A 551,892-nucleotide genomic window follows, 5' to 3' on the forward strand; every position below is an offset into this window, starting at 1 on the left:
TTGTTTGCGTCTTCCCTTTGGGATAATGAAAGATGTAACTTTTGCTTGAACTCAGTGTATCGTTGATTTCTGAATGTAGTGTGACAAAATTAAAAGTTTTGGATGCAAGTGGACCTCCTGGACTTCCAAGTTTGCTTTCAGGAACATCAGAAACAATGGTAACTTCTGCAGTTTCAGCACTGGGCTTTTCACCAGATGGAGAGGTACATCTAATTAGTTTAAGGCCCAATAAACACCCATAGACCATGTTATCTGATGCCATGAAAAACCTTGTTAATTTGTGAGATAATTTTCATGTGCATGTGCACGTATAGCCATTCACATGGCAGAAGAAAGTTTTATTGTAATTAGATCTTGACTTTATCAAATTCAAATGGCTGATATACTAGTTTTCTTTATTTAGTAGAAAGACAGCATGGTAAGGACTTCAATTCTTGCGCTAATCAAATTGTTTAGTGCATACTTCATACCATGTTTTCAATCAACTTCTGCATGTTAAGTTTGTCATGGATATTGTGGATAGTAAAAACCTTCCAAATTGATAATTAATATCCTTTAACTAGGGTTGAATTCCAATATGTTGGTCTGATGGTGTCTTTCTCTGGAAAATCTCAGGGACTGGTTGCTTTTTCCGAGCATGGTTTGATGATTAGATGGTGGTCATTGGGAACTGTATGGTGGGAGAAACTGAGCCGAAACTTAGTTCCTGTTCAATGCACCAAACTTATATTTGTCCCTCCATGGGAGGGATTCTCACCAAATACTTCTAGGTCTAGCATAATGGCAAGCGTCATGGGACATGATAAAGAGGCCACTTTGCAGGTAATTTTCTTTTGTTGATATTAGCATTAATTGATACCATTAGATATTAACAACATACCTTCTGGTCCGTCTTGTTGGCTTTGATTGAATTGTGCCACCGCTGAACAATTCAACTATAATATTTACAAGGTGCATGGTGTCTGTTTGGACATGGTGGTTTTGTTTATTAAAAATATGTGAACCGTAAAGTAGAAATATTGAAGTATTTTCATGTAATCTTCTGAAATTATTCAGATTAGAAGTCTGTTCAACAGCAAAGACAATGGGAAATAATTTTATTTCTTCTAAAATTTGCTAGTATTATAATACTCGCAAATAGCTTGTACCTAGTTGAACATTTGCTTTGGATTCTTTTCACTATGTTAACCATCTAAACATCCCTCTTACTGTTCCTTCTGAAGCATAATATTTGCATTATTCTTTTTATAGGAGAATGCAAAGAGCTTGAACCATGCAGAAAGTTTGAAATTATTGATTCATAATCTTGACCTCTCATATCGGTTGGAATGGGTCAGTGAACGCAAGGTACTTCTGACAATACATGGTCTTGAATTAGGCACCTTCCAGTTGTAAGCATCTTATCCTGTAGATTCCTATGGAGTGGATTGCAGACAGTCTTCTTTAAGGTTTCAAGTTAAGAGGTCTTCTTACTTAGCATTGGATTGTTCCGGTTGCAGTATTCTCTAGAAGAGGATTGCTTTCAAGATCTGGTGCGGGTTTTGTAGGCTGATAAGAAGTGCGCTACTTGAAGCATGAACAATTCAACTCAATTCTTCTGTGCTAACTAATTGTCCTGGTCTTACTCCTAAAGATTTTGTCTACTTGTATGAATTTTAGCATTAGATTGCTCAATTAATGAGAATGCACTTGCTCAATTAAAAGCCTTTATGTCTTCTTTGTTGCCTCATGGCCAATCTTAATGTTCATGGAGGTCCATTACCATGTGCATATTATCCCAACATCATCACCTAAGAAATGGGCTCACTCTCTCATTACAACTGATATTTTCAAAAATTGGCCTCATTTTTCAAAAGTCGATCACATTACCATCCATGGAGGAGTCCAACGTGGTTCTGTGCATTTAACTGCCTCTAAGATCACTGCCTTGGCAAAATCATGGGTATATATAGCAGGGTCAGATGAATTTTCGTAATGCTGACAGAGATCTCTAATCTCTTCGTAACATTAACTTTTACAGGTAGACTACATACTTGGAAACAGCCCCATGACGACGTCATAAAGGGCAGGCTTAGGTGGCAAACATCCACGGCTGATGGATAGGATGGATCGGAGACATTTTGAATTATACTATACTTTAATAAATATTTATTATTAATACATATTATATCACTTATAAAGATACATGTATTAAATAATGAACTGGGGCTTCTTTATGATCTTTGGTAAGGAGATATTTGTTTGGTTGAAATTATTAAAATAATAAAATTATACGTATTTATTTTGAATATACAAATAAATAAATATATATTTATATATATCATTAAATAATTTAGAGATTTTAAATTAAAGATAAAATAACACTTAATCATATGATAATAGATATAAATATATATTCATTTATATATTCAAAGTATGTACGTGTAGTATTATTTTTACTAAAATTAAATAACCAATAAAGTTGAATAAAACAATAAAATTATATGTATCTATTTTAAATATATAAATAATATATATATATATTTGATGTGTATGATTATGCGATTAAATAATTTTAAATTAAAGATAAAATAATATTCAATGATAAGAACATATAAATTTGTAACTATTAATAGAGTCAAATATATATTAATTACTAAAAAATTAAGGATGGAACCATCTTCAGTCAAACATGTGTATTATTATACGTAACTTTCAGAAACATGATTAAAGGCAACAGACTTAAAATATGTTATCATACATAGCAGAGAGTAAAGGAGACGGAAACCTCTCTTGATTATATTAAAGTTGGAATTAGAATCATACCGACCGGTAACACTTTGGATAGATTTTCTCTTAAACCTTGGTTCATGGACTTTGGAGGGATGAAATTGTTATTGCTCTGAAACCTTGGACTCCACGAAAAAACTAACTTAAAAGGCTAAGTTTTCCCTCACAGTTATATTTCGGACCTAACTTAATTGCTAACCGAGCTACTATACTCAACAATGCAATCCCCGTACAACTTGTCTTTGAAACTTGAAGAAGAAGTTGAAAGGCAGTCGCTTGAATGCTTGCAAGAAATATATGCCTAACACGGCGTTAGGTACATAATTAAGCTTATCCTGGTTTATTTAAATAACACTGGCTATCTGTCGTTTTTTTCCCATTGTTTATGAGAAATAAGTATTTTAATTTTATATATAAATAATAATATATTATCATATAAATAAATATTATTTTATTTTTAATTTTAAATTATTTAATTATATAATAATATATTATCATTTATATATAAAATTATTTACATTATCACAGACATAATATTTTAAAATATATATATGTTTGTACACACATAATACACGTCATCAATATCCCCAAAAAATCCAAAGTTTGATTGGGGACAGTGATAGCTGCCAATCAAGTTAAATTGATAAATTCCTTGTGGAGCTTTTGATAGAAAAAAGGCCAAGAAGAAAACCTATAACTTTGTCGGTATTTGGAAAACTGATGAACTGGGAACCGACTTTCTTGACATTCAGAATTAACTATTGCCTACAATACAAGACACAGATTTGTAGTCATAGGGATGAATTATACAAAACCAACTTACAATACAAGAAGAAGAAACAATGAACAGTGTCAAAACTGCAATTTGACCAATTACAAGATGCTGCCAATTATGTTTAATTTATCGGTGAAATAATTCGGTGTCCGGAAACTGATCCAATAAAAGTCCTTCCAAATCTTCCAAGCTTGAAAACAAGTCGTCGTTAAAACTTAAATCGGGCATGGCAATTTCATTTTCTTCTCCTTCTTCAGAAACGTGTTCATCCTGCTCCCTTTTTATGTTTTCTTGGTACACAGACTCGTCTTCTGTGTATACTGTTAGACCTGACTGCTGATCTGTTGGCTCATTATTCATGGCCGGAATTCTTTGCGTTGAAGACTTGCTACGGGTGCTTCCGGCGAGGGAGCTTCTCCGTGTTGGGTGGCTGTGGTTATGCTCAGCACTGTACGTTATGATAAATACACTCGGATTTGTGCTGCTTCTTTCAACTTGTTTTCTCGCTAAACATCCTTTGGAACTGCTGCACCTGTAATAGCTCCTGCATTTTTTCTTAACCAGTATTAGCTCTTGTATATATTTATTCATGTATTTCTTTCAAGATTGTTATGATTGCTTTACCTTGGATACGGTGATCCTTTAATGGGTTTCTGTCCGTATTTTCGCCAAGCCCACATATCAGACGAGAGGCCATCCGCCGTCACCTGTTTTACTTCTCTTTTGTGTTGATTCCTACTGCTGAAACAAAACCTTGACTTTGACAACCTGAAGATTAAAAATAAAAATATAAGCTAAATAAATTATATATACTAACCCTCTTTTCGGTTTGGCAGCTGCTTGCTGGGTATCATCAGTGCCAGTCGAGGAACCAGGGAAAGACTGCTGTTTTCTCAGCTTCTTAGGCAGTTTAACTTCATCATCAGGAACCGAAATGGGACCGGTACTGAGTATAGCTTGCGGATAGAAGGGCTTATAAAGTTCATCTAACTCGTTTAAAATCGTTGTGGTTTCAGAAATATCAGGAAATTTGAGAAGGGTATCTTGTTGAAGACTCAAGGATGAAAAACAAGCTGGTGTGTCGTCCATAATTATGGAGGGTGAGGCGCCATTAGCGACGTTGCAGCCTCGCACGATTGCTTGCAGATCCCAGTCCATGCAAGCGAACTCGCTCATCATCAAGAAGAAGAGAAAATTATACAGCTACTGTCTGTAAATCGTCAGAGAATCCAAACACGGCATGATTTTCGTGACGGAGTATGTTTATATATTGGACAAAACAGTAGATTTTCTGTATTCAAAGCTGCTATTTTAAGCCGGTTCAATCGGTTGACTTTTCAAAAAGTCAACCTATGCCCAACTTGGAAAACTAATTAAAAAAAAGAAAAATAGAAGTTGTACACATTTCACGCGCACGGACTTTTGTAATTGGCCCATATTTCAGCTTATTCAATTAATAAACCATTAAGAAGATGCACTAAAATTTAATATGCCAGCTCTGAAAAAATTACTTAAAAAAAAAAAAAAAAAGGCCAAAGGACTATTTCTCACCCAAGGATTGTTGTTTTCCCAAGTGTCCCCCTTTTAACTTTGAAAATATCAAATATCCACCCATGAGAAGTTAAATTTAATGATAATAACGGTAAAATCATCATTTTATCTATAATATTAAAAATAAACTAAAATATAATCTCCTTTTTCTCTCTTAAACTTTGAAAACTAAAAGTTTTTCCCTAATCAAAGTTTTAAAAAATGATAGTTTCCCTTTAGGGTTTGGTTTCCAGATCTTTGACACTAAATCTAACAACATTGTTGGTCGTTTATCCCTCCCAAAGCTTCCTCTCCCTTTGGCAGTCTTTTTCCACCCATTTGGACGTTCGTTCGACATTGATCTTCTTCTGAAAGACAAACGAAGACGAAGAGCTTTGTCTTCCAAGCATCATTCGACACCAATCGAGCGTCTAAATGGGTGGAGAGAAAGCTTCGGGATAGATAAACGGTTGGTAACAATGCCAGATTTGACGTCGGAGATCTGAAAACCAAACCCTAGGGGGAAACTGTCCTTTTTTAAAACTTAGGTTAGAGAAAAATTTTTAGTTTTTAAAATTTAGGAGAGAAAAAGAGATAAAATTTTAAAGGGTTAGGGTTTCATTAAATTTAACCTCTTATGGGTAGGTATTTGGGATTTTTAAAGTTAAATGGGGGATACTTGAAAAAATAGCAATCCTTGGGTGGGAAAAAGTCCTTTGGCCAAAAAAAGAACAACATATCCGAGCTACTCGCTTGCATGGATACAAAACTAAATTATTTTTTAATTAAATTTTAATTTTAATTTATTCACCTCAAATTAATTTTTTTAAATTCAAACTGAATTTAAGTTATCATTTATTTAAACTAGGTCTAAATTGTTTTAAGGTTTATTAATTGATAAAAACTTTATTATAAATTAAAAATAATACTATGTATTTAATTTTAAAGATTCAGATATTATTTATAATTAAATAATTTTAAATTAAAAATAAAATAATATATATTTTGAATATTTAATTAAATATTGAAAAAAAAAATAGAATTACTCAGTTTAAAATTAGAAAGTCACGACTCCATTAATTCTATTATTGATTTGGCTGCGAGTGAGTGTGGAATTGCCAGTCCCCTCTCCTCGAACCAATAAAAATACATAGGAGGTCTTCTTTTTCATGCTCTCCCGTCCATTTCTACCTTTTTGTCACCTCAAATTTATCGGCTCTTTTAAGCTTTATGAGAACACTTTTTTTCTCTAATTTTCATTATTTTCAAAGCAATAATTTTATCATTATTATTATTATTATTATTATAAAAAATAACTCAAAGAATAAACAAAACCGTGTAATGGCCGAAGATTTCAACGTCGGAAAATAATAAAAACAATAATCAAAGTCAAATCACTGCTAGCAACTTTCTCAGTGTGGGAGTAATATTCCTTCCAGGTTCTGTTTACAGGAGCATGCATGAGCTCCTTGGATTAGCATATTATCGCCTCCAACTTGTTTCAATAGGATAGATGCAAGGTATGAAACTCAAAGTGTAAATTCAATGAATTTGAGAGTTGCTGGCTCGTACTCGAATTGATCAAGATAGAAATCGCCGATTTGACCTCGATATGAGAAATAACTATAAAATCATTTAATTTCTATATTTATTCATTATCTTACGTATTTAAAGTTTGATGATAGAGTGTATATATAAAATTTAAAAGTTTAGGGGTCAAAAATTTGTCATATAAAATGTAACAGTACAGAACAATATTTATAAGTTTAAAGATAAATATAAAATTTTAAACTTTTAAAAATTTATTAATATTATACAACTTGTTTAAACTCACAAATTGATAGAATTGAATAAAAATCTATTCAAACTCAATTAGAATATATCCTCCAACCTTTTGAGCTCAACTTGGTTATTAGCTCAGCTTGATAACAGCCAAGCTGAGCTGCAGATAACTCACAAATGGCTTGGCTCCATCGCAGCCCCGCTTGGGATCGAGCAATAGAAGACCGAGTGAATTATAAATAATTCAACGAAAAGGAAAGAAACGTAACGTCGTGGAAAACTAGGGGTGGCGTATTCTGGACCACGTAGTGACGCAGCAATAGCATGCATGGTGATGTTATATGGATCCGGGATATTAATTAAAATCGGTAAAAATTTTTTTGCTTAAACTTTTTTAGGTAAACATAAAACGATTTTACTTTTATAAGTAAATTTATTTTTAATTTCAAAAATACCCTCTTCGACTTATTATATGATTTTCAGTAACTTACATATGTGTATCACAATGTATGGTTGTGTACATAATACGTGAGTATATACAAGGTGTGTAAGGTGAGTATAGAGTGTGTGCAGGGTGCGTAGAATGAGCACATGGTGTGTGGATATGTGTAGGGTGTATAGAGTGAGTACAAGGTGTATAGATGCGTGCAGGGTACGTATAGGGTGCATGAGTGCGTGCAGAGTGTGTGGGTGCGATGAGGGTATTATAATATTTAATATAATATATATAAATAATAATAATAATAATTTTTAAATATATATTATATTATTATATATATATATTATTTATTTATATTTTTTACGCACCCACGTATCCTATATGTACGTACATATGCACTCTACACGCACACACTCACGTATTTTGTACTCACTGTATGTATTCTATAAACACCTATACACGTTGTATACACTCATACATTGTGATACGCACACGTAAGTTACTGAAAAGCACATAATAAATCAAAAAAAGTATTTTTAGAATTAAAAGTAAATTTACTTATAAAAGTAACATTATTATATATTTATCTAAAAATATTTATACGGATAAAATTTTGTCGATCTTAATTAATATATATATATATATATATATATTTATTTATTTATTTATTTTTGTTGTTTATTCTCTCTGCTTGCTTGACAGCATTTACGTATGTAAGGAGTGTAGAGTTTAGGCAGCTATGGCGAGGTTTGAAAATCGAGTTATGGATCTCAAGTGAAGCTCATGTATTCGGTTTCGATGGCTGAATGAATCACGCGGTGAGAATAAATATTAAAATACAATATACCGACTTCCTTAGTCTTTTGTTTGATTTTCTTCGTTCAAAATTTCTACGATGGAGACTGATCTTCCATTATTATTATTATTTTATTGTATACTTCTTGTAATTTACAAAACAAAATGATATGTGTTAGTCCTGGGTTGCGGATTCGAGCTAATCTGAACTTTACTTAGATTTATTGTTTAGTTTAAATGAGTCAAGGACACATATGATTTGAGTTAATTAAAATAGAATTAATGATTAAATTTGAACAATTTATTATTGAGATAAAGTTTCAGTTTGATTGTTTAGCTTAAATTTGATTTGTTTGTTTATATGATAATACTGTTTATTTTATCGATAATATTTTTTACACCTCTAAACATTCCTTTAATAATATTTTGTACCCGTTTGATTGAATTCAAATTGAGTTTAAGATCAAATCTATCCTTAGAACGAGCGAAAACTAAAGCAATTTTAATTAATTAAGTTTGAGCTAAACATTGACACTAAAATTTATTTTGTTGATAATTTTTTTTAATAATTTTTTTTATTCTTTGGTATTATTATTTATCTTTTTTAATGTTTTTCTATATTTTATTCGGGATTATTGTTTCTGATTTGTATAAACCCAAACTTAATTAATCATTTTAAATTTAAACTGAACTGACCTTTACATTAAATTTAATTCGACCCGATCAAGAATTTTCGCATTTCATGTGCAAATATATGTCCAATCCAAGCCCCTACAATAGAGCCTAAAATTTTTACCCATAAGCCAGATACGACGTCGTGGATAAGATATTAAAAATGGGTGAGAAATTCGCTTAATATATATTCAAATTCTTTGATGCTCTGGCGCCAATCTCCCAGCAACAGTCACAGCCTGTCTGTATTTTCGCCAATTCAAAAAACAAAGATAACGAGAAATGGAAGATTTTAGCAGATCGTCCATGAAGTTTTTCACGGATCAACAACAATGCTGTGCTGATATCCTAACTTCTAGAGAGGTAACTTTCGTAATTTTCTCTTGTTCTTTTGTCTTTCTTTACGTTTGAATTGAATTGAAATGTTTTGGTACAGGTTCGAGCGAGAATCGAAGTTTCAGTACTAAATTTTCTCAAGATTTTGAGCTCGCCTGATCCTTCAATCTCTGATCTCCCTCTGGTATTGCCATATCTGAGCTTTGTTTGTCAATGCTTTCAATTTTAATTTTATGGCGATATGGATTGAATTAGTAAATGTTTGATTAAAGTTGAAAATTCAAATTCTGTTCTTATGTTAAAAGAACGAGTTAATATTTGCGCGTACTGGCATATTTTCTCGGCAACCAAACAGACAATTACATTACTGAAATTGCTTACTTTTTAGAATCTAAATTGGTGAAATGGACAGATCAATAGAAGATTGAGTAACAGCCGCGTAAGTCAGGGGATTTTTACCGATATTTCCTCGGTTTTCCTATCTCGTTCATTTTGTACGAGGTCCTTTATGAAAGCCAACGGGGCTAAAGCCTTCGTTAGAGGTAGACTAATGAGTTGAACATTAATAATTTACCTTATCTTCAACATTATTGAGTTCAGCTAAAGTCTAGTTTATTCTACTCATGAAGTTTGGAAGGTGATGGAGATGTGCTTTCACATTCTGGTTGAAGAAAAGCAAGTCACGCAGAGGGAACTCTTTTATAAGTTGCTTTGTGATTCACCAGAATATTTCACTTCTCAGTTGCAAGTCAATAGGACAATTCAAGGTGAATTTTGTCCTTTAATTCTTAGCACTATCGATGATTAATTGAACTGAATGAGATTCTTTTCTGGTACAGATGTTGTAGCATTGCTTCGGTGTAGTCGATACAGTCTTGGAATCATGGCATCTAGTAGAGGACTTGTTGCTGGCCGATTGTTGCTTCAGGCAAATTATCCTTTTCTCTGTTCTCTCGTTTAATGGCATTTTTACATTGTGTCTTATATACATGTTTTAATTTGATATATAAAAGAGTCGGTTTCTAAGAGCTTGTGATCTGAGATTGAATGCACAGCTTTTAAAGTATTTCAAAAGAGCGACATGTGAATAATTGAGCAGGTGGATAGATCATTTTAACGGTTCCTTCCCCTTCACACTGTGAGACAAACTGATCACATGTCCCCTTCTCAACAGCCAACAGCCTTTCCCGCATCAATAGATAGAGTTGATTTCTTATCCTGCCTTGAGATTGCTTTTCTTTTGAATGTCGTCCAGAATGAGGATCCACTCCAGCAGGAGGGGTTTAGGGTTATTAACTGGAAATTTTTGTTAAATCAGTAGATAAGATAATTAACTATATCCTGCTTCATCCACTTACATAATCTAGTTTTGTTTAATGATTCATCTCGATGAAGTGCACTGGATTATTCATGGTTTGAAACGTGCCAGGAACCAAACCATGAGGTTGTTGATTGTTCAGCTTGTGGATCTTCCGGTTATGCTATTTCTGGTGATCTGAACTTGTTAGAGAAGTTGGTTGTGAAGACAGATGCAAGGTACATCATTTTGGTGGAAAAGGTAATGTATCTGTCAAAGTTCTTGATTAACACCTCCTAGTGGTTCCGACTTTCTAATTATCAAACAACACCTCTTGTACATTTGGGTTGTGTAGCATGCAATATTCCATCGGCTGGCTGAGGATCGAGTATTCGATAAAATTCCAAGTATTCTTATCACAGCCAAAGGATACCCAGATATTGCCACTAGGTAACCCTGGAACATGTTATGCCGATTGTATGTCAACTCAACAATTTGATGAACCTTGCTGGTAAAAAGAGAATTCAGATCTTCAAATAACTCCTATATTATTCACTCATGCTGTTCTTTGGATTCCCTACAGGTTTATTCTTCACAAAATGACCCGAGCTTTCCCAGACCTACCAATTTTAGCACTGGTTGACTGGTATGGACAAGTTATATTCCTTGTACAGTGCAACTGATATGTTCACAGCGAACTCACGCACAAATGCTGTAATCTCTAAGGAACCCAGCTGGATTGGCTATACTATGCACCTTCAAGTTTGGAAGCATAGGGATGGGTTTGGAGGCATACAGATATGGTGCTTGCCTGCTTATAAGCTAACATCTATTATTTTTCACCTCGTCCAGGAGATTGGTGCTAAATTACTTTTTGCGCGCTATTTAGCTTGCAATGTCAAGTGGCTGGGACTACGTGGAGATGATCTACAGCTGATCCCTCAACAATCTTTTGTGCCACTGAAGCAACGGGACCTGCAAATTGCGAGAAGTTTGATGTCCTCGCAGATACTACAGGTAAAAGTTCATTATTAATATCATAAAAGTCAAATTTCCAGCCTCTCAATCAATTAATCTATCGTGTTTTCAAATTTCAACTCCTTGGATTCTTGGTCCTTGCTTTCCATTAAGGCAAAGGGAGCTCTAATGCTATCTCTGACCATTTCATTTTTTTAAAAATAAAAAACACACACTTAATGGTATTTGCCAGGACAATTACAAAGAAGAGTTGGCATCGATGGTTCAGAGTGGTCAGAGAGCAGAGATTGAAGCACTATACTTCCATGGATATGATTATTTGGAGAAGTACATAGCGAAGAAAATTGTACAAGCTAATTACATCTAACAAGTATACAGCGAGAGAAATTTTACATTACTTAACTCCACCGAACAAGAAAACGAAGCGCGAAAAGCAACGCAGACAATTGGATAAGAAGACCTGAAACAATGACAAAACGCAAAATGGCAGCTTTGTCTTAAGATCTCACTTTAGATCGCTTGAATACTTGAGAATTTTGGATTTACCCTCAGATGAGATTAAAGATCATTTTTGGATAATTCGAGACCTTGCTATAATTAAAAATGAATTTGACCAAACCAAGTTCAAACTTAGAACTGCGCAAACTCTCTCCATATAAGAAGTCAAGCTCAATAAATTTTGAACAACATTAACACGGCATCTCATTGGTAGTTACTGTACACCAGAGATTGAGTCCACGCAAGCCTCGTTACTTAAAACTTAAAACAGATCAACATCATGTTGACTCCAATTTATAGCAAAACGACATAGTTCTATATCGCTTACATAATATAATACTGATTCAAGAGAATGTCATTTAGAGTAATTTTCTCAGTAAAAGTTCACTGTCTATTAATCTTACGCTTAGGTGACAAAATCTTAGCCACCATTTTATATGATTCAAATCTAATACAACCATTGGCACTACTGAAATGTTTGATCAAAAAATAAAATGAGAAATAAATTTAAAAATACAAAATAGAAGTTACCGGCAAGTTACCATAACAAAACCAATAATTGCATAATAACATATAGAAGCACCGCTAATCCATCTCAGCAGCAATTTACAGACCGTTTACAGGATCTCCGAAGTCAGAAATCTATCAAAACTTTTTAGCCTCTCCTTGAAATGAGACTAACTCGCTTTCCCTCCACAGAGAACTTCGAACTACCATCTAACTGCAGCCAGAACCAAAATATGTCATAAACAACTTCATAATGTAACAAAAGACAAATAAAGTATTGACCTGAATATGAATTATTGGGAAAAATTCTTATGGCTCAATAAGGAAAATAAGAATCCACATTAGATATGAGGCAGAGGGATCAATCACACTTCTCTTTTTCTAAAGATTTTCATTATCTTTAAGTAGAACTGGTAAAAAAATCGTTCCTTCTATGTGGTTCAGAATGGCTTGGCTTCATAGCACTGTCCTGTACACTTAGCCAAACTAGCTCTAAGACAAGTAGGGCTCTCATTCCATTCCTACCTCCCCGCATTTTAATAAAAAGCGGGATAAATTGAATTCAGGCAGTCTATTTATTAAATATAAATATCAAAGGGATCCCTTAGTGACAGGAAAGAATGATTTAATCCCTAACTGGGAACAGAAAGTAAAAATATTCCATTCTCCAATGCCAGAAAGTTGTATATGTTGCTTCATAGTCACTAGACATTCATACCTTTTGTCTAATGTAAGCAAGAGCATCTCTCTTTGATGAGAAGCTGGATAAGAATGATGTGGAATGTTCATCAATAAGAACTTTAAGCTCTCTCAGCTTTAATGACTCTCCAGGTGCCTAAAACAAGAAATAAATTAGAGACAACTAATAATGTAAAGTGTAAAGCCTGCAATGGCCAGTTACACACCTGTTGAAGAAGCTTTTTACACAACTTTTTCAACTTCATTTTGGTTTCATCAATCTTTTCCATTTCTGATAAGTCATCACGTTTTCGTTTTGCTGTTGAACCAAAATCAGTGGATGGTTCCTCAGCAGACTCCTCATCATCACTATTGTCAAAGGATGTTTTTTTCCCCTGAAAGCGAACACCAGCTATTTTCTTTGGCCGGTCCTTAATGCCCAGTCCTTGCTTACCAGTGGTGGATTTGTCCTATAAATGCCATAAAATAGAGGTGCATCAATGACTTAGTTAGGATTAAAATTCTTTAAACATCAACTAACATAGTTTCTACTTTCTAGTTGACAAACAATGTCAAACCACAAGAGAATTAAGCATTATCAAGTATCATTTATTTGCCTCATTTTCAAAAACATTGATAGAAGAAAAACAATTATATAAAATTCAACACTCTATCTACCGTCCAAAAATAGCAAATAGCTAAATCTTCATTGCAAATGCACTGTCTTAAAGGAGCACATATTAAAAAATTGTAAGATGCGAAATTAGTAAGAAAAAGTACTTGAACAAGTTTGTAGAGATTCTCCTGGTCATCTTCACAAAATGAAGTCCTTTCATTACTCTTTTGAGCATCTCCCGTTTTAAGGGATTTCCTTCTAGTAGAGCTTGCCCCAAGAAAACCTCCAGATACAAACCCATACTTAAAGCCCCACCAGTCTGGTGATAATTCTTCAATTTTGTTTCCTGTTAGAATTAGCTAAGGTTATTCAAGAAAACATCAATTGATAAAGCCGATGCTCAGATGCTCCAAATAATGAACAAAATAATACAAGGTCTATCTCATCCTTTACGAATATCAAATTTTCAGTATAGAGTAATAATTTAATCAATCATTAAAAAAATAGCCAGATGATAATTTCCAAGGAATTAAAACAAAAGGCTTTCACACAAACATATTGAGTTAACAAATTTAATGGCACCTTCTTTAATATAGTGCATTTACAGTGGAAAAATGAAAAAGTACACAAGCCAAGACAAGATATAGCATTACTTGAATTACCAAGGAAAAACGATAGACCAGACACATCTGTAAACATTTAATGGCAAGAAACTCCTATTTCACTTTCCTTGAATAACCATATTAATACAGATATCCAACAGGCTTCTGAAGTTTCTAAACAATCTGATATAGTGTAAAATAATACTTACTATATAAAGCCTGTTGGATAACAATACTACTTACTATAGGAATATTGTTATTACTATATGAAGCCTGTTGGATTAAAGAAGCCTATTGTATAACATGCAAAATAACAATATTCCTAGAATAACAATACTACTTACTATAGGCTTCTGAGTATGTTACATGTTTCCAATCAGAATGGATATACCGACCATGCAACCTTCCTTAAAATCTGATATTTATATGTTTTAAAACACACATTAGAAGCTTTACTTATATCTATCAAAATGTAGATTACCTTCAGTACAAAAATCTTGATTATCAGATCCCTCTATAGATTCCAACACATCATCTGAAATGGGATCAATCTGTGGCTGCTCCTCAACCTTTTTGACCTATATTACAGCTTCCCAGAGTAAATAAGCAGTGACCAAAATCAACATTCAGCAACTAATTGTTTGTAAGTGATACAGTATTTACATATAGAAAACTTCCATGGCACACAGATTATATAATTGGGAACAGTACCCAGATAGAATGTGACAGCAGAAAACAGCAAAGGTAGTAAGTAGAGGAAAGCTTACAAGAATTCCTTCAAGATCCTTTGAAGAATATCCATGGACAAGCTTCCCTCGCTCTCTCTTCTTATATCTAAAAGAATAAACGAATAAAATTTCTGGTATATAAATACATGTGTGTGTGTGTGTATTTGCAACGGGCACTTAAAAATATATTACACTTTTGGTTGTAATACAATGGCACCAACCTTCCTCGTGCTCTTGTAGCCTTAACAACTTGATCCTCGGCATCATTAGGAACATTAGTCTCGGTTTCTACTTGAGCTTCCTCCTCCTCAACTGCTAGATAAAAAGAAAATAACATTATATTACATTATTTATAATACTAAGCAGAAAAGTATTTTTATTCATTATACATACCTTCAGTATTAGTTTGTGATGTTTGCTGCCAAACAAACAAACAAACAAACAAGAATAATGTCATAACTTGAACATACCATAGCTCACTACTGAAAGAAATCAATAAGAAGCATAAAACATACCACTTTCAATTTTTTAAGTATACTATCAAATTGAGCCGTATCAAATGCCCATGGATTTGGCTTGTCTAGGCCAACACCTATCAGAAAAAATAAAAATAATAATTACATCAAATATAATACTACTGAGTCCGTTTTAAGGATAATATAGTTCTAGGGTGCATTCGAGCCAAGCCAAGACTGAACAAAGGCCAGATCAAGCGTAGCTTGAATCTATAATGCTCAGGTTGAGCTTGAGCTAGTGTACAGTGTCTCCAGAAGGATAAATAGTGCCGACAGCAGGGTGAACAGCATTGCCAGAGGGGCAAACGAGCCAAATTCAGTTTTCAACAAGAGCCAGCTCAGCTCGAATCTACTCCTAAATTAGTTCTTCCACTCAATCACTGTTACTTAGAGTATCTACCATTCCAACTAACAATAAATTTCTCCTTATTCTCAACAGCCAAACAGAGCATAAATTTAAACCAACATAACAATGAAAATCTAAAACTTCGAAAATAAAAAATAAACAAACCAGCAGTGTCCTGTTTGTTTTTCACTCTAATATGTCCTTTGATCCCTTGCTTGTCTTTCCCCAGCCCCTCTCCTTCTTCCCATCCCTACACACAAACATCACGAGATCGAAACAAAATAAATTTTAAAAAAAGCTAAACAGACAGATGTTGTGAGAGAGAATACCATTTGTTTCATGAGACGGAACGCAGCAGATTGGCGAGCAATACCGACATAGCAGAGAGGGGCTTCTGGAGCGGCCATGCTTTGATCTTACTTTTTCGTGCTCGGCCGACAATCCAGAGCCGTTCTCTTGCGCTTGAAGTTGAGGAGTTGAGCAGAGTTCGAGAAAGAGAATTAGAAAAACCTAAGATGGAGAAAGGAATTATAAGATGTCTTCCAAGGGTTTTGCGTTTGTGGGGATGCATTTATTTGACGGTTGCGATTCTGTCGGCTACAACTGTGTCGTTCGTTAGAAAATAAATCTAGTAATCTGACGGTTGTTATTACTTCTTATCATGGGTTTTTCTTTTTGGAAGTGAAATACATCACCTAGCGCAAACAGTAGGCAAGTGTCAAGTGCCAAGTGCCAATCTTTTGGGGGCATTTAGTTTGGGTAATATTTTATTATCAAAATAAAAAATTATCTTAAAGATAGATTACTTAAAAAATTATTGGGTATAAGTAATTACTATGTTTGATAAAATTTGATAGGTATAAATAATTATTGTATTTGGTTAAAGGTGATAAAAAATTACTAGTAAATTATTTTACTTAAATGTCCTTGAATATAATTATTTTTAAATATTTTTGCCATATTAATTAAAAATAAATTAATTTTTGTCTCAAAAAATTAATAAATACTAATATAATTATAATAAAATCACGATTACATTGGTAATCTTTAAATACCTAAGGTGAATGTGGTAATCAGATTACCACCTATATTATTTATCACGTCAACATAGGTAATAGAAGATCATTGTAATATTTTATTACTGACAAATCAAACAAGGGAATAAAAGATAGATTACCAAGGTAATCTTTAAAACTCATAACCAAACGACCCCTTATAGTGGATTCAGGCGACGCTATAGGCCTGACTCACTTTGAGTTAAAACTTGGCCAAAGGACTTTTTGGAAGTGAAATACATCACCTAGGGTCTCCTCCTTCCGATAGTCGTCATTTTGATTGGATGCAACATCATCTTTGTCGACAAAGATGATTAATCTTTGTTCTCTGACAAAAATGATGTTGCACTGAATCAAAAGGATGACTGTAAAAAAAAAGACATATTAGAGAGAAAGATATTACCTGAAGATCATCGAAGAAACTCTTCATCATTGGGAAATTGAACTGAAAGTTTGAAAACCCTTGGGGGGGAAATTTGTTTTTAAAAACTTGAGTTGAAAAAAAAAATTATTAGTTTTTAAGGTTTAAAAAAAAAATCAAATTTTATTTTATTTTTAATATTAAATATAAAATAACGATTTTTCCTTTAAAACTAATAGACTTAACCATCTATGAGTGGATAAATGAGATTTTTAAAATTAATAGAGAAAACTTGAGAAAACATCATACTTTGGGTGGAAATAAGTCCTTTGGCCTTAAAACTTTTGTAAACTTGGTTTGAATTTTGGGGTTTAGCAACATCTTTGCAATAGAGTTATTCTTCTCTGATCATTTTTTGTTTTTGATAATTTCTGTTTTGATGGCTATCCTTCTTTTCCTTAACATCATTGAATATAATCTTGTGAGATTATCATTTCAAATTTAAACTAAATTTGACCTAATTTTTTTTCTGACTCTACACAATTCAAATTTAAAGACACTGTGGGTTGATGGCATTTAATATTAATATATGTTAACAAAATTTTAAAATCAAAATAGTTAAAAGATCGGCTTCAAACAAACATATCATTCAGTTTGAATTCAGACTCAGTTTAAAAAAATTTAATTGTACATTTAATATGAACTTATTCAAACTCCAATATTTAAATTGATTCGAACTTCATTCATTCATGAAACCCACCTAATTCGTAACTTAAAGTCTTAAACTTTCGTTTGACACTTACAAATAAGGGTACATTTGGTTAGAAGGTATTAAAAAGTATTCTGATAATTTATCTTTTATTACTTATATTATTTTTTTGATTTGTAAGTAATAAAAAATTTTAATAATGTTTTATTACCAATGGTGATATGACAAGTAATATAAGAAATAATCTAATTACCACCTCTACCTTATGTATTAAAAGATTAATAAGTTAATCTTAATTTTATTATAACTATATATTTATTTATTAATTTTTTTACGATAAAAATTATCTTATTTTTAATTAATATAATAAATAACATAAAAAAATATTTTAAAATAATTATACATAAATATATTTTAAATAAAATAATATACTAGATCTTTTATTATCTCTTAATTAATACAATAATTATTTTTATATATCTAATTATTAATTTTTATCAAATATAATAATAATAATTTATATTTAATAATTTTCAAAGTAATATATTTTTAAGATCCTCTTCTAATTTTAGGAATAAAAAAATCTATCTTTAAGAGTTTCTTCTAATTTTAAGTGTAAAAAATTCCATGTATCAAACTCCCTAAAGAGTAAAATTTTTACGGTCATTGGGATAGGTAGGGTTGGATTCGAGCTGAGTCGAACTCGAGCTCGGTTCGGTTCATATATGAGTGGCTCGAGTTCGGCTAAGGCTGGCTCTTTTCGGGCTCGAATTCAGCTCAGCTTGTTTTTCGTTATCAAAACGACATCGTTTTTAATATATATTGATCAAAACAACGTCGTTTTGTATCAAAAATTTTAATTAAAAAGTCTGACAAATAGCTCAAACTCGGTGAAGCCCGGCTCGTTTCGGGCTCGACCGAACTGAGCTCGAGTTCGAGCTGGCTCGGCTCGAGTCCAGCCCTAGGGATTGGACAGAAACGGGCCTGGAAGGAGAAGGAACAAACGTGGATTATCATAATAAAATGAAGCATAACATGACCGTAATGTAATAATATGTAAATGTAAGTTGATTCTAGAATCGTGCGTGGCATTGTGCGCTTTCTCTCTTGCTGTGTCTGTGTGCGCTGTGGTGGCTTGAGAGATTAGGGCGCAGAAACCATCACATTTGCAATGGGGTCTATGCTCGGTGACTGGCCCTCCTTTGACGCTCACAACTTCAGCCAACTTCGACCTTCTGATCCTTCCAACCCATCTGTACGTACTAAATCTCATCCAATCTTCTTATTTTGCTTATTGAACTCTCTTAATCTTGAATTACAATAGCTCTCATTTTTTTCTGTAATGATCGCCAAGTAGTTTGTTGAAAACGATTGCATGATGTAACTCTGGAGTAGCTGTACATTTTCTCAATCTATAAGGTTTTAGATTCGTTTATGGGTGTTGCTCATATATGTTTGCGCTTAATTATGGGTTTTCAGCGTTGTTTTTTTACTAGCTCATTAGCGTTATACTTCTGCCTGCATTTGATTTTCGTTTTCCTTATTAATCCAAGTCAGTTTGATTTCCTAGTGTTTAAATTTTGGTGCTTTTTCAGTTTGGGATGATGGGTTCTGGTAGAATGTAACATAGTTACAGTAATGGTCCTGTGTGATTGTTCTGAGTGCTTCACTGAGTGAATTTTCTGATGGAAGAAATGGTGCAGTATATATTGCATATGTTATATTAAGTATTGACAAGAGGGTAGACATCTTTTTCAGGAATTTGCTTGTGGAGGGTAACAACATGAACTAGAAATCGGAGTTTATTGTGAAAATTTATTGTTGGAAAGATTGAATTTCGACAACATAAAAGAAAGACACTGGGGAGATTGCTGGGGAGATTGACAAATCAATTCACTTCTTTCTCCTAATTTTGACAATTGTGAAGTACTGGATTAATTGCTACCATTTCGAATTTTGATTGTTTATACGTATGGGTGCGAATTTGGAGAGGATTAATGGTTTGGGAACAATGAAAGGGTTAAAATTGAGTCAATTATGGAGATATTTACCCATGCCACTGACTCTCCTTTTTCTTAATCTTCTGCATATTGTTCTTCAACCTTCCAATTGTTCTCCTTTTATTCTCTGTCAAACTAGTTCATACTTTGTCTTCTGTTTTGGTCCTTGTTTTGGAGTGATAAAACTAACAAAATAGAAAATACAGTAGATGTTTTTGGAGAATTATAATGTTTGCCACAGAATACATGATCTGCTAGAGATTCCATATCTTACTCTTTCAGTAGCTTGTAACGTTGTATTTAGATAATACAAATAGATTGATAAATTTACCATAAGCTCTGCACCTTCTTTCTGCTGGCATGGTTAGACTACTATAGTTCATATGCTGGATTGTGCACAACTTTTCCTTTTAAAATAATTTGAAAGCATGCCTTCCATATTCAAGTGTGATTTCGCAAAATGCACATTTTAATTCAAAGACTCATATATCTTTTTTTTAAATTGAGTTTACAGTAAAGTTGGCTTAAAGATATTCCACAAGAAAATCTCTAGATAAGTGAACTACACCTGAAATAAAGCAGAATCAATGTTGTAATGCACCTTGTAGTGATAGTGCAATAAGGAGCCAAAACAATTAATCCTAAAGTGATTACTTAGCAGTTATTGCAGAGAGGAACCTGGTCCATCTATTGGGACCTTTAATGAATCAGTTTTTGAGATGTGGAGATGTTTGCTTGCTATGTAATTGCTTGTAGCAGCCGGAACCTTCTAGTCATGCTTGGTTAAGTTGTATACTACAGCTATTTACTTCCTGGTTCAGAATGCAGGTTGCAATGCTTTTCTCATGCGGTTCATAGTAGCACCCTCAAAATTTGAGTGAAGAACTGCATAATTTACAACAGACTAATATTTAAATTTTTGGGTTTGGGCCTCTTGTGATATTTTCTTGTTATAAATCATTAAGAGCATAGATGTTCACTGAATGCTGTCAATCTCATGTTAATCATCTGTCAAGAAATGTGAACATTATCTCACATATTATTATTTTTACATATTATTATTTTTTCTTTGGTAGAAAATGACTCCTGCCACCTATTGTCCTACTCATAGCCGAACTCTTCCACCACCTGATCAAGGTAATAATGAGATCTTTGTATCACCAAAATGTTTCCAAGTTTGTTTTCCTGATGGCTAAAGACGGTAGTTTTCATGGTGTTTGAATCATGCCTGCAGTATGATATGGTAACTTTTGGTTTGATGCTACTAAGTATTGACATTATATGTGGTTTTCTATTTTAGTGATTTATGTTTCAATGTCTAAATATTATCTACCTAAGTGGCTAGGTTTGATTTTATCCTTTGTTCAGCTTGGACATGTATTTGTTGATCTAAAATGTGAGTGTTTTGTTGTGTGCTACATCCAGATGAATCTCTCTTTTCTCACCTCATTGAAATTATGAAGTCACTACAATTTTGGATTTATAACACAGAGGTGATGTTTGCTTGGGAAGCTAAAGAAATTCCTCTTCAAATTTTAACAAATTAATGTGATCAATTTTTGGGTTCAATTTGACTACTTAGTGCTGTCATCTTCAATGTTGTATGTGTTTCTTGAAGAACTTTTGCTGTAAGAACTTAACCTTGCATTGCTATCTAACAATTTCAGTTAGAAACTGATTCGTTAAAACTCTTTTTGGCAGTAATTACAACTGAAGCAAAAAATATTCTTTTAAGAAATATATCTCAGCGTGCTGAAGAGAAGGTCAGTGTTGATTTCTTATTTTTTTCTCGTCATGTATTTAACTCTCTTCATATCCTTTTACCGTTCTTGTTGCAGTTGAGACCAAAGAGAGCTGCCTCCGAACATTTAATACCAGAGCATGGATGCAAGCAACCAAGGGCTTCGACCTGATAAGCTTTACAGATTTAGTTGGAAATCCAACAGTTACTATCGACCATGTAGATATATCATGTCAAATATGTATTAAGCTGTTGTAAACTGTTGCTGATTTGCCTGCCTGAGTGTAATCCTCGTAAATTAGACATGTACATTTTGAGCTTACAGAGCTGATTTGCCAGGGTTATGATATATGGTATATGGTATTATCTTTTGAAGCCCTTGTTCTGGTTTGTCATGCGACTGACGCTGCATATATTTATTTCTTTACAGTTTATATGTCTTCTGCAGCACCTGATTTTTTAGTGCTTGGTGCAAGCATTGTTCTTTTTGGAGATGTTCTCTATTGATGCAACTATGATGTGGGCTTTGCCGTGGGTGAATTTGTGAAGTTGAGAAACTGTAATAAAAACCATTTTAAGGCATCAAGACAAGAACTGAAAGTGCCCTTGTTGGGAGGCATTCTCGTAATTCTAGTAAGGACTAGCAGAGTTTAAACATATTTTTAAATGTGTTTTCAGAGAGAATTATGGTTAATTCAGTTGAAAAAAATTCAAAACAAAACAAACATGGCTACCAATCCATGGTTATTTCCTTTAAAAATGAAAATGAATCATTATGGCTGGGCTTATCATAATCCTGTAAAAACATTTTGCCATCTGTAATTTTCAATGGTATTATTTTATTACAAAACTAGCTACCAAATATAAATGGATTTTTATGGAGTATCCATGAGAATCATTACTCCACAGATTCCGCCCACATAAGCAACCAACAAGCACAAACTCAAGTAACGGCCTCAGCCTCACTTTTCCCTCTGCGCTAACGATGTTGGCCACTCACTTGTGCACTTCCTCTCTTCTGCCACCCACCAAAATTACCCACAAACCACTCCCTCCTCCCTCTTTGCCAAAATCTTCTTCCTCAACCTTCAGACACTTATCCACTGTGAACCAAACACCGTCGAAACGTTTCTCAGTTTCAGCTACAGCCACAGCCTCTACTTCTTCTTCTGTTGGAGTCACTGACTCCCCCACTTCCGTACACTCCTCCAAATCTAAATCACTGCCTTTTCGTGTGGGCCATGGCTTTGATCTTCATAGACTGGAGCCCGGCTACCCTTTGATCATTGGTGGCATTAATATTCCCCACGATAGAGGTTGCGAGGCTCACTCTGACGGTCTGTATGCTTTTGGGAATTTGTATTTATTTCCCCCTTTATTTTTTTTGAGAATTTTTGTGATTTTGAGGTGTTTAATTTGAATTTTATCTTATTTTTTGCAATTAATTTGATGGGATTGATGGTTTTATTAGGTGATGTTTTGCTTCACTGTGTCGTCGATGCTATTTTGGGAGCTCTGGGGCTTCCTGATATTGGTCAGATTTTTCCTGATTCTGATCCTAAGTGGAAGGGTGCAGCTTCCTCTGTTTTTGTTAAAGAAGCTGTAAGTTTTTCTTTTTAATACTTTCTACATTAATGATTTGTGTTATAGCTTGAAATTTTGTAATGTTCAGGAGCATCACATTTAAAGGTATCAAAGACACAGCCATAGCTAGCTTGAAACCTGTGACAAGGCTGAAGACTTATTAATAAAAGATTTTCTGTAAGAAATGCAATGACATAGTGTTTTTTTTTTTTTTTTATAGCTTGAAATTTGCTAGCTGACTGTTAAATATATAGGGGTTTGATTTGATTTCAGTGCCACCATATGCATACGTGCATTAATAATGTCGTCTTACTATGTGATTAGGTGATTTTAAAATAGAAATAAAGTACAAAAGTCATTGTTACTGCACAAATTCGTGCCATTGCATAGTCTTACTCTATGCTTTTATCATATACTAGGATATGACCAAACATTGACTGTTTGGTATTTGGATGTCAATTAAATGGAATCCGTTGATGAATCAGTATGGTATGTGATATTTCCTAATGGTTTTAGAGATAGATAACACCACAAGTTTAGTAATCAAAACTGACTGCCATAGAAGAACCCGTGTATAGTCTGCCATTATGCAACTTTTGAGACATTTGCATCTTAAGTTTGTTGACACTGGGATGTAAAAAGCATTCGGGTGTTCATGCATTTATGTTGAATTTTCCATTTAATGAAGTTTTACTTCTCAGTGTCATTCATATAAATATAATTCTTGACAAAATCATTCTTGTGTGGTTTATCTTATTGAGGCCATTATTTGTAAAACACAAATGTATCTGTAGAAAGGAATCCTTATGAAATCCAAGATACAACCTGGTTTTTGAGTTGACAAAAAGGTTTTTTTGAATCTTCTTATTACTGCCTCTAGTAATCAAAATTTTCTTTTTAGTGTACTCAAAGGTTTTGTAAGTTTTTGGTTTGATGGGCATCTGAGTCGATCCATTTTCTAATAGATTGGAGGTTGTTTTTTTGAATTGATTCGAAATTTAATATGAGATAGCAGAAAAGAAAGTATAAAGAAGAATATTAGCAAAAGGAAAGGGAATAGGTCGCTGAGAATAAAATGGTCGGGTGGATCTATATATTAATATCAACAAGTGTAATGTGTTAATTGTTCATATACAAGCGAAGACATTTGTCTGATATTCAACCTATCAGAAAAAGGTACCTATGTTGGTTGAAATTTGATTTCTTAGCTGAAAATTTAACTGGAATTTTGAAAAGATTCAAACATGCATGCAGGCCTAAGTCATCAATCTTCATTTATCTTGTGAATTATTTTTCTTTGATTCATTTTGTATTGGACAATTCAGTTTCATAATATTTCCTTAACATTCTAATCAAAATAGCTGCGCAGAGAGATTTTTATTCGAAAATAGTTGTAACCAATTCTAAGCGGTTCCATTGATTAGTAATGGATCTCAACCACTAAATGTATGGTTCATTTCAGGTGAGACTCATGCATGAGGCAGGTTATGAGATTGGCAACTTGGATGCTACCTTGATTCTTCAAAGACCAAAATTGAGCCCTCACAAGGAGGCGATTCGGACCAACTTGTCTGAGCTGCTTGGAGCAGACCCCTCAGTTGTGAATCTGAAAGCTAAAACTCATGAAAAGGTTGACAGCCTCGGTGAAAATCGAAGCATTGCAGCTCACACTGTGATTCTCCTCATGAGGAAGTAAAAGTTATCACCCCAATTACTGTATACGGCCGACACATATTTTATTACTTAATCACCACAAATTATGCAATTGATTGGAAAAAGCTAATCAGTGAAGTTGTTTCATAACAAAATAAACGTGGGCTAGTGTGAGCAGAAGTCAATGGTAAAAACGTTTTATTCTCTGGCTTTCTCTGTGCTGATTTTGTTTGTGTTGCTCCAGAAAATTGAATGCCTGCTCTCACGTTTTAAACAATACAATTCCTGCAGAAATTTTTGAACGGTTACCCAATTTCCTTTCAGCTGAAAAATTGACCATTTCAATTGCACGTGGTTCTTGAATAAACACCTGTAAATTAGACTTTCAAAGCATTCTGCATGATTCAGCATGGTTTTCATTCTACATTCTAGTTAATTCAGTGGTCGATTTTCAAACTTTTACTAATTGTTTCCGCTTGTGGGTACAATAGTCTGTATAATAAAATTATGGTTTCTTGAATTTGGGTAATTTGCATAAGATTTTGATTTGATAACTCAACTACCGCTTAAAATTTTTTTGGGTGGTGTGTGCAGGTAGGATAAAATTGTGGTTTCTTGAATTTGGGTAATTTGCATAAGCTTTTGATTTGATATCCGAACTACTGCTTAGGTGGGATAGGATAAGTTTAAACCAAATTAGTTTATATAGTTGTTTTTCTTTTTTTTTAATCCGCGATTTCGTTCGTGTTTATTGAAATATAAATAATCAATCCATAATTATTATATCAAATAAGTTAAAATTTTACAAATGTGATAAAGTTTAAATACAAACTTTTATCTTAAAAATTTTAATATTTTATCAGTTTTGTTAATATTTTATCAGTTTTGTTAATATTTAGGTTTTAGTTTATATAGTTAGCACCTCAAATTAAAATTATTGGCATTACCCATCAACTGTAAAACAATTGTTTATAAGGTGTGGAATCTCAAAGCGTGAAACTAGAGGACTTAGGTTCAATTCAACACTCTTTCAAATTAAATAAAGCGCACACATTAATGCAATTTGCCCATATTACTGTAAGAGGGTTTGATAGTGGTTTGTTAGACTAGTCTCTCCCATATCTACCCAATTTGGTGGTGGCCTTCCCCAGTGGGATTCTTCATAAAAAAAAAAAGAAAGTTACATATTAGAATAAAATTGACCGAAATCAATTGGATATTCTACCTATGGTGGTGGATTATTAGGTTAGCCTTCTCGAAATCACTTGTTCACATGCTAAGAAACAGCCTAGTAAAGCACAATGTCATTTCCTTGCACTTAAATATGGACTTACTACAGTTGACAAAACTTGGAAATTTAAAACATGTACATAGCATTTAAAAGCAAAATCCAAATTTGAATTTGAAACATGCACAGAGCATTTAAATGTAAAATCCAATTTTGAATTTCTCATTGGGTCATTAAGCAAAGCCGTAATTTAGTCAAAAGAACTGCCTAAAGGGGAGAAAAACATATTGTTTGGAAACCAACTACACTTTTTTAAATACCGAGTGAGATTGTGCAAGATTAGAAGGAAGAAATTTCAAAGAGTGTACACGTGTATGAATTTCCAATCTATGACTTTTAACAGCCTGGTCTAAGTGGACATGTTTGAACTTGAAGGCTTCAAAATCTTTGTTTTGACCATGAAAATCTCACCGGGTGGAAGGGGACCCAAGTTAAAATTAGAGTTATTATTATTACCTGACTAAAATCATTAGTGGGTTATCAATTTGTGCTGCCTAACATTTTTATACATTCATTTTATTACTCGTATTATTAAAAAACTTCAGAAGCCTTATGGTCAAAGGACAATGTCTGCCTCTATCACGCATTATCATTCCAAATAATAAATTTCTTTAATAAGCCGGTCTTGGTCCATTAGTTGAAAGGGGCCAATTTGGTTGAAATTTCCATATGGAGGACTTTTGGTTGAAATTTCCATATGGAGGACTTTTGAATGGGGTTGGATTTGAATTAATTTGAACTTAATTTTAAATTAATTTAAGTTCAATTTGATTTAAATAAATCAAGCTTGATAAGCTTTTTTTCATATAAAACTCAAGTTTGGTTTGGTTTGGGGGAGCCAAACTCAAACTCTATTTGAGTTTGACTTCAATACTAAGAAAAACTTAAATTTATTTTAATTTTTATTAAAATAAGATCGTTTTAATATATATTAATTAAAATTATCAAATTTAACTCACCCATCCTTCAGAGTTGGACGAATTGGGCTATTAGACTTGAACTTTAATTTGATAGTACTTCTCTTAGGCTTGAGCTCGTCCAAAGTCGCTTCGCATATGGCAATCAATCTGACAGTGGCAGTCAACTAGGTTAACCCAAGTATGGCCATACTTTTTGAATCTTAAAGCCCTGCTGGAAGACCTTTTGACAAGGATACAGTAAATATGGAAATGGCTACGTACAGAGAAATAAATATACATAGAGCCAGCACATGGATGGAGATACGAAAAGTTGCAGATTCAAATCATGAAACACATGGCCAGGATTAAGGGGAATTGTTTCCTTATTTTCTGGGTTTATGTTTCGATGAATTGAACGTGTGCAAGATCAATGGAAAAATCCGAAAGAGATCAAACAAGTGTCAAACAGCACTGCAATGTGGTGCCCAGTATACACATGATGAACTGGCGTTCACCTACTTTAAGACAGCAGCTCAGCCTTGCAATTATTAAAACATGTCGATTTATGTGTTGGATTCTCCGTTGGTTGTGATATGTATCTGACTTTACTCTTACGTGTGCGTATTTTGTATTATATCCATCTGTATGTATAATTAATTTGTCCTGGCCCCTCTGGTCCTTCTCCCACGATTTGTCATGGGTTGTTTATTGTATGCAAAACCAATGAATAAGCACCCGGTTCAGGCTTTGATCCGATCAAAAGTTCAACATAGTCATCATGACCCGATGCAGGTTCTGTATGGTTTAATAACTAAGACATTGGACTGTCATCCGGAACTGTTGCTTTTACCTACCGCCAAGGATAATTTTTTATTTAAGTTTTAATTCAATTTTAAAAATATATTTATTTATAATTAAAATTTCTAATTAAAGTTAATTTATAATAGATATTTAAATTTTTTAACAATTATAAATATATTTTTAAAATTAAACTAAATCTTAAATAGGAAATAGTGTTTTGGCCTTCACCGACTCCCAATTTTTACGATTGAAAGCCATGTAGTTTGATTTTTGATCTTGTTCACGTACCTTAAAGTCTTTCACTTCACGGTAAAAATTTCGAAGGGAAATAATGACTGTTCAGTACTTTGTTGCTATCCTCTCCCATTCCCACCGAACGCCATAAATTTAACGCATCGTTGATAAATTGGGAGTAGCCGACCACGTCACCGCCTATTCCAGAGAAGCTCCTCAGGGTCCTACTTAGAACTTTCTCTTTATTCAAATAAGTCTTCTCCACCTAAAATATAGCAAAAAAGCGTGGTAGAGCCATCTCATAGTCAGACTATACAATTTCAAACTCCAGTACTCAACTCAACTATAAATATCCCGGAACCAGGAAGCTCCCCCACAGGCAACCTTTACATATTCGAGTTTTTTACAAGTCAAGGCCGGGTAACGCAAGCAATTACGATAATCTAAAGGAGTCTCAACTCTCTCCTCTCTCTTCTCTCTTTCCTCTTTCTCTCCTATCTATCTGCATATATATTTGCCATTCGACACTCTCTAAGACACAAAAAAGGCGTCCATCTTTAGAAAACAAGAAGAAATGTTGTCCAAGATTGCAATCGGCAATGGACATGGTGAAAACTCTCCATATTTTGATGGTTGGAAGGCATATGAAACTGATCCATATCATCCCACTAAGAATCCCAAGGGAGTCATCCAGATGGGTTTAGCCGAAAATCTGGTAAAGAACTCTTCTTTGTCATCTCTTCATACCAAAAAGCTATCTCAACTCACAGCTACTAACTTCTCCCCTCTCTTGCACATGCAGCTTTGTTTTGATTTAGTTCAAGAATGGGTCTTAAGCAACCCAGGAGCCTCTATCTGCACTGCGGAAGGTGTAAGTGATTTCAGAGATATCGCTATCTTTCAGGATTATCACGGCTTGCCAGAGTTCAGAAATGTACGCAAGTGCACAGACCTGTAATATTAATTATCATTTTCGTTGATTAATTGATCATTATATGAGTGCTAATAATTGTTAATTCTACAGGCTGTTGCAAATTTTATGGCAAGAGTGAGAGGGAATAGAGTCAAATACGAACCTGATCGAATTGTTATGAGCGGTGGAGCAACCGGAGCACATGAGACGGTTGCCTTTTGTTTGGCTGATCCCGGGGAAGCATTTTTGGTGCCCACTCCTTACTATCCAGGGTAAATATTCATCATTTTCCATCATAATATCATATTTCTGTTGGACTCTCATACGTTATAATTATTATTCCCAACATAAGAAATCAAATAATAATATTAATGTAGCTTAGGTTGCTGGCTTCATGATTAAAGATTCACTTTGAGCTCAAAATCCTAGTGATTTTTCGCTGTCTTTTCCACCATACATTGAACCAAGTCTTTGCTTTTTCCACTACCCACTTATGGAAACAAGAAAAAATAGATTTAAAATAATAAAAAAGATTCTGTATGTAGTCGACCACACTATTCCAAGCTCAAAAGTAGATTGATGTGATTGTCCTAAAACGAGTGACAAGTTTCAATATATCGTCTGGAGGAAGCTGAGGTCCGAATTCATTGAGGGCACTGAGAAATATCAAGCATTGGAGTCATTAGTGACCGGATTCTTAAATGAGGCCAATTTAGCGTCAGTCCAAAATAGATCAACTATATGAATTTTACTAACAGCTGGGCATTAGATCCCATATCTCTAAGAATATTTGCTGTATCTTTGAAGCATCTGGGTAACTTTTAACTCAAATTAAGTAAAGAAACCGGGATCCATTCTAAATGTCAAAGTTTTTCCATTCTCTTGCAGATTTGATCGAGATTTGAGATGGAGAACAGGAGTTCAACTTTTTCCAGTTGTGTGTGACAGTTCTAACAATTTCGAGATTACAAGAGAAGCCGTGGAAGCAGCATATGAAAAAGCTCAAGAAGACCACATCAGAATCAAGGGTTTGCTCCTCACCAATCCATCGAACCCGCTAGGGACTTGTTTAGACAGAGAAACACTAAGAAGTTTAGTAAGCTTCATTAATGAAAAGAACATCCACTTAGTCTGCGACGAGATTTATGCTGCCACAGTCTTCATGGGCCAGCCCGATTTCATTAGCATCTCTGAAATTATAGAAGAAGATATTCACTGCAATCGCAATCTCATCCACCTCGTTTACAGTCTTTCAAAGGATCTGGGGTTCCCAGGCTTTAGAGTCGGCATTATATACTCATACAACGATACAGTTGTGAGTTGCGCCCGCAAAATGTCAAGCTTTGGACTTGTATCATCACAAACTCAACATTTAATCGCTTCAATGTTATCAGATGATGAATTTGTGGATAGGTTCATTACTGAGAGTGCTGAAAGGCTTGCAAAAAGGCACAGAGCCTTCACATGGGGGCTATTTCAAGTAGGCATTGGTTGTTTGAAGAGCAATGCGGGGCTATTTTTCTGGATGGATTTGCATCATCTCCTCAAGGAGCAAACTTATGACGCAGAGATAGAACTGTGGAAAGTGATAATCAACGAAGTTAAATTAAATGTTTCTCCGGGTTCTTCCTTTCATTGCGCTAATCCAGGATGGTTTCGGGTTTGTTTTGCCAACATGGATGATGAAACCACGGAAGTTGCTTTAGCAAGAATCAGAAGTTTTATGCGTAAGAATAAGGAAGCGAAGATGCCTGCGAAGAAATTGTGCGGGCAAAGAAGTCTCAGACTTAGCACTTCATTCAGGAGATTGGATGATATCATGAACTCGCCATGCATGTCTCCTAATTCACCTCTTGTTCGAACCAGAACTTAATCAATTAGGTGCAATAATCTCTGCACCAAGCTCATAATTGCACCTAATTGATTAAGTTCTGGTTCGAACAAGAGGTGAATTAGGAGACTGCACCAAGCTCATAATATACCGTCAAGTGTAAAGATTTATGATTGACGCATTTATTTTGTTCATAATTCCAATTTCAATAAATCTATGTGTACCTTGTTTTAAGTATTCAATTGGGTATCTAAATGATATATCATTGAATTATATGGTGGTATATCATCTAAACACTCAATTAAAAACATGGTATACATAGCATTATTCTTCCAATTTTTATGGACCTAAGAGAAATTCCATATGCGTTCTATGTAATCAGTATTGTAACCTTTATGATGTAGGCTATGCATCATATGGGATTGTTTTTTTTCTGGTTCACGCTTACTTCCTAGGTCCAATGTCGTTTGTTGAATGTATTTCAATTTTTTTTTTTTCTCACAAGGGAAAATGTAAGTGATCGACCAAAGTAAATTGTTTGTAAGTTGATATTGGGACATAGTATTCAGTCAGTTTTTACTCTTTTTACATTCAAGATCTTGTTAATCAAGTTTCTGTTTTTACAAGTGTGGTTTTGTGTTGGATATGATGACCCGAATTCAGGACAGGCATTTGAGTATCACAGGGGGGGCATTGGTGAACAAACATTCCACCTAGGAGTTCAATTTTGACCGTAATAATTAACAACCAAAGAAACAGTCTCGTTCTTGGTTTAAATGGTCATGACTTGAAGTCCAGAACAAGCATACCATCGAATAGAGTGACCCGTTCTGCAGATTGTATCAAGTTCTAAGAATGCTTAAGCTCTTTTGCTGTATTCGAACTTCATTTGCTTTCCTTATGACTTTCCTGGATTCCGTATAACATCTTACAGTATTCCTAATCTTATAATATTTCTACTATATATTCTTGCATAGAGAAAAGTTCATGATAATAAACTACAAAACATATGAAAACCGTATAAATATTTTGCCACTGAAATCAGAAAGTTATCTGTATATCTGTCGTTCCTCGTGCGAAGATTAAACCATTTTCGTTGATGAGTACCTTTCACGTACAGCAAAGCATCCAGCAAAGTGACTCTGAATTTGCAATAAGGAAAAGTTGAGTGGGACAGGGACTACCGACTACAGTACCCGGTGTCCAATGTTGCCCCTGGTGATGATCAGTATTTCATATTAATTGGTTGATAATTAAGTTACCAATAAATCTATGTATACAAACTAAACTCAAACCAAAATTTTATTTTAAATTCAACCTATTCCTCAAAATCACCCCAACCTGAAGGACCCGACAACACCTTTTCAAACCCTCACACGGAGTAATTATGATATGAAACGTGAGAAGACACAATCATGCCTGCATGCATGCATGGCTTTTAATTTCTTGTATTATATTTTATTTTGAAGTCTAAGATCGCTTAAATGTCAAGAAATCGTTGGGGGTTATTAATTTGACCTCATAATCAGCAACACAGTTATGTCTGTTCACAGACGACACCACCACCCATTCGCCTTATCTTCAACCTAAGCCAAGTTTTGTTTTCGTGGCTCTTTATAATTCATGGTTCCCAAAATAGCATTAATGCTGTGGGCCGGAGTTCTCTCTTTCAATCTCACTGCCATTATCTACTAAAGATATCTATGTCTTGTTAGATGAATTCAAATTGAGTAGATTCCAACTCAAATCTATGTTTCAGTTTAAACAAATTAAGTTCAAACAAAAACCTTAATTACAATTTTGTTGGAGGATAAAAACTTGTTGGCCATTTTAGACTCGAAATCAAATTTGAATTGACTTTTGCTCAAAATTGACTCGGTTTGAATCGACGTTCACCAGCAAATTTAAATAAACAAATTATCCTTATGCTCATAAGAGAAAATTTAATTGAAATTTAACAGGTAATAAACAGTTTGTTGGATACTTGATTGTGTTTAGATTCAGAGCAACTACTTCTACCAACAAGCATGGCTATGGAGGTCAGGATCACGTAAGATGAAACTGATACAAATTTTTAAAAAAATGATAGCCGGTGGATTAAGATAAGATAATTATTATTGTGGGTCGTCTCCATTTATAGTTTATAAATACAGTCGTTATCTTTCACAGGCCATACCATTTCTAGGGTTCATGATGCAAGAAACTAGGATTGCAGATGAACAACCAAAGAATATTAGTTAGAAATCCATCAACACCATGCTGTACTGCAATCAATTCAGGAGCAAGAAGCATCAATTATGGAAGGATGACAAGTTTTTGCATCATTTTTTATTATTTTTAATTTTCAGCAGATGGCGATCATAATATCAAGTCTTTTATCTGCTTGTCTTCTCAGTTGACTGTTTTTGTTTATTTATTTAGCAAGGTACCTTCCCATTTTGCTAGAGACCTTTCACCTTGCAACTTGTGATGAGAGATTTCATCACTTAAGCCTTGATGTTGATGATTAACTAACAGTCCCTTAATACCCAAATCGAAAAAGCAATATATGTATTTCCTATTCTTTGGAATAGGACTGGATTCCAACCTATTTGATTCAAATTCGAAAAACTTATTCAATTCAAATTTATTTACTTGAATTCAAGCCAAATTCAAATTTAAAAGTTGAATTTATCTTTGAAATTAAGTTAATATCGTGTGGACTCAAAACTCCAAAACTAATTAAAAAAATACACAACAATTTATTCAAATACACCTGTACTTAATTGATGCAACTGGGTTCTTAACGATTTTGAAGATAAAATCGTACGGCTCCCTAAAAGCCCACATCAAGTCCACCAACTCCTTTGGAAAAATAACATGTTAATTATCCAACTTACAAGCAAACAAGCCACTAGACGGCAAAATCAATTTGACTTTGTCGCATAATTTACCCAAGAACATTCTACACTCTGACGACATCAGCAATTAGGCCTGTGTGCCAATTTCAGTTTGTATTATCTCTCCGGCCACGTCAAAGGCCAAGGATTGTATTTGCCATTTGGCGGTGCCATTCATGAATATATACAAATAAATCGGCATAATTAAATAATTTATTTTTATCTATAATTTAAAATTATTTAATAATATAATAGCTCGTCAATTTGTTTCCTTTAAAAAACCACTCCTCCGAAGCTCCGGTCAATTTCAAGACTATTTTTTAACAATAGTGTGAAGGGGATGGACGGATGGATCAAGAGACCAAGAAGGAGAGATCTTCTGGTAAAAATTTCAAACTTTTTGTATTGTATCTCTTTCCTCTTTGGATATAAATTTACATTACTTCTCTTCTTTTATCATTCATTATTTAAAAAAAAAAAAAAATGAATTAATAGAAGCCAAATCTGTGGGCAGCCAGTTTCCGGTACTTATTAGTGGGTTTGTTGATCATTCGAAAGGGCTTAATGTTAGCCAATTGAATAAAATAATCTTGCTTATGCCTACTCTTAATCCTATCATATCATGGTTCAGATTAAACATTAATTGTTTCACCTGAAACTAACTAATATATTTGACTAAATCAGGCTCGAATTAACCTAATCAAACTAGTTCAAACTCGAAAATTGGTTTAATTAGATTTAATTCAACTCAAAATTATTTATATTAAACTTAAGCTTTAATCGATAAGGTCAATTAATTTATAAAATCAAGTATAATTTAAAATAACATAAATTAAATTCAATCTAACTTGTAAGTCAAATAAATAGTCTAAATTAGATCGGTTTTAATTTATAATTCAAGATTTAAGTCATGTCAAATTATTGTTAAAATGACACTTATTAATTATTAATAAACTATAAATTCGAATAATAAATCTAAGACGCAAACTCGAATTGTGCTTTAAATTTTAAACTTATAGGCTGAACTAAACTCAGGATATAGTTAACTTTGACTAGATCAACTTGAGCCACACTCGGAACCTCCAATTTTTTTCATTCAAGCTGAAGTGAAGTGAGGGGGACGATCAGAGAAAGCTTGCGGTGTTTTTTTATTTTTTAATAATTGAACTACAATCTAATTCTGTTATTTTTGTCTGGAAAGATATCCTTTGAATCCAAATTCATTTATTCTCTCTATAGTATATAATAATCCATATTCATACCTTCAGGCGAAAATTAGTCACTCTGAAATTGAATCTCCCAGTACAATTCACCAGCCATCAACTGTGCAATATGTAAACCTGTTCACCTACGAACTTCATCTCAACATATAACACAAGCGTTTGGATTCTCTTCGGCACTCATCACATGGTAATGTGTCGTCATGTAAGGATTGTAAGCTTGGTAGGCTTTCGCAAGCTCAGCCATTTTTTTCTTTTCTTCTTCCTTTTTCTTTTCCTCTGCTTTCTTCTTTTCTTCTTCCTTCTTCTTGTCATCTGGCTTCTTCTCCTCTTTTGGCCCCACTGTCAAAATCTCACAGAACCATTTGTTTTTTCTCAATTTTTGCACAACGCAGATGGGGTCAACGTCTCCAATTACTGTTAATTTACCGTCCTTCGAGTCAATCGCAATGGATTCAATCCCTGCAGAGCACATCATGAACATAATAATAAGGAAAAAGGAGAAAAAAAAATTCAATTCAAAGAGCTGAATTGATGATCGATCGATGCTTTTACTTGGCTTAGTTTCAAACTCAGTTTTAATACCTGGAAAGGTAGAAACTGCTTTCATGGCCTTCTGCTTTCCTTTGTCATCATGAAAATCCAATTTCAACACAAATTTCTGCAATCACAGAAAAAAGAAAAAAAAAAATACTACCTTTAAGAATAGAGAAACATATATATAAACCATTCATGGCAAGAAGAAAAAGATACACATGATACTAGTTTACAATAATATTAAAAGAAACAAAACCGATGAAAAACTTAACTTTCTGCAGCCACCCAAAAAAAAAAAAAAAAAACACAACCTTCAAGAATAGAGAAACATATATATAAACCATTCATGGCAAGAAGAAAAAGATACACATGACAGTAAATTCATACTGGTTTACAACAATATTAAAAGAAACAAAACCCACCAATGAAAAACTCTAATTTCTTACTGACTACTCACTAAGAAACAAAACATAGTCCACTGAGCATCATAAATATATATAATAGGCAGCCAAGAGCCGTGAAGAGAAACCTCATCAGAGAGAATTCATGACCTTTGCAAAGAAAGACGCATAGATTATTACAGAGATAGATTAGATTATGAGAAAGGAAATTTCACCTTCATTGCTGATGTTTTGTTTAAAGCTCTGACTCGAGACTTGAGAGGCAGGCAGACTTCCACACAAGAAAGATCAATAAACAAAAACAAAGTATATATAACTAGAAGGAATTATATTTTTACAAATTAAAAATTAGAAGAGAGAGCTCTGACTGGTCTTAAATTGTTGAAAGCGTCGTATTGACAATTTATATTAACCACAGGGTTATTATATAGAAATAAGCCCACTTTCAAACTTAGAGGGAACCACACAAAGAAATTGCCTTGGCCCTTGGAAAACAAGAAACCCATTTCCATGTTTCCACATCAAGTCGTTTTCGGTGCCGTTGGGTTTTATATTTCCCTGAAATGGCTGTTTCCGTAGTGCTTATCTGCAAGCTTTGTCTTGTTGTACCCTGAAGACGATCCAGGGCTTAGCTGAAAGGAACAAACCATATTTTAACAAATGTAAGAGTGAGAAAGCTACTTAGCATAGCAGGCAGCTACCCAATAAATATTTTACTAAATTTAATAAAAGTTTCCTGAGAAAGTCCGCAAGAGCTTTCTATTTCGGCGGCTCGCCGGTCTTGCATCATGCATAGTTTTATTTTTGTTATATGTAAATTAATCGTAGTCTCCTTGATGCAGTCAAAATTTACTGTAGAGTATTTGTTTATTATTATTTTTTCAACTATTGAATTGAATAGTAAGTATAACGACCTCCTATATTTCTTCTGTTTTATATAATTATCTCTTCGGACTCCCTATTTAATTCACAATCTAAACACTACGAATGATTAGAAAAACGGAGGAAAAAAAAAGAGAGAAATCAATACAGTGTTTAGCAAATTAATTGCTCAAAAAAACAGGCTTACTCACTTTATAACTGTGTCATTTTCTTCTCTCTTGGTCACGCTGTTACACCCTTTCACTAATAGGCTTATATATACACAAAGGATTACAATCAGCCAACCCGGATACAAATTCTCTCACCAGGTTGTTAGATGCAACACCAACAAAAGCTTACGTGCCCTTCATCTCCGTTGTCCATGCCTCGCACATACTGCACCTGTGTTTCTGGAATAGTAAAGAACTATACTAAAGGGTCAAATGTTGTTGAGTCATCAGTTGACTCTACCTGGATTAATGAAGGATGAGTCATGTGCCACATCATCACAATATATATTCATGTATACTACATTAATAATAATAAGGGCGGCAAAATACTGTCATGTTAGAATATTATAGTGAAGAAATTCGAAGCTGATTTTGTCAGGAAACCGATGGTGAATTTGCGATTAGCACGGCAGCATGATGATTACAGCTCTTAAAATAATGCATACTACGAAATCAAGCATGAAAGGAGGCAAAAAGAATCATTAATAACTCGGTTAGCTTACGACATAAAATGTTACCTCAACAATGTGACGTTCTGTTGCGGCAACAGAAATAAATCTTACTGGTTGAATTAGCTTCCTTGTCATACTCTCTACATAATTTAAATGAAGCAACTTGTATTTTGGTGGGAAAAATAAAATAAAATTGTATTTACGAAAAAGAGACATTAATATAGTCTATCAACAAGCATCTTATTCAATTAAAAAAATGTCCAAAAAGCTCCAAACCCAGTCCCCAAAAATGCACAGGCTCCTTTCAAACAATATAAACAAGTAAAGGGGCAAGATTGGATAAAGGGAGGAGGTTCTTGGATTAGATAACAAAAACTAAACTCTCCATGTGAAGATTATTGATAATTTAATTAGAATAGAAAATACTCTAAATGATCACAGGGAACTTCTGGAGTTAATTGCATAGCACTCAACTAAACTGCTTGTAGGGATGTCCGAGCGATTTCCAGTGCCTCCTCAACTGACGATGCTTGTTGAAGCCTCGCCTTGTCAACAAAAGGCTGACTCCTTGCTAGTTTAGGAAGGAGTTGGAATTCCTAAAGCATTACAAAATGTCAATTGTTTATTAGTTTATGCTTACAAGTTGCAACTCTCTGTAGAGTTGAGGTAGTTTGGTCAACTTCAGTTGACAAGTTTAAACACCTCACTCCTCTATTTAATCACATTATAGATTGATGATTCTCAGAGATTAACAGTCAAATAAATACTATTTCTTCATCAACCATTTTTTTTATTTTTCAGAATACATATGCATGCTAATAACAATTTATCCATACAAAATGTGACATAAGAAAAAAGTTAGCTTGACATACTCTTCCACAAACCATTCAGTCAAAACAGATTCATAATCTCAACTACTTAAAATGTTCATGGAAAGTACCTCAGGACTCCCACTTTCCAGAAGAACTCCTTTCAATTTACCTAGGGGGGCAGCAGCAATGAACTAATCATCTCTTTTGTCATATAAAAGAGAAAAAAAAAAAAGATACTGAAGTAGAGTGGAAAAGATTGACAGAGCTTTATATTACCAGAATCAATCCAGAAAGTAGCAATTTTAGGATCAAAATTCCCAACTTCAATTGTCTCTCCATCTGCACAATACAATTACAGTAGCAGTTACAATATGAATTTATGACAGAAGACCAAGTTACATAAATTCCAATGATGTGGAGCAGAAATCAAGGCACGTGAGATTCTCACCATTGTCTCCAAAAAACTGCCACCATACTTTCCTGGGGCTCCCTTCATATTCAAAAACCCTCGAGTAGAAGTATGGAAGATAATCATATCTGGATGTCGTGCAGAAAGCTAACCATTACAAGGATGTTTCAGCAGGTAAGAAGACTAGAAGGTTAGAATACAAAGTGAATGGAAATACGTGTCAGTATGGGCATTAAGTAATGCTTTAACACAATGTTGTGCGGATTGACGAGCATGATCTACGTGTTCAACTCGTGCGATACGGTCATAGATCTGTTAATCAAACACATTTATTATTAGATTGTGAAATAAGAAATTAAGTCCCTTTCGTTGTGAGAAACATTTACCTTCAATGGAAAGGCTGCAACATCTCCAATTGCAAAAATTCCAGGTAAAGCTGTTCGAAACTGACCATCAACCTAACATTTGGAAAGTTTAAGTTCATATATAAGTATTATTATACATAAACATGTTTCTCCCTGTGTGTGCATGACAATACTGAAGAATCCAAGACAACATAAAAGTTTTCAGCCATATCACCAGTATTCCACCCACAGTGCTATTTAGTCCCACCCTTTCAAAGGGGCTAACAGCAGGTTTTGCTCCAATACCAAAAATAATCTGCACAACAAAAGCACAGGAAAAGGAATTTTTATTGTTATCAATATTCCAGTACATCTTCTGAAAGCAGAAACTATCATTCAACGTAAAAGGATGATTTAGTTAAAGAAGATTCATAGAATATGAAGAAAAAGAATTACCGTGTCTGCATCAACAGTAGATCCATCTTCAAGCTTAACAGCAGCTACATGCCCATCAGAATCAGCTTCTAAGTTTTTAATTGAGGCACCCTGGTAAATTTTGAAACAAGAATTATTAAAAAAAAAAAAAGAAAGCAAAATTCTAGTGAATCTGGTTATGTGCAGCTGTTTGATAGCTATAGAAGTGGATATGCGTATGTGCATGTGACTGTGATGATAGAGAGAAAGACAGAGAGAGAGAGAGAGACTACCTTCAACAATTTGACACCATTCTCTTTATATAGTTCTTCGTATCTTTGAGCAAGTGAAGGTGTAAACAATCTTTGCAAGAGGTGGTTCTCTGGAAATATAATCTATTTTTCAACAGAAAAATCAATTCAGACTTTCAATATAAAAAAATTTATTAAAATTAACTAAAGGTTGGCTGCCAGAAGCAGAATACAGAGACTTTGTCGATCAGTAAGCATTAAGCTTTTACTTGTTTTCTGTTTCACAAATAACTTAACATAAATACAGAGAAGTTACAATAAAATGTGAAGTCATGGCAAAAATGGATCAAAGAAATATCTTTCTTTGCTATGATCAGGAAAAGAATGAAACACTAGGGGAACACCAATCATTGAATATCTATGCGCTAGCAATGGTTAAATATTGGTAACAGAATATTTTATCTTTTAGCAATAGTTGATTAACAAAACAGGCACGCAACAGATTCAAGAAAAAAAAAAAGCATCTAGAATGTAATAAGTAGCTGAATTTTAAAAATTTTCACTTTCATTGATATGACCAGGACTCATTCAGTCAATCATAGAAGCTTCACACATATGTACACACCGTTGTATCAAGTTTCCAACCAACCGCTGCTGCTGCAACCTCCATACCAATATAACCGCCACCAACAACAACCACCTTCCTTGCTTTCCCCTAGAAAAACAACATGTGATGTCAGCCAAAGTATTCTAACGTTTTTGTAATATTCAGCCACTGGATTTTGATTGAACAAAACAACAATTATTCAAAAAAAATGCTTTCTCAATCAATTGATGTGAGGTTTCTACTGTCAAAACTACAGCCCAAGGCTTATTTCAATTTTGCTTATGGGAAGTGGGTGATGCAACAGGATGCTTTTGACATGAAGGGCAGATTAGGTCGCTTATCAGATGGAGGAGAAAGAAATTCCTATTTGATATAGTAGTAGAGCATATAGTAAACTATTTTCATTCATAGTACCCCCAAACAGAGACAACTAGATAATTTAGGCTAAATACAGTAATGTCTTCTATCAGCAAGCCTCTAAAATTAAGATGCTGAAATGCTCAAAATCAAGCTATATTAATAAAAGCCTAAATTTTATTAAATTTCTTCTTTTCTTTCTTTTTTTTTTTTGGGGGGGGTGGGGTTGTTTTGTTTTTGTTTTTTCTCTGACAACTTTGTGCACCTAAACAACCAGCTTTTCATTTAATTATGAAGCCAGAAAGAGAGAAACAGAGTTAAAATTCATGCATTGATTAAACTTATCTGCAGATGTGGAATTCACATTTAAATAAGTTTATATTCCTTCACAAACTATATAACAGTATTTCCATGCAGATATTGACAAAACTGCAATAAGATGTTTGCAAGTCAAATGCAGCTAAAATTACCAAAGAAGATATCAATGAGTCTGCATCTGCCACGTCTCTGATATAGTGAACACCAGGCAGATTTCCTCCAATTTTCTCCGGAAATCTAACAAGAAGAAAGTCAAAATAATTGTTTCTTATTTTTAAGCCTATTAGTGCACATCCTGTAAAGTAGACAAATACATGAATCAATAATTATACAGATTGCTAGCACCTTGAGGCTGTACATCCAGTAGCAATTATAAGGGATCTGTATTTGAGCAGTTTGCCTGAATTTGTTGTTAGTGTTTGCTTTTCAATATCAATGCCTGTTACAGGATCTTCATACAACATCTGAAGAAAACATGAGAATAACCATAACTTATTAGTACTTCACATTTTTCTGGCATTCAAGCACATGAGATAAATACACAGCACACTATTATATTAAATTCACCAAACTTTACAAGCACAAACACCAAATATTAAATTGCAAACCTTAAGAGAAGTGAGAACACTTGAAAAAGACAAATACCTCTATCCCTTTTTCCTTATACCACTCAGGAGTTTGCCTTTCACCACCTGATCCAACACAAGTATGAAAACCCTGCAATAAATCAAATCCAAAATATTAAGACTGAAAAAGGATGTATAACATCAAAATCAGCATTTCAAATCCAGCACTAAATTAATTTTTGAAAAATAAATACATAAAATCATATTGTAAAACATATACATCCAAAACCAAACATTATGCAGAGTCATATTCACATATGTACAACAATTTAGCTACCTAATTTTCATAACAGTTCAATAAACTAAACATTCCCGCTCTTACTAATAATCATGAACAATGAACTTCAAAGTTAATTTTGAAGGATGCAACATTGCCTAAAATTAAAAAAGAAATAAAAAAGCGGGCACATAATTAACAACTCTTACGGGTAATCTTGCTGGTTTTTTGTCTGGAGGAAACAAGTAACCTTTTGTCAAAGCTGGACGCTCATAAGGAGCATGAGCCTGCAACAACAAATAAACCAAGAATTTAACATTATAATAACCGCTCAGAATTTTTTTTTTTAAAAAAAAACTCAAACTTTAAGATAGAGAGTACAAGTAATCACTGCAAGCCAATACTGACAGTAGAAGCATATCAACTATCAATCAATCAAGTAAAATCACTAAGGCGAATCACCTCTTTAGAGACGATACAGAGGCGTCCATCAGCCATTCCATGTTCGACAAAAGTCCTTGCCGCATATCCAGCTGCATTGCCACCTCCAACGATAACAAACCTAAGAAAATCGCTTTCAATTAACTTAAACATTCATTACAAACTTTTTTAAAATTTAAAACAAACAAAAAATTAAAAAAAATTACTCTCGATTTTCATTAGCAAAAGCTGAAGAGGCGACGACATAGCTTCTTCTCTGGAAGCTTGCACCAAAAGGCAGTGACGAAGAATGACGAATTCGATTGAGCGAAGAAGACTGAGGGCACGAGAGAGAGAGCCCTTGCTTCAGTGAAAGCAAGCATGAAATGTTCACCATTACTTTTCGAGCTGCAGATTATTAGACAGGGAAATGAGATTAGGGCTGAAAGATGATGAAAAGGATAATAATAGAGAAAGCTGAATCTGTGACTCTGCGAGTGGAGATTGGACCTGTAGACATTGAATTTGGAGTGTTCTTTGCTTGTAGTTATATAATAATACTGAACAGTAGTAATAAATTATTATAGCTGCGACGGTGGTAGCTCAACAAGAGAGAGCAAAAGTTTGCGCAGCCTACAATTGGATTAGTCAGTCGACCTCTGTAATGCGGCACTTCGCCATTCACGGACGTTGACGGTTTTTCGGGAGGTTTTTCTGGAGTCTGAGCGCACCGTTTTATCAAGAGATGTAATGGGCGTGGGCTTCTGAAATTGTACTTTGTCTGCGCCTGCCCATGCCACGATAGGGGCCCGTTCGGTTTTATTGACTTGGGCACAAAGATTAAGCCAAGAATTGCTGAACCGAACCAAATGAGAAGCGTTCATTGGACTTCAAATTTTCAGTAAGAGGGCCGGATTTGATCATGGCCAATGCCAAGAAGGGCTTGCTACAAATAGGCTGAGTCCACAATGGATTAAGAATTGAATTTAATTTCAAAATAATTTACCTTCGATTCAATTAAATCCAATTCAAACATAAATATTTGAATTGGTGTAAACTCGATTTGTTTGATTTGAGTTGTGATTGAATCTAAATCAAATTAGATCTAAAACCAAGTTGAACTTAAATTAAATTCATTCAAACTAGTACATTGTATCAATTTACTGACAAGATGAATAATAACATATTAAAATAAATAATGTCAATAAATAAAAAAATAAGCCGCTCTTAAACTAAATTAAAGTTTCAATTTGAGATCAACTTGCTCAAATAATATCATAAATTTGAGCTGGGCTAGTTCCAATCAGAAACACCCTGTTTATGAATTGCATACCGGGTCAAAATCTGCAGATATTTTGTATATAAGATTGTCATTCATATTAGTTTTTTTCTAATTCTGGTACACTTGAACAGGCTCTCTACTTTAATCCAATTGAACATCACACTCTAATATGAAAAGGCATTAAGGCAAAGCTTATCTGTCTTACATTGGTCAGGCATTACACGTCTAAATCATGATAATATTTTCTTTGTGAGGAAAATCTAGTCGCTGCCAACCAAATATTTTCTCTGCTAAAGACAAACACACAGATTGGCAGAAACCTGATAAATTAACAAGATTCATACATCGCATTCTGAATTTGTGGAACTTCCAAGTACAAAGATTTATAACCGAGAATTTATATACATTTCTCTGAAGAGAAAAGCTTCTGTACTTGAGCAGTTAACAAAAATATATAAATAAATAAAAACAAAACACTACATTTCACATTTGAAAATGCATATTCCTTCATGACGAACCTGAATCCAAATCCATATCGCAGGCTCAAAGAAGCAACTTTCATAACCAGAACCTCCTCAGTGATTTTCAATATTGAAGAAAGCTCATCAAGAGATCTTCTTTTCCAACAAAATTCAGACCCAGAAAAGGCCCCACAACCACATCTCTACATGATAGGTGCGGAAAGTTTCCCAGTTGCCTCCAACAAGTCAAGAATCTCGGCTCTGCTTCTAACTATTCTATGAAAAACTTCCCTAATCTGGAGCTGTAAAGGCCCCAAACCTTCCTCCATTTTCCGGCAAGTCTCCGCCAATTCCGCCACTTGTGTAGCCACCTCCTCCACCTTTTCATCTTCCGCAGGAAATTGAAAGCTATCAGCAAAGTCAATCAAAGACTGGCCCAATTTCTCCATCTTTTGCATCTCAGCGAGCAACCCAGCTGATCCTTTCTTTTCTTTCTTCTTCCATTCCTCGGAAATCTTTTCATGCAAACTTATCATACTGTGAGCCCAAGCGAACTGCTTAGGCACAGGAAAGTGTGTCGCCAATCCGCTCCTCTCTTGACAAGGAATCGCAGCCACCATAGCCCACATCACAAACAACATAACTGAACTCATTACATAAACCGGCAAAGCAAGACCTAAAGTTTCCCCTCCACGAGGAGCCACAAGGTTTGTTGTCATAGCATGAAGCTGTCTCGCTGCGGACCAGTTTTTAGCCACGGACCAAGAAAGCGACCTCAATTGACCCGTCACTTTATTATTCCCCGAAGCACTACCTCGGCGACCAAAGGACCAAGTTCTTGTATAATTGTTCCCGTCTTTGTCCTCTGTAGTCATTGCAGTTACCAATGAATTCAACGCTCTCCTAGCTCGCTTAACTTGCCCGTCACCAATTGGTCTAATCTTCAGGGCAGTGACCGCAATCTCAGCAAATTTTTGATAGTGCCTCACAGACTCAATTCCGTTGGTGATCGCATTACAAATGTCTAAAGCTTTCACTGTTCTTTCTAGCAGTTCAGGGATCAGGCGATCGAGAGGTGGCTTCAAAATCTGAGATGTGTCACGACCCATCATCAAAATAGCTTTAAATTCAGCCTCACAACAGAGGAACGTGTCAAGGAGTTTACGAAGCCAGGAGATCGAGAGAAGAGGATCAGTGGGGATTTCATCAGACGTTTGAGATGATAACAAAACAGAAAAACGATCAGCCACGTGTTTCTGAAAAAACTCCAGGTCTTCGATTTCGTGTTCGTGGTTTCCCTCCATGGACCAGACTTGGTTCCGGCGAATACTAATTCGACCGAGAAACGAACCCTGGTAATCAGTAGCAGGCATTCTACTCAAATCTCTTAAAGCTAATATCTGATAACAAGAAACTTTTTGTTGGAAGAGAAAAAGTTAATAAAGGGAAGGAAATGAGATCATACCAAAACAGAGAAGAAGAAGAGGCAGAAGAAGTCAAGAGAGTTCTAAGATAAAGGAGGTTCGATTAACAGGTTATATACGTGGCAAAATATGTGGCCATGGCTTGTCTAGGACGAGACCGGTTCCTCTTCCCTATTGGTGACGCTGACTTGGCCGTATTTTCCATATTATTCCCAAGTTGCCCATTATGGCCTCCCTAATAATACGGTTTGCGTGATATATGGAAATGGCAATTTGGTAGTTTGACCTGAAAGAATGACTATAAAGGTAAATTCATTGTTTTAGAATTGGCTAATTGATCGCTTCATTCGACGCGTAGTTCCTGCTTACAGAAGGGTTCCTTTCCATGATGTCAGAGCTAAACGGGTTTCTTTCTTTGACCGAGTTATTTTGATTCACTACTACGCTCACGCACGATCAGCCTTTGTCGCACCCGCTTGATCGTTTGACTTTCTACGCCCCCCACAACAAAGCCTCGTTGCCGGCCGTTAACTTCATGTAATCATACCTCCCTTGATTTTATGATGACTTCATGTGGCCGTGTGCAATAATAGCTGGCCAAATTAAATGATAGATTAGGATTTTGATATAGATTTTGATACATCATACTTTCAGTTTCCTGGCTATTTTACATAGTAAATAGGCCAGATTGACCCAGGATTTCCGACGCACCAATGGGATATTCAACTTCTAATTTGTGAGATTATGAGTGGACTGTGTAGCTCGAATAAATCAAAATTGTGCTGATAGTGCTGGCTCAAAAACTCATCTTTTAGGCCAAGTGACTTATTCTCACCCTAGGTTTAGTTGAAACCCGAAAGCCCTTACTAACTTTTAAAAATTCAGATATTTATTCATCTATTAGTTTTAACTATTTCAGTCAGAAATAAAATCATCATTTCAAATTTTTATTTAAATAAAAAAAAAGTTATTTCTTTTTTCTTCATAAGTTTTAAAAACTAATTATTTCCTCCCGACTTAATTTTAAAAAATTAATCTTTCACCCCCACCATACATAGTTATTAGGGTTTTATATTTTAGAATGAATTATCGCCCCCTCAAACTTTGAAATATTACACTTACACTTCAAAAACTTCATTCTATTTTTCCGGTCACCATTATTTCTAACATTCCTCTCCAGCGGTGTCTCCCCTTGGTAGTTTTTTTGCACGAAAATCATCAAAAATCCAGTTAAAATGGTCAGATTTGTGCATGGATCAATGTCAAAATCTTATAAATCCATGCGACAATCTATGCATTAGCGGACACACAGATTGGTCTAACGGTGTCACATAAACGTGGCGATGTCCATGCAACGTCGTTTGACTGATCTATGCACCTGCCAAAAATCTTTTGAATGTTGTAAGAATTTGTGCGATTTTTTGCACAAATTCGTGCAAAAATATTTAGTCATTTTTGGTTTTATTTTTAATGGTTTCTATGTCGAAAAACCACCAGAGAAGGGGGAGATGCCGCCAGAGAGAAATGTCAGGAAAAACAATCATAAAAAAAATGGAATGAATTTTTGGGGTGTAAATACAACGTTTCAAAGTTTAAGGGAGGCGGTATTTATTCTAAAATATAAAACCCTAAAAACTATATATAATGGGGGCGAAAGATTAATTTTTTAAAATGAAGCTAGAAGGAGATAGTTAGTTTTTAAAACTAAAATGATTTGTTTTTAAATCTAAGGGGGGAAAATAAATAGTTTTTTCTTTTTTTATATAAAAATTTTTAAATGAAGATTTACCCTTGACTGTAATAACCAAAACTAATACACAGATAAATATTTGAGTTTTTTAAAATTAACGGGATCATTTTAAATTTTCACTACATATTTGGTGGAAATAACTTCTTGGCCTTAGTTTTATGATAATATTGTTGTTTATCTCATTAATAAAACAATTCACTTTTTTAATAATATTATTCACTTTGTTAATATAATTATTTATCCTATTAAAAATCTTTTGAATATACCATACATAGTCCAAACGAACTCAAAATAGTTATTATAAATTTTAGTCAGTCTTATAGCTGGCTCAAGTCTCACCTCGAATCCTCCTCGGTTGAGATTAATTGATACTCTATTGGAATTTTCGTCTTTGGTTCTACTATTAAAAATCTTTTGAATATACCATACACAGTCCAAACGAACTCAAAATAGTTATTATAAATTTTAGTCAGTCTTATAGCTGGCTCAAGTCTCACCTCGAATCCTCCTCGGTTGAGATTAATTGATACTCTATTGGAATTTTCGTCTTTGGTTCTACTCTGTATTCAAAGAAGTTTACAATTAGAAACACAACAGACATCAATTATGATGACGGCAACATGTTGAGGAATACGTGTGCGAGACTTATTGAAATGACCGTGTGAAAGCAACGATGTGGAAGATTTGACTAAGTGGAATGTTTGCCGTAGGTCAACGTATTTATTTGCTGATATATTTATATATATGACCCTGACCCTGCCCTGACCAATATGCCCGGCCAATCAATGCCTCAATCTATAAAAGTCCCAAATCCCATTTGGCGGATACTTCAGAGTTCAAGACATCTATGGACAGCCGGCCTTGCTTGGCCCCATCTATAAATTCACAATTAAATACTTTAACCATAACGCTCTGGCTTCATCGTCCATTCTCCTCCCGGGACAATTTTTTTTTCGTCATACCATCTCCAGCTCTCACTTTGTTGCCAATAGGGCTTGGATGGACTTGACATCAGTTCGATTTTAGCTGATTTGGTTTGGCGTGAGGAAATATCGATAGCTCTTAAAAAGTTTTAAACCTCGCATTAACATTTTTGAATTTTTATTTTTTTAGTTTAAATTTGAGAGCTATTTAATAAATATATATAAATTATAAGAGTTTGAATACAATTTTTGTTCTATTTTAAATATTAAAAATAATTTTTAAACAGAATTCGAGTAAAAAAAACTATTCAATTTAATTCAATTCGTATACACCCTTGGTCATCAAGGGTTATTGGTGACAATAAAAAAACAAAAAAATAAAATGATTAAAATATAAGATCTTTATATTAAATGCATGGTTTTTCGATTTGGCCTAAAAAAAGTGTCTAACTCTTTTTTACTAACCTAGTTCAATGGGGTTTTAATTTTAGAGTATGCCTTTTTGTTAGAAGAACTTATCAAACTCGAATTCTTCTGAACCATTTACAATTTGATACTATATTAGAAATATTTTAACATATGTAAACTTTAATTATTATTATGTAATTTAACTTGAAAGTCAATGCATTATATACTGTCATTTTTTTCTTCCAGACTTAGATTTTCTTGTGCACTGGTCATGAGCCATAAGCCAAATGGCCTGTTCAAGCATAAACCCTGGACAAAATTGTTTATGGGCATTGTATTTCATGTATAAAATCTCTGTTATAAAAATAAGAATCAACTCAGTCCATAGCCATTTGTGACTTGTGAGGACGATAAGCGAGTAAACGTGTTATCCAATTCAGGGATTCATCTCAACGTAATTAGGAATTCAGCAATTGTACTACGGACATTATTTTCTTGATCAATTTTGACAAACCTTCTTGCAAGCTACAATTGCCAGAGATTAATAGCATTTTCCTATGGTCGGTAGTCAACGACGTTGACATAGGAAAGTCACTGCAAATACCTCCAAAAGCTATAAGATGCTAAGACTCAAATGTCAACATAGAAAGAGATTTGATGTGGATTATAGTGACAGTAGAGATGGATTCCACTCATATCAAATCGGCTTTAATAAAGAGTTAATTTGAGTTCAGTTCGATTTCATGAAATCTAATTTATTGAAATTGAAAACAATTAGTTAAATAAATCATTAAAAACTGTTATAGAGACCTTAAAAGTTAGCAAAAATGGTAGAATATTAGAATTTTTAAAACGAAAGCTTGATTTGAGCTTCTATTACGTTTGTGAAATCTTAACTTACTTAGTATAGTAATTATGGGTTTGATCACTATATCCTAAGTTTATTTATCTAATAAATATAGATAAAATCTTTAGTTATAAGGAAGAATAAAAATTACAAAAAATAAAGATGAAAGATTATTTGAAGAATATCAGTATGATATTATTGTGAAATGAAAAAATTATTTAAAAAAATAAAAAATTATAGAAAAGATAAATTTGTTGATGACTTAACAAAATTGATTTGATTTGATTCAAACTCGAACAAGGTTACCCAACTCAAGCTTTGGTTACTCGAGCCAGCCTGAACCTCCACCTATGTGAGAGTATTTTATTGTCATGCTTCTTGGGATAATAGTTATTTATGTAATTGTTTTGGGTTTATGCCAAAGACTGACAACGGCTTGTGAAAGCTTAACATAGAATAGATGGTGAAATTTCTACTGGGTGTAGCCCAGCTTGATCAAGAGGCGATTTCTACGAATTTTCGCTACTAATGGAGGCCCAAAACACTATTAAGAGAAGGCATACATATGGCCTTTAACACAATTAATTAAGTAGAAAATTAGAAATGTCTATTCACTTTTCACGATCGCTTTCTTGGATGTCCCTATCTGTGAGCGGGATAAATAAGGCAGATATTTTATTCTCTCTTCTTTTGGGAACACTTATCCCAATGAGGCTCTTTGGCTTTACCCATATCTCAATCTCCGGTTGCATATTTCATAAGCAACAATTCAACACTTTTACATTAATGATAATAATTCTCTTAACACCTTTAGAATAATTTGTCAAAAACAAACCTAGGATTATTAATCTTAAGCCAAAACCTATTAGGTATTTGATTCTTAAGAAAATCTTAAAGCAATTTTTTATGGGTTAAACCTGAATTGTTTGTGGGTCTGAAAACACTATCCCTACACGCTTATCAGATAACATATCACAATACAAAAAAAGTCAAACGAGGAAGATATAGCTATCTTATTAATCCGGCAAGTCGGTTTTACCTCATCATTATAATTCCCAAACCAGGTCTGAGTATTATTGAAGTTGAGTTAGATTAATTATATCCTGTCACTGTTAAATTGCCAATTGCCAGCTCCATTATAGTTGAACATACACTGTTTTAACAGTTATCATACTTTAAGCTCCATTGAAGGGGTCCAGTCGAGTGTCTGATATAATATTTTAAGAACGACGGTGAGACAAGAAATGACTAAAAGTCACAATGAAGATATAGAGATAAACTAGATGAGTGAGCATATAAGTGAAAAAATATATGGTGAAAAATTACATCCATGACTTAATAACTTAACCAACCATGCTTTCAAAGGAAAGTCCCTAATATTATTATCTATTTATCATACTAATCAGTTTCTGCATTAAAATTTCTTAATGGTAGGTCCAAATGCATGCCACTCCATTGCTTTGCTCCTCCTTAAAGCTAAGTGTTAATCATTTTTCCCCTTTTCATTTCCTGCTAAAGGTCTCTTCAAAACATGATTAATTTGTACATTACTTTCAAAGTTTAGCTAGCTAGCTTGCGATCCATAGAAGCAAAAGGCACTTCTTATTTTTTTCACATCAATATGGTAGATGATTTGCATCAATCAACAGCTCCTCTCGCTTTCATCATCCCTGCAACTCTCTCAACAAATCCATATTTTATTCATTCTCAGCTCTCTACGTACAAAAACGTTTTAAACATTGTATTAAAAATCTATAGTATAAATTATATTGAAAGTTTGACACCCTTTTTTCTTTGTTACGCTTGAGAAGCTTCTACTTGGGAGTCGGTTAATATTTTAGCATTGTTTGGCAAAAAATCAATATGCCCACGTATTGATGAGATGGGAAAAAATTTGGGTTATTTGGGTGAGCTGTATAGTAGCAAACAAGATAATTAAATTCACCATTCTTGAGGAAAATCTGACTGAATTTGCTCGATATATCAGAAGAATTTGAAACTCTGGCTCATGTTCATGCATATATTATAATTAAAATTTAAGGGACCTAAAATTCCAAGTTAGTCTGAAATTTATGTGCCGACATGGTTACTATCATGGGTGGTTTGTGGTATCTTAACAACCAGTTGGATTGATTGAATCTAACCATACTAAATATAGAATTTATATCTTCTTGGACAATTAATATTAAGGATAACAACGTTTAAAAAATTCAATTATATTTTTTTTTTTATAATTCTAGGGACTGAACATTCAAATATTTTTATTAAAAGGATAAAACTTTCAGTTTATTCTATCAAAAAGTATTAAACTAATCACACTAATATTTAATAAAAAGTATTAAAGTTTGATTTATTTTATAGGAAAATTTAATTTTTGAATCTTAAAAAAAAAAAAGTTAAAAGTTTAATTCTTTTTAATTAGAAAAAAAAAAAAAACAAAGTTGGGAAATATTATAATTATCCCATTAACATTATTTCTTGATAAATAAGCGACAACAAGAGTTTCATCAGCAGTCAAAACTAATTAAGAGTATTAAACTCAATGTATTATTACTATTAAATCATAAGCAACAAACTACTTGTCGTTTGTCCCCCCTCAGTTGGTAATTAATGATTTTGATCAAGTTTCATCTGAATATGATTTGTTGATACTCACTAGTTACGTGATGCCACCGTCACAAATATCACCAAAATAAATAAATAATTTAGGGTTTATGAATTAAGTCTTTGTCTGGAATAGTAAAAAGTTAGAATGATGAGTATTATATATTATTATTATTATTATAAGTATATATTAAGAAAATTCCCGATTAAGTGATTTCATTTTCATGAGGTCTCTATTTGTCCCCTAACCGAATAAGAACTTTGTAATTACCGTCATTAGCTAATTGCTTCTGTGAAAAACTTGGTGTTTCTGGGCCGTTCGTTTTGAAATTAAGCATAATTAAAACCTTGATTCTCACGGCTAAACATACATTCACACGCACTCTCTCTCACACACACTTGATTAAAACCTTAATTCATTCACCTTGTGAAGTTTACATGAACTCCTCCTATGGCAGCTAAGACTAAATTTGAGACAAACGAAGTTAAAATTTGGATTAGTTTGAGTTCAGTTCGATTCAAAAAAGTTAAGTTCTTTCCAATCCAAGCTTAAATTTTGCTCAATTTAATACATATTTATCAATATAACGTTGTTTTAATTGTTTCAAATTAAATTTATCTAGGTTTGTGAGTTGAACTCTCCTTATATTTGTGCTTGATAGTATCACAACCCAAACTCAAGTTTAAGCTAACCTATAAAATTAACTTATTTTGATCTCAATTGAGTTGAGGTAGTATTCAAGCTCGAGTTAGTTTGGAATTCGAATCTAATTTTAATGGCAATTATAATTAAATAGAAATAAAATAGTTTATATATATAAAATCTCTTCCTTGTATGAGGGTACATCTATGTTGCAAAAGGCTTTGGGAAGAAGAAGATCAACAACGGCCCCAGGGATCTTCATCAGTATACTCATAGGTCCTTCAATACACATCTAGATTGGGACCCTATCTTGTTAATATATTAAATCGAATAATTTTCAATAACAAGGAGAGGACCTTTTCATATGTATCTACGCAATCAATTGATCTCTTGTTTTACTGATCACCGGTGTAAAAAATCACATAAATATTATTAAATTGTACGGCTACTTCTGTGCATGACGTTTCACGATTTAAGCATTACGCAAAGAAATATTTACAGAGGTTCATGATGATGGAACAACCGGCAAGGTTACTAGGGTACGTGATAAATGGTTACGTAATAATACAAAGTCTACGTAGAGAAACTAAGTGACTCTAATTCTAGCCATATGGTGAATAAAAGCCGATGGAATGTCGCTTTAGGGTTAGATGAAAATCCGGGTCCACAACGGGTCCCATCCGGTGTTAATGTCGGCTCCATTTGTACATGTGTTGCTTTTTTATATGGGGATTGGAAGACCTTCATCACTGCTCGCAATTGCAAAGCGGCATATTTCAAGAGAGGAAGAAGAAGAAGAAGAAGAAGAAGAAGAAGAAGAGAAATTAAGGGTAAGAGATAAAATGGGTCACCACTCTTGCTGCAACCAACAGAAGGTCAAGAGAGGCCTTTGGTCTCCTGAAGAAGATGAGAAGCTCATCAGATACATCACTACTCATGGCTATGGCTGCTGGAGTGAAGTGCCTGAGAAAGCTGGTCCGTCTGATCTCTCTCTTAATCACTCGCCTTGTTAATTAATTACATATTACATATATAATTAGCAAAACTTTTTACAGGTCTTCAAAGATGTGGCAAGAGTTGCCGCTTAAGATGGATAAATTATTTGAGGCCCGATATCAGAAGAGGGAGGTTTACTCCCGAGGAAGAGAAGTTGATTATTAGCCTTCATAGTGTTGTAGGGAACAGGTTTTAAACAAACTCTCTTCTGTGTATATTCCATTTTCAATTATAAACTTAAAATTCGTAAGAATAAAGATTAGGGTTCTTAGACTTGAAGGAATTAAAATGGATTTGCAATCAATATCTGTAAATTTAAACAACCTTCAACGTTAAGTTATCAGAGGTTTTTTAGATTTAAAAAAATTAAATGGCCGGAAATCTCTCGCTGTTTTAGTAGTTGCTGAGGCAGCTATCAGAGGTTATTAGCAAGTTGAAACCTGATTATTTCATTGCATAGCTTTACTATTTACATCTTTCACATTCTAAATTATATATTCTTCCTCTTCTTCTTCTTTCTTCGTCTTTTTCTTTGTTGAATTTCTAACGTGCATGAGGGGATTGTAGATGGGCTCATATAGCAAGTCATTTGCCTGGAAGAACAGACAATGAGATAAAGAACTACTGGAATTCATGGATCAAAAAGAAGATAAGAAAACCCTCGGCCACTCAGACTGCCATGTCGACACCCAGCACTGCTACTGCTACTGAGCATTCCCAAATAACTTATGCCTCAAATCAACTAGAAATAGTGAATCAAGAAGTAACAACAAGACCTCCAGTTCATGAAACCCTATTTTCTTCTTCATGCCCTTTTTTTATGTTTGACCCAGCTCCACTAGATGGGGTTACTGATAATGTACGAGGGGAGCTATATCATGAACCAGCAAGCTTGAATAGGGAAGCATGGAATTTAAACCAGCATCAAGTTCAATCACTTCCACCTTCGACTTCTTTTCCAACTGGCATAGATGCTCATTATTTGCCGCCATTAATAGAGAACATAGAAAGCATGGTGCCCATTGATCATCATCAGCATCATCAAGTACAATCTTGTAGCATGGATGATGAAGGAGAGATAGCACTTGATTGCTTACAGAGGCAAGATTTGAATGAATGGGTTGAATCTCACCACTCGAACTTTCTATTCTGGGATAATGTTGAAGGACCACTTGGTGGGGAAGACATTGCACCAGCTTCATCAAATACGGGAACTACATTGTCTTCTTTCCCTTGATCTCTTTAAATTATTTATGATGGTAAAATATTATATCCCTGACTCTCCTTCCTTCCATACTTTGATCTCTAGGGCTGGGAGAGCTTGCAAGATCTTCCAAGTCTTTGAAAAACAGTTTGTTTCATTTTCTTCCCTTTCTGCTTTTTTTGACTTTCAGTGGTGAGATTGTGAAATGTGAGGAAATATAAGGTATGCAAGCAATGTGTTCTTAATTGGTGTTTGTAAACAGAAGAGGAAAGAATAAAGGCAATGCAAAAACCAGCAAAGTTTGATTCTAATGAAGTCATTTAGTTGCCCCACTGTGTCGTTAATCGTTGTTGGTTCAATTTTAGTAATGGATTTGTTTTCACGTTACAAGGATTTTGAGTAATCTAATTGGCAAATTATCATCAGGGTAATACTTAAAGCTATTAATGCCATCGGAATGTACGTTGATCATGGAGAAAGTTTTTTGTTTTATATATAGAAATTAAACATTGTACTAAGGTTACCTAATTTAAGCTAATTCAATTCAAATCTATAATTTTGTTCGAACAAATTGATCTTAATCTAAAGCTCTTGCTCTACAACTTAATCTGATATTAGTTCATTTGTTACCGATAATATTACAAATCCCATTGATTTTGTTTACTCATCTGCCAATCCCATTCACCCTCCTGTCAGCTCTCCATTGATATTGTATACCATCTCGGTAAAACTTGAAGAGTGATGGAAATACATACATGTATGGATGGTAGATAAATATATGTGGCAGGTCATGGGAGTAATCAGTTTGATTGATCGGACATCTTCTGACAGAAACAGACATATATAGTGATACATTATTTGTTAGAGAATTATATGAAATTGACAAATGATTGGCGTATACATACATGCAACTTCTTTGTCATATTGGTAAATTTTCAATTTCAATAAAAGCTGACGATGAAACTTTGCTTGTCAAATTTTCCCATGTTGGCTTACAAAACTATCAAGTATCGCCTTCAAAGGCTGAAATTAACGTCTCATTTCAGTTATAAATAGAAATATTATTGTCGTATTTATTATGTATACTAACCAAGTACAAGTCTACCTATGCATTTGATGTACAATTGTAGTACTAGAACCTTTCATGCAATCTTGTAAAATTGCAACATATAGCATAACCGAAACATAAATATCGACGGTAGGTACTGGTATCAAATGATTAAGAAAGGCGCATGCATCTTATTATTAATCACATATTGCTCTAGGTGGTTCCATCAGTCGAAGCTTTTAAATCCCTTTAAAACTCTAGATTGATTCCCAAAAGTGAAAAGACCGCCTCTTGGTTGTAAATTAGTACCAATTTCATATTATCAATTCAATAATATTATCTAGGACAGTTTGCTTTGAATAAAAATGAATTCGATCCAAACTAGTTTGAACTCAAATATTTGTTTGATTTGAACAAACTAAACTTGATTTGAATTTACAATTTAATAGTTTAGTTTCAATTTTAAGATTCATCGGCAAAAATTTGACTAAAACTTGCTTTTTATTATGATTCTTCTTCTCCTTTTTCTCTAGTAATTGTCTTCTTCAATGTTACTATTCATCATTCAAGCCAACTCGATTTCAAATTCAAGCTGACCCGTATTCGAATTCCGCTCAACTTGAATCTCACCAGACAGTTGTATACGGTAAATGCAGCTTTTACATTCCTTATTAAATAGCTGACCACGGTTTTAGATTTCTGTATATTTGTTCTCTATAAAGTAAAAAAAATTAATTATCGTCTTAAGTTATGAGTTAATTTAGTTGAATAAAACTGGAAACATCTCACAGATTCAGCTATTCAATAATTATCTACACATATATGCTTCCTTCCATAATAAGGTAAACACATCCTCTTCCAGATTCATGAACCCTAGGCGTTCAAAAATCGTAAAGCCAAAAGATCCAAATCAAACAAAGAATTTTTTGGTTGCTTCAGGATGGTGACCTAATTTAAAAAATATATATATATTTATGGATGCAAAACAAAACTCCTGGCTTTTAAAAATAGGTGAATCAAAATGGAAAAGGTTACGTTGCTTGTTACAGATGAAAAAGAACGGACCATATATTTGTCGGCCAACCAGAAAGCCATAATCACTTTGTACAGGGTAAATGGAATGACAAAAAGTGCTTTTCTAATCTCTATCTCATCATCATCAGGAGTTGCAATGATCCAATCAAACAGCCTTGCTTTTTAAATAAATATTTTTCTGGATAATTAATTTATAATACAATGAACTTGTGTATATTTTGAAATGGAAAGACTGTCTCATCGTTCATCTTATCAATCCGTCTCTATTATTGCTACTCAGATGCCTTTTCCTCTTTCTGAAGCAACTACTATACTACTCATAAGTCACACTGTGTTGTGTAAAGAACAAGGATTATCTGAATTCATTGTGGTTTTCAAGGATATTAATTTGTAGTGAGCTTGTCATTACATTTAAATGTAACGGGTAATATAACAAAGACTTCCTGTAAATCGGATATGTCCTTTGAGTAGAAAAGGTGCTACCTATATTATAGACAGAAAACTATAGTGTATACGAATTAAGTATCTACCAATTAGGGTTTGTATATAAAAATTGTACTAAAATACGTGTGAAAATGTGTATGATGCAAAATTAGAGACAACAAATAATTTCTTCTCAATTCTATAATTTTTCTTGTTCATGGTGAAATTTTCTTCATCTTCTACTCATGGTCTTTTTCTGTTTGGGATTTTTCAAGTAGATCTTGTATTATTATTTGTGTTTTTCTCTGGTTGATTTGGTTTCGGTTAAATGTATCTCTTCACTTATATTTCTCTGTAAATTTTGCGGAAAAATGTAAAAGCCTCAACCATCGCATCAGTATATATCATCGTGGAGCTCTGTGATTTACTGGTTTGGTAATCTATAATGCAGGATGATTGAAAGGATGTCCCTACAGCCACCAACATGAGAACTCTCGAAGAAATGCCAGAACATTATTTGCAGAATGTTCAATTTTTTTATTTCTTTCTTGTCTCTTTGAGATCTGCTCATCATGATTAATTAATATTTGTTTATGATCAATATTATATTTCTAATTTACTTTAATTTTTAGGTAGGGGTGAGGGGTTGAGGGCTGTCCCAATTCTTCTTCATTTTCCGACATTATATGCTTTAATTATGCAGTCTCCACGATGAACTGATTAAGAGAATGGTTATACTTTGAACATACGGGACATCTGAATGTCATGCATGAAAGAAAGTGTTCCAACAATAAAAGTCCTTATTTACTGTTCTAAACAGAAGGCATACGGGGCTACTGATTCTTCGTTACAATAAAATGTAATTGTTGGGGTGGTCTTATTTAAGTTGCATTTAATCTAGGTTAAGTTCAGACAAAACTTAAGTTAAAATCGTCTTAAATATAAAAAAATTAATTTAAGATTAATAAGTTGAGATTTAAATTCAATTAAAAGATAATCTAACTCTAAATTCGATTTAAGTAAACTTAAATTTGAAAATTTAAATCGATTTAAAGATAATTTATTTTTTGACTCAAACTCGATTTATTTGATCGAATCTTAAATTTAAGCTTAAACAATTCTAACCTCGAGAATCATAAAATGGATTTATCATGATATTTCCATGTTATATGGATATATAAAGGTTTGTACATTGGTTCATTTGGAATTGTACGGATTTTTCTAACTGGTTAAGCTTACTAAATAATCTATATAATAAAATTTATTGAAATTTGGGTGTAGAAAAAATCTTAACGGGGTTCAAATAACAACAGTCTTGACATTTAGCTTGGGCGTACATCCAACTGTAAAATATACAGGCTTACTTGGCAAGCCCAAAAAATTTGAAAATCCATCTCATCTTAATACTTTACTTAAGAGAGTGTGGGCCGACGTCCGCCCAAAACACATACGAGGAGGATCTGAGCCTAAGTCGGCCCAAAGCACAAGATGAGATCCATGGAGAATCTATAAATAAAAAATTAAGAAAACGAACTTGGGAATTAGGGTTTATACTGTCTGGGAGCATTATTGCCTCTACTCTCACAGCAATTTCCTCCTCTTCGCAATCATGGTAATTCTCTCTCTGAATTTTCTTTTTCGGCGTTACGTTCTGTTCTGTTTCTGTAAACTAAACGGGAAATCGAATAAAATATAAAATCAATGGCTTTAATTGTTTGATCTTTTATGCATTCAGATCATTCCAGAGAAGAACCGTCGTGAGATCTCAAAGTACCTCTTCCAAGGTATCATCAATTAACATTTGTTTTTTATTATTATTTTTAAATAATATTCTGTTTGGATATTTAATATTGTGTATAAATATTTAATTTTTCATGTCATTATTAGAGGGTGTATGCTATGCAAAGAAGGACTACAATTTGGCAAAGCACCCGGAAATCGATGTCCCGAATCTGCAGGTGATTAAGTTGATGCAGAGCTTTAAGTCAAAGGAGTATGTTCGTGAGACTTTTGCTTGGATGCATTACTACTGGTTCCTTACTAATGAAGGCATAGAGTTCCTCAGAGGTTACCTCAATCTTCCTTCTGAAATTGTCCCTGCCACATTGAAGAAGCAGGCCAAGCCTGCTGGTGGTAGGCCCTTTGGCGGTCCTGGTGATCGTCCACGGTATTTTTTTTTTCAATCATTTTTGCTGCTTTGCTGTTTTTGTTTTTTAATGTTACTGGTTTTGATTTGTGTGTACTCATAGATTAGGCTAAATGCGGATCCATAATTTGTATATTGATTGGGATGGAAATGTGTTCACATGTGATGTTTGTAGTCTTGTCAGGGGTTTGGAATTGAAATTTCAATCTAGTTTTAACAGAATTTTTATGGTTCTAGTTTCAAGTATTGTGTTGCACAATTAGGCTGTGGAGTAAATGCTTCTGCCTTGAGATTTTGTCTTATGGGTTCATTTCATTGATTGCAATGTGAATCGGTTTATTGTTTACTGTATTATAGTGGTCCACCTCGCTTTGAGGGAGGAGAGCGGAGGTTTGGTGATAGAGATGGCTACCGTGGAGGTCCCCGTGGACCAGGTGGTGATTTTGGTGACAAGGGTGGAGCCCCTGCTGACTACCAGCCATCTTTCAGGGTAATTTTCTTGTTTTTACTAGAGAAGCATCTTAACGTTTTTTCAATCTTGAATGGTATTTATGCTAATATATACTAGTCACTTCATATATTTTTAATGATGGGGATAGAAATGTTACAAATTGTATGCATGGTCTAACTCTAACATGAGCCCAACATCAAATTATTTAGATGTTGCAAATACAGAAACTACACAAGAGTTTGATTTGGTTGGGTTAGACTTGAAATTTTGACTACATTCTTGCCAACACAGAGTATAAATGGGTTGTGCTAGGGTGAAGCAAGCCCATCAGAGTTTTGTGCTTAGTCTGACACGGATGATTTTGTGGAAAAGCATGATCAGGATGGCCTATTTTTGCAAGTCCATGTAATATCTTATACTAATTTGTGTTTAAAAAGTATAGGTGGATGAATATATATAAATCACAACCCTGTAGGCAGAGAAATGGTGCTTGTCAACATTGTTAGCTTAATTTAGGATCTTTATACCTTGATAAAGAGACTTCAAAGTAGTATGTACTGTTATTTGTACATTTTGCTTGAGTAAAAGTATATTCATTAGCTGATTTAACTTAACTTGCAGGGTCCTGGTGGTAGACCTGGCTTTGGTCGTGGCAGTGGTGGATTTGGTGCAGGGCCAACAAGCTCAAATCTGCCTTGAGAGATGATTTCTGCCTCACGAGAGTTTTAGCATTTTTTACTTCAACCTAATTAAACGTGGGTTACTTTATTTCATTAATAGCAATTTTTATTCCATTGCGCTAGTTTGAGACTGTTGCTATGGGAATTTTGTTGGTTCAGATCAATCAGTTTTTGAACTATCTCTCCTCTATCCAAAATCTACATGAAATTTGTTGTAATTATTGTTTTTACAAAATGATTTGCTTCGGACAATTGATAGTAATTGGTGAATTTTAATTTAATTTGAAACTGGTAATACTGACTTAATAGGAATTGATTTAAAAGCGTGTTGACCTGATATGTGGTGTTATTCTCTTAATTAACAAAGAAATGTCTTCAATTTAGGGGTGGATCATGGAAGCCTGAACAGGTCAGTTTCAGATAATCTCAAATTCTAATATTAATTTTGAGTTCATTCAAACTGGTGACAATATCATCACAGGAATGTCAACAAGTTTAGTAGTTTTCTTGATATGATAAACATGTCAGAGAGAAATAGATCAAGTTAGAGTTTTATCACAAGTTTGACTCGTTTAAGTTAAATATGGATCTAAACCCTTGAATCCACCCTAAAATGCAACTCAGCGGAAGAGCATACCAAGAAACAAAAGATATACCCATGCCCAACAATTCCCATAACATTCCTGCAATTCAGCCTGCCATTCTCTTAATGTCCATGTTTAAATGCAGTAAAGAATCACTTTCTATAAAAACAGAAAAAGGTAGCCCCTACAACATAACTGAAGTAGCTGAAATAATCAGCATCCAAGCACGGTTTAAGGTTGTGGTTGATAATTAGTTGGGACTGGGGAGGCAAGAAAATTACAATAATCACATATTCTTTTGTCAGGGAAAATTCAAAGCCACATTTGTCTACAAGCACTTGCAGTCTATATCAATACATAGAACAGTCGTGGCCAACTGGCCATCTTTCCAAGTTGGAAAAAATAAAAATGACATTCTTGATATAATAGGCAAAAATTAATTTTGAAAACGGTTACACAAGTAAGAAATTTAGAAATTTCATTCTAGGTAAGAAACCACATTTTCATTCTCTGATTTCACTTCAGTCAGAATCTGAGTCCTGATCCACAGAGGATCTCACAGTCCTTCGCCGATTCTCCTCATAGTCATCCTCTTCATCGACTTCATCTTTCTTCTCACTAATTATACCTGTAAAACAATACGTTTAAGACTCTGGCTTTGGGCTTAACATTGTTATACAATCAGGACAGAAATTTAACCTTTCTTTATCAGTGTAACCTCTAATGTCTTTGTGGTAAAATCATCTTTTCCTCCCAAATCTTGAAAACCAACCAGCCTATCTACTGCAATACCTTTTCTGATATAAAAATGGTTACAACATAAGATAAATATTGACCAAAAAAAAAAAATTACAGCTTATCAAATTCAAAGACATGATTTGGAACTCTTTCTATAGCTCATTAAACAGGTATTCCATTGGGCATACACATTCTTTTTGGTAATTTGTCTGGTTAAGTAAATGCTTCACCTTGAGGCAGTGCAATCATTATTATTGATTGGTGATGAAATATAATATAATTTTTTGCCTATTCCAACTTTTAGAAAAACAACAGAACAATACTAAGTACATCTTCAAAAGGTTGAATGAACAGGCTGGGCTCATAAAAAGAACAATGAAAGGCTATAAAAGAGGCCAAACCTGAATAACACCACACAAGGCAATGTTTTCACTCCAAGTTTAGTAACAAAGAAGGGTGCATTCTGCAATTCATTAACAATGACGAGCTTCTTATTAGCCACAGCAAATCAAATTTTAATGTGCAACAAATTTAAAATAATATCTCAATTTGCAATCAATGGCCCCAATGTGAGTCCTTGAAAAATCTCAGTTCCATTGCAAGAACAGAAGTGCTTGTGAATACTAACCTCTGCATCTAGCTTGATAAACTTTGTGTCAATATGCTTTGGTGCAAGAGCCTTCAAATGCTTATCCATTATCCTAAAAGAATCAATTGATATGACCACATAAATTTAGTAATATGTTCCAATGAATGACACCATACAGCTGTGTGTGAAAGAGGGAGAAAGACAGATACAAGTAGAAAATTTACTTGCAGCGGTAGAACTCTTTATGATAGAAGTGACAGATCACCTTCTCACTTCCAGTGACTTCACCCAAGAAATCCCCTTCACCTACCTCTCTGTATTCTCCATGTCCTTTCATTTGTAATACTTGCCGTTTCTCAGCTTCTTTCTATTCAAATAATTCCAAATGTAAAAACCATATATATAAATCTAAACCCGGACCTAAAATCAAATGGCATTTCAGTTGCAAGCAAAAATTACGAATTTCAACCTTGAGAGCAGCAATCCTGTCTGCGTGCAATTTTTCAAGCTCAGGATCCTGTATAGCCACGGTACTTCTGTATGAATGAGGAATAAATTGCACAAAAAAACATAATCTAATACATATGCGCATAGTAACTTACATCCATCAGCTCATCAAGATCAACCTCTTCATTGGCAGAAGCCGATGCCTTTGCCTTCTCTTGAGCAAGGATTTCCTGTAAGTCCAGTTTATGCACTCATTAGACACCATAAAATTGTTCATAAACATTTCAAAACTTTAATTTTATGTTTTTGTATCAATTTGAAGTGCAATCTAGACTGAAAAGGGAATTGAAACCAGTAAACTCATAATTTACCAATTCATTAACTACCCCCCATTTGTAATTGATGTATATCTTATGGCAGTAAAAAGATAGTGAACAAAAGGAAAAAGAAGCTATATTCCTCAACAAGTATATAAATGTAAAAAAATTCATTTTCTCTTAAGTAAGTTCACAATATTGCTAACCTTATATACCACTAACAAAAAATACAAGCATATAGACAGCAGAAAAACACTTTATTTTTATCATTTTCTACTCTGTTACACAATGCTCTTTGAATTTATACTTTTGTATTTTTGATAAAACTCTACATAATTATACTCTGAACATCTAAAATCTGTCCTTCCATATCTAGTAAGGTGTGCTAGCAAAAAAATCCTCATGAATACTCATATATATCCATCAAGAGTATTTTAGAGGTTAGTTATACCTTAAGAGGTAAAAATATTGCTTTTTTTACGTAGGATGCCAAAACTTATTATGAATCTCACTGGATCATTTCTTTTTTCAATCATAACAGGAAGTATCATCAAATTTTCACATTTGATTGGGATACCAAGAGTTGATGTGTGCGACAGCATGAACAAGGTTATAATACAAAGAAACTAAAATACCTTCTGGTAGTCACGAGCAGCCGCTGCCATGACATTCCCAAACGCCAAGTTAGAAAGAGTAGATTTCACTGAATCAGGATCCATACCTCTCTTCAGCTACCTGAAGAATCAAATTTTGTATTAATAAGAAGTAAATTTATTAGCAAGCAAATCATTCTAGAACAAAACATGACTTTTTCTAAAAACAATAAGTGGAAAAGAACCGAGCTATGTGAGCTTCAACTTTCAACTTCCAATAAAGTAATTGAAATACATTTTGAGATCCTAACAACAGAGAAATGTAGGTGGACAAGAATAGAGAGCGTGAGATCTTAAGCAAAATTACAGCTTCCGCAGCTGGATATTCATAATTATGCTCAGAACTGTGATGCTTTTTTATTTTAGATCTGGGTTTAGACGCCTGAATTTGGTAGTCAAGTTAGGATTAATTTGAATATAAAGAAGATGTGAAGCCACAAATGTTACAGTTAACAAATACAATACACAACAAACTCTTCACAAGAACACAACACACATCTGTGATACTGATGTAAATAAATATATTAAAGTTCATACCAAAAACCATGTAAATCACCAAACTAAGGTTTCATAAGAAAAAAACAACCATAAAAAAATGGCAGCTAGAATATACGACCCAAAAAAGTGATTTCTAACTTATTTGTTGCTGGTCGGCGTGGTGGCGGCTGTTGGTGGTGGTCGGCAATAGATCCTAACAAGAAATGTAGCCACGTGATTATTCTAATTAATGAAATTAAAACAAAAAATATTAAGAAATGGAAAATATAAGGAAAAACCCGAAATTTACGTGGTTAGAAGCTCGAAGGGCGGCGGAGGCTTCAATCCGGAGACTCTGCTAATGGCGGCAAAATGGTGACCAGAAATAGCGAAAGAAACGACGATGGGTGGTCTGATAGGAAGCAAAGCAGCGTTCTCTGCGTATTGGGAATTCTGAGTTACATTTTTTCATACTGTGCTGTCGATCGTATATCGGGCATACAGTAAACCACTACGTAAATATACCATTTAGCCCTTGATCTGAGTCATAAAATGACAGAAATAACCTACTAAGCACAAAGAAAACCCCATTGACCATTGTCCTACATAAGCAGGCCTGACCTATTCAAATCGAGCCCAAATTTTTTCTCTGACTCGAGTTTGGAGTACGTCCATCGGAATTTTATTTGCGATGTTAACTGCAGGTTTTTTTTTTTTTTTCCCAAGAATGTCACACCATCCATTTAACTTCTTAAGTCATAAAATAAAGAGGAAAGGAGACTACAATTATACATATATTTCTGTGCATTATACTTCGATATTTAAACATTACAACACACGGGGACACAGCCACAAGACCCACAACCACCGCTAGCCGTGCCCCTAAAACAAAAGAAAACAGAGACCACACAGCACTTAACAAAATCAGAAACTAGACATTTGAAAAAAGAAAGGACTCTTCTCCGCTTGTATTAGACTCGTATTTTGATGTTATGATTAATGTCCACTTCTGTTCGTCTTTACTTTCTCAGTCCACTTCTTCCATCTTGCTCTCTTCGTTTCCTTCCTCCTCCAATGGTGGCATCTCCGTATCATCACCAGCAGTGTCATCATCATCGATGCTGAGACCCAATTTAAGCATCCTGTGGATCCTTGCTGCAAAAGTGTTGGGATCATCCAGACTGAAGCCGGAGGTCAAGAGAGCAGTCTCGAAGAGAAGCAGCACAAGATCCTTCACTGACTTGTCATTCTTATCAGCCTCAGCCCTCTTCCTGAGCTCCTCCATTATACCATTGTCAGGATTAATCTCCATAGTCTTTTTGCTTGACATGTAGGCACTCATGCTGTTATCCCTCAATGCCTGAGCTTTCATAATTCTTTCCATGTTAGCTGTCCAGCCATATTCGCCAGTGACCAAGCAGCATGGGGAGTCAACAATCCTATCAGACACCACAACTTTCTCTACTTTGTCCCCCAGAATTTCCTTGATTGTCTTGCACAGGTTCTCAAAGGACTTCTTCTTTTCCTCCTTTTTCTGCTTATCTTGCTCATCTTCATCAAGCTTTAGCCCTTCTTTGGTGGCCGAAACCAGCTTCTTACCATCATACTCCTTCAATTGACCAACAGCATACTCATCAATGGCATCCACCATGTACAGCACTTCATATCCCTTCTTCTTGAGCTTCTCGAGGAAAGGAGAATTCTCAACAGCTTTCTTACTTTCACCAGTGATGTAGTAGATATCCTTTTGGCCCTCCTTCATCCTTGTAACATAGTCTTTCAAGCTGGTCATCTCATCACCACTCTTGGTCGAGTAGTATCTGAGCAGTTCAGCAAGTTTGACTCTATTCTGACTGTCTTCATGAATACCCAATTTCAGATTTTTCGAGAAGGCTTCATAAAATTTATTATAATCTTCTTTGTTCTCAGCTATCTCATTGAACATCTCAATGCACTTCTTCACCAAGTTCTTCCTGATCACCTTGAGGATCTTGTTTTGTTGCAGCATTTCACGAGATATGTTAAGAGGCAGATCATCTGAATCAACAACACCCTTCACAAAACTGAGGTACTCTGGAATGAGCTCTTCACAATTGTCCATGATGAAAACCCTCCTCACGTAAAGCTTAATATTGTTCATCTTCTTCCTCGTGTCAAAGAGATCGAATGGGGCTCTCTTAGGAACAAAAAGAATGGCCTTAAACTCAAGCTGCCCTTCCACAGAGAAGTGTTTCACAGCAAGGTGATCTTCCCAATCATTGGTGAGGCTCTTGTAGAAGGAAGAATACTCTTCCTTGGTAATCTCCTCAGGTTTCCGCAACCAAATTGGTTTTTGTTTGTTGATCAGTTGCCACTCATGTGTCACTTCCTTAACCTTCTTCTTCTTACCCTTCTTCTCTTTCTCCTCATCAACTTCCTCCACATCACCTTCCTCTTCCTTTTTTTTCCTCATCTTCATCATCACTGACCTCTTTCTCAGTAGTTTTTTCTGTCCAGAGATAGATGGGATAGCTAATGAACTCAGAATGCTTCTTCACAAGGTCCTTCAATTTCCTCTCCTCCAAGTATTCCAACTAAAGCATCAGAAAATGCATTTTTAATCAATAACGAATCATCAATTACATTTCAAGAGTTTCGTGCTGAAGGAGTTCATTATATACAAAAGAAAAGGTAAATTATGAGCAAGGTGAAATGCCGATGGTTGTAGTTGCTTCATGAGTCTAAGGTTTAATTTATACAAAAACAAACACATTGTAACTTCTAATGGATTATTAGAATGCGACATGTGCGAATAATTAAGCATTTGCAATTGAAATTCTTACCTGATCTTCCTTGAGGAAGAGTGTGATCTTGGTTCCTCTGCCCAATGGTTCACCATTAACATCTCTAGTAACAGTGAAAGACCCTCCAGCCTGAGATTCCCAAATGTACTGTTCATCGTCGTTATGTTTAGTTGTTACAATAACCTTCTCAGCCACCAAATATGCCGAGTAGAAACCAACACCAAACTGCCCAATCATGCTAACATCAGCTCCAGCCTGTAACGCCTCCATAAACTCCTTGGTACCAGACCTCGCAATTGTTCCCAAATTATTCACCAAATCTGGAACAAACAACAATAGAATATCATCATGGTTACCATGATTTGATCTTCAATTAACTGAAAAAATCGCTTTTCAATAATTGAACGAACAATACGGTCACGTAATAGCATACCAGCTTTAGTCATGCCGATGCCACTATCGATAATTGAGAGTGATTTGTTGGCTTTATCTGGAACAAGCCTGATAAAGAGCTCGGGTTGCGCATCAAGCTTGCTCTTGTCAGTTAAACTCTCATAACGGATTTTATCCAATGCCTAAATGGATTAAAAACAAGATAAACACAATAAAATAAATGTAAAAGTTAAAAAGAAGTTTAAAAATCAATTCAATTTGAACGACAAACGTTAAACACATATAGTTGAGAACTGAGCACGTACATCCGAGGAGTTACTGATCAGTTCACGAAGGAAAATCTCTTTGTTGCTGTAGAATGTATTGATGATCAAGCTCAAGAGCTGGTTGATCTCGGCTTGGAAAGCAAAGGTTTCAACGTCTGCCATGTGCGCTTCAGCCATCGACGATCAAATTACGATAAGAACTAGAAAGTGAGAAAGCAATTAACGGTAGCAGAAGATTTAACGAGAGCAAAGTGTTAGTAGCAAGCCGAATTTCGATTGATTGCGAGAGAAGTTACGGAGAATCGTGATTTTATAGTGGGAACAAGTTCTTCCGGGACCTTCTTTGCGTTCTGGAATCGGTTTTCGCGGGGACTCTAGAGTCTTCGCCAATCATATTTCAAAATATTTGTAAGTCGGTCTGGATGCTCGAGACTCTTCGTTTAACGGTGTCGTTTTATGGCTTTTCCTTCCTTTTAAAGACTATTAATTTTTGTCTTTTGACAAACATTTTTTTTTTTTCTTTTATGATTGGAGCTCTGTTTTAAAATCGCACCGTATTTAAGGTTTGACCGGTTTGATCGAAAACCAGAGCCAGTCTGGTCTGACCTTCTCTTAAACTCAGTTGAATGCTTCGTTCGAATCGTGAAGAGAAGGAACCTTGGTTACACATGGGCATGGACCAGTATAATGTTGGATCTAATAATTCAGACTTTCTGCTCCATGGGGTAACAATTGCTAACCTCAATTCAATTTTCAAATGGCAAGCGCTCTGCACCGTGGCTAAATACAATCATGGACCAAAAGCCCAATTACTATGAAGCTACCAGCCCAACAAGGCCCCATATGGAGAGGCTTCTCAAAGCATCTGATAAGAGTAGGTCAGCGAACTTTCCCGTGACCGCAACCATAATTTCCGAAAAAGCAGTTGAAGATAATACACTCAACACCTCTGTGATCAAAGAAATTGAACCGCTAAACCTTTACTTAATGGATAATGCTAATGTTTTTAGTTTCGGACCGAGCTTAGATACGCTAAAGAATTGGTTGGTGACCCGGTCCATTTTATTGGATCCATAACGCTAACATACTATAAGTAAAATTTTATGGTTTTATTAACAAAATTTATTGGATAATGTTGAAAACAAATGTATCCACCCAAGTGGTATCCGGGGTGTAAATTGAGCCAGGTGGGTTTGATTCGAAAAAAGTTAAGTTGAGTTCGAGTTTAAATTATTTAAATTTAATTCTTAAATAAAATATTAATAAACATTTAAAAATTTTAAATTATATACTTATACATTTAAAATCATACTCACTAAATTAAACTATGGTATTTAAACGTAATTTCTTAGATTTTAAAAGATTTAAACATAATTTTTTATATTGAACAAGTCAATCATTAATGTCTTAAGCTTAAATTGAGAGTTTACTAATTCAGTAAATTTAAACTCAATCTTAATACTATCAATTAAATACTGTTTACCTTTATTCGGTATAATTATACTTTTATTTGTATTTCTTTATATTTTATTTTTTGATATAAATCTTTATTTTTATTTTTAAAATTTAAATTAGTGATGTTGATATCATCATAACAGTTTAACCCATATCTTAATCCAATCAGTTTAACCGGTTCACTATATCTTAAACCTCAACTATCGAACTTACCTTTTTCTTGACTACTGAACGTAAACTCACACCTATTGGTTGTAGAAAGAAAAAAAAGGAAACATTCATGAAGCTCAGCTGAAGAAGAAGGTGATGAAAGAGACATTAGAAAAGTCATTTATTTCTTCTTTACTGAGCTAATTCATGTGATTCTGAAATTGGAAAGTAATGAGTTTTGTAAGAGACAAAGCAATTTATTATCTTAAAATTGCAGAAGGTGGGCATTTTTTTTTCTCTTCTGAACGCCAAATTGTTCTGATATGTGGGTTATTATACAAATTTCATTTAGTTATTTTTCAATTGGCTGATTCAAAATTTGAGTTGGAACAATGGAAGAAAGTCAAATTCATATTTTATTACTGTTACCACGAGGTAGATTATGATTTGGGAGCCAGAGGTTTATTCATGGAAGCAAGAAAATGTAGGAAATGAAACCACAAATATTATTTAAATAAGAAAAAGTCCACTTCATGTCACGGATTTTCACGCAAAATTCAGATCAAAAGCTTCGGTTACAACACAAAAAGTTGTGTAGCATTCAAATTTTCACATATAGACTGTACCCAAACGTGGACTAAAACCAGACCACCAATGCTTCACCAAGCCAAGAAAGCAAAAATTTTGATAAATTTTATTTAACTCAGAAAGCCAGAAACTGAAAAGGGAAGAAAGCCCAGTACGTTTCTGGATTTCTTTTGCAAAAATAATGGCCGCAACTGCGAAAGAGTCCAGCTCTGGTGGCGAAACTAGCAATATTAAAGGAGTTCTCACACATGGCGGTCGTTATGTGCAGTACAACGTCTATGGTAACTTGTTTGAGGTCTCTAGCAAGTATACCCCTCCCATTAGACCCATCGGTCGAGGTGCTAATGGCATTGTTTGGTAAGCTTTCCGATTTTCAGGGGTTTTTGTTGGGTTTCTGAGTTCCATACGAAGTTTATTTGATATTATTTGCTATAGGAGTAAATATTTGCTTGTTGGAAAGTTACATGCAAAACAAAAGTGTAGCTACATGGCTGTAGATGATCGAGTTTTGGGATTTTTTAATGATATTTACTTTGATTTCTTGGTGTATTGTCGAATGAGGGTTGCTTGTTTCAGCATAATAGTTTATCGTACGGGAAAAAAGTGCAGAAGGAAACAAAAATATGATCTTTTTATTGTTTATTTACGTTGATTTAGGTCTCTCTTCTTCAAGTTTGATGGCTAGTAAATAGCTGTAATTTTGGCTTGATTCTTAGAATGTTACTTAGCTGCTTGGAACTTTTAATTTGGAGATTGTATATTTGTTATTTGTTACTCTAGCAAAAGATTACTTTTTTACTTCTTATTTAGTTAATAAGTTTGTTGTATCTAGATTATTTTGTTGTATAATACGTACCTTTCTCTTCAGTGCTGCTGTAAATTCAGAGACTCACGAGGAGGTTGCCATTAAGAAGATTGGTAATGCATTTGACAACCGAATAGATGCCAAAAGGACGTTGAGAGAAATTAAGCTTCTTCGTCACATGAGCCATAAAAACGTAAGTTGTGTATATTTCTGATTGCCAAGGTTACATCTCTGGTTTATTCTTCACAGTTATCCTCCTCATGATGATGATTTCACAATGTACCCTTGTTCTCATGATCTATTGTTTACATATGAACAGGCTTCCAGATGAGCTATAGCCTGTACTTAAGATGGTAAAAATGCTTATACTTAAATTTTTGATTTAGTGGATGTGCTGTAACTCAGTACATGAGTAAATCTCTATTTTAGAGTTGGTAGTTCTTTCTTTAACAACTGCTCATGTTACTCTCAGCTACCTGATTAGTACCTTTTCTGCATTTCATTTATAGTGGATGCCTTGTGAATAAGCCAGGGAGCAATTAGAGGTGCTGTATGGGCCTCTGAATCTTATGCTCTGCATCCAAATATTGATAAATTACTGTCAAATACCCAATACTTGTAACATACTATATGTTCCAATTTAATTTCACATAGATATCCCTTTATCAGAATAGAGTTGTTGAAATATGCATCATTTATTATCAACCTTCAGTGCATTAGATTTATCTTCCTCTGGAAGTGGCTTTACATGTACCACTCATTTTTCTGTGAGCCTGTAATTTCTGACAACTTCTTTGTGTATCCAACAGGTCATTGCTATCAAGGATATCATACGGCCCCCCAAAAAGGATACTTTCAATGATGTTTACATTGTTTATGAATTAATGGACACTGATCTTCATCAGATAATTCGTTCTGACCAACCACTAACAGATGATCATTGTCAGGTTTGTCACTAACAATAATTTTGGGGTTTACACCTTGTCATTGGAACTATTTTTGTCAAATTATTGGCATATGTGGGACATTGGTTTTGCTACTTGTTCCTTTTTGAAGTTCTCTGATCACATAGGATGACTTTGTATCATAATAAGATACTTTTAATTCCCTTCTTTTTCTGATTAAGATGTGGATTAATGTTGGCAATGATCTATTTTCAAAGTTTGTATTTCTGCACTGGACATCCATTCTACCTATGTAGTTTTTACATGTGGGAGTACATTGATTTATTTCTAGAATATGCTGGGTTTAAAACTGAGCTTGACATTGAGTTTCACAAAACTTTTGCAGTACTTCTTATATCAGCTGTTACGAGGATTGAAATATGTACACTCAGCCAGTGTCCTGCACCGTGATCTTAAGCCAAGCAACTTGCTTCTCAATGGCAATTGTGACCTTAAAATTGGAGACTTTGGGTTGGCAAGGACGACATCTGAAACAGATTTTATGACTGAGTATGTTGTCACTCGTTGGTACCGAGCACCAGAGTTGCTCCTCAATTGTACAGAGTACACTGCTGCAATTGATATATGGTCTGTTGGTTGCATACTTGGTGAAATAATGACCAGAGAACCTTTGTTTCCTGGGAAAGATTATGTGCATCAGCTCAAACTTATCACTGAGGTATGAATATTGGTGGTTGGTAAGATTTTTTAAGCTGAAGTTGTGTAATGTCTTAGCTGCTGCTCTACAGTAGCTTATTATTACCGGTATATTTAAAACCTAAATTAAAAGGCGCCATGCTAGTTTAAAAGTTCTGAACCATTTCTAAGACTACACAAAACCAGAAAAAAGACACAAATTTAAACACCAATAAAGACTCTGAAATAGTTCGCTTTTGGTTACACTCTAGAGGACATTCCCGCTTTGGTAATGTTTTGCACCTGTAAACACACAAGAACTTTAGTTGTTGAATTATGTAACTTTCTAGGAGAGGAGGAATGCCTAGATGGACTCAGTTTTGATAGTCAGTTACAGACTATATCATGCTACCATTCTTGAACCCAAGACCAGAAATCTTTGCTGATTCTTTAGGTCTCTTGTGCTTGTTATGGCTTATATTGGATACTGACAGAACCTTCCTAATCCCTTCTTTCATTCAGGGAAGATAAATATATATTGAATGCTGTCATTCTGGTAGGAAGAATTGAGTAAAAATTCTATTTTCTTCTCAGTGTTAGTGCTGACAACATCATCCCTGTGTTCTTCTTTTTTTGTCTTAAAGTTAATAGGCTCACCTGATGACGCCAGCCTTGGATTTCTCCGAAGTGATAATGCCCGAAGATATGTTAGACAGCTTCCTCAGTGCAGGAAGCAAAATTTCTCAACTAGATTTCCCAATAATTCTGTGGGGGCTGTTGATCTGCTAGAGAAAATGCTGGTCTTTGATCCCAACAAACGAATTACAGGTACGATGAAGGATTCAGATTTTTAGTACATCATTTTTTTTTCTCACCACTTATTAAAAGTTTTTATATGCTAATTCTTTTTCATCTGTTTGCAGTTGATGAAGCACTTAGTCACCCATATTTGTCATCTCTTCATGAAATCAATGATGAGCCTGTCTGCCCCAGTCCTTTCAACTTTGATTTTGAGCATTCATCATGTACTGAGGATCACATCAAGGAGCTCATATGGAGGGAATCAATGAAGTTCAACCCAGACCCAACTTATTAGGAGCATCCTGTGATTCTACTGTAGATATTCATACAAAATAACCTCTTTCCCCCTGATTCGATGTGTTGTCCATCACTCTGAATAGGAACAGCATTGGAATTTGTTTTCTTGTCCCAAAGGCTGGAGTTAGATCATGTGTAAGGAGCTGGACAATTACTTCTCTGAGGGTTGGGGAGTGAAAAATATGCTCAGGAGGCCAATTGCATGTTAGTTTAGGTACTTAACAAATCTGTTTATAGCTGCTTGAGTTTGATAAGAAACTGGTAGAAAACTTCTCTCCAAGTATTACTAGTTTGGAATTTGTAGCGCGTTAAGCATAATTCTGGATGTCATAATGTTCATGGATCTGACTTCTCTCTTATTAGAACTTGTTCCTTTAATGACATGTTTGCCTCCATCTCTGTGTTGTTTGAATCTCAGCTATTTTATTTTGTTGTTTACTGGAATCCAGGAATCTGAAATGCAAACGGAACTTCTGGGTTCTGGCAGGCCAATATGCAAGTTCCAGATATAGATCATGACTAGATAGAAATGAAGCTTGGGAATTCATAATAGTAACTGTTAAAGCTTGTTTTACAGGAAAAGATCAATATGGATTTTGTTATTAATCAAAGCTTGGATATTCAGTTATTAATCAAAACCTTGCATGTAGAAGTTTCCCTATGCGCACAGATCAATCTGTATTAAAAGTTCTTGTTACAACAAGTACGGATTTTTATGTTATCAATAGGCAAACTATTTTCTGGAAATTTACATTGTTTGATCTTCTCTGGTCCTTGATCCAGCAACAAGTCACATGGTTTAGGAGTCACATCACTCCAAATTCCTGCAATATCTGTACAGTTCCACTGTAGTTCCTTCGGCTTCTCTGTTAGTCCAATGGTCACATTAGATATGCATATATCAGAAAAGGTATCTCCAGGAATTCCCTCCAATCTAGCAGCCATTGTTACATTCTCAGCAACTATGTCGCGGTAATTGATATTTTGTATCACAGGAAGTGCTTTAGGATCATAGTTATTATCAGGATGATTACCATAATTGCCTGTCATCCAAAATACCCATTTCATGGTTTTCAGAGTCATCCTTCGGACGTATACCTTTTTCACAAAGCCTCCTCTTCCTATAGAAGTTTTGATCCGAACCCCAGATTCAGAATCAATGGCGGTAATGTCTTCTGCCCTGACATCTTCGATCCCGCCGGACATCTCACTACCCAGTGCAATCACTGCACTGGTCGGAGAAATGCATGTCAGTCTTCTAATAACAAGCTGCTTGGTTGGCATCCCAAATGAAATTCCATACTCATCCCAACCACTTTTAACTGCTACACAATCATCTCCGGAGACAATGTAACAATCCTCAATTCGGGTATTTGTGCAAGAATCTGAAACCATAACTATATGTTTAACTCAATGTTATTTCAACTCTTTTAAGGGATGGAATTTTCTTCTTTCTCACCTGGATTGATGCCATCAGTGTTCGGGGATGTCACTGGTGCTAGGATTGTTATCCCTTGAACAATGACATTGCTGCCAAAATATGATCAGTATGGTCTTATATTCTTTATTTCTCTTGGGTTTTCAATACATTAAAAACAAGATTAAGCAAGCAACAGAGAAACCTGCAATAAGTAGGATGAATATTCCAAGATGGAGAATTGATCAAAGTGAGACCGGATATCTGAAGCTTCTCTGAGTACAAGATTTCAATGAGGTAAGGCCGGGTATAGTTTAGCTCTTTTGCCCGGAATTTGGTCCACCAGGGCTCACCCTGACCATCAATAGTTCCATTGTCCCCTGACAAGCGAATGAAACTCCATCTACTCCTTAATAATTCCAAACAAATAGTTTTCAAAAATTCAATTGTGATTAATGCATCAATCAGTACCTGTTATGACAATATCAGTAAGGTTGGTTCCAAAAATCAGGCTGCTATACCTTCCACCTTCGGCATTATCCCTTCCTCGACCATATGATGGTAAAGGTTCAATAATAGGCCATTCACTCTCATCCTAATCCAATTGAGAAATTGTTAGAACTTATGATACGAATCTTAGGAGGATTATATTCCAAAAGCTAGCCATTAAAATTGAAAACAAAATGTGGAAACATAGCAACAAAATTGAATAAAAATGTCAAGCAGATTATTTCATTGTTATAATTATCATTATCATTATCATATACTCTTAAGAATGCTGAATCTACATATCAGAATCAAATATAATGATGGAAGTACAGTGTATATTTAGTGTGCTTGAGAGTTTTTGCTGTTGAATGCAGTAAATACAAAACACATCACATTGAATGCAGAAAAGTCCTTGCAAAAGCATCTTCAGCAGCAAAAATTGAATACAGAAACTTCAAGAAAAGACTAAGAAAGTTTGCTGAATAATTGAACATTAAGAGACGGTTTCTGTTGGATACAATTAATGCTTTCTGCCTCGAAAATATGGTATGTGTGATCCATCAAAATCTCCCCCAAAAATTGCAGGTGTCGTATCAGATATCTAGTTAAGTGAACTATTTTATCTTATGGGTGAGACTTGAAAATGTTATTTACCAACCTGAGAAGCAAGAAGAACGGCGTCTTTGTGAAGATACAAAGTAAAATGGCTGGTGGAGATATTGAAGCTTCCGGTCAACCATTTTCCAGGAGGAATATAGAGTTGAGACCCGCCATCCGTTGCGAACTGGCTCAAATGATCTATTGCAGCCTTAAAAGCCCTGGTGTTTGATGTAGTTCCATCACCAACTCCACCAAAATCTTCTAAAGAAACGCTGTGAGCTCTGCAACTTATAGCCGGATACTGAAAGGACTCCAAATTATGAGCTTTTTTTCCGCTCTCAACTCCATTTGTGTTCAACAAAACAAGGACACCAAGTAATCCGATGATATTAAATACCTGCAAAAGAGATTATGTAGAAGGAATATCAAGAAGCCAGAGATAAGGGAAATACTATAGGAGAAGAATATTTTCACCTGGGTTCTTCTGAGATTTGTCCATAATTCATCCATTGACAAAACGTGAGATGGGATTTGTTTGTAAATGAGAAAGAGTCTAAAAGACTGAGTCTTTGTTTCAGTACATATAGGGAGGGACTTGGGTGGTTTAAAAAAAAAAAAGTCTACAGAATTTATTCTATTCCATACAGTTTAGCAAGTTTCTCGTTTTCAATTCTGAGCAAGAGAAAGGCAAGAAGAATATGCAGATATCATGTAGACTATTAGTATTTAGTAGATAGCACATGCTGAGACTTGGATCCCATAAAAATACGGTTTTTGTCTGTCTAAACTAAACAAGCTTTAGGAGTTTGGTTCTTCCGTAATTCGAATCAAATACACATAAAGAAAGTTGTCAAAAAGGAAAACTCCCCAGTACCCACCTAATATCGGCTTTATGGGATATATCTGAAAAACTGCAAGGACATTTATAATTACACGCTTCGCCTACATGACAAATGGATCCTTGGAAGCAATTGGTCTGCGAATATGCAGAGTTTTTCCCATTTCTGCCAAGCAACAGTCTTGACTTATGGCAGTTAATCAATGTTATTGCTCTTTTGGTAGTATGCTAGTAAGGCCTTTTTCTCATTTTGAAGGCTCTGAAACATGTTTGAAAGAGTGGTATTTTAAAGGCCAATTAAATTTTCAACGTAGACGGCAACGCCATTGTCAAAAGCTACAAGTGGGTCCATTCTAGAGGTTAAAGAGTTCAAAACAACTGCCAGTTAGCTCCTGTTTTCCATTGGCAAAACAAAACTGACATGCATATTGGCCTGGGCCAGCCTTCTTCACAGACCAAACGGGTTAATCTTATCCATTGAAGTGCATACGGAGATAAACCAATCCATGGGAGCCATTCTCGAGATAACGTTCAGCAAAACGACAAATTAAAGAGTATTTTGATTCCTAACTTTATTTCGTGATAGTGGGTTTTGTCGGAGTCGGTATAAAGTTGTTTTCTTGGGGCATTGCTCTGCCCCCAGGTATTGGCTGATGGTGGGCTTTAGAACACTCTAGATTTTGTCGTTTGATACTTACTTAGTAGTGGAATTTCGGTCCAACTGAGCACAAGGTTGGCTCCAGCTAAAATCAAAACTAAATTATGTCCAATTCAAGTTTATTGAAATCGGTGTAAATTATCACTATAGAGATATCGTTAACCTAAATAATAAAATTGATAAGATATTATTAAATAAATGAATAAATTATTTTATCAAATTAAAATTTTAATTTAAAATCAATTTATTTAAACTGAGTCGTTGGTCTATTTTAAGCTAGTTCTTCTAATAATTGAGTTAGACCAGTTTGCCATTCCCTTTAGGCCAAACGACTATTTCCCGCCCAAGATATGCTGTAATGACAAGTTTCTACCTTTTAACTATAGAAACATCAAATACCCACCCATGACCGGTTAAATTTAATAGAACCCTAACACCTGAAAATTTTATCTCTTTTTGTCTCCCAAAACTTTAAAAACTAAAATTTTCCCTCAGTCTAAGTTTTAAAAAATAGCAGTTTCACCCTAGGGTTTGGTTTTGAAATCTCCGACGACCTCTCCGGTTCCATTGCCAACGACCTCTCCCTCCCAAAGCATCTTCTCCTTCCGACGATCTCTTTCCTCCCATTTGGAGAGCCGATCGGCATCGGAGACGCCTTGAGAGACGAAGAACTTTGTCGGGGAAGACGAAGTCGTCGTCTTCGTCTGGGAAGACGAACTTCGTCTTCCAAGACGTCTCCGACGTCGATCGACCCTCCAAATGGGAGGAAAGAGATCGTCGGAAGGAGAGGATGCTTCGGGAGGGAGAGACCGTCGGCAATAGAGCCGAAGAGGTCGTCGGAGATTTCAAAACCAAACCCTAGAGTGAAACTACCATTTTTTAAAACTTAGGCTGGGGGAAAATTTTAGTTTTCAAAGTTTAGGGGGTAAAATTAGGTTATATTTTAGTTTATTTTTTAATATTATAGAGAAAATAACGATTTTACCCTTACCACCGTTATTTTTAACTGATCATGGGTGGATATTTGGTGTTTCTATAATTAAAGGGTGAAAACTTATCATTACAGCATACTTTGGGCGGGAAATAGTCGTTTGGCCTTCCCTTTATTCTCTTTCTTTAATAGTTTATTATTTTTTTTATGTTTTTATTTACTATTTAAATAGATATAGACTCAAAACTCATAATTTTTACATAATCTACCTATGGTGATACAGTGACACTATTGTTATCTATTTCATCCACTCTTGTGTGATGTTACTCTCACTAAATTCATTGTCAATTTTTTTTTTCCTGTGAAGACTTACATTATTTTTATCAATATAATTATTTTTTTAATATATAATTTAAATATATAAATATTATTATGTTATTATAAATTTAAAAATATAAATAAATAATACCCAATAATGTAATATTTATAATATATCCAATTTTAACTGAAAAGGTTATATTTTTAAAGTTTTAAACGTAGTGAACTGAAATGGGCTAGGATGACTGAGCCAGCACAAATTTCTGATAATTTTGGACTGACACGTCCACTTCAAATCTGGGCTAAATTAAGCCAGTCCAATTCCCGATTGGCCAAAAGACTGTTTTCCACCTAAGGTTTGATGTAAATCTACTTCTCATTTGTTAATTATCAAAATTTTAAATATTTATCTATTTATTAAATTTTTTTATTATTATTAAGAATAAAATCATCATCTAAAAATTTTATTTAAACTCATATTTTAAAATTATCGTAAAATTTTAAAATATTTATTTTTGTCCTATAGACTCATATTTTTCGAGTTTAAAAACTGATTTTTTTCCTCTCAAGTTTAAGGTTTTAAACTCTTATCTTTTTTCCCATTGCAGTCGCTCTCAACTTTCTAAATCATCTTAGTTTCACCCCTTATCTCTCCCTCAGTTTCCAAATTTGATCTTTGGTGAACAATTTATCTTTTCCAATCGTCAACTCTCTCCTTCCCACCTTCTCTCTCCCCCCCCATTTTTCGATTATCTTTGTCTAAGACGAAGACGACTGGTCTTTGTCTAATGAAGACTCATCTGATGAGTCTTCATCTCAAACGAAAACCCTTCATCTTTATCGAAGATGAAGACAACTTGAGTGGAAAGAGAGAGCAGCTAACAAGGCAAGAGGGAGAGATCGATGACTAGTGATGACTAATCATCAATAGAGAGAAGGAGAAAGGAAGATTGAGGTGTAACTGAAACTTTTTAAAAATCCAGGGGCCAACTGTATATGGCAAAAAGATAAAGTTTTGCAACTCTAGACTTGGGAGGGGGGAGAAGTCAGTGTTTAAACCTAAAAAATATGAGTTTATGGGGTAGAAAAAAAATTGAAAACTTAGGGATAATCCTAAAATATATGTTTAAATAAAATTTCTAAATGATAATTTTACCCTCGATAGTAACAATGAAATTTAACAGACAGATGAGTATTTAGATTTTCGATAGTTAACGAGTGAAAGTTAAGTTTGCTTCAAACCTTGGGTGGGAAATAGTCATTTGGCCTTCCTAATTTTGTCATGGAATGTCAACAATACTTATGCTTTAGTGTTGAATGTAATAGAATAAGGTTCTCCATTAAAATTTAACAGTAGATCAGACCAAACACATAAATCATAATGTTTATCAAATTTCTCTACAATAGCATGCGAGATAGCTAAGGTTGAATTCGAATCGGATCAAACTCTAACAACAATTAGCCCAAGATTGATTCAAATAAACAGAGCTTGAGATTAATTAGTTCAACCTAAAACTCAACTAAAAAATCATTTTATTTTGAATTTGATTTAAACCGTCTCATGCTCAACTTGTTTTATATAACGAGTCCAATCCTTCACTTGAACTCAATTATCCAAGTTTAAGTAATTAGGTTTGAATTCAACCCTAAAAATAGTAGTAATGATCAAGTGTGAAGCTTTCAATTAAATTAGTATATTAAACTTATTGATGGAGTTTCCTTCTACATAACCTACCCACATATTGAGCTCAATGTTAGTAAGCGTAAACAAAAATCAACCCCAGAAACTAGTTTGTTGTTATCATAATTTGTGTTCAAAGATTTATTTTTCTTACTAATTCCATTAATTCAATATAGCAAACTATGCCTGTATACACGTAAGTGAAAGCGCTATAAATGATCACCTCGTATATCATTGACTATGAAGCATGCCTTTATGGAAGAGAGGACGAACATTAATTACAGGCAGGAGGCAGCTAAAGAGGAAGAGAAAAGAAAGGTCCTTTTCCACGAAATTTTCAATTTACATTCAACATGGATCCCAACCAAACTCAGTACTTAAGAGGATTTCAGGAGCATGATAATATCTCTGAAATTAGAGAATGAGAGAAAACTCTAGAGTCTAGAAAGCACATACAGTTAATTTTTTTTTTTTTGTTGGGGAAGCAACCCTTCCATTTTCTTCCTATGATGAACATATATATGCTTGCATTACAGTAGCAAATGGCTTCAAACACATACTTCTTTTCATTTTAACTCATATGTACTCTTTGAGGATGCATGCCTGGCTTAAGTCATTATGAATATGACAGAAAGAAATTGAATGCTGTCTAATTACATAAAAACAAGGAGTTCAAATATCCTTTCTATGCATTCTTCTATATCAACTGATGATGAATAGAAAATGTAATTGCCTCCCTCACGGAACAAAGAGGAGCATATGAATGAAACACAACCCAATAGATATATATAGACCTAGTTGTGGAAGTGCTCAAAAAGTTTGGAACTTCGTCTATACACACACACGCACACACTACAATTATAAAAAAAATGCACACAAAAACCTTAAATAGCTAGTTTCTCACATGTCGGCCATTTGACAGTTCTCAGGAGGGAGGGAAGAATCAACTGATGATCAGAACTTGCTGCAATATATATAATCGTCAAGTCCCAAATTGCCAATATATCTCTAATAGTTATTACTCTCCCAGTATATTCAATTCCCTATAATATTCGGACAATACTTAAAAAAAGAAATATTTGGACTTTATTAGAATAATTAACTTAAAAAATTTTATTTAATCACCCTTAGTATATATATTTGTATATAGGAGATGAAGTTATTAACTGAAACTACAATATTAGAATTTCATATCTGTTCCATAGGATCATATATGCATACCTGCAGATGCAATGGCTATTGGCTAATATACGGTAAAAGATTATATACAAGTAGGAAGTTAATTCGTATAAGAAATTCTTGGGTTTCTTGAAGATATTAAGCGAATTAATGGTTAATTTGAAGAGAAAAGCAAGTACAATCTTGGTTCTAATTGATCAAGAAGGAAAAAAAATTGTAAAAGAATCAATAAAAAAACAAACTTCATTAAATCTGATCCTTGTAGTTAATTTTCCCTCATTTCCCATGAACATATTAAATAAATTAAAGTACAATGATATAGAATCAATAATCCGCAATAGAAGAACAGTTTCATAGATTTATACAAAGACTCAGATCTTTAGTCTCCCATATGTATAAAAAGAAGAAGAAGAAAAAGGGAAAGAAACAGAAGTTAATAAATAACCAAGGCAAGCAACATATATAGTATATTTTGGAAGGATGCAGCAAGCATGAACTAAAATGGATAGTACTGATTTCGCTTCCTTTGTTATATCCATCTCTTTATGGAAGAAAAGAAAAAAAGAATCACACAAGACAAACACTGAAATAGCAATTATTTGTGAATTCATACAATTGCACATATCCACATAATCTGCAACACGTTCAAATCTAGATGATGTTTTAACATCACATATAATAAACTGGAAGGAGGAAGATGACCTTGACCTTGAGCTTGAGCATGAGAGAGTGCCGATGAGAACTGAATCCCTTATTTGTACATGTTATTATTCAAACTCCACAAAGCAGCTATATATATAAGCAGAAAATATATAATAATTAATAATCTCACTTATCTCCAAACAAGTACCCCAGTGAGGAATCTCCACCAGGAACCGACTTGACTTTTGTTGAAGGACGATCCTGAAAAAATAATTTAAGCAGTTGGTAAAAGAAGATCACAAACAAACAATTTCCACTGTTAATTTATTATAATTAAGTATCATGAGAAGTACTCACAGTTATGAAGTTGCCAGAGTTCTGGCCTTGAGACCTTTGGTAGTTGTTTGAAACGTTTTGTTTCCCAGAAGATTGAGTATCAGGAGATTTCTCTGTGGTGGTGTCGATACCGTACGGAGGAATGCTAACAGTAGTCTGCCCGGCCGGAGGTTTAGAAGGTTGCTCGTCAGGACTAAACAGATAGCCTAAGGAACTTTGTCCACCACCATAACTCCCACCTCTACTCATGGCTGATTTTATTTTTAGATCTGCTTAATTATCGAATTATTACAAATAACGAGAGCAAAGGTAAGAACCCTAATTTATAGCAACTTTGTTGATCATGTATGTATGTAGATGCATACATACATAAATACATACATACATGCATGCATTATTGATAAAATGCATCATGCTTAGTTGGTCTTTTATTCTCATTATTGAGTAGTTGACCCAATTTTGCAGAATTGATAGCATTAGAAATAAGTTTCATGTTGAAAAGGGCCATACTAGCAATGAATTTATATTTTCTTGATTTCTTCAGGTATATGCACGATCAACATATAGATTTTGGCTACTAACTGATCAGCAATATGATCTTGAGCTAAATATGTAAAATTTTTGCTTGACCAACTGTACATGCATACTTCCTATTAATGGTCTACAATTAATTAATCTTAATTAAGTTCATGGGGAAACTTAGTGGTCTAGAAGTAAGAAGGTGAAAACAGCATTATCATTTCAATATTTGTAGCCTTCTCAACTCTTGCATGAACAAAGTAAAAAATCTTATTAATATAAACATCCGACGCCAATAACACACATTTAAAAAATGATCATGTATGAAAACCTCGGCAGTTACATACACACACTTTCTAAGGCTTATACATGTATGCAATTATTTTTTGGCCAAATGACTATTTCCCACCCAAGGTTTGATGTTTTCTCAAGTTTCCATCTTTTAACTATGGAAACACTAAACACCCACCTATGGCCGGTTAGATTTAACAAAACTCTAACGGTGGTAAGGGTAAAATCGTCATTTTCGCTATAATATTAAAAATAAACTAAAATAGAATCTATTTTGCCCCCCCTAAACTTTAAAAACTAAAATTTTTCCCCAGTCTAAGTTTTAAAAAATCGCCGTTTCACCCTAGGGTTTCCTTTTGAAATCTCCGGTGACATCTCTGGCTCCATTGCCGACGACTTCTCCCTCCCAAAGCTTCCTCTCCTTCCGACGAACTCTTTCCTCCCATTTGGACATCAGATCAGAGTCGGAGAAGCCGTGGAAGACAAAGAACTTTGTCTGGGAAGATGATCGTCTTCCCAGATGACTTCTCTCTGAGTCGGATGCGTAGTGCAAGAGTTGAGGGCGGCCGTCGGTGGAAGAGAAACCGTCTGGAGGGGAAGACGGCCGGTGATGGCGTCAGAGAAAATGAAAGGGTTTGGAAATAAACCCTAGGGGGAAATGTAATCTTTTCAAACTTAGCTTAGGGAAAAAATGTTAGTTTTTAAACTTTTAGGGGGGAAAATAAAATTAAATTTACTACCGTTAGGGTTTTGTTAAATCTAACCGATCATGGGTGAGTGTTTGGTGTTTTCATAATTAAAAAGTATAAACTTGAGAAAACATCAAACCTTGGGTGGGAAATAGTCATTTGGCCTTATTTTTTAAGTTTATTAGTATCTAATGAATTAAAGCCATGCAAATTAATTAAGATAGTCAAAATGACACTTCAATTGTCGCCAGCTTCACAGTGTTAGTGGGTGAAATGTCGAATCAAAAGACTTAATAAGGAATTTAAAGCAAAATATATTAAACTTAATTGAAAGTTAAATAGGGAAATCACGTGTTGACAAGTCAATTGACAAATCCTTTGTTGGCAACTTGGCACACAGACTTAATACACGGTTAACACTGGCCCCATATTGCTGGATGGCTGTGGCTGGCTGGCATCTACTAGACATGACAGACCGGACTTGATGATCTTCAATCTCACAATCCAATCAACACTGTAGCCTGTCAGTCTATGCAAAGGTGATTGTACCTCACTACATGTAAAAGTCACAAAGACAAGACTCAAAATGGGAAACACTGTAGCTTGATCATGTGGCTTGGGCCTAAACGACAATATTTTATTCGATTAGGAGCAAGCTAAAAGAGACAAAGCGTACTCGATTTATTAGAATATATTTTATATATTTAGTTTTTTATATTAAAATATATTTTAAATATTTAATTTTTTGTTATATATTATTATGTATTAATTAAATTTATTCTATTTCCTTGTATAAAGTTTAAGATATGTATATATTTATGTACAATTCCTTTATTGAAACACAGAAATATATACAGAAAAAATTATTCATGTGACATAGTATCAGAGTCCTATTCATGGAGTTGAATCAGATAAAGGAATGACTTTAACATTAAAATAACATACAGAAGAAGATTAAGTTTTGGTTGGCCACGAACTGTTGCAACTGCAGGACCCATCAGTGGATTGGATTGTATTCCTCGCAGAAAAAGTTGAGGCTTAAAACATGAATGATTTTCGTAGTTCAATTTAGATGGATTTATATAGCTCGGTTGGAAGGGAGCTGGTAGGCCAATGGAATATTTCAAAGCATGGTTCATCGATGAGCCAGCAGCCACTTTCACCAGTTAGATAAAAGATAAGTGGCACGCATATCTGGTCCTCCAAAATCTTGTTCCTCTATACAATTTTGTTTAGGTTAATGAAGATCTATCCTCGATGACATTTTGTGTGAAATCGAGGTTCACATTATTAAATTAGGAATCTTTTGTTGTATCAGGAGCTGGGAAAGTTGAAAGACTGAACCATAGCCATGAAATTGTCGAGGGTCTAGTCACTTTAATGAGAGCCCATATGTCTCAACCTTTTTGCAGTAGTTGATCGAAAACTATAATGTCTATGGTCCACGTATGACACATCTGAATGACATATTTTGAAGATGGGAAACGCCAATTCCCACCAAACTTTTAGGGTAATCACGAATTTATATTTACAAGAGATAAAAAACTCTTATTCTCATCTATGATTAAATTATTATCCAAATTTTTAGTTAAAGATAGAGATAAAATCGTTATTTTAATTATAAACTTTAAAACTTTAAAATTTTACCATTTTTTTCCTCCAGGTTTTAAAAACTAACACCTCAACCTATCTTTAAAGTTTAAAAAGTTTAGATTTCATCCATAAGATTTGCTTCCTTCTCTGGCCACCACCGATAGCCGACGTATTTTACCGATCTCTCATCTCCAACTACAAAGGACGACCCTTCGTCGTCTAGATTTGGATGACGAAATGTCATCCAGATCTGGAAGAACAGAAGAAGGACGACGCTTCGTCGTCCTTCATCGTTGCGTCTAGACGATGCGACGAGCGACGAAGGACGATGAAGCGTCATCCTTCGTCGTTTGGGTGGAGCGAAGAAGGGAGATGACGAAGAGACAAAAATCTCTTCATCACACTACCGTCGTCGCACCAGGAGAAGGAGGAGATCGGAGACAACGTCGAAAGATGAAGTTGAAGAATGAAGGTGAAACTACTATTTTTGAAATTTATGAGGATGGTTGCATTTTAAAAAATATAGAAACCCTAGGTTTTGGGGTGAAAAATTACTTTTTAAAGTTTAAAAACTTTAAATAAAGATGAAATGTTAGTTTCTAAAACCTAAGGGGAGTGAAAATAATCAATTTTATAATTTTTTAATATAAAAAATAAAATAACTATTTTATCTCTCATTTTAACAGAAAAATTAACAAAAATTTATCTTTAAGTGGAAATAAAGATTTTTTATTTTTCGTAAATATAGCTTTGAGAATACCTAAAAGTTGGGTGGGAAATAGTCCTTTTCCCTTTGAAGATAGTTAAAAAGCTGAAAAGTGGGGCTGAATCTGAAGGCCATGAGCAGTAGATTATGTCATAAAAAGAGTTACAGTACTTTCATCAGATAAACCCTTAAACTCCTCCTGGTGCCAAGCTTAACCGTACTAATTTAACCCTAGACCTAGAGTAGAACCTAACTAAAGATTTGGTTTTGGTATGCTTTTCCAAAAGAGTGAGTAAGACAACAGGTTAAAGATACCCATAGAAAAAGACTACAAAGAAATTAAAATGAAATGATATAAATCTCCTAATTTGTCGATGAAAACGACTTGACTATGACTGATATTGAATTGGCGAGTAAATATCCACTAAAAGGGTATCAAAATATCATAAGTTAATTATAACACTCATAGTAAAATCTCATATAAATAAAAAATTATAAAATATTAAATATATATATTGATCTCTCGTATCATCTGAAATATTAAAACGATACTAATTATATAATTAGAGGATACTAAAACAATATAAATTATATAGTTTGATGATATTAAGATAATATTGAGTAAATAACTCATAAATGTTACACCATGACAATAGTCCAGCACAAATTTGGCAAGTGTGACATAAGTGGGATCAATTCAACAATAATAGGACTAGTGACTTGGCTCCCATTGCCATTACTAAAAGTCTTGGTTATGGCCGGCCATTATCATTTTTTTTAAGAATATTTCCACTGACCGATTAATGCAGGCTGTATTGCAGGTATATATGTTCGTTCCACTTAGAGGTGAATCACCAGGATATTCTCTTGACCATGTCTTTTAGCGCATGTGTATATTGTTTGAGCCTGCATAGTTATCCCAACGGCGGCATATCCCAGCTTTCTTTTTCATCCTTGTACACGTTACAATTGCGCAGTAGATCACTGAATTTTTCTTTAACCATGTCTTTTAGCGCATGTGGTGAGTAGGACGTCATAGTAAATCTATATAGAGAGATATATTCATTAGATCATTGAATCAAACAAGGGAGTGAATTTTACGGCATGTGTTGATAAGATTTATCATCATTCTCCGTTGATTTATAAAAGTAATTCAGAGTTTTATGAATACTGGTATTGAGGATAAGATCATAGATTCTAGATGTAAAGAGAAAATTGGACGTAGAGTGATTTTTTTTACGTTATTCATATTGATGGCTCTGAAAGGATGCTCAGACATAGTGAATACAAAAATTACCTAGGAGTTTTCAAATCAGAATTGGAAAATGAAGGGAGATCCCTAGATTGGTCCAAGCAGGTTGATCCCTAGTTGTCAAACTTATAATGTAACCAGGTTGATTCTAAGTACATAAGAGATTTTTTATTTCTATGTGTGTGTGCAATGTATTACCTTTTTTCTTTATTAATCATTCATATTTATAGGATTATAGTGTTTTTAGTTACGAATTCAAATTCAAATTCAAAAATTGAGTGGTGACATTAATGATAAGATCGTGACCAAAACTAATTACATTATTATTTTTGTCGTTGGTTGGGTACGTGAAGAATATAATTTTATTGATTATGAATCGAACTCTTTGTGATTTAAACATTTTTCAAAGATCCTATTTCATTTTTATTGGATTTCAACAATATTGTTGGATTGCAGAATGTCCACCATGTCTCTTTATATTTGAATGAGAGATAAGTTGCAAGGTTTTATGGCATGAACTGTGGTGATTAGGGTTTTGAACAGCATAATCTAATAAGAAATTAAACTTATCTATCACAAAATTTTCTAATTTTTTGGCTTGATATATAATGGTATATCCTGTGTTAACTTAATTTTACATTCAATTGTTATATCTTGGTTGCTTTTAGCATACAGAAAAGGAACCCAGCTTTGATCAATTGCCTTGGGCCTTGGCTACAATACCAAATTGGGCCAAAATGGCCAGGAGTGACAACTCTAATTTTGGACTTTACTTGAATTGGCTATCGACGTATATGGTCTTAGCTCTACATTGTCAATCTGGCATTGACTCGAGCACAAGCCCGATCTAAGTTTTTCTCAATTTGGATGGCAGAATCGACAAAAGAATAGTACTATTTAAATAAAAACATATATTTGCAATCAAATCAGGCCTTGACTCAAGCACAATCCTCTAATCAAACTAGTCCAATTAATCGATCCGATGCCGGTTTTTGTATCCATTATTACATTCTCAATTATTTGCCCATTATTGAATGTTGTGTTGCCTAAGAAAAGAGTTGCGTGTATGTCTGAAGACAATTTGGTTGGCGTAGAAGGCAAATTTTTCTCAATGTTTCCTAAATCATGTTTCGATTTCACAATTGAAATGTACAAGCGTCCTCTTGCAATGAAGCTCCAAAATGAAACTATGGAGTTACTATATACATTTTCTTGATGAATTATTTTATCAAAATAAAATTTAAATTGAATTTAAACTTTACATTTGGACAAAATTGATTCCCTTTGAGTCTATCCTAATTTACCATTTCCGATTGAAACTAAAATAAATAGTCATCTTGGTAGGTCTAGGATGGAATCGCTCTTAGATGAGGTGAGCAAAGTTCTAAAATCTTCTCAAGACCCTGAGTTGGTCCCCCAACAGGAGGGCATTAGAATTTAGAACCATCAATGAACAGCCGGACTTAAAAATTGTGCTGTTCCTTGGGAGTTCACATCTACAGCATCAACAACTAACTTATAAGTATCTATCACGTTGCACGTCACCATACACTTCACCTGGCTTATCTTGAGCTTCCACCCATTTTGCATCCTCTATAAAATTAAGAACCTCATTTCAAACTTGATCCAATCCCTCAAATCTTCAAGTGTTGAATGAATTCTATTAGGTTTAGCTTTTGATTTGAATTCTATGGCGACTGGAGTTTCATCCTCTTCAAGTGTTGCAACGTATCGTGTTGGTTGTGATATCCTCTCCAGCGCAAAAAAACCCATATCAATATTGCCTTACTCGTTTTCAAGACTGGTGAATCATAACAGGAATAGGAAGAGCTTGAGAAAGATATGTTTGTTCATGGAGAAGAGTAAAGAAGATAGCATTACAGTTGAAAGGAATAATTTTGTTGAAACTCAGAATCAGATTACTGTATCACGGTTGGAAGAGAGCCGGGCAAGAAAAAAATCAGAGAGACAGACGTACCTTGTTGCTGCAATCATGTCATCTCTCGGCATTTCTTCCATGGCAGTTTTGGCTGTTTATTACAGATTTTCATGGCAAATGGAGGTACGGACTAACCTTTTCTTCTGAATCATTTTGAAGAGATTTTCATGGGTTGTTTTCTGATTGCTTCTTTTTTCCAGGGTGGAGAGCCGCAACTTCTTGAAATGTTCGGAACATTTGCACTCTCCATTGGAGCAGCTGTAAGTTTTATATATAAATTCGTGCAACAAAAGCTGTGTTGGTTTAACTCTGGACTCTGTTATTTGGGATTGAATTGTTTCTGGGTGTTGTTGAAATGCAGGTAGGCATGGAGTTTTGGGCTCGGTGGGCACATAAAGTTCTTTGGCATGCTTCATTATGGCACATGCATGAGGTCGGTTCAACTTTAACAAAGCTGTTTTTGTACGGTTAATTCATCTCAAACTTCAAAAATCTGGCTCTGTTTTGAAATTTGCAGTCGCATCATCGACCAAGGGACGGCCCTTTCGAGCTGAATGATGTTTTTGCTATAACCAACGCTTTGCCAGCCATTGCTCTTCTTTCTTACGGTTTCTTCAACAAAGGCCTTGTTCCTGGACTCTGTTTTGGCGCCGTACGTCCTTCTTTTTCCTACATTTTCTGACGCCGTTTTGGTGTTAGTCAGTCGGTTTAGTTAGATTCAAACATCCTTTGAACACCCTTTTTTTTTTCTTCCAAAACTCCAGGGTCTAGGAATTACAGTGTTTGGGATGGCCTACATGTTCGTTCATGATGGCCTCGTACACCGTCGATTTCCAGTAGGGCCTATATCAGACGTGCCGTATTTACGAAGAGTCGCTGCAGCTCATCAAGTAATCTAATTTGTTCATCAACAGATTATCCATCTTCATATTAATCATAATTTATTAAATAAATTTATTGTTTGTTTGTTTTTCGCATATTATTAGCTTCATCACTCGGAAAAATTCAATGGATTGCCATATGGGTTGTTTCTGGGACCTCAAGTAAGAGTACTATAATTTGTCTCTGAAATATAGGATTATGGCTAAATATGCTCTTATTACGCGTGTCAACTTTTGCAGGAACTCGAAGAGGTGGGAGGCAGGGAAGAAGTAGATAAAGAGATTGAGAGAACGATCAAGAGATCTAAAACTCCAATATGATTCATTTGTATTTTATATATATATATATATATAGTGAGTGCTCTTATGTGTAAAGTGTATTTTCTTTCGAATTTATTTGTATTTATAAAATATTTTATTGAAAGTTTGAGATAAAATAAATAATATCATTAATAAAATATATAGTATTATTAATTATATAAATAGTTTCATTAAAAAAAAATTTAAATAAAATTTGAATCAAACTACTAAATAAAAGATTCAGTTCAAATTAAATCAAATATTAAACAAAATTGACTCAATTTGAATCTAGAGTTAAATTTTATAATTATACATAAAAATTTAAATAATATTATATATATAAATAAATCTCCCTAATTTAGTTATACAATCTCAGGAAACATAAATAATTTCCCAGTGATAAAAAACAAATAAATTTATCCTCTAATCACCTATTATCATCTTAATTATAAGGGAGAAGGACTATTTCCCACCTAACTTTTGATACGTTTTCAAAATGTCACCCACGGTAATGAAAATCCATTTTTCCCACCCATGAGCCGTTAATATGGATGATATCTGTTTGCATAAGGATAAAATATTCATTTTACCCTTGTTAGATGAAATGACAAAAATACCCCTCAATTTAGTCTGTAAAATTCATCCCAAAATTGATGTGAGGGTTTTACCATTCACCTCCCTTAGGTTTTAGAAACTAACATTTCACCTTACTTAAAGTCTTTAAACTTTGAAAACTAATATTTTCACCTCCAAACCTAGAGTTTCCATATTTTTCAAAATACAACCGCTTCTCATAACTTTCAAAACTAGCAGTTTCACCCTCATTCTTCAAATTCATCTCTCGGCGTCGTCACCGGCCTCCTCCTTCTCCTGGTGCAACGGCGGTGGTGCAACGAAGAGACGGAGATCTCTTCGTCGCTCCACCCAGACGACGAAGAGTTGTCCTTCGTCTGTTCTTCCAGATCTGGATGATGCTTCGTCGTCCAGATCTGAGTGACGAAGGGTCGTCCTTTGTAGTCAGAGATAGGAGATCGATCGATTACGTCAGTCGTCGGTGGTGGCCGAAAAAGGAAGCTAACTCTATGGGTGAAATCTAAACTTTTCAAACTTTGAGAATGAGTTAGTTATTAGTTTTTAAAACCTGGGGGGGGGGGGGGGAACGGTAAAATTTTAAAGTTTTAAGGTTTTAAATAGTAAATAATAAATTTGCCCTTGTCCCTAACTGAAAAATTGAATGGTAGTTTGATCATAGGTGGGAAAAGTAAATTTTTATCTGTCATGAATGATATTTTAAAAACACATCAAAAGTTAGGGGGGAAATAGACCATCTCCTATAAATATGTAAAAATTAAATTTATTCTGCAAAAAGTAACAATGGTCAGTCGGTTCACATCGCACTACCAATGACTAATAAGAAATAGGAAAGCAGGGCACGTGGCGGCAGTAGGCAAAGATTTGTCGGCAAATGGTTGGGAAGGTGGAGCTGTATGGTCTGTCACACGTGGACCATGAGAAACACAAAACCGGTTGGTGCTCGTGGATGTGATACGTAATGACAAATACCTATAACAGCTCTTTTTTATTCGGTAAGAAATTCCAGTAACAGCTCTCTTTCATAAAAATGTTGGGCTTGAAGTGGTGTCCTGGCCACAGCCAAGACCAAAGTATTAATTTAACCATGTGTCTTCCAAACGCGTCGATGCAATTCGGTTGAGAGGATGTTTAATTTTCCAAGAAATTGGGTATATGAACCAGTTTAGAATAATTTGGAATTGAAGACGTGCAAGGAATAACGGGCTTGCAAAAGGGAAATTGAAATTTTTACCCTTATTTAGATACATGTATATATTTATATTATACTTTTTATATTCTAAATATTTTTACCACTTTATATGATAGGATATCTAAATTATCCTTATTTTTAACCTTAAAAAGCCAAAACAAAATTTACAATAGTCCTGACCACGGTTCATGAACCGATGGTTTCGGTTTGAAATCATTAGTTCACAGTTCAAAAAAATAAGAACTCTGAACCGAAACTGTGATAAGATGGTTTGTAACCGGTTCGAAACCTACAGTTTCTGTTCGAAACCGACATTGAATCGTCAATTCTAATACATGATCTTAATTTAATATTTAAATTATTAATTACAATAATTGAAAATTAAAAGAAATATTTGGAGTTAATTTTTCAATTAAGCTTTCTATGTATCTTCTTGGGATTTAGAAGAACCAAAGTCTACGTAGTTCTCTTACCTTTGCCTATTTAATAGTTGGCAGTATCTCCTTACCTTATCATTCATCTCTACTATCTTGAGTATTATTTCCCGTCATCGAACTATTTGTAGTTAAATCAAGTGATTCTATAAAATTAATTTTATTATCGAAAGAATTTTCACTACTTGTCATTTTTTGATAATAAATAAAATAAATTATATAAATAATTATGAAAGATAATAAAATTAATTATATAAATAATTTCTATAATTAATTATGAATTGTATAATAAAAATATAAATTGGAATTAATAAAAAGTTAAGAAAGAATTTAATTAAATTTAAGAGAATTTGATTGAATTGAAAGATTGAAAGAGTATTAAGAATTGAAAGAATAAGAATGAGAGTTTGAAGGATTGAGTGGAGAGATTGAAATTTGGGAAATTGAAATTTGAATGGATATATATATAGGAAAATTTTTTTAAAAAAATATATTAAATAATAAGGGGTAAAATGCGATTTTAAAAATTGCAAGGCTTTTCATTTTGCAGTGAGGGAACCGTTGATTCTTTAATAAAATTTTAAAAAAAATTAAAATTCTCCGGTTCAGCATAATAAAACCACAGGTTTACATGTCAGTTCATAAACCGGATGTGAACCGGCGGTTTTACGGTTCAAAATTAGATAAACCGAAACCGAATCGTTAAATTTTCGTTTCGATTCCAGTTTAGTTCGGTTCTGGGTTTACCAGTTCCGGTTTAGGGCAAGCCGGTTTTGGTTCAGTTCATGGGCTAAACCGACCCGTGGCCAGGTCTAGTTTACAGTATTACTTCCTTTTAATGCATTATAGAGAGAGAACATGTATAGATATTTAGTATCAGTATTTGAAACAAGATTTATATATATGTGTTAGATAAAATCAAGTGAATTTAAAATTGTTGAATTAAAATTTTTTAGATTAAGTACAAAAATTGTAAACTCAAGAAACTGATTTTGATTAGAAAGGTTATTTTAAGAAGGCAGTTGCCGGCACAAATTTAGGGGTTAATCTGAAATTTACTTAAAGAGGTTGAAGGGGTTAGCCCCAACCCCTTAGGGAGCGTTTGGTTTGGGTAATGTTTTATTATCAAAATAGAAAGATTACCTTGAAGATAGATTACTTAGAAGATTATTGGGTATAAATTATTACCATATTTGATAAAATTTGGTATGTATAAATAATTATTGTATTTGATTAAAGGTAATAAAAGATTACTAATTTATTATTTTACTTAAATGCCCTTGAATATAATTATTTTTAAATATTTTTATCTCAAAAAATTAATAAATAATAATATAATTATAATAAACTCAAGATTACCTCAGTAATCTTTAAATACCTAAGGTGAAGGTGGTAATCAGATTACTACCTATATTACTTGTCACGTCAGTATTGATAATAGAAGATTACTGTAATATTTTATTACTGACAAATCAAACAAGAGAATAAAAAATAGATTACAAAAGTAATCTTAAAATCTCCCAATCAAACAACCCCTTAATATAAATTGAAAGGTGCCAGCCCCTTAAATATAAGGGGTCACTGAGCCAACCCCTTTACTGAACATAAGCGGTTGTATAAAAAAAATTAAGGGGTTGGCGTTTATTTTTTATTTATATAAAATTTTTATTTTGAATTTATTTAATTTTTATATAAATAAATAAATATATTTATATTTATTTTGGCTTTATTTAATTTTAGTTTGGGTTGGCGTCGTCAACCCGTTTTTCGTCTGAAAAATTTTTAGATCATAATTTTTATATTTTTTGACTATTAATACAATATTAACAACATTATAATAATTTGAAATAATGAAAACAATATTAAATAACAACATTAAATAATTTAACAATATGAAATTATAACAAAATTAAATTTCACATGAATCAACCATACATTATTTGATTTTTAATTATTCATAAAGAAAACACATAATATATGAGCTTTATAATGATTTTTTCACGGGTTTTATTATTAAATCACATGTGTTCTTTGTTGAAGAAGTGTTTTTCCTATACTATAGAAATTCTTTCCTCATTGGAAGGCTAAAGAAAAAGATTTTTTCTTTCTATATGCATGAGTTATATCACCAGGAGTATTTTGAAAAAATGAAATACTGTTATAATATTTTTGTTTATATTTTAAAATAAGTGTTATATATGTATATACGATTAAAAAAAAAAAGTAAAAATTTTAATACTCCGTTGCAAAATATCTAGTGAGTGGGACAAAACATTGCCTTTTAGTTTGAGACGTGGAAGTAAATCACTTGCTTCATTGGGAAATTTCGTACGAGGATCCATTATATGATGTTTAGTTCAAAATAATTTTTTTTTTTCTTATCATACAATAATTTTTTTTTATAGTTTATTATTTTTGCACGATATTATATATTAATTTAAATTTAAATTAAATATTATAAATTCAAAGAGGCCCAAATATTAGTACTACAAACTGGGCTAGGCTAAAGCTCGGGCTTAACTGATGTGACCAGTTTGTGACAAGTCTCGAAGCTTCCCAAAGTCTCCAGTCCGCATAAACTGAAGAATACAGCTTCTTCATTCTCTTCGTTTGCTCTTAGCTCGACACACTGTATTTGCAGGTATGGACTATGGACAGTCTCTACGGCCTTCATTTTAACTTACGAAATTTTAGCAGCATTTAACATACGCGTTTGTGGGTTTTGTTGATCAACTAAGCACTAGTGCATTTCATGTGTCACTTGAAGACTCTAGCTATTTCCCGTCTGGTTTTGCTTAGGATTTGTGGGAAAAAAATGTCAGTTTTTGCACCTATGTAAAGAACGTTTATCAGTTAGTCGAACTGGAAGTTGCTTAGTGCTTGGTCATTTTGGCGCCTTGTAATTTGTATTCAGACGGAATCGCTTTTGTGATATTTCTACCAATGTCATTTTGCATAAACATTTTCAATTTGATGAGATGTACCTCTTAGAAAAATTTATAAATTTTTACTTTTCAGGATTGCTCTGATTTTCTCAGTGTACATGCGTGTAACTGCTGCGCTTTTGCCTGTAAAATTCCAGTTGAAATTGAAACAAGTGTACCCGATCAGTGGATCATGGGGTATAATACTTTGCTTTGCCTTATAATTATAATTATATGACAAGTACAAATTCTTACACGGTAGCACTGTGTTATTGTAACCAGGTAGAGTGGGCACGATAGCTCCACAGAAACAAGTTAATGATTCTACAGAAGGAAGGCCAATCACAAAGGAGAATGCGGAGCCTACTGTAGCCTTCAGCAAGCCTCCAACAATGCCACCCGTTATCGGCCCATTGGTTGCTCTCTCGTTGCTTGAATCTTGGTGGAGCCGGGATGGGGATGATGATTAATTGATCATAAGTGTGAAGCTTTTAAGCCATAGCTTGTGTAAGTAGTCTCTTGACTCTCTACTTGAGAAACATCTTTAGAATGTTTATTAGCATATGCTAAGTGCTAAGCAACGTAATTGAAAGTTCCATATGTTGTCGTTGCCTGTCACGATTGGATTGATAAAAGCCGCCAAAAATGTAGTGTAAATCTTTACTATGTATTGTATTATTACTTGAGGACTCTCTAGCAATCCTGCTGAGTAGAACCAGTAAGCTAGTTCAATTTGATGCTATGGGTTATGTATAAAATTGTGAATTTTTCTTTTCTGAAATGTAAATGACTTGAGTTTGAATCTTAAATTCAGTAGTTTTGGGGAAAACATCAAACAGTGAAATTAAATTCTTCAAAAGAGTCTGATACCTCAGAATAGGGAGGGGAAAAAGTAATCAAATATCATTCTTTTTTCATTTTTTCTTTTTGCAAAATATTTAACAGCTGCTATAGGTGAAAGTGTTATGTCCTTACCAGCACCATGGCTCCTGGTTTGATTGGTGACTTGATCACAACCCGGGCTTTCCTGCATTCTGATTATTGATTAGCATCAAGTTTTTCTTTTTCTATCATGGGATTGGCAATAGGTATAGCAGTTTGCTTATGCACTCCGTTATTAGTGATCTGTCTCCTTATATTGAGCATTCATAGAAGCTGCATCCTCTGGTGAAAGGAATGTATGTCTCTTTCCATTCTGCAGTTAAATTCTTTGGAATCATGAAATTTCTCTTAGATTAATATTGTTTCTACTGAAATAAGATAGATAAAATATATGTGACACAGTGATAAACGATATTACCTAACTGCCAATTTACCTCAGCTGTAAACTCATCAACTTCACTAATGTGTTCAACATTGAACTTCACATTCTGGCCACTGCTTGCCATAGGTTGTTCAAAGAATTGCACAACTTCCTGTAGCATCTAATTAGAAAAGATTCCATTTGCATAAAGTAATTTAGGGATGGCAACGGGATGAGACAAAGTCAAATATCCTAGTATTAGTCCCTGTCCCCTCGCCACAGGAAATAATTCATCCTCATCCCCACCTCATACTCAACCCCAAAATGAATCAAGGGTGAAAATAAAGAGGCTTTGATGTTGAATAAATTAGATGAGGCTGTGGTTTTATGGTAGGGCAGGTATGGGAAGGAGATATATGTACTTATTTCCGTTTTGCCCGTCCCCCTTTGTGAGGATTATCTCAACGTATTTGAGCGAATACCCTGCTTGTACTTGACAGTGTGGGGGCAGAGACAAGATTTTAAGAGTCAAATTACCATCTCTATTTTGAATAGTTAAATTACAGGACAAAAAGTTGAAGATATAGTGCCGTTTGGTTCAATATTTAAAGATTATCTATATAATTTATTTTTTATTATTTTGTTTAGTTTGTCAGTAATAAAATATTACGGTAATATTTTATTACTAATATTGATTATTAAGATAATCTTGATTTTATTATAATTATATTATTATTTTTTAATTTTTTAAAGTAAAAATAAATTTATTTTTAATTAATATGATAAATAATATAAAAATATTTAAAAATTATTATATTTAAAGATATTTAATTAAAATAATTGATTAATATTATTTTATTATCTTTAATTAAATACAATAATTATTTATATTATCAAATTTTATTAAATATAGTAATTATTTATATTCAGTAATCTTTTAAATAATTTATCTTTAAGGTAATATCTTTATTTTGATAATAAAATATTATCCAAATCAAATGTTTTCCTACGGATGTGATGTACCTTTTTTTTCCCTTAAATGGTTTAGGAAAGCAGCAATATTAGAGATGTCGGCATCTAATTCCTCTTAAGTTCTTTTTCATTGATGCATATGCAGAACTCTCCTATCATATCAGACGCAGAAACTGGACTTGATTCGTAAATCACCAATGCATGTTGATGACACACTTATGGCTTAGTTTGGTTTGATTTCTAAATCAGGGGTTTTGTATTCAAACCGGATGTTGACTTTGTAAATGGGTATAATCAGGCTAATCAACAGTCAAACCAATTGATTATTGGTCGGTTTGGTATGGTTCAATGGGGCCATGGAAGGGGGGTGGGAGTTTATAGCCTGACGGATTAAAATATAACACATCAATTCGAAGTCGTCAATGCAAGATGGCTTGCTGGGCCTAAGCGTAGGACTAAACAACAAATAGTTAGGGCTTTGTAGTAGTGTAGGGGTTAAAGGGACATGCCAGCAAATAATGATTTAGTTTTATGAACGGGTTTGGTGATTTATATTATTTTGTTTATTTTAAAAATAATAATAAATTTTAATAATATTTTATTAATAATAATGATATAATGAATAATATAAAAAATAATTTAATTATTATTTTTATTATAAATATTAAAAGATTACTAAATTAATATTGATTTTATTATAATTATATCTTTATTTATTAATTTTTAGAATAAAATATTTTTATTTTTAATTAATATAGCAAATAATATAAAAAATATTTTAGAATAATTATATTTAAATAAAATAATATATTAATATTTTTTATAATTTTTAATTAAATATAATAATTATTTATATCTATTTAATTTTATTAAATATAATAATATTTAAAATAATTTTTTAATTTTAATAATAAAATATTTTTCGTACTAAACGCCCCCAATGGTATGTGAGGGTAGAGGATGAGTATATTACGAATAAATTTGAACCAACAGATTGAATATTCAAAAACAGTATCATTGGCCGTCCGGTTTGCCCACATTTTAGTACTATTTTAATCCATTATTTTAGTGCTCTTCACAAAATTGTGTACAGAAATGCAAGGCCAAGGGCTGGCAGGCAGATAGACTTCGAGTGCTGAGCGGATTAGACTTTGTACTAGCCTATATTTTCTATGAATGGCTACCCATGGGCTGGTCAAACTTCAGGTTATTAATGCTGCATTAATACGTCTTTACATTATTATAAATATAATAATTAAATTATCATTTAATAATTTTAAATTTAAAATATATATTATTTAAATTTTAAATTAAATATTTAAAATTAAGTACATAAAACATTATTTTATAAAAATTTTATATGTACAAAAGGTTAATGAAATAATATATGAGCTTACAACGATTTTGCTTTCAAACAACGGTCACAAATTGTATAAAGCTTGTGATCGGTGTACTCAGACCATTGGTATTAGACCAAGTGTTCGAAATTGTTGAAACCTGATGCAGTGTTTAATGACAGAGAAGGACCCATAAGTTATACTTGAATTTATTAATCGCATGCAGAATGGTTACAAAAACTTACGATGGAAGTTCATCATCGTGGTTTGGATGTCATCGTCTCCTCTCGCTTCTGTATGTATGATTATGTCCATGGAGAAGTAGCTGCTTCACCATGTGATGAAGCACCAGACCAGACACTTCTAAAATAGTACAATGTGGCTTGTTCTGTAGGCAGGCAATACTTGAAAACATAGACAATCACAAAATTAATAACCGCTCAAATTGCATTTAAATTTACAAATCTGTCTGTCAACAACAAAAACAAATATATAAATCTGACTAACCCAGTTGCCGATATCCACAGGAGAAGAGCCCTGGATATGCCTTTCTAACCCAGCAACCCGCACGTGTTCATGATCAGACAAACCTCAATAATATATATATTAATCAACCTACAAATTCAACTTGCCTCGAGTTTAGCCGAAAGGAATCTTTTACAGCCAGACAAATCGCTGGCATGCCACCCAACTCCCACCCACCAATCTCAAAAGCCTAATTTCAGCTTCCATCTTTGTGCCAGATCAATCAGCTGAGCCCCTAGCATTGCAATACAATGTTGGGGTTGCTATATAAATGGTCAACAAATGCACAACTCGATCATATATTCACTTCTTATCAAGCAGAAAAAAATCTCTCAGAGAAAAAATCTTGAATTCGTTTCTTTTTCATTGATCATGAACAACAAGGTTAGAGATACTCCGGCTGCTGCTGCAGGGAGCAGAAGTTTCAAGAGCAGAAAGCCTCTTCCGAAGAGAGGCCAGATAAAGTCGAAAATAGCTGCAAATGCTTTTAAGTCTATCGTTTCAGTGCTATCAAAAGCTTCTTCACATCGCCAATATCCACAAAGGAAAACTTTTGATATGTTGCATGTAAAGTACTAATATTGTATGGCAATAATCTTCTTAATGTATTCAGCAGTTTTTCCTCTCTGCTCATTCTTCTTCTTCTTTCGTAACTCTTCAACTCTTGCTTCCAGTTGGCTTAGGAGGCAATTTACTTAACAACAATCAACTAAAATTTACGTAGATGTGAAAAACAATTTTTAGTATTATATGTCATAACTTCAAGGTTTTCACATTTCAAGGTCTAGCCTCAGCCACTTTTGTCTGACATGAATACAAAGACAATTAAAAATCTGACAAGATCTCCATAATCTCCTCAACCCACACGAGTTCACAACCAGATGGGCAAGCCACCAATGCATTTTTCTTTTCAAAGAACCAATAATAAGTCAACGCCAAATCCCCTCATGAACTTAAAGAAATCATGCGCACACACAGAAATGTGCTGGCATGCCTACCTCCCATCTCTCAACTCATCTCACTATTTACTGCCCTTTACCAATTTTCATTTTTATCCTTTACTTCCACAATTAAATTATCTTAAAGATGAGTTTACTGATCCAAGTTTTTGATGTGAAAAGCAAGGTCCCTGACTTTGATGTTTCTACCAGCATTGCATTAGCAGAATGCCTCAAAAATAGAGAAAATAATGTCAATGACAGCACAGAAATTATTAGAAGATTTTGTTTCTGCTTTTTGAGCAACTTCTTCGGATTCTTATTCCAATTATGTACTCCCAGGCTTGAACAATGGCATCTGGTAGAAATTTCCTATATGCTAACATTAATTATATTTTGTTTTTATAAAATCCTGTAATTAAATAGTCGAATGTCAGTTTACAGATGTATTTGAGTGATCAATAAAGACATATCCAATACACTTAAAAGTTATCAGTCTAGGTAGTCAGTTTAGTGTGGACCTTTGGTTATTGAACCTTTAAAAGGAGGGTCCAAATAATCTTTTAAAAATAGACTCGGTCCCCATTCCAAAATTTAATTTTGATACTCTTATCTATTCAAAGCCGTCATAGAAAGATTTCTAGAGCAGAAGACCTGTTTTAACGTATTTTAAAATTTCAGGTGGTTTCTGAAGATCTACGGTTTAAGAAACATGACTCGAACAGATTTTTCTATATCCCTAATATTGATTATGTATTCAATTGAATTAAGAAATTCAGTATTTTGTATTCTATTTGTAATTAAATTATATTCTTAACTAAAGCTTACAGCATCTGCTAACTGGAAAGCATTTGCAGTTATCTTCCTTGAAAGCCTCTTCCGAGGAGAGGCCAGATATTGTGGCAGCCACGATATATCTTCTTTCACTAGCCCAGAATGTCAGCATGAAATAAGAACTGCAAGATACATTATCTCATCAGGTTTCACTCCAAATTTGCACATATTATTAACAAAATTGGATACATCCTGATGATTTATGTTGATCATTCCTGAAAGCCTTCTATGCATCTTGTATGCTTCCACACTTACAATACACGTCAATAGCAACATTTTTAACAAAGATATCCTGATGAAACCCAGCTTTTACATCTAGGGAGTGAATTGCTCTTCCCCATTCTAGAACTGTTATAGCATCGCACGCTTAAATGACAACACTGAAAATTGGATTTTCCCACTTGAGGGTATGAACCCCATATGGTTCTAAAGAATTCCAGAGCATCAAACAGATACTAAAGCAGTAGCCCGAGCAATAACATGTACCAAATCTTCATATCAGTCTCAGAAAATACTCGTTTTTATTGGTTGATCTTTTGACACTACAATGGATTCATCATTCATTAAACAAGATTTAATTACATGTGAATGCCTTTGCATTCCCTGCTTCATAGATTTCGAATTTGACAGAGTGCAGAAATGCTACCCAAAGTATAGTTATTAGGTTACAATGAACAAACAATTATGCGTATAATAAAACACCTCAAGAGCCGGACTGGTAAATCCTTTTCAGAATACCCGGGATTCAGGGAATTCCAAGAAACAGAATCCCTACAACTTACATCATCAAAAACAAGCCTGGCATCATGAATATGCCCACATTTCATATTCATAGATATTAATGCATTTCAAACAGAAACCACCTCCAGAAACCCCAGCTTGCAACATAATGACTGAATTTGCTTTCCAAGTTTCAACATGCTCTCATTTGCTAAGGCAGACAACTCATTGATCATTGTCTACATATTTATCTCATAATCATTACAGATCACAACTTCAAACAATTCCAAGGCTTCCACACAGCCAGAAGAAGCTCCGATCCTTTCGGCCCAAGAAACAATATCCCCTTCACCAATTTCATCAAACACCATAATAGCACAATGTGTTCAAAATTTTCACAAGCCTTAACCAAAGAACTCAAGAAGAACACATCGAATTGAGTTGGTTTAGCTCGGTTTGAATTCGTTTGGTTTAAGTCGAGCTGAATTCAAGTTATGAGGTGTTTGACTCCAGTTCAACTTGAATTTATAATTCAAATTTATAGTTAAAATTTTTGCTCAAATTTGCTTGAATCGATAATTCGAATTTGTGATTTAGAGTTGTACTTCGAGTTCACAAGTCATTTTCAAAATAATGTCATTTTATTAATGAGCTATAAACTCAGCTCACTAATTTAAGCTAGAAATTTGAGTCATCAATTCAAGTCAAACTCATATCGAATCTTTTTTTATTCAAATTGAATTCGAGCTACCATTAATTTTGGCTCATTGAACTTAATTCATATTATTTTTTATTCGAATCAAACTCAAATTGAATAGTATTCAATCTCAGTTTGATTCATATCCACCCATAACTAAAGATGGATTGGATTTAACTCAAGAACCATAATAAACAACTTAAGTTTGTTTGAGTTCATGTATTGTATCATGGCACTATTCGTGGCATGGTTAATAAAATCTTCAACAAGAAAAATATTGTTATTATCTTGACAAAAAAGTAAAATTGTGAACTAAAGTTCAAGATTTAGTTCAATTTGTTCAAACTTTATGGTAGATTAAAGTCAAATTATCTTATACCTAATCAATAAAACCTACCATGAAAGGAATAATATACCACTAAGAAGACATTTGATTCAAAATAATATTTGATTATCTCGATAACCTATATTTTATTATAAAAAATTCCCTTTTTATTAAAATTATAAATAACATGAAAAGTTCTTTTATAAAAATAATATATCGAATAAAATAATAATTAAAAAAATAATTTAATTAATTTTTTAATTCGACAATATAAAAAATATTTTTAAATAATACACAAAACAAATTCTTAAATATTAGTTTAACAAATAAAATTCTAATTTATGTTTTAAAAATATATAAATGAAATTATATTTTAATATAATTTGTTTATACTAAATAATTTAATAATTTATTTTTATTAGAATAATATTATATGTATTTATTTTTTACATAATTTAGTTATATAAATAATAAATTATCATATAAATTAGGTGTTATTTAATTTTTAATTTAAAATTATTCAATTATATAAAAAATTATTATTTATATATTTAAAAAAAAAAAATATATATATATATATATATATATATATATATATATATATATATTATTCGTATTAATACAACTGTTAATTTATTTACTTTGCCATAACAAAGCAGTTGTGACATACCAAGCCAAATCTCTGCTGATAAGCTTCACTTCAGCTACGTACGTACTCACAGCTAGCGATTCTTCTTCAGCATACTTTCAGTCTGGTCACTTTCATTCCATATTTGATATTTCCATGTTTAATGTTTTTGAAAGTTTTCCAGAGTCAACAGGGCCAACCTCTCCCTTGTCTCAAAATCTTCAGCTGAGCGGACGAAATTTTTTCTGTTTACCAAACCCTAATCATTAGAGAAATCGTCAAAAACGTTCCAGATATAAAACGCAAGTATTGACAGACGTTTCACTTTTTCTGCAACTTCACGTGTACTTTTTTCCTTCTGAATTTCTCGGGGTGGCTTCCCATGCTTTTTCGCAGTTAAATGCAGGAATTGCCATAAATTTTCCTGCTTTGAAGGCCACTGCCTGCCTTCCTCCCAGCCGGACAATGAGTAAGCAGAGAACCCGAAAAAGACGGTGTAAAATTATAACTAGCAATTCAGTTTGAGTAGGTCGATTCTGGTTCGGATAACCATGTTTAGCTTTAACGAATGCATTTTAAGTTAAAATTATAATTCAACAATCTTACTTAATATCAATTTATTTAATAATATTATTTATTTTATCAATAAAAAATTATCATCTCTGACAAAATTAATTATACCATAAACGAAAATTCAACGATACCATATAATAATTTAAACTAATTTGAGTAAGATAATAAATTTTATGTCTTTAATCAAGATAAATTACATTTGTAAGTTTGAGCACATAAGTAGAAGCCAAGAAGATTTGCGAGTGTACGTGGGGTAGGCAAAAATTATGAGAAATCGAATCTATGATTTGGTTTGAATGAGTTAATTTTAAGATGAAACTTTAATTCGGTTATTTGATTTTAGGTCGATTGATTTATTCATTTAATAATATTGTTTATCTAACCAATGACATTAGTTACCCATATGGATGATCCTACAATTACATGATGTACTAGCTCAATTAAGCTCAAATTCAAATTGGGTAATCCCACTTTAATCCAAACTTAAATCAACTCTAAACTTGTTCTACTTAAGTCAAAACTTAAAGGCTAGGCTTCCCAGGCCATATGGGATACACTCTTTAGCATGTTAATAGGATCTTACATAGCGTACAAATTTGAGGCATAATAGAGAGTTAATAAAGATTATGGATCAATGGGAATAGAATAGTTTTTGAAATTGGATAAAAAATTCTTACCATTCAAGAATTTTAAATTTGGTTTCTTCAAAAGGATTAGAGCCAATAACTACATGACTAACCCTATCAAATGATCATGGCAGCATCAAAATGTAGAAGTTGTGCATTTTTCATATTTGCCTGACCCAATTGAAGAAAGTAATAAAGCTGAAATCGGTTGATGAAAACGACGATCAACAAATAATCACCCTTTAAGTCAAAATAAATCTTGGCAAATTATACAGCCAAACCAACCAAACCAAACAAAACACCATCCATTAATGCAATATTTAATTCTACTATTATCTTCTTGTTTTTTACTCTCAAAGGTTTGATGTTTATTCCCTTATTAAATGTTACTAAATACAAGATAATAATAATAATAATAATAATCAATTAGACGCACTCATGCCCCCCCAAGTTGTTGGGTAGTCAGAGTTATCCCCAACTGGGTCTACTAAAATCTTTATAATTTATCGAATCAGGGTACATGTTTTTGTCAATATAAATTATTCCAGAGGGAGTTGTTGGCTCTTCAATTCATGTTAACACATAAAAATAGATTATATATAGGTTAGATTCGAATCGAATTAATTTAAATTTGAGTTTAAACTCGATTTAGATAAGCCTGAAACGAGTCGACCCTAACCAAATTCGAGGTATTCACCTTATTTTTTAATTAAAAATTTTGATATAAAACGATATCGTTTTAATTAATATGTATTAAAATAATTTCATTTTAATAATGAAAAATAAGTCGAATCGAATTCAAACTCAGTTTAAGTTTGACTTTCATAAACTCGTCGAGTTCGAACTTAATTATATGTAAATTGAACCGAATTTGAGTTTAAATAATTTTAAATTTAATTTAATTCAAATTTAACCATAATTATATGAATGATTTAATTATTTAAATTTAAAATAATCCCACCAAATAATATATTTTAATCTATTTATTCTGCTTTATTTTGAAAAAAAATTCATACTGAAAAAGTGAAAAGACTTTTCCTTTCAGAAAAAAAAAAAAAAAACATAAAGTTTTAGGGGTAAAATGACTTAAATTGAGGCTTTTTCATCAGCGAGTAGTTGGAAACGGAAAACAGCGTGGAGTTGCCTGTCGTTGGTGATTGAGGGTCGGTCGCTGCAATCAATCATCTGATATTTTCAGACCATACGGATACGTGGGCTCTCCTCCTGAATCTAACTGGGGTGTCTCTGTAGCCTACATGTAAGAAAAGTCAAATTTTAGTGGGCCCAAACAATTACCAAACCTCATCATCCATCGTTGGTTTCAATCCACAATCTTAAGACACATACGTCTGAGTAAACACACGTGATTATTCCCTTGAGAAAAAGTGGCCCCTCCCTCACAAAATTTTAAAAATGATTAAAGGTAAATATTAGGCTGTGTTGTGTAGCTCTATCCTGGGAGTGAGAGAGAGAGAGTCTGCAATCCGACAGCTATGCCTATGCATACTCTCACCATAAAGTTTAACTCTCTGTAATTCTTTGTTCTTCATCATCATCTTCTTCTTCTTCGTTTGAATTTGTCGATATCGGAAAATTTACCAGATTTTCTCTTTTGGGCATTCTCAATCCACATTGATCTCTCAAATCTGGGCTTCGTTATTGTTTCCAGCTACTTCAACAAATCCAGAAAATTGTTCTTATTTAGCATTCATTAAACAAATTCCGCATTTGCATTGAATCTGTAATCTGAGTGTTTGGTATTTGAGCTTTTATTTGACCGAATCTGGCTACAGCCATTTCATTCTTTACCCCTAACACCTTTTAACCAATGCACGGCCTCTAATTTTTTCATATTCATAAGAAAGAAAAAGGAGAAAAACACCCAAAATAACAAAAAGATGAAGACCCCTAAAGATTCTGAGAAACAAGCGTGGGATCAGATTCAGATGAGAAGCCCATCGGGAAACCCACTTACAGGAGCCGGGCCCAGCAGCCGACCCGGTCCGAAGCCCATGGTCTGGCTTATCCTCTTCGTTTCAGTCACTTACGTTGTCTACACACTGAAGCTCGTCTCCAACTCACGCGGTTGCGTCGAGGAACCTTTCTTAATTACTCACCGTGTATCGGAAACAGCGACAGTGGCCAATATCACATCCACGCCGTTGATTCTCAACCAGACGGCGGGACAAAACCCCATCCACCGACGGGAATCTGAAGAAAGACGAACACAAATAGCCACTGATATCCACCACATCGTGTTTGGCATCGCGGCATCAGCTAAGCTTTGGAACAAGAGAAAAGAGTACATCAAGATATGGTACAAGCCAAAACAAATGCGAGGCGTCGTGTGGCTTGACGATGTTGTCAAAACCAACAAGAGCGAAAACTTGCCTCTAATAAAGATCTCAAGCGATACTTCACAGTTCCCGTACAAGAACAAGCAGGGTCACCGTTCGGCCATACGGATCTCCCGCATCGTATCGGAAACACTCCGGCTTGGGCTAAAAAATGTGAGGTGGTTTGTGATGGGAGACGACGACACCGTTTTCATAACCGAGAACTTGATTAGGATTCTGAGAAAATATGACCATAATCAGTTTTATTATATCGGGAGTTTATCGGAATCCCATTTGCAGAATATATTTTTCTCTTATGGAATGGCTTACGGTGGCGGGGGGTTTGCTATAAGTTACCCATTAGCTAAAGCGCTTGTCAAGATGCAAGACAAATGCATTCATAGATATCCGGGACTCTACGGTTCCGACGATCGAATGCAAGCTTGTATGGCTGAACTCGGTGTTCCACTCACTAAAGAACTCGGCTTTCACCAGGTTTGCAATTCAGTCACTGCATTCCTACTCTCCTTCATTCCCTTTTCTTTAAATTGGTTTACATTGCAAGAAAAGTAAAAAGAAATGCCTCATCTGCAATGTAAATTTTAAATTCTGTTCCATATTTCGTAGTTTTCAGTTCTGTAATCTGGGTTGGGTTGAGTTCAATTGAGTCGATGCGGTTGTGAACTCGAGATTGTGTCTCCTGGTTTATGATAACATCGCGATAATTTGATTCGTACGAGTGACGGGGTTGATTTTTCTCTATATTTAGCATTAATTTCAGAATTAAATGCTAATCATTAAGTTAATTTGCGTCGTTGTTTAGTTAAAAAACTCGTTTTGAAAGATTTTATTTATAATTTTGTTGAGTGGTTGATATTTTCGGGAGATGACTTTTTCTACGTTCGTAGAAATTATACCAGCGATGTTGATTGGGTTTGGTTATCAAATTGTCAAGTTTAATTGACTCTAAAATTGGTCTATGATTTTGAGGCGTCTGATTAGCTCAATGTTGTCCACTTGTCCCTAGCCAGGCTCAAATTGTTTTTGGGTCCACGTGGACCGTTTTGGGACCCCTTCTTGTAACTAGAATTAGACGTTGCAATCGTTTGTGCGTGTAAGTCACGCACTGTGATGTGTGACTTTGACTTAAAGCTGACTGCAGTTAGAACTATTTGTTTATGGATAATGTAATTTTTTAATTTATCTTGGTATGTTTAGATTGTTACTGATGCTAACAGTTGCTTCTTGGTGGCTTGCTATCAGTATGATGTGTATGGCAACTTGTTTGGACTCCTTGCAGCGCACCCGGTTACGCCATTGGTGTCGCTTCATCACCTGGATGTAGTCGAGCCCATCTTTCCCAATGTGACTCGCGTTGAAGCCCTTGAGCGCCTTATGGTGCCTAAGAAGCTAGATTCATCTGCACTCCTGCAACAATCCATCTGCTATGACAAAGAAAAGAGCTGGACCATCTCCGTTTCATGGGGCTTTGCAGTTCAAGTTTTCCGGGGGATATTTTCCCCCCGGGAGATAGAAATGCCGTCAAGAACATTTTTGAATTGGTATAGACGGGCAGATTACACAGCGTACGCTTTCAACACTCGGCCGGTTACCCGAAACCAGTGTCAAAAACCATTCGTATTTTACATGTCAGATGCCAAATTCAATTCAACAATGAACCAGACGGTGAGCGAGTACCAACGGCATAAAATCCCCCACCCCTTCTGCAGATGGAAGATGGCTGATCCTGCTAAACTTGACGTGGTGGTGGTCTACAAAAAACCAGACCCAAATCTATGGGAAAGAGTAAGTTCTTCGGTAATTTATCATTAAACTAGCTGGTGGCATACTTGTAGTACTACAAAATTGCTAATATAAATTTCATCTTCTGTGTATTTGAACAGTCTCCTAGAAGAAACTGTTGCAGAGTGATGAAGTCAAGGAATAGTGCTGGAAGGATGGAGATAGATGTGGGTGTATGTAGAGAGGGTGAGGTTAGTGAAATATAATTTAGTACGGTAGGGATTCCTTTGTGTTTCTTTCATATAATTTCATTCATTCCACTTCAATTTTGTACTTGTAATCTAGACCATGGTAGATCCATGAACAATTTCACCCAGACAAAAAATGTACCAAACTTGTAGCTTAGACCACTGTGGTTATTTATGTTATATTATTATTTAGGCCAAACGACTATTTCCCACCCAAGGTATGCTGTAATGACGAGTTTCCACCCTTTAACTATGGAAACACCAAACACCCACCCATGGCCGGTTAGATTTAACCAAACTCTAACAGTGGCAAGGGTAAAATTGTCATTTTCTCTAGAATATTAAAAATAAATTAAAATAGAATATATTTTGCCCCCCTAAACTTTAAAAACTAAAATTCCCCCCCCCCAGCCTAAGTTTTCAAAAATCGCAGTTTCACCCTCCCGAAGCATTGCCGACGGTCTCCGGCTCCACTGCCGACGGTCTCTCCCTCCCGAAGCATCCTCACCTTCCAGAGAACTCTTTCCTCCCATTTGGACTTCCAATCGGAGTCGGAGAAGCTGTGGAAGACGAAGACGAAGTTCTTCGTCTTCCCAGTCGTCGTCGTCGTCTGGGAAGACGACGTCTTCCCAGACGAAGACGAGACGACGAGACGACTCGTCGTCCTCTGGGAAGACGAGTCGTCTTCATCTGGGAAGATAATCGTCTTCCCAGATGGCTTATCTCTGCGTCGGATACGTTGAGGTCGAGTTGAGAGGCGCCGTCGGTGGAAGAGAAACCGTCGGGAGGGGAAGACGGCCGGTGATGGCGCCGGAGAAAGCGACGGAAAAGGGTTTGGAAATTGGAAGGGTTTGGAAATAAACCCTAGGGGGGGAAATGCAATATTTTCAAACTTAGCTTAGGGAAAAAATGTTAGTTTTTAAACTTTTAGGGGGGAAAATGCAATTAAATTTACCACCGTTAGAGTTTGGTTAAATCTAACCGGCCATGGGTGGGTGTTTGGTGTTTCCATAGTTAAAGGATGGAAACTCGTCATTACAGCATACCTTGGGTGGGAAATAGTCGTTTGGCCTATTATTTATCAGTTGTCCCTGGGAAACCAGCCTGTGAAGTCTAAAGTCACACTCTCCGTGACATAAGTCATTTGGCATATTATTATTATTATTATATATTATATTATAACAACACTAGATTTGCACTTAGTGGGTATCACCGTATCTGCACGCAACCATCCACGTGTCATTTTGACTAGGTTTTGACCTATTTAATATATAATAATATAATTGGCAATTTTTAATCATCTAAATAAAACATCATTTAGATTAATTTATGTGTCGGTGTAAAGAAAGGACAATATTGATAGCACTGCTAAAGTGCTTCGTTGGTGACTTCTCAGTTGTCACTTTCCAATATTTTTACGACGTGATGATTGGAGGTTAAAAATTCTAAAAGGAAGGTGAGAAGAGCGGGGTCCATTTATGTTTCCTGTATCAAGGTGCAGAGATGGGTCCCAGTATCTTGATCAACAGTCCATAATGTGCTTCACTCATCACGCAGATCTATAATAATTGTATCAGACAATAACACCGTTAATGGTGTAGTTTATTTATTTTTTCATTTTTCTCGTTCAATCTCAAGACTACTGTTTTTAAGGTTTTATAAAATGACGTAAATACCCTTTATTAAAAAAAAAAAACTGTACTAATGAATAAATCCGTGAAAAAATTTTGTGGAACTAATTGATTGATATGATTTGAATTTTGTTTTGACATGAATGTAACCATTCAATTATTCTCCACTTGAGGGTGGATGGTTCCTCACGGTGCCAGCTCTACCCGGCTACCATTCAAGGATCTAGATTGTCGGTGGCTTTCATAACTGCATCTCTGCAACCTATTAATATCCATTAAAAATGAGGCCCTATATGTGTGGAAGTATGACAGATGAATTCGATTTGAGCTATCTTGAGTTTGGTTCAAATTAATTGGAGAAGTTTCAGCTCATCCTCAACTTGTCTCCGATCCTTGTCTTGTGGCTGTTCTTGCACCGAAAAATCAATTCGTTGGTTATTTTTCTTCTTCTTCTTTTCCTATAATTTAAATGAGTCAAGTTCGATTTTGAATTATTTATTCTAATTTGAATCATGTTTAAACTAATTTTAATTCAAATTTAATTCAATTTGAATGATTATTATCTAAAAATAGAGTTAAACGTAAGCCCAAATAATTGTTTTTGGGTTTTGTTTTGAAACATTGGTCGTGACCAGACCAGGAGTACTAACGCAGGCCAGCAAGACGAGGAGAATTTTTATTGTAGCATTGGGCCAAGAGTTTTGCAGGTTTTGCTCATAATTTTTAGCCCACTAGTGCTGCAGTTACTGAGAAATAGAAAGCTGTGATATCTCCATTTTCTCTTACAATTTAGTTGGATTCTTAAATACTATCTGCTGCATCGGCGGCCATTAAATCTCGCCAACCAAAACCAGAAGGCAGAAGAGATGTAGACATATTTGTCAAATTAAAACACCAACTATGATATAATGTAAACTACAACCGTTCTAGATAGCAACCATTTGCTGCCCCTAAACCGCTACTTTTCAATATTACTTTTTATGATATTATTTAACTTACGAAAAACTTTTGATAATATTTTAAATAAGTCCAAATGAATTTAAACTTAAATTTAAATTAATAATTTAAAATTTAAATTCAGTCCAAATCAATTTATATTCAAACTTGGCTCCAACCCAGTCTGACCTTTTGCAGTATACTTAGTGGCCAGCGGTCTAAAGAGCTAATGACGTACTTGTGTACTTTTATACCAAAATATCCTTTCTTACAGGAGGTGTCACACATAGGCTGGTAGCTTCACTCTCAAAAGAGAATATTAGTAAAGCTTCTAATTGATATAAGGTTGCCGCAAATCGATTAGAAAATGGGTTAGATGTTTAGGGGTTTGGTTCGGATATTATTTTATTATTAAAATTAAAAAATTATCTTAAAAATAAATTATTTTAAAGATTATTAAGTATAAATTGTTAATATATTTAATAAAAGTTGATAGATATAAATAATAATTGTATTTGATTGGAAGTAATATTAGTATATTATTTTATTTATTATCTTTGGTATAATTATTTTAAAATATTTTTTATGGTATTTATTATATTGATTAAAAATAATATTATTTTTATTTTAAAAAAATAAATAAGAATATAGTTAAAATAAAATCAAAAGTAGTTTAATAATCTTAATACCTAAGATAAAGATAGTATTCAATTACTCTTTATATTACCTACACATTATTATTAATAATAGAAGATTATTGAAATATTTTATTAAATAATAAAAGATAGATTATCAGAATAATCTTTTAACCCCCTTTAACCAAATATCTCCTTAGGGTTTCAACTAATTTTTAAAGTGGGAGATACGTAAAAGCAATTAATAGAACAATCAAAGTTCAATTATAACAATTTCACCCAAGAGTCTAGGGAAGTGAATAGGTGATGCGAAGCCCTAACCAGCAACCCTCCCGAGTAGTTGGTTGTGAGGAGAATGTACAGAGAATCTCACCTCGACTCTTCTTAGTAAGATTTTTTACATTAAAAATGGTAAAAGTTTAGGTGTATATAAATATTGCTTGCAGTTTTCCACAATGCCGATATCCCTTTATCCAATTTCGATCTGTGCATATATAAGTTACTCAGCAAACAATATTGGCTATGTATGCAGTTGCAGAAACCAAACCAATATACAGTTCTTCAGCCACCCAACAAAACTAATTTTAAGCAGCAGGGAGGAGAGTAGACATCTCCAAAATCTATGTCCATCCAATTTCATGCATGCTATACCTAAACAAAGAACAACGACACAATAAAGAAGAAGAAAATAAACAATTGTTTAATGAAGCTGTAATTAAAATGGTATTCATTTTGTTTTCCCTTCAAAATCAGAAGGAGCTCTCAAAGCTTTTAAGAATATTATATGTATATGTATATGTATAGACATAAATATCGCTTTCATAATTTTTCCCATGCAAGTTTCCGATTGTGAAATATGAACGAATCACTCTTCCAGCTTATACTACATCATACATTTGTCCCATTTAATGCTTCTCATTTTAGGTTAATCTCCCATGCTTTTCATGGATTTCTTCACCTACTTGCTTTCGTCATAAAGATCCATCCATCATCAAGCAAACTCAAGTAGGTTCTGATAATTTACTTATTATCATCATGATATGATTGCTCATCCATCCATATTAATTCTTTCTAAAATATATATATATATATATATAAGTATATAACAATACCGGAATTAATTGAAGAAACCAAATTCTCCGATTTTCCTAATGAAGAAAAACCAAACTTTTAATATTTTCTATTAAAAATACTATAAAACTTAACTACTATTATTTGTTTTGTTTTGTTTTAAAAGTGAGGTCATTAGTTTAGTGATTACAAAAGAAATTAATGAAGTTTAGTGCCTTTCGTGGGAAGTTCAATAAACATAGTTGAAAGTGTATTGGGTATGCATTATGATGAACTAACTTTGCTAAAGTCGAATCTTGAGCATGCAACGATATGGTCCAGAAAAGATATATATTCGAAGGAAAATAATAATAATAATAAAAATGTTATAGAAATTAAAATTAAACGTAACGCCATCCACACTACTTGTAAAAAGGCAGTTCGCAAAGGTGTCTTTTCATCAGGAAAAGCAGTAGAGCATAAAGCAACGCAACTCCATCAATGAAATATCATCTTCACCAAGATGAATCAGGGACCACGACAATTTGTGCTAATAAATTTAATTTGTCTTCATGGATAAAACATGGTTAAGCCCCCTACATGAGTCCAAGAGCAAATATTGAAACGTATTCATGCAATCCAAATAATTTCAGCCACAAATGATTCAATCACTTAAGAGCTTCGCCACCAAGAACAGAAAGAAAGAGAAAAAAAGACTGAAAGTTCAGGCTTACCTATAGATAGATATAACATATATAACAAGTTAAATCTCTGAAAAATAGATTCCACCCAAAAGAAGAAAGAAATATATCCATCTGTATGAACAATCTTGCATCAATCAATCGCCATTGCCATTGAAATTCAACCTAACAGTAAAAAGACATGTCTGTTCCAATATTAAAAATATGCAAAACTACTAGAACTAGATATATATAAATATATATTATATGATATATTCAACCCAACTGTAGCTTTTATGTATATATTATCGTATGCAGTTTTATCTATACCTAAACTATTCTTTGATAAGAATCGAGACTTCTTCTGTGATAGCTTCATAAATATGGAGACAGACTTTACTTCTAGCCAGCCAAGTCATGAAGCAACTGAGCTCCCATCAGATTCCTGTAAGGCAAATTTTGTCCTTCACCGTCTAAAAGTGAATATTGAACTGGTTGGCAATTTTCAATGTCGACGTCTCTGGTGTAAAAAAGAGAGGATTGTGATGCGGGCGAGAATGCTAAGCTCACTCCGCCACCACCATGTCCATGCTGTTGCAGCCCTAATGTCAAGGACACGCCGCCACCGCCATTGAAATTCTGATTATCATTGCTATGATCATTGACATAGGAAACCTCACCTACTGCATGCTGATTGTACGTTGAAAAATCCAATTCCATGGCGCCGAATGTCCCGAAGTTTTGTTGCTGATGCTGCAAGTGTTGGTTTTGATGAAGGGTTTTAGGGGTTTTAGGATCATTCTTATCAGGGTTATTATTGATAATGGAAGATAGACATTCTGAGTCAATTCGAACAAGTTGATCGGCTGTTGGTTTCTGATCGGTTTTAGGATTCTGATTAAGCCGGCCACCATTGTCATCAAAATCAGTAACCCCATCTGGAGAGGCTAAGTTGTCTCCTTCCTTTGTTTCTTCCAAGTACATTTCTTCCACCATAGGCTTCCACAGCCTCACTCTTGCGTTGATGAACCAATTGGACACCTATAATATGTTCACAGGGTACAATAATTTAAACAAAAATGTGGATCCCAACAACATACGGGCCATTGATAATATAAATTAATTCATGCAAGATTAAAATAAGCAATAGAGAGATGTGGACGTGCCTGGCTTCTTGATAGACCAGTTTGGCGGGCTAAGATATGTTTATCAACATCACTTGGGTATCTGCAAAGGATTTTTCATGGAAAAAATTGTTAATATTGAGAGATTGGTATTAGGAATATTTCGTTTTACTAGTTGAGTGTGCGTGTGTGTGTGTGTGTATGAGAGATGGGTCCTATGTAATAGAACTAAATCCATACAAAAACAACAGGGAAAGGATCAAGAGATATTTCGAAAGATTGAGAAGAAATAATATGACAAATTTGAAACATGGAATCTGAATAGTGGTGTAAAGAAACTAACAAAAAGATTACTTTGTTTTTACAAGAAATTAAAATGATTGTGACTAGGAGAACTCATAGTACCAAAACAACGAAAACAGATGTTTTCTTTTAATTTCTTTGTAGAAAGCATTGGTTCTCTCACTAAATGTACTTTGTAGTTTACTCATATAGAGACTATTCTTTAATGGTGCAAAAGAAAGAGGAGAGAAAAGATGGGGAAATTTACGGGTGTAGAAAATGTTCAAAGAGCCAAGCCCGAAGAACTGAAACGGATCTTTCAGGTAAGCCTCTTTGGGGTCTCCATGGATGACTCTCCATCATACTCATCTGTTGAAAAGCCTTTTGTTGCCTCAAAGTTTGATCAAGGATCCTTAGTCTTGGTGTTTCACCTCTAGTTGTGCCTGGTGCAACTGGATCTTTCTCTCCCATGGCCTTCTTTGTTGCTTGAATTTGACCCACAATCCCATCTCTTAAACATCGAAAATGCTTTGACATGGCCTTAGAAGCCAAAGCTGAATAGACTGTTGCCGCTCCATTACCCGCCACTGCTTCAAAGGAAGATACCACAGCTTTCATTTGATCACAGTAGTGCTTGTACCGTCTGTCAACCTAACCACACATGAAAAACAAGTTGGATTTTTTTTACTTTTCCCACAATATAAGATGAAAAATCGGATGCCATGAAAAGAAAAGGAGAAGAGGGATTAGGAAAGAAGTTAAAAGCGGATTGGTCACCATCTGGGCATTTATGGGGAGGCCCCAGGTCGCTAAATTAGCTCAAGAAACATGCCTGGAGAACCGAACGATCAACAAGTAAAATTTCACTATTTTCATTAAATGGGAATAAAAAAATGTTTTCTTGATTTCTTTTTCTCTTCTGATGGGAAAGATATGGGAAAAAAGAAAGTACCTTTATGAAAATAACAATGCAATCGAAACATATTATATATATATACACATGTATGTATACCTCCTCCAGCATTGAAAGCAGCTTTGTCTTTCTTTTCTGTAATTCGATGAAGTCCAGGGAGTAAATAGATTGCCTTCTCGAAGAACTACTTGCATTTTCATCATCCCTTTGTTTGGTCTTATGGATCTTTTGTTTTGGACCATCAGTTTGCTTAGTCCCAAGGCTACAAAACTCATTCAAAAGCTCCTGAACAGGAGCCAAGTACCTTGAATTCCTCGGCTGAAACTGCCCTTGAGGATGAATATTCGCAGCTTTACCCAAAAATCCATCTTGCATCATTTGTTGCTGGGTTTGAATGGTGGCAGATTTCCCAAAGAACCCATCTCTAGAACTTAACCCCACAAACCTCAATTCGTCTTGTTGGTCATGGCTTGCATGATTGGCCGGCCACAGTTCAAAAGACTGTAAACCAATACTTGAAGGATTACTTGAAGAAAGGGAAAGTGAAAGACCTTGACTTGGTCTTTCATTGGGTTCACAAGGAAAAACACACCTCAAAGAAGAATCATCAACAAGTAACCTATTCTCTTGCCAACCACCATGCTCTTGAGCTCCAACTATAAGATTCTCGCTACTTGTTTCTGATATCCCAGTAGTGAACTCTGGTTTGTTGAACTCATGATGATGATAAAAGTCAATTGTTGACTCATTGATCGTTTTTGAAGAAGACGGACCAGCGTTGTTTCCATGTTTGCTAAAGAACTCTTTCCACATAACAGAGTTGCTGTCACAGTGTTGCTGCTGTAGATTCTTAGAAAACCCTATCATCTCCATGCCTGTGGTCAAGTTAAAGATCTCTGGATTCGATTCAAAGTCTTGGATCTGGTTCACCAGATGGGTTTGATGAACTGTTGGGTTACTCGATGAAACATCTGAGTAACAGAAACCAGATGCTGACGAAATGAAGTTCTTTGATTTATCTTCACAGATTTCCCTAGCCATGTATATCCAATTTTATATGTCTCCTTCTTCCTGTTTACACTTCGCTATAGCTTGCGTCTATCTTCTGATATTCCAAAACTTGATGCTGATTCTGCAACCAGAATTCCATCAATATTCACTCCCGATAACACACCATTAAATCAAAGTTGAAATAACAAACAAGGTCGTAATCAAAATCTCTTCTTTTAATCAAAGGAACAGAGAAAAAAAACCAGAAATCTTTGTCCTTCTTCACTTGTTAAATGCAAACAAACTAGAAGAAATAAAAGAAGAAGAGAAGACTTACCGGATTCAGAACAAGAGAGAATTATGTCGCAAAAGGTTAAACAGAACTAGAAGTTAATATGCTTTAGTGGTACTAAGAAGAAGAAGAAGTTGATTAGAGATGATCTCTTCTTTCTTACGAGACCTCCTCTCTTCTTAACAAGTCAACATGTTGAGCCATGAAAGAAACCTTGTAGGAACAAATCTAAGAACATATATCTCTTCAGAAATAAGCCTTTCTTTTCCTTTCTCTCTTAATTGAAGCTCAAACTTAAGTGGGTCAATACGTTCCCATGTCAATACAACCAAAATAGACTTCCCCTCCCCTCAATTATTTCATACACAGGAATATAATAATAACAAGAACCCTTCTTCAGAAAGAGAGTGTGTGTGTGTGTGTGTGTATAAAATATTGAATGATTAAAAATCAGAAGCCCAAACAATGGAAAGCAACGATCGTCGTCTGCCTGGTTTAGAAACTACAAGCCGCCACATGAGGTGTCTGTCCCCTTTCCCCGCGATACCATATATTACAATACAATACAACCTATATATAATAATGATTATTATAAAAATAAAAAAATAGAGAGTTTGTACTGACACGACTCCCAATAATTTATTCCAAAGAAGGAGTTCAGTTGTGGACAGGCTTTATATTTCCCAGATGAGTTTCAGAGAGAGAGAGAGAGAGAGAGAGAGAGAGAGAGAGAGGGTGTAGGTAGGCTATGGAGTACTGCAATAGAAAGAGAGAAGAGAAGAATTAGATGCAAAAAAGAAAATGTTACCAAAATAAGGGACTGTGAATGAGGCGAGATGAGGTGGTCCAAAATTTCCCATCAAATTCTAATTAATTGGTGTATTAAAGTCCATCTCCCCCACTCCCTACAATTCTTGGCTTGGGACCGCTACATTTCTTCCCCTTAATCCACGCGCGCCCACATCTTCTTCCACTCGCTCTCACTCTTTGTTAATATGAGTAATGTTTTATATATATATATATATGTATAAATAATTTTAAATATTTGATTATGAGTTTAGATGATATATTATATAGTTGATTATTATTTTTTAATTTAAAATTATTTTAATTAAATATTCAAAATTTATATTTTTTAAATTACCGATAATAAAAAATTAAGAGGTTGATAGAAAAAAATAACACCTTCGATATAATTATTATATTTGAGTTTGTTGGAAATTATATATAAATCCGTGGAATTTACTCTCTTAATTTTTGATATAATTTTCTATCAAAATCCAAATAGTACCGGGTTGTATATTCGAAAACAAAGATTCAAGGTGTATGTAAATTTCCTTTGTCATACTTCACAATTTTCACATTTTTCACCCCATATGTTTGGTTTTTGAAAAAAATTTAAATTTTATTATTGTTTTGATGATTGAAGTCATGAATATTGCTAGGATACAAAAGAGTATAAGTGTTTTTCTTTTTCAAGATTTTTTTAGTAATTTTGGCAGAAAATTGCAAATTCCTCATGTTGTATAAAAAATTATAGAAAAAAAAAAACCCATATCACAAAAAATTGTTTAAGGGATGAGGGGGTTATTTGTAATTTTATGCACAACCAAGGGTTTTTCTCTAAACCAACCCTTTAGGGGGTGATTTTTATATTGACCAAAATTTTATACATTTGGGTGATTATTTTGGGTCTCAAAATAAAAGCACAACCTTCATCAAATAAAAAATTACAAAAACGCTTTAGTCAAATAAAAATTTCAACAAAAATCTTTTCCACATGAAAGAACTAGTAACAACCCCATAGTTGTGTAAAAGCTTATAAAAAAAAAAAAAAAAACTATAAGGAAAAAATTATGTGACCTAAAGAATTTCATTAGGTTTCGAAGTTTTTTTCAATCAATTTATGAATATTTAAATCTCGAAAACTTTTTACCAACTTAAAATAATACGTATTACACCATTTAAAAATTCATAAATATCATACAACATAGTTTAAAATTAAGAATGATTTAGCAATTGGATGTAATCATTTTTCTTTTTTTATTTTAGGCATTAGTATGGGATATTGCAAATGATTGATAGGGTTAATATTTATTTTAGAGTTTGTATTTGACAAAGGCAAGATTTATTTTAATTAAGTTAGTTGATTATATGATTATAGAGTTCTACTAGTGTATTTTTTATATATATAAATTCCTTACTTTATAGTTATTTAAAGTAATATCCCTTACTTTAGAAAAAATCCCTTATTATTTTTTTAGTGGGGTATTAATGATGAGCTTATTTCATTCACCTATATGACTAATATTTAATTTTAAAAAATACCCTAATGATTGATTATTAAAAAATATTACAATTAGGGTTTCTTTTATATTTATGTGTGTTGGTGATAAGATAAGCATCAATGAAAAGTGTATTAACAATAGTTGGATTCAATGTAATAAAGTAAATATATAATAATATTTTTAATGTGGCTTGGTCGATGAATCGATAGTTTACGTTTACAATTACGTTATTGATTATTTTGAAAAAATATATAATATCAAAATTACAATAAGAGTGCTTTAAACTATACATTAGTGCTTGTTTGACGCCCACAATCTATGTATAATCTTGAATTTATAAAACGAGAAACTAAAATTACATTTATAATTGAATATGTAAAGTGTAATATCATGAATTTAAATGATTGTCATTATTAGATAACTGTGTATGTTTTATATATCACATTTTTCTTATAATGACATATTATCAAAATACTCAATTTGATACTTAAAACTAAATATTTATAATTTCATTCTTTGATTATCATATTTTTTTTTGTATAATTGCTCATGTTGTATAAAAATTATAAAAAAAAAAACGTATTATGTAAATTTTTAAGGGATGAGGAGGTTATTTGTAATTCTTAAACAATCAAGGGCTTTTAAAGTATTTTATGCAACTCTCATATTGGCCAAGACGTTATGCGATTTGGTTAGGCTTTTTCCTTGTGGTCTCATAATAAAAGAACAAAAGACCCCTGATCACGTAAAAATTCACAAAACCCCTTGAAACACAAGAAAATTCCAAAAAATAATCTTTTTCACATAAAAGCTTACAACAACCCCAGAGTTGTGTAAAAACTTAACAAAAAAACTATGTGGGGAAAATACATAACTTAGAGAATTTCATCGGATTTCTTAATTACTTTCACTTTGATTTACCTTACCGATTTATACATCTTTAAATCTCAAAATCTTTTTACCAACTTAGATTAATATAAATATCACACCATTTAAACATTCATAAATATTATAATAATGAGTACATTAACAATACATAACGTTCGAGATAAATATAGTTCAAAGTCAAGAATGATTTTAATAATTAGATATAATAAATTTTCCCGTAAATCCCTTGCTTTGTAGTTATTTTAATTAACCTCCCTTACTCTGAATATAATCTTTAAATATTTTTTGGTGATGAATTAATGAAATGTTTATATGATTCACCCATAACTAATACTTAATTTAAAAAAAAAAAAACAGTTATGATTGATTATTAAAAAATATTACCATTAGGGTTTTTTATATTATATGTGTTAATGACAAGATAAGAGAGATCGTGATAACTTTAAGTTTTTATTTTCTTTTAATTTGTTTATAAATAAAAATGTTTTATATATTTATTTTAAATTATTTAAATATTATAAATAAATAATTATCTATTAATTATATAATTTGTTACTGATTGGCAATTAATCGCTTCTTGAATGTCAAATTTATATGTTTGATTGAGAAAGGTTTTTGACTCATTTTTTTAAATATTTAAAGAAGATTTTTTATTTTTAAAGGAGATGTTATGAGTTTTTTATTTTATATATAAAAATAAGAGTGGTTCTGGTAGGATAAATAATTAAGGAGAAGAGAGTGAAGCACACGAAAGAAGGATGAGAGTGAAGGATGAAAATCCATACAGCTTTAAATTTTTGTCCGTTAAAAGCAGGTGGTCCCATTATGAAGCTTTCTTCGCCGCTTGCCATTTTTCTCTACTTTTACACTTACTCCTTCGCTGACATCACCAATTTTGTTGTACTTTTTTCCTGTATTCATATGAACTCTACGCACTCCTAGCGCATCTTATAACCCAACTGCCAGTTTCAGTCACCCCATGAAACGGCTGCGTTTTACCCTCCTCCACCCTCCCTTCTTTTTAAAAAATAAAAAAGGGGCAGAGGATAATAGGAGTGTACGGCTTTTTAGCTGAAGAAGCAGAAAGAAACACCCAGAAAAGACGGGGCAGAGTGAGTAAAAAAGGATCACCTGCAGAGGTTTCAGTAAGAATGGAATCAGTGTACAATTTTGTGTCTGGTTTGAAACTTGGAACTAATAGTGCTGAATTTCTAGGCTTCTTTGTATTAATTCATAGTGTGGTCCATCCATGGATCCTTCAAAACCTTTCAACAGTTTTCACCGGACCAATCTACTTAGCTATCTTTCTATCTATTTTATGCAGCTTTTCTGAAAACCTGGAATCAAGAGAAATCAATCCACAGGTTATTTTTCCATTTTTTCAAGCAAGTTTGAAAGTGATGAAAAAGAAAGAAGAAGAAGAAGAAGACAATTATATCAGACTATACATATATAATGGTGTTCGTAAGGGGATTTATGAGGAGGGTTTTACAGGAAAAGGTCGTTTCATTTGATATGCTTTAAAGTTTTTAATTGAAAATACATATGCATGAGCATGACAGATAATAAGTAGCCCAGAAAAGCAGGTCCTGAGTCAGTAGGGAGAGAGACGAGTCAAGCTATTGGGACCTCTGTCACATTCTTTAATGAACTATGCCTATATATATTTTTTGCAGGGATAAAAGTACTAGAGCCGTCCACGACAAAATCCCTTCTGTACCCTTTTAATACCTTCAATATTAAATTCTAAAACACCTAATAAATTACAGAGGGAGGTCCTCTCTATCCCATCTCATACAATTTGCTCTTACGTAAATTTATACAAATTAGGGTTTTGTTCATCTGGTATCAGTGGTCAGTCGATGAGTTTGTTCGTAGTATGAAAATTTCACAGTATGCTGAGTGAGTAGGGATGAGTTTGATTCCAATTGAGTCTGATATCAACTTTAACTCCAATCAAACTCATAATGCTTAGCTCAAATATAATTTTGAGTTATTCAAATTTGTGTATAATATTATTAGTGGAATAAATAATATTAATTCCAAATTGAGCTAGAACTCTACTCAAATCGGTTCCAAACCCTATGAAAGAGGATAATACTTATTTCTTTAATCCAAATTTTGTGGGACAGATTGCAACTTGGCATTAGTGCAGAACAATATTATACAACAAAAAGACCACCCACATGGAAAATTTTGTGCGGTGGGGCAACTGGTGTATGAATTATATGGTCCAAACTGAGTTAAATATGAAGCTGTTTGTTTTCATTGCCGTTAAAATATAAACGCATCAAAATCTTCACCCATTTTTGTTCTTGAATGGACTGTCAAGATCCTGTTGATGCTTTCTTTCTCAGCTTGTAACTCTATCTAACAAGTCATCCATCACACCAACGGTCCTGATCAATCTGTTAAGTAGCAAAAGCATCACGTACGTATACAAATCTTGAGGGCAGTTAAGAGACAAAAAGGAACTTAATTAGCTTCTTCTTTAAAAATATGTAATTGAAAGTGAAAGTTGGGACTTTGATATCTTGAAACCCAGAACCGTTTTTCTGTTATGTAATTTTGGAAAGTTATTACTATCTTCAGTAGAGATTCTAAACTTACTTTCCTTTTCCCATCTGAACGATCGTATGCTTCCATGTGAGCTTTATCTAATTTTACTGCATGCATTTATGAATTTTATTTTTTTAAACTTCATTTTAAGCATTTTCATTCAACTACTCACTCTTCTTATCACTTGGAAAGCTAATAATAGATCAAATAAATATGGAGATTACATTGGATAAAAAGAAAATTGAAAATGACATATAATATAATTTACTATATTCATTATCATTCCTTACCATAATATCATAACTTTTAACCCTAGTTTTACTTTTTATATTGGCATACATGCATGAAATCAATGACAAGATATAAATATTTATAATTTCATGACAGTGATCTTCTTCCTGTTATATTGGTTCATCCTTTTAATATAATTTCCAGGAAAAAAAATTGAAATAGAGAGGTCAAAGTGCTGATAACGGAGAAGAATATACGTAGGGTTTGTTTTGTTTAATCCGGGTGTTACGTTAGCAAGGTTTTGGCAGCAGGCTTTTAATCTTGATCCTTGTGACTAAAAAATTATGATTATAATTAAATAGAAGAAGATAAAGTTAGAAATGTTTAGGGTGGAATATATGTCCTTTTGTTTTAACAGATTTGATCGTCTGAGTCAGTTTTGTCTTATGTATGGTAACAGTATTGGGAAAAACCGGCAGCATCAAACCCTATCATACTATCATTTTCGAAAACCAGTCCAATAATTCCTTGCTACCATTGTTTGTTCACAAGTCAATTCCGTGGATGAATCAGTGCCTTCAAAATTGCGTTGTTCTCATACATTAATATATCCTCGTAACATTAAATATCTTATGATTTTGTTTTATTTTATAAATATATATATATTATAAAAGCTATGGTCTTTTAAATATTAGAAATTTTGATGATGGGAGTTAATATTAATTATAGTTTTGATTTAATTGAAATCACTAACTGAACCAGTCTAATAACAAATGTATGGTTGGGTTTAATATGATAAATAAATATAGCTTGGAAGCTTATGAGAGTAGACAACATGAGTACAGGTTTTAGGGTTTTTTGGATTCTATCAATGGTTGAATTGAAATCTGTTAGGAGGTTTTAGGAGATTCTAACATAACAATACCTCTACAATGCAGATGAATTTCAAAAGCTCTACCGATTTTACGCATATAAACCCTATTTTTTATTCATTATTTTATAACATATGCAAATTAGGTTCCTGCAAATCCAATCAGGTAAATTTGTCTTAAGAGTAAAGTCATTCATGGAATTGAGCTGACTAGAATTTTGTTGGCACACCAATATGTAAAATTCTATGATTTCTGTTTCAGAATTTGGGTTTCTACTTTCCAGTCAGTGAAAGGGGGAAAGTGGTACAAGGGAAAGGAAGTAGGACCAGCAACTAATCAATAAAGAAAAAACCCTGAAGGAAGATCAAAGTGGTGGCCAAGCCATGAAGTGAAAAATATGAATGTTATAGAATAAGAGTAGTGATAGTGCGCCCTTTTGAAAGACTTTAATCCTCAGAAGCTAGTGGTTTGAATGAATATTTGTACCAAGCAAATAGTACATCTCTTCACGCGGGCATTGAAACCCTCGCAAGAATCTGTCTTCGACAGGTGGGCTCTGTCCTCACTCAGAGCCAATCTCACAAATTGTATGGTCCTAATCTATTTGAGTCTTCTACGTTCACATCTGTCACCATCTTTTCTTTCCATCATTAATTAATTCATAATAACAACTTAATTACTTCTTCCATAGTAACAACATTAATCTTGAGTGCACAGATAATTTGAAAGTTTCAACCATTTCAATGATAAAGATTATGAGATTTCATTGTTGTACGTATATTTTGTGCCTTAATTACTGGGTTCTTCAATTCTTAAAGCTGCTAATTCACACAAGCATTGGCTATAAAATAGTTAAAATCATCAAAATAAAAAATGCCCAGTTGGAGGGCCAGCTTAAGCAGACTTAGATTGGAAAAATATGTATGGGCACACCATGAATCTCACCAACCACAGTGACTGCGTCAAGCTGTAGAAATCATACACAGAGTTAAACGTCAATATATAATTAATGAATTCTCTAATTTATTACTTAGCAAATTACTAATCAGGCTGACCGATCTTTCAATTAGGGCATATTAATTTATGAATAAAACTTATCTCAAGAAACGAATTAGTCTTCGGTTTCCCATGACAACATTGAACTGTACCTCAAATACAAAACAAAACCTAACGAACCTGGATTTTCATGTATTTTTTAATGAAAAAATCGACCCGCAAGGAACATAACCAGAGCAAATGATCCAAACAGGAAGATTTACGTGACAAATTCTATATACATAAATATACACTCTCCTTTGCTCACACGTTAAAGATGAGTCATCGACAGGAGTAAAGTCAATGTATATGACAAACAACATTAAGAAATAATTTCTATATATATATTTTTGCATGTTGTCTTTTGCGGAATCTATCTGGGTTTCTTTCAATATTTTTCTCTAGCGTATAGACCTGTTGATATTATTCTTCAAGTTAATTAAGCTTGCACGGATGCTTTAATATTATAAAACTGTGTGTTTGTGAATCACAAGAAGTTTCTTTGAGACTTTGTCAGCCCTATGATTGGATGATTCTTTAAATAATGTTGTATAAGAGACAAATATAACGAAAGCTACCCATTGTTTGTTTCATTTCTATCGTCTTTATAAATTGTCTACTAAGTGGGCTACTTGGTGACGCTTCTATTATTATTTGGTGGTGCAAATGAATAAAATAGTAAGAAATTGTGAAGGAGAGAGATTGTTCATGTACTGGTAGAATGTAAAACAAAGGAGCCTCAGTTTTCATGCTATATACTTTTCACACCATTGATTAGGGCTTTAAACAGAGATACTTTTCACTTGCTTACAGTAATTTTGTAAAGAGCTTCTTTGTTTTGTAGCTTGGGGTATCTTCATCTTCCTCTTCTTCTATCTCTTTCTAATTAGCCCTAATTGGGTTTCTCTTTTATGGTTTAAGGAGGAGAAAAGATACATCCACTGTTGAATTCAAGTCAAGCTAAGTCCTAACATAGGTTGGGTCAAGTTTGACTTGAATTTGTTGTACCGAATTCAAGATAAATTTGAGTTAATTTGCTATATTATTGAAAAATTGCCAATAAAATAAATAATATTATCGACAGATAAATAGTATTATTAACAAAATAAATAATATAACTGAAAAAAATATTACTGATGAAATAAACAGAATCATTGAAAAAGTTTCAAATATATCTTTTTTTACTTTTATATGTCATTTAATAGGATCACATAAGTCACATATGATATTTAATAATTTTTTTGTATTATAAATTATCTAATGGAATTACAAATTTATATCTTACGGTTAGAATTGCAAATTTAAATAAAAAATTAAAATAAATTTTGTCTCTACAAATTTTCAGTCACTACCTCCTCTTCCATTACATTTTTTTTTTTTACTCTAAATGATAGATGCCTCTTTGTCAATGACCTAGCTCTTTGTTGAGAGGGAAGAAGTTTCTGTGGCAATTGTGTGTTTGCGTATGATTTGAGCCATGAAAGCTGCCAAGATCATCAGCGTTTGGCTTAAGGCCAAGTTTTTATGAGTACCCATTAACTGTGCAAGGGTACAAATCTCCAAGTAAAGCATGCAATTTCCCAGTACTTCCCTCTCAACAAGGCAATTTTTGTTTGTGTGTACATATACAACAACATCTAAGTGACACTTCTTTCAATCAACAGCTGCAGCATTAGCAATAATAACCTCCGCTCCGAGGAAAACCTAGCTTATAATTTCTCCATCTGACTCAAATGGCAAGTCTGTTTTATTCATCTGGGGTAGAATGTGTACATATATAATTACACCTAATTATTAAAAAAGGTAGACATCGGTTCGGAGACTAGGTCCATAGGGGGACTTACTGCTCAGCCGAACGAGCCCAACACCAGTTGAAGATCAGCTTGAATCTACGTACAATCTTATCAAAAAGTTGTTGACGAAATCAACAATGTTATTAACAAGATTAACAGTATTATTAAACAAGTGATGGTGTCTCTAGAGACATAAACAAGTTGAACGTGAACCAACCTACTAAGTTAAAACCCCAATTCGAGTTAGACTTGTTTAAACCAAGTAATTGATTCAAACTGAGCATCGAAAAAATTTTAATTGTAATAAAATCTGATGGGCTTTGTCCATTGTCAATTTGTATCCAAGCCATGACTAAGATAACAGCGCAAAGGCTTGGAGACCTATTTTAGCCCATTAAATTCATCTCTCTCTTCCATATTTAAATACATAATTATTATATTTTAAAAATTATCTTTCAACGCTATTTAATAACATTATTTGATTAGTATTTTAATTTTCACCCTTTTTCCCGAATTTCAAACTTATTTAGGGTTACACTATATTTCATCCATTTCTTAATTAGGTGTTTTGGTTTACACTTTTTTTCTTCCAATAACCTCTAGGTCTACAAAATAGCTACAGAACAACAGCCGTGCTTTCGTAGACTCTTAATGGATCGATCCGCAAAAGATATTTTTATTTAATTTTTACATATCATATCAGCTTATAAAACTTTCCTTACAAAACCCATTTTGTTTATGAATCTCCGTAAATTTGCCTGTTATGCTAAACTTGGGCTGTGCCCAAAGCTTGTAGACCGTGTCAGCCCACATGCTGGCAGTAGAATAGGTGGAGTAAGGTAACACCTCCCTCCCTCTTTCAGGGATTGTTTTAACAACAATGGAAGTTACAAGCAGGCTGTGGGCACAACCTACCTTCATTCAACCACCGCATTTCACATGAAAACAAACATAAAAAATCTGCTTGAGAATCCCAAAGAGAATTGGTACCGCTAAAGTTGGAATCTGAATTCTCACGTCATCCAAAAGAAAAAGGAAAATGAAAGAACATTTTGTTTGTTCCTGGAAGCAAGTAAAGAACATCACTCTTAACAGAAAAACCACCAGAGAAGTTATTGTTTCAGTACTTAAGGAGGATCTGGTTCACATGGCTTGATGCTGAGAAGCTATTCCAAAGTCATTCTCATGAGGAAAAAGCTAGTACTAAGTGTCACCTCACTATTAGAAATCAGTAAGAAATAAGTTTTCATTAGACTGCAGATTCACATTGTCCTCTGAGCATGAAGCCATTTCCAAAACTCCAACTTTCATCTGGTTGTATCTGAAAAAAAGAATCAAAATTTCCCACCAAATATTAGGCATTCCAGTAGCTCTAGCGTCTAGAAGGCCATACAAAGATAAGACAGCTCAAATAATGCTCCCATTACTTCTGTAGTGGATGGAATGCAACTGGTTCTCGTAAGAAGAAGGCATGCTACTATACTTAACGACTAGAAAGTCACAACAAGATAAAGCAGCTCTAATAAAGCTCCTAATATTCCTGTGGTCTATGGAATGCATCTGGTTCTCAAAAGCAGATAAGGACAATAGAGAAAAACAAAACGAGATGACTTTCAACCAAAAGAGCAAAGACAAATTAGCACTAGACAAGAAAATTCCATATATATCCTAATGGTTATCTCATGTCCATACCATTCCAATATAACGGTTTATTGGAACTCGTGCTATTATATTTTTCCAAATCAGAAATTCAATACTTATGACTGAGCCAAGAAAAAATTGAGAGTGTCAATCAAATTTATAATAACATTTCCAAAAATAAATACAGGATTAGTTATCTAACATGCATGGTAATTCTTAGGATTAACATCAAGAACTAATCCAGTACCAACATAGTCCAATTAAATGGAACCAGAGAAATGATAGTTATGGTAATGTTTGTAATGTAATGCTTCAACAACTGAGCGGCTAAATTGATTTGTCAGAGATATCTCATATACCTTAAATAGTTACACTTAATTTCCACCATCTCATAGTCCAGGTTTATCCAGTGTCAATGTGGACAGAAGTGATTACAGACAAAGAAGTAACAGTACAAATCTGACGCCCTTCATTGTGTCTTATCCAATCACATTTGCTGGATGCTTTGCCCAGCCCTCTTGCTCTGAAAAACAGTTCAAATATCTCAGACGTGAACAACCAATTCTGGTTAACCAGAATGTTCCTCTTCTTTGAGCCTATAAGAGTTCATATAAATTTAAGATGATAACACGAGAACAGATGGACCATCACAATACGAAAACAAAATTCAATACCAAAAATATACGAGCACCAACTGATGTGTCAAATAGATAAAACAAGCATTCTATTGAGTTTATCTTCACATATATATGGGAGTTGAATCCAGAGAATGTTGTCTTCTTCCAGACTAAACCTGGTTATATGAAGTCAAACAGACACGTAATATACTTCAAGTGAAACTCAAATCCCTCCAAAGAATATCCAGTCCTGGTTTAGCAAGGAAGGAGACAAAAAGGGAAAAAAATTAATTTAGAACCAAGACCAAAGCGACCACAAGAAGGCAATAGATCCATTAGAGCATTATCATTTATTTCTTGGTGTTGCAATTAACTTCACGAGTTCTCAATAGTTGCAGTTGTAATTCGTAATGGCCTGGGTCGTTCCTGCTCACCACTACGTCTCCAGAATGCTCTCCTCCACCAAACTTCAAACCCTCTTTGTATGTTAGGACAATCCTCACCAGAGTTCAAGAATCTATTAAACCAAGCAAGCAAAATTTCCTGTTGCCAAGCTAGAGGCAGAGTAAGAATCGTGTTACTAAGACCATCTTCAATTAAGTGTCGGTCAAGGCCTTTGGATGCTCTCCTCATCCACCCAAAGTCATCATAAAAAGGCTCCAACCAAGTCCTTAACAGCAAGAATCTAACATCCTTTGAAGCCAATAACTGTCCTTTGCCAATTCCAACAAACAGTCTAGAAGTAACTCTGCTAATATCATACCTATGGATGGCTGGAACTTTTGAATGTGCCTCAGATACTTCAGATTGAGAAGCCCATGTTTTTAAAAAGTCCTCAGCAATCTGCCTATCAATCAAGATATCCAAAATCCAATGCAAATTATCCGCCTGCCTGGCAATCTGTCCCACATCCCGCAGATCCCCTGCTGCTGCTTGCAGAACATGCTGGCGTAGTAATTTTAAACACCCATCACCAGCAGAGTACAGTGACTCCTTTCGAAGATCATTTTGAGATGAATTTTCATGAAGCATCTTAGATACCAGCCCCTTCATTTCACGTCTTGCCTTCTCATCTTTGCCTTCAAGAACTACATGTAAAAGCTTCAGAAGTACTTCGTCATTGTTACTACCCTCTTCTGTTCCACCAGTAACTTCAACTGAAACCCTCTTCAAAACTTCACCAGCTCCAACACCTTCAAGTCGGAGCTCTGATAACAATGAAGCCACTTTCTCCTCTTCATCCTCAGCCCATGGTGCAGCTTCTAAGTACTCCAAACAGGATAAAACCCCCGCATCAAACCCAATCGCTGCTGAAACCTAAAAAAATACACATAAAAACCAAACAATTAAATCCCCTAAACCCCAGCTCTCAATTTAGTTGCAAACATAATCAACATTGATCTATATGGCACTAATAATTTTGCAATTTCTAATGTGCTCACAAGCTGATTGCTAACCCTGTAAGTGTATGCATTGGAGGTCTTAGATAACTTGGACTTACAAACAAAACCAAAAAGGATTAGTAGGCAAATCCCTTTACATGGCTTCCATAAAAAAGGAAAATTATTTATTAGCAAACAGTAAAAACCTTTAACCTTAGCTCAATTTTCCCACAACAAAGCATAGAACTGTAATCACACGATTCACTGCACATTAAAAATATATTTTACTAGCATATTCCTGGTAAAGTGGAGTCCTTAAATTATTTCAAAATCTTTATTTTCCTTCCTTATCCTGCATACAGTTTTTAAGCAACAAAATAAATTCAAGCACCAGAAGAAAAACCCCAGAACATAAAAATTGACACCAGAAAAAAATATAAATAACTACTGCTCTTACTTAGGGAAAATAAAAAGAGAGAAAGAAAATAAAAAATTAGACCACTTTACCTTCAAAACACCAAGAACTTTGGAAACATCCTCTCTCATCAACTTCTTTTTAAGATCCTTACAGTACATCAACCTCAAAGTCTCAATATAAACCTCAACGTCATCACAATCCGCAATCTCCACAATGTACGGAAGATTAGTTTTCTGCTGCTGCTTTGTCCAACGATCCGATAACTTAACCGCGAAAAATCTACTATGTGCCACAAGTATCTGTCTGTGCACATTCATGGATACACTTATACCATCCTTAGAACTCAGAGTCAGTTTTATGTCACTCGACGCCGGCTCGTTGAACTGATTACCCGGACTGTTAGTCAGCAGAAGATCTGAAATTCTTTGCATTTTCAATTGCTGGCTATCAAATGTTTGCTGCTGTTGGTGACTCATTTTCGGGGGAATTGTGGGAACACCCTGGTGGTTTGTTGGGATCTGGGTTTTCGGAAGAATCTCGGGTTCACACGCCATCATTTCGAAAAGCGTGGGGCTGGAACGGGTTTTATCCGGTGGGGGCGACATCGGATTTAAAAGACCCGCAGTTAAAGCCGAATTAAATTTGCTGAAACTTGAAGGGAATGCTGAATCTGAGGACGAGTAACCGTTGAGCGTTGTCGTCGTCGATGATGTTGGTGACGTATGCGTGAAGTCCATGACTGGCGATAGACTCCCGGGAGAGAACCGGATTCTAAACGATGAAGACGAATCGGGGATCAGTATCGGGTCAGGCTCTCTAACGGGTGAACGGACGGATCTCTGTTGCTGCTGCTGCGATTGTGGAGGATTTGAAATGGGTTTTGAAGCTGGGCAGCACCAGGAATTATCAGGCGAGACAACAGTAGGTGGGTCAAGCTTCTGAGTCCGGTAAAGGTCAGAGGAATCAGTAGAAGTACTAGTAGCAGTAGTAGCGGTAGCGGCGGTAGAAGTGGAGGTGGCAGAGGAGGAGATAGTGGTTTCACGATACTTACGGCGTTTGGGCTTTATGGGTTGAGCTTGAACTTTGAGATGTGTTGTAGTACTAGTAGTAGTTGTGGTGGTTGTTGCCATGAAATATGTAAATGCAATGTGAAATTATTTTGTTGTGGTTTATGCGTTTTGTTTGTTTTTTGTTTTTGTTTTTACAGAGAAAATTCAATTAATAAAAATGGCGGTGGTTACGAGACAAACAGAGAGTGAGCGAAAGGACATGAAGAGAGAGCAGATCGTGACTCTGAAACCTGGGTGACATTGAATGTTGTTGTGAAAGAGGCCTGGTTCTGGGTTTGGGTTTTCCACCCATGAGTTCGGATCTTGGGATTCTTGAAAGGAAAAGAGAATCACCGTTTCCCTCAAGAAAGTTTTGCCATAAAATTCGACATCCCTGGATATAATAAATTACACTGTATCACCCAAAATTAAACTCACAAAATAACCTTAAAAATTATGTAAAAAGGTTAAAATACTATATTATATCTAATTATTTCACATTTCAAAATTATATTATTAAGATAAATTTTAAATAAATTCGATTGAGGTATCATATTTACATTAAGATTCTCTTAATCTCTTTTTATTTCACCATTTCTAAATAAATGTCCACCAAATCTAACCATCATTTTATTATCGGCAACTAATCTTCTAGGGCAATTCAACTTTTACATCTACTCTCAATACCAATCTTTTCCATTCTAACAATTCATTTAGTTAATTTTCATTGTCCTTATTTCATTTTACAAATTTTACTTATACTTAAAATTTATTGATCTCATTCTAACAATCTCTCTTCATGATGTATTTTGGTCTTTCTTCAATCTCTATTACACCTCTCTATCATAATTTACCACTCTCTTGTATGGCCTTCAAGTTCTTGATAATATCTACATTGTGATGAGATGTCAGTTAAAGTGGTATTAAGGCCACAAAGATTAAATTACATATTTTCAAAATTGTAAAAGGCTAAATGATCATCTTCAAAAGTTGTAAATTTTTTTTTTTTTTTTGAGCCAAACCTTGGGTGGGAAAATTTGACTCACTCTAAAATTAAAAATAATAAAGGGTGAGACAGAAAGGGTTGGAGAGGGGAGGCACGCCAGCCCCACAATGACAAATACAAAGAAGTTTTTGGCTTCATTAATTCAGATCCCTTTTATCATTCTTACCAATATTGTCTTTTGCTGCTTGGTTACTTCCATTGGCGGGATGGTATTTTGGATGGAAGAGTGATGAAGATGGGTCCGTTTGGGCATGCTGGATAATGAATGAAAAAGAATGGCATAAAAGTGAGAAATGGGTAATCTTATTGAAGCATGAAAGCATTCTTTTGCTGTCAGATATAAGTAAATATAATAAGTTTCAGGTCTCATTATGTTCAAACTTCAACAGGGGGAAGGTGGAGCATTACTGAAGAAAGACAAAAGGTCGATGTTTAATTATATTAATTATTTGCACCTTTTATCATATAGCTTGTGAGTCCTCCTGTCCTGCTTCCTCTCTCTCATTGGTCTTTGTGTATCATGTGATTTCAAGTCAAGCCAAGCCAATCGGTTGGTGGGCATGTGGCAGATAAAATCAATCAAATGTCATTTGTCTTATTCTTAATATGAATAAAGCACATAGTAATACTACTTTAGCAGCTTAAGCAAAGTCTTCATGGCGGGCAAGAAGATGCTGAAGATGAGTTTGCAGCTCTGTCAAAGTAAAATGATACATGTTGGGTAATCATCTTCCACAAAATAATTTTAAATCATATGTTTTGGTCTTCAAGTTTCCTAAATGGGTTTCAGTTTCAATGGCCTGGGAGTCTGGGCTCTGTGGATTACCGGAGCTTCTCGCCCTGTTGCCACAATTATTTTAATGGAAATCTTGAGGACAACAATTAGGGCTAGATTCTATTTTGGTAGAATTCATATAATTTAACATCAAATTTGATATGAATTTATTCAAACTTAAATATTTGGATTGGTTTAAAATTATTTGTTCAATCTTTAACTTGAGTTGGGTTTGTTCAATCCAAACTTAAATTAGAACTGAAACAGCTCAAATCTGAATCCAATTGTAATACCGATAGAATGTGTATCTTAAATGATAAAAAGGAGATAAATGCCTCACCCATAAAACTTCAAGAGAAATCATCAAGTGTTTGTTATAATTTCATTGTCGAGAGCAATAATTATGGCAAAGCCCATTCAAGTAACTTTCATGGATGTAGTCCTTAATAATGGACTAGAGGGAACAGTTGTAGACTTGTAGTATTATGAAGTTGAGTGGAGCAGACTTTCTATTTTGAACTACCATAATAAAAGTCTTATCGAGTATTAATGCCACATTTTGGGCTTATAAAGGTTACCACAGAGGCTCGTCTCGATGACTTGCTTCTAGCCCATTACCTGTTTGTTCTCGTAACTCTGTTGAGATGAACATGGGCCAATTTTAGAACATTTCCCATCTTTAAGGTTATTATTGGGTTAATTTGAGTGTCGAATCTGGGCTTGCTACAATAGTTTGGACTTGTAACATAGCCAACTAATTGTCCAAATCATCTACAGTTCCGTTGCATAGCTTTTGTTATGCTTGGGACAAAACTTTGGACTTGAAAAAGTTTTATAAGAAAACCCATTCCAATTGGATTGTCTCTGTTGGATTAAATCATATATATCAAATAAATAAAATTGTACTCAAAAATCAGTACATAGGTTAATTTAAAGGTGTGACTTTGATATAGCGTTAGCAGATCCTGAACCCTTCGGAATTCCACATTTTTGCTAATCAAACTATTGTTATGTGCAAGTTTGGGTAGCTTTTGTTAGCTGAGAATTGGCGGTATAGGAATTTTTTGATGGTGAGGCATGAATAGGGTTAGGTAGAAGAACACCAGAGGCAGACATAGCCACATGCCAATCTGACCCACCATTCCGACTACTGTCTCTGCCAATGTCGTTATCTTTTTCATGACATTATTGTCACTCTGCCATTCTCCCACATTCATCTTTGGCTTTTCCTTCGTTTCTCGGGTCCCAATCTTTCTACACCATTCTACGCATATTTTAATCTAAACAATAACACCCATTTGGGTCGAGAAATCCTTTAAAACAATCCAAATCAAGAGTCAAAGAAGAGGAGGTACCCGGCAGAGTCCCCATTAGAGAAAAGATAATGTTTTGATGGTGGTGAGAAAGAAAGAAAGAAAGAGAGATGCACAAACAAAATGACTCTGTTTGTTTTGTCATCTTGATTGATTAGAATTAAACGTCCCCCCCTCAGCTCACTCAAATGTTTTCCATTTTGCTATATGTATTGTTCAGCCCGCGAAATTCCTAAGCAAGAGTCCAGGTCATTGAGACCAAATGCTAACCAGCGATTAGACAGCAAGTCAGCTCTCTATTATCCAATTTGTAGCCTATACGAGTATTTTTTCCGATTCAAGACAACAAGCCAACATCCGATTAACGAGGGATCTATTCAGAATTTTCTGTAGATATTAATGGTATTAGAAAGATATTTTCATATTCTTAATGGCAATTTTTCGATCTTATTAATGTTTTATTTTTTTAATTCAATTGAAATAGATATTTACTATTAGACTCCAGTTAGGATTAACAATACAAAATTATTATAATTTGAATGTAATTTCACCCCTGTGGACCTATAAATATAAATGGTTAAATAAAAGAAAATGAATCATGAGAAGGCTAGTTCAAAAACTATAGATTATATGAGCTCCACCTAATTACATCGTGCATATAAACATTTTAAACATCGGGTCTATTCATTCTCTTGGATTTATATTTTCTTCTGTATTTTTATCATGTACAATAGTAGACATATCATATTCAATTCAAATTCAAATGTTGCACAAGCCTATAAGTTGTGTGGATCGACAAGAAATCCTATTAACACATTTGATTATAGGAATTAGACTATAATTTAGAGGGGGTTGGTTTGAATTCCTCAAAACAAAACGTGGGTGTACAGTAAGGAAGATATCAAGGTTCTGCAAAAGCGAAGAAATCGTACAAAAACTTGCCTGGAAACCACATTCCTTTGAAAAACACCAAGAGGGACAGCAGATCTTTCAGTTTTTACATCTCGTTCATTACACAGATAGCTGTAACTTCTCTTTTTTAATTTTATGGCGCAGGGCAGGCATCTCTGTAGCGTAATCTTTACATATATTTGTGTCTTTGAGGCCGTTGCCTGTTGTTTGTGTCAGTGATTGTGCAAGAGAGAAGGAGTGAAACAGAAAGAGCCATTTCTGGGTTTTTGGCTTTGCAGTAAGGGTTGGAAATGACAGCAATAAATTCACAAACAAATTCTGACAGTATTTTGATCCGTAGTTCAACCACATGGCAGGCAAATTCTGATAGCAACTTAGAATATTAATTAAAGAGTTGGAGTTAATCGCATACAAATCATGCTTTCTGGCTAAACATGGTGGAAAAAAGAGACAAACTACTTGTTCAGACTTACATAATTGCAGTAGCAAGTGGAGTTTTTTTTGTCTTTAACAAAACTTTGTGGTTAAAAAGAAAGTTGGGAGGACTATTTTTTCGGTTTTTCCCATCTAAATTATGTCAAAAACTGTTAATTACCACTTTTAAAGTTTAAAAAATTGATATTTTTTAACCTTTTGTCCCCAAAAAAAATTATTTTAAAGATTAAAAGTATTTTTTATTTATCTATGACTATTTTAAATTTTATATATATATATATATATATATATATATATATATATATAAATTGGAGTTGATATATGTTTATTAAATATCATGGAGGCAAGTTTGAATATTAAAAATAATAAAGGAAAATTTTATCTTATCATTATATCTTTTATAAAAATTTAAAAAATTATTGATTGTGCCTAACAAATGTGAAAAATGTCAATTTTAACATCACAGATGGAAAATAGGCGCGAAAAATGACCATGTGCTATTTTTGTATTATTGGAATGGGAAATAGTCTTTCTTTCTAAAAAAAAAATTAAGTATCATGGTGGATTTAGCTGGCCTACCAGTGACAGGCACTGAACAGATGCCCTCATTTGAAGAGGGTTCAGTTTTGGTGTTCCCAAAATGCCCAGTCCTTTTGCCACTAGGCCAATTTAACGCTCGCACTAATGCCTTTCTCAATTCAATAACAAACTGATTGACTGCGAAGGCCGTGGAGACAGACAGAGACAAACAAAGAATGAGACAAGTGAGAAAGCAGAGGTGGTGGTGACCGGTGAGAGGTCCGCGCCGAGCGGTCGGGGTGGGTGCCACTGCCCACACTGTGTGCAAAAGTGGGGTGGGCCTAATTTTGTCTTGGCGGGTTTCGACAGTTTGTCAGTGAAGAATTGTCAATTAGTTTAGGTTTTTGAGCTTCATCATCCCCTTCCCCATCACTTTCTTTTTTCCAACTCATATTTTCTTAATCGGGTGGTGGGTGCCCTTCTGACACTCCCTGTCCTTTCTCACTTGAGGCATAGCTGATTTGGGTTTACTCACATCAAATCGATCGCTCTATTCGAAAATGTTAATTTTAAATTAAAAGTTTTACTTTAACAATATTATATATTGTTATTTATTTATAAACATTCCATTATCTTGGAAAATCATAGTCAAATCGTTTATATAAAAACCTATTTTTCTCGTATTATATTATAATATATGAAATTTTAAATTAATAATAAAATTATAAAAATTATAATTATTATATCATCATTTTAAAATATATAAACATTTTTATTATTTTATTCAAAAAATGTATTAATTTGAAAAAGTAATATATATTATTTTTTTATGATATATATCATATTAAATGATATATTTATTGTATTTTATTAATTTTTATTATATTTTAAAATACATATTGATTTATATATATATATATATATATTTTGATATTAATAATTATATTTTTTAAAAACAATTAGTAAAATGGAATTGAGAATGGAATAATGTTTTTTTCTTGTGAGAGATATAACTTTTAAAAAGGACAAAAGAGGAGAGGAGAGGAGAGGAGAGCCCGGAGCTTGTCCCAACTCATTCAATAAGGCCATTTGATATGTTAATGGCAACCCATTTTAAGATGGGGACAATGACAACATGATGTGCCGAATATCACCACTGCTAAGGCACTTTTCCTATTGATGCCTAACTTCTTTGGTGGGTGGGCTTCCCATAAATGGATGGTTGGATCCCTTTCTTATTTCTTGTTCTCTTATGTGGAGCATCTTTTCTAGAATGAATTAATTCTATTTAATAAAAGCAAAACTTTGATTCAGTTTAAATTTAGATCTAAATATATTTGACTTATTAGAAAATAAAATTTCAAAAATAATTTGAAACTAAATTCATTGTAAATGTATTATGATACAGTAGTGATTATCTTCAATTTAAAATATTTAATTACATAATAATATATTAATTTAATTATTAAATTTATTTTTAATTCAAGGTAATAAAATTATATATACAAATAATTGATATAAACTTGACTACAATTATTAACGTATTATTATGTGATTAAATAATTTTAAATTATAAATAAGTTAATATTTAATTATATAATAATATATTATTATTTATATTTAAACTGGTTTTAAACATATAATTTTAATTAATTTAAAATAACTAATACGGATCAAATGCTAGTACGGTTAGAAGTAAATAAAGTATTATTGGTATATAAAATTAAATTTTATCGCTAAATTTCTACCATACATGAAATCGATGATGTTAATGAGGATACCAAGTTGTTCTGGAAATTTTAGACAAGTATTAGGCCCCCACTTTTATTTTGTTGCTTTCCGAATCCTTTCTTGTATGTTATGACGTAATATTTTTTTATTTATATAATAATAATATATTATGATATAACTTAATATTATTTTTTTATATTTTATTACATAAATAACCAAAATGATAATATTTATAATAATGATGGTGTTATCTATAATAATAGTAGGAAATTTGTCGCTCTCTAACGTGGCAATGTACTTCGTGTGTATAAAATTTGAAGGCCAGGCTCTCTTCTCCACATAATTCATCTTCTCCTTGGCTCTTCATCTCAATCAAAGAAGTAATGGGTTTTCCGGTGGCTTACACGGAGCTTCTCCTCCCGAAGCTCCTTATTCACACGCTTTCCTTTTTGGGTTTCATCAGAAAACTGATTACCGTTCTCTTTAGCTATCTGGGTCTCCAAGAATTTCTCGAACCTGACATTGCTTGGCCCGACACGCCGACCACACGTGTCCCCGCGCCTCTCTCCGTCTCCGCTCTTCTTATCCGCGAAATCCTGCCGGTCGTCAAGTTCTCAGACCTTGTTGACCCGCCAGACTCATGCGCCGTGTGTCTCTACGAGTTTGAAGACCAGGACGAGATCAGACGGCTCACAAATTGCCGCCATATCTTCCACCGTTGTTGCCTCGACCGTTGGATGGGATACGATCAAAAAACTTGCCCCTTGTGTCGAACGCCGTTTATTCCAGATGATATGCAAGATACGTTCAATGAGAGACTATGGGCAGCCTCCGGGATCCCCAACTTATATGATGCTGAATATTCTCAGGTTACTGATTTGCAGATTTCAGGTTAAAGAAATGGAGAAAAAATAATTGTTTTTTCTTTTTTGATCGTATAAAGGAGCCGTGAAGCGAAATGAAAATAGAGACCTACATATCAGAATCATATGTTAATAATAATAATAATTAACTTAATTAATTTGCAGTTTGTACAGTCTACTTCTTCATCTTCTTCTTATCCTTCTTGTTTCTTAATGAGCTTCTGAATCAATGAAGATTTAAAAAAAAAAAAAGATTTGGATGTTAATCTTTCTGGTTTGAATGATGATGAAGTTTATGGCCTTTTCTGGTAGGTTCATGGCACTTTGACTGGACTGAGAGTAGTTTTTGAGTTTGGTTTTGACATATAATGGCTATGGTTGTATGATTTTGATTTGAGTTTGACATTTTAATTGCTGGCTGGGTGGTACTAGACAAATAAATGCAGAGGTAGAACTTTAGATCTCCTTCTTGTTAATTACAAAAATAGTCTCTATGATGTTCAGCTCATTGAAGTTCAATATCTGGGTTCTCTTTTCTGATATTTGTTTCATACCAGTGAGAAAGATTAAGCAAGGGAGAAATTATGTTTGAAGTTGTCAGTCAGGCTTTGAGGTTAAAGCTGCAGGTGAATCCGCCTCAGTTAAGTGGTAAAAGGTAAGGTAAATTGGATGAAGACATACTATCGATCAGCTTTTGTAATCATAGTCTGACTGACAAAAGTATCCAAGCAACAAAGAGCCATGGGCATGGCCTGAAATTTATTGGGAGCGTATTAAAATTTTAATTTACTTAGCATAAATCTAAAGCTCCACTTCACATATTTGATGGAATAATTTCTTTGAAGGAATAGTCTAACGCAAATTAGATTTTCTAGCTAACAAAAAATAAATAAGTTAAAATTCTTAATTTATTTAATATAATTATTACAAAATTTATTATTATAATATTTAAAATTTAAAATTTTTACTTATATGATATGATTGGTTTAACCCTGCGATCTTAAAGATTTATTATTGACAAAAAAAAAAAAAAAAACTTTTCATGAATATTTGATTGTGATTTTTCCTTCTCTAAATGAATTTTAATTAAGTTTTGGAATATTAATAGATTAAGAATCTCATTATGTTTATAATCAAACTCTAACTTCTCTAATTAATTATATTTTTATTATATATATGTACATCATACATGCAATGCATTGTAATAAATTTTCAAAGGATTTTTATAGTTTTGTATATATACAATCTCATGTCACATTGCAAATAAGGTAGATTCGATCGACATCAAACCCAAATAAGGTCTAACTCAATATTGTTTTAAATCTAAAAGAATCGGTTTAATATTAGTTTTAAGATTGATAAATTGATTAAAAATAATTTAACTTTAAATTCAATATGAGTTAATTTAAATTCAATTTTATATAAAAATGAACAAACTCAATCTTTGACTCAAACTTTATTTGTCAGATTCAAACTTGAACAGTTTCGATGGAATCCAACTCTAATTGCAAATAATATTAATTTTTGTAACACATTTATTAATTAAAAATTTCACATATATTTATTTTAGTTAGTGCAAAATGGATGGATAAATTTTAGAAGCAAGGGGCTGCCAAGTGGAGTCTTCAAGAAAATATCTTAAGACCAACCATCATTAAGGTGTAATTACTTATCAAAACTTCTTAGCATGAAAATTTATTAAATAGTGTAATTAAAATTGATTTAATTGTGCGTAACACAGAAGGAACATCACATGGGTTGTACTTATGCTGCCAAATGGCAAGATCTTAGCGACTCTGCGTGTGGTTTGCGAAGAATGAAATGAGCCCACACGGTTTCAGGTTTTTCTTTTGTTAGAATTTATAGGAGTAAGAATACCTACTTAATTTTTATATACTTTAAAATATTTGCATGTTTGGACTTTCTTATTCATGCAGAAGAGCCACAAAAATTTAAATTTTGTGAAAAGGCCCACATTCCTCTTGGAGAAGAAATAGTAATCAACACTATATATTAATTAAGTGATCGACAACCTTATTTATTACTTGTGTGATCAACCCTCTGTCAACGTCTCTGACTAAAATAAATTCAAATTCTTACATTTATTATAGATTTAATTTAAATTTAAGTTAATTTATATATAACTAGATTCGATTCAAATCTAATCTCGAAGCAATCTAATCTTCACTTTCGATTAACAAGCCAATAACAACACAAAATTTCTTCTTTCTTAAATTAACCAACCACCCCACTACTCTTTTTAACTTTTTGCTTTCTTTCTCAAAGAAAAGCTTTTAGATTGAAGCATCATAAAGAAACATGATTTAGTTACTGATCCAATTATATTTGTTTCTGTAAAATTGGGACACTTAAAGGTGAATCACATATACAAGCAAAGGTGCCCAGGTTCCAAATCTTTTGTGTTTACTTGTGGAACTTTCATTCTAACTTTCAGTTATATCAAATTCAGAAGGAATTGGGTAAGCACAACAAATTACATTATCTTTCTATTTGTTTGTATATTATTATCATTCATTTATTGGCAACCAAAAAAAAAAAAAAAAAGCACAAAGAGACCTAGAAATATTGATAATGGGGAAAAGTATAATGTTGTGCTATAATAAGTACTAATAATGACATGTCATAAAATGCAGAAAGAGCTTAACTTAGAAAGATTGATAATGGGCAAGATAACAAGTATAATCCTATATGCACCTATAATAAGTACCAATCATGACATGTCATCATGTAATTGAGTGATTTTGAATTAAAAATAAAGTAACACTTAAACACATTATCATTGATATTCAAATTGAAACTCATTTTAAGTACATATAGCATTACTTGGATAACAATTATGTTCTGTTTAACCAACAATGCTGATATGAAAACACACAAATATACTACTGTAACAATAGCCTAATGGCAAGTAAACAGTTATGTAGAGATGCAGTTCCGCTCAAAAACCCAGTTAATATCTCATATGACTTAGAAGTTCACTAGTAAATGCAACACAGCAGAAGTATTACTTTGGAGAGAAAACCCGGGGGGTGTAAAACAGAAAATTTAATCACCTAGGATAGCCAGGAGGTGGATAAGAAGTAGGATAGCCTTGTGCCGGAGGTGGGTAACTTTGCACAGGAGGTGGGTAACTTTGCACAGGTGGTGGGTAACTTTGAGCTGGAGGAGGATAGGGCTGTCCATATACAGTTTGCTGTGGCGGATATCCAACTGAGGGAGGATATTGCTGATCAATGCGAGACATCTCTTGAACAGCGGGCACTGCCATAGGTCGTGGACCAAACACACCATCTCTTTTGTCCAATTCAATCTTGTGTTGTGTCTGCACATAATCAAAACAAAATGTAAAGAAATATTACATTGAAATCATTTCGTTTGCCTGTATGTGAGTTGCTTGCATAGTTGCATACCTGCATGCAAGCACAAACCCTGCAAAGGAAAACACACAGTGACTCAGTATGATATTTTGTAGATTATTTTTTTACTAAAAGCTTTAGTAGGGAGAGGGCAAAAACCCTTACGAGCAATAAACTAGATCAGCCAATAAATTCAAAATCTGAGAAGCATCCTGAAGTTCATCACTTCCAACAATGCATGCAATTATGGAAAATATGCATGCAACTTGTTGAAGGCATATCATAAATCCCTGTTTGTCGACAAGTAAACATGATTAACAAAAGTCAATGACATTTAATTACAGATCAAGAGATATCTACGAGACAGTACAATAATAAAATTATCACAGCGAGTTGTCTGGATGTTGAATTCATCTTGCAACAGAAATCGAGTAGAGGCCACTGAATTTCCAAAGCAGCAGAAAACCTGAGAATCAATGGAATTTGAAAGGAATTAAAGACTGAAATAAAAACACTTAAAACTTGCCATGTCAGTTTATAATCAACCCACTGCATGAGATAATAAATTAATTTTCACATCAAAGCATGTTAAGTTTATCATTTCACTGAATAGTGATGACATGGGAGAAAACATTCCATGAACACTGGACAAACAAAATGTTAAGTTCTCCATTTTGAAAGAGAAGCTATAAGAAAAAATGTATGCATATCTTGTGGTCACAAATTCCATAGTTGAGTTTAAACCAAGAAGCTCCAAATCAAGTCCAGGAAAAACAAAACTGCTGCACTGACAAACAAAATCCGTACCTCAGTGCAAAGGCAAAATTCAGGACAAGAACTTTCGTGACACTTGCCACTGCAAGGCATATAACCAGCACAACAAACATACCTATGAAAAACAAGATGATATTACAATTACACAAAAATATTACATATTAAAAAAACTCAGATCAGAGTTAAACAGAATTGCAAATACCTGGACATGTCATTGTAGAGTGCTCTTTTCCGAAGCAAGTAAGATACACATGGGGGACTACAATAAACAAAGGCGAACCAGACACATTGAATTGCAATGCAAAGAAGCAAGCAATTTATGATTAAATATCTCATAAATTCAATAAATAATCAAAATCAGATCGTCAAAAGTCAGAAAATAAAAGATTGTAGCTCAACAGATCAATTCATTCCCTCCGAAAGAGGTGACAATGAAAGTGAAATATGGAAACTCAAGAAATAACTAACAGCAGTTAATTTAACAGTATATCAAGACAAATACAATTCCAATGTACAATATTGAATACATTAACGAATCCTATGAAACAGAGTAGAGCAATCTAGCTAAACCTAACAGCACATGCATCATTTAGCAAATGTTTAAAGGGTTTAAAAATCAACTGTTTTTCCTAATGCTAGCTAATGGATAATATTTCACACTATAATCGCAACATCTATATAAAAATAATAATAACAATATGAAGATCTGAATTTCCCACCAGAAAACCGCAAAGCAGCAATCTGCACATTAACACGAGCAACAAACAACAAATTAGGAGAAATAAAATTTTACCCTAAACTTCATACAAAAGAAACAGGGACGATAAAAGATTAGAAAACATACAAGGAGTGTCTTGTTTAATGGAGCTGAGAAGGTCACTGTGCCACACGTTTCGGTAGGATTGACGGAGCTGCATCTTCTGAATAGCCGCATCGGACGTCATCTTTACCGTCTGATCTGTCGAGATTCAAGCTCTGGCACACTAACGATCTGATTGATACGATTTCGCTTGGCGATCCGGTGTGCGATATCTGTTTGAAATTTAAAGAAATCAAAGAGTGGCTCTCTCAGTCGTCCAAAAGAAAAGTCCCCTTTAAGTCCGAACCCGAGACTTTCGAAGAAAGACTACGGCGATGATTTCACAGCACTAGGCAATTCAAATTTTGGTCAAATATCTAACGTGTTGCGTCCCTATTGGCGTTTCTAGAGGTTGAGTTGGCATTGACCAGTCAACGCTTGAAATATTTTAGAACATGGTTATACTTACTAGGAGGAAATACACGGGGAAATTAATTAAAATAAACAAAAATTTATCTGTTTACATGTTTTTAGGCTAACATAATAAAGTTTCATCAAATTAAGTAAATACTAATTTTTTTACTTTTTTTATCCTTATATTGAAATACTAAGTAAAAATATTTTTTCTGAGAATGTGTATCAGTTTATGGGAGTTATAATGGTGGCTAGGAATTTTACAATGAAATCCTAAATATGTCGAATTATATATATGGATATTTTTGAATGTTTCGAATGGTATAAAATATAGTTTCGATGTTAATGGATGTCTGGAAGTGTAGTTGTTAAGAGACAAAAGCGCGTAAATTCACAGTGCCGCGCAAACTGCGCAAATCGCGTAAACACTGTTTACACCGCACAAACACTGTTTACACCAGGCAAACATTGTTCACATCACGCAAAAAGCAGATATCATAGTCTATGAACATGATTTTTGCGCGATTTTGCAAGCGGTTTGCGCAGTTTGCACGACACTGTAGATTTGCGCGGCACTGTAAATTTGCGTGCTTTTGTCTCTCAACGACTACACTTTTAGACATCCATTAACATCGAAATTACATCATTTTATATCATTCGAAACATTCAAAAATATTTATATACATAATTCGACATATTTAGGGTTTCACTGTGAAATCCTTAGCCACCATCGTAACCACCATAAAGCGACGCATATTCTTAAAAAAAATATTTTTACTTGGTTTTTCAACATAAGGGTAAAAAGGGTAAAAAAAATACGATTTGTTTATTTTGATAAAACTTTTTTAGATTGACCTAAAAACGTATAAACGCTTAAAATTTTACCTATTTTAATTAATTATCCAAATACACATTGCTTTTTTTTTTTTTAATTTGATTTTGAATTTTGAATTTTGAATTTCCCTAAAGTTATGGTGTTATCAGTTACGGGCGTTTAGTTTTAAAGATATTTTATTATTAATATTGAAATATTATTTTAAATATAAATTACCTTAAATATTACTGATATAAATATTTTTTATATTTAATAAAATTTAATAAAAATGGATAGATATATATAATTATTGTATTTGATTAAAGATAATAAAATAATAATAATATACTATTTTACTTAAATACCTCTAGGTATAATTATTTTAAAATATTTTTTATGTTATTAGTTATATTAATTGAAAATAAAATTATTTTTGTCTTTAAAAACTAATAAATAAATTATATATTATAATAAAATTAAAATTATCTTGATAATATTTTAATAATTAAGATAGAGATGGTAATCAGAGTATCTTTTATATTATTTTTGCATCACTATAAAATATTACCGAAACTTTTTATTACTTATAAATTAAACAAAATAATATAAATAATAAAAAAATAGACTACCAGAGTAATTTTTAATCCCTCAACCAAACACACCCTTAGAGTAAAATATTTACAAATTTTAACAATAAGTGTTTATATGAATAATTTTCTAATTTAAGAAGATTTTATATTTATTAAGCATTAATTTTAACGGAAATACAATAATTTAGATGCTTTTGATTTTTTTATTAAATTTAGTCATTAAATCATAAATAAAAAAAGACCAGACCATACTAGTAAAAAAAATTAATAAAATAAAAAATAGTAAAAAAACAAAAATACAAATAAGAAACCCTAAAATCAAACTAACATCAACGAGGATATAATAATTTGTAAACTCGAGACTAATTGGTTAAACTAATTCAACCAAGATTTTGTGATTAATTCGATTTGAACCCATGTTCAAACTTATGTTAATTATTGGGTTAAATCGATTCATAATTGAATGATTGAAATTAGTTATTTTGAATCAATATTTAAATTCTGAGATTCGAGGTTTGAATTTAGGTTTTTATGTTGAAAAAATTCAATAATAGAATAAAATGGTTATAGATTTAACAAATAACCAAACTCATTTGTTTTTTGTTTTTTAATTAATTAGTTATGCCACAAGGGCATCGAGTACTTTTTTGGCCAAAAGGTTGTATACTTGTATTGTGATTTTATTTGGCGAGTACCCAATTAAAAATTATCCTATCACATTCTTATATGTTTGAAAAGTGTCATAATCACCCCCGCTCTCGGTTAGCCAACTAGTTTTGGCTATAACAAAGGCAAGAAATTTTGAGATGGAAGTTCAAGATTTAGGGTTTTTGGTAAGTTGTTTAATTTAATTACCCACAATTATAACCTAAATCCTCACATAAACTCTCTCTCATAAAATTCAATCCAGCACTCCTCTTAGCCACCCCGTCCACCTCCAACCTTAATAGGAAGGAAGCACCACGCCCAATTCATTAAGAGAATTCTGGAGGCGTCGTTTCGCTTCTTTTCAATTGAGAAAATATCAATCATTTATAGTTATTTATTTTTTTTAATGGGAGTGTTATAGAGCCTAATTGCGTGAGAGTAATAGGTTAAAATTAGACACGTTAATGAGTTAAGTTAGGTCTTAGACCTGCACAATAATGGGTCTTTAGATGGGGTCAACCTCTAGGTTTTTGAAAGTCCAACTTTATATATATAAGGTTGAACTAAGCAGAGCTGAACCTTAATCAGACGACTCATTTAAACAATTTTTTTAATTTTAATCAAAACTTTTAAATATTTATAATCTCTCCCTTGTGACAGAAGAATACCGTAGTTACACGATCAAAAATATTATAAGTTTATAATATAGTATAAATAAATTAATTTACATACTGTATAATTATAAACTGAATTCATTTGACATTGGATTCATTTGATATTAAATCTATTTGTAATATTTTGTAATGATAAAATTGAAATGAAAAAAAAATTATAAACATAAAGAATTATTATTTATAAATTCAGATAGTTTTCGAAAGATAGTTGATGAGAGAAAATGAAATTGATAATATAATGAAAGAATTGAGATTGAGAGATTTGTAAATAAAATTGGAAATAAAAAAAATTATATTTGTTTATATAAAAAAATAAAATGAAGCCTTGCTTTTGCATAGAACCTTGCTTCTATCATTTTTTTTCTTTTATTTTTAAATAGTATCAGATTAAGTCAAGCCACACCGGTTTATAGGTCTAATATTAAAGCCTACAACTCGCCTTAGAAGGCCCACGCGTCAAGCTTAGTATGCTATAGTATCGGGTCAAACCTTTTCGAATTGGGCCTGAATTTTAGACTTTGGACCGGGCTTTTATTTGGCTCGACCCAATTGATATATCTAGGTTAAATGATGAGGACGAGTTTTGTCTTCATCATGTGCGAGTAGATTTAAATAAATGAGAAATATGAATTTCAAATTATAGTTACAACTATCAAATAGAGGCAAAATAGAGCACTGAAATTTTAGAACACAAATATATAATATTTTATGTATTTGTTAACCAATTCAATTATATTATAGTAAAAAATAAACAAAAATTATAAATTCTTTTTGTTGATGGTGAAAATTTGGCCAATAAAAAAATACATAAGATTAGTGATGCGATCTTTTATATATATATATATATATAAATATAAATGATAATGAATAGAATCAGTGTTGCCATTTGTATTTCTAAAGTGGTTCAGCCCACTTCTCGATAATTTATATTCATTATTATCTTAATTAATGTTTATATTAAGATATGATAAAGTCACCATAACGAGAATCCCCTTTTACTTTTATATAATCTTTTAAACTATATAATAAATATGCCTAGACATTATAACATTGAATATAGTAAATCCAGTTATCTTGTTGATACAAGAGAAATTAGAAGACTTTTAGTTTGAATAATATTTTATTATTAAAATTAAAAAATTATCTTAAAATAGATTATTTAAAAGATTATTAGATATAAATGATTATTATATTTGATAAAATTTGATAGGTATAATTAATTATTATGTTTAGTTAGAGTAATAAAAGAATAATAATAAATTATTTTACTTAAATATTTTTTATATTACTTATTATATCAATTGAAAATAAAATTATTTTTAATCTAAAAAATTTAATAAATAAGAATATAATCGTAATAAAATCAAGATTACAATAATAAATTTTTAATATTAAAGTGAATGTGATAATCAAATTACTATTTATATTACTTATCATATTATTATTAATAATAAAATATTATTGTAATACTGAGAAACCACAATATAAAAGATGAAGGTGAAGGTAATGTATTATTTTATTATTGTAATGTCAAAGAAAATCCTTAAATTATTTATCACTCTTTTAATACTAAAAATAAAAATAAAAATAATAAAAAATAAGTTATTATTGTGAACTGAAGTTCTACATCGCTCCCGTTCTGTCTACTGAGTTTGTATATAAGTAAGGGTCAGACGCTCTTAACTCAATAGACGCGTAATAAAACCGTGAGGATTCTGAAGATCCAAAGCGGACAATATCTAGTGGCCCATGTAGGTTCCGAACCTGGGTACGGGCTTGAAGCCCTATCCCGCTAGACGCGTTTTAAAGTTGTGAGGGTCTGAAGTTCAAAACGGATAATATTTGTTGGCTATTTATAACAGTTATAAAAATAATATTTATTTATTATAACCCATGGTCCTTAATTAAAATTTTGATAATATTTTATGTAAGATTTATTAAAAAGGACGATGATTGACATTTTCAATCATGTCAGTCAAAGTAAAAGGTTCCTAAAGTTAAAAGGTAGATGCTTTTCTACTAACTAGGGGATAAATAGTAAGAATAAAAAAGTATATGGGAAATTTAGAATTAAAGTAAAGTTTTGCTGTACAATTTAATTTCTGTTCCTTTTTATATGAGTTGTAACCGGAGTAGCTCTCCATTCTTATTGTTTGATTGAAAATTTTTTTTTTTTCATCTTTCTGAAAGAGAGAGACAAGAAATCGGTTCTTTGTCTTCTTACTTCTGGTAATGCCAAGCCTTGATAAAATAAATCAGAGCCCAAGTGTCAGTTTTGCTCCATAGCCGTTTCACAGCCAAATACGGAGACAAAATAGCCATGAAATAAGTATTAGTGATTTTATAGAAGAAAAGACAACGACGACAGCTTTTTTCTGTATTGTTTTCGTTTAGTGTTTTTGGTTTTGCAGATCATTTCAATCAAAGAATTTCAGTTCAAAAATGTCTTCTGATCTTTATGTTTTTGATAATTCCTTTTTCCGCCAACATTCAAGCCCAGAGATGGTCTCTTCTGATGCTGCAGACCTCAACTTTTCTGCTGAGCCTTTCTCTCCTTTTTGTGATTCTTCTCTTGATTTTCTTCAAGCAATTTCGAGCTCAAACAGCACCACAATAATCAACCCAAATCATCCGGTTGATGAGTCTTCTTCTATCGACCAATTTGCACATACTCTTCTGTCTTGTTCACCGCCAAGTCACCTTCTTGAAAATCTTAGCCTTTGTCAATCTACTCATTTGCAGCAGCCGCTTGCAAATGGGTACCATGATTTCTCTAGTTTAGATGCCTTGGAAGTCAAAAGCGAGGAGTCTCTGGTAGGTTTTGATTCTTCTTATAATCATCATCATCATCAACAACAACGACAACAACAGCCCTTTGCTTCTCACAGTTATAGTGGTGTTGAAAATGTAGCAAAGTATATGCAGAGGAGTTACAGTAGCAATTCTTTTGATAATAAGCCTGGTTTTCTCTTTCAACCCCGCTTTGATACGCTCATGGAGTCTCCAAATTTTCACAACCAAGCTCTGAGTTCGCCAGAAAGCAATTTTTTCAGTGGGCAAATGAGGAGGGTTTGCAGTACTGGAGATTTACAAGTACTTACTTTAATCTGAATCTGAATCCCCTGTTCTCAGTAAATATTTTCCTTTTCATTTGTCACTTTCATGCTTATACAACATTTGTTTCTTCTGTATTCTGGTGTGTAATTTAGAATATAAGAACAGCGCATAAAACACAGAGGTCTCTTTCAAGTCATTTGGCAACAGAGAGCTCTTTCACCGAGGAAGCGAACTTCAAAGTCGGGCGTTACAGTGCTGAAGAAAGAAAAGAAAGGATTCTGAAGTATAGAGCTAAACGTAATCAGAGAAACTTCAACAAGACGATTAAGGTAGCTAATTTCTTATTTACGGAATAAAAATTATGTGTTATTTGATGAATTAATCTGTATTAAACAGGGTTGTTTTTTCTTTTTGTCTGCTACTTTCCGTTGATTCAAGTATGCATGCCGCAAAACGCTAGCAGACAACCGCCCACGCATACGTGGCAGATTCGCACGCAACGACGAAACTGGAGAGACTCCCAAAGCTGCATGTGCAGCCAGAGATGCAGACGAAGACGAGCTCTGGGTAATTAATAATTTATTGGTTTACCATTATTGTGGCAGTTAAATATAAGATTATAAAGTGTCATGTTTTAATTGATTTTTTTGTAGCTTGATGGGCTGCATGAAGAAGACGATCATGGGGCAATGAGAGGAGCAGCTTTTGTGAGCAGTTATGGGCAACACCAGCAGCTCCAGTATTATGGCGGCTTTTGAGAAGAAAAATTGGTTAAGCTTTTTCATTAGGATGAATGTTTAGGTCAACAGAAGATCGACAAACACAAATGCCCTTTTGAGCAAAAGCAAATTCAGAAGGCTTTTTCAATAAGTGATTTCAGATGTGTAGTTTAGGATTAGCAGCTTTTTCTCAGTTGTCTTTCTGTATATTGAATATTATAATATATCAGAATTCTCAATGCCAATAATAATGACAAGCCTTTTGACCTTTTGGCTACCAACTGTAAATCATGACACTGCCGCTTCTGTCTCTTTAAATCTTCAAATGGCTTCCATAGATATGTATTCGACCTTCGCAATTGAAACAGTGGCACGATTTATATAGTAACAAAATGAATCTCTCGTGATAGGGTAAGCCCATAAACCCCAATTTTTTTTTTTGTTTCGTATAATTGATTTAGGTCTAATTAAATAAAAAATATAATTTCTAATTTAATACGAGAATCAAAAGAGATAATTTGACTGAAGTAATACAAAGGCCCAATGAGCATTGCATGCATGAGATGGGATTATCTTAAAATGACGTATCAACTCTACCATTATCTATCCCTTGGGATAGTTTGAATGATTAAGTGTAGAATTCTCAAATAATTTCAAAAGGTTTTAGGTTTAAGACTCATTGACATCATATTAAGATTAGATTTTTAAATTATACTCAATATAACAGATTTAACGAAAGAGCTGTTTAACTCGAATAGAATTTCTCATTCAATTGATTTAGTCTTCCTGCGAATCAAATTTGACCTAATTTCACAGCACTGTTTAAAAGTACGGGTGCTACTTACATTCAAGAATTTAGCCCCCCTCTTTATTGAATTCCCATGGATTCCATTGATGTTAAACTTGGAATTGATCTTTAAACTCAAAACCGTTTACAAATCTGCTGCAACTTACAAGTAGGCCTCACTTTCAAGGGGAATAATAAGCAAGTCTTGCTCTATTATTGGCAGCCATAAAGGGAAAATTCTAGCCTTGAAATCCTCGTTCGAAATTTGGAATATACTTATATTCAAGTGTATGAATCGTATGTCAAATTTGTACAAGACCATGTACTAATTTCTTGTTCTAATTATTTATCAGAAGTCAATTCACTACTTTGAACGCACCAGGAGGCAATAGAGAAATAAAATATTGAAAACCAAAACATGCTTGAACAGTTGAACCCCACAAGAGGGAAGTTGAGATTTGACCATAAGAACTGATATGATGTTTTGGGAACAATGAGAAAAGTCTGATTGGCCTTCAAATTCTATTATATTTTCAGGGAATCTGGGTTAAACTATATGGGGTCTCATGATCTTTTTGTTTATTGTTGATGGAGCAATCATATATTGTTTTTGCTAGGGGCAGACTATTTGTCTGTTGAAGAGAATAGACAGTCGTCCACGCCCATAATTGGAAAAGAAAGACAAAGAGCACAAAGTGAGATTTTGATTTTCCAATCAGAAAACAGTCAAAGAATTTCCAGGCCTGGAGGGAGGTCATGTTTAATTTATTATACTGTTTAATGTTTAAATTACCTCTAGTGTTGTCAACTCCATGGCCTTAATGATGATCATGTCTGGAATTCAGTCTCCCCCTTGATCATAGAAGATTGACAGAAGTTTCACCCTATAATATGATTCCAAGTGAAAAGTATGAGATTTAGATTGTCTATTAAAAAGTGTAAGTTTTTTATGTACATTTTATATCGCTTCGTTTTATGTTTTCCTATCTCAATAACTAATTTTTAAGTTGTGATTCGTTTAAGGTTCTTATCACTTAGTATTAGTGTTAAAACTATCATATTGACACATATTTTACTCTGTTATGATATTTAGTAAAAGGTATGAGATTTAAATCTCAAATAAAAAAATATGAACTTTTTGTATGTAGTATCTAATCTCAACTACCAACATTTGAGATGTGTTTCTCCTAAGATTCATATTATTTAGTTCAAAATTACCGTGTCTCTTACAAATCACCATGCAGTGGGTGTTGGGTTTGTGGAGTTCAACATCTAACTTTTAAAATATGGTTCTTCCAAGATTTGTATTATTTGACATCAAAGTCACCATCATATCTTCTAGTTGCAATCGTGCAATATGGGTGATGACATTAACATTATAATGTTCGTCCAAGACTGATGGAAAACTAGTGTTTAACTAACTCACATGGGCACTGAGGTTGTAGAACTTGATAACTAGTTTTTAAGATGTGGTTCTCTCAAGATTTGTATCCAGTCTATATCTTGCTGTGATAATGAAATGACAGCAGTGGAAATAGGTTTGAATGAGATTGAAAGTAATGTTTGGTATCATAATAAAATATTAGTGGGTGCCAAGGAACATATGCAACCGACCCTGAAATCTTTATAATATAAGAACCAATGATTAAGGTGAAACTGATTAATCATTTTAGAAGTGTTTCAGAGAGCCATCTGGTGCAATGTTACCTAACCAGCTTTATTTCAGAAACAACAAAACTAAAACCTTTATGTTTGTTAAAATATAGCATGACACACAGTACTTTATTCAGAATAGGATGACTAATGAGCATGGAGCTGTTTTATATTGAAATGAAATTGAATCAATCCACCTATAAAGTGATGTTTCCATGTGTCATGCTGACTATATCAGTAGTCCTTACTGGAAAGAACCGAAATCTACAAAATTCGATCACCTCAAATTGAAAATTTGATCCGCCAAAGATGACAGTACAGATCTCTGTGTATTATAAGATTTTCAACAATGAATTTGGAAACACAAGGAGATGCTTCACATCTAGCATTATCAATAATGTATCATCTGGGCACCTTCTTTACAGAAAAGATATGAACATTTTTATGAGAACCTAGTTGCCTCGTTGAGCTTGACAGACAACCTATGCCTGTGGCTCTATTAGGCTACTACTCCAATGAAAAATTGACAATGGAAACTTAAAAAAAGAAAGGGTATGTAGATGGGCATCTAATTAGAGTCATAAAAGCCAAGACAATGGAAACTTGAAAAAGAAAGGATATATAGATGAGCATCTAATTAGAGTCATAAAAGCCAAGACAAAGACCGAATCTTTTCAAGCTACAGCTCCCTAATTGATTTAATTATTTTTTTTTATCAGTCTCATAATCTATGCTAGTATGATCACTTGAAGACTACAAAACATCTTACTGTTCTTGAAAAAATTAAATATGAATAAAATGGAAAGACATCAACTCGGTTAATGGGGAGAGCAGTAAAGAATATATATATATATATATATATATATATATATATATATATATATATATATATATATGCACCCAACAGACAATGATTCCAAAGACACACTTTTGACCAGCTCAATATCAAAAGAAATAGTATTAAATGAATTGGCTTCAATCTCCTATCATTGTACTGCTATAGATTATAAGATGATTAACCTGTAGGCTTATTAGTAAAGTCTTGGGATTGAGAAGAAGATGATGAGCATAGGAAAATGAATTTTAAAAAAGTTGTAGTTTGGTCCAGTCCGAGAAGAATAAATATTCTTGTTGGAGCTGAAATTTTTACAAGTTTTCTGGTGATTCGTTTTGTGATAATTTAAGATATATTATCACAAGTATGCGCACGAATGGTTTATGATTGCTAAGTGGACTGGCTTTATGATTTAAATAAGTGCCATGTAGCAAACAAGAAAGTTCCCTGTGTCACTGATGATGAAACTTTTGTTAAGGCAACAAAGAATCATATCGAAAAGAAAAAGAAAAAGAAGAAGAAGGGGAAAAAAAAAAACTTTCAAAGGGTTTTCTTTCTTTTCTTCCTTTTGCGAAGAATCAAGTTCTACACTTAACAAACAGCTAGCCGTGTTCATCATCCAGTTGCAGACCATTTTTCAATTGATTTTGGAATATATCATAAGTATGTTTTACAGTAGAACAAATCCAATTAAACTTTATATTAAGAAGAATAATATTGTTTAACACACCAATTAGACAACTGGTTAAGACAAGAAATTTCAAACCTGGAGCCAGAGGACCCATGTTCAATTCCACACTCTCACAAATTGACTTGAGTATACACAAAACGCCTTTTGACATTTTCGTATCAAAGTGAAAGACTTTGATAATGAGTTATTACGTTAATCTCTTTATAGTTTATTAACTGAATGATTGAACCCTACTAACTGAGTTTCTTTCTAGTCATTAAAAAAAAAAAACATTTAGATTAGACCACTTAATTGAAATGACCAAATATTACAAATTTCCTAAAGAAATAAGACAGGAAGCTGTCCATTTCTAATCAATAAAACGGTATGAATTGATTCCCGATGCTGAAGCTGAAAGAGATAGAAGTCAGTGAAGGGTTATGGGTGACAATGGCAAGGAAATATTCTCTTATAAGAACAAATTCAAACTTTCTTTTTTTTTAAAGCTATATACCGGATGTAGAAAGAATTGAAATTATATGGGATATCTGTTTCAAGACTTTGTTCTGATAGGTGCACTCAGTCTTTCTTTACTGCTAGCTGATTATTACAGTTTAGGAACTATTGAGAAAGGCAATATCTTTATCAAGCTACAAGTATTGTAATTTGCTTTGTACTCTTTTCTCTTTGTCTTTTTTCAAGACTTAAAAATACAGATGAGCAGGAATGGCCTCTTGTTGTATATTGTCTTGGTGAAGTGAATCCTTTGCCTTGCTGGATGAGTACCTTTGTTTTTTCTTCTTCCTTTTCCCTTCTCTAATCGGTAGTGGGTGGGTCTCGATGATGAAGTGCGGCAAGAGGAATGTTCCAAAAGCAGTCAAATGCTAGTAACCCTAGGTATTAGCAAGCTACAGATATATATATATATATATATATATATATATATATATATATATATATATACACGTGTGAAGAATCCGAAAAGCCATCCATCCAACAACTCTCTCATTCTGTCAAAAGTGTGTTCCTGGGGTCACTTGCCAACCCCCAAATCATGAAACATTATAGTTTACTTTACTAGTTCTTGCCTTGTGAATTTTCTAATTCCTAGTTTTACGACTAGGTTCAAACCAAATTAGACTCAAATATAAATTAATTTAAATTTAATTCGAATCTTAAATGATTAACTTGAACTTCAATTTATTCAAAGTGGTTGAAAATTATAAGCAATATTATCGGAAAAGGATTCAGACCAAGTTAACGAATGGAAACTCTTTCTCAAATCTCACTCAAATTTTGTTAAACATTAAATCAAATCGAGCTAAATTGATACTATTCAACTCTACTCTAATTTCTATTATTATTAGGAAGGATTTAAACTAAATTAAGCTTAAATAAGAGTTAACTCAAATTCGATTTAAATTCAGAATGATTAATTCAAAATCAAACTTTACCCATTTGAATCATTAATATAATGACACTAATGCAGCCAAAGAGTTCATACCGAATTTTTTTAACTCAAACTTGATTCATTCGAACCAAACAACTATCCAAACTCAAGTGGCTCAGCTCGCAGGCACCCCATGCACCCCTAACCACTGCTGTGGCTTAGCAGCAGCATCTTGGAAGGAACACTAAACCAATACCTAACGCAAGTTGAGGAAAATCAAACGTCAGTAACAATGAGTGTTTTTGAAAGGTCTAAAAATTCGGAATGGCTGCAAATTGGCATCGTGCAGTGCAGGCCACAACTTTCAGTGCCTATTTCAAGTACCATTTACATCACATCAATCGTGGCAAAATTCTATCATTTTTCAACATAAACCAAACCAAGCCATGATTTAGTTGGCTTTAGCCTGTATTATCCTCCAATATTTTATATCTTTACCTTTGAAATACTGTTATCCATACAATTGAAATGAAATTTGTTTCTCTTTTGACAAAGATGTTGGGTATTTAAGCAGTTTAAAAGGATATTGACTTTAGAAGGTGGCTTGGGTTGGGTGGATGGAGTTCTGAGACAATTTTACTTCAATTTCTTGAATTATTGGGGCTATTATAATCAGTAATACAAGCCCTTTTTCCAAGTACAATCTGATTCGAATATGACATTTCCAACCATCTATAGTGGGAGAAAAAATTTTGACCAATGGGTTAACTTCTATGTTGCTTTATGTAATGAGAATTGTACTGAGAAGCCACTAGAGACCAGATGATATATTTAAAGATATTATACTCAGGACAAACTGTTCATAGCTCTTTCATACATACTTTTCACGCAAATTAAACTCACGCTAAATGACAATTTGCTGCAGCTTGAATTATGGCTAAAAGAATCACAATCTTATGCATTGTTGCGTTGAATTTTACCTCAGCCATAGCGTCTTTTAAACAGATAATGGCGTTTGGAGGGATCCTTTGGCTTACTCTTGAGCTGGCCTTGCCCAGCAAGTTTCTTCTGACCAGTACTGCAAAAGAGGATGAATAAAGGGGTATTGAAATTTTTACCACTATTTTATTTTGTGTATAAAAAATAATCATTTATTCTAAAGCTTTAACAAATATATCACAACAATAATCAACTTTTCTAAAATACCCTTCTTTAATCTTTCATGCAGATATTCTCTCTCTTCTTCTCTATAACTTTTTTCTCTCTTCTTCCTCTTTTTTCAAAGTGATAAAGGAATCACTCTTTCAAAAATAAATTATTAATGGAAGAAGACACATAATTGAATAATAAAATCTGTGAGAAAATTATTATAAAATATTCAACTTAGACACAAGGGAGGGAGAGACGAAAAATTTAATTTTATTATGATTTCATGTTGTTAGATTGTTTAATACTATTATTTCATGTTGTTTTTATTGTTTAAAGTTGTTATAATATTGTTTAATGTTATAATGATGGTTATAAAATACTAAAATACAAATTAGAAAAAATTCTAGATGAAGAACGGGTTGGCGTTAACGCCAACCCTCCGGGTACAGTGAATTTATTTATTTTTTGTTTTTTTTATTGCATTTAATTCTTTTTATTTTTTATGCTTCCGCATTCCAATTCGGTGCTCGTATGTGTATTGTTTTTCTTGTCATGATAGAGAGTTACATAAAAAATTATAAAATTATCAGTATCATTTTTTTTTATTTTTTATTACATTAATTTAAATTTGAATCAAATTTCAAATTAATCCAATCAAATCTAATTAATTTAAATTTGGATTAAATTAAAATTTAATTTAAAAAAATTAAAAAGAGTGGGCATTCATATTTTTTAAACAAAAGAAATTAATTAAAAAAATAAAAAAGGTTGGCGTCTGTTGAGACTCAAGTAAAAGAAGAGTCTCACATCTAATAAACTTAAGTAAAATGAGTGGTATATAAGTGTTGTGGATTGAACTTTAACATAAGCCAATTGGTTTTATGTAACATGGGTTTCAATCTACACACTTGTAAGTCAAATTTATATTTCCAACATGGTATCAGAGCGCGAGCCAAACGGCAGGTTTAACAACCTAAGTGTTCCTGGATACAAGTGACAACGCACCCAGCCAAGAATTGACTGAGCCGAAAGGCAGGCCTAACCACCTAGGTGTTTGCACTTAAGCGGGGGTGTTGAGACTCAAGTAAAAGAAGAGTCTTACATCTAATAAACTTAAGTAAAATGAGTGTTATATAAGTGTTGTGGATTGAACTTTAACATAAGCCAATTGGTTTTATGTAACATGGGTTTCAATCTTCACATTTGTATACCCAATTTAAATTTCCGACATGGTATCAGAGCGCGAGCCAAACGGTAGGTTTAACAGCCTAAGTGTTCCTGGATACAAGTGACAACGCACCCAGCCAAGAATTGGCTGAGCCGAAAGGTAGCCTAACACCCTAGGTGTTTGCACTTAAGCGGGGGTGTTGAGACTCAAGTAAAAGAAGAGTCCCACATGTAATAAACTTAAGTAAAATGAGTAGTATATAAGTGTTGTGGATTGAACTTTAACATAAGCCAATTGGTTTTATGTAACATGGGTTTCAATCTACACACTTGTAAGCCAAATTTATATTTCCAACAGCGTCTAAAGAAAAAAAAATTTAATTAAAAAAAACAACGCCAACCCTTTTTATTTTTTTTAATTAAATTTTTTTTTTGTTTAAAAAATATGAACATCCACTCTTTTTAAATTTTTTTAAATTAAATTTTAATTTAATCCAAATTTAAATTAATTTGATTTTAAATTAATTTAATTTAATTAGATTAATTTGAAATTTGATCCAAATTTAAATTAATGCAATAAAAAACAGAAAAAAATGATACTGATAATTTTATAATTTTTTATGTAACTTTTTATCATGAGAAGAAAAACAATACACATGCAAGCATCGGATTGGAATACGGAAGCATAAAATATAAAAATAATTGAATGCAATAAAAAAAACAAAAAAAATAAATTCACTGTACCCAGGAGGTTGGCGTTAATGCTAAGGACGCCAACCCGTTCTTCATCTGAAATTTTTTCTAACTTGTATTTTGATATTTTATAACCGTCATTATAACATTAAACAATATTATAACAACTTTAAACAATAGAAACAACATAAAATAATAGTATTAAACAATCTAACAACATGAAATTATAATAAAATTAAATTTTTCGTCTCTCCCTCCCTTGTGTCTAAGTTAAATCTTTTATAATAGTTTTCTCACAGATTTTATTGTTTAATCATGTGTCTTCTTCCATTAATAATTTATTTTTAGAAGAGTGATTTCTTTATCACTTTAAAAAAAGAGGAAGAAGAGAAAAAAAATTGCAGAGAAGAAGAGAGAGAATATTTGCATGAAAAATTAAAGAGAGATATTTTAGGAAAGTTGATTACTGTTGTGGTATATTTGTTAAAGCTTTAGGATAGGTGACATTTTTGCATACACGAAATAAAATAGTGGTAAAAATTTCAATAACCCATGAATAAATTTTATACATATGTACAAAAGATAAGGCGTTTAATAAAAGAAACTTATACAAAAGTGACAGATGACACTACAAATTAGTTCTTGCTGTCTTTACAAATTAGGCCAAAAACATAAGATTCTGCACAGATTTGACAACGTAGTAAAACTGCACCTGTATTCCATGTAGACCATCCCATTTGCACCTGACATAGCACTTATGGATCCCATGGAGCGACGGGCTTTTTGAAGGGCTATGTCATCTGCATCTTCTTCCAGTTGTTCTAGACCAACTGCATCATCACCGGCACTCAATACCTAACATGCAAAACATGTCATAAGCTTCTGGTTCATCAATCACAAAAATGTTAAAAGTGAAAATAAAAGGAAAAAAACAAACCTAGCTGAGAAGCTGCAATTGCTCATCCAAGCGGCGGTAGCTCAAGTCTGCTCCTGCATCAGCTGGAGGGAGGCTTGTAATTACCTGTCAGAACATACATTAGGATCCAAAGCTCCATACAACCATGACCCAAATGCAACTGTTGATTGACTTGAAAGGTAATGGGTGAACCAGCTCAAGTTCAGTAATATAAATGGCACTAGCTATACCTTACAGCAATGCAGAATGCAATCAAAGCAATTCACGGTTATAGTAACAGTGACCTTAAAAAAGTGGCATTGAAGCAACCTCATTAAGCATCATGCATGCACACGTTCCCAACACCCAAAATTATTCCACTGACATATATAGCAGCTATTCACAAATTAGATGATTCAGTACATTTAAGGGAATGACAATTTTTCCACACCAACTACAGAGTCTAAATGCCCCCTCCTCATTGGTAGGGAATGATCCCCTCTTAAAAATATATAAATTTAACCAGTGCACAGTTAAAATGATGTACCTTAAAGCTATAACCTTGATCAATCAGAAACTGCTGCCTTTTAGTTGAGTAGAACATCCCCTGTAGACAACAAAGATTAATTAGACTTACCAAAAAAAATACAAAGGTTAATTAGACACTGAGCTCAAAAGAAAAGGTGGTGTTTAAACATATCAGTCATCATTAGTGGAAGTTCTAGTTTCCGAATTCCTAACAGGGTACATGGAACATTTAACAAGTTGAAAAAAGAATAGAAGCACACCTGGGTATCTGTTGAAACAAGGGAGTAAAAAAATGCATTGTATTCCTCTTTGCCTCCAGCCATCCTATCTTCTAGCTTACCCTGTGGACCCAATTTTGAGCAATATTATATTCACAAAAAAACTAATTGGATTAGGGGTGTACAACAATAAGAAAAACTTAAATCAGATGGTTAATACCACAAATAAGAATCATCAGATAGAAAAATGTCCATAAGTCATCCTTCCCTTTCCTATAGGCACGGTCATAACCTCATTCCTTTCCTACACAATTCATACGAAGAAGACATCTAACAAATTCAATTTAATACCTCAGTTCCTTCATAAGCATATAAACAGAGTGATGTATAATATGTGTGAAAAGTTCATAATGCTGATAATCAACTCAGACAGCCAAATATACTCACTATTGAAGCTTAGCCGAAACAAACCTTTGCCCTAAGGATACGACTCAGTCGCTGAGCCTCTTGTTGTCTTGAACCAGCATGAGATGAAATCTGGATGATTACATTTGCCTCAGGAATATCTATAGAATTATCAGACCTGTGAACACAGAAGCAACAAAATCACCTCTGATGCCTGCAGTTTCACTAGGGCAAATTTATGCCCCCAACCGGAAAAGGACCAAATTATTTTCCAACAGTCAATCTACATCACATGACTTAGCATATGCAGATCAAATTCAGAAACTCAAGCAGAGTTCTATTCCTTATACGTGTTATACCGAGACACTACAAAATTCCCTTTATGAGAACTTGGTCCAACAATATTTAAATAATGGAAGCAAAGTGATGACATTGAATTTCACAAAAAATACGTTTGACAAGAAGATAGTATTCACTTCCCAACTACATTTGAAAGCCTGCAGAATCTTTGTCCTCTCAACATGGCTGTAAATTGCAGAAAAGATGGACAATTAATCATCAAAAACAGCAGTGAAATTAGAGCTCCAAGTAAAACACCCATGAACAACCTTGTAGCTCCATAGATCATGGGCTTGCGAAGTTTCATTGCATACTCTGTAAGGGCAAAAAGATTGTCAGCACAAACAATTATCTTATCACCACGCTGCTGCTCATGAAACCGGATGAGAAATTCACATGCTCAGAACTTATTAGGATTCATCACATAATGGGCCTGAAAATTAACAAACTGCAAACTTTAGACACAAAAGAAACATCAAACAACCATGGAATCTGAAATAAATAAGAGTAAGTCAATTTCTGGCTATTCATAAAGCAACAGCAACTCCACCCATTCACTTTCCCAATGAGAGAAAATGAAAGAAACACTCTTAAACTGATGTACATGCGATACGGAGATCCAGTAAAAAGAAGAGGGAAAAATAATTTTAGATTTGAAACCTATCCAGCATAACTAAAGTGTCATTCTTTAATTGGCAAACCTACTTCTTCTTGGAGTTTTCTTTCTTTAGATATTCGGCAAAGAACTCCTTTGTCATTGGACACCATACCTCAGCACATTGAACATTTGCAATAAATCCTCCTTTGACTAGATCCAACCAATTTGCTTCATGTAATTTGGATCCAATAAGGAAATTTAAATCCGTGATCCTTTCATCCTCTCTCACAAGTGTTGCTGCAATTCAATTTGTCAATAAATTATGCATTCTCAAATACAAAAAATGAAGGCTAGAGACATAGGATGATATTATCAGAATGATACCAGTAAGCCCAAGTTTGCAGTGTGATTTAGTGATGCTGATGACTTTATGAAACATGTGAGCAGGAACCACATGAACCTGCACATAAGATGTCATAAATACATTTTTCCACAAAGAATACATATCATTACTTGGTTGACCACTTAATAAACAAATATATCATGACTTTGAATCATGGAATCATATAATTACCTCATCCATGAGAAGCAAACCCCATTCTCTATTTCTGATTTCTTCAATAATCTTTTCAGATTCTTCAGATCTTTTACCACCAAAAGCAACCATGTTATATGTGGTCACAGCCACTCCTGCATTGCCGCAAAACCTCTCTTTGCTATCAGATGTAAAACGGCAGATTTGATCATCTTGTATGGTGGACCACAACTTAAACTGGAAGGCCCACTGGTCCACAGAAACAGCATTTGTTGCCAAACAAAGACAGCTCTTTTTTATCCGGCTTGCAGCAGAAACACCAACTAGAGACTTTCCAGCACCACCAGGCAGTACAATAATGCCAGATCTTGCTCTACCTGCAATTCAAATAAACAAGTTGTAAATCCACAAGGCAATGTCTAGGTTTATAATCCACTTGAAGCCAAACAAAATCGTAAGTTTCATCTTCCCCATGTCATTAAGAAGTGGTGGAATGTTGTCACTAGGTAAAGAAGATGCAGTCTCCTAGCTCCTAGTGAGATTCAACAAAGCCATAGATGATGGGGAGAAATTACAAAAATGATACAAATAAGATTCTTTCCCATGATTCCCCATTAGCTGAAGAATTGTGGACAAAAATTTCATTTATAAAATGTGTATGCATGTTCATCAAACAATATTTCAACAGCAAATAAATTTAAATGAACATACTACATTCTTACTATAAAGTTTGTAACCACATACAACCTCACCATTTCCAAACATTTTACTGAGACTCTTTTCTTGATATGGCTGTGGTTGCGCATGAGGCTTAAGCTCCATATTAAGGTCAGGGTTGATCTGCCATGCCAAAACAGCTTCTCATCAAATATTATGGGAAAAAAGGTCTTTAAGATCCCTGATTATGACTGGTCTACAAGTCAATTCTATGGAGTTGAAATTAACTACTTACAGTATCATTTCTAAAGTCATACTCCTCCAACATTGGATAATTTAAAGCATTTGGCAAACAGCGTTGTTTTACATTCTCAACCTGCAAACAAAGAACAGAGACATGAAGATAAGTTAATATAAAACCATATAGCATGACTCTAAATAAAAAATAACATGTTATCAAATCTTATTAGCTTTGCACTCATTGCAACAAAACCAATTGATACTTGTTGGTACTTGATAATCAAATTTTTTTCCTGTGGTCTAGTTGTAAGTTCCAGAAAAAATAAATAAATAACTAAATACATGTACACTATACATGAGATGTTGCAAATCACACGAAATAGATGGTCTTTACAGTTAAAGGAACCAAAAAGAACAAAGCTGTAAGCTCATGTTGGCAAAAGCATGCTTAAGATATGATGCAATATGAACATGTATGGTCACAGTGAGACCCACTTCAGAAATTTTACATACAACACATACCTGGGAAGGATCAATCTCAAATGAGTGAGTTTCTTTTTCTTCAGGTGCAGCAGCCAATTCTGCTTCATTTAGCAACTCATCATGACCAGTTGCAATTTCACCAGAAGACTTGCTTACAATAAATCCATCACTTCCATGGAAGCCCTAAACACAATTGATCCGTGTCCTCAAAATTAAACTTATAGGAAATAATAACATGCAAAAGGACCAATAGAGAGATAATGCTTAAATACTTTCAAGTGATAATAATCCAAACATTTGTGAGTACAAAGAGACTAAACGTATTGAAATAACCACTGGGTAAGACAATGTGTATTATAATAATCTATACTGTAAAGAACAATCTATACACACCTACAACAAATGACTTGATTCATCTTTAGTTACAAACCTCAGAAGTAATCCGAGCCTTTGATATCACCTCATCTTGAAGCAACTTCTTCAACACCTGCATGCATCAAAATCATGGTTTACGGCCAAACCTCAAGACCACCATTCCTCAAAAAAAACACAAACATACAACCAACTAGCCTCTGGAAACGGGGATTCAACAAGATACCGATTCTTCTTAAGCACAAGTTTTACTCTCCCATAATTAGCCGTCAAGGCATGTATAAAATAAATTATTTCTTCTGGTAATTTTGTTTTTGACAATTTATTCAATACAGAAATGATAGTCTGAGTCTCGAGTCCCACTGACAGTGCCGCATACAACGAATGTGGAGTCAAATTGTACTCATGCATCGACTCTGGCCTTCAAAATTATACATAAAAAATATTAATCATAAAGCGAGTACTGAACTTACAAAACTATAGCAAATGTAACGAATTTTCATACCTGCAAACAGGCTCAGCTATTGCGATGAGAAAATCATAAGCTTGTTTGTATAAAGGAGAGAAATGTTTCAAGAAATATTCGTCCATCAGCACAAGCCCACAGTGGCCAATTAGCATGATCGGGTTTTAATTCTAATTTACTAAAATCGCGTTTTTTCTCTTCTTTTTCACCTTCAATCATTGACATTTTACCAATTAATTATGCCAAACAAAGAATCTCAAATATTAAAAAATAATACTAATAATAATATAAAAAGAAATCACCATCACGAAGATTATCCCCGTCTTCATTGTAATAGGCGTTATCGTCTTCAACAAATCTCGTCGGATCCTCCTGCACAAATTGCTTGATTCTTTAAAAACTGTAAAATATCAATAAGAAATGTTGAGAAAATTACAAAATGGGAAGAAATGAAAACCTTATTAGTAAATTTACGTTTCTTGCTGGGTCGACCTTTATCGCCTGACAAAATATGTAAAAATTAGAAAAAAGATCCATTAAAGTTATCATTTATGGTGAAATCCTGAGCTTAATTTGAAATAAGAGATCGAAGATACCGTGTCCCATATCTTGTTTCTTCTGATCAAATTTCTTTTTCGTGGATTCCATTTAGTTTTTTTGAGTTCGTAAAAGATTTATAAGGTTCTTGGGGGGGTTTGGTTTGTTGTGTTGTAGAAGTGTGAAAATAAATAAAATTTTAAATAATGTGAAAAGACGATAATATCCTCTCAAGGCCACCAATCGGAAAACGCCCTGTCAGCTCACCGACCCATGCCTATTGGGCCTTCGGAATTTGTGTGGTCAAATATTTTCCATCAAACTTAATAATTCCTCCTGTTTATAATACTATCTTACACAAATCAAATTTAAAATAAAATTATATACAAATGTAAGTTTCAATTTGTACCCAATTTTTGAGTAAAATTCTTTAGATTCATGCTATTATTAAATTGAATTTTATTTAAATTTGATCGTAATCATATCACTAATGTGTCAATATTATAAATATAACTTAGATTCTTTATCGTACGAAAAATCTGGACATGTGCCATTCAATTTTCAAAATCAATAAGGCGAATTTGCATTTTCCTGGATGTAAGAGAAAAACAACTCCTATAAAATTAGATTCGATTTAATATGTTTAAATCAAATGAGATAAATTTAAATAAAAAAATTAAACTAATCTTTAAAAATGAGTTGAATTTAAAACGATTTAAATTAAATATATAATTAAATAATTTTTTAATTGAATTTAAAATTTATTTAGTTGCTCCGAAATTTCTCTATTTAAATTCGAATAAACATAAAAATTAATATTTTTCTAGCTTTGTGCATTCAGCTCTAGCCTTCTAAGGAGATCTTTATAAAATGAAGGATCTCAGAGTTCGTTAAAAAGGCCGAAAAGTTTTTTTAATTCGGAAAAGTTGTGTGGACGAACTCTAATATTTAGGCCACGTTGGGCTCTTCGGGTTCAACCCAACAATATACCCGACCCTAATTACCGAAACATTTTCCATTTCGGCTTTTGCTATTGCCGGTCATTGTGGATGTTTCTGTTCATCCTGGCGCATCAATGAACTGAAAAACTTCGAAGACTGAAAGAAGATACCTCATAGAGGAGAGAAGCAAAGATGAGTGGTCACGATTCTAAGTATTTTTCCACTACGAAAAAGGGAGAAATCCCTGAGCTGAAAGAAGAGCTGAATTCGCAGTATAAGGTACCGTCCGTAACTTTTTTGATAATTTATTTTAATTGTTATGTTTCATTTTTAAATTTATTTAATTTGATCTTTTATTTGGACTTTGATACTCGTGTCTTTGTTCTGCTTTCTAAGAAATTGTAGATGGCAGATCTATTTTTGATAAAAGATCGAAACGACGCGTTTAAATATCTGTTTGAGTGCGAGTTTTTGTGGTATCTGGATTGGAGTTGTAAAAAAAAAGGAATCTTTTCGAGCGCTACTATGATTTGAACAGATCTAGATAATACATTCTCTTTTCTCTGTTTTTTTTTTTTTTTTTTGGAGTAAATGTATGGTGCATAAGAAATATTAGATCTATAATGCCTGGAATAGTATTTGATTTTTAGTTGGTTTGGGAGCTTCTATGAGGATTTATGTTTCTTTCTATTGGCCATATGAAAATTAAAATGGTTTTATTTCACTCTCGATAGCTTTTTGGTTTCATTAGCCGGGTTGATGGTTTCTTTACAATTTGTTCTGTTTACCAGATGATATTGTAATTTTTTTTATTTAGAATTCTCTTGCTTTTTGTACTTCATGGGAATGTGAAGGCATTCTTTTCTTTTTATTGTCATGTAGGATAAGAGAAAAGATGCTGTGAAGAAGGTTATTGCTGCTATGACTGTTGGGAAAGATGTTTCATCATTGTTCACAGATGTAGTGAATTGCATGCAAACAGAAAATTTAGAGCTCAAGAAGCTTGTTTACCTATATCTTATCAACTATGCTAAATCCCAGCCAGACCTAGCTATTTTGGCGGTAAACACATTTGTGAAGGTAAGAATTAAGGTGAACCTGCTGTTGTTCGACATAATTTTTTCCTTCTTTGATTTGGCACTACCCATCCCTGCCCAGAAGATTGAAAGTAGTAAATAAAACATCCTTAGATGAGTTCTGCATTTATGATCATGCTACATTTTCTTGAATCACAAAATCCGTGCTATATTTTTGTCGTGTACTCTATATTATTGGTAATACTGAAATCAGTACTATTGAATTGCTTTTACTATAAATAATCTCATGTTTCTTGCACAAACTCAATGAGCTCGAAATATACAACATAGTGTGTTTAACATTGTTGCAGTTATGCATTTCTGCTTCATTACTGAACTTTTGTTTTATGGATGCAGGACTCACAGGATCCGAATCCTTTGATTCGAGCTTTGGCTGTGCGTACAATGGGATGTATTCGTGTTGATAAAATCACGGAATATCTTTGTGACCCTCTTCAGAGGTGTCTTAAGGTGGAACTTCTGGTCTTGGATATTTCCATCTTGCTGCTGGAACTAGTTTTTGGTTTTATTGTCTCATACAGTGTTTACTCTTCTTATTTGACTTAGCTAATTATTCTACTTGCAGTTTGTCACCTTTTCTTTCTTTCCTTTTGCATTTTTCCTAAGTTGTTGTTTTATGGCTTTGTGACAGGATGATGATCCATATGTACGTAAAACAGCAGCCATATGCGTTGCTAAACTCTATGACATAAATGCTGAGTTAGTTGAGGATAGGGGTTTTCTTGAATCTCTCAAGGATTTGATATCTGACAACAATCCAATGGTTGTAGCAAATGCTGTGGCAGCTCTGGCAGAGATTCAAGAGAATAGTAGCAGACCCGTCTTTGAGATCACTAGTCACACACTCTCAAAGCTCCTTACTGCTCTAAACGAATGCACAGAGTAAGCCTATATTTGATCATTTCCCTTTTTTTCTTTTCTCAAAGTAGGTTTAACAAGCAAATTAACATGAATAGAAGTCTGTGTATAGTATATGGTTGTTTATTATAGTCTATCTTTTGATTCTTTGAATATAGTTGGTATCCATTAAACCTTTTCACTCCTTTTGGCATCAAATGTCAACCCCATAATGAAGTTGTTTTCTGATATATATTGTGGTTTGCAATGGTAGAATTGTTGGCTAATCTTTGTAAACTGGTGGAGATATTTCATGTTTATTTAGGTTTGTGGTATCATGTGCATGTAGATATCATGCTTTAAGGTGTTGTAATAGGTCTTGCTAATAGGATCACTAGGTATCATTGATTCTATTTTTTTTACTTTGGACATTGTACCTTTAGAACATGTTCATTTGCATACTTGCAAGCTTTTTTCACTTTCTCAGAGAAAATTGGAAATTGATATCTTTTACGATATTATAAAAGATGTGTTTCTGATCAATTATACAATGGCATTGTATATTTTTTTAAGATTTAGCAAGGACTACATTTTGGCTTTTTTTTTTTCTGATGCCAGTGAACATTCTGTTTAGGTGGGGTCAAGTTTTTATATTGGATGCTCTCTCTAGATATAAAGCAGCTGATGCTCGTGAAGCTGAAAGTATAGTGGAGAGAGTTACTCCACGACTGCAACATGCTAATTGTGCTGTTGTACTTTCAGCTGTTAAGGTACCATTATATTTTATATTGATTGGTATGCATCTTTATTTCCTAGTTGCTGTTTAGATCGATCAAGACTGTATATTTTTTTGTCATTCTTAACCCCTTATTTTTTTTCTGCTGGCTTGTAGATGATCCTTCAACAAATGGAGCTTATCAGCAGTACTGACGTAGTTCGAAATCTTTGCAAAAAGATGGCTCCTCCTCTTGTGACATTACTGTCTGCGGAACCCGAGATACAATATGTTGCATTGCGCAATATCAACCTTATAGTACAAAGACGTCCTACAATCCTTGCCCATGAAATTAAGGTGATTGAAAAATTCTCATGTGCTTGCTAAAGTGCTTTACATATATTCATGATTATTTTTATTTATGCTTCATTTTAGTAATTATGTGAGCAGGTACTCATACTTATCAAACATTTACTGTTTATAGGTATTTTTCTGTAAGTACAATGATCCAATTTATGTGAAGATGGAAAAATTAGAAGTCATGATAAAGCTTGCTTCTGACCGAAATATAGATCAGGTTGGTATACTTTATAGATGTTACTGTAATTTTTTAACTTTATTTTGCTTTTTGAATTCATAATGAAAATATTTTTTGATGTGATGCTAACTGGGCGAACACTTCTGTAGGTTCTTTTGGAGTTCAAAGAATATGCGACAGAAGTTGATGTAGATTTTGTCAGAAAGGCTGTTCGTGCAATTGGCCGTTGTGCCATAAAATTAGAGAGAGCAGCTGAACGGTGCATTAGTGTTCTGCTTGAGTTGATCAAGATTAAAGTAAACTATGTGGTTCAAGAGGCTATTATAGTTATTAAAGATATCTTTAGAAGATACCCTAACACGTAGGTTACAGCTTTCTTATACGATATTTGCTAGAGAAATAAAACCTTTATAACTAAAATTTGAAACTTTATCATTTTCTTGCAGATATGAATCTATCATTGCAACTCTTTGTGAAAGCTTGGACACTTTAGATGAGCCTGAGGCTAAGGTTGTTCCATTCCTCAGTTACTAAGCAATGTAAAAATTTCTATTATCTCGTAGAACTGCTGCATTCATTTATGACTGACCTTGACTTGTCATTTCTTCCCTCAGGCCTCCATGATTTGGATAATTGGTGAATATGCAGAAAGAATTGACAATGCTGATGAGCTCCTTGAAAGTTTCTTAGAGAGTTTCCCTGAAGAGCCCGCACAAGTCCAGTTGCAATTGCTAACAGCGACTGTCAAACTTTTTCTTAAGAAGCCAACTGAAGGTCCACAACAGATGATTCAGGTATCTTTTTAGCGTTTTACATGCTTATATTTCAATTAATTCGGTCTTTTGCTTTTCTATCTCCATTGTCTTTGATGGCAATTGCCAATAAGTCTATGCCATAGTTGCCCCAGCTTAGGAAGTTAAATTATATGCCGCTTATGAGTTTCTCTGGTTTTTACATAAAACTTTAGGAGCAATTCACCTGGCACGGAAATTTGAATGGTAAACTACAGCTTGTCTGTAACTGTTTGCTGTTGATGGTAGAGTTATGTATGGAGAGATTGTCTTTTCAATTGTCAATTTGTATGTCATCGGTTGCCTGCTAGTTTGTGGTAGCAAATCCTAGATGGGATCTAAAGAGTTACACGGTTATATTTGTGGAGTAATTTCATTGTGGTGGGATGTAGTAGTCAAATATATCTCTTCTATATCTAGAAGATGGGAAATCAATTTCCATAATTGTAAATGTCATTTCTATTTTTATTTGGACATTTACATTCTTCAAACATTCCTGTCAATTGTCACTAATACAAATTCATAAGTGCAGGTCGTTTTGAACAATGCCACAGTGGAAACAGACAATCCTGATCTGCGCGATCGTGCCTACATATATTGGCGTCTTTTGTCCACTGATCCTGAGGTGTGGGTCTGCTGAAATCAGTGTCAAGTTTCTTCTGTATCTGTTCAATTTCAATAGCAACAGATATGCTTGAATATGAATGCATTGCACTCTGCCATTTATTTTATTTTTTATTATCACTTTAGGAAGGACTGTAGAAGTGCATATTAATTCTGCTGGAGTCCTTGTTTTCAGCCATGCCTTGCAGAATTTTCCAACCAGCTCTACAGAGTGAATCTTCCAACCCAACAATATCTTCACCCATCTTATTTGTGCCAAATTCAAAGTATTTTTTTAACATAGATCTTGCCATGCCAAACCCTTTGAAGGAAAGGGGTCTATAATTGTAGGATGACTGTATTAAAACCCTTGGGTTTTTAGGAACTTGTCTGCATGCATCTGGAGTGGAATTTAAGGGCTATAGTTTATCAGCTGTAATTGTGACAGGCCTTATTTTTTACCTCTCAGGCAGCTAAGGATGTTGTGTTAGCTGAGAAGCCTGTGATCACCGATGATTCAAACCAGCTTGATTCTTCTCTTCTTGATGAACTTCTTGCCAACATTGCTACATTGTCTTCTGTGTATCACAAACCACCAGAAGCGTTTATAACCTGTGTGAAGACCACAGCTGCAAAAACAGAAGACGATGACTACCCTAATGGAATTGATACTGGGTATTCAGATACAGCTGCTCATGTTGCTGATGGAGGAGCATCACCTCAAACTAGTTTCAGTAGTGCCCCATATCCTGCAGGAAGGCAGCCAGCACCTCCTCCAGCTGCTCCTGTACCTGCTGCTCCAGTGCCTGATTTACTGGGTGATCTGATAGGCCTAGATAATAGTGCCATTGTCCCAGTTGACCAGCCCGAACCTGCACCTGTGTAAGTGTGATATGAGGAAACTATGTCACTGGTCTCATATTTGTGATGCAGAGTAATTTGACTATTTGTATCATTTTCATTGCATGCTATTGTTCTGACCTGCATCGTTTGTCCTTGATTGCAGTTCTCCTCTTCCTGTTCTACTACCCGCATCAACTGGCCAGGGTTTGCAAATCAGTGCACAGTTAACATGCCAGGATGGTCAAGTATTATACAGCATGCTGTTTGAGAACAACTCTCAGATTCCTCTTGATGGGTTCATGATTCAATTTAATAAGAATACATTTGGTCTTGCAGCTGCTGGACCCCTTCAGGTATTTAATACATTTGTGGTATTAAAGTTCATTGATTCATGTGTCATGGGGCTATAATTTCTTGCATTGCAGGTTCCACAACTACAACCTGGAACTTCAGCCAGGACATTGTTGCCCATGGTATTTTTCCAGAATATGTCTGCTGGTCCTCCAAGCTCGCTTTTGCAGGTTGCTGTGAAAAATAATCAACAGCCAGTGTGGTACTTCAACGATAAGATCTCTCTTCATGTGTTTTTCACTGAGGATGGGAGAATGGAGAGAGGAAGCTTTCTTGAGGTAAAATATTTGAACAATATTATATTCGTTCAAATCATATTCTTGGTACTTCACATGATGTGAAACAGAGAAAGAACCTTCACATGGATCACTGCTTTGATAGGAATCAATTTATGCTTGAAAGTTTAATATTATCTTATAAAATTCATGAAAATTGCAATTGCAGCTCTTTTTTAGGAGCTAAAATTGAGTGAAGAATAAATGAGGCAATCGCATCAATTCTGAAACTTTTGTGAAAAGAAATTTTTGTGACAATTCAAGCGATTGAAAATCAATGTTTATACTTTTTGAGTGTTTCCTTCCCAAATATGTAGACATGGAGGTCCCTTCCTGATTCCAACGAGGTGTTGAAGGATCTTCCAGGGATTGTAGTGAGCAATGTTGAAGCAACCCTAGATCGGCTGGCTGCATCAAACATGTTTTTCATAGCAAAGCGCAAGCATGCAAACCAGGATGTGTTTTACTTCTCTGCAAAGATCCCTCGTGGTATACCCTTCTTGATAGAACTCACTACAGTTATCGGAAATCCTGGCATCAAGTGTGCAATCAAGACTCCAAATCCTGAGATGGCTCCACTGTTCTTTGAAGCCATCGAGAGTCTCCTTTAAGGCATGATTCTGTTTTCATGTGGGTTGAATTCAGATTATTTTTTGTTAGTATATGTGAAAAATATATCTTCTGGCTGCCAGGTTTTGGCTAGTCATTTTGCTCATTCCACTTTCGGCCATCTTCTGCTTGTATTGATTCAAACTTTGAGATTCTTTTTCTTTTTGGTTGTAAGTGTCTCGATTTTGGTAGTGGATTAAGTAGATGTATTTTATTTTTGACACATTTTATCCAGTGATATATTGTGATTCTTTTCGGTCTTCTTTCATTTCAGTTTGTTCTTGTAAGGCATCAGCCGTTGGCTGGTGTAAATCTTCGGATATGAATCATTTTTTCTTTTATCCTAATGTAAATGTGTCCCACAATTATCATAAATCATGGTCTGACTGTGGGCTTCTGATGAAGAGTGGGGTGCGTTTAGTTGACGGAAATATATAATTTATCATTTATTATTTATATTATTTTATTTTATTTTATTTATAATAAATAAAAGATTTTAGTATTCTTATATTATTAATGATGATGTGACAAAATAGTAATATAATAAATAATATAAGAGATAATTTGATTATTATCTTTGTCTTAAGAATTAAAAAATTATCAAGGTAATCTTGATTTTATTATAATATATAATTTATTTATTATTGTTTTAAGATAAAAATAATCTTATTTTTAATTAATATAATAAATAACATAAAAATATTTTAAAATAATTATACCTAAGGATATTTAAATAAAATAATATATTAATATTTTTTTATTACTTCTAACAAGACATAATAATTATTTATATTTATCTATTTTTATCAAACATAATAATAATTTTTATCTAATAATTTTTAAAATAATTTATTTTTAATATAATATTTTAATTTTAGTAATAAAACATTCTTAAAATTAAACGTTCTCTAAGTGTTTTTCTTTTTGTATATGTTATACCCAAATTCATAATGAACCAAGCTTGAGGTTAGCTTCATACAAGACGTCATCGAGCTTAAGTTTAATCTTGAGCTTCACTTAACCATCGAGTCAAGCTCTAGCCAGTTATAACTTAAATTTACTTGATTCGATTGCATCCCTAGTATAGACATAGAACACACAACACTTCCATCTCTGTGGTTCGAATGGTTTATGATGTCCAATGCCATTAACCATCCAATGTAGTTAATTGAGCATGTGTATAAATGGATCTTTTGCATTGACCCCTTCTGGTGACGCATCTCATAATAAGAGTCTTTAACAGACCCATGTCTGATTGTAGCACTATTTATGCTGCCTGGAAATTATTTTCCTTCTGATGCAGCCTTTTTAGGTTACCAATAAATATGGAAAAATAAAACAATAAATATAAATAAATAAATAAGATTATATGTACATATTTTTATTTTCATAAATAGGTATACAAAAACTCTATTATTATATAATTAAATAATTTTAAATTAAAAATAAAATAATATTTAATTAGATGATGATATATTATTAATATATCCAATTATATACTTAAGAATTTGTGCATCCGCAAAATGTGAAAAACCCACTATGATGTCATTTGATCTTTGTTTTATCCACCTGGTTGGGTTGACTTTTTCAGCTATATGCTTATCCCAATTGACTTGTAAAGATATCATATTATTCTACAAAAGCATATGCATGGAGCTTTCCCTGTTGTGGGCTCTGCTTTTTACTAGCTTTAGTTTTTCATCGCAGGTTGCCCGTTGAACATCACAATAGGATTTGTCAAGATGCATCATTGTCGCAAGCATGACCTCTTAGCATACATGGTTTATAACATTATTGGTCCACCAGCATCGTTATAGTTACTCAGCCTGTAATTATAACAGAGATTCTTATCGACAGTATGGAAGAGGGAAGATCATGTTCCCCAAATAATTGGAGGAGAAACAATAATCCATATAAGAGACTTAGAGAGTGCTTTTTGTCTGTGGGTGATTAAGATTGGACTCGAATTGAGCCCATTCAAACTCAAATTTAAATTCAATTCGAATAAGTCTAAAATGAATCAGCTCTATATGAGCTCGAGTTATTCGTCAAATTTTGTAATTAAAAATTTTAATACAAAACGGTATCGTTTTGATCAATATGTATTAAAATGACGTCGTTTTAATAAAAAAATGAACTGAGTTGAATTCGAATAGAGTTTAAGTTTGACTTTTACAAGCTCGAGTTCAATTATATGTAAACCGAACTGAGTTCAAGCTCGATTTGGTTCGGTTCGAATCTAACCCTATGGGTGATAGTGGCTAATTAAGTTAAAACAATTCAATTATATTATAGGTAAACTCAGATCTGATTTGAATCAAGCTCAAATTAATACAAACCAACTGAAAGAATATATTTAATAAAGTTTTGGGGTTTTCACTCTCAATAAACATCACTAATATAACTAGATGATGGATAGAACATAGAGGTTTTGAAACTTGAATGGGGTGAATTAATTTGACGAAAACCTTGGGTTGAAAAGTATTCTGCATTCTTTAAAATTTAAATTTTGAAAATTGAACTGTAGCGCGTGTCCACGTGTGTGCGCAAAAGCGCAGCATAGGGTGAAACGTAGGGGATAATAGAATCTCTTTACAGAGAGAAATTTAAAAAAATAAAAAATAAAAGGCCGAACGTCTACATCCCACCCAAGTTTTAACTAAAATTTGAAAGCACGTTGGAAGGTTTAAACTTTCACCTTTGGCCATTTTCTATTAACTTTTTTTTTTGTTAAAATAAAAAATAAAATAATTATTTTACTGTTTTTATTAAAAAATTATAAAATTTATTACTTTTTTATTTTCATAAGTTTTAGAAACTAATATTTTATCCTTATTTAAATTTTTAAATTTTGAAAAAGAATATTTTCACCTTAAATCTAGGGTTTTTATATTTTTTAAACCCAGTTATTCTTCATAATTTTTAAAAATAGTAATTTTATTCTCACTCTTCAACTTCATCTTTTGGTGTCATCTCTGACCTCCTTCTCCTGGTGCGCAACAGGTGGTATAATAAAAAGATCTTCATCTCCTCGTCACTCTTCGTCGCACCACCATGTGATAAAGAGAATTTTTTCATTACATCAAGAGAAAAAAGAGGTTAGAGATGACACTAAAAAATAAAGTTGAAGAGTGAGAATGAAACTACTATTTTTAAAAATTGATTGAGTTTGAAAAATATGAAGACCGGGGTTTGGAGGTGAAAATATGTTATTTTTTGAATTTAAAAATTTTAGGTAAAAATAAAATATTAGCTTCTAAAACTTAGGGGTAAAAAAATAATTAATTTCTTAATATAAATAATAAAATAATCATTTTATTTTTTATTTTAATAAAAAAATAATAGAAATTATATTATGGGTAAAAGTTTGGGCTTTTTAACTATTGTTGGTGTTCTTAAATTTAAGCTAAAACTTCGGTGGGATATAGATATAGTCCTCCTCCCAAAATAAAATAAAAAAGAAAGAAAGCAGAAAGAGGTGAAAACTAAAAAGGTAAATGCGAGGGAACATGTGGGGAAGGGGGCCCACCCTTTGAATCCTAAAATCTGGAAGCGGGGGTGCGCTCCAGCTGCAAGACCGGACTTGAAACCAAATTTCAAATTTATACAATTTTTTGCTTTTTTGTTTTTTTCTTCTCTTAAGTTTGAGACTGTTTCTCAACTTTTTATACGAAATGACTTACAATTCATTTGCTAGGATAAGATCCGACAGCTGTGTCCTCTACACGTGTCTCTCCTTCCTTCTGCCTTTTTAGGTAACCGGTCACTGGCTTATCTTCCTTCGCTTCCACTCTCAAATCATGAAGCCGTATCATTCTACCTAAAAGACAATACTACCCTAGGAAGATGACAAAATTAGTCTCGCAAAATAACTCACATAATTTTTTTAAAATTTTTAATATTCAAAACCTGGTTCGAACTTACCAATGGAATCGATTTGATTGAGATTTGATAATTAGTTTGGTCGGAGTTAATATTTAAAATTTAATTAATTATTACATTTAATTTATTTATTATTAAACTGAGTAAATCATATTAAATAACAATTCAATTATAAGATCAATTAAATTAAATTATTATGTTACCTTAATAATGAATATGCATTTTATATTAAAAGTGGATTTAAGTCAAATTAATTTAAGTTTAATTATTAGCCTGATTTGAACAAGTTCAAGTTTTTGAGTCTAACAATTTCGTATTAATGAGTTTGAATTTAAACTTGAGTTTATTCAGTGCATTAAAATGTAAATTTGTAAACGATGTTGTGTTAGTCAATTTTTAGCTTAACTATACTAGCAAGTCAAGCTCAAACAACTTGACTTAATACTGTTGTCAAACTCATGTTGGACTCCTTTAAAATCAAGTTGAGTTCAAGCATTGAAGCAAGCTCATTGAGCTCGATTCTTTCAAATCAAGCTAAGTTCAAGTTTAACTCGATTTAAATCCATATTACTTCATACCATTAAACTATAATAATATAATTATATATACATATAATAAATATTAATAATAATATATTAAAGATAATTTATAATTATTATTTAATCGTATAATAACATATAACCGTGGATATTTAAAACATTATTGAAACTATAATACTTTTTGATTTAATATTAATTATGAGTCAAATCAATGGATCAATTTAAACTTAAAGACTAATTTTATGCATGTATATTTTTAGTATATAAATATATACTATTTTTTATACATAAATATGTACACATGAATATTTTATCATATGATAGAGTATTATTAATTTAAAATCATCAAATTACATTATGACATATTTTATATATGTACATATTTATATATACAAAAATATATATATAAATAGTTTTATTGAAACTTAGATCAATCACTTGACCAAGGTCAATGTTGGGTTCTAGTATGGAAACATTGTTCAAAGGCCAAAGGACCATTTTCCACTCAAGTTTTAATGCAAAGTTAAATACACATACTATAAAGGTTGAAAAACTCGAATACTCACTAATGAGTCAATTTCCCTTAAAATTTTCAGTTAGAATAAAGGGTAAAATCGATGACATCTCTCTGTGTTGATTGTTGCTTCTCTCTAACACTTAAACAACCCTCAGCAACTAAGCCGATGTTGACCATTCGTCCATCGTTATGCAATAGAGTTGAAAACCTAGAGATCTCTAAATCCCATCATCTCTTTGTTTTGAGGCGAAGAGATCTCCAGGTTTTCGGTTGCATCGCATGACAGAGGAGAAATGATTGATGTCGGCTCAATCACTAGAGAGTAGCACAAATACAAGAGAAAAGTAACTGTCGATAAAGGGAAAGGTCATTAGAGTTTTGAATAATTTGAAGTTGAATATAGAGGTTAAACTAAAGTTTTTAAAAGTTTGGAGGGGTGAAAAATGAAAAATAGGTGAAAACCCTAATTTTGGGGAAGAAAAATTTGAATTAAAAAAACTTTAAATAATTATGAAGTTATTAGTTTTTAAAATTTATAAAGAAAAATTTAATAAATTATATATATTTTTATTAAAATAATAATTTTACTTTTTATCATAACAAAAAATTTTGATAAAACTTAATTCATAAATAAATATTAAAAATTTTTAAATCACATAAATATATATTTATCTTACATTCAAACTTTGTTAGAAAACGCTCCTACGGCCCGGTTCAAATTTCAAAATATGTTACATTTCAAAACAAACGTGGCTTATTCCTGAGGGCGAGCCAAGCGGAGCCGAGCGTGAAAGCTGATAAACGGGGAAAAGCCGGTGAAAAAGGTGTGAGCGTACGGTACATGGCAGGTCGCTTCGTTTCTATTGGCAGTTGGTAAGCATTTAGTGTGCTTGCTTGCTTCTTCTTCCTGCTACTGCTTCTTCTCACTGCTGCTGCTCTTCTTCTCTCTTCTCTCTTTCTTCTTCATTCTTCAATTTTCAATCTTCTACCCCTTATTTTACATTTATTTATTTTAAATTTTAATTCTCACTCTCAAAAGCTGTGCATTTCCATCCCAAAAATCCTAACCATTCATTTTTTTTCCATCGTCATCATCTCATCATCATCTTCAACCACGTTCATCTCTCTCCGGTTCCCATACACATCCGATTTTCTTCACTGAAATCCGGCTCCTTCTCACCGTATCTCTAGCATTTCTTCCCGCTTTATTGAGCCGTACAGGTATTCATATTTTTCTATAGTTTTAAGTTTCTATATTCAACTTCTTTTCACTCTTCTTACTTCTTATGTAGCTGTACACAGTCTTTGAGTTTCAATTTTGGATGATTTATTAATTCAGATTAGTGATTTGGATGCTGTCATTGTAACTTGAACACGACGACACCAGGCGAGGCCTGTCGTTCATTTATTATTATCAATATAAGTCCGTGATTCAGTTATTGGATGCCTTCTTCGAGGCAAATAACATTTAACATTTCATCCAAATATTCGTGTCAGACTCAGTAATTCTTCCGAACTACTCTCCTTAAATGTATGATTTTTGCTGACTTAACTTTTTTTTAAAAATTTAATTCAGGTACTACAGTTGGAGTTTGAGATTCTTAATGTTTATCCTTCAGAGAATTGAATGGAAAAAATTCCATTAATGAACTGATTGTTAGCAGAGTTCGAAGAATTTAGGGTTTTCTTATATTTTCTTAATTGGGTTTTAACGTATGCTTTTTTTATCAAAGTTGGGAGGGTTATATAATTAAAGTGAAACGGAGATATGTTGGAGACAGAGTTATGTACTTCTCGAGACGTTCTCTCGCCGTTCCGTGAAGAAAGCGGTGATGAAGAGCTCTCTGTTCTTCCCAGGCATACCAAAGTTATAGTTACTGGAAACAACAGGACCAAGTCTGTTTTGGTGGGCTTGCAAGGCGTGGTCAAGAAAGCCGTTGGTCTCGGTGGTTGGCATTGGCTGGTATTATATTATTATTGTTCTTTTGCTTCCCTTAGCTCATTATTCCTTTGTCGTGATTTAAAGAGTATATATACCAATTGTATTTTGTAGTGGTTATTTTTATTGTTTTTACCTTTATATACTAATTTGTTTGAAGATATTTATAATAATTTTATTACGTAAAATGCTATTTAACATTAGATTATACTGTTGTGTTCCAGTTGAGTGAATCTTGTATAGGAGTTTTAAAAAAAAAATTAATGGCAAACTGCATTTATTATAAACCAGTTTAATTATATATTGGGTGTTCAGGTTTTCTGAATATGGTTTCATGATTGCAGGCCAAAAGTGTGTAGTCTTTGACCGTAAGGTCTATTCTTATTGTTTTGTAGATCGGTGGTTTTCGGTGGATTCCTGTCCTTCTGAATTAAGCTTTTTCATGCCAAAAGTATGAAAATTGCCATACATATTAATAAACATAAAGAATTATCTGCTGTCTTTGACAAGTGCTATTGCCTATTGGTTTGCTTTTGGCCGCCACAGTATAGACCTTGACAAAACTCTGTATCCTTTCTTCTTAAATGTGTTTTATATGGGTGACAAAGTGAGTTCAAGGGTTGCTGATTATTTTAGCAGGAGTCTAGCTTTTAGTATTTGGTGGGTCTATGTCTAAGTTGTTTGATTAAATATTAGGACTACTAGTTCATCTAAGAAGAACATGTTAGTATTGGTTTTTTTTCTCATGTTTTGATGAGTTGGTGTTTTTGTTCTGCTTTTTTTAATTTTAATTTATACTTTTATTAAGTTTTCTAATTTTTGCAAAAGTAAATTCTGATAATGCAAAATTTATGAAGGTTATATTTTTCTATAAGGCAAAGTTGTTTTTCATTTTGTATGTATATACAAGATATTGATCCAATAATTAAAAGAGAAATATTACTGGTCACACAAGTTTCTCCTAGTGATGTAGCTCTAATTATGTAGATCTCTCCAAGTGATTGTGGCTTGTCTTGGGAAATCTAGGAGATAATAGAAAGATTGTCAACCGCACTCAACATTGGCTTGATCTTGTGAATCTTGAGATGAATTATTGGCATTGCTACTGTAATGATTGATCTAATTTCTTGTATAGAGGCAGAAGATAATTCTGAGATTTAATGAGTGTTCTGTACTTGAGTTAGTAATTTAATCTGTTATGGATTCTTCTTGAAAAATATTCTTTTATACATCTTACTTTTATTTGATGTGATTTATGGTAACCATCTAATATCCTTCTTATGGACCTCAATCATTTAAATCCTGTTATATTGTAACAATTTTGAGGGTTCATACACTTCTCAAAAAATCTTTCCTGGATTATGTTTTTTCAATTATTTCTAGAATGCAGTAGTTTTTATTTATGGTCCAGAAACTTCAAATGAATTTTAAATATGGCAGGCATAATTCCAGGTTTTACTTGGATGTTCATTTATGCAAGTTACTAGTAGGTTTTTCAGTCAAATTACTTGTGAACAAACTGGATTTTTTCGTGATAATTGTGATTGCCTGGCTACAAGGTTCTAAAAAATGGGGTTGAAGTTAAGCTGCAAAGAAATGCTTTGAGCGTTCTCGAACATCCCACTGGCAATGAAGTGGATGAAGATCATGATTTTGACTCTAGCAGCGGCTCAGATATTGGTGAAAAGGATCATGATTTCTGTAAGTTGTGCTATTTCATAACTGATTCAATTTTCTGGCTATCAGACTTCACTTAGCAGCTGTTAGAACTTTACATGCCCATTAATTCTGTCAAACTATCTCCATGTGCAGCAAATACCATTGAGTTTCACAAACTGAGCAAGCCCAGAGTTCGGCAAACCAAGCCGTGGGTTTCATCAGCATCAGCGAAGGTGGTGAATCGGAGTAGTTACAGAGATGTTCAATCCATTATTCACACATCTCAACTGGTGAGAAATTCAAAGATGGGTATTGATACCATTGTAGTTTGTAGCTGTCTTAATCACATTATCAAAACTGTTTGTAGATTTATTTGCAACTAGGGCTGAAATTTGTTTTAAACATAAAAGTTAACAACTATTTGAGATTCTATCACATGGATCATGCTAAGCGCACCGTTTGAAGATGTTACCCTTATTTTTAATGTCTTTACTTTTATTTTGTCTCCATAATCAGAGGGTGAACTTGGCCCGACTGGGAACAAATTCGCTGCGAAGATACTGCAGACACTATCGCCTTGTAGGTCACATTTACAGACTTCTATGTTCTTTAATAGATCACCTGTATTATAGTCATTCAACTCATTGTTTGCACTTTGAACTGTTAGGTTAACATTTCTTCTGAATCATCAAGGGAGCAGCTGCTTAATGCGGTCCAGCGGCACTTTGCATCACAGGTCACTCTCTCATTCTCACTTGTTTGCTAAATTGCTAATTGTAATCAGATAAGACTGTAAAATTCTAATATCTTTTCTGGGTGCAGCCGCCATTGTCCGAGGTTCATGTGATCTCCCAATTAATCAATGTCATCAATGCAGTGAAGAGGCGGAGAGCAAGTGACAACTGACACATATAGAGAGTGAAAAACTGAGAAGTATGAATGTGCCATTGCCTTTGTATAATATTTAACTCTAACCTTTAGGTCCAGTTCTAATTATATGTGAGGGCGATTCTAACCTTGTAGTTCTCTGGGACGGTGTGTTGCACGCCCTTTGTTAATTTCAGTAGCTCCGTTCCGTTGTCATTCTGTCTATCATTTGGTGAATGCGTTGTTTCAAATCATTCTCCGTAGTTTTGAGATTATTTTTGAAAGAGGGGAACGAACCACCAAACCCATTAATCATATGATGTGATTGTCAGAGGAGCCAGGCTGGCATTTGTTGTGAAAATTATTGATGTGGACTGGACATACGGATAATTCAGGTTACAGAACTTGTTGGACAGAAATGCCCCTAACCAACAGAGGAAATGGCATTCTTTTCGCCAGTGCAGTTTGGCCAATAGTGGCCCCAAGGTCCCCAACCAAGATTCAGCGGATGGAAACTGCCTGCCTGGCATGCCTTTATCTTTTCTCGAATCTCGCAAACGGCCCTTTTCATTGTTTGGGCCCCAGCCCAGCCCAAAGGCTTGCTTTCTTTTTCTTCATATAAGAATTTTGCTGTGAAGTTTGCCTTTTTTAATTCCAATAAGTCAAACGGAGCGTTGGGCATTGTCTTATGTGTTACCCGGTGCATTGATAGATGTGCACGTGGTCTCTTCTTAGCATCTCAAAATTATAAAGTCACACTACACTTACCGAGAAGATTACGTGGCGTCTTCTGGTATCTTCATCTATCCATCTTTTGAGCCAGCCAGGACTTCAGTCTTGTTCATCGTCTCCGTTATGGTGTTGAGTTAGTCCTCCTAAAATTACATTGGACTTTTTTTTATGGATAAGGCCCAAAATAAAACCAAACTTAAAAATTTATACAAGCCCATTCTAATTTCAAGTTTTTATCAAGACTTGGATAAGATTCAATCGGAGTTGGTTTGTTTTGAATGGGTTAATCTTGATTTAAAGCTTCAGTTTGACGATTTGGTCTAACATCAATTCATTTGTTGGTTTGTTAATGATATAATTTGTTCTTTCGAATTATAATATGTATTTTGCTAATTACTTTTCGAGAACATAATACACTAATTCAAACGAGTTTGAGTTAGTTTAGACTTAATTTCGTTCAAATTGAATTCACTTAAATAAATTCACTTAACAAGTTGGTGTCCCCTTCAAATTTATAATGTATTTTTGTACCAATTTAAACAAGGCCAAAAGACTTATTCCCACACAAGTTTTACTTCATTTCTAAAGTTTCATTTGTGGAGTTTCAAAAACCCACTTATTATTCAAGGTTAATTTTTTTAGTTAATTATAAAGATAAAATCATCATTTTATAATTAATATTAAAACAAATAACACTATATCTTATTTTATTTATTTAGTTAAAAAAATTAACAAGTTCTCTCACTTAAGAGTTTGAAAACTCGTATTTTTGATTTTTCTGCATTTTGGTTACTACTTTAAGAAGGTCATCTATTGGCCTTCCCACCACCTTACTTTCGGGTGGCTTTCTAATATGAAAATTATTAAAAAGCCAGTCAAAATGTCGACAATGTCACACAAATCTATGTGACATTGTATAGATCTATGCAATGTTTGACAGTCTGTTTGTTGTTCGATGCGTCATGTTTGTGCATCTTTCAAATGTCTCAAGATTCATGCGATGTCGCACATATTTGTGCAACATCATCTATTATTTCGATAAACTTTTTAATAGTTTTCATAACGGAAATTTATTGGAGATGAAGGCAGTGGGAAAGTTGGTAATCATCAAAATAGAGAAAAATCAAACCCTATAAAAAAATATATATATATAGTTTTCAAATTTTTAAATAAAAAAAATTTATAATTTTTTAAATTAAAAAATAAAATATAATTGTATTTATTTTAATATTAATAATAAAATTATAATTTTAGCTTTGATAATAAATAAGCATTTTAATTTTTAAAATTCTACGCGTTAATGTTTGAAAATGAACTAAAAACTCAGGAGGGAATAAGTCCTTGGGCCGCTAAACAATCACAGACTGCGAGTAGCGTAAATGAGAGTACAATAAAACGTGGAGTTGAAATCACACAAATTAATTTCCCACGAATATATTTTTGAGCAATACTATTTGTACCTATTTTGAGTACACAAATATATACATACTTATATGTATCATCATATGATTGGTTATTGTTTTATTCTTAATTCAAAATCATCCAATCATATGATGACACATATAAATGTATATATATTTGTGTATCCAAAGTAGATACACATAGTTTTATTGTATATTTTTTAAAGAAAGATGGTCCTCTTTCTTCAGTGAAAGTCGTTCTCCCCCGCACACGAAACACTCACTTACACACACAAAGAGAGAAGAAGCCTTTTTAGGCTTTCTCTTCTCGAAAGAGTAACTAAAGGCGTTGAGAAAATTCGCTTTTCAGTTGCTTCAATTTCGATACAAATATTTCGTTATTCTATTCTGATTTCACTTTGTTTTTCATTTTTCAGGTAATAATTTGTTTAAACAATTCTATGGCTGTATTGATCACTGTCCTTCATCTGTGATTTGACTTTGTGTCTTTTCTTTCAGTTTTGTGATTGTGGAACTTCATGATTTGAAGTTGCAGCTTCATTGTTTTTATTAGTAGATATTATCTGTTTTGCTTGGCTTATGGTTTGGTAGGGTTTAATTTTGAATTATAATATATCATTGAATGTTTTGATTTTCTCTCTCTTTTTGGTTTTGAGTGATTGATTATTTTCCTGATTATATCAGTCTGTACTGTTGTAAGATTGTGATTCTATTACCTTTTTTTGGGTTGGTTACTGCTTTGAGTTGTATTAATGTTTTGAAGTATTATGGAACTGTTTGATTAAATTTGATTGAGCATACTTTCTATTTTTTTGGTGGAGTTGATGAGAAAAAGAAAAGTGTGCTTTGATAGTTGTTTATGCTATGGTAGTAGTGGATTCAAGATGAGCTGAATGTGCAGCTTGAGCTCTGCTCGAATCTAGAACAGCCAACTCGAGATTGAGATTGGCTCATTTGAATCACAGGAGAAGGAGAATCGTTCAAATCCAAAAGAATTGTGGGAGAAGAAAAAGGGGAAGAATTGTCAGTGAGGCAAGTTCTATTTTGAGCCAAGCCAAGTTTGAGCCGAATTATAATCCGAGCTCTTAGATCAAATCCACCCTTAGCTATGAGTTTACCGTTGAAATAATACTCCCAGACTGAATTAGTTTTTTTCTTTTACCATGTTTATCATAATCCTTCTGGTGTTTGTTTGCTTTACTCACATCAACTGTGAGAAGTTTTGCAAATTTGTTTTCGTAATACTTGGAGGTTTCTGTGGAGAAACTCTTGTGATCAAGCAAATGGCTAAATCCAATAGGTAGGGAATTAGAAATGGGTACAGCTGAATATTGCATTATGTTTCTCCAAATGAATGTTGTGTTTAGTTGATTACGTCTGCATTACTGAATATGTCGTGTTGTTTGGAAAATATTTTTGCTGTACTTTGTTTTTTCAATAAATGATGTGATTCTGTGTTTCAAATGGCTAGTTTAAGCTATTATTTTCCTTTTTCTGATAGTTACTTATGTGGGGCTTTTTAATGAAAATTTTTGTTTACTGTATCTTTGCATACAATATAAGTGTTTTGGTTTCTTACATTTTATCTTTTGTGCCCTTTAGGATGTGCTATATGTATAAAAAAATTGTACAACTAAGGTGGCAGTTTGTAATTTGATGATATAATTGTTTATTTTTTCTTTTACTTATAAATCATCCAATTAGATGGGACTATCTCACTTTGTACTGATAAGTTTGTAAAATTTGGTTGGACATGTAATATTACTTTGTACTTTATCATGGAATTGTTCTTGTTTAGATTTCTTCAAGGAATGTTTGACATGTTGCCACCTTAACGTTGCTTTTTTTCTTTCTATTGACATATCAGTTGCAGTATCACTTTCTTCTTCTGGGTTTTTCCTTTCAAACTGCACTTACATGCAGGGCACTCTTTCATGCAAAATCTAAAACCGAAGTTTTAATGTTCATTTGACAATATATTTGACCATAGCAATTCAGGGATTTGGCTCCTGTATTACATGAAAAAGTTAGATTTTATTTTAGTGCCCTAAAGAATATTATTTTTGTTTCCTGATTTGCAAATTAGAAGTAAAAAGGAAAATTGGCGTCTCTGTTAATTTTCACTGTAGTCTCCTTTGCTATATTTCATGTCTCTTTTCTCTTTCTCCTTCCATCTTAATCTCTTCTCTCTTATGCCTACCTATACTACATCATTCTTTGGCCTTAAAAAGTATCAATTTTTAAGTTGCAGAACCCTAACTTTGGCTGTATTATTCTTTGAGAACAGGAATCCATGCATCAAGGCCTATACATTTAGATGGGCAGAGGCAAGTAAAAGGAAATGGGAGGTTGCTGCTGTTGTTGTTCGAAAGGAGCTGAGAGAATTAATTCTCCTGCATACTACTATGTCAGTATTATCTTTTCCTCAGCATTAGAAGTCTTTCTTTTCCATTTGATGTTAATTGTATCGAGCAGAGCTTCTTTAATGATTATATAGATGTTAACTTCATAATTTTGTTTCGAGAATAATGGAACATCATATGCTGCTTTGCTTTAACGATCTTTATGCCAGTCTTGTTTAATATTAGTTATTTTGACTAATGTGGTAATAATAATTCTTGATATACTCTCTCTCTCTATATATATATATATATAAAAGATAGTTAGATATGCCATATCTGTCTTATGACTCAATTCAAGAGCTGTGACAGCAAAAGATTGTCGTAGTCTCTTTTATAAAATTTAACCACATAGTTCTTTCTAGTGTTATGAACAAAGACCATTCTTCTTTAGTCACTATTGACTGAAGTTTCGGCTACACGTCCTTCAAAGTGCATGGCACTTTTGTTGGTGTTGGGTCTAGTGCTTGGATATCTATTTACTGTACCTCAGTAATCAATTCTGTGCTTCTCAGGCATTATTTCTTCTGAGTTTGAAGATTCATCTTAATTCTGAAAAACGTAAATTTGATGGTAAATTGGTGAATGTTAGAATGCTGAGTTGATTTTTGATTTTGTTGCTTCAATAGTGGCTTTTTTTAGTGCTTTTTTTCTCACTATTTTTTAGGTAGTGAGATTCTGTTGCAGCTAAAAATCTGTGATGGAAGGGCATGAAATTTACTATGTATTCTATTTATTTATTTTTCCCTTCTTTGGCACTTTCACTTGGCAGTATCCAAGAGCATCAGAAGAGCATGTGCCCTTATCATCTCACCATGGTGCCACCTCTGCACTCTCTACTGGACTCCTGGTTGATACAAATCTGGATACATCAGTCCCTGATGCTTATAGGCCACCACCTGCCCCAATACCTTTTGATGTGAGTTTAGGGCATCCTCAAACTCCACCTGTGACTCAAGAAATCTGTGGCAGTAAGAGTGATCCACCTGTGCAAACTACTACTGATCCTGTTCAGGAAACAGGTGGTGGCAATACTCAAGAACCTGCAACGTGTGAAGATCTGAAGGAATCAGAAATCAAAACCCAAGCCAATTTTGAACTTGAATCAGCAAAGGAGCTGGAAATTGAGCTTTCGAAGTCAATTGAACCTGTTGTTTCAGTGATAGAGGAAGAGGATGTTTGTCCCACCTGTCTGGAAGGTGGCTTCCTTTCTGTAACTTTTTCTTTCCTTACAACTCAGTCTCCTGATGTTAATTGAGTTGTTCTCTCTCCTTTCAGAGTATGATACAGAGAATCCGAGAATTATTACAAAATGTGAGCATCATTTTCACCTTGCTTGCATCTTAGAATGGATGGAAAGAAGTGACACCTGTCCTGTATGTGATAAGGTTTGTCCAAAATTTTGGTATCTCTGTTTGGATAACAATAGATTACACATTAACATGAACATTAATGAGATTTATTTTTATGTTATTTATGATGCAGGAAATGATGTTTGACCTTCCTAATGAGTAATAACTGCTCAATACTTCCTGCGGAGTTGAAGTTCTAAGTTATTTGAAGTTGGGACAAAGAATTCAAGGTTACAAATTCACGAAAGTTATATTCTCTCTCTCTCTCTTGCACACATAGACACACGTGCGTGCGCACACTCTTTTTCTTTCATTTTTTTTTCTATCTTCTGCAGCACTGCTGCAGTCTGTTCTTTAGGAAGCACAGCCCTTTTAAAATGCTTAGTGTTGTTTTGGTTTCTTCTCCAATGAACTTGGAAGTTTTGTAAAGAGTCATAGGTCATTTAAAATGGACAGTGTGACACCATTTCTGAGGTTCTTTTTTCATTGCTTATACATTCATCCTTGGGGCCTAGATCAGCATATTGTTGGCAATTTAAGCCCACAGTTTGCTGGGAGAAAATGAAACAAGTTACCCACCTGTCCAAAGCCCAGTTAGTCATACAAAGTAGGTTGTATACCCTTCTTTTGCTTCCCAAAGTTATGCTTTTCTCAGCCCAATATTTTCATATCATGTCAGCAATTGATTCTTTTTTTTTTTGTTTCCCTTGAATTGGTTTTGTGAATGACACGCAATTAAACTTGTTGAGTGTTATGTTTGGTGATTTGGTGACGAAGCATCTGGTAGTGTATAAAGGCAGTATTGTAGGAGTCTGTGTAGAGTATGGAAGGATCAGATGAAAGGGAATTTTGTGTTTACACTGTTCATGTACATAATAGTTCTCGACTTTCACATTGAAGTTTGATGAAGTTTCAAGTTTTTCATTTGATTGTTGCCTTGCTGCTGCTTCAACAAAAAGTCTTGAGTCTGAGATTTCTACATTATATTTTGCATGTGGGTGCTTATTCTTTGCTGGAATGATTTACATCTGTTGGTTATAATTTATACAAATTTGGCTTTGATAGGCATCACTTTGCTGCAGTTTTACATCTTAACTGAGTAATGCTCAATAGGCTAGATCTCGATCTTTACAATTTAAAAAGTCATTGTAATTTAATGGACCAAGGGGTGAGAGTGTGAGTATAATAGGGGGTAAATTGTTATTCTAGAGACTTAAAATGATAATATAGGGGTGTAGTAATATTTTAGTGTTGCTCTACTTAACTATGTTCTAATTAAGTTACTAGTACAGTTGACGCCAATAGACACATTTGTCTTGATAATCTCCTATCTCGCATTCAGCACTCATTGTCTGTTGGATCAATCCAGCACTTATTGACCGAAGGATATATATATATATTTTTTCATCTTATAGAAACATTCACACTTGATGATGAGGGAAACTTCAGGTCTCCTTGTATCAAAATTAGGCATGAAATGAACTAGTGCCATCAACATTAGCACTTCCAAGTCTGTCTTTTAGGTTGCTTTTGACACTAAGAGATGAGAGTGCTTATCAGACACATTTGTCTTAATAATGATATTTACAAATCCAACATGTTCAGTAGTGTGATCTATTGATCTTGCATCCATTGGTGTCATAAGACGCTAACAACTTGATACCACAAAAGCGTACCCTACTCTTGACATCCAAAAGCAGACGAAGACGTTTCTTGGGCTAGATGGAATGTGATTGACTCGTTGCTTTTTAATTTGTGTGTTGATTTACATATGTAATATCTTCAGCTAATTATGTCATTCACGGATGCAATTATATTGAATATGACATGTCTAGTAACACCTCTTTCACATTAGACAATTGAAAGAAATATGAATTAGACGATTTTTACACAATGCAAAAAAAAAAAAAATAAAAAAAATAAAAAATAAAAAATCTTGAAATTAGAAAATTAATTTTAAATTTTGATAAAATCTGGTTGAAACATCTTATTTGGGTAGAATTTCTGTTAGCGTTTTAAACAATAGTTTGCCAAATATATATATATATGAAATCACGAGTTTTGATTTAAAAACATAGGTTTAAAACCCTTAATTTTCAGTTGAAAACAATGAATTCGACTAAAAAATTCAGCGACTAAACCTCTAATATTCTTCAAACTATTAATTCAAAAGTCTCGGCCAAATTACATGCCCAGTCAATTATAAACACCAATGTTTTTAAAACCGGATCGGTGATCAAATTGATTATCTCACTAGCTTATGATTCAATTGATTTAATTTGTTATCAAATTATAATGAATAAATTTTGTTTAAAAATTTGTAAAAAATAAAATCAATCAGGATATTCACACTTATGAAGATTAGATCATATTTTTTTTAATAAGTAACAATTATTTATTTGATTTCAATGAAACAATTAAAATAAAAAAAAATCACAATTTCATGATACAGAAAAAATATAATTTTGTAGATTATTGTTTATAGAAGACATTTCAATGAATGTGAGATACTTTTTTTTTTCTTTTTATTTTATTTTTGAACTTATTTTTCTTTACAAGTCTTTAGAAATTTATCCAATCTAATAAAAAATGATCAAATTACTTAAAATTAATTAAAAATTAAAAAAATCAAAAGTCAAACCTAATTTTGACTGGATTTGACCAAGTTAATAGCAAAATCGATTTTTTATATTAATCGAATAGGATTTAGAGTCGGTTTCCAATTTAACTGATTAAATCAACCAGTTCAATCCGGTTTTCAAATAATTGTTAAACACTACAACAATCTATCTTCAGAATCGAATGATGTGAAGATAAAGTGAATATATGAAATAAATAAAAATGAAAAGGGTTTATGGTATTAGTATGCTTTTAACTTTTGTTTAGTTTTGATAATCTTTTATTAAAAAAAATATATAGAAATATTATAAAGATAAATTACATTAGATATAAGTTATTGTTATATTTGATTAAATTTATATTTTAAATAAATATTATGTATTATTAATATTAACTATAATGATTTATGTTAAATAATTTATATTGTATATTTTCTAAAATAATCACTATGTTAATGATATATTAGATTTTTTTTATGTCATTGAACAATGTGATTAGTTAATTAGATTATTTTTTAAATTGTTAATATATATTTTTCTAAAATATTAATATTACTTCTTAGTTTAACTGAATATAATGATATTTTTGTCATAAATTTTAATAAATAAAGATAAATTTGTAAAAAAAAATATATATATTTTAATAATTTTTTAATTAATGTAAAATTTTAATTCAAAATTTCCCATTACATTATGTTAATCTTCTATTAAGACAGGTTATTTGAGTAATTAAGAATTACCCTAAACCAAATGCTCTCTTACAGTAAGAATAATTAACCATTGTCTATTCAAACATTACCATATAATATAATATCTCACTTATTTATTCATGTTAGAAAAACGATGAAGTGAATACTGATTCAGCCTCGAACAAATCTCGGCTTTTTAAAAAGTAAGCAATCTATTCTTTGTTCTTGTATCTGATGTTTGATTAAAATAATAATTATTTTCTTTAGTTCTGGAATTTATTCTAATTAATTGACCAGACCCTTCTCTTTTTACCTCCCAATTCTTGATTTGATCAGACACAACGCAAATCTTGACATTTCTTTCTTTCGACAAGTTTCATCCTGTATCGTCACGCGCGCTAAACCCAGTAACCTTATATTTTCAGAACAACAAGCGTTTATCACGGTTGTCTCCTTTGTAACTCTAAGAGATCAGTCTTGGCTCCACAAACATTGAGGTGATATCTTGTAACGTAACTGCCAAGAAGCCTCCTCTTACTTGTATGTGTAAAAATTTCTTGTACCCATTTGTTTCTTTAATTCTTGTTTATATCAATCTGCAAGGAGACAAAAAAGCAAAAACCCAGAAAAGAAAAGCTGTTTTGGAGGAGGTTTGATTGTTGTTTTGTTTGTTTAAGAGAACCTCATGGCAGGATGTTCGGTTTTAAGTGCTTCAGATTGTGGGAAAATTAGTAGTCATGAGAGTAACGGTAGTTGTGCTGAGGTTGATAATGATGTAAAAGATAGTTTCGATAATTCTGATGAATACAAGGACAAACTGAAATGCCTGTTTGATCAGGTTCTTTCAGCCTTTTTGAAAGAGATGGTTCATAAAGGTTGCCGTAGGCCTGTTCCAGCATTACTAGGTGATGGACAGTCACTGGATTTGTTTGAACTCTTTTGGGCTGTGAGAGAGAGAGGTGGTTTTCATAAGGTGTCTGAAAACGGCTTATGGTCTTTTGTGGTGATGGATTTGAGATTGGATCTTTGTGTTCTGGCTTCAGTTAAGTTGGTATATAGTAGGTATCTAGGTGAGCTGGAGAAATGGTTAATGGGAAGTGGTAGTAGAAGCTTTGGAAATGGAGGGTATGATTGCGGTGGGAATCATGATTTGTTGTCGATGGAGTTCGAAATGGAGTTTAGGGATTTGCTAATGAAATGGCCATACAAGATTAAAGATGATAGGCTTTCTTTGGTGGAACATGAGAGAAATGATAGGTATGTTGATGTGGCTATTGAGAAGAGTGCATTACATTTGTGGGACAGCAAATGTAGGCATGTGAAATCTAGCGCTGTTGGAAAAACCAGTAGTGATTATGACGAAAATTTCTTTGATAATGATGAAAAATTATGTTATAATGACTCAAGTGTGAGTCAAAATGACTTTTCTTATTGTAAGAGGAAGCGGGAATCTTTATCAGGAATGTTGAACTGGTTAATCCAGATTGCAAAGCATCCTGATGATCCGTCGATTGGGGTAATTCCAGGGCCATCTAAGTGGAAGCGGTATGGAGACAAGACGCAATGGGTCCAGGCAATCAGGGCACGAAATGCATTGCTACGAAAAAGGCATGTTGATTTGAAAATTAAACAATCTCCCTTGCAGGTAGAGTAGAGAGATTATGTTTACCAAATTTATTGATGTTATCTACATCAAGGATTTTAGATTCGCTACAAGTTACTGTATTTTCCATGCATAGAGAAGTTATTATTATTATTATTATTATTTTATTTGGTAAGTCAGTATTATTATTATTATTGTTGTTAAGTGAGTGCTAAATTGGCAAAGACTATAAGATTTGATGCATTGCATATTTTGCCACCTGATAGCTATCACCCTGTCAAAGCCTAAAGAAGGGTCTTATATATGTTATCCACTTCAATCCGTCATAGATGGTTATTAGGGATGAATTGCAGAAGGTCTATAAATGAATTTGCAATAAAATGTGAGAGAATACTTGATAAACTAATTATCTTGAGAATTCTGAAAGAGGTTGAAAAGAAAGATATCTGAACTTTGGGAAGTTAATTTTATAGAGAATTGCAGTAGATGCTTGAAACCAGAATGATGCATGCACTTGAGGATTTTATATTTTGTTGGGCATCTTATGAACGACATTATTCAAGATCCTGTGTATATCATCTTTGCATGCGTTGTTTATTATCAGTTATAAAGTTTTTTCAATGTAATCATCATAACAGAAATATATGACGGATGAGTGACAAAAACCTAACATTTTGGGGAAGCAATAATGAATTCACCTAATATAGCAGTAACATGGTAACGCTTTTTGTTGCATGGCAAGATACTGCCAACTTTTTGCATTGCGCAGCTGTAAAAGTTAATGATCTTACTTTACTAAACCTCTGCTTGTTCATATATGTAATTGAATCAATTGTCAATTTTCTGAATAGATCATGGTTTGAATTTGCAGAACAGTCAAAAGATGCATCCATCCATGTATGAGGACATTGCAAATCATAGTCACTATTCTACAGAGAGGTTAAGATGCAGCGAAAGGCTTCCTACCTTGGTAAAATCTCGTTTATGCTCTTGTTGCAATTCATGTTCTGCAACTGAGGGTAAATTGACTAGTCCTCGCAAGACAGAGTTGGGGACTGGACTGAAGGAGAAAACTCCTGTGAACATTATTTCTTGTGTAGATGAGCCCTTTGAGAAGCATGTTGCTATCGGACCTCTCTTTCAAGCTAGTGTCCCTGAATGGACTGGTGTGGTTGCCCAGAGTGACCCTAAGTGGCTAGGCACATGTATATGGCCTTTGGTTGATGGGGAACAAAATAGGGATCCCATTGGGAGGGGAAGATCGGATGCATGTGGCTGTTCACTTCCAGGTTCTGTTGAATGTGTTAGATTTCACATTGCCGAGAACAGGATGAAATTGAAGCTTGAGCTGGGTTCAGTTTTCTTCTTTTGGAAATTTGATGGGATGGGTGAGGAAGTATCACTTAGATGGACAGTTGAAGAAGAAAATAGGTTTAAGGATATGATAAAATTTAGTACTCACTCTTTGAGTAAGCGCTTTTGGGGAAATGCATCCAAATTCTTTCATAGGAAGACAAGGAAAGACTTGGTAAGCTATTACTTTAATGTATTCCTTATCTGCCGCAGAAGTTATCAGAATCGTGTGACTCCAAGGGATATTGACAGTGACGATGATGAATCAGAGTTTGGATCTATTAGTGGCAGTTTTGGGCATGAAGCAGTGAAGGTTCCTGGCTCTGACATTATGATATGTGATCAAAACAATCAGTTAACATATTTGGAATAGAGAATGATGCAGGTCAGTTGTTACTCCAATTAGAAAGTCAAGTTCCGCAGGCTGTACATTCCCGTTAAAAGTTTAACGGTTCTTTCCCTCAATAGCAATACAGCATCACTCATTGACAATGAAGATTTGATGGTTTTAGTAATCACATTGAAGAATGATGCAATTTTGAAGAGAAGTTGCTGAGGTGGAAGCAGACCTGGCAGGGCTCTTAAGATGCCGAGCACACAAAATATGCTTAAAGTTTTCTTGGGTTTATTGAACAAAATTTTCAAGTTTTCAAAAGTTAAACTGGAAAACTGTGTTATTGAATGCAATGGCTGCATTTTGTAAACTGTCAATAAATACAGGTAAACATCTTTTTGGATAAAGGAATATGGAGGAGGCAGGGGTACACATACTTGTTCTTAAGAGCTTTTGTTCCTTTTTCAATTTTTTTTCTGTTTAGATGTGCCTTTGACCCTTCCATTTGGAAAATTTTAATCACCTTTGCTCGCTGCTGAAGTTTTCATGTTTTGAAAGAAGATTAATTTGTAGAAGGTTGAATTTTTCCACCATACTGTAAATGATAAGTGGTTGGTCTCAGTAAGATTGATGACAACCAAATAATTTGGAAGAAGTCTTAACTTGTTATGCCTTCTAACAAAAGTTTTTATGAGTTGTCGGACAAAGAAATAAGGTAACATTTCAAGCTGCAAAAGATGCTTTTTATTGGCTCTACCAGGCTACCACCATTTCAAGGATGCATGAATCCTTCCCCCTCCCCCAATCAGAAATATAAAAAAGCCTGAACCCTGTAGCCTAGTTTTGCAGTTTGACATTCTAATAATTTTCCCTTTGAGATGTACAAACAAGAGTTGAATCTGAATCGAATTAAATTTGAGCTAAAGTTTTAATTTGACATTTTGGTTTGAGTTTAGTTTGAATCCCCATATAGGAATAGTATTAATGATATTATTAATTTTACTAGCTACCTTCAAAAGATATTTTCGTTTAGCTTGAGTCTAAACTCACGCTGAGCATTACGGATTCGAACTGAGTTCGAGTCAATCCATGGTCAAATTTAGTTCAATTCAAATTTATTCCTAATGAAAGAGAAGAGATGCTATTATCTTTATTCAAAATAGCTTTCTTGTACTGAGAAGCCAACTCAATATGACTTTCGGAACAAATAAAGAATATATAACAAGAGATGGAAAGACTTTAGGCTTCACCTATTTGCCTCTTTTACAAACAATCAGTTTTTAAGGTTAAGATCGAAAGGACGGATTCCAATCTTGAATCTAAGACTTGGGAGTTGTGTGAATACAAAGAAACTCCATTCAAAGTCTCAATGAGCCCTCTTTTGGTACGAAAGCAAAAGGTTACTAAACAAGACAAGATGTGGGAAATCCTCCAAAACTCCCTTTTATTTTGTGGAGATGGTATAACACCATTATATCATAAATGAATTTATGTTATATCATAAATATATATTTAATTAGTATTGTTTTTTACTTTAATAATTATATTAATTAGTTAGACCGAACAAAAATTAAATTGGTTTTTGATTCAATTATTAAAATATTATTGTATTATATCAGCATATAATGGTATATTAATTATTTGTATTTATTAATATTTTTCCCAAAAAAAAAAAGAAAAAGAAAGGGTATTTATGTAGAGGAATAGACCAAGCAATAGAAAAGATTACGTGTGGGGAAGGGATGAGTGGGTAATGGAAGCCATCTTTGTCATATTGAGATGAAAGTGTGAAGAGTGTTGGTGACGGCAAGATAGGCAAGAAAGAGATAAAGAATGTGAGATGAATAATCTACTTAAGCTAGGTAGAATCTTGCTACCAGTACCTTTTCCTTTGCTCCCCTAATTTTTAAAATATCCTAAACACCCCCCATTTTTTTACTTTCACTATTTTAATATATTAACATTTACATTCTTTGAAAATGACGCAAGAACCCTCCCAAAGGGATTTGAATAGTAAAAGTAGGATACTCAAACAAGTGAGTATAAGTAAGAGACTTATTGTCAGTATATTAAAAATACTATTTTTAATTTATTTAATATAATAATTATAAAAATTAATAATTAAATTAAATTAAATTGATTTAATTTTCAAAATAAGCGTTTTTACTAAAAAAATGATGTAAGATTTTTAAAATTAGTAAATTATTATTATGGATTTACCATCCGGTGCCTTAGTAGGTGGGGTATAAGTGTAATTTTGAATTGACATTTAGGAAAGAATTTTATCTTCAATGAAATCTACCTTATGAAAAACGTTTGAATAATTTTTCCTCTTATTTCTTTTACGTTAAGCCAAAGACAGATTTATATACATGTGCCGATTTTTAATTACAGTAAACTCTACATATAAGATTTTAATTATAGTTAATATTTTTTATATCCTCTGAATTCTCTAAATCTGCTCCATAACGAATCCAACTTATAAACGCAATATTATCAATTGCCAGCACAATTATATTAATATAATTTAATGTTTTTTTTCTTTCATAATTTTAAATATTCAATCAGTAAAATTATATATATTTATTTTAAATATATAAATAAATATATATTTATATATTATTATATAAATTAAATGATTTTAAATTAATAAAAAAATAATACCTAATTATATAGTGATACATATAAATATATTTTCAAAATATTACCCATATTCAATTTGTTTTTTCTAATTATGGCAATTTCATGTGAACAAAACCATGTTATTCATACTTAAAATCCACCCTTTTCAACAGCGATGACATCTTCACGTCCCCTTTCATTCTATAAATTTAGGTTAAATACCTAACTTTTTTTGATTTGGGAAACATTCATTTGGACCATTTATTACCATAATTTTCACAGAAAATAAATATATTACCAAAAAACCCATATGGGAAAATTTCAAGAATTGGCAAAAGCGGAAAATTGTCCAGAATGGGCTGTTATTGTTGTGAGTAATAAAACTAGAAAATTACTGTCACTTTATTTACGGTAGTCGGCTTATGGGCATCAAATATGTAGTCCTTGTTTCGCTCGTTTATGTCTGAACCCACTTTGCTTCGTCTCTCTGCTTCTGGAGAAAGTACTGTTTTAATCTTTTTATCTCCAAATCTCAACAAAATAAAACCCAAATATGTCTTCACCAAGCAAACGCCGAGAAATGGATTTGATGAAACTGTAATTTCTTTTTACTGATTTTTGTTTTAATCTTGGGTTTGTGTTCAATTTTATATTTTTATTTAATTACGTATCTTTTTGTTGATGTGGGCTTGATTGATGTGAACTAGGATGATGAGTGACTATAAGGTGGAGATGATCAATGATGGCATGCAAGAGTTTTATGTGGAATTCAATGGACCAAAAGAGAGTAAAACGATCAATTCCCTTTTATGTTTTTGTGTTTGTATATGATCTATGAGTTTAATTCAATTATTTTTTATGTTTCCTTTCTGGGTTTTTATGTTTTTTTTTTTCTGTCGATTATTTCTACGACTGTGTAGATCAGGTGTAGATGCTGAACGTTAATGATTTAACTGTAGATAGAGCCTGATTTTTGCCCCATGATTTCGATTGTTTTTTTTTCCGAGTAATCTGGTGTTTTTTTATCACTTGTTGACCTCTCTGATATGTGTTGCCTTTTCTTTATATTTATGTTTATTTTTCCCTTGATTATGTTATATCATACCATCTACAACTTTATTGTTCATTGAATATCCTCAGTGATTTTAGAGTTTATTGGTAAATGTATTTGGTAGTTTTGGTTTGGAAGAGAATGATCTTTTTTTTTCTCTTTATCAAGTTTTATGTGGAATGTGACAGGTCCTTATCATGGAGGTGTGTGGAAGATAAGGGTGGAGCTGCCAGATGCTTATCCTTATAAATCTCCATCAATTGGCTTTGTCAACAAGATATATCACCCAAATGTTGATGAAATGTGAGTTGTGTTATAATTTCACTACTGTTTTTTTGTTTGAATTATGGTGTATATTTTGTGGTTTGTGTATGGAACACACAATTTTGATAAGTTGGCTGAGACATTGATTTTTTTTTATGAGTTTCAGGTCTGGTTCAGTTTGTTTAGATGTTATCAATCAAACTTGGAGCCCCATGTTTGGTAATTTAATATTTTCATATTTTGTTCATACAGTTTAATTCTAATTATTGCAGAGCTCTGAAATCAACTTCTTTCAACTTTTTTTTTTTTTTTGGTTTTTTGTCTGTTGCTTTGCCTGTCATTTAGTGTTGTTCCAATGTGAAGTTGGTGACTGAACTTTCTTTTCTTAAATTCCTTCACAGATCTGGTTAATGTATTTGAAGTTTTTCTTCCTCAACTTCTTTTGTATCCCAACCCGTCAGACCCATTGAATGGAGAAGCTGCTGCTCTAATGATGCGTGATCGCACTACTTACGAACAAAGAGTGAAAGGTATCAACTGAAAAGTCACTTATGTCTCCAGCCGTGCATTCCCATTTCCATATGACTTGTTTGAGTATCAAATACACAATTCGTTCCTCTTTTTTTTTTTCTAATTGACAGATTCTTGACTAAATTGTATATGCTTTGATTTAGAGCATGATTCTTTTCTACTTGGTTTTAGCTTGTAGGGAGTTGTGAATTGACCTTTTTATAGAAATGAAGTTAAGGTGACAATTGCATTTGTACCATGTCTTCTAACCAGGGCTCTGGGGTTGTGTCAGTGGATATTCATATTGCAGGGACATGTTAATTCCAAGAATTTGAAGAATGAAACTGTTTACCACCCTATTTTAACTTTCTGATTATAGGAGCAAGGTTGGATGCATATAATAGTCATTTTAAGCTGAACAAGAACCAATTCTTCAAGTCTCTTTACTTGCTCAGCTTTAGAGTACAAATTTAATCTCAAAATGTTATTCCTGTGGGCTGGAGCTACAAGTGTTGTTCTATTTATATATTCTTATAATTAGGGAAGAATTAATGAAGTTAGATACATTCAGCTAGCACATTAATTGTATATGCTTTGATTGAGAGCATGATTCTTTTCTACTTGGTTTTAGCTTGTAGGGAGTTGTGAATTCACTTTTTTATAGAAATGAAGTTAAGGTGACAATTGTATTTGTACCATGTCTTCTAACCAGGGCTCTGCGGTTGTGCCAGTGGATATTCATATTGCAGGGATATGTTAATTCCAAGAATTTGAAGAATGAAACTGTTTACCACCTATTTTAACTTTCTGATTATAGGAGCAAGGTTGGATGCATATAATAGTCATTTTAAGCTGAACAAGAACCAACTCTTCAACTCTCTTTACTTGCTTATCTTTAGAGTACAAATTTAATCTCAAAATGTTATTCCTGTGGGCTGGAGTTGCAAGTGTTGTTCTATTTATATATTCTTATAATTAGGGAAGAATTAATGAAGTGAGATACATTCAGCCAGCACATTAATTGGCGACATGGTTGTATTATGACATGGAAAGGATGGATCAGTTGTCATTTATATTAAACATGGGAATGTTTCTTGCTTTCCTTACTGTATGATCTTTGCAAAGAATTGCTTTATAAGAATTTCATTTACTAATTGGGAAACTGTGCAGTGTAGAGGTGTAATTCTAAGAAATTGGTTATATATAGCCTGAGAGATGATGGTGGTTTTATTGCTGTTGGCCTGTTAGGATGTCTTTTCAGTATTAACTCTGTTCAACGTGACCATGTGGTAAGCCAAAGGGATAGGAGACCATAAATTTCCATCATGTTTGTGAACCATCTTAACAATAGAAGTTTGGGAATCTCTTAGGCAATGCATGACTGCACAAATTATAAGAAGGGTATCCGTTCTCTGAGATGGTTCTTTTGTTTCTCCTTGGTTGCAAGTTTCTTATTTTGGGGATCAGAGCATGTAAAAAAGTTTAGAAGGCTTTTGTATTTTTACCGTTCTCTGAGACGGGTCTTTTGTTTCTCCTTGGTTGCAAACTTTGTATTTTTACAGTTTAGAAGGTTTTTGTATTTTTATGTGTAGAAGCATTTGTTACCAGACACCATACATTTGAGTCATAGTCAAGTTACCATTGAGTTTAACCCATATGCCACCAAGTATATATTATTTGTGGCGGTGTTCTGAGTTCTGAGCCCACTGACAATGTGTTTGATTTTGTAGAGTATTGTGAGAAATATGCCAAGCCAGAAGATGCCGGGAAGGCCACAGAGGAAAAATCAAGTGATGAGGAGCTGAGCGAAGATGAATATGCATCAAGTGATGAAGCAGTAGCTGGACAACCTGATCCTTAGTTGCAAAAGGGCATCCATTAATTGTCTGTTGTACATTGTATTCACCTCCTGGAAAATGGAACTTGTCAAAACTGAAGGCTTATGGAATAACTCCTGCCCCTTCTGTCTTTATTTTCCATGGATGTTGTGTAAATTAATCAAACAGTTGTCTTAATGTTTCAAATATTCATTCTGTTGGGACCTCTGCTTGTTTTTGCTCTTGGCATGCATCCATGTTGTTTCAACGCCTACAAATTCTAGGGTATTCCGCGTTTTGCTTGAGGTATTATTTGAGAGATTATTCTATCGGTGATTATTGAAATTACCTTATTAATTTAAGAAATAAAATAAATTATGAAATAATAAAAGATATTAATAATAAATAATAATAATTTTTTTTGTTTACCCCCCAAAAGTTCTGAAAAACCATAGAAAATATCTAAACATCGCATGAAAAGAAAAACCAAGTAACATCTGTAAAACCTCTTCACAAAAACTCCGTTTTTTTTTTTGGTTGGGGGGGGGGGGGGGGGGGGGGGGGAGGAGAAGATAAGTACAAGAACTTTGTACTACTACTTGAATACTCTGTTTATCTCTAAATTGAAGTTTCACTTTATATAACCTTAAAATTCCAACTCAATCCTGTAGAGATAGTAGAGTATCAAAATCAATAAATATATTACCTTATTATAAGATAGTATTTTTCGGATCCTCCCTGTAGCCTTTATAGCTAAGTGGTACAGAGTTACTCTTGTAGCCTGAAGGTCCCTGGGTTGATCCTGTATGTATGAGGGCATACTTTGTCTATTTATTATGATTGACTGCGTGCAAGGCTAATAAATATACATACATACAGCCAATCTCATTCAGGGGATAAATATGGTATGAGAATTGATCTGAATTGAATTTTGTTTACATGAGTTTTATTTGTAAACTCTGTGAAATTCTAAGAACGTAAACTCTGCTTACAATAAAATTTATAAAAATGTATGGTCAAGTATTATGAATTTGAACATTTTGCAAGAAGCCTGGTGAGTTTGCTTAGAGTTTCTCGAGCAGCTACTGTGTCTGGATGATCCTCACCACTGATTGAAGTTCTAATAAAAACTGCCTTCCTAATCAGATCATCTGCTATGTCAAACTGCCCTCCTCTTACCATTAGCTTGGCCCTGGTTTCAAGCACTGTTGCTCTTGTCAGTGCCAAATCTTGCCATAAAGATGGATTTAACTGCGCATTGGTCTGGACTGGCCTCCAACAAAGTGAACTGTCTATCAACTTCTCAACTGGGGTGACAAATTCATGATCTGCCGCCTCCAAGGTGTTTGTGCATAGACGTAGGAGCTCCAAAGCAGCGGTGCACCCGGATAATGTGATGAATGTCTTGATAGCAAGAGGCAAAACCAATTTTTTTACAAAGTACAACAATTCTGACACCTTGAGCTCCACAGCTTTTTGTTCAGTACTGAATCCAAATGCCAAGAAACATGCTGCCCATATATGAGGTGAATGATGGATTAAAGAACCACGATTGATGACTGATTGAACCACTGCATGCGCAACTCCAGTAACTGCTCTCTTGCGAGCATAAATCTTGATAAGCTCATGAAAATGGATGTAATCTTGCCTGGTACCACTTCTTGCAATATTGAATCTCAACAACATAGAAGATGCTTCAGCTTCTGATTTCTTGGTGTATGATGAAGCAAGTCCACATAATAATTTTCTCCATAGCTGGGTTCCCTTATGCTTCTCAGGTACTTTGTGAGCAGCAAGGGCCAATAGGGATACTGAAATTGCAGTTGGGGCAAACCACCCACTTACCAGGACCATTCTGGTCGCCAAGCTCCTTGGCCCATCAGCATGATCAAATATTGAGAAGCACACCTCAAAGAGTTGTAGTAGGAAAGTATTTCTTCTCAACGAATGTGCTTCTCTACCACTCCATGTTAAGTCCCTCAAGGGCATTCTGTTAATGGTATCCAAGAGCCTGCTTGGATTAATGGGTAGCTCAGACAAAACTGCACCCACAATCGCTAGGCCCATTGTTAGCCTTCCTACTTTTTCCTCAATTACCCTGAGGGCATCAACTTCTGCTATAGGGTAGTCCTTGACACCTCCCTGCATTAAAGTCATTGCCTCCACCCCAGACAAGTAGGAGAGTTTTAAAGGTTCCAAATTCATCACATGAGAAAGGCGTGTGGATATAATAATGTGGGTTTCTCCACCAAAACGGGGAAGAAGATCCATTACAAGTTTGTGATCCCACCAATCCTTTTCACTCTCTAAGTTATCGATGATTACTAAAAATGGTATGTTTCTCATGAGTTCTTTGCGGACTCTGGAAATGGCAGCCTCTTCCTGCTCTTCAAAGCTTTTTATCCTGGTTTTCTCTGAGAAATTTTCAACCCCAACATCAGCTTCTAGGAATGACCAGAGATTCAGATAATTCTGTCTTATATACCTGCTTTCACCTCCTATCCACAGAACCATCTTGTATCTTTGCTGAAATCTGTAGGCAAATTCCAGAAGAAGCTCTGTCTTGCCAATCCCTGAGTCTCCTGTCACACAAGCAATACCCTTTCCATACACAAACTTTGATGATCTTTTTCTCCTTGAAAACCTTCCACCACTTTTAGCCCTTGGTTTTTCAGGAACATCAGTGCTTTGCATCTCAATCTCCTTTTCTGACTCCTTCCATACCACTGGTTCTTTACCTTTACTGCTGCCACTCTCCCTCTGCTGTTCCTTGCGTCTTTCCTCCAGTGAAGTACTCTTACTCCACCCAATCATAAAATTCTTTCTCCTGGGTCTAGCCTTAAGTTCAAAATAATCTCTCTCTGTGTCTCCACTAACATCACCAAAAAGTATAAATTCTAACTCAGATAACTCTTTCTTCCTGCCAATAAAATTCTCATTTCGAGGGAAAGGAAACTCCTCGTTATCCACCTTTTCTCTCCATTTGGTCAATCGCTCAACAACACTTCTCCTTCCTAACTTCGTAGCCAAAAGTGTGACAGCCCTCAATATGCAATCTCTCCAATTACCTTCCTGAGCTTCCAATTTCCATTCATCAACCCTAGAGAGGCCATTAACAGCTTCCCTCCATTCGTTCTCCAATCCTCCATAGAGAACCCATAGCTCACCCCCATGTTTTTCCCACAGTTCTCCCCTCTTCTCAACTATATCCCTGACAAGGCAATCACCTGGACTCAAATCAAAGAATATTGGAACCAAATTCTTCTTGCTGGAAAAGAAACGAAGCTCCTCAATAGTATACGGGTTCTTAAAAGACTTCCTTGTGAGGATCACAACCCCAAAAGAAGAAACATCCATTGCTCTCTCTATAATTCCATGTTTACGAGAATTTCTACATCGTGCTCTATCAGATACAAAGCAACTAATCCCTTGAATCTCCAATTCAGCATTGAGCCAATTAGCAAAACTCAGTAAGAAGGGCTTGCGACCATGCACACCTATGAAGACATCACAACTTCTCAGTCTATTATAGTTAAGTGACACTGACATTCTGTAGCTTCTCCCATGCTTTCTATGTTTCTCTCTTAGTGCAGAATAACCATAATCTTGGGCAATACCATAACTAGAAAAGTTGCTGTTAGAGTTGCCAGTTGAGAAAGATACACAATCGAAGTTCTGGAAATCATTTAAAGCACATGCAGCAGGAGCTGCTGAAACATCTAACAAGTTAAATCTGACATTTGCTAGAGATTCTGGATCTGGAATGCCTGAACTGGAACTAGGAGGCTCAGCACTTACATGTATGCTATCACATTGAGCATCGGAACGTGTTGATTCAGATATTTGACATGTTGGTGATCTTGGAGAGAAAAAGGGAGACTGATTTGCTGAAAAGAACACTGAAGATGATGATGACATGTTCCTTGAAGTTGTGATGGGCAGTGACCCAAATCTGGAGCTATCTTCTCCTAGATCCATACTTCAAAATTTCCCTCTTCTGAAAGATATTAAATCCCATGCATGCCTTCTAGAAGATAAGAAGCCATACTGAAATGGATAAGATAGCTTTAGTAAGCAACATATCTTCCAAAAAAGGAACAGAGATACCAGAAAATATTGGTAATAATAAATTCTTTACCATCATTATCATTTCAACAGTTAAGCAATGAGCGTTGTCATCCTAGCAAAGAATTCCATAATGACAATGGAGGAAAACATAATTCATAAATTAACCCAAAAGAATGAAAATAAATAAATTACTATAACCACAGGGAGAAAATATGAACAGCCTCAAAATTAACTGATATGCATAACATTTAAAGTAGATTATTAAACTTGAGTAGAAAAAAAAAAGCTAAAATGATCTTTGGGAGCAATACAGATTTCGAATTTGTGGAGAAGTTTCACAAATATTCATAATTCATAACTTGATACCTAAAAAGGTGATAAAAATTAACGATAAAGGCAACATTTTCCAGCTATTATGCTTCAAAGATCCATATAACCAGATTCAGATAAAATACATACATGAAAAAGGTAGAAAAAATGGCGAGACCCGTTGCCAAAACTTGAACAGAAACTCAATAACTATCATCATTGAAGCTTGAAGAAAGAGCATTATAGATCTAAACAAGCTATTTGAAATATAAAGAAAACTTTGAAATGAGAGACCTACTTCGGAATATAATAGAAAAATATAAAAATATAAATTTTCAACGGTAATTCAGATCTGAGAACTTACTCGGCTTTAAAGCTTGGAAATCTTTATCATAGATTCAATGTTTGCCTCCAAATTAATCAACCCAATTGCTTAAATCCAATGATAAACCCGAAAAAGTTTAAACTTTGACTCAGCCAAGTCTTTTGAGTGTCCTTTACAGCCAGTGCACCGAACTTAACCGAACTGCAAAACAATAATTGATTTTATAAACAATTACGAAAACGAAATGTAAAAGAGTGAAAAGGGCATCCACATTTGAGCTAAAAACTCACGAATATTCAATCAAGATTGATAAAAATATTGAAAATGAGATGGTCTTAATGTAGAGTTTGAAGTTAATGGAGACTTCCAGCATTAGACTGAATATTGAGACATGATAGAGACTTGAACTCCGAAAAAATACTAGACAATGAAGATTTTTATGGAAAATCAAATTTTATCAAAGCTATAAAATAGCTTACCTTTTTCAGTTGCATAACAAAATAAAATCTCAAGCTTCAAAACCCACAACACCACACAAGCTATATTTTGTTTTTCAAAAACAAAAATACACGCTTCAGAGTAAAATCGCTTGCTTTCCTTCGTCTAAACGAAAACACTTTCTTTAATTCTTTTGATTTAGCTTTCTACAGAAACAAAATTTTGTTCTTGCTTCTCTCTCTATATATTGTGTAAAATTTTGTATGTTAATGTCAGTGAAGAGAAAGAGAAGGACTGAAATGACGCGTTTGGAGAAAAAAAAAAAAACAGTTTTTATAATTATGGGACCCAAAAGAGCGGATCTGACGAAGCATGGGCAATGGGTTGGTTGGGTCCAGTCCACTGTAACTGAGTTACCCCTTTTTATAATTCTTTTAAAATACTATTGGATTCACATATGGGAACTGAAACTTGGGTTTTGTCAAATTGTCCCTGTTTTAAATTTTTCTGAATCTTCCTATCCTATCAATAACCAACGAAATGGGTTTATGGTCTGATTCTCACCATCACTTAGCCACCTAATTATGAACCATTTGTGCTGTTTAAGAGCTTTTATGAGGCTAAATTTTGGAATAATATACTAATCCTATCTATAACCATTTGTTCTGATTCTGATTCACTCACCATTCAAGATGACTGCTCTGACTACTTCACTACAAGCTGCCGGTGGGGATACACAAAATCTTATTGGGAATCAGTATCTGCTTTTCTTATGTATCATATTTGCCATTTGGAACTGGAAGTTACAAGCTTTCCATTGTCCTTTGGTTGCCCGAAAGCCAATGAGCAAAAGCCGTCTGGCTTGGCGTCTCTTATGGCCATTTCAATAACATTATCCTTTCTGATTATTACCGTCTAAATATATATATATATATATATATATATATATATATATATATATATATATATATATATATTCTGTTTTCTTTCCCAAATCATTGGTGTAGAAAGTAACAAACCAACCCTCTGTGAAGTTGACCTGAATGATGTTTTGGATTTGGCCTTTCAACGTCAGTCCAAAACACTCTTTTGGTAGTACTTCCTTAGCACATGCCTTCATGTGATGCAATCACACTTTATTTTTACGGCTCTGTATCATTCACACTCTCCACCTTTGCATTGCTTGCATTCCATAGAGGACAGTGTTAAAAAGCTGTCCAACTGGTGAATTGTATAATTAATAGGCGAATAATACCGTTAATAAAATAATTATATAATCGAATCAAATAAATTAATTAATTAATTTTAAATCAAATTGTTATACTAAAATTTTAATAAATTTGATTCCAACTCAATCCTACCATCAGTTGATGTAATTTGATGGGCAAGCTCATTCCACTGCCTTGCAATTCAAGTGGGGGTGGCCCAAAGAGGAAGCAAATCGTCAACATCATAGGGTCAATCAATCAACTCCAAAATTGATTGGAATTTGTCTCCTTTTGAGCAACATGGACCAACTCAAACCGGCATTAATTGAGTCCAAATTTATTCAATTTCATGAAGTTTGGATGGATGTCTGTCGGGTTATAAAATACAAACAAAAAAATTATTTATAAAAAAAAAAGAAAAAAGAAAACCCCAATTGCAAAGCTTTGCAAATTTTACTTTTAAGTCGCATTTCAACGAAACATTATTGAGTTTGAACTTTTAAGTGCTTCGAAAATTATCTGGAAAGTTGTGGGTTGCAGGCGGCGCAATTGCAGAGTCTTCTTCACTGCTCATAACTAGGCCCATAGAATAAAGAGGGCACTTGGCTTAACTAGGTTCATTATTTAATAAGTTATTCTTTCCTGTCGCCTAGCAAGCAATAAGCACTCATAGGGACAGTGCTTATGGGAAAGTTTGGAAGGATTTGATTGGTGTTAATTTATAGACTAATGAAGTTTTGAACATGCTTGTGTGCTTTCAAATTGGACTTTATTTCTATGGAGAATTTATTCAATTCAATAAGCCCTATGATTAGCATGTCGTTATGGTTAATTAATCTGTTTTTAAACCCATTAGACTCTTTCTCCCATAAAAACATCACCTCTTTCATATTCAACTTATACACTTTGAATTAGGGGAATAATTGAGTCTTTCCAATAACATTAAAAGGTCGTTTGGTTATGAGTTTTAAAGATTACTTTGGTAATCTATCTTTTATTTTCTTGTTTGGTTTATCAGTAATAAAATATTACAATAATCTTTTATTACTTATGCTGACGTGACAGGTAATATAGATGATAATCTGATTACCACCTTCATCTTAGATATTTAAAGATTATCAAGGTAATCTTGATTTTATTATAATTATATTAGTATTTATTATTTTTTTGAGAAAAAAATAAATTTATTTTTAATTAATATGACAAATAATATAAAAAATATTTAAAAATAATTATATTCAAGGACATTTAAGTAAAATAATTTACTAGTAATTTTTTATTACCTTTAATCAAACACAATAATTATTTATATTTATCAAATTTTATCAAACATAGTAATAATTTATACCTAGTAATTTTTTAAGTAATTTATTTTCAAAGTAATCTTTTTATTTTGGTAATAAAACATTACCCAAATCAGACGTCCCCCTAAGAATAATTTGAGTTGACCAAGTTAGAAATTTTTATCTTTAACTTAAAAAAAATTAAACCCTTCAATTTAAAAAATATATAGTTAAACTTTATAACTTAAATATTTATTAATCACTTTTTATGGAAATAAGTCTAGTCTCGACTCACTTTATTTAAGTTTAAATTTGAGATAAATAACTGGATTGGAACTAATCCTTCTTAAAACCTATAAAGTATTGTGATATTAATGTCAAATTCTTTGCCGAAAATGTATTTTTCTTTGCTGTAAAGGCTTAAAAACAAGCAATTATATTTTACCACAAAAAACAACATAGCCGGAGAACAGCTAAACCTTAATTATGTGCCGTATCTTATCCAATCTGTGAACTGTTTTGTGCCCAGCCTATGTAACATTGAGCACATGCTGCGCAGCATGCATTTACTAAGCCTTTAACGCCAAATTTTAAATAAATCCTAATTAACGTAAAATAATATCTGCTTTAAGAAAAAAAAGAAGGTAAAATAAGATCCATATTTTCTTCACACATGGGCCCAAAACCCAAGATTGACGGAAAGAGATAAGGCCCAATCCAGGTTAATTTTGGGCTAGTAACGAGAAATCCGGCTCACCAAATGTTCATGAGCTTAAAAGAAAATGACTCGGTCGGGTTTCATTTGAACTATGAGCCCGTTTGGTCGGGTTTCATTTGAATCATGAAAGTGTTTAGTTTAAATAATATTTGATTATCAAAATAAAAAAATTATCTTAAAGATAGATTATTTAAAAGGTTATTAGGTATAAATAATTACTATATTTGATAAAATTTAATAGATATAAATAATTATTGTGTTTGATTAAATGTCATAAAAAATACTGATAAATTATTTCACTTAAATACTTTTGAATATAAGTTCTTCGTCTCCCAAGGCCAAACCGACGCCGATCGAGCCTCCAAATGGGAGGAAAACATTTGCCGGAAGGAGAGGCTGCTTCGGGAGGGAGAGGCCGTCGGCAATGGAGCTGGAACGGCGCCGGAGATTTCAAAACCAAACCCTAAGGTGAAACTGCCATTTTTTAAAACTTAAGCTGAGAGAAAATTTTAGTTTTTAAAGTTTAAGGGGGCAAAAGGAGATAAAATTTTCAGGCGTTAGGGTTTGGTTAAATCTAACCGGCCATGGGTAAGTGTTTGGTGTTTCCATAGTTAAAGGAAGGACTTTTGAGAAAACATCAAACCTTGGGTGGGACATAGCCGTTTGGCCTCACTAAAATTTAAAGAGAAATATCTACCATGTGGGGTACTTATTTTTTGTTCTACCCCATGTTATCAACGATTGCTTTGTGTTTCTCTTTGTGACTCTTCATCTGATCATCAATCTGGGTAAATCAATTTTCGCATTTTCATTTGGTTTTTAGTAATTTTTATTTAATTTGCTTCAAGGATTAGGTTTATTGTTGCTTTTATTTGTTTTTTCCTTTGATTTTTCTTGTCCATAATTTTAATTATCCATTTATCCTTATATAAGAACCCGGTGTGACACTCTGTTTTCTCTTAAGTTTCTCTCTTGTGGGATAGGGTTTTTGTTTTCTGGGTATCTTTCTTTTTTATCAAAAGTAAAAAACCCTCTTGAAGTTTACTTACTGTTAGTTGGTTTGGTTGATGTACTGAAGTATCATTCGTAATAGTTTTGTCTTTATAGGATTTACTTTGTTTTCAATTAAATGGCTCGGTTGATTCTTCCGTGCAAAAGTTCGTGTTTGGCAAAGACCAGTCTTTTGGGTTTGATCTCCTCGTCTCCTGTGATTACTTAATCCCATTCCATTTAAATATCTATTTATGCTTGTGCATATACAAGTGGGTACACATTGCTTCTGTTATTGGTTGCTGCGAGAAAATGTAGAAACGGGAATTGAGAACTTGTGGTGTAATAGATGGTTGACGTTGGTTGTCAATACATGTTTTATCTATTTATTTATTTTTAGAGCTGGGATAGTTTGTAGAATATTTGGTAGTGTTAAATTTGATTTGAATCATGATGTGCTGTAATGTTTTAGGTTTATCTCATTACCTTCAGCTGGTTTTACCGGGATTGAAATAGTTCTGTTGAATGTCTTGTGCTGAATTGCGTTTGAAATTATTATTGTGGCATGACATCTTAGTTGCAATGAAAATTGGAATTCTGGGGGATCAGTGCACTAATATGCACACACAAATCCACTATTTGATGGCGTCTTTAAGCAGTAGATTTTCTTGGGCATGCTGCATAAAAAATTCTATGCCTTTTTTTTTTTTTGCAGTGTCAGGGTACTAATCGTGTTGGCTTCTTTCGAAATTCAGTGAAAAAATTTTCTCACTATCGGTGTTTGCTTGGCTTAGAGGTTTGTGAAAATCTTATTGTTCTTTCAGTGGAATTGTGGGAGGTTGTTTATGAACCAAATGCTTCTAATTTTTTATCATCTATACTTTTAGGTCAGCAGTCAAAGAAATTACTTAGTTCCATATTCTTCGCTTTATGTAAGTGGTTATTCTTTGAAATTTACTTATCATCTATCATAATTTATTGTTTTTCAATTTTGTTGATTTTCTGATGCTCTAACTTTTTTTTTTCAGAGTAAGCGAACGGGCCAGAGGCTTTTTTGTTCAGTTGCCACAGAGAACTTACCAAAGCGAGTTGAGGAATCCAAAATGGATACACCAAAAGAAGTCTTTTTGAAGGATTACAAGATGCCAGATTACTACTTTGACACGGTATGCATGTGATTACATAAATTAATACTTTTTCTTTGGACTCTTAAACTGGTTTACAGGAATTTTGTTTGTTTTCTTGTTTATTAATGGAACTACCAATTCAGGTGGATTTGAAATTTTCGTTGGGTGAGGAGAAAACAGTTGTTAATTCAAAAATAACTGTCTTCCCTAGGGTTGAAGGTAATATTGTGGTAATTCTTTTTTGCGTTTAGCATGTGATAGCTTGTTGTGTGGTATTCTCTTGTTTGATATTAATGTAATCTCCTTAACATTTGCATTCATCCATTGTACCAGCTGATATTGTTTTCCTGCCACTGCTATGATGTAAAATCTCAACAATCTTTTGCTTTCTCTTTGTAAAGTTGCAATATTACCCTTTTATCCTTTGCAAACATTGCTGCTCTTCCTGTTTTTATACAAACTCATGTGAAACAGGCTCTTCTTATCCCTTGGTTTTGGATGGAGTTGATCTAAAGCTTGCTTCGGTCAAGATCAATGGTACTGAACTGAAGGTATGCCCGTTTAATTCAACTTTCCAATAATATTTTTAATGTCATGTTATCTCAAACTATTTGAACCAACTTTTACCGTTTGATACCACAGCTATGTTGTTTGGAGTTATTTTTCATATTCTTTGTTCAGAATTTTCAATTGACTTCTTTGAGGTGGGATTAAGATGTATGATTTAAAAAATTCTAGTGCATTTATATACTTTATTATATTTGTAGGAGGGTGAATATCAGTTAGACTCTCGCCATCTAACACTTCCATTGCCACCAAGTGGTACATTTACTTTGGAAATTGTCACTGAGATATATCCTCAGAAGAATACTTCATTAGAGGTACATTACTCAATTTCATATTGACATCGTATTCTTTTATCTAGTGTATTTTTTTTCCTCCATTAGTGCCTTTATCAATAATTTAATTGTTCTACTATAGGGACTTTTCAAGTCATCTGGGAATTTCTGCACACAATGTGAAGCAGAAGGTTTTCGTAAAATTACATTTTATCAAGTAAGGATCTTGAAGCAGTTATAATTTCAATAAGTTCTTGCGCTGGATTATTAATCTCAGTACTGTGGTATTTATTTTGCAAATAGGACCGCCCTGATGTAATGGCAAAATACACATGCCGTATTGAAGCTGACAAGTCATTATACCCTGTATTATTGTCTAATGGAAATCTTGCAGAACATGGAGATCTTGAGGTGATGTCTGCTAATTTGTGTTCTTTTTTCCCTCCCTTTAGTGTTGGTTATTTAACAGTTATTAACACTTAATTGTGCTTTATCTATACTCCCTTGTAGGGTGGTAGGCATTATGCACTCTGGGAGGATCCCTTCAAGAAACCTTGCTACTTGTTTGCCTTAGTTGCTGGACAGTTGGAGAGCAGAGATGATACATTTGTCACCTGCTCTGGTCATCAAGTGTCTCTAAGGATTTGGACTCCAGCCAAAGACCTACCCAAGACTGCCCATGCCATGTATTCACTTAAGGCGGCAATGAAGTGGGATGAGGATGTTAGTATTTTCACTCATTTTTTAAAATTTATGTTTTTTCTGTTTGTGCTAAAGCCTTTTTCTATTTGTATGCTTCTACAAACAGGTTTTTGGACTTGAATATGACCTAGATCTCTTCAATGTAGTGGCTGTTCCAGATTTTAACATGTAAGCTGCGTTTCCGTTAGGTCTAAATTTATCTTTGTAACTCTGTTTAAGTTCTATAAATAAGTATATTATGTATGACTCTTTCTTCTTTTAATTTTTTTTCTTTGTTAATGCTAATATTTCTTTTTTCTTGATTGTTTCTCAGGGGAGCCATGGAAAACAAAAGTTTGAATGTATATCATCTGACTTATTTTGTTATTGTGTTGTATATATATATATATATATATATATATATATATATATATATATATATATATATATATATATATATATATATATATATATATTCTGTGCGATATAATAAATTTATATTTGGACTTGGCTACAGATTTTCAATTCAAGGCTTGTCTTGGCTTCTCCAGAAACTGCTTCTGATGGAGATTATGCTGCAATCTTGGGGGTTATTGGTCATGAGGTGTGTTTCAGATTTGTAAGTTGAAGATAATGAAATGCGTACTCTTTTTACTGCTGCCTATTTATGACCTTTTTTGTCTGTTCACTGCAGTATTTCCACAACTGGACAGGCAACAGGTAGGCTTGTATTCCATTAAGTCTCATTTCTCTTTTGTAGAAGACATGGTCATTTTATAAATCAATATGGAGTTGTCTATATTGTTGACCTCGTTATTTTTGGGTTTTTGTTTAAATAACATATATATTTTAAGTTGTCTCTTGAATTGTATGCATCAAAATCTATATTTTTATGAAGGTGATCACTTCTTTATTATTATTTATCTTTTCTGAAATTCCACTTGCATTGCTACTAGAAATAATTTTTAGTTCTTAAAATGTTTTCAGAGTGACATGTCGGGATTGGTTCCAGCTCAGCTTAAAGGAGGGTCTCACTGTTTTCCGGGATCAGGTATATCTGATCTCTCTTTATTTTAATGGTGGAAAATGCAGCCTTAAGGCTGCTCCTCTTTGGTTTTAGCTTATTAACAGGATTAGTAATCATTCTTGATTGATAGGAATTTTCATCTGACATGGGTAGCCGTACTGTTAAGCGGATTGCTGATGTTTCAAGGCTTCGTAATGCACAATATCCACAGGTTCTCTTTCCTTTTTGGTTTTTTTCCAACACCTGCTTCACTGATCCAGTTTGGTTAATTCTATTTTAAGCTCTATGCAAGTTTGTAAGTGGAGATATATGATTCCACATTGATACACATTGACTGTGGTGTATCATACTCCCCTTTAACCAGTTACTCAAAATCTAATTTATTGTCTTCCAGGATGCTGGTCCTATGGCTCATCCTGTTCGACCACATTCTTACATTAAGGTCAGTAGCCACCTTTATTATGTGACAGTATTATTATTCATCTTAAGCATTTCAACTGTATTATATGTGACTTGTTTTAAAATTTGTTGTTTGTTTCCCTTGCAGATGGACAACTTCTACACAGGCAAGTTTTTGTTCCTACTTGCTGCATGGAGAATCTTTTATTTCATGACTTGGATATTCATTTTTGCTGCTGTCTGATATGTTTGCCTTTATTGTGAAATTCTGTTGCATGTGATTCTGATGTGTACCTGCTAACTTCAAATTGCAGTGACGGTATGTCTTAGTATTTTGCGTTGCATCTTTTCCTTTGGCTACTCTTTTGTTTCTGATAAGATATTAACTTTTTCTCGCTGTTCTTTTTTCTGACAGGTTTATGAGAAGGTTTTATTTCATTCTCTCTCCCCTTTGTGTGTGAATGTTTTGCATGCACTTGTGTGAGTGCATGCCCTGACCATAACCACTCCTATTTATTGAGGGCTTATGATTATTTTCCAACTTATCAGGGAGCTGAAGTTGTTAGGATGTACAAAACCCTACTTGGGAGCCAAGGCTTCCGTAAGGTATTTTTGTGGAAGTGTCCAACTCTGGAACTGCTCATATAATGAACATATGTGTTGTACCAAAAAGCTGCTCACCATGGAGCTAGTAATTGAATCATTCTGCCTGTATTTCAGGGAATGGATCTTTACTTTAAGAGACATGATGGGCAAGCTGTAACCTGTGAAGATTTTTTTGCTGCAATGCGAGATGCAAATGATGCAGATTTTGCAAATTTTCTATTATGGTATGGATTGTCATCCTCTTGTTTGAGTTCTGTCGGGTAATTACATTTATTATGTTTTTGCATATAATGAAAATTTCAGGTACTCCCAAGCTGGGACTCCTTGTGTGAAAGTTACTTCATCCTACAATGCTGAAACACGTTCTTATTCTTTGAAGTTCAGGTACTCATTTTAAGGATATAATTGTGATAATCCATAATTTTAAGGATAATCAGTGATAACTTTTCCTTGATGGGTTATTTTCAGCCAAGAGGTGCCACCAACCCCTGGACAGCCAGTGAAAGAGCCCATGTTCATTCCTGTATCAGTAGGTCTCCTGGACTCAAGTGGGAAGGACATGCCACTCACCTCTGTGTGTCATGATGGGACATTACAATCTGTTGCTGGCAACGGTCAGCCAGTCTACACTGCTGTTCTTCGAGTAACAAAGGTCATTTAAAGCTTTTTATGAAGCTATTCTGGTTTTTTATCATTTAAAAAGGTTTGCGCATTGTAGTTTACATATTTTACAGTTTAAGATTTTTATATTGGCAAAGGTCTTTGGTAGTGCTCAACTCTTTTTTTTATTTTCTATTCAAGTTGCAGTTCATGAGAGCTAGAAGCATATTGAGTCGTATCTTTCTTCATAATGCTAATTTTCCCCTTATATCGTTGCAATGCAGAAAGAAGAAGAATTTGTCTTCTCTGATATACCGGAGCAACCAATTCCATCTCTCTTGCGGGGTTTTAGTGCTCCTATCCGTCTTGACTCTGATCTATCTGACATTGATCTGTTTTTCCTCCTTGCTCATGATTCGGATGAGTTCAATCGGTTTGTCTTTCATGGAGCAACAGTCTTCTTTTATAACGTTGTTGAGTGAATTGTTGAAACTTATTCATGAGATGATTTTTCTGTTTAGTTGGGAAGCTGGGCAACTGTTGGCTAGGAAACTGATGCTGAGCTTGGTGGCTGATTTTCAACAAAACAAACCATTGGTTCTGAATCCGAAGTTTGTGCATGGCCTCAGAAGTATACTTTGTGATTCAAGCTTGGACAAGGTATGATAAATGCTCCCCCTGCTGTTTGGATTATGGGGTTTCTGTATATATTTGTGTATTTTTCGGTTTGGGGGTGTTTGAGAGGAAGAAGATGAATGCCCTTATCAACTTAAATTGTATTTAAATATCCAGGAATTCATTGCAAAGGCTATAACTCTACCTGGTGAAGGAGAGATTATGGACTTGATGGAGGTTGCAGATCCAGATGCTGTGCATGCTGTTCGAACTTTCATTCGGAAGCAGCTTGCATCAGAACTGAAAGCAGAGTTTCTGAGCACAGTACGCCATCTTCCATGGAGTGGCATAAACTATAATGATCGGTCCTTAGTGTTTTTTTTTTTTTTTGATTGATCTCTCTTGATGAATAAACTTGATCTTGTTGTCTTTCACAGGTTGAAAAAAATAGGAGCTCAGAAGAATATGTGTTTAATCATGCTAATATGGCCAGGCGTGCTCTCAAGAATATTGCCCTTGGTCTGTGTTGCTTAATTTAATCATTTTCAAAAATTGGTGCAGTATAACTTCCCTTTGACTAAATATATCTTTGTCTGATCTATAGCATACCTTGCATCACTTGGAGATCCAGAGATGACTGAACTTGCGATGCATGAGTATAGAACTGCCACAAACATGACAGAACAATTTGCAGCTTTGGCTGCCCTAGACCAGATCCCTGGTAAAACTCGTGAAGATTCTTTAGATGATTTCTACAGCAAGTGGCAGCATGACTATCTGGTAATCTTCCTATTTAATATCTGTTTGTTGCTTCAGTGAAATCTTATGAATAGTGAAATCTTATGACTATCTCTTGCTTTAAAATGGTGTGGTGGTTGTTTGGGATTTTTTTTTTTTTTGGTAAAATGGGCATTCACTTAATTTTTTTTAATGACACTTTTGAATATTTTCATTAATCCAATATGTGTAATTGATTAGTTAATAGATATACCAAGTTAAATTCAAGCCATGGTTGACAATCTTCTGCTATAGCTAATATTGTGAAGTTATTCATACCAGTGTCAGAAATTCTGAAATAAATTTTATTGCTTCCTTTTACCATAACCATTATGTATTAGTTTTTCACTTGGAAAAAAATCAAACCTACTATTTTACTCTACTTATTGCAGTTTACTTTTTGATTGGACAATTATGTACATTACTCAACTTTGTTGTTTTGTCTCCTCCACTAGGTGGTGTTTAACCATTTAAAAATTCTTCTTGACTTTACGATTCTTTATGAGGGTTTCTGCAGGGAAAGTTGCTAAATGTTTTTGTTGGACTTTATTTTCCTCTGTCAGGTTGTGATTAAATGGTTTGCTCTTCAAGCTGTGTCTGATGTTCCTGGTAATGTTGAGAATGTCCGTAAACTCTTAAACCATCCGGCATTTGACCTTCGTAACCCTAATAAGGTAATGTCATGTATTTCTCTGTTCTATGTTTGCATCCACTCGCATGAGTTCTTCACTTATCCCTACATGTGGATTTTGTGCTCACTCATTGGGAGTATGAAATCTCTTTTCCTGTAGGTATACTCACTCATTGGAGGATTCTGTGCTTCTCCTGTGAATTTCCACGCTAAGGATGGCTCAGGTTATAAATTCCTGGGAGAAATTGTGGTCCAACTAGACAAACTAAATCCCCAGGTCTGTTTCAAGTATAGGTCTATAAAATCTTGGGTTTGCTGGTTGCATATACTTTAATTGAATCCTTTTTGTTTTATCACTTTATATTTATCTCCTTATTGCAGGTGGCATCCCGAATGGTCTCAGCCTTCTCAAGATGGAGGCGGTTTGATGAAACACGCCAGAAGCATGCCAAGGTAAGAATCTGACATTGCCATTGCTGGCATAGAATGGTCTTAAAATTTAAATTGATGTTGTTTGGTTTGGTTATGCTAATAGACATGGCACATTTTGATGTGCAGGCACAGCTGGAGATGATACTGTCAACTAATGGGCTGTCTGAGAATGTGTTTGAGATTGCCTCAAAAAGCTTAGCTACCTAAATGTCTTAGATCACTTTCCCTGGTATCTGTGATATGCAAAATAAATAAATTATGCGATGAACATGTAATGGCTACATGTTTTGCTCTCAATCTTCCTGCTGTCTATACAAACTATCAAACTGGTGTTTCAACTTTTATATGTTATGAATATGAAGTTTTAATGTTCAAAATGTTGCACATGTGGAACTTCTGTACTTAGACTGGTTTTCATTTTATTGCCCTCTGATTTGAAATCAATTATATCCAAACTTTGAACCCACCAGGGATTTTAGTTTTTTGATGAAATGATATGGAGAAGTGGATGCAATAATTGGTATCTGAATGCGTTATTGCCATTGACAGGGCCCTTCAGTATTCATCAAAGCAAGGTCTTTTGCTTACTGATGTCAAAAACTTTTGTAAGGCATTATGAGTTCTATTGATTTATTACAAAATCTTCTGTTCGCTTTTGAAAATCATTCATCACAGACTAGAACAGTACTCATGTGATGTGGACATCCTATTGCTAGCCCAGCCTCTTCTTTCAACACGCCGCCCCACCCACCGAACCCCAAAGTCTATTGACACTAAAAAAGTTAAATTTTCACTCGTTGCTTTGATAGTGAATTCTGATAAATTAAGGAGAAAAAATTATTCTGTTTTGCTTTTCAATATGATGAATGTTTGAGGGATGAATTAGTTTTCTTTTTAAATATCAGGGGTGTTAATGGAGCTTTTTTAGTTTTTTAAGAAACTTAGAAAAAAGAATGAAAGTGTTTTTGAACATTTTAAAAATTTAATATCCTCTTTTGTAATGTTTCTCTGAAATGACTTAATGAAACGTAACATTTTAATGTTAATTAGATATTTGATAGTTTTAGGAGTTTAAATGTTAAAATTTTAAATTAATAAATATATATTAATAATTTGATATTTATATTAAATTATAATAAAAGAGTAAAACAGTTATTTATAAAAAAAAAGCGAAACCAAATTTATGATGGGTGAAAATTTACTTTTTTGAAACTTTAAGATAACAATTTGTCAATTCATCAAACCTTAGGTTGGCAAATAGCCATGTAGCCACTCCAATATCATTCGCCTCCCTATTACGTGTTGGACCCATTCACCAAGCCTTTGATGATTAGGCTCATCCTTCAAACATCTAACTCAAAAGCTAAAGTTAAATCTTCAGCCCTTTATTCCCTGAAATCCATACACATAAAGTTTTATATCTGTCAAAAGCCCCCTTTCCTATGTGGGTTTATTTATTCGAACCGAATTCTCAAACCTTCAAACTCTGAACAAAATTACCAAAGATCAAATTCAACTCATTAGAGATGAACATAAATTCGAATCTAATCCACCCCCTTGTCTATGCCCTCCCGTATATTGTCATTTAACATTGGGAAGTTGGTTGAAGACTGAAGTGGCTGGTTAGGAGGGGGTGGGGCCTACGATACGCAGTGAGTCATGAGCGCACGAAAGCCATCAAGAGAGAAAGTGGATGGCCTCGAGCACACGTGCACACATTTGACATCTACTCTCTTAATTCTATAATTAATAAATAAATAAATAGATAAATACATTTCTCAATTATTAGACTAAACTACCCTCCCCATCTACACCACCTACCACATTCAACTCGCGTAAATACAACCCAATAATAAGGTCATCAATGTGCATAAATTATAATTAATCCAGTTTAACCTAAAGTCATTGCCGTGTTTGACCTCAAAATCGTTACGAAAATATATGTATAACATAAATAAAAACCTTATTATGAAATTAAAAAATAAAATAAAAACTTAGTCTATTAGAAAGAGAAAATTGAAGTCTCGTAAACTTGGCTCGATTTACGTGTTCAATTTTATTTTCTTTTCTTAGTTTGATCACCTTCTCGGGACAGTTTAATTTTATATTTTCTCGAGAAAATTTTGGAGATGAGAGGCGTGAATGGAGATTCAAGAGCTTTGAACAACACTTTGGAGACCATAAGCGCGGCTGCTACTGCGATCGCTTCTGCTGAGAATCGTGTGCCTCAAGCTGCGGTTCAGGTGAATTATTTTTTTTCGTTTTTTTATTTTTAATCTTATTTTAGTTGTTTGTTTATGTTTTTAGTTATTTTGATTAGTAGATTTAAGATCTGTTCTGTTAAATGTTTTTGTTTTTGTTTTGCGTGAATTTTGGCTATTGCTGTGCTTATTTGTTTCTTTTTCTGGAAGCAGTTTCTTTTGGTTTCAAAAGTCGTGAAAGTTTTCCGAAGTGTTTATTTAAGTCTTTAGCGTGTGTAGCTTTTAAAAGTTTGACTTGTTCCTTGTATTAGAAGAAATTATGCTGCTTTAGCTTGTGTTAAGTCCCAATTTGTAGTTTTTTTTTTTAATTTTTGCTTCTTTTCCGTTGCCTGAGACTCTGATTTTGCTGTCGAATTTTGAAAAATTTTCAATGATAAACTTACTCTGGATAGATAAAGAAATTGCTTTTTTATTCTAACTTTTTGGTGGTTTGCAATTGAGTAAATGTGTTTTATTTAAACATCGGAAGCTCTTAGATATGTTTGTATGTATATATCTTTTAATTATGTATTTTCAGTTGAGGCTGAACCAGAATACATACTAATGCATGATCTGCATCTCTTTTCGAAAACTACAGGAACTTATTTTTATAATTTTTGAAAATAAAAAGAAGAAAAATGAAAATCTTTTTTCTACAGCCAAGTTCCTCCTTAACTGGATGCCTGTGCTAGGACAAAATGAAACTGTATTAAGTGTTTTCTTTCCAGTCAAAACAGAGTGGAAAATGCAATAATTATTTTCTTTTAATAATGCATAAAGGGTTTGGAAGCCCTGTGCTTCAAATTTGCGATAGGTTTCTAACTTATTTGTTTTGGCGTTTCCCTTCTAAATACTTACAACTGGTAGATTTGATTAGAAAACGTATGCATGACTTGAATGCATGATGATGAGTTACACTTGTTTACTTGTTTCTTCTCGGTTGCTTAGTAATGTGGAAAGGTTTTTCTGGAGTGTAAATTTCCCTTTCAGTATCTGTAATTCTAGATGATGGAATGTGATTAGAATGGTAGCATCGACCACTCTTTGCCTCTTCAATACCTGTGTGAGCTTTTTGGGTGGTCATGCAAGCAGATAAACGAGACATGATATATATTCATTGATCCAATAACTTTACAATTGAATGTTCTGTTTTCAAATTAACAAGGTCTTAACTGGCAGTTTCTGCTATCTCTGATTTAAAATAGATGGAGTGAAGCCCAGGAACTCATGGGCAAGTTTTGGACTTTGTTTCGATTTGAATCATTCATTGACTATCTGGTCTTTGATTTCTTGTTGGTCAACATAGGATTTTGGTATAATTTTGTGAACCTTTTTTCATTTTTGTTTATGCAGAAGAGAAGATGGGGTGGCTGCTTTTACTGGTGTTTTGGATTTCACAAGGACAGGAAACGAATTGGGGGTGCTGTCTGTGTTCCTGAACCAACGTCCTCCCGAATTGATGCATCCACCGCTGAAAATCTAACACAAGCACCTGCCTTAGTCCCTCCCTTCATTGCACCTCCCTCCTCCCCTGCATCTTTCCTTCAATCAGAACCTCCTTCTGCTACACAATCACCAGCAGGTTTAGTTTCTTTCAACTCTATATCTGCCAACATGTACTCCCCTAGTGGACCTGCCTCAATTTTTGCTATTGGTCCTTATGCTCATGAAACCCAGTTAGTCTCACCTCCTGTCTTCTCGACCTTCACCACGGAGCCATCAACTGCTCCTTTTACTCCACCTCCTGAGTCTGTCCACTTGACTACACCTTCCTCACCTGAGGTGCCATTTGCACAGCTTCTTGAACCTAATCTCCGAAGTAGTGAGGGTGGTCAGAGATTTCCATTTTCCCAATATGAATTTCAGTCTTACCATCTTTATCCTGGAAGCCCAGTCGGCCACCTGATCTCACCTAGCTCTGGCATCTCAGGTTCAGGAACCTCCTCTCCTTTCCCGGACGGGGAGTTTGCTGCTGGGGGTCCTCAATTTCCTGAGTTCCGAATGGGTGATCGTTCTAAACTGTTGAACCTTGATAAACTTGCTACCCATGAATGGGGGTCACATCAAGGTTCTGGATCTTTGACCCCGGACACTGTAAGGTCCACTCCTCGCAATGGTTTTCTTCTGGACCATAACACTTCTGAGGTTGCATTACAGTCGCCATCGGAGAATGGACTCCAAAATGACCAGGTTGTTGGGCATAGAGTCTCGTTTGAGTTAACTGCTGAGGATGTTGTAAGATGTGTAGATTTGAAGCCAACAACATTGACTATAGCTGTATCAGAATCTCTACAGAATGGGGCAACTGCTGAGAGAGAAGAAACTCCCAGAAAAGTCGAAAATGTTCATCAGTGTTGTGTTGGAGAAACATCTGATGAGACACCAGAACAAGCTGCAGCCGATGTGGAAGTGAAACTGGCACCTCAGCATCATAAGCAGCAATCTATCACACTAGGTTCAAGCAAAGAATTTAATTTTGACAATGCAGATGGAGATTCATGTGAGCCTAAACTTGCTTCTGACTGGTGGGCAAATGAGAAGGTAATTGGGAAGGATACCGGGGCCATTAAAAATTGGTCCTTCTTCCCTGTGATTCAGCCAGGTGTGAGCTAACCAACTAACCTGTATGCTCAACACTTTGTGTCCCTCCGCCATGTTCATGGAGCATTACAACACAACAAATAATAGACAGTTTAGGTGTTATAGATCGATGAGAGGGGCCATTAAATTGGCTAGCAAGCAAATTGCAAACACATGAAGGCTGTTTTTGAGTCCTTCGTGGCCTAAAAACAGGTAAGAAAAGGGGTATATTTTGTTTAGTTTTTGCGTGGTGTAATATATAAATATCATAGTTAGCAGTTTTTAGATCTGTACCTTCATCTTTTTCCACGTGTATTCTAAATGAATGATTGAATAGCAACAATAATGATGCTACAAATTGATTTTTAGCGCTATGATTAACGTATAAACTTGTTCTCTACTACGTTTTTTATTACTTTTATTGTTTGCAGCATGCAATATTGCAATGCATAGCTCTGAAGAGGCCCCAAGAAGTGAAGTCGAGAGCATCGTTGAATGGCTAAAATTTTAAACCCTTTCTCTTTCGCCAAGAAAACACAGTGATTCTAATATGAGAAGAATACAATGAAATCAAATAAACTTGTTATGGTACAATAAGTGTACCATATGAAAAGATGGTTTTTAGAGTTACCATATCGCAACTCTAAAAATTTTTGAGTTACGATATGGTAAGAGTATATTTGAAAATTTTTATTTTGTATGTAACATTTCTAAAATGATAGTTGCCACAATTTAAAATTTTTTATTTTCTTAAAATAAAAATGTGCCCTAAAATGACAAAATTAGTAATATACAATATAAAATATTATATTTTGATTATTTAAATTTGAATTAGGATTAAACAATTAAGTTTGAATAAAGATTAAGTTTGTTTTTATAAATGAATCAATTTAAACGAATGATTGGGTTTGTTTTTATAAACAAATATAATTTAAATTAATTAAAATATTTGAACTAAAATTAGTTTGTATTAAATATAAAATTGAATTGTTTCTTAATATAGATATTAAATAGATGGAGCTAATATTTATTAATTAATAATATAATAGATAACACATTATCAATTTTGTTAAAATTTTATTATTATATTATTAATTTTTTAATAAAAATATTATTATTATTAATTAATATAATAAATAATATAAAAATATTTTTAAATAGTTATAATTAAAAATATTTAAATAAAATAATATGATAATAAATAATACTATATAATTGTGTTAATACTATAACCAATAATACTATATAATTAAAGATATTTTATTTGATTTTTTTTTTTTTCGTAATCCCCCGTAGCTGCTAAATATATTAGACAATACGCACGTGGAACTCACGACAAAGCAAAAGTTTCTAGAAATCTTAAAATAAGACTCATATCTTCTAGTTCGTAGCTAACCAACCAACATACTTTGACTGATTTATTATATGAATATTATCATGCTTTCATCGTGCTTAATATGATAATTAAGAGCATATGAATTATTAATCCTCTTATTAACAGGTAGCAAGCAACCGCCAACCAAAAAGTCCATGTTGGACGGCTAAATCGAACCCCATTGATTGATTGATAATTCAGTAAGATTCTTTCTCATAGTCTTGGCCTGGCAAAACCCAACTTTGACCCTCTAGAACAAAGCCATCCTCACAATTTCATATAAATTAATCATTCTCTTCGTTTAATTTCAGTCTTAAAGAAATTAGGGCTTTTGATTTGGGTAGTTTCTTGTTTTCTTCTTCTTCTTCTTCTACTATGCCTTCAATTTCTGTTGCGAATTCGATGCCACCTTACAATTTGATGAAGCCTTTAGAGTCAAATGTGGTTACCATTGATGTGGGTGGACAAATCTTTCAAACTACAAAGCAAACCCTTACCCTAGCTGGACCTGATTCCCTCCTCTCACAACTGGCTGAGTCGAGTCACCCATTCGTCGACCGTGATCCCGAGTTGTTCTCCATACTTTTGTCCCTTTTGCGAACTGGGAATCTCCCGTCCAAGGCAAAAAGTTTTGATATCGAAGACCTGATCGAAGAGTCGAAGTTTTACAACATTGAGTCGCTTTTGGTCAGCTCTCAATCGAACCCTTCGCAGTTTGACGCTTTCAACCTTGAGAAGTCGTTGGTACTGCCGCTAAATGGCCGTGACTCGCCATCTTCAATTGCGACAACGAAGTATGGGACTGTTCATGTTTGTCACGGAAGTAAAATTACGTCCTTTGACTGGTCGATGAGGAGGAAGTCTACAATTTTAACACAATTCACTGCTATAGATTCTTTGTTAGCGATGTCTCCAAGTGTTGCTGCAGCCGGTGCTAGTGATTTTTCTGGGCTGCAAGTTCTTGATCTTCAGAAAGGGTATGTGAAAGAGACTTTGAATTGGGAAAATATGACTAAGTCTAGTTGTACTGTACAGGCAATTGGTTCGTCAGCTGATTGTTTGTTCGTTAGTTTTGAGTCGGGTAGGAGAAATTCGAATGCTATTATGGTTTATGACATTAATAGTTTGAAGCCTGTTAGTGAGATCGGTCATTATGAGATTTATGGTGCTGAAATAGATTCTGCGATTCCAGCTAATAAGTTGAGGTGGCTTTCGGGTTATAATTTGCTTATGTCAGCTGGATCACATAGTGCCATTTCTGGGGTGTCGGGGGATATAAAATTGTGGGATTTAAGGTCTGGTAATATTGTGTGGGAGGTTAAGGATAAGGTGGATTGCTTTTCTGATGTCACCATATCTGATAATTTATCTGCGATTTATAAAGTTGGTATTAATTCTGGGGAGGTTTTTCATATGGATTTAAGGAAATTGGGAGATATGACTACGTGGCTTTGTCTTGGTGATAATAACAAAATTGTTAAAGGGAAGAAAGAAGGGTCTGGATGTAAGATCGAGAGTCATTCAAACCAAGTGTTTTGTGCAAAAGGAGGTGATATAGAGTTCTGGTCAGAGATTGTAATGGGTTCAAAAAAAGGTAGTGAAGGTGGGTTGTTGGGAGAGAGGGTGTTTAGGAAGAATTTGATGGGAAGGGTCAAGGATATGGGAGGTTCAAGGATAACCAATTTGGTATTTGGAGGCAACAAGATGTTTGTAATGCGTAAGGGTCAGCAATCTGTTGAGGTTTGGCAGAGTTTAGTGAGGGGATTCTGATGGAGAAAGTTTTAGTTGGGTTATTGATGAGGAAATAGCGTCTGTACATTGTTTGATGTGAGAAATAGTATTTTTACATTTTTAGATGCGAGGAAACACATCGTTACATTTTTAAATGTCTGCAACTCTGCTACTTGTGGACTCTTGTCTTACTCAGCCTGCTGGGTTTTTAAAAGAAAACAAGGAGCTCACTTTGAACCTTTTATAAGTCTTTGAGGACGAGAAGTGAGCTGCAACTTGAACTTAGGAGGAAGTATATGATGCAAGCTCAGAGGAGCAAGTTATTAATCCGGAAGGTTTGACTGAGTTGCATTATCTGTGCTCCCAAACTAGAGCTAGAAGTTTGGTTTCACTTTTCACAAGCATAAGCTGAAGTTGTAGTAGGTGCCATCGCTGCACTGTTGTAAATCTATGGATTGAATCCAACAAGTTGATTCTATTCTAAACCTGTTTCTGACTGGTTCTGTGACTTCTTGTCTCATGATTTTCAAATTCATAGTTTAATACATTTGTAAGTCGTGGAATTTTTAATCAACCCTGTAATTATATCATTATTTTTATGATTTAATTTATTTTTCTCATTGTTGAATACTAATTATTTGCTATTGGGATAAAGCAATACTTGTGTCAAATCTGAATCACAAGGACTCCTTTCCATGTTTATTTACTTCCAAGATTGCGCTGTTATTTGTAGCTGTACTCAATTTTGTGCACTGATGCCAATACAAAGGATGCATTTTGGCTTCACTATACTGCTAAAAGTTAGCTGAATATGCACCATATATGTTGAGATTGTTTCTTAGTTTAAGTGTGTAATTTTTAGCATGGTGTTTTTTGTTCATGCTGTCTCAATATATTGGTCAATGTGGAGATTCATTTTTCTGTTTAACTTTGCACTTTCGCACTCCTTTCATTGAAATTTTAGTCTTAATCCATATTGTAGTATCATTTCATCTAATACATGAATTCATAAGTAGTTTGAAGTAATAATACTAGAGCATTTTTCAGAAACGCAAAAATCCTTACCTGTTTGCATAGTCTGGACTTAGCATATCAGTGTCTTGAAGTAAGCTTTTTCTGACGAAGATTTCTTTTCTTAGCCTTTCAGTGATAATATTCGTCTGTGATTTAGCATATCTGTGATCTCGTTTTTTAACTGTTCCTTTTTCTTTGTGGTCTCTTTCTAATGCGAGAATCGAATTCCTCTGTAGAAGACCTGCATGGCATTCTGTTGACCCCGCAGATATGGGAAGTCCACAACTTGTTTTTGAACAGTTTTAAGTTACCAGTCATATACGTTCTCTCTGCATTAATTTCAGTGCTTTAGTTCGGCAACCTTGAAACTACCTGAATTTTGCCCTGCTTGAATAACAAAAATCTTGCTTTCTGCTAAAACTCCAGCATTCTTATTGGCATGAACTTAATTCTTGTTTTAAGTAGCATACTATTCCTGTTCCAACTCTGTTGCTTGTGATTTTGTGCATGAATATAGCTTCTGAATCTGTAGGGTCTCGGGTGGTAAAGCTGATGTGTTTTCTCAAATAATGAAGGGAAATGGTCACAAAAGATCGTGTCCATAGGAAAATAAAAAATGGTGAATCATGCAGAACTGGGAAGCCACAAGATTTCATTGAAGAATGATAGATAAACCATAGAAGTGTCATGGCTTATCTTTCTTTTCTTTACAGCAACGCCTTGCTGTAGTAGTTGTTGATTTTATTGATGATGAGCTGTGCTTGGAGAAGGTAAAATATGCGATTCTGTAATATGTTGACTAATTTAATGCATAATTTCTAAGGGAAGTTTGAAAATGAACCTAGAAAATGCTACTTGATGTAATGCTCCTCTGATGGCACCAAAATTTATTTAATATAATTGAATCAGGTTCTCTCTTGATATTCTTTTGTGGAATGCTTCTGTTGGATATAGTGACCCGAATTCTGAAATAGGTGTTTCAGGTGCAAAACGGGAATTCCAGTAGCCAAACAGGCGTTCCAATTTGAAGCACGGAATCATGGCATAATGTTGAACAGTCAGAGGTAGGTCTCATCCAATTATAATCAGGTTTCGTCTTGCTCTTGATATTCTTCTTTGAAATGCATCTCACGGTTGAAGGCTTCAACAAACCAGGGATACCCAGCAGGTTATGACCTTAATGGAGCCCCATACACGAGTCAACCGTGTTGGTTCCATTCTCATTCTTCTCTCAAATCTTGCATCAAATGTATTCACTGGTAAGCTGAACAAGACAATATTGCCCTGTCCACTTGGCCCTCTATGTGTTTTTGCAGTCTCCTTGTCCTTGTGTTGTGGGTCAATTAATTTAGAATTATCATCAATCTTGCTGCAAGGAAGGAGCCGTTCCTTGCACATTTTGCACATTTCCAATCTTATTATTCACTTTCTCCAGCATTACTGCTCATCAACTCAGATTCAAGCCCGGCTTGAGCCAACTCTTATTCGAGTTTGGCTCAGCTCAAATCCACACTCAGCCCTTAGCTAAATACTCTCTACTTTTGGACCCATCTATACTCAAAGCTTATTAAACAGAACTGTGGGCTTATCAGTGATCAAAGGTTGATTGAGCCCCTGGTTTCCAGTTCTTTCAGTAGTGAATGTGATTCAATAAAATAGTAGTTGGTTGGAAGATTAATGGCATTAGAACGAAAATATTTTGATTTAGGGTATGCCTGATTAGTTAGTCCTATCGATCAAATGACAGATGGGGAATGAATCTGCAGCTTAATTATTAAGAAGGCGATCCAAAATCATTTGTATCTTCATTCAATACTTGAAAAAGTTGTCAGACCTGGCATTTCGTGAGTAAATCAGACAATTGTAATCAAAGCAACTACCCAGTTTGACACTGAAAACTCTCAATTCTCACCTGCAGTCGGCAACAAGCAAGCACTTTTAGTTCATCTAATTTTAACAGCATTAATTCATATTCCAGTCTATCAGATCAAGAATGTCATGGAAAAGACACACCTACACTTAATTCAACCTGTTTGAAAATGAAATCCCCCGAACTGGCGCAATAGGGACAGTTCATTGTGTCAGTCATGGTATTAATTTTTAAGTTTACGAAACATATTTTGGCAGTTTAAAAATTCATAAATTATTTACATAAAGTATCAAAGGAAGATAACGAAAATTTTTTTCCTTTGATACAAAGTATGCATGCAGACCTCTCATATTTTATGTAATTCATATTAATTTATTGTTATTGTCGTTTATATTTATTATTCATTCATGCTACCAAGGTTTTTGTGAGATTGACACTTGAATTTTGCAGAGTTTGGAGTGAGAAAGCCATCAAGTACATTAATGGAATCCTCCTAATTATTGGCATCAGAGAGTTCAGAAAGCTGTCGCTAGCAGCATTCTAAATTTAAGAATGGAACAGTTAAACGGAAACTTAGTTACAATTTTTACGGCGAATGAGGAGATTGAATTAATTATATTGTCATTCAGCTGGTAAGATAATGAAGTTCATGTTGTTGCGGACGAAGGCTGATGCCGATGCTTCGATATATATATATATATATATATAGTACATGAATATTAAACGCATGGGGCTCGACTAATCGATTTACTTTTTTTCCTTCTCAATGAGATATTACGTCCAACTAGTTACTAGAGGTGTTCAAAATTAGTTATCCGAACCGGTTTATCAATTTTTTAAATCAAACTAAATTTTCAATTTAAAAAAAATTATGAACTGAAACTAAATCGATTTAAAAATTAATTGATTTTAAACCAAACCAAAAATATTAATTAATTGAACTGAATTTTAGGTTAACCAATTTTTGAACTGAATTTTTAAAAATTATTATATTATATTTTTTTTTCAATTTTTTGAAAATATTTTTAATATTTTATTAATTTTTTATTCAACTTTTTAAAAACCAATTTGGTTCGGTTAACCGGTTTTGAAGATAAACCGGTAACTAAATTGAAAAACCAGTTTTTTAATATTTTTAAACTAGTATCTGAACCATATTTTTAAATAACCTATTTTACGGTTTAGTTTTTGATTCAAAAATTGATTCGGTTTTATTATCGAATAATTTTGAACACCCCTACTAGTGAGATGTAATTGTCCATTAACTTCGTATTGATGATTTCAATAATACTTTTTAACTAATAAAATGGGGTTTTAATTATGGGTGGACCTGATTAATTCAATTTGAATGGGTTAATTTGATGAAAATTAATTTATTTGATGATATTTTTATTTGTTAATGACATCCTTTTTATTTGTTTATTTGATGAAAATTAACAAAATGACAAACTTTTTTTCCTCCACAAAATTTAAACCCAAAAAAAAAAAAAAAAAATTGCTTCTTCAGGGGGGAAAAGTTGAGTCTGATTCAATAATGACACCCCATTCAATGGCTATAACTTTAGTATACAATCAACAATGAATCCATGTGTAGCTCTACAATTTCGCTCATTAAAACTGTTTCTTTTTCAGCCTCCAAGTCATAGCGAAATAAATACCATCATTATCAGTTTGGTTAGAAGAAATGTACAACAAGACTGAAATTACGTCCTTATAATTAATCACAGGTATATACTGTTACATTGCTGCTTCGGACTTGTTTAAAACTTGAAAAAACAAGTAATTCATTTATCTATTTATCCTTTTCCTAATGCAAAGTAAATAATCATTTTATCCTCCTTTTTGGATATGGGTTTGGCTCGGCTTAAATTCATCCATGGTTATTAATAAGTTTTTTCATTATTCAATGATTGATGGTCACCTGCGCAACACCAAATGGAAAAGATAAATTTGTGGTTCTCTGAGAATTGATTGTCATCATTTATGACAATGGTGGACTTTTAGGGAGAGTAGTGACTAATAGTACTAGTTTGATTGGACAAATCTGAAAAGAAAACGAAAAAATACCTAAACTTGCATGCTAATTAAGTTTATTAATGGGGGGGAATTATCATTTTCATTTCGGGTATGATGAAGACGATCGACAAAGCTCCATGCTTTCAGCTGGTTGGTTCGTCATTTCTTCCATCCTTCTCATTGCACTGTTCAAAATAATGAATCTCTCACGGGTTTCTTCAAATTTCTGAGATGAGAATTGTCCACACCGACGTACTTTTTTGCAACTTTTGTATTTTTCTCGTGTTTTTATGAAGAAAATTATCTTGAATATTTAATTATTATACGAATTTTACAAACATCATCAAGCAACTAAAGAATAGAAAATGATCTCATTGATCAATCTTATTTCATGCGTACAAGTTTTGACTTTGGATGATAATAAGAATAAAATGGCATCGATGATGATATTATATACAACAAGACTGGTAGTACAAAGCAATAAAAGTTGAGCTGCTCAACGAACCCAACTGATCAGATGCATGAAGAAACCATTTTCATTTATGAATTACAGATTGGAAACCACTTGTTAAATACAGATCCTACCCATTTACACACACACACACACACACATACCCATGCATACATACATACATACTTACGTGCATATATACTTATGTATGCATACGTAGAACTGTATTGGTGTAGTAGACTGTAGATAGTTTCTCAACTAATTTTATTAACTTCTTCATTGAATGCTGGATAATATAAGGTGGATAAGAGAAGAAGTTCCTGCAAAATTAGGTGAGCATTTCTTTTCTCCTTTTTGTTTGTTTATGCAGTTAAGCATATTTTCTTCTTTTCAAGATTAAGACTATATGAACACGGCTTTGGAGTTCTTGTGTTGATGTGTATGACCGTAAGTAAAATCGTGAATTAATATTTGTGATGCCTTTATTATCTACCTTTTAATCACCTAACAATAAGATTACTTCAACAACTCCTGTTGGCCTTTAATGCTCTCTGGCCTCTTCTTCAATCACTTCATCTATAAATCACTTTTGTTTCAACTCCTACATACACTTCTCGTTCTTTCTCTCAACCTCTCTCCTGCTCCTTCTTCTTCTTTTTCTTTCTCCTTCTTCCTCTTCTTCTTTCTCTTTCTTCTTCCCGTTTACAGAGATTCTGATCATCTGGGATCAGTTTTTGAAAGCTACATTCCAACAAATGTTATAATTTTATAAGTTTTCTTGCGGGCATTGAGTTGGCATTTTGTTTGCTTGTTCTTCTGGTTCAGGTTTTTTGTCTTTTTTCTGGTTTTCTTCTGGGAATTGGCTTGGAGGAAGAGTTGTTTCGGTGTGATAACGTTCATAGTTTGTTACGTGGGTCTGTAGATCACATGGATACGACAACTGCTTTAATGCTGTTAACGGTTTTAGCGGCTTATTTAATATGGCTCAAGGTGATATCAAGATTTTTGAGCGGGCCACGTGTCTGGCCTCTATTGGGTAGCCTCCCTGGCCTCATCCAAAACGCTAATCGTTTGCATGACTGGATTTCGGACAATCTCCGCGCGTGTGGCGGCACGTACCAGACTTGTACCATTGCCCTTCCGTTTCTAAGTCGGAAGCAGGGTCTCGTGACTGTCACGTGCGATCCCAAAAACGTGGAGCATATTTTGAAGGCCAGATTTGATAACTATCCGAAGGGTCCCAATTGGCAGTCTGTGTTCCATGATCTGCTCGGTGATGGGATCTTCAATTCTGATGGTGACACGTGGCGGTTCCAGCGTAAGACTGCTGCACTGGAATTTACCACCAGGACTTTGCGCCAAGCCATGGCTCGATGGGTGAACCGAGCGATAAAGTATAGATTTTGCCCGATTCTTGAATCGGCTCAGGTTAAAGCTAAGCCGGTTGATCTTCAAGACCTTTTACTCAGAATCACTTTTGATAACATATGTGGTTTGACTTTTGGGAAGGACCCACAGACGCTATCAGCAGGGCTTCCTGAAAACGACTTCGCCCTGGCTTTCGACCGAGCCACTGAAGCCACACTTCAACGCTTTATTTTGCCCCAAGCTATATGGCGGCTCAAAAGGTGCCTTCGGCTTGGCATGGAAGTCAGCATGAGCCAAAGCCTTGAACACATGGACGCTTATTTATCCAATATTATCAATACACGTAAGCTGGAGTTGCTGAGTCGGCAGGAAGGTGGGACCCCACATGATGACTTGTTATCCAGATTCATGAAGAAGAAAGAGTCATACTCGGACACATTTCTTCAACACGTGGCACTCAACTTCATCCTAGCTGGACGTGACACCTCATCAGTGGCAATGAGCTGGTTCTTCTGGTTGGTCAGTCAAAATCCAAGAGTGGAAGAGAAAATCCTTACCGAAATTTGTACCGTCCTGATGGAGTCACGTGGCAGTGATATATCCAAGTGGCTAGATGAACCGCTGGCCTTTGACGAAGTTGACCAGTTGACTTATCTCAAGGCAGCATTATCTGAGACACTCAGGCTGTACCCATCAGTCCCGCAAGACTCAAAGCACGTGGTTTCCGACGACGTCTTGCCGACGGGAACTTTCGTTCCGGCGGGTTCATCAGTCACATACTCAATCTACGCAATGGGTCGGATGAAATTCATCTGGGGTGAAGATTTCTCGGAATTCAAGCCAGAAAGATGGTTAAATTCTGATGGTAAAAAGTTCGAGGCACAAGATTCATACAAGTTCGTTGCATTCAATGCTGGTCCAAGAATTTGCTTGGGGAAAGACTTGGCTTATTTACAAATGAAGTCAATAACAGCAGCAGTGTTGTTGCGCCACCGTCTGACATTGGTGCCCGGCCACCGTGTGGAGCAGAAAATGTCACTGACGTTGTTCATGAAGTACGGCCTGCTGGTAAATGTGCAGCCGAGGGAGCTGAAGCCTATAGTGGAAAAAATAAACCCAGGTATCTACCAGAGGGTTGAAATGGTAGCTGGAATTGCCTGAGCCACAATCTTAATTCGATTAAAATGGTGTTTATTTTATTTTATTATATGCATTCATATAAATGCATTTATATTATAATAATTTGTGGTACTTGTTATCACAGATGTGACTGATGTTATAAATATGATTTCTGATGACAAATGCCTTCATCCATAAGTGGGCAAAATATTGGAAAGTCAGGAGGTGTTCGTCATAATAAATCAGGATAATATCTGTCGCTCTTTGGAGTCCTTGCAAAATAATATATAGTGTTACACGGCCATTTTCATGGCAAAATGCACGGATGGTTAGGTTTGATATGTCTTTTTCAAATATAATCTATTGGGAAACCACTTTGACGTGTATAAGAGAAGAGAAAGCTTTGTCTTTTGAATCCTATACCAGGTTTTCTCTGGAACCAACCAGTGGACCTTTGGTGCTCAATTATGCAACTCAACTATATATTTTTATTTCTTTTTAGGTACAATTGCGCTTTCAAGTCTCAGTATTTCTCATATATAGTTAATAAGAATTTGATGAAATATACTAATGTATGTATCAATTGGTGAGATTTCTAGTCTCTTTTGATGTAATCTGTAACACTCTTTGTTAAATTGTACATTGACAAAAACATGAGATAATTTGGTTATAAAATTCAAAACCCTCATCGTGATGAATTATCTATCTAAAATAGATAATATATTAACAATAAATCGGGATAAAAAAGATGTATGAGTAATGGTAATAAGAATGGTAATAAGATACACAGAGATTAAGTATCTAATCTTCATTCTTATTCTTTTAAGGAAAACCTTTTTTTATCTCAATTCAGGGATGATAAGAGATCTTTATCTTCTCCTTGTAGAAAAAATTTTCCTTTCCTTCCCCTCCCATCCACAAGAAAATTTTTTTTCCATTCTTCACATTAAAGTAATATAATATTTATTAGAGTTATGATATATTTATAATAATTTTAAATTTTAATAGGAATTGGATAATTAAAACTTAAAAATTTAAAGGATGTATAGGGAGAAAATGAATCTGCAAGCGAATGGGCCAAGAAGGGTTTTGAGCCATCCTCATCCTATCCCTCCTAAGGAATCAACTTCCGATAATTGGGGTGGGAGAGTCGAATTGGAATCCCTACCATGAGGCTGGCTCGCTCAGCCTGTGATGACGCATTAATGGGCATAGTGATTATTATTCCTATCATGGTGAATGGGCTGGCAAAGTGGTTGAAAGAAACACATGCAGAGAGAGAGAGAGCAGTTGTTCTTTGTTGTACGTCTTAATTAAGGGCAAAAGCATCGGTATCGTCGACTCACTGTAAAAACAGCTGTTAGACAGTTATAGGTTGCAGCTTTATGAGAATGAAAACGTAGGTAATAAAGAATCTTTACATGTATTTACATTGTTCCAGTTCCAGAGCAACACTCATCTCCTCTGTATTCCTGTGAATATCAGAAGAGACTAATATGTACAGTCACTTCAATGATTTGGATGAACCGACAATATTTAATGCTAATATTTATCAATTAACGATTTGACGAACTTCCATATTTGAAATAAGAATAAAATCTCTGCAGATTTAATGACCAAAATGCCACCAGGTAAGACGCCATATGATAGTCCCTCGACCGGCTTAAAAATTTCTAAGCTTCGATCTATTAGTTGATCCCTGTATTGATATAGTAGGGCTTGTTCGATATCTCGAGTTCATCTTATTCAACATCTACAAACTCATGTTTTGCTCTTCCAATCCATTGATAACAGTATGGATGTAAAAGAGAAACAGAAATGTTGCTTTTTCATCATTTTCTTCCTATGTTCAACATTGAACATGATCATATTTTTCACCATTAATACACAAGAAGGAAATATACAATATAAGCTGAAATGTAAAGTTGTTTCGCCACAAGTTCTTCAATTTAATGGATGCAAGTATAAACTAAATACAATAATATCAGCCTTTCGGCCAGAAAGACAAGATTTTAGGCCTGCCTGCTGCTGCTAGCCGAGGATGAGAAAGAAAAAAGCAAAAAGCTTAATACAACAGCAAATATCAGGCAGATTCTGCCATCTAGATAGACAAATTGTGCAACGCATTCTTCTGTACAACCCATCACCATCCTTCCACCCAAAGTTTGGTTGAGGGGAAGGGGAAAAAGATGAATCCAATGCTTAATATAGCTCTTTTTTCTAACTCCTCTCTGTTTCAAGTGTAATAACAATATACAGTTCTTTACAATACCAAACTTCCTCGTCTTGTATCTGCAAGCTCTCTTCTTGGGAAAAAAATGTTCCAAACATACGCATTGTATCATTTAAGTGGACACTGGAAGAAACATACAAGCTGCCAGGATGGAATAAGCTACTCACCTGATTGACTGAGAACACCAAAGCCACTATATACTGAAATCATTTTTCTGCTGTTCGAGTTTTCCAGAAAATCCAACTTTTTCATTTGATTCTTCCTCATGCAGATTTGTGTTCCTTGTAATGATTATGACTAAACCATCATCCAGCATCAAACAGGAATTTACATGCTCAGAGCAATAATCAAGACTACAAACCATTACTGCGACCAAGCATTGATGAGCTTGGATTTAAGTCAACAGAAGGGTTCAACTTAGCATGATTTCTCAAGATTTGCTCAGACAAGTGATCAGCCAAGACTGGTCGTCCATCATAGAACTCCCTGAGGTCTCCATTGCCAGGACGTCCAAACTGATTTACAGAAGTTGCTCCATCAGATGAAACAACTTCCCTGAAAACACGAGAGGCTTGTGGCATTCCTCGGAACAACTCAGGCCAAGGATCTTGATAGGGGTGGTTGCTAGCATTTGCGTAGAAATTATTTTGGGATCTGGGGGCAACTCCAATGCCTTCATTTAAGTAGTTTGTTGGTTGCTGGTGGTGATGAAATGGGATAGCACCGCTCTCACCAGTGAGAGGAGTGGATGCACCAGATGCAGTATGAGGGCTAGATACTGGAGAGGAAGACATCCTTCCACTAGCATGCTGTGGTGACCTTGTATGTAAAAGTGGACTCCCAATGGGTGAAACTGGACATGACACATTCCAAGGAGTATGCGCTTCACTGATGTGGAGAACATATTGGAAAAAGAAAATTCAGTACAGCAAAAGATAATTTTTGGAACAGTACAGCTGAAGACCACACCAAGCGATTAATAGAAGAGAAGTGAGAGAAATCCCCCAAAAAAACAATATAAATCTCTTGTCTTTAAAAAGAATAAATATCAGATGGCAACCATATCATATAATTTATTGCATTAACTTCCTTAAGAGTAAGACATCATGGTCCTCATTGTACCATGTTAAACAAAAGCTACTAAAACTATTGCTATGTATGCATTTGTGACACTCTTCTTAGAAACTAATAAACTCTGATAACTCTTAAGCTAAAAAGCTTCCAAGCCTTTAGCTTATATGCAAGACAAAATAAAATTTATTCTCCAGGCAAAACGGTGAACCATTGGACTTCTGAACTCATCAAGGTTCAATTGTTGCTGTGACAAAGAAAGCAGAGAAAGAAAATACTACCTGCTCATGAGCACATCAAGCATGTACATGCCATCAAAACAAGAGTGTGAGTGTGTGTGTGTGTACAAGAAGAGAAAGAAGAAAACCTTGATCCTGAACCAGTTCTTAATCCCCTGGACTGGTAGTTAGTCCCTTCTGAGTCTAAGCATGAAAGATTTCTGGCCTGTCCAGCACCCTAATAGAAGAACCAAAAGCACAAACAAGCAATTACAAAATCATGAAAGGAATAACAGCTAAAGTAGAAAAATAAAGGAAGTTTATCTACAATCCTTGCAAGTGCATAATGGCTTAGATCGCATCCATGTCTCTGAGTAGGTTTGAAATTAAGTTGACAGTCTAAAACCCTATTCCTATTTTACCATGCAATGCACATGTGAATTATCTTATTACTTGTTTGTTGTTTATGTTAATTACTTAGATGATTAAATAAATGTATTTAAGATTTCCATCATCATTTTCTCATACACGTCATCTACAGGAATTAACAGTCTCGGCGTTTCTAAGTTCAATTAGTCTCCCTAAACTGGTTAGGTTATTTAGATTCTCAAAATTAATGGAGCAACTTGAATCACCAAGTGATGGGCAATCAAATCCATGATAAGATAAATCGAAAAAAAAAAAACTGAAGAAATATGATAGATTACTCTAAATAACTTGAAACATTTTTTTATCGTTATGAAATAACTTGTAAAATTCTAGTCTAGATAAAGATGGAAATAAATAATTATAAATCATCACTATTTTGAAGTAAAATAAATAATGAAGGAGAACAAATCAAACTACTAAGGAACCAAAAAATTACAGAAAATAATAAAATTTGTTCCCATGTCATATTTAAAAGAAAATAGTCCATGTTTATACCGGAATTTTCATTGCATTTGTAACTGGAGGTATTGCATCTGCAGGCTCACCACAGAAAATGGGTCTTTCCAATGGGGCAGCATTTTTAATAAAAGGGTGCTCTAAAAGCATAGCTGCTGTAGGACGACAAGCTGCATTCCGTTGCAAACAGAGCCTCACAAAGTTCTTTGCTTCATCTGAGAGATGATCAGGAATAGCAGGGAGTTCCTTACTGTTTCCTATCTTGAACATAGCGGCCACCTTCAAAGAAGCACATAGACAAAATGATAAAAAGAAATGTAAGTATGATACATAAATTAACAATTGAAGAAAACTGGCAAAATAATTTAGATTCCAGCAATGATTTTAAAACCGGACCGGACTGGGAACCGGCCCCAAGTCCGGTCTGGTTAATATTAAAAACCAGTTTTTCTATTAGCTCAGTCAATCTCGGTTTTTGACCGGCTTTGACCAAAATTTTGAGTTTTTTTTTTATTTTAATTATTTTTAGTAATTTGATTATTTTTTATTAAATTGTATGAATTTCTAAATATTTGTAAGGAAAAATAAGTTCAAAAAAAAAATTTTAAAAAAGTATTTCATATCCATTGAAATGTCTTCTACAGATAATAATTTACAAAATTATATTTTTTTTTGTATCATGAGATTGAGACTTTTTTTATTTTTATTGATTCATTGAAATCAAATAAATAATTGTTACTCCTTAAAAAGGATAACCTCTATAGGTGCGGATATCTTGATTGATTTTATTTTTTACAAATTTTTAAGTAAAATTTATTTATTATAATTTGATAATAACTTGAATCGATCAAACCGGTCGAATTGATCAAACCGATTGAACCATAAACTAGTGAGACAGCTGGTTCGATCACCAGTCCGGTTTTAAAAACATTAGATTCCAGCACACAAAAATAAAACATGTCAATACTTTGCACGAAAATTTTACTAACCCCCTCATACTGACTCCACGGTGGTTTGGTGGTCGCCATCTCCAAAACAGTACAACCAAGGCTCCAAATATCAACAGCAAGATTGCAACCATTTGAATTTTTTATGACCTGAATAACCAATGCAATTAAAATATTCATAATGCATCAAAGAAAATCTTAAAGTAAGGGAATAATAGTAAAAGCAACTCTGACCTCAGGTGCCATCCAATAAGGACTTCCCTTGAATGATAAAGGACAAGACTGCCCAGTGATCTGCAATTCAGATAAACGATATTAGAATAAACCCCACATACTTCACTTGGTGAAATATCAAATTTCTACTGACAGATACACTCATTCTTCTAGTCTAGGACAAATAAATGTAATAATATCATTAGAATTCTATTTGTTATACAATTGTAGTACCATCGTATACTCATTTACGACTGTTGGTTGTGAAAATAGCACAGAGATTTCAAAAATATTTTCTTACATGCTTTGCCATCCCAAAATCAGCTAATTTCACACGGCCACTGGGGTCTACCAATATATTAGCTCCTTTGATGTCTCTGGACAAGATTAAAACTAATCCATAAGCACAATAAAGATCCAAGATGATCAGCACTTAGCTGACATAAATATCAAAATCAGATAACTGCTGCTTCTGCTATAACCAAAACAAAGAATTATTAACAACAACACTAACCTATGGACAGTGTTCTTAGCATGTAAATATTCAAGCCCAGACAAGATCTGTTGAGTATAACTGCGTATAGCATTTTCACCAAGCTGACCATATTCTTGGAGAATTTTATAAATGGAACCACCCGACACATACTCCAAATATATATAAGGCTTGTCATCCACCTGTTCATAACAAAAGAAATGATCCAAGGCAATTGATTCAATTCTTATATGAAGGTCTACCAAATACAACCTATTTGTTTAAAGCATTTGGAGACATATGCAAAAACGTAAATTGAATCATATCAAGTACAAAAGTGCTACACTTGTATAGTAGCAGAACTTCCTGTAAGATTTAGAAATGTGGGAGAAAAATCATAGCCAACTAATTTTTCAACAATCAAATTCTCACAAATTTACTGCTCGAAGCTACTCTAAATAAATATTATCAGCAATAAAGCTGAAAAGTATATGGAACTTACAGTTTCGGATCCATAATACCGCACTATATTTGGATGTCTTAAGCGACTCAGCATTGCAATTTCCTGTCAAAAATCATTAAAATGGAGAATGTTGCCCCTAAAAGAACCCATATATTCTTCAAACTAAAAAGCTTGCTTCTTGCCCAACAAATACTTAAATTGATCAAGAAAAAAGAGACAGAAAAATACTTTTATTAAAAAATAAATAATTAAAGAAAAAACCTTACTTGCCCCAGCTGTTGTGCACTTTCTTTTGACTTTGCATCATCTGAAAATAGAGTTACCTCCTTCATAGCACACATCTCACCACTTTCTCTAAAGCCCAAAAAACAAAGTATAATAAGAAAATCATTTATGCAAAATCTAGAGAGAAGGAATTGCCAAAAAAAAAAGTCTAGAGAGAGGGTAAATGAAAAATAGTTGATAAATTCACTTGCCACATATCTCACAACTCTCACCAAAGCCCAAACAATAAAGTAAAATCAGAATATAAGATATGCATTAAGTTTGTAAAAATGTAGTCTATAACTTCAATTTTAAGAAATATTGTCAGAAGGATAACATCAATGTTGAACCCTGCACATCATCAATCTAAAGTTCAATGGGATAAAACAAGGATCAACTTGATGCTCACATGCGTTTAATAAGAACCAAAACTACCTTTAATTTCTTGTAGTGCTAACAGGTGAAAAAAAAAAAAACAAAGTGGAAGAAAACAATGGTGACATGAGTGAAATGCTGAGAATTCATTAAAAGGGAACATAAAATATCGAATTACTATAGGAGCTAAGTAGACACCTCCTTCACCAACAGACCTGTTAAAACCAAGGTAGACATGTCCAAATGTGCCTATCCCCAGCAATCTTCCTTTCTGCCAGCGTGAACCAGGGCTAACTGGATTTTCTACCCTGCCTGGACTTCTGGGGACTGATGGAGATGTTGCAGTTGAATATGAGGGAGAAAAAGGACAAGTATTAGAGATTGTTATAGGCGGAAGGGGCAATCGATGGCTTTGTTGTTTCACATCGTCAGGCCGGCCATTAGGAGACTCATTGACAGCCCCTCCAGCTCGTGGATGCAGAGGAGTGACAGCACCACTGTGTATTCTGGAACTGGGACCAGGGCTTGCCATTCTAGGGCTCGGTATAGGAGAACACTCAGGGCTACATCTGCTATGTGGCCAAAATAGCTGACCTGACATATCCCCACCTACTGAGTTAGGCCCAGAGTTATGGCCTGAGGCTGTACTCGAACATTGTCCAGATCCTTGTAAAGCTATATCTGAATGAGGCTTTCCTATCCAAAATCCAGCATTCAAATCCTGTTCTGTGCTGAAAGCCCTCATCGGACTTGTAGAAGGACTTGATATTGAGCTATCTGGAGCACTGTATGGAGCACCAGCAAAAGGAATTTGTAAACTTTGCACATGGGAGCCCAGATGTCTTTTCTTAGGTGATGTAGAAAGAGTCTGGTTATTGAACAAAAGACTAGAGGGCTTCAGTGCCTCTTTAGTGTTCTTCTGATTGATTGCAGGGGATTTATCCTTTTGCATTACACTTCAGGAAAATTTTTAAAAGGTTCATCAGATATGAAACAGTCCTGGAGAGAGAGATCACCCATGAATAATACAATAATTTCTAGTGACATGGATAGAAACTCACCTTGAAGGGCTGGTCGAGGCAGTTCTGGTTCCATTTTCATAGTCAGATGTCAAGGGACTAACGAGACGAGAATCTGGTGGATAATCACTATCACTGGAGCTGTCACAAGAATAAGCAGCTGCTAAATCTCCCTCAGCATCAGCAGGATCCAACCTGTTAGGGACACATCCAGGTGCTGGGAGGGGTAAAATCAGTGATGTTTTGGAACTTCTGTCAAATCTTGGTTTTGTTGCTGCACTAATTCCAGAATCACTGCACCCAAGACTAGCAAGATGAGCCGCTGGAAGTGGAAGTGGCTGAGCAGGCCTTTCTGCAAAACTTTGGCAACGTGATACATATGTTGAAGGTGATGGTGATCTTGATGGCACTCGGGATAGAGATCCCCTTTCTGAAACAGCATCATTATATCGTCTCCCAGCACCTCCTGATCTACTTCTGGATTTTTCTTCAGATGCAATCTTAAATTTGCGATTTATTGTGTCAATAAAACTTTCCTTTGCTGCCTTCTTCTTTTCTTCTTTGGATGAAGACTTCCCCCACCATGAAGGCATATTTATATCTCAAAAATTACAGAAAAAAGGGCGCAATTCCCAACTTAAGATTCAATACCTAACTACAGATCAGCAGTAAAGATGCCAACTTAGCTGCCAAACTTGATACTCATATGTCTGTAAGGATGACATAAAGTCCAAAAATGCCAACCCGAGAATCAAGGAGACTTGAAAGAAACTGTTCACATCAAGAACAGGTTCTTTAGTGTAACCTCTAGCACAGAAGAATAATAAGATACAACTTTTATATGATCTGGCTATTTATGATCATATGCAAACAGATGACAGTATGGAACTTATCATAAAAAATATACACATGCAAAATCTCTAGACCTGTTTGGCACTTGGCAGATAAAGAAGTTTTTTTTTTTTTTTCACCGATGCTTAGAAAAATAATTATTTTTTTAGTTAAAACACCAAGCACACTCTTTGAAAACAAAGAAATCTTCCTCATAAATACTTTCCACTTTAGATCAAAGTTACAGGAGCCAATGCATGCAACAATTTGTAGTAATTAATTTTCCATTAGAAACATAATTAATCAATCATAACCCACTGAGTTCTAATGTCATGCAAAAACTCGATCCTATAATTGGACTATCCGGTTAAATCATATGGCACATGTAAACCATCCCAGATCTCCAAACTAAGAAATTCTATCTGACCTGCAATTATTTTTATGTTTCCGGGTTTGCATGAATAATTCTCAGGTTTAACCCGTTGCAAGCAAAGATTTTAATCGCAACAAGAGAATCAAAAGAGTTTGTTTCACTACCGCAAGACTAAGAAGTGAGATCCTCGCTTTAACACGAACTTCAAACAATATACAAAACCAGACGCTCAAAGCTCTAGAACTCAAAACACTTTCTAAACGTAGATCTATAAACTCATTCACTCACATGTCAACCAAAACAAACATTCAAATAAAATCAATAAGATAAACCTAATCGAAACAAAATCCATTTCTCAGAAAACACATAACAAAATCACTCCAATTTAATAACCCACCTAAAAACAATATCCCATATCTCGAGACACAAAATTAATCCAAAATTACGCAGCAAAATATCAAATAACACTCTCCAAACTCATTAAACAAAACTTAACAAGCTCAACATACCCAGAAATAACAGAGAAATCAAGTCCTCTAAATCTCTAAATTTACCAACTTTTTGGAGCTAAAACTCACTCTAAAAAATCTCAAAAAACAAATACACAAAAATCTAACACTACTTACTGTATACCGGTGTATCTGTAGCTCAAAAAAAAAAAAAAAAACCCCAGTTTCAACAACGAATAGAAACTGAAAAGGCTTAGACCAAAGCAGAAGAAATGCAGAGAGAGAAAGATGGAAAGTTTTCAGAGAAAGAGAGAGAGTGTCTATGTGAATATTATTAATTTTTTAATTTTTTAATTTAAGAGACAAATACTTAGTTGTTTGTTGTCTTAAGCGTTAATTGTAATGAAAGATGCAATTAATAGATTAATTATTGACTTAATTACAATTAAGAAGACACTCGTGAGATGCACGGTGTACGAGTAAAACAAATCGTAGCCGTGGAATTGACACTTAAGGTGTAATGTAAATTGTTTTAGTCAACGGGTCGAGTGAGATGTCATGGAGTTATCATGCTACACGATGTAGCGAATCATATTCTCTTTTTATTATTATTTTAACGGCAACTTTACTCAAATATATATTCCATTTTCATCATTTATGATTTATCCTTTATTGCTTTAAGCAATTGATAATTTTTTTATAATTGGCAGCCTAATCTTTTGCTTTTTGCTCATTAGGGCTTCAATTTTCTTGTTTTTCGTTTTAAACCCATATTGGCTTGACTTCGCATCGCATCTCTTTTTAAGTCTTAATCTTTCTTATCTTTATTTTATGGGTTTGGTAGTTTGTGGTGTTCAATCTATTTTCTAAAAAACTCACTTATGACTTTCTTTGGTCTAATTCTTTTCTTATTCTTGAAATAAAATCAATGGTGATGACATTCACATGGTGACATATCAATAATATTATAAATTAATGTGTATATTTTTATGTCAACAAAATACAAAGAACGAATATCTTATATTATTTAAAAATAATATATATTTTTTGTTATAAAATCCACAAAAAAAACACTGATAAATGGTATATTTTTATCGAGCCAAGATGTTATATATAAAAGTTGTATAAGTTTAGCAAGAGTTGGAGTCAATTTGGTGTTAATTCAAATAAAGCTTAAATGGATATTATCTCAAATCAAAAAAAAAAAAAAAAAATTGGAGTCAATTTGGGGTTAATCCAAAAAAAGTTTAAATAGATATTAGCACAAATTCAAAAAAAAAAAATTAGAATTGACTTGTTTGCTCCAAATTCGAGTAATTTGGACCATACCCACCTTAGGTATAGCTATCAATTAAATAAATAAAATAAATAAATATATATATATATATATATATATATTTTTGTTTTATCCTCGCTAATACGTTACGATTGTTGTATATTTAATGTATTACTTTCTTTGTTGAATATTTGGACTTGAATTATTGAAATTTTAAAAGAAAAATAGTAATGTTTGAGTTCAAATATAAAAATATAATAAAATTATATGTATAAATAATTATACAAACTTATTTATAAATAATGATATGTCAGTATATAATAAAGTGATTTTAAATTAAAAATAAAATAATATTTGATCATATAATAATGTGTTATATTTGTGTACAAATTTATATTTATTGATTATACACATAACACTATCTTAAATAATATTTTTGTTTTTCCACATAAAAAAATGAATTTAACTTATTTAGAATGTTAATTAAAATTCCAGAAATAAGTAAATAATATTTTTATAAATTCGATTTGATGTTTTCTATTAATTTAGCAACGAATCATAATTTATCATAATATAATTAAATATTATAGTATCATCCACTCAAAATTACATAATCGCGTAATAAATCATCGATACTTATATTTTAAGTAGACAAATCTTTTTGTTTGTGGTATGTTAGGAATTCTTTTAGTGATGCAAACACCCTCCATCAAATTAAAATTAACAAGTTAAGAACTATAATTCCATTTAAAAATCAATTTAATTTTATATTTCATTTGAATTTCCCAACTAATTTACAATTGAATGTTCAAATTTATTTCAACTCGAGTTGTTTACGCAAACAAAATAAAATCTCAATTCAGTTGACCTAAACAAAGATTTCAGTTTTAAATATTTTATATTCAAGTCATTCAGTGCATTGACAATATTAAATTTATTATATCATAGTTGTCAAATTATAAATCATAATAGTTGAATTACGTATTATATTGTGTATTAAAACTCTAATTTTTTGTATCGAATATTATATCTTATGTATTGACTTATGTTAGTAATATATATCATATCTTTTGATTCATCATCATTTCAAAAAATATTATAAATACTCTTAAAATTTTAAATTTTCTCATATAAACTTTAATTATATTATTTTTTTGAATATGTATTATATCGTAAGATACATTCACTGTATCATATTAATTTAATATACTTTATAATATAAATTATTTTACACATATATTATATTGTAAAAGACGTATCATATGTCATAAAATATTGATAATTATAATACAAATAATAATTTTCTGTAAATTACATAAGCAATTGCAATGGGTAAGATTGTTACATGGGCCGAACAAAAGCCTTAACTAGTGGGCCTCAACTACGCACCTTAACCAGTCCACCTCAACCAGAATGGACTTAACAAAAAAAAAATCAATTTAAACTCAAATCACTGATAAATTCAAACTCGAACTGACAGACAATAAAACTTGAAATACCAACAGTAATGATATAAATAGTAATATTGTAAAGATGAATCACTAATGGATGCAAAGCGTATTGTCAAACTAAAGTTTTAAACATTTGACTCAAATTTAGTTCGAATTCGAACATATTCTAGTCTTCGGGCAATAATGTTGTCAAGGAAACAAGAGAAAAACATAAAATAAATTAAAAACTAAGAAAAAATCCATTCAGATAGTCACAACCTTAATACAACAGTACTTGATAATTTGCATATGTCTCAGGACACAACAAAATGCACAAAACACACAGCACCACGAGAAAATGAAGCTGGCAAATTACATAAGACGACCAGCTTAACCCCTGCTCTTGAAAGGAATAGCGCTGATGACTATCTGGTGGTATTCAGCCGCCAGCGCAGCTCCAATGAAAGGTCCGACCCAGAAGATCCACTACAATTCACACACAAATTTAAGTACATGAATACAAGGCCAAACAATAAATGTTTTTGAAAGACGGGATTAAAATTTATTTACCTGGTCATCCTATGCAAGATCTCTGTTGAAGATGATGGCAGCTCCAAGACTCCTGATTGGGCTAATGCCAGTGCCGGTAATTGGGAAGCTACCCAAGTGGACCAAGAACACTGCGAACCAGATGGAGAGAAGAGCCACAACTGCAAAAGAATCACAGTAAAAAAAAAAACAAAATGTAAATTATGCTCACAAATTCTTAGTTCTATTTGCAGTTGAGGACCACACCAGACTGTTCTTTCACTAATTGTTTTGTTAAAAAAGACAACCATGGTAGGGATGGAATACCTTGCTTAAGGTGGAAGGTCCCACCCCCATGAGAGGGGTAAGAAGAAAGCACTTTACACATCACATAAATAACCAGACAAAGCACGTGGTGGCATCGTCGTGAGAGATGAGAAAGAAGTGACTAGCCGCCCTACGCCTACCTAAAGCTTATTTTTACGGATAGGAAGAAACCATTCACTATTCCAACAAGGCTCTTTAACAGTCACATAACCAAGTAGAGTTTGGTAAAGAACCCACTTCAGTTTTCCCCTAGTTTTATTTTAAGGATTCAATAGAGGCCAGAGAATCCAACCAAATTTCCATGAAAGACCAACCAAGGTAAGATAAAGAAGGGATTTTGAGGAATCAACGTATCAAACTGTTCCTTGATACTAAGATTTCAGGATTCCGCTTATGTCATAGGCCAAAATGACTGAAAAAGGAATCTAAAACTGAACCCTTATACTAAGTAAATTACCAGCTTCAAAATCATCGTGTGTTCAAAAAGCTATTTTCAAAATGTCCTTTTCATGCACTCGAATCTGATGATAACCAACCTATAGATCTAATTTAGGGAAGAATTTAGCTCTATGAAGCTCATCAATCATAGGAATTAGATATTTATCTTTGACTGTTATGTTATTCAATGTTCAGTAGTCTACATAAAATTGTCAATCATCATCGGCCTTTTTAACTAATAGAACTGGTGATGAAAATGGGCTATTACTGGGCCTTATCAAGCCAGACTGTAGAAGCTACTTCACCATTTTTCTATTTTAGTCTTCTGGTAATAAGGGTATCAATATGGTCTCACAGTCATAGGTTTCGTATTTGACTGCAATGGAATTCGATGGTCATGCAATCGCTTTGGAGGTAAGCTAGTAAGTGGTTTAAATACTTAGGAAAACTCAGCGAGGAGACGAATCATGTTGGGTGTAAGTTATGTTAGGGGCCATTAACAGATGGGGTGATTTGGAAGAAAAGCTCAATACCTTGTAGGCTATTAAGTTCTTTGTTTGTTAAAGGTTCAATGTCAGCATGCTTCAATCCTTGGAAAGTGTGGAGAACCCCTCCAACTTTGAAGGTCATGGTTAATTGCTTGTAATCCGTCTCGATAGGTCCGAGAGTCTCAAGCCATTGTACCCCTAAGACCAATTGACATGCTGCAACGGAAAGAACATAATAGTCTGTTGTGATGGAATAACCTTGGATAATGATGGTGAGTGCTTGACACTGCCCAACACATTCTATTTTCTCTTGATTGGCCACCATAACTTGAAAGTTCTTGTCTCGAATCATAAGTAACCTATATTTGCTAACTATGGTTCGATCAATGAAATTGTGGGTGCTACCACCATCTATGAGCACAGTTATATTTTTGTTTTTTAGTTTGCCTAAGACACGTATTATTTGAGGATGATTGGTTCCTACAATTGCGTGAAAGGAAATTTCAGTCATTGCATCTAGACACTGTGGTTCTTGACAAGCATTATTATTATCCTCTAAACTTGGAGGCGGTGAGTCTTTGATCATGAACAATTGTGGACATTCGCAACAATGGCTTGAAATGAACTTCTTATCACGATAGTAACATAACCTCTTCTCTCATGTCTCTTGATTGGTGATTCAACGGAATGTTGTTAGAGGACTATTTGAACTTGAATTCACATGCCGATTTGCTAAGGGGCCCATTATGCCAGCTGTTGGGTTGCGGTTGACCTTTAGGGCCAATAAAGCTGGTTAGGAGCGAAATAGTTGGTTTGGTTTCTTTTGTAATTGATTTCATTCCTCAATTAGCCTAGCGACTCCGATTGCATCTGTCAAGGAGTGAGGTTGCTTAATTTTTACATCTAGGTGAATGTCATCTAGAAACCCCACAATAAAGCAACCGATGAGAAAATTTTCAAGAAGATCGTCAACTTGGTGGGAAAGTTTTTCAAAAACTTCTTGGTAAGCTGCTATAGTTGAGGTCTGCTTAAATCGGGTTAGAGCTTCCGATGAGTCTTCGTAATCAGTTAAACCAAATCGATGCATGATAGCCTTGGTGAATTCATCCCAAGTAAGTGGCCCACAAAATTTCGTTAACTACTTACGTCATTGTAGGGTGATGCCTTCTAGATGGAAAGATGTTAGCTGAACTTATTGGCCAGGTACAATATTTTGGAAATTAAAATATTGTTTTGCCTTGTAGACCCATCCAATTGGGTCCTCGCCATTAAACTTTGGGAAAGATAATTTGAGGTTTTGGTGATGGTGGCCATTACTAGTGTTAGTGTGAGTAGCATTTGGGGAATGTGACGATTCTCTCTAGGAAAATGGGTTAATTTCAATGTGGCTAATTTGTGAGTTTCGGGAGGCTCGTAGAGCTTAAAGCTCAATAAACATTGTTTGCAGGGCAGCATTAACCTGATCAAAACTTGATTCATGTCACGCTAAGATTTTGTTGACCTCATTGCAAAATTCGGCATTCGTTTTACCATGAGTATCCATGGTAGAAACTTGGCTCTGATACCACTGATATATTGAATTTTGAGAGTAAAGAAGATGAAGATAAGTAAGAGGGAATGTTAATGGCTTTTAAAACTTTACTTTTATCGTAGATATTATCGACTATATATAATATAGTGTTGTGAAGAATATAATAATGCTAAGAATTAGGAAAGCAAAGTTATCCACTAACATTTCATGGCTTTCGTGACTTAATATACATGCATAAACAACTATTTAAATTAGACTAAGTCAATCCACATTCCTCTTCCGGCTAGTATAGTTAAGTGTGGCTTATTATTCGGAACAAACAAATAACTAAAGTAGACTAAGTCAATCCACGTTCCACCTCCCTCTAGTGTAACTAAGTGGCAAGTTATCATGAATGGCAGCACATAGCACCATCACCCTTGGCGTAGCCATGGTTCACAAAGTTGGCTTCACCATGCAACCTTTCATAGTTTCCAGAACCTTCAAAGCCCTTCACAACACCAGCACCACAGATGGCACCAAGGCATTGCATGATCATGTAGAAAACAGCCCTCGTGCGGGATAGCTTCCTAGCCAAAACCAGACCGAAAGTCACAGCTGGGTTCCTAGCCAATGGGGCAGCATTTTTAATAAAAGGGTGTTCTAAAAGCATAGCTGCTGTAGGACGACAAGCTGCGTTCCGTTGCAAACAGAGCCTCACAAAGTCCTTTGCTTCATCTGAGAGATGATCAGGAATAGCAGGGAGTTCCTTACTGTTTCCTATCTTGAACAGAGCGGCCACCTTCAAAGAAGCACATACACAAAATGATAAAAAGAAACGTCAGTATGATACATAAATTAACAATTGAAGAAAACTGGCAAAATAATTAAGATTCCAGCACATAAATTTTAAAATAAAACATGTCAATTCTTTTTATGAAAATTTTACTAACCCCCTCATACTGACTCCAAGGTGGTTTGGTGGTCGCCATCTCCAAAACAGTACAACCAAGGCTCCATATATCAACAGCAAGATTGCAACCATTTGAATTCTTTATGACCTGAATAATCATTGCAATTAAAATATTCATAATGCATCAAAGAAAATCTTGAAGTAAGGGAATAATGGTAAAAACAACTCTGACCTCAGGTGCCATCCAATAAGGGCTTCCCTTGAATGATAAAGGACAAGACTGCCCAGTGATCTGCACTTCAGATAAACAATATTAGAATAAACCCCACATACTTCACTTGATGAAATATCAAATTTCTACTGACAGAAACACTCATTCTTCTAGTCTAGGACAAATAAATGTAATAATGTCATTAGAATTCTATTTGTTATACAATTGTAGTACCATAATCTACTCATTTATGACTGTTGGTTGTGAAAATAGCACAGAGATTTTAAAAATATTTTCTTACATGCTTTGCCATCCCAAAATAGGCTAATTTCACACGGCCACTGGGGTCTACCAATATGTTAGCTCCTTTGATGTCTCTGGACAAGATTAAAACTAATCCATAAGCACAACAAAGATCCAAGATGATCAGCACTTAGCTGACATAAATATCAAAATCAGATAACTGCTGCTTCTGCTAGAACCAAAACAAAGAATTATTAACAACAACACTAACCCATGGACAGTGTTCTTAGCATGTAAATATTCAAGCCCAGACAAGATCTGTTGAGTATAATTGCGTATAGCATCTTCACCAAGCTGACCATATTCTTGGAGAATTTTATAAATGGAACCACCAGACACATACTCCAAGTATATATAAAGTTTATCATCTACCTGTTCATAACAAAAGAAATTATCCAAGGCAATTGATTCAATTCTTATATGAAGGTCTACCAAATACAACCTATTTGTTTAAAGCATTTGGAGACATATGCAAAAATGTAAATTGAATCATATCAAGTACAAAAGTGGTACACTTGTATAGTAGCAGAACTTCCTGTAAGATTTAGAAATGTAGGAGAAAAATCATAGCCAACTAATTTTTCAACGATCAAATTCTCACAAATTTACTGCTCGAAGCTACTCTAAATAAATATTATCAGCAATAAAGCTGAAAAGTATATGGAACTTACAGTTTCGGATCCATAATACCGCACTATATTTGGATGTCTTAAGCGACTCAGCATTGCAATTTCCTGTCAAAAATCATTAGAATGGAGAATGTTGCCCCTAAAAGAACCCATAAATTCTTCAAACTAAAAAGCTTGCTTCTAGCCCAACAAATACTTAAATTAATCAAGAAAAAAGAGACAGAAAAATACTTTTATTAAAAAATAAATAATTAAAGAAAAAACCTTACTTGCCCCAGCTTTTGTGCACTTTCTTTTGACTTTGCATCATCCGAAAATAGAGTTACCTCCTTCATAGCACACATCTCACCGCTTCTCTAAAGCCCAAAGAACAAAGTATAATAAGAAAATCATATATGCAAAATCTAGGGAGAAGGAATTACCAAAAAAAATCTAGAGAGAGGGTAAATGAACAACAGTTGATAAATTCACTTGCCACATATCTCACAATTCTCACCAAAGCCCAAACGATAAAGTAAAATCAGAATATAAGATATGCATTAAGTTTGTAAAAATGTAGTCTATAACTTCAATTTTACGAAATATTGTCAGAAGGATAACATCAATGTTGAACCCTGCACATCTTCGATCTAAAGTTCAATGGGATAAAACAAGGATCAACTTGATGCTCATATGCGTTTAATAAGAACCAAAACTACCTTTAATTTCTTGTATTGCTAACAGGAAAAAAAAAACAAAAACAAAAACAAAGTGGAAGAAAACAATGGTAACATGAGTGAAATGCTGAAAATTCATTAAAAGGGAACATAAAATATCGAATTACTACAGGAGCTAAGTAGACACCAACTTCGCCAACAGACCTGTTAAAACCAAGGTAGACATGTCCAAATGTGCCTCTCCCCAGCAATCTTCCTTTCTGCCAGTGTGAACCAGGGCTAACTGGATTTTCTACCCTGCCTGGACTTCTGGGGACTGATGGAGATGTTGCAGTTGAACATGAGAGAGAAAAAGGAGAAGTATTAGAGATTGTTATAGGCGGAAGGGGCAATCGATGGCTTTGTTGTTTCACATCATTAGGCCGGCCATTACGAGACTCATTGACAGCCCCTCCAGCTTGTGGATGCAGAGAAGTCAAGGGACTAAGGAGACGAGAATCTGGTAGATAATCACTATCACTGGAGCTGTCACAAGAATAAGCAGCTTCTAAATCTCCCTCAGCATCAGTAGGATCCAACCTGTTAGAGACACATCCAGATGCTAGGAGGGGTAAAATCAGTGATGTTTTGGAACTTCTGTCAAATCTTGGTTTTGTTGCTGCACTAATTCCAGAATCACTGCAACCAAGACGAGCAAGATGAGCTGCTGGAAGTAGAAGTGGCTGAGCAGCCCTTTCTGCAAAACTTTGGCAACGTGATACATATGTTGAAGGTGATGTTGATCTTGATGGCACTCGGGATAGAGATCCCCTTTCTGAAACAGCGTCATTATATCGTCTCCCAGCACCTCCTGATCTACTTTTGGATTTTTCCTCAGATGCAATCTTAAATTTGCGATTTATTGTGTCAATAAAACTTTCCTTTGTTGCCTTCTTCTTTTCTTCTTTGGATGAAGACTTCCCCCACCAGGAAGGCATATTTATATCTCAAAAATTACAGAAGAAAGGGCGCAATTCCCAACTTAAGATTCAATACCTAACTACAGATCAGCAGTAAAGATGCCAACTTAGCTGCCAAACTTGAAACTCATATGTCTGTAAGGATGACATAAAGTCCAAAAATGCCAACCCGACAATCAGGAAGACTTGAAAGACACTGTACACATCAAGAACAGGTTTTTTAGTATAAACTTCACCACAGAAGAATAATAAGATACAACATTTATATCATCTGGCTATTTATGATCATATGCAAACAGATGACAGCATGGAACTTATCATGAAAAATATACACATGCAAAATCTCTAGACCCATTTGGCACTTGGCAGATAAAGAAGATTTTTTTTTTTTTTCACCGATGGTTAGAAAAAAAATTATTTTTTTTAGTTAAAACACCAAGCACACTGTTTGAAAACGAAGAAATCTTCCTCATAAATACTTTCCACTTTAGATCAAAGTTGCAGGAGCCAATGCATGCAACAATTTGTAGTAATTAATTTTCCATTAGAAACATAATTAATCAATCATAACCCACTGAGTTCTAATGTCATGCAAAAACTCGACCCTATAATTGGACTATCCAGTTAAATCTTATGGCACATGCAAACCATTCCAGACCTCCAAACCAAGGAATTGTATCTGGCCCGCAATTATTTTCATGTTTCCGGGTTTGCATGAATTATTCTCGGGTTTAACCCGTTCCAAGCAAAGATTTTAATCGCAACAAGAGAATGACAAGAGTTTCTTTCACTATCGCAAGACTAAGAAGTGAGATCCTCGCTTTAACACGAACTTCAAACAATATACAAAACCAGACGCTCAAAGCTCTATAACTCAAAACACTTTCTAAACGTGGATATAGTAAACAAATTAATTTAATTTATTACAAATACCCTTAAAATTTTAAATTTATTCATATAAACTTTAATTACATTATTTTTCTAAATATATATTAATAATATAAATCATATTATAAAATATATTCATTATATTATATTAATTTAATATATTTTATAATATAAATTATTTTACAGACCATATTGTAAAAAATCACGTACCACATTTCGTAAAATATTAATAATTATAATACAAATAATAATTTTTTACAAATTCCACAAGCAATTGCAACAGATAAGGATGTTACATGGGCCTAACAGAGACCTTAACCAGTAGGCCCCAAGCTCAACTAACCATCTTAATCAATTGACCTCAACTGGGATGGACTCCAACCAAAAACAAAATCAATTTAAACTCAATTTATCGATAAATTCAAACTCAATCCGATAAACAATAAAAATTGAAAAATCAACAGTAATGATATAAATAGCAATATCATAAAGATGAATCACTAATGGATGCAAACGGTATTGTCAAACTAGAGCTTTGAACATTTAATTCAAATTTAGTTTGAATACTCATTAGGCAATAATGTTGCCAAGGAAGGGAACCCAAGAGAAAAACAGAAAATAAATTAAAAACTTAAAAAGAATCCATTGAGATAGTCACAACCTTAATACAGCAGTACTAGATAATTTACACACGTCTCTGAACACAACCAAATGCACAAAACACACACACAACACCACGAGAAAATGAAGCTGACAAATTACATAGGACGACAAACTTAACCCCTGCTCTTGAAAGGAATTGCCCTGATGACTATCTGGTGGTACACAGCCGCCAGTGCAGCTCCAATGAAAGGTCCGACCCAGAAGATCCACTGCAATTCACACACACAAATTTGAGTTCATGAATACAAGGCCAAGCAATAAATGTTTTTGAAAGACGGGATTAAAATTCATTTACCTGGTCATCCCATGCAAGATCTTTGTTGAAGATGATGGCAGCTCCAAGACTCCTGGCTGGGTTGATGCCAGTGCCGGTAATTGGGATGGTGGCCAAATGGACCAAGAACACTGCGAACCCGATGGGGAGAGGAGCCAGAATCTGCAAAAGAATCACAGTAAAAAAATAAACAAAAGTGTAAATTATGCTCACAAATTCTAAATTCTATTTGCGGTGGAGGACCACACCATACTGTTCTTTCACTATCTCTCTTGTTAAAAAAGACAGCCATGAGGGGATGGGATTCCTTGCTTAAGACTTTAAAAAAATGTTTTTCTCGATGTGGGTGTGGAAGGTCCCACCCCCATGGGAGGGGTAAGAAAGAAGGCACTTTACACATCACACAAAGGACCAGACAAAGCACGTGGTAGCATCATCATGAGAGATGAGAAAGAAGTTGCTAGCTGCCCTACGCCTACCTAAAGCTGATTTTTACAGACAGGAAGAAACCATTCACCATACAAGCAAGACTCTTTACTAGTCACAGAACCAAGTAGCGGTTTGGTAAACCAGAACCCACTTCGGGTTTTCCCTAGTTTTCTTTTAAGGATTCAATAGAAGCCAGAGAATCCAACCAAATTTCCATGAAAGACCAAGGCAAGATAAAGAAGGGATTTGGAGGAATCAAAGTATCAAACTGTTCCTTGATACTAAGATTTCAGGATTCCGTTCATGTCATCGGCCAAAATTACTGAAAAAGGAATCTAAAACTGAACCCTTTTACTAAGTAAATTGCCAGCATCAAAATCTTACTTGAAATAGGTCTAAAGCATGAAAATTTAACTCATAATTTATCAAAGGACCTAGATATATTGATGAACAGAAACGAAATAAAAGCAACGTAGAAAATGGTAAAAGTGGTACATACAGGGACATGAGAGTCTCTGGCATTTCTCTTGGCATCAGTTGCAGAGAAGACAGTGTAGACAAGAAGAAAGGTGCCAACAATCTCAGCACCAAGACCATCACCCTTGGTGTAGCCATGGTTCACAAAGTTGGCTCCACCACGCAACCTTTCATAGTTTCCAGAACCTTCAAAGCCCTTCACAACACCAGCACCACAGATGGCACCGAGGCATTGCATGATCATGTAGAAAACAGCCCTCGTGAGGGATAGCTTCCTAGCCAAAAGTAGACCGAAAGTCACAGCTGGGTTGATGTGTCCTCCTGTTATAACACCAAAACAAACAGATCTAGTTAACAAAACCCATTAAAGATAACTTTTTTCCCCTCAAAAATTAACAGAGAAACGAACTTTGATCATCTACTAACCTGATATACCCGCAGTGCAGTAAACAAGGGCAAAGATCATACCACCAAAGGCCCAAGCAATACCTTGGATACCAACTGTGGTACACTTGGTGTTGGACTTAGAGACGCCCATGACAGTCAATATAGTGATGTAAAGGAACAAAAAGGTGGCCATAAACTCAGCAATACCAGCTCTGTAGAAAGACCATGACCTGAGCTCACCAGGCTCAAACAGTGGAGCTGGTGGTGGCTCCTTGTAGTCTTTGTCAGTCTGAGCTGACGTCCCAATCGGCTGCCTCTCAGCGAACTTGTTAGCTCCGAGCTTAACATCCTCCTCTTTGCCCTCCATTGCAACCTCTCCAAAAACTCAAAAGATTCCCTCTCTATGAAGAAACAAGACAACCCTAGTCTGTGCAAGCTGTTGTTGTTGTAATAGTAGTAGTAGTAATAAGAAAGTGAAATAGAAAAGATGGATTTATAGATGGGTTGTGTTTGTGTCACTATTAAGCATTATATTTTGTGGCCAAAAGACAAAGCTGGCTGTCATAAATTTTTTATTATTTTCATCATTGATTTGCTTTAATGTGTTTTTTTAAATTTAGATTAATGTAGACGCATCATTATTAAGGGTTGGATTAGGGTTTGGAAGATCGTTCTGGAAAGGGCAGAGGGATGCTGACAGACACTGGTTGGTTCAGTGTCCCTTCAGCCTTATCTTCATCAGAGTGTCATAATATAATAAATGTGCTCAACTTTTCCTTTTTTTGTGATTTTTCAAATTTAAGCTTTTGAAATTGTGAAAGCTTTTGATTAGCTGTTCTGGCCCATTTGATTATCATCACCCAATCAGAATTAGGGTTGCATCTCAACCAAATCAGTTCAATTTCCATTCAATTTTAATTAAATTAAATAATTAAATATTTTAATTTAAGTATGATTTGAAATTGAGACCCTTCTAATAACCTTTTCAATTAATTCAAATAATCCTTATTAAGACATATTTAAATTCAGTTTAATTCAAATCCATTTACAAATTAGAATAACTTGTCATGTGTGAGAATTTTTGGTGGTCCGCTTGTTGGAGAACCCGTTTGTTTAGTTGGGTTACTTTAGGGAGAATAGTGGAGACCTTCTAGTTTTGGCCAAAAAACTTGTTCTCACCTAAGATATAGTAAAAACTTAATTTTTTATCTTTTAATTTTTAAAAATTTAAACACCTATCCATAATTAAATTTTAGTTAAAAATTTCAATTAAGATTAAAGATAAAATCGTCATTTAATAAAAAATTAAAGTTTCATCATATTTTTCTTCTTCGTATTTAAAAACTTACATTTCCCCCCAGCTCAAGATTTGAAAAGTAACAAAACCCCCCTAAGATTTATTCCTCTTCCTCTGACATCGATTTTTCTTTTCTCAGTCGTCGGTTGTCCTCCCTTGCCCCCTTATCTCTCCTCTAGTCTCTCTCCCTAGCCTCTCTGGCTATCTTCGATCAGAGATGAAGACACGTCGTCTTTATCTCTCTGATGAAGACCGATTATCTTTGTCCCGAGGAAGACAATTAGTCTTTCATCTCTGACCAAAGACGGCTAGAGAGGGTAGGTAGAGAGACCGCAGGAGAGATAAGGGGAGAAGAGAGGATGGTCGATGGCTAGAGAAAGAGAAATCGGAGCTGGAGAAAAGGAAACAAACCCTAGAGGGATTTTGCCACTTTTCAAACTTTAGATTGAGAGAAAAATATAAGTTTTTAAATATAAAAGAGAAAAATATGATAAAATTTTAATTTTTTTGTTAAATGATGATTTTACCTCTAACTTTAACTAAAATTTTTAATAAAAATTTTGTTGTGAGTAGGTGTTTGAGTTTTAAAAAAATTAAAGGGTAGTATACCTTAGGTGGGAATAAGTCTTTTGGCCTTTAGTCTTAAGCCAAACATGCCGTTGGAGTTCACATGAGAGAAGCTGGCGTGGGGCAATATCAAATCACTTTCTGGGTTTGGACGGTTGTGATTTGTTTTATATCTTTAAGAATGTTTGAGGGCATTTATGAAACTGCAGGGGGTAAAATGGTGATTTCAAGTATCCATTTTTTTTCTTTTCTTTTTGAAAGGTAAAGTAACGGGAATTTCTTCAAACGGCTGGTGAATCACAACCACAAAATAAAATTCCAATTTGCCAAACAAAACAAATCCAAAGGCTGAGAAAAGATGAGCCTTTTGTGACCGTTGTGACAGTGACAGCCTCGAGTAAACACGTGGTTAACGGCTATGTGTAACATAATTGTTACATGGGCATGGTCCATTTGTCCGAATGAAATAGCAAAATTAATTTATATATGAATTTACTTGGTGAATTCAAATTGATTCTCGGTTTGAATTTACACTAATTCACTATAGTTGATAAATAATAGTATTAAACAAAAAGTCATAAAACAAAAAAATAAAAATATTAAAAAAAATATTAATGAGACATTTGATTTTTCTAATTTAATCTTAATATGTTTGAATTGAACACTAAACCGAGCTTATGTCAATTCTCCTCAAACCGACTCCTATATATAAAAGAGTGATGTTACACATAAATTCAAATAAAAACTAATACAATGTATACAATACGTATACACTATTTAGTCTCTGTGTAGGTATAAACGTGGGAGTACTATCATCAAAACGTGAAGCAGCCGAATTCTCCAAACAGACATACTTTTATTTTTATCTATGTATAAAATAAGGGGACTATGAATGAATAATGGTTGACAACTCATACTGTTCCTCTTGTTCTTTGCAAAACACACCCCCACAACCAGCCCAATAGGGCCCTCATCCTCTCTGCCATTTCCAACCATTCTTCCCCTCTTTGAAAACAACATAGAGATAATCCGAAATAATTTAGATTCATAATTTAGAGTTTTAGATTAATAATTTCATTTAGAATTAATTTGTTTATTTCCTAATAATATTAGTATTATAGATTTGACCGAAGGTGATCCAAACCCATCAATTTTAAATGAATTTTAATGTTTTACTAATTTTAAAACCATTAAATAAGAAAAAGAATTTTCACAATAAAAAAGTCACGGACAAATTAAACTTCAACGTGCACACTAATCTCAAAGAAAACTTGATGAACTAAAATTGTTTCAATTTAAATTAAACTTATTTAAATTGAATGTGGCTGCTTGTCCTCATCCTGAGTTAAACCAAGAGAATACCTAATGTTGGAAGACTAAACCCAAATTTGATTCATCCATGAAATACAAATGAAGATACAGGAACATTGACAGCAAAATTTAGGCAGGCATGAAACTGGAAAAGGAAGATCTTTACAGGAAACAAATCATTATAACGCTTAATATATTATCAGATACATAACTTCCCATGTTATGCCTTCTAAGCTTGACAGGCTGGTTTAGTTGTTTCATTGGTATCCAATGATTAGACATACACTACAAACTCTACATTATAATTACAGAAAAGCTTTATTTTTATTCATTGAGTTCTTGACTATGCTGGAGTTGGACATGGGGGCAGGGTCTTTCAGGTTCTCCTCTTGTCCACAGAACCTTGAGATCACCTCTCTTCCTCCCCAACGCAAGAAAAGTTCCTGATGGAAAGCATGGAATTTCATTAATTTACTGGAAACATCAACTCATCAAGTCCATTTACATTGGGGATTTTTACCCAATGTAATTTTTACCTAGGGTGAAGGGGACAATGTAGAGCAATGCTGGTTGTCCATGGCCATCCATCAAGTTCAGTGCCACATATGTAATGAGAAGACCTACCATAGATTGGGTAAAACAAAAAAGGTAAATTACAGGTCAAAATCTGAAATATAAATATAACATCGCATTCATATTATGCATTTAAAAAAAAAAATTATTATTTGATTGTTTCTTACCGAAACCATAAGCAAAAATTGCCCACAAGAAGTATCCAGCTCGGAGACTTTATTTGCCAGCCAATCATATCTGCAAGGTTGGGTTAATATTGCAGTTTCTTTATGCATAAATCACTGATTATTTTGTGAGCCTACTCACCACAAAGAATGCTCAGGAAAAAAAATGAAAATATAAAAGAAGAAAATTATTTCCTTAATATTCATATACTTGAATAATACAAGCTCAAGTTACAAATAAAATTTAATCGGCTCCCGCACTCTTTAGATTTCTAGGACAGTGACTACGCTGCCATAGAACTTCGTATTTTCTTTTCCTGAATCTTCCAGCCATAGTCACCAAATAGAACACTTTGAAGTAAAAAGGAAGAATACATCATCGTTGACCAGAAGAGAAAAACAGAACTTCTAAAGTACACCAGAACTTACTGCAGTTTTGAATAATAGTTTGTGATATGATTCTAACTCAATCTGATAGCTCTTGAACTAAATTATAGTTAAGGGGTAGTTATTAATGAATGATAATAAGTAGTTATTTATAAAACATGGTGATGGCTGGATGAAAGAGAAAATTTGACAAATATGCTGTGACACATCATTATATCATTGAATGGTCTCACCATGTCAGCCAAGTGAAGTGGTGTGACAGTCCCATGCAAATATTTCTCTGCAAGTACTTCTGCTAATGGTGATTCTGGGGGGGAGGGGAAATATTTATCCCATTACACCTTAGGGTTGTTATACTAGAAAATCCTTGGGGTATTTGTGATATTCTCAATCTACAAGTGATGACTTTGACATGATAAGGACTTATATTTTCAGTGTGATTTATTCTTAAAACTGTACTTTCTCCAGAGCAAAATGATTAAGATTTATGCTGTCAAATCTAGAAGACAAGCCAACCCCAAAAAAAATAAAAATAAAAAAGTAAACAGCAGGGAAAATTTTTACCCTTAAGAAAATGAAAAACACCAAAACATCAAAAAGATGTTCGTACATACAGGCATAAATACCAATCTGAACAAATCTCTTTCTAAGTGAAGAAAGATGGAAGAACTTAAACCTGAGTGAAAATGCTATCACCAATCCAGGTAAAAGGATGTCTCCAAATCCTATGATACTGTAACCACCCCATGGGTCAAACATGCGAGGAATCTTCAGTAGCATTGGAATACCATCCTCCCCACTCTTATCGCCACGAGCTACCTATATATATAAAGGCATGAATAATTAAAATTGCACTGCAGCATTTTAAGTTTGTCCTTTTTAGGAAGTTCATAGTACAGTCAACGCCAAAAATTAGATATAAAGTCAAATGAGGAGGAATATTTACCACAATCATCACACTTTCATGAAACAGCTTCTTGGAAACAAACACCCAAAAAATGTCATACAAGAAAGCGCAACTGAGCAGAACTGTACCCACCTGATTAACAACCGCTCAGAATATAGCTAAGAGGAAATGGTGTCAATTTTATCTTAAATTCAACATGAATTAGTCAATAACAAATCACCAAAATATAGAGATTATGAGCATTGATCAAACAAAACCCTATTGTCCAACATTCAGACATTTCCCACCCATGTGCCAGATGAATTTAAAATAGTACCTTGAGATTAGGTACATGCACAATTTGAAGAACCGTAATTATCAGTGCAATGCCCTGATTGAAAAAAAAAAAAAAAAAAAGAATGTTAGTTAAATTCTACCACATAATTCATCCATCTCCATCTTACCAAAGAGCACTTATAAGATACACTTTTAAAGATGCTGAGCTTTATAATTAAAATACATTATTGATGTGGTGGTATGGAAAAGAATAGTAAAATCATATAGCCAGCAGCAAGCATACTTCAGTAAAATTAAAGGGCTGGGTAAATCTTCCGGCATTTGGAGCAATGATGATGAAAAAAAAAGTGAATCCACAAGATAAAATAGTTGTTAAGTCATGGGGCTTATAGGTAATTAATTGCTTTATATATTAACTGAGGTGCATCAGACAGGGTTGCAAATTCTTAAGACCAGAAATTGTCTAAAGAAAACCACAAGAGATTAAATGACTACACATAATCATGAAGAATATTGTAACCATTTCATTTACAGGATGTAATGGAGTTTTCAGTATTTCTGGCTAATTCAGTTATTCTTAATACAGGTTCAATCATCGTGTATAAGACTACTGCACTGCAATTTACAAAAAGACCAATTTTTCTTTATTTTGAAATAATTCATAGTCTGCTTGCAACCTCTTAATAGTAGCTAATGTAGAAGCTCCAAATGCAACAAAGAGTTCCCATGACCATTTGACAAAACTAATAGTAACCCCAATCCACCCCTTCCCAGAAAAAATTTATCATCAGGAGAGATAAGGAAGTATATACTTACAAGTATATCTTGACCTATCCAGCCGAAACAGGACTTGCGATAAACAGCCCAAATAACAGCAAATGTTATGCAGAATGGAAAAACAGCCAGAGTAAGGAATGAGATAGCTCCAAAGAAAGGTACTTTGATGAATGACTCGCCAGCATGTTTGAACCACCTGTGAAAGATTGTGTACATATATTTCTAAACCTTAAAAAAACTCTATTGAAGGCCACAAAATTGAAAGATAATGTGACAAGAAAGCATATCCAAGCTACAAAAACACATCTAAAAATAGGCCATCAAACCATTCTGCACCTATAATTTAACAAAATCTTCACAGCTGTTAACTAAAACGGCACAACAGGTTCAATGACATTTTTCATTGTACACCAAATTTGGGATAAATAAAGACAGTAAAATATAATGTACAAATAAAGAAAGATATGATAATCATGAATAAGGATAGCTGTCTAGTTCAAGGCAAAGGGATGAGATTTCACTTTCTTAGGAATAAAACACTATTCTGCCAGCCCCTTGTAGCCAGTAAACAATATATCTATGTGCCAACTTTTGGGGAACATATCTAAGATTTTAAGTGGTTGAGAAGACTGGGAATAGAGACTGCCAAATTGCTTAAGCCTATGACCAAAACTGGAAGATTGTACATGCTTTTTGGGAAAAAAAAAAAAAAAGGAGAAGAAACCAAGGGAACATGGCTCTTGGAATTGAGTTTGCCTAATTGCTTACGCTGATGACAAAATGCAGAAGACTGTACACGTCTTTTGAAAACATTATGAAGAAACCAAAGGGGCATAACTTCTATTTAGAGAAAAGAAGCACCACATCAGTCAATATATTTAAGCTAGAAACTACGGGTGGATTCAAATCGAATTGGCTTGAGCTAAATTGCTAGCTCGGCTCAAACAAGTTATACTCAGGCAAACTCAAGCCTAAAGATTTTGTATTGTCGAGCTCGATCTCGAACTTGAGCTTGGGGGTATTCGGCTTACCGAGTTGCAAATTTAAAAAATGTCGACTTAATTAAGAAAAAAATAACATTGTTTTAACCAATACATATCAAAACGATAATGTTTTAGTCAATTTTGTCTCGATTGCGGTACCAAATCTAGTTTAGCTTGAACTCAACTCGATTTGAAAAAGTTGAGCCAAACTCAAACTAGCCCAAATTCAAGCTCAACTTGGCTTGAATCCACCCCTACCAGAAACACTTATGTAGTAAAACCTGCCTTAGGCATGGAATGCGTACTAATATGCTCAATCATTTGTTTTTTGTTTATAGCATCATACTAGCAGATAACAAAACTTTAGTAGACTCTAGCTATTTGGGTGTTCAAATACAAAATTTGTATAAATGCTGAAAGTGATATCTTAATAATAGATAGATACCTTGATAATAAAGCAACCAAACAAGTTTGCAAACCCTGCATACAGAAGAAACTGCAACATTAAAATTAATACAAACAAGCAAAGTATACTAGTGTCCTACATGTTTAATGTTCAACACAAGTGTGCATGTTAGTCAACACCAATTTCTTTACATATGCATGAATATGATAGATGGCAGATACATGTATAAGTTCAAGTGTTTGAGTGAAATGGGAAATCCATACCTCTACACCACCTATGCAAAAAAGTACGACTAGGAGCTCAATGAACCAGTATGACATAAGTTTATAAAGCACCACCAAGAAGAATGAAGCAAAAACAACAAACAGGACAGCTGATGCTGTGTTGATGTCCACAATACCACCAACAGCTTTGGCATCTGAAATTTCATCCACATCATCCTATATGAATAAGACAAGTTTGTAAATCAGCAAGCATTCATAGGCTAAGAATATTATAATACCAATTTTTGAAATAAAAATAGCATATTTAGCTGAAATTCTCTATAAAGAAAACCTTTAGAAGCTTGACTTGTTCTAAAGCTGCTTCTCTGGCACTCCATGCAGACCAATAAGATGCACACAAGATGGTACCAACAGCCATTAACCATAAAAAGACTTCAGCTACATCAACTAGTGGTCGCCTTGGAGAATATAGCTGTACAGACACTACTGGAAAACCAAAAATTCAGAAGACAATGTCTTTAAGACATTGACTAGAAGTTTCAAAACAATATACAATGAAGATGTAGCTAGAACTGTGATGAAGAATAACAAAAAAAATCCAAAACAAAAGGTCAAAATGAACTTAAGGGATAAATTTTGTTTGCTTCATACACCATGAAGCACATGAAAGAACTTACCAGATGAACTATTCATTAGCATCTTTTCCAAGCTGGCACCTGCATCCTGTGGAAGCATGACAGCAGGTATGCGTATATCTAGATCAGTTTCATGGGGGTCACAGACCATCTTGTAAAGTTCTGCAGAGGAAGAATAAGAAAAATGAGTTTTCAGGCAAGAAGAAATGTTGAAGGTGAATCCTGAAGGCCAGCATTCTAGTTCATCTGTTTCTCCTGGCAGGGTATTCTGCAATTATATTTGACAACCATGGTAAAGAGAGAATAGTCCCAATGAGGCTTTCATTTTTATTCAAGAAATATAGATAGTATGATATACAATAAAGTCATTATTACTGTCTAAGATACTAAAGAAGCATTGGCTTATACTTGTGCGGTAAAAACAATATGCTGATTACCTTTCTGGTTATTTATGATAAGGACAGCTGAAGCACCAGCAGCCTCAGCGATATTTGCTTTTGTTGTGAATTTGCAGTGGCCACGATCAACCATGATGACATCTCTAGAATACTAACAAAATTAAGATAAGACATACTGATTCAATAATTATTTATTGCATTCTCTCCACTGTGAGTAATATGAGTAACAGCATTGAAAATATTTAGGAAGTTGGAAAGGGAAAACCTTTTTCTTTGGCATGCTGCAACAATCACGAGGATCTGCAAGAGTAAGGTGGTCATGCTGTGCCTTTTTCTCCTTCGAAACTATGGTAGTGCCAAATCTAGCACCCACACCAACAAATTCTTCATCCTCTACACCATCAATCCAAGTTTGAACTTTTACCTGATAAAAGTATGATTATATTAAATTGCATAAATAAAATCATCACAAACGTGAAGCTAAAGGAGGTAGAGCAGGAATTACAGACCAAACTTTGTAAAATCCCAAAAAAAAAAAAAAAAAACCAACTTTGCACTAAAACATTGAACAAAGCTCCATCCTTAAAATGGGTCAAATTATTTTTTAAAAAAAAGTTTTACAGGGCAAGATCATACTTTTCATTCCATTTTAAAGCTAAAGAAAAGTTACAAAAGCATGCATAATCCACATCATCTACAAGCCAGAAAAGAGAGAGAAGACGGAAGAAATGAAGTGTAAAAGTCAATGATGAACGAAAGAAAGTAGACATTTTTCGTCATTATTTATCACTCCAACAACTTTTACACTTTCTCAAAACTAAAAGACGCAAAAGACAAAATAAGAATTACAGATATCAGACATGTAGCTGAACCCAGAATCACACCAAGACAATTTTTATAAACAAAAAACATGCAGAAAAAGTAAAACTATTGCCAATTACCATCTTCATTTACTTACATAATCAAAATATAAAATCCAAAAAATGTAATAGCAAACATTAACTCCAAATTAAACGAATGTAAGACTAAAATCAGAAACTAAGCAAATCAGCTCTTCTGACAGTAACCATTATCTTCAAAAACGACACCAATTAGCCAAAAAAAGGAACTACCCATAAATGGAAAGCTAAAAATGACACACACAAAAAGTGAGCAAGAGCCAGAGATTTCACCCAAACAAGAAAATATATCATACCAAGACGAAGTCGTTTTCACAACCTGGCTTCTTGGGAGCCAAATCGTCTTCGTGAACTATGTCACCAGCGGTCACACAAGCTGGATAACAGACCAGTGAGATCACAGCTAACAGAAAGAAAACCCAGCTTAGCCTCTTCAAATCCATGGCTTTGAAATACTCTTCTCTTCAGTGTCCCCTTTCACTCAGCATCACACGCACAAGTTCAGGAAGCACAAATAGAGAAACTACAAGCAACCAACACTTGCTTTAGTAGCCATAATAAAGGCAACAATATCTTTGTCTAGCCGCATTAAATTGAAAAAAAAGAACAATTACCATAATTATAGTGCTGAAAATATATTTTTTAATAAATGAGCTGCTGTGGATCTACTGCTTTTATTGATGTGACATGGCAGAGGAAACCTTTACCAAAAAAACAGATAATGCACTTCATACGACGTCGTTGTACAAGGATACGCTGCAGTTACCATCTTTACCGGTTTTTTTCAATGACAGTTTGTTCCTTTATATGTGGTTCCCATGATGTAGATAGCTAATTAATATTTGCTTCCTCCAGAATTTTTACTCCATTACTTGCCCAACTCTTTACTATTATCGTTTATCAATGAGTCGTTTTAGAATTGTTTTATATCTCTCTCGCAGTAAATTATTACCTCGACATGGAACGCATGGAACGGTTCTTCTGTCCTTCGATTTTGGACCAAGCATGTGGCTGAAACGCCAAGAATATTCAGATTTTTGGCAATTGGGCAAGATCTGAACACATGAACGGCCATGTTATTGATGGAAATTAGAGGGTTTTACATTAAATAAAAATAATATAAACGAGTTGTATATAAGCATAATAGATAAGACTTTAACATAAATTAATTTGTTTGGTATAATATAGGTTTCGGCATCAAATAGCTTGGCTGATTTTGTCTGTTACTGCTGACAATGAGTTTACATTAAATCAAACTTTCAGTAGAGGGGTCTGGAGCATGACTCTTGATGTGCATATAACATGTCGCTTGTATCCTCTACTTTAAGGAGATAATGGGTTTATATTGAACACAATTTTTGGGATCAAAAGAGGTGATAGAATAATGAACATGATTCTGGAAATTGGAATATAATTCTTATATCGTTTTAATCATTTGGGTGACCTTTGGTGGTGAACATAATCTTCCCTTTAAGGCAGATGTTGATCATGGGCAAAAGCACCCGGAATGTCAGATTTAAACAGTCCAGAGCAACATAAACTCTTGCTTCGACATGAAGATTTAGGCCAATGACCAACAAAAGTTGACTTCTGATGGTTGATCCTGTGAAGGGTTGAGTAGTTCTTCGTGATTCTGGTCATATTATCTCCAGTAATGGCAGACAAAGTTTTAGTGGTGGAAGAAGAGAATCCTATGATATTTTTAGAAATCAAGACTCAATTAGTCAATTAGCAACATTATAATGGATTCTATTTACTTTCAGAACATAAAGAAAGACAGAAAGCACCATGAATATTGTCTACAAGCAATTAATTTGATATCAGCAGGCACTCATTTCTGTAATGTAGCTAAAGCATATATGCAGCCGAAAGGGTTTATGAGATAAAATTCAAAAAGGAGAAGGGCACTTAACTCTGATTCATTGTTTTTGAATGGTACTTGAGATGTGGTTCAGATGAACATGACAAAGAAATGTCAGAAGGGCAACCCATCAAAATCTAACTAAAAATACCACACAATAATAAAAGGCAGATTCCCAGAAAAAGGAATGAGTATTCCCACTTCTCAATCAAAACAGTTCTGACATAATCTTGTGGACGATAGTTAAATATCAAACTTTTCGAGAATCTCACGTTGTTTAGGAAACAAATTGGGTATGGATATATAAGTGTGAGGGTCTTTACCTCTTGAACTAGTTTTTGGAATGGGAGAGTTACACTAGGACTTATGGAGGTCCTAATGCCCATATTCCGAGAACTAGATAAGCGTGGGGTCATTGGTTTGATTGAGAAACAAATTCTAGATTTGGAGACTTAGATCAGAAAACAAATTGGGTGTAGATGTGTATAAATGTGAGGGAAAGTCTCAAAAATTGAATCGCATAAACAACAATAAAAGAGCAAGGCATCATAAGCACCATTTGAATTAAAATTTTTGGTATAGAATCTTGGTTCATGCCTCATTATTCAAACCCGGTTGAACTACTTGGGGAACAGAAAACCATCTCTATTGCTTGGGATTTGATAGGGCAAAAATCTACTATCAGCTTTATAATTTAGATGGCTGTAGAGGTTGTCAGCAACTAAATGATCTGATAATTCATAGTTTCCCCCAGAAAATGTTATAGCTCCTCCATTCATTCTCAGACCTACCATGTTGCAATTCTCTCGGGGATTATTTTCAAAATAGAACTGGCCTGGACTGCTTAAACCACCAATACCCATGGCCATACCCTGTTGAAGTGGGACTGGGTATCCAGTTCCAGTACTTGAACTTGGGATGCCATTCTGATCAAAAGGACTCATAGTTCTGGAAACCATTTGAGAAAAATCACCTCCTCGTTCTTCTTGTTGAATGCTTGGAAGATATCCACAATAAGTGCTAGAATCAAGTACTTGATTTGCTCTTTCCAAATTCACTGTGGTTTTGTTTCCTTCAACTCTTGGTTGAATAAGATTACACAAGAAGGAAGTATCAAGCTTGCTATTCAAGGCCGGGGACTCACTTAAGAATGTAGGTAATGTTGAATACATTGAGGAGGAGGAGGAGTTGTGTCTATAATTTTGCTCAACGGGTAATCTCAACTTTGTTGCTTTGTCCTTTTCGCAAGATGCCATAGATATGCTGTAACCAGTTCTATCTTCGGGCACTTGACAGAGTTTATTAGAATCAGCTCTTTTTGTGCGGACAACAGTCCTCTTTGAAGATCCATCATTGTAGTTTTGAGCTTGTATGGCCAATACAACGCTCTTTGGATGCTGCAATTTGACATATTGGTCAGAAGAACTGGACTGTAAGTTGGAGTTAGAAGTTAAAGCTAACCTCCCTTCTCTTGCCTTGTCTTCTGATATCATGGAATCGGTAGCTTTGCCAGCATCAACCTGATCATCAAGTACTTGACAGTGATTATTAGCATCAGCTGCTTTGGTATTTTTAACAAAGCTCTCCATAGATTGGCCCTGAAAGTTGTTCTGTTGTTGCATTCCCTCCTCAGTGGTTTTTTGGTGCTTCAATTTCAGGTTCTTCTTAAAGTTTTTCTGGGATTGAACTTCCATTTTCTCAGAATCGTTCTGTTGCAAAGATTGGACTTTCTTCCCTCTTGAAGCTCCTTTTCTCCTCCTTTTCCTAGGAGCAGTATCATCAGCTATCATTTTATTTATCTCTTCCCTCATCCATGTAAACAAATTTTCTCTTGTAGCTTTAAGATCCTCTAATAAGGCCTCTGTGAAACTCTTAACATCACTGGTTGCACCAAGAACATAAGCACTAGTTTTACTTTTCTTTCTATTGACTTGTTCACAACAATCCTTTTTTTTACTTCTTTTGACTTTCTTTTCTTCAATTTTATCATAACGAAATTGATCCTCAAAACCAGAATCATTATCTAAGTTCTGTTGAAGTTTGCTAGTATTATTGTTAGTTTCATCATAATCATAGTCCTTGAGGACAGACTCACTGATGGAATTTGATTTTGAGTTATTGTTTGAAGAATCGAAGCTCTCATCTTTTCTCCTAAAATCCCATCTCTGCGGAAATTTCAGTTCATCTCCCATACTAGAGCTGATGGGCATCATAATAAAACTCAGATAATGATTGAAGAACAATTTCAAGAGGCTCTCAGTAGAAAGCGTTTTTAAGATAAAAACCTACAAAGTGAAAAAGAAAAGTCATCTAATCTGGCATCACCATCATCATGTTTCTTTATGAAGATCAGCAAAAACTTATAAATAATTCCATTCATGACATGAATTTTGTTGCAAAAATAAAAAATGATTGAATGAACCAACAAAAAAATGAATGTTATCAAAACAATCTTTAAAAGTTGAATTGATTTTCCAAATTCTATTTCCATAACATGATTATGATAAAAAAATTACAGAAAACTTAATGTTATAAATGAAGGAACAGATCCAAAACCTGACAACAGAGTCATTTTAATTTCTTCATCAGAAAAACCATACAAGCCAATAAAATCATGAAAACTCGCATAAACAAAATTGTAGTATCTTTAATCAAATCTCATATTGACAAAATACATGAAAGACATAGGATATGATAAGTTAAAAATGGCTAATTTAAGTTCCAAGATTCAAAACAAAAGCCAGATTGTATATCCAATGTAAATAATATCTTCTTAGTGATATGAACTATAGAACAAAGATTTTACAAAAATACTCTCATGATGTAGCATCAAAACCTCAGAGACTACACAGAAACATGATCCTAAAGCCTGAGAAAAGACTATCGCCTGCCAGTGAAATATATATCAAAGAAAATGATGAGCTCCTAGTTATATGTTATCTTCGAAATATCACTTAAAAACCCAGAAACATGAACAACATGATCAATAAAAAGTAAAAAAGCATTCAGTCCCAATGTTACCAACTTTTTGTCAGTATAACCTGACAAACCCAGAACCAACAATAGAAATAAAAGACAATTTCTCACCTAATGTGCAGAGGTCTCTGATACAGTGTCTCTGCATTTATGTGTCCCATTACTCTCTCTGTAATGAAAGGCAAGATAAAGAGAAAGAGTTTGTCTTTTGTATCTGGTATCGTTGCTGTATATGACTGTGATTCAGAAAGTTTGGTGGGAGTGTAACAGTGGCACTAGCATGACATTGGTATGATGATAACTGTGCCAAGCCTCAATCACTTTTTAAAGATATAAGTTTTTGTATTAAATTTTTTAGTGCATTTATCCCCTCAAATTCAGAGCCTCATTTGGTGAAAATCAGATAGCTTACTATCTATATCTCGCATTCTTGCTACTGCCTTACTCAGAGATTTGGAGTTACTTACTCAATTTCTTGCTTTTGTTTCCTTTAATAGAATTCTGACTCTTGTCAAGTTCTAGCTGTAAAAGTTATATATACACATATACATTTACAGTACAATAAATAAGAAGAAGCATTTCAATAAGTGATGATTTTAGGAATTAATGGTCATTAATTTCAATAAGTTTTTTGTGAATGTTTTCCATTTTTGGAATAAATTTTCTGAATTCTGATATTATTTTATGATCTGGGAAAGAATCTTCTGCAGATAACGTCTCATAATAATACAAAAATGCAGAGTCTCTTAAAATGGCATTTTATTCACTTTCATTTAATTATGAGCATAAAAAATGTATGTATTACAGAATTTATATAGTATAATTAACAGAAGGATAATTTCTATATACAAAAAAGTACCATAAAATTAATAAATTGGGCATTTTTCACAAGGGAAAATTTTTCTTCATCTTTTCCAGAAAAGGGAGGGTTGCAGAAATGGCAACACAGCCAAAATGTGGTAACAATTTCCTTCGAAATAGGGAAAATTTTGTAGCCGCGATGCCCAGAAAATATGGGCTGAAAATCATTCTCCCAGTAGCTGTTTCAAAGTTTTGGAACCACTAAATTATTCCACAAATTTTAGGCCCAACATGGCCTGTCACCTTGTCTCACATTGGGCCGAAACTAAGGAAAAGACTTTTTTGGCCCTGTTTTAGTGTTTTTCTTAATTAGAACTTCATTTACAATAATAAAATTCACCTTAGAGAACAAATTATTTCGATATTCCCTTTAGCCCTAATTAGTTTCAATTATTTTAAAGGCATAACGATATTTTTCTACCAAAGATTTGCCTTGTTAACATTAAAACGATATTTTTCTATCCATTATTAAGTTTCGTTAGTAAAATATATTGACTGAAAAAAGGATTACCAATGACATTCTTTACTAGTGAACTAAGTGTAACCTTGACCAAATAAATTATATAATAATAATGTTATATGCACATAAATTATGCACAAAATTTATGCATAAACTGATGTGGCAGTGATGTGACAAATGTCATATGTCAAAACTACCACATCAGTTAGTCTTCTTTTACGGGAATCAAATTGTGGAGATAAAATATTTTATCTTAATGACACTGATATGACAGTTTCAACATATGACATTTGTCACATCAGTTTATGCATAAATTTTGTGTACAGTTTCTGTGCATATAATATTATTATGACTATCTAAAATAATGTAAACAATTAAACTAAGAGTCTTAAGTGATTAATTTTTTAAGTTAGCAAAGAAAATGTGATTTATTTCCATTTGGAAGGTGCAAAAATATTAACTATAATATATATATATATATATATACAAATCGACAAAAACACCATATAATTGTTAAAACAAACATCTAAATTTTAATAATAGATAGAAATATATTGTTTTAAAACTTAAAAGTAAATAAACATCGAGAAGACAAAATTTGAGTGGAAAAATGTTTTTTTGCGTAATTTTTATTTTAAATAAATTAAAATAAAAAAAGGGTGTACATAAATTAACAACCATTAATTCATGTTACAAATAACAATAATAATAGGCACATACACATGGATAAAAATTAAACATTTTATCATATAGTTGAATTATTATAAATTAAAAATAAAATAATATCTAATTATATAATAATTTTTTTTTTTCATATATATAATAACAACATCACCTACCTAATATTTGTATAAACAATAAATTCAATTGGTCCCCTCTCAACCAAACCACATAGTATTTGTGGCTTAAAAAGAATGTGGCCTCCCTTATTAATTTAATGAAACATTAATGTTTGATTGAATTTATAATCCTATCGTGTGTGCGAGGATAAGGAATTGAGAAAGATATCGTCTACCTATATATATATTTAGACCAAAATGAAAAATGAATAAAAAAAATTAATTAGAATCATTAGATCACACTTAAGAAGATGCTAACCGAACAAAAGTTTTACTATACACATAAGATATGGTATAGTGCAATTTTGACAAATTTACGTCTATTGATTATAATCATTAGATCCCAGTTTGATTAAGAGATAATTAAATTTAATTAAATTATCATAATAAAAAATAATATAATAATTTTATAAATAATTAAATAATTACATGTATGTAATATTGTTATCTGCCTTTCTGTGTCAGGCTCGGTTAAATTTTAAACCAAATTTTTTTATTTAAGAATTTAGTTACTCTTATAATTGATGTCATTGACATTTACTTTTTTATTTTTAAGGTAGCAGTTATGGGCCCGGCATTTTGTTACTTTGAGCCCACTTTGTCGGTCCCCAGGCCCAACAACTACCACTGTTGACGCTAATTGATTAATAAAAATATTGATAAATTAAATTATTTTATAAATATAACAGAATTATTACAGTCAAATTTTAACTGATTATTCAATCATATTATGCGTATAATATACATTGATAAAAGATTAGTGGACTATTTTTTATTTAAAATTTAATTTAATTTCAAAAATATATTTATGATAATTCAAAAATTCAAATATTTATTTATAAATTAATTTTTGTTAAAATTTTTTGTCAAAAATAACAGTAAAATTATTATTTTATTATTAAACCCTACAAATTTATATATATATATTTTATAGTTTGAAAATTAACAAATTTTTCTAAGATTAAATTTTAAAAAGTTACCATTTAATTTTAAATCTTGTCAGGTTAACCTAAAATAAATTACCCCTAAAAAAAACTTAATATTAACTTAATTTTTTTTGTATTGTGTCATGTAAAAAATTGTTAGGGTTAAATAACATTTATACAAAGGCCAAAAAAGACTTATTCCAATCCAAGGTTTAGTCTAAAATTAATTGTTACTTGTAACTTTTAAAAAATTTAAATGCTCGCCAATCATTTAATTTATATTAAAATTTTATTTTTGTTGTAAAGATAAAAATTTTATTTAGTTAGTGAAAGTAAAAAAAAAATCTTAATTTTAAAAACTTACAATTTTTGCCAATTGTAAGTTTTAAAAAGTTATATTTTCATTTTGTTAAAGTTTGTATTTTTTCCCTTTGCTTCTGTGGCCAATAACCTATTTTCTTTGTCAGTGCTCTCTCTCTCCGGCCAAGAAGTTGGTTCTCTCTCTCTCTCTCTCTAAATATAGCTGAATTAGTCGGAAGACGAAGATGGAACCATGTGGACGAAGACAAATTGTACAAAAAAAGCTTCATCTAGAGTTGATTCAAAGGGAAAACGCAAGAGAAGCTTCATTCAAAAATTAATCGCACATCTTTGATTCGATAATTCATCTTCTTTTGATTTTTTTATAGTTAGATCTTCATTTAAGCGTGTTATTGATTTACAGTCAAAGTTCGATTGCCAAAAAAACAAAAGAAAAAATTGAAAATTTATAACTTTTCAAAATTTAAAATAAAAGAAAATTATGAGTTTTTTAAATTAAGATAAAAAATTAAAATAAAATTTTATTAGCTAAATAGTTTTGTATTTTTATTATTAATAAAAATTAATTGACGAATAAATATTTAAATTTTTAAAAAATTATATATATACTAGCTTAACAGTTAAAAAGTCTTTCGGCCTTATAAAACCACCAACACGACACCCCCCAACCCCCCCCCCCCCCCCCCCCCCCCCCCCCCCCCCTCCCCCCCAAACCAAAAAAAACAGACCCGAATCCCAAAATGCAAGAACGACAGTGTTTCAAGATTTTGACCGCAACATCGTTTGTCGGTGAGAAAGAAACAGAGAGGGAAAATATAAAAAGTGAAGAAAATAAGACAAAAGTTTGGTTTCTGGCAATAACTGTGTCGATGTCCCATAATAATAACTCTCCCTCTCTGCTTTTGCTTGGTTTCCCTTTAATGGCATAGTTCTAGAAAAACAACACAGGATAAAAGAAGTGGGTATATTCGAATTTATAATGAGGGAAGGAGAAGGGACACATTCAACTGTTTTTGTTCTGGATTTTGTCTTCAGGAGATCATGAACTCAGCTCAAGTTAAGAGGTTTCTTCTTTTTCTGCTTTCATGATTCTCCCGATGTTTAACGTGAGAGTAACAGTGTAAAAATGTTATCTTTAAAAGAAATGCAAAGTCAATGCTGTTTTTTTTAGTTATTACTTTATTGCAAGATCTATTTTGGGGAATTTATTTCTCTCTAACTGTGTAATAGTTTGTTTATGATGCTTGGTTTTGGGAATTTCGGATACTTGATTCAGCTCTGCTTTCTAAAAGTAGCGGTTCTCGTATTATATATTATGTACCCAGTTAGCCCATTTTCTGAGTCTCCAAAATGTTATATGTTCTGTTTCTGGCAATGCCTCACTGGAGAATTACTGCAAAATCTGTGCTGCAGAATTAGGCTTGATGTGTAGTTTTTTATTATTATTTCCAGGTTTGATGCTTTAAGCATGGAGAAGCATTCGCCTGAGAGCCTTGCTATATGTGAGAAATGCAAATCTGGCTGTGCATGGTGTTTGAATGGTTTATTTGACTTTAGTCAAGGTCATTCCAACAAGGAAATGATTTCTAATCGCGAACGACCCTATTCAAATGTTGCAGGTAAGAATTCATCAATATAATTTAAGAATGATATGATGATCTTTTAACTTTGTTCTTGATAGATTATGCCAATGTTGCTCTTATAAATTGCTATGGATTTAATTCTGAAAACACTTCTGACAAAAGATTATGCTAACGCAGATATAATAAGGGAAGCAGAGCTGGGTAGCGCGCTGCGGATTAAGAAGAAGATTACTACAGGTACTGAGAATGGCTTAGAAAAGAACCACAGAAGAGAGGCAAACATGAGCTTTAGGAGACATGGTTGCAAGGACATTGAAAATGCGGTTCATACACGGCCTTCTTCTGATCAACCTTTTGAAAATTCGGTGGGCATGTCTTCAAGAACATTCAATGGAGCAGCCTCAACCAAAACATCCTGCAATCAGGTGCATCCTAAAACTGGAAAAGTTTGCCATAGAAGAGGCAGTTCTCAGATAAATGACCAGCTTAGTGAGATCAATTTGAAAGTTAAGATGAGTGAGGCGACCGAAGCGTTTATAAATCAGAAGATCATCAAAGGAAAATGCCATAGTAGAGATCGGGGAAGCAACCGGTCAAAACATTTCTTGGATGCATTGGAGATATTAAATTGCAATAAGGGATTATTCATAAAGCTGCTACATGATCCGAATTCTTTGTTAGTGAAGCATATCCAAGATCTGCGTGATTCCCAGGTGAAAAATCAGGAGACTAAATTGTCAGAAACTTGTGATAGATGCTCATCCACGAGAAGTGTTGATCCTCCTTCAAACAGAATTTTACTTCTGAAGTCTGGTAGCTCTGGTTCAACATGCATGCAAAAAAGTTCTGGTGAAAACAGAGATTTCTCTTCTCAACAGTCCCTTTATAGCTTACGACATAGAGCACAGAGTGGTAAACCTGCATATTTTTCCTTTGAACATATGAAAAGGATGTTGAGACATGCTATTGGGTTAAGCAGAAAAGAGAAGCCATTGTTGTCAACTGTCACACTACATAAATCTTCTAGGGACATTCAAAAGTTGGGAAATGGCAGTAAAGGAAATGATTTGGGGATTACAGGAAGCAGCTCACCTCATAAAATCTATTGTGGTTCCGTTGACAACAAGATGGGAGACAAAGTCAACAAGGCAAAAGATTTTGACTCAGGTACTAAACAAAAAATTGGTTCAAATAGTGGCACTTGCCATGAAAACTTGAAATTGTCATTTGTCAGACATCCTAAACAAAGTGAATTGAATCCGTATATGGAGTCTATCAAACATCTCCCTGAGGTGTTCACGAATAGAGATGAGGTTCTTTCAAGAAATCAGTTTCCGAGAACCCTGGAGAGTATTGTTTCTTTGCCTGAGTACTATGCCTTCTCTACATTGAGTCCTGGAAGACACTGGGAACATGGCTTTATTGCTGAGCAAACGAGGTTCTCAACTTTTACCAATCATCAAATGGTCACTGAGAAGAGAAACATGATCCGGGGAAAAAATAAGAACCACCACTTAAGTTCCCTCAGGCAGAGCTCAAAGGCCGCTCCATCATGGGCTGATAACGAGAGACACACATCACAAACCTTCGGTACAAAATCTAAGATCGCTCAGAGTCATCCTTCTGGTACCAAATTGCATGAAAATGGATTTTCTGGAGACTACACTTCTAGTGCTATACGTACATTTTCATTAATATCCTAATATTTGTTGTGCTCAAGTACGTTATTCTGCCTAATAAGGTCATCATATTTTGCAGGTTCTATGAAGGTTGTAGAAACATATAATACTACAAAAGAAGGAAAAGTTAGTTCTTCGGGAGCTGTTGAACCAAATGAGCCAAACTATACAGGTGCAAATCAGAATGCGGTTATAGCCACCACAGTTGAAGAAAACAGTCTGGAGTGCTCAAAATTGGTATACTTCGATATTTTTTCTTAATTTTCAACCAAGTTATCAGGAGTGCATCTATCCATCACCTGTTTTTATTGCCTTTTGTTTCACTTCTCTCAAACATGCTTGTTTACATCTTTTCTTGCCGTCAATCTTGGAATTCTCAGGATTCACCAGAGGAAAATTTTACACCAGTGTCTCCAGAAGATGTTTTTACTTCAAGCTCTTTGAGCAGTAAGCATTTTGAAAATTCTGCTGCCATGAAAGATAAAGCGAAGCATCAAAGTCAGGTATCTGTTCTTGAGAAATTTGTTGAAAATATCACTAGCCTTCCAAGCATCGTATCTCAGCCTGGTAGGTTTTCAGGTCTTAAATTTTTACTTGGTATTCTTTTTGTTCATCCAAATATGCAGCTGAGTTTACCCAATTAAAATAATGCAGCTGACCTTACGGCCGTGCCAAAACATAATAATTCTGAACAATGCTCTGCTGCTCTCATGATGTTTCCTGTGGATTTGAAGATCAACTCAGGTAATAATGTGATAAATGAGCATGAACCCATGTGCAAGTATATGAGGGCAATGTTGGAAGCCTCTGATATGAATTGGGATAAACTTCTAATAAAGTGCCATTCATCAGACCAACTTCTTGATCCATCCTTGTTTAATGAAGTGGCGGTATTGCCTAACCAATTCTGTGTGGATCACATGCTTCTCTTCGCCTATATTAATGAAGTCCTTGGCAAGTTATGCCAGAGTTATTTCAATTGCTCCCCATGGCTATCATTCGTCAAAAGAATCCAGCCATCAAAAGATATGGTTTATGAGGTGATGAAGCATGTTGACTGGAGCCTCCTTGTGCAGCAGTCTTCTCCAATATTGGATAAACTTATTGAAAAGGACTTGGCAAGATCACAAACATGGATGAATATCCAAATTGAGGCTGAAGATATAGTTGCTGAAATGGTAGAAAGTCTCCTAGAAGAACTGATATTGGAAATTGCAACCAGCTGGGTATTTGAAGACTTACATTTTGCTCTATGAGCTTTCATCTGAATTGCAAAGAGTTCTGAGTTCCGCAAAGAGCTAACTTGCGCAGGTAGCACAGATTTCCTAGTACTTGAAATGCTGCACCCTATTTAAAGACATACATTAGTTCTATATGGGACAAACATATTTGCTTATGGTTCATCAAGTTGAATTTCTAGCTCAAGGTTCAATATACGGTACAGTTGCAATAATATACAACTCCCATCAGTTATGGTTGCGGAGTATTTTCAAAATTCCTCTTCCAAACGGATGCTCTACCAAACTAGAACAGCGTTTACAAAAACTGTGCCCGTTGTATATTTCTTGTTATTAGAAATATGAACTATCCATATTATGTTTATACTGTGTTCGATTAAGGTGGTTCATCTGCATTATGATTTGTAAAAACAAAACCTATAAAAGATTTGTACTTTATCCATTATCATATTTTGGGCAACAAGCTCAACCGGTAATTGAGTTGCCTTCATGTCCTCTGAGAAACTGAAAAACAGCGTTCATCAGTGAGCTTTTCAGGTGGTATCGTCATCATCAGCCATGAAGAGAGCCGAGACATAAACAGGGACTTCTCAGAATGCGCAACAGATTGCCATGAACTACAAACCGAACCATCGTACAACATTAGCCGCCTAATAATGTCCAGCATAAGTTGTCAGGAAGTAATTCTGACCAATTACCCAGGTAGAAAATTGTGGTAAGTTTAGGATGTGAAACCGAAAGTGAAACATAAATTACAAATCTAAGAAAAGAGAGAAGTGCACTCCAAAAGCAAAAACATGTAACGAAGTCTAACCAGTTGAGTTTACAGAGATGCAGGAGAAAACCAAAGGAAATGAAACGCCTTGGTAAACTGAGGCCTTATCTGAATACTCAATATTGATATGGACTAAAAATGTGTAGCTGATGATACACTTTGTGTATGAATTATGCTAATTTTATTCCATTGTATTATGTTTTCATGGTGGATTTGTAGCAATGTTTCATTGTATTTGTACCTCTTTTTTATGTAAAAGGTCTAGTATATGGCTATGCCTTAAAGAGTAGATTTGAACTAAGGTCGGCTCCAATTTATAATGCTTAGTATAAGTTTGAACTTGAATTTATTCGAATTGATGCATGATGTTGCAAGAAGATTGTTGATGAGATCCACAATATCGTTGGAACAGTAAATAATATCGCTAAAAAAGTATATAATGGAGCATGGTATAAGATCGGTTATAATCAGAGAGGTGACAATGAGTTATACCAATATGTGATTTAACACTACCTACAAAATTTAGGCACAACCCAAAATTTTGTAGGTTATGCTAAAACTCACAAATAAAACAAATCGTATTGAGATCTCACAAAAAGGCTAGCACGTTAGTATAATTAAGGTTTCAAAAATTTTTAAAATTATATTTTGTGGGTCTACCCATAAAAAGATTTACGAAAACACAACCTATCAAGTCATGAGCTTAGATTTGGTGGGTAAACAGAAATTCCACTTTTGTGGCTCTTAACACGATATGACATATGATATATTAGGCTTGCCATTTTTGGCCCAACAAGACAACACTCTTAAGGAAATGCTTACAAAAATTCAATTAGTAATTGAAACATGGGCTTCTAGCAATTAATTCTTTTAAATTTTTCTCTAATCTCATTTTTTTTATTTTTTTGAAATGTTTACGGTCCTTGTATTAAAAATTTTGGATTGGATTAATACGCATGGCAGTTGTACTGTTTCATACAAAATTTGGGCTTCAACGTGAGGCACACCCCACCAGAGAAAATGGAGAAGCGGGAGGGAGCTGGTTTAAAATAAAGAACGTATTGTTTTTCTAAACCCTAGTTAGTTGGAATATCCCACATCTTCCCGCCAAACATTATAATAAAACCCTAACCCTAACCAAACCGACCAGAACCAGAGCCACACCCCACCAAAGAAAATGGAGAGGCAGGAGCTGGTTTTGATTCTGGACTTCGGTTCTCAATACACCCACCTTATAACAAGGCGAATTCGTTCTCTTTCCGTCTTTTCTCTATGCATCTCCGGCACTTCTTCTCTCGAAATCATTGCCTCCCACAATCCACGAGTCGTTATTCTCTCTGGCGGGCCCCACTCAGTTCACGCTCCTGATTCGCCCGCTTTTCCCGCCGGCTTCCTCGAGTGGGCCCAGTCGAATGGCGTATACGTGCTCGGAGTCTGTTACGGGCTCCAGTTGATGGTACAGAAACTTGGTGGTGTTGTCAGGGTTGGGGAGAAACAGGAGTACGGGAGGATGGATATTGTGGTGGAGGGTAGTTCTGGAATATTTGGCAATAAGAAGGTGGGTGAACGGCAGGTGGTTTGGATGAGTCACGGAGACGAGGCCGCTTTGTTACCTGATGGGTTTGAGATTGTGGCTAGGAGCCAGCAGGGAGCTGTTGCCGCTGTTGAGAATAGAGAGAGGAGGCTTTTTGGGCTTCAGTATCATCCGGAGGTGTTTCGTTTTGCTTCTTTGTTTTTAATTATTGAATTTGGTATTTGTATTGGCACGTAAAGTTCTATCTTGAATAGTTTTGACTTTTGAATTTTGTGTAGGTGACACACTCTCCTGAAGGGATGGAAACACTACGTTTTTTTATCTTTGATGTTTGTGGAGTTAGTGCTGGCTGGAAGATGGAAAATGTATTGGATGAAGAAATTAGAATAATCAAGGACAAGGTGGGGCCGGACGAACATATCATTTGTGCTCTATCTGGCGGTGTAGATTCCACAGTTGCTGCGACTCTTGTTCATAAGGCAATTGGGGATAGGCTTCACTGTGTTTTTGTTGACAATGGCTTGTTAAGGTGAGTTAATGATCGGGTTTTCCTTTTTAAGGTTTACAAAAATCATTAAATTTTTTTATTATTTGTCATTCAGTTTCTGTCTAGTAAGATTTTTAAGCTATTATTTATTTTCTGTAGGTACAAAGAGAGAGAACGAGTTATGGAAACCTTTGAAAAGGATCTACATCTACCAGTAACTTGTGTTGATGCCACAGATCAGTTTCTTAGTAAGCTGAAAGGTGTGGTAGATCCTGAGATGAAGAGAAAGATAATTGGAAAGGAATTCATATGTGTCTTTGATGCTTTTGCCCATGAGTTGGAGCAGAAATTAGGAAAGAAACCTGCTTACTTGGTCCAAGGAACCTTGTATCCGGATGTAATTGAATCATGCCCGCCACCTGGAACAGGAAGAACCCGCTCCCATACAATCAAAAGCCATCATAATGTTGGGGGCCTCCCTAAGGACATGAAGTTGAAGCTCATTGAACCACTTAAACTTCTATTCAAAGATGAGGTTTTTTCTCTCAATTTTCCTGCTTGTTCAGTACTACTTCAAAATGATATTATTTCTTTTTTGGCTCTCATAATATTCTGATATTATATTTTTCACTCATTTATGAAGGTTCGTCAACTTGGGAGAATCTTGAATGTTCCAGAGCCATTTTTAAAGCGTCACCCATTCCCTGGGCCTGGCCTTGCAGTACGAGTCTTAGGTGATGTAACTGATGGCAATGCATTAGATATCCTCCGCTTGGTATGTGTTTTTAAGCATGGATTGGGAATCACATTTCATCTTTCAACACTAGTTTATATGATATCTTTTCCTGTTTTTATTTAGGTGGATGAAATTTTCATTCAATCAATCAAGGATGCTGGGCTTTATGATTCAATTTGGCAAGCTTTTGCAGTGTTTTTGCCTGTAAGATCAGTTGGAGTTCAAGGTGATCAGAGAACACATTCGCATGTTGTTGCTCTTAGAGCTGTCACGAGCCAAGATGGAATGACTGCAGATTGGTAAGCTTTCATTTTTTTCACATGTTTAGTGCAATTTCAGCGCGATAATTGTTGAAAATAGTTTTTTTTTTTTTTGGTTGAAAGATGAAACCTTGGGATTCCTGTGCTTGCTTTGGCATTGTGTAAAATAGCAGTCTTATCATTTCCATGAATTCACAGTTTTAAGAATTACAATTAACCAATGGTAAAGCAGAGGTGGTTTTCCTTATACTTTCTTTTGTCACCTAGGCATCACTTCTTTTTCATTGTGTCAGATGTGTGACGCTAGATTCTTCTGGTTTTTGGAATTATTGTCAAACTGGTTTCTATAATTTGATAAATGTTTTGTTATTATCTCAACCTAATTGATTTTTTTTGTATAATCGGTTGGAAGCAGTGGCAGAACTTGTGGAATTTGAGACAATTTAAGATTAAGGACAGTTGTGATTATGTCAATGTTGATGATTTCTTGTCTATATGTTTATGAGCTAACACACCATATAAGCATGTCTACATGCAGTTAGCTGGGCTTCTAAATTTATGTGCCCCATTGGAACCATTTATTTTGTGAATCTATCACCTAGTTGAATTCCCTGTTTTTGCATCTAGTATTTTCGCCAATGAGGTGACATTGATCATGAGATCACCTAGGATGAGGAGATGACCATAAGAGATTTGACACTAATCATAATGGGAACATCCAGTGGTAGTATTACACACCATTTATGCGGAGTTCTTGCAAAACAATTAAAATAAGACATTGATATCTTCTGTTGATCATGTTATGCTCATGTGCCTGAATTTATGACTATCCTGCAATTATTGTGATGAAAAATCTTGTTTATTTTCAAGCTTAATACTTTAGTTTTCATCTCCTTTCTATGACTATTCTACCCTATGGCCACCCATATTGCAGCAATTGATCATGGTGGAAGATTTTGAGGGGTCCTAAAGCAAATAATACAAGATAAAAAGTTTAACATACAAAAAAAAATTATTGTCAAATTTGTTTCTAGAGTCACTGTACGTTTCTTTTTATCTTGTAGATTATTATTTAGCTGCTGTGTGGTTAATATCCATTCTATACCATATTTTCTTATTCCAGGTATTATTTTGAGCACAAATTCCTTGATGATGTAGCAAGAAAAATTTGTAACAATGTTCGGGGTGTAAACCGAGTTGTTCAAGACATCACATCCAAGCCTCCATCTACAATTGAGTGGGAATGATCATCTGTTGGTTGCCTGAGGGATGAATGGGAAGTAACAGACTTTGTGATCTGTAGAATTAAGATGATGCATTAATTAATACCTTCTCTCTGTCTATAATTCCTTAAGTTGGGAAGAAGTAATTGCGGTCAAGCAGGATTTTATCATGGTTGATGTCTCAGCAGGTTTCCATTTTGCCTAATTAACAGAGGGTAATACATATTGGAGAATCAATAGCTTAAATGTTAGTATGGAAATTTTATGTTAGCTCATTTTTATGCTATAGTTATGACCATACTGTTTTTTAATTTATGGTTTTTTGTTTTTTATCATTTTGAGTCTTTTGATGTATTTTTTGTGAAAAACATGTTTGATATTTTCAAGCCTAGTGAGAATTGTGTTGCTGATGTGAATTTGTGACTTGACCATCAAAATTTTGTTAGCTAGAACTGAGTAATGTTTAATTCTTGCTTGAGCAACCTGGCGTCTCTTGATTCTTCTTGAAATAGCAGGTTTTGACAGCTTCAGTGTTCTGATACTATCATTGATTTTGTCACTAGTGGTTGTATTTTGTATATTTAGTAGCATTGGTATTGAGAACTATTAGAGAGATGATTATGGGTTGTGGTCTCCACCATCATAGTGGTTCTGGTATGCTTTAAAGTTGATTTACCATTAATAGTGTTGATTAAGATAGCCACAATCACTTGTCTCATTGCATCACTAGACCTGACCAATCATAATTGTAAAGGTGTGTTCAGATTTGCCTGAAAAATGAATTCATATCTTGTTATAATTAGTGGCAGACAACAGTGATTATGATACATATATGAAAAAGATCAATTTGAAAATTGAGCATATAGACTTTTATACAAATTCTGTCAATGGTTCTCTATATAAACTTATCACTAAATTTTGAACCCTTCATAGCAAACTATTCTATTTTCCTGTGTAATTATGTCACAATTGCAGATTTCTGTTGAGCTTCCTGTGCTAGATTTATCCCAACCAGTGCATCCCTCCTTTCTGTCTACCCTTTCTAGAGCTTGTCAAGAATGGGGTTTTTTCTATGTCACCAACCACGGTATCTCTGAAAACATGTTTAACAAAGTTTGTTCACTTTCCAGGCTCATGTTTAGTAATCCCACAGATATCAAGCTCATGCTGGGTCCATTGTCAAGCATCAAAACCTACACTCCACATTTTGTAGCTTCACCTTATTTTGAGAGCCTTCGAGTGTCTGGACCAGACTTCTTTGCCTCTGCTAAGGCTTCTGCTGACGTGCTCTTTGCTCAACAGAGCTCAGAATTTAGGTAACATATTTTTTGTTATCTTTGTGCTACAGTTTTGTTGATCGTTTTTGTGTACTTATGTGTATTTTTTATCTCTTCCATTTCTTAGTGAGATATTGCAAGAGTATGGCATCAAAATGATGGAGTTATCAAAGACAATTATTAAGATTATATTGACAAGTCTGGGAAATAGTTACGAAAGAAAGTTTTATGATGCTGAATTTATTAATTGTCAAGGGTATCTAAGGTTAGTAAATTATACACCGCCAGAGATGGTAGCAGGAAAAGATGTTGAAGGACTTGGAATGCACACAGATATGAGTTGTATAACAGTAGTCTATCAGGATGGGATTGGTGGACTTCAGATGAGGTCTGATAACAGGCAATGGATGGACATACGCCCATGCGACAATTCTTTAGTTGTTAATATTGGAGATTTGTTGCAGGCTTGGAGTAATGGAAGATTAAGGTCATCCGAACATAGGGTTGTTTTAAAGCGACAAGTAAATCGCCTTTCACTGGCCTTCTTCTGGTGCTTTGAAGATGAAAAGGTGATCTTAGCACCAGATGAAATAGTGGGGGAAGGATCTCCAAGATTATACAAGTCCTTTGTTTGCTTGGATTATCTTAAGTTTAGAGAGAGCAATGAAGTAGGTAAATTTGAGAAAATTGCATATACAGTCAAAGATTTTGCAGGAATAAAATAGCATGTTATCAGCAACAATCCCACTTGTGAATTTAAGTGTTTTCACTTCCTTTTGAGATATTACAATGAGAACAGGCAGAGATGCCCATTGGGTTAATGGGTCGGGTCGGGTCTAAGACCTAAATAGTAATGGGCCTTTGGGTTGTGTCGGTCCATTGAAATATAAAGGCCCAAAGCCCGGCCCATATAATAACAGGCCTTAATTGGATTGGGTTTTAATCGGGTCGGTTCGGCCCATTTAATCAATTTTAAAAAAAATTAATTAAAATTTTTTAACATAAATTTTTTTTAATTATTAAAACCGATAATAGTATCCCGAATATTTTATTTATAATCTTTTAATTATGGCGGAGGAATACCGTGGTTATATGATAAAAAATATTATAAATTGATAACATAGTACAAATAAATTAATTTACATACGGTATAAATTATAAAACATAAATAAAATATATCTACTATATAACATTTATTTACTCATCTTTTATATTTAAATTTTTGAATTCTTCAAAGATAAATAATTATTATTTGTGAATTTAGATATTTTATAATATTTTGTAATAATAAAATTAAAATAAAAATGAAATTGTAAATATAAAGAATTATTATTTACGAATTTAGATATTTTTCGAAAGAGAGTTAATAAGATTAAAAATATAATGAAATAATTGAAATTGAGAGATTAAAAGATTTATAAATAAAAGTGAAAATAAAAGAAAATATAATAGATTTATTTAAATTAATTAATTAATTAAAAAAAATTATGGAGAAGCATAAATCTACTTCTACCTTGGCAGAAGCAGACCAAGGTAGAAGAAGCAAATTTTCTGTTTCTGTTACCTTTTGCTTATACCGTCTAGAAATTTTTTTTTTATTTTATAAACAGTATTGGGCCGGATGAAGTCAGCTCATGGGCCTAATATTAAAATCCTAAATTTGGCCCGACACTCTACAATATCAGGTCGGACTTTTTTTGTGTTTTGGACTGAGCTTTCATTTGGCCCGATCTAATTGACATGTCTAATAATAAGAGAGGAAAGTTAGATCTTATATAGTTAGATAGGTCAAGATGTGATTGATGAGCAGGAAAAATATTTGTCTTTTGTTCATACGGTAAAATGCATTTAAAAATGGGTGAAATAAATAAAGGATACGGAACATAAACAGTATTTTGCCAGTAAGGATTCTAGTAAGTACTAGGTGATGGTGACTAATTCACAGGGGAGTTGGAATTCAACTTTTGTGGAGTGTGAGTTGTGTGGTATAAATAATACAGTGGATGAATCTGATTACATTTGCCTTTTGTTATCTTTTGACTTGTTTTCTTGTCTGTACTTCATTGCTTTGACAAATGGGGGTCTTTATCTGAGAATGGTTTACACCATTCCGCGCCCATTCCAGAAGCATTTCTGTTCCATTTGTGTATCTCAAAAACTGTTGTGGCTTTTCAAAGTTAATGGACAAAAATGGCTCTATTCTGGTGATCACAAATTCACAATTCACAAATGTGGAGTTGAGGTACAACTTCGATTAAGATTGGATGCTAATTGAGCTTGTTCGGTTTGATTTGAAACTAAATTTGAGTTGAAACTTTAGTTTGAAAATTCAATTTTAGTTTGGTTCAAAACTCCCTTTGGTGATATTGTTGATCTACTGATGACGTTGCCAATCATGTTGGTGACATTGTATATTTATCAACAATCTTGCGATTATATATTCAATTGGCTCAAATTAGTCATTATGGACTTAAGCTTGGTTCAAGCCAATCCGAACTTCAATTTCCCTTTTGAACTTCACTGATTGTGGCATGATTAATCAAATTAAATGGCTGTGTTAAGACAAATATGGGTAGAAATTCAGTTCTTACAGATTCATTAAGATTGTCAATTGGTGATCAAATTAGATTCTCCAAACGAAAGGTGACAGCTTCCACATGTCCATTATTTACAAGACTGTAAATGACCAAATCAAATGAATGACAAGATAATACCCACTTTCAAAAGAAACAACTGGATAGACAGAAAAGAAATAATTCGCTTTTGAATATACAACTTGCTTGTTTCGTAAGACTATGCAGAATTCTCGGCATTCTTGACCCTTTTAATCATGTGCCAGATTTTCATTTCTTCTTTCTCTCTGATATAACATTAGCATAGATTTTCAAAATCAGGAAAGGTTTAATGATTTACTTTAATATCCTCTGTTCCCTACTTTTGAATAGATTTGATTGAGTTTTAAGTGCACTTTCATTTTGCTTGTTGCAACTGAACTTTATACCTAGGTGAAAATTAAAGCTGATCTTTGCCACCGAAATATTCTTCACTTTTGTCCTTCTGTCCAAAGATTCGGTGGGTCATTTTTATCAAAACGTGAGTCATGAAATCTGTAAAGTGTAGAGAGAGTTATGTTTGTTCATTCAGAATTTAAGCATAGTACTGTGTCTTTCATGCATCCACAAAATTAACCTACTCTTTCTTCTTGTGATTGTACCATGTTTCAGTACTGCCATTTTATTATTTTCTTGTTTATACCACTTTAACAAAACACGAGAGAGAAACTGTGTATATATGAGTATCCCATATAACTAGAGATTAGTTTGATAGTCTATGAACTCTTGAATTGTTAAGATGTAACCAACAATCAATTTCCAGGGAGTCTCATTTCCCTGTTTTTTCTGGGAAAAAGTTGAGCCAGACCCAGTAACATTACTAGGCGAGCTGCAGCAATATAGTATAATCCATTAGATTATATAAAATCAACCATCAATTTAAGCACTTGCAAATTTTCACAATATAAAATTTAGGGTTATGCAGCATAATTTTTCTAATTTTGGTGGTTAACAGAATAACCTAACAACTCACAGTACAGATTTCTTTCTGGGAAATAGTTTTTAACTTGTGTCAGTAAAAGCATTTTCAATTTCTTTCTTTCAGTAAGAGCTGCCATGTTCAAGAGAACATGACTATGCCTCAACTTGTGGCATAGCATCTTTGCTAATTTACATCTATCTGGGCTGTTAATTTGTGGATTTATATTGGATAAGTTCAAGTCATTGGATTGCACAAGTTTTGAGTATAAGAGTATACACTTTGATATTGAATAAGATTACACCATGCAGAATAAGTTTAATTTCTCTACACTCAGGAAATTCCCTGGAATTATAGTCCATTGAACCTTTCCTTGTTACACTATAAAATCAAACAACTAAAGCTGCGATTGTAGGATTAAACAAATTCTACAGTTGTGAGCAGAAAACAAGATTCAACATTTCCATGCAACTCTTTGAAGTGATTGTTTTATCATTGCCATCGGGGTGACAGTTGATCCCTTATACTGCAACAGATAGACGCAGGCAGACACATGGTTATGAGAATTGGCAATCGGTCGTGTGTATAATCATGTTCTGTAAGAGACACATTAAAAAGATAAAATATATACCTTGGATTGGATTGTGAGTGAAAGAATGCCTTCAATGGTGGATGATTTTACTGAGTGAGAATCCAAATGAAGATTGCTTAAAGCTTCCATGATCTCAAGCAAGACTCCCTCCCTCCAAGGACACTTAATTTCAATTATAACATTCTTGTCATTGATACTGACTGTTATATTATCTGTTGAGCTATCTTTTAGAGCAATGTAGTCGATGTCTGGTTCCATTTCATCTATGTCACAAGCCTTTCTCTTATTTAGCAATGGCTTCTTTCCATTACTGATATTGTTGTTGCCATGATTATCTGATGTCCGCTCAACTGAATCCTTGCGCTTTACATTTGTTCTTGCCTTTAACTCTGGTAACTCTCTGTGAGATTCGAGTTCTTCAACCTTCCTCTCAAGCTCTTGCAGGTATTCTATTGTGTCATCTAGTATGGATACTTTGTCGAACTGCACAAACAAGCAGAAATAAATAGAGAGTGATGAAATTCTGATGAACAATAACCACAAGTAATGAGGTTTTAACTACCTTACTGATAGAAGGAACTATTGATTTGAGAATAATGAATCTTTCATTTAGTCTATCTCTTCGCAACTTCTCCGACAATGCATGGCTTGAAGCAAATTCATCAGCCTCTGGTCTCCAAAGACTGTCTTTAATGCCATTATCGTCTGGTGATTCAGCTAATCTATTATTAGTCATCCAAGGAACTTCAAACAAAACCTTCTTCAATAATTTTTGTGGGATCACATCTCTCTGTACCAAACCATTCATCAATCCACCCTTCTTCCAACTTACAAAACTGGATTCACGATTGCAATTGTAATAATGTGGCCCCAAAATTAACTGATGGGAGGTCTTTAGAAGGACCGATAGAACAGTTTGGTAGTGTAAATCTTTGCTTCCAGGATCCGATGAAGTTTGTTTAGTGTGATTGCCATCTATGGGATCAGAGACAACATTTCCAGGATCAACAAATGTTTGAGATATACAGTCACTAGAGTTCACAGAATGATGGATGCAGTTACTGAATTCATCATCTAGGAACTGCCAGCTTTGTACTTGAGAAGCCACCCCATTTATGCCTTCAAGCATAAATGAACCTTCTGCTGGTTGGTTGGGCTCAATGCCGTTTGAACTGCTGGGAGAAGCTGTTTCTAACACTTCACAACCTACAACGGGAACCATTGTGCTCTTAAGCATCTGCAGATTGACTACAGCACAAGCAAAATCTTTATTATCTCTCACATTCCCAGCACCGCTGGACTTACCGGAAACCATAGAATATGGAGTCTCCAAGAGTGAAGTTTTAATGTGTTGAATTAGACCAGGGTCTTCCAAAACCTAGAAAGTAAATAGAAGAGCAAGATGAGTACATTGCATCAAAATGTACAAGGAGCGAAATTCAGAATGAGACATTGAAACAGAAATACAGAAAACTTACCTGGTCAGTTACACCCAGTTCAACCACGCCTCGCAAAAATGGAAAGCATACAACTGTCTGAAACTCAAAAGAAGAGAAAACATGACTAACCATAGCTCCTAGTTGTACAAAAGCTTTAACGAATGAGGTTTATGAACATCTGAAGCTCCTAAAATCTCTACGAAATGTTGCCATAGTACAGTTACAGGGATGTGCTTGCAATAAAACTCAAGTAGATGCCTGTTATAGATTTGAATAATTATTTGAATATGTTTTCAGTTTCTATGGATGAACATAATTGATGGAATATTAAAAAATATGCAGGGGGGCAACCAATAACTACAGTGTACCTGAATAGATGCACTCTGATGGAACCAGTCAAGACAAATTCAAACATGAAACAAAAAAATACAGAGATAAACTGTTTAGTTTCTCCCACAATTAAGAATATACCATCAACTGATACATTAGATGAAATATCAAATTTTGAGCTAAGAAACATCATTGTACCTTTGCGAGCAGAGAACGACTGAATACTTTGCTATCTGCATAATGAGCATTGCATAGCCAAATAGGTTGACCATTAGCCAATGCCCTTCCTGGCAACCTAACAACAGTATAGGGGAAGATTAACAACAAATGAAGATTAATGTGCAAGCAATTTGAATGGTTAATCATAGAGATTGAAAGACAATTACCCTTCACCAATGTTGAATACAAATGACATGCAAACCAGAAAATACCATTCGGTATCAGAGAGATCTTCAGGGGATAATGCTGCCGATGGTCTTCTACCTTGTGGACTGCTCTCCCCGGCGGAGAGGGATTGATATAATTCTCTCAATTGCTCAGTCCTTTGCAGACCCACTTGATCAGCATTGAGTTCCACTGCTTGAATTGTTTTTCTGGTCTTAATATCTCCATTGTAGTAGCCATCACCCCATTCCAAGACCCTAAGAGGTTGACATTGCAATCAATTTTTTGCATACAAAAACTGACCAATCTATGATTAAAATCATAGAGAGACAGAGATCATTTGAGGCCTGGAAAACCATATATCTAAGAGAATCAAATCCTTAGACAACTAAAGATTGTGATATCAAAGCCATGAAGCTCAAATCAGTTCATACTAAACATTTTCTAAACTATAACAACGAATGTAGAGGTACAGGAGATTATTTGCAATCTAAAGCTAACATGAAGATTAAAACCAAAAAGTAGAGAGGGAAGCAAAATGAAGATGGACGAAATATAAAGATAAAAGGTCAACTTTTCTGCCTTGACGGCAAAAAATACCGAAATCCAGAAGTACACAGTTCCCATTCTACATCAAAGTACCAAAATCTCAAGCAAACCCATTAGAGAAATTTATAAGCCAGGACCAGAAGTTGAAAAAAAGAAAACAAAATTGTATACTTCATACATAGTAATTATATATTTTCTTCTTTTTGAAAACAAAGATTATGAAGTATAAGAAACAAGAATAACCGCGGAATTGGAAATTTCACTACCCAGGTTGTGAAGCTGAAATGGACCAGAAGATTGCATAGCTCCACTGAACACTTCTCACGGCAAGGGCAAGCTGTTTCTTCATATTCTCTGGAACCCCAGTAGCCATTTTAACACAAAAAACTTAAGTTCAAACTGATACAAAACCCACCAGTGAATCAGCTGCAAATGAATTCTTGCTCAAGCAGTGACATATCTGGTTACTAACATGGTTTACTGTTGCAAGAAAAGAAGTGGAACTCCACTAAGGAGCTAAAGCTCATAGTAATCCGGAGAGGAGAAGAGTGTTCCTCTTCTGGTAGTTGTGAAGCTTGAAAAGAAACTGATCATTATCAGATGAGCAAAGAACTTAATACTTAATAATTAACACAACAAGTGAAGTAGTAGTAATCAATGTTTTTCCTGTTGTGTTCAGACTCGAATTGCTCACTTTGATGAGAAAAAAAGAAATAACATCTTAGTTCCAATAATCTCAAAGATAGGCATAAAAGCTTGAAATTTTGTTAAGCAAAACCAACAAAAACTGGAGTTGGGAAGCAGAAAAACCTTCATACACAAAGTGCTTACTTTATTGGCTCTTGTTTTGGAGCTCCAAAAAAGAAAGAAAAAATTTCAGAAGAGTAATAAAGATCTGAGCTTTCTCTGACCCAAAAAACAGAAACACTTGGTCCTACAAAACTGAACCCAAAACAGCACTACCTGTGAAGATTTTGCAATAATTTTTTCACCCACGAAGATTAAAATTTTCAATAACAGTTGAGTTCAAACAAATTATACACACCTCAATGGCAAAGCTAGAGAAAAGAGCTTAAACATAATCAAGAATAATATTAATATATGAAAGCGGTCACTTTGCTCATGTTAATTATTATTTTTTAAGCTACCAGAAATAGACACAGATAGGAAGAGAAAGATTCTATAACAAAGAGAGAAAGAGTGAGAAGAGACGTGGTTCAAAAACAATGGGTTAAATGATCATTTAAGCAGTAAGAAAGTCATCCAGTATGGTTGACAATGGTGGGATTTGGTGAGAAATAACAAACAAAAAAACAAAAATAATAATTATGTCTTTACCAAAAAGAAAAAAATCATGTAAGATGTGATCTATTCCCGCAATCAAATTCAGAAATGCCTTTGCTTCACCAGCACTGCCATATATATAGATTAATTATGCTTTAACTGATAAACTTTCAGATTAGTAAAATGTGAGTGTCTATTGAGGAAGATCATTGAAGGACCCTTTTAAATTTAACACATTTGACGGCTCTAATCTCAGTCAACATCATTGTTCCAAATGCGTATAAAATTGGGTTGCACGGCTCGGCTAGAAGCTATAACTAAAAGCCATGGTAAATCACATAGTGCAAAAGAAGTGCTGTTGCAGAATGATAAAAACCAAAAACTAGTGTTGTTGCAATTATTGCAGAGTCTCAAGAACATTAATTTGAATAGAATAAGGGAAAAAAGAGTGGTCCTGGAGACGGGTTGTGTTGTGCCACAGTGAACAAAGAGTCAAAAACATTAAAATTGAGGTGGGCTGTAGAAAATAAAAATATTTATAATAGACCTTTCAGAAGCTCAGCTATATATATATATATATATATATATATATATTTATTTATTTATAAAATGGAGTTTAGAAAATGAGTGGTGGTTGTTGGTATGGCCATGCTTAAAATTCGACAAAGCTGAAACCACATGGAGAGAATGTGAGTTTCATGGTGGGCATCATCAGAGTCTGCCGGTGCTAGATTCTTTTCCTTCTTGGATTACTAGGATTAAAGATGAAGAAAAAATACCTCAAAAAAGCAAAGTGAATTTGGTAATCCAATCATGAAGTACCCCATGTTGTCAATGTCCACTGTGCAGTGATCGATGGCAGCATCACCATGATTAGTAATCTGTCACAAAAATAAACAAAAAGAAAGAGACAAAACCATCTAATATGATTGATTTCCAAAAATACTATTGTGCCATGACTCAAGTAAAATTACAAACCAAAGAAAATATGAATCTTCACTGTTTCACTATCTACTTTTACATATCCTGCAAAAAACAATATTTAAATTCATTGTTCAATTATCTGGGTCTATCTCTTTACGTAATTACAAAATTATTCATTACTTTCATCCTGAAAGTTAAATAATGCAAACAAATGTAAATACAATACGTAGATGAACTTAACTCACTGGTATTGTTGATTTAACATTTTCAGTTGAGTAAAAGTTATTATCTTGTATTGGCTCGTTTAAAATCCTGAAGAAACTTTTTACCATTTTCTTCATACAAGTTAGGTCTAGCATTGACCTTAATTTATCATAAGTAAGACACGTATATGAGAATGACTGAACTAGGAAGAAATTTCAGAGAACAAATTTGAAAATAAGGTTACTTGTGATTGGAAACATTATACTGCAACATTGAAAATGCTTTAAATGGTTACATCAAAGACTTGTTGGGAAATTCTGATAGGTCTACAATGCATTGCAAAATAAAATTAGAGTTGCATCGTAATCACGTAAGAAATCTGCCAACTTGAATTTTTGGTCAAAATTTCCAGAATTATATTTTCTTGTGTGTATTGTCTTGATGAACTACTTCCCAAAGAGGAGGTCGTTTTCGATTTAATGGACTTGCGAACGTGAATCATTATTGCATATGGAAAGAAAATTTCTCCATCTTTATTCTAAAAATTACAGTGTAAGTTGTTGAATAAATAAATATGTATATTCACTGAATCTTGAACTCAGCCCACAAATTTATACCAAGACTGAAGGCTTATTTTTGGCGTTTTAAATTGTTGGAGGCTTCAGCTGTGGAGCTCAGCCAGCTCTAGGTGCAAGCAATGGCCAGCTTAGAAAAGAACATGTCAATTAATGTCACGTAATCTCTTATTTAATAATCCAACTACCAGTCAAACTGGTTTTTAATGGCGGCTTCAAATCAATGCCCTCTATTCACACTTTGGAGATATAAAGCTAAGCTGGTTCAAAAAACGTGTAATTTTGATGGCTCTTCATTATATATGCTGAACTGCCAAAATTTTATCTGTCTCAGTTCATTTCAATATTAAATCAATAAAAAGTCCATCAAAATGCAGTTAAAACCAAAACTGATGGAACTTGGGAAATTTTGTAAAATAAAAACGGATCACGGGATTGCCTTTGGTGTTTGTCATATTCAATTATTGGAGCATAGACAACTATTCATTAGGGCTTTGAATATTGCAAACCCCCTATTATCTGACATTTTCAGACAAATCTCATATTAATAAAACATAAATATTGGGTATGTATGAGTTATAGATGCTAAGATAACCAATTAAATTATCAAGATGGGTTTTAGATCACATACCTAAAAAGTGATGAATTATGTTCAAAATAGACAATATCTTATTCATGTCTCTAAACCAGTATGTTATTCACTGGCTTACCACTGCAAGAAACTTGTATAATTTCTATCAAGTCAAGAAGCCCCACAGAAATTAATTGCACTCACTGGCTTTCCTTGTTTGTTTGTCATCTGTATATCTGCAATTTGAAGCTGTTTTTAAAAGTTAACAATGTAACTTGATTTGTGAATGGGTAGATGAGGATTTTTTCTTGTTATTATATTGGATATGGAGCTGTGACAAAAAAATTAGAAAAAGGAAAGAAAGTGAGCTACAATATGGTGAAACTGTCATCACCAACCTGCTTGCTAACTATATTTACGGTAGGAAACCAATATTCAAGAATGGTAGAAAGGAAACATACATACATACATACATACATACATACATATATATATATATATATATATATATATATATATATATATATATATATATATATATATATATATATATATATATATTAGGAAACCAATATTCAAGAATGGTAGAAAGGAAACATACATACATACATACATACATACATACATACATATATATATATATATATATATATATATATATATATATATATATATATATATATATATTATATATATATATATATATATATATATATATATATATATATATATATATGAAGGCAAGTGTGTGTGAATGGAATGGAAGGAAATCAATTAATGCCTACATATCTACAGAGGTTTTTTTTTTTTTGACAAATCTTATTTATTATTTTTGTGATGGAGATTGACACATTCATATTAGTTGGCATAATATATATACAGGACAAAACAAAGTGCTGTGGTCCTTCTCCTTTGTCTCTTGAATGGAAGAAGAAATAAGATTGCTATCTACATCTTCATCATGAAAAAGGTATATAGATAAACCAATATGTGCATATGCTATAGTTAGGGATAGATTCAATCTTGACTTAGTTGAAACAAGACACAATTTTAAATTACTTTAATTTCAAAAAATTCAATTTGAGATCAACAAATTTAAACTTAAAATCAATTTTAATTTGGATTCAATTTAAACCAAATCAATTCAAATTTTCAGATTAGCTCAAACTTAGATCGTTTTATAAAAGTGAGATTAATACTTTATTCGAATTTTATTATTTTAATCCAAACTCAAACAGTTCAGATCGAATTTATCTTTTACTACAATTTCATTAACTCCACAACAATATCCATTTATATCTAACGAGTCAACAACATCCAAAAATATATATATATATATAAAAAAACTTGGTATAAGCAAAATAACCTTCCATTAAATCATGAAGAATTTTGATTACAGGTAAGATCATTATAATTAGGGATGGTGCTGCTCCAGTTTAGCTATAGGAAATCCATAAGTAATGAAGATGAAACTATAGAGAGATTGGGAAGAGTGCAATAATAAAACTTTGAATCATCGATTTGTATGTAATGGCTGTACCATGTTCCCAGTTATCAAAATATGGGGCCATTGCTAGAGACAGCCATTGTCCACTAACCAAAACACATCAATTTTGGTGGTAACGTTATAAACATTATTTGAAGTGACGACGAGAATGAGTTTAAAGATCAAATAGGGCAATCTTCAATACTAATTAATATGAATTAGGGGTGAGAAAATTAGCCCTATGGAATCGAAACCATTAGGCATTCGTCTTTCAATTTTAGTTCCTACCCAGAACCGATCGACTTTGAGTGGATTCTGGTTTTAATTTTTGTGAAACTGGTAGGTTCGAAATAGATTCAAGTTTTGGTCCTTAACTCTTAGAAACTGGATGGTTACAATTTTAGGTTCAATTCGTGTGCCAGATGATTTCTAAAACTAGAGTTGCAAGTAGCTAAAGGACTCGTTCAAACATATGCCTACTTGACCAAAATCACGCTGCTGATTTAGATGGACATACTCTACACATACATTTGACCTAGCAACCCAGTTTACATGGTAAAGGAACGAGTCAAGTTTTGCTTTCAAATACTATCAACTCACTGATGTGGCCGGTGGGCTTGTTGTGGACTTTCAAGTGTAAAACCATGAAAAATCAATTCGATTCCGCCTTTGCATGCCTACAGCAAAGTTTCACAACATAATTTCTTATTAAGACGGTAATACATGGTTCAAGATTTTGCAGATATTCTTACTCACCTTGCATGAAAGTTATGAATCTTTAATTTTATTCCATTGCCTCTACCATTTTCATGGCAAAAAAACAGAAAACAACACATAGCAGATAATATAAATTTCAACCACTACAACACAACACCTTAAAAATAAACATCCAGAATTGAATGAAATAGAGCTGTGTTTGTGGGCTATAATTTTCCATTTTCTATTGAACCAATGCACTGCAAATGTAAATGCATTTACTAAGATGCTCATAAATCACAATGTTTCAGTGCATTTCCAATGTGGCTATGCAATCTTTAAACATTACAAGTTTTAACACAGCCATCGCAAGACATATACCAAGGAAATTAAAAAGAATACTTCATGTTATTGATATAACTGATTAGCTGAGCAGGTTAACATCATGGAAAACGGACAAGCCGGTTTACAGCTGTGTCTAGAGCATCTACATTCCTCCTCAGCATTTTTCTTCACTATAATTAAGGAACCCAAATACCAGGATAAACAAATATGGGGTGTGACCACTATTCTAAATTCTATAGAAGCACTACCATCCAGGTTTAGACATGTTAAGGGGGCTGGACCGGCCCACTAAAAATATCAAAATTTATAAAAATAATAATTTGGTGGGCCAGCCAGCAAAAGCATGCGGGTTGGCCCACTAAGGGCCTGCGAAGGCACAGCCCAAGGGGTTTTGGACTGTGCCATAATCCCTTCAATCCTAGCGGGCCTACACCTGGCATGACCCCTTGGCATGGTAGGCCGCACCAAAGCTGACCCAGCATAGCCCACCACCATCTCCATCCAAGTTCCTGGGTGGTGTTTATAAACAATGAAGATAGACCACATTGGCATAGTCTACATGTTCATGGGGCCTTTTTTAGCAGTTCAAAGAGGTAGGAAAGAATCAACCAATGTAAAACAACAATACAAAACCAATGATGAAGGATACAGTTGTGCAGCTAGACTGTCAATGCCTTTCATTTCCTCGTTTAATCTGCAAATAAACATGGGTCAGCATGTCTTTAACATGCAAAAAGGATCCTTATGTATAAACATGGATGCGGATGTGGTAATTCCCCCTCCCAGCTAGCAATAGAAGTGTCAAAGGTTTCTGAGACCTTAGTTACTAACTACAAAGCATCCCAATTTTCATCTGAATGTCAATTGTGAGCAAATTTTCTTTCCTATAACAGCCGGCCTTTCCATTCTTACAGCAACTTCACTAAATAATATCTTATCCAGATAGATATATATGGTATGAACTTTCGCAGATAATCTAAATCTGCAAAATTGCAAATTTTGATTGACAAGAGAAAGAGTTAATTAAACAAACAGCATATTGTCAATTCAAAGACCAAGGTTATTGAGCAGGCTAAAAGGGAATTTACATCTGGTGCCAGAATTAATGGAAGTTTTTCTAAAACCAGGTCCAATTCAGATTATAAGAAGAAATAAACATGAAACGGTAAAAATGTACACGAGGTCGCTTATATATAGAGTGAAAGTTCACTCCATGGTTGACATGAGAGAAATAAACTCAAATACAACTTCAACTCTAATGACTCAACACCTAGTTTTGAACCTTTAGGCTCAAAATTTCAGTATATGTATCTCCAACATTTTTAAATTACACAAGAAAATTTCATCCTCACTTTGTATTCTAAAGACTTAAAAAGTTGAGAACAAAAGATACCTGAGACATGAATTTATGTATCGGTTGCCCTTTGTTGCCGCATCGAGTACTGCAAAACAAGAGGGTGAAATGAAGGTGCAATTAATATCAGAAGATCATATAACATAGAATGCAATTGGCTTATACAATCAATAAAATCAGATCTACAATACTTCTAATGACTTTCACAAAATACCAATAAACATAAACCAGAGTAGCCTGAGTGATGCTGACAAATTGTGCTTTGCACAACATATTTATAGAAACAAAATATTTTTCCATATTCACAAAAGTTGTGGCAATTGAAGCTAGAGAGAATAAGTGATGGCCCTTAAGCCCTAAAACAGAAGAAAGAGCAGGATTTCGGGAGTAACCTATACTAAGACCAAAACAAAATCTCAGTAAAAAAAATCCTCTGAAAAGTGATCACAGGCCTTGTTTCCAACTTTTGCCTGAAAATTTTTCCTGTTATCCCATCTCACTAACTTCCATCATAATCTACAAAAACTTAAATTGAATAACAGCAATCCTAAATAACCATGCTGCTTTTAATCTTTCCAAGTAAATAATACTGCACAAATTTTTAAACCAAAACCATTCATTTACCTGATTCCTGAAGACGGCCTGCAGCATCGCTAAAGCATTGCATATGATCCACGGAGGTATTGCTAATCTACAATAACCAGGTTCATCTATCAGAGGAGCCAATTACAGCAGTGCTATATTCAACAAAGAGATTTAAAAAGAAAATCTTACTCATACAAAAGGAAGACACTTTTTATGATAACTATTAGTTCAACATGTGTTAAATTTTTCTAATATCTCAAAAACATTACATAAAGATCAAAACTACATTCTTTTCATTTTCCTCAATACCGCTTGCAAGACATAAATATAATAAAACAAAATTGTAACGGTTCCAGAGCTTCGATTTTCGTCCATTTCCTCTAAAATTTTCACGGCAACCAAACAGAATCTAAACCAACAAAGATCACATAACAATTTAAATAATACCCAATTACCATGACAATTTAAAGATCAGAAAACCCTAAGAATAAACAGAGCTAATTCTAAGAATTCAACTAAAAAGAATTGAACAGCCTTTCATTGAAGAGGAAAAAAAACTGACTCACTCACCTCGGAGAGTGCCAAGCGGAGAGAAGCGAAGAGGGAAGAGAAGCTCTCAGCAATGGCCACAGAGTCCCTCTCCACCACCTCCAGAGCTTTCACGATGTCGTTTCGGTTTAAGGACCCTTTCGATCCGCCGTCTCCAGGGGAATCTGGTGTGGAGTCGGTACACGTGGATGTTGGATGTACGTGTGCTCCCAATATCGGGGCTTCTGAATACTGAGGTTCCTGCTGATCCTGCTGATTCATTTCGCGCGAATTGTTCGCGTACTCACCAAGTTTTTTTTTTTCCGCGTACTCGTTGAGTGTTTTTTTTTTTTCGCGCACTGGCTGGATCTTTTCGGCGAAACTCGCTAGTTTTTATCGTTTACTCACTGAGTTGCCTATGAAAAAGCTTTCTGTTTCACAAACGTTTTGCCATCAATTATTGCAACCTCCCCAGCATTCCCTAATCAGACCAAACAACACGAACTTAAATTGGAATTCAAGTTCGATAGCCCGATCTAAATTTGGGTTTACTGCCTATTCATCGCTTCAATATTATTATTCATCTATTTAATATTATTTTTTTTATTTGAATAAATAAATAAATTTAAATCAAATTTAAAATAACTATTATTCAATTTAATTTAATTCAAATTAATTCTTTTTTAAACATTATTTTTTTTACCATTAATAATTTTTACCAAGGGTGTATAATTATAAACTAACTTATACAAGTAAAATTTTGTCTCTTTATTATTTTTTCCGACTCTATTTTAATTTCACTTGTATATCTCTTTTAAATCTACTCTCACACTCTTTTTTATTTTTTAAATTTAGTGAATTGTTATGATACATAATAACTAATTTTTAGAATATAATTAGTTTAAAGTTTATATTAGTTTTATTTTTAAAAATTGTTTCAATTTTTTAATATAAATAAAATTATGTATATAAATAAAATTTAATAATTTATAAAAAAAATTGAAATTTGTAGCATGTGATTTTTTTTTATTTTAAAATTATTTAATAATATGTTATATAAATAAATTAACAAAATTTATTTACATACTAAATATTATTTTGTTAACATAAATGATAATTTTTATTGACAGGAGTGACAAATTAATCGTAAAAAGAAAAAATAATGATAATGTCACATGTTATTTTGTAATTGCACGGTACTTTTATTTTGAATCTTTAAATTCGAATTAGGCCAACGGACTATTACTATTTCACTAAACACACAAACCAACCCTCCTCCTTTTATGTATTTTTTCAAAGTTATATCCATAAAATTTAAATAATTAAAAGTCTTATTCATAAGTTAACTTTTGTTAAATAAGATAAAAATAAAATTGTTATTTTATTAATAATATTAAAAAAATATAAAATTTTTCTAACAAATTCATTGTTGTCTAAAGTTTTCTAACTTTCAAAAGTAATATTTTCTCTCCCAAAACCTAAGGTTTATTTTTTAGAGACTCTTTGGTCGTTGAAGAAAACACTTCAACCCACCATCTCATAGGCCACCCTTCATCTCTTCGAAACTTTCAGATAACGCACTGAAGACGCATCTTTATCGATTCTAAAAGAATAGATAAAGACTCATCTTCATAGACTCCATTATTTTTTTTGGAATCGAATAAGTCTTTGTTAATTTTAGATGAATTGACGAAGATGTTCGTCTTCGCCGATTCAAAAAGAATCAATGTGTCTTCATTGCCTTTTCTGATGTCGAAAAATGAAAATCTAGTGGCTGACAAGATAGTAAATTGAAGCGTTGACGTTAGTTATTAGAGATGATAGCTGGAACACCTCTGAAAAATAATCCCTCCATTTCAAGGAAGAAAAATATTATTTTTGAAAGTTAAAAAACTTTAAAAAAGATGTAGTTATTAGTTTTTTAAATTATGAAAAAAAATATAATAAATTTTATATTTTTTAATATTATTAATGAACTTCTTTTAATTAATTTGAAGTTATCTTATAAGTCTTATTTTTAAAATTTTTAATTATTAAAAAAAAAAAAAAAAAAGGGGGTATGAGAAACCGAGCCGGTAGTTTTGTTGTAGGTTAGTTGTCAGTAAATTCAAACATTGAAAAAGAAATATAGAAACACAAGGCGGGAATCCCACTCCAAAATAAGTGGGGATGGGGCAAAACTCCAAATACAATTAAACTGAAAACACTTTCTGTTATTTTCAAAAAACAGCTCTAACAAAATCCAAACCAAATCCCTCACCCTCACCCGACGTTAACGTTTTCATTTATTATTTTTTTTTTTCTGAAATTTCGGGCTTTTATTTTTGTACTAATTAATGCATTTCAGTTTCTCCACGAATCGAATTTTTGAACTTACACTTATTTCTTAATCCTTCTCTGTTAAGAATTCCATTTCGAATCTGTACGGTCTCCTGGCTCTTCAAGATCTGGAACGGGGCGCATCTGCTGTTATGATCTCTCAGGTTCGTGCAGCTAGCTAACCACATTTTGTTCCTACATGTTTTTCTTTTCTTTTTAAAAAAAAAACTAGGGTTTGGTGCTGATCTGATTGTTAAATTTGCTTCCATTTTTTGAATGGCGTGTTAGAATTTGCAATGTACTTTGCATTTTCGTAGATTACGAGGCCAGGTTTGATTTTTTTAGGGTTTTGTTTTGTACTTTCTGAATTATGCTTTATTTGTTAGCTGAGAAGATTTAAATTATATTTTACGTTTTTTTTTAGCTCTGAATTTGGAATTTTAGCTAAGCTAGTTTCTTGCAAGTTCTCAAATTTTAGCTAAGCTCTTTGTGTTAAGCTTGTTTTTTCCTGGATTTGTTCTTTATTCTATGCGCTCACTGTTGTTGAATGAACTTGTAGTTCTTGCAGCACTGTGCTCATAGTTAATTCTGAGACAAAGGTTTGGAAACTCTCATGAACATTTAGTTAGAATGGCTCTCAGGCAAAATGGAAATTTTGACCATTCAAATGGAACTCATGGAGTAAATGATGAACAAAAAGAATATTCTGAGAGCATGGTTGAAGGTAATGAAGTTATACTTTCTCTCTTTCATACATATAAACTCAGGTGTGCACATGTGCATGCCATAATTTTGTCAAATCTTCTTCACTTTAATATATGTTTATTTGCTTAACTCTTATTTAATCTAGGTAATGGGCTATCAATTGTAGTGGAGTGGTTAAATGATATGATTCCTCATTTGAGTTTGCCACCGGAGGCTTCAGAGGAGGAATTGAGAACATGCTTGATTGATGGAACAGTCTTGTGTCATATCTTGAACAAGCTATGCCCCGGTTTAGTTGATGTGGTTGGTTTGATTCTAAGTTAATATGTCTTTTTTTGAAAAATTATGATTTAAATTCTCTTTTTGGTTTTTTCACCTAAATATGAAGCTGATTTGCTTCCCATGTTGCATTCATCCATATGAAATTAAATTGTCTTTTTTGTTCTAGGGGGTCAGTAGTGAGCCGGGTCCTGCAAAAGTCCACCAGTTTCTGGCAGCTATGGATGAGTTGGGATTACCCAGGTTTGAACCATCAGTGCTAGAACAGGTACCAGAAGGTCTTTAATGCCCAACGGTATAGCATAATTATTATTTCAATGTGGTCAGTTTAGTTGTGTAAATTTAACCGTTGAATCTAAATGCCATAATGAACCAATTTGACCTGTGGTGTGCTTGGTCAATGGTAAACTAAGGTGTGAATAGTTCTGATACATTCATTGGGCATATTTTTTCAGTTTATCAATGATTCTTTTTAATGCTTTGATTCATTACACATCATACTGAAGATATCCTTAAATGCATTACAACTGTGTGTGACACTTATATATGCTGATTTGGTGTGTTCTCTTGAAGACATGATAGTTATGTTGATAAGAATGTAAATAGTTAAAGAGGAGAATGCACTTTCATTTGCAAAAAATTTATCCTGAAAGTTACATGCTAGTAAGCTTGATAATTGTTTTACCTTTCTATGGTTGTTCTAGAAAATATATGCATGCATACAGTCACATACTACATCTTTACAGCATGTTAGTGGGTAAAATACCCTGCATCTGTGTCAGAAGATGACACTTTGGTTTGTGTCAGCAATCATAGTTTTTTGTAAAAAACTGCAACCCAGTTAGTATCAGTCTGATTGTTGATATTGGAAAATAAGTGATTTTATTTTGGGTTGGCTTGTCTTTGGATGGTAATTCACTACAGCCCTTAGGTTTGTAGTGAATTACCATGTCAATGTGCATTTCTATTTGCTATCACCACCACCACACCCTCAAAGTGGGGAAAAAAAACTTCAGGTCTTACACAATTTATTTTTTTTAGTTGTACTTCTAATTTTTTTATGCTGATTCCATTCCATCATTTGGGACCCTGTGCAGGGATATATGAAGCCAGTTTTGCAGTGCCTTATAATACTTAGGGCAAGTTTTGATTCCTACGATGAGGAAGACAACATCCAAAATCATTCAAGAAAGAAGTGGAGTGTTCCAAGGGTAGATCTTATAGAGGGAACTGACTGCTTTAGAGGGAGTGTAGGAACATATGGTAAAAGCTCTGCCATAGAACAAGAAAATCAATTGAATTTTTTAGATGGAAAATTCTGGAATGATATGTGTGGTCCTACCATAGAAAGTGTGTTTACTTATTTTTAAATGATAGGAAAGTCAATATAAACGATCCATGTGTGTGATGTTCTTGCTGAAGTTGTATTGAAAGTATTTGCGTAATTCATCTCATATGATTTAGAATGGAGGGCCTGATGATATTATTTAGTTTGCCAAATTTACTATATTATGTTTTTTGGCTGGCAAAGATTATGATATTGCTGATATTATTATTATATATTATTTATTGTTATTATTATTATTATTATTTTTTCTGGAGTCATCTGTGTTTGATGCATCATGTTGCTCATGAAGGATCTTTTGCAGATATTTCTGATTTGAAGATTTCGGAACTCATAAATTCAAGGAGTTTAGATGTAAGATCCTGATGTTCTTTATGTTTGTGTTTTTGTGCTTGTTTTTGAATATTTATTATGGGATTGTAGTCTCTTATAAAAGTTTAGTTTTTCCATATAAGCATAAAGTCTAATAGTGTTTGTCTGTTTGTGATTCTTTGATACAGAATGCCTCAACTAAATCACTGTTCAGTGTTGTGAATCAAATTCTGGATGAACGCATTGAAAGAAAGAATGGGGATGTACCTCAAGTGCGTCAGTGATCACTAAAGCATTCATGGATTATACATAATTATGTTTCTTTTTATTTTTTGAGCAAATGCTGTTTTGCATATTTAATTAGTACTATTCTTTTCTATCTTTACCTATTTTTCAGCATGTGGCATGTCTGCTGAGAGAGGTTGTGCAACTCATTGAAAAACGAATGGCAATTCAAGCACAGAATTTTAAAAATGTAACTTGCTTCTGGAAATTTCTAATTTTTTTCTTAACTAACTGCTCATGGATAATATATCTTCCTGTTGGTGCTTGGCTTCAGCAAAACAATCTTTACAGGGCTTGTGAGGAAAAGTACCAATTAAGAATCAGAGTGCTTGAGACCCTGGCAATGGCGTCTACTGAAGAGAATCGGGTATCAACCAATAGTTTGCCTTTGCTTTTTGCCTTTGTTTATACACTCAATTGACTTGGTACTCTTTCTGTAACTTTGTGTAGATTGTTGTAAATCAACTTGGGCAACTAAAGGTGCGTCTCATTCAGTTCGTAATGTTTCTCCTCTCTTAAATTATTTGTTGATTTAAGCTTCTTCCTTATTGAACATATCAAGTTGCAAAATTTAGGGTGAATAACATCAGAATCAGTATTAAATCTTGCAGTTCTTGACGTTATGTATATTTAATATGTGCCAATAAGAAAAACATTATTCCCTGATTTTTTTTTTCATTTGAAAGATCCTTTGACTTAATTAATTTGTATCCTTGTATTGATTAACATGCATAATGCTATATGTATATATTGAGTACATATTGCAATCATATATATCTTCCCTTTGCATTTATCATGCCATTGTATTCTATTTGTAATATAGCTGTAAGCTGGAATGGCTGCCAAATAACCATAAGTTTTCAAATTAGAACTTTATAGAAGATGCATGATTTTGAATCAGTTGTGGATGTGATGTGGTGTTTTGCCATTATCTCCCATTTGGTAATTCGTAAGAAGCCTCATAATTGTTGAAATAAGTAGAACATTGATAAAGAATAGAATCAATAGAAACATCACATGTTATAACTGTGTTAAGTGATACTCTTGGGCAATTCATTAGATTGTTCTTCGCATTATGCAGGCTGACAAAACCAAAATGGAGGAGAAGGAAAAGCTTGAAGAGCAGAATGTGCTTAGATTGAAAAAAGAAAGGGATCATAGTAGTATTGAGATTTCTGCATTGAAACAAGAATTAGAAATGGAAAAAAAGACACATATACTACACTGCTTGAAATTGGAAGCACAGGTTGAGGACACTAAAGTTGAGTCAGATCGGAAGTTAAAGGAACTTGAGTGCCTTTTAATAGATTCAAAGAAGAAGGTGAAAGAACTAGAATCATTTTCTGAATCCAAATATCAAAGATGGAAAAAGAAGGAATCTACTTATCAGAACTTCATAGATTACCAGTTTGCAGCTATACAGGTTTGTCTTTACTATTAGCTTTTGCTTTTATAATGTGTTAATGCTTATTATCACATCTCCAATTGTGACATTGATTAGGATATAAGGGTAGCTTTTGAGTCCATAAAACATGAAGTCTTGAAGACGAAAGGGAGTTATGCGGAGGAATTTAATCACTTGGGTTAGACTGCTGATTCAAAGTCTTTTTTTATTTTGTTTAATTTGCATTTTACTATGTGTTGGGCATTTCCTCATGGTGAGTACTTTCTTTTTTTAACAGGGCTAAACCTAAAAGGGCTTGCAGATGCTGCTGAGAATTACCATTCGGTTCTGGCAGAAAATCGAAAATTGTACAGTGAAGTTCAGGACTTAAAAGGTAGAGTGTCTTATAATTAATGTGCTTGACATACCAGTAGATTAACAAATGTTTGTTCCTCTTTCTTGAACAGGAAATATTAGAGTATATTGCCGGATAAGACCATTCCTTCCAGGCCAGACTAAGAAGCAAACAACATTAGAATTTGTTGGTGACAATGGTGAGTTGGTGGTTTCAAATCCCGTAAGGCAAGGAAAAGACACTCATCGGCTCTTCAAGTTTAACAAAGTTTTTGGTCCAGAAGCCACTCAAGGTAATTATTTTTTGCATATTAACAATTTGATGGGTGGCTTTATTGATTGTCAGGAAATATTCTGAATATTTTATCTTTTAAATGTGTTGGCAGAGGAGGTATTCTTAGATACACAACCATTAATACGATCTGTTCTTGATGGATACAACGTTTGTATATTTGCTTATGGACAGACTGGATCAGGGAAGACCTATACAATGGTGTGTAACTTGTGTACATTTACAATGTATGATAGTGTTGATTGTTTATACTTGTCCCTTATAAATTTTGTTTTTGTTTTACTCTGTAGAGTGGGCCTTGTATAGCATCAAGAGAAGATTGGGGTGTCAATTATCGAGCAGTGAATGATCTTTTCCAAATTTCTCAAAGTAGGAAGAATTGCATTATATATGATGTTGGTGTTCAGATGGTTGAGATTTATAATGAACAAGTTCGTGATCTACTGTCAAGTGATGGTCCACAAAAGAGATATCCTTTATTTTTATGTTTTGGTTTATTTTCATTCTCAGAGGTTTCACTCCCTTCTTGGTTGGTTATTCTGATTATTTGTACCATATTAATTTACCTTTTCATATCCTAGTGGAATAAGATTGATAGGACCTCATTTTTAAATGAATTGTAACATAATTGTTGAAAAAAGGATCTGTGCACTTTCAATTTGCATGTTAAATATTCTCTTACTCAAATATTGTGCATTGATTTTAATGCTTTAGAACTTGTATTGCAATTTGAATCTAAAGTGAGTTGTTTAATCATTTTTGTGTGCATGTATACACGCACATAAGAATTCATCTTAATGCATTAATTTGCGAATTTTATTCCTGTATCTTTATTATTCTTTTTTGGTCAATTATTATGGTAGTACATTTTATTACTCTGATCGCAGCAGAAAGGATTTTTTTTGTGTCCTTTGACTTGCACACACTTGGGATTTGGAGTACCACCCAACCAAATGGGTTAGCTGTCCCTGAGGCAAGTATGCACTCTGTTAAATCAACCACAGATGTGTTGGAATTAATGAATATTGGGTTGATGAATAGAGCTGTAGGCGCTACTGCACTTAATGAAAGAAGTAGCAGATCGCACAGGTATAATTTCTCTATTTATTTTGCATAACTAATGTTTTTCTTTTTCTCTATAATTGAGGGTGCTCATTTGATTTGATTGTACAGCGTTCTCACAGTTCATGTTTATGGCACCGATGTAAAATCTGGTGCCACTTTGCGTGGCAATCTACATTTGATAGACCTTGCTGGCAGTGAAAGGTTGGATCGCTCTGAAGCTACGGGTGATAGACTCAAGGAGGCACAGCATATAAACAAATCACTATCAGCTCTTGGAGATGTAATCTTTGCTCTGGCACAAAGGAGTCCTCATGTCCCATACAGAAATAGCAAATTAACTCAAGTCCTTCAGAGTTCTTTGGGTAATAATTCTGCCTTTTTCTTATTTTTTATAGTAGGATCTTATCTGCCAGATGAAAGTATAAATTCTACAGCATATTCGTGATTTCACAGAAGACTTGTTCTCTACATATATAGATTTTTTATGTTGCAGGTGGTCAAGCGAAGACCCTTATGTTTGTGCAGCTTAATCCTGATGCAGAGTCCTATTCTGAAACCATAAGTACCTTAAAGTTTGCTGAGAGAGTTTCTGGTGTTGAATTAGGCGCTGCAAAGAGCAACAAAGAGGGAAGGGATGTTAAAGAACTTATGGAGCAGGTTGTTCTTGGAGTAACATTATCTGAAAATTTAGCATGGTCACCGCTTGTAGTATCTTACTGTCTTTTAATTATCTTCTGTAAATTGCCTTCCTAAGAAAAATGACAACCCTTAATTTTTTGGGTTAGACTCCAGCCATTTGATATCCCAGTATATAACAGCAAATTTGTTTGCTAGTGTAGCCACACATGTATATTAAGTTTAATCAAATTTGTCTGGTTTGGATAATTACTTTCTACGGACTTTTAGGAGGAATAAGTTGGACCTAAACTGATGAACCTTGTTTGTGTGTGTTGAATCTCATCAATGCCATGTGATGCATTGTCCTCTAAATGTCTTTTGATCCTGCAGGTTTCATCTCTTAAGGACACAATTGCAAAGAAAGATGAAGAGATTGAGCACTTGCGGGTTAAGGCTAATAATGCCAACAGTGCAAAGCAACTTATGAGCTCACTTAGACATTCATCTTCCTCTCCATCTCCAAGGAGAAAATCTGTAGGGAGTCCTCTCTTAAGCAGAAGATTGTCAATGGGGAAAGGCCTGGGAGTAACTGATAAAGCAGCTTCTGATATGGACAACTCCTCTGAGTTCAGTGATAAGCATTCTGATGGTAGTTCTCATCATTCAATGGAGGACTGTAAAGGCCAGAAGATATCTCCCTCACAATCAAAGCTTGCTGTAGAGGACTCAAGTCAGAATGTAACTGAAGACCTTGAGCTCTTGGGGTTTGGGGAGGCAGATTCAGAGGAAAGATTAAGTGACATATCTGATGGTGGCCTTTCAATGGGGACCGAAACTGATGGTTCAACCAGTGTGGTAGAGTTCACTCTTTTCCCTGAAACTGCAAAACCAGCGGTGAAATCAGACAACACAGAAAAGTTAGTATCACTAGCAAAGCCTTTGGGCATTCATATATTATCTAGATTTCTGCTAATGTTTGCTTACTTGCACTTAATCTTGGAGATTGATAGTCTGACACTAGTGTTTTGTTTCCCCCTCTTTTTTTTTTTTTTTTTTTGGGTGATTGAATGCAGACCCAGTTGCCCATCCAGCCTTCCAAAGCCCCTGCCAAACCGAAAGGTGGTGCAACTTAGACCTTCTTGTCTGTCATTGACCAAGGCAACAAAAGCCTCCTCCTCAAGGATCTTAACAAGTATGTTACCTTGGAACAGTTAATTTTGGTTACATTACTCTTCCCTTCTCCTTTTTCATTTCATCTGTCTTTCAAAATGTTTGACAGGTGTCAAGAAACCAACTCCTAGCAGTTCTTCGACCAGGTTTCCAAAACGATGGCAGTAATATTATAGGACTCCTTGTCCCTGTTTGTAATTCTGTTATTAATGCATCTCACAGGTATTTCTTACTGGAAGAGGTAATAGGAAGCCTCTCATTTTGTAATATCATTAAAAAACGTAGTGTAATATTATATTTAGGTTCTTACTTTATATGTTTAAATTAGTTTTAATCTCTTTATGCTTGTCCAGCAGTAGGAAACTTGGATTCCAGATGGTTTGTAAGCGGTTTGAAAATTATTGTAAAAATATTCATGCAGAAGCTGGAAGTCTTCCTTGGTTAGGAATCTGAGTTGTCTTAGGAGCCCTGGAATTTGATCTCTGATAAAAGTATTCTACTCAGTATTTTAATTTTAGGCGAATTCGTAGTGAAATGATAAGGTGTTGTAAACTCAATTTGGAAAAATTCAAAAATCTTTTTTCTATTTGTTGACTAATGAGTTGGAACCGAAGCATTGTCTAGTTAAGTTTAAGGGTGGATGTGAGTTGAGCCAACTGGAACAGGGATCATTTTGAGTCTTTCAAATCCAGAATAGTTAGATAATGAGTTTGAACTGTTCAATCGGTGATGAGTTTGTTCGAGAAGTTGGGATGGACTCGAATTGATTTAATTTGGCTCAAATTGACATTTGGCTTAGATCGAGTTGAAGTTTTAATTCGATGGCTTGCTTCGAGTTTGACTTAAATTTTTTTCGGTCATATTGTTTATCTCATTTATGATATCATTTATCTCATTGGTAATATTAGTTTTTGCGTTAGTTATATTATTATTTTATTGATAATACTATTTATTTGATTCTTCTTAATAACCTTTTAATGATGCATCTAATTGGTCCGAATTTAGCTTGAATTTGATATAATAAATTTTAATTGAATTTGAGCCAATTTATATTTATGTTTAATTTTGTTTGAATCCAACCCTATGAGAAGGTGTGAAAAAGTAATTGAAGAAAAACAGATTGTCATAGATGGAGAAGAGTCGCTGGAGAATTATGGGTGACTTTTTTACAATTCAATTAAACGGAGTTGGTTTAACTTGATCATAAGTTGGGACTTTTCTTACTCGAACTTAAATTATTCTACCCGAGTCCGAGTCCGAGTCAAGGTCTGAGCTCAAGTGACTTAGATTGCGTCTAGCCTAGCACTTGTGTTTAAAATCGGTACTATTTTTAGCATTCAGGGGGGATTTTTTTACCTTGTATTATAAGGAAATCATAAATTGGAAAACATCCATTCCTACTCTGATTCCTATTTCCTTTTCCTTTTCTTGATTCTCAAGTCAATACTATATATATGTACCATACAAATATTCCATCAAGCTATCCACAGCACTGAACTTCCTCTCCATGTCATAATGTCTAATTGGTCTGAACTTCCTCAAGATCTTCTACTCATTTTGCTTGAAAAATTAGACAATTTATTCGATTATATTCGCTTCTGCAGTGTCTGTTCGTCATGGAGATCAGTTGGTAAAACAGACAGCCACCGTATTCGCCGCCAACCACCATGTCTTCTCTTTTCAAGCGGCAAATTTTTGCCCATTACTCAACTTCAGAATCCCCATCCTCCAAAGTCACCATTGCTTTCACTGCCTCAAAACACTGCATGTCTAGGCTCTTACAGGGGCTGGCTGGCCATTCTCAATCGAGACGTGACTATGCTGCATTTGCAAAATCCTGTCTCTGGCCAACAGATTGCACTCCCTCCTCTCAAAGCTATTATAGATAATCATAAAAGCAATTATCAGCATAGAACTTCTGTCTGGCCGATAAAGAAAGCTGTTTTATCCTCAGAGCCCTCGTCTTCAAGCTGTTTTGTCGTGGTTATATGTTCAATAAGTGACTTGTTCTATTGCAAGCTTGGAGATGCAACCTGGACTCGTTTACTAGTGCCAGGATTTGCAGAATCCAGGGGCTTTTCTGATGTCACGTATCACATGGGACAACTTCTTGCTTTACAAAGTACCGGAACCATCTTCACCACTGATCTTAATTCCTCTTGTCCAAGGCTGACCAAGTTAGACACAGTCGGATACACATGGAATCATGCTTACCTGGTTTCTTGTGGAGCTGAGCTCTTAGTAGTCTCCCATCGTGAGGCCTGTAATGGTGTTACCAAATTTGAAGTTCAAAAACAAGATTATATCACAACACAGTGGAGGGATGTGAAAGATTTAGGGGGATATGCTTTGTTCTTGGGATATAATCGATCTTTCGCCGTGTTAGCTACTGGTTTGAAGGGCATTCAAGCAAATCATATATACTTTACCCTTGTTAAAAGCTACAAAATAGACTGGCAATATCAGTGTTTACCAGCAGAGCATGAGGTAGGCATGTATGACTTGGAACAGTCCAAAGTCAAGCCAATTTGCCAAAACAACATCAGTATTGCTGCAGAAAACACATCTGTTTGGTGGGTTCCCAAAATACAATAAATATATAAGTTTTCTATTTCAGTCATATTCAATCTATTTTGTAATAATTTTTATTTGTGATTAATATAATCATATAAAATTCTTTTTTACTTTCCTTGTTATCTGTCATTTAAATGGTCCATTATGTGCGGATTAAAACAATGTATCGAAGATTGATGTAATTATGTCAATCAAATCTTTAAGATTAAAACAATAAATAGGGAGAAAATAGACAGCAACCAATCCTTTTTTCCTGGCATAAGGACAGTGATAGCTATGTAAAACTGCTCGTTCATGTCATTGCTGACTTGGTTTCCAGGTGAGCTGCGGATTGCCATGCCGTCGCTTAAGAGTCTAATCTAACCGCTCAAAGGCTGTACAACAATGTTAATTCGATACCTAAGTTTTTATAATTTTTAGTAATTACCTAATTAAATTCAGCATGAGAAACATGTGCTATAACCAGAGTTTACTATCTACAGTATGAGCCACTGCTTTTAAACTGCCAAATAGTTCGCCTGAAATCTAATACCAAATTTGGTCTAAATAAAGGCAAAAACCTGTTTTAGTTATTGGATCGAATTGATCTGACATTAAATTGAAATTAAATAAATAGTATCAAACTATGATTTAATTATTTGATCAGATTGACATCATGACATGATGTTGATATTATATAATTAAAATCCGTTTAAAAATTTTAATTATATTATATTAATATTACCAATTGATCAAATGTAAATTTGATCAAAAGGGTTGATTCGAGATCAATTAATACTCGTTCAAGATTTAAAACATTGTTATGATTTGTTTCTACATTTTTTAAATTTCTTTTTAGCTTAGAAACAGAAACATCTTCAACAAAGCGAAATTAGTGAAGGTAATAGAGGACTCAAAATTGATATGAAAAATTTATATCTTTTTTTTATTATTTATATTATTTTATTTGATTTATAAATAATAAAATATTATGATAATCTTCTATTACTAATGATGATGTGTCAGATAATATAAAAAATAATTTAATTATTACCTCCACTTTAAGTATTAAAAAATTATTAATATAATATTGATTTTATTATAACTATATCTTTATTTAGAATAATTATACCAAAAAAATTTAAATAAAATAATATACTAATATTTTTTTATTATCTCTAATTAAATATAATAATAATTTATACTTATCCAATTTTATTAAATATAGTAATAATTTATACTTAGTAATTCTTAAGGTAGTATATCTTTAAAGTAATTTTCTAATTTTGATAATAAAACATTTCTTAAACTAAACACCCCTTAATGTTTTACCCAAGGGTTATTTTAGTACTTTCTAGAAATCTCGGGGGTATTACAATTGCCTCATCAAGGGGATCCGAATTATTTTTTTAATTACATTTTCAGTTTCCTTTGCTTAAACATGTTTATTTTTCTAATATATGGTATGAAAATTCATGTTATATGTGTTGAGTTTGAATGAGTTAAACTCGAATTAAAATAATTACTTTAACGAGTATAACTTCGGTTTCAAATTATCGTTTCATCAATGTTATTCCATCAAAACTCTTCTTGCTAATAATTTTTTTTTTCCCAGTTATATTTTCTTTTCTTCAACCATTTTTTTTACTTCTTTGATATCACTATTTGTTTCGCCCGGGATCAACTGCCTTTAATCCATCCCCCTTGTGGTGCCAAAAATGTCCTTCACTTTTAGGAAGCTTCGGTCAATGACCCAGAAATCATCCTCTACGGTCAAAAAACAAACCAAAATATTCCACACCATCCAATCAACTTCTTGATCATCAAGACAAACAAAATCCGCCACTCACCGTTCTGAAATGATCCGAGTACAAACTACATGATCATTTTTTCTCACATGAGGTTAAATCCATACGGTGCACCCTCTTTCACAGGAACTTTCTTAGCAATTTCCATATACGGCTCCTCCACAGCATCAGCGAAAAAAATTCTCCTCTATAAATATTCCACGCTAAAAAACCTCTGAGTCTTAAACCCTCCGCCTAAACAATCTAAAACCCTCTTCAAATCTTCTGAAAAATTAAAACCCAGAATTCAAAATACACTCTTTCTTCTCCAAACTCGTTTGAGGTTTCAGTTCTTCAAAGCCTTGTTCATGGGAAATGCGGCCAAGGGTTGAATTGAAGTTACTAGCTTGCATTCAGTCTGTGCACAGAATCAAAATGGAGATGAAATAGCTGGTAAGTTTGTACATTAAATGGTTATGGCTTTCTTTTTTTATTCATAATCAAAATAACGTGCATGTGGATTCTAGTTGTGTTATAATAGTTTATCTTAATTTTGCTGGCTTTAGTTTTTTCTCTTAATTCTTCTGTCAAAATGCCTTTAGTTGATTACTAGTTCTTTCAGTTATTTTTATCTTCTTCTTTATCGGATGAAATGAGTTACAAATTTCGAAACAGTCCTGAGTTTTCAGTCGGTAATGCACGTCTTCAATTCCATTTGCAGTTGATTTTCAATCAAGATTTCATTGAGGGTATGGCTGGGTATAAAAAACAACCTAGAAGTGATCGAAATTCAATCAAATACAGGATAAAACCAGCTGAGGGGGCGTCATTTGAGCTTTCTGACTTTGTCCAGAAAGAGTATGCCCCTGCTCCCTCTGATGATGATAAGCAGATCGCTAGAATATCCGAACCAAATTCCCAAAAGATACTGAGCACCACGGAGTTAATCTCAGCTATTGGTCAGATATGGGATCGTGCTAACCATCTTGCTGTTTACCAACCTAAGGCTAATTTGACTGATGATCATACTGGCTGTAAGAAGGAGATATTGGGGGATCTGGACAAGGAGGAAAATGGCTGGGCACCTCTTTCACCTGACAGTAAATACTTTTGTGTTCATGTAAAGAGTGCTGGTCAATTTTTGCCAATGGTGCGGCCAGATCTAGAATTTCTCAAAGTAACTCAGAAGACGTCGGTGTTTGATTTTCGGAGCTTTCTACAGGGTGGTAAGCACTTGAATAATGGAACTTGTGGTGGTAGAGGGCTTACAAGGTTAGTAACACCGTATGAATTGGGAAATATATATCAATGGAGAAACAAAACAGTTCCTGCTGAACATCCATATGCTGATGATGTCGCTAAGATTGAGAACAGGAAAGCTGGTGAACACTGCCTTCCTGGGGACACTACCGGCTGTTCACAGGGCGTCATTTCAGGGGGTACAAATAGTCCTGCATGCATGCAGGCCACTGAATATGCATCTAGTTGTTCAGATTTCAACAAATCCAAGGATCCATATTCTTGTCTTAATTCAAAATTGTTGATGCATCGAGGAACAACTAGATCTCTGCTTTCAGATTATTTCCTTAAGGATGCTGATGATACGAAGGTGGATGGTAGCACTTTAATGGAACACTGTTCGAGTCTTTATGCTGATTACTGTATTAACTCTTTAGCTTCTTGTAATGGTTCATGGAATAAGTGCCATTTGACAGATGATGATGTATTGCTCGAAAGCAAGAGAAACCAACCTGAAAGGGTTGTTAGGGAGAATGAAAATAGAATGGAGTTTCCCTCACATAAACCAGAGAAACCTCATTTTTCCCTAGCTAAGCAAGAGCATGCTTTTGCAGGGGCAATGGCTGGTATATTCGTTAGCCTTTGTCTACATCCCATCGACACAGTTAAGACAGTCATCCAAACTTGCCGGGCAGAGAAGAAGTCTATCTGTCTCATTGGAAGATCAATTGTTTCTGAAAGAGGTGTGTTATGGAATTACTGAGTTGACTTCTTTTTATTTATTTATATATTTCGGTTTTTTAAATGTTAGAAAGCTTTCAAATCTAAGCCATTAACTTGCCAAAGTGGGCTTCCATTAACTAATAGTGATATCATTTTCAGGTCTAACTGGGCTTTATCGGGGGATTGCCAGCAATATTGCGTCGTCAGCTCCAATATCTGCAGTCTATACTTTCACTTATGAATCAGTGAAAGGAGCTTTACTTCCTCATTTTCCCAAGGTAGTTTTGAACTTCTAATTTTTCTTCCACCTTTTTTCGTTTTGTTTTCCATGGTTATGGAGTGGCAATAGGAGGACTGGGGAGTTATGCAAGATAGACAAAGCCTCAAACTTTTATAGTGTGCTCATTAGCTTTATGAAAATATACTCTTACTCATTTCTTTCATGCAGGAGTTTCACTCTTTAGCCCATTGCTTCGCAGGTGGTTGCGCCAGTGTTGCCACGTCTTTTATTTTTACTCCAAGCGAGCGCATAAAGCAGCAGATGCAAGTTGGTTCTCACTACCACAACTGCTGGTATATCATTGATTGGTTTTTTGGTGGCTTTGGTTTGATGACCTTTTTTGTTAATGCTACTTATCAGCCCATCTTTGCAGGAATGCATTGTTTGGAGTAATTAAAAAGGGTGGTTTGCCTTCATTATATGCCGGATGGGGAGCTGTACTTTGCCGGAATGTCCCACACTCAATCATCAAGGTTATCAATTTGATTTACACTTTCATGCTGTATACCTGGAATCAAAACTGCTAAAAGGAACATAAGAATTATCCTCATTGACAGAGTAAAGTATATTGCCTTCAAATCCTAGAAAATTACAAGGGGTCAATTACAGTCTGGGAGACAGGGAGTTTCAAGAGAGAGGGCCTTGCAGAGCACTTATATACAGATATCAACCTTGTTCATGGCTTCAAAATCTTTAATCTTTCTCTAGCAGTGTGTTTTTCTTTGGGTTCATCTAAGTACTTTTAGTTTTCAAAGCTATGTTTTCCATTGAAATCTATATTCTAGCAGTGTGTTTTTCTTTGTGGTCATCTAAGTGCTTTATTTTTTAAAGCTATGTATTCCATTACCTGCAGTTCTACACGTATGAAAGCTTGAAGCAAATGATGTTGCCATCATTACACTCTAGCGCTCAACCCAACACAATACAAACGGTTTTTTGCTGTCTTGCTGGAATTTTATGATAATCCTTTCTCTGTGTAGCTGGTTCTGAGGTTTTTTTTTTTTTCCTTTATTGGCCATCTTGAAAAATGCTCATGCAGGATTTTCTAATCTACTCCTGCAGCTAGTTTGTGGAGGTTTAGCTGGATCTACTGCTGCTTTCTTCACGACTCCCTTCGATGTGGTGAAAACAAGACTACAGACGCAGGTTTGTAATTTATATGTATTATTTCAAGTACACCCTTCATGTGTTTTTGAACTTAGAATTTTGAGTCGAGCAGTAAGAATATCTAATAGATCCTTATCTGTACCAATTCTCTACGAACTCACTCGAAGCAAAATATTGCTCAAAGTGACAAATTTAATGTAGCATGTGGAGTTCTGAAAGATAATGTCCATTATGGACATTTATCAGAGTTCCATATATGCATATGACGGAGGTAGAAATGTTTATGCCTACACAATTTATGAGGATGATTAGATTGAATTCCACAATTTTCCTTTTATCTCTCTATTATGTTGCTTCATAGCTGGGTACTATTTTATCCATCACTGCCCAATTTTCATACCAGTCATTTACAGATTCCTGGATCTATCAGCCAATACAGTAGTGTGTATCATGCCCTCCAAGAAATACACAAGCATGAAGGTTTGAAGGGTCTCTACAGGTACTACCCTACGTTTGCACATTAATGAACTGCAAGATACATTGCATAAGTTCTATCAGCATATACCTGTTCATTAATATGGTGCATCATATTAACTTAGCTGTGTTAGTTATTCTAAACCTAGATTTAATCTTATGAAAAGTTTCTTTTGCCTGTTTATTGTAAATCGGTCCCTTTCCAATTGAAATATACTATACTGTCTTCTTGTATGTATGATGCAATCATTATTATTCTTTTATTTGTCATCAGGGGGCTGATTCCTAGATTGGTTATGTATATGTCTCAAGGAGCACTCTTCTTTGGGTCCTATGAATTTTTCAAACGCTTATTTTCTTTGGATGTGCCACAACTGAATGCCCCAAGAGTCCTGCATGAACAGAATAAACAAGACAATGCAGTATCGTCAGTTAAAACTCCATCATCAGTGTCAACTGCAGTGCTATCACCATCTTAACCAATAGTGCACAGTAGGTATTCAAAACAATCTGAGCTCATAACAGAATGATTGGTAATGGCATCAAAACATGAGAAAATTCAAGATTACTGCTCACTTGAGAGCTTCTCAGTGAGCCATCGGCTGGAAATTAAAACAGGAACCATCAAGATGTTCGAGGTTGGTGTTCAACTAGGGCCGCTTGATATTGATCGGATTTTCTGGTGAGACAGACTGTAACATATAGCAGTGCTGGTGGGCACAAATCAACAAACCACCCAACCATATTACCCTGTTATCTTAGCTTAGCCATTTTTTAGGTTTCAACTAAAATGTTCTCAAGAAACCTGTGTATCCCAATACAACTAATTGTATCATTGATTTTTTGCAAATGCAATATGAGTTGATTTTCTAGAAGGATGAGTTATCTTCACAGAAAAGATTGGAGAGATGCAGTGGTCAAGGATGGTTACAGCTTAGCCCTTGCTTAGAATATTATTTTCGTGCATGTATTGTCTAGATAAAGAAACTTTCCAAATCATACTGAAGTGAACAAGTTTTTAATTTACCCTTTCAAAAATTTTTGAAAGGTTTTATTGTTAATATCTCCCTACTTAATTCTACTGATATTCTTCGCCAGTAGACTTCATATGAAAAAGCTCTTTCTGTTTCATTTTCCTTTATAGGAAGGAGAAAAAACAGCTTTTCTTACCATGTGGCCGATAGTGAGGTTATTTTAAAAATTAGATTATAAAGTTTTTAATATCCAAGTTGAAAAACTATAAGAGGAACTTGATAAGATTTGGAGTTAATTATATTTATTAGTATTTCATAATATACTATACATATTTTATAATATTATAAGATATAATTAAAAAATAATATATATTTTAAGGTATATAAAAAATTGGTATGATATGATGGTTTTATCATCTAATATAATACATATTATCAAGATAAATCGATATATATTTTTTAAAAAATAATTACATGATAGATGTGTATATAAAAATTTTAAGATTTTGTATTATATTTACGATATCTTCTAACATATCATGACATAACAATTAAAACTATATTATTATTATTTAAAAAAAGTATTATATAATACAATATAATAAATTAAACTTTCAATATATAATATAATACATGATTTCATTACAATAATTTATTTGACTTGCGTTAATTGAAATGTCTCCCTTTTACCAATTTATAAAGGATATATATATATATATATATATATATATATATATATATATATATATATATACACACACACATATGCGTGCAAAATTCTTAAGATAAAAAGTCGTTGTAGTGGGAAGTATTCCTGCCTGTCACGCAGGCAACCCGGGAACGGCGTCGTTTTCATTTATCCTTTCAATTCTTAAAAGCAACAAAGCAGAGCACGATTCGAAAAGAAGTTTGGGATCTTGGGATATACAATTATTAATCTGACAAATATAAAGTCTAAAGCAAATGAATAATGAACCACCCAAATGCTACCAAAACAACAGAGAATAAAGCTGATTACAGTTGCGATTGCATTATTTTAGTGATAAATAATATGGTTTTTTTAAATTTTTGTTACAAAATCTTTTGAACTTTCATGGCTCCAAAATCAGTAACAACATCTTTCAAATTCCCAGGAGCTAGTTCCCCTTTACCATCAGATATTTTTATTTTTATAAATATTTTATATGATACACAGAAGTATAAGAAAATTGACTGCTATCTTCAAAAAGTACTCCCGCTCTTCCCCTATCAGCTTACAATATGGACAGTATGTGTTTCTGTTCTACTTCTAATTCTATGTAAAACCCCTCAAGTTTGTGGCCTGCATTGCCCAGTTTTACCTCCAACTTCCCTTATGGAAAGTTGTCACTCCATTCATTCAGCTTTACTGAGCTTACTGTCATGCCACAAGAATTTTGATGCCAATGACTGTTTTCGTCTGTAGATAAGGCAGAAACTGACATCCTTTTGTAGTCTTTCTACTACTAATGTCTTCTTCCTCCGTTTTCCTTCTCAATTCCTATACGGGAGTTCTCCAGAGAAGCCGTTTATAAAAAGCTTTTTACTGATTGTGCTGGTTCTGTCTATGGACTCTATACTCTAGACATTGGAGAGAAGGGAGGGTTGATCACATAGGGTTGTGGACTCTCTTCCATCCTTCTTGTGACTTTCTTCTTCTCCTCTTCGGTGACTGCTTCAATCAAGAATTTCACTTCCTCCTCAATGATCATTTTCAGTGAATTGCAATGCGGCAACTGCATTCTTTTCTCCTGCCTGGCAACGGAGGTTTCCGTACCATGTAATATTGAAACACATATAGAAAATGCTTGCAAAGTGGATAGTTGAGCATGGAAATCAACTGCATACCACCCCTCTTCTAGAACTACCATGGACAATGCTGGTGTATTATCTTTTGCTCCCTGAAAACAAATCAAAATCAGGATTCGAGAAAGATTGATTGCATGCACATCACAGCATGAACACAGTCCCAGCATAAACAAAATATAATGATTTACCATAACAGTAGAGTGCTTCCAGTGACCTATTACTTGGTAGGTACACAAACACCATTCACATTTGATCAAGTCTCCCTATATCGCAAAGGAATACTTATTGGGAAACAGAATATGTGCAGATATTGCACATACTGTTTGTTGTTATCATACAGTTACTTCAATAAGATTTGCATATGATCAGTAAATGGACCTAGAAAAATACAAACTGGCTGATTTAAATGCTAATGAGATAAAGCTGGATAATTCCATTCATGTGAAAGCTGAAACGTTATTATTCTGGGCACTTCTCTATTATGCGCTAAAATATATTAATTTTCCCTAATACATCATCATACAGAACATGCAGCTGTGTTGAACCACCGCATCAATTGCAAAACTGCAGGTAATAGCATCTGAATTCTATATTTTTAAGCTGTTGTTTGCTTCAAGATCTCTTAGGTAGAACCTACTATGCAGAAGGCATTTGTTTTTTACATTCCTAATGTAAGGAATTCTAATGGTACAATTGTAAAGCAAAAGCTTACCCGAACAAAAAGTTCCACAGGCTGTTGATTATCCAGTAGTAGTTTATCTTCAGCATATTGAATTTTGGGTTTGCTAAAAACAGTAAGGGGGCAGGCCATATCCCAGCCACCGCAGTCACAGCCTCCACCAAACCTCCATCGATCCAGTAATGGAGAAGGTCCTCGGCTTTCAGCACTTGGCAAACCATGGTTACCACTTGGAATGATCACATTCACATTTTCATAAATTTTGCTTTCAACATAATCTTTTTCAGTATGCTCAAACGCAGAGAAATTGAGAAGATTTGAATGCATTTTATCACTGGTTTTACGCCCTCTCCTATATTTTAGGCTTTCTCTTTTCTCAAATGGCACTTGAATAACAACCGCTGCAACTTCCAGGCTTGGACTCAAATCCCCAGATAGCCATGGACATGGATTGGATTTATTAGAAGCATATTTTGGTTGATCTTTAAACCTTCCCAAATCAGACTCATTATTCAATTCATGATTTCCCTCTACAAAACCTCGATTAGGACCCTTAGGAGATGCATCCTCAGAGGAACACTTCTTGTGTTCTCTAGAGATGACACTTTGTTTTGCATGAGCTATATCATACAATACAAATTCTGTCACCATAGAGTTATCAAAAACCCCACCATTTTTTAGTTCTGAGCATATATAGCAGGAAACCTGCATTTGTCCAACCACTGAGCACTCTTTGTTGATATCACTTGATCCCCATCCACTGGCATTGCTCTTTTTTCTACCATCAATGGAGTGAAAGGTATATACCCAATTGAAAGCATGATCTTCCTTCCATGCCCTGGCCGCAATAAAATCTTCAGGGCAATTCAACGTGAATTCAAAAAATGGTACTCCTTGCTTACTTTCAATCTTGAGAAGGCCATGTAAGTGTACCGGTGAATTTGACACAACTGAACGATGCTGATCTTTCTTGATAAACAGAGAATCAAATTCTGAATTCTGACCTGTTTGAGAAAAGTCATGCAATAAAGATTTTTGTAATGTCCCTTTCCTCCTCTTTTTTTCCATCCCAGTGGCTTTGACAACTTCATCAGATTGCACCACAAAACCCAAAGGACTTGGCACAGACTTGGACTTCGTGAATGGATCAAACATCTTTCTGATAGGACTAAAACGAGTCTTGAATCCGGCTCTGGAGGAGTGACTACTTTCTGATTGAGAAGGAGAACAGTCAGCAGAATGTGACTTCTGAAATGTCAAATCTTTGTCTCTATCAAGTGTGTTACCATCATTTACAGGACCAGCAACTTCATCACATATGAAATTCAGATCCTTTAATGTATCTGAATTCAGACAGAATTCAATGAATCCATCCGAAGGGCATGGTTCTAAACAAGACTTACAAACGGATGATGCTTTCAATTTTGAGCTGACAGACATCACTGAAGTTCTCTTCTGTGTGCTTTCCTCTTCCTCATCTGAATTACATAAGGAGTCAAAAACCCTAGAGGAAAATAAGGTGTCACTACTACGTGACAATTCAATTTTTTTCCTTTCCTCAATAGCTCCCATTTTCTTAATCTTCCTTACTTCTTTGGAACATTGATATATTGAACCTCGCTTCAGCTCTATGGTATCTTCCAGCCCAACAGGTCTGGATTGAGTGCTTTTACAAGAGGCACTGCAGAAGCGATGAAAGCTAATCTCTGTGAAACCCTCTTTTACTCTCAATATATCATCTCTATGTGTAGGTTTACCTCTTGCATTTCTCCTTTCAAGCTTTAAACATTGCCGAGGAGATGGAAGAACAGTATTAGGACTCAGACCTGTACTGTTTCTGTCGGAATCTGATTCCATCTCTAATCCCATTTCTAGGTCCACGGTTCTGCAGAAACAGAATGAAATGCACTATAAGTTAATGAAACAACAGATGCAAATCTAAATCCTGAATCCAAAAAAATTTAAAAAAAAAAAAATTAAATCATGAACAAGCAATCACAAAGTGAAATGTTCACCAATATTTATGTGCTTGTCAGCTAAAATCATAAGAGAAAATACAGAATGAGTAGCAATATTAACTAGTTTCATTACCTAATGTTTTAAGCCAATGAAAATTTCCTCAACAATAGAGACAACTACCAGCAATGTAAAATAACAGAAACAACGAATTCAGGTGTAAATTAGTCATAAATCATACATTTCTGCTTCTAAATGTTTTCATGAGAAGAGATTCATAGGTAGTTAAAAATCAGATCTTGAAGGTCAGATCATAGCGAGGAATTGCCATTTGCCATGCCAATACATTAACTTTAACAAAACTTAACAAAACACATAGTTTTAAACGAACAAAATGCAGGAAAAAGCCCCTAATCTTAAAGCACTGGTTCATTGACCTTCACTTTTGGAGTAACCATAGTTTGAAAAAGCAAGCACACCATCAACGATTCCAAACTTTGAGATCACAAAAACCTGAAAAAATTAGTGTGATCCCATAAAATTATGGAACCCTTGAACCACAAAGAATCCTATGAACTCTATCAGCACCCAAAATGAGTAAAGTGACAACCAGAAATAAAGGCTACATAAATTAATAAATGAAACAACTTTAGTTTCACTTGCATTAGAAGCCAAACCAAAAAGCAAAAAAAAAAGGACAAAATCGAGAAGAAAAAAAAAATAATAAGCATACCCTCCTAGATCTCAGGTAAGTGAGTGCAAAGAAAAACTCAACAAACAGTAAGCAAAAACAATCATAATCTCCACAGTCAGTTGAGCCTAAAGAGTGTATGATATGAATGAGAGAAAGAAGAAAAAAAATCCAGGTTAAAGAATGGTCAGGAGGCAGCGATGACCAAAAGGTACAATAGAGAGTAAAAGCATAAAGGAACAAGAGTGAGATGGGCCAATGGGCAGAAAAGCAAGCAAGGAGGTTAATAATAAACCCAAAAAGTGAGTTTTAGATAGAGGGAAAGAGAAAGCATTAGCATGCTCGAGGTGAAGTGAAGAAGCAACAAAAACACCCTCTTTCTCTTGTCTTGCATGAAAGAAAGAAGCGTTTGAGTTACAAGGGGAGACAAAGGAACTGCTCGGTTGCTTCTTGCTGTTCATGTCGAGTGAAAAAGCCATCTTCTTCCAGTTCATATGCTGTCTGTGTTTACGTTAAAGTGAAATGACAAGAAAGGGCTTTGAAATACGTGAAATGGATTGACGTGTAAGTGAGGGTAATATGGTCAATTGAGTTGGGGAAATTGATGCTTTTGACCGACAAAGGTGACTGTCCAAATCAGTGCCATAATAGTAATTATAATTTATTATTAGTAATTTTTCTGGTTTTGGGAAAAGCAAAAGCATACTGAAGTGAAATCATAGTATCGTTACCATTAATTGAGGAATGGGATAATAGGTGGTAGTTTGATGAATTAGACAAGAAAATGAAGGAGAAAATGGTAATTAGACAAAAAAAGGGTGCACATGAATGAGATTGGTTTAGGCGGGAAGAGTAGCAAAACTGAGGCGGTCGGTCACCGCAGCTAAATCTGTTTGATTCCCTTAATCAATCTACCCATCGACATAAAACACTGGATGGACACCCACCCTTGAGTGCATTAATCATTTTTCATGAAAACACGGAATTGCATTATTTATTAGGCCTTAGTAGTGAAGTGACATTACAATCCAACCGAAGCTTTAGGTATATTATTTTATTTCATCATCACCTTTGAATTCTTCCATTATAGGTTTTCATCTAAAATCTCTCTCCCTACATAAGAATAAAATTATATATGCTAACAATATATACTAATTAATTATTTGACATATTATGATTGTATATTAATTTTAATCTAAAATTATTTATTTATATCATAATGTATTACTATTATGACATAAATTAATCTCCATTATTATTTTATATATTTTTATCAAAAAGATTTAACAAGATCACACTGAATCATATTAACCGAGATATAAAATTGTTAAATCTTTGAATCACACTTAAAGACGGTGTTAGTCAATAATTAAAACTACTAAAGTTACACCTCCAAATGGGCAACCCAAGTCGAGTTTTTTTCTGACAATATTGAGTTTTAGATTAGCATTTATATGGATTATGACCTTGCCAAACCTAAATGAAAGATAGTAATTTACTCTTTTATAAAATTGTTCTCTTAGCTAAAATCTTATTAATAATTATAATACAATGATAATAATAAAAGCGGTAAGACGGTCTTATTAGGCTTATATTACCGAGGATCTGTCTTAAGGCAGTATTAAGTTTTAGTGTTGAAGAAACCCCAGGTCCACCCCACAGATTGAACGCAACTCAGACAATCCCCTATGCTGCATGGCATAACATAAAAGGCTCCTAAGATTAAAACTGTACAAAGGCGGCTATCTACCTAACCTAACTAACACAACTACATTAAGAAGATTACAGACCCAACACTCATATATTCACTCACTCCTCTTTCTTTGTTGATTCAGGATTTTCTTCATTCTTTGTCTTCCCAAATGATCTCTGTGCCTCTAAAACCGGCATGTATGCTTCACTTGACTTCTTAAGAACATCAACCCCTGACTTATCGTCCCCGCTGCGGGGACTCAACAACTTCTTCTCAAGACTTTCAAATTTGGTTGTGGCTAACGGTACTGTGCCCACAGTTTTTGCTGAACTTGGCCCATCAATTGTCAGCCTAGATGCCTCATCTCTTGATGCATACCAGTTGTGACCACATCCGATACACTCCAACTGCAACCCAGACTAAAAGATTAGTGGCCAATAATAGATAGACGATACATTTTCAAGACTGATTAAAAAAAACACATAATCACAGTCCATATGGAATGACCTCATTGCTAAACCACTGGGGGGTAACATGGCCCCACAACTCATGCCAATTGAGGACATTCAAGTTGGTACTGCTTGATCAGTCTGCTTTTGATAACAGTTATGAAACATGTAAAGCTGAAGATGCAATGATTAATACTAGATTTTATTAGCTTCCCATTATGAAGAGAGTCAGGAAACACTAGTTTGGTTGCTTATAGTAGAAGTTCACAGTAAAAACTAGAAAATTGATGACATTTAGGTTGACTCTCATTATTGTACTTGACACTTAGTTACCCAATGACAAGAAACTGTATGATTACATGTCCGTACAAAAGTTTTGACTCATTGAAACAAGCATTTGTAAACAAAATATGAGAACCAATGCAAATTGAACCACGTCTCAATGTAATCTCTAGACTAAAGTAATAAAGAATATGGATAAAACTCAAAGCCTAGAATTAGATTATAGATGCCTGATCATATGCATGCATATACGCTTGAGCTTCAACATATCCAAGCTCAATCAAAAATTTGGACATACAGTAAACATGTATATTGAGAGTTCAAAAGACAAAATGCAGGAACCTTGTAGCGGTCTCCATGTCCTGCTTGGATGATGTCCCTCACACCGACTTTAAGCTCATTGCACCTAGAGCACCGAGCATCTGTCATCTGCTTCACAAGCAACAAGACAAAAAGTGAGGACATACCATACTATAACAAAACAAAGAAACTCATTAAAATATTAGATTTGAAACAATACAAAGAAAAATTTAGATGACCTGCATTCGCTCCAATTCATCAGGCTCCTTCGGTGCTATCTCCTCCGCAGTTAAACCGTCCTAAAAGAATCAGATTGTTGAGATATCTTGAATTTCACACCAAAATGAATCCCAGAAATATTTACATATGAATGCAACATGCAAGAAGACTGATTATCTAAAATAACTTCGTAGAAGATCAAGACAAGTTTGTTTGCAACTAAAAATTGTCAGATAAGCAACCAATGATCAACAGTTCTGCAAATATAGTGTTTTGGGAAACAGCAAATGCTACTGGGCCAATGTAGTGACCAAGTATTTGCTCCCAACAACAGACATGCTTGAAATGAAATGCATTACATTTGAACCAAAACTTAAATCAAATTAACCAAATGCTCAAGCATATTTAAGGGATTTGACATCCAACATGGGGATGACAACATTCAACTAGTTCCAACAGCACGCATGGTTGGCAGAAAAATGGTTTAAAGGCAACACTAAAAAGACAAAACATAGCTGAAAATTCTAATGGATGCATGAAAATTCCCTGGCCAAATTAATAAATTGAGCAGGTGTGTATGTCTAGCATACAGTGCAAATTTCTTTCTTAATACATAGCCAGCCCTTGCAATATGAGAACTCTACAGCAACAGCATATATTGCATTTATTTTAATTGTTTCATCAAATAGATGAACCGTGTGTAAGCAGAAAAGGCACCAGAGTGAAGTTGAAGAGGAGATGGTCATGATTCCTCGGCCTTACCAAGCCAAGCAACACCCCTAATACAATACTAACAAAAACCTACCAACATAGTTCCATCTGCACTGAACTAACAAGTACTCACTCAAAGTAGGAGTAAGGACTGTAGGACAATCAAAATCATCATTATCAGCCAAACAAATCAAGACAATGACTTAGGAGACAAGAGTCACTAGAGAGCCATTTCATTTCTAAAATACACGAGAAGAAAAAGAGTCCCACAAGTACAAACATGAAAAAAAATAGTACCTTTAACTCATTAGGTGACATGTTGATCATTTTTGAAGGTTCTAACTCCCCATTTAATAGACGTCGGGCTAGGAGTTCTGTAGCCTGCCAACATTATAACAAATTTACCAAAAAAAAGTTATAATACCTTCCACATCAAAATGGTGTAATTCACAGTTAACAGTTGATAAATCTAAATGAAAGATTTATAATCATTGGAAACTATCCTCATCTCTGAGAATCATAATTAGAAAATGATTGTGGTGCAATACTCTCATTTCATCCTTAATCTATTGCATATGAAAAAAAAAAAACTAACAAGCCTGTAGGATGCATCACTCTTTGCCTTACAATCTCAATAAGGAAAAATTAAAAGAAACATTTCAAAGGGCAGGCATATATTAAAAGGTTTATACTCACTCATACCCACAAGTGTCTATGACTACATCTATGTACTTGTTTGTACACAAGCTAAAAGACAACTTTCTAACCTTGAGATTGAACACTAGCTGCCGCATTTTTTGGTTATACTTCTGAAAATCCAAGGAAAGAGCATCATGTGAAGCCTTCTCAAGAGCAGTCACCGCTGGTACAGCGGAATCTGGCCAGATAAAGGACTTGCTGCTCTGTAAAAACCAAATAAACAACATCTGAATCAGAATCTATTTGATCCTCCAATTCCATTCACAATGAATATTCACATGAAGCAGGACCAAGAAAAGAGATATTCCTGCAAAAAAATGACAATGCTGTGTACAAGTAATTATACATATACCTTTTGACCCTTTTCCTGAGAACCATTAGTAGTTCCCAGACGCTTATTGTCTTTTTCATGGTCAAGCCCATCAACACCACCTTCTACTTTGTAATCCCCATTGGTGCTATCAGGAGCATAGCACATGTACTGGATTCCTTGAAGTAGCCTCTCCAACCATTTGTCACGATGTGTTTCTCCAGTTAACACCTTAAACTTTGTTAAAATGGCATAATACTCTGAGTTATTGCTTGTACAACTTCCTGGTGTTTCAGCTTTATGATGTTGATCTGACCTCGTTGTCACCTCCTCCTCCCTTGTAACATCAAGAGGTGATATGTTCTTTTTCCGGAGGAATCTCTTAGTCTTTGACTGATCTTCCTGTTGGGCCTGATCCTGAACAACAGTAACAGCCTCTTCAGGCTCAACATCAGGAAGATCTCCCAAACGTGCACGTGTTTTTTGAACAAGAAGATCAATCTCATGTTGCTTATTATCTTCATAGTCTTTATCAGTTAGTTTCCAAAGTTTCCTTTCAACAGTGTCATACACCTTTTGCACAATAAAACCAGGATGCTGTTTACGATTCGGAAGCTGCTTATTTATGGGGACAAAATGCACTACACACTTGTGCATCACAGATTCAGCTGGAATTTCATCACGATGAAAACTGTAAAACAGCTCTCGTGTATCACGAGATTGCCAATTTCCACCACCTTTTCTATCAGCCTCTTCTGGCCGATAAAACCATTGTCCAGTAACCGTCATGCTCCCATCTTTGATATTCTGAGAAATGTCCTATAGGCAGAACAACAATTTCATTATCTATATAAGTTATTGCAAAACAACATTCACAATTAAACAGGAAGAGAAAACTGAATTACTACAACACAGAACAAAACTCAACCAAAGAAATTGTTTGAGGCAATGTCAATCAAGCTAATACCAACGGCAAAATTTTGGTGGAACCAACCATGTCCCACTTTGAGGTAAATACTTATTCTATAATTAGAATGAGACAATTCTATTCTTGTGTCAAATTTATTTCATAGGTTGAAATAGAACATAGATATCCCTGTTTGAAGTAAAACAATAGAACTTTCTACTGCCAGCAAGAAGTTACATATGTTCATCGGGCAGTTGAGTCTAACATCACCACCAAGGGAAACACAAAAAGCAGCTTCACAAGACATATACCTTGAGGATTGCGACATAAGGTTTCTGCTTCTTATCTTCAGGAACTAAAAGCACAGGATCCTCCTGCAGAAAGAAAAAATAAAAAGCACAACACAAATAGTAACCAAAATTAATCCATTTCGAACTATGCAAATTCATCCCGAAAAACCCTAAGTCTCCAAATTACACGGATATCCAACCAATGCATATAAAAATTTGATAATTATTATTAATTTTGCTTAGAGCAGATAAAATGAAACCCTAAATTAACCAATGCAACCGGAATTCCACTGAATTGACAATAAAAACTAAATGATCGGTTAAAAAGAATACTCACGAGTTCGTATCTATTGCCGTCAAACTCAAACGCTTCGTAATGGTTCCTCCGACCCCTTCCTTTACCGGTAACTCTTACAGGCTCACCAACCGGCTTGGCATCCTCCTGTGGCTGCTCCTCCTCCTCTTCCTCCTCCTGTTCTTCTTCCTCTTTGACGTTTTGGTTTCGATTCTTGTCAGATCCTCTCTCCATATCCTTTCCTTTCCTCTCCCTCTTGGATTCTCTGACTCTATCACCATCTTCTCCTTCTTCCTCCTCTTCGGCCTCCTGAAGCTTTATTCTCTTCCTTTTGTTTTGCCTCGAGTCTTCTGATCTGCGCGTTCGTGTGGTTACAACAGGTACTTCGTCGTCTTCGTCGCTGGTGGAGACCTGAGCGAACCGACGGTTTCCCATTTTCACTTGCCTATGTCGTGCAGACACTGAAATGTTGTGTGAGCCCGCCAAGTGTGGCGCTTATTGTAAATCCGTTAGGTGTCAAAATGGTCCCTTTCTTTTAAATAAACTACGCCTTTGCCATTGTCATGACTAGACTAAACGTAAATGTATTTTATCTCCATACGGCTCAATCAATTTAAAGTCCTTGCATGTAAATTGTCGATCCAAAAAAGTATCATTCAGTTTTCAATCATTTAATGACACGTGGAGATGTACTTGTTAATCAGAATTTTTTTCATCTCAAAATAACTTTAAAATTACCGCTGTCTAGATTGTTTACAAATTTAGACACATTCATGCCAAATATAATCGGTTGGATTTATTGGATAGTTGAATCTTAATGTATCGTAATTCAATCAATTTAATTTTAAATTTATCTGATTTAATGATTAAAACAAATTTTAATATTAATTTAAACCAAAAAGACCATTAATTATATATCAAACTATTAAATTTAATCTAAATTTTAAAATACTAGATAAACTCAATCAAACTCGACTCTCACATCTATTAAATAGAGCCACTTTCATTGTTGGAGGATTGTCATCTTTGCCAGTAAATCAAATGGACAAGTAATTGAGGGTTAAGTTGTGATTTTGATCTTTTGAAGGTTTAGAGGGTATATATGTAATATCACATTTTCTGTCCACCTTCACCGTCAACAAACGGCTTTTGGGGAAGGTTGGACAAATTTTGAAATCTGAAAGGAGACCAAGGCTAACATTTTATTCCTTTGGAGTGTTCACATACTAAAAAACTTAAGTTTGCTTCTAAGGACAGATAAATCTTGTACATCAAGGATTCAAATTATCAATCAAAATGAAGTTAGACAAGAAAGCATGTCAGTTTTCAGACAGGGAATGGGGTTGACAAATTAGCAATGTTTTGAATTGGTATTATGTCATGGTCACTTCTCCCAGCAATTTCCTTCAGGCTTGTCCAAGATTTTCTCCTTTTGCTTGAAACACACACAGTTTTTTCTGCACTTGTTGTGGCAGAATTGATTTCAGATTCAACAGGCTTTTTTGTTCCAGATTTGTTTCTCTTTCTCTTCTTCACGTCCAGAGTAACTTTTGCTTTTACTGAAGGAGTTACCGGACTATTTGAATTACACGAATCTCCGGCTGTTGCTGGCAAAGCTATATTATCCTCCACCTTACTAACCTCATCAGCTATGGCTTGCACATCTATCCCATCTACCTTATCAGTCACCTCTTTGCTTCTTGTGTCTTCTTCCATGCTGACATACTTCAGAAGCGTGGACTTCATATGTTCTTGTTTCAAAGATGGCTTTCCCTTGGCAGGGTTTATCTCTTTCATATGGCCTATCGGTGTCCCTCTCTTAAGATTCCAGTGTGAACAGAAATGGCATTTATACACGACATTATTCTGTGTAGAAATTCTAGATTTCTTACATTTACTTTGTGCCTTCACTTGTGTCTTTTCAATCCGGATGGTGCAGTTAAAGCCAGGTTGAAGAATTGTCTCACATCTTAAAAAAAAAGGGTAATCAGGAAAACTATATAAATTACAGAAAATAACTTCTAGATCTGCCATTATAGAGGATGAATAAGGTCATGAGAAAAGTTAATCAACTAAAGACTGAATCACTATTATACACAGCAGAAGAATGACTAATGAGAAGACATGAAATCCCTTCAAGTATATAAATAGACAAAGACTAGACTTACTGGAACAAAAAATGAATATATAAGTAAAACAGACAACATGACTTGAAATAGCGTCTCTTCGTTCTATTACCCACAAGCTAGATCAAGTTACTAGATATACAGTGTTATATAGTCAATGCTGCAATTCATAGTTATTAATTCGAACAAATCGACATATAAAAGTTTAAGTGCATATAACCATATCCAATGAAATCTAATCATCAAATAAATTCCAAAACTAGTCATAACAGCTACAATATTTGCTTACAATTGAAGTGCTATCACTAAATCAAATACATTAACACTTCATGCCCTAAAATGGGTATAATAACGAGTATAAATGTTGACATGTCATCATGTGATAGAGTGATTTTAAATTAGAGTTAAAATAACATCCAATCACAAAAAGATACATCAGCACTTGTACCCATTTTTATACTCATTGTTAAGGCACGTAGTATTACTCAATCAAATAATGGAGGCAAAACCATATGTATTCTACTACTTGCCTCTAAGCATCCCATTATATAGGAAAATTAAGGTTAAGAGGAGAGCTAATCATCAAATACACTCAACATACCAAAGCAAGCTAACACAAAAAACCTAACATTTGGATCACTATGTATACATTTACAACAGAAGAAATTAGAACATACCTCTTCTACTAAACATCAAAGTATACAAAAACTCTAGACTAAATGAATCACCAAATTAAAACAGATAACATTATAGTGAACTAGCCTCTATGTTTTCTAACAATGATATTTACTGTACAAACAGTGGGTACTAATGGATAAAAACAATTAACATGTAATTATGTGATTAAATGATTTTGAATTAAAGATAAAGTAAACAATTAAATCCTCACTTATATGTCCACACATCAGTTTATTCAAACCTGTTAGTGTTCACAGTATTATTTGTTTTCTAATGCCCAACAGACAGACTAAACTACAACATATGCAATGCTATATGGTCAATACTACAATACAAACGCTGATAATGTTATTGATTTAACAATTAAAAAGATGACCTTAAATATATGTGTATATATATATATATATATATGCACAAGATCGGTCAATAGAAGAGTTTGCAATGCATCCACATACAATGAAACCCAGTCACCTCCAAAACTAGCCATAATTGGAATACTAATTAAATCAGTAATCACCTATAATGTTAAAAAGTACACCAAATCAATTTCCAATGATGCTGTCAACATAAAAATAAATAAAAGAAAGAACCTTAGGCAAGAAAACAAAGAAGGGTCTGGCTGCAATCCCAGGGACTCGTTCGCAGCGGCCAACTGATGTCCGAAAAACGCCGCCAACGAAGGAACGGAAGCTTCGCCGCCGGCCCATGTGGCAAGGTTTTGCAAGTGTTCAAGTTTTAGTTTAGACTTGACGTTTATGGTTTTGGCTTGTTTCTTCCCAGTGTTTTGTTCTCTGAGTGATAACTGTTTATGAGACGGTGTTGCAGATGACAGATTTGGCGGCCTTTTAGCTCCTCTTCTCTTGCCCATTATTTGTTTTTGATAATGGCTCCTGCTTCTCGTTGGGGAATACAGTCGAACAGGTGGTGGCCGTCGGTAAAAGCTTTAATTTTTTGCTTCGTAGGGGTTCAGATGGACGGATCGATTGGTCGGCTAGCTATAATTTCTTCAGCTCTCTTTAACGAATCCAGTGATCCCTTATAGTAGAATGTACGAAAAAGGAGAACGATTATTTTGTACCCGTTTTGCCCCCAACTACACTTTTCAACCCACATTTATTTAAAAATACACTTTCTCACCTTCCCTGAAAATTTGTTAATAAAATTTTTAATTTTTAACATAAACACATTAAAATGACAAAAAATTCCCCCTTATTATAAAGAATTTTATTATCCCGTAAGGTAGTTTGAATGACAAATATAAAAATATCTAAGTATGAGAATAAAAACAAAATTTTGATTATTTATTATAATATTGATTATTTTAGATTTGAATGGATGTAATTTGGCTAGAATTGTATTATCTAAGTGTGATTCTAGCTTAACTGCATCATTTTTGTGTAATTTTAACTCTAATTTTACTTTAATTATTACCATTATGAATTGTGACTAGTTGAGATTAGGGTTAGATTTGAGTTTTCTTTTCAATTGAAGATAAAAATCAAAATGATAATTCTTTGAATTGATAAAAAATTTAATTTGTTCAATTTTATGGGTGCAAGTGACACTGATTTCACAATATTTATATATATTTTACAAATTAATATAAATTATCTTTAACCATTAAAAGTAACAATTGAATTTTGACAAAAGATAGAAAAAAAAATCAATAGTGAAAATGATCATTGTGGCAAAATTAGGGTAAGACACAGTTTTTCTCACAACAATCTTAATCAATCTTTAAACCCGTTTATGAATTGTGTTGGGTTGAATTAGATATAACTTATCGTATTCATAGGTTATATCATATCAAGATTCAAGAAATAATTTAAAATCTTTTGGATTATATATTTATGAGTCTTTTAACAGGTAAGATACATATTTTAGTAGATTAAATCATCATATTATATATTTATTTTTTATTTTTAGGTTACAATTTAAGATCTTTGGCATGACTCACACAATTTAAGATATTTTTTGGTTTTTTTGATTGCATCCATCTATCTTCAACCTCCCTTTAGGACCACTTCCAACCGTTTATGACCAACAATGAGAAAAATTGATAATACCAAAACATGGAAAATGAAAATAACATGATTTAATGGGTACGTCCAAATTCAATTCCTATTGAAATTAAAACTTCGTCACACTATTTACATTTATAAGTTCTTACACATAATTTATATGTTGAAATTCATATTAAATTGATTTTTCATATAAAGTTTTAGGTCAATGTTAATATTTAAATGACCAATCATTGACTTTTGATTGGAAAGATAAGCTTCATAATTGATTAAACATTGGTCGATACTTGCTAGAGAAAACAATAACATACGTTGTTGAGTAACTTCGAGCCAATCTTCACCCCATTTCCTTGAAATCATTTTATATAATAAAATAGTGGCATACTTATGATTGATTTCAATTTGAATTAATTAAATTCAAACTGTATTTATATTAAAATTTAGATAAAAAATAATATTTTGATCGTAAATATATTATATGGAAGATGGAGAGAATTCTCATTATAAATTGAATATTAAAATGTATTATTTTGACATGCCATAGTTTTTGTCACCCACGAAACTTCTCTTTGATTAAATAATAATGGGGTGAAATATTTTTAGACCTGAACTTGATATTGACCATGTTAAAGAGTTAGCATTTGGGTTAATCCACCCAATTAGTTAGTTGATTTAGTGACAATAATATAATATAATTAAAATTTAAAAACAAATTTTAATTATCTAAGATTTAATCTTAATTGTATCAATTCATGGTCGGACTGACCAACCCATCAGAGCTGTATCTTTAATCATCACTTGTCATTTTCAAAAGAAATATCGCATTTAAAATTTTTGCTTTGTTCAAATTTGTTGGGAAGTCGCATTTCTGGCTGTCATGGGACAACGTTTTTTCCATCGGAACCAAAAATAAATAATTTTATATATTTAAATATATTAATATATAATTAAATAATCTTAAATATAAATAAATATTTAATTACAGTATAATATATAATCTATTCTAAGTACTTCTTAACATGTGCACTTGATGTTTTTCTTTGTTTTTCGAGGCTAAAGAATTATTTTTTATCTAATTTTTAATCTAATTTAAAATATATTTATGATAATTAAAATTTTAAATATTTATTTAAAAATAAATTTAAAATTTTTCAAATTTTCAAAATGAAATGAAATATTAGATTTTAAAATTTAAAAGGAAAAAATGATATAAAATTTTAAGATTTTAAAATTAAAGGGTAAAATGATAATTTTATATTTATATCTAATTAAAAATTTTAATAACAATTAATTTATAAATAGATATTAAAAATTTTTAATTATTATAAATATATTTTTAATATTAATTTGAAATTTCAATAAAAAATAGTCGTTTGCCCTTTTATTTATTAAGCATTTTTGTTCGGAAATGCTTCAATGACAACAATTTATGGCACAACTAAACTAATAATACATGAATTTTGTCCTAGCATTATGGAATGAACCGAGCAGGAAGGATAAAATCACAAAGGAGTTCTTAGAAGAAGGAAAAGCCCGAATTGTATCACCGACACGTGTAATTCCAGGCCGCCGGCACAACCCTTTTCACCTCTTCAAGTCCCTGTAAACATTATAACCACAAAAAATATAAAGAGAGAAAAAACGCACGCACGCACGCACGCACATTCTTCCTTCTTCTTCTTCTGCAAGCCTCAAATAAAAGAGAGAGATTCACATAACCTTCCCCGAAGAATCTAGCCCCATCTAATCTTTTCTTTCTCTTTACATCTTCAATCATAGCCGTCTGTTTTTTCATCAGCGGTATTTACTTCCTCCTCAGGTTCTTCATTACCGTTTCCCTTAGATTTTCTTTTCTTTTTTTGTGTGTGCACATATATATATGTCTGTGTGTGTGTGTGTGTGTGTGTATACGACCAATAGTTTTTGATTTTCTGTTTCCATTTGTGAATGTTTAGTTGGATTAATTAGTTTGTGAACAATAATTTACAGATTTTGAGTCTTGTTTAGAGCATTAGATATTTTTATATCTTCTTGTTATTGAAATTTGACTTTCTGGGGTTGACTTTTACAGGTTTTTGTAGTTGTGTAAAATTGTTAATTTGGGGTTTTAGATTGTTAGGGTCAATGGGTTGTGCTTATTTTGGTTTGAAGGGGATGCTTGGGATGGTTTCTTGATGACAAAGTTAGGATCTTTATTGTGAGAAGGTTGGTTTGTTCTTTACCCTTTTGTCGTTATAGAGGAATACTTTAGACTTGATTCTACTTTCTCACTAAAGGCGGGTCTTTTCTGTAATTTCTTGTTCATATTTTGATTTGGTTGTATTACTTGTGGTGTATCTTGAGAAAATTTGAAATTTGTGATTGTGAATCATCAGCTGGGTGGCTTTACACGTGTTTAGGCAAAATTTGGGCAGGAACTCGAAAGGATTTGTGGCATTAGTGGTACTTCTTAGAGTAGAAATCCAATTGTTGGTTGGAGTTATTGTCACTTGGTAAATATGGTGGTAGATTCAATAGCAGCAACATCTTTTCTAGTGCATCTGCCGATGTGTCTACGAATACCTCTCAAGGATGTCTCTGGTAAAAGAAAACTTTCAGACAACTGCCGCCTCACGGTTACAGAATTTATTGGTAGAAGGGTTTTCAGTTTTCCAAGTTTGGAAGTTGATAGGTCCATTAGCTCATCGATTAGTGCTCTTGCAATGGAACTGACAAAAGAGACTTATTCGTTTAGAAAGGAAGATAGAATACCTCATGATTGGAACTACCAAATAGATGCTGACATTGATCGGAAACCAGGTTTGTGGCCACCTGAGAATAAAGCAGATAACCCTTCACTGCAGAATCCCTTGCTTCGACAAGAAAGAATGGGTTGTGGTTGGTTAGGTGCTATATTTGAGTGGGAAGGAGTTATAATTGAAGACAATCCTGATATTGAGAAACAGGCTTGGCTCACTCTTGCACAGAAGAAGGAAGATCTCCTCCCCCAGCCTTCACTCTTAGAAGAGTAGAAGGGATGAAGAATGAACAGGCCGTATCAGAAGTTCTGTGCTGGTCAAGAGACCCAACAGAATTGAGGAGATTGGCTTCTCGGTGGGAAGAAATATACAGGGCTCTGCAAGGTGGGATATATAGATTACGAGATGGTTCTAAAGAGTTTGTGAATGTATTGATGCATTACAAGATACCAATGGCTTTGGTTTCAACTCGTCCAAGAAAAATCCTGGAGACTGCGATTGTATCCATTGGGATTGAAGAGTACTTCACAGCAATTATAGCAGCAGAGGATGTTCATAGGGGAAAGCCTGATCCAGAGATGTTTGTGTATGCTGCTCAACTTCTGAAGTTTATACCTGAGCGTTGCATTGTGTTTGGAAATTCTAATCAGACAGTGGAGGCTGCTCATGATGCACGTATGAAGTGTGTGGCTGTGGCTAGCAAGCATCCAGTTTATGAGCTTGGAGCTGCTGATTTGGTGGTGAGGCGATTAAATGAGCTTTCAGTGGTTGATCTGAAGAACCTTGCTGATATTGAATCAGCTGAATTTGGCTCCTTGGAGCCAGAGTTGGAGTTGGAGGAGCAAGAAGATTCCCCTTCCTCTTCAACTACAGACGATGATATTTTCTGGTAACCCCCTTATAAATTGTACAGATTATGTGCTTCATCCAATTCTTGAACATAATAGTCCTACGATGCCCTTGTTATGTATAATCAAGGAGCCAGGGAAAAAAATAATAAAAAAATTAGTAAACAGTAAATAGTGGTCCACATTGGATTGCCTAGATGGTATCATGTATGTAATATTTGTACAATATATATGTTTGGTACTCTGAATCGCTATCTAGTGCTTCTATTTCTATTCAACTGTTCGAAATGGTGTGTTCTGCCTGTGTTGAAACTGAATACGGTGCTTGCATGTTTAGAAGTGACATAATGTTCTTGTTGAGCTTTCCTGATGTCATAGCCTTTCAGTCTTGATCAAGAAGAATTACTGCATTATGTTTTAATAATTATGTTCAGAGTAATACTATGCAAACTCATTTTGAGTATGAATAAATACTTATGTGTGTCATCATGTGATTAAGTATTATTTTATTCTTAATTTAAAATCACTCAATCATATGATAACACATATCAAGTGTATACCAAAATTTGTGGCTGGTTATAGAGTTTGTACTTGTCTGTAGTGTACATTTTTAGGGTTGAGTTGGTTGTGGTCTGAATGAACTCTTTGAAATCAGCTGTTTAGGTGATTTGAAACAATTTATCCAAACAAGGATAAAGATGATCTCCATTAAGATCATAAGTGTGTGCGATAAAGTATGAGTTGTATGCACACATTCCCCTTGCTATGGACATTGTCCAAAGAAAAAGAAAAAGAAATTAGGGTAGATTTGATCCAAATTGACTCAGATCGAATCTATGTTTTGGTTTAAATGAATGAATTTTGAACTAAAATTCCAACTTAGTAGCTTGACTCAAAATTAACTTGTTAGTTTATTTGATGGTATTGTTTATTTCGTGAATGATACTGTTCATCATCTGACGATATTGTTTATTTTGCCAATGACTCTCCTGTAACATTATACACTAGTTGGAACTAGACATCATGGTTTTGATCCAAGTTCAAGTTTGCTTTAAGTTTGATTCGATTCAAATTGGATTTGAGTTGAGCAGACTCAACTCAGTTTAGCTCGATCCAAATTCATTTATTATAAATTTGATCAAACTCGAGCCATGATATATGTCTCAATTGAGAAATGAGCCGAATACGAATCAGGTAAGGTTTGGTTTTAAACGGCTCGTGAGCCAAACATGAACTCAACTCAGTTCAAGTTAAGACATGGCTCGGCTCAAGCCGGCTTGAGATACATAAAGCTATTGTTGGGTTTTAAGTTTAGCTAAATATATAAATCCACTTTTGACTTTCCTTCACTTCTTATCAACATTATCTCTTGAACATTCACCTTCTTACATGCAACTCACACCATCTCGCACTTTCATCTCTGTCGTCTCCAGTATCCATTGCCATCCTTTGCATTTGTTTCTTTTCTTTGAAAATTGTCTTTTTGAGACTAAAAACAAACAAACAAACAAATGTAAATCCATTTTGAACTCTCTCCTTCGAATCATTCTTGTCATTATCTCTCCAAATCGACGGTTGTTATATTTGGTGAAAGTTTTTCTCAGCCAGTTATGATTTTGATTACACATCTCTATTTTGTTGTTGTCGGTTGGTGTATATTTTTGAGATTTCATCTTTATTGATAGGACTCATAACTAGAAGTCTAATGTTTTTCTTTGTTAATTAATTTGCTAGAGTTTCATATTTGTGTTTGTTTGACTAGTTTATAAGTTTGGTGCATGTATTTGACTGGCGGGATGTTTGATTACATGAAAAAGATGATGGTGGGTTGTTAGGAGATGTAGATTTTATGTGAGATTGATGAATTTGTAAAGTGAGTTAATGAATAGTTGACATTCTCTGTTCTTTATACAAAATATGAGAATTAAAAATCTTTTTTATGTTTATTTATTTATGATTGCATTTTCATTTTTGAAGATTTTAAGTTTCCTACCCTTAGACTAATGAAACATTGACTATAATTTTAAAAATTTAGTCACAAATTCAGGATTCAAATTTGAGTCATAAATTTAAATCAAGTTACGAATCTTAAATCTTCTTTTTGACTAGATTCGATGAATATGAGCTAATTTATGTTTGAATTTAGTTTACTCAGAATCTACCCCTAATTGCATGACTCTCTCTTGCTCTTGAAATTGTCCCTTTGATGGTGTGGGCCTTATTAAAGAACAAACTTGATAAAAATTCTACTCTTAATAATGCGTAGAAGAATATAGTAAAAAATAATCAGATCAGGCGCCGCCAGCCCCACCATCAGAAACAATCCTCAGTTAAATTTAAAACATCTCAAAATCAACCAGAACAATACAGTATTTCCCCCGACTTACAAAATTCGGTTGCCAACACTGAAACGTGCACGTAATCTCAACTGTACCTTGTTACTATTTTTGTTTCCAATAAAATTATATGTATATTTTTTATATATAATTTTATATACATAAAATAATATATTATTATATGATTAATTATTATTTTATTTTTAATTTTAAATTAAATACATAAAAATTATACGCATAATAAAATTTATTTAAATTAGATATTTTTATTATAATTAATTAAATATATTGATTTTATTAAATATAATAATAATAATTTATACTCAAACTAAATATATTTTATAATTGATGTATTGTTGATATTATTTTATTTTGTTCCATGATAAATTATTTTTATAATTTTTTATTTGTAAATAATATTAATTTTGTCTCACATTTGTACTTTTTACTAGAAAGTGTTCTTACATGTAATTGAAATATCAAATTTCTTAAACTTTTATTATTAACAATTTTAATTTTAATTAAATAATTATTAAAACAAAAATACCATTAGTCTAAAACCAAATTGCCTTCTATCACCCAATGTACTGACACCTGTCACCATTAGTAGTTGAGACTACCACCATCAATACAAAATTTGATGGACCACTCTCATCACATAACCACCACCTTCCACCACCACAGTGAAACAATTGCATCTAAATCAAATTAAGATGAGATTGGGAGCAAATCTAAGAGATAGAGATGCTATCGTGAGATTAATTTGTAGCCATGAGATTGAGATATCACCACATCTTAGGGTTTAGGATTAACTTCATCTCTCACTTACTAATTTTAGGAGCTGATTAGTTTGTGTTATAAAAATATTAGTTTAATAATCTAATTTTTATTATTTTGTTGATTTTTTAATAATAAAAAATTGTGATATTATTAATAATGATATTGCAGGTAATAAAATTGGTAATTCACCTCCATTTTAAATATTAAAAGCTATTAAAATAATTTTGATTTTATTATAAATTTATTTTGATTTATTAATTTTTTAAAACTAAAATATCATCACTTTTAATTAATATAATGAGTAATATGAAATATATTTTAAAAAATTATAGGTTATTTAAACAAAATAATATCATAATATTTTTTTATTTTTTTAATCTAATACAATTATTATCTATACTTACTAATTTTTATTCAATTTTATTAAATATATATTTAATTTTATTAAACATAATAATCATTTAAATCTAATAATATTTTAATTAATATATTTTTAAATAATATTTTATTTTAGAATAAAATATTAATTAAATTAAATATTTTTTTATTATAATATTTCCCGACATTTCCTCTTTTCATGACACCTTTGATTTAATTTACTATATTTACTCGTATTTTAATAATATAATATAATATCTAAATACTTTTCATTCTTACCTGACAAACGCAATAAAAATGGATGTCTTCGTGATAACCTTTTTAACGAAAGATTAATCTGTAATAATCTTGGCAGTGGCCACGTGGTGACAACCCAGAAAGGTGGATAATGAAAAGTAAAATAGTGCCGCACCAACGACTCCCTGGCCCCGTTAAAATTTTCTTTTTATAGAAAAAGAGATTCGGAAAAATTAAAAAATCAGCTTTTTTTATAATAGAGAAAAACGAAACTGTGTCGAACGTCCTAGGCTGCTCTGATTCTTCTTCAAGTATTTATCATCTTCTCATTCCAATCCAATCCTCAATTTCCAACCCTACTTTCTATACGCCCCTTGTTTCATTTCGCTCAGATTCAACGGGGGTGAAGTAAGTCTTTTCACTTTATTATTACTATTATCGGTTTTGGTTTGACTTCAACCTTTGTATGCTAATTGCATATTTTATCTTCTTAACTTTACGTAAGCACTTGTGTGTTCGAGTGTGTAATTCGTCGTAGAGAACGAAAAAATGGAATCTTGGTGTTTAGTTTGATTGTTTTAATAGTATGCTTCAGTGCAAGAGTGTGTTTAGAGTGTCTCTATTTTATTTTTATTTGTAATTTTATGTTTTGTCAGATTGGAATATAAAGAAAGTTTAAGAAAATATTAGTAATTACTTATATACAATGATCAACGGAAGGTTTAAACAAATTGGAGTTTAGGTGAATCGTTTTGGCAATTAAATATTCTACTACTTTTACTACTGTTGGGTGAAAGCTAATGTGCTAATCTGAAAAATTGATTTGGATGATTGGTTTGCATACTAGAGGCTGAAATATGTGTTTTTGCAGGGAACCAAAATGGCGTTCATTTCGCAGGCAGGCCCATCTTATTGTATTCGCACTGAGGTCACAAGATGTACAAGTGGACACGCTGGGGTTTTTAGCATGACAAACAACTTAGAGGCATCTAGGATGAAAGAAACTTGTGTTAGTTTCTCGTCCTCATCACGCCATTCTGCCAAAGTGGGTCAAATTTTACATCTAGACAATGCAGGGGCAGGAATTCGAAGAGGGCATAGAGGGATTGTTGCTGCTAGCCCTCCTACTGAGGATGCTGTGATTGCCACAGAACCACTGACCAAAGAGGATCTTGTAGCTTACCTTGCCTCAGGGTGCAAGTCTAAAGAAACATGGAGGTACTTTCTATCTGGATCATGATTATTTCTTTGGGCAGATTAGTTTTACTCTAAGATGCATATTTTAGATGTTATTTGGTTCATTTTTTTAGAGAAGACACTTTTACATGCCATATTTTTATATGCTTCTTTAAATGGACAAAATATTACACTTTCTTCGTCTGTTTCATGCTGTCATTTTTTCATGGATTATGCTATAGTTTATTGATTGCCTTATGATTTGTGCGTTCATGTGTTGCTTTTATTTGGTAGGACTGATTTATCAACTTCTTCTGTGCCTTACACAGGCCATGGTGTACAATCTTGTCTGAACTATAAAATATAAAAAATGAAGCAATTGAATTCATTTGTTTAAAGTTAATAACATAAACGTTTGTATTGGTAACTTCTATCTTGCTTCTTTTTGTTTTGATGTAGTTATTTGGTTTGGTTGATATTTATCTATTTTTCCTTCAAAAATTTCTTTCAAGATATATATAAGCTTACCTTTCAACCTTTCACCTGTTTTTGAAGTTCTTGTTAGAGTTATTTTTGAAAATTTGTAATTGAAGCATGATGATGTATAAATTTTCTTTCTATAGGTTTTATTCTTGCTTCCTTTACAGCATATATTATGCAAATTCTACTGGTGGGTTAGTTGGTTATAATCTATATATAATTGGAATAGGATCCATTAAAGAGGATTAATTTATTTTAGTCTTTTGTTTCCGGTTTAGCTAAACTTTCTTATTTCAATGATCTGTGTTCATATTCATTTACATTGGGTGCTATAAACTTGAATTTGAAATTTTTTATGATAGCACATGTAAATTTTTCCATATTTCTAGTGACTTTCATAATTTTATACTTATGTGATTTGCTAACATGGTAAGGTGATTGTTGCAGAATTGGTACAGAACATGAGAAGTTTGGTTTTGCGTTTGGAACTTTACGTCCAATGAAGTATGAACAGATAGCCGAGCTGCTTAATGGCATCTCTGAGAGATTTGATTGGGATAAAGTAATGGAAGGTGACAACATCATAGGACTGAAACAAGTAAGAATTATTTTATTTATATCCTTATAGATCTCTCTAATCTTCTTTTTATATATATTCCAGTATTACAGTAACTATAGGAATTTTTTTTTTTTGTTTATTGTTGGAGAGGTTAGTATATTTAAACCTTAACTTTCAATTGCCCAGGGGAAGCAAAGCATATCACTGGAACCTGGGGGTCAGTTTGAGCTTAGTGGGGCACCTCTGGAAACTTTACATCAAACTTGTGCAGAGGTTAATTCACACCTCTATCAGGTGAAAGCTGTTGCTGAGGAAATGGGAATTGGGTTTGTAGGAATTGGTTTTCAGCCCAAATGGGGACTTAAAGATATACCTGTTATGCCAAAGGTACTGGTCATCTCTCTTTTCAACTGTTTAGATTGGACAGAAAGTGGTAATCCATGGATGCTTGCTGTGTCCATGTAATAGGTCTACTAAACCTCTTAGCCTTTTCATTAATTGGTTTCATTATTTTTCAGGGTTTGTTAATATTGTTGCTGTTATCTTGTTTCTTGAACTAAACAGAGCATTCATCACTTTCTTTTCATATTTTCTTAGTTGATGTTGTATAGATTAATATTCAATAGTTTTGTATTAAGGGTGGAAGTTTCATGGTTCACATGTTCAATGTCTCTCATAATTATGGTAATTGAACTCTGTTGTAAGAATTTCCTTCCCAAATTTTCCCAAGATACAAATTAACTATAACTGTTGTGTTGCTTGCCTCTGCAAAGCTTGGCATTTTATCAGTTCTCTGTGTCTACTGTTATTTCATTCTTTTGGAGAAATTCACTACTAAACAATGACATGGTTTTTTGGCTCAGGGAAGATATGAGATAATGAGGAATTACATGCCAAAAGTGGGCTCACTTGGACTTGACATGATGTTTAGGACATGCACTGTTCAGGTAAGTTGAAACTTTCAATTCTTAATGTTATGGACCTGTTCTTCATGATTAGCCTCACTTTGACTGGGTGAGAAGATGATTCTTTGAAATTCAGACTGTGCTGATTCATGGGTAATTCATTTTTATAGGTCAATCTGGACTTTAGTTCGGAGGCTGACATGATCTGCAAATTTCGTGCTGGTCTTGCTTTGCAGCCTGTGAGAAGCTTCACTACCTTTTGTTTTTATTGGATTTTTCTCTAATTATGAAGCATCTAATGGGTGTAGAAATTGAAACAGATAGCAACAGCTCTATTTGCGAATTCACCATTTACTGAAGGAAAGCCAAATGGTTATCTCAGCATGAGAAGGTGTTTAGATGTGACCTTAGTCCTGTCTTCATGTTCTTATATCTTTCACATGCTTCACACTAACCATACTTCATTTGAACAGCCATATTTGGACAGACACTGATAACAATCGCACTGGCATGCTTCCCTTTGTCTTTGATGGCTCCTTTGGGTACATTCAGCTTTTGTTACTTGTAGAGAAATTAACTTGTGTTATTTGCTGATCCACTCTATTTTGAATCTTTTTCCTATTTAATTGGGAATATTTGTGATATTCATGGAAGGTAGTTTTTCGTTATTAAGTCCAGCATCATATTTTAACAGAGCATTCTTTTTCCTCTGAACAGGTTTGAGCAGTATGTTGATTATGCTCTTGATGTTCCAATGTATTTTGTTTATCGCAAAAAGAAGTATATCGATTGTGCGGGGATGTCATTCCGGGTTTCCATCTATTTTTAATACTCTTGTGATCTAAGGCTTCTTCTATAGCCATTCTTTTGGCTCCGTCATCTTCTTTATCCTGACCTTTTATGTCCTTTGAGTTAATCCTGACTTGACATTCTTTCTCAGGCTACTGGTTCTTTCAGCAATAACACTAGTCATTTTGCAGGACTTTTTGGCTGGAAAACTTCCATGTCTTCCTGGTGAATTGCCAACTCTTAATGATTGGGAGAATCATCTGACAACAATATTTCCTGAGGTTTATGGCATGCATTTGTGATCAATTTAGTAAATTTATTCTTGCAATTCCTCTGCCTTGCTAAACCTTATGGTACTCTTATGTTCAGGTTAGGCTTAAGAGATACTTGGAGATGAGAGGTGCTGATGGAGGGCCTTGGAGGAGGTTATGCGCTTTGCCAGCATTTTGGGTAATTGGCCCTTTTAATTTACTATGCACAACTAGTCTATAGTGCATGATTCAGTAAAATCATCTGAATGGGATCAACATTGGTGTTCTAGTAACGCTGTGGACTTTGAAAATGCTCCAACACAGGAAGGATGGGAGACTTGAAAAGATACTTGGGGTTAATTCAACATTTGTTGGAAACATGTTGATACTTTGAATTAATTATAAGATTTATTTTCTTACTTTTTTTGTTTTATGCCTATTCTTGAACTTTCGCATATTGAATCTTTCTGTTATCTTTATGTGTCTAATAGATGCTTGTATATGAGGTTTTGACTCTTAGCTATGTGTTCTTAATTCATATACAAAGTGTTTATGATATAACTCACTTCACATGACCTTCTTTTGTATCAATTCTGTGACTTTGTTTGCAATGGCCTCTAACCAATAGTTTGTGACCTTCTATCTAAAGTATCATATGCTTTTTCTCCAGCTTGTGCAGATTATGTGAGCCCCGCATGGGCAAAACTTGCTCATTTTCATTTTCTTTCTAATGCCAGGTAGGTTTATTATATGATGAAGTCTCACTTCAAAATGTTCTAGATATGACAGCTGATTGGACCCCAGAAGAAAGAGTAATGCTGCGGAATCAGGTAATGTTAACACTCTACATTTGCAGAAAAACTGTATAAATTTTCCTGATAAAGAAAATCAGTAGATTTTATGGTGCTTTTATTCCTGCAAAATTGATGGTGACATACTTCATTCTTTTCAATTCGGTCTCTAGATTGGTTGTTTTAGTAAGTTCAATTTACAATATTTTCTGACCTAAAGTCTTCAGTTGTTTGCTTCTTTGTGAAACTTAATATGATGATGTGATGCACCATTGTTTAAAATTAAACATTGGATAGCACCAGTGTAACTTTGGCAGGTTATAGATTTGATTATTTTCGTACTTCTGGAGTTTAGTATAACATGACAAAATGAACATATTCATCTCCATGTATATAGAATATAACATTTTGCTGCCTAGGTATGTGCATCTTTCTGCTACGGTCAAGATAACAATTCTAATTTTATTAATCTATGTAATAGGTCCCAAAAACTGGTCTTAAGACTCCATTTCGAGATGGTTTGCTGAGGCATGTTGCTGAAGATGTCTTGAAGTTGGCAAAGGTAACTTGACATTGGTGCACTGCTACTTTTACTTGATTTTTGTTGCTGATGTTCAATTCAAACATTTTTTCTTCTGCAGGATGGTTTAGAAAGACGAGGGTATAAAGAATCAGGGTTCTTGAATGAGGTGGCTGAGGTTGTTAGAACAGGTGAATGATCTAAACCTTATATTTTATTTAAGGAGTTCTTTTTCGTCCTTGGTGTGCATGTACAGTTTAGGTTGGAGGTTGAATTTTGTGCAACTTAATCAGGGTTTTGGATTGCTTTTTGTGTAAGATAATCCAAAAGCAGCAAAAATTGAAATCTTTGTATTTGTAGTTTTGAAAATAATAGAGTTTGACATGTAAATGATGGAAGATAACTTTATGACAGGTGTAACACCGGCCGAAAAGCTTTTAGAGATGTACCATGGGAAGTGGGGAGAGTCTGTGGATCCTGTTTTTGAGGAGCTGCTCTACTAAAATAGAATAAGTTTTCTGCCATTTTAGTGGTGACCTACTTGTTATCCTGGGCTGAATTTTGGTGCAATCCTTCTGTTTCTTCCAAACTGTTTTCAAATTACAGTTGTAGGAATAAAGGGTGTTGTAAATTCTTGCATGAGGATCCTCATGGATCTTGCACCGAATCTAACCAGATCAAACTTCTGTTGAACTCTGTTGCAAACAAGTAAGAATTAGTGAAGAATCCATGAAAATGTAAGATGAACTTATGAAGTTGTAATAAGGTTATTGTTAATTTGATTATAGTAGGTTCTTTTCACTTGCAAGATTCATGTTGTTGAAGACTTAGCATATGATTGTTTGCTTAGTTAGAGTCTTTTCCTCATCTCCAAAGTCTATCGATTTCATAAGTTATGTTCACTTCTTCTCAAATGGCAACACCATGTGAGTTTCAACTTATTAGATGTAATATTTGTAATAAATCTCACATCTATAAAATATGAGAGAGATGTTAAGTATACATGAGTATGACATTTGAGTACTTAAACTGTCAAATATATTTTTGGTTACAATGTCTAAAAACAAATCATATGTCTAAAGTAGAGAATATTTAGATGAGGATGCTACAATCAATGTGCTTCTATGTTGGTGCCCTATCATATCATCGACATTCTTATTCAGTGTAAGTTGTGGAAGATATTAACAGGTGTGTGGCTGCTGTTGAGCAGACATTTTAGCATCATGTGGTGAGAATTTAGATGGAGACATTTTATCTTAACCTGGGCCATGCCTATCGGCTCCTTGACTGACATGAAAACAATGCTCAAGCTATCTTTAGAGCATTTGTTGCAGTAAGGGTAGGTTAAACTGGCTCTTTCTCATGCAGGGATGCAAACTTGTCAAAGTAATAAGCGGTATCACAGAATGTAGAAGTGTTTTTTGAGCTTGGATTCTGATGTTAATTGTTGTGAAATTCCTGAACATTGGATTCCTACAATTAGCCAATTAGTCCTTGTTCAGAGCTGTAAAGAAAGTGCCAAAAACATTACTTATTCTGAAGACAGACTGACAGGAACTCTCATGCCTTCAATAATTGAATCTCCCCACCTCTTACTCTTATCTACGCATCTTAATATATATAAGCCAACTAATTTGATTCGTAAATTATACGAACAAATCTTTTATTGGCTCGTATGCTATAACTACCTTATCAACGTCAACCCTCTTTTTTTCTTTTTCTAAACACTATTTTATAAAGTTAAATTTGATTTGAATTAAATACAAATGAAATTTAGTTTAAGATTCGTTTGAATTAAAAAGAGATAAATTGAGATTTATGATTTGAGATTTGAATTTAACTTAAAAACAATTTTACTTTAGATTTTATCTGAGATGACTTAATTCGACTTGTTCGAATCAGTTCAAACTTGAATTATTTTATAAAAACAAGAATAATTTTTAACTTAAATCAGTTTGATTCAAACTTAAACTGAAACTTAAATAACTCAAATAGAATCCAATTATATTATTTTACTCGTTTGAGAATTTTGTCGAAAAGATAATTGCAATTACTACGAAGTTTCTTTGGACCTGAGTTTAAAACCTTGTCACAATTAAAATTCTTTCACAAAGTTGATGTTAGGGAACCAAGAACATATAATCAAAATTTGATTTAAGTGTCGAGAAGAGAAAACAGCGTAAGCTTTCGACTTCAGTTTCAATGAATGTAAATAAAATTTTAGCTCCAACCAAATGATAATGTGAGTAGTTTTATACTTTTAAATAAATTCTATATCGATAAAATATAAAAATGATGTTAAGTATGAATATCTCATGTGATTTGCAACGTTACAAGTAATATTCAAATAATGAAGTGGGCATTTTAGAAATGGTAATGACAGATGGGAAATCACATTGGAATATGGAGAGGTTGGTCATTTATGATTGAATAAGACCAAAGAAAGTAGCATGCATCTCGTTGTTTCAATTCATATCCAGCTCACAACTCTTGTTGGACTTTGACATGTCCTCCTCCTAAGTCCTAACAATATTATTTATTCATATTTCTTGCTTAGTGTCCCATGTTCATCTTCTTTTCTCTCTTACCTCTCTACTATTATATATATCTTCACCTTGGTTTAGTTCGTATACTCTCATCACTCTTAATTTTAAAAACTACCCAGTTTCAGTTTTAATCAGTCTCCTATTCCAGAATGAGAGAAATTCTCCACATTCAAGCTGGTCAATGTGGTAACCAAATCGGTGGCAAGTTTTGGGAAGTTGTGTGTGATGAACATGGCATTGATGCCACTGGAAGTTACATTGGCAACTCTCGTGTTCAACTTGAGAGGGTTAATGTTTACTACAATGAAGCAAGTGGTGGGCGTTATGTCCCAAGAGCTGTGTTAATGGACCTTGAACCAGGCACCATGGACAGCTTACGTACAGGACCTTATGGTAAAATATTTCGACCTGACAATTTTGTTTTCGGTCAAAATGGTGCTGGAAACAATTGGGCGAAGGGGCATTACACTGAAGGAGCTGAATTGATCGATTCAGTTCTTGATGTTGTTCGTAAGGAGGCTGAGAATTGTGATTGTTTACAAGGTAAAGTTACTTCTTTTTGTATTGTCATATCTAAGTCTGCCATTAAACTGTTGGGTGCATACTAAATTGATTTATTTGACAGGCTTTCAGATTTGCCATTCTCTGGGAGGTGGGACTGGCTCAGGAATGGGAACCTTACTGATCTCAAAGATCAGAGAAGAATATCCTGATAGAATGATGTTGACTTTCTCAGTTTTCCCCTCTCCTAAGGTCTCTGATACTGTGGTTGAACCTTACAATGCCACTCTCTCCGTACACCAGCTAGTTGAAAATGCTGATGAGTGCATGGTACTTGACAATGAAGCTCTCTATGACATCTGCTTCAGAACTCTTAAGCTCACAAATCCCAGCTGTAAGTTCATTTTCCTTCTTTCTAGGGCCAAAGCATGTATCTTCAACATTCTAGTCCGAGGTTTTGCCCCTTAAAAAACTATTTAACTAATCTTCGATTATCATTCTTATGTTTTATTAATACGAGATTTGTATTGTATAGTTGGTGACTTGAACCATTTGATCTCAACAACAATGAGTGGAGTAACATGCTGCCTTCGATTCCCTGGTCAGCTCAACTCGGATCTCCGAAAGTTAGCTGTAAATCTAATCCCTTTCCCTCGCCTGCACTTTTTCATGGTTGGTTTTGCACCTTTAACCTCTCGTGGGTCACAACAGTACCGAGCCTTAACAATTCCTGAACTTACTCAACAAATGTGGGATGCCAAAAATATGATGTGTGCTGCTGACCCTAGACATGGACGCTATTTAACAGCCTCAGCAATGTTCCGAGGCAAAATGAGCACCAAGGAAGTTGATGAACAGATGATAAATGTACAGAATAAGAATTCATCATACTTTGTTGAGTGGATCCCCAACAATGTTAAATCAAGTGTTTGTGATATTCCACCAACTGGGCTATCTATGTCTTCAACATTTGTGGGGAATTCCACATCTATTCAGGAAATGTTTAGGCGTGTTTCGGAGCAATTCACAGTCATGTTTAGGAGAAAGGCGTTTTTGCATTGGTACACAGGAGAGGGGATGGATGAAATGGAATTCACAGAAGCTGAGAGCAATATGAATGACTTGGTTTCAGAGTATCAGCAATATCAGGAGGCTGCTGCTGTGGATGAAGAGGAGTATGAGGGAGAGACAGAGGAGAATTAAAATGATTTTAATTTGGCTATGAGCGTGGCCGCAACATGTGTCGTGTGATTTGTTTTGTTTGTGAATTGATGAATAAGGAGGCCTCTGCTGATAAATGTGGGGAGTTTTCTCTGGATCTATGCTGTGATTTCTAATTGTGTACATGTTTTGTAATTATAAATATATGATCTCGGATCACATCTACATTGGTGGGTCACTGGTTTTATTTTACTTTAAACTTATCAGAATTGTTAGTTTAAATTCTAACTTATTTGATAAAAGTTCAAATTTAAACTCGAATTATTTGGATTCAATCCAACCTATATTTAACTTGGCCTCCCATGTCAATCAAAAGGTTGTGGTTAAGCTCTGTCCAGATACTCATATAGGCACAAATATAAATGTGTAAAATTTTGAATCACACAAGTGTACAGGTCAGAGAAAACGGCACAAAATAGAATGAAAATCATATTAAGTTTGGAAAAAAAAAAAAAAAAGAGGAAACAAAATCCTGAAAACAAGTTCAAGCACCAAAGCAGCCAAGGAACTTCCAAGGTGTATAGCCAGCTGCTCGGAATTTTTCTGCAGTCTCCTCTACCTTAAGAACATCTTCACCTCGTTTCGCCTCAATCATTGCTCTCTTCTCTTCAGCTTCCTTACGGATCTCTGCAATTTTATTTTTCATTCTCTCTGCATATTCTGCCTTCTTCATTTCCAGTTTTTCCTGTTATATACCCAGGTTGAAGAATCCACAATTTATTAGAATTTTACTGCCCCGAAATACACTGACAAGAATAACAGCATACTAGGCTTAGCATTCTGTTTCTTCTGTGTACTGAAATGATACATGACAGAGCGAAAATAAAATATCACAGTGAGGTTCCAAGCTACAGAAATCACTGTAATATATCCATATGGGATTTCCAGTAGAGTTTTTTACCTCATATTTTTTCAATTGTACGTCTGCCACTGCCTTCTTACTGTTCTCCCAGGACGCAATGGCAGAGAGCCTTTTATATGCCCTGTACAGCAGTTATGAAATCCAAGCTTATAATTCAGTTGGGAATAGAAATGATTGGGTATCAAAGTACAGAGATGGACTTTTGAGGGGAAAAAAAAAAAAGAATTTGTCTGGAAGTCTATCCAAACTCAAATTTGTTGGAATTCGTGACCACCTCATCGGAGCTTGTAGGGGTAGCTCCCTAGAGCTCATATGGTGCTATCCATTACACAACTAAGGTCGTTTCCTACAAAATTCTCAAATGCAAGGCACCATAGATGGGAGGATTTTTCTGGTGGGAGGTTTAAAGCTCAATAACTAGCCATTTATATGTCAAAGAGACAGGCTATTAATTACCTGTTATCAGCTTTTGCCTTTTCATTTTCTTCCCAAGCTTTTATTAAAGCCAATCTTTTTTCTGATTCAACTCTTGCAAGGACAGCATCTGAAATAATAATAATATGAAATCCGAGTTTTATGATTTTACCAAGTGAAAATACCAACAAAATATGACCACAAATATTCTACCTCTGCAAACTGAATCCCCAGAATTTTTCTCAGTGGCAGGATCTGCAACCTCTGTTACATCAAAATTCGACCAGGTTAGTCAGATTAGAAGCCAACTTCAAACCAGTTACATAAATTTGTTACTCCATAATCTGGTTTCTCAGCTTTTAGAACTCAGCTCAACTGAACTACTAAGATGCAAGCCCAATAAAATTCCATGACAAAATTTACATAACAGAAGAAACCCTCAAGAAAAAATGAAACGGTCTGGAGGCCATACTTTGATCAACTGGGTTCAAAACCTTCTCCTCAGCAGCATCGTCATGAACTGGCTTTTCCTCTTCAAGTAGTTTGGATTTGGTCACAGAAGATGGCCCTGGTCCAGTGTCTGCTTCAGCTTTTTTAAGATCCTCCTCCGCCATAACGTAGTCTTTTAACTTAGCCAGTGAAACCCAGAAAAAAAGAAAACAAGATTTATATACTATAAATGCAAGCTAACGACAAGAGCAAAAGACAGAGAAGCTCTTGTAAGTATCGTTGGAAAGGAAACTCTCCTCGGCGATGGATGGTAGTAGGTAGTAAAATATCAAATATTACGAGTTGGGTTTTGACAGAAATGCATACAATATTTGGCCTCTTTGGACTGTCCAAAAAGAAGGTGATTGGTTTTGCTCACAAACTTCAATCCTACGTTGCTTTCTCTTTCTTTGATGCAATAATCATGGATTGGAACTGTATAAAGTTGGGACTCATTGCTTTAAGTCTTAATCTGGGTGTGTGTATATATATATTTAAATAAAGGCCAAAACACTATTTCCCCATTTTCTTTATTAACTTTAAAACTCTTATTTATTTATTTATGAATGGTTAAAATTAACAAAACCTTAACTTTTTAAAATTTTATCTCTTTTTTCTTCCTTAAACCCTAAAAACTAACAAATTTTTCCTAAACCAAGTTATAAAAAATGACATTCCCCCCTAGGGTTTAGTTTTCAATCCTCAGTATTAAATCTGATGTCATCGCCAATGATAAAGCTTCCCTAATGCATCACTATGCTTTGATGGTCTCTCTGTCCTCCTTTAGAACTTTGACTAACGCGAATCTAACTTGAAAAGATGAAGACGAAGACCTCATCTTTGTCTGAAAAGACAATCATCTTCTTAAATGTTTTTTTTTGGGAAGACGAAGAGTTTAGTCTCCTAACGAAGCTCTTCGTCTTTTCAGGTCAGATTCATGTTAGCCAATGTTCCAGAGTAGAGGAGAAAGATCGTCGGAGTATGGTAATGCGTCGAAGAAGCTTCGTCGCTGGTGATGACACCAGATTTAGAGCTGGGGATTGAAAATTAAACCCTAGAGGTGAGATGTAATTTTTTAAAACCTGACCTCCAAGGAAATGATTAGTTCTTAAAGTTTTAAGGGAAAAAAAGATTAAATTTTAATTTATTTTTAATATTACAAATTAAAATAACGATTTTACTTTTAAAACAATTAATTTTAACTGTCCATGAGTGGGTATGTGAGATTTATACCAAATGATACGAATTTTAGGAGAATCACATTTTAAAAATTGGATTTGAATCCATATGTGGCTCTAACGAGTCAAATTCGAGCCTGTTAAAGTTTTAGCTCAGATCAAGTTCAACTCATTTGTTCCTTTAGTGATATTGTTTACCTTGCCTACATCGTTCATCTTGTTGATAACTCTCTCATGATATTATATATTAACTCGAATGAATTCAAACTTGAGTGGGGTATTAAGGAATGAGTTCAAACTCGAGTAAGGTATTAAGGAATGAGTTCAAGCTTGAGTGGGGTATTAAGGATTCAAGTTAAGCGTGAACTGACCCTTATTTTAACTTAATTCAATGCAAATTTACTCCTATAAAAAACTATTGGTTGATATTAGAGAATCCAAAATCATGTAACCCCTCATCATAGTCCCATACTTTTTAATATCATATTTAAATCTCATACTTTACAATTGAGATCATAACATATTTGTTCTCTATTTCTTTTAATTCGGTATTACTACCCCATAGAGGTGAATGAAAAATTTTCTATCTCACTATGATTTTCTTAGAAATATAAATTGTGTGGTGTATCCTGATCGCTAGGCTGGTGAAAATTGATTGATCTAATTATTTTTAGAAAAACCTGCAGTTTACAAGACCATCGCCCTTTATTTAGGGTTCGGGAAGAGGTATTGTGATTGCCACCCATGATCAATTATACCGAGTGGTCCATTCAGAAGATAAGACAAACAAATAAATTTATGACTCCGTAAAACCTCATTTGGGGACACCGTGAACTGAAAGCAATTTAAGCTGGGGTAGTTTGGATATGGTATGGCTCAGAAAAGATTGCCTTGCAAGGGCTGAACCTAACTTTTCTAAACAGCAAAAATGCACAGGTAAATTCAAAAGCAACTCAAGGAAGAAACAACCCAAAAGCAGCATCAAGGAAAGAGCAGAAATTGGATGGTTTGCCAAGTACTTTTTCGCTCCTGTGGTTAGAGTTTTACACTTGGCTAGTCTACTGTTAAATATTGCCCACTTTAAACATAATTAGGTATTATTTAAAATGTTTGTCTTCATAATTTATGAGCTCATTGATATATACTCAACATTTCTTTCATGCTTTATTAAAGTGGGATTCACATGGACCCTTCTACACCTTATACGTAAGCCACCTTGGCCACAACCTTCTCAATATTCTTGCATCCATGAGAAAGAGAAAAGGGCTAATTGAATAAGTCCTAAATAACACCTAATTATAATTACCATTTTGCTGATCAACTACCACAATATATAAGCCAAAAACATTGCTGTTCTTTCATTGTAACACATTCAACTGTCAACAGCCAGCAGCCAGCTTCACAAAGTGGTTTCAAGTCCTTGTTCGTTTTCCCCAACATGTAGGCCACACCATATCATGACAGATGGCTTCTTCTCAACTCTCTGTACTCCAATCGACCTGGTCCAAGCCACTGAAAACCATATGCCAGACGAGGCTGATTATTAATACATGCATCAAGTTTCTGCTTAAGCAAGTCATCATGATCTCTGAGTTAACTAGAAGCTTTGAGTTGTAAGAAGAATGATATCATCTTCAATGTGATAATCATCTACTTACAAAGAGAAGACCTTTGAATAAAAATTAAAGAAGATAAAGAAAAGAACAAGAAGCCACCTGAATTTAAATTGACTTGTCAACTACTCACATATTCTCAGTTTTTCTCCATTCTTGATGAGAAAATCATGCATACCATTCCCATATGGTACCAACAAAAACCGTGGCAAGAGGGAAAAACATGGTTCGTTGTTCGGGTATTTTTGTCCTAAGAGAAATTGCACATGGGATAGACTAAAGAACCCTTAAATTGTGACAACTAATTAATTTAATTGAATAACATATATTGGCTAGACATAATGTCTACACATAAGATGTTAAACATATCATTTGCTCGTAAATTAGTTTAGAATGTAGATGAAAACCTTCTTCAACTTCTTTTTTTCCGTATTTTACCATTATAAGATCAGTTATCCTTATTTCCTACCTTTACAAGACAACACAACTAACAATGGAAATCAGTAGAGTTTTATGTTCAATGTATTAGGACTTTTAAGTTCATTTTTTATGTAATTACACAAATAACTTTTTTTTTTGGCATTTTGCAATTTCTATCGTTACTTTGTCACAATTTTCAAAGATACCCCTTGCGAAGAAACACACCACTGGTTTTAATACAAACAAAAACACTCCAATGTTATTAATAAAAGTTTAGCCATTGAAATTTGCTACCACCCAGAAAAGCACAAACAATATCCTCTAGTGTGGCACAGAAGGAGCCCACTGTAAATCAACATGTACTTTTAAACTTTTTAGAATTCGGTGGGTTTTATATTTTAATCCATGGTACCATCTTAGGAAACGATCGGTTAGATAAATAATATTATATATATTTATTTTAAAAATATAATTATATATATATTTTTATATAATTAAATATTATTTTAGGTAGGATCTTCTTAAACGTGTATTTTATTAAGTTTACTGCTTTAACCAATGGCTATTTAGTAGTGCCCGTACCCACTTGTCTTTTCCATTAATTAATAAAGGTGGTGTGGTGTGGTGTGGTGTGGTTATAGCATCCAAATCAAATCAACCGACCGCAGAAATATCAATTTGACTTAATTTATATTCTTATACCAGACGCTACAATTTGATTGATGAATTTCAAATTCTTCCTCCCGATGAAAAAACTGATGTATTTTTTATTTAATAAAATATAAAAAAAAATGTTAGATATTAATGAGTATCTTATATGAGATATTATTTATATATAAATATTCAATAGAGGAATATAAGTATTTATATGAAAACCTAATAAAGAAATAAGAAGGCAATGGAGAAAATTTCTTTATAAATGAAAAAGATTATAAAATAAAGAAGAGATTATTTTGTTTTGTTTAATTAAGTTGACACATATTTTAAATCAAATTTATATATAATATATAAACCCTAATTGACAAATAAAAATATAAAATTTTATAATTGTTAAGATTTAAATATAATATTTTATTAATTAATATAATGTGTATTTTATTAAGTTAAGTTTACTTTTATAATTTAATGATTAATTATATCAAATTTATTTGAATATAATCTATAATATTTATTTAAAGAATCCATCGACCCCTCCACAGCCCCACTGATTGAACAGACCAGCCCCTCCACCGGCTCTGGAAACATTGCACTATACAACAATTGTAGTTTCTGGAGTCTTGGACAATATTTTTGTGGAGTCCTATAAATATATGTATTCCTTCTCCGAAAGAACCTTGAAAACAATACAAAATGGAAACTTCCTCTGTCCGCACTCGTCAAAATTTTGGGCAGTGAAAGTCTAAAATGCTTTCACATGAATTGACCCTTCTTTCTCTCTCTCTCCATACGTTACACTGACAACCAGCCAAAATAAAAGGCTTTCTCGAGCACATTGGTAACCATAACCGGAAACTGTAGCTTGTTTACATTTAAAAAAAAAAAAAAAAAAGAAACATGGGACCGAACGCCCACGGTATTCTCTCTGTCTTCTCCTATAAATCCCAGGACTAGCTTTCCAAATTTTAGGCATTTTCGCATTCACCAAATATAGTCTTTCTGCAGGTATTCTTTCTCAACACAATTGGGGAATAGCAATGGATGTATTCATTCCTGAAGAGTATGTTGCACGTCGGAGAAGTGAGAAAAAGGCTGCTGCCATGGCCCGGGAAAGGTCGGATAAGGTGTCAGAATCAAGTGAAAGAATATTAGACAAGGAGAAGTCTCATTCTTCTGCATTGCGCCGGCCAGAAAGTGACATGTTGATGTCTAGTTGCCTTAGTGATAATGTAGTATTTAGTTGCTTGTCAGCCTGAAATATTTGACCGGCTGCTGGCCGTGTATGGGAAGTATACCATACTAGTGCAGCTGTAATCGCTGCTTGTCACTTTTTCTCTGAGTAAGATTTTAACCGTGTTTTTTAAATCGAATCAATGATTAAATTATAATAAACAGATTTTATTTAAAAATTTATAAGAAATAAAATCTATTAAAATATATATAATTAAAATATATCATTTTTAAAAAATAACAATTATTTATTAAATTTAATGAAATAATTAAAATAAAAAAGTTTCAATCTTATAATAGAAAAAAAATATAATTCTATACATTATTGTCTATAAAAAATATTTCAATAGATATGTGATACTTTTTTTTTATTTTTTATTTTATTTTTAAACATATTATTTTCTTACAAACATATAGAAATTCATCAAGTCTAATAAAAAATAATCAAATTATTCAAAAAAATAATTAAAATTTTAAAATTTTTTCTAAATTTGATCAAATTCAGTTTGACAAAATCAATGAATTAACCATCTTTTCATGTTAATTGGACTAAACTTAGAGCCAACTTTTGGTTCAATTAATTTAATCAGTCGGTTCAGTTCCATTTTAAAATAATTGATTTTAACTTATAGAACGTGGTTACCTTTATTTCAATATGACCCTTTAATATTTGCATCTCTTCTCTGCCAAATGCACCTTTCTCCTAATATTTTTTCCTGTGATCAACAATCAAAATGACCAGGAACTTTTATTTTCATATACACATGACAACATTTCTCTGATTTAGCTATAAGGAATACTGGAAAAGTATAACGGGAAGACGGAGTCCAGGGGACATGCTTGAGGAATGCTGAAATCTGGTCGAGCTATATATAGCTTCGAGAAATAATATATGTATCATAAACAGATTTACATCATGGAGTGATCAAACTATTTATTTATCCTCGAATCGATCATTCGATGACATATTTAATTAATTTGCATAAGTGAGTACTAAATTATTTATATATAAAATATTATTAATCTAGTGGATTCTATTAAATCGGGTTTATTTGATATATTATACAATGTCATCAATAAGAATAGTGATGTTAAATTAAATAATATTATCAATAAAAAAATAATATCATCGATGAAGATCAAGTTAGAACTTTTTAATTCAAAATCGGTTATTTAAATTGAGTCGTGGGTTCAATCAAAATTGAATCCGCTAGTAATAAACGTATAACAAGCTTGATGTCTTGTATCTACCAATTATTTATCTATACCAATTTTTAATAGTTGTTTTTTTTTTGGTTCTTACAGAAAATGCTTAGTTATTCATTATGGAAAATGCTTACAGTATTTATGTAGTTGATGTAAAATGTCAGATGACAAAGTATATTTACGAACGAGAAGGGAGCTAGGGCCGGGCTTCATGATCGGAATGTTTCCATTTCTTCCGACGGGGTTCCGGCAAGATCATCAATACTGGACTCATCAGAAACCAAGTTGACAAGAAAATCAAAGATATCAGTAGCCATGACAGCTGAAGCAACATCCTCTTTGTTCAGCGTCCTTCTCTTTCCTTGCATGGTCAACATCCAAGACCTTTTAGTAAGCTCTTGAATGAAGAGCTCACAAGCCTTTGAAAACACAATCGGAGCCTCCCCAGAAATCATCTTAACATCATCACTCGATTTCTTCATGATTTTCTTGATCCTAGCCAACGGCAATGAGTGAGGCCCCATTCTTCCTGACATACTTGCAGAGACTAATCCCGAATACGTTCCAGCTTGCCTCATATTATGTTCTTTAGCATGTAACGTCAGATATATTACACTTGTTTGAGATTGAAAGATTTGAAGTTCTGAAATATATATAGTGAAAGATGAAGAAAATGAAAGTAGAGATTGGTGAGGTGACAACGGAATGAATATTGCTGGAAGTCGTGGCCGGCCAAGCCTGCTTATTAGTGTAATTAGGCCGGCTAAAATCCCATCAGTAATCAATAAATTATAACGTTAATGCATGCTTAATACCTACTTAATTGCACGCTATTCCTAGCTAGTTTTTTCAGGCTCTGGCTGCAAATTTAAGCATACTGTCATTGTTCTTTGGAAACGTCAGTAAGGACAAATCAATACTTTTTGGCATCGAATATTAAAACGAAGAAGCAAACTGTCTAAAATTATTGTTTAATGTGCTTACTTCTGAATTTGTGGTTGTCAGGTTTAGACTAGATGCATAAGAAAGTGTTATGTTGAGATTTGTTCTTCATTTCATGCAGTTATATAATTTGGATTTAGGTGATTGTTTTGATTAATTAATGGTGGTTATGTAGCGACTAATGCATAAACAATTATGGTCAAAACTGCTTAGAAGAATTCCTTAACAATTTCGATCCTTTTACTGCCAGTCTGAATCGTCTATTGTTGCTTTCAAAGCCAACTATTTCTTCACTAACATCCAATAAGAAAGAGCATGAAGCAGAAAATACATACTTGTACATTGCTTGTGCCTAACTTTCAGAACCCCCTTTTAGACTATATAAGTGAGGATTTGATCAAAGTTGGTTTAGTTTGAATTTATAGTTTGACTCGAATGAGTTGATTTTGAGTTAAAGTTTCAATTCGGTAGCATAAATCGAGATTGACTTATTTGTGCAATTGGTGATATTCTTTATTTTGTCAACAATATTATTCATCTCTCTATTGATATTAATCACTCTAAAGATGGACTTAAACCGAACCAGTTTGACTCAAATTAATGTTAGATTCAATTCAAACCGAATTTGAGCTGAAGTTTCAATTTAATAGCTTGACTAAAGTTTGACTCAAATCTCTTTTTGGCAATGTTGCTCATCCCATCGATAATCCTATTTATTTCACCAATGATATTATTTATTTTGCAAGTGATCTTTTGACAAAATTCCTTGTCAGAATGAATTCGACTCAAATTTAGTTCGAGTTACCCATAATAAATTTGAGCCAAACTTAAGTCAATTCATGTCCAAGCTTGGCTCAAATTCAACCCTTGTTCACCCTACTAACATCTCTCTAATGACTTGTGCATTAATTCAAATGAGTTTAAATTGAATAGGATGAATTCATTCCAAACTAGAACCAGTCCCAGACTCACTTTGTCTCAAATCCACCCCTAAGATAATCTATTCTTGAGTTGTAAAGGGCCAGAATCAACAAACCCATAGGCAACCTTATGGGCCACCTCTGAAATTTCAGCCCAGGATTGTGAATGTGAATAACAATAGCCAGTTTCAGGAGGGTTCGGTTGCTCATTTCAGTTGTGTCAGACTTTTTAGGCTTTCGGTTGTCTCTATGTAGCAATAGCATATATTTCAACATGAAAATGATGAATTTTTATCGGCATTTGCAAAATACATATCTTTGCATCTATATATTCTTGCCGCTGCCACTTTTCCCCATTAAAGAAGATGATGAGTTTGCCTGGAAGGAAAAAAATGGGGGGCCGGCAAAGCACATCATGTTTGTCCACTTCATATTACTCAGTAAGCTCCAAGGGGTCGACCAACTTTACGTGGTCACCTTCTGTTGTCTCTCATGTGTGTTCATCATTGCATTTCAACTTTCTTTCTTTCTTTCCATATTCTTTGCGATCTTTTCCATTTTCTATTCCAGCTTAATCACATTTTTAGCTTTATCTTGGATGCTAAAGATCATCTTAAAGAAAAAGCCCAAAGTGAAAATACAAGGAATCTGTGAACAAAAGAACACTCAAGGATCTCTCTACCAACCTTAATCCTGCCGATACTAGTATTTCATCACAGGATTAATAATGCTAATACAAGTTTGGTGGAAGCTTTAATTCTCCTCACTTTTCAACTAGATTTCCTATGTGATAGCACAAATTATGAGCCTAAAAAGGCTTCTTCTGTAATATAAAATGTGGTTAAGATGTGAACCAATAAGGCAAGGCTTGACAATGAAGTTTAGTAATATTGGCTTAAGGGTCCCTCTTAAATGCAAGTTGAGCTATAGGTTGAAGAGGACCATCTTGTTCCTTTGATCATTAACATCCCATCCTCCTCTTAATTTCGTACAAAACATTAAAAAAAATTTCCAAATTAAGCATCAACATCTTTATGCTTCCCACTTTTGCTTCTGTGAAGGAGGATTGTCTTGTCTTGAATTTAGACTTGATAAGTGCAATTAAAATTATTGCATAGCATATTACCCTTTCAATTCCTTTAAAATGTTAAGTAATAAGATTTTAATTATATCTTTAATATTGTTCAAGAGAACACATACTATTTATAATATTTTAATTTACTAGTTCGATCTACTATCTCTACATCATTGTTTAAGATGAGGTACATCAATTATAATATTATGTGTAACACCCGCATTTACCCTACATCTTTACCGTACTTTGTTGACATGGGAATTGTTTTGGAGGTGTCATAGTCTTCTTACTTGATCCAACTTCCTGGATTGAGCAACTCCATTTTAACTCAACTAAAGTTCAGTGACCACCCATCCAAAAAGTCAAGGTTATAATTTACTACATAATAATGGTACATGGGAATGGGTATGATGTTGCTGTTGGCTGAGTGAATGGGCATTAACCTGAACATTTTAGTGGGCATTGTGGACCGGAAGGCTGATTATAGCTTTTATCTAGTTGGTCATGGCCACCCATAGAGGCCCTAGAGACGATTTTGTTTGTTGTGGCACATGCATACCATTGTTTTGGTGATGAGCTTAACACCAATGAAAAGTTTATCGAATGGATATGAAATTCGATGTAAGATGATAAGAAGACAAGAAAAGTTTAAATATAACTGGACAAGTAAAGTGTAAATTCATGATATATAGATGTTGTCATCATCATTACGTGATTTTAATATATAAAAAAAGTAATTATTAAGAATATGGAAAATGATTTTATGAACCCCTCATTTCTACTTGTAGGTGTGATTGTGCTCAATTTGCTTCTTGTCTCATCCTATAGACTTGTACTACTTATATTGGCTAGTATCGTTTCTTTGGGTGGTGGATCCGTGAATTGGATGAGAAGTAGTTTTGATCACATAACCCATTCAAATGGACCATAACCATGTGGCATTATTCTGCATTCTGCCTGTACTTGGTTTCCAAAATTACGTAACCAGATTAGGGGAAGAAGACGGTACCAATAAAGATCTGGGTCCAACCAAACCAAACCAACAACCCAGCAGCAACCATTTATAAATGTATGTATTTCTGATTTTAATTGAAATAGAAATAGACCCATCATCATTGAAGGCCAGGCGGTTGCAAAATTCCTGTGTCATTTGACAGCTGAGAGGCTCCTCCTGCCTCACCAATAAAGTAAAGACACTTTAAAATTATATGTGTAATTATATATATATAAAATAATATATTATTATATAATTAAATTTTATTTTATTTTTAATTTAAAATTATTTAATTATATAATGATATGATATTATTTATTTATAAACAAAATTATAAATATTATTTATTTATAAAATTATAAATATTATTTCCGCACATCCGTCACCCTTCTATTTCATGAACAATGTGGAACTGCTGGTGGCGACTGCACACGCACGTCTTCGCTCGCTCTCATGTCCACCCCATGACCACCTTTAAAGCCAAGTCAAGATTTTGAATCTTTAAACTTCATTCAACCTCCACTCCCACCCACATTCCAAACTTTACATTTCAGGTTCCACTTTGAATCAATGTTTTCACTTTCACATGCATTCTCATAATATTTAAAATAATTTTGTTTACTTAATTATTTAAATATAAAATTTAATTATATATAATAAAAAATTAAATTAAATTAAATTTTATAATTAGATACATTGATATTAACTATTTATCAATGTTAAATTATAAATTGAGACAATTCAATTGGTTCAATCATGGTTCATTAGAGTCTAAATGATGAAAGTTAAAGTTACGATTAATCTAAACCATACTAGTTACTAAATGTTGATTGAACCAATTAAATCGACCGGTTTGATCTGAACTGAAAACTATTCCTTCGATAGTTTAATGAGTTTATGATCTCCCCTACTACCAAACGGAGGGTACATTGTGCAGTTATAGTGCATATATACATGTATAAATATTTCAATGGTATGGATTTGATTTGCGGGGAAGAAACAATCCATAGTTTGGATTGGACCACTTTATAATAATAATAATAATAATTTGTATGAAATTAATTAGTATAGTTGGTGTAATAAATAAACAAAGCACTAGGAAATGACAGTTAGTTGTCCGAATTCTACATTTATATAATTATTTATTGAGGACATTAAATAATTTAATTATTAATTATTCGACATTGAATGGTAGTGGCGCCTGTGATGTAACATAAAATATAAGAAAAAAGGGATATTATAATTGAGGCATAGAAAATTTTCAAGTGGTTAAAACGTCATTTTCTAAACATTATCAGCCCAAGAGAGAGAGACCGTTGGCTCCATGAATAATACTACCAAAGATAATATTGTATGACCATTCTGCCCCTCTATTTGCTTCTTTTGTTTCAAATAATATTATAATAATAATAATTAACTTTTTTTTAAAAAAAAATTGATGTGTTTTAAAATAAATAATCAATTGATTTTAAATTCGAAAAAAAAAGTAATATTATTCTATTTTTAATATTCCAATATGGATTTTCATGTAATTTTCTACTCTTAGAAGAATTGAAATTTTATACCTTTATTAGTATTATTTTGGAAATGAATTTATAAATATTGGTTGCTCCATGGTCCTCATAGAAAATGACGCGACCACAACGTTAAAATAAAAGCAAACATGCAATTCCAAAAATACAGTTATCCAAGAATGTAAAGAGTCAAATTTGGTATCTTAAACTCTCAATCAGTAGCTTGCTTTTATATATATATATATATATATATATATGCAAATGAGCCTAAAATCAACACATTTGTTCCCACCTAACATACAGTGAAATCTTAAAATTTGATTTTTAAATTTTTAAAAATTATAGTATTTAAAAAAATAAAAGTTTATAGCATTTTACCTTTTTAGTTTGAAAAATTAATAATTTTTTTAAAAAATTAAGTTTTGAAAAAAGACATTTTCCCCCTATATAGGGTTTCAAATTTTGTCAATGATTTTTTTGCAAATGAAAGTGGATCTTTCTCCCTTCGGTGTTTTCCCTTCGACTTACAACGTATGGATTTGACAAAATCTAGGTGAAATTCTTTTTATTCGGACCTTCATCATCTAAACAGATTGCTTTCATCTAAATACGATGAAGTCAATTTGTTTGAACGACAAAGGTCTAAATGAAGAGTTAAAACTCTTCGTCTGAATTTTATTTAGATTTTGTCGAATACAAATATCGTTGGTCAAAGAAAAGCACCAAGGGGAGAGACACTACTGGGAGAAAGAGAGTTTAGTTGTTGTTCGACAAAAAATCTTTGGCAAAATTTATAACCCTAGATAGAAGAAAAATGTTACTTTTCAAAACTTAATTTTTGAGAAAAATTATTATTTTTCTAAATTAAGGAGATAAAATAATATAAACTTTTATTTTTAAATAATAATTTTACCTTTAACTTTAACTAAAAATTTTGATAGAAATTAGCTATGAATAAATATTAAAAATTTTAAAAATAATAAGATAAAATTTTAAGATTTCATTATACTTTATGTGGGAATAAGTCTTTTAGCCTAATTTAAAATGTGTCATTTTCTTCATGTAAAATGGCTCACATATTATAATTATTATTGCATTTACAACAAGCTTCTTTTCCCCATTGGACCGTCCTTATTTTAGTCCTTATTAGGCCTTCATTTGTAATGAAAAATTCACCAAGTTTTCTTCTTGTTTTGCCCTCAAGAATAAGTTTGGATTATATTTCGTATTTTATATCAAAAATATAATTTTATTTATTATTTATTATGTATTATATAATAATAAAATAATTTAAATAATATATTATCATTTAAAAAAACATAATAAATACTTTCTAAAATTATAAAATATATCAATATATCTCAATCACATTATTATTTTTTTAAAAGGATGTATCGAAATGATATATTAACGGTATCGTATCAATTTTTTATATATTATATGATACATATTATTTTTTATCTATATCGTATAATATGATATGATATATATCATGTATCATCAATTATAGATTAGATATGATCATAACTAACTTGAGTTCGACTTCTAACTCAGATTAAATGAATTGAGTTCAAACTTGAATAAATTAAGTTTGAGTTAAAGATTAAACTTGTTTTTACAAACTAAGTTTCAGTCGATTTAAACATTTAAGTTCAATTTGGATATAGTCCAAAATCACGTTGCATCTGAACTAAACTCAAACTAAAAAATTTTAAACCCATCATTCTTGATTTGGTCTTTCTAAATTTAAATCGAATTTGAATTAATTCTTATTTCAACCCGATTCGAATAAAATGCAGCCTTACTTTATGAAGGGTATGTATGTCAAAGTGAGGGCAGGCATTCACCATCCCCTCAACGTAATAATCAGAAAGAAGCTTCTTCTTGAATTTTTATATTTCCTTTTCACTTAAAAATAAAACAAAAACACATGTCACCTCTCTCTGAAAAGACTGTTACCTATGAAGAAGCCAAGTGAAACGCAAGACCTTTCTCTTTAGAACTGCTATTTTTTTATCTTCTCCTTCCTTTACTGCCCAGCCCACATTCTGATTCTAGTTTCGCTCCACCTCCTTTGGACCTCTACATTGTATTGTATTGTGTTTTGTGCTTGATTGTGTGATAATGGTGGTTTTCCGGCGAGTATTTCCGGAGCTCCTCTGAGTTTCGGGGTCTCCGGTGGAGCTCCAGATAAGATGTTCAAGTCAGGTCGGTGGAGGTCCGACAAGAACAAGGTCAAAGCTGTCTTCAAGTTGCAGTTTCATGCAACTCAGGTAACATGTTTATAGATAGGCCTTATTTTTGTTTTTCTAGCAGTGACTGTGATATGTTTTTGGTTTCAGCTTTGGAGCTTGTTGGAGCTGACACTTTTCTTTTTCTTTTTGGGTTGAATTGGGTTCTGTTTGGTTTCTGAGAAAACGTAGGAAAAGAGAAGAAATTTTGGAAATTCTCATCTTGCGGGTATTCATAAGCTGATAAACTTAACTCAATTTTCTAACAAATAAGGAGAGAGGCTTTGAAAGAGAAGAATGCTAATTTTATTTTCTTTTGATGGGTTTTATCGGCAATATAGAAATTTAAAAAATGATTTTTTTTTTTTGTATTATCAGGTGGCACCGTTGGGAGAAAATGCCTTGATGATATCTGTGGTTCCTGGGGATGTGGGAAAGCCAACGGTAAGATCAGAGAAGGCTATAATAGAAAATGGATGTTGTCGATGGGGAAATCCGATCTATGAGACTCTGAAATTTTCCAGGGAGCTCAAAACTGGGAAGATCAGTGAAAGAATTTACCATTTCATTCTCTCAACTGTAAGAAATGTTGCCAATTTTTTAGGTTTTATTGTATAGATTTTTTTATCAAGTGGTTGTTTATGATTATGAGATTTTGTCTTGTTTGTTGTTGTTGTAGGGATCCTCAAAAGCTGGTTTACTTGGGGAAGTGTCGATCGATTTTGCTCATTATGCTGAGGCAACTAAAGTTTCTAATGTTTCCCTGCCCTTAAAGAATTCACTGTCAAAAGCAGTTTTGCATGTTAGTACTCTCTTTCTCATATTTATGTCTTTCACGGCAGATAGTGGTGGAACATTTTCAAAAGTTTTTGTAACAACCCTATCAAATCCCACATCCACGGGAGAGATGCATATGGGCATGCCACATCTTTGTCAAGACGTTTTTATGTTGCAAAGTCCAAATGCAAATCTGTGACAAATTGTGTGTTCAAAACCAACAATATTTTTCTCAGTAGGCCAGACTATTGTAGCAGGATATTATAGTTTTCATGTGACATCTGCTTGCAATTGCGGTTTAATGTTAACATTGGAAATTTTAATGCTGAGTAAAATGCAAAAAACTGAAATCTGCCCTTTCCCTTTGGTAGGTCTCTATACAAAGGGTTCAAGAAAATGTCCATCAAAGGTAAACTGGATTTCATTTTTAAATTGTTTACTATCATAGCTGTCATGGATTGTGATTGCAAATTTTCGTCTTCTTTGAGAATATATTCAGAGAAACAGAGGAAAATGAAGATGCAAGCATTACAAACCATGGTAGGAGTCTGTGGATGCAAATAAGCAACACTGAATCTTGGGAAAGCAACAACAGCAGCAATTCTACTGAAGTAAGATCTCCTCTTGCCTACAAAAGGATATGATTATGTTCTCTTCTTTTTTCCTTTTTCTTTTTTATTTACTTTTTCCACACATTTTTTTTCCATGGGGACAATGTGTTGGGTTTGAGGAAGACTGGGAGTTCGATTGGTGTCTGTGGGATTTGAAGTTTTAAACAATTAGACAGTTATATTTCCTGGGAACTGTCCTTTTTTCCCCCTTATATTTTCTGATGCAAATGATTGATAAAAGTATGTTTCTTCTGCGTTTTTCTTTATTTCACAGGATGAACCTCATAAAACTGTCCTCAATGCTGAATTGAATGGCAACTTCAGAGCATCTAGTGGATCTGACATTACATTGTCAAGTTCTGGAAGTGGTTCTGGGCTCAATACCCCACGAGACCAGATCCCTAGTAGCTTTCTGTCATCCCTGAGCCACACTGCAGTGCCCAATAAACCAACAGAGAATACCAAAGGGACAATCTATGAAGAGCAACAAAGATTGCGATGTGAGTGGTCAGTCAGTTCAGATCATGGAATAAGTACTGATGACTCCACAAATGGCTATCAAGACACTTTTGTAAGAGAAAGGTCTCAACAGGATTCAGATAATGAGATTGAAAAACTCAAGTCTGAGCTTGTTGCTTTGACAAGGCAGGCGAATTTGTCAGAGTTGGAATTACAGACACTGAGAAAGCAAATTGTTAAAGAAAGTAGAAGGGGACAGGATCTATCCAGGGAAGTTGTCAGCCTAAAAGAGGAGAGAGATCTACTCATGGTGGAATGTGAGAGACTAAAGACTTTTCAGAAGCATATGGATGAAGCTGAAGTCAAAAACAAGTTGCAGTTTGAGGGAAGGGATCCCTGGGTTCTTATTGAGGAAATCAGACAAGAAGTGCAATATGAGAAAGACCTGAATGCAAATCTACGGATACAATTGCAAAAGACACAGGAATCAAATTCTGAGTTAATGCTTGCTGTACAAGACCTAGATGAAATGTTGGAACAGAGAAACAGAGAGATTTCCAATCCATCCAACAAATTACAACACCGTGACAATGCTGAAGAGTTCAGGGGAAACTGTTTTAGGAGTGAGACAGACGATTATGAAGAACAAAAGGCACTGGAAAAGCTGGTTAAGGAACACAGAGATGCCAAGGAGACATACATGCTGGAACAAAAGGTCGTGGACCTCTACAGTGAAATAGAGATCTATAGAAGAGATAAAGATGAGCTAGAGATGCAAGTGGAACAGCTTGCCCTTGATTATGAGATACTGAAGCAAGAAAATCATGATCTCTCATATAAATTAGAGCAAAGTCAGCTGCAAGAACAGCTGAAGATGCACTATGAATGCTCTTCTTCGTTTGAGAATATAAGTGAACTTGAAACTCAAATTGAGAATTTGGAGAGTGAACTCAAGAAGCAGTCAAAAGAATTCTCTGATTCTTTAGCCACCATAAAAGAACTTGAAGCCCATATCAAGGACTTGGAGGAAGAATTGGAGAGGCAGGGACTAATGCATGAAGCAGATCTGGGAGCTGTGACACGTGCCAAAATTGAGCAGGAGCAAAGAGCAATTCAAGCTGAGGAAGCCTTGCGAAAGACAAGATTGAAAAATGCTAACACAGCTGAGAGGCTACAAGAGGAATTTAGAAGGCTCTCTGCACAAATGGCCTCTACATTTGATGCAAATGAGAAGGTGGCTATGAAAGCCTTGGCAGAAGCCAGTGAATTGCGCATGGAGAAAAGCCACCTAGAAGAAATGCTCAGGAATGCTCATGAAGAACTCCTATCAGCTAGAGATGATCATGAGACAAAATTCTGTCAACTTTACGACCAGATAAATAAGAAAACAGAGCAGATAGAGCAGCTGTTGGAGGAGATTGACCATATATCCAAGCAGCTTGGGCGGCAAAAGGTGCACGAGGAAGAAGTTTGTGGGGCTCTCTCCGTGGAGATTTGGCAGCTAAAATCTGAGATTGAAAAACTCAGGACAAATAATGATCTTCTCTCTGTAAAAGCAGAACAGAAAGAAAGTTTGAGAATTGAATTGGAAGAAATGAAGAAGTCAGTCAAGGAAAGTGAGCAGCTGTTACAAAAAGGGAATATGGAGAGGCATGAACTGGTAAATAAAATTGCTTTAATGAAGAAGCAAGCAGAGAAATCACAGGAGGAGCTACTGAGATTAAGGCATCTCAAGGATGAAAAGGAGGCAGCATTTGAACTCTTAAAATCAGAGGTCGAAGTGCACAAGGCTCAGTGTAATGACTTGAAACATTCACTATTTGAGGACGAGTTAGAGAAAGAAAAACTTAGAAAGCAGGTTTTTCAGTTAAAGGGTGACCTTAAGAAGAAAGAAGATGCATACACCGTTCTTGAGAAGAAGATGAAGGATGGCAACAGAAGAGGGTCAATTTCTGATGGTGCAAGAACTGCTTCAAGAAACAGTAAACCTGTTCCCATTGCTCAAGGATCTAAAGAGGTTGCCAGTTTGAGAGAAAAGATAAGAATGCTTGAGGTAAATGTGCTACTCAATATAGTATATGGAACTGAATATATGAGTTGAAAATGTTTGTCTTAAGTGCAAAATTTGTGGGCATGTATAAATTTATCAATGGTTTAGCACTACAAAACGACGATCCTGACATTCCTGCTTATGCCTGATAGTGTTTTATGAAAATGTGTTTCTTCAATTGTTTATTCTATTTATGATGGATATAGTGACCTGGGTACTGGTAATTGTATTGTTTGGCAGGGACAAATAAAGTTGAAGGAGACTGCTTTGGAGACCTCAACAAATTCATTTTTAGAGAAGGAAAAGGATCTTCGCAAAAAGATAGAAGAATTGGAATTCAGAGTGGAAGAGTTTGATCAGAATAGCAGTTTCTGCAAATTATCATTTGGAAAGGTTGGCAAATTTATGTATCATGTAATGATTCAGAGACATGCATTAATTCATAAAACAAACAACTTAAGGGTAACTGCAGACACTGTATACCATGTGAGGAACATGCATCAAGATGTTTGGATAATATCATGATATCATTAAATCATAACAAATTATGTTTAACCTGTTCAGTTCTTTTTGTCATGGTTTGAGGACTTGTTTAAGTTTTCGTTGAGCAATATCTTTTCTGGTTAATGCTTTGCATTATTTTCAGTCGAATGTTCCGAAGTCCTGAGTTTATTTCAAAGTTGAACTTATTATATTTGCTTTGTTAGTGCTACAAAGTGAAAATTCCACATTAATTTCTACAATGTTTCATCTTGTGACGCAGGTAGCTGAAGAAATAAGAAGCCCAGCTGAAGTTCTGAGCAGCTCATCATGCCTGTTCAAGGAAAATGGAAATTTCATGCCACCAGTCAATAGGTATGGACTTGAGGAATGATTTTTTTTTTCTATAATTCTATTGATATCATAATAATAACAAAACTAACTCAATGCTGATCGTTACTGTTCTTCTCAGCAACAATGGTAATTTATCAGAGAAAGAACTGAAACCATCTACCATAGACAATAAAATTGGCAACCTCGATGACATGTTGACTGAATTAGCATCTCTGAAAGAAAAAAATAAATCCATGGAAAGCGAGCTTAAGGATATGCAAGAGAGATATTCAGAGATAAGTCTCAAGTTTGCTGAGGTAGAAGGTGAAAGACAAGAGCTTGTGATGACCGTACGCAACCTCAAGAATGCCAAGAAGAGCTAGTAACTGTTTCCTTGGTATACGCTGAAACCTATATACAATGTATAGCTGCATCACCTGTGCGTGCCCTTTCACAGAAAAACAAACATAGACGTGGCGGTTCCATCACAGTGAATAAATTAAATTGTACAAATCTTATGAAAGTTTACCTTGTAGTTTCCATAGGTCATTGTCTTCAGTATCTTATTCATGCTGTTTCCTAAATTTTTTTTCCCTTTGGTTCAAAGTTTGTCATGATCTATGTGAAGATTTATCATTAATATATTCATTCATTTTTCCTGGTAAACAATATAAGCTTAGTCACTATTTGCCCTAAGCAGAATTACAGCTTTCATGTTTCCAATCCATTGTGCATTAACATCGAGGCAAATGTATCCCAATTTCAGTTTAACAAAACTATCAGGCTACCTCTTTTTCGGTCAAAAGCATCATTCCTTTGGAACTTACTGGGGAAAGAAAAGATTACATTATTTCCTTTCCACGCTCCAACATGCTTGGGTTTGATCGATTAAATATTAAGAGCCCTGTGATATAACCCCACATAATTGAGAATAGATGGGTCATATTGGATCCATCTCTTATTAGTAAGCTATGAGATATTTGAATGTATTATACAGTGAGAAGATGAAGGGGAGCTCCACCGATAGAACATATATATATATATAGAGAGAGAGAGAGAGAGAGAGAGAGAGACAGAGAGAGATCATTCTTTAAGAGAACAAGGGTAACCTTACCCACCATCCATTAGACTAATCCTTTGCTCTGCTGTCATTCGTTTAAGTATACAGTAAATTACAAATCCCTGAAAATATTTATGTTCCCTTTTCGATCTTTTTAGTTTTTAAATTTCCACTCTGCTAGCGAAGCTCCAGTTTCAGAATTTAGACCCTATAGTGAAGAAAATTAAGAAAAGGGATTGTATTATTATTATTTTTTTAAAATTACTGGTTTAACGTATCAACTGAAAAAATTCAGGGGCATAGAAATGACAATGTTCTGTAAGTTTCTTCTATGTCACACAGTGATACTCGATTGACAGCAATATCAACAAAAAGAAAAAGGGTGCTATGAGAGTCAATTTCTGAGGTACAAATGGTTGAAATTCCCACTAAAAAAAAAAAACCAGAAAACAGTTAGATTCTTTCAGGGTTAGAAAAAAAAAAAAAACTCAGTTCTATGTTGCAACTAATGAGAATTTTGAAAAACAGTTACAATCTCTGATGTATAAGTCCATACACAGTCACAAGAGCCATAATGAGAGAGTGATCTATATGAGGCTCGACCACCAAACTCAAAACATCATCTCCTAGAACTACTCCTGAAGATGACTGCTTTCGTTTAGCCTCTGCAACAACACCTCCCCTCCTGCAGTCTATGATCTTGAATTCTGATTTACCAGCCAAGCCCTCTAATCTATAGCAACCAGCTTCAGCATCGACAACACCCTTTCTGGTTACTTTAAACTTCGGTTTCTCTTTCCTCAAGCTTGAACTATCTCCTTCATAACCCTCCCATCTTCCTAAAAACCATACCCTTCGGAGTATTGTGTACAGAACTTTGCCGCGGAGATCCATGAGATAAACTTCACTGCTGCCTTTCTTGTCATAGTTGTCTATACGGTAGACAATCTCTCCGTTTTCATTGTAAACGGTGCATCCATTTGCTTGCATCACAAGGGATTTCATCCATATGGTGAATGATTCTCTCCTTGAAGAAACATTGGGCAAACCAGGTGGGAGAGGATGAACCTTGGCCATGGACTTCACTGTGAGAGAGAACTCTTTGCTTTGAGATGAAGCTTGACTATGAGAGTAAAGCTTTAGTAATGTTTAAATAGAGATGTATGATTTTGAGGCCTAGAGCAGAGAAAGTTCCGAGCAAATTTTGATGAGATTAATCCTATTTTATCACGTTTATGGTATGCGTAAATGGGAAATGGCTGCACAAAAGTAATTGCAAATAAATGAGTTACCGACTCAGTATGAGGATCATAATCTTTCCTATATTTTAAGTGATCTTCTAGAACTACTATTTAAAAAAAAAGGCTATCCCATGTGCGGGTAAGCTTAACTCTCGAGAATTGTATTACAGGTAACATCATCTAACCATCAGATGATTGATATCCAATGAAATGACAAATGGTAATACGTATTACCTGGACGTATATTGCAATAAAAAAAGAGACTAATGTTTATTGCTCCAAAACACTAATGAAGAAAGAGTTTTTTGGACTTCATTACTAGAAGGAAGCTTATCGTTTTTCTATAGCCATCTTAGTTAGCAACGAGATTCGATCAATTTTGATCTCTAAGAGAACTCTTTAGAATTATCTCCAAAATTCATCAAGATGCATTATTATGTAGATTTAATCATTTAATTTGCTTCTATCTTATTCATATCCATCTATCGATTCTCTTGTGAGTTGTTTTTGTAACTTATCTTCATGTATTCAAATACTTTTTTTTTTTTTTTTTCATTTTTTAAAAGACAAAGAGGTGCACATGTAGATTTAATCGATTAGGTTGCCTCATCATATTCATATCCATATCCATCTACTGATTACCTCATTAGTAATTTTGTAGCTTATCTTCCTGTATTCTAATGCTTACTATATTTCTCCTTTCATTTTTTTAAAGGCAAAGAGGTGTCCCTGTAAAGCGTGGCCGAGCTCGTACTGGTCGGTTCCGTGCTTGTGTCGATTGTCCCAATGACTTTGATGTGCAGAAAGAAGCGTTCACTCGTATTAAGGCTGCTAGCCAATTAATGTTGACCAACATGAACAGAATGAAAGCCTTTTCTGCTTGTCATCTTTAGTTATGCCCGACATGGTAGGGACTTTGATGGAATGAAGCCGGTTGTTCTTGGTCCCTTCCTACTTTGCCTTCCAATCCAACATATTTTCATAATAATTTAAGATGAAGATGAAGATTCCATGTCATCCCACATACAACCTCTATCTATATTAGTTAAGGAGATTAAATTAATCTCAACCAAATCCAGATTTTGCTCAAAATTAGATGTAGCATTTTTGGCCAAATCTCACGTTAACTTAATACAAATGTTAAATACAAACATCATAGACTTCAACTTTTAAACTAATATTTATTCAAAATAGACAATATTTTAATAACAAAAGATTACTCATACGACAAAACAACCAATAAAAGATAGATTAAGGAAGAAATAAAAAAATTCATATTATTTGAAAGCACTAATATATATATGTTTAGGGTTGAATTTAATCTAAGTTACTCTAGTTTGGATTAAATAACCTAGATTCAAGTTAAGAATTGGGTATCTCTTTATAAAACGAGTCAAATGTGAGTCAATCAAAATATTTAAGTTTAAATTGATTTAAATAAAATCTGAAATAAAATATTTTAAAAACGAATTCAAATCTCAATTTATCAATTTTAAACTAATTCTAAGGATCGTTGATTAGAATATACTTAATTATATATATAGTATTTATCAAAGTTCCAAGACATTGCATGAAAAACTAGTAGAATCTGAACTTCTCGTGCAAGATTTTTCTTATTTATGATGTAAAAGTGACGTATTAATTTCCAACTTTATAAGGTTGTATGGCATTGCATGAAAAGTCAGTGTCAAAAATCGCATAATCAAGACTTAGAATATGTTCTATTCAATATGCACGTGGAACATGCTGAGTTGCGCATGTTAAATGTTCGTGTAACACAAAACATGTAACATGGCTTTACGCTTGTGATTCACACAACTCTCACTTGGTATGTCAAAGATAAAGCCCTTGTTGGACTGCCATTGTTGAGTGAAAGAACATTAATATCTGTTATACGGTAACTTCAAAATGTGGATTGTCTTTCTTGAAAATGATCAGTTGATATGTGAATAGACATATTTTACTTAGAGAATGTAATTTATTCATTCCTTTCATATCCTAAGTTAAAAATCAATAATTTCTTTCTTAATCGTTGCTAAAAAGTTATTATTTAAAGTTAAAAAATTAGAGAAAAGATTATCCAAGGAAAATAAGAAAGATAAGAAGAAATATAATTAGTTCAAGAAACTTCATTTTATTAAAAAATATTAGTTTTAACGAGAAAAATAATAATGAAAAAATCATATCTCATCGTTATGAATACTTTTTTAATAATTTTAGTTATTAATTATTTATACTTTTGTTAAAACCAAAAAAATTTATAACTTTAATAATTTGAAATTGATCGTTAATAATTTACTTTCAATAATTGAAAAGTTTTAATGAGAGGAAATTTATTCTATTGGGTAGTTGGTTGGCAATTGAATTCCCAAACCTAAAGATATTGACTTGATTAAAAGAAGAGCATGTTTAAATTGATATGCTCATTTATGTACATTACCAGGTTTGTCATTGTACAGTGGATTGGGATGAGATCATCACGCACTTTCTCATGAGAACGAATTCTCATTTTCTTCCTTATTAGTTCCTGAATTTGTGTATTACAGAAAATTTCTGAAGCAATTCGATCGTAAGTATGCATACAATTCAAACTGAATAGGGAGTATAAGAATGCATGTCTCTATATGTTTCTTTTCTCTTTCTGTTGATTTCAATCATCTCTCTAGCAGTGTTCCTAGCTATTTCAAAGGTAGATTCGAACAAAACCAATTCAGATTCGATTCAATATTTAACTGTTGAGTTTAAGCTGAAACCCATTTCAAGATTAGTACTAGCATTGTCAAGCTTGTTACTCTTTTAATTGAATATTCAATAATCTTTTTTCTCTGTTGATTATTCTATTTTATGAACTCAAAAACCATTTCAGATTTTTAAAATAAGAAGAATAATAAAAACATCCTGCTCTGCAAAATTGTGCTTGATGAGAAGATTTATCATTTACATTTTTCGATTGATCAATCCATAGACGATGACGAGAGCTATGATAAAGGAACGATCGACATAGGGTTCCACGCTCAAAGTCAATACGTCTTCTCCTAGCAAGATTCCAGAAGACGACTGCTTTCGATTTGCCTGCAGATGCAGTCAAAATTGTTATGGACTGTCTTCGTAATGATCAAAACAAATTAAAAACTAACCTCTGCAATCATCTTTCCGTCGTTATTCACTATCTTAAATTCTGCTTTCCGGCCTGACGATCTCACAATCCAATGTTTATCATGTCCAGCTCTAACTTCACAAGCTAAATCTCCCATAAAAAAGTATTTGCAGTGCTTTTTCACTCTAAACCATGGCTTTTCCTTCTTTATGCTACAGCTGCTGCTCCATTTATAGCCTTCCCACCGTTCAAAAACCAGAAATTTCTGCATCAAAATACGTCACTCCATAAATATAACATATCACAAACACTAACTATATGTATTAGGATAGTCATAGTACCTTTCTTTTTATAGTGAAGAGAACTTTGCCACGAAGATCCATGAGATAAACTTCGTCTCTGGACTTCCTGTCATAGTTATCAACGCGATAGACAATCTGGCCATTGGAATCAAAAACTGTGCAACCCTTTGAATGGCATAAAAGAGACTTCATCCATATCGTGAATGACTCTCTTTCTGCAGTCATGAAAGGAGAAACAATGGGTGTTTTAGGGTAAACTTTAGCCATGGATTGAAATTTTCTGCAAGGAAACAAATATGGGCGTAGGAATTAATTAATAGTCCACTGCAAGAGCAAGACAGCCAATTTATGATCCTAGAAATTACAAGTAAGACTTGAATGGATCACAATAATTTTAATACAACGCAATGTGTGCCATGGAGAGGAATATAATAAATTTAGCTTACAAATCAAATTGAATAAGAGATCAATTCAGGATTAAATTCTAATTCATAATAATTATTATAATTGAATTGGGTAATTCCACATAAGAAATTAAAACAACGTTTTATGCATGCTTTTTTAGTCCTCATTAATTTGTTCAACACTTTCTAGACTTTCTTGATTTCTTAACATAACAACTTCTAGATTTACTTTTTACTTCTTGTCCTCTATATACATAAACATTGGATCGAGGTTGTCCAAGCATGCATAGAAGAACATGCAATATTTTTTTTTTTTGTGTTTATCCATTTATTTGTAACTTTGCCAGATTTTTGGGTTTTCTTTTTTAAATTGTAACTGCCTACAGGCAATTATTTTCGAAATTTTACATACACCATCATTGAAAGAATTGGAGAGTTTAGAAGATTTGTGTATTTGTAAAGGAATAGTCAAACCGTATATTGTATTATATATCAAAAAACTTAATCTTTTATATCGTATATCATATCATATCATATTGATACATCATTTAAAAAATTATAATTGTTATGTTATCATTTTGAAAAGTATTATAAACAACCCTAAAATTTTTTTATATACACCTCAATTGTACTATTATTTTTTTCTAAAAAAGTGTATTGATCCGTAGTAGTTAAATGTATCACATCATAAGATATGTATCGTATCATATGATATATTTAATATATATTTTTAATTTGATATATCTGATGATGTATATCATTTTTTATTTATATCACATTGTATCGTTAAATACGTATCATATATTATAAAATACTAAAAACTATTAAAAGAATTTACCAGCGCTCAATGTTTCAATCAATGACTAACGTTAATTTTCAATAATGCTTTTTAATTTGTATCTATTTAGGTGCAATTTGGATTTTTTATACAACGATATAACTAGATATAACTTGTATTGTATTGGCTTAGAGGATCAGTTGCATGCACGCTTTACATACTTTAAGCAAGGAAATTTAATAATAATAATAATAATAATAATAGTGTGATAAGCAAGTGTGGATTTTTGTGAGTGCTAGTCTTCTAATTTGCTACGTTCTTAGTTTTTTATCCGAATGGCAATTACTGTAATCCCGCCAAAGCTCTGAAGATCTTATATTATTGTGGGAATGATATTAGGGCTGAATCTTACCCAAACTAGTTTAGGTTTACTTTGGTGTTTGACTAGAATGAACCAAACTCAAATTAAGAAAGTTTTAGTTAGGTGAAGTTTGAGTCAAACTTTGAATCCAAACAACTTGATTGTAAATCCATTTTCTTCAATTACTTCTTTTCGTTTGGCTCGATTCTACAGGGGAAATTATGGCATAAGGGCATTCAAGTATAAGCCAATATAAATTGAACTGTAGAGAAGTCGAATTTGGACTTCCGGATTATCGGAACATAGTCATTAACGCCAGAAGTCTTATTTGGACTTGCTGATTATCCCGAAATATAAAATTAAGTTGACTGCCTCACAAAAGTACTTTCATTACTCCCCTCGTCTAATGTCTGATTTTGGGTACATGAAAGTTCAAAAGATATTAAATGTTCGGAAAAGCAGTAGAACATATTTGACCTGGCCTCAGTACACCTCGACATCATAAACTTAATATTAGCTTGGAAAAGTCGGCATAGAGAATTTGGCCAGCTTCCATTGCTCCATTCGCCGAACCAAATCTTAAGTGTAACTGTAGTTCAAGTTTTCGTTAAGATCTAATACAGTTTATTATTATATTGACCCTTTACAGAAGTAGCCATATTGAAGCAAGATTAATTTCTTGGCCAAAATTAATGTCTTGTCCATAAATGATTATCATAGTGTGGGTTCTAGTTTGCATGCATGTTAAATGTTAAACAAAGTACAAGTCCATGAATGGGGTTTACATGTGAGATGGCCCAACAAAGTCTAGAACTGCGCTAAACAATTTTCATTTTAGTTTATAGATGGATTCGGACTAAATTCGAACATAAGAAAGTCAGTTCAGAATTGATTTGAAATTGACCAGCTGATGTAAACTCAGCTTGAATATGAGATCTTGGTGGTTGTTCTTTTTGGGAATAATCAGATAATAATTGACTAGTAATTGAAGTCCAACAAAAATTCACAACTTGCAAGGAGGAAGGCAAAAAGCATTTCCACTAGTGAGAAAGGAATCCTATTGTTTTAAACTAGAGTGCAAACCTTACTAAGACCAATTGCAGCACCATTTGGTATTTCAATGAATCCACCTTCTTGCAAAACGAACTGTGACAAATGGAGATGACTCATCTCATCTGTTCTTCGTCATTTTTTTAAACTATTTGAAGAGCTTTTTGTTTGTCAGTGCGCCAACCAAACTGCAATAACGAAAGTGAAGACTCTTTATGTCATCCTCATCGACTTTCTCTAAAACAGAATTTTCTTCACAATTATTTGAAGTTTACTGTTTTTGACCAACATTTTAAAATTTGATCGGCAGACCAAAAGCAAGCCTTGGCTAGATGATAGTTACAATGCCAATAATAGCCGACCTTGGTGTGAAAGTTTTCACCAACGAAAAGTATATCAGTAAAACAGATGAGCTTGAATACAAGAATATAAAAACACACAATAAAATATACAACAGTAAGTCGTTTTTTTACGTGGTTCAGCCGAAAAATCCAATATTATTTTCCAAAAAAGTAGTGGCCAGCAACGTTGATTATGACCGCATACACTCGGGAAGCCATGGCCGGCAAACCACTATATATATTTATATTATCATCTTTTCTTTTCACCTCTTAAATCCCCATCACGCATATTACTTGCGAGTTCTTTCAGCTTAAATTCCTTCTGTTCATTTTGAATTTTATACATATTCCAAATGGCACAGGTACAATATTCAGCTCTATCCATGTATTCCTTACGTATGGCTTAACTGTTTTAATCTGTTTTGATGTATTGAAAGAGATGTGTATAAGAATATAATTTTTGGTTTTCCACTGTTTCTCAAATAACATATACAGAAGGTAGTGCTGAAGATCATGACCATGAATGATGAAAAAACAAAGCAGAAAGCCATAAAAGCTGTTGCTGACATTTATGGTACCAACTCTTCCCATGCCTTAATTATAAATTCTTTCATTTCTTTGCTTTGTATCAAAAACATCCTTCCTTAGTTACAGTATTAGTAGCTTGTTGGTTACTTGTGTGTATTTATTAAATAACTGCAGGAGTAGATTCAATTGAAGCTGATACAAAGGAGCAGAAGCTGACCATTATAGGGGAAATGGATACAATTGCCATAGCAAAGAAACTGAAGAAAATAGGAAAGATGGACATTGTATCAGTTGGCCCAGCTAAAGAAGACAAAAAAGATGAAAAGAAAGAAGATAATAAATGATGTTAATTTATTGTAAATTAGGTTTGAATTTCAAACAGCAAATCTCAGAAGTTATAATAATATACATTTCTTTGGGCTCTGAGTTCACACGCATTGATGGTGGTGTTCTTTGAATTAGGTTTAGGGATTTATTATCTTGTAAGACATGGCATTTCAGCCTGGCCCGAAACCCATAATTCAAGTCCGATCCGATACTGTAGCATTATGAGTTGAACCAATAGATCTTTCAGGCTAGGTCATGGACTTTAATATTAAGTCCATGGTCAGCCCAGCTTGGTTTAATACTGTTTAAAAATTTAAAAGAAAAAAAATAAGGGTGGAAGCTAGGCATCTGTTTGTGGGCAATTACTTTTTTTTTTAATTTTTTTATATAAATTAATTAAAATCTTTTTTATTTCTAATTTTATTTATAAATCTCTCGATCTCAATTCTTTCATTATATTTTTAATGTTATTTTATTTTATCAACTCTTTTTCAAAAGTTGTCTAAATTTATAAATAATAATTTTTTATATCTATAATTTTATTTCTATTTTATTATTACAAAATATTACAAACGGATTCAATATCAAATGAATCCAATGTCAAATGAATTCAGAAATTTGGATGTTATGGTCAAATAGATAAATGGTATGGTGTATATATATATTTTTTATATTTGTAATTATATAGTATGTAAATTAATTTATTTATACTATGTTATAAACTTATAATATTTTTATCATGTAACTATGATATTCTTTCGTCATAAGTAAGAGATTATAAATGAAATATTTGAGATATTACCCTCAGTTTTAATAATTAAAAAATAATTGGTGTTTAAAAATATTAATTAAAATTAAAAAAAGTTTAAATGGGTCGGTCTGATTAAAGCCTGTGGGTTGGCCCGTTTAAAGTCTGGCCTTATATATAGGGTCAAGCCTTAGGCTAAAAAAATCATGGGTTTGCCCGGTCTGAAGGCCTATTACTGTGTTCGCCTAAGGCTTGACCTGACTAATGAGCCCGACGGGTCGTGCTAGAGTCAGCTCTACCCGACTCATTGAAATCTCTATATGATGATTTGGGAAACATATCTTAGAATTTAGAGATCTCTTTTCATTTGAAATTGTTCTGTTAATAGGTTTACCCTTTGAAGATCATGCATTGGCATTCCAAGGGTAATATAATACAACACTTACCATGAATTTGTCAATTAAATTGGGAACGTTAGGGGTAATAAAGCCATTTCACTTTAAAATTATGTCTAGAAAATTGGAAAATTTTTATTTCCCTCTAGTTATGTATAAGTTTAAAAAATAGGTTTCAAAAAGTAATAAATACATATAAACATTTTTTATTAATTTATTCATACAAACTGATATAATAATATGTGATTAATTAATATACTTGTTTTTTTTTTTTCACTTTAAATCAACCAATAATATGTTATTACATCACTTTGTATTATTAAATTTAAACTCGCATTAAAAAATATTAAAACAATAATATTTTATATATAAATAATAATATTTGTAAGTAAACTGACTGGTGAACCTTAATTTATCAGAAAATTTTTAAATAAATACAATTAAAATTTCAAACTTAGTAATATTTATTTAATTTAAAATCAACAATGGCATCCATGATTGAACATAAATTATTTTTCAAGAGGGCTACCTGAGCTGCTGCCCAAACAAGCCTGCTAGAATCTAAACCCAACTCCCCTAAGACTTGCACCAACACAAATACAATATGATCAAGGATTCATGGATTTTTTTTTTTTTCACCATTACTAATTCAGTAATTTATTTTTTATTAATTATTTTATTTGTTAATTACTAATTCAATGATACATCAGGTATTATAATCAGTAATTTGATTACCATTTAATAAAGGATTATCATACTTATCTTAATTTTGTTACAATTTTATAATTATTTATTAATTTTTTAAGGCAAAAATATTTTTATTTTCATTTAAAATAATAAATAATATAAACAATATTTTAGAAAAAAATTATTAACATAATAATTTGAAAAAAAATAATTTAATTAATTAATTTTATAACTTGAAATCAATTTTAATATAATTTTAAGATGATAAATACTTTTAAAGAAAGGCACAAAATAAATATCTGACATAAGACATGTAAATTTAACCCAATACTTATATATGTAAACCATGATTGAATATAAATCAAAGGGTATAGAAGTTAAATACAGTAAATAGTAAATGTTGTGTTCTGTACAAGGAAAAAATATTTTAATGGCTTTCCCTGTTTTTGATTTGCTATAGCTTCAGGATGCCTATTATTGGGTTATTTTGTTTTGCTCTTTTGATTATAATTTGGTCAATATTGATGACAAATTTTACAGTCTTTCTCTTGCTGATAGACTTGCAAATTTGTAGGTAAATTCGGCTTTTGATGTCTGCATAACTCTTTGTGTTGCCCTCTTGAGCTTTATCACCGTATAAACAGTGATAGGTCTTCAAGAGGAGAATGTTAGGGTTAAACAGTATTGTTTAATTAATCTGTTTTTTTAGTTATCTTTTGTTTTTGAAAGAGTGAGCCTAGATTGTTCTTGGACCCTCTCTTGGGGTTCTTCTTTTTGTTTATATATACTTTAATTATCCAAAAAAATATAAATATATTTTAATTAAAAAACCCTTTAATAGTTAATTTAAAACGGTGGATGCTTATCATTAATATTCTTAACATATATGGCAGTAATTCTCTTTAATAACATTCTTAATTCAATGTCACTTCCAAGTTAATATTAACTTTCCTTTCTAATAATTAATTATTTACCAAATTGAATCTGACTTTGTCAGAAAATAAAATGGTAAACTTTTTTCCTAACTATTCATTGTATATTTTGTTTGAAATAGTCAATATTTGCATATCAAGAAGAAATATTTTAAATAAAGACAGTTAAAAAAATTATGTTAAAAACTAAATAATGAAAGAAAAATTAAGTAGATATTTATTAATGTACCACTAACCACTCACTAACAATAAAAATTTTATATTATGTCAATATTTGATTAGAAATATGAATTTTAAAAATTTCCAAAAAAGGTTATGAACAGAAGCTGGATGCATTGTAATTTGAACCTTGACAGACAAGAATGAGTAAACGATAGGATACTTTGATTTAGAACAATGCAGAGATTTTCCAGTATGACTGTACAGGCTAGAAATGTGAAGAGGGATCTTGCAACGATTACAATATTGTTACTGTTTATGATTGCCCTTGTTAATACTGTTGTTTACATTTGTTCCATCTGGGGTGGCACTGTAAGTATACATTCATTTTAGGGTTGTGTATTTTTTTTTTCTGGGTGATTTTGTATTGTAATTTCATTGTTGTTGGCACCTTGGTGATTTTCTTTTCTCCTTTAAATTTTGCAGTTTAAGTTATTTGTTGATAATTCAATTCGCAAAACAGTGATTATCTTCCAAAGCCCACCTCGGCAAATCATAATCCCTCTAAATTGCAGCATCAGAAACCAAACACAATCTTGTCCTTCAAATTACCCTAAAATTTTCCAGACAAAAGACCGTAGAATCCCATCATCATTTCAGCGTAAATGCCCGGAATATTTTCGCTGGATCCGCGAAGATTTAAGGCCCTGGAATAGCACAGGAATCAGCCGGGAGATGGTGGAAAGAGCTAATCAAACGGCTAATTTTCGCCTTATAATTGTGGACAAGAAGCTGTATATCGAGAAGTACCGGGGAACATTTCAAACAAGAGATGTGTACACTATATGGGGCATCTTGCAACTTCTTCGGAGGTATCCTGGAGGGCTACCTGACTTAGAGTTGATGTTTCACTGTGGCGATTTGCCGGTCATCCGTTCAAGAGTCTACAGTGCACCGAATTCATTAGCCCCACCTCCATTGTTTGCGTACTCTGGCCGTAAGTCGACCTTGGACATTGTGTTCCCTGATTGGTCGTTTTGGGGATGGTATAATTCACACAACTCTTCTCCTTATTACTATATAATAAATGCAAACTAAAGTTATCTTTTATGGTTGGTGTAGGGAGGAGATAAATATAAAACCATGGACCAGTTTGTTAACAGAACTTAAAGAAGGCAACAATAGGACAAAATGGATAGATAGGATACCTTATGCTTACTGGAAAGGAAATGCTTTCTCAGGCTCTAAATCTAGAGTAGACCTTCTTTCATGCAATGTCTCCGATAAACAGGATTGGAATGCTCGAATTTATAACCTGGTAATAATTTTCTTGAAGTTCTTAGTAATTTTGTTTTTAAAATGGCCTGTGGGTTGTGCTGTAATCGTTATAATCTTGTAGAATTGGACACGGGAGGTCAAGCAAGGCTTTAAGCAATCAGACTTAGCAAGCCAATGCACACACAGGTAAAACTTTAATTTTCTTAATTTGATATATTTTTTTTATTTGTTGTCGTGGGATTTTTCTTTCATTATAACTGTGTAGTCAAATAGGTACAAAATCTACATTGAAGGAAATGCATGGTCCGTCAGTGAAAAATACATTCTAGCCTGTGACTCTATGACATTGTTTGTAAATTCCAAGTATTATGATTTCTTCACAAGATATCTACAGCCTATGCAGCACTTCTGGCCAATAAGGGATGACCAGAAGTGCAAATCCATCAAGTTTGCTGTAGATTGGGGTAATTTTTATAAACAAAAGGTAATAACTTAATTACTTTTTCTAATGACAATTTGGTTAAATTCTTATGTATTAATGCTTTATGGATTCGGCAGGCACAAGAAATTGGAAAAGCAGCTAGCAAATTTATTCAAGAAGAACTGAAAATGGATTTCATATATGATTACATGTTTCATCTGCTAAATGAGTATGCAAAGCTGTTGAAGTTCAAACCCAAGGTACCTGATGGAGCTGTTGAGGTATGCTCAGAGACAATGGCTTGTGGGGCAAAAGGGTTGCGGAAGAAGTTCATGATGGAAACATTGGTTAAAGGTCCTTCCGTTACAAATCCATGCACCTTGCCTCCTTATGACTCTAAAGTTCTTGATTCTTTCGAAAGGAAAAAAATTGATGCAGTGAGGCGGGTGCATAATTGGGAGGATAAACACCCGGGAAGTTTCAATTTAAGCAGTAGGTATGAGAAACGTATTTAACATCTTACAGTGTTATTATTAGCCGATTAAATTTTGAGAGAGATACAAAATTTCATCCTGTAATCAATAAACTATAATTGAGATTTATATAACTGACTGGTTTTTAAATTTTTATTGAAAATTTTTTGTTCTAAACCATCCATACGCATTTCACTGTAAGCTATAGCATCATGGAATTGCTTAATTTGCTTCTATCCTTTCTTTTCCTCTATTTTTTCCTCTTTCTATTCTTCTTTTGCCGGGCCAACTGCTAACATTTCAACTTTTCCTATTTTCTTGAGTTTTTTAGCTACAGCAACTGGATCCATATCTCCAATAACAGTCAGCTTATGCTCGTTCAGATCAGCTGCGATTGAATCTACTCCTGTTACGTATACATGTTTCAGAAACCCACAAACATTATTGATCAGTTGAAAAGAATAAAATAAGAAGTTAAGAAATTAAGAAGTAATATGTTGTGTCAACTACCATAGATATCAGCGGCAGCTTCTATTGCTTTCTGCTTTGTCTTCTCATCATTCATTGTCATTATCTTCAACACTACCTTCTGCAAAAAGATTGATACAAATTGAGGAAAACAAAAGTGTATATATATATATATATATGTGTGTGTGTGTGTACATATATCAACAAAATATATAAAAATAGTTGCATCATGTATGGAGAAACATGGCTTCTTTTTTTTTTTTTTTTACCTGTGCCATTTCTGGTCAATGAAATTGAAATTCACTGAATAGAAAAATATATACAGTGGGAATACTGATAGTCAACGTTGTTAATTTTGTCACGACTTCCAAAGCCCTTTTCATGCATGTTTTAGAGATGCAGCCTTTTACAAAAAGGCACAATACATAGGCAGTTGGATGGTCCCAATCCCAATGCTTGGCTTTAGTGAAATGACATGTAAGTAAGTTTGCTGCAACAGGAATTGACTAGTGGAGGTTTCATGCAGGTAGATATCCTGGACCAGTCCGAAAAAGGGGCCCTTCATTTTCTTGTCTGTCGCCACCCAAATTTACCCTTTTATTAAACAAACTGAGTTATAAACGAGGTTGTTCATTAATTTTAATTCCGTTCAAGAAAGGGCAAATCTTCCTCAAGAGAGAAATTTTCTCTAACAAATTAATATTTCCTGGAATAACAATTAGGCAGTTTGAGACTTTTGAGTCATCTACCCGGGAAGCCAAGATATAGTACTTTAAGAAAGTCTTTCCTTGGAACCAATAAAACCTTTTTTTACCATTCAAAATTCTAAGCAATCAATTTAAAATTTTACACATCATAGATTATAATAGTAGCGAGAAGAATTTGTTAATGAATCTCCGTTATAATTATACAAAGTACATGCAAATAAAGACAATTGAATATAAAATAGTTTTTTTTAACGTGGTTTAATCAATGTTCAAAAGTTTATATCTATTGTTATAACATTAAAAGATTTTGACAAAATTCTCTTATTAACTAATGAATTAGTTGTTTGAGAGAGAGATATACATCCGTATGTCCAGACATGGATTGTTGCTTTTGCAATAGTCATTTCTCGAGAAGATATTCCAATGGTAGGAAACTACCAAGTCTACCGTGTAACACAAGTCATATGCTTCCTCCATGTGTAAGCCAGCCACCTCTCACTTCAGCTTGTTAGACTGAAACAAAATGCATTTCTTGTATTATGCAGCGAGTCTCCAATACATTAACTTTGGATGGTGGTAAATTCACTGTAACAAATATTAAGAGACGAAAGTTTACCATATTCAGTAAGGTTGGTGTAGGCAGGAGCTAAATTTGAAACCATTTTGTTAGTCTTATTATATGTTAGTGTATTTGTGAAAGATAGATGAAATGATAACATAAGATCCATCGTTTTCGTTCACACGTCAATATGATTTTTGGGCTTGGACAAATAAAACAGAGGAAAAGGATCATGGGCTCGACAACCTTTAGCAGCCTAGGAAAATCACTCTAACGGCTCCCAAGTTTATTAGCTTATCAATATCCCTATCTGATTTATAAAAATAACTTTAAACAACCTGCTGTCATTTGATCGTTGATAGGTTTCCGGTAGTTCAAGATCAACTCAACAACATTCCAAACCAAAATCGAAAAGAGTAATATTATAAATATCGATTTTTTAGTATATAAATACATACATATATAATGTGCTATTATGTAATTGAAAGTTACTTATTTTTAATTCAAAATCACTCAATTTTTTAATAACAAACATCAAATATATATAATTTGTGTATATAAAATAGGTATACATAATTTTATTGAAACAAAAATGTCCTGTCTTCAAACTCCAACATACCTCAATCTCTTCTTATTCAAGAGAAGCTCTATGATAGTGGAATATTTAATTTCATGAGCTTTGCATCTTATGAGCAAAAGAAATTACATCTAAATCTCTTTTTTTTTTAAATCTATCGTCCACTAGTCTCTCTACCTCCCCTCACGGCTATTTCCCATTTTCAAATCCTCACAACTACCTTCAAATCGGGAGGTTGTTTGTGGATATAAAAAAAATATGGATATTGATTTCAAGTTTTTTTGACTCATACCCATGAAATACATGTTATTTATGGGTGGACCAAATATATTTATAGGCATTCATAATTTTTTTTTCTTTATTTTTCACTCTTCTTTCTCAACTCTAGCTAGATTCAATCGACCACCACCCTATTAAAGTTCTCAATCCAAATCTACCACATCCCATCTCTCTCCTTCCACTCCAAGCAAAAACATTTAAATTTATAAACCAATCCTAACTCTTAAATAACTTCAACAAGGTTAACGTTGCAAGAAGGACTGAAGAAATTATAAAACTATTAAATAACCAAAATCAATATATAAAACGTAATCAGGGAAGAAGCATAAACAAAAAGGACCTTGGAGGGGAAAATGGGTCTATTGGGGAACAAAAAAGAGTCAGGTTGAGCTTAGAAGGGATGGGCGAGGTGGAAAAATAAAGGGAGGGAATGAAGAGATGGCAATTATAAGGGAGCGGGAGATTTTGGCTTGTTCCATGAGGGCGACAACTAACAATGAAGGAGGGTGTTGCTAGAGTACAGCTTGATTATTTTATTTAAATTTTTATAATAATTACGACATGACGGAGTTTTGGTATATTTCTTCAATTGTTATTGGTACTTCCAACGATTGTTTATGTTTTGGTTGAATTTGGTTTGTTTGGTCATGTTGTCAAGATGTCACAACAAGTCGAGTACATTCGCCATACTCGTTTTATATCTTATTCATCTATTTCAGCCATTGAATAATGGGAATCCAAATTGGCCTTTTGTCCTTAAGAAACAAATGCCCACCAATGATAGCTAAGTATCTGACCCAATTTTCACGAACATCCGATCCGACAAATGGTACGCAGGGGCTTGATGGCTTTTTCTCATAAGTCAGGAGTTTGTTAGATTTATAAACACCTCGTGGGGTTTAGAAAAAAGTCTGCTCTTGCATTCTCTAGAACTCAGCCTTGACCAGGAGTTTTATAGTAGACTTAGATAAACAATGCTCGTTGGGACCACCGGAAGATGTGGACGGCTTGACACCTAATTTTCCATAGAATTAGTGACCAAGTTTCTGTATCACCATTGACTTTTTTATTATTTTATATAATAAATTAAAAATACTTCCCATAAAAAAAAAATCAAACTTTTTGACTTTATTATTGAAAAAAAACTAAGTTTTTTTATATTTATTTAACAGGTCAAGATTTTTTTTTTTTATTAATTATAACAAATTATTCACTTAATTTTAACAAAATTAAATATAAATTATATGAAAATTTTTTGTTAATTATATTGATATGGTCATTTTGAGATGTTAATATAAACATTTTGTATAATAACAATAAACAATTAATGTGTTCATGTAAATAAGTAAGAAAAAGGGTTATCTCGAGAATTTGGTAAATCACAATTCTCCCCATTAAACAAGGATTATTTAGGTTATTATTTCTGATTAAAATGAAAATTTCATGTTATCAATTTCTAATGATTATAAAAGTTATCATTTTTTTTACGTGATAAAATATAAGTTTAGTCTTTTTAATTTTAAAATCAAAATTTAATCATATCAATAAAGAAAAATAAAAGTTTGATTATTTTAATAAAAAAGTTCAAATGTTTTAATTTGCTTCCTTCTCGTTTATAGATTGACAATTTTTCAAAAAACTGCTAATTTTGTTTTGAAAGAAGTTGCATGTCAAATCCTCTAATACCTTTCAAGTTCAGCTCTAATTTACCTATCCTCAGCAGAGGGCACAAAACGAAATTCCTTGACTGAATCGGAGTGTTCTTCATAATTATAACGATGCAGCGATTTTCCAGGATGTGGGTACAGATTAAAAGTCTGAAGAATGGTCTTGTAACAGTGTTGTTTGTGGTTGCCTTTATTTCTGTTCTTGTTTATATTTCTTCCTTCTGGAGTGGCACTGTAAGTGTAAATCCATACGCTTTTATATTGGAATTTCATTTTTATCGGCACTTGGTGAATGTAAATGTAACTGTTTAATTGGTTGCTTTTTTTATATTTAATTTTTGTAGATTGAGTTCTCTGGTATTACCTCCCACAACCCACCTCAAGAAATCATAATCCCTCTGAATTGCAGCATCAAGGACCAAGCACAAACTTGTCCATCAAATTACCCAAAAAATTTCCGAACAAAAAGCCATGGCAACCAATCATCACAGCAGGCTACATGCCCGGAATATTTTCGCTGGATCCACGAAGATTTAAGGCCCTGGAAAAGTACAGGAATCAGCAGGGAGATGGTCGAAAGAGCTAATCGGACGGCTCATTTTCGTCTTATAATTGTTGACGGCAAGGCATATATCAAGCAATTCCGAAAGTCCTTTCAAACAAGAGATGTGTACACTATATGGGGTATCGTTCAACTTCTCAGGAGGTATCCTGGAAGATTACCAGACTTAGAGTTGATGTTTGACTGCGATGATTCGCCGGTCATCCGATCAAGCGACCATGGTGGACGGAAATCAACAACCCCGCCGCCATTATTTGCCTACTGCGGCAGTGAGTCAACCATGGATATTGCTTTCCCCGATTGGTCGTTTTGGGGATGGTATATTTCACACAACTTTTCTCCTTATTAGCATATAATAAAGTCAAACTAAAGTTATTTTTGTGGTTGGCGTAGGGAGGAGGTAAATATAAAACCATGGTACAGTTTGTTAAGAGAAATTAAAGAAGGGAACAATAAGACAAAATGGATAGATAGGATACCGTATGCTTACTGGAAAGGAAACGCTTACTCAGGCTCTAAGTCTAGAATAGACCTTCTCACATGCAATGTCTCCGATCAACAGGATTGGAATGCTCGAATTTATAATCTGGTAATTTTTCTTGCATTTCTTTTTACTATTTTTAAATGGGCCGTTGTGTTGTAAGTTTTATTTGTATGATTTCGTAGGATTGGATCCAGGAGTCTAGTCAGGGCTTTAAGCATTCAGACCTAGCAAGCCAATGCACACACAGGTAAAACTAACACGGAACTTGAAATATTGTGAGAGATTTGAATTCATATCTTTTTGTATAGAGAGCCTCATTTGTTATCACTCAAGATAGCCCTCATGGCGAACTTTTTATAATTTGATCTGCAATATAGTAATTTCTGTTCTTTGTGGATGCATAAGCAGATACAAAATCTACATAGAAGGAAATGCATGGTCCGTTAGTGAGAAATACATTCTAGCCTGTGACTCTATGACCCTGTTCATAAATTCCAAATACCATGATTTCTTCACAAGATATATACAACCTATGAAACACTACTGGCCAATAAGGGGAGACAAGAAGTGTAAATCCGTCAAGTTTGCTGTAGATTGGGGTAATTTTAATAAAAAAAAGGTAAGGAACTTAATAGCTTTCCTCTGATAACAGTTTAGTGATGTTTAACGCCAAGTATATGATCCTGCAGGCACAAGAGATTGGGAAAGCAGCCAGCAAATTTGTTCAAGAAGAACTGAAAATGGACTACATATATGATTACATGTTTCATTTACTAAATGAGTATGCAAAGCTTTTGAAGTTCAAACCGACGGTGCCTGATGGAGCTACGGAGGTATGCTCAGAGACAATGGCTTGTAGGGCAAATGGGTTGCAGGAGAAGTTCATGATGGAAACATTGGTGAAGGGTCCTTCCATTACAGATCCATGCAACTTGCCTCCAGATGACACCAAAGTTGTTGATTCTTTCAATAGGATAAAGTCTGATGGAATGAAGCAAGAGCGTAACTGGGAGGATAAATACTGGGAAAGTCTCGATATACTGCGCAAAAACTAGATGTATGTAACATTTTACACTCTTATTATTAGTCTGTTAGTGAAAAAAATGTATAACATATCATTAAAAAAACCATCAACTAATCTACTGAAGGATTGGTACACACATAATTTGAATCCACATCTGTTATATGTGTTTCAGAAACCCAGAAACATGAATCAGTCAAAAAGAATGATAGAAACAATAATTCTGATTTGGTGTCTTGTACCAGTAGCTATTGGTGCTGATAACATTGGTTCAAGTAAAATCAGTACTTTAAATCAGGTTCAGTGAACTTGCTTCAGTCAACTACCAGGAATGATAACTTTTCTTTATTAAATTTTTTTATTGCAATTATAACTAAATGCCAAATTATTTGGCTCAAAAGCTATCTAATAACTGGAGTAAATCATTGTTTTTCCCCCAAAGTTTGGCAAAAGTGGTTCTATCCATTGAATTTTTAAACTGCAAACAACCACCTAAAACCCAATTCTGCTAGGAAAACTAATGGTAAAAATGACATAACCATATTTTTCTTCCCAAAAATTTTAAGAATGAAAACAAAAATATTGACACATATCATGAGATTACACAAGATTGGTGAGATCTAGGTGTAATTTTGTTGAATTACACCTAAAGATGTACAATCAAGAAGGAATCACACTAAACAGGTGCAATTCCAATTAAGAGTTGTGATCTTGTTAGATTACACTTGTCTAGTGTGATTTCAACTATCAAGTTGGATATTGGTTGCATTATTCTAGGTGTGATGATTGGGTCAAATTGCCAATGATCATTGTCAAGTATAATATGATAACTTCAAAAAATTTAGATTGTTAAGGATAATATGGATATTTACCTATTTCACATTGTGTCAATTGTCAAATCTTAACCCACTAACAAAGTTAGTTCAGGAATTTAAGGGGTGGGGATGTATTTTTCCCAAGCTTTGCTCATATTGGAAATTATGGATCCAAACAACAATTGCTCCTATTTTATAGGCCAAATGACTTCTTCCCACCTTAGGTATAGTGAATTCCCAAACTCCCACTCCCCAACTTTTAAAAACCTAAACACTCACCTATGATTTGAAAAACTAACACCTACCCTCCAAAATTAAGTTAAAGTTAAGGGCAAAATCATTATTTAACAATAATATTTAACGTTTATATCAGTTTACCTCATTAATTTGAAAAACTAACAATTTTTTCCAAAATTAAGTTTTAAAAAGTGACATTTTCCCCCTACCTAATGTTTCCAATTTTGTCAACGAATTTTCGGTCAACGATGGCCAATCTTTCTCTCTCCCAGTGTCGTCTTTTTGTCTAGATCTTCATCGTTCAAACAAAATCGGCTTCGTCTGGACAACGATGATGGTTCAAATGAGGAGATCGGTCTCTTCTGGATCGTCGTCGAAGATCCAAGTGAAGAGTTTCAACTTTTTATCTAAATTTTGTCTAGATTACGTCGAAATCAGATGTCGTCGATATGATATTAAACATCAAAGGGAGAGACAACACTGGGAGGGAGAGAGATTGGCCATCGTTGGCCAAAAATTCATTGGCAAAATTGGAAACCCTAAGTAGGGGGAAAATGTCACTTTTCAAAACTTAATTTTGGGGGAAATTGTTAGTTTTTCAAATTAAGGGGTTAAAATATGTAAACTTTAAATATTATTGTTAAATGATGATTTTTCTTTGAACCTTAACTTAATTTTGGAGGGTAGGTATTAGTTTTCCAAATTATGGGTGGGTGTTTAGGTTTTTGAAAGTTAAAAGGTGGAAGTTTGGAAATTCACTATACCTTCGGTGGGCATAAGTCTTTTGGCCTATTTTATAATTACATAACCTTTTAATTTTATAATAAATTAATTATAAAAAGTATGAAGCAAGCCACCACTCTAGCACTTACAGACTGTGGTGTCTCTTTTCTGACTTTGTTGATCTATAATAATATACAGACCCAATAGTTAATAGCCTTTAACTTAATATAATTTGATCCTGGAAAGCATGCTTTGGCATTCATCATGCAACTCAGCTACAACGACTTGTCTTATGGATTAACTAGTACTATTTAACTCAAAGCCGCCTCAGGAAATGCCAATGGTGGAGTGTTTTATGGGGAGATCCTGGACCATTGTCCCAGCAGGAACCTTTTCACCACCCAGACATACCCTTCTCAGTAAAGAAACTGGACCCCAACCAGCAGGTCGTTTTACTTTTAAGTCCCATCAGGCAGTTTCAGTCATCAATCCAGGATTGCAGCCTGCCTCAGCCAGCCCTCTGGCTTCAGCTTGTTTTTAGAATTAAAAAATAGATTTCTTAAACTATGCATCGATTCCCCAGTATATTGCACAGATCTGGACTGGCTACTCATTTTTCAGAGACGCTGATCTGGCGGCACCCTTTTAAAAGGAGACTTGCAACTACTACAATACTGTTACTCTTTCTACTTGTCCTCGTTGCTGCTTTCATTGCTTCCTTATGGCTTGACACTGTAAGTATCATACTTTTCAAAGTAATCTTTGAAAGAATCGCTATATTTTTTGCCTGATTAAATTATTAATTTTTGCAGTCTAGATTTTTGGTTGATAATTCTGTAAATAACACTGTGATTATCTTCCAAAAGCGCCAAAACCCACCTGAAGAAATTATAATCCCACTCAATTGCACTGCTCAAAACCAGACACAAACCTGTCCAACGAATTACCCCAGAACTTTCCAAGCACAAGATCCTGAACCCTCATCAGAACCAACATGCCCAGGTTATTTTCGGTGGATTCACGAAGATCTAAGGCCCTGGAAAGTTACAGGAATCACGAGGGAGATGGTGGAGAGGGCTAATAGTACAGCACATTTTCGCCTTATCATAGTGAACAACAAGGCATACATCGAGACGTACAAAAAATCAATACAAACAAGAGATGAATTCACCATATGGGGCATCCTGCAACTTCTAAGAAAGTATCCTGGAAAGTTACCGGACTTGGAGCTAATGTTTGATTGTGACGACCGGCCGGTCATCCAATCACGCTACTACCGTGAACAAAACACTACAGCCCCACCGCCACTGTTTCGGTACTGTGGTGACAGATGGACTATGGATATTGTGTTCCCTGATTGGTCCTTCTGGGGATGGTAATGCACTTAAGCTCTCTCCTCATTTGTCAATTGCATTTTTTTCCCGAGTCTGCATAAAAACAATATAGGCCTTAATCAATCCTAGACTTGTCCAAATAGCGAACATGCATGGTCCTACAATTTAAAAAAATGGCTTCAAATTGAGGTGCCGTGCTGACTGGGGAACGTGGTAGGTGGGGTAGATCCTTAACGCGTATATTTTCGTGCATAGCTTGATAATCTTGACATACACCAATGGGCAATCACATGCCACCCACCGTTTCTGAACCTATGTTAAGGTTCAATGGTGGAAATATTTTGGGAAACACAATATAGAGTTAGCTTTCTAGACAACGCTGATCTTAAAATATAAATTTTAAAATTTTCCTTGTATTTTATTTTATCTTTTTAGCATAAGATCTGATGATGATTCATTAGCCAAAGACATAAAAGTCGTTCGTTCCAAACCTGTGTTAAAATATTCCGGCTTGGAAATTTGTTGTTCGATCTTTAATAATGGTTGACAAAGTTTTGACAAATTTATCTATTAATTAAACATGCACCAGCAATAAATGTTTATTGATTATTCATCTACCTAGTCACAGTCTTACAGACAAATTAAGTAGACATCCACCTTTGGAGGGTAGAGTTTTTATCATACCTTTAAAAGATAAGGTATGCCCCATAACTTGGGGCAAGGGGTCAGAGCCCCTTTGCCAGGGTCCCGTTACTCCATTAATAGATAAGAGTCCAGGGGGTAACACTGTTTGTGGAGGTTGGGTAGAACCCTAGATCCAAATTTTAATGAGGGTTTTTTTTTTTTTTTCTTGTAATTACTAAATTCACATTTCAATATGTAGTATATCACATGTATCTTGTAATCTTAAATTTAATAAGAATATTTAGTACAGTTGTAGATATATATATTATTAATTAAATCACATAAATTTGTTTTGTTCTGTGATTGATTTTTATTACCAATTTATTTTTGTTCCATTTGATTTCTAATATGCACAAGCAAATATTTATTTCTTTTTAATGTTTATTACTATATTTTTTAATATTGGAAACACAACATGATTGTTTCTAATGGGCATTATATTAGTATATTTGCATCATGTACCACTACTGAAAATAAAAAGGCCCATCCTAATTAAATTCTGTGACAGAATTGATTTTACATTTATATGCTTGTCGTAGGGCAGAGATAAATATAAGACCATGGGAAAATTTATTAAGGGAGATGAAAGAAGGCAACAACAAGACAAAATGGATGGAAAGAGAACCATATGCCTATTGGAAAGGAAATCCTTTTGTAGCTGAAACTAGACAAGACCTTCTTGCATGCAATGTCTCCGATAACCACGACTGGAATGCTCGACTCTATGTCCAGGTATATATAATTAAGTGTTTAATTAGAATTACTTAATCATGATTAAAAATGCCTAATCTCAACAATAATTGGACATGTCGTGATTAAATAATTGAACAAGGATTGGATCCTAGAGTCCCAGCAAGGCTTCAAGCAATCAAACCTGGCAAGCCAATGCACACACAGGTTAATTTACTTTGTTTAACAGAATGAAACTTTTAAGAACACCTGGAACTTCTCTTTCAATTTTCTTTTCATGTACTTAATTAGGTACAAGATCTACATTGAAGGATATGCTTGGTCAGTCAGTGAGAAATACATTCTAGCTTGTGACTCCATGACATTACTTGTAAGCCCCCATTATTATGATTTCTTCTTAAGATATCTACAACCTGTGCAACACTACTGGCCAATAAGGGAAGACCAGAAGTGCAAATCCATCAAGTTTTCTGTAGACTGGGGTAACAGCCACAAACGAAAGGTAACCAACTTTCTCTTAAGACCATATTAAATTCTTAGAATTACAAATGTTTATATATTACAACTGTGGACTTGATAGGCACACGAAATTGGGAAAGCGGCCAGCAACTTCATTCAAGAAGAGCTCAAAATGGATTATGTGTACGATTATATGTTTCATTTGCTAAATGAGTATGCTAAGCTATTGAAGTTCAAGCCAATAGTACCTGATGGAGCCGTGGAAATATGCTCAGAGACAATGGCTTGCATGGCAAATGGGTTGGAGAAGAAGTTCATGATGGAATCAATGGTGAAGGGACCTTCTATTACAAGTCCCTGCACTATACCACCTCCTTATGAACCCAATGCTCTCGCGGCATTTTATAGAAGAAAGGTTAATGCAATAAGGCGAGTGGAGAATTGGGAGAATACATTCTGGGATAGTTACAATCAGCAATAATATTAGAGATGATGTATGCTACTATTGTAACAGCCTGTGAAGGAGACAGAAAATGGTAAGGGATATATTCTTACGAGTATCCATTTAAGGTTATAATTGGTAAGAAAACCCTGGAATTTTCACTTTTGATATATAGTTCATTATGATTTTGCCTTTGGATTTTACAATTTAAAACGCGTTTTAATAACTTAAAAAATTCATAAGTTATTCAATTAGTTTTAGCTTAGTATCCCAACAATGTGGGATGTGCATAATAAATGTGGCATCTTTATTAATATTTCAACTCTCTTATATTCGTTACTATATATATAGGTAGTGACATACATAAATTTGATTAAAAAGAAAATTATTCTGACTATTAACCGGATTTATAAACTCTTGGTTTCAGTCTATCACAAAACCAAAAAAAAAAAAAAAAAACGCATCAACATGATATAAGTTTTCAAGTTTCAAATTAAACTATTGTTTGGCACATATAATAATTAATTTAGAGATCAAGCATGGGTTGGTTGGGGCAATTAGTTAAGGAGTTGAATGGCAAGCAACACAATGATTAGCATTATAAATTTGAAGCAAATGGAGACACAAATTATTTGTAAGGCAGGCATGTTGGGTTGTTAACTTAAATTCTTATTTCTATTGAAAAAAGTAAGAAGATATAGATGTGCCATTGATAAGATGAATTTAATACGCTACTTCTGTCCCTACCACCATTGCCAATTAAAGTTGGAAGGAATTGATTTTGATTTCAAATGTTTAAACCACTTTGATGGTGAATAAGACACCTTATCTAATCCTTTTTGCCAATTAAAGTTACACATGAAATGAGTCATGCACAATTTAAATAAGCTTCCACTCAATAGAGCATTTGCTTGTGGCTCTAATCCTTCCTTAATCTTTACTGATTATGATAATTAAAATTCACTCAACCATATGAAAGAGAAGACAAAGAGCAAGACATAGTTAAGTGGATGTAAATAAATTTTTTGCAAATCATTAGAGCGTAGAAGAATCATTTAAAATACAAAGTGGGGAGGGCTAAATTAATATATCAACCTAAGAAAAAAGAAGAACACAATAACATGAGGGGCCCTTTCGTCTTTTCTCTTTTATTCGAAAGAGTGATTACCATTTTTCTACTTAAGTTTGGTTTTAAAATATTTTTTTGTTTGTTGAATATATGAATCATGATTTTTAAGTTAACATATCACTCAAATTAAAAATTTTAAAAATAGTCATTTACATATTAATTTTTTCACCAATACGATCTTCTCTCTCTTTTACTTTCTCCATTTTGTTTCCTTGTAAATGGTTTAGGTGGGTTTGGATGGTGGTGGTGGCTTTGAATTTAGATGAGTGGCAATTTTGGTAGATTTGGATTTGAATGGATGCCGATTATGGTAGCTAGCTATTCCAATCTTAAGTTATAATTTGAATTATATGTCTTTAAATTTATAAAAGGATCAAATTATTATGTTTGACGATTTCAATAGATTTGGTTGGACAATAGTTTTAGTGGATTTGGGCTTGAATAAGTAATGGTTATGGTTGTGGTAGTTAGGGTTTTTAAACTTGAATTATAAGGGTTAAATTACATAATTTCAAACATATAAAAAAGTTTAACTATTACGTTTAAAATATTAATATGAGATTTATAAAAAAAAATCTTTTTTTATTTTTCAAAATTATTAGATAATAAAATATTTTCTTTAACTCTTATAACACCAGTGTTTTTTTTTTTTTCCGTAGTTTGGGTTTTGGGAAAAAAATAAATCACTTTTTTGAAAAATGATACAAGTTGAAGATAGAGAGCGTGGGTCCTTAGAAAAAGCTTAAAAGCAAGCACTTAGAGAAGGGTCCCTTTCTCAAATATTAATACAAATGGGCCTCTTATTAAAGGATCCACAAAGGGCCCAACCAGCTTGTCCTCTTATACTTCTTCCAATACAATGTTGACACCTGTCCTTTCTAAAACATGATGAGGCTCCCCTTCCCTTTGAAGACACTCAAAACCCAATAGTGTAGTTGTGCTTGGAAGCATGGCGAGGCAGCAACCTTGATGCCTAAACAATCTTCATGTCTCTGTCACGTCCCATGTATAAAATATTCAGATTTATTCATGCCAAACCAGGAAAAGCCATCCTTACATTATTATACCATTCAATTTAAAAATATCATATAGTTTTTTTTTTTTTTAATTCATGCACTCCTTCAACTACTTTATATCATATATATTTATATATTATATATTATTATATATTATATGTTAAGCACATGCAATCTTTCCCTTCGGTCTTTTCCTTACAGTAAACCTATAAATAAATAAAAATATATCAAATAGATACAGTGGTTGCATGCAACATTTTCAAACTTTAAATCAAACGTTAACTTGATTAAAAAGTTACTTTGTGCTTCGGTCAGTCAAATTAACTTGATTAAAAAGTAACTTCGTGCTTCGGTCAATCGAATTAATGATTTTATAAATTTTATATCGATAAAATATATAAAATTAAATTTTAATTTTATAATATCAATATAATAGTTAAATTGATATAATTGAATCATAATTTGATATCATTCACATGAATTTACTCCGGTTATCTAACAATTCAACCAAATTTAAAACAGTGGCTGCATATATAAGACATCCGATATGTATATTTGATGCTTCACATGCTAACATCTTCTTTTTCTCTTTCATGGATAACAACTGTAAATGTTGAACTTAAGAGAAAATTTAACCCTTTTTTAATCAAAAGCTACCGACAAAACGACGTAGTAAAAGTCTTCAAACTTGGAAGGTTGATGGTCGTAATTTAATCACATCATATCATCTTCTTCTTTTCTTTTAATGGGGCCTTTCAGAATTTAATGGAATGAAAAGAATTGAGTAGGGGTAATTTGGTCAATTGCCTACGTCAATTTTGCTATTTAATGACAGCTGTTACCTAACTCTAACAGTTTTGTGTCGTGATATTTTGAAGATGATTTTGTATCGTGATAATTTGAAGATGATTTGTATCGTGATCTGATGATTAAGAAGGGGTGAGGAGCGCAAATACCGGAAGAGTCCTTGGATAATATTAATATAATTGAATAAATTATTATTTATTCTATTATTAAAAATCATAAGAATAATTTCGGCCATTCCTGCTGAAACAATAAACTTTCATTTTTTAATTTTAAAAAATTATATTTATTTTTATTAATAAATTTTATTAAATAAAAAATTATTTTTATATTAAATTTTATTCTATTTAAAAAAAAAAAATATTTAAAAATAAATTATAATTTTAAAAAAAATTAAGAGTGTTAGTTAAAATTTTTAGGGGATTTTGTAAAATAAAAAAGTTTTAAGTGTTATTGAAAATTTTAAAATTTTCTATGACTCTTACTAGTTTCAAAAATGATAACTATAACCCAGAAAACTAAATAAATCATAATATTTGAAAGTTGGTTTGAATTTTGATTTATTTAAAAGTTTAAATGATAAGGATATATTGATAATTTAATATTGATTTTAAATGTTAAAAATGGTTTTGTAATTTTAATAATAAAGGCAAAGAAGTCATTTCGCGGAAAAATAAACAAGATGCACTAACATGACTAGATAATCAACGAGAATTTGATTTTTTAAAATTAATAAGATAGTAATTTAATTTATCAAACCTTGGGTGGAAAATAGTGATTTGGCCAATAATTTTATTCCCGTATAAATAAATAAATTGACTCAACTATATGCGATTGGAATTAAGAAAAACCCTAATATGTATATGTAAGCTATCCTTGATTTTTAGATCTAAAAATTGCGTTATGCTAATTTGAGTCAATTAATTAGTAAAAGCCCTCCCCCACTTTCGAATTGTCAAAAAAAATTTTAGAATAATATTATATGTATCTATTTTAAAAATACAAACATATATATATTTATATATGTTATCATATAATTATGTGTTATTTTATCTTTAATTCAAAATTACTTAATTATATAATGACACATATAAATATATATATTTTATATATTAAAAATAAATATATATAGTTTTATTGAAAATTTCACGGAAGAGTTGCAAACCCAAAAGGAGATTTGAAAATTTTTCTTATAAGAGATCAAAGCAATTTTCTGAAAATTCGACCACCTAGTTTTATCAATTTACAAATTATTCCTCAAAAAGGTGAAAATAATGAAACTGGCTGATATTTGGAAAATAATGGGTTGTATAGATATTGTTATGGAAGAAGTTGATCATTCAAATTATAATTGATATCCCACAAATCACTTAATTAGTTATGTTAACTAGCTTGATTAAATGAATTAGGACTTTAATAGTTGAAATTAAATATATTATCTATACCTAAATTTGGATAACTGAACAATAATATATTATTTAAGGGTAGAAGGACTAATTTCTCCCTTAAAATGTTATTTTCTCAAATTCTTACCTTTTAACATTTTGAATTCAGTCAAATTGTGGCTGATTCAGCCAACAACGGCCTTAACATTTGTATTTGATCGTCAATTGATTCAATGTCTTTTCGTCTTTCTTTGGTTAGAGTCATCAGTGGAAGGTAAAAAGAATAGATTGTTGAGGGTCTTTGCTTATTTTGATTACTAGAGAAGAAGAAAAGAAACTGTAAACCTTAGCAAAGGGCAAATATAACTTTTTAAACTTTTAAGTAGGAGGAGAGTTGTTAGTTTTTAGGGGTTGATTGATTTCAATTTTTGAAGATTATTTTGATAATTTATTTTTTATTTCATTGTTTGGTTTGTCGATAATAAAATATTACAGTAATCTTCTATTATCAATGCTGACATGATAGATAATATAAGTATAATCTAATTACTACCTTCACTTTAAGTATTTAAAGATTACCAAGGTAATCTTGATTTTATTATTATTTATTAATTTTTTGAGACAAAAATAAATTTATTTTTAATTAATATGATAAATAATATAAAAAATATTTAAAAATAATTATATTCAAGGGTATTTTAGTAAAATAATTTACTAGTAATCTTTTATTACCTTTAATCAAATACAATAATTATTTATATCTATCAATTTTTATCAAATATAGTAATCATTTATATCCAGCAATCATTTAAATAATCTATCTTTAAGGTAATTTTTCTATTTTGATAATAAAATATTACTCAAATCAATCTATCTTCAAGTAATCATTTAGGATTTTGAGAAGAAACGGAGATAAAATTTTAATTTATTTTTAATATTACATATAAAATGATGATTTTACTTTTAAAACTAACAGACTTAATAACTTATAATTGATAAAAAAGTTTTTCAAAATTAAAGAGTAAAAACTTGCGAAAACAATAATTTTTGGGTGGGAATAAGTTCTCTGGCCATCATTTAAATACCAATTGCATTTGAATAATCAAAGTTAGATGAATTTATTATTTCAAAATTTTGAGAATAATACGTGCAAATTATGCAAAAATATACTCAATTACAATCTATAAGATAAATCAGTAAAATTTATTCTTACTCTGAGTAAAATTTGTTTTTACATACAGTATTATTCAAAATTTGGGACCATGCAATGCAACCATTATCCCGTTATCCAGTATAAACAATTTTGAATCCAATCATCCGTGAACACCACATTCTTGATCAGGATCATGAACAATAAATACAACGGTTGTGAGTAAACCTGTCTAACAGTATTTCCTCAAATCTTATCCACACATCATCAAAATTATTCTTTCCGCCTGTGCTCTTACTCTGATCCACGCCGCACACAATCACCGTAAGCGAGATTTCAATTTCTCAGATATGATCACGAGATTAAGCAAGTCCGCCACTGCCAGCCACACTCTGTTAAAGTAATGATTAGCAAGTGAAAGATCCAATTAAGCCCTTAAAACGCCACCAATCACACAAAAACCGCCATTTTCAATTGAAATGCTCACACGACACACAACATTCTCTTCCGATTTTTATGGTATAATGATCTTCTACTGGTTGGTTTTATTTTGTAGAAGAAGATCTCTTATTTGCAATAACAAAACCTCTCTTTGAATCTAAGTTTCTCACTTTCTCTCACCACAACTACTTGAAACTGGACATATCCACCAAAGTTGTTGACATCACTTTTGTCTGCTCTTCCAAGTGATTTGCATTCATGGGTAGCTGCCAAGTCTTGGATTTAAACTCGTCTTGTATTAAAGTTTTTACCTTTTCCTTTTGTTAACTGGTACTTTGTTCACACACCAGACCCCATTTTAGTATATTGCAGTAGTCCGTGTTCCACTTTATTGTAGTTTCTTTTCTTCATAAACCCTTATCTCCAACTCATTTGATTCTTTTTTAGTTTTTTTTTTTTTTTTTGTTGTGGGTTGCTTTAAATGAGTTCTTGTTTTGAGTCTTGTGGTTTGTTGATGAAAACTGAGTGATAAAGAGTGTAGAATCTTGAACTGGAAATGAGATCGGTTGAGCTTCTTTTTCTTGTATCTGGAGTTCTTTTTGTGACCTGTGATGCCTTTGCAACAAATGAAGGTAACATTTCATCTGTAAACTCTACTTGTTTGTATCAGATCTTGACTCCTTTTAAGTTTTGTCTGGTTGCTGAGAAACTTCGGAAATAGACGGGAAACTTGCCTGGTCAACATTGTACTTTTTTTAATTTTTTTTTTTACTTACTATTATGATGCTAAGATTTGACCACATTCCAATAGATTTTGATTTCGAAGTACAAATGTATCTACAATCGTTTACATTTCCCGCATTTTCTCTGTGATCAAACGGTTTATTATAGTTATTATTGAAGATATGATAATCTAGCATTCAAATCGTTGATTTCAACTTTGTTATTGCTCATCGGGAACTTTTGGATTTCCGTAGTTTTGGCTCTCAGAGCATTTAAGGAAGCTATATATGAAGATCCACATATGGTTTTTTCCAATTGGAATCCGCTAGATGCAGATCCTTGTGATTGGTCTGGCATTGCTTGTAATATGGGTAGAGACCATGTTTTTAAAATGTAAGCTATTCTCCACTGAACATATATCAGATGATTGCAGTTTAAGATGAATCAAGTCTTTAACATTTTTTGGATTGGAATTTTGTTTGTAGAAACATCTCTGGATTGTCTTTGAGGGGGTTCCTTGCACCAGATTTGGCTCAAATCACTTACTTGCAAGAGCTGTATGATATTTTTTTAATCTCACAGTTAACCTGCAATACCTTAATGCATTATTAAAGTTTTATATCTGGTGTTGTTATTTTGTAGGATTTTGCACGGGAATAATTTGATTGGGATAATACCTAAAGAACTGGGCATGTTGAAACACCTAAGAGTTTTGGATTTGGGGATGAATCAGATTACGGGTCCAATTCCACCAGAGTTTGGGAATTTAACTAGTTTGGTTAAAATGTTAGTGACATTTGATCGTTGTTGCCCCTAGAGCTGCCTTTTATTCTTGTCTCTCTATGGTTTTTAACTTCTACATTTTACTTTTGCTACAGAAACCTTCAGTCAAATGGGTTGACTGGGAGACTGCCGCCTGAGTTAGGCAATTTGATATATCTCCGGGAACTTCGTTTGGATAGGAATAAGCTCCAAGGAACTTTCCCTGCTGGTGGCAATTCAGATTTTACAGATAGTGTACATGGAATGTAAGTAAATTATCATTGCCTTCAGTAATTTTTCGTAGTTACCATTGCAATTTGAAATTAGGTGATGAGCTGATCTTATAAAGCGTGAAGGGCATAAGCTAGAGTCACCATGAACAATTGCTGAACTTTTGGATTCTGCAAGATAGGCTCAAGTTTGGCATTTTTTATCTTATTTGATGTAGGCCTACGATGTTGAAAACTGCTAAAGATGGCTAACTACCTAACACCTGGTCTAGACATGGGTAGCTAATATATAAAATGCTTTTAGCTCTTCTCATACTTTCCTAGTTTAACATATCATGTGGAGTTTTGGCACTGAATCTTGTAACCTTTACTATTGGGAAGGATCAGTTCTGTTGATAAATGATACTGGTATTGGTTGGATATATGTCAGTGTAATGAAGTTGTGTAAGTTAATTATGGAAAATGCTTCTAGAAATCTTCTTCCAGGGGGGAAATAACATTACTCTAAACCATGTTCAGGTTCTGATATTGTTAATTATTTTTTTTTGTAATTGCTTTATTCTTTAGGTATGCCTCAAGTGCAAACTTAACTGGCTTGTGTCGCACATCTCAGTTGAAAGTGGCAGATTTCTCATATAACTTCTTTGTTGGGAGCATACCAAAGTGCTTGGGTTATCTTCCAAGGTACTTGTTCTGTGCATTTGTCATGCTGATTTTTTATTTCTTTTTTTCTGTAAGCTTACCTTATCTCAATTTGTTTTATGCAGTACAAGCTTTCAGGGGAACTGTCTCCAGAACAAAGATATCAAACAGCGAGCTGCTGCATTATGTGGTATGTTTGACTTGGGCTTATACTTGATTGTCCTGATGAAGCATTAAGTTGGAGCATGTATGCAGAAATTTTTTAAGTTCAACAAAGAATTTGTTATTAAATGATACCATCCTTTCAAGTTGTAAAAACGTATGCAGTTGGCCATGGTCTACTCAGTTAAAGTGAATTTACCAGACTGAATTTTACAATCACCTATTGAGACGTTAGAGTTTCGTCCACAGATGCTGAAATGCAAGTGTCAGTTCTGTATTGGAAAGTGTTTTTTTAATAGTTTGTATGTTTAATTTGGATTTTTTGTCACCTGTTCTCTATTTAAACTTACCAGTACTGGTTCTTGTATAAACTTATATTACTTAAGTATCTGAACTTTCATAAAGTTCCTTTCATAGGTGGTGTTCCACCAGCGAAAGCTTATTCGCCAATCATTTCTAAACACCAGCATCCTGTAGAAGTATCCAGACATCAGGCTTCATCGAAACCTACCTGGCTTTTGGCTCTTGAAATAGTGACAGGAACCATGGTGGGCTCTCTCTTTCTTATTGCAATTCTCACTGCACTACAGAGATGGAATAGCAAATCTTCAATTATAATCCCTTGGAAGAAATCAGCTAGTGATAAAGATCATACAACGGTGTTCATAGGTTGGGCTACTTGCCATTAAATATTTCTGCTTTGGTAGTAGAGTAGTTCATTACTTTAGTTAAAAAATTAGCTAACACGATGGGGTAGTTGTATAGATTCTGAGATCTTGAAAGATGTCGTGAGATTCAGCAGACAAGAGCTTGAAGTAGCTTGTGAAGACTTCAGCAATATAATTGGCTCTTCACCAGACAGTTTGGTCTACAAAGGCACCATGAAAGGTGGGCCTGAAATTGCTGTAATATCCCTCTGTATTAAAGAAGAGTACTGGACAGGTTTTCTGGAGCTCTATTTCCAGAGAGAGGTAATCATACACATTTCATTGCAGTATGATTTCAGTGTAAAAGGAGATAAACTGGGAAAAATCTCTAAAATTTTCCTGTTATTGCTTTTCAGGTGGCAGATTTGGCAAGACTAGATCACGAGAATACGGGGAAGTTACTGGGGTATTGTAGGGAGAGTGCTCCATTTACAAGAATGCTGGTTTTTGAATATGCATCAAATGGGACACTGAACGAGCATCTCCATTGTAAGTCAGATTTATTTGTTTAAAATTAGTTTCCTTATCATATTCCATTAGTTCATGGCTGAGTCATCTATATGACTGCAGATGGAGAAGAATGTCAGTTATCTTGGACACGGCGTATGAAAATTGTTATAGGAATTGCCCGTGGACTCAAATATCTTCACACAGAACTTGACCCACCATTTACCATATCAGAGTTGAATTCTAGTGCTGTGTATCTTACAGATGATTTTTCACCTAAGGTATTCTTGTCTGACCCAAATTTGCAAGTTAATGTTGTACTTTCTACATGATCTATAGCATGTTTGTATTGGTGTCACTTACTGATTCAGACCGAAAGAATCTGTTAAATGCTATAAACACTCCGAATTGATGGGTGAATGGGATGTGCTATGGCAGCTTGGAAGTTGGGAATCAAAAGCATGAAAAATTGAGTTGGGTATCCAAGTAGCAAAGCCTTTCACATGAGGAAAACGTTCTATTGTTAATCAGTTCCTCATGTGACTGAGACTTTATGATGAGAATAAGAGTTTTGTTAGCTATGTCCAGATTCTTTCTTGAATATTCATATATTTTTTGGGGTAAAAATTAGAAATTAACATTCTAACTGCATGAATATCTGGATTCTAAGAACATCTTTTAACTTCTACTGTAGTTGGTTGATTTTGAAAGTTGGAAGACAATTCTTGCAAGATCAGAGAAAAACTCTGGTTCTATTGGCAGCCACGGTGCTATCTGTCTACTACCGAATTCTCTCGAGGAACGCCATCTGGATGTCCAAGGCAACATCTATGCTTTTGGTGTACTTTTACTGGAAATAATCAGTGGAAGGCCCCCTTACTGCAAGGACAAAGGGAGCTTAGTAGAATGGGTATGCAACTTGTGAATTTTCAACACTTTGTCTATATTCTCTCAAGTTTACTTTTAATATGAACAAAAACATAAAACTCTTATGTCCTTGCAGGCTAAGGAGTATCTTGAATTGCCGGAAGTAATGTCTTATGTGGTGGATCCTGAGTTGAAACATTTTAGTTATGAGGACCTCAAAGTCATTTGTGAAGTAGTAAACATGTGCCTCAACTCTGACGCCGGCAAGCGGCCATCTATGCAGGAATTGAGCTCCATCTTAGAGAGCAGAATTGACACATCTATATCAGTTGAGCTGAAAGCATCGTCTTTGGCTTGGGCTGAGCTTGCACTTTCATCATGATTGAGTTGGAGCTAACATACAGTAGATTTAGATATATACAATTGTATTACTCATTTTTCTTTTCTGTTCTCTAATTTTTCATCGTCATTGTAAATGGTGCATGTTAAAGAAAACATAGAGCTTGATGGATGACAAGGTGCCGTGGGATAATCAGTAAAGTTCTGAGATCACAAAATACTAAATCTAGTTGTTGCTAATGAATAGATTGAGTCTTCTCCGACTTCTCTTTCTCTGGTGTTACTGATTTTCTTCTCCTTAAGTTAGCCAAACTCAAATTAGCTGTTTTGGATTCAAACCGAACTCATATTGGTTTTTATTTGAGTCGACTGGATTAAAAAAATGAAGAATGTTTAACCCAATAAAGTTCTGAATCGCAGAGTGGTAATTCTAGTTCTTGCTGATGAAGCGTGTGAAGTACTTGCATTGCATTAGCTCTTTTTATTTGGGTGTTATTAGAAACAGTCATTCTTAGGACTACCTTTATATGGAAAGCCTTAATCTGGGTCAGGTTCAGTTTTAGATTGATTTAAATTTGCAAGAGTCAATTTGAGATTAATGAGATGATATTTGAAGTTAAAAAATAATTTTATCTTGGATTCAGTTTGAACTAGTTTGATTTCAAATATTTAGACTGATTCAAATTCAGTTGTTTTTATGAGAACAAATCTGAACTTAATCTTGAACAATCACATCACAAAGGAGCCAAGGTTGTAGCTGCTAGTTGGTCATTAAGGCATACATACTTTTGTACCACACAGTCTAATGCGTGGGCGACGAGCTGCCAACAAAATTCCAATTTCCATAACTGTTACAGCTACCTTTCGCAAAGTGCCACCATTTCCAGGGCAGGAAGTCCTCCCAATTTCAGCAGTGATAGTATAGCAGGCATGACACTTCAATATCCACCTGCAAACAAAGACAAAGGAAATCTACACTATGTTATGATATATCATAATCAAATGCTAACTGTGGGGAAAAAGGAAATACTAACAAAAAGAAAATTGTTCAGCCATTCAAACAACTTTGTGATACATGCAAAACCCACTTGATAATATATGTTTCATTAATTTATCACTATGCATAATTTTGATACATGCAGGAAGATGTCATCATTGGTTAGAAGAATATAAGCGTCACCAATATGCCTATGCAACTGGCGAATGTGCATTCCTCCAGGTGCAAGTACGCGTAAGCCCATCTGCAGAAGAACATTTTGCATAGCGAAGTCTCCACCAGTTATGCAAGCTACACTTGACTCAGATAAGGATCTCAGCATCCAAACTGCTAGCATCATCCAAATGTGAATCAAGCCTAGTAGAAGAATCATCTGCATCCTCTCTTCCTGAATTGAATTCAATGAATCTTTTTCAAGCCTCATTTGCTTTAAAATAGAGAAAATTTCTTCACTGCCAGCATGTGCCCCTTCAGAGCCCGGATGCAACTGCTGACCTGCATGAAAAGTTTCCTCAATTTCTTGTGATGCAGATCAGCAGTTGCATCCAGGCTCTGAAGGGGCGCGGCAGATCACAAGTTCCCTCATAACTTGTTGATATTTTTATTCATCTCCATTTCTTGCTGAGCATCTTTTTGAGACAAGGCCCCATAATATTCATGCCTAGCTTTTCTTCTAAGAAATCTTCCATGAGCACTTTGGCTGACAGCAGGCATCCAATCACCACATCATAATCAAATTGCCCCTGAGAAGCATCAATTCCATCTGCCACAATCTTCTTGCCTTCCTCAACACCATTATCCAAAGCTTCCCACTCTTCTACATAGGTAACATTAGACCCCCAACCTGGCATATCCTCTCAGGCAATCTCTTCACATTAACCGTTTGAACCGGGGGTGGCACATCCCTCAAATGTTTAGTTCCATGCATCTGAGCCTCAAGCGTATGAGTCAGAGCAATCAATTTCAGATCAACATCAGAAACTGTCTGCAAACCAGCCGTTGCCTTGCAAACTATCACTAATAACACAAACCACAAACGGTAACCAAAATTACTTTGTGAACTGTATTAGCCAATTAATATTTTCCAAGAGGAACTCACTTTGTGATCAGAAAATTCACTTTTACAAACTAAGATACCTTCAAAAGTTTAAGTTGTAACTCAATAGTTCTTTAAAATCACAAAATGTCTTCAATATCATATTCAAAAATTGTTTGTAATGAGGAATTTAAATTTCCTTTTCTAATTCTAGACTCTCAGTAACAAGCCCTTACTATGAATTCTTGCGATCAAACCCCTTGGATTCAATTTAACAAGCTAAGCCATTTACAACATTCATCAGAATAGAAATGGCATGACTAAAAAGGCCATTTACAGGTTTGAGTTTCGATTCCACAGAATGCAAAGTATAATAAAAGAGTGGGATATGAGGTCCCCTTTTATCTTATGGTCTAATTACATTCGAAAATATTAAAAAAAAAACTATTTTGTTTTCAACATAAATTATTTCACAAGATGAAATTATACAAACTTATTAAGTGCCTGCCTTTGTTGAGTGAATTAGGAGAGAGCTCCATGGACTCGATAGTGAAGGGAATGAAATTAAGGCAGTGATGGGATGCGGGGTCAGGAATTTCTCTAAGACTTTGGAAACGATGACGAATTAATCAACAAAAGTAAAAAGATAAAAAATCCACATGAAAAATAAAATTTTAGGCATTCATTTTATTTTTTATAAATAAAATCACTATTTTCATTTCTTAAAACAATTCAACTTAACTTTCATGTTTTATTTTAATAATGAACATAAAATAAAAAGATATTAATTTATAAGTTAAAAATATGTACATAAAGTTGTTCTCGAATTAAAATGACATTTTTTCTATGCATAAACCTGTGGTGGAATGTAACATTAACTGTTATATTAAACTCAACGTATAATTAGACTCTTTTATGATAAGATAAGTATAAGTAGGTTTAAATTTCAATTTAACTTAATTTAAATCTATTCTTATTTTTTGATGGTAACGTTTTGCCCAAAAAACAACAGAAGGGACAAATCTTAACAACTCCATATACACTTGATTACTTTGCATCTTTGTTTTTCAATAATTAAATATGGAGATTTTTTTAATTATATGCATACAAATTTTTATAGGGAAAAAAATACATGAAGTGTATGTAGTTTACTAGTGTCTCAAGTCTAGAAATTAAATTTCCATAGCCTAACATAACCCTATATATATATATATAGGGTTGCATGTTGTAAAAATAAGGGTACGAGAATCCCTACTGAACAAAGTACAACGACGTTGTTGTAAAAATAAATGAATCAAGCCCTGCATGTTGCACAAATAGTGAGGCGGAGTCCGCCCAAACATGAAGAATGAAGGAGATATATATATATATATATATATATATATATATATATATATATATATTTATTTATATAAGGCTGTTGAATCGCTTAGAGGGCTCTTGACTTGATGATGTCAAAGCTCATCTCGCTGGGATCAGTAGCCTGTAACTCAACTTGAACCCCGTCCAATTCTCTCCTGAATCTGTCCTTTGAACTTGCATACAACATTTTACTCCTTATAATTGATGTATCAGGGGACCTGTAAGCAAAGTTTTACAGTCGAGATCTTTGATATATTACATTAATTTATTGAATTGAAATGAATGAATATATACCATGCAATGAAGAAGATCTTGCTCTTTTGAACGTTCTCGTCAGTAATGAAATCAAGGTCATAGACAGCATAGCGACACTCATTAACAGGCAAATTGGCAGTGAAATCATCGTAGCTTTCAGTGGGTTGTCCCAGTTTCTCAACTGTCACTTGCTGATCTTCTATTTTGAACACAATGAACCGGTAGCTCCTCTTTGCTTTTAGTTCCAGGAACTTCAGCTTACATTCATCATTCACTGCCATTCCAGATGAGGAATTTGCCTGCATGCACTTACGTTCATTTCGCATTTACTAATATTGTCGTTACTTCATTAAGGATTTCATTCTTAATGTTTATTAAGGGCCGTGACATATTAATTTGGTTCCTTCTTCTGTTCTTTTCTCTGAACAAAAATATGGAATATTTCATCAACCATTCAACATCTAGTCATTAATGAAGTGGGCTTCAATGGTGGTTCAACTACCGGACAATACAAAATCTGAAACCTAATTTGGCAGCTAAGATTATCTGGCGTCAAGTGCATCAAATCAAAACTACAAATATTAACTTCGTGTATCTTATTCAATGACCAATATGTTTTGTCAATTATAGATCCATACAAGGTTTATCAATGCAAAACAATAATTTTTTTATTCAAGAATCTTATTTAACACAAACTGACCGTAAAATCGATAAACTTGAAGAGATTAGTTTAACAATTTATCGTAAGACTTAATATTTCATTATAGAATAACAGAAAGCACTAACTCATGTACTAAAATCTATTTAAGGTTAAACAAAAATTTTCTTTAACCAATTTGACATAGGAGTACATCTCTTTCAAATAGATAAAATTTTAACAAAATTGTCAAAAGGGTTGATACAACTAACACTTATACCTAACTATGCAATTTGCTATTTACAATCATGACAATTATACAAGAAAAAACTAATAGAGAAAGAAATGCATACCATTTTGCCACTAAGAGAGATGGGGATTTAGAATTGCAAAAGGAAGAGGGAAAAGGGCATAGGTAGGGGCAAGAGACAGAAAATGAGAGATATGCAAGTAGAAAAGAGAAAGAAGATCCTTGTTTTTTGGGGACAGTAGAGGTGGAGGTTTAAAGAAAGCCGAAACTTGGGGAAACTAGAAAATTTTCAAGGTCAAAAATTTGAGGTATTATTCATTGGGTATTTTGAGGAGAAAATGTCCACAAACTTAAATTAAAATCCAAATTTGGGCTATATTAGTCTTTAAACAATACTAATGCATGTTGATTATATTCTAATTATTTAAGGGTAGTGATAGAATTTATGAATAATGTCACCATTGGTTGAGGTCAGTTGGTGAATAAAGATAGCATTCTCTTTATAGAGTAAATTCAGTAGATTAGATGGCCTAACTAAAGATAATCAACATGTTTATTATATGTATAATACCTAATCAGCATCATATTATTACCTATTTAAGAGATTCTAATAATATTTAGAGATAGATTTGAATCGAATTATATCTAAACAAAGATAAACTTGAACTTGACTAGAATCTAGAATTTTGCTCAAATTGATAGTGAGCTCGTTAGAAAAACTATCAAAGATGATAGAGAAAAAGAATTATATAAAATAACAGAAAACAAAAAGTTATCAAAAAAAACTAAAAAATAATCAAAAAGATGAAAATTATTGGTGAAAATAAATATGACGATTTTCCAATAACTTGACTAAATTGAGTTGAAGATTGAGACTATCCCAACTAGGTTTTGACTTACTCACACTAAATATCGAACTGAGTCTGAGCTGTTTTGGTTTGGATCCCCCCCAATACAACTATTAAGTTAATAAGCCTAAATAATTTGATAATTAGAATTTTAAATTATATACAATATACATCCTAAATTTCAAATATGCATATATTCAGGCTTGACACTTAAGATTTTTATCTCATCACTAATCAAAGCTTTGAAATTCAACCTTCAAAATCTCGAAATGACAGTACCTACTACAATCCATTCTTTTCCCTCATAATTAAGCAAATTTATATAACGAGGCCATTAAAGGAATTTGATTTGTGATAAGTTGGAGAATAGTTAACAGAAGGAAGCAAAATGGTGGGTATGGAATTTCAGTTTGCTTCGTTCCCAAGGCTAACTTTGATTGATAAATCTGCACTCACATGATGAACTCTCTGCACCTCACCACACTACCTGTCAATTATTTAACAGCTTTCTTTCCCGAATTCCACTCTTGTGGGAACCACATCTGTCAACTACATCATCAAGTGTACGTAGAAACCAAGTCTCATTCTCTTTAATTCCATTATAAAAACCCCTCTTCACTCTCCATCCTCCCTGCCCATACTTTCCTAAGAAAAAAATATATATACTGCAAAGAAAATGAGAGAAATCCTCCACATTCAAGGTGGGCAGTGTGGAAATCAGATAGGAGCAAAGTTCTGGGAAGTGGTGTGCGCAGAACATGGGATAGACTCCACTGGTCGCTACCAGGGCACCAACGATCTTCAACTTGAACGTGTCAATGTTTATTACAATGAAGCCAGTTGTGGCAGGTTCGTTCCTCGGGCTGTTTTGATGGATTTGGAGCCAGGAACAATGGACAGCGTCAGGTCCGGGCCGTACGGGCCAATTTTCAGGCCTGACAATTTTGTTTTCGGACAAAGCGGGGCTGGGAATAACTGGGCTAAGGGGCATTACACCGAAGGTGCTGAGCTGATCGACTCTGTTCTGGATGTTGTCCGCAAAGAAGCTGAGAATTGCGATTGCTTACAAGGTGATGTTGTGTTTTCAGTTTTAGTTTCTACATTTTTATTCCTGATTCTGGATTGTTTCTTATTTTTGTTTGCTTGTTTATTTACAGGGTTTCAGGTTTGTCACTCTCTGGGAGGAGGAACGGGCTCCGGAATGGGGACACTGTTAATATCAAAGATAAGAGAAGAGTACCCGGATCGGATGATGCTGACTTTCTCGGTGTTTCCATCACCGAAGGTTTCGGATACGGTGGTTGAACCTTACAATGCTACGCTTTCTGTTCACCAGCTCGTTGAAAATGCTGATGAGTGTATGGTTCTTGATAACGAGGCTCTTTATGATATCTGCTTCCGCACTCTCAAGCTCACCACTCCCAGTTGTAAGTTTTACTTCATTATCATTTGCTGGATAAGTTCAGATCTTGCTTCTTTGAATGTGTGAAGAGTTTACAGGAACTAACAAAATGCTTATGTATATGATTAGTTGGAGATCTGAACCACCTGATTTCAGCTACCATGAGTGGTGTTACATGCTGCCTGAGGTTCCCTGGTCAGCTAAACTCAGACCTCCGCAAACTTGCTGTAAATCTTATCCCATTTCCACGGCTTCACTTCTTTATGGTTGGCTTTGCACCTCTCACGTCCGTGGTTCTCAGCAATACAGGGCCCTTACTGTCCCTGAACTCACCCAACAAATGTGGGATGCCAAGAATATGATGTGTGCTGCTGATCCACGCCATGGCCGATACCTTACAGCGTCAGCCATGTTCCGTGGCAAGATGAGTACTAAAGAGGTTGATGAGCAGATGATCAATGTGCAGAACAAGAACTCATCCTACTTTGTGGAATGGATCCCCAACAATGTCAAGTCCACCGTTTGTGACATCCCTCCAACGGGCTTGAAGATGGCTTCGACATTCATTGGAAACTCAACTTCAATCCAAGAAATGTTTAGAAGGGTAAGTGAGCAATTCACTGCCATGTTCCGCAGGAAGGCTTTCTTGCATTGGTATACTGGGGAGGGAATGGACGAGATGGAGTTCACAGAGGCCGAGAGCAACATGAATGATTTGGTCTCAGAGTACCAGCAATACCAGGATGCTACAGCTGAAGAGGAAGGTGAATTCGAGGATGAGGAAGGATATCAGGAAGAGGCTTAAACAAGAAAGTTCAGTCTGGATTGGTGTGCTTGTAGAATATAAGGAAATTACTCTGATTTCATTTGGGATTTTAATAGTTTTCTTGTGTGGAGTTGGTGTTGATGCAATGTCCATCCATTGCGGCTTTCTGGGTGTGCATCTTTTCTTCAAGATTTTGTTGTCTCCACAATTCAGAATATTGCTTTGACTGCTTCTTTGTAATGTCATGATCTGTTGTTAAATTAATTAATTCCTTCTTAAGTTGGACTTAAACTGAAATGCCTCTTTTATTTACAACTCATTCATTGTACACTGCTTTCTTTCTTATAGTCTCAAGTAGGATTCAGTTTGCTAGTGAGGTTTTCACATTCCTTTTAACGTAGACCTCAAATAAGTTGACCTGCAAAGGTCTCTCTTCATCAGATGTCTACTAAACATCTTCTGCCCAATACTCAACTTTCAGGCACTGCAGTCACAGGAGTTGAGTTTACATGAAAATGGGATTTTAAAAGAAAATAAAGTCTTGTATTTTTAGAATCTAAGAACCATTTCTGATTAAAAGAAAGTGATAGCATGCTCTAAATTAACATTAACATTAAAATTTTATGTAGCCAACTTCTATCGGTTTTTGGATTAAAAAAACTGTAAAGAGATCTGGACGATGATGCAAAACCAACTCTAATATATTTTTCTTACCTTTCAAGTTACTGGTAACTGGTAGGTACCAAGTAGATAAACCACACAAGGAAAGTTGTTCTTCCTTATTTGTGGACAATAATTCACTCCGGCTGGCTGCTTTTCCTGGTTTGATCTGGCCAGTGAAGGCAGTAAAGACTAAAGAGTAGGATCTGGGTAGTTCCTTAATGGGATTTTTGTTTCAGAATGGAAGCACTTGACTTGACATTTCTGACGCCTATGGCAGATCAGATTTCCTTCCAGTACAATGAAAGCGTAGCATCAAAATGAAATTGTTTAATATAAAACAGAGAGCATCTCAGGAATTAGTTACATTTCTGCGAAGTATTTGCATACAACCTCACAAACTTGTTTCTGCAGCTAAGCAGACAATAAGCTGTTTATGGTAAGATCTCTGAGAAAAGCACAAAGCTCATCAGCAAGCGCGTTGGTTTCAGGCAAAGTTATAATCCTACCAGCTGCTTTTGATTGAGCTGCATCATGAGCACCCACACAAGGTTACGAAATACAGCATACAATTGAGAGTCCATAAAAAGTTTCTATACTGATAGTGCAAACCCCAAAACAGATTTCAAGTTATATATATATTCATTTGCAGAAGAAATTGTCAAAGCATCATCCTTTACTTAAATGTATCCAACACAGTTATCCCAAATAATAGAATTGTAAAGGAACTTGTGAACCAAGCTTAGAAAAGCAGATGGATACGGAAAACAATGGAACTGGTGAATATACAATATCTATCAATACGGCATTAAGATCATCATTTCGTCTTGAACTTAACAGTTTAGAATTCTGCCAATATACAAATAACATAGCAAGAATCAGTATAGTACCTTATTATGTGACCATCATTATACGGATGTGTAAGAGTTGCAGAAGTTCCTTCCAACACTCTACCTGGACTGTATTGTGACTTCACGCCATATAACCTGACCACCATAACGCATAACATTCTCAGCTTTGCATTTCGGAGCATTTTTTGGTACAACTATGAGGGCTGCGATCCCTCGCAACCTTAAAACTACGAGGCATCCAATAAGCTCAGTAAAAACCTGCTATGGGTTACATTACAACTCCTTTGGCAGCTTTATCATCATCGAGCGAACGTAGCAGCATTTCAGATAATATTTGATGCCACCTTAGAAAAATAAAAAATGAAGATAAAATTTGAGAAATTCAATGAAAAATAGTTTCTTTTTTCCACTCCTGGAAACATTCACATTTACAGAAGAGACTCCTTCCAGATATAGGTCTGGGCTTACAGATTTGGCACAATGGAACTGTCCATGCAGCAGCCCTAGTACACCAACTGTCGAGAGTCAGTTTTGTGTGCACTCTTTTTGGGCATAGGTCACTGGTTTCATCCTCCTTGATAATCAGGAGCGGCTCCAACCCCAACTCTCTTGGATGCATGGTGGCACCACCGTGGGTCCCTATTGAACAGGATCCATCCCCCTGGGCAACTGAAATTTTGAATTGTCAGGGGTTGGCAAGCTCTAAGATAAAGACCACACTTGGATCTGCAAGAGGTGGGCGTTCCATTAGCTAAGTAGGGTGCTGCAAACCGAATCTTTGGACTTGAAGACGACTTTCTCCGAGAGACGTGCATAAGAGCGTGCATACGATCGAGTGGGGGAGAGTGTCACAGCTCAAAGTAAATCATTGTAAAATGGGCAGCAAAATTGGAAGAGCCAAAGGTGGGAAATTGCTCTAGGATTCGTGTGATAGAGTGGAGTTTTGTGTGTTACTGAAAAAAGAACTAGGTCATCCTTATACAAATTGATCAAAAGCTCGAGTCACTCGCTAGGCAGGAGCCCTAAAAAGGTGTATGCAAGACTGACTCTGGAGAGTTGTGTGCTCAGGGTGCCGCAAATCTGTAAGCCCATAAAAAAGTGGTCACTGAGGGGTGGGAGAGGGGACCACAAATGGCAGGCGAAATGCAACATCCATTAAGCGTGCACTAGGGTGGAAGCAGGGAGTCTTAAGGGGACGACGTAGTGGCGCCCGAGAGGTGGGCGCTCCTTTAGCCAATTATGGTGCTGCAAGCCAAATCTTTGGACATGAAGGCATGGTTCTCTGAGAGATGAGCACACAGTAGATTAGGGGAAAGTGTCATTGCTCAAAGGGAATAATTGTGACATGGGCAGTAAAATGAAAAGCGAGATTGTCGGTTTGATAGTGATATTAAAGGTGGGAAGTTGCTCTAAGATTGACAGTGTGTCTGATATTGAAGAAAAGATTAACCATCTGTGTACAGCCTGAAAGGGGTTAGATGTGTCAAAGGCAGAACGAAACCAACCTTAAGTGAAAAGAAGCGTACACAAAAGTGACTCTGGAGAGTTAATGTGCTCGGATGTGGTGCAAAGACAAATCCGCTGTGTCAAATTTGTAAGCCTATGACGTCTAACGTTTAGAAACTCCGAGGACAGAGCCGGAGTTTTGTGTATGTGAGTTGATGCGTTTATGCGCTTCCTTTATGGATGAGAAATCACAGCGGCGTACTTCCTGTGCTCCTTCACTTCCGTCTCTTCATAGAATTACTTGGATTTATTAATGCGTTTGATTTTGAAAATATCAGAGAATTTCAACATCATCAATTGCACAAACCAAACAATTCAAAATCAGTTAATGAATTTAAGTTTGAAACAGAAAGCGGCCACCAGAGCTAATCCATACGTAAGCCAACCAACACTAGAAAATTTGGTGTGTTTTTCGAGAGCAAAGAATCCCTTCTCATAAGGGCTGCAGCCATATCCCGGTCAATAATGACATACGCAAATTACTGTTACTGCAACAGTACCGGTCTACTTTTCAATATTCGATTATGGTCCAACCGTCTTAAGGGTTATGGTCAAGTCCTTGAAAACAATCTGAAGTAAAAGTCTAAAACTGACATCACATGTTAACACCGGTTCAAAGAACCAGCCACCATTATTATTATTATTATTATTATATTTTTTCCCTGACCCACCAGGCACCAGGCACCACTAGTATTTTTCGCTATCCGATTATCAGCCCATAACATTCCCAAATCATTCAAAAAAATCAAGTCAGACCAATGTTTCTGTCCTCTGACCAACTGTTCGTTTGTTGTAATCCTTGGCCATGCAATGAGAACTTGTTCACAAATCGCAAGGCAAATGAATTTGAGCCGTGTAAATTTGAACACCGCTGCAATTTTCTTGTTGCTTATCCTACACATTCAAGTTATATATTCGCTGACTTGGACAAATATACACCAGCTATATATATAGTTGCTTTTCATTTAAGAACACAGTAACTTGAAATGAAAAGGAAAAATATCAGATACTAGAGATTCTCATTCGGTCACTAAGAAAAGAATTACACCCACTAAATCCTTATCTTGAAGAATAAAAAAAAAAGTTCTGGTTTTACTGGTTTAGAAGAACCACCTCTGATTTGGGTGCTAAACTTATTATCTGTATGCAATAAATATACTACAAATTATAATAAATGTTGTAGTATATTGAAAATTGTTGGCGAAGTGCATTGCTTAAGCTCCAAACTTGGGAACCTTAGCTGTGGAGACTTGAGCCAAGAAATGCTCTGCTACAATACGGCGCTGGACCTTCCCAGTCGCAGTTTTTGGGACTGAATCAGTGACAAACACCTTCTTGGGGACTTTGAAACTTGCAAGATTCGTCTTACAGAAACGTAGCACCTCTTGCTCGTCAATGTTTGATCCTTCCCTTGGAATTACAGCACAATTAATCTGCAACAAGAAGAATCAGATAAGATTAAATTAAACAAATTAGCAATTCACAACCACAAGTAACAATAATTCTGTGTTGAGTTTTTGGCTAAGAAGAATTGTTGCTCACCTCTTCACCGTATTTGTCATCAGGAACTCCAAAGGCAACCGCTTGGGCAATGTCTGGATGTGACAGAAGAACTGCATCTACTTCAATGGGTGATATTTTCTCCCCTGAAAACAAAATTGAAAGCAATGTTGAATTTACTGCAATGTAACAGCGAAAAAAGCTTCAACAATCGTAAGAGAAATGTTTACCGCCACGGTTGATGAGCTCCTTGATGCGACCCACCAAATGCAAATATCCATCAGAATCGAAAAACCCAACATCTCCTGTGTGAAACCACCCGAATTGAAAAGCGGTCTTGTTGGCTTCAGGATTATTTTTATAGCCCTTAGTCACATTTGGTCCTCTGATGCAAACTTCCCCTTTTTCACCAGGGGATTGTATGTTACCCTGTTCATCAAGAATGGCCATTTCCTGTCCAACGGGTTTCCCAACCGAACCGGCCTTATGCGGGCCATCTTCGGGTAATGGGTTCGAACACATCAAATGGGACGCCTCTGTCATTGCGTAAGCCTCGAGCACCGGCGCGTGAAACGCCTCCTCTAGCCTAGACAATATACTCGGCGCCAAAGAGGCGCTGCAGCTTCTAATAAACCTCAGCTCGGGATAAGACGGCTCGGGCTTGCTTTCGTGGCGGTCTAGGACAATTTGATGATTGTGGGGACAGCAGTGTACCACGTCGCGTTGTATGATTTCATGTCTGACCAAAACGTTGAAGCCGAGAAACGGCCGGCTGCGGGGAGAGTGACGGAGGCTCCAGCGCCGAGTGAACTGAGTAAACCAGCCAGTAAACCGTGAACGTGAAACAACGGTAACACGATAACCGTTGAGTCTGAATCGGTGAGTTTATACACCGATATAATATTCAAAACAGACGAAGCCAGATTGAGTTGGGTCAATGGCACTCCTTTGGGGCGGCTGGTTGTGCCGGAGGTGTGGAGGAAGAGTGCCGCGTCGGATGCCATATTGACGAGTTGAGCAACTCCGTCAGGATTCGGCTCCGAGACGGTGGGTGATGACAGCGTGATTTTGGAATCAAAGTCAGGGAGGGTGGCGGTCACGTGAGGGATGTTAAGCTTGGAAGCGGCGGCTTCAGCCGCTTTGTTGCCCTCTTGTGGTGTCAACAAAAGCTTCGATTCTGAGTCGGCGAGATAGAACTCGAACTCATCCGAAGTGTAAGCCGAATTTAGCGGCGCCGCCGTGGCTCGACATCGAATAACCGCCAAAAACATTACAACAAACTGCAAAAATATCAAAAAAAAAAACTACTAAAATAAAATCTTTTTCCGGAATAAGCGCCTTGAATTAATTAAAATAATAGCAAAGAAAACAAATAAAATAATCTTTTTTCGGATCATCCAAACAGAGAACAGGAAATCCACCTCGACCGTGTTGGGGAAAGTGAGGGCGACGACATCGCCGGGCTTAATACCGAGACCGATAAGAAGAGAAGCTGCGTGATCGATAAGTTCTTGCAATTGGGCATGCGTGAGGTCTAGTTTTCCAGAAAGAGAAAGAGCTCTCTTGTTCGGGAACTCAGCAGCAGTCTTCTTCAATAACCCAGTGAGCGTAAGATTCTCCATTGTTTTTCAGATATTTTTCAGAAAATAAACGAATTGAATGTGGCTGAGAGACACAAAGGTGGGGGAAATATATAGGTAGCCGGAAATATAGAGGTAGCAACTGGGAATGCCAGAAATGACACGTGGCAGAGAGATTAGCAGTCAGAATGAGTGTGCGGTGAGTGGACGCGCGGACAAATGACTGGTGTCAAATGTCAATTGGTGTTTTTTTAGTGGGACCTTTTTAATTCTCTGTCCATGCGTGGACCTCGGAAGGTTCACCGGCGATATTTAATTTGATACAGCTTGTTTTATTTTACATAAGGAAAACGTAATTAAATAGTATTGATACAGGTCACCTAAAACAAAATTGTCCCAATATTAATTATATTCTTTTATTTATTTAGAGTTATACTATAAGTAACATGAAAGTTGCTATGTATACAGATGTTTATTTAGCCAAGGACTTATACCTATCCAAATATTATTCTTTTTCTAAATTTTTATTTATTAATTTTAAAAAACCTAAACATTCACTTATCTGTTAATTTTTATAGTTATTATTTAAAAAAAATCATTTTTTAATAAAATTATTTAAAAAATCTAACAATTTATCACATTTTCCTATTAAATTTAAAAATATAATAATTTTACCAACCTAAAGTTAGAAAAGTGATTACTTTTCCTCTAGAATTTTCTTTTTTTCTTTAGTGAGCAATCTGTTCTTACTGACAACCAACCAACCAACCAACCCAACATCTTCTTCTTGCGTTGATCTTCAGGCTTTGGTAGCCACTTTCGTCAGCAAACCATCCATTTTCCCCCACCCAATTGTTGGACGCACTCTTGTGTCTCCCAGATCAAATGTAAAGACAATCATCTTCTTTTTCTTCCAAATTAGATACACTCTCTTTTAACGAAGACAATTATCTTTGTCGTATTTGTTTGTCTTTATGGTTGGTTGTATTTGACCTTTGTGGTGAGGAAAATAGTCCAGATGAACAATTTGTCTCCAAACAAATCATTTGTTTTTTGGATTACGAAACTCAATGCTAGGACAAATGGGTGAGAAGGGTTGACCGTCAGTTGGAATGAAGGTGGATGGAGAAAAGAAGAAAATCCTAGGGAAAATTTGTTACTTTTCAAATTTTAAGAAGAAAAATTATTAGTTTTTAAATTAAGAAGAAAAATGTGATAAGTTTTTAAAATATTTTTTTCTAAATAATGATTTTACTCTTAACAGTAATCTTAAAAATTAACAAATAGACTAGTATTTGAGTTTTTTAAAATTAATAAGTAATAACTTCAAAAAAAAAAAATTAAGCTGAAATAAGTCCTTTGGCCATGTTTATTTTTAATTTAAAATTAACCAATTATTTGCCCACTGAAAGAAGAACAGTGAAAGATAACTCATCAGTCTCAAATTAATTGTTAATATTTGTGATTTAATTAACAAAATTAATGTTTACAAACTATCATTAGGCATGAGTAATTATGTAAAATTTTCAACAAAAGATGTCATGTGAAAGATTGTTTATACTTTTTACCTAAAAAAAAAAATTAAAAAAAGATCCTTCTTTAACTAAATTATAATATTGTATTATCAAGTGATGATGCCTGCCACAACCTAAAGTTGGTTTCAAAGAAGGCCAAAAGACTATAGTCCACCCAAGGTTTGATGAAATGACAATCCCACTATTAACTTTGAAAAAAATCAAATGCTTGCCCATCATCCAATCCAATTTGGTTAGTGTATTATGTTAATTTACATCAAATTACTAATTTACCCTTGATTAAAAAAATGTATGCTTTCTTTTAGCAATAAATGCTTACAATGAGATATAAATAATGAAAATAAAATTATATTCATAGATGGAAATAAAATCATATTCATAAACATAAATAATGAAAATAAAATCATATTCATAGATAGAAATAAAATCATATTTATAGATATAAATAATAGAAATAAAATCATATTTATAGGCATAATAATGGAAACAAAATTATATTCATACTGAGAGACTAAAATAGAAATCATATTCCTATTTTGAATCTCTCTCTATTTCCTCTTCGTATTTTTATTCACATTTGGTTCTTATATATCGAAACTCTTTTTTTCTCCCTCTTCATTCACATTGAGTTCTTATATATCCAAACTCCTTTCTTTTTTCTCTCTCTTTTCTTTTTTTGTCACGCTTTGTTAGTTTTCACTCTCACATTCATTTACTTACAATTTTTGAAATGGAGTTTTCTTTTGTCTCATTAGTTTAAAAGTAAAATAATTAGGAAACATATATGTTTTTTTTTTAATTTTATTTGAGAAAAAAATACTCACAATGTATTTTTAGTTTTTATTGAAATCCATTTTAAAAGCGAAGGCTTGAAATATACAACTCTCCATTAACTATTGTAACTTTTAATGGGTATTTTGACAAAGCATTCAAGGTTTTTGATTTTATTGTTACTGGTTTTAACATGTTTATTTGGAGATTTTGTAAGAATATTGAATTATGTCAATTTCTATATTATATAATGTTAAAAATAGTTAGAATTCGTTGGTTAATGGGTTAATTATTAGAATTTTGATAATTTATTAATTTTAATTCAAATATTGTTATATAACAAATATAATATTGTAATAAAATATTGTTTTTGCATAATATCTATTACTCTATAAATTATCTGTTTTACCCTTATATTTGATAAATTTATTAACTGCAACAGTTTATAAGTGTATATTTGGTTTTTTCAAAATTATTAAGTGATAATTTGTCATTTCATCAGACCTTGGGGTGGGAAATGGTCTTTTGACCATTAAGGAGCGGTTAGAAATTAATGTCAGTGAGTTGTATGCTTTAATTAATGGAGGTGGACAGGCAGCATCTGGTAAAGGCTTTACTTGTAAATGAGGGGGAATGGGCGTGGTTAAGGGTAAGGCTTGGCTGCAGAGCCAGCGTGAGGTCCACACATGCATGCATGAAGAATATGAGAAAAGTTAGGAGGAAACGTAAGCCATTACGCGCAAATGTATATCTATATATGGACAGTCGAGCTGGAGTTAGCCAAGCCCATTTTGGCTTCTCTCTGGATGAGATAATCGTTATCCGCCGCCCAGTTAAATCAAATTAGACATCTATCTTTCTAGCTTCTCATGACGTCAATGTGTCTGTCAAATCACCATGAAGGACAGAAATAGTCCATACTTAATTTTACACATGGACTTTCCATATTTACTCTGGGATAACATTGTAATAAACTAATTTAGGGCTTTCTTGTTAGGCTTAAACTCTAGTTAAAAGTCAAACAAAATCAACTTCTTTGCCCAGATTAATGTAAAAAGTGAATGGCCTGTTAGACAGTTGGGCTTTAGTGGATTAATATATGTCCATTACGTAAAATGATGCTGGCTCTGATGTGAAGCCCAAACTTTCTCTACAAGCAATAATACTAAAACAAATTAATTATGGAAACCGAGTCAAAAAAAACCAGCAAACCCTAATTACCCCATTCCTGTGAAGTTAAATCTGTCCATCTAGGGTTGAATTTGATCGGGGTCACTTCCGAACAAGACTTAGTATCGATTTGAGATTAATGAATTAAAACTTAAGATTAATTGAAAATAATTCAATTTTAAATTCAATCAAAATCATTTCAAACGAGTTTAAAAGAGCTCCAATTGTTTGATAACTGATTACTTGCTCAAATGCTGGTAGAAAAATGCACGAATGAATCCCGAATTGCGTCCAGATTCATGCGACTACTCAATAAGTTCAATAAATAAAATACCATCCAAGTTATAGCAATGTTGATGTGAAAGTGGATGGAATAGTGCTTCCATTCATGAGTCTCAATTTTAAATAAATGATTATAACATTATCATGACGATGAAACTGATTCAACCAGACAGTTAAGCCAGAGTTTTTAAGTCATTGAATCAATCAACACAACCCAGCAATCAGATTCAAACGGAATTGTTAATTCTCATCCTCCTTGTTGTGAATGCCCTTAATCAACGTAATTATTTCAGTTAAATAATTAAGTCATTAACATGTCTAACACGTCAGTGATTTAATATTAATTCCCTCGATTATCTGTCTGTATCAATTGCTAATTCATTAACAAGTTTGAAAAACAAGAAAAAATTTATTTTTATTTTATGTAATAATCAGTTGATTAATTTCCCAAGAATAGCCTTGCTCCGATAGTCAGATATTAATAAATTAATACACTAATTATAAAATTATTTTGATTCAAACATCGATTTATGCGATGCCACGTCGTAAGCAAATTTTTTATCACATCTTAATTATTGAATAAAATTTGCTTAAACAATTTATTTTCACGACATCAGTACTTACATTAATTTTCTTGATTGTTATAGGGTATGGCACCGTTAATTTGATTTAAACCAAATTAAATTATTGATTAAATTAAATTAGAATTTAACTTAATCTCATTTATATCTATTTATAATATTAATAATGAAGTAAATAATATAATAAAATAAATAAAATAATTTTGAATTAAATTATTGAAGTAAAACTCTATATTAAAATTGATTCGTTGGAGCTGGTGACGTGTTGTATCCCAAGACTTACCTGGTGTAGCATATCTAATGTTTTTGCTTGACTTAACGGGCGGCATTGTCAATATTTTAGGCCAAAGCACTATGTCCCACCCAAGGATTATTGTTTTCTCAAGTATCCCTTTTTAACTTTAAAAATCTCAAATATTTATCTATGAACAGTTAAATTTAACGGTAGTAAAGATAAAATCATTATTTTATCTATAATATTAAAAATAAACTAAAATATAATCTTCTTTTCCTCTCCTAAACTTTGAAAATTTAAAGTTTTTCCCTAATTGAAGTTTTAAAAAATGATAGTTTTCCCCTAGAGTTTGGTTTCCAGATCTTTGACACTAAATCCGACAACATTGTCAGTCATCTATCCCTCTCAAAGCTTTCTCTCCCTCCTGTGGTCTCTTTCTACCTATTTAGACGTCCGTTCAATGTCGATTTTCTTTTAAAAGATGAAGAACTTTATTGGAAAAGACAAAACTCTTTATCTTCATTCGTCTTCCCAGACGTCTAGGAAGACGAACGAAGACGAAAAACTTTATCTTTCCCGACGAAACTCTTCATCTCCTGTCGTCTTTAAGCTTTATTCAATATCGATCGGATGTCTAAATAGGTGAAGAGAGACTGTCAGAGGAGAGAAAGCTTCGGGAGAGATAAACGACTGGCAACGACACTGGATTTGACATCTGAGATATAAAAACGAAACTCTAAGAGAAAATTGTCATTTTTTAAAACTTAGATTGGAAAAAAATTTTAATTTTTAAACTTTAGAGGTAAAAAAATAAATAAAATTTTAGAGGGTTAGAGAGTTCTGTTAAATTTAACTATTTAAAGATGGGTATTTAAAATTTTAAAGTTAAAAGAGGATACTTGAAAAAACAGCAATCCTAAGTGGGAAATAACCCTTTGGCCAATATTTTATTCTTTCATGTTGGGGGAAGTGATGATAGCGAGGATATATAAAAAAGTCCACGGAGAGCACCCTTTTTTTTTTTTTTTTTGAAAATATAAATTCCTGCAATGTATATATTTATTTAATTATTAGAATATGTGGTTCTTGGATTTTCTATAAATACGGCTGCTCTTAGAATCGTTCGTAAACTTCTTGTACCGGTCTTCTACTTCAATCAAGATACATCTTTCAAGCTAAGGTTCTTCCTTCTGTCTTTCGCCTAACGTTTTCTCTACCTAATTCTTAAGGTAATTTATAAGTTTTACATTGTTCTGGCTAAGACCGAAAACTAGTCGAGTTTGAATATAATTTGACTCATTTTTAACTCATTTTAGATTAGATTTGACTCAAAATCAATTTAAATTTATCAAATTTACTCAATCATATATTTATAATTGTGTTTATATTTGTTATTTTAAACTCGTTTGAACTAAATTTATTTCAAACTTGAATAAACTTGTTCTGAATTCAATTCTATCTTTAAGTAGAGTTGAAACAATATTGTTTGTTGAAAGTTCAAGTGAGTTGTGTTTGGCTTACCAGCCGAGCATAGCTTTAATTCGAGTTTAAATTTAAGCTTGTTTTTTATTTTACTTTTTGATTCGTACTCGATTTATCTTTGTTGTCACAAGATCATGTTCAGACTTGTTTGAATTTAAACAAACTTATTTTGAATCTAATCTTAATCCTCGCTAGGGTTAGATTTGATCTAAATAGAATTTAAATAAGATTCAATTATTAAATTCAAGAGAGTTGACTTGAGATTATTTGAAATCACCGAATTGAAACTCAAATTCAATTACTTTATATTTATTTTCAACTGTCTCAATTAATTTTTTGAGTTTTTAAATTTAAACAGTATATTAAGATCATTATGACCAGTTTATGAGTTAAATCAGTTTATGAGTGCAATAATTAGATTCATCTATCCTAGCACTTAAACCGTATTTTCTCCGTAATCAATTTAGTTTAATAATTAAAATAAATTTTAATTATAATCTAAATTAGATTTGGTTTCGATTCCCACTTGAATATGAGTTGAAACAATTGTAAGAACCACTCTGCCCTTTGGCCATCACTATGTTTACCATTAAGTCACAATCTGCATCCACTACCTTCCTATTTAATGTATATAACGTCACCAACACTCAATTATTTGTTTAAGGTCAAATTTAGCTCCCACCCAACATTTGATTAACTAGCAATTTCACTATTTAAATTTAAAAAATCAATTTTCTCACCCGTTTGTTAAATTTATTTAAAAAATATTATTTTTTTTATAAAATTATTAGAAAAGCATAAGATAAATAACATTTTACTCTTAAATTTTTTTTTAAATGTCTTTTTTATCTATATTTTATATTAATTTTAATGATAAAATTTAAAATTTGAAAATTGTTAGTGATATTCATTATTAACAACGTAGAAAACCATACTTATTAATTGGAGAAGAAAAACTTAAAGGGATGAGATAAAAATAGGAAGAAAAAAAATTAGGTTAAAATATAATTTGTTTACCCGATTAACTCTAGATATATTTGAATAAAAATTGAAATTAATTTTGAGATAAATGGGTGAAATTGGATTTTTATTTTATTTAAAGGGTGGGATTCGTCATTCCGTCAAACTTTTAGTATTCAGCGTTTTAAATTGAATTTATAATAGATTTTGGTCAAAACATGTCCCGGAATCAAGAACACTTGGAATTGGATTGTTTCTCGTGATTACTGGTGCCGTGCCCCTTCCTTTTTAAATAGCAGAACCCATTAACTTTTTGCCATTTTCGATTCACAGCTAAGCTTTGAATTCAAGCTAAGGCCGCTTCGTCTTCTTTGTTTTTCAGAGAATATATATATTATATCAGAAAGGCATATTTTACGTACGTCATGGCGACCAAGTTTTTGGCATTGGCTTGCATACGAAGCGACAGTGGTTATGGAGACTTGTCTCCCCGGCCGCACTACCCTTCCATGCCAAAGTATCCGAAAGGCGTGTCGGTGGAAGAAACGAACGTGGAAAGTTCTCCTGTCAAGGCGGTGTTTTCGGTGATGGGAATGACTTGCTCCGCTTGTGCTGGATCCGTGGAGAAAGCTGTTAAAAGACTTCCAGGGATTCATGAGGCTGTTGTTGATGTCTTGAATAATAGGGCGCAAGTCTTGTTCTACCCCAGCTACGTTAACGTAAGTTTTTATGCTTTCTCGGTTCCTATTTTCTGTCAAATGAAATTTTCTACTGTAAAATAAGGAGAAAACTCGTATTTTGATGAGGGAATAAATGGAGAATTTCTTTTGTTGGGTGCGGTTTGATTTTTTACATAAGAAAAATTTGGAAAAAATAATTTAGTCATAAATGCTTTAACTCTTCATCACTGTCCCATTTATTTCTGCATTGAGAACGAAAAGGAAAAGGAGATTTGTTTCAGCCACTGAACAAGAGACGAGATTTGCTTTTTGAGTGTATGAAAAATAATTTAAAAAAAAAAAGGTTCTCTCTGTCCATTGAACCAGAGAATTTGTGCTCTGTATAAAGATACGTGTCGTGTCTCAATTATCTTTGCCAGGATTATGACAACTTGGTGGGTTTACTGTTTAGGCTTCTTTATTGGATCGGGGCATGATCAACTTCAATTCTGGAACTCGGATGGACATTGAGCTTCAATATAGATGAACTAAAACATAACTTGAACAAACTTCAAAAGCTATCTTAGATCATTTCTTGTTGATTAGATATTTAAGTTGGCCTTTGTGTTTTCGTTTGCTAAATCGTAAGATGTTTCAGTGGCATCATACTTTTGCCAGTAGTTTTGTTAGTTTTTAGCTAGTAATGAGCTTTAAATTGATATAAATTACAGGAGGAGACAATTTGTGAGACAATTGAGGATGTTGGATTTGAAGCAACGTTAATCCAAGATGAAACAAGGGAAAAGTCTACTCAAGTATGCCGAATACGCATTAATGGAATGACTTGCACATCTTGCTCCTCTACTGTTGAACAAGCTTTGCAAGCTATTCATGGTGTGCTGAAAGCCCAAGTGGCCTTAGCAACTGAAGAAGCAGAAATTCATTATGATCCAAAAATTGTTAGCCACAACCAGCTTATGGAGGCCATTGAAGATACTGGATTTGAAGCCATTCTCATCAGTACAGGAGAAGATATGAACAAGATTCATCTTCAGGTTGATGGTGTAAGAACTGATCATTCCTTGAGAATAATTGGAAATTCTCTTCATGCTCTCCCTGGAGTTCAAGGCATCTATATGGATTCTGAACTGCATAAGATCTCTCTTTCGTATAAATCAGATGTGACTGGACCCAGAGACTTGATTAGAGTAATTGAGTCAACTGGTTCCGGGCGTTTCAAGGCCAAGATATTTCCTCAAGGTGGGGGAGAAAGAGAGACTCATAAACGGGAAGAAATTAAGCAATACTACAGATCATTCATGTGGAGTTTGATTTTTACCATTCCTGTGTTTTTAACTTCCATGGTCTTAGTGTATATTCCCGGAATCAAGCATGGACTGGAAACCAAAATTGTCAATATGCTTAATATTGGAGAGCTGATAAGGTGGGTGCTAGCTACTCCAGTTCAATTCGTCATAGGCCAAAGATTCTATACTGGTTCCTACAAAGCATTGCGCCATGGCTCTGCTAATATGGATGTTTTGATTGCCCTGGGAACAAATGCAGCTTATTTCTATTCAGTTTACACAGTGTTACGAGCTGCTACTTCTCCAGATTTTGAGGGTACAGATTTCTTTGAGACCAGTTCAATGCTTATTTCGTTTATTCTACTTGGAAAATATCTGGAGGTTTTGGCTAAGGGAAAGACATCTGAGGCCATTGCCAAGCTTATGGACTTGGCACCTGAGACAGCAATATTGTTAACTCTGGATGATGAAGGAAATGTGATAAATGAAGAAGAAATTGATAGCAGGTTGATTCAAAGGAATGATGTAATCAAAATTATTCCTGGTGCAAAAGTAGCTTCAGATGGCTATGTTTTGTGGGGACAAAGCCATGTGAATGAGAGTATGATAACAGGAGAGGCTAGACCAGTGGCCAAGAGGAAGGGCGATGCAGTGATTGGAGGCACTTTGAATGCGAATGGAGTGTTACATATCAAGGCAACAAGGGTCGGATCAGAGAGTGCTCTTTCACAGATTGTTCGACTTATTGAGTCAGCCCAGATGGCTAAAGCTCCTGTTCAGAAGTTTGCTGACCGCATTTCTAAATACTTTGTGCCCACAGTTAGTATATAATACAACTGCTCTACATTCAGAATTTGATCTTTATATTATTTTAGTTAGATTGTCAAGTATATGTACTGGGTTTTATTGACAATTCTAGCTGCTTTTTGTAGGTGATCATCCTTTCATTTTCAACCTGGCTTTCTTGGTTTTTAGCTGGAAAGTTCAATGGCTACCCAAATTCGTGGATACCGACTTCTATGGATAGCTTTCAGCTTGCACTTCAGTTTGGAATATCTGTCATGGTCATAGCCTGTCCATGTGCTCTAGGCCTCGCGACTCCAACTGCTGTGATGGTTGGTACTGGAGTTGGTGCATCTCAAGGAGTACTAATTAAAGGAGGCCAAGCACTAGAAAGTGCACACAAGGTTAGTGCATACCCGTTCATCAGTTCATGTAGCTCTCTGCTTCTTACTAGACATACAAAGAGTGAATTACATTTTGTTCTATTTCTTGTTGACAATCTTTTTTTAGGTGAATTGCATTGTCTTTGACAAGACGGGAACTCTCACTGTTGGAAAACCAGTCGTCGTTAACACAAAACTGTTGAAAAATATGGTGCTAAGACATTTTTATGAACTTGTTGCTGCAACTGAGGTATGCATTCATATATCGATAATCTGAAGAAGTCATTTATATCTTCCTCTTACACGGTGAAAAATTGTTTATTATGTGTTTACCTCTGACATTATTTTGTATCTACTAGGCAAACAGTGAGCATCCATTGGCCAAGGCTATTGTTGAGTATGCGAAGAAGTTTAGAGAAGATGAAGAGAATCCTATCTGGCCAGAAGTGCAAGATTTTGTTTCCATTACTGGGCATGGAGTGAAAGCCGTTGTTCGGAACAAGGAAATAATAGTGGGAAACAAGAGCTTGATGTTAGACCACAACATTTCTATTCCACTAGATGCTGAAGAAATGCTAACAGAAACTGAAGCAATGGCACAAACTGGGATTCTAGTGTCCATAGACGGGGAATTGACTGGAGTTATAGCCATATCTGATCCTCTGAAACCAGGTGCATATGAAGCCATTTCTATTCTCAAGTCTATGGACGTTAAAAGCATCATGGTAACTGGCGATAACTGGGGAACTGCCAGATCCGTTGCCAATGAGGTTGGCATTGATACTGTTATCGCGGAAGCCAAACCTGATCAGAAGGCAGAGAAAGTGAAGGAGTTGCAGGTATATATGCAACATTTAGCATCAGTGATATATGCTACTTAGATTTGTATCACCATTTTTCTTAGTCAGGATTATTACATAGATCCATGTCACTTTTTCTGATTGACAGGCTTCAGGATATATTGTGGCAATGGTGGGAGATGGCATAAATGATTCACCAGCTCTAGTAGCTGCAGATGTTGGAATGGCAATTGGTGCTGGCACAGACATTGCCATAGAGGCAGCTGACATTGTTCTCATGAGGAGCAACTTGGAGGATGTGATAACTGCCATAGACTTGTCAAGGAAAACCTTCTCACGTATTCGTTTGAACTACATTTGGGCATTGGGATATAATCTTCTTGGTATACCAATTGCTGCTGGTGCTCTTTTCCCATCTACCAGATTCCGCTTACCGCCATGGATTGCTGGGGCCGCAATGGCAGCTTCCTCAGTCAGTGTAGTTTGCTGCTCGCTCTTATTGAAGTACTATAATAGACCCAAGATGCTGAACAACCTTCAGATTCGTGGAATAGTGATAGAATGATCTATGAAGATTGTTTCCCACTCAGCACTGTCTATAAATATTCAGGTGAGAAGATTTCACAGGAATAAATTCAGCCAAAATGTAAAGAAATGATAATCCTTGGCTTGCTGGCAGTTTATGTACCTATAAGTGGTTGTTCCATGATCTGTAGTATATGGTTTGTTTATGCTGGGACTTTTGAAGATCAAATGAAGGAATTGTGAAATAGTTTAGAAAAGAATGGATCCAGTTTAGTTTAGCAACCCAGCAGGCTGCTGGTATATCTTCATCAATGCAATTGTCATGCGAACAAGTCAATAAGAAGTGAGGATCAGATTTCATTAGCGAGACACCTACGTACTTAATGCAGCATCACTTTTGGCCAATAAAAAACTGCAATATCTACCATCAAAATATAATATGGCAACCAAAATGAAGAAATATATTTATATGAGCTAGATTCATGACAGAGTTCTTGGCATAGATCCAAAGTTTCACAGATCATCCAAATCTTTTTGAAAAACTTACATTTTAGAATGCATGGTTGTTTTAGTGCTAGATGTGCTGTTACTGCTTGCTGCCACTGACCGCTGCTGTTGCAGTTTCTCCTTGACCTTGAAGAGGATTTTATGCACTTCATCAAAGTGAGGTCTTGTTGCAATTTTTGTATTCTCAATCCACTGTTGCACTTTCTTGTGAGGGCCCAGTATTCGAGTTCGGTCCTTCTCATCCACAAGCTACAACCAGAAAATAAATTTATCACAAGATCTCATGGTGAGACCCAAAACCATATGTTACTTTCAAGTAAAAGAAGAAAAATACAAGAAATGTTTTTAGAAGATTGCAACAGTGGCATATTTAGCATTCAGTCAATAGTTACCTCCAGCTGCATTATTTCACAAACTAGGCTAAGATCTGCTATAGATGGCTGATTGCTACCCAACAAGAACTTTCCATTCCCCTTGAGCCAAAAGGACTCTATCTTATCAAGTGCTGCAGACAAAATACGCTCACATGAAGCAGCAGCTTTTGGATTCAGTGGATGGCCAAGAGCAGGCCCTAGTGCAGCATTGAGAACAAATTTGGCTGAAAAGAAAAACATCCAGTTCAAGAGCGTCATAAAAGGAAAAACTAGAAAAAGCTCCAATGACATACCTAAAATACAAAGAAAAAACTGAAATATTCAGAAGTTATAAAGATGCAACAGCTAAAAGAATGACTATATATATTCATATTAGACTATTTGATAATGAACAATGCAAACAAGGGTGCAGATCAGAAGTCTGTCCTTAACAGCTTAAAAATACAATGTACACAGTGTCCCTAGATCAACAATCAAAACCATATTAAGCAACCAAATAAATATGAATTCATAAACACTTTCTTGCCTAAATGCTTGAAATTTTATTTTTGGACTGAGCCACTGATAACATATATGGGCTATTTAAAAAAATAATCCAAAAAAATACTTAAATTTATTAGGTAAAATTCATGTTGGATATTCCATCAATGCAAGTTGAAATATAAATTTGACAAGGTACCTGCACCAGGGCGTAGATTAGAGTGATGCCAATCCAACACTGAATGAATCTTAGCCCTCTTGAAAAGATCATTAGGATACCTTGAAATATGAAAAAAATGTTAGAACTGGGCTGCAAAACATTAGTATTCAAATTGAAGATGGAATACAACACATCAGTCTGACATATATTTGCAGCCTTATACATAGACACAAGAGCATATGTTAATTTGGTTATGCATCAGTTTATGCAGCTGAAGTTGGTTTTCCTTCATCTATTGGATGAAGCATCTATATAAAGCATGTATTGATTTATTGCTGAAATATTAAGAAAGTGTTAACAGAATTTATAGTTTCCAAGTAATGATTTATCGCTGAAATTTGAACAAACTGTTAACAGAATTTATAGTTTCCATGTATTGAATTATCACTGAAATTTGAACAAAGTGTTAACAGAATTTATTGTCTCCAATGGAAGTACTTTTTAATGCTTTGTCACTCATATCATATTGTTTAGGTATCAGGACCAACTTAACATCATACCCATGCCATATTCACAACATACTCATATTATCTTGCATCCACAATATGACACAAATTTTAAGGAGCTTCATGTAACACGTAACAGAGTCAGAAATGAACTGATAAGGAACTACGTACCAATGATCTGCTACTCCAGGAAACGCACAGGCAAGATAGATAAGTATTGCATGACTGCATAGAAATAAATATATAAATAAGTGGATAGAACATTAAACTTTGGTAATGACCTCCTCCCCCTCAATTTTGAAAAAGGAAAAATAAAAAGAATCATGTTGAGATTGTTCAAAAACTAAGATTGGATGTTCCTGTCCATCCAAAATTATTGGACACTCAAAAGTCAAAAAGAGTCCCTTAGTAAACATATGTTATCAGTATAGACAACCATTAATATATATATACACAAAACAGTCATTATAAGTGATAGCTAAGGAAATGATAGTTGAACCATTATAATCAAAACCTAGAGGCATCATCACAAATACAGAATGGACATATACCAGTGAGAGTTTAGTCTAGCATTTGGTACAAACCACCACAGTAGCAACTTAGCAATTAAATGAGTTCACCCCAAAGAAATTGGCAGTTGACAAAGCCAAACAGGAAAAAATATACATACCTCTCAAACAGCTTGAATCTTCCATCAACAATTACTGGTACTTTACCCATAGGGTTTAGTTCTGAAATTACAGCATTGAAATAAATTAACAAAACACTGAATACATTCTATGTAATTGATATGACAAGTGCCACCTATCTACAGTAAAAGCAACACTAGGATATTTTGCTAATCAGAATGTTAAACATCATAAAACCATCCGCTTGAGTAGAAACAAATTTCTGTTAGTCATCCACAAAGCATAACAAACTCATGATTTCCAAAAATTCACATCTAGGGATCAGTGATTAATTCACATCTAGCACTATCTAGAGCTAAACAAATGATCAATTTGTCCAAATTAACTACTCTCATCTCCTTATCTAGTTTAAAACTAACGAGTGAATTCCAATAGACCCAGCTCCCTTTTTTTACGAATCTTGGGAGAAACCCAGCTTAAAAGTTAGTTATTGAAGCTAAAGAGCCCAAAGTCATATAAACCCTATCCAAATCCCATTCGTTGCACATGGGATCGAAACCGTTTTATAACATCAGCAACAAAAATCCGAATTCACACCAGAATTCATTAGATTCTAAACGTTCTAGGTCTTTAATCCGGCGAGTATGCGACAAATACTTGTGATTAATATCACAGTATTAAAGAGTCAGCAAAGACCTTTGAATTCAGGGGAGTATTGCTGACGCTTTGCCAACTCAACTTTGATTTCCTCAAAATCTATTCCATTTATCCTGCACAAAACACAAATCAAGGCTTAGAGCTTGAGCTCGAGTTGTGTTGGGTAAACGAATAATAAAAGAATTACTTGCAGAAGATAATAACAGCTCGAGATGGCTGCGACATTCGATCCGCGTAAACTTTGAGTCTCATTTTCTCTTATTCTTTAAGTCGCTCTAGCACTGACGACTCTGATGCTCAGCTTCAAGATCCCAGTTTTCATCTGTCTGTTTCTAACTTATCCATGGGCAGGGTGGATAGGACATAGTCAGTGTTTTACCTTTCGACACGTATACAGTTTAACCCAGTGTATTACATACGTTTTGACTTTCTCATTGATCCAATTTATATTTTTTATTTTCCCCTAGTCAAAGTGATAAACTTTTACCTAAGAGCTTGGAAATACTGGCATCAGCGCAGGTCCGATTTATCTGGATCGGGTTCTCCCTTAGTTTGGAATTACTTTGAATTTAAAATATTAAATTTTGAATGGATTCTATACAAATGAATTAGGATTTGAATTTAATTAAAAATAATTTAATTTGAGATTAGATTTAAATAAATTCAAATATTTATGTTTGAAATAATTTGAATTAAATTAACCTTTATTTTTTTAATAAAATAAATCCTTCATCCATTATATATACGAGAAATACTAAATTTAATTAATATTCTATTTTAAAAAAACTAACCGTATGAGATTAAAATAATAATTTTATTATTTATTAATTTAAAAAAATAAATTTTTATATTAGACTTAAACATTTAGAATAACAATTTTACTTATCACTATTAATATCTTATCATTGTCACAAGTTCAGAGTTTTAATCTACACTATCCTCTCTTTTGTCGTAATTTATTTTATCATATATGAATCTTCATGAGATTGAATTGTCAATGACTCGATAAGGTAAAAATTTGTTTACAACAACATGATAACGTAACAAAAATAGTGAGTGGGGCTAAAAACTTATGCAATAGAAAGATCTAAAGATGGTTGTACAAGAGAAAATATGGATTGAGGGGTTGGTTGTGTGGAATGAGATGTCAAAGAAAGAAAAATAGTATAGTCAACAAGAATAAAAGGAAGATCAGGGTGATGGTGAAGTAGAAAGGGAAATCATAGTATTCTTGTTAATTTTGATATTTGATTTTTTTAATTTTTATTAACTTGAGGTTATAACTTCAAAAAATATGAATGAAAATTTCTATTTTTCTGACATTATTTCCACGAATTTTAGTGACCAGAGTTTCATTTTGAGTAAAAAAATGTAATTTACTCAATATGGGCTATAAAGCCTCGGCGTTTTTTGTTTTTGTCTTCCACCGTTTGTCTTCGGTGAGCCCTGCCATGCCCTTCTGGGAACCGCTGTGCACAGAAAGCCTGGGAAATTAAGCTGCCTCTGCCCAAGAAGAAGCTTCCACTACTGGGCCCACGTACTGAAGCCCTAATTACTCCATACTCAATGCTTTCTGCATCAAGACAGAACGATGATGATTTATCAGACTACAGAGTACGGCAAGGTTATCACCTTCATCAATCATTATCATGTGAGCTTGATGAACTGAAAGAACCCAAGTTAACCCAAGTGGGATTGGATAATAATCTGTAAATATTGATTAAAAGGCATACAATTTTTTAAGTTGTTTTCATTCCATTTTTGGATGGATTAATGTATCATATGAAAGTAGGAAGCAAAGAAGCATCAAGACAAGAAACACGGAAGTATCAACCAGTAATGGCAATGGCATTGCTATAACTTTTATGATTCTCCATAGTACGTACATACCATTACCTTATTACCTGCATCCACTTGCTTCTTAATTTCTTATTGTTTTATTGTTTTTTCTGTCCTCGTTGTTCGTGTGCAATCTTGGCTTGTCAGAACGCCATCTGTCTAACTTAAATGCACTTTCACCACTGTGAACAAAGCGCTAGCTACTAAACGTTAAGAGCTTCTTCGTCCTCTACCAAAAAAATGACTGGAATCTGAAGATTTTGCTTGAAAGAGGTGAACTTTTGTTTCTGTTCGGATTTTTTCTTTTCTTCTTTTAGCTGCACCACTTCACTTTGGCTTACGTTTTTGAACTGAACATTTGTTCTAGAGTGTTTCCAAAGTTGACATTTCTACATTTTTTACGTGAAAATATTGTGCTTCATGGGAAAACTAGGAGTATGCGTTTTAGATGAAGTTACAGGCTCACCATTTGCTTCATTTTCTGTAAATCTCAAAGTTGACGAGATGAAATCAATTTTTTTATCTAAACAGAGCAAGTTTTGTGCTTTTCCTATCTGCTAATCTTCCTCATATTCAGCAATTTTTCTTCTCTGGGTTTCATAAAAAGCATCATATCAGTTCTATGGACCATGATTAGCCTCGAGGGAAAATTTACGAATTTTTTTCCTACCTTTTTCTAGGCAACCAAACGGTGTCTAATTAAGAAGACTTCACTTTGATATATTTTTTTAATTATTTTTATATTGTCAAAAAATCTAGTCTAATAATACAATTTTCTTTCAGAAGAAGACAACATTTAGATCTTCGGTGTTTGTTCTGTGTAAGAAGCTCACGTCACGTGTCTTGACTTGAGCGTGCTTTAAGGACCCTTAGCTTGAGCAAGCAGATCATATGCTTATCATAATTTACTTGTTCAGATCTTTTTCCGAGGGAGTCTTGCACATGCTTCTGATAAAAAAGTGTTGACCTGTTTGCTTTATCACTTCATTATTTTCATTTGTGATCTTTCTTGTGGCCAATCTGCTTTTCCTGCTTTTCAGACACCTATAGTTGTCTTCAAACTCTCCAAGGTGTCAGAATTCTTTCTGAAAGCAAGCTCAGCTGCACATGATTTATGAAGATGAACCTTAAGCTGGGAGTTGAAGTTGTTAGCGCTCACAATCTTTTGCCGAAAGATGGGCAAGGTTCTTCCAGTGCCTTTGTGGAGCTAGACTTTGATGGTCAGAGGTTCCGAACGACAATCAAAGAGAAGGATCTCAGTCCTGTTTGGAACGAGAGCTTCTACTTCAACATCTCTGATGCTTCCAATCTCCATTATCTTTCCCTTGATGTTTACGTCTACAATATTATTAAACCTACCAACTCCAGATCATTCCTTGGGAAGATTAGCCTGACTGGCAATTCTTTCGTTCCCCACTCGGATGCTGTTGTCTTGCACTATCCACTTGAAAAGCGTGGCATTTTCTCGCGTGTGAGAGGAGAGCTTGGCCTGAAAGTCTATGTCACTGATGACCCTTCGATAAAGTCGTCTTCTCCAGTTTCAGCGGCTGAATATAGAATTGAGGATCCCGATGTAACTCACACGCATGAGAGAGTAGTTCTAAATCCAGCCAACCCTGGCAAAGTTGAGCCAAAAAGACGCACCTTTCAGCACCTTCCTAATCCGACTCACCATGAACATCAACATGATCCTTCTCCTCCAGTAGTTACCCATCATTTACCCAAGTATGAGATTGATGAGATGAAATCAGAACCACAGCCTCCAAAGCTAGTTCGCATGTACTCTGCTGCATCATCACAACAGGTTGATTTTGCACTTAAAGAGACAAGCCCCTATCTTGGAGGTGGAAGAGTAGTTGGGGGTCGTGTTGTACGTGGAGACAAGACTGCAAGCACTTATGATCTTGTTGAACGGATGTATTTTCTCTATGTAAGAGTTGTTAAGGCTCGGGAACTTCCTGCCATGGATGTTACTGGTAGCCTTGATCCATTTGTCGAGGTGAGAATTGGAAACTACAAGGGAATCACAAAACATTTTGAGAAAAAGCAAAATCCTGAGTGGAACCAGGTGTTTGCCTTTTCTAGGGACCGAATGCAAGCTTCTGTACTAGAAGTTGTAATCAAAGACAAGGATCTAGTGAAAGATGACTTTGTAGGCATTGTTAGGTTTGACGTCAGTGAGGTTCCATTGCGAGTCCCACCTGATAGTCCTTTGGCTCCAGAGTGGTACCGGCTTGAGGATAAGAAGGGAGAGAAGATAAAGGGTGAGCTGATGCTTGCAATTTGGATTGGCACCCAGGCAGATGAGGCCTTTCCTGATGCTTGGCATTCTGACGCAGCTACACCAGTCGATAGCACACCAGCTGTCTCCAGAGTGTTACGTTCCAAAGTCTACTATGCGCCGACGTTGTGGTATGTGCGTGTTAATGTTTTTGAGGCACAAGACTTGGTCCCAACAGAGAACAATCGTTTTCCAGATGTTTATGTCAAGGCTCACATAGGAAACCAGGCCTTGAAAACAAAGACATGCCAAGCACGGACACTGAATGCCATTTGGAACGAGGATCTAGTATTTGTTGCTGCTGAACCTTTTGAAGATCATCTAGTTCTTTCAGTTGAGGATCGCGTGGGTCCTGGTAAGGATGAAATGATTGGGAGGGTCATCATCCCATTGAGTGCTGTAGAGAAGCGTGCTGATGATCGAAATATTCACTCTCGTTGGTTTAACTTGGAAAAGCCAATTGCTGTTGATGTAGATCAGTTGAAGAAAGATAAGTTTTCAAGCCGGATCCATCTTAGAGTCTGTCTAGAGGGAGGTTGCCATGTTCTTGATGAATCAACTCACTATAGCAGCGATCTTCGTCCAACTGCAAAACAGCTATGGAAACCATCAATCGGGATTTTAGAGCTTGCATTCTAAATGCTGTGGGACTTCACCCCATGAAAGCTCGAGATGGGAGGGGAACTTCAGATACATATTGTGTGGCAAAATATGGCCAAAAATGGGTCAGGACAAGAACCATTGTTGACAATTTGTCTCCAAGATATAATGAGCAGTACACATGGGAGGTTTTTGATCCAGCTACAGTTCTCACTGTGGGTGCATTCGACAACAGCCACCTCGGAGAGAAGGGTTCAAATGGCAATAAGGACTTGAAGATTGGCAAGGTTCGGATTCGCATCTCCGCACTAGAAACTGGCCGCATTTATACACATTCTTATCCCTTGCTAATGCTTCATCCAACTGGAGTTAAAAAGATGGGAGAACTGCATTTGGCAATACGATTTTCCTGCACATCTTTGGCAAACATGCTTTATATGTACTCCCGACCACTTTTGCCTAAGATGCACTATGTGAGGCCGTTCTCACTGATGCAGCTCGACATGTTACGCCACCAAGCAGTAAGCCTAGTGGCAGCAAGACTAGGTCGCGCAGAACCTCCGCTTCGGAAGGAGGTGGTCGAGTACATGTCTGATGTGGACTCACATCTTTGGAGTATGCGCCGCAGCAAGGCAAATTTCTTTAGGCTTATGACGGTTTTCTCGGGATTATTCTCTGTTGGGAGATGGTTCAGCGACATTTGCATGTGGAGAAATCCTATTACAACCGTGCTTGTCCATGTGCTTTATCTTATGCTTGTTTGCTTCCCCGAGCTGATTTTACCCACGGTTTTCCTTTATATGTTTCTAATAGGGATATGGAACTTCAGGTACCAGCCAAGGTACCCGCCTCACATGAACACAAAGATCTCACAAGCCGAGGCTGTTCACCCTGATGAACTTGATGAGGAATTCGACTCATTCCCCATCAGCCGAAGCCCTGAGCTGGTGAGAATGAGGTACGATCGACTGAGAAGTGTGGCTGGAAGAATTCAAACTGTGGTAGGTGATGTGGCAACCCAAGGAGAAAGGTGTCGGGCGTTGTTAAGCTGGCGAGACCCGCGTGCCACTGCCATATTCGTCACATTCTGCCTGGTAGCTGCACTGGTATTCTTTGTGACACCATTTCAGGTGATAGCAGCATTGGCAGGGTTCTGGGTGATGAGACAACCAAGATTTCGTCGTAGGGAGCCATCAGTGCCCATTAACTTCTTCCGTCGGCTGCCTGCCAGGACAGATGGTATGCTGTAAATTGGACACTGGATATTTGCCTATAATTCGACAGGTTTAAAGATTCTGTGACAGGTTTCTTTAGCAGTGTCCTGCCCTCGGTTATGTCCATATAGATGAATTAACTAAGTAGTTTTTATTATTGTTCACTTTGAAATAAGAATAGAATTAATAAACCATGTATCTTAATGAGATGAAAATCTGGGTGAACATGAGATAAATATTATGTTTCTTCTAAAAAAAATCTGTCATAAAGTGAGGAAGCCAAAATTAAACTCTTCTTCTCGTGTGCATCAGGTGGCTATTTATGTGGCCAAACCTGTGACTGCTGACTTGGCTACTTCTGCTCTTGATTGTCTGCTTCACAGCTGCGTAGTATGCCACTCTGTCATGTTAACATACGAGATCTAAAGGTTTGAATGGTTTGGCGAGGACAGTGTTGAGGGAGCACATTGAAAAGCTAAACAATCTTCTTGAGTTTGGGAGGGGATGAAGGTGTTTCAAATCCAGGAGATTATGTGATTTACAACATTTCAAACATTCAAACGATGAGCAAATGTATCATCTGTGTTAGCGGCTAGACGAATAGGCGTAACACGTTCATCAGTGACGTATCTCCATTTACGCCTGTGAAAAAAAGTGTTCATATTTTTGAGCCAAAAACTGTAGTTAGAGTCATCCAAAATCTAGGGCAGTGACTATTCAGGTTCACGACGATAAGCCAAAAACCACAATTGGAGAAGGAAATGCTCTAGCTTATAACGATCTTAGACGAAAATCATTATCTAAGAAACTGGCAAAAAACAATGTCGAAGAACAATACGTGAAATCAAACCAAAGGGGACAATGTTATATGTGTTTATTTTTTATCACAGAAATTAGTAACACCCATTTATAAATTCAAAATGGATAATATTTATTTTGAAAAAAGGTATTAAATGCATAATTTTGTATATAAACAAGGATATATCATCATATAATTAGATAATTAAAAATTAAAGATAAAATAACAATCAATTATATAATGATATATCGTTGTTTATACTAATATTTTTAAAACCGGATCAGACCAATAAGTTTATCTAATTGAACTGGGAATCAACTTCAAGTCTGATCCAGTTAACATGAAAAAATGGTTTATTTATTAACTCAGTCAAACCCAATTAAAATCGGATTTGACTGGATGAACGGGTCAAAACCGACAAAACTGTGTTTGAGCAAAATTTAAGGTATTTTTTGAAATTTTAATTATTTTTGAATAATTTGATCATTTTTTATTCGATTAAATGAATTTCTAAAGGTTTGTAAAGAAAAATAAGTTTAAAAATAAAATAAAATAAAAAAATCTCATATTATTTGAAATATCTTTTATATGCAATAACTTATGAAATTATACTTTTTTTTTTGTATCATGAGATTGAAATTTTTTTATTTTAATTTTTTTATTAAAATCAAATGAATAATTATTATTCTTTAAAAAAATTTGTTCTAATCTCTATAAATGTAGGTATCTTGATTGATTTTATTTTTTACAAATTTTTAAATAAAATTTATTCATTATAATTGATAATAAGTTGAACTGATCGATTTTTAGTTGAATCAGTTGAAATATGAACTAGTGAATAACCGATTTGATCACAAATTCGCTTTTACTAACATTGGTTTATACACAAAAATTGTGGATATAGTTTCATTGTTTTGGAAAAAAAGATATTACCCATTTTGATTCAAGGTAAGAAAGTAATGTTTATTCTGAATAAATGTGTGTGTTAAATGGTCTAATTATAATGTTTTGCATACAAGGAAACTAAATAATTTACACCAAGAAACTAAATCAATAAATTAACATTTATAACTTTAGCATAATCACATATCAACAAAATAATTTATTCAAGTAAATTAAATCAATAAATGAAGATTTATTACCTTAACATTAATAAATACTGGGATGCCATTGAGGCCTCAAACTTGTATGTAATATTCAACCCACTCCGTGGAAAGATGATTTCATAACTTATTGTGCATTATTCCAATACATTTCTCGGTTTCTGAATGTCAACCAAGTGCAGTAAAGTCGAACGTGCTCTCAAATTCTTGAGCTTGCATGATCATAATGCGTGCAGCCATGTTCAAACAATTTTTCAAAACGGTTGTTGCAACCTTCCCCCACTAGAAAACCATAGCCAAGGCCCTGGAGAAGATGACCATACGGAGGACGAAGAAGGCATGGCAATTCCCATGTCAAAAAGGAGATCTAAATTTCCCAGAAAAGAAGAAACAAAACAATGTTGTTTCTGTTATTCCTTTTTGTGTAGGATTCTTTATCGAGTCCCTCTTGTAATTTTCCTTTTGATCCTTGTCTTCCTTTGGTCATCCTCTGCTACTATCATCTCAGGCCATGTTGTTCGTGTTTGTGTCTCCTCCCGTAAGCTTAACAATCTTTATTGCCTATCTGCCGGTACTGAAGGAAATATCGAAATCCCGGTTCCAAGAAATGTTTTTACCAACGCAAGTAACAATTCCAATGTCAAAGATTTTGTCGCCGTGTTTGATGATCAGACTGGTCCGGTTGTTAGAGCCCACTTTGACAATCGTGGAAAGGGAGGGGCTGAAAGAGATAAGAAGGATACTTCCAACAACGATTCCAGCGTCAAAGATAGTGTCAATGTATTTGAAGCCAATAAAGATCCAGTTTTCAGAACCAACGTTGGCAATGATGAAGAAGAAGAGGCTGAAAAGGCTAAGAAGGATAATTCCAGGATTGATTCCAATGCCAAAGGTATTGTCAATGTGGTTCGAGCCAATAAAGATCCAGATATCAGAACCAATTTTTACGATGATGCAGAGAATGAGGTTAAACTAGCTAAGAAGGTTGTTGAAGATCTTTTACATGAGCAACGATCCTGGAGGGCGGAAGAGAAGGCTGCAACTTGTGAAAGGAGGGGAATTTTTGTGTATGATTTGCCTACTAAATTCAACAAGGATTTAGTAGGTCAATGTGATGACATGATGCCGTGGTCAAACATTTGCAAGTTTTTCAATAATGATGCTTTCGGTGAAGCCATCCCAGAGCTTGGTCAGGGATGGTTCAACACTCATCAGTATGCTTTAGAGCTAATTTTTCATAAAAAATTATTGAAGCATCCCTGCAGGGTTTATGATGAGAGGGAAGCCAAACTTTTTTATGTGCCATATTATGGTGGCTTAGATATATTGAGATGGCATTTCAGAAATGTCTCTCATGATGTTAAGGATTCTCTATCACTAGAGCTGGTGAAATGGCTTGAGTCCAAAGATTCTTGGACTCAACATTCTGGTAAGGATCATGTATTTGTCTTGGGAAAAATATCGTGGGATTTCAGGAGATGTGATGGTTCATGGGGAACAAGGTTCTTGGAGCTTGATCAAATGCAAAATCCCATAAAGCTCTTGATTGAAAGGCAGCCATGGCATGTGAATGACATCGGAATCCCTCATCCTACATACTTCCACCCTCATTCAGATGAAGATATTATCAACTGGCAACTCAAGGTCATCCGGTCACAACGCAAGAGCCTAGTCAGTTTTGCTGGGGGAGCAAGGCCTGGTCAAACAGAGAATATAAGATCGATATTGATCGATCAGTGCACATCTTCACATATGGAGACTTGCAAGTTCTTAAATTGTAGTTCAGGTGCATGTGTTAAACCCAAACCAGTTATAGATCTGTTCATGGAATCCGAATTCTGCCTACAGCCTCCCGGGGATAGTCCAACAAGAAAATCAGTCTTTGATTCACTTATTTCAGGTTGCATTCCTGTACTATTTGACCCTTTTACTGCATATTATCAATATCCATGGCATTTACCGGAGGATCATAGTAAATATTCAGTGTTTATAGACCAAGAGGAGGTGAGGAATATGAAGGTGAATATGGTAGAGAGGCTGATGAAGGTTTCAGAAAAGGAAAAAGAGAACATGAGAAGGTATATAGTATATGAATTGTTACCAGGGTTGGTATATGGAGATTTAGATTCTAAGCTTGAGAAGTTTCAGGATGCATTCTCAATTACCATAAACAATCTGCTTGAAAGGGTGAACAGATTGATTTAGTGTCTACAATAGTTTACATGTTTTTATTTTTATTTTTTGTTTCTTTTTGGCATGTATTTGTTATATAGTTATAATACATACAGCATTTTGAGGAAAAAATAGTGAGGCTTTCTATGATTGTTGTCTATGAAAACCAAATTTTCAAGTTCTAAGTCAAATTTATTTAACAATTTTCAATTAGTGGGTTTGTAACCCTAAACAGTTTAAAAGCTTAAAAATTATTTAACCAGTTTTATTATAATATGTTCAAATAATATGAGATATTCAAACTCACAAACATTTCTCTCATATTTTATTAATATGATATTTAGTTAAGGGTGTTACGTTGTGTCCCAAATGAAAAAATTTTATGCCTAAGACCAAAGTTATTGGATCATAATGTTACTTTTACTTCTACCAACTAAAGATTGGAAAATTATATGCCTGTTCACATGTCGCTATCTGAAATGCAGATGCTGACAGACTGTGAGCCCAATTTGAAGCAGGCATGATTTAAAAAAACAAATCAAACCTTCGAGATGGAGCTTTCACAATACCCTACATCTAAAATTTTAATATCCGAATTAAACATCATAACACCCTTGTTCACCAGTATATCTTGTTGAGAGAGGGGATTTCAAGGCCTCTTCTAGGTAGTTTGAGATAGATAAAATGGCTAGCCAGGCGAATAATGCATCTTTCTATGATTTGACTGTGAAGGTGAGTCTCCTGGGATTAATATATGATCAGTTCTTACCTGAAAGGACTGGTAGATGCTGAGGATTTTGCTTTAAATTAAATTTATTAGCCTCTTCAGGATGATATATATAATTCTTTGTATTTGGTAGATGATGAGAGATTTTGGTGTATGTTTCTTGCAGGATGCTAAGGGAAATGATGTTGACCTCAGCATTTACAAGGGAAAGGTTCTTCTGATTGTTAATGTTGCATCTCAATGGTAACACCAAAGCTTCTAATTTTCTTCTTCATTCATTACTTTTTCTCTCCAGAATTTTCCCCATAGACTCCTTGGTTACCAAACTGAGAATTGAAGAATCACTTTTCAAATACTGGAAGTCTCTTCTCTACCATCCTATTTACTTTCCTTTTATTTATTTATTTATTTTTTTTTTTTTGAGGCAGTGGCTTGACTAATTCAAACTACACAGAGCTGAATCAGTTATACGAGAAATATAAAGATCAAGGTTTGTTTTCAAAATTCTACTTTCTGACCGTTTTCTGCAGTGCCTTTTCTCCTTTATCACTTGTTTCCCTTAAAACAGGTTTGGAGATTTTGGCCTTTCCCTGCAATCAGTTTGGAGCTCAGGAGCCAGGGAATAATGAAGAGATCTTAGAGTTTGCTTGCACTCGCTATAAGGCCGAGTTTCCGATTTTTGATAAGGTTGAAGCTAGATTGTCTTCATGATATCCAGTATCCTATTTTAAACTATCTATATTTCTGTCTATATATCAGATTGAGGTAAATGGTGAGAACGCTTCTCCAGTGTATAAGTTCTTAAAGGCAGGCAGATGGATGATTTTTACAGATGACATTCAATGGAATTTTGCCAAGTTCCTGGTTGATAAGAATGGAAAAGTTGCTGACCGTTATTACCCCACAACTTCCCCTCTCACCATTGAGGTAAAGTCTGATATTTTGCAGTTAACTCTGATTCTGCAAGCTTATTTGAGTTTTACTGCCTGTATCATTTATCAAATGATGTCATTGCAGGGTAACATCAAGAAGCTGCTGGGGATTTCTTGATCAATTTGGATTCTAGAAATAAATAAAACCGGGCTCTTGAAGTTTGGTTGGCATTAGGCAGTGCTGTTGTCCATTTAAGACTCTGTGGATTGTGTTGCAGATCATATAGCTGATGCTGTCACAAATCCACTATTATTGTGTAAAATAATGAACCAAGTTATCTTTCAATCTATTGGGTTTTGATATATGCAATTTCTTTATGCATTTCATAAAATTGCTTCTGGTTCAGACTTAATTGTTTCCTCCAAATCTATAGTTAACAATTATATTGGGTATTTACATGGTTCATACTGGCATTTGGCAATACTTATCAGCAAAAAGTTGCATATGGGAAAAACACCATGGTGTACAAAATTGGAGCCCTTTTTGTATGGCTTCCAAATGACAGCAATAAAAAATGAATGAAGAGGATTGAACAGTTTGTTTTTACAACCTGTTGAAAGCAGCATCTAAGAGAAAAAGAAATGGCCCAAATCAAGACAGATTGAACACTACCAGTATATACCTACTCTTAAAGCACAAGAAACGCTCATAAACCTTGTTTCAGTTATGCCTCTTCTGAACACAAACGGTGCTGAGATATTGCAAGAGAAAAACGAATTTAGATGCGTCAGTACCAATGTTTAGGTGAGAAATTGGAAAAAAAGTGGGTTTTGTTTGAGCTATCTTTCACCGATTGAGGGAGAGAGCTGGGTTCTCGAAAGCCAGTGAAAATGAAGAGAGTCTAACCTCTCGAATGCTAGATAAATGCAGGATCTTTTTTGTAATCTGTTTTTGGGTATTCTGCTTTTCTAGTTTTTCAATTTTGTTGTCTGGTTTCATTTCTATGTTGGCTGGGTGTGTGGATTCCATTATTGGCTGGTTCCTAACAATATGTTTCTCTGCTCAAGGTTCAAAATTTACGAAAAGAGTATCTTTCTTAGTAACCCTATTCAAAATGACAATGCTCAAGAATCATAAAAAATGAAAGTTGAAGCAAGTTCATGATGTCCATTTGGCTCAAACAAATACAAGTTGACATTTGAGCAAAATAGAAAATGAGGTGTGAATGGCAGCAAATCCTTTCCTTAGCAGTACAAAATTCAAGTTTGAATCAACTAGCTTCTTATTTCTTCTTCTACTTCTTCTAAATTCAATACTGACCATAACTTTTTCTCACTGAATCTCGCAATGTAAAACCTTTTTATCATGGCTAATATCAAACACCTTGGCAAATCTTCAGACAAGAAAGAAGGAAAAAAAGAGAAAAAAATGAAATATGTGACATTTGCAAGGAAGGCAACTGCAATACTGAATGTGAACTCTAAGACTTGGAATACATCATTATGTTTAATAGTCTAGAAGATAGACAAAATATTACCCATTTTAAAAATACAATTTATCACAATTATACTTTTTAATTACACTAATATTTGTTTGTGTTTGGCAAACATAAGATTTGTCTAAAAACCTTACAATTTATCGTTGTTTTGGTTTTGAGTTACGTAATTTACTTAAAGATAATATTACATTTCCACCATATAAGAAAATATGTGAAATAGTTTCGATACTATTTATATTATTTTAATTTGATTTATTATCAAAATACTATTAATTTTAAACATATTATTTGTATTACTAAATCTTATATAACACCTCTAAACAAATCATAGATCAATAAAATACAGAAAAAAAAAATGTTAAATCCGTATGTCTATCTCATATTGTCTGAGATATTAAAATAAAATTGAATAAATAATTTATTTGATATTGAATAATATTTTAACAATGAATCAAACTATTTTGAGTAGAGATCTACCTTCTCCTTGGTGCTTTGTTGACATATTTGTATGGTTGCCTGAATTTGTTTAATATTCCACTTTCGGAAACTTCAACTCACTGCCAATTGTGAACCCTAAAGCCTCAGCCGTCACCTTCACACCAGATAAAGTGATAATGCACATTTTTTCCATCAGATGATTTTATTGGATTTGTTTACAAAATGCATTATTACGTACACTCTGATGCAAGATAAGATCCTTCCATGCCTGGTGCGTAAACAGCACTCCAAGTGTCACGATTCTAAGCCTCCACGTTTCTGTCACAACTTTACCATATCCGTTCACACACGCACAAGTCCCACCCGATGAACGCTTTAAAATCCTCATTGTTTTGTTCTTCTTCAACTCGTCTCCTCGTCAAACGAAATCTCAACATCCCAACGATATCTGCTTCTCTTCTGTTAGCAAAACATTTAACTTCAGTTTCTGAGAAAACCCTTTTGATTTCTCCTCCAAATAAGCCACTCTCTTTCGTTTTTCCAGCAAACCAATCAGCGGTTTTTAAGTCCGTGTCGTTCAGTTTGAGATCGGATCATACGATGGCAAGCCAATCCAAAACATCAGTTCATGACTTCACCGTCAAGGTCGGTTTTTTAATTTCTTTTATGGCTTTCTTTGGGTTTATTTCTATGAGTTTGATCGTGTTTTGTAATTTATTTAGGTTTTTGCTTGATGGGTTTCTGAATTTTCGCATGGTGATTGTTTGCTGTGTACGTAATTTGATATAGTGTTAGATTCTTGACTTTGTTACTTAAACATAAAAAATACATAGGGCCTAGTGATAACAGAGACTTCTCTTCTCTTGTTTACTCTGCAAGCACTGGAAAATTAAATGACATGCCAATTCCCTCAAAATAAATATCGGTATCGTATTATTTAGATAACTAAACTTAATGATCTGAGGATGATTTGCTGATCGGGGCCTTTTTTATAGAATATTTTTCCCGTTTAATTGGTTGTTTGATTATATATCTTGTTATTTTATATCTCTTGCAGGATGCTAAGGGAAATGATATGGATCTTAGCATTTACAAGGGAAAAGTTCTCGTGATTGTCAATGTTGCATCACAATGGTATGCCAGAACATCTTTATTTGCACCACAATTGTGGCTTCTTTGGCACCACGCCTCTTTCAAAATAATATGTACATAACTGATTGGATTTTGTATGCAGTGGTTTGACCAATTCCAACTACACAGAGCTGAGCCAGTTGTATCAGAAGTACAAAGATCAAGGTGTGTTTTCCTTTCCTTTTGGGAGTTCATGGTATTCTGATGCTTATACACATAAATAAGACTTGTATTCCTTAAATGCTTTATAATTTTTCTTGGGAAAGGCAATGGCTATATTTTAATATTTTGAAGAAGTGACAGTTTGGTTAGACCTGAATATTCCATCTTCTTGCAGGCTTCGAGATTCTTGCATTTCCCTGTAATCAGTTTGGAGCTCAGGAGCCAGGGAGCAATGAACAGATTGTAGAATTTGCTTGCACGCGCTTTAAGGCTGAGTATCCCATATTTGATAAGGTACTTGTTCTATAATTTAACAAAATTACAAGTGAAAATGCAACTTTTTTTTTATCTCTTAATTTGTCAAAGTATACAGCATGACCCCATAACTTTAGGTGGCTAGTCTCAGGTTTAAAAGCAACATCTGATTTTATAGTGGATGAGTCATGCAGCTGTATTGAAGATGCAATTCTTAGATTTACTCTTTCTTTCTGTTTTTGAATTGTTCCTCTAGGTCTTTCACAATTGATAGAAATTCGACAACGCTCATTTCTGAGTTAGTTTCAAAATCATTTGATCATTCCCTGAGAAGATTAAACAATTATTTGCTTGTATGGTTTTCTTCAGAAAGAGGGTTAAAAAATGAGATGAGTCTAGAATTCAAAACTTTTACCTTTCAGATGTATAATTCAGGCTGGTCATCAGAGAAAAAGAAAGGGAGATTCTAATTTTTTACCAATTTTGGATCAGGACTGGAGATGTATATTTATAAACCTCATTTATCTCTTTGAGTACAGGTTGATGTGAATGGTGACAAAGCTGCTCCTATATACAAGTTCCTGAAATCAAGCAAAGGTGGACTTTTTGGAGACAGCATTAAGTGGAACTTCTCCAAGTTCTTGGTCGATAAAGAAGGGAAAGTTGTTGAACGTTATGCCCCTACTACTTCCCCTCTTAGCATTGAGGTATATGATACCCGCTTGGGCCTTCACTGCCATATTTTTTCAATGTTATGATATAATTCTGGCTTTGGTTAGATCCTTAATTGCTCACATAATTCTTGTATACGCTTGTTACTCTTTGCAGAAGGATATAAAGAAGCTGTTGGAAGTTGCATAAGGTGTATCGACTTACTGCAAAAAAGGGAGAAGGATTATCGATAAATAAACACTTCCATGGAAATGTTTTCATGAACTTTTGTTTTGTTTTCTTTTCTTAAAGACATGTATGATGTATTGATGTTTGATCTAGTAATAATGTGATAATAAAGTTCTGTAGTTTCAGTAATTTGGAATTTTAGTCTTTGATCTGAATTTTTATATGACCAACGATTCCAATGCCAAAGCCAAAGCCAATGCTATTTATGTTTTTAATCCGTTGGGCATTGAACAAATTTCTGGCACTAAAAGTCTTACGTATATTTTTGAAACCTACAAAAAGCAGCCCAAATAGTTCCACAAGTCTACCTTAATACAGACCAAAAGCAGTATTCTAAGAAACCTGAACATTCGAGTGTTCGGAACGGTTGTTAATGGCGTCTTGTCTTTAGCTAAGGCAAACTAGGAAGATAGAAATTATACGGTGCATTCACATACCAATAAGCAATCACTCTTTCGTTCAAACCACATTTTAACCATTTAAATTTAACCAGTTTTCTGTTAGCATCTTTAAACGTATTATATGTATGGTCCTACTAAATATATATCAATGTCTTGTAACTGAAAACTTACCAGTTTAAGAGATCATGGTGTAGTGAATTTTGTTGAAATCAAGCTATCTTCATCTTCGTATGTAGCACTGCCTTAGAATTGCTAAATACAGAGCTACCAATACTAAAATTGTGACATCTATATTTATCAACTCATGAATTGTGGCTCAAGATTTTTATGAAGTTACTGATACAAAACTGATTTTCAAAATTAAGTATAATTTAAAATTTTGAATTGTATTTTGGTAGGGTTTCAGCCAACTTTCACTTACGGATATTAAGTTTCATCTTCGATTTGAAAAAAAACAGATCATCCATTCCAATTTTAAAGAACTCATAAGAAAATTTCTCAAGTCCTGACCTCAGTGGGAATTGAAAGCTTTCCTATAGATGTTTTCACTAAATCTCTTATTTAATGTTTAAATCCCATGTTAAAATAAAATTTTCTATTCCTATAAATTATTAACATAGCATTTCCTCAAGCTCAAGAAAGACTTGAAAAAACACAAAAAAAATCATCCACAAAATGAGACTTTTTGTGCAATCTTGCCCAATTTGTGTCCTAGATAGAATATAATAAGACTAACATTATGATCAGAATGAATTCTTACTGAGAATGATGTCGGTCTCATCTTTTGCAATCAAATTTCATCATGTTGCAAGGTAAATGACGAATCCAAGCAAACTTCAGACTATAAAAAATGGCCCATATCCTCGCGCAAGAGGACACAAAATTTTAACAGCACCATAAAACCACCCAGGATCATTCCTGGGCTTATCTCTAACTCTAGCCAGACCACTAGCTAAAACACGGTCGGTGACCTCATTTACAGCTGCTTCCACATTAAGCCTATGTCATTACATGACAGTCTTCTACCACATTCAAAATATATTGAGTTTCAAATATAAAGATTAAAATTTATATTATATAAAAATAATTTAACTTATATTAAGATCTAATCTACGTACTTATATATCATTCATTTTATTTAATTTTATTAGATATAAGACTTTTTTTTTTTTTATTTAAATTTTTAATACTCTTGTTCAAATATAATTATTATATGGTATTAAACCCGTTATTAGGTTTATGCTTTAATATTATATTAAAAATATATTAGATTTAAGTATAATCATTATAAGTAATTAAATTTGTTAATATATTTTATCCAAATGTAATTACTATAGATTATTTTACCTATAGTTTAATTTATGTTATAATACTACATTAAAAATATATTAAGTTTACTAAAATGAAAATTAAAATTTATATTATAAAAAATTAATTAATTTATATTAAAACTCAATTCACAAACTTATATGTCCCTTATTTTACTTAATTTTGCTAAAGGTGCATCTCCCTTCTTTGTTTTTTTTTAATTTGTGTCCCCACCACGGATTATTCTGAAGAAATTTGCAGACGAAATAAAAAGATTATGAAATTCAAGACGTGGAATATTCGGATTAAATTGGGCTGCGAGGAAAACACAATATGAACTAGGATTTTCTGGAATCTATTAAAACAGCTAAGTACTGACAAAAGCCTCAATACTTTGACTGCAAGCACAAATGTGAACTAAAATGTTGTTCTAGATATCAGAAAAAAAGTGCCGTCCGGTTGGATTGTAGCAAAAGCCTCAAAATCTAAATGTCGAGGTCACAATAATGCCCGATGTCCAGAATTGTAACTGTTTAAAAGACCATGACGTAATCTCTGATACAAATATCATCCACGTGTAGCCATGCCAGCCATCCACACTAGCTATAAAATCCTCATTGCCTCTCTTCTGCAACTCGTGTTCTTCCTGAAAATAATCTAAACACAGCAACTATATCTACTTCTCTTCTTCTGAAAAACTGTTTCTTTTCAAATTCTAAGAAAACCCTTTTGATTTCTTCATCAACACTTTGAAATCTGATCATAAAATGGCCGGCGAATCTAAGACAGTTCATGACTTCACTGTCACGGTCAGTTTGTTGGTCTTTGTCTGTCTTAGCATAATCTATGTTAGATTAATGAGATTTTTGCAGATGGGGATATTTTTTTCTTAGTTAACAACGAAATTCAGGATAAATTCTGTTGTTTTATATTGTTGCAGGATGCCAGAGGAAATGTTGTTGATCTTAGCATTTATAAAGGAAAGGTTCTCTTGATTGTTAATGTTGCATCACAATGGTATGCATTAACTCCTGTGTTTGATTAATATTTTGTTATCGTATGTAAAAGCTGCTCCAGAAAGGCCTTAGTTGGAGTTGAAACATTAATGTCTAAATGCTTATGGTGCTTTCCCTTTCAACGTGCCTCTTCCTTGTATGTTATATTTATTACTTCAATTTCTCATGCAGTGGCTTGACCAACTCCAACTACACAGAGTTGAGTCAGTTGTACCAAAAATACAAAGATCAAGGTGGGCTTTAGTTCCCTGTCTCTAAGTTCCTGGTATCTTGAAACTTATAGACATGTTCACTTTGCTTTAATTAATTAATACTTTATTCAATCCTTCTCTTCATTTTCCCCATGTCACTGTCTTTGTGCAGGCCTGGAAATTCTAGCATTTCCATGTAACCAGTTTGGAGGTCAGGAACCTGGAAGCAATGAAGAGATTGCAGAATTTGTTTGCACTCGCTTTAAGGCTGAGTATCCCATATTTGACAAGGTACTTGCAGTAATTTAAAGTGGTTGGACATTATATATAGTTTGATGTTCAATAAAATACCTTCATTATCTAGCACAATAGGTAAATTTTATATTGATAAAACACATGAAAGATATTGAGTATCTATGAACATCTTATATTATCTAGGGATGATAAGATAATACTGATTAAATAGTCCTTAAACTTTTTAGTTAAGATGTTTTAGCCTACAGATCAAACCACAACTGTTTAATTGCCTGCTGCACTAAACTGGATGGGAAATGTGGTTAATCTAGAATCTAATATTTTTGTCAATTTGGATACAGGTCGATGTGAATGGTGAGAGTGCTGCTCCTATATACAAGTTCCTGAAGTCAAGCAAAGGTGGAGACGATATCAAGTGGAATTTTTCCAAGTTCCTGGTTGACAAAGATGGGAATGTTGTCAATCATTATGAGCCAACTACTACTCCTTTCAGCTTTGAGGTAACACCCACTTCCACTGTCAGTTACCGCCACATTTCCTTTTTATGATCAATTTGTCTTTAGTTAGTTCTTATTAATAGTTCAAAATTTGTTTATTTTCCTTTGCAGGATGATATAAAGAAACTCCTGGGAGTTGCATAGAGGGTCACTGGTGCTGCTTGCTGTTAGAAATATACAAGTACTCTGATCAATAAGAACTTTCATAGTATATGAGCTTTGTTTCCTATTCCTACTGATATAGATGAACATAATATAAGTTGGAGAGTGCTGCTTGTGAGTTGTGAGAGATTTGGTTTTGCTTTGTTTTTGGAGTCCTAGGGTACTGTAATATATATGATTTTAAAGTTTTGCTTTTGTAGTACAAATACTTGGCTTTTATAATCAAATTTGAATGCTTGATTTGAATTTTGGAAAGATCTATGAGGCCAATGTTTTTTTGTTGTAGTATATATCCATGTTAGTTTGTAGGGTGTATCCCAACTGAGAATTAAAAATGAACTCCACTAAAAAACCTACATATCTCATCCGTACAGGAGAGTTCATCAATGAAGTGAATTTGAATCGAATCTAGCTCAAACAAAGGCTATATCAAACTAAAGCTTGACAAACTGATCCTTATGTATATCGACCCCTACATAGATGGCATATGTCGTTTTCCTATCAAAATCCTTATAAAATGTTCGAGGGAATACTATGTTCATCTGACAAAAAACATATTAGCAGCAAGTCAGCTAACAGTTTTGGCCATGGCGGCATTTCACTGTAACAATGAAACAGAACTTGAACATGATGGTTTTAGACAATAAAGGTTCCGTAAACTGGAAACTCGGATGCCTGTCAATGAAGAACGTTAAGCGGCAATATCATGTTTTCAGTTACCAAACTGGCATCAACTAAGAAAACATTGGTAACAGTTCACAACCCAAAGCCAAAGAAAAGTATTAGTCGGTATGATCTTTGATTTTAGGATAAATACAAATACGATTTGAATCATATGACATGACTTCTCACCAAACTTGAACACACAAACATGTACAAAAGGCAAGAAACCATCAGGTTATCAAATTTTGCTGCAATGCTGATGGTCTTCATCTCAGTACTCATGGAATGCCCAACAGCTTCTTAATGTCATGCTGCAATTTTATAAAGATAAGAGAATTACATGACATTATGGTCGGCAATTTTATCAAACAACAGAGAGCCAGCAAACTAGAAATCAACTTCAACAATTGGATCATTTGCAAAAGAAGGCATTACCTCAAGACTTAGGGGAGAAGTTGTGGGGTAGTAACGATCAACAACTTGCCCATTTTTATCCACCAGGAACTTGGCAAAGTTCCACTGAATATCATCCCCAAAAATGCCCCATTTACCTTTCTTTAAGAATGTGTACAGTGGAGAAGCATACTCACCATTTACATCTATCTGATACAAAACCGATAAGATATATAGATGGTTATGATAAGCACAGAAAAAATATAATAAACTAGTATTAGTTTAACATGTTCAACGCCGGAATGGTGGTTAACGCCAAAAGGCAAAATCTCAAAGCTGTAGGTAGTTTACTGAACACACCAAAAAAAAAAAAAAAAAATTTGAGTTAGCAGTTATATGTTATCTTTGCTATGATGATAACACCATAATGCCAAACAAAAAAGCTGCACAAAGAGGAAAGAAGATTCACCATGTATCTACCTTATCAAAGATAGTAAATTCTGATTTAAAGCGAGTGCAGACAAACTCCATTATCTGATCATTACTGCCTGGTTCCTCCTCACCAAATTGATTGCATGGAAATGCCAGAATCTCAAGGCCTGTGGATCGCTTTCAAAAACAGATCATACATATGATAAATACAGATCCCATAAAAGCAAAACAAATTGATAGAAATTTCAGCGTAGACCTTGATCTTGGTACTTCTCATATAATTGATTCAGTTCTGTGTAATTGGAGTTGGTCATTCCACTGCAAAAAACAAGGATGATTCAAAATATACACGGAAAAGATATAAAGCATAAATTTTTCACCTAATAAACCACAGATTTCATTTCATAATCTCATTAATCACAAAGTCTAAAGAAGATAACAATGGCAATGAAAGCAAGGGACAAATATACCATTTTGAAGCAACATTGAGTATGAGTAGGACTTTTCCTTTGTATGTGCTAAGATCTACATCATGGCCACTGGCATCCTACGAATGTACAAAAATTGGTCACAGAAAACGCCAGTTAAAAGCAATTTGGTACATGCTCATCCATTCAACAAAATAGCTCTTTACCAAAAGTCTAAACTTAGCAGAGTTGATAGGAACAACTCCCTACTGCTCTAAACGGCTCCAACCACAAGCAAAATAGAATCGAAAAAGAATTTTAACTATTAAAGACGGGAACTTTAGTCTTCAGCTAGTGATACAGAGAAAACTTTATGATGATTTCAATTAACAAGCTCCCTTTTTCGAATCGCCTTTAAAAATTATCTTTAGTATTATTGAAGTATCAAAGAACAAAAAAATAATAATAATAATAATAATGAATTAGCGGGCAACGTGAAATATTTCTAGTCCACAAGCTAAAAGTAAAAGTACTCCAATATAACAAGCTTCTTTCCATGAGTTTACATATAATAAAGAAACAGACCTTGACAGTGAAGTCATAAATAGATTCTGGGTTCTTCACAGATTGGTTTGCCATCGAATAATCTGCACTGCAATATATAAAAAATAAAAGGGTAGTGAACGGCGTTCACTGAACGCTGAACAGAGATTACAATCGAAGAAACATAGAGATCAAGACAGACAACTGTAATGGGAAGTACAAACAGAGAGAAATCATGAAACATGCCTTAACTAGTTTTGAAGCATCTACTTGACACGTGTTCTGCAGGTTTAATTTATAGCTCCTAGTACTTTAGCTCTGCAGGTTTCGTCAAGTTCTTTTGCGGGCCGTGACTTAGGAAATGGGTCAGAATTTGTGAAGGGGTTGCGGAGTGGGTGTCAAAAAGAAGTCACGGTGCTTCGACCCAGACCGAGTCTGGCCTGACACGAGTCTAGATTGAAGCTATAAAACCCAATTAGTTAGAGATTATCATTGAGAACTGTCAATGAGTTAACAATTTTGTCAAAGAGATCAATATTGTCACTGCATAAATAAACAAATCGATCTCAAACTAAGTTACTGTATTGAAACTTTAATTTGAAATTGATTTGTTTGAATCAAATTATAATTCAATCCAAACCAGCTAAGAACATTTCCATCCCTTAAAAGAAATATCATGGAAAGGAACCTGATTGCTACCATCTTTAAGTTAATTGAGACATTAACTCGGACACTTGATGAATGTCAATATTCTGCTTTCAGCTTCAGCAGTATTCACAGACCTGTGTTTTGGCGTTAACGTTCTTAATATCAGGCAGTAACAGTAGGCAGTTAAAAGTTCTGTTTATCCTTAACCAAGCCTCACCGAACCGCAGATTTCAACCAACCTATGAATCTTGATATTCAGTAGCTTGTCAATACGATTTTCTTTTAATTTCATAAAGAGATACAGCTTGATTTTAAGTCCTTTTAGAGCTTCAAATGTACCTCATTCTCTTGTAATTAATTTTTCCTATATTCTCAATATCCATGCAAAAGCTAGCTTTATATGTGCCAGAACATTATTTTGTACCCTGTGATTCCTTAAGAGATGAGGGATGCAGCAAGGTCTAGAACTGTAACAAAAAATAGGAATTAGGAATTAATATAACATAATCTAGGGGCCAGGAGCAAACAGCAGTTAACAATGAAGACAACAACCTTTTCCTCTCCTAAACATCTTTTAATCTGCTAAAAAATGTCAACAAGTTCTCATTGTTACATGAGAACCTAAAGATGATGACTTTGTTACAAACTAAGTTAGCACAGACCCAGTACTCCTACTGGGCAAATAAGTTGGCTTTCAGAAGTTCATAGATTTCACAGATTCAGTACATGTACAACAACAAATATCTACAAATCAACATTTGTTTGTTGCAGCAAATTATCATCAACGCCTCAAGTCAATATCAGTATGAGGGTTTCTCAGATCAACCGATCGAGAACCAGGCCAGGCATTGATTGCAGGGGATGAGAAATTTTGAGAGACTGGTACACGATTTGGGGTAGCTGATTTATTACTAGGCTGAGGTGTAGAATTCATATCACTTTCAGGCATGGCTACTTGTTTGTTCTTGGTCTTAGAACCACCATATACAAAACTGCATACTACCACCTGCAGCAAGCAATTATCATGCATTAGACAATTGTGATCATGGACTTACAAATAACTTTTAACCCCACATACATGGACACAAATAACACATCTTTGGTTAACATGCACATTTGGCATGAGCACAAATGCACTCTTGAAAGGCAAGAATTCCCAAGCTTCTAAACTATACAATGAAAATAATTGTTTATTTGTTTGAGTCGTTCAATGTCATTTAACTGGTAGCAAGACAAAAATTGAGAGGATCAAAGCAGACACCCTATATTGATAGGACAAACACATAGATTTTAAATTACAAATAAAGATAGGAAGTAGGCATATTAATGTAATGGCAGAATAAGGAGTGTAATTTAGTACTATAAAGAACAATCAAATCACCTGCACAATGCTTGCAGCAATAAGCACTGCCACTCCACCACCAAACACTTGACCATCAGGACTAGAAAGGGAAGCACTTACACCACCCGTTCGATTCCTAGGACCACCATCTTCAGCAATTAAATATGAACCTGACAAGCATAATATCTCGAATTGGCCCTACACAAGTAATAAAAATCAAATAATAAGATCCTCCAAACTTTTTTAAACACTGGCACTGGAAGAAGCAAAATGGAAAGCAGAAAAGGACAGAAAGGAATCTATGAAGTCCTGTTAAACATATGAAAACCACCATTTGAGCCAACCCTTACTTTCAGAAAGGAATGTCCCCTGTTTTAGTAGGCAAAGAAATGGACTACATAAACACAATCATTCAATCCAGGGTTCTAACTAAATCCCATTTCACCAAAAGACAGCAACTTTCTAAATTAATCTAGATTACATATCTAGAAAAGAGATGATTATCCAACTGCTCTCATCAAAATTGACCTAAGCCACAACTCACTGATCTCTAGTTGGCCATTTCTAACTTCAAACAAACCCTTGTTCCACACAGAATCACCATAATTGGCAAAACATTTAGATCTGCAGCACTGCCAACATGATTATACCAACAAAATATATTAAAATAAAACTTAGTGACTGCAGCCTATATAGATTTCCTTGATATACGGTTAAGACACAAACAAAATGTTGCTTTCATATCCTAGTTTCTTAACCAAAATTTCATGAACCAAAAAAAGAATCTGGTTAAAGAAAAATATAAGAATGCTTCAACCTCATAAGTCCCAGCTAGCACTGAAGATGCAGGCTGGCGTAGTGTTACTGAAGAAACAGTACCACTCCCAGACAGGATGCACACAGCCCTTGGCCTCTGCTGCGAAAAAGATAATACTTTTGCTACAATGTCCTGTTGAGAAAATAAAACAATCAGCAGTTGATGATAAATCATTCCAAAACCACTAAGAGTTTGTCTAGTTGGGCTTATCTACTAGCTGGAAAAGCTTATATAATGCCATAAACACTTCTGATATTTTTTAGATTGTTTTATCAAATTTTGAATAAGCTATTTCATGTCTATTCTTTTTGAGTTTATTGAAATTTCAATACTATCCCTAAATTATTTTATAAATTTGACTTATAAAGTCTTTTTGGTAATTTAATACATGAAAATCCTTTCACATTTTTCTAGCCAAACAACTACTAAAATTCTTATAAAAGCTACATTCTCAATATGCTCTACACAAATAAGCTGTACCAAATGGACCTTAGGTATGAAGCATACCTCTGACAACTTATCATTATGCCTTTTTTTTTTTCTGATAGGATTACCATTAAAGATGTTTCAACACTATTTTTAGACAAGACAGAGTTCAAGCAATGAGACAACATTTGAGGCTCCAATGGACAGTATCACTCAAAACACCCATAAACAAGCAGTGGATTCACATGATTGTATATGTAGTATACAATCTTTATTTATCTTTTATCAATCCATAACTTTCATTGATATGAAAAGAGCCTGGGCATCAATGGTACGGCACATAACATTCAATCTATATTTAACTAAATAAAGCATAAAATTATACAATAGTATTTAGGTATCTTTTATGCCCAAGAGAATCTCATGAATTTTTAAGTAAGTACATTTTAAAAAGGATCACACATATGAAAGCTGCCTCTGTAGCTTAAAAAGCATGTCCTATGAAGGAAAAAAATTCAAGTTAACACTCTTTCAAAGGAACCAAGCCACAGCAAACAGACATGTATAAACTCAGGAACCTAGAACTCAAATAGGAAGTTAGTAAACACAAAGTGCAAGAGCATCATTATAAAATAAATCAAGAACTAGAATTAATGGTGTATACCTCCCCTGCTCCAACAGAGATCACATGTGGTGCAAAAGCCAGTCCTGCTGAATTGTTCATCCAGTCACCTAACAGACACATTGATAAATTAGACTGGAAAAGAAAAAGGAAAAGGCTCAGCAAGGCCCAAAGTTCGTGTATAACGAATAAAGAGGTACAACAATATCCAGGACTCTCAGCTCACTTAAGCAGAGGGCATATTTAATTGGAATACCATAAAAATTGTGAAGTCTGGTCCTTAAGTATTTCCACAACAAAGGCAAACACTATTGCAAAACTCAGTGGTGCAAACATCAAGCAAGTTCAAGTACTGAAATTGTGGCTTCAATATTCCAAAAATACACACCAAATATTTTACAATTTAATATGATTTGAACACTAATGTGATCATTTTGTGGCTCTTTGTCGATGATATAGTGCATTCACTACAAATACTAGATGCTTAAAGAAGGCAGACCTTAAGAAGAACGGTGGTCTGCATAAATGCACCAAAACATACTATAAATCTATAAGTACACTTTAAAATGTGAAACATGTGATAAAATGTTGCATGTCAACATAACGCTTGCAACAACTAAATTAAGATCACAGAACAGCCTCTTGAAAACAGTCAAAACATGGTAGCCCTTAATTAATCGCTAAACATTCTACATTGCATGGCAGAAACTATATTTAACGTATGAATAGCATGATAATATGTATGAGAAATGAATACATCCAGTCTAAACGTCCAAGCTACATTATAGCGAGACATCAAATTCTAGTAAAGACTAACCAAGAGTTGCTAACTGTTGCTTCCTCCCAGTCCCAGGAGGGCGGCCTCGGCCCCGCTTAAATGCCTGAGAATCTGACGCTGAAGAAGGCTTAGGCTTAGGTGGCAAAGGCGAAAGCCCCAAAGAGACCTGTCCATCCGGAGCATACTTCCGGGGCCTACCTCTCTTCTTTTTCACTGGTTCACTGAGTGAGACCCCAGACGACACCCCCATGTTGTGGACAAAACTCGCATGTTTAGGCTCAGCTGAAAATGTTGATCCCATATTTGGTTGAGGTGAAATGTTATGGCTTGATGGGGGTCTGAACACATGTGGTGTTTGTAATATAACATTTTGTGGTGTGGACTGACCGCCACTGGCCACTCCTCTCTGTTGTATGTAATAGGGAGCTGAGCTACCAGACACAACCATGGCTTCTCTCCCATCCATGCATTTACTTAAACAATCGTCAAAGAAAATAAAAGTTTGTTTATGGGATACCCAGAAAACGAGTCTCTGAACTCTTAAAATTTCTTGAGCCAAATTCCTTAATTTAGCAAAAGATTTTTATATGAGCACACCAAGTACAGATTCGAGAGGTTACTTCACCCAAGGGGTAACAAGGATTTTTCTCTGAACAGGGAAAATCTTACAACAACAACAACAGATTCGTTAATTTCTACAGAAATTTGAGTCAAGCGAAAGAAAACAAAATCTTTTTTTACCCTAAATCATGAAAAATACAAACTTTGCTCAATTTCAAAAGAGAGCAAAGGTTTTACAGAGGTTTTTCTTAAAAAGGAAGAAAATCTAACAAGCCAACAAAAAATTGAAACGAGATACGGTTAAAGGTAGTACATTTGAGTCTCACAAAGGCAGAACTTAACTTATAATGAAGAAAAAAAATGCATGAAATGGAAGCAGTTAAGGGCACAAAGAGAGAATCTCAACAACAACAAAAGCTAAACCAGTTCTCGCAGCATAGCCAAACACATGAAGTAACAACAAACAAAACCCTAGATTTCAAATCTAGGGCTTTGAAAACAAAAAAAATTGCAAGAGCTTGGAAAAGAAAAAGAGAGAAAGAAAAGACAAGGAGAGGAAAAAAATGACTCGAAAAATAAAGAGCCTTTGAATTAAAGTGCGAAGGTGAAGACCCCTTTTTTGTTTTTCTTTATTGTTAGGTACTACTGTAGTCAATGGTCAGTGAGTGAAGGGCAAGTGTGCAAGCGAGTGAGTAATTGCATTGGCATTCGAAGAGACAAGAAGACAATCTTGGGGTCAAGTAAAGCGAGTTAAAACTGTAACATTACAGTACAACACCATGTCCTCGTCAGAGATACCAGTTCTCATTTCATAGGGCAAGCAAGCAGGGAGACTTTCTTCTCTATATAAAAACTATTGCTGGTTTAGGTTTAGGCTTTGGTAGTGACATTGGAGAAAAAGAGAAAGCTTAAATGGAGGAATCTGAGTGAGACGTGCTTTGTAATTTTACCCTCTATCTACATTTCAAGTCACTACTAGTACTCTATTGTGTTTATGGTCAAAGATGGATTGGATTGGTACTGAATCAAAATTTGGAGCCCATCTGAGCATGATGAAATCATAATGTTTTGTTTGAACTCGGTGCAAACAATTATCAGAAAAGTAAATTATAATTATAAAAATAAATAAATAATATCACCGAATGACCGACAAATCTATTATGATTTTAACTATTGAATTGAAAATCTGACCTGAATGGCTCAATCAAGATAAATTCGACCAAACAAAGATTAGATTAGATTAGATTGGATCCACCCTAGCAATAGATTGAGTTCAGGCTAGGTTAGGCTAGGCTATTATTGGTTTGATTGGGTTTTTGTAAAATAGCATGGTAAGATTGACTAAGACAATGTTCTTCGGTTAGAAAAGTTTTAAGGCCCACTAAGTTGTGACATTTTGGGCCAAATTTTTTTTTTCTAATTAAAAAAGTTATTTGAGTTATATAATTATTAAATTAAAATTTTAATTTAAATATACTTTTATTAAATAAGATTTAAATTTAAATTTTTTAATTTATTAATTTTTTTTTTATAAAATCATTCAATATGCCCATTATTCCATTGTCAAGTGAGTGAACATTGCTTACGATAATTACTTGGCGCTCCCCCAACTGCAACGGCGGGTAACAACAATGGTACAAATTTCTGCAAAAGTTGACTTCCTCAGACAACTTGCGACTTTAGATGTTGCCCTCTGCTCTGATGTCATTTTCAATAATAAATGAGAATAAAGACGTCTGAGACCATTAAATTGCTGGATGGAGCAGTTTCAAAGTCGCAGCAGGTAAAATTTTCTCCATTGAAATGAATTCCCATTACATTGTGCAGCATCCTAAACAAATATGTGACAAATTTTTCGGAAGATAATAATCTTCAGTAGTTGTACAAGGGATAAGTATATCATGTACTGTAATTTTGCCACCGTTGAAATGTTATCAGACTTCTTTAAGATGGGTATGTTCTTTCTTCTTCAACCATGAAAGCTAATGACAAACTTAAAGAGGCGAAGAGGAATAGAAATGTCCATAAATAATTAGATATGGGAATACTAATTAAAATAGCTTAATTTTTTTTTCCATATATATATATATATATATATATAGTAATTTTTTCTATTATATATTATAATTTAAAATATAAAATAATCTTAGATTTTTTATTCATTTAACCAAGATCCACCTAACTAAAACATAAATTTATCCAGTAAAAACATAAAACTCATCCACTCATCCAGTTGCCCGACGGACCAACTTATCCAATTGAACTACCCTACCATAGGTGGCTGGCCAATCCAAAAGAAGTAAAATCAACTCTATATATATATATATATATATATATATATATATATATATAAAGCTGAAAAAATGACTATTTTAATCAATACCCCTAGATTTATTGTCAAAATATTATCATATTTCAACATATCATTGTTTACTATCCCAAACCAAACATCTCAGAGTCACATTGAATATTCATACATATTCAATATCTTCCATGAATTTTATTGATATGAAATTTGTTTAAGACTGATGTGATACCAGTCACTCACATTCAAGCCAAACAAATATCCTATTTCAACGACCTCACACTTTGAATCTATATTCAATTATGCATTTCAAGCATATATAAACATAAAAAATAAAAAAAAAAGTTACATATTTTGAATTTTACAAACTCTATCAAACAGTTAACATAAGAAAGTACATAAAAATTGGAGCTTGAGCTAGAAGTTACAACAAAGTATTTATTTTCCCACAAATTAATAGTTAATAGATAAAATCATATATAGGAAAACATTTAGTTATCTATTTCAGTGGGAAGCAATGCGTAAACACAGAATCAATCACACATAAACATTTAGATGATGTAGAGTTTGGTGTGGAAGTTAAACTAGTGCAATTAAACCTGATATATTTGAATGTTTGGCAGCAACAACAGTATCATTCATGAACTTTCTCACCTGATGAAGATACTTTGTTAATTATGACTTGACGCTGTCTAGACAATCTCTGATCAATCACGAGGAAAGAATAATTCCAACATTATTAGGATGAATACCCCCTTGAAGATGGCCAGTGTTTCCTGATGAAGTCATTACATTGTTCTTCCTATCAATGACCTTTGACAACATCTCCAACCAGTTCAAACAAATTCAAACTCAAACTCAAATTAGCCATTTAGAATTCAAGTTAAACTCAAGCAAGTCCAAGTTCTCAGTTCAGCTCAAATCCAGTCCTAAGTGTGAGGCTAATGGTGTTGTTCTAGCCCTGAAACAAAAACTTCACATAGAGCTCCATCTAAAATTAATTTTCATTGATAAATGAATCATTGAGCTAGCAAGACAACTTAGTTAAACCATATGAATAAATCGAATGATTGATCATGATTTATATTCATCTTATCTTTACTGTTGCGTATGAATAAATGGCAATAGACTTTCCATAACTGCACGTTTTTTGGCTGCTCTTCTGAAAGGCTTCCGATTTTGCCACCACAAGCTATCAATCCCACTAGAACAGTTCAGTGTACTACTGTTATTTGAATTGCCTAGCATCTTTTGTGTTAGACTTATTCTCTGTTTCTTTCCAGGTTGTATGTGTTTTGGTGAAGGTGTTTTCGGCTCCAGAAACTTGGCATTTGACCTGTCAAATTACAAAGGAAAACAGTTACTGAAAGACTACAAGACAATCAAACGTAAGAATGGAATATTATGTTTTGATACAACCAAAATATGATCAGGCACTAGAAACTGTTAGTCCAGATAAGAAAAGCAGATTCTTCTTAGAAGTCGATTTGTTAAAACATATGTAAATATCGGTGTTTTGTAAGAGCCCAGTGTGGTTCCTTTGACCACCTGCACTCTTACAAGACCTAACATCCTCAGAACTTGTATGACTAAGGAAGAAAACTGATAAAGTTTTGTGATGTGATGCGTGTTACCGCACCTTCAAAGGAACATTGTTTTACCTTGTATTTTTATATATCAGATCAAAAACATTCCCAATCACCACCTGATGGAATCTCAAAAACACAGCAAGGAAAATACAGGCTAATGGCTAGTGCAACGCATTTACCATATATTAGCATTATTTTGCTTACCTCTCATTATCATCAACCAATTGTTGTGTAGACAACTCTTCTGCCTCAGGTTTACATGCAGCACAGATGAAGATCTTTGGTAGGGAAAGTAATTTAATGCAATCAAAATGATACCACTCATTACACTGATCACAAGCAATCATTGCTCTCTCATCATCAGGCTTCCGGCATATGCAGTAAAGCATGCTTCGAGCCCTTAAGGACTGCACCCGCAATGAAAAAAGAAATGATTAAAAACATTTCCAAGGCATTTAGTTATACAACAACCAAAAAAAAAGGTTACCTTAAGTTCCCTCTCCAAGCAAACAGGTAAACCTTCTACCTCTGTTATAAGTTCAAAGACTTTGTCTAAGCTCGATGCACCAGAATCCATTGTGACCTGCAAGAAGGAAGAAACAAAAATGCTAAGTCAATGAGATATTAAAACTATATGAAAGAGAGTCAGAGATTTTATTAGCAAAACCCCATGCACCTTGTTCGCACGATCTGCCCACTGCAAGCCAATGCATTTCAGTTCTGTAAGCTTTTGCCTAAAGTGATCTTCAGGTTTTATGTCCATAGCCAGTCCCTGCCACATTATTTGTTACTATATTTAGCACATAAGAAACAGTAACACAGATGGTTGCAATGCTTCCTACTACATTTTTGTTTGAATGATAGCATGAGGCCAAAGTGACAAAAAAGGTTGGTACAGATGAGCTATATCAGGAGAAGCCATGAATGTGATACCTCTTCCAAATATTGTTGTATCTGTCGGATTGTGGGTTTTGTTGAACCCTCTAACAATTTATTTACTTTGACTCTCCATGAATTTCTTGCTAATGCCAGGTCAAGCACTCTATTGCTTTGATCATCATACAATCCTGCCACCTCTCGCACCTGTGCATTAGAACAACCTCTAATCAGGAAAATAATACCATTTGAGATTACAGAATATATCATTTCATGCTCCTTAACATCACCAGTAAAGATGGGAGCGGCGAATTTCAAACAGAGCAAGGGAGAAAGAACTCTAATCAGCTCAGTAAATCATGAAGATGAAAACAAAAACATTAAGAGAAGCAAGAGTAAATGACACAAGGATTGAAAATAAGTACCTTTAAGGCAACAGTTAGTTTATTGGAGATGACGCAGAGGTCTTTATCCAAATAAGAAAATTCAAACTCCAGAATATCAGTCAAGCAGGTCTTGCAAGCAAAAGCTTTATCCACTACTTCTTGTAATATATCTCTTTCTTCAACCCTGTATGAGGCAACAAAGGTAACCAAAAAAGAAAAAATTGTCCAATATAAATTTAGTAATGCTTGCATATGCACATGCAAACAGTAGAGTAACCACTCATGGCTGAGGACAAGGGACAAATGAACTGAAAAGCATATTCAAAGATCACCCACAGATTTACTGCACAGCAACTTACATGACACAAAATTTTTCAGAATTTGACAGAAGTTCAATCAACTTTATCAAGTCAGACCTTTTCCCTTTGTATGTCTGCACAACCAAAGGTAAAAAAATTAACAGACACACAAGCCTATAATACAAATTGCACAAAAAGAGAAGCGGGAATGAGGAAATTTGTCACACCAGAAGGCTGCCTGCATTTACAGATATTGATCCACTTTCAATAAATTGGCAATAAGGACATATATACTCTTTTGCATCGTTTGTACCGACTGCTGTCGTTGGTCCAACACACCGCAAATGGTAGCTGTTCATATAAAAGATTAAAGAACACATTTTCAACAGATCTAAGAAACTTAAAAGAAAATAGAGTGATTATGTGAAAAAATGTGACAAGCATATTAAACATCCAAGGGAAAAAAAAAATGCAAAAACTAATCAGCCACTACTCCTAAATGATAGCTTTAACTATTGCAAACCAAATTTTTTTTAAATTTTATGCCTAAAATTAGTAATAGTTAACTTTTATTCACTTATCCTACTCTTTAAACAAAAGGCATAACCAGGTTGCCTCAAAATTTAATAGAAACTTCCCACAAATTTTTTAGTCTTTCCCTGAGATTCACCAAAAAACTGCTCTAAGTTCCTCATAAATCTCCCTAGAAATGCTCCCCACACCCATTTCATAAGAATAACTATTAAATATTATCAAAATGACAGTCAAAAATATTGCTAATAGTTTATGAGGAAATTTGCAAGTCATTCTGGCAAGCAGTTTTGTTAGTGCACCACAAAACTTGTATGAAAAATTTTTGGTTTTCATTGTTCTTTTCCATTCAATCAATCAACCATCGATCAATTCAATTTCTGTTGACTGCATGTGGTTCGTTTTTGAGATAAGGGCGTGTACAGTAAAACTCTAGCTTCTATAATTTAAATAATCAAAGTAAAGAAATTGTATTCTGTACATATAGACTCGCTAATCAGAAGTCCATAACACTTGTAATTAGAGTAAATTTCAAGGGAGATAAGCAAAGTTTACCAATTAGTATTGAAAATTAATAATGCATTAATTAACACCTTACCAGTCTTTGCAAATTGAACAAATTATCCATTCCCCAGAATCACTCGCACAGCAGGTGCACAAATTGTTTGGGGTTGAACCTCGTGAATTATTATATATGTACAAAGATCTATCTAAAGACTGTTTCAGCTGCACAAAGATTAAAAAGGATTCTCAATCTCGATGATACACATTTAAATAGCAATCATCAGAGCTGAAAAAATGTTATTATTTGATGAAAACCTTCTGAAGAGAGCCAAACAATGTATTCATCTCTCCAATAGAACTCCCAACAATATCTGCACATCGTTGCTTCCAGGTTTCAACCTTGTCAACTTCAGATATAACCATTTCTAGTTCTGGACAATGAAAAGCAGTAGCTTTCCCAAAATCCTGATTGTAATCAAATCATTAATCAAGACTAGGATGTATACCACTTATGTTACTCAAAATAACTGTAATTTAATAGTTTTGAACTTGACTACCAGTGAAAATATGCAAAATTACTAGCTGGGATACTATAAAGAGTATTTATGCAAAAAGGAATGAGAAAAAAAATTAAGATAATGTAACATCAGTTATTGAACTTCACGTAGCACATACACATTGCATACCTTCAACTGTAACAACAGAGACCAAGATCGTTGCTCATACTTGAGATTAAAAAATTTATACACTTGTTCTTGCCATGACCTACATTAAGAGTTGAATGTAACAAGCAATAAACTAATAATAAAATAACTAAAAATAAAGAAAAACATGCCAAAATGCTAGAATTTGTAAGGAATAAGTCTATATGCTCACGAGTGTGTATGCCTAATAACCATTTATAAACAACATTAACTTCTTAACTTATATGTACAGTGACACACATCCATACCCAATAAGCTTTTAAGTTATGTTTACTAAGTTCCACATGATTTAAAATATAGCTAATTTAGTCTTTCACATTCCTGAAGATAGACAGGATGGGGGATTTAAGTTGTCCATTCTCCCTGAATAGTTTTGGAGAAAAATATGATAAATGTAGATATGATGACATCTGCCTAAGTAGCTTTAATAATAATGTGGTGTGATAGATAGAGATCTGATTATAATGGTAATAGTTTTTTTTTAAAGAAACATACAAATGTATATTAATGAGAGAAAAAAACTTAAAAAGTGGATCAGAAATCCACTACTAAAAAAATAAAGTGGATAATTAGTATTCAAAATTTGTTCAACAGAAGAATTTATTTACTACTGATGAATATTGGAATGCAGGCTTTTCACGAAAAAAATAAATGAATTGATTCATCACAGCTATAGTAACAAGAGATCAGAATTAAACAGATGGAAGGATTTTCATGCTACACAAAAGTGATACTCTTTAGCTCAGGAGGGTCGAAAGAATAAACCCAGAAAACTATATAGAATAATCATAAGACTCACTTGTGCTTCTGAATAGCACTCTTAAGTTCGCCCACCATCACAGGAAAGGAGACACTCATAACCTGAAAGCAGATGAAAAGAAAAACAAAGGGAAACGCGAGTAAGTCCGGCATAGAAATTTAATTGCTTTGACAAATCATAGCCAAAATCTTCAGTATCTAAATAATATCTGTATATTTTTGAAGATATGAAGAGGCACAGCAAAGCTCAGAACTATAAAATTCTATTACCTGGGATCTGGCAAGAATTGGTTCCACATCACTCAACTTGAATCTTCTGAACTTGCAAGGAGCAGAAACTACTTCTGAAGCTCTCTTAAGCCATCGAACACCATGAATCAAAGAGTTCCACATATTACAAGGCATATATGTAGTAGAAAGGCCTTCTGCAACCTCCATCAAGTTCTCCACATCCTAAAGGTAAAACAGAGTTAACCATTGACCATTCAAGCCAAAGAGGAAGAATTGCAGTACTTAAACAATCAATTAGACATGTTAATCTAACAAGTTCCAACAAGAAACAATAAATCAATAACACAATTAGGCAAATAAGTAACAACAATTTGATAATACACAAAATGAATGAATATGGAACGAAAATTCTTGTGCATTTCACCATTAAAAAAAATAGGACTTCCAGCAAGAAAAGAAACCAGTTAGGCATATTACAACAGAACAAACTCCAGGTATGCAGAAGTCTCCAAAATGAAACTTCAGGAAAAAGGGGAAAATTGGTTCTTTGTACACAACATTTTTTGCTCCAAAATGAAAGCAATGAAGGATATTACATCAAATTAAGCCAACATGACACACTTTCTCATAAAGAAGAACTGTGCTTCATTATGCAAATTAAAGTTCAGAAAAAATATATGACACAAAGCTGGATGCATAAAATAAAAAATAGAAGGTCACCTCAAAAGAAGGAGCAACGGAACAGAAGGATAAGGCCTTGTTGCACCATTGTAGAGTGGAACATGCATTTTGGAGTTTTGGAATCTCATGGAAGTCAAAACCGAGAGATGAGCCAGCTTTTATAATGGATTCCATAGAGGAAAGCAGATGTTGAATTTTTGAAGTAAGAACATTGCTCAGAGCATCACCAATATTACTCATACCAAGTAGGCACTCAGCATTTTGCAGTAGAGAACAGGCATGATGCTGCCATTCCTCACAATTCTTTAGAACTGTTTCAAGCATTCCCTGTTCTTCCAATGAAATCTTAAGAATCTTTGACTGAGAAACCAACTCCTGCAAATTTTAAAGTAACTTGTCAGGCTTAAGCTCCCTCAGATTAGCTAGTAAACTACATGTATAAGTCAACAAGAACCTTCAGAGCCTCAAGCTTCAGCAAAGAAATAGGTGCCTCAGAAGAAGTAGGTGCCAAAAATGGCATACATTTCTTCAACCAGGATTTAGCTGTTGACACTGCATCCTGGACATTGTCTAGCGAAGGTAGAACCACAAATATGTCTTGTGATGTCCTAAATAGAATATATTCAATAATTTGCCAGGAAAAAAGTAAGCAATAGAACTCAACAGTTTAAGTAGGAATTTACGGAAAGTTTAAAAAAAATAGCCCACACTCAACACCTTATAATATCATCAAATTCGGACATCTGAGCCTTGCGTGCAAGAACATCTGCTGCTCTTTCCTCCCAACACAATGCAGTCACAAGTATTCCAGACATATCAATAAATAATTTCTCTCTCTCTAAATGTAGCCTGATACAGAAGAAAGCCAGTGACTCATATGAATGTCAAATAGTAGAGAAAACTCAATAATTTTAGTTTGATGAGTTGTATCAATGCAAGAAAGCATACATGACTGCCTCTGTCATCATTTGCTGAATGAATTCCAGGGACATTTTAGTATCACATGCCTGAAACAATGCCATAAACACTTTATGAATTCATGCACTAAGCTAAAATGGAATAAAAATAATTTTCTTTTAAGTACAGGTGCCAAAACAAACTGGCAGAGCATGGATCAAAGTTAATAAATAAAAAAGTAGTCATCATCTAACTGAAACCAACAAAATGATAAAGGTCAGGAAGCACATTAAGGGGACTGTAAATTTAGATATAGACTTCTATATTGATATACAATCACCACCAACAAAGAGTTGAAAAGAAATAAAGACACAAACATTACCTTCAGAGCCTTTTCTCTGCAATAAGCCTTCTTCAGCTCAAGCTCAACAAGAGGCAATTCATCAACTGTTCAAGAAAAAATGAACCATGACCAAGGAAACACAAAATAGAAACCAAAACAATGGCAAACATAAGGATTTCTAACAAATGCCACCACAGTATCACTGCAACAAGGAAATTCCATATTTCAAGCAAAAAACCTTGAATTCTCAAAGATGCTCCATCTTTCAAAATGCAATTTAATTCATCAATTACATTTTGTTGATCCTTCCGTTCATGAATGTTCACCACAATATTATTAAAGCGGGAAGTCCATGAAACAACTTCTCTATGGTATTGCTTTAGAAGCTTCAATTCTGGTGCATCAACAATAAAACCATCCAATTCTTGTAGCAACACTTCAACATTCTGCAAGAGTCAAAATTTTGAAAATTAATATTAACCCTATAACAAGGACGATAAGAGTGAAAGACAAATAAAAAGAACATCAAGTAGGTTAACCTTTAGACTAATAGGACCATTCAATAATTCACTGCACCGCACACGATATGATTCAGCTTGACCTATTAGATCCAAAAGCAACTCTGTCTCTGGAAGTTCAACTTGAAGATCCAATATCTATTCAACAAAGTTACAAAAATTAAACCAACACTCTGTCAAGTAATAAACAGGAAGATGTGGTTGTATAACTCACCTCTGACTTTAACTTGTAAAGCATTTCAACCTCAACTAGTGCAGGACTTTTACTTGAGATGCATTTTCTCACACAGTCTGTCCAGACCTAATTGACAACAGCAGGAAAATCAGGATAAAAATGTAAATACAGTTATAAAATTACCAAATCAAGGTTATTCAAAATTACTTAGGTACATATGTAAAGACTTTTTGCCTAAACATGATCTTCCCTGTAATTATTCTAGCATTGTATTTTAAGGAGTAACGATGAAAATAGGAGAGGTGGGTATAATCAAGGATGAAATCAAAGAGACCATAAATATAATAATTCTACAAGTGACAATGGTACAAGACTTTACAATATCTAGAACACCAACTATACATACCTTTGCAAAAGAAATTCTTTGAGATAATTTCTTGCTTTCTTCCACACAGATTGGTAAGCCACAAGCTCTAGAATACAACGACTCCAACTCAGAGATCTGAAGTGACAATTGTGAAGAATGAAGAATGTTTGTCAAAATAAAAAGTGAAAACAAAACAAAATAACTGAAGCATATCAATTGTTAGACCAAGAAAAAAATTTTTAACATTAACATAAAAGTTATACACAAAGTATATATGTTGAAAGCTGGAAATAGAGATAGATACCTTTGACCATTTTGACAGAGCAACATTAATTTCCTGATACAACAACTTAGCCTCTTCTGCATATTCCTGATTGAAATAAATCAAACAGTAAGAGTTTAAACGTGAAGTCAAGAGTAAATGATGCAGGAGCAAGAACTCAAAAAATGTCCCTTGATTATGTTTATGATAACAGAAACCAGTTTTTCCTCACTAACTCCCAATCCTGCATCTGTGAAGCAACAGTTAAAACAACAGTTTTCATAAAAGCATAACACCTTCAACTTTAGATGTCCAGGCTCATTACAGGGCACAGTATCCAATCCCAGCAACTCATTAACATATGCCAACTCCACTTTGTCCGAATCACAGTCAGGCTGATATGAACAGTGCTCTGCTTTGGAAAGGCAATTTCTTATGCCTTCAGCCCATTTCTGAGCTTCAGACAATTTCTTCGCCATGTCCCTGACCTATGCTCAAAAAATGAAAAAAAAAAAAAACAGAAATTTTATTAGGCAAACCATGGTTATGAGCTGCATACTTAAGATTGGAAAAAGAGAATGAAGCAGATGAGGGCTTCAAGCTCACTAGATCCATCTCATGACCCGCCCATAGAAATTGTTCAGCTTCCTTCAACAGAGTGGCAAATGCATCACTAGAATACAGATTATTAAGAACCTCAGAAGAACGAAAAAGCCAATTTTCTGCAAGATGAGAAAGAGTAATGCAGCCACCTTTGACCTGCACCCATTACATGATATTAATAGTCAAAAACTCTGCAGAAATTCCAATACAAGTGACCCAAATAAAATTTAGTAGCATTGGCCACATTATAGGTCAACAAAAAATAAGAAAAATCACCCAACAAAATTTCAATAACTAAAACCTGTTGCTGACCTAAAAGCTATCATCTAATACTTGGAAACAGAGAAGAATAAAAGGAAGTCATAATTAAACCTTTTTACTCAATGAACTCATTTGATTTGAAGATGAAATTTGCCTTTTTAAGCTATTAATTCCTGGCATCTCCTCAGGATTACAGCGATCAAGTGTAAGAAGCAAGTCATTCAATTCCGCCAGGGTATGACGATAAAGAAGATGAAGTTTTCTGGACTTGCATTCACAAAGGTGTTTCCAGTGCTGTGTTAGAATGCAAATATAATCAGCGATTGCCAAAAAAAAAAGATTCAACTGCAAGATTGTTAAAAGTGTTTAAGGAAAAAGTAGTTTCATAAGGTCCTAAGTAACTTTCAATTATCTTCAATACTAGATTCTTCAGAAAAATAATGATACCAGCACAGGAAACAAAATTATTAAAAAAATAAGATCTAAGAGTTAAGCTGACCATGATAGTTGATTTGAATGGCTTGTTAATTGCTTTTTCCTCTAAAAAGATTCAATACAACTAGAATGAGTTTACTCTTTACAAATTTAAAAGTCCCAACTAGTTAGATAATTCGAACAAAAAATTGAAAAATCATTCATGATAGTTGTGCTCGAACAAACAAATTGATAAAAAAAACTCAACAGATTTCAAAAGCTGAAATAAGACTTTCCCTATATCCTTGGAGCAATCGCAGAAAAACATAGAAGTTCTAAAGCACAAAAATTTCTCCGTCTCATAACAACTTTTCTTGGAGCAAACAGTCGAAAGACTTATGCAGATTGAATAGGCATATAGACAGTTTACAGAAACATATAATTATTATATAAACAGTCACAACCGAAAGTTGCTTACCTCCAGACATACAAAAGCAGATGGTCTACAACAGCAGAACACAGCACTAAGATACAAATACTGTCGGCAAATAATACATGTTGGATCCTATAAAAGCCATCAGATGAAATTCTCACAACCATATATCATTGAGTTGCATAAAGCAACAAAATACCGTAAAAGATATTGTATTACCTCAACAGTACCCACATACTCAGGATATTTCCAAGGGATCATAGGACTCGACTTGATGATGCCCTTCTTCCAAAGTAGCTCTCTCCACATTTTTTCTTTAGCATATATTCTAAGCAATTCACTTTTCAAATAAGGCAATGCTTTGCTATCACAATCACTCTGCTGCAAAGAGTAAAAATAATCAGGTAGCTGCTATAAACAAAGAACAGCTAACAGAAGAAACCAAGAATCCACAGACGAAAAACAAATGTATTCATATTAGGATTGAATATCCATTTGAGTATGTACCCACGATACACATGAGGGAAACTATTACAAAGGTCAATCTAACACACGAAGATTGAGAGATGTAGTATGTGTTCAAACATTTTTCCTATTAAAAAACTGATAAAAGCGGAGGCTTCCCAATGAGTCATTAATTGCCAATATAATTTCTGAGCCAAAGGTTCCTTTTGGCTGCATCTCTTTGTACATCCAGGGGAACTATTACTGTTCTCTTCAATAGAAGTCCAATCAATGCACAAACAACAGGTGAGAAAAAGTTATAACCTTGGCTACCACACAGAGGAGCTCCTCATGAGATAGAACAGCAGCTTTGCGATATAGCTGATACAGTTCTGCTCCAGAACCACCATGAGGTAGCCAGTCAGCAGGAGCAAAATTGACAGCCTCTGCACAATTTAAACCTGAAAAGACAGAAAATCCTAGTGTTTATATGCTGCAAATGACATGTTTGATATTTATGAGGCATATGCCCCACTTTAAACTGATATAATGTTAACTAGAGGAACATTAAGACATACCAAAGTTAAAACCTGCATGGTATGATCTAGGGAATGTGATGACAAAGTTTCCCGGCTCCTGGTGCAAAGCAGGCAAAAAAGAACTATATTGAATGTAACCAACAGAATACATAGATAAAGTTAAATCACCAGCCTCCAAAGATTATGCAACTTAAAACATATTAAAAGCCATTCTATTAGTTGACCAGGAAAGCAATCAGACAAGAACTTTTTCACCGAACTAAGGCAGAAAGATCCATATAGCAGCACATGTACTTATAGACTCATACCCCAAAACCACACTGATCTTACTGCAAAATATAATTTAAGTCAACCTAAGAACAAGAGGAGTTTATTTTCATATTCCTACAAATGATTCCTTGAGAGATAATAAAAACAGTGTTATAGCTGACCCTGACATGATTCTACACTTTTGCAATCAAAAAGGTTAAAAAAACAAAACATCCATATTCAAGTCATTGAATATCAAACCTGAAGTACACTATAAACTGGAACTTCATTTTCTTGCAACACTGATGGATTCAACATGGTTACCAGCTGAAACAGTAAATCTGGCTGTGCATCAAAAAGATCAGGAAGACTATTCTTCATCACCTAATAAAAAAGGGCAACATCAGTCAAAAAACAATTTCTCAATAAGAAAAAGATGTTGCTCAATATTGCAAAACACCATAGAGCATAACTATCAAGACTTCAAATTATTGTGCTCTCACATGCATGTTGGAATGCATCCAAAATCATCATATAAACAGGAAAATAATCATGATACCACAGGTATATAACCTTGACTAGACAGAAGCTAATCCCTCAATCATCTCAAATAGGAAAAACAAAAAAACACAGATAAAGGGAAAAAAATGCTACAAAACATGTGTAGGAAGGTAAATCTAATATGCATTAGAGAATGCAGAAACAATTGACAAATATTAAGAACTACCTTCTCAAAAGCGGTGGCTTCACTACCTGGGACACTGTACCAACATTTTGGGTCTCCCCTAAGAATGCAAGAGAAGCAGATATCATCAATTTTCTCAGAAAATTGACGAAAATTAATTTAACAACATCTCAAAAAGTATTTAAAGTATCCACCATTCTAAACTAATAGAAGAATAGGATAAACAAATTTAATTCTAATTATTTTGCGCCATACCAATTTTGGATGCCTAATCGAAATCAACAAAATTAATCCAAAAAGCATTACAGAATTATTACCACTACTTACTGCTTCTCATTCTGAACTGACAACACCAATATATATCCTAAGTTTTTGATAAGATTTAAAACATCAATGAATGGCGCAGAGCATTTCTTAATCTGTTTCCATTATGTGAGTGGTATATGAAAATAATTACCAGCCTGTTAAATTATTAGTTCTTCTAGGTATCCAAAATCAGTAAATTTATAAATTCTATAAATTTATTACCAATGGGGGCTTAAAAACGAAAATAGTGAGAAGATGTCAACTAATGAGAGCTAGAAGTAGTAGACAGCAGTCAAATGAATGTGTTCCGATATCAACTTTCTATTCTGGTTTTCCTCCCATAATTAAATAAGAAAATAATCATTTGTCTTGCTTAATGGTGCATCAGCTTCTTTTACAATCCAATGCTGCTATTGTCCATTACAATACATTAGTTTATCTTTAGATGAAGTTTAAAATCTATGCAAATAAAAAAATGGAGAAAAAAGAGAAAGGGAAAAAAAGAACCAATCATATGTAGGTTCAAATACTAGAAACACAAAATTTGCATAAGTTAGAACACCATACCAGTGAAGATAATTCATCGAGTAAAAACAGTGATCTTCAAAATGCCAGCAAAAAGCTGAGAACAGCATCCCTATATATAGCCATGGCACCATAACACCAGTAATGTTCTGATGAACAGTTCTAAGCATTGACCCTTTCAACTTTGGCAAGTTATTGAGATTCCATGGACAAGCACAATATTCATCCCATACATTGGCATCAACAGATTCTGGTCTTGGGTCATTTACACGTGGAAAACCACTCCCATAAACAGAAGTGTCCAAGTCACTCCCATACATAACTTCAACCTCACCCACCAATCCTTCCACGATTTCCCAAAACTTTTTTTCCAATTGAACACGTGAAGCAGATCTTGACCTGAACCACTTCCTTTTTGCCCGTTCAGCCACACGCCTGAAAGATTCAAGGGAATACTGCTTTCCCGGCACAAAACCAAAACTATCTTTATCAGAATTCAAGCAGTCTTGGCAATACCAATTACCCGGTGGAATTTGCTTCAGTGGTGGTGCTAAACAATAAATATGCCATCCTTTATTACACCTGTCACACAGAAGCATCACTTCCCCATGCAATCCACTCTTGCATTGGTCACAAATCTGATCAAGCTCCTCAGCCTTTACAACCTTATCACAAACTCTAACTCTCTCACAATCATTGTTATTTCTCCTCCTCCTTTTCGAGCTCAAAAACTCAACCTTACCTTCACTTTTTACATCCTCATTAAATCCCCTCTTGCAAACTTTTGCCACCACTTTATTTAACTTATTGTAATATTTTTCATAGTCATACAAATGATTGTAGTATAATTGGCACAACACATGCTTAGCACACTCTGAAATCTTCCTATTCAATCTCACAAATCTAAAAACCTCCCCCCACTTTTTCTCCTTCACAACCTTATCGTAGCCTCCAAACCTCTTCACCGCATTAAACAACTTACACAAATCTAACTCCTCCCCTTCAAACGACACCTTCTTCAACTTCTTCGCACAATGTTCCTCCAAAAACCTACTATACTCCAACTCAAAAGTCTTGGAATCACAAGCAGCTGGTCGCGCTTGCAACTGGTGAATCGCCTGTGTTTTTGTGGGAAATGTAAATGATCCTAAATCTAAAGCAAATGGAGGTTTCCAACTATCCGGTGGAACAATCTTGCAAATCCCATAAGGCTCTGCCTCTGTCCTAATCTTATAAACATACTCTAAAGGATCCTTAAATTCATCCTCAGTCGGATAATACACAGGCGCAGATGGTATACTCAATGATCCCAATTTTTTTGTTGATAACACACTCGAATTCTGTTCTAACACATCCCTAGTCCTTCCCTTTCCCATTAACACTACCACATACACATGAAATCTATTTTAGCTCAATCAAAATCTCTATATTGTATCTCTACGAATAACAATTTGTCCTTTTTTTCTTTTCTATATTTTCAATGAATTAATATTCAGAACAAAAAATAAAAATAAAAACGGAGCTCTAGGGTTTTAGGCGTACCTTTGTTCAGTTTGAGTGAGTCAGTTTGTTTCGTGGGAGAGTTTGTTATAAAGAATGCAAAATTCTCTTTTTGTTTATATGGAGACATTGGGTTTTGGATACTTAGGTCTCCAAATGGCAAATATTTTCGATAATGGTAACCACTAGGAGAGCCAAACGGATCTTTCGGTTCATCGGGTTTCGTATCTTTAGTCTCTTTCGCCGTGTGTATCGGGACAACGGTTTGTGGGAATCTCAGAGTAGAGCGTCCGATCACGCGCTTTCTTGATGGTTGGATTAGGGTGAGAAGTCAACTGAATGTCGATGATTTTGTTTTCTTGTTCACGCGTGAGAGAAATGTGTGGGTGTTTATTTGGCGGAAGAAAGCACAGGGCCTGGATATGGTGCGGACGTGCTAAATTGTGATTCAGCAAAAAGGATATGGTCAACTTAGATGGACGGATGCGATCGCTGTTGTTTTAACCGGGATATTTGTTTGCCCGGATGATTGTGGGTAACCTTACCTTATCCGCAGGCAAGTTACTGAGTGGCCTGACCCCTTCTCAAGTTGAGTTTAAGATATTATGAAATAAAATTACAAAAAATTATATTACTGTATTAAAATTTTTCCATTTTGCAATATAACTTATTCATATATCATATCATATCATATCATATAATTAAATTTTTACACAAATAAATATAATATGACACTTTATAAATTATGCTCATTTACGACAAATTTAAAACTTTGAATCTATTTTTTTAATACATGGGTGTTAAAATCATATTATACCCCATGTTTTTAGAGTTGGAGTTAACCTTGATATAATCAAAGAGTTAGTTCACGAGTCAACAAATCTAAAAATTAGATTAATGATATTAATACAACATAATTATAATTTTAAAATAAATTTTAAACATTAATATTAATATGAGATTAATACAACTGTTAAACCACAATTTAACATGACTTATTAGAGTCGATTATCAAATCAATCAAGTCAAATGACTATAATAGAGTTAATTTTATTCTTAATTAGATTTTTTATGAATTTTTTATCAAATTAATTTGTCTAATTCAATTTTAAAATCATTGATTATATCACTATTAAAAATTTTAATTTATCAAAGCCTTTCAAAAGTATGTTATATCTACTCATAGGAATGTTTATTCAACAAAAATTTTTCATTCTTCAAGGTTCTTTCTCTACTCTACAAAAATTGTTATTTTCAATTACATAGCAAATAAAAATAATGACAAGATTAGATTTGATCAAGAGATATGATGTAACATCCCTGGTCCAATAACCCGACCCACTGTCAATATATTGTCCACTTTGGATACACAGTCCATCATGAGTTTGCTTATGGGCTTCGCAACCCAAAACGCATCTTAACAGTTAAGGAGCTCACAGACTATTTAACCATACAAATTCTCTCACCACTAACCAATGTGGGATACATAGATAGACCCAACATCTTTCTCATGCTTTGTCGATGTGGGATTCGTCTAAGGGTATCACATACACCCCCTTTTACGGGACTCAGCGTCCTCGCTGAGGTTTGCCCCACCATTGTTCAAGAGGACACGCGGAGCTGCTCTGATACCATTTGTAACATCTCTGGTTCAATAACCTGGCCCACTGTCAAGATATTGTCTACTTTAGACACACAGTCCATCATGAGTTTGCTTCTAGGTTTTGCAACCTAAAACGCATCTTAACAGTTAAGGAGCTCACCAGCTATTTAACCACTAACCAATGTGAGATACATAGACAGACTCAGCATCTCTCCCGTGTTTTGTCGATGTGGGATTTGCCTAAGAGTATCACATATGAGTTCTAATTTTAATTTAGATCAAACGAGTTAAAATTAAATTTTAATTTTTTAATTTTTTAAAATTTAAATCAATATTAATTTATATTTTATTCAAACTTAATCTGAATAATTTTTTACCCTAATTAGATGGTTAGTATCAAATTTCCTTTTTAAGATGCTAAATGATTTGAGTTGATAGAATAAATGATTTTATTAATAATGCAAAGTTGAAATGACTTTCACTTAAATCAATAGGCCTGGTGATGCTGAATGTGTGAAGTCTTCTTGACATGTATGTTACTAACTAACATGATAAATCCTCGCTACATTTTGAACATAACTGACATATATGTAATACAACAACAACAGCTCTGTTGCTTCCGTGATTGGCTCGTTATCATAAATCACATATCAAATTTCACCTCATACATAATTATGTATGATGTTATAAAATTAAATATTATTTAATTATTAATTTAAAATTATAAAACTATTTAATAATATATGTCAAATATATATCAATATATATACTTAAAATATATATATATATAATTTTATCATTTTTTAATAATTTTTTTTATCATTTATTTTTAAGTAATATTATATATATCTATTTTAAATACATAATTATATACATACTTTATGTGTCATCACATGATTTGATGTTACTTTCTTTTTAATTTAAAATCATCTAATTATGTGATGACACATATAAGTGTATACATATTTATATACTCAAAATAAATACATATAATTTTATTATTTATTTTTAAACTATCACTGAATATATGTTCAATAAATATATTATTAAAACAATACAACTATCTGTATAAGTTTGTATTGTTTTTTTATGCACGTAATGTTGTTATTTCTAGAAATAATTAAAATAAAAAGTAATATTATGTACATAAATAATGTATAAAATTTTATACATAAATAACGATATATTATTTTGTAATTGAGTAATTTTAAATTAAAAATACAATAACACATAATTATATAATAATATATTATTATTTTTTATACAAAATTATTTATATTATTTTTGCACATAGTATAGTAAAATAAATTACCCAATAATTTAATTTATCAAAGACCTCTTAAAGCATGCTTGATAAACTTGCTGGACTTTAGGGTTGCCTGATTTGAGGCCCTTAAGACCTTTCCTCGTTTTCTTAAAGGCCAAAGGACTATTTCCCACCCAAGGTATGCTGCAATGTCAAATGTCCCCCTTTTATCTATGATAACACCAAATGTCCATCCATCAGCAGTTAAAATTAACGGCAGTAAGGATAAAATAGTTATTTTCTCTATAATATTAAAAATAAACTAAAATATAATCTCTTTTTGTTCTCCTAAACTTAAAAAACTAAAAATTTCTCTTAACCTAAGTTTTAAAAAATGACAGTTTCACCCTAGGGTTTCGTTTTGAAATCTCTAGCGTCATCTCCGGCTTCATTGCCAACGACCTCTCCCTCCTGAAGCATCCTCTCCCTCCGACGGTTTCTTTCCTCCCATTTGGAAGTCTGATCCGCATCGAATATTCGATCTTTGTCGGGGAAGATGAAGCTCTTCGCTTGGGAAGACGATTGTCTTCCCAGACAAAGACAACAGCTTCGTCTTCGTCTTCCACCGCTCTTTCGATGCCGACCGAGTGTCCAATGGGACGAAAGAGACCGTCGGAGGGAGAGACCATCGGTAATGGAGCTGGAGATGACACTGAAGATTTCAAAACGAAACCCTAGGGTGAAACTGTCATTTTTTAAAACTTAGGCTGAGGGAAATTTTTAGTTTTTTAAGTTTAGGAGAGCAAAAAGAGATTATATTTTAGTTTATTTTTAATATTATAGAGAAAATAACTATTTTATCCTTACTACCGTTAATTTTAACTGCTGATGGATGGACATTTGGTGTTATCATAGATAAAAGGGGGACATTTGACATTGCAACATACCTTGGGTGGGAAATAGTCCTTTGGCCTTTAAGAAAACGAGGAAAGGTCTCTGATGAGTGGGTATTTGGTATTATCATAGATAAAGAGGGACACTTAACATTGCCGTATACCTTGGGTGGGAAATAGTCGTTTGGCCTTTTTGAAAATGTCAAAACATTAATTCATAGGCAAAGGACTATTTCTCACCCAAGTTTTAGTTCAAACTCAAAAACATATTCGTGATAGATAAAAAACTCAAACACTTATCTATGAATTAACTTTTATTAAAATTTTGGGTTAGAATGAAGGGTAAAATGAGATTTTACCCTTAAACTATAAAACCCCAAAAAATTATAAAATTTCATTATTTTAGTTTGAAAATTAATAATTTTCTCCCAGAATTAAGTTTGAGAAAATTCACTTTTTCCCTAGGGTTTCGATTTTTCGATCAAACGTCTCCTTTTCTGGCAATCGACACTATCCGACCATCTTTCTCCCTTCTTCCGAACCACCATTCTTTCATTCGACACTCGAAGACATATATCTCGCCCAATGTCTCTCCATCTTTCGAGTCAATTGTCTCCCCATCTTTCACTCGATTCATCTCCCTAGTGTCATCTGAGCACCTATCATCGTCATCCCATCGTCGTTGTTGCTAAATCAAGCATTGTGATTGAGATTAATGAATTACACAACGTCACCTGAGTGTCATCTGAATATGATAAATGGGTGGTCATCCGAATGTTGAACGAAAGATGAGTGGTCACCCTTCCTTCTTCTTCGATTGTTGACGAAAGATGGGTAGGGAAAGTTGGCTTCGGTCGTTTGAAGAAAAAAATGTTAAAAATTCTAAATTTTAAAGGGGAAATGGTGACTTTTTAAAATTGATGTATGGGGTGAAAGTCATTTTTCAAAACTTTGGAGGGAAATGAAATAAAATTATATATTTTTTTAATAATATTATTAAAATGACGGTTTTATCTCTGTCTCTAACAGAAGTTAATCTATAGATAGATATTTGAAATTTTCATTTGTCATGCATGCATTTTCGAATTTTGGCTAAAACTTGGGTGGAAAATAGTCTTTTGCCCTTAATTTACCTACCAAGCAAGGTTACAAATATGATTAGAATTAATTTAGATTTAGTTTGAACAAGACCAAATTTTATAATACTCAAATTTAAACAAATTATTTTGAGATCCATAAGTTAATATTTAAATTTAGTTTATAAAAAATTCAATTTTAGATTTAATTCAAATAGATTCGAATTCAAGTAATATATAAAAACAAATCCAATCTTTAAGTTTGAACTTCATTCCAAACTCATATGATTGAAAAATTCAAACATATTCCAACCCTAATTACATAGTTGGTATAATTTTTTTTTTGTTTTTTGAAATGCTAAATGATTTGGGATGATAGAATGAATAATACTATTAAAAAAGTATAGGTTGAAAAGACTTTCACTTAAATCAATAGTCTTAGTGATGCTGAAAACGTGAAGTCTTCCTGACATTGCTATTACCAACCAAAACGACAAATCCTCACTACATTTTGAACATTACAGACAGATGTACAATCCAACAACAAAAGCTGCATAGCTTCCGTGATTGGCTCATTATCATAATGGTGAAAGGACTATTTCCCACCCAAAGTATACTGTTATTTCAATTTTTTATTTGTTAATTTTAAAAATCCTATTTACTCACTTATAAACTATTAAAATTAACCGTTTAAAAGATAAAATCATTATTTTATCTATAATATAAAAAATAAATTAAAATTTAATATAATTTTCTCTCTTTAATCTTTAAAAACTAATCATTTTTCTGTAGTCTAAGTTTAAAAAAAAAACATTCCTTCTAGGGTTTAACTTTCAATCTTCGATGCTAAATTCGGCTCAATCACTGATGACAAAGTTTTTCAGAGGCATCACCATGTTCTAGAGATCTCTTTTTTCTTTTCTGAAACGTCGATCGAGCGAGATCTGATTTGAAAAGTTGAAGAACTTTGTCGTCGGTGATTGAACCGGATTTGACACCAGAGATCGAAAGCTAAACCCTAGGGGAGAATGCTATTTTTTAAAACTTGCTCTAAGGGAAAATAGTTAGCTCTTAGGAGTTAGGGGAGAAAAAAAGACAAAATTTTAAGGGATTAAGGTTCTGTTAATTTTAACTGTTCATAAATAGGTGTATTAGATTTTGAAAGTTAACAGAAAAAACTTTGAGATAATAACATACTTTAAGTGGAAAATAGTTCTCTGGCCTATCATAAACCCCATATCAAATTTACACCTTTTTTTTTTTTTTAAAGAAATCTGTGGAAAATTGTAAAACGGTGAAGATGAACGGAAATATTCCCGTTGCTTGCTTCAATTATGCCGCTCATATTGCCCATTTGTCTCGCAGTTGCTTCTTCTGCCGTCTGGGTCGGTCTGCCTCTAGCCCATTTCACATTGGTGTGTGTTGCCACAGTGATTGTCGAGTGTAAAATAATAGTTCATTAAGTGATTTATAAAGCTCTTTCTACACATCAACAACCACAACAATAACTAAAGTTGGATTTGATCTATCTTGAAGTAGATTCAATTAAAATTAAATTAAGTTTGAGATTGATTCGAATTTAGATTAAAAACATAATATTTAATTTAAGTTTACGCCTATTTTAAATGATATATGAATTCAACTAATGAATATTTTAAGTTAAGCCACCAGATTAGAAATTCAATTTAAAATTGACTTATTCGAATCAATATATGAATTTGATATAAATTAATTCAGATAAAAAATAATTTAACCTTTGAATTATATACCTATCGAATTGAGACTTCAATACCCAAATCAAATTATTTATAAAAATAAATTTAATTTTTAACTCAAATTTAACCCTAACGTGATTCGTTCAAACTAAAAATCAAAGTCTAAACTGATCAGACACCGTCCATCCCTTGTCCCAAATCTCACACGTCAAACAGTTAATTTATATTTATTCCATTTGAAAGAAAACTAAAATTAAAATTTAAAATAAACGGATGATGATTGACAATGGGGGAGGAGAAATGTCGGTGGGGAAAATATAAGAGAAAATGAAAGACGCAGACACACATGCACATACTACTATAAAGATGGGGAAATCTCTTATGTCTATTTATATTATATATTATATATACCTACATATATCTATCTATGATCTATCAATATAATAAGAACAAATTATAATTTATTTATATATTAATTGGAAAAAATTTTCCAAATCTCACAGCTCTCTTTCTTCTCAATAAAGGAACGGAAGAAATTTTCATTTTTGTGAAACAATTCCATCGGTCCAAAACTAGCAAAGCAAAACCACACATCACAGAACGAAAAACGAGAAAAAAATAACTATAATAGAATTCTCACTTTTTTTTTTTTCACTTCTTTGACCGAATCGACAGCTAGGAATCGCTGCTGTTCATTTCAGGTTCTGAAATTTTTTCTGCTTATTCTCTGCATATACTGTCTCTTGGTTTGCTTGCTTTTTTTTTTTTTTAAAATTTTCCTTCTGGAGCCGAAATTAGTTTGATCATACTAAAATAATTAATTGAAGTTCTTGTGGGAAAGAGATAAATGCTTGTTGACCACTGACTGAGTTGACTAAAAGTTGTCATGTCAGTGTTTGGTTGCTGAGAAAGTTGAGGAAACTAAATGAAAGTATTGTTTTGAATCTTTTGTTCTGTGTGTGTGTGTTTTTTTTTTTTTTTTATATTTTTTGGCGATTTTATTAAATGAGATGGAAATTCAGCTGAATAAACCGATATAGTTCCCGTATTGATTTAATTATGTTTAGTTGATTCTGGGTTTTAGCTTTATGGAGGAACAAATGACGTGGAATGCGAGATTCTAACGATTTTTACTTTTTTCTTAGCTTTGTGTAGCTCCACAATGAATATTTGAGTCGATTCTTATTTCACAGGTCAACTGGGGTTGCTTTAAATGGCATTTGGAAACTGGGTTTGTAAATGCATTTTCAATTGTCGTGTCAAGAGTGTAGAACTTGAGAACAAGCTTCTTATTTGAAGTTTGTGAAGGTTGTTGGGTGTTGGCAGTTGAAGTGTTGGTGTTGTGATGGGCTGCGAGAGTTCAAAGCTCTCAGTGTGCTGTTGGTGTCCAGAGGTTGGCGGAGCAGTGCCTGAAGGTCACAATGATGGTAAGAGAATTTGGGATTTGGGTTCGGTTTCTTTGTTTCTGCTACATGGGGACTGATTGTTAGTTTTGAGTTTTTTGGTGGTTTGCAGAAAATGAGGAGACGGATGAAGTTGATAATGTGCCAGTGTTTTGTGAGTACTCTGTTGAGACGCTTAAGATGGCCACATCTGGATTTGCTGTAGAAAATATAGTTTCTGAGCATGGAGAAAAAGCTCCAAATGTGGTTTACAAGGGCAAGTTGGAAAATCATAGGCGGATTGCTGTTAAACGGTTTAATAGGTCCGCATGGCCTGATGCTCGACAGTTTTTGGTAAATATATTTTCCTATATACAGCATTTTGATGTTAAAACTTCATAATTTCTCATTATCTAGGCCAGCTCAGTCCACATTCGCTTCATATAGGGCTAGACTTGAATCGACCTGGTTCGGTCTTGAAAGCCGACACGACTCAGTTCGAATTTGTTTAGGTCAAACTCGAGTTGAGCTCGAGCTGGAAGAGTCGGTTCGTTTTTTAAACCAAATTGAACTTGATCTAAAGGGAGTTCGGTTCAATTCACAAGTTGGATGATAGCTTGATTTGATTCAAATTTGGTTCGTGACTCAATTTGAGTCATGTCAAACAATTATCCAAATGGCGACTTTTTGCCTATTATGGGATAAAATAATATTATTTTGTCAAAAACTTGCAAACTTGAGCCATGAAACTAGGTCATAAACTCAAGCAAAGTTTCAAACTTCAAATTGAGGGATTGAGTTGAATTCAAGCTACTTTTAACTTTGACTCGACAGACTTGAGCTAAACCCAAGCTGTCCTAATTTTCCTTCGAGCCAAACTCTAGCCTAGGAGTGTTCGGGTTCGACTAGGTTCGTATCCACACCTAGCTACCTTCATCATGTCTTAGGAAAATTTGATGTACTCTGTAATTCATTATGTTGCTTCACTGTGGTTTACCCTGTTCATTTTGTTTAGAGCATGTCTAAAGTTTTTAACACAAATGAACTAGATTTATTCCCAACTCCACAGTGTTGCTGCAGAAAGTCTTGCCAGTTTTATATTTTTTAATGGACTTGATAAATTTTAGTAGTTCAAGAAGAACTCTTATTTGTTGTATCAGTATTGTTAATATTGAAAAAATTATATGGATTTGCAGAATTAACATAGTCATTGAAATAAGTTCTCTTCATGCTTTACTAGAATTTTATGGTATAAATAGTTGCTAACGTAGTATTCTTGTCGTTGCTTAAGTCTTTTACCCTTTTAACTTTTGACTTCATGTTATTTTAGGAAGAAGCAAAAGCTGTTGGTCAGCTTCGAAACCATAGGTTGGCAAATTTACTTGGTTGCTGCTGTGAGGGTGATGAAAGATTACTTGTTACCGAATATATGCCTAATGATACACTAGCAAAGCACTTATTTCATTGTAAGTTTGGTTTTTGTCTCCTTCTATGAACAATTTAGTTTTAAGGCACTCAATCTTATGTATGACCTGACTCTGACTGTAATCATGGCTCTGTTAATGTAGTTGCATTTTCTGATGCAATTACCACTAATATTCTTTTGCTTGTCCTGACAACATTAATTTCAGTTGCATATAAAGATTTAGAAGTGACTCTTCATATAACCTTTCTTCACTCTATAATCATTATTGTGATTTTTGGAGAGCCTTATTTTAGCGGTTTATTACTTTGAAAGATTCTATGGTACTTTCATTTTTGAACACCTCTTTACATCAGGGAACAATTCATTCCATTACATTCTGTATTTTGGTGCAATGGTTGGACTTTTGATGATCAGATAAATTTTCTGCTATATTTTTATTGCTGTTTTTGTTTGTAAATGTCAGTGCATGACATTCCCTTAATTCAGATTGTATTGTGAGATCTGATTGGGCACAACATTAAATGCCATTTGTATTCATTTATAATTTTCAGTTTGCTTGGTTAAGTAATCACATATTACATTATTGGACTTCACTGCTGACACTTATTTTTTCAAAGGGGAAACACAACCTATGCAATGGGCTATGCGTCTAAGGGTGGCTTTACATCTTGCTCAAGCTCTAGAATATTGTACCAACAAAGGGCGTGCCCTATATCATGACCTAAATGCTTATAGGATTGTTTTCGATGATGTAAGTATGTTACTTTCATCACCTTTATCATTATTTTCTAAGTTAGGATTTAGCATATTTTGTTTTATCAATCAGGATGGCAACCCTAGACTCTCATGCTTTGGTCTGATGAAGAACAGTAGAGATGGAAGAAGTTATAGTACAAACTTGGCGTTTACTCCCCCTGAGTACCTGCGAACGGGTAAGTGTGAAAGTACCCACACATATATTTTGTTCATTCATCATCTATTTTGAAATTTTGGTATATCTCTTGTTCTGGCTGTTGAATATTAGGTCCTAGATCTGCTAATCTAAATAGTTTGTTAAAATATTTTGCCTTCCTGTGCCACTCTACTGCCCCTCTTTTTATAATTATTTCGTAAAAAATTATATGACCTTGTAGCCATATTCTGTGAGTTGGTTGTGTTACATATCAGAATAAAAATAAAAATTTGTTTCTATCATATTGAAGTTGGATTTTTGTCAGTTTTTAACAAAGCCAACAATAATTGTCTCTCTCTCACTCTCTCTCTTTGCTTCTCCTAGAGGCTCTTACACTTATTTTTCAGCCTTGATGCTGATATAATGATTGTTTTCTGTCTACTATATATGATTGTCATCATAATAGTTGCTTTGCTAATTTTTGCAAATATGAATCTCTTTCCTTTTCTAATTCTGTATGCTCATTTAAGGACATCCTATATTATATATATTGCTCGATACAATGATCTAATTAAGATGTGGAAATTTCATTTCTCATGACTTCCTGTTTGACTTGAAATTCTGATCTGCAATTCTATCATGGAAGTGGTTTTTCTTAGGTTTAAGAGCTTAGTTCCATCTAAGAGATCAAATGTTCATATCCCTTGGGGCACGCACTTGGTATATACTTGTACCATAAATTTCCTGGTTGTCAAGGTTGTAGGGTTTTAAAGTAGCCCCTAAGTTCGAACCTGATGAATATTGGAAAAGTTGAGATATTTGAGTATTAAGAAAGGAAAAGGAAAAAGTTTGTCAAAAGGTATTGGCATTCACTGACATTTTGACATCTTGGCTTATGAATAAAGTTCTACATAATAGATTTTTAACTGTCTTACTTCCTCAACTTTTATGATAGTTTTAACGTCTGTAATTTCATGGATGCCTGTCCGTAATTTCATGGATGCTGTGTGCATGTCTAATCTCATATCTTTGTTATTGTTGTGATCCTTTCCCATTGATTTTCTTGTGTCTTATATAATCCCTATATCTCATTCTTTCTGTAGGAAGAGTAACTCCAGAAAGTGTGATGTACAGTTTTGGCACCCTTTTGCTTGACCTTCTCAGTGGAAAACATATTCCTCCTAGTCACGTAAGTTCTTTCCTGCTAAGACCATTAGTTACAGTATAATGCATCTCTCTAATTTTTCCCTTGCATGTATTCTCATTGGCTATCAACTGTCAATCACTGTTTATTTGGCACTTTTTAATTGTTTTGCATGTATAATATTTGGGCATCACAAATGTATTTTACTTTTGTTTTTAGTTCTATTTTGATGCCCTTGTGGAAATTTGGACTGCCATGGTATACACAGATAATTTTTTGGGATCCTTGTCAAGAGTCAGTGGAGTACTGACTAATCCAAATCACTATAGCTATTGATTTGATTTGAATGTAATTTTAACAAGAAGTTCAAGAGTTATTTATCTGTGACAGGCCTTGCTGATTGGAGTCCTGCCCGATAAACTTGAATGTCCACAAATATGAGTTCTATGAATATTTTTGTTGCTTGGATATTCTCACAAGCATGAAGGGCTGTAAAATTGCACATATAACATCCATCTGCATTGTTTCCTTCAGGCATTGGACCTAATACGGGACAGGAACATTCAGACACTGACAGATTCTTGTTTGGAAGGCCAATTTTCTCATGATGAAGGAACTGAATTAGTGCGTTTGGCCTCAAGATGTTTACAGTATGAGCCCCGAGAACGGCCAAATCCAAGGTCATTAGTTGCTGCTTTGGTTCCTCTTCAGAAGGATACTGAGGTGGGTTTTTTTATTTTTATAATTTTTTATGTCAATGTATGTATTCCATGACACTACATTGCATCATCATTGTAAGTTTTTTTTTTTAATGCTATCAGAACCATTAAGTTGATGAAGTATAACCATTATTATGGGAAGCTAATGGAAAGCTGATGATTGACTCTACTGTCATAATCTTATGTGGTTTGCCATCTGCTTGTGGAGTTTGTGTAAACTAGTTCTTGAAAGGACATAAAACAGTTTATTAATGTTCTGAGTTTTCTGGGCCCCAGTATATAATAATGCACCCCAAATAACTAATTATTTGCTCTCTTTTTGCATGGTTCATTGGCTCTGTTGAGTCTTAAAAGTCGAATGATACTTGTCCATTTACTGGAATGATCATTTTGCAGGTTCCTTCTCACATCCTGATGGGTATACAACATGGTGCTGCAGCTTTACCACTATCACCACTGGGTGAAGCTTGCTTAAGAATGGATTTGACTGCCATTCATGAAATCTTGGAAAAGCTTGGATACAAAGATGACGAGGGTGCTGCTTCAGAGGTTTGTTTTTGATATATGAAATCCAAAAATATGATGCTGCATCATAATGGCTTCGGTACTGGTTCCCACAGTTAGCTATCAAAAAACCTTTTGTAGTTCAGTATTTTAATAATGGTCATTATATAAATATGTTTTTAAACTCTAAGCCTAATATTTATTTCTCTGGTATCAAATGAACCTGTTTTTACCTTTGCTTTCTGCTTATGGTTGTATTCCTTTTCAGCTTTCTTTCCAGATGTGGACCAACCAAATGCAGGAAACATTAAATTCAAAGAAAAAGGGTGATGTTGCTTTTAAGCACAGAGATTTCAGAGCCGCCATTGAATGCTATGCACAGGTTAAATTGTTTTCTGTTCTTTTCTTTACATTCTTTATAAATTGATTATGGTTAGAATAAATGTCTGATCAGTAACAGTGAAAATCAACCTGATATTTTGTTGCCTACTTGAGGTCAAATCACATACACAGCAAGGACTGATGGAAGTAACCGTTTCAAACATAATTTTCACATGTTGATGAAATGCTTTTCATTTGCTTCTATTTTTTTATCATTGTTGATTATCTTCCTTTCTTTTCTTATATCACTTACTGGATTGGAGAATTTCATTATACATGTATTTCTTAGTTAAAAGGTTAAATAGAGATGGTAGGTGTTATGATGTTGGCAGTACTGTTACCTTTGTTTTATTTTTTGTTTTTCCCCTCATATTAAAATAGAATTGAAGGGAAAAGATCAGTGTCCTGTAAAGGAACCAGTTCTGTTCAGTGGTTATTTGCATGTTTCTTGGGTCCACTCAAGAGGCATGTTTTATGTACAGCAAAATCAACATTGAGCTGACAGTTTGTTATATGTGCAGTTCATTGATGTTGGAACAATGGTATCCGCCACAGTTTTCGCACGTCGTAGTCTGTCTTATCTGATGAGTGACATGCCACAGGAAGCCCTCAGTGATGCATTACAAACCCAAGCAATATCTCCTGTTTGGCATATCGCAGCATACTTACAAGCTGCTGCTCTTTTTGCTTTGGGAAGGGAAAATGAGGCACAAACAGCTCTTAGAGAGGGTTCTATCCATGAAAATAGAAGGAATACAAATGCTTGAAAATAAAAAGTAATGAAGTCGAAATAAATCTCTGAATTGCGCTGTTTCTTGAAGACTACCAGATGGCATTTCCATGGTTCTCACTTCTCAGTTTCAAGACAATGACCAAAAGATTTCTGGATCCACAAAGCAGACAATGGAGTCAAACAAGCCGATATGGTCCTGATTTACTTGAATGGTTGGCTGGTAATCTTTTGAAGCATATTCTTTTGCAAAATTATTGATGGGTTGGTTTTGGTTAGTTTGTTGAGATAATTGGGACATTGGTGTTTATTTATCAAAATCTGCCCTTTTTTTAATTTGACAGACGATTTTGAATGCAAGCATATTGGGGAATAATTTAAGACACTTGCTATTGGAATAGATTTGGATATGTTTGTAGAGGGTTTTGAGTTTCTTCTAAAGTTGTGGTGTTGTGGCTGTAAGTTATGTACATGATACTGTTCATCATTTGTTGAAATTGTCTGTTTTTGTATGCTATTTATTATTTCCTCATCAATAAATCATTAATTTGTATTGCATGAAGCTATTTAATGACGGGCTGGACACAATTCAAGTTGGTTCAGGCTCACTACGGGACTCGAATTAAATGATGTAAGATAGAGTTGGGTGGTCTTAGTTTGAGATCGAGCCGAGTGAGTCATGTTCAATCTTGAGTTATTGTTTTAGAATTGAGTCGAATTCAAATTGGCTCTTGTTGGTTTGATTTTGTTCTTTCTTCGATATTTTTTTTCTCTAGTAATACTGTTTATTAATCAAATAAGCCGGACTTTATTTTGAATAGATTATTTTGACCTCAAGTTGACTCTTGTTTGGAATTGATTTAGAACAAATCCCTTGAATAAAAATATAAGTAATATTATATATATATATTTTTTATACATAAATAATATATCATCAAGTAAGTAAGTGTTATTTTATCTTTAATTTAAAATTATTTAATTATATAATAATATATTATTTATATATCTAAATTGTGTATTAAAAATGTATATACATAATATAACTGAGTGAATTTAAATATAAAAGAGGAAAAATAAGTTGAAATTACGATATTAGAAAAAAATATTAGGAAAACCCAATTTAGTCTCAAACTAGAAAAAGTTATTCTAATTAAGCTTGTAGGGTTATTTTCGGTAATCAGATTTATAGAATTTTCTTTTTCAATTACAAAAAACATTTAATTATAACGGGTAAAAATAAAATTAAAGTCGGCTTCAAGCAACGAGGCCCAATAAGTTCAGTAGTGAAGTTTTTCAGCCTCAGTTATCCAGCCCAGCGTCATAATAAACATTGCTGGGCGATTTTCGTTTTAAGTGTTTCAGCCCTAACCGGTTCACAACAAAGCCCAAGTCCGGTTCAAGGATGTCAGTGATCTAAACCCTTAAATACACGAGTGCGCGGCCGTCGAATCTAGGGTTCTGAGATTCACCTTTCCAACAAAACACAAAACCCTCTCGTTCTGTCCTACATTTTTTTGACAAGAGAAAGAAGATGGTCCAGCGTCTCACTTATCGGAAGCGTCACAGTTACGCCACCAAGTCCAACCAGCACCGGGTTGTCAAAACCCCTGGTATATTTTTCTATACTATCTGCTTTTTGGTATATAGAAGAATACGTACATTTGTATTATACAATGACGTAAACGCTTTTAGGGTTTTAAGAGTTGGATGCGTGTTATGGTTTTTTATCTTCAGATCTCTTGTTGTTTATCACGCACGAGTTAATGTGGGTTGTTTCAACCTCATGGAGTAATAATTTGGGTATTTGCTTATTCCCTGAATTGTAAATTGTTTGAAATTTAGGTGGGAAGCTTGTGTACCAGACCACTAAGAAGAGAGCAAGTGGACCTAAATGCCCTGTTACTGGGAAAAGGATCCAAGGGGTATGTTTTAAGAATTTGCATTAGCACTAATTTGATTTTTTTTTTTTTGTTGCTTGATGTGGTTAACAATTGTTTGAACAACCCAAGCCTGCTTCCTTGGAATGTGGTTTGGGTCGCCCATATTTGTGTTGGATGCTACTTATTTTTTCATAAAATTTTATTACGATTAGAATTATGAATGACTAGTTGCATGTAAAACATCGAAAACTGAAATGTGCGGGTTATTTTGTTTTGAGGCTTCTTGGTGGTGGGATTAGACTTTAGAGCTAAGATTATATTAGTGGCTTATTTATTTAAGCTTAGAATCTCATAGAAGGGATTAATGGCCATTGGGCTGACTTAATGTGACTTTAGAGTGAAATTGGTTGTTTTAAACTTAATTATCTTCTGGTTAAGAACAAACTGATCTAGTGAGTTAATGTTCTGATTATTTATGTATTTGGTCTAATGTGTTTGCCAAAATCAATGATTTACATTATATGAATTAAAGGTGTGCTATTTTATGTTTTGTTGTCTAATATTGGAAATGATTGAAATCTGAGAATGTATTTTTGAAAATGGTTTTTAAAAATGTGAAATGAAAAGGCATTTGGCTTGGTTATCTCAAATATTTCAATTGTTTGGTTGTGTTTACAATTTTATGTTAAAAGTCTTGATTTCACATGAACATTTAAACTTTTTTCTTGTTTTGGATACAAATTTACAGAAATGTTTAACAAAATTCGGTCCTTATGAATTTCAGTGCTAGAACAATGAAATGTGAAAAAAGACAAATGAACATACCCTAAGGGCTATTCATTTACATTAATTTGCCATTTTCTTTTTTTGCTTACATTGAAATTTCTAAAATTAATGCACGTTTAAGATTTTAACCGATCTGCAAATGAGAAAACAGGGAAAAAGAGTAAAGGAGAAAGAATATGACACAGTGTTTCATACAAAAAAAATGAAATTTCAATATAAAATTCATACATTCTCCCTTTTTTAATATTTTTCCTTCTATCTCCTAAAATAGGATTTTCATTTTAAATGAAAACTTTTAACACCAAAAACTGGGAACTAGTAACATATTTGAGACAAGCTCTTGGAGATAAATGAATAAGTTGTTATTTGAATAGGTTTTGTAAGTATAAATTTCGTAATTTTCTTTCTTTACGTTTTCAGAGAATTTTCTGAACACCTTTTTGCTTTTTGTGCTTTTGTAAGCAGGCTAAACATGCTATTTATTTTTTTATTTTCCAACCATCTTTTGTAATTATAAATGTTGAAAATGGGAACACTATATTCATAAAAGAATAAATCTTAAATTTCTATTCATCTCTGTTTATGCTCTTAATTTAATGTTATGGCAATATATGATTTTCCAATGATAAGTTGTGTCCATGCTTGTCTCTGTTTATAGTCCTATGATCGGTTAAAATAAAAGGCTTATCATTGTTGTACTCTGTTTTTCTTCTCTTCTTTATGAGGTTGGTTTTATCTTCCCCACATACATGAGGATTGAAAACTTCATATATTTTTGCATTTTGTTAAAAAAAATTATTTCTATTACGATGTTTTCTATTATTGTAATGGTGTATACTTCTGAATTTTTTACATAGTAATACACCTATTATTCTGAGTTTATACACATATGGATAGGTTATATTGCTCTCATTATAACTGAGATTGGTTGTGAAGCTGGCTAACATCATAGGGTCTGATTGTTTTATAATTTTCCACCTGTACTAGAGCCCTATGAACTGATTGTTTTTGAATGTTGCCATTTCTTCAGATTCCTCACTTGAGACCTGCTGAATATAAAAGGTCTAGACTATCTCGGACTAGGAGGACTGTTAACCGTCCCTATGGTGGTGTCTTATCAGGAACTGCCGTCAGGGAGAGGTTTGTTTCAATCTTCTACTTCTGCCGCATATTCTTTAATCCAATATTTTCTTTATATTGGATTGTAGTGGATTATTGATGCAAATTTTTTACTATTATAATGGTTTCTGCAGAATTATCCGAGCCTTTTTGGTGGAAGAGCAAAAGATTGTGAAGAAGGTTTTGAAGATTCAAAAGGCAAAAGAAAAGCTGGCATCAAGAAGTTAAAACGAGATAGCAACTTCCATTACCAAACTTTAATTTCTTTATGAAATTTTGGCTGATACGAATTATGTACAATCGTATTTTAAGGTGTTTTTTTTAACTTGAATGAGCAATTGTTTTTGGTTGGCCGACATCCCTTTTGCTGGAGAAACATAGAGGAAAAACATATGGCATTTCATAAAAATTAATTAACCAGAAGGATGAGGTCCGAGATCATCAAGAGACAAGCTTGTTATGAGGAGGGATAACCTCTTTCCATACTGGCAGCTCGTACAAGTTTTGTACCCATGAGAACATCAATGGATGATACTTCACTGGATCCAAAACTTTGACACCAAGCACTTCATTAGCTTTGTAGGAGCCTATTATTGTACTCATCAGAGCGTCAAGAAATACTAAATTCTTGCCATCAATATAGCTGACGAGCTCTTACCTGAAGCTAACCCAGTCGCGAATTTGAGCTCTTTCGTCGGGTTAGGGATCCTCTGGAAGGAGGGAGGAGTACGATTTTAGGTTTGGTAATTATATTCTAGGATGACATAGGACTCGGCTAAAGGTTTTCCATTGGGACTGCCCTGTAAAAACAGCTCATCATTCGGTGTTAAGCCAAGCTCAAGTTGGTCTTCGTTAGGGGCCCATTCAGTGTGAATGCACAGTTGAACTCTTGGTTGAACTCTTTAACTAAAGATTGAAGGTTGCAAAAAGTTATTGGAGCCGCTGCTTGAGCTAAGAAACTTCGTTTGCAGCATCTGCAACAATGCTCTTTACTCTTCCCTCTTTGACTAAAGAAAAAGTGGCATTTATTCACAAAAATTGATTTGGAATGCGTCCGAGTCTATCTATAAAACATTTCAGATTTACTGCAGCCGAAAACAATTACACCAAGTCAATATGCCATGCATAGGCCTTATTACAAAACCACACCGATGGAAAAGAGGGAGTCAACACAGCATTTTTTTTGAAAGCTAATTAAGCAGAAGACTTGAGAGCAGTTTTTCTGAAAACCTGAAGAAAATTCAGGAGCCTGTCATAAGGATGGTGAATCTCAAAAACTAGAGGATGCTGGTTCAACCTTTCAAGCCAACCCTTGAAAGCAGAAAGGGGTTTCTCTTCGGATCCAATACTTTTACACCATGGACTTCTTCACAAACATTTTGAACACAGAACACCGAACACACCAAAATGTCTAAAAATTCAAAATTCTGTTCATCAACATCTGGAACCACATCAGAAAAATATTCTTTCATTCCTTTTTCCAACAAGTTAATTTTCTCAAAGGCTTCTTCACTTGTCTTTTCTTGTGCTTCCCCATCTGTACTGAGCTGTCTACCAAGAAGCTCAAACAACTGCATGCATTAAAAACAGTTAGTGCTTTCCAAGTTACACTGATAATGAAATTAGATAACAAGTGGTTTTACCTGTTGCTGGATAAAACCAGCCCAGAATTGAATTTGAGCTCTTTTGTAGGAATCTTCTGGCGGGAATCGAGGGGCATGATTCCAGGTCTGGTCAATGTATTCCAGGATTATACTAGACTCGGCTAAGGGTTTTCCATTGTGAGGCTGAATTATAAAATGTTTGAAAATTGAAATGTAGGTGGAAAGCTTGTGTACTAGACAACTAAGAAGAGAGCAAGTGGACCTAAATGCCCAGTTACTGGGAAAAGGATCCAAGGGGTATGTATAACTCTTATCAATGAAGAATAGCCTAGAGAACAACGTGCCTCTTTCGCATGACAAAGGGTTAAATTGAGTTGGATAGAACTTCATGCATATTAGGTTATTATTATTATTTTTTAATTTTTTTGAACTTATATGATATAAAGCCGACCAAATCTTACTATGTGATCCGGCCAATTCGTTGCAGGCTTCCCGCGCGTACCAAATTAAATGAATCATCTCATCTGTAAAAACAGACTAAACAAAGTCTCTCTTTCCTTTGGAAAGCTAAAATCTTCTCTCGCTGTTATCGACAACAGCCCATCAGTAATCACTAGTCAACGTGAACCAGATGTCACCGCTTTTGACCCATTTCGTTTCTTCAGTCATCTCGCTAAAACAAAACGCTACACCATCAGAGACGCTAAAATTATACATGCCCATTTGCTTAGATCAGGTTTACTGCAGACCAATGTTTTTCATTTCAATTTTTTGCTTGATTGTTACTGTAAATCATCTTCTATGGTTAAGGCACTCAAGTTGTTCGATACAACTCCTAAATTAAACGTTATTTCTTGGAATATTATGATTTCTGGTTACAACAATGTTTCTTTATTGGAGGATTCTCGGAGGTTCTTTTGTAGGATGCTTTCATTGGGATTTGAACCTGATGAGATCACCTATGGCAGTGTTCTTTCTGCTTGTTCCGCATTGCAAGCTACTTCGTTTGGCATGCAAGTTTATTCCTTAGCAATTAAAAATGGGTTCTATACAAGTGGCTATGTTCGGGCTGGAATGATAGATTTGTTTGCGAAGAATTTTACTTTTGAGGATGCTTTGAGGGTATTTGGTGATGTTTCATGTGAGAATGTGGTTGTTTGGAATTCTATTATATCTGGGGCTGTGAGGAATGGAGATTACTGGATTGCATTGGATCTGTTTCGCCAAATGGGTCATAGGTCTCTGGTTCCAAATAGTTATACATTTTCAAGTGTTTTGTCGGCTTGTGCTATGCTAAGGGAACTTGAGATTGGGAAAGAAATTCAAGGGAAGTTGATCAAGTGTGGTGCAAACGATGTTTTTCTGGGGACTGCTGTTGTTGACTTGTATGCTAAATGTGGAGATCCAGATGATGCTAAGAAAGAATTCTGGCGGATGCCAATCCGAAATGTGGTTTCTTGGACTGCTATCATTTCTGGCTTTGTGCAGAAGGGAGATTCTTTCCTTGCCCTCAAATTTTTTAAAGAAATGAGGAAAACAAGCGTGGAAATTAACATCTATACAGTTACAAGTGTCATTACCGCCTGCGCAAAACCATGTATGTTGAAAGAGGGAGAAGAGATACATTCATGGATTCTAAAAACTGGGTTCTATATGGATCCAGTGGTAATTGCTGCACTAATCAATATGTACTCAAAAATAGGGTGTACTGGTTTATCTGAGAAGGTTTTTGCAGAGATGGAAGATAGAGTGAGTCCAAGTATATGGACTGTTATGATATCTTCTTTTGCTCTGAATCAGAGCTCTCAAAAGGCAATTGAATTGCTACAAAGAATGTTATGGGAAGGTCTGAAACCTGATGAGTTTTGTATTTCTAGTGTTTTAAGTGTTATAGACTCTTTAGATTTGGGGAAACAAATCCACTGCTGTGCTCTTAAAGCTGCATTGATTAATGATCTTTCTGTTGGTTGTTCTCTTTTGACAATGTACTCTAAGTGTGGCAATTTGGAGGACTCTTATAAAGTGTTTGAGCTAATTCCTATCAGAGACAATGCTTTATGGGCCTCAATGATTGTTGGATGTTCAGAACATGGCTTTGTACAATTAGCTTTTCAATTATTCAGGGAAATGCTAGTTGAAGAAATTATGCCCGATCAAATTACTCTCTCTGCAATCCTTAAAGCTTGCTTTTCTCTTCCTTATCTGAAAATGGGTAAGGAAATTCATGGGTATGTTCTTCGTGCTGGAATTGACAAAACACTTATCGGTGGTGCACTTGTAAGCATGTACTCAAAGTGCAGTGCACTAAAATCAGCTAGGAGGGTACTTGACATTCTACCTCTAAAAGATAAGGTTTCATGTGCTTCATTAATTTCAGGATATGCCGAAAATGGCTTAATTGAAGATGCAGTCTTCTTGTTCTATGAAATGCTGACGTCTGATTTAGCAGTTGACTCCTTCATGCTTTCATCTGTTCTAAGAGCTATTTCTTTCTCATACAAATCAGGCCTTGGGACTCAACTGCATGGCTACATCATGAAATTGGGTTTAGACTCTGAAATTTCTGTTGGAAGTTCGCTTGTTACAATGTATTCAAAATCTGGAAGTGTTGAAGATTGCTGTAAAGCATTCCAACAGATTGATGAACCTGACCTAATCGCTTGGACAGCTTTGATAACAAGCTATGCTCAAAATGGAAAAGGGGCAGAGGCTTTGAGAATCTTTGAGTTTATGAAAAATAAAGGAATCAGACCTGATTCAGTGACCTTTGTTGGGGTTTTATCCTCTTGTAGCCATAATGGTTTGGTTGAGGAAGGATATTTCCATTTTAATTCAATGGCCAAAGACTATGGAATCAAGCCTAATAACCATCACTATGCTTGTATGGTTGATCTTCTTGGTCGCTCTGGGAGATTAAAAGAGGCTGAGAAGTTCATAAAAAACATGCCCATAGAACCTGATGCTTTGGTATGGGGAACATTGCTTGCTGCTTGTAAAGTGCATGGAGATATTGAACTTGGAAGGCTAGCAGCTGAGAATGTTATGAAGTTGGATCCATGTGATGCTGGAGCTTATGTTTCCTTGTCAAATATCTGTGCAGAAGTTGGCCAATGGGAAGACGTCCTAAAAGTCAGGAGCCAGATGAGGGGAACTGGAGTTGAAAAGGAACCTGGTTGGAGTCTTACGTGAAATGAATCTGAGAACTGAAGGGTAAATCTTGGAAGCCTACAAACTAGTTGGAGTTTGCTCATTTATGCAAACCAGTCAATGTTCTACAAACTGGTTGGGGTTCATTTTCACATTGAATCTGATGGAACTACTAACAGACTGATCAAGATCCCATGCAGGTAGGAGAGAATTCAAATTTGTGCAACGAAATATTTTATGAACTTAGCACCTTCGCAGTCCTGCAGGTTATTAATCCCCAGTTTTTCTTTACTTTAGTTTATTGATTCTTCATGTATAAATTTGGATTCCGATGTGAATTTTTGACCTATAAGATTATTTGGGAACAAGTTCATATTATAAGGGCATGGAGCCTATCTTAGATTGTCCTCTGCATAACTTCTCACTTAGTTAAAGTGCCAGTGACACTCGACTTTCAGTCTTTCACCCTGATTATCATATATGTAAGCAAATCGATAATCTCACCGGATTCTTTTTGCCTTTTTTTCCTTTGCTGGACAAATGAAGTCAATATGCTTACTTGAGCATGTTAACCTGAGTTATAGGGCGGGCGGGAATTGGGATATTTCATATTTCTAGTTCCAGAGCAATAACAGCATGGACATTGAACTCTTTCTATATAAAAATCAACCTACAACAAAATTCGTTTGTTCTTTTTACCTGAAGCCAAAACATTACATGCCAATTAAATTTTTTTCTGGCAGGGCCAGATTAAACAGACTAGTTCCACATGTTTGACTAGAATCCGGAGGCAATGGTGGTGGTTTCTGGTGAAGATATAAAAGCTTTAGTCATTGGACCGTTTAGAACTTCAATCGGAACAACTGATTCAGGTTGCTTTATATGCGTTTCATTATACATTTTGCAAAATTTCGAGAATTAATTAATAGTATTCAATAAAATGAGGTAGTAACCATTTAAAATTGAGTATGAATAGAGAAGAGATAAAAGATGTAGAGGGGCCAATTTTTTAATTCAATTTTTAAATATTCTTTTTTTTTTTCTTTACGAAAATAATATAATTTTATAATAATTATTATTTTATTTGTTTTCTTTATACACAGGCTTATATATATATATATATAGAGAGAGAGAGAGAGAGAGAGAGAGATTGATATGACTCGCTGCATTCACGGGCACACTGAGTGAAAAAATGGAGACAGCGGGACAATGGTTAGAGGAAGCACTGGTGGATTTATGCAAGAGAGTAAAGACTGGATTGGATTTGGACCGGGAGATAATTTCGGGTTTAGTCTCATATTGTGAATTCGCTCAACCACTCGATGCCAAGGAGTACCTCGACGTAATTATCTCTTTCTTTTCCTCTTTATTTTTACTCTTTTGATTCTTAATTCGGGAATTTTCTTGGCAGGTTTTAAGTTAATGGGGTTTTCTTTCGCTTTCGGTTTTACTTTATAAGCTATTAGTATTGTTGGGATTAAGTTTGATTGCTTGGTTCTGGGGATTTGGCATCGACTGGCCATCTTATGAAAGAGTCTCATATTTATAAATTAATCTGAGTATGATAATTTGATCCTTGATTTATATCATTGGGATTGGGGTGCCATTTTATCAGGTAGGTGAAGCCACACACAGTCGGAGACCACATGAATAAAAAATTGCAAATTATTCTGTAGCTTGTGAATGTTTGGGTTTAGGGTTTAGGGAATGTAGAAGCTGAAGTGAGAATGCATTTGTATTAGAAGTTTACAAGGGAAGATACACAAATCAGTTTGAATTGAATTATTGGGGAATTATCAAATCAATTTGATTGTGGAATGTTTTGGATGTTATTATATATCTAGGCTTTCATTTCTCTCTCTGCAGAATATTATTGGTCAAGAAGTGGGCAAAAGTGTGATTGAGGAGTATCTTCGACGCAGAGGTCACTCAGAGCTTGGCAGCAGCACTGCTGGTGTTCCAAGTTCAAATTTGCACGCCTATGTTAAGCCACGCTCAGATGAAGGATCTGTTAGTGGATCCAAGAAATCATCTAAAACTTCTAAAGAGGTTACAGGCCCCAGTTATCAGGCTCAACCTAAAACAGTCATGGCCTCAAGTTATCAAGTTGAACCTAAAAAAAGTGCTATGCCCAGTTATTCTGAGAACCGGGTCTCAACTGAGAGCAGTGAGTCAAGAACTGTGAATAAAGGGAACCAAACTAACAACAAAAAGAAGAAAGCTGGAAAAGTTATTTCTCTTGCTGAGGCTGCTAAAGGGTCAATTGTATTCCAACAGGGAAAGCCATGCTCTTGTCAAGCACGTCAGCACAGATTGGTCAGCAATTGTTTGTCATGTGGCAAGATAGTTTGTGAACAAGAGGGGGAGGGACCTTGCCAGTTTTGTGGTGCCCTTGTGCTAAAGGAAGGAAGTACATATGCTGGTCTGGAAGAAAGTTTTGCTCCCCCACTGTCAGATGCTGAAGCAGCAGCTGAGGCTTTTGCTAAACGGCTTGTTGAATATGACCGAAACTCTGCAGCTCGTACAACGGTTATTGATGACCAAAGTGACTACTATGAGATTGAGGGAAATAGCTGGCTTTCTAAGGAGGTATCTAGATGCTTGCTAATCGTTCCAGGCATACTGGTTTATTCTTTCTCTGTGCATGTGCTTAAATTAACTTGTGTTGATTTTTTTCTGCCAGGAAAAGGAACTTTTAAAGAAGAAACAGGAGGAGATTGAGGAAGCTGAACAGGCCAATCGAAATAAAGTAGTTGTGACTTTTGATTTGGTTGGTCGCAAGGTATCAATTTTTTTTTCTGAATGGCCAAAATTTGGCCTATAATTTGCATTGCCATTGTGCAAAAACATTTTGACTGCACCGCACATTTGCAAGCTGAAAAACTTTTGTCACCTGTGTTATTACATTTTTTGCCCTTGTTGCTTAGAATTATTATCATATTTGTACTACTTGATATGCTTTGTTCAAGACATTTTCCCCTCCATAAATCTGCCAGGCTGTTGGAAAACTTTTTCCTGCATGGACAGAAATTTTGCCCTAATCTATAACGTGGTGAATAAAAATCGGAACTTTTTATTCTTTTTCATTGCTTGATAATATTGCAACATATGCTCATAATGTACCTTTTTATTCTTTTTCATTGCTCTATTATGGGTGGTAGCACCAAATCCTATAGTTGCTTGTTTTGTTTTGTTTTTAAATCTATATGTGTTTGCAGTTGCATTATTTCTTATTCATAGATGTGTCTTCTCTTCTAATAAAAGCTATAAATATTTGCAGGTCTTGATTAATAAAGATGAAGTTTCTGTGCTGGAATTGGAAAACAGCATACTGCTGCGGCCACCAGATGAAAGAGAAGTGAATCGAATTAAACCAAATCCAACTCTTACAGTACAACCAGTCTTTATAGATCCAGGCCTTAGTAAGAAACCTGATAAGGGGAAACAAACAAATCGACGTCTTCCCAACGGCTTACACTTGGAGATAACTGGGAGGGTGCAGCATGATAACAATGAGTTGAAGCATTTTATGATTGATAATGCCTCATAGAAGGCTTGAACTCCATATGTGATTATGAAAAGATGATGGGTAAAAGTTCTGGTTAGCTAACTTGAAATTCTGATGCTTCCTTTTTCATATTTTCTTCTTTCTATATGTTGCAGTCAACAGTTTTACAGTAAGGAAATGGAAAACTTTGTATTAGTGTCTTTTCTTTAATTGAGGATATCAGATATAGTACAGGCGTTCACAGATTCCTGTTTGCTACAAACATGTACCTGTCGAGACAAATAAAGCTTTAAAATTCTTTTGACAATATTTATGCGAGAATTCTTCTTGGAAATCTTCCGAACTGGGCTGTTTATAAGCACTATACAAAGTTGGTTTTACAGCTCCTAGGACTAGAAATTATAAGTTTTATGCGTCAATGAATATTTTATAAATAAGGACTCAATTGTTTTATTAATCAAATTTAGATTACTCTAGGAGTGGTTTCTAGTAGAGTTGGTTTAGGTTTGAATTTATAATTTAGGAGATAACGACACAAGGGACATACAAAGGTGGGAATGAAAGATCCCTGGTTATTGGCGGAGAAGTTCATTATGAAGGATTTCTCAAGGCTGTGAGCTCTTGTTTGAGAATCAATCAAAGATATATACATAGTGAAATATATACGAATTTTGAAAACTTATTAAATGAATTGTTTTACAACATTCGAGACGATACGGACATTAAAGCTCTAGTAATATTATCCAGATAAAGAAAGAAAGTAACACCCTTTTATATCTAGATAAAAAGTTGATTTTCAAACTGCATATATTTGAACCGAATTTAATCAAAACAAAAACAATGACAGAAAATGAAAAAGTGAAGAAAAATCAAAGATCTTTAGCCGAATTCGTGAAAAGCTGGAGAATGGGTGATATAACTGTAATGCGTATCGATTGGCTTGGCATATGAAAAGACTAAGCCTGCTTCCTAGACGTGCATTGGTATAAACAAATAAAGTATGTGTCTGTTGGACTACCCAAGGCTATTTATTTATGGGAAATTTTAAAAAATGGCCAAAATGCCCTCCCATTAAGCAAAAATAGCCAAAATCACTATTTTCAAGCCAAAATACCCAAAATTACTGTTCCAAAAAATAATGCCTATGACTTTTTTTTAATACCAAAACTACCCTTCTCCTCATATTTATATAACTCCCCCACTTACTATGGGGTTTTAATGTAATTTTAGATAAATATGAGAGGTTTTTGGATATTTTATATTATAAAGGCATTTTGATATTTATTTATTTATTTCAAACTTTTTCTAAAATGTCAAAATTACCCTTCCCTTCATTTATATAACTCCCCTCACTCATTATGGGGGTTAAATAATTTTAGATAAATATGAGGGGTTTTTGGATATTTTACATTGTAAAGGCATTTTCATTTTTCAACTTTTAGAATTCGAATTTCACCGTTTTACGATATATCGATTCGTATTTTTCAGATTTCTGAAGGATTTTCTGTTTGTTATCATTCTAGGGTTTTTCAACTTTTACAATTCGAATTTCAGTTCCGTTTTTTCGGATTTCATCGTTTTACGAGATATCGACTCATATTTTTCAGATTTCTGAAGGATTTTTTGTTTGTTGCCATTCTAGGGTTTTTCAACTTTTAGAATTCGAATTTCAGTTTCGTTTTTTCGGATTTCACCGTTTTACGAAATATCGACTCGTATTTTTCAGACTTCTGAAGGATTTTTCGATTGTTGCCATTCTAGGGTTTTTTAACTTTTAGAATTCGAATTTTAGTTCAGTTTTTTCGAATTTCACCGTTTGACGAGATATCGACTCGTATTTTTCAGATTTCCGAAGGATTTTCTGTTTGTTGCCATTATAGGGTTTTTCAACTTTTAGAATTTGAATTTCAGTTTCGTTTTTTCAAATTTCACTGTTTTACAAGATATCGACTAGTATTTTTCAGATTTCTGAAGGATTTTTCGATTGTTGTCATTCTAGGGTTTTTCAACTTTTAGAATTCGAATTTTAATTCAGTTTTTTCGAATTTTACCGTTTGACGAGATATCGACTCGTATTTTTTAGATTTCCGAAGGATTTTCCGTTTGTTGCCATTCTAGGGTTTTTTAACTTTTAGAATTTGAATTTGAATTTCGTTTTTTCAAATTTCACCGTTTTACGAGATATCGACTCGTATTTTTCAGATTTCTGAAGGATTTTTTGATTGTTGCCATTCTAGGGTTTTTCAACTTTTAGAATTCGAATTTTAATTCAGTTTTTTCGAATTTCACCGTTTGACGAGATATCGATTCGTATTTTTCAGATTTCCGAAGGATTTCCGTTTGTTGCCATTCTAGGGTTTTTCAACTTTTAGAATTTGAATTTCAGTTTCGTTTTTTCGGATTTCACCGTTTGATGAGATATCGACCCGTATATTTCAGATTTCTGAAGGATTTTTCGATTGTTGCCATTCTAGGGTTTTTCAACTTTTAGAATTCGAATTTTAATTCAGTTTTTTCGAATTTCACCGTTTGACGAGATATCGATTCGTATTTTTCAGATTTTCGAAGGATTTTTCGATTGTTGTCATTCTAGGGTTTTTCAACTTTTAGAATTTGAATTTCAGTTCCGTTTTTTTGGATTTCACCGTTTTACGAGATATCAACTCGTATTTTTCAGATTTCTGAAGGATTTTTCGATTATTTCCTTTCTAGGGTATTTCAACTTTTAGAATTCGAATTTTAATTCAGTTTTTTCGAATTTCACCGTTTGACGAGATATCGACTCGTATTTTTCAGATTTTCGAAGGATTTTCCAATTGTTGTCATTCTAGGGTTTTTCAACTTTTAGAATTTGAATTTCAGTTCTGTTTTTTTGGATTTTACCGTTTTACGAGATATCGACTCGTATTTTTCAGATTTCTGAAGGATTTTTCGATTGTTTCCTTTCTAGGGTATTTCAACTTTTAGAATTCGAATTTTAACTTTTAGATAAGGATTTTATTGTTTTTTCATGACAAGATTATTTAAAAAATGAACTCAAATACGATACACATTCATATATAACCACAAATAAAGTATATCATATACATATGAAAATACAATAAATATATACATCTAAACACAGAAATAATGATAAATATACATCCGTGAGCTACTCGATACAATGAAAGTACAACTGTGTCGCTAATCGTCGACGCATAGAGGTAGACGACTCTCGGGGAAAAACGTAGCTCCGTGCCAACGCCAAACACTCAAAAAATCGCAACATAAAAACGCCATAGTCACCGAAGCCCAACCCCTGCTGAGGGACATCCGACGCTCGATGTAAAGTAAGGGGATCACGTCGTGGAGTCCTCCTAGAAGCTATCCAAAAAGTCGTCGCCTCTAATAACGCGGGAATAAAGGTCATGTACGGTCGCATGCGCTGCTCCAGAGTCCCTATATTCCTCGAATATGAAACATCTGAATCATACACCGTAATCGACCACTCACAGAAATCTATAACTCCGGCGACCCAATGTGCGTTCTCGAAGTTTATAGGGATGAAAACCTATAAACAATGAGACATTTTAGTTACAATTCGTTGTCGTTAACCAATTGAATATAATAGAAATATATATAAACTCTACCTGATCGACCATCCCCCATGGTTTGTACAACAATCCCGGGGTGTACGATGCATCAACCATCCTTGTGAAGAGCCTCGAAAACTCAAACTCTCCAATCGGTGTGGTCTGCCAACTCTTCCAGGCCATCTCAATATGACCTCCAAAGAATGTGTGGGCAGTCGTCCAACGCTGTGAGATAGTCAACTGGTGATCGTTCTACTGCCGACGTAATAAAGCCAAAAAGGAGTCCATATGCTAAAATGGTATAAACAAGTTCACGTGTTAGTTAGTAATAAATATATCTAGCTTTTTATAAAATTATATAATATAGACAACTCACATCGTCAGTCAACCACTCGCGCAACTCTACAACAAGCCTCCAGAAGCTGGCCTTCGACTTCGACCGGATGAAGTAGACATCATGTGAGTCGGAAGTCGCAGCGCTGGTGTACCACGTGAGGAAAGATTCCTCACGCTCAGAGGCAGAGGATGGAATGGTCGTAGGTTGCCGTTTCACCCTCCCTTTGAGTGGATTCGTATACGGGGTGTGAACCAGCGGACCCTTCCGGACGATCCGGCCACGTGCTGTACGAATCATCTGTATGATCCCAAAAAAAATAATTAAATCCAAAATTCATCCTACGTAACAATTAGCATTAATCGATTTATCTTACCTTCTCCAAGTATATGGGATGAGGTTTAGCTGGAGAATCTTGAATCACGGTCAAGTCCACCACGCGTGCTCCCTCGACGGACTAGAAAATACAAATTTTGAACATCTCAATGACCAATATATACAACTATTTATATACTAAGTATGATTGATATACCTCAATAGGGATGGGCTCAAAATCGTCCTCCTGGAAGTCCTCCTCCTATGAACCAATATCCACAATTTTTTTGGTCGAGCTCGGGATATCAGCAAGTAACCATAATCGCTCGTCCTGAAAATCAGTCAAAACATCATTAAATAAATAATATAATTGAAAAGACAGATCAATAAATGACAATTTTAAAATAAAGTTAACCTGAACTTCCGGGGAAGGTGTTCGGGGAGAACCCTCGATCAATGCAACAGAAGGACTAGCCGGTGCGTCCTCCGGGGCACTACCCTAAGATATTAATAATAATAACTTAATTAGTGACATTTCAGATATAACAATACTATAATATAATAATGACATTTAACAATAAATATAAATTTGAAATATCATACGGACCTCGTGCGGGTGACGGGATGGTATTGCGGTATCAACGGGGGATGTCGGTGGGATATCCTCGCCCCTCTCCTGTGCGAATGTAATAATAGTTGTCAGAATAATAACACTGTAGACATTTTATATAAGTAATAAATTAAAAGTGGTTTTACAACCTGAGCGGCGGAGGCTGGATATGTACGCGTGACGATGTCCTCCAAACGAGTCATACGATCCTCTAATCGAGTCATCTGGGAAGAGATATCGTCACGTAATCGGGTCATCTGGAAAGAGATATCGTCACGAAAACTCGATATCTCACGTAAAATCGTAGCACCCCAGTGCGCTAATGTAACATCTAATGTCGAAAAACTGGGTGGTACGAATGGGGGACACTGCTCAGTGGCATGATGGGTAGAATCGTCCTCCAGTCCAGGATGGTCCTCCACCCTACGGTGGTCCTCCACTGCAGGAATAGGCTCCTCATGTGCCTCAGAAGTCTCGACGGGTACATCTGAAGGGCCTGAGGATGGAGAAGCCCCCTCTGTAGTAGCGATCGAAACCGAAGAAGATGAGGAAGAATCAGCATCGGGTAAACCGGTGTACTCACGAATCTCAACGTACCACGGTAAACCCTCCTCGATCGATGATGGCTCAAGAGGGAATGTAACATCCTCCTAATGATGAAGATATATAAGTGAAAATAATTATAACATATAATGAATTAATCGACTTATTAATTAACTAGTACATACCGGATCACCACTGAAAATACGCCTTATATGAGTCCAACTAGGGACATCTCGCGTACGCCACCTCAACATCCGAGGGGACGAATAGAGATCGACAAGATCAATCCAATCGTGTAACGTCTCTAGAGTCTCGTATATCTAAAACTGTAATATAATCATTTACGATGTAAATAAATCAATTTATATTTTTGTCAATTAATATATATAAATGATAATATAAAACTTACCTGAAATGTTTTGAAATTTTAGAGAAATGCACAGTAAATTCGCTAATATTAACGTGGGAAATAGCAATTTTTTCCTGTGTTATATATATGGACATTTTCGTAATTTCGCAAAAGTCGCATTGACTTGTTAAATTTTGAAAAAACCCGACGTGGGCTAGGGATTTCCCACGTCACCCCAATTGTTTTAAAAAGCTAAATTCCCCCCCTAAATTAGGCTGAACGTGGGATTATTGATTTTGACATGGGAGACACTGTTCACAGTCGGACTGCCGATCTCTTCGGCATCATTTCCGGCCAAATTTTGGTCGTTTTAACCACCGATTTTCACATAAATCGAATCTACACGTTGTATAACACAAAACCCCTCAATTAATTCAACAAAAATAACCAAGAATCAAAACATTTTAAGCATTGTTCAAACCGTAAACCCTAAAATTTCAAACCAAAAATTCTCAATCAAATCTCAACAATACGAGCAATAACTTGATCCAAACAAGATTACAGGAGATGTGATAACATTATTTTCCATTTTCGGTTGCCGGAAAGCAAGCAAATCGGCGAAAATGACGTTCGCCGTGGGATTGCCGTGGGATGCGTTAAAAATTCGAATTTTCTTTGAATTGCACAGTAAAAATTTGCTGTGTTTATATACGGGGGCATTTTCGTCATTTCACAAAACTTGGGCATTTTTGCTTAAACCTGAATTTTTTGGGCAATTTCGCTTAGACCCCTTTAATTTTGCCTAATTTTTAAAATTTCCCTTTATTTATTGACCCTAGTCCAACTTTTAACAATTTCAAACTCCTGAGGCAAAACATTTATAATTTTTAGTCCCAAACCAAACACCCCATTTGGTTGATACGATGTTCAACCTGCATACAAGGAAGACAATACAGGCCCGTGTGGAGGATTTCATGAAGCTCCTAGTTGATTCGAAATACAACGTCGAACAATTGGCAACAGACCAGACACAATTTTCATTAAAATTTGAAGAGAATATACAAAGCAATCTTTCCTCACAATGACAGACCTTTCAAACTGCAAGCACCATAGAATATAAAGATTAAAAGCAATTCATGTTATTTCAATTAATAAGAATACGCAACTGTCTGTTTAATCGAAACTTTCCTCAATTCAAATAGATGAATTAACTGATTTAATGTTTGACTTACTCTTATCTAAACTGATTGTTTTTTTAAGATTAAACTAATCACACCGAATAAATATGATTTTAGGGTTGGATTAGGAGATTTAAACTCAAACACTTCACTTTATAACTACATCCCTTAATCACCCAAACAATCCCTCGAGCCCACATCGATAGGCAATTACTCACGTAGAAATAGAGTGCCGAGAGATGGAGTGATTAGTATTAGCCGTTATAAATCCGAACACACTCCATCAATGGGTAAACAAACAAACCAGACACAATATTTTATTAAAATTTGTAAGAAAATACAAAGCAAGATCTTTCCTCGCAATAAAAGAACTTTCAAACTACGAGCACCATAGAATAAAACGATCAGAAGCAAAACATATTATTAAATTAGTAAAAATGTCCAAAACTATCTGTTTCATCAAAACTCTGTTCAACCCAGACAGGTGAATCCTTAAATTCGCTGTAAAACTTACCCTTAAAATGTGGAACAGTTGTACCGTCATGAATATTATAAACTCCATTGTCCTCTCCAACATTGCTTCTTAACATATCACATTCAAAACGAATATCAGTGAAGTATATAGAATTAGGACTGCATCCTGAAATTTCCACTGACATTGAAGAATTATACCCCAAAAAAAGTGCTCTGTTTCCCAGATCCTTAACCACAGTCCATGTATTAGTCCTCAAGTCCACTTCGAAAATCTGACACTCAAAAGTTGAAAGATGTAAGATATTTTCAACAATCAGATATTGTGCCCTGCGGCAAACCACTAATAATGCTCCCCCACACTCAACCAAATATAACATATTTTTCTCCCTATAATCATCGTTTCTTTCATCGAGTTCCGAAGGAAGCTGTGCCACTGCATGACCCGCAACTTCCTCACCACTAAAATCGAAGACTAATATTTCACGACTAATATTTCACCCCTAATATTCACTGCGTAAAACTTATCATTGTAAAAGACAATATCGACATAGTCGGAGAGAAATCCCCGAATATCTATTCGATTCCAATTTTTGTTACCCGGTCTAATGTAGGCCAATTCTCTTCGTCCTCCATAAATAACGACAAGAATGGAATCTGATGTTACTGAAGGACTGGAGGATAGGGCACATTTGGCGATTAAATGCCCACACAGACCCCGACGAGAAATGATAGTTATGATATTAGGAAGCTTAATCTTAACGCCAGAAAAAGGGTGTAAAAGACTCATAGAATAATCTACATCAACTGTGATGATCCAACCTTTCGAAGAATAACACATTTTACACCTTGCTTCTGGTAAATAAACATCACGAATCCGATCCTTCCAGATGCTGAAGAAACTTTTATAGTTACTAAAATTTTCTTCCGAAATCATAAGCCAAGGAATCTGATAAGACTTGTAGCTGAAATTATAATTCCTTGCTGCAAATAGCCATGATCTACAAATGCTACCGAAAGTGACATAATCCTCGTGAAATATAATCTTTTTCAAAATTTCCACTAATAAATCTTGATGAAGTTCTGACCAGTTCCCCATATGTCCCCTTATTATGGAAAAAAAAAAACAAAAAAAAAACAAAAGAACCTGACTTACACAAACTGATAGAAGAAAGAAGAAGTAAAACCCTAATATATAATGCATGCACAGTGTAAGTATCGACTGTCTTGGCATATGAAAAGACATGGATTGGTATGATCAACACATCCAGTTTGTAGCCGTTGGACTCCCCAAGGTTACATTACTTTGAATAATTTCGAGTTCCTTGGGAGTTGCAGAAATTCTCATGCTAAACCTTTCTGTTTAGTTTCTTCTTTCAATTTTTTTCACTGACCATGCATGCACAAACTTGGAAATCAAACATCAATTGTTTACAATTTAATATATGATTGAAGAATGACTAAAACTCCCTCAAAGAGTGGGAACAAAATTTTATAACTTAATACAACCTAAATTATAGTATTAATGTTATTTTTTTCGTTCTTCTTCATTTTATTTTTAGCCTTATATTTTCTTTACAGACTTTTAGAAAATGATTCAGTCTAATCTAAAATAATCAAATTTTCTAAAAATCATCAAACTTTGGTAAAACTCAGTTTTGTCAATTTTAATCGATTCATCAATTTTAATCTAATTAAACCTAAACCAGTTTTTAATGTGAATTATACTAAATTTGGAGTCAGTTGAGGGTTCAACCGATTGAACCGGTCGATCCAATTTGATTTTCAAAACCTTGTGTTAAACTCAACTATTATAAATAGCTTCTAATGTGCAATTAAACCTTTACAAATGGTAAGATTAACTTTCTCTAATTAGAAATGCATAAACACTCAAAAGTGAATACTACTTTTTAACAATTCAAATTTGATCGATCACTTTTAAGTTCAATCAAGCAGATTTTAAAAGCTCAAAATATTAAATGACTTTTTTATTAAATATAACATAAATAATTAAATTTCATATCATTTTGTTTGTACGTATAATTTATTTGTGGCTAAAAATATAGATTATAGATTTTTTCTAAATCAGTAGACAGGCCGAGTTGGTCTAAGGCGCCAGATTAAGGGTCTGGTTCGAAAGGGCGTGGGTTCAAATCCCACTCTCCACAATTCAAATTTATTTATTATTTATTCTTCCATATTTAAATTCATTTTATTATTATTATTATTATTTTCCATCTGATTATCATTAAAATGCGGCTCAAAAACATCCTCGTACCTCTCAGCCAAAAACATCACTACTTTCCAACACGCAAATCTAATACAACTTCGTACTTTTCAAGACCAAACATATCAACCAACCCACTTCTTATTGGCGCTGAGAATTTTCATCCTTGTCATCATCTCTTTCTTGATTTTCTCCCCCTACATACAAGTAAGACTTTTCAAACGTTAATTCAGATCTATTGCGCTTCTTTCATCAGTTGAATCCATCTTCATAACTTTATTTCGTTCTTTAATTCTTGCTTTGTGTATCGAAAAAAGGAACGCAAGGTTTGATATGGGTTACTGTTATGCCATCTTTGACTGGTTCATACTTTGAACATTTTCTGTAACTAGTTTCAAAGGTTGTGTTTCTGTTATTGGAATAATAATATTTTGTACATTTTCAGTAACCGAAATCATCAACGGGTGAAATTGAAATCTTAGCTTAGGATTCTATAGAGATAGGCTTGATGTTTGATTGATCAAATGGACAGAAAGAGCTTATGCTTTATTTATATTTAGATGTATTTTTTTATTTTTCCCTTTTGCTTTACCATATATGGATTCACTCATGCTAGATACGCTTGAAAGATTGAATATTGACCTTGTTATGATTTTTTGGAAAGAGGGTGGTTTCTTGATTTGATATATAACAAGTTTATCAAAATAGAGTTTTCATCCCTGTAATGAATCTTGAGATTTCTTTTACTTGTGGAAATTAGAATTATACATATCTCTATAGTTCATTTACTTTGACATACTTTTTGTTATAATTTTACATGGGAATAAAATGGAACGCAGGGTTTGATTTGGTTACAGTTATGCCATCTTTGACCGGTTCATACCTTGAACATTTACTGTAACTAGCTTCAAAGGTTGTTTTTCTATTACTGGGAATAGTAATATTGTGCATTTTCAGTAACTGAAAATCATCATCGGTTGAAATTGAAATCTTAGCTTAGGATTGTATAAAGATAGGCTTGATGTTTGATTGATCAAATGGACAGAAAGAGCTTATGCTTTATTTATATTAAAAATTTCAGGTACACAATGGCAACAAAAGGAAACTTGGGAGACAGTAAAACTAGGGGCTCAGTGTCATTGTTTATTATATTCGGATTATGCTGTTTCTTCTATCTCTTGGGTGCATGGCAGCGGAGTGGTTTTGGGAAAGGTGACAGAATAGCTATAGACATCACCAGACAGACAGACTGCGGTGTCCTCGACAATCTAAATTATGAGACTCATCATGATGGTGATGATGGGGCAACAGATGATTCAAAATCTGCAGTCCCGGATTTTAAGCCATGTGATGATCGATACATTGATTACACACCCTGTCATGATCAAATGAGGGCAATGACATTTCCCCGGGAAAATATGAACTACAGGGAGCGACATTGTCCTCCTAAAGAAGAGAAGTTAAATTGTCTTATTCCGGCCCCTAAAGGATATTCAACTCCATTTCCTTGGCCGAAGAGTCGTGACTATGTACCCTACGCAAATGCACCTTATAAGAGCTTGACAGTTGAGAAGGCTGTTCAGAACTGGATTCAATATGAAGGCAATGTATTTAAGTTCCCTGGTGGAGGAACACAGTTCCCTAATGGGGCAGATGCATATATAAACGAACTTGCATCTGTGATCCCAATGGACAATAGGATGGTTAGAACAGCTCTTGATACTGGATGCGGGGTAAGTTCAATTCTATACAAGGTTGCCACTTCTGCACAATGGGTTTTTTTTTTTTCCAAATTTAATGTACTTCAGTACACATATACATGAATTTGCTTGTCCCTTGTTGAGATTTTTTACAACTTTTCTTAATTTTTCTTTGTTTATGTTTCTTCTTATTAGAATGACTTGCATATTTATGAACCTGTTCTTCTAATTTTAAAATCTATTATTTTTCCATTTCTATCTTTTGTTCATTTTAGCCTATAAAGTTTATATACAAACGACTTCAGCATTTCGTTTACTTCAATTGATTTATGGTTGGTGATTAGGTTGCAAGCTGGGGTGCATACCTATTTAAAAAGAATGTTATAACAATGTCATTTGCACCAAGAGACTCTCATGAAGCACAGGTTCAATTTGCTTTGGAAAGAGGTGTACCAGCAGTTATTGGTGTTCTTGGAACTACAAAGCTACCATATCCTTCTAGGGCTTTTGACATGGCTCATTGTTCTCGATGCTTGATTCCTTGGAGTTCAAATAGTGAGTACTATAACTTTTACAGATTAACAGATATGACAATTTATAAGCAAACCAAAGCAGAAAAGTGGAATACAGTGTGATTCAAAGAAGAACCATCTGCAGTCATTATTATTTGATTTATAAATACTGTTAGCTTTAGGGATGTATAATATCATGGATGGGAATTCTTTCTGCAGATGGAATATACATGATGGAAGTTGATCGAGTTCTTAGACCAGGTGGTTACTGGGTGCTTTCTGGACCCCCCATTAATTGGAGGACTAATTTCCAAGCATGGAAACGCCCTAAAGAGGAATTTGAGAAGGAACAGAGAAAGATTGAAGAGATTGCCAAACTTCTCTGCTGGGAAAAGAAGTATGAAAAAGGTGAAACTGCCATCTGGCAGAAAAGAAAAAATTATGCTAATTGCTGGGAGAAAGATTCTCAACGTACCATGTGTCAACCTGCAAATGCAGAAAAGCTCTGGTAATTACTTTATTGGCCTCGTCAGATACTTATTGACCAACTGTATCTGTTTTAAAGAGATACTGCATGCATTCTACTACTATGAAAATGAATTAACACCTGGGATGATTATAAGAGAAAATTTATGTAACTAGTTTTATTGATGTTATTGTTGAATTATTGTACCTTACTGTTGTTGATTATAGAAATTGAAAAGCTTTATAGTTTAGACATGCTATATTTTTTTCCCTGTAAGCTGCTTTCTTGTTTCAATATCCACATCAGTGTCTTGCCTTTGTGCTGTTTTTCTTTTATGAATCTCTGCAGCAGTAGGAAAGGTTAGAAAATAGAAGTTTTGGCCTTTGTTAAATGTGCAATTTCCTTAAGTAACGGTATGAGCTTTTGACTGATAAGCACAAGAACTTGGGTTGAAGTCTTGTCAACCCCTTGATGCAAAATGCTGGAGGGTAGGATTGTAACGAAAAAAGACCCAAGTTGAGTTGAATAAACACCAAGTAATTTCATGGATTTCATTTGTGTAAAGGATTTCAACTTACTAGGGAGCATGAGTTTGGGATAATTTACTTTATATATTGTGATTCCTTGCCATGCTTAATAGTATGTTCTCTTTTGTAAAATACTGATGTTCTGCTGGTGTGTAGGTATCAGAAGATGGAGGGTTGTGTGACTCCTTTTCCTGAGACTACTGGACAAGATGAAGTTGCTGGGGCCCCGTGGATACCATTTCCAGAAAGACTTAATGCTGTTCCATTCAGAATTTACAGTGGATCCATTCCAGGAGTATCTGCTGAGGTATACCAGGAAGACAATCGGTTGTGGAAGAAGCATCTAAATGCTTATAAGAGGGTTAACAAAATCATTGATTCAGGGAGGTACCGCAACATTATAGATATGAATGCTGGTTTGGGAAGTTTTGCTGCAGCCATTGAATCTCCCAAATTGTGGGTGATGAATGTTGTGCCTACAATAGCTGAGAAGGACACTCTTGGTGTTATTTATGAGCGTGGATTAATTGGCATATATCATGATTGGTAACTTTCAAAGAATCAGGACTTTCCTTTTATTTTTTTCCATTGCACAGCTCATGTGGTTCTTGCAGACTATTTGGGTTTCCTATGGATGTGATTGACATGATATCAACCGATTTTATTAATGTGGATGACCATTTTATTTTCTATTTTACCATTCTGCCTTTTCTAAGGGCCTTTTTTGAGTCTAATTGTAGCTTGTATATATTTCCTCACAATATCCCATCCCCGTTTTGGGCATTCACTTCACTGTTGCATTTCTCTCTAACCAAAATATCTGTTTCTTTTAGAAAGAACAAAAATTTTCATTAGTATGCACGTATTTTGCCAATAATTTTTTCTTCTCATTTTGGCCTTTAACTCAACTGTTGCATTTCTCTCAGCTCAAATTATCTGTTTCTTTTGGGAAGAAGAAAATTTTTTATTCCAACAGATTCACACTCAAGTGTCTTGTATGAACAATAATTTTGTTTCTGAGGCTAGCAAGTGTTATTTAGCTCTTTGATATGATGTTTTTCCTACTTTAAACAGTTGTACATGTCTCCTTTTATCATTTTCTTTTCTTTTGGGTTTTCTGAGGCTAGCAAGTGTTATTTAGCTCTTTGATATGATGTTTTTCCTACTTTAAACAGTTGTACATGTTTCCTTTTATCATTTTCTTTTCTTTTGGGTTATTTATCTCCTCCTTGAAGTTCCTTGGTCAGTAGCCGTGCTTGTGGTCTTTATCATTCCAGAACCTTGCCTGGAGGAAATTCACTATCATCTTTACACCTTATGCAATTAACATTTAGCTGATTTGGAATGTAGTAATGGCTTTCTTTTCTAATTCAGCCTTCATCTTTAGCTGATATGGATGATTGTGGTATTGGTAGTTGATATTTCTGATTGTCAGTAATGAATGGCCAGTGTAGCCAGCATATCTGTTTAAGTTTATGGCATATTGGATTTTCACTTATTTCTTTTCCGTCTTTAATATTTTTGTTTTGATAATTAAATATATTTTTAATTTGGCTAGGTGTGAAGCATTCTCCACGTACCCCAGGACATATGACCTTATTCATGCAAGTGATGTTTTCAGCTTGTATAAGGATAAGTAAGTCTTTATTGACACATCTTGCTCTCTTCTGATATGCCTTTGTCATTAGATCAGACTACACTTGGCTCCATAGATCCCCATGATGAGATTCAGCTCTTTGCATGTGGACCTCTTTCAAGTTTCAAGTAGCAAAAATTACTTTCCAGAACTTTCCTTATTTCTTTTATTTTTTCTTGTGTAGTTGACTTTCTTTAAGGTTCCTATATTTACATGCAACTGATGCAGGTGCAATGCTGAAGATATTCTTTTGGAAATGGATCGTATCTTGAGGCCTGAAGGAGCAGTCATATTTCGTGACCAAGTGGATATTCTAACCAAAGTGAAGAAAATAGCAGGAGCAATGAGGTGGAAAACAAAAATGGTCGATCACGAGGATGGCCCACTTGCCTCAGTTAAGATATTATTCGCTGTCAAGAGGTATTGGGTTGCTGGAGAAAACAGTACCACATCCTCTCAATGATCTGAGAAATAATATGATATGATCCCACTGGGGAACAATATTCACTGTAGTTAACCATAGGTGTCTCTCTCCCAGTAGCAACCCAGTAACACGGCTTCTGTTGCATTTAATTTTGATCCAATCCTATTTTGAAGGTAGATATAGAATATAGATAGGATATATAATTTAATAAAGATTCTTGGTTTGTTGTTTTTTCTATTTTCTTTTCTCTATCATCCAATTTTTTTATATTCTGTTTTTAGCACCTCAGTGCTGTTTAGATTCTAGACTTCAGGCTCTGGCAAGATCCTGTTTTTGACAATATAATTCTTTGTTCTTGTACACAAACCGCAGTCTATATACATATTATTTGTCATAGTTCACTGTCTGATTACTTTTCAACTTCATTCTTGCTAAGAAAAGATGCAAAGGATGCAACAGTAAGTAGAAGTCTAGAAATTCAAGCAAGCAACCATATTTGGATTTAATTTTTATTTGCGGGTGTGTACTTCTACAATGGCAGTTTGTTCTTATTTGATTGGAAGTGTTGTTGTTTCTTGAATTATGCAAACTAATGAGTACATATATCCTGTATTAGGTGAATAATCTTGTAGAATCATATGATGGCAACTTCAATTTCTTGACTTGCCATTCACATTGATTTGTACTTTTGTCCTCCAACACCTCCAAATGAATGGCAGAGATCTGACCTTATTTGTTGGCCATTTGTTTGCCACGCTGTCCATACAGTAAGCAGATCTTTATTTTGAGATAAATTCTCCAGTAATCAAATTTAGTTAGGGTATGAAACCCACATGAGACTTCTCCTAGTGAGAATAAAAATGCCTTGCTTTCAAGCATGTAGGACCTTGTACTCCTAATGGCTTGCTTTCAGGCATGTAGGTCCTTGCACACTTATTATTGTACATGCAGCCTTAAAAAATTACTTATATAGAATGGTTCTTAGGAAGCCAAATGATCTCCAAGCCTCAGTATCAAAAGTTTTTCCTTTATACAAGTTATTTGCACCTTTTTGTGTTTGTCCTGCCCACACTACCTCACAAAAGTTCCTCTCTCATTCAAACATTTCTTGTCAAGTTTGTTTTCTTTATTTCCCACTGTTGCTTGTCATCTCAAATTTCTCAACCTCGAAAATCTGGTTGGTTTCTTGTAAATTAACCATAACGATGGACAGTGGAAAGAACATTAACAATCTTGGTGAAGTCTCATTTTCTTGTTACCTTGGCACAGCAGAAGAGAAATATATACAGAAGATTACAGAATCGGTTCAGTATCCGCATCATTCAATCACTTCAAGCCCAGACCTTCCCTCTTTGATAACCTTGGAAAGAAGCAAGTCTGGAGACGGTGAAATTGGCGTCTTTGAAGCTCAGAAATACTACAACATGAGATTAGATGATGGTCCAGTTATTATTGATACTGCAACTACTCATGATCATGGCTACAGGAAAGGAAACCAGGTTGAACTTCTCCGTGTTAAAACAAAGAGCAGGCCAGGGACTCCAAGTGTGACTTCTGAAGCAAGTTGGAATAGCCAAACTGCTCTATTGCCAACATATCAGAGAAGCCTACCTCAAGCTCAAAGTAAGCCTAAAAGGGTACATGGAAAGAGTGGTCTTTTCTCTGGTTTTAGCTGCCATGGATCTTGTACTGATAAAAAATCAGTTTATGTTAGTCCAAATGTTGAGCATGCTGAGACAGTTCAGGGAAGAGATCACAGAAAAGAAGCTACTCAAATTGTTCTTAGTCCTAACATGTTGGATGGTGGAAAGCTGAAACCGAGATTGAAGGTGAAAGATGAGTTTCATAAGCCAAGTCATGAAAAGACGAGAAGTAGTATTACTAGCGTGGAATCAAACAAAGAAGAGATTGTTGCGATCCCAGTTGCAAATTCTGCAGTGAAAAACCTGGCCATTAAAAGACAGTTGGCAAAAGATAGAATCATAGAAGAAGAAGAATCACGAAAATCGCTAGAGGTGTTCGGTTCTCATACACTAAAAAAGGGGGTAATTGAAATGAACCTTGACAGGAAACTTTCTATGTTAAGTTGGGATGCAATTCCAAAGACACTAAAACTCCCAACTTCTTCATTGAGGAGCCAAGTGTATGAAGATATAGACAGTGATGGTAGCTCTGATCTATTTGAAATAGAGAACATATCAGGCAGTGGACAGGCATTGTTCACAGGGGGAACATGTGATGGTGTATCTGGCTGCATGTCTCCAACTCCTTATGCACGAAGCGAGACCAGCATTGAGTGGAGTGTTGTCACTGCAAGTGCTGCTGATTTCTCAGCTATCTTGGATTATGATGGATCAAAACTTACAGAAAATTTTAATGCTAGTCCTGACGCAATTCAAGTTGCCAAAACCAAATTCATGGTGGAGAAGGATTCACAAAGTGGTGGTTCGGGCAAACTACTCAGTTGCAAGAGTCATAAAGCAGTTAGAGTTGCTGAAAATGCTTACAGAACTAGTGAGAAGGCCAAGTTTCATCCACAACAACCTCAAAGATCAGTTAACCACATGCCAGTATGTAAGGTACAAGCCAACATCGATGAAAGGTTTTGATTTCCCATTAGCAAAAAAGACAGCATGGCTTTTGCCTAAGTGAAGGTGAAGCATTACTTTCTGCTTACTTGAAGCAGCAGTGTGTGATGGAAGGTGATTTGGTGATAACTGATCTGAAAATTTTCATTTCGATTTCAATTTTCAGATAATAAATGCAATAAAGCTTAATATGAAGTAGAACTTCGCATAATGTTATTCTATTTTTTATATTCCACCAATTTCTTTAGCTTCTTTTTTGCTTTTAGTGATGAAACTAAGATTATATTCTCTTATCTTTTTTATGCCTTTGGGAAACACGACAGCCTGAATGCATATAAAGAGAATCTGGATTTATCTATGCAATATTGGACCCAAAAGAATACTGAACACAACATCTACTGACCACACTGGTCCAACTAATTTCCTTCTCTTGTTAGTTCAGAACTTCCAAGTTTTATTCTTGTTCTCTTGATTTACAACTGGAGGGTCATCCATGTTTTGGACCTTCTTTTTGACTTTAAACTAAAGTTGCTTTTTACAACCTTGTTTGCCTTACATAAGCGGCTACAAATCTCTTGCTTTGGTCGGCATGTGTCCATTAAACCTATAGATAAGGGTCCTAATTCAGAGTTATGCATCAGAACATACATGAAATACAGTCTCTAGCTTTTTTCCTCTTAAGAGGCCATTGATGTATAATGCAACCAATTGGGCATGCAAAACAATAAAAAATGAACAATTAAGCATATTTGCCCACTTAACAGCTGTAAAAGTAAACCATCAACTTTGAGGGTATGTACTTGTACATGATAAACTGGATGATAGAAAAATATGAAACATATTTGATATTCCATATCCGGGATTTTAGTGTTTGAAAGATGACCAATCCAGGCGCTGAAACAACGACCTCCATGTGAATGTAAATTGCAGGATGAGCCGCACCACTAGTTAGACCAAGCATTGCGGAGGTTTCGCCTTAGTTTCAATGGAAATTTAATGAATGATGGCAACTTTCACCAGTGCTATAACCAAAATGATGCGAACTGTTAAGGAATGTTATCCACAACGACATGTTCTATTCATGACAATACATATCCATGATCATGTCTGGCAGCTACATTCAATTCCATAACCATCTTCCACCCAAGGTGGATCCCACCTTCTCTTCTCAATTTTTTCCTTTTCCACATAAGCTATGGCTATTGTTGGAGACAAAAAAGAAAAAAAAAAGCTATACATATAATAAAAATGAGTAAAATAAGTAATATATAAGTGTGGGGTTGCATCTTCAAGAGAAAAAAAAAAAGAAATAGATTGTGGTTAAGAAGAAAAGAAAAAAGAAAAAAATATTATCTTTTTATTTGACATATAAAGTAAATGAATGCATTTTATTTCTTTTTCAACTCCTAAAAGAATTTGGATCTAATTGATTTTTTTCTTTAAGATCTGTGATCTTCTCTTATTCTCTTTCTAGATCTACAAACTTCTTACCAAAAAAGAATTCACAAACTTTATTGTGCTTATTTGAATATTCTTAATTCTTGAGTTGTTTTTTTATCACCTTCTTATTTATCTTTATTATTTCTTTTTTTGATTCTAGTTTGTTGGAATTAGATTGTTACAAAGTAATTGGAGTGAGATTCTTTAGTTTAATAAAGAACAGAGAGAGGAAACCTAAGTGAACGAAAAAAAAAAAGCAAAAGGCATGAGAAACATTATAATGTGCAAACATGATTGTTGAGTGACATACCGTGAGGGAGTGGAGTGAAAATGGTGAGGGAGTGTTGTGAGGATCATTTCTAACATTTTTTTCAAGTTCCAATCGTGTCAACAAGTGAAGACAAAAGTATAGTCAAGGAAGAAAAGGTGGATGCATAGTTTATGCTCAAAGCAATGCAACAAGAATTTGAGAGGATACACATTGACATAATGAAATTGTGAAATATTTTTTCTTGATTCTTTTGAAAACTCATAAACTTATCAAGAATATTTTTTTGTAACGTTCAAATATGACTTATTACTCTCCTTCTTTCTTATTTTAAAGTATGACATTAACTTATACTTTTGGTTCATGTCAATTATAGGTATCGAATTAATATTTTTACACCATTGATTGATTCGTGATTATCCATAATCATTAGGTCAAAGTTTTTATTATTTATAGGCATTGAGTTAAAGTTTTTTTTTCAATTTGAAATCTTATTTAGTTTTTTTGGGTTCCTAACTTTCTTGTTTGCATGTAGGGTCTCATAATTTATCTATAAGGTTCGCATCAGTTAATTGGATTATGAAAGAAAATCTCTGTGCATGCGGATCTAAATTTAAAGGCAATGACACTTACTGGGAAATTTAGAAACATTCATGTACTGCAATTACTTAAGATAACTAAACAATGGCTTAAACACAGTAGAGATTTGCTGCAAGTTTTACGCCATTAAAGACCTTTAAATTTCGTCAACTCTACAAGATATTAAACAATCAGTTAACACCTACTACGAATAAATTAAACAGATTTGCTCTGGTGACTTCAATTGCAAACTAAACTCTACTGAGCTTTGGTATTCATTATGCAATCAATTATTGGTTACCTGACAGTTCTTTTCTGATAGGAACTAAAGATACTGGAGGAAGGCAGCCATGTGCTTGGTGTGATGAAGAAGGAATGGTAATTAAGAAGTGAAAGCAAATAAGCCATCAATGCAATATGGGGGGGGAGAGAGAGAGAGAGGTTACACTTGCACATCACATCCAACCTTAAGATGGAAATTAATCAATAATTAAACTACAAAAATTCTCTGGTTTTGATCTTATAATTTGAATCACATATCCTGAAAATGGAATGCAGTGAAGGGACCAATAGAGTTGGATTAATATTGAATAAATTCTTTAAACATTAAATGTAATAGTTGCCATAGACCACTTGGACTTTAAGAATCCTCTCATTTATGATGAGCTGAGCCTGTAAATAATAATCTAGCTGAAGAAAAGAGCTCATCAGCAAGTGAAAAAGGGTCCCCTACAAAAGGGCAGAAAGATAAGTTCAAAAATCCCACTATTGTTATCTTGTTTTAACATCATCATTAGTCTCAAAAGCACAACACTTTAAAAGGGGCAGTCGGCCATCGAAAACAAAGTAGTTTAGAGAGAGGATTCTTTCAACAGTCCTCCAACATTTTGAGCATCTTTTCTTCATCCTAATGTGTTTGCTATTTCTTTGGAGAAAATCAGATATTAGAAGAAAATAAAAAGTTGAAAACTTCCCTTCAGGAGACCAAAAATTCTTGTCTAGACTTTTTATCCCTTACAAAGCTCCTGATAGATAATGACATCCACTACTTTACAAAGCAAATCTCATTTTCTGATTCTGCAGTGTTCTGTACAATGACATTTAAGTGGGCAAATTTGATACTCAAAATTCCAAATCTAATTTCACATTGCAATCTTGTGCAACAAAGTACACTTCAAAGGCATACATATACAAATCTAGGATATTAATTAAAATCGGCAATAATTTTTGTATTTAAATCTTTTTAGGTAAACGTATAGTGATTTTACTTTTATAAACAAATTTAATTTTAATTTCAAGAATACCCTCTCGACTAATTACGTCACTCTCGGCTAATTACGTTGAATTTGACATAATTTTTTTTAAAGATTTAATAAGTTCTTATTTGAAGATTCAGTGAGTCATATTTTAAGGATTCAAAACATATTTAAAAATTAATAATTTTTTGTTGAAATACAAATAGGAACGAAAAAATTAGCATAAGCAAAAAAAATAGTGAGTGTAAACAGGTGGTACATAGAGTGCGTAGGATGAGTAACGGGTGCGTAAAGTACGTAAAAGGTACGTACGAATTATATATAATATATATAAATAATAATTATGTATATATATAGAGGGTGCGTAAGGTACGAATGTGCGTGCACTCTTACGTATCCTCTATTTGGTTTTTTTATATTTATATATTATATATAATTCTTATGCACCCTACGCACCTTTTATGTGCTAATTACTCATTTTATGCACCCTTTACGTACTCTACGCATAACCTGTTCGCACTCACCATTTTCCTTGCTTATACTTAGGGTTGGACGCGAACCGAGCTTGTTCGAGCTCTAGCTCGAGCTTGACTTGAATGAGCTCGAAACGAGCCAACTCTATATGAGCTTGGCTCGAACGAACATGAAACAAGTCAGCCTAATACTAGCTCAGTCGAGCTCGAACTTGAACTCGAGCTACTCGTCAAATTTTCTTATTAAAAATTTTAATACAAAACGACGTCATTTTGACTAATTTGTATTAAAACGATGTCATTTTTATAACAAAAAACGAGTCAAGCCAAATTCAAACAAAGTTAGAGTTTGGCTTTCACAAACTCGAGCTCAACTATATGTAAACCAAGTCGAGTTTAAGCTCAAGTGTGTTCGAGCTTGACTCAACTCGAATTCAACTCTACTTATACTTTTTTTTTTTATTCTTATCTGTATTTCAATAAAAATTGAAATTTTTAAATATTTTTTGAATCCTTAAAATATGATTCATTGAATCTTCGAATCAGAATTTATTAAATCTTTGAAAAAAATTATATCAAATTTAACATACTTAGCTAAAGTGATATAAATAGTCGAAAGTAACATAATTAACCGAGGGGATATTATTAAAATTAAAATTAAATTTGTTTATAAAAATAAAATTGCGGTATATTTATTTAAAAAGGTTTAGAGATTTTAATAATATCCCCAAAAGTCTAGACACTCGAATGTTGTTTGAAAATATTAAAATTTTATTATCAGATACAGGTCTAATCAACTAATTGATGAGCATTGTCAAAATAGAAGGATGGACATGCAAGAAGACAAGGAAATAACCCAATTCTATTTTCTGTAAAAGCCCAAATGGCAATACCCAAGTTTAGCCCAATCTAAAGCCCTTTCTTTCTCTCCACTACCAATCCTAAAGGCGGATCTGAGCCGCATAAATTTGATCTCGATTTAAATAAATTGATCTCATATTGGAATACCCTAATTTGACTAGAGTAATTTGTCAGAAAATTATTGAAGAATTTATCTTTTTTAATAATTTTTATTTTCTTTATATTCTGTTCTTATGATTTTTTTTTAATTTCTAGTGATATCTTTTCTTCGGCAACTATTACACTTTACTAAGGTTTTCCTGACAAACACATAACTGGCTAAAGCCTGAACTTGGGCTGGACTTCTTGATCCTGTTCCGGCTCTTCCAAAGTGCTACAGTGGGGTTTATGAGAAAAAAAAGAAATCATAAGGGGTTAAAGAAAAACAAAAGAAAACTAGGAAAATATCTAGTTGATTGCCTGACTCTCCTTTGTTTATATAATGTAGTTGAGCCCAAGTGTTAAGAAGATACTGTCCAAATGTTAATGCGAATCTCAATGTAAATTACTTAAATACCCTTACCTGAAGATCATTAATGACAATACTCTCCTTTACTACACAGTTGTCAGCTTTTGGTTGGTTCTTTCTCTGAACCTGCATAAAACTTCACATAAGTTGTATAAGCTCGCAAAACCCTAACTCATTTGTTTTGACATCCTTCCTCGTTCCACCACATACAAAAGGAGGGGTAAAGGGAAGCAAAGGCAGTAGGGTTTTAGACACTCCCAAAGAGAGAGAGGAAGATTTAGAGTTAGGGTTTTTGTTATTAGCTGCCAAGAGAAGAATGGTGGCAGACAAGAGCAAGAGGACCAAAGTAGAAGAAGAAAACGCTGAGCCCATCGACTCGGAACTTGTTCTGTCAATCGAGAAACTTCAAGAGATCCAAGATGAGCTTGAAAAGGTGATATATATACACAAATATTTTAAAGTTTGTTTTTTTCTATGTTTGTGTTTATGTTTATGTATGTGTTAATGTTCCTTTCTTTTTTGGGATTACTTAATACATTTTGTTTGGTCGTCGAGAGAATTGATCAAAATAAGGTAGAAAAGTTATGGGCTTTAATTTTGGTGTTTTGATGGAGATTTAGTATAATTGAGTGCTGTAAGTACAGTGTATAAGTCTCAATAAATTTATTGGCAGTTTATATTTGTTTCGAAGGGGTAAATTAGATTCTCAGAAGATTTCAATGTAAACTCCTTTATAAGAATTTTGCTTTGTCCGTTCATCTTATTACTGTTTTACTTTCTAATTGTTCTGTCAGATGTATATTGGTTCTTTCCGCTTTGTTTATGATTGATTGTATAAGTTACTTTTTGTCCCGAAGAAACTGCACTGTGAACCACATTGAGACATCTCTATTGTATTTGTGCATGATTTGAAGTGCATAGTTATTCCAGGTGTTTTTTTCTTTTTGGGAGGGTCTGTGACGTAAATTGATTTGATGTTTCTGGGCAGTGCTGATAAAAATAGATGTTTGTTTGCTTGATCTTAAAACTGCTGCATTATTCACCACATTTTAGATTTGATTTTGGTTGTTAAGGAAGTTTTTAAGTCTAAACTGCAGTCTGTTTTCCTTTACGTCATTAGTATAGCTTGAATGTCTCAATTGATTCATGTTAATTGCTTGCATTTAACATGAATGTCTACTGTCATATGTTTAATTTCCTGAAGTTTGAATTTTTTATTCTATTTTTCCTGCTTTGAATTGATATTAGTATTACATCTACTATGGACATATGATAATTTTCATTTATGTTGGAGTGCATTTGAGTATGAATGTATTCACTCGCAAAATTATTAATCAAATTGAATCTCATAAAAATTTCCTCTTTCTGTTTATCATCTAGATCAATGAAGAGGCAAGTGAGAAAGTTTTAGAAGTGGAGCAGAAATATAGTGAGATACGCAAGCCAGTTTATGATAAGCGGAATGACATAATTAAATCCATTCCTGACTTCTGGTTAACTGCTGTGAGTAGTTTGTTCATAATTTTTTACTTGGAGAAAACTATAAAATTAATGAACTATCATGATTGAAAGCTTCTTGTGGTTGACTTGTTTCTCACTCTATGTAGTTTATTAGTCATCCTGCTCTTGGTGAACTTTTAAGTGAAGAGGATCAAAAGGTTTGAATGCTGCTTCCTTAAGAATTAATGTTGATTTTTTGCAGTTATTTATTTGCAGCTTCCTTTTTAATCTTTAGAAGTTGAACTGCTATTACACTCTTAGATTTATTCAAGCACACCAGCCTTTAACCATGATGCCTGAAAAGTAGTTTTCTATTTCTTCAATTGATTTGTTTTTCTGTTTAAAGTTTTTAATTGTCCATCTGCTCTGCTTTCTACCTTGATAGATATTCAGGCACTTGAGCTCTCTGGAGGTGGAGGACTTTAAAGATGTCAAATCAGGATACTCTATTACATTTGTGAGTTTATTTCTTAATTTTTTGGAACAATTAGAAGCTCGCTCTTTATTCAGACTTAGCTTGAATATTAGCAATGTCGATTTATTCTTTTATTGGTGGATGTACTGATGTGTTTTTTCTGTTTCTTTTGATTTTCTAGAACTTCAATCCCAATCCTTATTTTGAGGATACCAAACTTACAAAGACTTTCACCTACCTTGATGATGAAGGTTCAATGAAAATTACTGCTACACCAATTAAGTGGAAAGAGGGAATGGTGAGGGCTTTTTCTGTTCAGTGCTTTCTTACAAGTGTATCTTTGTTGTTCTGTTCTGGTTTTGATTTGATTACATTTCTTCCGTATAAAGGGTTTACCGAATGGAGTTAATCATGAGAAGAAAGGGAACAAGCGTCCATTTGCTGAAGAAAGGTTGGATTTTTATTTATTGGCAAATTTTGTAATTCAGAACTTTATTTCACTGCTGTGCTTATATTTTGGTTTTTCCTTTATTGAGGATTTAATCAGAGGACATATGCAATAATCTAAACTAGTTGCTTCTTAAATAGAAATTGGTAAGTTCGATGAATGATGATCACTCTTTTGATTGGGGGTCCTCAAAGTTTTTAGAAAATTTTAATTTAGCTGAGCATTGTTTGCCTGGGGTTTAAAATTTCAATTAATGGTGTGATGCGTTATCTATGTTTGTCAGTTGCTGAACATTGATGGATTAGTGATATCTCTATACTTTATGAATGTACTAGTATTGTACTATTTATTATCAAGGTTTTAATCGTTCTTTAAGGTTTCATTCATCAATTAACCTAATGTTGTGGAGCATTAGGTTTCAATGGTTGTGCACTTCTGTAGAAGTGAAGAAATATGGCTTTTATTGTCCATCTTTTTTATAATTTATCTTTTTGTTAAATGCGTATATTGAATTTTAAAGCTTGAAATATATATGGTATTGTGTGCATTGACAACATGCTTTCCGAAGTATCTGTCAAGCTAAGAATGTTATGCGTGGGCAACATGCTTCTTATCTAATCTGCAGTTCATAAATGTAGTATCCTTATTGTCAAAACTCTTACATTCTGATTTTTCATATACACATCTGTGCTCAACATCTTACTTTTGATATTGCAACTATGAATGCAGTTTCTTTAGCTGGTTTAGTGATACTCAGGAGAAGGATACCTTGGACGGCATGCATGATGATGTAAGTTCCATTACTGTATACTAATTGATTGCGAGATCCATGCCAATCGAATAGATTGATTATAGAGATTCTTGAATTGAGGCTTTTTTTCTCTTAAATATTGCAGGTTGCAGAGATCATCAAGGAGGATTTATGGCCCAATCCTCTCACCTACTTTAACAATGTGCGTTCTTTTTTCCTCTGGGCTTTGTTTTTTACATTTGCCTTTGTGTTAGTTGAAGTTTGTTTATGACATGAAATCTTTTTTCTGCTTCCCTCTCTAACTTCAATTTATGTGTTTTAGGAAGCTGATGAAGAGTTTGAGGGGGAGGAAGCTGATGAAGAGGTAATTGAAGGTCCTCTTACAAAAAAAAAAAAGCAAGAAGATAATTCAATCAGTGTTTTTTTACCTGAAGTTCATTTTAGGATATCTATCCTGGTTTTGCCTTATTAGTCAGTGTTATTAGTTCTTCACTGTTTTCATTGTTTGCCAATTCATATTTTCTAGTGGTCATCATTGTGTGTTTGTGTTTGCAGTACTTAAAAAAAGAAGATGCTTTTATTGAAGGAAAAACTAGGAGCTTTAGAGCTTTCTTAGTGTTTGAATTCTGAATTCTTGAATAGAACAACTTAAGAACAGAAACTCGAATATAAATGGGGACCTTTTACCTGCTTAAAATATCTCTCCATTGAGAAATTAGGTTTCATTGGTACATGTTATTAATCTGAATGGTGAAGGCATGTTACTGATATCTGGTTTTCAAACTAAATGTCAAAAATTTACAGATCAGATGTAATAGAGATGGAGTTCTTTTTCTTGATCTACCGAGCAAGCAATATTTTTCTGACCTTTAACTCCCTTCTCTTGTAACATTAGCACAATGCATTCTAGTGTTGTATACAAAGATAGAATAACTTGGGAGGCCTCAAACCTTTGTGAGGGGAACCTGTTGAGTTGCAGGCAAAAATATACTGATACTGTTGTTGATTTCTCATCATTTGACAGGGAAAAGAAGATGACGACTCCGATGATGATGAGGATGATCAAGAAGATGATGATGACGAAGATGGCGATGAGGATGGCAACTGAGTTATCCTCAACAGAACAGTCACTTATATTAGCTGCTTTCTTTGCTTTCGTATCAACTTGATGTAAAGTTATCCCTAGTGGTTTCTTTAGCAAAATGATGGGGAGGATGACCAACTTGACTCTTTGATGATAGTTTTCTCTAGTGTGTAAGCAAACATCATTGTCATGCCATGGTTCTGACTGTTATTTATTTTTACTTAAAAGGCCCTTCTTTCATGTTCTCTTCTTGAGTGTATTTTTGTTGGTTCCCCCTTCCCCCCGGTTATACCTGTTAGATGCTGTTGTGTGGTTTTTTAAACCCCTTTTTTTAATTTTGTTTTAAGCTCCACCAATGGGGAAAAAACAGAGTCAGAATACTATGTGGTGTAACGATGCTGGGGCATCTTTCCTATATAAATTAGAATTCAAAGGATTTATCGATGGTAGGAGCTCTGTTTGATAGCTCATTTTCATTGGACTTTACCAGCTTTATATGCGATAACCTGTTGAGTATTTTGTTAATTTAAAATAAAGTAAATTAAATTCTAAGAATTAATCCTTTTTTATTTTCTCAAGTACCTTGGATCTTAAAATTTGAGGAATTGGCATACAACAAGTAACCGTGTGCTAGCTTCTTAACAATATCTTCAGGCAACGCCAAATTGCCAACAGATCATCTACTCTGTTCCATAATTGATTTTGGGATCGTTCCAGTTAGAAGTCTGCGCAAATGGTTGGCTTTCTGCTTTGCATCAGGCAATTTGGTACTTCAAATGACTCAAATTTCTGCAACCGAGGTCACACTCTTGCCAATTTGTCCTGACTAAAGTGGTGTTTAACAACTGTGTGCTGGAATCTTAATAAGATAATCGAGGCAGGCCAAATTGCCAACAAATAATCTATTTTTTTCCCCAAGCTGACGAGTGAAAGGGGAAAATACAGTGATTTTTTCTGCGCAAGATTCATCATATCTATATATTCGTAGGATCAGCCTCAATTATTGAGCCAGGAGTCTTGAAATGGATTACTCCATTCCCACTGTTGATCTCTCGCCTTTCTTCAGAGAAAATGATGAGGATGGCAAGAGGAAAGCCATAGAGGTGATAAGAGAAGCTTGCAGCACCTATGGCTTCTTCCAAATTGTGAACCATGGGGTTCCCCCAACTTTGATGCGCAGATCCCTGGAATTGTCCAAGACATTTTTCAGTTTTTCAGATGAAGAGAAACGCAAGTCTAGTCCAGGGTCCTGTGCTCCCCTTCCAGCCGGTTACAGCAGGCAGCCTCTAAACTCCCCGGACAAGAATGAGTATCTACTGATGTTTCCACCGGCATCTGCCTTCAATGTGTACCCTGAAAACCCACCTGAATTCAAGTATGTTTTTGCGGTATCTTTTTATCTTTATTCCTGGAATTTTGTTCTTTAACATTTTTTATTTTGATAGAAAGGTATTGGAAGAAGTGTTCTCCCATTTAAGGAAGACGGGTTCGCTTATAGAGAGCATAGTGAATGAGTGTTTAAATCTCCCTCCCGACTTCCTCAAAGAATATAATCATGATAGGAGCTGGGATTTCATGACAGCCTTGCATTACCTCCCAGCTACTGAATCTGAAGATAATGGGATAACAGAACATGAAGATGGGAATTGTGTTACATTTGTTTTCCAAGATGAAGTTGGAGGCCTAGAGGTTAAGAAGGACGATCAGTGGATACCAGCAACTCCTGCTCAAGACACAATTGTTGTCAATTTAGGCGATGTTATTCAGGTACCGACAATTATATTGGCGATTTTCTCATTTCAAACTAGAAGATTTTATCTCCTGTGATTGATATTGCTTTTTTGATTTTTTTTCCCTCTCTCTCTCTCTCTCTCTCTCTCTCTGGAACACTGGGAGAAGGTGCTTAGCAACAACAAACTGAAGAGTGCAACCCACAGAGTGGTGAGAGTGAAAGGGAAAAGCCGATATTCGTATGCTTTCTTCTATAACCTGCAAGGAGATAAATGGGTAGAGCCATTGCCGCAGTTCAGCACGGACATTGGAGAGCCACCAAAGTACAGAGGATTCTTATACAAGGACTACCAGGCATTAAGGATGAGAAACAAGACTCACCCACCTACCAGGCCTGAAGATGTAATTCACATAACCCACTATGCCGCCACCACCTAGCAAAATACCATATCATCAACCAACATACATTTGTTTTGCAGCTTTTGTTTCTAAAAGTACTGGTTTCTAATCCTGGAATGTGAAAACTATTTGAAATTGCCATCGACAGTGTAACGATGCAATATTTGGATTAATGAAAGTTGATGAAACAGCCAGCGGCTCAGACTATATAATATGTGTGTTGACTTAGACTTAGTTTATAAATGATTTATTATCTTGAGCTCAGCCATTTTGTTTCTGTTAAGGTGTCATTGTCGAGCTGGCTTGTCTGGTCTATTTATCAAGGGCAGGCGGTAAAATATTAGGGTGTTTAAGTCGTGGGAACCACATAAATTGACGCACATAGATGATCTATGCAAGCATGCTTTCAGGTTCAGCTAAGCTTCCTTCTTTTCTTGTTTATTTTGTTGATTATTAATTCATTATGATGAAAGCATATATCAAATATCGAGATTAATAAAATAAAGTAAATAATTTAGCTTGCCATAACTACTCTGCTTACCATCTAAACACCTAAACAAGGGAAACAAGTTTGCATGTGTACTGTTAATTCCAGTTATGTAATTTTCAAATTCAGTAAGTTTATGTACACCCACTTTATGAATCAATTCAAAATTTCAGATTATTATTAAAAATTGTCGAACCTAAGATGTTCATTCGTACAAGTGTATAGGCAACCTCATCGAAGGAACAACCTTCAAGGGAGTCCCCATGTAAGTGACCAATCCAGGCCTCATTGACATGTCAATCTCCTCTGACCTAACAGCATCAGGCAGAGTCCATCTAAAATGATGCAACAGGTGACCGAGCATTGACATTACCAAGTTTGTGGCTAGCTGTGCCGCCGGGCATATGCGCCTTCCTGCACCAAATGGTAGCAGCCGAAAATCATGGCCCTTCATGTCAACATCCTTCTGCAAGAACCTTTCAGGCCTAAACTCAAGGGGGTCGTTCCACACAGAGGGGTCTCGGCCAATAGCCCAAACGTTTACATGAACTATAGTCCCCTTGGGAAGATCATATCCGCCGATTTTGACTCTGCAATTGGCTCTATGGGGCAGCAGCAATGGCGTTGGAGGGTGTAATCTTAGTGACTCCTTGGCTACACATTGTAAGTAAGGGAGGTTGACGATGTCTGCTTCGTTGACCACACGATTCAACCCAATAACGCGTTCGAGTTCCTCTTGAGCCTTGTGTTGAACCCGTGGGTTCTTGACCAACTCAGCCATGGCCCATTCAACTGAGACTGCTATAGTGTCCATGCCTGCAGTGATCATGTTCCAAACCAATCCATTAATGGTGTCCTCACCGAGGTTATATTTTGCCTCAAGACCAAGCAACGCATCTGCAAAATGTTGCTTCCCGTTGTCACTCTTAGTTCTTTTAGCCCTATGTTCGTCCATTATATCTCGGACTAATCGGCTTTTACGAGCCAAATGCTTTGAAAGTGCCTCACCATTATAGAAGCATAAGACCCATTTTAGCCACCCAATGTGTTCGACCATGTCCATAAATGTGCTAAGCTTAAACTCAGCAGCTAAAATTGCTTGCAATTCTAATCCTTGATTATCCATTATCCCTTCTTTACTCACAAAACTGTTCCCAAACACTAATCTTGTTATAACATTAAACGCTACTGAACCCAAATACTTTCTCAAAACCAAACCTTTACCACCACGATTATCAGGATTACCATTGCAGAAGCCTTTGAAAATTGATTCAATCATGGCTCTAACTGCATCTTCTCTAATGGGTCTAACAGCTTCAACGCTTTTAGGTGAGAACAACTCAAGGTAACACACTTTTCTTACTTTAACATAGTGAGGGCCATAATCAGCCCATATAAGGTCTCTGCCATTTTTGGTAAGGAAATCTGCCGCCATGGTTCTGTGCCTATTCGCCAGTTGATGGTCGTTGTCTTTGAGCACTTCCATGGCTAATTCTGAGTTTGACACTACAACATTCAAAGTTGAGCCCAGCCAGACAGAGATTATGGGGCCATAAATCTTTGACCACTCAGTGTAACTCATCAATCTATCTGGTTTCAGCTGGAAAATGTTTCCAATGAGTGGCCAGGGGTATGGACCCGGTGGAAGCTTATATCTCAGCCATTGACGAAGTCTGTGAGTAAGTAAGATAACCACCAACAGCAGGAAGCATCCCAGAGAGAAAGCCATTAGAAGAACACATGAATTGCTTCATCTAGTTTGACAATTATAAATACAGTTGAACAGTTTCACGTCCTTTATATGTTGAATTAAAAATAAATATACAAACAATTCTTTCCCGGAGGCATGAATGGAATGAAATTTTAATTTTTTACAGAGAACAAGTAAAATCGGAGGAGAATAATGCTCATGAAATGACATGTACTTAGGTGATATGACCACCTGTGAAAATTGACACACACACGTGGCATCACTAGAAACAAGATCAAATTGTCAAATGTTGATAAACACAGCACGTGCAAATGTCTTGGTGTCATTACAAAGATGCCAAAACAGTAGACATGTTCATATTTTTCATCTTTTTTTTCCTTCTTTACTTTTACTTTCTTTCTGGGTTATGCCTTATGGGCAAAGGAAAGTGAAAAAAAAAGATATATTTTATATATTTTTTCTGAATTCTGGTTGTGAAAAGAAGAAGCAGTTTAAAAAGGATTGAAATTGAAAAGAAAAAGGTGAACGAGATGATTGAGTTGATAAATGAGTTGTTAAAGTCTGTCTTGTTAATTGTTATCAAACACTTATAGGCTACCGCATGACGCCAATAAAAGTACACGACAAAAGATGAAGAATTTCATTTCTTACCCTTAATTTGATGAAAAGTCTATTTTCACCTATCAAGTTTAGAAAATTTATATTTCTACCCTCTGTTTGATAGTCATAGACTCATAGTAATAAAAAAAAATCTCTAATGATATAGATAAGAAAATTACATTTTTATCCTAAACACTTTAAATTTCTTTTTCATTTCTCAGCTACTAGAAAACACCAAGAAAAGTTGATAGATTTAAAAATGATAATTTTTAGATATAAAAAGTTTACATCGTGACTCAAAAAGTTAGATAAGATAATATCCCGACTTTTTTGCCTTACTCTCATGTTTTCAACGATATTATTTAATTTTTTTCAATTTTTAATATTCTTTTAGTAATTTTTTGATATTGTTCTCTTATTTTTTATATTCTTCTTTCGTCTTTTATGTCTTCGATGGTTGTCTAACATTATCTTTCAATTTTCGATGTGTTCTAATTACTTTGTTTTTAGCATCAGTCTCTTTATTTTCGACATAATTCTCACCGATGGGTTCCTTACCTTATCCCGCATATATTTTGACTATTTAGTTTTAAGATATTTTTGCCTTTTTCACCTATTTCAAACAGTAAGAACTCACTTGTACATCACATGGTGAAAAATAGTCAATACAGGAAAAGTCAGTAAATATGATTCCCTGAACAAAGTAAAAGCTACCCAAACCCAAAAAAATGGTTGAAAAGATATTGGTCTGTTTCGGTTGAGTGGGATATTTTAAAGCGTAGTAGAGGAGATAATTTTGATGTGGTCCAATTACATTTGTAACTTTGGCTTTATGTTTAAATTTGGAGGGATTATGTTTTACAGGATTGGTTTCTACTTTGGGTGTCATTTTATGCTTAGGTGGTGAATTCTGATTGGCTGTCACCAAGATTGCTTGGATAACATATCCACAACTTATCACTCTTTGCCACTTTATTATTGTCAGATACCCCTTATTCCCTTTCAACCAATGGAAACTTGCCGTCGTCTTTGCATTATTTCTCCAAGTCAATATCTTTGTACCATTTATTACGATTTGAATTTTCTTATTACCGATTTTGTCCACCAACGGATACTTGCTGTCAATTTTCATATTTAATACATATAAAAAATATATATTTTTTAAAAAATTTAAAAATATATACAATTTAATTGATATATTATATAGTATATATTATTATTAATGATAGTTTTAAATAAGTGATAATAGGATGAATATATAAATAAAAAAATTTAAAATTTTAATAAGTGATTATAACATTTTTTTTAAGTTGTTAATGTGATAATTAAAATATTATATGTATGATATAATATATAGTCTACATAATATGAAAAATTCGGTTTTTGATATATGATACTATTCGATCATCATAAATATGATTATTGTATTTGAAAATAAATTTTTAAGTACTATCACAAAGGCCCTATTTTGTATATTCATTATTGATGTTGGTGATATTAACACGATAAAGGGATTCAATACCATATAGATTTATAGTCATATAATTTCAAGAGTTTCGCATAAACACTCGTAAATTATTTTTGGAAGTTAATCAGTTTACGCTATCGATAAAAGTTATGTCAATCTATAAAAAAGATCTTTTGAATGCATATATAATTTACTTTGATCAAATAATTAATTATCTATCCATTCATTTTAGCGATTTAATAAAATTTTAATTCTTTAAATAATTATATTTCATCGATAAAAAGTTTGTTTGAAGGTGGTTTCCCGAAATTGAAGGGACAAGTTTTTTTATGGCAAACGTCATAAATTGGCTCTACACTAAACTCTAATTATTATTATTGTTTTCAATAATATTCAATCAACTATGGATGTTATTTGAAAGAGAGACAAGGCTATCTATGAAATCAATCCAAAATAGAAATTTAATTTTCTTATCCCAAAATGATAGCACATTTTGTCAACACAATGTCTAACATCAAGAATAAAAGAAAATCTAAGTGTGGATTATTTTTGCTTTTCCTAGAAAACGACCCCTCAATTATTTTTAACCTTTTAAAGCATATTCCATGATATCAAAACCAAACTTTAAATAATTCCCAAATAAGTTTATTCCTTTCATAAAATAAAATAATAAAAAAATATTTTTAATATATAAATAATATAATACATATAAATAAACAAATTATAAATATAAATAAATTAATATGTTTTATATATATATATATTTATATTTAATTTAATTATATATTAATTAGTTATATTTATTAATATTTAATTATCTATGTATGAAATATTATAGTTAATATATACATGGGTTTAAAATCAGATTAGGTTATTTTATTTTACTAATAAAAACAAATTTGATTCATTTAAAAATTATTTTTAAAGTTTATCAGATTGAACCATACTATTCAAATAATTAAATTAAAAAATTGGATTTAAACGGATTAACAAAAAATCAAATTTTTGAAAAATTTTGTATTTTGTTAAAAAACATATACTTTCAAATGGGAAAAATATATAAAAATAAAAAATTTAAATTTTGAAGTGAATTTAATGTAAAAAATTCGGAAGGCATTTTATTGAGTGCGTGACATGTACTTCAGTGGTCACATCCAGAAATTTAGGAGGACGACAGCTTCAAATTTGATCACGCTCCTTCGTGAAAAATATCGAATCACGTGTCGCATGATGACCACGAAATAAATAATGACACTGGGATGTGGATTTCACCGAGCAAAAGACGCGCGTGGATCTCTTTTGAAACAGGTCTAGTTGGCAGACAAAAGATGTCAATTCAATTGATGTGACTCAGCAACCTGCTATCAAATCTTGTATGACGTCAGCCCTAACTCCTAATTGCAAAGATACCAACTGTCTCTTCCTTTCCAGTTTTCATGTGTCAATCTGCAAATCATTCTCTTTCTTTCTTTTTCATCTCGCAAATCAATTCCTCATTACTATTTATAATTATCACTAATTAACACAATTAAACCTAATTTGATGCTACTTTGCTGCATATTACTCTCAATTTCTCTGATCAATTAGGTGTTAAACATAATTTTTTATTAATAAACTTGAGTTGATTTTTAATTCCCAAACCAATTCAGATCATTAGTAATCTTAAATTGAGCAAAAGTGAAATATCTTAATAGTTTGACTCAATTTTCTCATTAAAACCAGATAATGCATAACCCTATAAATAGGATATAAAATTATAATAAAACTATGTATATATAAATGAATATATATTTAATATAAAATTATAATATAATTAAGTGATTTTAAATTAAAAATAAAATAATATTTAATCATATAATAATATATATATAAATATATACTTATTTGTATATTAAATACAAATTACTAAAGTATTGCTCTTAAAATTATTTGTTAAAACAAAAGCCCATCTCAAATTTCCAGGCTTTACATGGGTTAGATCTAAAACTCCTGTTTAATATGCTCAAAATCATAATTAAGCTTGGGCTTTGGTTAGTTAACAATGGCCCAACTTAACTAATTTGTCATTATTTTTTATATAGATAGCAAATTATTAATTATATTAGTTTTAGGGTCCTCTCTTTTCTCAACCCTAAATGATTTGTAGAACTATCTAAGAAAGATTGGCTCAGATAAACTCAACTTGAGTTAGATTTTCAGTTTAGTAATTTGGTTCAAGTTTAACAGTTTTCTAATAATTCACTTGTCTTACATTATGGTTCATCCCTTTAGTATTATCATTCGCCCATTTGACGTGACTATTCATCTCTCTGATTGAACTATCCACCAGCTCAAGGATTTACATTCTTGTTCGTCAAACTTAGAAAATTACTTTCAAGACTTAGTTCTAAAAAAAATTGAATTTTTTCTGTTGAGGGCAAAAATAAGGTTTGATTTGGGTTTTTCCCTACTACCACTTGCAGTTTAATCCAATTTAATTATTAAAACGGTTTTTCTACCAACCAATTTTGTTTTCCTTAGTTTAGTAAATAGTGGTTTGACCAGTTAAAAAACCAAGTGATTCGACTTGGTTTTTACCACTGTAAAAAAATTTACATTTATGTTCATGGAACTTAGAAAACCATGTTCTTTCTTGAATAATTTTTTACCCACGTGATTTAAATTTGAAAATTTACAATCTTAATATATGAAGTAGCTTCAGAAACTCAAATAGACAGATAATGGCACTGGCGAAACCAAAAACTGTAGAAATAATTACCATCATGAAGACGAATTGACCGAATGGACCTACAGAGTTTGGCTTCTTGTGAATTCACAGATATTGCTGTCAGTCAAAATTTAGTACCAACCATTGATACGATACCCAGACGGAATGCCCATAATTGTGATACTAAAAACAGTTTTCTGTAGACAACTACTGTGAGAGATAAAAGAGAAAATAAATAAATAAATAAATAAACAAAGATCGAGCATCAAGCTATCTTTATCAACTAAAATCCATGTAATCTCTATATATGTTGGAGTTGTCGGACAGATATATTAATAAGGATGTTAGCTAGCTATACTGGAAGGTAACCTGTCTTCTTCAATGGCGTTTCAGTATTGGAAAACATGAGAGCAAAGAGATGTGGTCTGAGAAAAGGCAACAAAATTTTAGCGAATGGATCTCTTCGCAAATGGTGCCCAATAGAGGTCCACAATTTTGCATGCAGTTTTGTACATGACAGAACAGAAACTATCAGTCATCACTGCTGGCACCAACCAATTACCCTTATCAAAATTTGGAAAACTCATCGATCTTTCACCTAAATTACGATTACATGCATAATGAGAAAAGTTGAAGGAAACTTTTACTTTGTTCATATATGAGTTGAACTGTGCGAGATCTGACAGGCATTCATGGAAGAATAAATTCTGATTCACTATTCTGAGATGTTTTTTACTAAAATGAACGTCAAGTAATTTTCACTTTCCGTATAGTAAAAATTGTTGAACGCCAGGGAGGAAAAGATAGATAGGAACAAAGGAAGAAAGAAAGAAAGTATATTTTGAGCATCCCATGTTTCCTTTTCACCATTTTGATAGAGCTAGCAGTGCATGAATTTAATTAACCACCTAATTACAAGATCAAATCTCTCATAATCGCAATCAATATTGACATTACATTAAATCAGACAAAGCATTGGCAGTGAATCTTTTTAACCATACAATGCACTATTTACTAAATAAAGAAAAATGGAAACTGTCCGTCCATTCATGATTAATCCACGGATGAAGAATCCTTTGACGAAAATCATTCAAAGGAACAATAATTTTTGATGAAGCAGCTGATGACAAGTGAAGAGGCTAAAGAGGGTTTTGGGTTCAACTTTAATAAGTGGTTGAGTTAACATCAATGGCGAATCCTAAGAGTTAAAAAAAAATTGGAATGGAAAGGGCAAAGGGCAAAGCCTACCACTGGAGGGGAATCCCGAAGTGTCTTGGCCAGCAAAGGTTGGTTCGTGCAGAAGAAAGGCAAAGGCGAAAGGCAAATTGAAATGATTACTTGAATGGAGATGGGACCCACTTGATAATCTTTTCCATCCTAAGTCTCTCAATTTTTTGACTTGGGATTGGGTCCCACATCGGCCACCATTGTCTTTATGGATTGAATGATAAAAAAGAGCACCTCACGTGGAGTCTGAACCAAAGGGGCTGTCCAACCACAATAAAAAGGAACCTCCTCTTCAGATTCATTAATTTTATTTTTCTCTTTTATTTTTTTAATTTGGAAAAAAAAAAAAAAAAGGGCTTTCGAAAGCTCACCCATATAATTCCTACTCATTATCTTCTTAAAAAAATTAAAAAAAAAAAGAAATTATGAGATTTATATTAGATATGTAGAGTAGTCTTTCAACAGAAAGAGACCCACACAGAGATTAAAAATTAGAAAAATCTTGGTTTTACAGTCTCTCTTTAAAAAGCCATTAGAGAAACAACCTACTACTTTGATGCTATCATGGAAGGAGGAGGAGGAGGAGGAGGAGGAGGAGGCAGTGATGATCATCAGCTCCACCACCACAACCACCCCCATCACCACCACCGTCATAACTTTCCATTTCAGCTACTTGAGAAGAAAGAAGAAGAGCAACCGTGCTCATCTTCTTCTCCTTACCCTTTACTCCCTATTTCTACTTCTTCTTCTCATCATGAACTTAACTCAAACACAAACACGAACGCAGCTTCTTCTTCTTCTACTACAACAAACCGTTCCATTTCTACTCTTCAAATCTCTCCCGAAACTTCCAAGAAGCCTCCTCCGAAAAGAACCTCGACTAAGGATAGACACACCAAGGTTGATGGACGTGGACGCAGAATTCGTATGCCTGCTCTTTGTGCAGCTAGGGTTTTTCAGCTAACTCGTGAGCTTGGTCACAAATCTGACGGTGAAACCATCGAGTGGTTGCTTCAACAAGCCGAGCCTGCAGTGATCGCCGCCACGGGAACTGGGACAATCCCTGCTAATTTCACGTCGCTTAATATTTCACTACGTAGCTCCGGCTCCAGCATGTCTGTTCCATCTCAGTTGAGATCTGTAAACTACAACGCGAACTTTTCTATGCAACAACGTCGGAGCCTGTTCCCGAGTATTGGTCTCGACAACACTACACCAACATTTCTCAATTTTCAGTCTAACAATTTGAATGCTATGTTGCAAGCCAAGCAAGAATTGCGAGATAATAATAATAATTCCTTGGAGTTATCAGAGGCGGAGGAGAGTTTAGGAAGAAAGAGAAGGCCTGAACAAGAGCTATCGCCACAGCATCAAATGGGGAATTACTTGTTGCAGCCAAGCACCGGTGCGATTCCAGCCAGTCATGGTCATGGACACGGTCAAATTCCGGCTAATTTTTGGATGGTTACAAATTCGAATAATCCAGTGATGAGTGGTGACCCTGTGTGGCCATTTCCATCCGTTAATAACAGTGCTTTGTATAGAGGCACTATGTCAAGTGGGCTACATTTTATGAATTTTTCAACCCCTTTGGCCTTATTGCCTAGTCAACAATTAGGCTCAAGCATTAGCAGTGGGGGCGGCGGAGGAGGAGGAAGTGGTGGTGGGCATATGAATGAAGGTCAGTTGAATATGTTAGCTGGATTAAATCCATATAGACCCATTTCCGGCACCGGAATATCAGAATCACAAGCAAGTGGATCGCATTCACACCACGGTGGTGGAGATGATCGGCACGATACAACAAGTCATCACTCATAATAATAAAGATCAACCCCTTTAATTTCTTTGTGTGTAGTTTGATCGATGTGTAACACACGTGAGGTTTGATTGCCCGAGTTTTTATCATTCCAAATTAACTTATTTTCCTGGTGTGGTACTGGTTAATATGGGTTGGCCGCGGATTCTTATTAGGGTTTGAACTTTGAAGGGAAAGAAAGAAAGAAAGACAATCTTCTACTTCTACTACTGCTTATTTTTAACATATGGGTATTTTCCTGGTTTTGCTACAAGAGTTATCTCATTTGGCTCTTTATTTCTTCATTTTAATTTTATTTTACACAATATCTTGATCCATCTTCTTCTTCATCATTGTTTGTGCAATTGTTATTATCTGTCAAATATGAAAGCAGTAGTACTATCTGTGTAATTTTATGGAGCATCGGCGAATGAAATGAGGAAAGTAGCAAATGGGTATTTGATTTTGTGTGTCTGTGAAGGTGATATTGTTTGTTATGGTAAAACAAAGGCAAGAAAGTTAGTGTAGTGAAAGAGATGAAACAGTAGAAGCAGTGCATTTATGATTTATGGTATTAAAAATTTTACTTACCTTTTATCTTTGAATGGGTTTCTGTTTCTGATTCTAATATCTGCCATGAATCTCAAGGTTTACTGCATCAATGATTAAGTTTCTTGAGAGAAATGGGGTTAATAGGGCGGTGGGGTCAAAACCCTTATCAGTTCCAGGTGTTGGCTCAGGTAACGGGTCCCAGCTGCTGCTCATTGCCCTAACCAATGTACAATGTCACTGACAAACAGGTGGATCATTCCTCCTCAATCTTTTTTCTTTTTTTATTTTTCTTTTGAAATTGTTTAAGCAATTTGACAGTGAGTAAGTTTACTAGCCTGGCCCTGGCCTGGGCCTGCCACCACCATAGAGATCTGTGGTGGCTTTTAATGACCCTACTGATATGTGGCCCATCAGCTTCATTAATCTGTACCGTTCATTTTTTTAAGTGGGCCATGTTTTGATGGGCACATTGAATGATTGGGTCTCCTTCAGAAAAATGTGGAATGTGGAATCTGGAGTCTTGAGTTTCATCTCTTCTATTCTATCCCATTTCTCCCTTTCTCTTTCTCTTTCTCTTCTTAACCTCAAAGGCGTATCTTATAATTGTTCAACACAAAATCAGAATTGTCATCTGGGTTTGCATTTTCTAATTTTCTTCATCTTCTTCTTCTCAACTGCATTTATTTTGCTCTGGGTCAT

General features: G+C 34.0%; 83 protein-coding genes, 3 long non-coding RNA genes and 5 pseudogenes across 126 annotated transcripts in view; 52 read left to right on the top strand and 39 right to left on the bottom strand.

Moving 5' to 3' along the window:
• The window catches only part of LOC123212427, a 9,407-nt gene extending 7,710 nt beyond the window's left edge, over nucleotides 1–1,697 (top strand). Inside the window, 3 exon segments of the mRNA XM_044631557.1 lie at nucleotides 80–203; nucleotides 616–822; nucleotides 1,252–1,697. Of these exon segments, the coding sequence (XP_044487492.1) occupies nucleotides 80–203; nucleotides 616–822; nucleotides 1,252–1,395 (475 nt within the window). The 3' untranslated portion in view covers nucleotides 1,396–1,697.
• A 1,706-nt stretch (nucleotides 1,698–3,403) lies between these two features.
• On the bottom strand, nucleotides 3,404–4,808 carry LOC123211009 (probable WRKY transcription factor 29). 2 transcript variants are annotated; one of them, XM_044629508.1, is made up of 3 exons: nucleotides 4,362–4,808; nucleotides 4,169–4,282; nucleotides 3,404–4,088 (listed from the first exon to the last, which is right to left on the bottom strand). In XM_044629508.1, the coding sequence occupies exons 1-3, from the start codon at nucleotides 4,721–4,723 to the stop codon at nucleotides 3,671–3,673; spliced, it is 894 nt and encodes a 297-aa protein (XP_044485443.1). In that variant the 5' UTR covers nucleotides 4,724–4,808; the 3' UTR covers nucleotides 3,404–3,670. The 2 variants fall into 2 exon arrangements, with proteins under 2 accessions (XP_044485443.1, XP_044485441.1); XM_044629506.1 differs by having other exon boundaries at nucleotides 4,169–4,285.
• A 4,192-nt stretch (nucleotides 4,809–9,000) lies between these two features.
• On the top strand, nucleotides 9,001–11,949 carry LOC123212409 (meiotic recombination protein SPO11-2). Its single transcript, XM_044631532.1, has 11 exons — nucleotides 9,001–9,125; nucleotides 9,199–9,282; nucleotides 9,511–9,640; nucleotides 9,728–9,865; nucleotides 9,938–10,026; nucleotides 10,528–10,656; nucleotides 10,751–10,845; nucleotides 10,979–11,041; nucleotides 11,122–11,198; nucleotides 11,285–11,412; nucleotides 11,606–11,949. The coding sequence occupies exons 1-11, from the start codon at nucleotides 9,045–9,047 to the stop codon at nucleotides 11,738–11,740; spliced, it is 1,149 nt and encodes a 382-aa protein (XP_044487467.1). The 5' UTR covers nucleotides 9,001–9,044; the 3' UTR covers nucleotides 11,741–11,949.
• Nucleotides 11,950–12,239: 290 nt separating this feature from the next.
• On the bottom strand, nucleotides 12,240–16,373 carry LOC123212408 (G-patch domain-containing protein 1). Of its 2 annotated transcripts, none has more exons than XM_044631530.1 (11): nucleotides 16,193–16,373; nucleotides 16,029–16,113; nucleotides 15,518–15,594; nucleotides 15,396–15,420; nucleotides 15,224–15,317; nucleotides 15,042–15,108; nucleotides 14,756–14,852; nucleotides 13,837–14,018; nucleotides 13,284–13,526; nucleotides 13,097–13,213; nucleotides 12,240–12,592 (listed from the first exon to the last, which is right to left on the bottom strand). In XM_044631530.1, the coding sequence occupies exons 1-11, from the start codon at nucleotides 16,268–16,270 to the stop codon at nucleotides 12,527–12,529; spliced, it is 1,131 nt and encodes a 376-aa protein (XP_044487465.1). In that variant the 5' UTR covers nucleotides 16,271–16,373; the 3' UTR covers nucleotides 12,240–12,526. The 2 variants fall into 2 exon arrangements, with proteins under 2 accessions (XP_044487465.1, XP_044487466.1); XM_044631531.1 differs by having other exon boundaries at nucleotides 15,224–15,314; nucleotides 16,193–16,372.
• A 2,664-nt stretch (nucleotides 16,374–19,037) lies between these two features.
• LOC123211267 (DET1- and DDB1-associated protein 1-like) lies at nucleotides 19,038–22,104 on the top strand. The gene is made up of 4 exons (XM_044629881.1): nucleotides 19,038–19,243; nucleotides 21,065–21,125; nucleotides 21,690–21,751; nucleotides 21,827–22,104. Exons 1-4 carry the CDS (start codon nucleotides 19,160–19,162, stop codon nucleotides 21,899–21,901), a joined length of 282 nt encoding a protein of 93 aa, XP_044485816.1. The 5' UTR covers nucleotides 19,038–19,159; the 3' UTR covers nucleotides 21,902–22,104.
• A 513-nt stretch (nucleotides 22,105–22,617) lies between these two features.
• Nucleotides 22,618–25,176, top strand: LOC123211266 (2-C-methyl-D-erythritol 2,4-cyclodiphosphate synthase, chloroplastic). Its single transcript, XM_044629880.1, has 3 exons — nucleotides 22,618–23,066; nucleotides 23,201–23,331; nucleotides 24,776–25,176. The coding sequence occupies exons 1-3, from the start codon at nucleotides 22,715–22,717 to the stop codon at nucleotides 25,007–25,009; spliced, it is 717 nt and encodes a 238-aa protein (XP_044485815.1). The 5' UTR covers nucleotides 22,618–22,714; the 3' UTR covers nucleotides 25,010–25,176.
• A 3,388-nt stretch (nucleotides 25,177–28,564) lies between these two features.
• LOC123211268 (1-aminocyclopropane-1-carboxylate synthase-like) lies at nucleotides 28,565–31,527 on the top strand. The gene is made up of 4 exons (XM_044629882.1): nucleotides 28,565–28,903; nucleotides 28,991–29,122; nucleotides 29,213–29,373; nucleotides 29,990–31,527. The coding sequence occupies exons 1-4, from the start codon at nucleotides 28,763–28,765 to the stop codon at nucleotides 30,972–30,974; spliced, it is 1,419 nt and encodes a 472-aa protein (XP_044485817.1). The 5' UTR covers nucleotides 28,565–28,762; the 3' UTR covers nucleotides 30,975–31,527.
• A 3,488-nt stretch (nucleotides 31,528–35,015) lies between these two features.
• LOC123211810 (heavy metal-associated isoprenylated plant protein 39-like) lies at nucleotides 35,016–37,291 on the bottom strand. The gene is made up of 4 exons (XM_044630719.1): nucleotides 37,043–37,291; nucleotides 36,185–36,601; nucleotides 35,617–35,692; nucleotides 35,016–35,493 (listed from the first exon to the last, which is right to left on the bottom strand). Exons 2-4 carry the CDS (start codon nucleotides 36,188–36,190, stop codon nucleotides 35,174–35,176), a joined length of 402 nt encoding a protein of 133 aa, XP_044486654.1. The 5' UTR covers nucleotides 36,191–36,601; nucleotides 37,043–37,291; the 3' UTR covers nucleotides 35,016–35,173.
• A 235-nt stretch (nucleotides 37,292–37,526) lies between these two features.
• On the bottom strand, nucleotides 37,527–43,006 carry LOC123211808 (monodehydroascorbate reductase, chloroplastic/mitochondrial). The gene is made up of 18 exons (XM_044630718.1): nucleotides 42,798–43,006; nucleotides 42,515–42,695; nucleotides 42,330–42,429; nucleotides 42,077–42,154; nucleotides 41,670–41,741; nucleotides 41,370–41,488; nucleotides 41,177–41,261; nucleotides 40,368–40,457; nucleotides 39,785–39,886; nucleotides 39,534–39,623; nucleotides 39,313–39,393; nucleotides 39,120–39,191; nucleotides 38,951–39,045; nucleotides 38,773–38,861; nucleotides 38,601–38,663; nucleotides 38,453–38,493; nucleotides 37,987–38,108; nucleotides 37,527–37,652 (listed from the first exon to the last, which is right to left on the bottom strand). Coding segments are annotated over exons 1-18 (1,491 nt in total). The 5' UTR covers nucleotides 42,808–43,006; the 3' UTR covers nucleotides 37,527–37,651.
• Nucleotides 43,007–43,878: 872 nt separating this feature from the next.
• On the bottom strand, nucleotides 43,879–45,544 carry LOC123210360 (protein ROH1). The gene has a single exon (XM_044628655.1). The coding sequence runs from the start codon at nucleotides 45,401–45,403 to the stop codon at nucleotides 44,234–44,236; it is 1,170 nt and encodes a 389-aa protein (XP_044484590.1). The 5' UTR covers nucleotides 45,404–45,544; the 3' UTR covers nucleotides 43,879–44,233.
• A 7,907-nt stretch (nucleotides 45,545–53,451) lies between these two features.
• On the top strand, nucleotides 53,452–60,830 carry LOC123210712 (myb-related protein A). Its single transcript, XM_044629190.1, has 8 exons — nucleotides 53,452–53,604; nucleotides 53,685–53,814; nucleotides 54,193–54,853; nucleotides 58,855–58,947; nucleotides 59,071–59,119; nucleotides 59,223–59,502; nucleotides 59,839–59,971; nucleotides 60,554–60,830. Exons 1-8 carry the CDS (start codon nucleotides 53,472–53,474, stop codon nucleotides 60,629–60,631), a joined length of 1,557 nt encoding a protein of 518 aa, XP_044485125.1. The 5' UTR covers nucleotides 53,452–53,471; the 3' UTR covers nucleotides 60,632–60,830.
• Nucleotides 60,831–61,473: 643 nt separating this feature from the next.
• Nucleotides 61,474–64,916, bottom strand: LOC123212041 (thioredoxin domain-containing protein PLP3B-like). Of its 3 annotated transcripts, none has more exons than XM_044631065.1 (10): nucleotides 64,728–64,916; nucleotides 64,577–64,631; nucleotides 63,923–64,018; nucleotides 63,126–63,200; nucleotides 62,993–63,040; nucleotides 62,748–62,890; nucleotides 62,563–62,635; nucleotides 62,336–62,397; nucleotides 61,896–61,993; nucleotides 61,474–61,824 (listed from the first exon to the last, which is right to left on the bottom strand). In XM_044631065.1, exons 3-10 carry the CDS (start codon nucleotides 64,004–64,006, stop codon nucleotides 61,718–61,720), a joined length of 690 nt encoding a protein of 229 aa, XP_044487000.1. In that variant the 5' UTR covers nucleotides 64,007–64,018; nucleotides 64,577–64,631; nucleotides 64,728–64,916; the 3' UTR covers nucleotides 61,474–61,717. The 3 variants fall into 3 exon arrangements, with proteins under 3 accessions (XP_044487000.1, XP_044486999.1, XP_044487001.1); XM_044631064.1 differs by having other exon boundaries at nucleotides 63,923–64,022; XM_044631066.1 differs by having other exon boundaries at nucleotides 63,923–64,022; nucleotides 64,557–64,631.
• Nucleotides 64,917–65,203: 287 nt separating this feature from the next.
• Nucleotides 65,204–68,292, bottom strand: LOC123212040 (annotated as a pseudogene).
• Nucleotides 68,293–69,560: 1,268 nt separating this feature from the next.
• On the top strand, nucleotides 69,561–73,930 carry LOC123212042 (mitogen-activated protein kinase homolog MMK2-like). Its single transcript, XM_044631067.1, has 6 exons — nucleotides 69,561–70,409; nucleotides 70,921–71,050; nucleotides 71,667–71,804; nucleotides 72,148–72,480; nucleotides 73,082–73,265; nucleotides 73,361–73,930. Exons 1-6 carry the CDS (start codon nucleotides 70,234–70,236, stop codon nucleotides 73,531–73,533), a joined length of 1,134 nt encoding a protein of 377 aa, XP_044487002.1. The 5' UTR covers nucleotides 69,561–70,233; the 3' UTR covers nucleotides 73,534–73,930.
• Nucleotides 73,931–74,180: 250 nt separating this feature from the next.
• LOC123210111 (probable polygalacturonase) lies at nucleotides 74,181–76,913 on the bottom strand. Its single transcript, XM_044628315.1, has 6 exons — nucleotides 76,516–76,913; nucleotides 76,100–76,438; nucleotides 75,424–75,547; nucleotides 75,158–75,332; nucleotides 74,995–75,065; nucleotides 74,181–74,920 (listed from the first exon to the last, which is right to left on the bottom strand). Exons 1-6 carry the CDS (start codon nucleotides 76,549–76,551, stop codon nucleotides 74,217–74,219), a joined length of 1,449 nt encoding a protein of 482 aa, XP_044484250.1. The 5' UTR covers nucleotides 76,552–76,913; the 3' UTR covers nucleotides 74,181–74,216.
• A 5,300-nt stretch (nucleotides 76,914–82,213) lies between these two features.
• LOC123211007 (protein SPIRAL1-like 5) lies at nucleotides 82,214–82,934 on the bottom strand. The gene is made up of 2 exons (XM_044629504.1): nucleotides 82,646–82,934; nucleotides 82,214–82,549 (listed from the first exon to the last, which is right to left on the bottom strand). Exons 1-2 carry the CDS (start codon nucleotides 82,871–82,873, stop codon nucleotides 82,475–82,477), a joined length of 303 nt encoding a protein of 100 aa, XP_044485439.1. The 5' UTR covers nucleotides 82,874–82,934; the 3' UTR covers nucleotides 82,214–82,474.
• Nucleotides 82,935–89,009: 6,075 nt separating this feature from the next.
• LOC123210814 (beta-carotene 3-hydroxylase 1, chloroplastic-like) lies at nucleotides 89,010–90,918 on the top strand. Its single transcript, XM_044629303.1, has 7 exons — nucleotides 89,010–89,736; nucleotides 89,814–89,873; nucleotides 89,975–90,046; nucleotides 90,131–90,265; nucleotides 90,378–90,503; nucleotides 90,600–90,656; nucleotides 90,735–90,918. Exons 1-7 carry the CDS (start codon nucleotides 89,365–89,367, stop codon nucleotides 90,813–90,815), a joined length of 903 nt encoding a protein of 300 aa, XP_044485238.1. The 5' UTR covers nucleotides 89,010–89,364; the 3' UTR covers nucleotides 90,816–90,918.
• A 4,608-nt stretch (nucleotides 90,919–95,526) lies between these two features.
• On the top strand, nucleotides 95,527–96,779 carry LOC123212128. Its single transcript, XR_006501500.1, has 3 exons — nucleotides 95,527–95,652; nucleotides 96,030–96,133; nucleotides 96,218–96,779. It is a non-coding gene; the product is annotated as an uncharacterized LOC123212128 (long non-coding RNA).
• Nucleotides 96,780–106,784: 10,005 nt separating this feature from the next.
• On the top strand, nucleotides 106,785–109,872 carry LOC123210043. The gene is made up of 3 exons (XM_044628205.1): nucleotides 106,785–108,184; nucleotides 108,953–109,495; nucleotides 109,594–109,872. The coding sequence occupies exons 1-3, from the start codon at nucleotides 107,252–107,254 to the stop codon at nucleotides 109,696–109,698; spliced, it is 1,581 nt and encodes a 526-aa protein (XP_044484140.1). The 5' UTR covers nucleotides 106,785–107,251; the 3' UTR covers nucleotides 109,699–109,872.
• Nucleotides 109,873–114,761: 4,889 nt separating this feature from the next.
• Nucleotides 114,762–119,013, bottom strand: LOC123211774 (homeobox protein BEL1 homolog). Its single transcript, XM_044630659.1, has 5 exons — nucleotides 118,259–119,013; nucleotides 117,031–118,063; nucleotides 116,287–116,669; nucleotides 115,779–115,839; nucleotides 114,762–115,653 (listed from the first exon to the last, which is right to left on the bottom strand). The coding sequence occupies exons 2-5, from the start codon at nucleotides 117,970–117,972 to the stop codon at nucleotides 115,015–115,017; spliced, it is 2,025 nt and encodes a 674-aa protein (XP_044486594.1). The 5' UTR covers nucleotides 117,973–118,063; nucleotides 118,259–119,013; the 3' UTR covers nucleotides 114,762–115,014.
• Nucleotides 119,014–130,202: 11,189 nt separating this feature from the next.
• Nucleotides 130,203–133,347, bottom strand: LOC123212153 (BTB/POZ domain-containing protein At1g63850-like). The gene is made up of 2 exons (XM_044631213.1): nucleotides 132,027–133,347; nucleotides 130,203–131,454 (listed from the first exon to the last, which is right to left on the bottom strand). Exons 1-2 carry the CDS (start codon nucleotides 133,065–133,067, stop codon nucleotides 130,513–130,515), a joined length of 1,983 nt encoding a protein of 660 aa, XP_044487148.1. The 5' UTR covers nucleotides 133,068–133,347; the 3' UTR covers nucleotides 130,203–130,512.
• A 6,622-nt stretch (nucleotides 133,348–139,969) lies between these two features.
• LOC123210807 (brassinosteroid-responsive RING protein 1-like) lies at nucleotides 139,970–140,698 on the top strand. The gene has a single exon (XM_044629295.1). The coding sequence runs from the start codon at nucleotides 140,061–140,063 to the stop codon at nucleotides 140,571–140,573; it is 513 nt and encodes a 170-aa protein (XP_044485230.1). The 5' UTR covers nucleotides 139,970–140,060; the 3' UTR covers nucleotides 140,574–140,698.
• A 2,616-nt stretch (nucleotides 140,699–143,314) lies between these two features.
• On the bottom strand, nucleotides 143,315–145,810 carry LOC123212457. Of its 2 annotated transcripts, none has more exons than XM_044631606.1 (8): nucleotides 145,536–145,810; nucleotides 145,411–145,432; nucleotides 144,894–144,950; nucleotides 144,725–144,806; nucleotides 144,305–144,383; nucleotides 144,083–144,207; nucleotides 143,972–143,990; nucleotides 143,315–143,883 (listed from the first exon to the last, which is right to left on the bottom strand). In XM_044631606.1, exons 1-8 carry the CDS (start codon nucleotides 145,623–145,625, stop codon nucleotides 143,611–143,613), a joined length of 747 nt encoding a protein of 248 aa, XP_044487541.1. In that variant the 5' UTR covers nucleotides 145,626–145,810; the 3' UTR covers nucleotides 143,315–143,610. The 2 variants fall into 2 exon arrangements, with proteins under 2 accessions (XP_044487541.1, XP_044487540.1); XM_044631605.1 differs by having other exon boundaries at nucleotides 144,288–144,383; nucleotides 145,536–145,809.
• Nucleotides 145,811–150,797: 4,987 nt separating this feature from the next.
• On the top strand, nucleotides 150,798–152,683 carry LOC123212227 (zinc finger protein CONSTANS-LIKE 7). 2 transcript variants are annotated; one of them, XM_044631309.1, is made up of 4 exons: nucleotides 150,798–151,723; nucleotides 151,840–152,016; nucleotides 152,126–152,254; nucleotides 152,341–152,683. In XM_044631309.1, the coding sequence occupies exons 1-4, from the start codon at nucleotides 151,073–151,075 to the stop codon at nucleotides 152,443–152,445; spliced, it is 1,062 nt and encodes a 353-aa protein (XP_044487244.1). In that variant the 5' UTR covers nucleotides 150,798–151,072; the 3' UTR covers nucleotides 152,446–152,683. The 2 variants fall into 2 exon arrangements, with proteins under 2 accessions (XP_044487244.1, XP_044487245.1); XM_044631310.1 differs by lacking the exon at nucleotides 152,341–152,683 and having other exon boundaries at nucleotides 152,084–152,222.
• A 5,881-nt stretch (nucleotides 152,684–158,564) lies between these two features.
• On the bottom strand, nucleotides 158,565–167,206 carry LOC123211975 (annotated as a pseudogene).
• Nucleotides 167,207–167,872: 666 nt separating this feature from the next.
• LOC123211967 (beta-adaptin-like protein B) lies at nucleotides 167,873–174,891 on the top strand. Its single transcript, XM_044630959.1, has 15 exons — nucleotides 167,873–168,243; nucleotides 168,847–169,044; nucleotides 169,398–169,511; nucleotides 169,693–169,943; nucleotides 170,533–170,668; nucleotides 170,791–170,970; nucleotides 171,098–171,190; nucleotides 171,301–171,512; nucleotides 171,598–171,661; nucleotides 171,766–171,945; nucleotides 172,475–172,567; nucleotides 173,015–173,427; nucleotides 173,552–173,741; nucleotides 173,814–174,017; nucleotides 174,332–174,891. Exons 1-15 carry the CDS (start codon nucleotides 168,157–168,159, stop codon nucleotides 174,623–174,625), a joined length of 2,709 nt encoding a protein of 902 aa, XP_044486894.1. The 5' UTR covers nucleotides 167,873–168,156; the 3' UTR covers nucleotides 174,626–174,891.
• Nucleotides 174,892–180,475: 5,584 nt separating this feature from the next.
• On the top strand, nucleotides 180,476–184,242 carry LOC123211356. Of its 2 annotated transcripts, none has more exons than XM_044630037.1 (7): nucleotides 180,476–180,782; nucleotides 181,138–181,524; nucleotides 183,060–183,201; nucleotides 183,313–183,449; nucleotides 183,676–183,738; nucleotides 183,827–183,895; nucleotides 183,982–184,242. In XM_044630037.1, the coding sequence occupies exons 2-7, from the start codon at nucleotides 181,330–181,332 to the stop codon at nucleotides 184,063–184,065; spliced, it is 690 nt and encodes a 229-aa protein (XP_044485972.1). In that variant the 5' UTR covers nucleotides 180,476–180,782; nucleotides 181,138–181,329; the 3' UTR covers nucleotides 184,066–184,242. The 2 variants fall into 2 exon arrangements, with proteins under 2 accessions (XP_044485972.1, XP_044485973.1); XM_044630038.1 differs by having other exon boundaries at nucleotides 181,295–181,524.
• A 2,152-nt stretch (nucleotides 184,243–186,394) lies between these two features.
• Nucleotides 186,395–190,854, top strand: LOC123211357 (probable E3 ubiquitin-protein ligase RHB1A). 3 transcript variants are annotated; one of them, XM_044630039.1, is made up of 5 exons: nucleotides 186,395–186,595; nucleotides 188,467–188,586; nucleotides 189,351–189,777; nucleotides 189,857–189,966; nucleotides 190,064–190,854. In XM_044630039.1, exons 2-5 carry the CDS (start codon nucleotides 188,521–188,523, stop codon nucleotides 190,091–190,093), a joined length of 633 nt encoding a protein of 210 aa, XP_044485974.1. In that variant the 5' UTR covers nucleotides 186,395–186,595; nucleotides 188,467–188,520; the 3' UTR covers nucleotides 190,094–190,854. The 3 variants fall into 3 exon arrangements, with proteins under 3 accessions (XP_044485974.1, XP_044485976.1, XP_044485975.1); XM_044630041.1 differs by lacking the exon at nucleotides 186,395–186,595 and adding an exon at nucleotides 186,670–186,766; XM_044630040.1 differs by lacking the exon at nucleotides 186,395–186,595 and adding an exon at nucleotides 186,915–187,211.
• Nucleotides 190,855–193,348: 2,494 nt separating this feature from the next.
• Nucleotides 193,349–196,974, top strand: LOC123212211 (AT-rich interactive domain-containing protein 2). Of its 2 annotated transcripts, XM_044631287.1 has the most exons (3): nucleotides 193,349–193,440; nucleotides 193,574–194,882; nucleotides 195,712–196,974. In XM_044631287.1, exons 2-3 carry the CDS (start codon nucleotides 193,923–193,925, stop codon nucleotides 196,564–196,566), a joined length of 1,815 nt encoding a protein of 604 aa, XP_044487222.1. In that variant the 5' UTR covers nucleotides 193,349–193,440; nucleotides 193,574–193,922; the 3' UTR covers nucleotides 196,567–196,974. The 2 variants fall into 2 exon arrangements, with proteins under 2 accessions (XP_044487222.1, XP_044487221.1); XM_044631286.1 differs by lacking the exon at nucleotides 193,349–193,440 and having other exon boundaries at nucleotides 193,449–194,882.
• Nucleotides 196,975–199,582: 2,608 nt separating this feature from the next.
• LOC123212138 (ubiquitin-conjugating enzyme E2 4) lies at nucleotides 199,583–203,017 on the top strand. 3 transcript variants are annotated; one of them, XM_044631196.1, is made up of 6 exons: nucleotides 199,583–199,746; nucleotides 199,857–199,936; nucleotides 200,389–200,503; nucleotides 200,631–200,683; nucleotides 200,866–200,994; nucleotides 202,705–203,017. In XM_044631196.1, exons 1-6 carry the CDS (start codon nucleotides 199,703–199,705, stop codon nucleotides 202,833–202,835), a joined length of 552 nt encoding a protein of 183 aa, XP_044487131.1. In that variant the 5' UTR covers nucleotides 199,583–199,702; the 3' UTR covers nucleotides 202,836–203,017. The 3 variants fall into 3 exon arrangements, with proteins under 3 accessions (XP_044487131.1, XP_044487133.1, XP_044487134.1); XM_044631198.1 differs by lacking the exon at nucleotides 202,705–203,017 and adding an exon at nucleotides 201,687–202,128; XM_044631199.1 differs by lacking the exon at nucleotides 202,705–203,017 and adding an exon at nucleotides 201,248–201,669.
• Nucleotides 203,018–203,679: 662 nt separating this feature from the next.
• On the bottom strand, nucleotides 203,680–208,212 carry LOC123210353. Its single transcript, XM_044628648.1, has 3 exons — nucleotides 207,973–208,212; nucleotides 207,533–207,694; nucleotides 203,680–206,838 (listed from the first exon to the last, which is right to left on the bottom strand). The coding sequence occupies exon 3, from the start codon at nucleotides 206,767–206,769 to the stop codon at nucleotides 203,815–203,817; it is 2,955 nt and encodes a 984-aa protein (XP_044484583.1). The 5' UTR covers nucleotides 206,770–206,838; nucleotides 207,533–207,694; nucleotides 207,973–208,212; the 3' UTR covers nucleotides 203,680–203,814.
• A 3,578-nt stretch (nucleotides 208,213–211,790) lies between these two features.
• LOC123211425 (puromycin-sensitive aminopeptidase-like) lies at nucleotides 211,791–220,241 on the top strand. Of its 3 annotated transcripts, none has more exons than XM_044630146.1 (33): nucleotides 211,791–211,928; nucleotides 212,846–212,926; nucleotides 213,018–213,062; nucleotides 213,159–213,296; nucleotides 213,401–213,476; nucleotides 213,732–213,808; nucleotides 214,025–214,138; nucleotides 214,239–214,313; nucleotides 214,400–214,507; nucleotides 214,607–214,819; nucleotides 214,905–214,966; nucleotides 215,112–215,139; nucleotides 215,295–215,381; nucleotides 215,472–215,497; nucleotides 215,765–215,828; nucleotides 215,935–216,015; nucleotides 216,199–216,246; nucleotides 216,352–216,370; nucleotides 216,518–216,522; nucleotides 216,619–216,630; nucleotides 216,753–216,809; nucleotides 216,924–217,033; nucleotides 217,113–217,193; nucleotides 217,278–217,461; nucleotides 217,694–217,842; nucleotides 217,931–218,069; nucleotides 218,202–218,348; nucleotides 218,462–218,543; nucleotides 218,629–218,804; nucleotides 219,365–219,475; nucleotides 219,593–219,709; nucleotides 219,814–219,885; nucleotides 219,991–220,241. In XM_044630146.1, exons 4-33 carry the CDS (start codon nucleotides 213,234–213,236, stop codon nucleotides 220,069–220,071), a joined length of 2,664 nt encoding a protein of 887 aa, XP_044486081.1. In that variant the 5' UTR covers nucleotides 211,791–211,928; nucleotides 212,846–212,926; nucleotides 213,018–213,062; nucleotides 213,159–213,233; the 3' UTR covers nucleotides 220,072–220,241. The 3 variants fall into 3 exon arrangements, with proteins under 3 accessions (XP_044486081.1, XP_044486080.1, XP_044486083.1); XM_044630145.1 differs by lacking the exon at nucleotides 211,791–211,928 and adding an exon at nucleotides 212,242–212,347; XM_044630148.1 differs by lacking the exon at nucleotides 211,791–211,928 and adding an exon at nucleotides 212,309–212,327.
• Nucleotides 220,242–221,831: 1,590 nt separating this feature from the next.
• On the top strand, nucleotides 221,832–225,058 carry LOC123212241 (uncharacterized protein At1g76660-like). The gene is made up of 2 exons (XM_044631328.1): nucleotides 221,832–222,107; nucleotides 223,458–225,058. Exons 1-2 carry the CDS (start codon nucleotides 221,994–221,996, stop codon nucleotides 224,715–224,717), a joined length of 1,374 nt encoding a protein of 457 aa, XP_044487263.1. The 5' UTR covers nucleotides 221,832–221,993; the 3' UTR covers nucleotides 224,718–225,058.
• A 1,137-nt stretch (nucleotides 225,059–226,195) lies between these two features.
• On the top strand, nucleotides 226,196–228,410 carry LOC123212074 (BTB/POZ domain-containing protein At5g41330-like). The gene has a single exon (XM_044631112.1). It carries the CDS (start codon nucleotides 226,435–226,437, stop codon nucleotides 227,827–227,829), a length of 1,395 nt encoding a protein of 464 aa, XP_044487047.1. The 5' UTR covers nucleotides 226,196–226,434; the 3' UTR covers nucleotides 227,830–228,410.
• Nucleotides 228,411–233,733: 5,323 nt separating this feature from the next.
• On the top strand, nucleotides 233,734–236,014 carry LOC123212174 (cytochrome P450 86A22-like). Its single transcript, XM_044631237.1, has one exon. The coding sequence runs from the start codon at nucleotides 234,069–234,071 to the stop codon at nucleotides 235,668–235,670; it is 1,602 nt and encodes a 533-aa protein (XP_044487172.1). The 5' UTR covers nucleotides 233,734–234,068; the 3' UTR covers nucleotides 235,671–236,014.
• A 1,527-nt stretch (nucleotides 236,015–237,541) lies between these two features.
• On the bottom strand, nucleotides 237,542–245,777 carry LOC123209940 (mitogen-activated protein kinase kinase kinase YODA-like). 3 transcript variants are annotated; one of them, XM_044628041.1, is made up of 12 exons: nucleotides 245,619–245,777; nucleotides 243,831–244,559; nucleotides 242,985–243,725; nucleotides 242,397–242,484; nucleotides 242,170–242,232; nucleotides 241,710–241,870; nucleotides 241,497–241,572; nucleotides 241,217–241,276; nucleotides 241,025–241,132; nucleotides 240,075–240,314; nucleotides 239,300–239,388; nucleotides 237,542–238,749 (listed from the first exon to the last, which is right to left on the bottom strand). In XM_044628041.1, the coding sequence occupies exons 2-12, from the start codon at nucleotides 244,379–244,381 to the stop codon at nucleotides 238,215–238,217; spliced, it is 2,712 nt and encodes a 903-aa protein (XP_044483976.1). In that variant the 5' UTR covers nucleotides 244,382–244,559; nucleotides 245,619–245,777; the 3' UTR covers nucleotides 237,542–238,214. The 3 variants fall into 3 exon arrangements, with proteins under 3 accessions (XP_044483976.1, XP_044483978.1, XP_044483977.1); XM_044628043.1 differs by lacking the exon at nucleotides 245,619–245,777 and having other exon boundaries at nucleotides 242,985–243,254; nucleotides 243,879–245,590; XM_044628042.1 differs by lacking the exon at nucleotides 245,619–245,777 and having other exon boundaries at nucleotides 238,543–238,963; nucleotides 239,192–239,388; nucleotides 243,831–245,593.
• A 5,858-nt stretch (nucleotides 245,778–251,635) lies between these two features.
• LOC123209941 (mitogen-activated protein kinase kinase kinase YODA-like) lies at nucleotides 251,636–255,374 on the bottom strand. The gene is made up of 8 exons (XM_044628044.1): nucleotides 254,351–255,374; nucleotides 253,764–253,850; nucleotides 253,537–253,599; nucleotides 253,077–253,237; nucleotides 252,864–252,939; nucleotides 252,584–252,643; nucleotides 252,392–252,499; nucleotides 251,636–252,240 (listed from the first exon to the last, which is right to left on the bottom strand). The coding sequence occupies exons 1-8, from the start codon at nucleotides 255,125–255,127 to the stop codon at nucleotides 251,848–251,850; spliced, it is 1,725 nt and encodes a 574-aa protein (XP_044483979.1). The 5' UTR covers nucleotides 255,128–255,374; the 3' UTR covers nucleotides 251,636–251,847.
• A 1,142-nt stretch (nucleotides 255,375–256,516) lies between these two features.
• Nucleotides 256,517–258,779, bottom strand: LOC123209943 (probable aquaporin PIP1-2). Its single transcript, XM_044628045.1, has 4 exons — nucleotides 258,267–258,779; nucleotides 257,863–258,161; nucleotides 256,956–257,096; nucleotides 256,517–256,869 (listed from the first exon to the last, which is right to left on the bottom strand). Exons 1-4 carry the CDS (start codon nucleotides 258,592–258,594, stop codon nucleotides 256,774–256,776), a joined length of 864 nt encoding a protein of 287 aa, XP_044483980.1. The 5' UTR covers nucleotides 258,595–258,779; the 3' UTR covers nucleotides 256,517–256,773.
• A 2,784-nt stretch (nucleotides 258,780–261,563) lies between these two features.
• Nucleotides 261,564–268,624, bottom strand: LOC123209944 (signal peptide peptidase-like 2). Its single transcript, XM_044628046.1, is given in 15 exon segments — nucleotides 261,564–261,845; nucleotides 261,939–262,022; nucleotides 262,143–262,190; nucleotides 262,193–262,212; nucleotides 263,203–263,345; nucleotides 263,473–263,565; nucleotides 263,750–263,803; nucleotides 264,526–264,682; nucleotides 265,915–265,949; nucleotides 266,139–266,315; nucleotides 266,431–266,582; nucleotides 266,777–266,896; nucleotides 267,172–267,283; nucleotides 267,398–267,556; nucleotides 268,328–268,624. Coding segments are annotated over 15 exon segments (1,620 nt in total). The 5' UTR covers nucleotides 268,475–268,624; the 3' UTR covers nucleotides 261,564–261,726.
• Nucleotides 268,625–270,425: 1,801 nt separating this feature from the next.
• LOC123209945 lies at nucleotides 270,426–272,167 on the bottom strand. The gene has a single exon (XM_044628047.1). The coding sequence runs from the start codon at nucleotides 272,103–272,105 to the stop codon at nucleotides 270,513–270,515; it is 1,593 nt and encodes a 530-aa protein (XP_044483982.1). The 5' UTR covers nucleotides 272,106–272,167; the 3' UTR covers nucleotides 270,426–270,512.
• Nucleotides 272,168–277,014: 4,847 nt separating this feature from the next.
• On the top strand, nucleotides 277,015–281,251 carry LOC123209946. 4 transcript variants are annotated; one of them, XM_044628049.1, is made up of 6 exons: nucleotides 277,015–277,339; nucleotides 277,728–277,894; nucleotides 278,036–279,538; nucleotides 279,617–279,774; nucleotides 279,918–280,104; nucleotides 280,192–281,251. In XM_044628049.1, exons 1-6 carry the CDS (start codon nucleotides 277,317–277,319, stop codon nucleotides 280,791–280,793), a joined length of 2,640 nt encoding a protein of 879 aa, XP_044483984.1. In that variant the 5' UTR covers nucleotides 277,015–277,316; the 3' UTR covers nucleotides 280,794–281,251. The 4 variants fall into 4 exon arrangements, with proteins under 4 accessions (XP_044483984.1, XP_044483986.1, XP_044483987.1 ...); XM_044628051.1 differs by having other exon boundaries at nucleotides 277,016–277,339; nucleotides 278,036–279,484; XM_044628052.1 differs by having other exon boundaries at nucleotides 277,016–277,339; nucleotides 278,036–279,448.
• Nucleotides 281,252–282,497: 1,246 nt separating this feature from the next.
• Nucleotides 282,498–286,206, top strand: LOC123209948 (GMP synthase [glutamine-hydrolyzing]-like). The gene is made up of 6 exons (XM_044628054.1): nucleotides 282,498–283,261; nucleotides 283,363–283,613; nucleotides 283,731–284,106; nucleotides 284,215–284,346; nucleotides 284,431–284,606; nucleotides 285,691–286,206. Exons 1-6 carry the CDS (start codon nucleotides 282,728–282,730, stop codon nucleotides 285,812–285,814), a joined length of 1,593 nt encoding a protein of 530 aa, XP_044483989.1. The 5' UTR covers nucleotides 282,498–282,727; the 3' UTR covers nucleotides 285,815–286,206.
• Nucleotides 285,869–287,809, top strand: LOC123209949 (gibberellin 20-oxidase-like protein). Of its 3 annotated transcripts, none has more exons than XM_044628058.1 (3): nucleotides 285,869–286,005; nucleotides 286,921–287,106; nucleotides 287,195–287,809. In XM_044628058.1, exons 2-3 carry the CDS (start codon nucleotides 286,925–286,927, stop codon nucleotides 287,790–287,792), a joined length of 780 nt encoding a protein of 259 aa, XP_044483993.1. In that variant the 5' UTR covers nucleotides 285,869–286,005; nucleotides 286,921–286,924; the 3' UTR covers nucleotides 287,793–287,809. The 3 variants fall into 3 exon arrangements, with proteins under 3 accessions (XP_044483993.1, XP_044483991.1, XP_044483990.1); XM_044628056.1 differs by having other exon boundaries at nucleotides 285,900–286,037; XM_044628055.1 differs by lacking the exon at nucleotides 285,869–286,005 and having other exon boundaries at nucleotides 286,551–287,106.
• Nucleotides 287,810–290,857: 3,048 nt separating this feature from the next.
• On the bottom strand, nucleotides 290,858–295,093 carry LOC123210251 (transcription factor GLABRA 3-like). Of its 3 annotated transcripts, XM_044628502.1 has the most exons (9): nucleotides 294,159–295,086; nucleotides 293,346–293,600; nucleotides 293,158–293,254; nucleotides 292,998–293,012; nucleotides 292,669–292,725; nucleotides 292,496–292,568; nucleotides 291,753–292,396; nucleotides 291,230–291,673; nucleotides 290,858–291,124 (listed from the first exon to the last, which is right to left on the bottom strand). In XM_044628502.1, the coding sequence occupies exons 1-9, from the start codon at nucleotides 294,263–294,265 to the stop codon at nucleotides 291,053–291,055; spliced, it is 1,764 nt and encodes a 587-aa protein (XP_044484437.1). In that variant the 5' UTR covers nucleotides 294,266–295,086; the 3' UTR covers nucleotides 290,858–291,052. The 3 variants fall into 3 exon arrangements, with proteins under 3 accessions (XP_044484437.1, XP_044484436.1, XP_044484438.1); XM_044628501.1 differs by having other exon boundaries at nucleotides 291,753–292,568; nucleotides 294,159–295,093; XM_044628503.1 differs by lacking the exons at nucleotides 293,346–293,600; nucleotides 294,159–295,086 and having other exon boundaries at nucleotides 291,753–292,568; nucleotides 292,669–292,887; nucleotides 293,158–293,251.
• A 4,758-nt stretch (nucleotides 295,094–299,851) lies between these two features.
• LOC123212589 lies at nucleotides 299,852–302,977 on the bottom strand. Its single transcript, XM_044631767.1, has 5 exons — nucleotides 302,487–302,977; nucleotides 301,956–302,022; nucleotides 301,371–301,419; nucleotides 300,627–300,671; nucleotides 299,852–300,142 (listed from the first exon to the last, which is right to left on the bottom strand). Exons 1-5 carry the CDS (start codon nucleotides 302,724–302,726, stop codon nucleotides 300,076–300,078), a joined length of 468 nt encoding a protein of 155 aa, XP_044487702.1. The 5' UTR covers nucleotides 302,727–302,977; the 3' UTR covers nucleotides 299,852–300,075.
• Nucleotides 302,978–304,652: 1,675 nt separating this feature from the next.
• LOC123212067 (kinesin-like protein KIN-14J) lies at nucleotides 304,653–313,020 on the top strand. Of its 3 annotated transcripts, none has more exons than XM_044631102.1 (22): nucleotides 304,653–304,927; nucleotides 305,332–305,487; nucleotides 305,614–305,771; nucleotides 305,917–306,015; nucleotides 306,845–307,010; nucleotides 307,397–307,446; nucleotides 307,593–307,676; nucleotides 307,802–307,879; nucleotides 307,964–308,056; nucleotides 308,140–308,169; nucleotides 308,771–309,112; nucleotides 309,191–309,272; nucleotides 309,372–309,467; nucleotides 309,541–309,720; nucleotides 309,814–309,920; nucleotides 310,010–310,188; nucleotides 310,644–310,808; nucleotides 310,893–311,146; nucleotides 311,278–311,441; nucleotides 311,793–312,319; nucleotides 312,476–312,594; nucleotides 312,682–313,020. In XM_044631102.1, the coding sequence occupies exons 2-22, from the start codon at nucleotides 305,394–305,396 to the stop codon at nucleotides 312,738–312,740; spliced, it is 3,126 nt and encodes a 1,041-aa protein (XP_044487037.1). In that variant the 5' UTR covers nucleotides 304,653–304,927; nucleotides 305,332–305,393; the 3' UTR covers nucleotides 312,741–313,020. The 3 variants fall into 3 exon arrangements, with proteins under 3 accessions (XP_044487037.1, XP_044487036.1, XP_044487038.1); XM_044631101.1 differs by having other exon boundaries at nucleotides 304,654–304,927; nucleotides 305,323–305,487; XM_044631103.1 differs by having other exon boundaries at nucleotides 304,654–304,927; nucleotides 305,405–305,487.
• A 974-nt stretch (nucleotides 313,021–313,994) lies between these two features.
• LOC123210716 (F-box protein At2g26160-like) lies at nucleotides 313,995–315,167 on the top strand. Its single transcript, XM_044629192.1, has one exon. The coding sequence runs from the start codon at nucleotides 314,088–314,090 to the stop codon at nucleotides 315,165–315,167; it is 1,080 nt and encodes a 359-aa protein (XP_044485127.1). The 5' UTR covers nucleotides 313,995–314,087.
• A 1,938-nt stretch (nucleotides 315,168–317,105) lies between these two features.
• Nucleotides 317,106–321,610, top strand: LOC123209979 (calcium-binding mitochondrial carrier protein SCaMC-2-B). 5 transcript variants are annotated; one of them, XM_044628095.1, is made up of 10 exons: nucleotides 317,113–317,365; nucleotides 317,634–318,894; nucleotides 319,034–319,152; nucleotides 319,323–319,447; nucleotides 319,528–319,627; nucleotides 319,712–319,864; nucleotides 320,008–320,085; nucleotides 320,217–320,300; nucleotides 320,675–320,760; nucleotides 321,010–321,610. In XM_044628095.1, the coding sequence occupies exons 2-10, from the start codon at nucleotides 317,664–317,666 to the stop codon at nucleotides 321,212–321,214; spliced, it is 2,181 nt and encodes a 726-aa protein (XP_044484030.1). In that variant the 5' UTR covers nucleotides 317,113–317,365; nucleotides 317,634–317,663; the 3' UTR covers nucleotides 321,215–321,610. The 5 variants fall into 5 exon arrangements, 4 of the variants coding, with proteins under 4 accessions (XP_044484033.1, XP_044484030.1, XP_044484032.1 ...); XR_006501186.1 differs by lacking the exon at nucleotides 321,010–321,610 and having other exon boundaries at nucleotides 317,106–317,365; nucleotides 320,194–320,300; nucleotides 320,675–320,739; XM_044628096.1 differs by lacking the exon at nucleotides 319,712–319,864 and having other exon boundaries at nucleotides 317,117–317,365.
• A 1,104-nt stretch (nucleotides 321,611–322,714) lies between these two features.
• On the bottom strand, nucleotides 322,715–327,333 carry LOC123210363. 2 transcript variants are annotated; one of them, XM_044628664.1, is made up of 3 exons: nucleotides 326,905–327,333; nucleotides 324,249–326,100; nucleotides 322,715–323,628 (listed from the first exon to the last, which is right to left on the bottom strand). In XM_044628664.1, exons 2-3 carry the CDS (start codon nucleotides 326,082–326,084, stop codon nucleotides 323,302–323,304), a joined length of 2,163 nt encoding a protein of 720 aa, XP_044484599.1. In that variant the 5' UTR covers nucleotides 326,085–326,100; nucleotides 326,905–327,333; the 3' UTR covers nucleotides 322,715–323,301. The 2 variants fall into 2 exon arrangements, with proteins under 2 accessions (XP_044484599.1, XP_044484600.1); XM_044628665.1 differs by lacking the exon at nucleotides 326,905–327,333 and adding an exon at nucleotides 326,609–326,853.
• Nucleotides 327,334–328,420: 1,087 nt separating this feature from the next.
• LOC123211834 (glutactin-like) lies at nucleotides 328,421–333,523 on the bottom strand. Of its 2 annotated transcripts, XM_044630758.1 has the most exons (8): nucleotides 333,060–333,522; nucleotides 332,744–332,806; nucleotides 331,568–332,344; nucleotides 331,284–331,418; nucleotides 330,814–330,897; nucleotides 329,826–329,885; nucleotides 329,629–329,715; nucleotides 328,421–328,962 (listed from the first exon to the last, which is right to left on the bottom strand). In XM_044630758.1, exons 1-8 carry the CDS (start codon nucleotides 333,450–333,452, stop codon nucleotides 328,672–328,674), a joined length of 1,890 nt encoding a protein of 629 aa, XP_044486693.1. In that variant the 5' UTR covers nucleotides 333,453–333,522; the 3' UTR covers nucleotides 328,421–328,671. The 2 variants fall into 2 exon arrangements, with proteins under 2 accessions (XP_044486693.1, XP_044486694.1); XM_044630759.1 differs by lacking the exon at nucleotides 332,744–332,806 and having other exon boundaries at nucleotides 333,060–333,523.
• A 678-nt stretch (nucleotides 333,524–334,201) lies between these two features.
• LOC123210383 lies at nucleotides 334,202–336,867 on the bottom strand. Its single transcript, XM_044628709.1, has 2 exons — nucleotides 336,412–336,867; nucleotides 334,202–334,986 (listed from the first exon to the last, which is right to left on the bottom strand). Exons 1-2 carry the CDS (start codon nucleotides 336,687–336,689, stop codon nucleotides 334,344–334,346), a joined length of 921 nt encoding a protein of 306 aa, XP_044484644.1. The 5' UTR covers nucleotides 336,690–336,867; the 3' UTR covers nucleotides 334,202–334,343.
• Nucleotides 336,868–339,457: 2,590 nt separating this feature from the next.
• LOC123212022 (5-amino-6-(5-phospho-D-ribitylamino)uracil phosphatase, chloroplastic-like) lies at nucleotides 339,458–341,706 on the top strand. The gene is given in 3 exon segments (XM_044631039.1): nucleotides 339,458–339,661; nucleotides 340,218–340,803; nucleotides 340,806–341,706. Coding segments are annotated over 2 exon segments (1,131 nt in total). The 5' UTR covers nucleotides 339,458–339,661; nucleotides 340,218–340,340; the 3' UTR covers nucleotides 341,474–341,706.
• Nucleotides 341,707–345,397: 3,691 nt separating this feature from the next.
• On the top strand, nucleotides 345,398–351,438 carry LOC123212125 (glutamate--cysteine ligase, chloroplastic). Of its 2 annotated transcripts, none has more exons than XM_044631180.1 (15): nucleotides 345,398–345,567; nucleotides 346,031–346,377; nucleotides 347,263–347,413; nucleotides 347,561–347,761; nucleotides 348,238–348,321; nucleotides 348,450–348,518; nucleotides 348,600–348,670; nucleotides 348,753–348,821; nucleotides 348,997–349,090; nucleotides 349,260–349,349; nucleotides 349,438–349,518; nucleotides 350,057–350,149; nucleotides 350,592–350,672; nucleotides 350,752–350,821; nucleotides 351,030–351,438. In XM_044631180.1, the coding sequence occupies exons 2-15, from the start codon at nucleotides 346,040–346,042 to the stop codon at nucleotides 351,131–351,133; spliced, it is 1,596 nt and encodes a 531-aa protein (XP_044487115.1). In that variant the 5' UTR covers nucleotides 345,398–345,567; nucleotides 346,031–346,039; the 3' UTR covers nucleotides 351,134–351,438. The 2 variants fall into 2 exon arrangements, with proteins under 2 accessions (XP_044487115.1, XP_044487116.1); XM_044631181.1 differs by having other exon boundaries at nucleotides 345,399–345,567; nucleotides 351,045–351,438.
• A 1,756-nt stretch (nucleotides 351,439–353,194) lies between these two features.
• LOC123211853 (tubulin beta chain-like) lies at nucleotides 353,195–355,076 on the top strand. The gene is made up of 3 exons (XM_044630784.1): nucleotides 353,195–353,719; nucleotides 353,802–354,071; nucleotides 354,213–355,076. Exons 1-3 carry the CDS (start codon nucleotides 353,326–353,328, stop codon nucleotides 354,878–354,880), a joined length of 1,332 nt encoding a protein of 443 aa, XP_044486719.1. The 5' UTR covers nucleotides 353,195–353,325; the 3' UTR covers nucleotides 354,881–355,076.
• A 169-nt stretch (nucleotides 355,077–355,245) lies between these two features.
• Nucleotides 355,246–357,110, bottom strand: LOC123211854 (remorin-like). Of its 2 annotated transcripts, none has more exons than XM_044630785.1 (5): nucleotides 356,647–357,110; nucleotides 356,388–356,438; nucleotides 356,217–356,304; nucleotides 355,800–355,881; nucleotides 355,246–355,583 (listed from the first exon to the last, which is right to left on the bottom strand). In XM_044630785.1, exons 1-5 carry the CDS (start codon nucleotides 356,786–356,788, stop codon nucleotides 355,383–355,385), a joined length of 564 nt encoding a protein of 187 aa, XP_044486720.1. In that variant the 5' UTR covers nucleotides 356,789–357,110; the 3' UTR covers nucleotides 355,246–355,382. The 2 variants fall into 2 exon arrangements, with proteins under 2 accessions (XP_044486720.1, XP_044486721.1); XM_044630786.1 differs by having other exon boundaries at nucleotides 355,544–355,694.
• A 6,066-nt stretch (nucleotides 357,111–363,176) lies between these two features.
• On the bottom strand, nucleotides 363,177–363,545 carry LOC123210719 (nuclear transcription factor Y subunit C-3-like). Its single transcript, XM_044629196.1, has one exon. The coding sequence runs from the start codon at nucleotides 363,543–363,545 to the stop codon at nucleotides 363,177–363,179; it is 369 nt and encodes a 122-aa protein (XP_044485131.1).
• Nucleotides 363,546–370,344: 6,799 nt separating this feature from the next.
• LOC123210326 (myosin-4-like) lies at nucleotides 370,345–376,019 on the top strand. 2 transcript variants are annotated; one of them, XM_044628606.1, is made up of 10 exons: nucleotides 370,346–370,685; nucleotides 370,755–370,872; nucleotides 371,022–371,222; nucleotides 371,323–371,445; nucleotides 371,792–371,829; nucleotides 371,920–372,031; nucleotides 372,306–374,543; nucleotides 374,781–374,933; nucleotides 375,304–375,395; nucleotides 375,493–376,019. In XM_044628606.1, exons 3-10 carry the CDS (start codon nucleotides 371,049–371,051, stop codon nucleotides 375,734–375,736), a joined length of 3,174 nt encoding a protein of 1,057 aa, XP_044484541.1. In that variant the 5' UTR covers nucleotides 370,346–370,685; nucleotides 370,755–370,872; nucleotides 371,022–371,048; the 3' UTR covers nucleotides 375,737–376,019. The 2 variants fall into 2 exon arrangements, with proteins under 2 accessions (XP_044484540.1, XP_044484541.1); XM_044628605.1 differs by lacking the exon at nucleotides 370,755–370,872 and having other exon boundaries at nucleotides 370,345–370,685.
• A 711-nt stretch (nucleotides 376,020–376,730) lies between these two features.
• Nucleotides 376,731–377,589, bottom strand: LOC123210562 (protein LURP-one-related 4-like). The gene has a single exon (XM_044629002.1). It carries the CDS (start codon nucleotides 377,488–377,490, stop codon nucleotides 376,942–376,944), a length of 549 nt encoding a protein of 182 aa, XP_044484937.1. The 5' UTR covers nucleotides 377,491–377,589; the 3' UTR covers nucleotides 376,731–376,941.
• Nucleotides 377,590–380,553: 2,964 nt separating this feature from the next.
• LOC123210561 (protein LURP-one-related 11-like) lies at nucleotides 380,554–381,505 on the bottom strand. The gene is made up of 3 exons (XM_044629001.1): nucleotides 381,093–381,505; nucleotides 380,792–381,016; nucleotides 380,554–380,726 (listed from the first exon to the last, which is right to left on the bottom strand). Exons 1-3 carry the CDS (start codon nucleotides 381,318–381,320, stop codon nucleotides 380,592–380,594), a joined length of 588 nt encoding a protein of 195 aa, XP_044484936.1. The 5' UTR covers nucleotides 381,321–381,505; the 3' UTR covers nucleotides 380,554–380,591.
• Nucleotides 381,506–384,262: 2,757 nt separating this feature from the next.
• LOC123210721 (heavy metal-associated isoprenylated plant protein 39-like) lies at nucleotides 384,263–385,991 on the top strand. The gene is made up of 4 exons (XM_044629197.1): nucleotides 384,263–384,349; nucleotides 384,483–384,561; nucleotides 384,690–384,849; nucleotides 385,979–385,991. Exons 1-4 carry the CDS (start codon nucleotides 384,341–384,343, stop codon nucleotides 385,989–385,991), a joined length of 261 nt encoding a protein of 86 aa, XP_044485132.1. The 5' UTR covers nucleotides 384,263–384,340.
• A 1,976-nt stretch (nucleotides 385,992–387,967) lies between these two features.
• On the top strand, nucleotides 387,968–390,431 carry LOC123212286 (O-glucosyltransferase rumi homolog). The gene is made up of 7 exons (XM_044631378.1): nucleotides 387,968–388,135; nucleotides 388,250–388,809; nucleotides 388,886–389,081; nucleotides 389,163–389,227; nucleotides 389,315–389,525; nucleotides 389,600–389,958; nucleotides 390,267–390,431. The coding sequence occupies exons 1-7, from the start codon at nucleotides 388,001–388,003 to the stop codon at nucleotides 390,331–390,333; spliced, it is 1,593 nt and encodes a 530-aa protein (XP_044487313.1). The 5' UTR covers nucleotides 387,968–388,000; the 3' UTR covers nucleotides 390,334–390,431.
• On the bottom strand, nucleotides 389,973–390,566 carry LOC123212287. The gene is made up of 2 exons (XR_006501522.1): nucleotides 390,446–390,566; nucleotides 389,973–390,341 (listed from the first exon to the last, which is right to left on the bottom strand). It is a non-coding gene; the product is annotated as an uncharacterized LOC123212287 (long non-coding RNA).
• Nucleotides 390,567–394,136: 3,570 nt separating this feature from the next.
• LOC123210764 (O-glucosyltransferase rumi-like) lies at nucleotides 394,137–396,480 on the top strand. Its single transcript, XM_044629237.1, has 6 exons — nucleotides 394,137–394,426; nucleotides 394,537–395,072; nucleotides 395,148–395,343; nucleotides 395,421–395,485; nucleotides 395,647–395,857; nucleotides 395,928–396,480. Exons 1-6 carry the CDS (start codon nucleotides 394,304–394,306, stop codon nucleotides 396,291–396,293), a joined length of 1,497 nt encoding a protein of 498 aa, XP_044485172.1. The 5' UTR covers nucleotides 394,137–394,303; the 3' UTR covers nucleotides 396,294–396,480.
• Nucleotides 396,481–398,246: 1,766 nt separating this feature from the next.
• Nucleotides 398,247–401,831, top strand: LOC123210096 (protein O-glucosyltransferase 1-like). 2 transcript variants are annotated; one of them, XM_044628294.1, is made up of 6 exons: nucleotides 398,247–398,768; nucleotides 398,847–399,409; nucleotides 400,592–400,784; nucleotides 400,885–400,949; nucleotides 401,145–401,244; nucleotides 401,323–401,831. In XM_044628294.1, the coding sequence occupies exons 1-6, from the start codon at nucleotides 398,601–398,603 to the stop codon at nucleotides 401,680–401,682; spliced, it is 1,449 nt and encodes a 482-aa protein (XP_044484229.1). In that variant the 5' UTR covers nucleotides 398,247–398,600; the 3' UTR covers nucleotides 401,683–401,831. The 2 variants fall into 2 exon arrangements, with proteins under 2 accessions (XP_044484229.1, XP_044484228.1); XM_044628293.1 differs by having other exon boundaries at nucleotides 398,250–398,768; nucleotides 401,034–401,244.
• A 5,717-nt stretch (nucleotides 401,832–407,548) lies between these two features.
• On the top strand, nucleotides 407,549–412,710 carry LOC123209917 (probable LRR receptor-like serine/threonine-protein kinase At1g63430). 2 transcript variants are annotated; one of them, XM_044628013.1, is made up of 13 exons: nucleotides 407,549–408,200; nucleotides 408,546–408,684; nucleotides 408,777–408,848; nucleotides 408,934–409,077; nucleotides 409,170–409,319; nucleotides 409,851–409,967; nucleotides 410,051–410,115; nucleotides 410,493–410,756; nucleotides 410,853–411,058; nucleotides 411,151–411,283; nucleotides 411,365–411,522; nucleotides 411,936–412,151; nucleotides 412,245–412,710. In XM_044628013.1, exons 1-13 carry the CDS (start codon nucleotides 408,125–408,127, stop codon nucleotides 412,488–412,490), a joined length of 1,986 nt encoding a protein of 661 aa, XP_044483948.1. In that variant the 5' UTR covers nucleotides 407,549–408,124; the 3' UTR covers nucleotides 412,491–412,710. The 2 variants fall into 2 exon arrangements, with proteins under 2 accessions (XP_044483948.1, XP_044483949.1); XM_044628014.1 differs by having other exon boundaries at nucleotides 410,505–410,756.
• Nucleotides 412,711–413,218: 508 nt separating this feature from the next.
• LOC123210725 lies at nucleotides 413,219–415,517 on the bottom strand (annotated as a pseudogene).
• Nucleotides 415,518–415,901: 384 nt separating this feature from the next.
• LOC123212365 (actin-depolymerizing factor 7) lies at nucleotides 415,902–417,331 on the bottom strand. 2 transcript variants are annotated; one of them, XM_044631480.1, is made up of 3 exons: nucleotides 417,088–417,331; nucleotides 416,137–416,396; nucleotides 415,902–416,060 (listed from the first exon to the last, which is right to left on the bottom strand). In XM_044631480.1, the coding sequence occupies exons 1-3, from the start codon at nucleotides 417,088–417,090 to the stop codon at nucleotides 415,910–415,912; spliced, it is 414 nt and encodes a 137-aa protein (XP_044487415.1). In that variant the 5' UTR covers nucleotides 417,091–417,331; the 3' UTR covers nucleotides 415,902–415,909. The 2 variants fall into 2 exon arrangements, with proteins under 2 accessions (XP_044487415.1, XP_044487414.1); XM_044631479.1 differs by lacking the exon at nucleotides 417,088–417,331 and having other exon boundaries at nucleotides 416,137–416,402.
• A 1,148-nt stretch (nucleotides 417,332–418,479) lies between these two features.
• On the top strand, nucleotides 418,480–420,297 carry LOC123211954 (annotated as a pseudogene).
• A 673-nt stretch (nucleotides 420,298–420,970) lies between these two features.
• LOC123211955 lies at nucleotides 420,971–423,604 on the bottom strand. The gene is made up of 2 exons (XR_006501488.1): nucleotides 421,551–423,604; nucleotides 420,971–421,187 (listed from the first exon to the last, which is right to left on the bottom strand). It is a non-coding gene; the product is annotated as an uncharacterized LOC123211955 (long non-coding RNA).
• Nucleotides 423,605–424,004: 400 nt separating this feature from the next.
• On the bottom strand, nucleotides 424,005–426,192 carry LOC123211966 (probable CoA ligase CCL9). Its single transcript, XM_044630958.1, is given in 5 exon segments — nucleotides 424,005–424,450; nucleotides 424,560–424,663; nucleotides 424,748–425,212; nucleotides 425,215–425,797; nucleotides 425,939–426,192. Coding segments are annotated over 5 exon segments (1,572 nt in total). The 5' UTR covers nucleotides 426,140–426,192; the 3' UTR covers nucleotides 424,005–424,231.
• Nucleotides 426,193–433,363: 7,171 nt separating this feature from the next.
• Nucleotides 433,364–437,935, top strand: LOC123211703 (probable copper-transporting ATPase HMA5). Its single transcript, XM_044630544.1, has 6 exons — nucleotides 433,364–433,832; nucleotides 434,504–435,898; nucleotides 436,012–436,266; nucleotides 436,373–436,495; nucleotides 436,605–437,084; nucleotides 437,194–437,935. The coding sequence occupies exons 1-6, from the start codon at nucleotides 433,539–433,541 to the stop codon at nucleotides 437,608–437,610; spliced, it is 2,964 nt and encodes a 987-aa protein (XP_044486479.1). The 5' UTR covers nucleotides 433,364–433,538; the 3' UTR covers nucleotides 437,611–437,935.
• Nucleotides 437,936–438,010: 75 nt separating this feature from the next.
• LOC123211704 (glutathione S-transferase T1) lies at nucleotides 438,011–441,228 on the bottom strand. The gene is made up of 7 exons (XM_044630545.1): nucleotides 441,071–441,228; nucleotides 440,923–440,996; nucleotides 440,268–440,328; nucleotides 439,769–439,822; nucleotides 439,131–439,210; nucleotides 438,470–438,675; nucleotides 438,011–438,326 (listed from the first exon to the last, which is right to left on the bottom strand). Exons 1-7 carry the CDS (start codon nucleotides 441,133–441,135, stop codon nucleotides 438,114–438,116), a joined length of 753 nt encoding a protein of 250 aa, XP_044486480.1. The 5' UTR covers nucleotides 441,136–441,228; the 3' UTR covers nucleotides 438,011–438,113.
• A 2,556-nt stretch (nucleotides 441,229–443,784) lies between these two features.
• On the top strand, nucleotides 443,785–447,026 carry LOC123211179 (annotated as a pseudogene).
• Nucleotides 447,027–448,938: 1,912 nt separating this feature from the next.
• Nucleotides 448,939–450,969, top strand: LOC123212591 (xyloglucan-specific galacturonosyltransferase 1). Its single transcript, XM_044631769.1, has one exon. It carries the CDS (start codon nucleotides 449,059–449,061, stop codon nucleotides 450,922–450,924), a length of 1,866 nt encoding a protein of 621 aa, XP_044487704.1. The 5' UTR covers nucleotides 448,939–449,058; the 3' UTR covers nucleotides 450,925–450,969.
• Nucleotides 450,970–451,462: 493 nt separating this feature from the next.
• LOC123210605 (probable phospholipid hydroperoxide glutathione peroxidase) lies at nucleotides 451,463–452,855 on the top strand. The gene is made up of 6 exons (XM_044629068.1): nucleotides 451,463–451,623; nucleotides 451,785–451,861; nucleotides 452,047–452,108; nucleotides 452,187–452,305; nucleotides 452,378–452,545; nucleotides 452,636–452,855. Exons 1-6 carry the CDS (start codon nucleotides 451,576–451,578, stop codon nucleotides 452,666–452,668), a joined length of 507 nt encoding a protein of 168 aa, XP_044485003.1. The 5' UTR covers nucleotides 451,463–451,575; the 3' UTR covers nucleotides 452,669–452,855.
• Nucleotides 452,856–454,778: 1,923 nt separating this feature from the next.
• LOC123211147 (probable phospholipid hydroperoxide glutathione peroxidase) lies at nucleotides 454,779–457,004 on the top strand. Its single transcript, XM_044629688.1, has 6 exons — nucleotides 454,779–455,072; nucleotides 455,485–455,561; nucleotides 455,662–455,723; nucleotides 455,896–456,014; nucleotides 456,515–456,682; nucleotides 456,804–457,004. The coding sequence occupies exons 1-6, from the start codon at nucleotides 454,794–454,796 to the stop codon at nucleotides 456,834–456,836; spliced, it is 738 nt and encodes a 245-aa protein (XP_044485623.1). The 5' UTR covers nucleotides 454,779–454,793; the 3' UTR covers nucleotides 456,837–457,004.
• Nucleotides 457,005–459,204: 2,200 nt separating this feature from the next.
• Nucleotides 459,205–460,960, top strand: LOC123211151 (probable phospholipid hydroperoxide glutathione peroxidase). Its single transcript, XM_044629694.1, has 6 exons — nucleotides 459,205–459,393; nucleotides 459,525–459,601; nucleotides 459,772–459,833; nucleotides 459,964–460,082; nucleotides 460,388–460,546; nucleotides 460,655–460,960. Exons 1-6 carry the CDS (start codon nucleotides 459,352–459,354, stop codon nucleotides 460,685–460,687), a joined length of 492 nt encoding a protein of 163 aa, XP_044485629.1. The 5' UTR covers nucleotides 459,205–459,351; the 3' UTR covers nucleotides 460,688–460,960.
• A 379-nt stretch (nucleotides 460,961–461,339) lies between these two features.
• LOC123211150 (probable glutathione peroxidase 8) lies at nucleotides 461,340–463,860 on the bottom strand. Of its 2 annotated transcripts, none has more exons than XM_044629692.1 (7): nucleotides 463,832–463,860; nucleotides 463,186–463,252; nucleotides 462,664–462,740; nucleotides 462,450–462,511; nucleotides 462,242–462,360; nucleotides 461,804–461,971; nucleotides 461,340–461,679 (listed from the first exon to the last, which is right to left on the bottom strand). In XM_044629692.1, exons 1-7 carry the CDS (start codon nucleotides 463,843–463,845, stop codon nucleotides 461,647–461,649), a joined length of 540 nt encoding a protein of 179 aa, XP_044485627.1. In that variant the 5' UTR covers nucleotides 463,846–463,860; the 3' UTR covers nucleotides 461,340–461,646. The 2 variants fall into 2 exon arrangements, with proteins under 2 accessions (XP_044485627.1, XP_044485628.1); XM_044629693.1 differs by lacking the exon at nucleotides 463,832–463,860 and adding an exon at nucleotides 463,390–463,641.
• Nucleotides 463,861–464,259: 399 nt separating this feature from the next.
• LOC123211149 (AT-hook motif nuclear-localized protein 5-like) lies at nucleotides 464,260–469,236 on the bottom strand. The gene is made up of 5 exons (XM_044629691.1): nucleotides 467,816–469,236; nucleotides 467,041–467,108; nucleotides 465,951–466,082; nucleotides 465,173–465,331; nucleotides 464,260–464,797 (listed from the first exon to the last, which is right to left on the bottom strand). The coding sequence occupies exons 1-5, from the start codon at nucleotides 468,240–468,242 to the stop codon at nucleotides 464,573–464,575; spliced, it is 1,011 nt and encodes a 336-aa protein (XP_044485626.1). The 5' UTR covers nucleotides 468,243–469,236; the 3' UTR covers nucleotides 464,260–464,572.
• Nucleotides 469,237–471,487: 2,251 nt separating this feature from the next.
• On the bottom strand, nucleotides 471,488–486,080 carry LOC123211148 (lysine-specific demethylase 5A). 2 transcript variants are annotated; one of them, XM_044629690.1, is made up of 34 exons: nucleotides 485,766–486,080; nucleotides 484,266–485,604; nucleotides 483,435–483,492; nucleotides 482,969–483,091; nucleotides 482,498–482,555; nucleotides 482,244–482,380; nucleotides 481,695–481,853; nucleotides 481,521–481,607; nucleotides 480,740–480,922; nucleotides 480,371–480,523; nucleotides 480,061–480,252; nucleotides 479,807–479,872; nucleotides 479,542–479,637; nucleotides 479,175–479,261; nucleotides 478,982–479,098; nucleotides 478,681–478,888; nucleotides 478,482–478,546; nucleotides 478,151–478,209; nucleotides 477,920–478,051; nucleotides 477,657–477,810; nucleotides 477,242–477,577; nucleotides 476,561–476,743; nucleotides 476,331–476,392; nucleotides 475,514–475,592; nucleotides 475,143–475,292; nucleotides 474,922–475,049; nucleotides 474,020–474,143; nucleotides 473,853–473,926; nucleotides 473,533–473,677; nucleotides 473,165–473,314; nucleotides 472,908–473,003; nucleotides 472,719–472,814; nucleotides 472,436–472,638; nucleotides 471,488–471,978 (listed from the first exon to the last, which is right to left on the bottom strand). In XM_044629690.1, the coding sequence occupies exons 1-34, from the start codon at nucleotides 485,851–485,853 to the stop codon at nucleotides 471,741–471,743; spliced, it is 5,625 nt and encodes a 1,874-aa protein (XP_044485625.1). In that variant the 5' UTR covers nucleotides 485,854–486,080; the 3' UTR covers nucleotides 471,488–471,740. The 2 variants fall into 2 exon arrangements, with proteins under 2 accessions (XP_044485625.1, XP_044485624.1); XM_044629689.1 differs by having other exon boundaries at nucleotides 481,695–481,856.
• A 6,601-nt stretch (nucleotides 486,081–492,681) lies between these two features.
• LOC123212232 (serine/threonine-protein kinase BSK7-like) lies at nucleotides 492,682–499,992 on the top strand. 2 transcript variants are annotated; one of them, XM_044631316.1, is made up of 11 exons: nucleotides 492,682–492,957; nucleotides 493,450–493,683; nucleotides 493,772–493,992; nucleotides 494,969–495,104; nucleotides 495,682–495,815; nucleotides 495,891–495,996; nucleotides 497,060–497,145; nucleotides 497,635–497,823; nucleotides 498,216–498,368; nucleotides 498,592–498,705; nucleotides 499,226–499,992. In XM_044631316.1, the coding sequence occupies exons 2-11, from the start codon at nucleotides 493,602–493,604 to the stop codon at nucleotides 499,469–499,471; spliced, it is 1,467 nt and encodes a 488-aa protein (XP_044487251.1). In that variant the 5' UTR covers nucleotides 492,682–492,957; nucleotides 493,450–493,601; the 3' UTR covers nucleotides 499,472–499,992. The 2 variants fall into 2 exon arrangements, with proteins under 2 accessions (XP_044487251.1, XP_044487252.1); XM_044631317.1 differs by lacking the exon at nucleotides 492,682–492,957 and adding an exon at nucleotides 493,032–493,187.
• Nucleotides 499,993–500,846: 854 nt separating this feature from the next.
• LOC123210156 (60S ribosomal protein L34) lies at nucleotides 500,847–503,577 on the top strand. The gene is made up of 4 exons (XM_044628379.1): nucleotides 500,847–501,044; nucleotides 501,277–501,356; nucleotides 503,131–503,240; nucleotides 503,354–503,577. Exons 1-4 carry the CDS (start codon nucleotides 500,966–500,968, stop codon nucleotides 503,445–503,447), a joined length of 363 nt encoding a protein of 120 aa, XP_044484314.1. The 5' UTR covers nucleotides 500,847–500,965; the 3' UTR covers nucleotides 503,448–503,577.
• Nucleotides 503,578–504,511: 934 nt separating this feature from the next.
• On the bottom strand, nucleotides 504,512–505,352 carry LOC123210157 (glutathione S-transferase U9-like). Its single transcript, XM_044628380.1, has 2 exons — nucleotides 504,863–505,352; nucleotides 504,512–504,790 (listed from the first exon to the last, which is right to left on the bottom strand). The coding sequence occupies exons 1-2, from the start codon at nucleotides 505,340–505,342 to the stop codon at nucleotides 504,512–504,514; spliced, it is 759 nt and encodes a 252-aa protein (XP_044484315.1). The 5' UTR covers nucleotides 505,343–505,352.
• LOC123210155 (pentatricopeptide repeat-containing protein At1g74600, chloroplastic) lies at nucleotides 504,990–508,370 on the top strand. Its single transcript, XM_044628378.1, has 2 exons — nucleotides 504,990–505,120; nucleotides 505,311–508,370. Exon 2 carries the CDS (start codon nucleotides 505,334–505,336, stop codon nucleotides 508,010–508,012), a length of 2,679 nt encoding a protein of 892 aa, XP_044484313.1. The 5' UTR covers nucleotides 504,990–505,120; nucleotides 505,311–505,333; the 3' UTR covers nucleotides 508,013–508,370.
• Nucleotides 508,371–509,093: 723 nt separating this feature from the next.
• Nucleotides 509,094–511,787, top strand: LOC123210359 (activating signal cointegrator 1-like). Its single transcript, XM_044628654.1, has 4 exons — nucleotides 509,094–509,312; nucleotides 509,837–510,559; nucleotides 510,654–510,752; nucleotides 511,251–511,787. The coding sequence occupies exons 1-4, from the start codon at nucleotides 509,163–509,165 to the stop codon at nucleotides 511,518–511,520; spliced, it is 1,242 nt and encodes a 413-aa protein (XP_044484589.1). The 5' UTR covers nucleotides 509,094–509,162; the 3' UTR covers nucleotides 511,521–511,787.
• Nucleotides 511,788–521,093: 9,306 nt separating this feature from the next.
• Nucleotides 521,094–526,738, top strand: LOC123212024 (probable methyltransferase PMT2). The gene is made up of 7 exons (XM_044631042.1): nucleotides 521,094–521,284; nucleotides 522,159–522,810; nucleotides 523,122–523,332; nucleotides 523,509–523,797; nucleotides 524,439–524,828; nucleotides 525,841–525,918; nucleotides 526,147–526,738. Exons 2-7 carry the CDS (start codon nucleotides 522,166–522,168, stop codon nucleotides 526,379–526,381), a joined length of 1,848 nt encoding a protein of 615 aa, XP_044486977.1. The 5' UTR covers nucleotides 521,094–521,284; nucleotides 522,159–522,165; the 3' UTR covers nucleotides 526,382–526,738.
• Nucleotides 526,739–526,816: 78 nt separating this feature from the next.
• On the top strand, nucleotides 526,817–529,128 carry LOC123212025 (protein PHYTOCHROME KINASE SUBSTRATE 1-like). Its single transcript, XM_044631043.1, has one exon. It carries the CDS (start codon nucleotides 527,317–527,319, stop codon nucleotides 528,949–528,951), a length of 1,635 nt encoding a protein of 544 aa, XP_044486978.1. The 5' UTR covers nucleotides 526,817–527,316; the 3' UTR covers nucleotides 528,952–529,128.
• A 5,212-nt stretch (nucleotides 529,129–534,340) lies between these two features.
• On the top strand, nucleotides 534,341–538,753 carry LOC123211228 (NAP1-related protein 2-like). The gene is made up of 10 exons (XM_044629820.1): nucleotides 534,341–534,748; nucleotides 535,696–535,818; nucleotides 535,923–535,973; nucleotides 536,201–536,272; nucleotides 536,412–536,528; nucleotides 536,620–536,681; nucleotides 537,408–537,468; nucleotides 537,575–537,631; nucleotides 537,752–537,793; nucleotides 538,454–538,753. Exons 1-10 carry the CDS (start codon nucleotides 534,632–534,634, stop codon nucleotides 538,535–538,537), a joined length of 786 nt encoding a protein of 261 aa, XP_044485755.1. The 5' UTR covers nucleotides 534,341–534,631; the 3' UTR covers nucleotides 538,538–538,753.
• Nucleotides 538,754–539,207: 454 nt separating this feature from the next.
• LOC123211227 (flavonol synthase/flavanone 3-hydroxylase-like) lies at nucleotides 539,208–541,063 on the top strand. Its single transcript, XM_044629819.1, has 3 exons — nucleotides 539,208–539,888; nucleotides 539,959–540,280; nucleotides 540,413–541,063. Exons 1-3 carry the CDS (start codon nucleotides 539,536–539,538, stop codon nucleotides 540,680–540,682), a joined length of 945 nt encoding a protein of 314 aa, XP_044485754.1. The 5' UTR covers nucleotides 539,208–539,535; the 3' UTR covers nucleotides 540,683–541,063.
• Nucleotides 541,064–541,278: 215 nt separating this feature from the next.
• LOC123211225 (cytochrome P450 98A2-like) lies at nucleotides 541,279–543,008 on the bottom strand. Its single transcript, XM_044629817.1, has one exon. The coding sequence runs from the start codon at nucleotides 542,857–542,859 to the stop codon at nucleotides 541,336–541,338; it is 1,524 nt and encodes a 507-aa protein (XP_044485752.1). The 5' UTR covers nucleotides 542,860–543,008; the 3' UTR covers nucleotides 541,279–541,335.
• Nucleotides 543,009–549,268: 6,260 nt separating this feature from the next.
• Nucleotides 549,269–551,107, top strand: LOC123211226 (transcription factor TCP14-like). The gene has a single exon (XM_044629818.1). It carries the CDS (start codon nucleotides 549,408–549,410, stop codon nucleotides 550,662–550,664), a length of 1,257 nt encoding a protein of 418 aa, XP_044485753.1. The 5' UTR covers nucleotides 549,269–549,407; the 3' UTR covers nucleotides 550,665–551,107.
• Nucleotides 551,108–551,892: the final 785 nt, after the last annotated feature.

Source organism: Mangifera indica, chromosome 3 (genome assembly GCF_011075055.1).
Source record: "Mangifera indica cultivar Alphonso chromosome 3, CATAS_Mindica_2.1, whole genome shotgun sequence".
NCBI lineage: Eukaryota > Viridiplantae > Streptophyta > Magnoliopsida > Sapindales > Anacardiaceae > Mangifera > Mangifera indica.

Excerpts from the sequence above, each read along its gene's own strand:
- LOC123209946 (XM_044628049.1), top strand. The coding sequence starts at position 277,317 with ATGAACTCAGCTCAAGTTAAGAG. Across the intron at positions 277,895-278,035 it reads ACCCTATTCAAATGTTGCAG|ATATAATAAGGGAAGCAGAG; the intron begins GTAAGAATTCAT and ends ATGCTAACGCAG. Across the intron at positions 280,105-280,191 it reads AAGCATCGTATCTCAGCCTG|CTGACCTTACGGCCGTGCCA; the intron begins GTAGGTTTTCAG and ends AAAATAATGCAG.
- LOC123209943 (XM_044628045.1), bottom strand. The coding sequence starts at position 258,594 with ATGGAGGGCAAAGAGGAGGATGTTAAGCTCGGAGCTAACAAGTTCGCT. Across the intron at positions 258,162-258,266 it reads CTGCACTGCGGGTATATCAG|GAGGACACATCAACCCAGCT; the intron begins GTTAGTAGATGA and ends GTGTTATAACAG. Across the intron at positions 256,870-256,955 it reads ATCTTGCATGGGATGACCAG|TGGATCTTCTGGGTCGGACC; the intron begins GTAAATGAATTT and ends TGTGAATTGCAG.
- LOC123211227 (XM_044629819.1), top strand. The coding sequence starts at position 539,536 with ATGGATTACTCCATTCCCACTGTTGATCTCTCGCCTTTCTTCAGAGAA. Across the intron at positions 539,889-539,958 it reads GAAAACCCACCTGAATTCAA|AAAGGTATTGGAAGAAGTGT; the intron begins GTATGTTTTTGC and ends TTATTTTGATAG. Across the intron at positions 540,281-540,412 it reads ATTTAGGCGATGTTATTCAG|GTGCTTAGCAACAACAAACT; the intron begins GTACCGACAATT and ends CACTGGGAGAAG.
- LOC123212409 (XM_044631532.1), top strand. The coding sequence starts at position 9,045 with ATGGAAGATTTTAGCAGATCGTCCATGAAGTTTTTCACGGATCAACAA. Across the intron at positions 9,283-9,510 it reads CAATCTCTGATCTCCCTCTG|ATCAATAGAAGATTGAGTAA; the intron begins GTATTGCCATAT and ends TGAAATGGACAG. Across the intron at positions 11,199-11,284 it reads TTTGGAGGCATACAGATATG|CTTGCAATGTCAAGTGGCTG; the intron begins GTGCTTGCCTGC and ends CGCGCTATTTAG.
- LOC123210326 (XM_044628605.1), top strand. The coding sequence starts at position 370,608 with ATGTTCAAGTCAGGTCGGTGGAGGTCCGACAAGAACAAGGTCAAAGCT. Across the intron at positions 371,223-371,322 it reads ACCATTTCATTCTCTCAACT|GGATCCTCAAAAGCTGGTTT; the intron begins GTAAGAAATGTT and ends TTGTTGTTGTAG. Across the intron at positions 371,446-371,791 it reads TGTCAAAAGCAGTTTTGCAT|GTCTCTATACAAAGGGTTCA; the intron begins GTTAGTACTCTC and ends TCCCTTTGGTAG.
- LOC123210383 (XM_044628709.1), bottom strand. The coding sequence starts at position 336,689 with ATGGGCAAGAGAAGAGGAGCTAAAAGGCCGCCAAATCTGTCATCTGCA. Across the intron at positions 334,987-336,411 it reads TCTTTGTTTTCTTGCCTAAG|ATGTGAGACAATTCTTCAAC; the intron begins GTTCTTTCTTTT and ends TTTTTTTTTAAG.
- LOC123211225 (XM_044629817.1), bottom strand. The coding sequence starts at position 542,859 with ATGGCTTTCTCTCTGGGATGCTTCCTGCTGTTGGTGGTTATCTTACTT.
- LOC123210716 (XM_044629192.1), top strand. The coding sequence starts at position 314,088 with ATGTCTAATTGGTCTGAACTTCCTCAAGATCTTCTACTCATTTTGCTT.
- LOC123211266 (XM_044629880.1), top strand. The coding sequence starts at position 22,715 with ATGTTGGCCACTCACTTGTGCACTTCCTCTCTTCTGCCACCCACCAAA. Across the intron at positions 23,067-23,200 it reads TTGCGAGGCTCACTCTGACG|GTGATGTTTTGCTTCACTGT; the intron begins GTCTGTATGCTT and ends TGGTTTTATTAG. Across the intron at positions 23,332-24,775 it reads CTGTTTTTGTTAAAGAAGCT|GTGAGACTCATGCATGAGGC; the intron begins GTAAGTTTTTCT and ends GGTTCATTTCAG.
- LOC123211267 (XM_044629881.1), top strand. The coding sequence starts at position 19,160 with ATGGGGTCTATGCTCGGTGACTGGCCCTCCTTTGACGCTCACAACTTC. Across the intron at positions 19,244-21,064 it reads CTGATCCTTCCAACCCATCT|AAAATGACTCCTGCCACCTA; the intron begins GTACGTACTAAA and ends TTTCTTTGGTAG. Across the intron at positions 21,126-21,689 it reads TCTTCCACCACCTGATCAAG|TAATTACAACTGAAGCAAAA; the intron begins GTAATAATGAGA and ends TCTTTTTGGCAG.
- LOC123211425 (XM_044630145.1), top strand. The coding sequence starts at position 212,270 with ATGGCTCGGTTGATTCTTCCGTGCAAAAGTTCGTGTTTGGCAAAGACC. Across the intron at positions 217,843-217,930 it reads GATTCGGATGAGTTCAATCG|TTGGGAAGCTGGGCAACTGT; the intron begins GTTTGTCTTTCA and ends TTTTCTGTTTAG. Across the intron at positions 218,070-218,201 it reads GTGATTCAAGCTTGGACAAG|GAATTCATTGCAAAGGCTAT; the intron begins GTATGATAAATG and ends TTAAATATCCAG.
- LOC123210096 (XM_044628293.1), top strand. The coding sequence starts at position 398,601 with ATGCATCGATTCCCCAGTATATTGCACAGATCTGGACTGGCTACTCAT. Across the intron at positions 399,410-400,591 it reads GATTGGTCCTTCTGGGGATG|GGCAGAGATAAATATAAGAC; the intron begins GTAATGCACTTA and ends TGCTTGTCGTAG. Across the intron at positions 401,245-401,322 it reads GTAACAGCCACAAACGAAAG|GCACACGAAATTGGGAAAGC; the intron begins GTAACCAACTTT and ends TGGACTTGATAG.
- LOC123211356 (XM_044630037.1), top strand. The coding sequence starts at position 181,330 with ATGTTGGAGACAGAGTTATGTACTTCTCGAGACGTTCTCTCGCCGTTC. Across the intron at positions 183,202-183,312 it reads TGAAAAGGATCATGATTTCT|CAAATACCATTGAGTTTCAC; the intron begins GTAAGTTGTGCT and ends CTCCATGTGCAG. Across the intron at positions 183,739-183,826 it reads ACTGCAGACACTATCGCCTT|GTTAACATTTCTTCTGAATC; the intron begins GTAGGTCACATT and ends TTGAACTGTTAG.
- LOC123210562 (XM_044629002.1), bottom strand. The coding sequence starts at position 377,490 with ATGGCCAAGGTTCATCCTCTCCCACCTGGTTTGCCCAATGTTTCTTCA.
- LOC123211268 (XM_044629882.1), top strand. The coding sequence starts at position 28,763 with ATGTTGTCCAAGATTGCAATCGGCAATGGACATGGTGAAAACTCTCCA. Across the intron at positions 28,904-28,990 it reads TGGGTTTAGCCGAAAATCTG|CTTTGTTTTGATTTAGTTCA; the intron begins GTAAAGAACTCT and ends TTGCACATGCAG. Across the intron at positions 29,123-29,212 it reads GCTTGCCAGAGTTCAGAAAT|GCTGTTGCAAATTTTATGGC; the intron begins GTACGCAAGTGC and ends TTAATTCTACAG.
- LOC123212041 (XM_044631065.1), bottom strand. The coding sequence starts at position 64,006 with ATGGATCCTGATTCAGTGAAATCTACTCTTTCTAACTTGGCGTTTGGG. Across the intron at positions 63,201-63,922 it reads CTGCTCGTGACTACCAGAAG|GAAATCCTTGCTCAAGAGAA; the intron begins GTATTTTAGTTT and ends CTGGACTTACAG. Across the intron at positions 62,398-62,562 it reads TTATCAAGCTAGATGCAGAG|AATGCACCCTTCTTTGTTAC; the intron begins GTTAGTATTCAC and ends AATGAATTGCAG.
- LOC123210156 (XM_044628379.1), top strand. The coding sequence starts at position 500,966 with ATGGTCCAGCGTCTCACTTATCGGAAGCGTCACAGTTACGCCACCAAG. Across the intron at positions 501,357-503,130 it reads CTGGGAAAAGGATCCAAGGG|ATTCCTCACTTGAGACCTGC; the intron begins GTATGTTTTAAG and ends CCATTTCTTCAG. Across the intron at positions 503,241-503,353 it reads GGAACTGCCGTCAGGGAGAG|AATTATCCGAGCCTTTTTGG; the intron begins GTTTGTTTCAAT and ends TGGTTTCTGCAG.
- LOC123212138 (XM_044631196.1), top strand. The coding sequence starts at position 199,703 with ATGTCTTCACCAAGCAAACGCCGAGAAATGGATTTGATGAAACT. Across the intron at positions 199,937-200,388 it reads ATTCAATGGACCAAAAGAGA|GTCCTTATCATGGAGGTGTG; the intron begins GTAAAACGATCA and ends GGAATGTGACAG. Across the intron at positions 200,504-200,630 it reads CACCCAAATGTTGATGAAAT|GTCTGGTTCAGTTTGTTTAG; the intron begins GTGAGTTGTGTT and ends TATGAGTTTCAG.
- LOC123211228 (XM_044629820.1), top strand. The coding sequence starts at position 534,632 with ATGGTGGCAGACAAGAGCAAGAGGACCAAAGTAGAAGAAGAAAACGCT. Across the intron at positions 536,529-536,619 it reads TTAAGTGGAAAGAGGGAATG|GGTTTACCGAATGGAGTTAA; the intron begins GTGAGGGCTTTT and ends TTCCGTATAAAG. Across the intron at positions 537,469-537,574 it reads TGGACGGCATGCATGATGAT|GTTGCAGAGATCATCAAGGA; the intron begins GTAAGTTCCATT and ends TAAATATTGCAG.
- LOC123210363 (XM_044628664.1), bottom strand. The coding sequence starts at position 326,084 with ATGGGATTAGAGATGGAATCAGATTCCGACAGAAACAGTACAGGTCTG. Across the intron at positions 323,629-324,248 it reads CTGTGGAACTTTTTGTTCGG|GGAGCAAAAGATAATACACC; the intron begins GTAAGCTTTTGC and ends ATTTGTTTTCAG.
- LOC123210353 (XM_044628648.1), bottom strand. The coding sequence starts at position 206,769 with ATGGATCTAGGAGAAGATAGCTCCAGATTTGGGTCACTGCCCATCACA.
- LOC123211150 (XM_044629692.1), bottom strand. Across the intron at positions 461,972-462,241 it reads AATTTACTATCTTTGATAAG|ATAGATGTAAATGGTGAGTA; the intron begins GTAGATACATGG and ends GTTTTGTATCAG. Across the intron at positions 461,680-461,803 it reads CTTCTCCCCTAAGTCTTGAG|CATGACATTAAGAAGCTGTT; the intron begins GTAATGCCTTCT and ends ATAAAATTGCAG.
- LOC123211774 (XM_044630659.1), bottom strand. The coding sequence starts at position 117,972 with ATGGCTAGGGAAATCTGTGAAGATAAATCAAAGAACTTCATTTCGTCA. Across the intron at positions 116,670-117,030 it reads TGCTTTCAATGCTGGAGGAG|GTTGACAGACGGTACAAGCA; the intron begins GTATACATACAT and ends ATGTGTGGTTAG. Across the intron at positions 115,654-115,778 it reads CTGGTCTATCAAGAAGCCAG|GTGTCCAATTGGTTCATCAA; the intron begins GCACGTCCACAT and ends AACATATTATAG.
- LOC123211810 (XM_044630719.1), bottom strand. Across the intron at positions 35,494-35,616 it reads AGCAGTTTCTACCTTTCCAG|GGATTGAATCCATTGCGATT; the intron begins GTATTAAAACTG and ends TGTGCTCTGCAG.
- LOC123209940 (XM_044628041.1), bottom strand. The coding sequence starts at position 244,381 with ATGCCTTCATGGTGGGGGAAGTCTTCATCCAAAGAAGAAAAGAAGAAG. Across the intron at positions 242,233-242,396 it reads GTGCACAACAGCTGGGGCAA|GAAATTGCAATGCTGAGTCG; the intron begins GTAAGGTTTTTT and ends GATTTTTGACAG. Across the intron at positions 241,871-242,169 it reads GGTATTATGGATCCGAAACT|GTGGATGACAAGCCTTATAT; the intron begins GTAAGTTCCATA and ends TGTTATGAACAG.
- LOC123209941 (XM_044628044.1), bottom strand. The coding sequence starts at position 255,127 with ATGCCTTCCTGGTGGGGGAAGTCTTCATCCAAAGAAGAAAAGAAGAAG. Across the intron at positions 253,238-253,536 it reads GGTATTATGGATCCGAAACT|GTAGATGATAAACTTTATAT; the intron begins GTAAGTTCCATA and ends TGTTATGAACAG. Across the intron at positions 252,500-252,583 it reads CTTATTGGATGGCACCTGAG|GTCATAAAGAATTCAAATGG; the intron begins GTCAGAGTTGTT and ends ATGATTATTCAG.
- LOC123210764 (XM_044629237.1), top strand. The coding sequence starts at position 394,304 with ATGCAGCGATTTTCCAGGATGTGGGTACAGATTAAAAGTCTGAAGAAT. Across the intron at positions 394,427-394,536 it reads CTTCCTTCTGGAGTGGCACT|ATTGAGTTCTCTGGTATTAC; the intron begins GTAAGTGTAAAT and ends TAATTTTTGTAG. Across the intron at positions 395,858-395,927 it reads GTAATTTTAATAAAAAAAAG|GCACAAGAGATTGGGAAAGC; the intron begins GTAAGGAACTTA and ends ATGATCCTGCAG.
- LOC123212042 (XM_044631067.1), top strand. The coding sequence starts at position 70,234 with ATGGCCGCAACTGCGAAAGAGTCCAGCTCTGGTGGCGAAACTAGCAAT. Across the intron at positions 70,410-70,920 it reads GGTGCTAATGGCATTGTTTG|TGCTGCTGTAAATTCAGAGA; the intron begins GTAAGCTTTCCG and ends CTTTCTCTTCAG. Across the intron at positions 71,805-72,147 it reads TAACAGATGATCATTGTCAG|TACTTCTTATATCAGCTGTT; the intron begins GTTTGTCACTAA and ends AAACTTTTGCAG.
- LOC123212174 (XM_044631237.1), top strand. The coding sequence starts at position 234,069 with ATGGATACGACAACTGCTTTAATGCTGTTAACGGTTTTAGCGGCTTAT.
- LOC123210043 (XM_044628205.1), top strand. The coding sequence starts at position 107,252 with ATGAAGACCCCTAAAGATTCTGAGAAACAAGCGTGGGATCAGATTCAG. Across the intron at positions 108,185-108,952 it reads AAGAACTCGGCTTTCACCAG|TATGATGTGTATGGCAACTT; the intron begins GTTTGCAATTCA and ends GCTTGCTATCAG. Across the intron at positions 109,496-109,593 it reads ACCCAAATCTATGGGAAAGA|TCTCCTAGAAGAAACTGTTG; the intron begins GTAAGTTCTTCG and ends GTATTTGAACAG.
- LOC123212024 (XM_044631042.1), top strand. The coding sequence starts at position 522,166 with ATGGCAACAAAAGGAAACTTGGGAGACAGTAAAACTAGGGGCTCAGTG. Across the intron at positions 523,798-524,438 it reads GCAAATGCAGAAAAGCTCTG|GTATCAGAAGATGGAGGGTT; the intron begins GTAATTACTTTA and ends GCTGGTGTGTAG. Across the intron at positions 524,829-525,840 it reads ATTGGCATATATCATGATTG|GTGTGAAGCATTCTCCACGT; the intron begins GTAACTTTCAAA and ends TAATTTGGCTAG.
- LOC123212025 (XM_044631043.1), top strand. The coding sequence starts at position 527,317 with ATGGTTCTTAGGAAGCCAAATGATCTCCAAGCCTCAGTATCAAAAGTT.
- LOC123211148 (XM_044629689.1), bottom strand. The coding sequence starts at position 485,853 with ATGTCTCCATATAAACAAAAAGAGAATTTTGCATTCTTTATAACAAAC. Across the intron at positions 480,524-480,739 it reads TGAGTTCATTGAGTAAAAAG|GTCAAAGGTGGCTGCATTAC; the intron begins GTTTAATTATGA and ends TAATGGGTGCAG. Across the intron at positions 475,293-475,513 it reads CTCTGTTGTTACAGTTGAAG|GATTTTGGGAAAGCTACTGC; the intron begins GTATGCAATGTG and ends GATTACAATCAG.
- LOC123210251 (XM_044628501.1), bottom strand. The coding sequence starts at position 294,265 with ATGGCTACTGGGGTTCCAGAGAATATGAAGAAACAGCTTGCCCTTGCC. Across the intron at positions 293,601-294,158 it reads ATTTCAGCTTCACAACCTGG|GGTCTTGGAATGGGGTGATG; the intron begins GTAGTGAAATTT and ends TCAACCTCTTAG. Across the intron at positions 293,255-293,345 it reads GTATTCAACATTGGTGAAGG|GTTGCCAGGAAGGGCATTGG; the intron begins GTAATTGTCTTT and ends TACTGTTGTTAG.
- LOC123211357 (XM_044630039.1), top strand. The coding sequence starts at position 188,521 with ATGGGAGGTTGCTGCTGTTGTTGTTCGAAAGGAGCTGAGAGAATTAAT. Across the intron at positions 188,587-189,350 it reads ATTCTCCTGCATACTACTAT|TATCCAAGAGCATCAGAAGA; the intron begins GTCAGTATTATC and ends TTCACTTGGCAG. Across the intron at positions 189,967-190,063 it reads CCTGTCCTGTATGTGATAAG|GAAATGATGTTTGACCTTCC; the intron begins GTTTGTCCAAAA and ends TTTATGATGCAG.
- LOC123210814 (XM_044629303.1), top strand. The coding sequence starts at position 89,365 with ATGGCGACTGGAGTTTCATCCTCTTCAAGTGTTGCAACGTATCGTGTT. Across the intron at positions 90,047-90,130 it reads CATTATGGCACATGCATGAG|TCGCATCATCGACCAAGGGA; the intron begins GTCGGTTCAACT and ends TGAAATTTGCAG. Across the intron at positions 90,266-90,377 it reads CTGGACTCTGTTTTGGCGCC|GGTCTAGGAATTACAGTGTT; the intron begins GTACGTCCTTCT and ends CCAAAACTCCAG.
- LOC123212232 (XM_044631316.1), top strand. The coding sequence starts at position 493,602 with ATGGGCTGCGAGAGTTCAAAGCTCTCAGTGTGCTGTTGGTGTCCAGAG. Across the intron at positions 498,369-498,591 it reads ACGAGGGTGCTGCTTCAGAG|CTTTCTTTCCAGATGTGGAC; the intron begins GTTTGTTTTTGA and ends ATTCCTTTTCAG. Across the intron at positions 498,706-499,225 it reads CCATTGAATGCTATGCACAG|TTCATTGATGTTGGAACAAT; the intron begins GTTAAATTGTTT and ends TTATATGTGCAG.
- LOC123212067 (XM_044631102.1), top strand. The coding sequence starts at position 305,394 with ATGGCTCTCAGGCAAAATGGAAATTTTGACCATTCAAATGGAACTCAT. Across the intron at positions 307,447-307,592 it reads TAAATTCAAGGAGTTTAGAT|AATGCCTCAACTAAATCACT; the intron begins GTAAGATCCTGA and ends TCTTTGATACAG. Across the intron at positions 309,721-309,813 it reads TGGTCCAGAAGCCACTCAAG|AGGAGGTATTCTTAGATACA; the intron begins GTAATTATTTTT and ends ATGTGTTGGCAG.
- LOC123212211 (XM_044631287.1), top strand. The coding sequence starts at position 193,923 with ATGGCAGGATGTTCGGTTTTAAGTGCTTCAGATTGTGGGAAAATTAGT. Across the intron at positions 194,883-195,711 it reads TTAAACAATCTCCCTTGCAG|AACAGTCAAAAGATGCATCC; the intron begins GTAGAGTAGAGA and ends TTGAATTTGCAG.
- LOC123210359 (XM_044628654.1), top strand. The coding sequence starts at position 509,163 with ATGGAGACAGCGGGACAATGGTTAGAGGAAGCACTGGTGGATTTATGC. Across the intron at positions 510,560-510,653 it reads ATAGCTGGCTTTCTAAGGAG|GAAAAGGAACTTTTAAAGAA; the intron begins GTATCTAGATGC and ends TTTTTCTGCCAG. Across the intron at positions 510,753-511,250 it reads TTGATTTGGTTGGTCGCAAG|GTCTTGATTAATAAAGATGA; the intron begins GTATCAATTTTT and ends AAATATTTGCAG.
- LOC123211853 (XM_044630784.1), top strand. The coding sequence starts at position 353,326 with ATGAGAGAAATTCTCCACATTCAAGCTGGTCAATGTGGTAACCAAATC. Across the intron at positions 353,720-353,801 it reads GAATTGTGATTGTTTACAAG|GCTTTCAGATTTGCCATTCT; the intron begins GTAAAGTTACTT and ends TTTATTTGACAG. Across the intron at positions 354,072-354,212 it reads TAAGCTCACAAATCCCAGCT|TTGGTGACTTGAACCATTTG; the intron begins GTAAGTTCATTT and ends TGTATTGTATAG.
- LOC123211703 (XM_044630544.1), top strand. The coding sequence starts at position 433,539 with ATGGCGACCAAGTTTTTGGCATTGGCTTGCATACGAAGCGACAGTGGT. Across the intron at positions 436,496-436,604 it reads AACTTGTTGCTGCAACTGAG|GCAAACAGTGAGCATCCATT; the intron begins GTATGCATTCAT and ends TGTATCTACTAG. Across the intron at positions 437,085-437,193 it reads AGAAAGTGAAGGAGTTGCAG|GCTTCAGGATATATTGTGGC; the intron begins GTATATATGCAA and ends TCTGATTGACAG.
- LOC123212365 (XM_044631479.1), bottom strand. The coding sequence starts at position 416,402 with ATGCAGGCAAATTCCTCATCTGGAATGGCAGTGAATGATGAATGTAAG. Across the intron at positions 416,061-416,136 it reads AAGATCTTCTTCATTGCATG|GTCCCCTGATACATCAATTA; the intron begins GTATATATTCAT and ends CTTTGCTTACAG.
- LOC123209949 (XM_044628055.1), top strand. The coding sequence starts at position 286,751 with ATGTCACAATTGCAGATTTCTGTTGAGCTTCCTGTGCTAGATTTATCC. Across the intron at positions 287,107-287,194 it reads CAACAGAGCTCAGAATTTAG|TGAGATATTGCAAGAGTATG; the intron begins GTAACATATTTT and ends TCCATTTCTTAG.
- LOC123209948 (XM_044628054.1), top strand. The coding sequence starts at position 282,728 with ATGGAGAGGCAGGAGCTGGTTTTGATTCTGGACTTCGGTTCTCAATAC. Across the intron at positions 283,614-283,730 it reads GTTGACAATGGCTTGTTAAG|GTACAAAGAGAGAGAACGAG; the intron begins GTGAGTTAATGA and ends TATTTTCTGTAG. Across the intron at positions 284,347-284,430 it reads CATTAGATATCCTCCGCTTG|GTGGATGAAATTTTCATTCA; the intron begins GTATGTGTTTTT and ends GTTTTTATTTAG.
- LOC123212457 (XM_044631605.1), bottom strand. The coding sequence starts at position 145,635 with ATGACGTCCGATGCGGCTATTCAGAAGATGCAGCTCCGTCAATCCTAC. Across the intron at positions 144,807-144,893 it reads CTCTACAATGACATGTCCAG|GTATGTTTGTTGTGCTGGTT; the intron begins GTATTTGCAATT and ends TGTTTTTCATAG. Across the intron at positions 144,384-144,724 it reads AATTTTGCCTTTGCACTGAG|GTTTTCTGCTGCTTTGGAAA; the intron begins GTACGGATTTTG and ends ATTGATTCTCAG.
- LOC123212153 (XM_044631213.1), bottom strand. The coding sequence starts at position 133,067 with ATGGCAACAACCACCACAACTACTACTAGTACTACAACACATCTCAAA. Across the intron at positions 131,455-132,026 it reads AAGTTCTTGGTGTTTTGAAG|GTTTCAGCAGCGATTGGGTT; the intron begins GTAAAGTGGTCT and ends GTATTTTTTTAG.
- LOC123210155 (XM_044628378.1), top strand. The coding sequence starts at position 505,334 with ATGAATCATCTCATCTGTAAAAACAGACTAAACAAAGTCTCTCTTTCC.
- LOC123209945 (XM_044628047.1), bottom strand. The coding sequence starts at position 272,105 with ATGATGCCCATCAGCTCTAGTATGGGAGATGAACTGAAATTTCCGCAG.
- LOC123211009 (XM_044629506.1), bottom strand. The coding sequence starts at position 4,723 with ATGATGAGCGAGTTCGCTTGCATGGACTGGGATCTGCAAGCAATCGTG. Across the intron at positions 4,286-4,361 it reads GCTGCCAAACCGAAAAGAGG|CAGTAGGAATCAACACAAAA; the intron begins GTTAGTATATAT and ends GTTTTGTTTCAG. Across the intron at positions 4,089-4,168 it reads AAAGGATCACCGTATCCAAG|GAGCTATTACAGGTGCAGCA; the intron begins GTAAAGCAATCA and ends GAAAAAATGCAG.
- LOC123211834 (XM_044630758.1), bottom strand. The coding sequence starts at position 333,452 with ATGGGAAACCGTCGGTTCGCTCAGGTCTCCACCAGCGACGAAGACGAC. Across the intron at positions 332,807-333,059 it reads ACGGCAATAGATACGAACTC|GAGGATCCTGTGCTTTTAGT; the intron begins GTGAGTATTCTT and ends TTCTTTCTGCAG. Across the intron at positions 329,716-329,825 it reads ATGAATTGGAGCGAATGCAG|ATGACAGATGCTCGGTGCTC; the intron begins GTCATCTAAATT and ends CTTGTGAAGCAG.
- LOC123211967 (XM_044630959.1), top strand. The coding sequence starts at position 168,157 with ATGAGTGGTCACGATTCTAAGTATTTTTCCACTACGAAAAAGGGAGAA. Across the intron at positions 168,244-168,846 it reads AGCTGAATTCGCAGTATAAG|GATAAGAGAAAAGATGCTGT; the intron begins GTACCGTCCGTA and ends ATTGTCATGTAG. Across the intron at positions 171,662-171,765 it reads TAGATGAGCCTGAGGCTAAG|GCCTCCATGATTTGGATAAT; the intron begins GTTGTTCCATTC and ends TTCTTCCCTCAG.
- LOC123212227 (XM_044631309.1), top strand. The coding sequence starts at position 151,073 with ATGTCTTCTGATCTTTATGTTTTTGATAATTCCTTTTTCCGCCAACAT. Across the intron at positions 151,724-151,839 it reads GCAGTACTGGAGATTTACAA|AATATAAGAACAGCGCATAA; the intron begins GTACTTACTTTA and ends TGTGTAATTTAG. Across the intron at positions 152,255-152,340 it reads CAGACGAAGACGAGCTCTGG|CTTGATGGGCTGCATGAAGA; the intron begins GTAATTAATAAT and ends ATTTTTTTGTAG.
- LOC123212241 (XM_044631328.1), top strand. The coding sequence starts at position 221,994 with ATGAGAGGCGTGAATGGAGATTCAAGAGCTTTGAACAACACTTTGGAG. Across the intron at positions 222,108-223,457 it reads TGCCTCAAGCTGCGGTTCAG|AAGAGAAGATGGGGTGGCTG; the intron begins GTGAATTATTTT and ends TTGTTTATGCAG.
- LOC123212286 (XM_044631378.1), top strand. The coding sequence starts at position 388,001 with ATGCAGAGATTTTCCAGTATGACTGTACAGGCTAGAAATGTGAAGAGG. Across the intron at positions 389,082-389,162 it reads ATGCTCGAATTTATAACCTG|AATTGGACACGGGAGGTCAA; the intron begins GTAATAATTTTC and ends ATAATCTTGTAG. Across the intron at positions 389,526-389,599 it reads GTAATTTTTATAAACAAAAG|GCACAAGAAATTGGAAAAGC; the intron begins GTAATAACTTAA and ends TGGATTCGGCAG.
- LOC123211854 (XM_044630785.1), bottom strand. The coding sequence starts at position 356,788 with ATGGCGGAGGAGGATCTTAAAAAAGCTGAAGCAGACACTGGACCAGGG. Across the intron at positions 356,439-356,646 it reads TTTGAACCCAGTTGATCAAA|AGGTTGCAGATCCTGCCACT; the intron begins GTATGGCCTCCA and ends TTGATGTAACAG. Across the intron at positions 355,584-355,799 it reads TACAATTGAAAAAATATGAG|GAAAAACTGGAAATGAAGAA; the intron begins GTAAAAAACTCT and ends GGTATATAACAG.
- LOC123210605 (XM_044629068.1), top strand. The coding sequence starts at position 451,576 with ATGGCTAGCCAGGCGAATAATGCATCTTTCTATGATTTGACTGTGAAG. Across the intron at positions 451,862-452,046 it reads GTTAATGTTGCATCTCAATG|TGGCTTGACTAATTCAAACT; the intron begins GTAACACCAAAG and ends TTTTTGAGGCAG. Across the intron at positions 452,306-452,377 it reads AGTTTCCGATTTTTGATAAG|ATTGAGGTAAATGGTGAGAA; the intron begins GTTGAAGCTAGA and ends TCTATATATCAG.
- LOC123210712 (XM_044629190.1), top strand. The coding sequence starts at position 53,472 with ATGGGTCACCACTCTTGCTGCAACCAACAGAAGGTCAAGAGAGGCCTT. Across the intron at positions 54,854-58,854 it reads CGGGAACTACATTGTCTTCT|ATTAAGAAAACGAACTTGGG; the intron begins TTCCCTTGATCT and ends TATAAATAAAAA. Across the intron at positions 59,120-59,222 it reads CTCAAAGTACCTCTTCCAAG|AGGGTGTATGCTATGCAAAG; the intron begins GTATCATCAATT and ends TGTCATTATTAG.
- LOC123211226 (XM_044629818.1), top strand. The coding sequence starts at position 549,408 with ATGGAAGGAGGAGGAGGAGGAGGAGGAGGAGGAGGCAGTGATGATCAT.
- LOC123212074 (XM_044631112.1), top strand. The coding sequence starts at position 226,435 with ATGCCTTCAATTTCTGTTGCGAATTCGATGCCACCTTACAATTTGATG.
- LOC123212591 (XM_044631769.1), top strand. The coding sequence starts at position 449,059 with ATGGCAATTCCCATGTCAAAAAGGAGATCTAAATTTCCCAGAAAAGAA.
- LOC123211808 (XM_044630718.1), bottom strand. Across the intron at positions 41,489-41,669 it reads ATAAGGAAAAAGGGATAGAG|ATGTTGTATGAAGATCCTGT; the intron begins GTATTTGTCTTT and ends TGTTTTCTTCAG. Across the intron at positions 39,887-40,367 it reads GTTGGAAACTTGATACAACG|ATTATATTTCCAGAGAACCA; the intron begins GTGTGTACATAT and ends GTTGAAAAATAG.
- LOC123210807 (XM_044629295.1), top strand. The coding sequence starts at position 140,061 with ATGGGTTTTCCGGTGGCTTACACGGAGCTTCTCCTCCCGAAGCTCCTT.
- LOC123210719 (XM_044629196.1), bottom strand. The coding sequence starts at position 363,545 with ATGAGGCAAGCTGGAACGTATTCGGGATTAGTCTCTGCAAGTATGTCA.
- LOC123210157 (XM_044628380.1), bottom strand. The coding sequence starts at position 505,342 with ATGATTCATTTAATTTGGTACGCGCGGGAAGCCTGCAACGAATTGGCC. Across the intron at positions 504,791-504,862 it reads CTGGTTTTATCCAGCAACAG|TTGTTTGAGCTTCTTGGTAG; the intron begins GTAAAACCACTT and ends TAATGCATGCAG.
- LOC123211007 (XM_044629504.1), bottom strand. The coding sequence starts at position 82,873 with ATGAGTAGAGGTGGGAGTTATGGTGGTGGACAAAGTTCCTTAGGCTAT. Across the intron at positions 82,550-82,645 it reads ACTCTGGCAACTTCATAACT|GATCGTCCTTCAACAAAAGT; the intron begins GTGAGTACTTCT and ends TTATTTTTTCAG.
- LOC123212408 (XM_044631530.1), bottom strand. The coding sequence starts at position 16,270 with ATGGCCGCTCCAGAAGCCCCTCTCTGCTATGTCGGTATTGCTCGCCAA. Across the intron at positions 15,421-15,517 it reads TACTTAAAAAATTGAAAGTG|CAAACATCACAAACTAATAC; the intron begins GTATGTTTTATG and ends TTTGTTTGGCAG. Across the intron at positions 15,109-15,223 it reads GCTACAAGAGCACGAGGAAG|ATATAAGAAGAGAGAGCGAG; the intron begins GTTGGTGCCATT and ends TTATTCTTTTAG.
- LOC123211149 (XM_044629691.1), bottom strand. The coding sequence starts at position 468,242 with ATGGATGGGAGAGAAGCCATGGTTGTGTCTGGTAGCTCAGCTCCCTAT. Across the intron at positions 465,332-465,950 it reads TGCTAGCTGGGACTTATGAG|GGCCAATTCGAGATATTATG; the intron begins GTTGAAGCATTC and ends TTACTTGTGTAG. Across the intron at positions 464,798-465,172 it reads TTGCTGCAAGCATTGTGCAG|GTGGTAGTATGCAGTTTTGT; the intron begins GTGATTTGATTG and ends TGCTTGCTGCAG.
- LOC123210360 (XM_044628655.1), bottom strand. The coding sequence starts at position 45,403 with ATGCCTGCTACTGATTACCAGGGTTCGTTTCTCGGTCGAATTAGTATT.
- LOC123209979 (XM_044628095.1), top strand. The coding sequence starts at position 317,664 with ATGGCTGGGTATAAAAAACAACCTAGAAGTGATCGAAATTCAATCAAA. Across the intron at positions 318,895-319,033 it reads ATCAATTGTTTCTGAAAGAG|GTCTAACTGGGCTTTATCGG; the intron begins GTGTGTTATGGA and ends TATCATTTTCAG. Across the intron at positions 320,301-320,674 it reads AAACAAGACTACAGACGCAG|ATTCCTGGATCTATCAGCCA; the intron begins GTTTGTAATTTA and ends AGTCATTTACAG.
- LOC123211147 (XM_044629688.1), top strand. The coding sequence starts at position 454,794 with ATGAACGCTTTAAAATCCTCATTGTTTTGTTCTTCTTCAACTCGTCTC. Across the intron at positions 455,073-455,484 it reads TTCATGACTTCACCGTCAAG|GATGCTAAGGGAAATGATAT; the intron begins GTCGGTTTTTTA and ends TATCTCTTGCAG. Across the intron at positions 455,724-455,895 it reads TCAGAAGTACAAAGATCAAG|GCTTCGAGATTCTTGCATTT; the intron begins GTGTGTTTTCCT and ends ATCTTCTTGCAG.
- LOC123209917 (XM_044628013.1), top strand. The coding sequence starts at position 408,125 with ATGAGATCGGTTGAGCTTCTTTTTCTTGTATCTGGAGTTCTTTTTGTG. Across the intron at positions 408,201-408,545 it reads TGCCTTTGCAACAAATGAAG|TTTTGGCTCTCAGAGCATTT; the intron begins GTAACATTTCAT and ends GGATTTCCGTAG. Across the intron at positions 409,078-409,169 it reads TTAACTAGTTTGGTTAAAAT|AAACCTTCAGTCAAATGGGT; the intron begins GTTAGTGACATT and ends CTTTTGCTACAG.
- LOC123212125 (XM_044631180.1), top strand. The coding sequence starts at position 346,040 with ATGGCGTTCATTTCGCAGGCAGGCCCATCTTATTGTATTCGCACTGAG. Across the intron at positions 349,350-349,437 it reads TGACAACAATATTTCCTGAG|GTTAGGCTTAAGAGATACTT; the intron begins GTTTATGGCATG and ends TCTTATGTTCAG. Across the intron at positions 350,673-350,751 it reads ATGTCTTGAAGTTGGCAAAG|GATGGTTTAGAAAGACGAGG; the intron begins GTAACTTGACAT and ends TTTCTTCTGCAG.
- LOC123212589 (XM_044631767.1), bottom strand. The coding sequence starts at position 302,726 with ATGAATCAGCAGGATCAGCAGGAACCTCAGTATTCAGAAGCCCCGATA. Across the intron at positions 302,023-302,486 it reads TCCGCTTGGCACTCTCCGAG|ATTAGCAATACCTCCGTGGA; the intron begins GTGAGTGAGTCA and ends TGGTTATTGTAG. Across the intron at positions 300,672-301,370 it reads TACATAAATTCATGTCTCAG|ATTAAACGAGGAAATGAAAG; the intron begins GTATCTTTTGTT and ends GTTTATTTGCAG.
- LOC123211151 (XM_044629694.1), top strand. The coding sequence starts at position 459,352 with ATGGCCGGCGAATCTAAGACAGTTCATGACTTCACTGTCACG. Across the intron at positions 459,394-459,524 it reads TTCATGACTTCACTGTCACG|GATGCCAGAGGAAATGTTGT; the intron begins GTCAGTTTGTTG and ends ATATTGTTGCAG. Across the intron at positions 460,083-460,387 it reads AGTATCCCATATTTGACAAG|GTCGATGTGAATGGTGAGAG; the intron begins GTACTTGCAGTA and ends ATTTGGATACAG.
- LOC123210561 (XM_044629001.1), bottom strand. The coding sequence starts at position 381,320 with ATGGCTAAAGTTTACCCTAAAACACCCATTGTTTCTCCTTTCATGACT. Across the intron at positions 381,017-381,092 it reads TCTTCACTATAAAAAGAAAG|AAATTTCTGGTTTTTGAACG; the intron begins GTACTATGACTA and ends ATTTTGATGCAG. Across the intron at positions 380,727-380,791 it reads ACGGAAAGATGATTGCAGAG|GCAAATCGAAAGCAGTCGTC; the intron begins GTTAGTTTTTAA and ends CTGCATCTGCAG.
- LOC123210721 (XM_044629197.1), top strand. Across the intron at positions 384,562-384,689 it reads AGCTGTTGCTGACATTTATG|GAGTAGATTCAATTGAAGCT; the intron begins GTACCAACTCTT and ends AAATAACTGCAG.
- LOC123211704 (XM_044630545.1), bottom strand. The coding sequence starts at position 441,135 with ATGAGACTCAAAGTTTACGCGGATCGAATGTCGCAGCCATCTCGAGCT. Across the intron at positions 439,823-440,267 it reads AGATTCAAGCTGTTTGAGAG|TCATGCAATACTTATCTATC; the intron begins GTATGTATATTT and ends ATTTCTATGCAG. Across the intron at positions 438,327-438,469 it reads GTGAAATAATGCAGCTGGAG|CTTGTGGATGAGAAGGACCG; the intron begins GTAACTATTGAC and ends TTCTGGTTGTAG.
- LOC123210111 (XM_044628315.1), bottom strand. The coding sequence starts at position 76,551 with ATGGATGAATTATGGACAAATCTCAGAAGAACCCAG. Across the intron at positions 75,333-75,423 it reads TACTGATATTGTCATAACAG|GGGACAATGGAACTATTGAT; the intron begins GTACTGATTGAT and ends TTCGCTTGTCAG. Across the intron at positions 74,921-74,994 it reads CACTGATGGCATCAATCCAG|ATTCTTGCACAAATACCCGA; the intron begins GTGAGAAAGAAG and ends TTATGGTTTCAG.